We start from the raw sequence: 576,716 nt of genomic DNA, 5'->3' as shown, positions 1-576,716 counted from the left end.
GCCTGCTGTGAACACTGTGAAAATTGTACTCTTCCCCCTAAAACTACAAATCCCTCCTTTATGCTTTTTTCCCTTTCCTTTATAGCACTTATTCAATATATTAAACAATTTATTACAGTGGTTGTTTGGTTTCTCTTTTGCTAGAACATAAGCTACTTAAGGGCAAAAATCTGTCTGTTGGCTCAATGATAGAGCCATAACATTCTATGGCACATTGTAGGCCTTCAACAAATTCTTGAATTAAAATGTTAATGAAAGCCAAAGTTTACAGAATTACATTATTAACAAACATCATCCAAATTTTTTCCTAGTCTATTGAATTACAGCCAGAGACATATCACTCTGGTGCCTAGATGGTAATTTAATTTCAACCTATGAAAGGCATTTGGGAATGTGAAGAAAAAAAGACAGTTTTTAAAGATTACATATGAGCTGTTTCCAGTCTATTGTCAGTTTTTCTTTTTTTTATAAACTTGAGATACTCTAGCAATTATATAAAAGAGAAAAGTGTTATTCAGTAGGAAAAGTTACAATTTTTTACTTAATGAAAACATAACCAACCATATGTAGCACAGTTTCACATTCTTCTAGTATTTTTACAAATCATACTTTTCCTACTAAATCTGACAGTACATGAAGATACTGGAAATCCATTGTTTTCTCCTCAAAGTTAATGCATGAAATTCCTCAGATATGTAAGCTATAAACATTCTTGAAATGCAGAAATGAATAACTGTTATATATCGGGGACCATGCTATTCACTCTGGGATATATGGCGCTAAGAATAAGAGAAAATAATTTAAAAGCTTAAGTTCAGGAAACATTTTTACCTCACTTACTATACATCCATTCAGAATGCTTGACCGTTTTTAGTCAGTGGACAGATGACTTCAAATTGGGCTGTTCAAATCTGTCTTCTTACCAGGTTTACCATCTGTATACCTGTCAGTCACTGAGAGAGATTTGCTGGAGTTCCTTATTGTTGTCATATAAATTTTATGTATTTGAGGCCACATTATTAGGCGAATATAAAATGATTATCATCACCCATCTCTGATGTTCCCATCTCTAAACCTCTGTGTGATACTGGTGCAGTGGCAGCACGACCTTTTGGATTATTGCCCTTTCACCTTTCACCTTTATGTGTCAGTTTTTTCTGCATCTTCTCGTTTAACACGTATGTCTCTTCATAGTGGCACATAGGTATATGTTTGCACATCTCTATACACTTGCATATGTGTTTTACTTATTCTGACAATCTGTCTTAACTGGAATGTTCAGCATCTTACTTTTAATGTAGTTGCAAGCATATTATGTTTTACATCTAGCTTTTTGTTTTTATTTGTTCCTCCTGGCCTATATTTCTGGTTTTATCCTTTCTCGTCTTGGGTTAGACATTTCTCTTGGTGAATTTTCCCTATTTTAATCTATCTGTCTGCTATGAACACATTTACTATTCCTTCAGTGGTTTCTCTAAATTTTAAAATTTACAGCTGTAACTTATAAAAGTCTAATATAATCAGTGTTTTACTTCTGATCAAATGCAAGCAACTTAGACTACTTTAACTCCATGTATACATCTCCTGACTTGCATACTACATTCCTCTTTAAATACTATACATTTTACAAAATATTTATACATTGTTTCTTTTCATCAATGTAATACTTTTTATGTTTTCCACTATATTCAACTTTTTTATTCTTTAATGTACATCTATGTTTCAATTAATTTTAATCTCCTAGGTACTTCCTTGGATCCAGTATTCAGATCAAAAAACAACCTTGCCAACATCATGGAAGACTTACATCATGCTTTTCTTCTGGTTGCTATTCTCCTTAAGAGTAATTGGTGTGCTAACTTCTCATACCATTTTTATGAAGTTCAACAAAGGCAAATTAATATGTCATAAAATATGTCATGACTGGCTTGAGTCTAAACTATCTTTGTGTAATTCACTTACATCGTGTACATAGTCATGGATCATGAGTCCTCATCGCTATACAGTATTTCATTGTATTATTAGAGCTCTGTTTACTCAGTCAACTGCTGATGGACACTGAATAGTTTTCAGTTTGGATATTTTATTAGTTTGATAGGGCTACCATAACAAATACAGGCTGGGTGGCTTCAACAACAGAAATTTGTTTTCTCACAGTTCTGGGGGCTAGCAATCTAAGATCGAGGTTCCCGCAGGCTTGGTTTCTCCTGAGGATTCTCTCCTTGGGTTGCAGATGGCTATCTTCTAGGTATGACATCAGAAGGCCTTTCCTCTGTGCACACTCCATTATGTCTCTTCCTCCTCTTATAAGAAATGGGAGTCATATTGCCTTATGGCACTATCCTCATGACCCCATTTAACCGTAGTCACCTCTGTAAATGTCCTATTTCCAAATACGTCATACTGTGGATGAGGACTTCAGCACAGGAATTTGAAGGGACTCAATTCAGTCCATAAAGAGATATATTACACACTGCATTATGATGGACATTCTGGTGCATATTTTGGTGATCATATATATTTATGTTTGATACATTGCTTGAAAGAAAGGAACTGGATTATATAATACCTTAAGGTCCAGCTTTAATTGATCATTCCACTGTTTCCTTTTTAATTAATTTATTTTAATTGGAGAATAATGACTTTACAGTATTGTGATGGCCTTTGCCATCCAGCACTATGAGTCAGCCACAGGTATACATGTGTGTCCCCCTATCCCAAACCCCCTTCCCTCCTCCCTCCCCACCCTACCTCTCTGGGTTGTCCTGCTTCATGCATCAAACTTGTGCTGGTCATCTATTTTACATATGCTAATGTACATGTTTCAAAGTTATTCATCATCCCAGTGTTTCAAAGTATCTGTAACAATATTCTTTCTCCAGAAACACATGAGAGTTCTAACTGCAAAACATCCTTAACTTACATCCTTGCTATTATAGTGTCTCCTGTTCACATTTCAGTGATACCTGTTTCAGGCTTTTCTCCTATCTTTTTGTGGTAAATAGATTTCTAGGATGGCCCTGTGACCCCTACATCCTTTTATCCACACCTTTGTATAATTCCTTCCCCTTGAATGGAAGTGGAGATTGATCTCCTTCTAGCCAACAGAATATGGCAAATGTGGGGGAATAATCATTCCCATTATTATGTTTTATTACCTAACACTGTACCTTAGGGGACTAGAGCAAAAGATTCTTCTGCTGGCCTTGAAAAATCAAAATGCCATGTTGTGAGGAAGGGGCCCACTGGGAGAGGGCCACATGATAAGGAATTGGCAGAAGATCTCTAGAACCTAAGAGTAGTCCCTAGCCAACATTTAGCAAGAAATACTACTCCAGTCCTATAGCCAAGAGATACTGGATTTTGCCAATGACCACATGAGTTTGGAAGAGGACTCAAGGTTTATAGGAAAAAGCTCAGCTTGATTAATGCCTTGAGCTCAACCTTGTGAAACCCTAAGCAGAGGACCCAGTGAGGTGATGTTCACACTGCTGATGCACAATGACTGAAAGACAATAAATGCGTGTTATCTAAAGGCACTTTCGTGGCAATTTCTTAGTGTGGAGAGTCCTTAAAAAACTGGAAATAGAACTGCCTTATATCCAGCAATCCCACTGCTGGGCATACACACTGAGGAAACCAGAATTGAAAGAGACACGTGTACCCCAATGTTCATCGCAGCACTGTTTATAATAGCCAGGACATGGAAGCAACCTAGATGTCCATCAGCAGACAAATGGATAAGAAAGCTGTGGTACATATACACAATAGAGTATTACTCAGCCATTAAAAAGAATACATTTGAATCAGTTCTAATGAGGTGGATGAAACTGGAGCCTATTATACAGAGTGAAGTAAGCCAGAAAGAAAAACACCAATACAGTATACTAACTCATATATATGGAATTTAGAAAGATGTTAATGATAACCCTGTATGCGAGACAGCAAAAGAGACACAGATGTATAGAACAGTCTTTTGGACTCTGTGGGAGAGGGAGAGGGTGGGGTGATTGGGGAGAATGGCACTGAAACATGTACAATATCATATAAGAAACTAATCGCCAGTCCAGGTTTGATTCAGGATACAGGATGCTTGGGGCTGGTGCACTGGGATGACCCAGAGGGATGGGATGGGGAGGGAGGTGGGAAGGGGGTTCAGGATGGGGAACACGTGTTCACCTGTGGCAGATTCATGTTGATTTATGGCAAAACCAATACAATATTGTAATTAGCCTCTAATTAAAATAAATAAATTTAAATTAAAAAAAAGAGTTCCATGCATTTCCTACTTTTAAATACTTTTCATCCATTTAAATCTAGATTTCTGCTAGTCTGATCTATTCTGATATTTAACTCTTTAAGTTGTAAACCATTGTCTTTGAGCACTTTATATCAACGTATTCTCTTCTAATCTTCATTGCTTAAGGCATCAGTTCAGTCTCTATTTTTGTACCTTTAGAATACATAATTTTGTTTTGCCTGCTTTGAGATTTTTACTCTGGTTTTCCTAAGTGTTACATGCCATTATGTGGTTTTCCTCTTATTTATTTTGAGGCTTTGTGGCATTTATTTATTATTTGACTTGATATTTGATAATTTTTTTCCTCGCCATATTTCTTCTCCCTTTCTAAAACACTAAGTATATACATGCTAGACTTACACTGTACCCCCATATATCATATTTTCTGTATCATTTTTCTTTAGATATTTTCTTCTGATATGTCTTTCACCATATACTTGCTTTTCACGTATGGTTAGTTTTCTATTAATTAACATAATCACTGAATTATTAATTTCAATCATTGCAGTTTTCAATTCTAGAATTTCCATTTGATTCTTTTCAACAGTTTCTAGTCATTATTTAATTCTCAATCCTGTGTTTTATTTCTTTGATCATTTAAGCATTTGTATCCTAAAATTGTCATCGGGATTCCCAGAGATTTTTCTAATGACTATAATATTTCTAGATTTTCCAACTGAGATTCATGTTTCTACCTATGCCTGACTTTTATTGAATACCAGGCATTGTATATATATTTTTTAATGTAAAGGAAACTGGAGGTTTTAGATGAAGTTACCCTCATATTTTGAGGCAAACAGCTACAGCAGAGGTTAACCGTGACAGCACGCGTGGAAACCCAGTGGTTAATCTCGGCCGTTGCTCCTCAGTGGGCCTTCAACTGCAAATACCTAACCGCCCTCAGTGTTTGAATCTTCAAAAATTCTCATTTTATACTACTCAGCAATGATTTTGGAATTGAAAAAAAGCCTTGAACTAAAAGTAATACGAAGTGCCAGAGTTTTGTTTGTTTTTTTCTTAACACCTTGTCTCCATAACAGTAGCTCTCCAACACCTTTAAGAAAAACAAAAATTTCTCCAACTTTCCTAGCTGCTTTTAGGGGGAATAGTTGATTAAAACCACATAGCCTACCACTAGGAGTAGAACCTCAAAGTAAGTATTTTAAATAGCTCAGTGACCAGATAATTATTCTTAGAAAAAGCAGTGGCTCAGATGGTAAAGAGTCTGCCTGCAATACGGGAGACCAGGTTCAATCCCTGGGTCAGAAAGATCCCCTGGAGAAGGAAATGGCAATCCACTCCAGTATTCTTGCCTGGAAAATTCCATGGACAGAGAAGCCTGGCAGGCTACAGTCCATGGCATTGCAAAGAGTCGGACACAACTGAGTGGCTAATACATATACATATACATGTATTCCAGGATATGTAAAATAAATTTGGTCCAGGTTAATAGGTAGCTAGAGCACAAAACAAGAAATTAAATGCTTTGGGAAAGACTTGTATGTCTTGATAAGTGAAGTGAAGTCGCTCAGTTGTGTCCGACTCTTTGCGACCCCATGGACTGTAGCCTGCCAGGCTCCTCTGTTCATGGGATTCTCCAGGCAAGAATACTGGAGTGGGTTACCATTTCCTTCTCCAGGGGATCTTCCTGACCCAGGGATCGAACCTGGATCTCCCGCATTGCAGGCAGACGCTTTAACCTCTGAGCCACCAGGGAAGCCCCTGGTGTCTTGATAAGGGAATATCAAAGTAGGAAATTTAAAACTGCTGAAGCAAAAGGATATTATCAAATATAGTTGTGTAAAGAAAAAAAAGCATTCATATAGAATACAGCCTATTTATTCGATTTCACGAGGCTCGACACATTTACTCTAGGTTACTTTATAAATACTTTCAATAAAAAAGTTCAGAATACCTGACTTCCCATTCAAAACAATATAAATAATTAGAATGTTTTGTGGTGACTGTTCCACGCATACATTGTAGTTAATATCAGATGTTATGTGGAAAACACATCCAAACACTGATTTTTTTCTCCTCTTAACCTTGTACACATATCAAAGCTACATAAGACAAATAGAAAGAGAAGCGAATCAAGTATTGATCAATTTAGGGCTCAAAGTATTCTAAGGTGGATAGCTCAACATTTGATTGAATAATTCCCTGCTGCTGCTGCTGCTAAGTCGCCTCAGTCTTGTCCGACTCTGTGCGACCCCATAGACGGCAGCCCACCAGGCTCCCCGGTCCCTGGGATTCTCCAGGCAGGAACACTGGAGTGGGTTGCCATTCCCTTCTCCAGAATAATTCCCTAGGGCATGACAAAAAAATTAGTGAAGTGGCTGCAATATTTAACTGTTCCCCCCACCCCCCTGGTAAGTGGCCTATTCTTTGTAAGAGTAGCACTTTGAACTGTTTCAGAGCAATTTACTAGCTATTAACTCTTTTTGTTCCTAAGGTAGAAGGACAAGTATTACTACTCAAGAGAGTTTAGGTGAATTGAGAAAAATCACAGAGCAAATTAGTATCGATATTAGAAACAAATTCTTCTGGTTTTGTGTTTTGCTATTTTACCACATTTTCTCCTTGTAATGTTAGCTGATGCGTGACACGAATATACACATATAATGGCAAGAAAACTATTTTAGCTTTCCCTTATACACAAACTCTATTCTTAAAAACACTTCACTGCTTGTAAAAATATATATATCTTGAGATACACTCAATTAAAGCTGCAATAAGTGTTGTTCTCAGCACAAACAGCTGTTCAAATATAATTCCAAAGGGACAGGCCGTATTACAAACACACACTCTAAAGTAACGTGAAAGGAGAAATGAGGAAGGGAAAAAAGGAAAGAGCAAAGCAGATCAGAAAAGAAAGAAAATTTCAGGCACTGATGGCAAGACTAGAAAATTGATGTTTGGGGTCTATAACATTCAGACCTTCTACAAAAAAGCCAACTTTGGGCTGTTCAGATGCTTGCAATAAAACCCTTTTTATTTGTATGTTAGCATTAATCAATATATCATTCTCTGGAACTATTCAAAGATATTAGAATGACTTGGTCTCTTTAATGACTCCCTTCTTTCTTTCAACAATAAAAGTCATTTTTCCAGGCATGTGAGACATATAAGTTCAAACTGTCTGATATTTTAGTTCTTTTTTTTTTTTTAGAAAGCCATCAATTGGACACCATTACGATTTTATAAAGTCAATATTTCCATTGGCCATGTAATTGCTAAAACTTTGCTATTTTTTCCTTGCATGAGAAATTCCACACACAACTTCTTCCTAATTTACATTATTTAGAAGATTCCATATTGAGAATTCATTCAGTTATCTAAAAATAGGCTTATTTTGATGACAATATTAAAATAGCTTCCTTGGTATGTAGTTCTAATTTTATACATTTTTCCCTCGAGTTGAATGGCTAATATGACTTGTTTCTATCATTCCTACTGAGAAATCAATTGTTTGCCTACAAAGAGATTATTTCTTTTCAACTGCTTTTTAAAACAGATATTTTTATCTTTGTTTTGCAGTTTGACTATCATAATCTGCTATTGAGGTTATTTTTAATTATATATTTAGTTCTAGAAATGGGTTCTTTTTCCAATAATCTTGGCTATTTGAGCTGCTATTTATATTTAAACACATTTTATTTTATTAAACTATGCAATGTATCTACAGATGAATTCTATAGTATTATACAATAATAGAAATGCAATCTCTTGTTTATGATTGTGCAGCTGGTTATTTCTCCAGACTCTTTCAAGGTGGTTGATATTCCCATGTGTTTTCTGTTCTCTGTTTTATTGTGAGCCTTATCTTCCTTAAACTTCCATCTGTGGTGTTCTTTAAAGCCTGAATGTGAGAAAACTCTATTGAGGATTTGCTTCTACTTGGAAATGTAAGCCACTTTAAGCTAAATTTTTTTCTGGACACAGAAATTATAAATTCTAGAGGGTTCTGATTCAATACATCATGTAGAAAAATCCTGGACTCATATCTTCCCATGGACACAGTCTGCAGCTACATATAGAAAAATTTTCTTTTAAAAGAACCCAAATGCTGACTGAGTCATGGCTACACATCAGGCTAAGAAGAAAACCCATCCAAAGCTGGTTGGAGATGCTGGGACACAATCTCACTATAAGCTTCACCCCCAGTACAGTGACCCAGAACTTGGAGGGAACGCAAATCCAGAGCCTCTCCCTGAAAAGCTGAAGCTTTGAACCCAACATTGGATATGCAAACTTCTAAAACATACAGCTGGGAGATGAGCTTCTAAAAATCTAACTTTGAAAACCAGTGGGGCGGCCGTCCAAGATTCACAAGACTGTAGTGATCTGAAAAATCACTGAAAGACTTAGACGCACAACTCACCTACCCTAGGGCCCAACTCAGAAGAAGCTGGTTGTTCCAAGTCTCAAACCGAAGGAGGCTCAACTACTTGTGTTAAGTGTCAGCCTGAGGGGCAGGCATTTAAGTTAACACACACATCTAGGAGCCTGCTGGAACACTCTCCAGGGATAGAGGCCCTGTTTGCACTCTCCCTTCGCCGTACTCTAGAGCAGCAGCATCTAATATCTGGGAGCTTACATACCTGATGCCACAATTTTTGCTACTTCTGCCTAGGTAACACTTCTTGAATCCTGACTGAAGGCCAAGAAGTTTGTGTTCCTGGTCTCTTGGAACTATTATAGTGGGTATCTCTCAGAAAGGAGCTCATATTCTTGTCTGGCACCCTGATTATTCCTTCTACTGTCAAGGACACTCCTAGATCACCTGGCTCCGGTGACCAGCAGGGTTTGTGCTTTAGTCCAACAGTATGTATTTGCATACTTTTAAAAGCTGACATCTGAAAGTCTGGCTTCTATTCATCTCAAATCTAGGTGCTGAAGTCATCCTGTATGGGATAATTACTTGTCTGGGAGCTATTTAAAATATAATAGCCTGCTTGGATAAGTACAAAGGTTTGTAAGAAACCAAGACATAAGGAAAGGTTGAAGACAAGGTCCACCTCCTATATGAGGTCATTCCTTTAAGACTGGGAGAGGTGACTCTTTCATCTACAGAAAACCAAGACAGAATGTTAAGCTAAATAGAAGAATATGTTCCTAATTATACAAGATAAACTTCAGGAAAAAAGATATGAAACAAAAAGTAATTTACCTGATAAAAGAGTACAAAGTAAATAATTAAGAAGGTATTCAAAGAAGGAAGGAAAATGAATGAACACAGTGAAAATTTTAACAAAGAGATAGTAAACATAAGAAGGTACTAGACAAAAGTCACAGAGGTAAAGAATACATTAGCTTAGTTGAAAAATACACTAGAAGGATTCAACAACAGAAGATAAAGCAGAAGAAAGGATTGGTCAACTCAAAGACAGACTAATAAAACCCAACCAGAACAGAAAAAAAAAAAAAAAAAAAAAGCTTCAAGGACTTATGTGGAAGGAAGGGAGAGATATATAAAGAGACAGAAATCCTATCTGAAGAAATGATGGCTGACAACTTCCCTAAATTGGGCAAAAGGGACCCACACCAAGATGCATTAACTTATGATGTTTTAACTATAGGGCGAGGAGAGACTATTAAAATTAGCAAGAGAAAGACAAGTCTTATGGGGATAAGACTATGAGCAGATTTCTCAGCCAAACGGCAAAGCAGTGGCATGATATATTCAAAGCACTGATAACCTTGAAAGAAAACAACTGCCAACAATCCTTTAGCTGGCAATGATATCACTCAGAAGTGGAGCAATAAAGAGTCATCCATATACGTTAAAGCTAAAGAAGTTCATTATCACTAAATCAACTTTATAAAATGGTGAAGAGACTTCTATAATATGAAAAAAGGGCACTAATTAGTAATAAGTATACATATGAAGCGATTTCACTTTCACTTTTCACTTTCATGCACAGGAGAAGGAAATGGCAACCCACTCCAGTGTTCTTGCCTGGAGAATCCCAGGGATGGGGGAGCCTGGTGGGCTGCCGTCTATGGGGTCGCACAGAGTCGGACACAACTGAAGCGACTTAGCAGCAGCAGTAGCAGCAGCATACATATGAAAGAATAAATCCTTCTGGTAAATATATAATAAAGATCATGGATTAATCACTTATAAAGCTAGTATAAAGGTAAAAAGAAAAATAGTAAAAAAAAAAAAAGGAAAAACTATAACTACAATAATTAAACAATACACAAGATTAAATTATGTAAAATGTTACATCAAAAGCAAAGTGTGAGGAGAGTAATCATGTTGTTACAATCAGATCAAATATAAGTGGTTATCAACTTAAAATAGACTGTTATAAGATATTAAATGTAACCCTCACGATAACCACAAAGCCAAAACCTATTCTAAAACACAAGAGAGAAAAAGAAAGGTACGCATACCAATGAATAAAGTTGTCAAAACACAAAGGAAGACAGCAAGGAAAGAAGTAAAGGGAATTAAAAAACCGTCCAGAAAAAAATAAATTGCAATAAACACATGCCTAATCATACTCACTTTAAACCTGAATGGACTAAATTCTCCAATCAAAAGACAGAGTGGCTGAATGTATGAAAAAGCAAGACCTAACTATGTGCTGCCTGTAACAGAGTTTTACTAACTTTGTATATACTAACAGGACAAACTGACATTTTTAAATTTAGATTTTTCATCCGAGAACATAATCTGCCTTTTCATTTCTTCAGTTACTGTGTATGTCAATATCATTCTTCATATGGGCCCTGTGTCTTCTTTATTAGTACCCGAGTATCTTAACTTTTGGTTGCTATTTTAATGTTTTCCTTTAACACAAGATGATTTCAACTAATTTAACTGGATACTGAAGAAGGGTATCTCACCTCGCATCTGAATTTTACTATTATGAGCATTTAAAACCTCTCACCTTGCACTCCTTGACTGACTGAATTTCTTGGTCATTTGTACTCCTCTTTCAAAAAATTTCAGTCTTTGGTAGTAGGTGATTCTTACCTTCGTTCTAGTGTATGTACTTGTCTTTATAATGTTTCCAGAGAAATATTGTAGTTTTTTTTTTTTTTTTTAACCTGTTTCTATGTATCATTTACTGCTTTGAGAACACTTTTGACTGTTGTTTCCTACTTAAGGCAATGTTATGAATATCAGATATTTGATATGTTTTAGATGTGTTTGTAAGGGCTTCCCAGGAGGCGCTAGTGGTAAAGAACCAGCCTGCCAATGCAGGAGACATAAGAGATGCGAGTTCAGTCCCTGGGTCGGGAAGATCCCCTGGAGGAGGGCATAGCAATCCACTCCAATATTCTTGACTGGAGAATCTCATGGACAGAGGAGCCTGGTGGGCTGCAGTCCATGGCGTTGCAGAGTCGAACGTGACTGAAGTGACTTAGCATGCGTGCGTGCATGCACAGATGTGTTTGTGTGTTTCGGAATTTCTCTTTGACATATAAATTCTTAAATGTAAATTGCTATAGTATTCAATATATGAATCAAGAAAATGATTAAAAGATGAGTTTGTTTCTGACATTCTCTGCCAACTCATCACCCAACAACCTAATCTCCTTTGATTGCTTATGCCATCTCCTTCGACTTCCCTGACCAGTTATTATTACCAAAGGAAATGTGATTTGTTCTTTCACACTAAAAAAAAGGGAAAAAAAAATAGCAACACTGTTAGTACAGGAATGCAAGAATTTCATTATCGCTAAGCCCCACCAGGCAGAGAGAGAGAGGTAGACAGTGCTGACTTGCACACCCAGAGTAGTGGGAGGAGTCAAAGTAAAGGTTACTACCTGGCAACTGGAAGCAGTGGAAGAGGGTTTAGTCAGGCAGGAGGAGCATCAAATCTAGGCTACTGGGGCTCATGGTTTCCTTAAGGAATGAGGAGAATGAAATGAGAGAGCAGAGCCTCAGCTTTAATGAATTTCCCTAGAGCCTGGATTCCTTGCTAGTAATACAATTTTTCCTCCAGGTTAATTCAATTTTGTGAAATATTGTGAAGAGACTAAGGCACAAGTGGGTCAGTAAAACTTCATAGTTTGAAGAACTGAGGTATAATCTGTTACATTCATACATTTATTCATTCAAAAGAGGTGAACTGAATACTTATCTTGTGCCAGGAACTGCTCAATGATCTTACATATGGCAGTGAGCAAAATAACAGATAAAGATTCCTTCCTTTATAGAAAGGACAGCTGTAGAAGATAAATGAAAATGAAGATGAGAAAAGGAAAGAGTGTAATCCAGAGCATTTTAGATCCTGTCAAGTCAAAGGAAAAAGGTGAAGAAAGGGACCAGGAGTATTGGGGGGGTCAAATACCCAGTATTGTGTGAATGAAAGTTTAGTTTGTATACAATGTAATCTAGATCAAATGTTATTGCAATTCACAGTTTTAAAATACTACAACTGCTCTAATTTTGCTCAAAATCAGAATTCCTAATGGTTTGGACCATATTACACTTATCAGCATGAATAAATTAAGAAATATTTGGAGACTTATAAAAAAGGAGGAACAACTTGTTCTCAGATCTTTGAGTAGTGTAGCAAATTAAACCAGGTGGTAAATACTTTGAAATCTGTCTTAAATTTGCCACAGATTCCAAAGTGAATAAAACTAATTTAAATCTCAAATGACTGCAATACAATACAGTGAAGAAAGACAATTTTTAACCACAGTAAAGTTACTGATATTCTAAGATGTATCTGAACAAAATATATATGAACACCTCAGTTCAAAGTCAAAGATTTCATATTTCAAAATGTCTCTAGTGGTATTCTAGAATTTATGTGAGATATTTGGCAATGTGCATACCTTAGTCTTGTTTTTCTCATCCTGAAGTTACTGAGGAAGAGAAAGAGATTATACTGGACAATTTTAAAGATACCATTCATCTCTATTGCTTGGTTATTCGTATAACCTTTAAGACATATAGCCTTTTAGACAGCTAACTGGACCCAATAATGCTTTAGTAAAAGCACGTAAATCTTCAAAGAGAAATTTACAGTCCATTTTTAAGTTAAATAATTTTATAAAGATTTAAAACCACGTCATATAACAAACACAAAAAATGAGTCCTATTCTTGTCTAGATGCCTAAAAATTATCTGTGGCATTTCACTGTGTTTTGTTTTGCTTTATGTAGTTTGTAGCAGGATAAATAGGAAAAAAGTAATGGAAATACATATTGAAAAATAGGATACTAGAGAAGTAATTTTTAGACTCTTTCAGTAAATGCATAGTGGATATGTATCTGCAATGACTGCCACCTAAAGTTTATTCCCTAAAATAGATTTACTAAGAATTTTGTTAATACCATAACTACCATGGATCTCTAGACAATTTATTTCTTATTCATCTATGAAAAACCCTTTTAACTGTACATTAACTATATCCATGTAAACATCTATATTTGTTTCTGTGCAGGTACACATATGTATGCTTCATATATATGAGTGTTGAAGCGTATTTCAGATCTTCTAGATTCAAAATATGTTATCTGATACAAAAAAAAAAAAAAAACCTAAATCATCTGAAACAGAAAAAGTTATTTTAATATACAAAACAAAAAAATTAGCTTTCAGAATCTTTTGAACTTCTATAACCAGTATGATAAAAAAAATAGATAATATGTGAAAATGGATAAAGGCTGTGTGAATAAGTGATTTACAGAAAAGTAAATGTGAATGACTAAAAAAAAGAGAAAAAGATGCAGTTTCATTAAGTTGGGTAAAATATTTGTACAGTCACAAACTTACCCCAGATACATGGAGTCTGGGATTTAACCTGGATTTACTTTACCTAAACACCATTCTTCAGAATGTGGTCACTTAAAGTTACGTGTGTGATCCAGATCATGATAGCAGTAGCAAGATCCTGAGTTCACCTCCTCCCACAGACACACCAGCACTAGAACTACACGTAGAACAACCCTCTAAAAACAACCTGGGGACAAAGATAACAGACTTTCTACAACTAAGGACATAAAGGAAAGGCCACATTGAGATGAGCAGCAGGGGTAGAGACTTGTTCAGTCAGAACCCAAGTAGTGGAGGTCAGGGAATTCCAGATGCTGTTAAAGTGCTGTACTCATTATGCCAGCAAGTTTGCCCTCAGGACTGGAAAAGGTCTCTTTTCATTCCAATCCCAAAGAAAGACAATACCAAAGAATGTTAAAGTTACTGTACAAATGCACCCATTTTCACATACTAGCAAGATTATGCTCAAACTCTTTCAAGCTAGGCTTCAGTAGTACATGAACCAAGAACTTCCAGATGTATGAGCTTGATATAGAAAACACAGAGGAACCAGAAATCAAATTGCCAACATATACTGGATTATAGAAAAAGCAAGAGAATTCCAAAAAACATCTACTTCAGTTTCTTTGACTATGCTAAGGTCTTTGACTATGTGGATCACAACAAACTGTGAAAAATTCTTAAAGAGATGGGAATACCAGACCATCTTACCTGCCTCCTGTGAAACCTGTATTCAAGACAAGAAGCAATAGTTAGAACTGGACATGGAACAATGGACTGGTTCAAAATTGGGAAAGGAGTACATCAAGGTTGTATATTATCACCCACCTTATATTACTTATATGCAGAGGGTGGTGATTTGGGTTACTAAGTCTTGTCCAACTCTTGTGACCCCATGGACAATAGCCCTACCAGGCTCCTCTGTTCATGGGATTTCCCAGGCAAGATTACTAAGGTGGGTTGTCATTTCATTCTCCAGGGGATCTTTGCAACCAAGGATAGAACCCAGGTCTCCTGCATTGCAGGCAGATTCTTTACCAGCTGAGCCATCAGGGAAGCCCTATATCCAGAGTACATCATATGAAATGCCAGGCTGGAATCAAAATTGTGGGGAGAAATAGCAACAACCTCAGAGATCTGGATGCTACAACTTTAATGGCAGAAAGTGAAGAGGAACTAAAGAGCCTCTTGATGAAGGTGAAAGAGGAGAGTGAAACAGATGGCTTAAAACTCAACATTCAAAAAATGAAGATCATGGCATCCAGTCCTATCACTTCATGGCAAATAGATGGGGAAAAAGTGGAAACAGTGACAGATTTCATTTTGTGGGGCTCAAAATCACTGCAGATGGCGATTTTGAGCAGCCATGAAATTAAAAGACACTTGCTCCTTGGAATAGCTATGACCAACCTAGACAGTATATTAAAAAGCAGAGACATCACTATGCCAACAAAGGTCTGTATAGTCAAAGCTATGGTTTTTCCAGTAGTCATGCAGGGACGTGTGAGTTGGACCATAAAGAAGGCTGAGCAGCAAAGAATTTATGCTCTTGAACTGTGAGGCTGGAGAAGACTCTTGAGAGTCCCCTAAACTGCAAGGAGCAATCCTAAGGGAAATTGCTCAACAGTAATCCTAAAGGAAATCAACCCTGAATATTCATTTGAAGGACTGATGCTGAAACTCCAATGCTTTGTCCACCTGATGAGAAAAGCCAACTCATTGGAAAAGACCCTGATGCTGGGAAAGATTGAAGGCAAGAGGAGAAGGGAGCTACAGAGGACAAGATGGTTAAATGCCATCACCAACTCAATGGACAAGAGTTAGAGCAAACTCAGGGAGATGGTGAAGGACAGAGAAGCCTGATGTGCCACAGTTCATGGGGTCACAAATAGTCGGACTTGATTTAGCAACTGAACAACAAAGACTGTAGTCTGTCAGACTCCTCTGTCCATGGAATTCTCCAGGCAAGAATACTGAAGTGGGTAGCCATTCCCTTCTCCAGGGGATCTTGCCAACCAGGGATGGAACCCAAGTCTCCAGTATTGCAGGCAGGTTATCATCTGTGCCACCAGGGAAGCCTTGGTGTGACAACCAAGTAGGAAGGATATCACAGCCACAGAGATCCCCCTGAGGGGTAGAGCTCCTAGCCCCCACCCTGGGGCTCCCTAGACTGAGACCCACACCAGAAAACGATCCCCCATGATACTTGGCTTTGAAAACCAGCAGGGCTTACATCCAGAAGAGCCAGAGGTCTATGGGAAACTGGCTCTCGTTCTTGAAGGGATCACACATAAACTCCCTCTAAGTCCCTGTGCAGAGACAACAGCTTGTAAAGCACTTAGGTCATATAAGAACATTCGCTGACTAATTTTACTGTGTGTACCAGAGGGGCAGGGATCTGGTGGAACTTTTTCTGGTGGACACATTTTTTTCCTCTCCTTCCACACAGCTGGACTAGCACTGGCAAGTGCTATTTCTGACACCCAAACTAGCTAACACTGTGTGTGGTACCCCAGCGCATCCCTGAAGACCAGCCCCACCCAACTCATGCAGTCCAGGTGATCCCTTCAGTGTTGCTCCTCCTTCACGGGGGACAAGCTCTACCCATCAGTGTTTATGCAACAGTCTCATCCAGTCCTCATAGGTAGCATGGTTAGGGCTCAACATTACCCAAGACTGTTGCACAACCACAACAGAGGAGGGTCTGCAACCCACCCAGGACATATTCTAGAAGCACTCAACTCTGGTGACCAGGGAGGGCTTGCACCACTGGGCTCCACAAGATACCTTATACATAAGACTGCTCTTTCAAAACCTGGAGTTGTAGCTGACACATCTAATACATAGAAACAAACACAGAAATAATAAGGTGACAAAGGAATACCTTAATAATAATAAATAAGGTGACAAAGGAATACCTTCCAAATTAAAGACAATGATAAGACCTTGGGAAAAATAGTACATCAAGTGGAGACAAGCAATTGAGCAAATAAAGAGTACAATTTACCAGATAAAGAAGATGTGGTACATATGGACAATGGAATGTTACTCAGCCATTAAAAGGAATGAAACTGGGTCATTGGTAGTGATGTAGAGGAAGGTAGAGTCTGTCATACAGAGTGAAGTCACAAAGAGAAAAATATTGTATCTTAAGGCACATACATAGAATCTAAAAAAAAAAAAAAAAAAAAGGTACTGCTGAACCTGTTTGCAGAGAAAAAATAGGGACAGAAGGGGCTTGTGGACCAAAGGGAGAAGGGGAGGGTGGGATGAATTGAGAGAGTGGCATTGACACAGATCCGCTACCATGAGTAAAATAGAGAGCTAGTGGGGGCTGCTGTATAGCACAGGGAGCTCAGCTCCGTGCTCTCTGATGACCTGCAAGACAGGGAGGAGGTGAGGCCGGAGGAAAGCTCGAGCCAAAAAAGAAATAATGGCTGAAAACTCCACTAACCTGATAAGGAAAGAGACATCCAAGTCCCAGCAGCACGGGAAGTCCCAATCAGAATGAACCCAAACAGATCCACAACAATCTGTTACCTCTAAAAAAGTTAGAGATATCTAAAAAGTTAGAGATAAAGAGAGAATTTTTAGCAGCAACAGCAAAAAACTGTTACATACGAGTGAACCTGCAATGAGATTATTAGCTGAATTTTTAAGCAGAAATTTATAAGTTAGATGGGACTGGTACAATATATTTAAAATGATGAAAAGTATTGCAATCAACAATCCTCTACCTGGCAAGGTTATATAATTCAGAATTGTAAAGATAAAGAGTTTCCCAGACAAGCAAAAGATAAAAGGAATGCATCACCACTAAACCATCCTTATAAGAAATATTAAAGAAATTTCTTTAGACAGAAAAGGCCATAACTATAAACAATGAGATTAAGAAAAACAATCTCTACTAGTAAAGACAAATATATAGTGAAGATATTATGGCAGATAACAACCTATAATGCTAGCATGAGGTTAAAAAACAGAATCATCTAATATAATTCAATGAAAAACTTGTAAAAAGGAATGTCAAAAACAAAACATGCTAGGGGAGTAAAAATGTAGTGCTTTTAGACTGCACTGGGACTTAAGTGGCCAACTTAAAATAGATTGTTACATGTGAGCCTCATGGTAGCCACTGAGAGAAGCCTATAGCAGATACAGAAAAGATAAAGTAATACATTCATAACCCAACTCATTAAATCACAAGGGGAGAGAGCAAGATAAGAAAGGGACAGAAAAGAGTTACAAAAACAACTAGGAAACAATAAACAAAAAGGCAGGAAGCACATACCTGTTAATAGTTACTTAACTTGCCAGTGGACTAAATGATCCAATCAAAATACATAGGGGGACGGAATGGGCAAAATAAAACAAGACCCATACATACAATACATCTATATCTTCTGCTTATAAGAGACTCACATCACATCCAAAGACACACAAAAGCTGAAAGTTAAGGGATAGAAAAAGATATATTTCCATGCAATGGAAACAAAAAAGAAGGCAGGGTGACAATCTTTCTATCCGACAAAATAGATTTTTGAAGAAAGACTAAGAGGCAAAGAAAAGCATTACCTGAGGGATCATTCTAAAAAAATAAAAATTACTCTTGTAAATATCTATGCACTTAAAATGCACACCTAAATGTGTAGAATGGAAATATGAAAGCAGAAATAAATCAAATAAAGGCAAAAACAGAAAAGACCAATAAAATGAAGAGCTGATTCTTTGAAGAGAAAGTTGGTAAATTTTAGCCACAAAGAGAGGACCCAAATACACTAGAAACGAAAGAATTAAAGTTGTAACTGATACCACATAAATTCAAAGAATAAGAGATTATTATGAAAAAAATATACACAAATGGACAGCCTGGAAGAAATGGATAAACTCCTAGACAAACAATTTTCCAAGACTGAGTGAGGAAGAAACAAAATCTTAACAGACCAATCATTTAGTAATGAAATTGATTAAGGAATTGAAAAACTTCCAAACAAAAGTCCAGTACAAGACTGTTTCACTGGTGAATTCTATCAAACTTTAAGAGAATAACTAACACCTATCTCTGTCAAAGTGATCAGAAGAGAAACACTTCTAGACTCATTCTACAAGGCCAGCAGTATATTGACATGAAAACCAAATAAAGACACAACAAGCAAACAGGCCAATATCCTTGATGAACATACATACAAAAATCCTCAAACATTAGCAAGCCAAATTCAACAATAAAAGGATCATACACTGTAACCAAGTGTATTTATTCCAGGGATGAAAGGAGAGTTCGATACCTGAAAATCATGATACACCATTCAAACAAAACAAAGGATAAAAATGTCTCAATAGATGCAGGAAATGCATTTGACACAATTCAACATTTATGATAAGAACTCTCAAAGTCAGTATAGAGGGAACATACTTTAATGCATGAAAGCCACACTGACAAACCCACAGCAAATACTCAGTGAAAAGCTGAAAGCTTTTCCTCTAAGATCAGGTAGAAGACGAGGATGCCACTCTTATTTTCATTTAGCATAGTATTGAAATCCCCAGCCACATCAAATCAGGCAAGAAAGGGTGAAAGGCATCCGATGAAAAGTATGTAAAATTCATTATTTTCAGGTGATGTGATATTATACAGAGCAAATGCTAAAAATTGAAAAAAAAGAAAAATAAGTAAATTCAGTAAAGTTGAAAGATACAAAAAAATCAATATACAGAAATTTGTTGTTATATGCTAATAACCATCAGAAAGGGAAATTAAAACAATTCCAATTACAATTGCAGCAAAAAGAATAGAATACCTATCAGATTAAGTAAGACTAACGTTACAATCAGAAGGATCAACGTGTACAAATATATTTATACACACACACAAATAAGGCTTTATATATATATATTATATACATCTATATATAGGTGAGAAAATCCTTATTTATAAAGGCATTACTTAAAGGAAACTTGATTCATGTTTTGAGGACCTTAGTATTATAGCAGTTATAAAAAATGGGAGAAAACTCTGCACTCTGAGTTTCATTTTCTACCAGTAATGTAAAATCTCTGCTGCTCATTGACAAAGGTTTCACTTTGACTATTTTTTCTAGTTTCTTTCTCTTTATTGCAAATTTAACAGCCACATTCAAGCTCATATGGGTGAGTGCACTAATAACAAGAATGACTGCAGATATGAACATCTGACAAATCTCTCTGCAAAGTTCACCCTGCAATTTAGTGGACAGGTGGCTATTTGAGCTAAGAGAGATAATGAAGAGACTATATTTAAAATAAGTTTATTCAATTAAGACTTCAGAGAAAGGAGAAAAATAATATTCTCTCCAGCAAATATTGCTTTTAGAATAAAAGGTGATTTCACTCTCCTGAAAATGTCAGTAAAATGCCTTTACTCATATAATTGAAAATGACTTGGTTCCAACAGTGTTCTCCCTGTAATCTGATATAATAGTTAACACAGTATAATAATCTTATTAACAATTACATAATTATTCAATGGATTTTATTGACTGTTATCTATCAAGATTTTTTTACCTTCAATCATTTGTTTTTCCTTTACACAAAATTCCTTTTCAACTGGGTCATTTGCTTCACCAGAATACTTGCTGTAATAGTACAATTATTAAAATACATAAGCATGGTTAGTTTCTCATAAATAGTAAAAGATCCTCAAGTGAAAATGTTCTGAGTGTTGTGCAAATTTCTGATGGATAAGCACCACCAGTTTCCCTGCTGTCAGCTTGCCGTATTCTACAGAGCATCAGTCTTGCATCATTGTCCCAACTGTACAAGTCATTTCTATCAGTAGTGGTATATTTTAAGTTGGTGCATGCACTTATGTGTGTTCAAGAGAAAGAAAAGCTTGCAAATGTCTAATTTTTTCTGATATATCTCTCTTTGCAAAAGAACATTTTGTATAGAATGATGTTACTGCGACAAACAGGTACAACAGGTATTAATAGAATCCAGTTCATGAATTCCAAATTGTTGTTAGTTGCTAAGTTGTGTCCACCTCTCTTGCGACCCCACAGATTATAGCCAACCAAGCTCCTTTGTCTATGGGATTTCTCAGGCAAGAATCCTGGAGTGGGTTGCCATTTCCCTTATGGAGTTCCCTGAAAAATCCTTCCCTTGAAAGTCTAAACAAAAGTATGTCCTGCAGAAGCATATGCGTATTAAACAAGTCCTTCTATAGAATAAATATCAGATACTATAACCATTTTCATACTCTTTTTATGGGTCTGCAAGTTTTTCAATAACAGAATATCTCTGACTGGATGAGGTAAGCATCAAATTTATATGCTCAGAGTTCTGAAGAATGGAAGTCCAAGATCGAGGTGTCAGAAAGTTTGGTTTTTCCTTGGGTTGCTAATGTCCACCTTCTCACTGTGTCCTCAAGAGACATTTTATCTAAACACGCGTATTCTTTCTGTCTCTTCTTATAAGGACACTAAGTGTATTGGGTTAAGACCCACATTTAGGATCTTATTTAATTTTAATTACCTCCTTAAAGACTACATTTCCAAATAAAGTCACATTAGGTGTCATTGATTCAATCTATTAATCTGAGGGAGATACACTTCAATCCATAAACCTCCCCCTTCAAAGTAATTTATTGTTTTCGTGCTGTATCTAATTCCACAGCTTCAGATCTGGTTACTTTGCAAAGTGTGATCAATTTACTACAATATAATGATCGATTCATTTCTTTAAGAGCCCTGAGTACCTGGTAGAAATAGCACTTTTTCTTTGAGCTAAGATTGTTGGGCTATTCTCTTCTAATGCTGCTGCTGCTGCTGCTGCTGCTAAGTCGCGTCAGTCGTGTCTGACTATGTGCGACCCAATGGACAGCAGCCCACCAGGCTCCCCTGTCCCTGGGATTCTCCAGGCAAGAACACTGGAGTGGGTTGCCATTTCCTTCTCCAATGCATGGAAGTGAAAAGTGAAAGTGAAGTTGCTCAGTCGTGTCTGACTTAGCGACCCCATGGACTGCAGCCTACCAGGCTTCTCCGTCCATGGGGTTTTCCAGGCAAGAGTACTGGAATGGGGTGCCATTGCCTTCTCTGCTTCTAATGCTATGAAAACTGTTTCATGTAATCTTATAAATTATGCTGATAAATTTTATATCATAACTCAATGTCTCTATTTCCAGGATAAAGTGTTTAAAAATATTAATTTAAGACTGAATGTTCAAAGTGGATAAATCCTAAGGATGTGTGTAGTGTTAGTTGTGGCATATGTTGTGCTGAATAAGAAGAAAAATCTCATTTAAACACAAAACCTATATCCTTGATTTTTCTCCCTAAGGCTTTTAAGTGTGTGTGTGTGAGTCACTCTTTGCAACCCCATGAACTGTAGCCTGCCAATCTGCTCTGTCCATGGCATTCTCCAGGCAAGAATACTGGAGTGGGTTGCCATTCCCTTCTGCAGGGATCTCCTTGACCCAGGGATCAAACACTGGTCTCCTGTATTGCAGGCAGATTCTTTACTGGCCGAGCCACCAGGGAAAGTTTTAAGTAATAATCTATAATTTAATGCTTTAAAAAGTACCTCCCTTCATGGACTAAATTTATAACAAATTTACATGAAAGTTCTAGGAATATCTTTCAAGTGAAAAAGTGTAGATTCTTTCAATATGTCTAACAATCTTTTAATTAATTCAACAAACATTTACCCAGTGCTTACCAATATGCCACACACTGTTCTATGATCTCAGGATATGTCAGTAAATAAAACAGGAAAATCACTGTGCTTGGTGACCTTATATTCTAGGAGGAAGAGGCAGATGATTAGTAATGAGCATAATGAATAACTAAATCACGTGGTAAGCTAAAATGAAGAATGCTATAGAAATAATAAATCTGCATGGAGGAATAAGTGTGCACTACCCATGTGGAGCAGCGGTAAGCTGTCTGACTGCCAGTGCCAGCGACACAGGAGACAGGTTTGATCCCTGGGTCAGGAAGATGCCCTGGAGTAGGAAACGGCAGCCTACTCCAATATTCTTGCCTGGAGAATCCTATGGATAGAGGAGCCTGGCAGGCTACAGTTCATGGGGTCGCAAAGAATCAGACACGACTGAGCATACAATACCTATTGGGAGAAACTGAAATTTTAAATATGGAAATCAGAGTAGTTCTTATTAAGGAAGAACAGTAGAGAAAAATCTGAAGTAAATGATAAAATTAAACATTCAATATTCTGGCATCTAAAATACCCAGTGTAAATGACAGGAATATTTGGAAAATAAGGAAATTGGATGGAAAAAATGGGCTAGACAGATGGGAATATAGTAAAAGATGAGATCAGACAGAAAATTTATAGTTTGGTTATCTGATAAAATCAGATAGATTCTATATTTGGAAAATTTGCTGATCCCTTAGAACAAGGGACATCTACTTTGAATTTTTTTCAATTTTCTCATTTTGTTATTAATAATTACAAATCAGATAGCAAGTGTATGTGTGTGTATACACATACACACATATATTTGGAAATAAGAATCTAGCTACATTAAGAACAAATATTTTAATAAGCATAAGAATTTTCAAAATGTTTTTTACAGTTATATGTATCTTTGCAGTTTTGATTGTCAGGAATTTTATAATAAAGCAGATTACCAGGCATAAACTGAAGAGTTAACATTGCACATTTACTTATTTTACAAGTTTTATTAATGTGATATTTAACACACAGTATCAATTTCAGGTGTACAATATAGTGATTCAACATTTGTATACATTATGAATTGATCACCAAGATCATTCTAGTAATCGTCTGTCACCATAAGGTCACTGTGGTAGTATTATCTATCTTCCCTATGCTGTGTATTATATCCATGTACGTATTTATCTAGTATTCATTTCATTTTTCTAGAATCAACTGTGTATTTATTGTGATAAGATCTTCAATGTAAATTCTTTGCTTTGTGTTCCCAAGTCTCTTTGTACATACTTCTACAGAAGTACCTATTAGACTTTTCTTTCAACTTCATTTTTCATGTGTCACTCATAATAATGCATTTCTTAAGAGTATATATCTTATACATCTCACAATGACTTGTTGTATATAGAAATATGTGCTTTGAAAAAGTCAATTATGAAATCATTTGCCAATTTAAGTGAAAAAAGGAAAGATCAATACATTCCAAGTGCATCCACTTGTTTATGCTTATATATTTATGGCAGATTTGTAAATTTTAGACTTAATCAGCATAAACATAATAAAATGAAGAGCATAACCTCACTTCTAGAAGGAAGAAAGCCAGACATATACACAAATGGGATTTTTAAAAACTGAGTATCTTAAAGCCTTTATGAAAGAACCAGGTGACAAAGATAATGATTCTACTTTAGTTCTTGATGAAAGTGAAAAAGGAGAGTGAAAAAATTGGCTTAAAGCTCAACATTCAGAAAACTAAAATCATAGCATCTGGTCCCATCACTTCATGGGAAATAGAAGTGGAAACAGTGTCAGACTTTATTTTGGGGGGCTCCAAAATCACTGCAGATGGTGACTGTAGCCATGAAATTAAAAGACGCTTACTCCTTGGAAGGAAAGTTATGACCAACCTAGATAGCATATTGAAAAACAGAGATATTACTTTGCCAACAAAGGTCTGTCTAGTCAAGGCCATGGTTTTTCCAGTGGTCATGTATGGATGTGAAAGTTGGACTGTGAAGAATACTGAGCGCTGAAGAATTGATGCTTTTGAACTGTGGTATTGGAGAAGACTCTTGAGAGTCCCTTGGACTGTAAGGAGATCCAACCAGTCCATCCTAAAGGAGATCAGTCCTAGGTGTTCATTGGAAGGACTGATGCTGAGGCTGAAACTCCAATACTTTGGCCACCTCATGCGAAGAGTTGACTCATTAGAAAAGACTCTGATGCTGGGAGGAATTGGGGGCAGGAGGAGAAGGGGACGACAGAGGATGAGATGGCTGGATGGCATCACCATGAGTGATGAACTCTGGGATGCACATGAGTTTGGGTGAACTCCAGGAGTTGGTGATGGACAGGGAGGCCTGGCATGCTGCGATTCATGGGGTCGCAAAGAGTCAGAACACGACTGAGTGACTGAACTGAACTGAGAGAAAAAAATATATATCAAAATTCATGTGTGATTTTAAATGTATGTTATATATCAAATATAAATATATCATATAAATAACAAGTACCAGATTCTGACAAGCAGACATCCTGGGGTAAGCAAAGATAGTAGCCAAGGGAGAAAATGTAATAGAAAATTGCTTACCACATCGAGTGTAGTGTTGTTTTCTTTGGCTGCCTCAGATTGGTGATAGGTATGGCATGAGCCACATCTTATACTGTAGGACTCAGAGGAGTTCAGATATTAGGATTCCTTCCTCCCCTTCCTAAAGTTTGTGTCTTAAATTTGTAACTGAAAATGCCACTGGAGATATTGAAAGAAGAATGAAACCATACTAAGAAACAAGAAAGTTCAAACATTGTTCCCTTGAGTTTCACTCCTTTCTACTGAATCAGTCTCACTTCTACCTCCTTTTTCTCTTTGACTTACTGAAATTTTATTGCACTCTTACCAATTCCATCCTTTTCTTTGTAGTAGTAAGTTATTTTTATTGCATTTTGGTGGAGTACTGGCAGATAAGGGAAATAAATGTGTGGGAGATAACTACAATTAAACAGTCTCTAGTAAATTAAATTCCTATCCTTATTTAAATATTTTCTATTATCAGTAAAACTCATTGTAAGATAATAACTTTAATATTACATCAAATGGGTGTAAAATATTTCAGTACTTAAGCTACTGGAGTTAGAATTTTGTGACTGCTGAAAGTTTTTCACTAGTCCTAAACTTTTTCATTAAATGTGACATTAAGATGATTATTACTATCCATAAAAGGTTTCTTATAAAGAAAAGTATACATTTTGCTTAAAAACAAAGTACAAAGTGAAGTTACTTGCCTACTATGTATAAGTGAAAGATCCTGATACATATTTCCAATATTTTTTCCTGAAGAATTTTGTAATTTTCACTTCTACCCTAAGAAAATGTTGTTGTGGTCAGCTGTATAAGGTGCCACCATAAAACTCTAGGCAGAATCATTCCCATTATAGGTTATTCTAGTTGAATCCACTGGAGAGAGAAAATTCCCACATGAGATTATTTCTGTTATTAATTTGTGAGACAAGCACCTAAATGGTTGAATCTTTTCCAAACAGATACTCAACTATCACAGAATCATGTACTGAATATTTTTTCTCATACATATAAGTAGCCTGCCAGGCTCCTCTATGCCTAGGATTCTCCAGGCAAGAATACTGGAGTGGGTTGCAATTTCCTTCTCCAACACATAAAATAGACAGTTATTTATTAAACTTACTTATAAAATAATTCATTCCTGGATGGGCAAGAATGACCCCCCAAAGATGTCTTAATGTCTAGAATGTCTAGATATTTTGCTTCACATCGTAAAAGAGACTGATTGATGATCAAGTTTAAAAAATTTTGAGATGTGGAAAATGGCACTGACTGTCCAGGCATGCCCAGTGTAATTACAAACATCCTAATAAGAAAGAGAAAAATGTAACTACAGAGCGAGACAGGGAGAGGAAGGGGCCATGAGTCAAGGGATATGGGCAGCTTCTAGAAGCTAGAAAATAAATGATCCCGATTAGCCCCTGGAGCCTGCAGAAGGCAGGCAGGTCTTGGCAGCCTAGTTCAGACTTATTAACTCTAGATCAGTAAAAGAGTAAATTGTTTTAAGCCACCAAACTTGTGACAATTTGTTACAGGCTCAATAGGAAATGAATGCACTGTGTTATTAATTCCATTCCATTAAGTGGTACTGCCTAAGAGCTTTGAAGGCACACTGTACTTCTCCCAACATAGCAATTAGCGTCTGCTATACTAATTGCCTATTTGCTTTTCAGTGCACCCAAGACCGAGCAAAATATGGTAAACTCTAAAGCAAGATCTTCTCCATTCAGTAGTTTATTTTCAGTGCCTAGTAAAATGTAATACACATTGAGGCTAACTAATATTTGAATGAGTCCATTGGTAGCACTTTGTGATGCTGTGAAGGCCTTTTTTCCATAGATCTCAATTTTATTTACGCTAGATTTTATCATTGGATCAAATGAGACCATCAGAAAGTTTTGTAATTGTAAGGTAGATTTGCAGCCTTCTCACTGTTTATATCCACTGATTCTGATTTGGGGCATTTTCTAAGTGAGGGAGACTGTAAGAAATAAACTCTTGGAAGCTTTCCCTGCGTGTGCTATTGGAATGATTTGTCTTGCTCTCACATTGCTGAGGAAGTTTTGGTCTTTGGGCACTGTGATTGTGTGCTTATTAAGTGTGGGCTGTGTTTTGACTGGGGTTTATTTTGCTTTCTCTTTCCCGCAAGAAATCTCTAAGTGATCATATTTCCATTTTCATTTTATTCACCATTAAAGATTATATCTAAGTTGTAACTCAAATTTAGTACCTATGTAGAACCTAGTCATTGTATAATTAGAAATATAGGGTCAAAATTTCCCAAACCTATATTTCATATTACATTATATATATGAGTTAGTACAGTGAAGTAATGTTATCCAAAACAAAGACTATAAAATAAACTCCAAATTGAGCATTACTGGGAAAAAAAAGCTTTTGAAGTATACCGTTGGGCTTCTATCTAGCCACTTTACCAGATATCTTAATTTTGACAGTTTCATATCTAAATGTTTTATAGATCTGTACTTTTACTTACCAAATGCGTGTCTGAATATATTTATATACTTTATTATGTTTTATCTCATAGTTTAAAGTAGAATTTAAAGTGAATGATAGTGAACACAATAGTGATTATTGTAAAGCTTTGTAGAGAAAGCTCCTTTATGGACATTCATTCCTACAGTAAAATATTTATATTTGATCTTTATGTTTAATTTTAAATGCTGTCATAATTCAAATATGAGCTCAGAGCGGGGAAAGGGAAGGAATAATATCTTCATTTTTTAATTCAGCAAGCATTGCTGAACTCAGATCATAAGCCAAAGATGGTCAATAAGTTCAGATGAAAATAAGTGTCACTTCTCTCAGGAAGTTCACAGGCTACTTGACAACTGCAATACAGACAGCTGTGATCTATGTCAGTGATAATACATCTCAGATTATGGTTCTAGTCCTGGGCCAGCAGAAGGGCGGGAAGGGTACAGGAAACTTTTCCCTGAATGGATGGACACCAAGGTGGGAAAGGAGCGCTGGCATGAACTGGGAGATTGGGACTGACATAGTGACACTACTATGTGTAAAACAGATAATGAGGATATACTATACAGCACAGGGAGCTTTACTCAGTGCTCTGTGGTGACCTAAATGGGAAGGAAATCCCAAAACGATGGGACATATGTATATGTATTGCTGATTCACTTTGATAATGCATCTCAGATTGTGGTTCTGATTCTGGGCCAGCTTGGAAGGAGGAAGAGTACAGGAAACAGTTCTTTGAATCCATCCTGTTTTAAGCTATATATGCCATTGCTGTACTGGTCACAGTAAAGTAGCCAATTGCTGCTAAGTCACTTCAGTCGTGTCTGACTCTGTGCGGCCCCATAGACGGCAGCCCACCAGGCTCCCCCTGTCCCTGGGATTCTCCAGGCAAGAACACTGGAGTGGGTTGCCATTTCCTTCTCCAATGCATGAAAGTGAAAAGTGAAAGTGAAGTCGCTCAGTCGTGTACGACTCTTAGCAACTCCATGGACTGCAGCCCACCAGGCTCCTCCATCCATGGGATTTTCCAGGCAAGAGTACTGGAGTGGGGTGCCATTGCCTTCTCCGAAATAGCCGATTAACTGATAGTAAAATTATAATATATTTCCTGAAATGAAATTTAGGACTATAGTTATCTGAGTGTTTAATTGTGGAAAATTGAGTGCTAATTTTACTCTATTTTCAGTTCTCTTTTATTTAGAATTATCTCCTGATATCAGCCTTGATATTTTCACATGTTCATTTTGGAGATTAAACCAAAGCGAACAAGTATTATCATAGCAGTTTTACAAATGAGGTAAAAGAGTATCAGTGAATTTGGATACTATGACCAAGGCTACATGAAAATTAGAGTAGTTCATAGAATTTTATTACCATTCTAAATACTAATTATTACTTACACTGTATTTTGTTTACTGTTCCCAGATTTATCTCTGTTCCACCAAGTTGCTCCCTGGGAAAATTATGTTACATATACAAATGTTAAATATATAAAATATTGCATGTACATGTAATATATAATTACATATATTACATTTTACATATATTACATGCATATAATATACATTATATACTTATGTATAGATATAAAAACAGTTGATAACTATAAATGTCAGAGGCTTGTATAAAACTGAATTTGTCATTTACTCCCTCAGATCTAAGTCATCTACAATATTTCTTATCTTAGTTGAAAAGTTCATTCACTTGCTCAGACCAAAATTTGAGTCAGTCTTGGTGTCTCTCTTTATCTCACCTTAAATCATTTCTATTGTATCAGAAAATCCTGAAGACTCTATATTCAAAATGCAACCATTAATCCCAACACTTCTCACAACACTGATCCCCAAAATGGTCTATCCTCAACAGAACAGTTATAGTAATCCTTTAAAAAATGCAAATCAGATTAGGACACTCTGCATACAACTCACCCTCTCTCCATAATTCGGTCAGAATAAGAGCCACTTCATGGCCCTGATCTTTGCTTCCCATTCCTTCTGATAACATTTTCTACTACTTTCTTAAAGGGTCTCTGTTTCAACCATAATAAATTACCTTACATTCCCTGGGACTTGCCAAGCACACTCCCGTCTTAAGGCCTTCAAACTTGCCCTAAATCTGCTTGTATCACTTGGCTCCCCAATATCCAGATGCTAATTCCCTCACCTCCTTCAAGTCTTTGCTGAGATATCGCAATTTCCATCACTGTTTGTAACATCCACACCTACTCTTCCACAGCATTTCCCTGATCTATAGAGTACTTATTTTTCAAAATACTATCAATTGTACAAATTGATATTTTACGATGTCTCCTCAGTTAGAATGTAAGATTCTTAAAGGACAAGAATTCTGATCTGGTTCCTTGACAGCCGAAGTATCTGGTCTGTGCCTGGCAGAGTTAGGTTCTCTATTAGTACTGTATGCGTTAAGTGAATTTAAAAGGATGGACTATTACAATGCAGCAGTGCATACTGGCTTCAATTTAGAAATAGTGAATGTTCTAACTTGACAACAAATCCTCTTGGAAGATATTTTCTGAATGAAAAAAAAATATTTAAACAAGTAATGATCATTATTTTATTGTTAACTATACAAATTATACTCCTCTAACAATTTAAAATTAAATCTTTCAATATTGCAATAATAATCTGTCCATACTTTGTAATTCTTTATTTAAGTAGTACAAATTTATAGTTGTCATTTCAACAATTTGTCAGGATAAATACATCGCTTTATTTTTCATGACAAAGTCTCTCCTTTTCAAACTTTTGGCTCCAAATACCAAACTGAAAAAACTCATACATCCTACCTTAGGATGTAAAAAAAGACACCACTTGGTCCTTTGGATCATTTGATCCTTGACCCTTTGGTTTCATGTAGTTTCAATAGCTATGTCTGCCAAACTGAAGATAGAAAACCAATTTTATCTCCTGCTGTTGCTGCTCAGGACTGTATCACTGAGCCTTTGAAAAGACACCTTCTCAAGAACAGCATGGAGTAAACTGCTTCCTAATACTGGAAAAATATCCTTGACTCTGAACATTACTTGGGGGTGAATCTCATTGTCTAGGCCCTTTGCTTCATTTTGAATGAGTTTTTCAGAGTTATAGATATAATCTCTCTTGCTCACTCTCTCTCTCAAACACCTGAAATATGATTTTTGGTGACACTGCCTATACCTTGACATTTTAAGACCAAGTGTGATTCTTAAAAATTTGACACAAATCATCTCTTGCTGTTCTATTTCTTCATTGTGTAACCAGAAATAAATAGACTTAGAGCCCTTACACTTATTTATGACCACAACACCTGAATTGCCCTCAGAAATGTATATTTGTCAGGATTGCCAGCAAAGCTGAAGTATCGACTCTGCATTTGTTTGTTGTGGTTGATTCTTATCCAAACTCCATCATAATTATGCAGCTGTGTGTGTCTTCAACAGCAAAACACATTGCTTTTGATTTGGATCATTTAAAAGAAATTTGCCACTATTTAGATGTTTGACCAATAGCTCTACTTCTCAAATCTTCAAAAGCAGTATTGTCCAGATGTCACATTTTAGTTTATCATAAAAAGCAATATTTTTGCCATATGCAATATCAAATAGACCACATGATAAAACTCAAGACCCGTACTAAGAAAAATTCTATGTAAAATACAAACAGAAAGTGAATACAGTTATAAAAAGCAAGTATCTTAAGTACTTAAAATTAATAAGAGAATTTGATAAAGTATCTGGATCCAAGATAGGTATTAAAATTCTTTTGTTATTTGCTATTTAACAGAAAATACTAGTAATGGCAATGGAAAACATTAAAATAACAAGCAAAAGTTAACATGCTCAGGTATTAACAAAGAAGATACTCGATCTATATGAAAAATTGTATTGACATGCATAGTAACTGAAGGAAAGGAAATGTAGATCATGTTCCTGAATGAAAAATCTAAATTTAAAATGTTAATTTCTCCTGTTAGTATATACAAGTTAGTAAAATTTCCATTTGAATTGTAATTGAGTTTCTTAGAATTAGGTGAAAAGGACTTACAGACTTTAGCCCCCAAACAGTTTTCAGACATTGTAAGAACAGTGAGGGTCAGTTTGTCACTTGTCAGCACATCTTATAAAGCCACTTTCATCTCTCGATATTGGCAAAAGTAAAGTAAAACATCGGGAATAAGACAATACATTTCTTAAATAATGATAATGGTACTAAATAACTATGAGAAGGAAATAAAAACTGAACGCTTTAATCTAACAGATAGAAAAATAAATTCCAGTCTGTTTAATGAGTTAGATGCCAAAAATTGAGCAATAAAAATTTTGCATGGAAAACTAGAATACTAAATTTATGAGTGCCTTTTTCAAAACTACAAAACTCTAAGCTACAATATGAACACGTGGAAGTGTTCGTTTAAAACTGTTTATATTTTATGTGTGCATGTGTGATAAGATGCTTCAGTTGCGTTTGACTCTTATAACCCTATGGACCGTAGCCTGCCAGGCTCCTCTGTCCATGGAATTCTCCAGGCAAGAATACTGGAGTAGGTTGCCACTTCCTTCTCCAAAGGATCTTTCTGACTCAGGGATATAGCTCGTATCTCTTACATCTCCTGCATGGGCAGGCGGATTCTTCACCACTAGAGCCACCTGGGAAGCCCCATATTTTCCACAGTTAGGGTTAAACAATGTTAATATGCAATTTATACACATGAAAATATATTTAATATACATGATAGAAAAAGCAACAATTGGGCAATAATTTAGCATAGAGAACACTTCTTTCAATGAATACTATGAATAGAGGAAGAAACTAAGAACAGAAGGGCAAATCCAATGGTCAAAGCTATTAATATACTCAGTCTAATAGTCAGCAACATACAGATTAAGGATGACTCATCAATTTATGCTGATCTGGCAAGAATTTTAGATGGCTATGCAACCTCTTGTTTGAAATGTGGATGAATTTTATACCCCACCGACAGAAATGTATTAAGTGCCAAATCTCAATAAAATATTAACATTTAAAATTTTTAGGTCATCACATAGAGCAATTCTATCTACTCTTTAGCACTATACCACAGGAGAAAAACAAAGTGTCAATTGCTAAGAAGCTATACACACAGGGTGTTGATTACAGTATTAACCTAGAAGACAAGAGCAGGAAACAATTGATTAGTGGCCATATCATGATACCCAACAAGTGAACTATCACATACTCATGTAAAATAATCAAGTGAGCCTACAGATGCAGTAATAGATCACATACTATCATATCACCAAATAAGGGTGCATAAAATGTGTTTAATTTATACTCTTTCACCCCATTTTTGGAAACACTGAAAAGATCTGTGTGGTCTATCTAATATGGAATAATAGGAGAGAAACACAGGGAAGGGGAACATAGACTTAATCATGACATAATGCATAAAAACATATGATGTGGTCCTATGCACATTTGTGTTATAAATATGTGACAGTAAGATCAACAAAATATTTATGGTGTTATTCTAGGATATTACCCTATCATTTTCCTAGAATTTTTATATTAGAATAGTTTTGAGTGAATGTATTTGAGTAATCAAAACATTTATTTGTTGCAGAGAAAACTTATCCTCATGTGAGAAATTTGATGTGTATTTATAGATTTGCAATATAATTATGCTTAATTATTTCACTTTCATTTTATTGTTGAAATGTTTTTCATGATTTTAATGAACTAGGAATACAATTCTCACCTCTCTAGAACTTAAAAATCCAATACCTCTAAATACCTCTTTTTAAAAAAAGATACACTTTTCCCTTCCTTGAATTCCTCTGCTTTACTCTGTGTTTTATGCTATTTTTGAGAAGAATTAGAAGCCATTTCAACAGATAATTTTAAACTGTAACACCAAGAGGACATATTAAATAACTTGAAGCAAATAATGTAAAGGAAGTTATCAAAATTGAACACAATTTAACTGTAGCTAACTACCATTCACTACAAAGAGAAAACATGTAGAACCTCTTAGAGTTCATTTCTAGTAAATAAAAATGTATAAGTAGATTTATAGATATTATAAACTTTCTAAACATTAAATACTTAGCAGAACTGAGTATCTATTTTTCATCTCAGTGTGTCCACTAAATGTTTATAGCACTCAAAAATTTCAGAATCAGAGTACCATTTATAATATCAATAATGAATTCTAAAAAGAATCCAAATAATCCAATAAAGCCAAAAGCATGGCAACTCATTTATCAGCATTTTTATAACAAAATTTCATCTAAGTAAACACAAGACAAATTTAAGACAATGGATTTCATTCATATCCCTTAGTCTAAGCTTCAACATTTTTCTACATTCAGATAGTTTAAACAAAGATCATGTCAACCTTCTAATTTAAGTTCTTTTAAATAAAGTTCTTCTGTCTTCATTTGAAAGGAATTTCAGTGTATGAGGTACATAATCAGTTGTGCTCAGTTCAGTTCAGTCACTCAGTCGTGTCCGACTCTTTGCGACCCCATGAATCGCAGCACGCCAGGCCTCCCTGTCCATCACCAACTCCCGGAGTTCACTCAGACTCAGGTCCATCGAGTCAGTCATGTACAACTCTGTGAGACCCTTCGGACTGTAGCCCTCCAGGCTACTGTTTCCAGAGGATTCTCCAGGCAAGAATACTTAAGTGGGTTGCCATACCCTCTTCCAGAGGATCTTCTCAATCCAGGGATCAAACCCGTGTCTGTTATGTCTCCTGCATTGGCAGTCAGGTTCTTTACCACTAGGGCCACTTGGGAAGGAGCGGGTTGTGATTTCCATCTCCAAGGGATCTTCCTAACCCAGGGAATGAACGACATCTCCTGCATTGCAGGCAGATTCTTTCACAGCCATTCAGGACGCCCATACAGTTAGGTGGATATTATGATAGAGCTGATTTACAGCAATTTACTCATAAATGGGCTTCCCTGGTGGCTCATTGGTAAAGAACTCACCTACCAATTTAGGAGGAGTTCGATCCTTGAGTGAGGAAGATCCCCTGGAAAAGAAATGGTAACCCACTCCAATATTCTAGCTTGGAAAATCCCAAGGACAGAGGAGCCCAGCAGGAGTGGGCTACTGTCCATGGGGTCACAAACGAGTCAGACAAAATTAGTAACTAAACAACAAAAAATAAATATTCAAGCTATATCTGAAAGACAGTGAGCTGCAGTAATGCTAGTGAGTATTAAAAAAAATACACACACACATTATTAAAATCAGCTTAAAATTTTTAATATGCTCAGGAAATTCTCAATGTAGAATCTGAGATTAGCACCATATAATGTTTAAGACAACTCATTAGATCTGCAAGAACTGAGGCTACAAATTGCCACTTAGTTTCACAAGTATATGCACATTTAGAATCAAATGTCACTGCTTATAAATGCCTTTGAGGTTGTTCATATTGTTTGATACTGTGAATATTTTCACATTACATATTTTAGATTACGAAATCATTCTTTGTGATCTAAAAATAGTCTTCATTTTCAATCACATATTTGAAGTTTGGATGATGTTATTTTGCATTATTCTATGAGAATTTTTGTAGCTAAATCTTTGGGAATATCCACAAATATGTTCAATAGCAAAGGATATACAATAAGGGAATGGGCAATGGGTAGAATGAAAAGGCTTTTGGACCAGGCCTGGTAGGAGGCTGTCTGTGGTTGTGCAGGAGTCTCTTTGATCTGAGAATATAGTGCAACAGCTTCAACAGGTTGAAAAAAATGTACAATAGTTATTAAGAGTGGAATAGGGATAGAAAAACAAAAATCAGGAAATTGGCACATACAAATTCACTACCTTTATCATTTTGCTTAAATTGCCCCTATACAGCTCAAATTTTCCTAAAAAGTTCTGGAACACAAAAACTCTTTCTATACAGCGAAGACTAATATTTGTGTGAGAACAAATTATTGTGATATTTTATAGTAGTGTTAGTGAGTTTTTGTTTTGGGTGAGCTTTTCTAGGTACAATGAGCACAAAGACCATTTTTTCAATTAAGCAAGAAACAGAGCAATGAGAAACTGCTGCTCATTTGCAATCATGCTGCTTGACAACCGTTCAAAACTCCATCAAGATATACAGAGTCAGAAATTAATACACACTAAGCTTGTACACAATGGCACCCCACTCCAGTACTCTTGCCTGGAAAATCCCATGGACAGAGGAGCCTGGTAGGCTGCAGTCCATGGGGTCACTAAGAGTCGGACACGACTGAGCGACTTCACTTTCACTTTTCACTTTCATGCACTGGAGAAGGAAGTGGCAACCCACTCCAGTGTTCTTGCCTGGAGAATCCCAGGGATAGGGGGAGCCTGGTGGGCTGCCGTCTATGGGGTCCCAGAGAGTCAGACACGACTGAAGTGACTTAGCAGCAGCAGCAGCAAGCTTGTACGCATTAAACTTACCTGGTTTAATCCTACCTGTAACGTGTCTACTTTCTGCAAATTCATGGCTTGCAGACCATTCGCATTTCATTTTGTCAAACAGGTAGGAAGAGGTGGTTTTTACTACAAATTCAGTTTCTTGGGCCATACTGCAGACCCACTGACTCTACCCACTCCTAGCAATCTGTTTTATATAGTCTGTCATTTGTTACTTTCTCTTAAAAGTTGTAACCAGAGCAGCAGGAACAATTTTTTAAAGGGTTTAATGGGAATGTAGTTAAGTATTAATACTTTATTGTCTAGTACATTTAATAACTTCAAAATAACCACAACCCGTCTTTTGTTAAAGGACTCACTCATAAGGGACATAACTGACAAGTGATGTAATTGGCTTTTGTCAAGATTTTAGACATAACTCATGTTTGCTTCCTGCCCCCACCCAACTGATCAAAGAATGTATATCCAAATGGAAAATATTGAGAAAATATATTATCTACGGTAGAAGCGTATGTTATTTACTAATAGCAACAGTGACCAACAAGAGCGAAATAGCTAGCATGGAGGGAAAACATTTAGAAGAGATTCACACTCTGGCTGCAGTCATCCCATTTCTAGTTAGCACTGTGATTCAGAGTCTGTTTGGATAGGAATCCTAAACTACCTGATACCACTATTAACTGAGGTGGTTATCTTTGCTTACAGAGAGCCAGTATGTACTGGGAGAAATAGCTGATGATTGACCCAGGTCTGTCTGATGAAACATCAAAGAAACTCCAGGCCAGCCCTTGAAGACATGTGTAGGTGTGTCTGTATTTGTTTCTCTAGACTTTAACAAGATGAATTCATGTCCTCAGAATTTGAATACTTTCAACTTGGAATCTTTTTTAAGACTTGAAGGATGTTTTAATTGAGAGGGCCAAAGTAACCCCACGTTTTCAAAACCATGTACGGGTGTCAAAACAAACTGATCCTAAAGTAAGATGCTGACTCAGTAATTTCTTAAACAGGTCTCTGGAGCTAAGGTGATCTTGCTATCATCTTTGAAAGCCTAATAAAACGTCTTAAAAATGATCATAAGAGTTTTTGAGAAGTTTATGTTAGGGAGATCAAATTACCATTTCTACAGTTTCATGAAGAGCCTTTGTACCCTCTGTGGGATGGTGCATAAAATAATTTAAGAATAGAACAACAGGGTGTAAATCTATTTATTGTGACATGCAAGATTTGAAGGTGAGTGATGAACACAGACTAATAGTCCAAGAAATTCTAAGATTTCATGATACACAGCATAACCTGATATTTTTTCTTAGACATTCTAGGGCAGATAGTGCAAAATATTTTTTCTTTATGATAAACTACTGCAATTTTTCATTTAGAACTTCCATTAACTGTAGAAAAAGCAAAACTGCAAATACAAAGGTCAAAAGAGAATAACACAAAGTTGTAGACAGCAAAGTTAATGACAACATTCTGTGGGAATACTGCAAGCAACTCGATGGCAGTATTGATGATTTCCTAGCAAAATGTTAACCCCCAAAATTGAGAGGTCATGAATAAACCTATTACCACTGCACAGTTTGGAAATTCTATTAGAAATCTTAAATTTAAGACTCTGGGGTCAGGTGGATTCATATTTTAATTTTGCACACCTAAAGAAGCACCATCTCATTAAAACTTTTCAGGTCAGAAAATGAAAAATCCATATTGTTCATAAAAATGGAAAACTATTAAAAATAGAATAGCTATGATAAATGAATGAATCTAGAGATGAATCTGTCAGTATTTTCCTCTTCCAGCCTACCTCAACCACTAGTTCACATGATGTGCAAACCTTCATAATAGGTTCAGCTATTGCACTTTACATCAAATATTAATACAACAGTTTTTTGGCCCAATGAGAACCTACAGATAATTGATTCTATCATTTTTACTCTAAGTCTCCCAAATCCTTTAAATGTTTATGGTTTGTCTCCTACCCAGGTCTACAAATGATGCATCATTTTATTATCCTTTCTGCAAACATTTTAAACAACTTTGTACCTTACTGTTTCCCTTTGGCAAACCATACCATGGTGAAACCCAATTATTGGGCTACTCTGTATATAGATTCATGCACTTGAACTTATTAGAGAAAAATGCATTGCTATGGTGACTGCAGCCATGAAATTAAAAGACGCTTACTCCTTGGAAGGAAAGTTATGACCAACCTAGATAGCATATTCAAAAGCAGAGACATTACTTTGCCAACAAAGGTTCGTCTAGTCAAGGCTATGGTTTTTCCTGTGGTCATGTATGGATGTGAGAGTTGGACTGTGAAGAAGGCTGAGTGCCGAAGAATTGATGCTTTTGAACTGTGGTGTTGGAGAAGACTCTTGAGAGTCCCTTGGACTGCAAGGAGATCCAACCAGTCCACTCTGAAGGAGATCAGCCCTGGGATTTCTTTGGAAGTAATGATGCTAAAGCTGAAACTCCAGTACTTTGGCCACCTCATGTGAAGAGTTGACTCATTGGAAAAGACTCTGATGCTGGGAGGGATTGGGGGCAAGAGGAGAAGGGGACGACAGAGGATAAGATGGCTGGATGGCATCACTGACTCGATGGACATAAGTCTGAGTGAACTCCGGGAGTTGGTGATGGACAGAGAGGCATGGCGTGCTGCGATTCATGGGGTCGCAAAGAGTCGGACATGACTGAGTGACTGATCTGATCTGATGCTGACATTGAAACACTTCACGATAAACGTGTTAAACCTGGAGTCTTTAATGTTTGCCAGTAATAGGTCATTTATTTCCCCCCATGCAAACTTGATTTTACAGTTTTTTTCTTTTTCTTCAGCTTCCTAAACTACCAGTATGTCCTCACTCACAGTTAATAACCCTGTTCAAAAGAGAATTTAAACACATTCCCTCACATCTTCCATGGCAGTCCAGTGGTTAAGACTCTGCACGTCCAGTGGAGGAGGCACAGGTTCGATCCCTGGTGGAGGAACTAAGATCTTACATGCAGCATGGCATGGCCAAGAAATGAAAAAGTTAAACACATTCCCTCATGTACCCATCCACTATCATTAACACAAGCACTGATTTTCGCCCCCTGCCCCCTCTAGAGAAGTCCACCACGTCATATCATCCATCCTACTGTACATATGCAAGAGCTGTCAAGGACTGACAGAGGATCACCAGGAACATGCATGAAGTAAATGGTGGGCTTCTTTGCTTGTTGTGGCAAGTGAGAGCACAAGGAGCACCAAAGAATACTGGGGTAAGAGGGAGGTGGGAGGGGCATGAGAGGGAGGTGGGCGGGGCATGAGAGGGAGGTGGGCGGGGCATGAGAGGGAGGTGGGCGGGGCATGAGAGGGAGGTGGGCGGGGCATGAGAGGGAGGTGGGCGGGGCATGAGAGGGAGGTGGGCGGGGCATGAGAGGGGAGGTGGGAGGGGTTTAGGTTTGTGCTGTGTGAAGTTGGATGAGCCTAGAGCAGTTGCGGAGAAGGCAATGGCACCCCACTCCAGTACTCTTGTCTGGAAAATCCCATGGACGGAGGAGCCTCGTAGGCTCCAGTCCATGGGGTCGCTAAGAGTCGGGCAAGACTGAGCAACTTCACTTTCACTTTTCACTTTCATGCATTGGAGAAGGAAATGGCAACCCACTCCAGTCTTCTTGCCTGGAGAATCCCAGGGACAGAGGAGCCTAGTGGGCTGCTGTCTATGGTGTCGCACAGAGTCAGACATGACTGAAGCAACTTAGCAGCAGCAGCAGAGCAGTGGAGGTTTTTCTGGATGGGGTGCTGGTAGTAGGTAACTAAGGGCAATTCAATAAATTCAATAATATGAGATCTTTATTCTCATCTAGGAGGCAGAAGAAAGGCTGCAGAACTAGGGTTGTCACTGGAAAAGAAATAACAGTCACACAAATTAGCCGGAAGGAACATTGTTTTGTTTATTGGTAACACCTTATCTCTGTCTAGATTCAGCTAGAAATCCTATGACTTGGCTGTAATAGTTAAAAATAACAACAAATTACCCTAAGAACTATCTTAAGGCATTACTTCAGCAATGTCTTTTTCCTAGTATCATCATTTTTTTTTCCTTCTTAGATATTTTTTATGTCACTCTAACATGATATTTTTCTAATCACAATAACCACCCCCCCAATCCCATTTTTCCATTTTTATTATTGCCCTTACTTCTGTTTTCCCTTATAGCTAAGTTATTTGAAGGAGGTAATTATGTTTTTGGCTTCAGTTTCTTTCTTCCTACTCTCGAATTCATTCAAGCATTCCCCAAACATGCTGCCAAACTTAAGTCTTCTCAAAGACCTCTCAAATTTATTGATCATCATTTCTTTAGAATGTCTGATGTTGTTCACATGACAATGCTTTATTTGACTTCCAGAAATGAGTTTTCCCCCCTGTATTTTAAAGGTAATTTGTTCTTAGTGCTCAGTGTTGGTTCCTTTTCACATCCCTTTTAGAACACTTCAGAGATCAATCTTATTTTTTTCTCCTTTATCTACATTTTCCATCTGCAAGGAAAGGAAATGAAAAAAGGCAAAATGGTTGTCTGAGGAGGCCTTACAAATAGCTGTGAATATAAGAGAAGCAAAAGGCAAAGGAGAAAAGGAAAGATATACTCATCTGAACGCAGAGTTTCAAAGAAGAGCAAGGAGAGATAAGAAAGCCTTCCTCAGCGATCAATGTGAAGAAATAGAGGAAAACAATAGAATGGGAAATCTCTTCAAGAATATTAGAGATACCAAGGGAATACTTCATGCAAAGAGAGGCACAAGAAAGGACAGAAATGGTATGGACCTAACAGAAGCAGAAGATATTAAAATGAGGTGGCAAGAATACACAGAAAAACTATACAAAAAAAGATCTTCATGACCCAGATAATCACGATGGTCTGATCACTCACCTAGAGCAAGACATCCTGGAATGCGAAGTCAAGTGGGCCTTAAGAAGCATCACTAAGAACAAAACTAGTGGAGAAGACAGAATTCCAGTTGAGCTATTTCAAATTCTAAAAGATGATACTGTTAAAGTCCTGCACTCAACATGCCAGAAAATTTGGAAAACTCAGCAGTGGCCACAGGACTGGAAAAGGTCAGTTTTCATTCCAATCCCAAAGAAAGCCAATGCCAAAGAATACTCAAACTACTGCACAATTGCATTCATCTCACATGCTAGCAAAGTAATACTCAAAATTCTCCAAGCCAGGTTTCAACAGTATGTGAACCATGAACTCCCAGATGTTCAAGCTGGATTTAGAAAAGGTAGACAAACCAGAGATCAAATTGCCAACATCCATTGGATCATCGAAAAAGCAAGAGAGTTCCAAAAAAATATCTACTCTGCTTTATTGACTATGCCAAAACCTTTGACTGTGTGGACCACAACAAACTCTGGAAAATTCTTAAAGAAATGGAAATACAAGACCACCTGACCTGCTGCTTGAGAAATCTGTATGCAGGTCAGGAAGCAACCATTAGAACTGGACATTGAACAATAAACTGGCTTCAAATAGGGAAAGGAGTACATCAAGGCTGTATATTGTCACCCTGCTTATCTAACTTATATGCAGAGTACATCATGAGAAATGCTGGGCTGGATAAAGCACAAGCTGGAATCAAGATTGCCAGGAGAAACATCAATAACCTCAGATATGCAAATGACACCACCCTTATGGCAGAACGTGAAGAGGAACTAAAAAGCCTCTTGATGAAAGTGAAAGAGGAGAGTGAAAAAGTTGGCTTAAAGCTCAACATTCAGATAACGAAGGTCATGGCATCTGGTTCCATCACTTCATGGCAAATAGATGGGGAAACAGTGGAAACAGTGACAGTCTATTTTTTTTTTTTTTGGCTCCAAAAATCACTGCAGATGGTGACTGTAGCCATGAAATTAAAAGACACTTGCTCCTTGGAAGAAAAGCTATGACCAACCTAGATAGCATATTAAAAAGCAGAGACATTACCAACAAAGTTCCACCTGGTCAAAGCTATGATTTTTCCAGTAGTCATGTATGGATGTGAGAGTTGAACCATAAAGAAAGCTGAGTGCTGAAGAATTGATGCTTTTAACTGTAGCCTTGGAGAACACTCTTGAAAGTCCCTTGAACATCAAGGAAATCCAACTAGTCCTTCCTAAAGGAAATCAGTCCTGAATATTCATTGGAAGGACCGAGGCTGAAGCTGAAACTTCAATACTTTGGCCACCTGATGTGAAGAACTGACTCACTTGAAAAGATCCTGATGCTGGGAAAGATTGAGGGCAGGAGGAGAAGGGGACTACAGAGGATCAGATGGTTGGATGGCATGACCAACTCAATGGGTGTGAGTTTGAGTAAACTCCAGGAGTTGACAGTGGACAGGGAGGCCTGGTATGCTGCAGTTCATGGGGTGGCAGAGTCGGACACAACTGAGCAACTAAACTGAACTAACATTTGACACAGAGACTCCTATTTTGTCAAATAAATTTAAGTACCAATGATACACCAATTTCCTACTACATCTTCAGTGTGACCCTCTTCCCTCAGTTCCAGAACCCTTGTTCCGACTGATTGCTTAGTATCTCCAATCAGGTATCTTTAAGAAGTATCATGCCCAGAATTGAACTTGGAAACTTATCCTCCAAAACAGAACAAAAAAGTCCTGATCTTCCTTCAAGTTTTCACATTTCGGTTAAAGACAACCCTGCCCTATTGGTTGCTTTGGACAAAAATCTTGGAGTCATTATTAATGCTTTCCTTTCTCAGTCAACATTCATTATCGGCTACTGTTCTATGTTTAGATTCCCACCATGTTTTGCCACTCTTGTCCAAACCACAATCATCTGTTTCCCAGGTGGTCAGAGCAGATCTGAGCATGCCCTCTGATTGGGCTTTCACCACTCGATAGTCTAATTTTAATACATCATTTGTATTACTCTTCCAGTAACCAAGTCACAGCACCCTATATGCATTGACAATTTTAGATGATGTTCAATTTCATCTCCTATTCGCTCTGTTTAAGCTTTACTGGGGCACCTCATTTTCTCACCTCATGGACATATACCAACAGTTTTCATTGTTATTTTTTCCAGCTATGAACATGGCTGTCTCCCTCACTTCCTCCAAAGCTTTTTTCAAATGTCACTTTCTCTAGGAGGCCTATTGTAACAACCCAGTTTAGAACTCTACTTCTGCACTCATACTTACCCCCATATTTATTATTTAAAAATAAATTCCATACAAGTTTAAAAGGAAAATGCAAAAATAGATATCAGGAACATCTACATATCCATATATCCTAGGGAAAAATGTCACGATTGTCATTAGGCTTCAAACTCCAAGTTATATATGACAAAAAAACTTTTATAAATATTAAAGATTGTGTGGCATCAATCCTGTAAGGTAAATTATAAGACATTAAATTGGGACTTTTCCTCAGGTGATAAATATCAATAGCCACAATTTTCAAATTTTTCAAATTAAAAACAAAACATGGCATATTTCTCCATCTATTAGTGTCCTCTTTGATTTCTTTCACCAGTGTTTTATAGTTTTCTATATATAGGTCTTTAGTTTCTTTAGGTAGATATATTCCTAAGTATTTTATTCTTTTCATTGCAATGGTGAATGGAATTGTTTCCTTAGTTTCTCTTTCTGTTTTCTCATGATTAGTGTATAGGAATGCAAGGGATTTCTGTGTGTGGATTTTATATCCTGAAACTTTACTATATTCATTTATTAGTTCTAGTAATTTTCTGGTGAAGTCTTTAGGATTTTCTATGTAGAGGATCATGTCATCTGTAAACAGTGAGAGTTTTACTTCTTCTTTTCCAATTTGGATTCCTTTTATTTCTTTTTCTGCTCTGACTGCTGTGGCCAAAACTTCCAAAACTATGTTGAATAGTAATGGTGAAAGTGGGCACCCTTGTCTTGTTCCTGACTTTAGAGGAAATGTTTTCAATTTTTCACCATAATGTTTGCTGTGGGTTTGTCATATATAGCTTTCATTATGTTGAGGTATGTTCCTTCTATTCCTGCTTTCTGGAGAGTTTTTATCATAAATGGATGTTGAATTTTGTCAAAGGCTTTCTCTGCATCTATTGAGATAATCATATGGTTTTTATTTTTCAATTTGTTAATGTGGTGTATTACATTGATTGATTTGCGGATATTGAAGAATCCTTGCATCCCTGGGATAAAGCCCACTTGGTCACGGTGTATGATATTTTTAATGTGTTGTTGGATTCTGATTGCTAGAATTTTGTTAAGGATTTTTGCATCTATGTTCATCAGTGATATTGGCCTGTAGTTTTCTTTTTTTGTGGGATCTTTGTCAGGTTTTGGTATTGGGGTGATGGTGGCCTCATAGAATGAGTTTAGAAGTTTACCTTCCTCTGCAATTTTCTGGAAGAGTTTGAGTAGGATAGGTGTCAGCTCTTCTCTAAATTTTTGGTAGAATTCAGCTGTGAAGCCATCTGGACCTGGGCTTTTGTTTGCTACAAGATTTCCGATTACAGTTCCAATTTCCGTGCTCGTGATGGGTCTGTTAAGATGTTCTATTTCTTTCTGGTCCAGTTTTGGAAAGTTGTACTTTTCTAAGAATTTGTCCATTTCTTCCACGTTGTCCATTTTATTGCCATATAATTGCTGATAGTAGTCTCTTATGATCCTTTGTATTTCTGTGTTGTCTGTTGTGATCTCTCCATTTTCATTTCTAATTTTATTGATTTGATTTTTCTCCCTTTGTTTCTTGATGAGTCTAGCTAATGGTTTGTCAATTTTATTTATTCTTTCAAAGAACCAGCTTTTGGCTTTGTTGATTTTTGCTATGGTCTCTTTTGTTTCTTTTGCATTTATTTCTGCCCTAATTTTTAAGATTTCTTTCCTTCTACTAACCCTGGGGTTCTTCATTTCTTCCTTTTCTAGTTGCTTTAGGTGTAGAGTTAGGTTATTTATTTGACTTTTTTCTTATTTCTTTAGGCATGCCTGTATTGCTATGAACTTTCCCCTAGGAATGCTTTTACAGTGTCCCACAGGTTTTGGGTTGTTGTGTTTTCATTTTCATTCGTTTCTATGCAAATTTTGATTTCTTTTTTGATTTCTTCTGTGATTTGTCATGGATTGGAAGAATCAATATAGTGAAAATGAGTATACTACCCAAAGCAATTTATAGATTCAACGCAATCCCTATCAAGCTACCAATGGTATTCTTCACAGAGCTAGAACAAATAATTTCACAATTTGTATGGAAATACAAAAAACCTCAAATAGCCAAAGCTATCTTGAGAAAGAAGAATGGAACTGGAGGAATCAACCTGCCTGACCTCAGGCTCTACTACAAAGCCACAGTTATCAAGACAGTATGGTACTGGCACAAAGACAGAAATATAGATCAATGGAACAAAATAGAAAGCCCAGAGATAAATCCATGCACCTATGGACACCTTATCTTTGACAAAGGAGGCAAGAATATACAATGGATTAAAGACCATCTCTTTAACAAGTGGTGCTGGGAAAACTGGTCAACCACTTGTAAAAGAATGAAACTAGACCACTTTCTAACACCATACATAAAAATAAACTCAAAATGGATTAAAGATCTAAACATAAGACCAGAAACTATAAAACTCCTAGAGGAGAACATAGGCAAAATACTCTCCGACATACATCACAGCAGGATCCTCTATGACCCACCTCCCAGAATATTGGAAATAAAAGCAAAAATAAACAAATGGGACCTAATTAAACTGAAAAGCTTCTGCACAACAAAGGAAACTATAAGCAAGGTGAAAAGACAGCCTTCAGAATGGGAGAAAATAGCAGCAAATGAAGCAACAGACAAACAACTAATCTCAAAAATATACAAGCAACTCCTACAGCTCAATTCCAGAAAAATAAATGACCCAATCAAAATATGGGCCAAAGAACTAAATAGACATTTCTCCAAAGAAGACATACAGATGGCTAACAAACACATGAAAAGATGCTCAACATCACTCATTATCAGAGAAATGCAAATCAAAACCACTATGAGGTACCATTTCATGCCAGTCAGAATGGCTATGATCCAAAAGTCTACAAGCAGTAAATGCTGGAGAGGGTGTGGAGAAAAGGGAACCCTCTTACACTGTTGGTAGGAATGCAAACTAGTACAGCCACTATGGAGAACAGTGTGGAGATTCCTTAAAAAAATGGAAATAGAACTGCCTTATGACCCAGCAATCCCACTGCTGGGCATACACACTAAGGAAACCAGAATTGAAAGAGACACGTGTACCCCAATGTTCATCGCAGCACTGTTTATAATAGCCAGGACATGGAAGCAACCTAGATGTCCATCAGCAGATGAATGGATAAGAAAGTGGTGGTACATATACACAATGGAGTATTACTCAGCCATTAAAAAGAATACATTTGAATCAGTTCTAATGAGGTGGATGAAGCTGGAGCCTATTATACAGAGTGAAGTAAGCCAGAAAGAAAAACACCAATGCAGTATACTAACACATATATATGGAATTTAGAAAGATGATAACAATAACCCTGTATACGAGACAGCAAAAGAGACACTGATGTATAGAACAGTCTTTTGGACTCTGTGGGAGAGGGAGAGGGTGAGATGATTTGGGAGAATGGCATTGAAATATGTATAATATCATATATGAAATGAATCGCCAGTCCAGGTTCGATGCATGATACTGGATGCTTGGGGCTGGTGCACTGGGATGACCCAGAGGGATGGTACGGGGAGGGAGGAGGGAGGAGGGTTCAGGATGCGGAACACATGTATACCTGTTGCAGATTCATTTTGATATATGGCAAAACCAATACAATATTGTAAAGTTAAATAAAAGTAAATTAAAAAAAAAAGTCAGAAAACAAAACAAAACCAAACCAGTCTGACAGGGAGTAGGTAAGAGTTTAAGATAAACAATTCATAAATTAGCAAAATGGCCAATAAAACCTAAGAAACAATGCACCAAGGCAGTCAGCAAATAATAACGTCCCTTCGATTCTATCCCATGGAAGTAAAATCACTTTGTAAAGATTTAATAAATATATTTCTATTCTTAGAAGATAAACCTAAGAAGTAAAATATTAATAAAGCAACATACAAATATGTCTTGGTAGATCCACACAATAGAATATTCTGTAGCCATTACGAAAGTGAGTTTAATACTCAAGTTGACTAGATAGAGTTTTTATGAGTCTTCGTTGAGTGAGAAAAGTAAGACATAGAATTTAAGTTTGGTAGATTAATGGCTAAGAACCTGTATGTGTGTATGCCTACATTTGTGTATATGAGTGTTGCATTTATATAATGTATTTCATATATAGTATCAATACATGTATTTATATAAGCACGGAGTTAATAGTGTAGTGTAAGTATTACATTAACATGGTACATAGAGGTGTATTTGGAGGTGACTTGCTGAGGAAAATGGATTACTGATATGGGAAGAAGGTAAGAAGGGAGATAGAAATAAGGAAAAATAAATATACCTAAAAATGTAGGATTTTATTGATCCATTTTTGTTTAGCATGTATGTATGGACGGGGAAGCCTGGTGGGCTGCTGTCTATGGGGTCGCACAGAGTCGGACACGACTGAAGCGACTTAGCAGCAGCAGCAGCATATTTGCATGACATTCAATTTTTTTTTTAAATGAGAAAGTTTTGAAATAAAAACATTGCTATTAAACATTAGATGTAACTACATAATATTTGGAGTACTCCTTCAAAGGAATACTCAATGATTATAAGTGAAATGACAAGTAAATGTGTTGCAAAGATCAATAAGAAAACATGAACATAAAAGCATATGAAACACTATAAAACCAGCAGATGATGATACAGTTTCATCACAACATAGCAAAACTATTCAACTATTCCCATATCATCAAATTTCCATCAGTACCGTAGTAACAGGAGATACTTAGTAACAATCTGACATTTTTATGCATATGTATTTACCATTGTATATGCTGTTTATACAATATACAATTTCATTCCAAAGAATGAATTCGATTATTTCAGTGAGATAAATCTGTTCTTATAATCTTAAATTCTACTTAAAAAACAAAGTGTAACCTGACTACGTGCATCAAACAATCTCTGTATTCACTTACCCTTTGCCATGTATAGGTGTTCACTTTTGTCTTCTTTTAAGTCACATTCATACATCTTATATGTCAAATTCAATGTATCATCCCCTTTAAAAATGCTCTCATGCATAGATTTCTAAAGCAAATTGAACTCTCATTTCAAAAGTCATTTATTATCTTGGAAAAGTGTTTTAATAATCTCCAGTTCAGAAAAATTATCCACGTATACTTAAATGATGACCTCATTATTCTTAGAACTCTGAAAGACGTAAGATAACTGCATTCTGAAGACATCAGTTCAATGTACTATTGCTTAATGAACCCTATACTGAAATAACTAACAAGACGTAGTTCTAGCATTTAATCAAAGTATAGCATCATAAGTCTTATTTAGGTTGCTGATTCATTGAAAAACACATGCAACAGAAAATTTCACGCTGAAAGAAAATTTTTTATCATACTCATGAGCTCCCCTGCCTAACTCCATGTTGACTATTTTACTAATGATTAATGGGCTAAAAAAGGCTCAGCACTATTAAGGATTATATTTCAACTTTTCACCAGCAAGTAGTTTGAAGTTGAGATGCTTCCCTTCTCTATAGGTCTTATTACAATTAACATCAGCTGAAAACTGCTGTCATGGACAAAAATGTTATTCACCCGCTGAGAAAACTTCAAAAAGTATCCCATTGTGTGTTCCTTTGAGTGACCTCCACAAACTTACCTTCACTGCCATACACATCTCCAGTTGGCTTTGCAATTTCATCTCCAGTATTAGATGTCATGTACTCTGTATTCACTGGTCATACTCCACTCATTTCAACTTTTTAGTCTTGAAATGGAGTTACTTAGTGGGATGATCACCCCTCCCCTCTGTATCTGACCGTATGGATCCTGCAGCTGCAGCTAATATGTAAATTCTTTCACGAGGCTGTTTTTTTGTTTCTTTGGCCATTTGTCCCATTGCTGCCTTTGGATAACCCTTCTTTTTATCCTGATATTTGTTTTATGTCTCTTAAAGAAGGTTTCATGTTCTGCTCTTTAATCCAACTAGCAGTGCAATTGCTTTAGTCCACTCCAACTAGACTATAAGCTCCTGGAGCACAGTTATCCTATCTTGCCTATATGTTTGTTTCTCTCATAAGGCATATTGCAGTACTGTGCATCTACTCAAAAGTCAAGAATAAGTGTTTGTCAGGACTAAGAGCAAATTGTATTTCCAGCAACCTAAAATATTGTTAGATATTATATTAGAAATTTAGTCTGCTTCATTTACAAACAAGTTTCCATATAAGTGATTTTCTGAGTTTAGTTTAAAAAACTAACCGAACTTGAAGTTATTACTGCACTGAAGGTAAAATAAGGGATAATACAAGCTAGCCAAAATGGACCCAAGCTATAGTCCTTCCTGACCAGGGTAACAGATGGTACAGAATTTAAAGTCATCACCAAATTCTACACATCTGAAATTTTAATAATAGTCATGGTTACATGACAGATTACACATGGAGCAGGGGACAGATCTTTCCTTGAGTATCATGCCGAATACGAGAATAGACCTGATTTTTCGTTTTTTTTTATCCGACCCTCATAAAAGTTCTATATGAACTCTTCGTACAGTTTTTAAGATGACTGGCTTATACTGTGGCTGATCTTAGCTTTTAGACCTCGAGATGACCCACTATCTAGTCAGAGAGACCATTCTGGGCATGCCACGATTATTAAAATAATCTTTAACACTCAGCTTAATTTCTATTTATGACCATGGTTTCCAAATATTCATGACTTCTTACTCTGTTTTGGCTCTTGTAACAACAAAATACCACACACTGAGTACTTTATGAACAACAGAAATGTATTACTCACAGTTCTGAAGACTGGGGTGCCAGCATGGTTGGGTAAGTCCTGGTCAGTCACAGATCGCTCCTTTAATCCTCTTCTGGCAGAACCTGCAAGGGAGCCCAACTAAGGCTTCTTATAATCTTACTAATGAGAGCAGAGCCCTCAACCTAATCACCTCTTAAAGCGGCCCATCTACTGATACCATCACATTGAATATTAGGATTTGAAGATGCGAATTTGAAGGGGACACAAATATTGAGATCACAGCAATGGCCATCAGTATCTTCCTTGTTTGTTTAGCTATCTGGTATCTGTATCTCCCAAATAAGTATAATATCCATGAGGACAGGACTTTTTTTTTTTTTTTTCTGATGACTGCTGAGCCATTAAGCACACAGCACACACCTGCAGTGCATAGACCCAGTCAGTGGCTCTTTGCTCAGAGGCATTAAGATCACCTGGAACTCATTAAAACTGCAAACCTGTGGGTGCTACCCCAGGGCTACTAAATCAGAACCTCTAGGGAAGAAACTTGGTAATCAATGTGTGCTGTCTCAAGCCCTCCAAATTGTTGGGGTTTTCTTTTTATTATTTATTTTTGGCTGCACCGGGTCTTTCTTGCTGCTCATGGGCTCTCTCTAACTGCGACCATCAGTAAGCAGGGCCGCTCTTTGCTGTGGTGTGCAGGCTTCTCACTGCAGTGGCTTATCTTCTTGCAAGGTATGGGCGCTAGGTACGCAGGCTCAGTAGTTGTGGCACGTGGGCTTCACGTGGGCTTAGTTGCACTGGGGCATGTGGAATCTTTCCAGACAAGGGATGGAACTCATGTCCCCCGCATTGGCAGGCAGATTCTCGACCACTAGACCATTAGGAAAGTCCCCTCCAAGTTATTTTGATGCATGCTAAAATTTAAGAACTACTGGCCTAGAACAAGGCATTTAATAAATATGTGGTGCATAGTAAAAGCATATGAATGAATTTAAGTAACATAAGAATTTCAAACATGTATAACATAATGATATAAAAGAACATATTTTGAAAATAGCACAGTAAAATAATATAAACCAAATTATATGAATTTTATATAATTAATTGAGATGAATGATAATACCATAGGCTTATTTGTTTTGCCCATCTTCTCTCTCTCTTCTTAGCCACTGGAAATTCTAAGAAAAAAACTTTGTATGCTTACCGGTGATGACTCAGGACTTGAACAGACAAGCTTAAACATTTAATTTCTGACTCAATCGCTTGCTCTTAGTTTTCTTTCAGGAAGTATGACGTTATATACTTCAGCATGAGGTGAAAAATCTATTATAGCCAGGCTCTACTTTCAGTCCTCCTCATAGGCTTTTGAAAAGTTAACTTTCATAAGATAATTAAGAACTGGTAAGGAGTACCAGCATAAAGGACTTTCCAGGTGGTTCAGTGGTAAACAATCCACCCACAATGCAGGAAAGACGCAGGTTTGATCCCTGGGTTGGGAAGACTCCCTGGAGTAGGGAATGGCAACTCACTCTAGTATTCTTGCCTGGAAAACTCCATGGACAGAGGAACCTGGCGGGCTACAGTCCATGGGGTCGCAGAGTCAGACACAACTAAAGAGACTGAGCAGGCATGCACACACACACACACACACACACACACACACACACACACACACACACCTGCATAAGCATCCCTGAGACCTGAATTCTGACAAGGAATGAAATTAAATATCCAGATTCAACAAGATTTAAATGATTTATGTGGCTCTCTCCTGAAGCAGCAGATTCTCATTATAGCAAAATTAGTTGAATTTCAAATTAATCAAGCAGGTCAATTATGAGACTATAGGACCAGCTGATCAGCTCCATCCTCGGGAAATAGAATGAAGTTAGTTTTATAAATTATAAGAAAAATGATTACATGCTTCTGCTGTGATATACAGAGCCCTTGGAGCTCAGTGTTTCTCTTCACCAGTATGACTTTACTGAATGAAACAATATAGAGTAATTATTTTTGTCTTTAATCAATGATACAGTGGCCTTACACATCACAAATATGGTACAGGAGTCTGTCTAAACTTAAGATAGACTTTGAAAATAAGATAGTTTTAACAAGAATCTATGCACCAGAATTTGAGCAGCTATTTGTCTATCTTAGTAACAGACAGGCACTGTCTATTGTAAGCAAAAAGACTCATTGGTTTTGAGTCTAGAAATAATTATAAATGATGGCAATGATTTAGCATTCACTTAAGATACCTTGGTGAATATTTTTATCATCCTTTGCAAAGGAAAACACACAAAAAGCATCTGGTTTAGTTAGTAAGAATAAGAAAGAGCAAATTCTCTGTGTTGGATTTTGTAAGAATTTTCTACTCCTTAGGTCTGCTCTGCTTGGGTATTTTCATGTCTCACTGGGTGTCCATGCTGTAACCAGTTGCATCAACCAGCACTCCTTCCACATGGCCACATCTCTAACAGCATGAATCACCTCCACACGCCAGAGATATCCCCTCTGCTTCCGTCAGAGTAATAAAGTCTGAAGAAATTTGACAGGCTCTTTTGTTGTGAGTGGCATTATCACATTTGTTCTCTATTTCTAATGGGAAATATAGTTTTGAATGTATGTATGGAAGGTAATTTGACTATTATGTAACAATTATTTCTCACAAATCCCTTTCCTCCTTTACTACACATAACACTTCTGTGTGTACACACATTCAGTGACAAATTTTTACATTCCCAACACCTTCAGCCAAGAAGCATTGGCTGCTGAAGATGGTGAGATTTCAGGCAATTTCAGGATGATACAAAGGTACTGATTTTGCTTCTGTCCAAAATGCTTTAATGCCAGTTTGGATACACTCACTTTTATATGAAGCCAGACCTTGGTAGATTATTTGGAATTGATGTCTGTCACAGAACAAATCCATTTATTTTTCATTAAATAAACTAAATCGAGTTACTTCCTATCAACTTGAATACTAATAAAAGTGGGATATTAATCATTTGCCATAGATTCAAATGTTTGAAATGAGCTGTCAATAAAACTTACTTCTTATCTTAAATACAACATATATAATTTATGTTTATATATTTTAAAGAGTTAACTTAGTCATGGTAGTTTCAAAAAATAACAGTAGGTACAGCAGCTGCAAGGTAGATGAGCAGGAGGCTTTTGGTGGAAGACTGTTTCATGTGCTTTGGCACCAACATAGAAAGGCTAGACATGTTTCCTGTATGCACTACACACACGCAGAACAGAAACAACTTGACCACGCTCACTCCAACACTCGTACCCAAAGGCACACCAGGTGCATTATTTTAGGTTATTTGTAGAAAGGGTCCTGTCTAAATCAGTTAAGTAAATCTCTTTAAAACTTGACTAAAAGTGGATTTATTTTCCCAGAAATAAGAAAGCTTTGAAAATGAAATCTCAAATAAAAATATTTTTAAAACTGATTTATTGCAACAAGGATTTAACACCTTAGAAATGATTTTGACATAAAAATTTAAAACATTTCAAAACACAAAGAAATAAGAATTGATATAACAAAATTAGCAAGTATATCACCACATACAGAATATGTGGTTCAACAATACAGTGGTTTTGTAGTTTTTAGTTCTTAACAAACATTTATTTTATACTTACTTGTGTTACATGCTTATGTCTAAGATACACTGATGATCAAAATGCACACATTTCCTGCCTTTATTAATCTTACAGTCTAGGAGGAAAGAGAGAACAACAGCAGATATAAATTTCAGGGATACAGGTGGTGTAAGTAAAAAGGGGGAGGGAAAACCTAAAACAAAAAAGCAAACATATGTTTATACCGAGAAATAAATTTGACCTGAAACCGTATAATTTTCAGAACATATAGGCAGAAACTTCCTTGACATCAGTCTTGGAAATGGCTTTTTGGATTTGACACCACATATAAAGACAACAAAAGCAATTTTTTAAAAAGTGGGACTGTATCAAACTGAAAATCTTTTGTACAGCAAAGGAAACCATCTACAAACTATCAAGGCAATCTATTGAATGGGAGAAAATATTTGCAATCATTCAGCTGACAATGGGTTAATATCTGAAGTATATAAAGAACTCAAACAATTCAATAGCAAAAAAAAATCCAATTAAAAACGGGCAGAGTAACTGAAAACACAATTTTTTTTCCCAAAGAAGTCATACAGATAGCTGATAGGCACATGAAAAGATGCTCAACATCACTAACCATCAGAGAAATGCAAATCAGAACCACAATTAGATCTTATCTCACATCTGTCAGAGTGGCTATCATCAAAAAGACAAGAAATAGCAAGTGTTGGTGAGGATGTGAAGAGAAAGGAACCCTTGTGCACTGATGGTGGGAAGGTGACTTGATGGAGCCACTATGGAAAACAATATGGAGGTTGCTGAAATCACTGAAAATAGAACTACTGTATGATTCAGCAACTTTGACTACTTATCTAAGGAAAATGAAAACACTAATTTAAAAAGACATGTAGTCCCTTGTTTATTGCAGCCCTTTTTACAATGGCCAAGATATGGAACAACTTTAATATATACTGATGGATGAATGAATAAATAAAATGTAGTACAGGCACAGCTTGTTTTTTACACTTTGTGCAATAAATTATGCTTCAAAGATACTGCATTTTTTTAAGAAACTGAAGGTTTGTGGATACCCTACAGTGTCAGATGACGGTTAGCATGTTTAGCAATAAAATATTTTTTATTAAGATATAAACTTTGGTTTTTTTAGACATGATGCTATTACACACCTAAATGACTACAGTTCATTGTGAACATAACTTTTATATATACTGGGATACCAAAACATTCATGTGACTAACTGTATCACAATATTTGTTTTATTGTGATGGTCTGGAAGTAAACCGGCAATCTCTCTGGAGGTATGCCTATGCACACACACACACACACACACAACACACACACACACACACACACACACACACACAAACAGTAGAAAATTATTTGGCCATAAAAAAGAATGAATTCTTGCAATTTGCAACTACATGAATGACACATGAAAGCATTATTCTAAGTAAAATAAGCCAGGCATAGAAAGAAAAAATTCCTGTGAACTCACTGATATGTAGACTCTAAAACAAAATAAAATAAAATATGGAGCTCATAGACACAGAGAATAGGTTGGTGATTGCTAGAAGTGAGGAGGTGGGGAGCAGGAGAAATGAATGAAGGGGATCAAAAGGTATACATTTCCAGTTAAATAAATACGTCATGTAATGTACAGCATGGCGAATATAGTTTAAAATATTCTATTGAATATTTGAAAGTTGCTGAGAGAGCATATCTTAAAGTTCTCATCACAAAAAAGCAACTAAAATGTCATGTCATTTTTACAACAAATCTTTTGCTCTGATTTGACAGGAAATAAATTTGTTTTCTGAAAAAAAAAATAAGAGAAATTTAGAGATTTCAGAATAAAATAATATGGATAGTTTACATATTTCAAAAATTGTTTTCTACTTTATAAATGAAGTACCCAACTGCATTTTAAATGATTCTTTTGGACAAAGCAACTATACATACAACTTCTCGCAAATTCATATAATCATTAAAATTAGAAACACATCAGAAGATTATAAAACCACAATCTTATAAAACCAGTTTATTTATGCTTGAGGAAAAATGTTTTTTGATAAGAGCATATTAAATTCTTTAAAAAGAGCAGGTTTATAAAATGTAAATTATCCTTCTTTATTTCTTTGATTTGAGTCCAACTATTTAGATTTTTAGGGAAGAGCTGATGTAAATGAGAAAATTCTTTCCACAAATCCTAGCCCAAATGATTGCAGCTAGCGTCCTTTGATCCAATAATGCTGAGAAATTATCATAAGAAAAAAGTTCAAGCATCTACAGTGGAATAGGAATAATACCGAAAAGCATCTGTGAATGAAACTCATTTCTTTTCAAAGAGCATACAGAAGAGTGAAGGAAAAAACCAAGCAGTAATATGACTGAAGGCAGAGAATAGTTTTCCAATTTCACCATAAAAGGTCTGACCAAAGAGCAAGTTACCTGTCAATCGTATGTTCCACACTTTCTCTCTTTTCTAATCTATACAATAATAGAGTAATCATAAATGATGGGGTGGTGTAAAGAAAAGGTACAGAAAGGGGACATGTGAAAAAGGATTTAGAACAATGCATGATATAAAACAATGGTTATTTACTGAGAATAACGTAATTAAGCAACATTCATCTACTCCCTTATTTTCATCCTCAGCAGCTTTATTGGGATATCAGCACTTCTCTACTCCCTGCCTTTGAACATTTGCCTCCAAGGTAACCAGTCCCATCCCAAGCCTCCTGAGAGGTTTCTGACTGATCTGAAGCACTTACGGACTTCTAGCTCCCCTGTCAGTGATTGGAATAGCCAGGAGTAAGGAATAAAATTCTGGTCAATGACATGTTAGTATAATTCTAGGAAAGGTTTATTCATTCTTAAAAATGATACATTGGAAACGATTGAGCAGTGTTGATTCTGTATGAAATGCCTCGATTGCAGGGTGGTGGTGGTGGTAATGTTGAAAACACAGGGGGATGCCCATTTTGATGGAACTTCTATTGTGGTTACTAAAATGGACAAATGCAAGGAATTTGGGACTTTGATGACATAACTGATTGTACCATCTTTTATTTTCAGTTGCATCAAATAATACATTCCCTAACTGTTTAAGCCAGTCTGAAATGGAACGTGCTTTCACCATCCTCAAACCACAAACATTTGGGGACTTCCTAGGCTGGCAAGTAGTTAAGAATCTGTGCTTCCAATGCAGGGTTCCATTTCTGGTTGGGGAACTAAGATCTCACATGCCTCATGGCCCCCCTACATTAAAATATGAAAGGGATGTATCTTTTGTAATTTTTTTTTTTAAACCCACAAACATCTGGAGTAGCACACACTTGCAGGCTAAGTTGCTTCAGTCGTGTCCAACTCTGTGCGATGCCATGGGCTGTAGCCTTCCAGGCTCCTCTGTCCATGGAACTTTCCAGGCAACAGTGTTGGAGTAGGTTGCCATGCCCTCCTCCAGGAGATCTTCTCAACCCATGGATCAAACCTGCATCTCTTACATCTTCTACTTTGGCAGGTGGTTTCTTTACCACTAGAGCCACCTGAGAAACTTGTAATGGAGACTATTCTTCAAAAGTACAAAGAGTCACAGAGATAAAGAACAGACTTTTGGACTCTGTGGGAGAAGGTGGGATGATTTGAGGGTGGGATGATTTGAGAGAATAGTATTGAAACATGTGTATTACCGTATGTGAAATAGATCACCAGTCCAGGATCCATGGATGAGACAGGGTGCTCAGGGCTGATGCACTGGGATGACCCTGAGGGATGGGATGAGAAGGGAGGTGGGAGGGGGGCTCAGGATGGGGGACACATGTACACCTGTAGCTGATTCAGGTCAATGTATGGCAAAAACCACTACAATATTGTAAAGTAATTAGCCTCCAATTAAAATAAATAAATTTTTAAAAGTACAAATATTCCTATTGGAAGTCATTAATTCTCACCTGTAAACAACATAGTTTTAGACTTTTTTTCCTTCAAATTCTACAGTGAATTCTTTTCATTGAGCATAATTGTCTTGAACAAGGAGTATTCAGAACTTCTGATAGGGAACATGACTGAATCTAAAATGTGAAACAGGTAGTTTATTTTGTAGCTAGAAACAACTGGGTCTAATTGACCAGGGCATAAACTGCATTGTGTGCTCAATCACTTCAGTCTTGTCTGACTCTGCGACCCCATAGACTGTAGCTTGTCAGGCTCCCCTGTTTACGGGATTCTCCAGACAAGAATACTGGAGTGGGCTCCCATTTCCTCCTCCAGGGAAAGCCATGGAAGCAGCAAGCCTAATGAAACAAAGTAGTGGGGCAGAAACAGTTAAACATGCTTTTTTTTTTTCCTTTTTTATAAACAGAAAAATAGTTCACTTATAACATTATATTTGTTTCAAGTGTACAGCAAAGTGACTCAGTGATACATACATGTATACATGTTCTTTTTCAGATTCTTTTTCCTTATAGGTCATTACAAAATACTGAGTAAAATTCTCTGTGCTATATTTAGTAGTCCTTTTTGGTTATGTATTTCATATACATGCATGCGTGCTAAGTCGCTTCAGTAGTGTCTGACTCTGTGACCCTATGGGCCGTTAGCCCACCAGGTTCCTGCACCTATGGGGATTCTCCAGGCAAGAATACTGGAGTGAATTGCCCTGCCCTCCTGCAGGGGATCTTTATGACCCAGAGACTGAACATGTGTCTCCTGTGGCTCCTGCATTACAGGTGAATTCTTTACCCACTGAGCCACCAGGGACGCCCGTTTTATATACAGTAGTCTGTATATGTTTATATCTAATTCCTAGTTTATCCTCCCCCCTTTTCCTTTTGATAACTGTAAGTTTGTTTTCCATGTAGATAAATAGTAATAGATAGATTATTTTTACCATATAGAATATTACAAATGTTGAGTATAGTTCTCTCTTTCTTAACAATAGTTCTTTTAGATGTGTTTTCCTTTTGTATTGGGGCTCCATTTTATATAATTCTCTGTGATGACTGCTGTTGCTTCTTTCTCATTGCATGCGCTGACACTCGGCTTTCTCTGTGATGCTCTCTTAGAAGCTACTCATTCCCCAATATCTTGCCTTCTTCAGGATCTGATATCAGGACCAGTGTCTTCACTTCTCAATGTCACTTCCAGATGATTACTTCTCTACCCTTTCAAAGTCTCCACTTTAAGACTTCCATTTGCAACTAAGATAAAGAACCCAACAGCAAGCCAAAGATCTAGGTGTATATGCTAACTTTTGCAATTGATAAAAAATATCTACAAAAATTTTACTGAATTTTCTTGTCCTCCCAGTACCAACAGACGTCTAACAATTTTGTTGAAAACAGAGAACTAATGAGTGCATGGCAGAGGACAGGGATTAGACAACAATTAGAAAACTGATTATGACTAAAAAAAAATAAGTGAATCTGAATACATGGGAGTTCCTCGGAGGCTGTCAGAAGTGGAGAAGACAGAATCCTAAAGAGGAAGCCACAAAGAGGAGAGTAAAAATCTGTAGCCATGTATCTTGCCCCCCATTCACCAAGGAAAGGGATTATACTAAGAGGCAGAGAATACACTAGAGCTTTGACAGTGTCACAGAACTGAGACAAAAGTGAGAGACTTGAAGTGTCCAGAATGAGGTGGAAAGGAGAACACTTAAGCCCAATGATCATCTGGTTTTCCCCAACAAGATTTCTACTGAATTCTGAAACTATTTGATACACAAAACTAAGAAGCCAAATGGAAAAACTTAAGAGAGAAAAACAAAAAATGGTAGAAGTTTTACGATGCTGGGAGGAAAGAGAAAACTTCAGTAAGTTTTTTATAGACATTCCTTAAACGTATTACATTTAAAATAAAATCTAATCACCAAGAGTATAGAGTTCAGCAAAATTTGTCACAGATATTTTTTATCAAATTGTGAAAACTTCCCTACACCTCTGAATTTCTAAGAATTGTTATAGCAAATGGATGGTGAATTTTAAGAAGTGCTTTTTCTACATGGATTGATATCTGACTTTTCTTCCTTAGCCTCTTAACATGGTAGATTACATTGATCTTTAATTATTTAACCAGTCTTGCATCCTTGCGATAAACCTTATTTGGCCATGGTATATTGTTCTTTTTTAACAACACAATGGGTGGGGCTAGTTGTAAAGCCACCTGATAATGCAGGTGACACATGAGACACAGGTTGGATCCCTGGGTTGGGAAGTACCCCTGGAGTAGGAAATGGCAAACCACTCCAATATCCTTGCCTGGAAAATTCCATGGACAGAGCAACCTGGCAGGCTACAGTCCATGGGGTTGCAAAGAGTCAGACATGACTGAACACACACACACACACATACACACATACATACATAAAATAAAATAGTATATCATCAAATTAAATTTGTCAATATTTTGTTGACGGTTTTTGCATCTGTATTATTCAGGGGAAAAAAAAATAAGGTCTTCAGTGGGTTTTTCTTTTTTCTTTTTGTACTATTGTCTGGATTTCACATCAGGATAATACTGACCTCATAAAAATGAGTTTCAGATTGTTCCTTCTCTTGTATTATCCGGAACAGATTGTGAAGAAGTGATGTTCAGTTCAGAAGCTCAGCTGTGTCCGACTCTTTGTGACCCCATGAATCGCAGCACGCCAGGCCTCCCTATCCATCACCAACTCCCGGAGTTCACTCAGACTCACGTCCATCGAGTCAGTGATTCCATCCAGCCATCCCATCCTCTGTCATCCCCTTCTCCTCCTGCCCTCAATCCCTCCCAGCATCAGAGTCTTTTCCAATGAGTCAACTCTTTGCATGAGGTGGCCAAAGTACTGGAGTTTCAGCTTTAGCATCATTCCTTCCAAAGAAATCCCAGGGCTGATCTCCTTCCGAATGGACTGGTTGGAGCTCCTTGCAGTCCGAGGGACTCTCAGGAGTCTTCTCCAACACCACAGTTCAAAAGCATCAATTCTTCAGAGCTCAGCCTTCTTCACAGTCCAACTCTCACATCCATACATGACCACAGGAAAAACCGTAGCCTTGACTAGATGGACCTTTGTTGGCAAAGTAATGTCTCTGCTTTTTAATATGCTATCTAGGTTGGTCATAACTTTCCTTCCAAGGAGTAAGCGTCTTTTAATTTCATGGCTGCAGTCACCATCTGTAGTGATTTTGGAGCCCCAAAAATTAAGTCTAACGCTGTTTTCACTGTTTCCCCATCTATTTCCCATGAAGTGATGGGACCAGATGCCATGATCTTTGTTTTCTGAATGTTGAGCTTTAAGCCAACTTTTTCACTCTCCTTTTTCACTCTCATCAAGAGGCTTTTTAGTTCCTCTTCACTTTCTGCCATAAGGGTGGTGTCATCAATTTTCATATAATTATCCAGTGAAACTATCACAACACTGAGATTTCTTCTTAAGTTTTTAATTATGACTACTTTCTTTAATAGTTTTGTTGCTCTTCAAAGTATATATTTTTTATGTTAGATACATCATTGATAGCTTGTGGTTCTGGAAGAACTGGCCTATTTCATCTAAATTGACAAGTTATGTGCATAAAGTTGTTTTCAGCATTCATTAACCTTTTCATGTCTGCAGGGTCTGTAATGATGTCCCATGTTCATGCCTGATTTTGGTACACATATGTGCCTTTCATTTCTTTGTCAGTCTTGCTAGAATGTTGTAAATTTTATTGATATTTTTAAAGAACCAGACACTTTTTATTCCACTCATTTTTCTTTGGTTTTCTATTTCATTTGACTGATGTGTGCTTTTATCTCCTCGCTCTTTCTTTTCTGTTTCCTTAAACTGAGAGGTAGATTTTAAATTTGAATTTACTTAAATTTAGAGGTGGATTATAGATGGAAATCTAAGACATTTCTTTTATAATATATGAATTGATGGTGGCTCAGAGGTTAAAGCCTCTGCCTGCAGTGCGGGAGACCTGGGTTTGATCCCTGGGTCAGGAAGATCCCCTGGAGAAGGAAATGACAACCCACTCCAGTATCATTGCCTGGAGACTCCCATGGACGGAGGAGCCTGGTGACCTACAGTCCATGGGGTCGCAAAGAGTCAGACAGGACTGAGCAACTTCACTTTCAGTTTCAGATAATGAAGATAAAATAGGAAAAGATTATTTCAATTTTATAGAAAGATTTCCAAAGCAACTGTTTTGATGAATAAGCATCAACATTCTAACTCTAAAATTGCTATTATAATTTTACACATAAAATAGAACTCTGAAATAGTTTAGCTGCCACAACTGCTGTTTAAGGACACTCAATATATCAAAATACGAAAGAATGCCTACTATATTCAGGACACTCTTGGACATATAAGAGTGAATAATAGTTTCTGCTTTAAAAGATTGTATTGAATCTTTTTTCTATCTCCAAAGTACATTTATCCATTTTGCTCTCCATCCATTTCTCTATCCACAGCCCTCACATAAAAATCTGTAATAGCTTTCTAATGGTTTCACTGTTTCTCTAAAGCTTTTTCTCCACCACAGTAATCTTTAAAACGGGGGGAGATGGGGAGAAATTTGAGTTATGTCAATTCTTTGCCTTAATTTTGTCAGTGATTTTGCATTATTTTTAAACTAATATCCAGTCACCATCCTGTTACCCATAGAGGCACCAATATTCTGGGTCTTGCCGTCTCAAAATTAATCTCTTAACATAGTTTTTATTTCTTCCACATGGAAAATCCTTTCATGGGTCATTTCACTCTGCTGTCACATGATACAAAATGGCTTAATCATAGCAATTCTGTTTAGGTAAATTTTAAGAAGATAACAAATTTAACCCTACAGGTTGTTATTAGTCTATCTGCTATTTGGGAAGGTGAGGGGGTAGCCAGGGTGGCCAACAACATAATTGGGATCAGAAGATATATAATACTTCTATTTATGTCTTTCTTTACTGCGGAATCTTCAGCAAGTAATTTAGGCACTAGGCATGCTTAGTTTCATTATTTTAAAAATAAAATATCACTAAGATGTATTCCAAAGGATTAATGTGGAAGTTAAAGATATCAGTTAGAAAATTTAGCAGATGATAAAGTGACCAAACAGGCATTGGCAAAAAGTTTCACAGATGTAAAATATACTAACCCTCTGAAAAGTGAAGTTGCTCAGTAGTGTCCAACTCTTTGCAACCCCAGGCTCCTCTGTCCATGGGGTTTTCCAGGCAAGAGTACTGGAGTGGTTTGCCATTTCCTTCTCCAACTAAGCATCTAGTGGCAGATAAAAATCCATGAAATATTTATCCTGGTTTATAATAGCTGAAAGATTACATTGAAAATAAATGTCTATATGTTAATATGTAGAAAATATAATAGATAACTAGTAGGAACCTACTATATAGCACAGGGAGCTCTACTCAATATTCTGTAATGGCCCATAAGGGAAAATAACCTAAAAGAAGAGGGAATATATGCATATGTAAAACAGATTCAATGTGCTGTACACCAGAAACTTAATACAATATTGTAAATCATCTCTACTCCAATAAAAAAGTAAAGTTTGAGTTCCATAAGCAACAAGGATTTACCATATAGCACAGAGAACTACATGAATATCTCATAATAACCTATAATGTAAAATAATCTGAAATATACATGTATATGTATAACTGAATCACTTTGCTGTACGCCTGAAACTAACACAATATTGTAAATCAGCTATACTTCAATTTTTACAAAGGATGAGTGTTCTTCTATTCAGTTCAGTCCCTTAGTCCTGTCTGAATCTTTGCAACCCCATGGACTGCAGCATGCCAGGCCTCCCTGTCCATCACCAACTCCCAAAGTTCACTCAAACTCATGTCCATTGAGTCAGTGATACCATCCAAACATCTCATCCTCTGTCGTCCCCTTATCCTCCTTCCTTCAATCTTTCCATAGTCCATGGAATTCTCCAGGCTAGAATACTGGAGTGGGTAGCCTTTCCCTCTTCCAAGGGATCTTCCCAACCCAGGGATCAAACTCAGGTCTCCTGCACTGCAGGCAGATTCTCTACCAGCTGAGCCACAAGGGAAGCCCATGTTCCTCTATACGTTGTAAATGAAAACAACTCAAATAACACAACATTTTCTCAAAAGAAATTTCTACAAATGTTCTCATGTCGTCTTGTTATGTATTACTATTGCACAGAGAAAAAGAGCAAAGGAAGGAAAAACAGAAAACACAAACAGGAAGAAAAGAAACATTTAAATATGCTCTTGGGGTAGATAAGAATAACCTAATCTAAAATAGATGTTCAACAAATATATAGTGCTTAAAGTATAAGTTTATCTTATCCTCATATTATTAGCAACACCTCTTTTGTCTTAGTAGACACAGATAGCTTAAAAAATGAATTGTATTGTCAAAGTTACTCATTGAGATGCTCATTTCCTTTTCAATTGTCCAGGAAAAAGTTACAGATTTGTTTTAATCCATCCATTTTGAAAACAAGCTATTACCACATTCTATTTTTGAGAGGATAAAAATAATGACAGTGTTCTGATTGAATATCTGTATTGGTGTTTTTAATATGAAATTATTCTTTCATTATCTTTCTCTAACTGTGAAATGATAGTAACTGATATTGAGCAAAATGAATATTTAAAAGCAATATCTTTTCTACAATGCACCATGCCATAATTTAAACAGTTATGGTTTTATCATTGAATAAGCTGAAAATGTACTCATTCAATATAGGGCAATGAAAATTTTTAGAATTTGTTTTTATTTTGCTAATAGGACTTCCAAAAATGAATTCTGTTCCTCTGAAGATGATATTGTGAAGGAATATGGCCACATTCATTCTTATTATACGTGTAAGAATTGTGTAAGCAATACCACTTAACAAATTGATACAATTTAAGATCAGCATCTTGTTCCTCATTTGAATTTCAATATGGTCAAATGAAGAATGGTTTAATAATGACCAGATACTAATCAAATGATTTTTCTTGAAAATAATTGGACTATTTGGAAAGTTAAAACCCTGAGATCAATTTTGTATGTCTCAAGATGTATTTATGTATCTTTAAGAACCATATAGACATAGTCTGCACAGCAAAAATAATTATTCTACAGATTTGTTATTTCTATTATGTTAGCAATCATACAATAGATGGGTAACAGGCAGAAATAAGATTATAACTTTTGTTTTTCATCAAATTCTGTTGGCTTATACTTTCCAAACAATGTTTAAAAAATACAGGCAAAAGCAGGCATCATTGCTATGTTTACTGGTGATCTTTCTAGTATTTCACTGTTAGTATAGTAACCAGAAGGTACTGAGAGTACAGTATCTAATGCAGTAGATGGTATACAAATGAGGCCACTTCTCATTTCCACCTCTAGTTCAGTGTTTTGTTTATTTAGACTCAGGTCTTCATCCTGTATTTGACCTTACCAACAAGCAAAGATATACAGGTCATCCAGGAAGGAGTTCTAAGAGAAAGCTTGGAACTCAACACAACTCCTCCAAACAAACATAGATAACTCCTTTCCATATGTTTCAAATAGGACCACCCTATACTTTAGGAATTCATGTTGAGCTTACAATGCCTGGTAAATTTTCAGGTAGAAACTTCACTGTGTGGTATCTTCAACTCTGCCTCTGTGGATCCGCACCATCTGCAGGACAACATGCGTCAGTTTAACCAATATCTCAATACCTTCTGTTCAGAGCAGTCCTCCTTCCAAAGAACGCGTTTCCAATTTTGCACATGCCTTCTGGGGACAATGTTATATCCAGAAGGAGGGACTTCTTTCATAGAAACACTGTTTTTGGCCAACTGGAAAAATGTTTTAAAACTGTCTTGCAGACTGCCATGGCAGTGGCCACCTACTCCCCTTATGAGCTATTCTCAGTGACGGAAAGGGTAGATTGTCTGAAAAAGAGGCAAGGGGCGTTTCTATACCTTAAAGCATGTCTGAATCAAGCTCTGATTCTAACATTGCTGCTTCTATGGTTGTCATTTATTCTTAGACCAAAGTAAATCCTGAATGGATATTATACATATCTAAATATTATAGTTCATAGGTTTTGAAAATGTTTGTAAATTCTGAAAAATTAGGAAATAAAGCAGGTCTATGAGAAAGTTTGAATTTTTGTTAGAAGTTTGTGTTAGCTAATGTTGAATGAATCATAATAGGGAAAGTTATAAATCATAATAGAGAAAGTGCAGCTGAGGAAAATAGTCTGTGAAAATATTTATTGTACAAGGCCATTCTATTCCATTAATGTATCATGCAGGTGAGTATGAATTTGGATGCCAGTTATGCCTAAGGATATATACACTTTATCTGACATTTTGATGAGACTAGGATATTTCTCTTATCTTAATTATAATGATTATAATCTGGTTCTACAGTGTCAACAAAATAACCAGCATTGGGATTTTGCCTGTTGCTGTATTTGCCAGACTTCACTATAAATCTCTGTAGATATCTTGTTGTATAGCTTTGACTGTGAATGCCTTGTCATTCCTGCATCCTAACTGAAAACACATTAATCTCCTAAATTAAAAAATAAATACTTTCAGCTATAAAATTCAGAAATGCTCTTATGGTATACATGCAAAACTGGCACGGTGGTACAATTAAAATTAGTGCTTAGTTTCTTTAGAGACAAATAATGAATAATGATTAAATGAATACACATTATGGGTAAAAAAAAAATTCAGTATATAAAAGTGAGAATTATAAAATATGATCTATTCTCAAATCCAAAAATTTTCCAAGAAACTTTCATTCCTTCTCAGAAATTGAATATTGATTGTTGAAATAAATTCATTACATGCTCGTGAATCCTCATCCAACATTTTCTAAAAATTATAAAATTTTCTATAATGACATAAAAAATTTAACACAAAGGTGATACTTTTGGATACATGCTTTTACAAATAAGAAATGATAATTATTAGATTTCATTATGCTTTAAGTCCTAACTCTAGTTTAAGCATTGCTCTGAGAAATCTATCTGCACTGCTAATTTTGTAATAATAATAAAAAAAAAATAGGACTTGAATGCTATGTTTTAAAATTTTTATTTTAAATTGGGGTATAAATAATTACAATATTGTGATAGTTTCAGGTGAACAGTGAAGGGACTCAGCCATACATATACATGTACCGATTCTCCCCTAAATTCCCCTCCCATCCAGGCTACCACATAACATTAAGGAAATGCTTGCTATTGATATGGGGCTTCCCTGGTGGCTCAGCAGTAAAGAATCAGCCTGCCATTGCAGGTGGGGTGGGTTTGATCCCTGAGCTGGGAAGATCCCCTGGAGGAGGAAAATGACAACCCACTCTAGTATTCTTGCCAGGGAAATCCTGTGGACAGAGGCTACAATGTAGTCCATAAGGTCCCAAAGAGTCAGACACAACTAAATGACTAAACCATAATAACAGTGCTATTGATATATAGTTAAAATGAGGGAAACAAATGATTAACTATTGGGTTGAGCTATATGATATTGTTGTAAATTTTAAAAATCTACTGGGGGTTTCAGGTTGGTGAAAGTGAAAAGAAAGTGAAGTCGCTCAGTCGTGTCTGACTCTTTGCAACCCCATGGACTGTAGCCTGCCAGGCTCCTCTGTCTATGGGATTTTCCAGGCCAGAGTAATGGAGTGGGTTGCCATTTCCTTCTCCAGGAGATCTTCCCAACCCAGGGATTGAACCCGGGTCTCCTGCATTGTAGGCAGATGCTTTACCATCTGAGCCACCAGATGCAAACTATTACATAGAATGGATAAACAGCAAGGTCCTAATGTAGAGCACAGGGAACTCTCCTTGATATCCTGTAATAAACCATAGTGGAAAAGGATATTTAAAATGATGCATATATATGTATAACTGAGTCTTTTGGCTGTACAGCAGTGATTGGCACAACAATGTAAATCAACTGCCAGTTCAGTTCAGTTCAGTCACTCAGTTGTGTCTGACTCTTTGTGACCCCATGGACTGCAGCACACCAGGCTCTCTTGTCCATCACCAACTCCTGGAGCTTTCTCAAACTCATGTCCACTGACTCAGTGATGCCATCCAACCATTTCATCCTCTATTGTCCCCTTCTCCTCCTGCCTTCAATCTTCCCTAGCATCAGGGACTTTTCCAATGAGTCAGTTCTTCTCATCAGGTGGCCAAAGTATTGGAGTTTCAGCTTCAGCATCAGTTCCTTCCAATGAATATTCAGGACTGATTTCCTTTAGGAAGGACTGATTTGATCTTCTTGCTGTCCAAGGGATCATCTCCAACACCACAGTTCAAAAGCATCAATTCTTCAGAATTCAGGTTTCTTTATGGTCCAACTCTCACAGCCATACATGACTACTGGAAAAACCATAGCTTTGACCAGGTAGAACTTTGTTGGTAAAGTAATGTCTTTGCTTTCTAATATGCTGTCGAGGTTTGTCATAGCTTTTCTTCCAAGGAGCAAATGTCTTTTAATTTCATGGTTGCAGTCACCATCTGCAGTGATTTTGGAGCCCAAGAAGATAGTCTGTCACTGTTTCCATTGTTTCCCTATTTGCCATGAAGTGATGGGACCTGATGCCATGATCTTCATTTGCTGAATGTTGAGTTTTAAGCCAGTTTTTTCACTCTTCTCTCTCACTTTCATCAAAAGGCTCTTTTTTTCTTTGCTTTATGCCATCAGGGTAGTGTCATCTGCATAACTGAGATTATCGATATTTCTCCATGCAATCTTGATTCCAGCTTGTGCGTCTTTCAGTCTGGCATTTCACATGATGTATTCGGCATATAAGTTAAATAAGCAAGGTGACAATATACAGCCTTGATGTACTCCTTTCCCATTTTGGAACCAGTCTGTTGTTCCCTGTGTGCTTCTAATCGTTTCTTCTTGACCTGCATACAGATTTCTCAGGAGGCAGGTAAGGTGGTCTGGTATTCCTATCTCTTTAATAATTTTCCACAGTTTGTTGTGATCTACACAGTCAAAGGCTTTAGCGTAGTCAATGAAGAAGAAATAGATATTCTTCTGGAATTCTCTTGTTTTTTCTATGATCCAGTGGATGTTGGCAATTTGATCTCTGGTTCCTCTGCCTTTTCTAAATCCAGCTTGAACATCTGGAAGTTCTCGGTTCACACACCATTGATACTAGCGTGGAGAATTCTGAGCATTAATTTGCTAGCATGTGAGATGAGTGCACATATGCGGTAGTTTGAACATTCTCTGGCAATGTTCACATTCACAATCACATTCACAATCACATTCTTTCTGTGATTGGAAGGAAAACTGACCTTTTCCAGTCCTGTGGCCACTGCTGAGTTTTCCAAATTAGCTGGCATATTTAGTGCAGCATTTTCACAGCATCATTTTTAGGATCTGAAATATTTCAGCTGGAATTCCATCAACTATACTTCAATAAATAATAAATCAACTATACTTCATTAAACCTAAAAATCTAAATAATATAATTTTCTGTGGCTCAATTTAATGTAGGCATCAAGAACAGCCAGGCTACAAGTGATACAGTCAGGATGCTGACATGGACAACCCATCTCCTGACCAGGGCAAGTCCTTCTAAAATGAAGGCTGTGCCCTTAAAATTAAGGCTGTCCCCTTCTTATCTTGGGTAGTCTCTGAAGCAAACTTCTGAAATATCTTCAAATTCTTCCCTGCCTTCTTTCAAAAACTACTTTGACTTTGAAAATAGTTTCACAAATATTTACTGAATATCTACAGGTTATAGGAATTATATGAAAGCTCATTAGACTTTCAGATCATACAGACTTTAATTTTAATTTTTTCTCTGCCACAGGTCTTTGGAAAAATTATACTTTTTATTTAAAATTTATTGACTATAAATTGAGAATGAAAATGCCTATTTTGAACGACTCTGATAATAATTAAAATTTATAGAGAAAATAGAAGAAAGAGCAAAAGCTCATTTTATGAGACTATGATAATCATAATATTAATACTGGATAATGTTAGTTGCTTAGCCGTGCCCAACTCTGCAAGTCCATGGACTGTAGCCTGCCATGCTCCTCTGTCCATGTGGCTTCCTAGGCATACTGGCGTGGGCATTCCCACTCCAGGAAATTCCCTTCTCCAGGAAATTTTTCCAACCCAGGGATTGAACCCAAGTCTCCAGTATTACAGGCATATTCTTTATCGTCTGAGCCACCAGAGAATACCAGATAATTACAGTGCAAAAAAAAATAACATTATAGACCCATCTTACCTTTGAACTATAATTCAAAAATCATAAATAAAATTTAAATTAATATTTAATTAAATAACTGGATTAAAATATTAAATATTACATGACTAAATCCACCGATCTTCTAAAAATATTATATTAGAATCAAATAGCTTTAACATTAATGTGCAAGGATATCTTAACATTAGGATAAATCTATTGGTAATCTACCACATTAATAAGTTAAAAGTAAAAGTCACATAATTACCTCAACAGAAGTAGAAAAACTATTATGAATGTGCCAACATGTTTATGATGAAAAGTCTTAAAATTAATAATAGAAAAGAATATTATTTAAAAGTATTTACTAAAAAAATAAAATTAAAAATATATAAGATGCCCAGAATCACTACTGTTTTAGCATAATACCATTATCTCTGAGCACCAGTGTTATACATGAAAATCTATAAATGTCTAAATATTATAAACTAAAATGACTCATTAAATTAAGAATTGACTTTACAGAAATCTACATTCATCATTAATTTCATCAGTAATTAATTCATCAGTAATTTAAATTACTGACAAAATATTTCTTCAAGGTTTTTAGAAATAGTCAACTAAGAAAATTTTATAGTATTCCAGCATGCTGTGGTTCATGGGGTCAAAGAGTCAGACACGACTGAGCGACTGAACTGAACTGATACCATAAATAACAAGTAGAAAATCGTATTAATAATATCAGTTATAAGGATCTTAAAAGACCTTGAAATTCCAAAAGGACATGAAAGATCACACACACACACACACACAGACATAAGAGGCCACTTATTAAACGTAATGCTTTACATTGAATATAATCCTACATAACATTGCAATTTGATATTTTAAAGGACTTTTAAAAAATTTATTATAAAATTTATTAAAAAAAAAAAGATCCACAAATAGCTAACAACCTTAAGAATATTTTTTAAAAGTAATAAGAATTTCTAAAGCCATAATAATAAACCTTGTATAGTATGGTACACGAATAGAAAGTTATCTAATGGGACAAATACAGACATGAAAGAATGAACTTTAATTCATGATTAAAGTGAACTTACAATTCAAAGATGAATGTATAAACTGCTCAAGGCATTGTATTGGGAAACTGACTCATTACATGGAGATAAACCCAAACCCCTATCTAATACCACATTCCAGAGTATACTGTAGATTGACAAAAGACCTAAAGTGAAAGATAAACTTACAATGCTAAAAGAAAAATGAAAGAAATAGCAAGAATCTATATCATAATTTTTAACAAATTTTCAAATATACAAATCATTAAAAATAGACATTTAAAAATTATAATGTCTATAGAAAATGCAAGACAATATCTGGTACCTGAATCATAATTTTTTTAAACGAACTCAAATACAAACATCATTAAAAATAGTCCAATTTGTGAAATCACATTTAATTATTTCTGTTGCATTAAAATACCACAGTCAAAATTATAGAGAGACTATGATAGGCGAAATCACTATACATAGGGCCAAAGGGAAACATAGCATTCACTGTACAAAATAAGGACACAGTTATAAAAAGGCAAGTGTAGAAGAGGATTCCTGTTTTTAAAAAGCTGGTTATATATGAAAATAAGTTCAAAATTATTATCAAGTTCAGTTCAGTTCAGTCACTCAGTCATGTCCGACTCTTTGCGACCCCACGCCAGGCCTCCCTGTCCATCACCAACTCCCAGAGTTCACTCAAACTCATGTCCATTAAGTCTGTGATGCCATCCAGCCATCTCATCCTCTGTCGTCCCCTTTTCCTCCTGCCCCCAATCCCGCCCAGCATCAGGGTCTTTTCTAATGAGCCATCTGTTCACATGAGGTGGCCAAAGTATTGGAGTTTCAGCTTCACCATCAGTCCTTCCAATGAACACCCAGGACTGATCTCCTTTAGAATGGACTGGTTGGATCTCCTTGCAGTCCAAGGGACTCTCAAGAGTCTTCTCCAACACCACAGTTCAAAAGCATCAATTCTTCGGCTCTCAGCCTTCTTCACAGTCCAACTCTCACATCCATACATGACCACAAGAAAAACCATAGCCTTGACTAGACGGGCCTTTGTTAGCAAAGTAATACCTCTGCTTTTGAATATGCTATCTAGGCTGGTCATAACTTTCCTTCCGAGGAGTAAGCGTCTTTTAATTTCATGGCTGCAATCACCATCTGCAGTGATTTTGGAGCCCCAAAAAATAAAGTCTGACACTGCTTCCACTTAATGACTGTTAAATAATTAGACAATGGGATATCATTTTTTACCTATTGGATTCATGAAAGTAAAACACTGGGAAATGTCTAGTGTTGGTATGATGAAAAAATACATAAATTATTATGATCTGCAGTTCATGGACCCTGGGCAGCCATTCTGAAGAGCAATCTGGACCTCTTAATCAAATTAAATATAAGCATATTTTATAGCCCATCAGCTCTACCAAGGCATATTTTTCCTCAAGAAATTCCTACACAGAAGCCTAAGATGATATGTATAAGTTGCTTATTGCATAGCTGCCCCTCACCTTGCACTGAAATGGATCTCCATGATTTCTTCTAACCACAGGAATGTAGATAAAAGTGCCATATATCACCAGTTGACCTGACTTCTAAACTGCTTGTGGAATTCTCTGGTTGCTATTTATTTCCTCATTTATAGGACACATGTAGAAGATCCAGTGAAGTATTTGAAGAAGTACTAGATATAATGAGTCTGCTGCTGCTGTTAAGTTGCTTCAGTCATGTCCGACTCTGCGACCCCATAGACGGAAGCCCACCAGGCTCCCTCGTCCCTGGGATTCTCCAGGCAAGAACACTGGAGTGGGTTGCCATTTCCTTCTCCAACGTATGAAAGTGAAAAGTGAAAGTGAAGGCGGTCAGTCGTGTCCAACCCTTAGCAACCCCATGGACTGCACCGCACCAGGCTCCTCCGTCCATGGGATTCTCCAGGCAAGAGTACTGGAGTGGGGTGCCTGTACTGGAGTGTTCAAGTCCCCTGGATTGTGGTTATTATCTGAATCACTAAGATTTAGCAGTCTATTGTTACTTCGCTCTAGCCTAGTCTACCTAACAAATATGAAGGAGGGAGAGAAAATCACATTAAAAAATAAGGAGATAAAAGCAAGGAAGGTATAAATATTAAATGAAAATACTATTATGCAGATAAACTTATAGAACAAAGATATTTTGCCCTACAGGAACCCAGTAACATTATAAAAACTTGGTAACAAATTTGTGTTATAGCTTAAAGAATGATTAAGTTTTAGACTTTTTGTCACTACAAAGAGTTTTAGTTCCAGGTAACAGCCTTTCTAAAGAATATACTACTACTGCTAAGTCACTTCAGTTGTGTCTGACTCTGTGCAACCCCATAGACAGCAGCCCACCAGGCTCCCCCGTCCCTGGGATTCTCCAGGCAAGAACACTGGAGTGGGTTGCCATTTCCTTCTCCAACGCATGAAAGTGAAAAGTGAAAGGGAAGTCGCTCAGTCATGTCCTACCCTCAGCGACCCCATGGACTGCAGCCTTCCAGGCTCCTCCATCCATGGGATTTTCCAGGCAAGTGTACTGGAGTGGGGTGCCATTGCCTGCTCCAAAAGAATATACAGTAAGTGAATTAATAGTAGAAGGAAGAAATAACAATTACACTAATATATGCGTGCACAATTGGGATAAGTTTAATATAGTAAAGAAATATTTTTGGAAAACACGACTGATCCAGATCACAGCAAAAATAGTAAAATATTTCAATCCTTTGCTATTTTGTTGGTTAGTTTTGCTGTACAATAAACCAAGACATAATTAAACTCGACCATTTTATTCTGTTCACTATTTAGTAAGGCAGGGATTTGGGAAGGACTTGGCTGGTTGTTCTAATCTGACCTACCAGGGACCAGATGCAGCAGCTTAGGCTGCAGTTCCAGTATACCTTCTTCACCTGTATATCTGGAGTCTTAATGGTCTTTCTCTCTCTCTTATGGTATCCTTCATCCAAGGTCTCCTTACCTATCTTGGGCTTCAAAAGTATAGTGATTTATATTTTTCACAAAGTGACTTTCTCTCAAGAGTCAAAAAGTATAATATTATAGACCAGTTAAGACTGTCTCCAGGCACTGATGCCATATCGAGTCTACTTTATTCGATGGGTCAAAGCTGTAACACATATTAGATTCAAGTGGCTTAAGAAAGAGACAGGTTCAGATGAGAAACAGCCAAGATCGCATAGCAAGAGAACATGTGATTAGTAAGAGATACCATTCTGTAAATACCTCTGATAAATATCCATGGCCATTAGTGGAGAAGACATTAAAGGCTTTTGAGGATAGAAATTTCTTAATACATGTGTTTTAAGACTAAAATCTGTGATCAGCTGTGACAAAGAAGCTAGTGGCAAAATGTAGATATAGGGAGTAGAGAGAGGAAAACAGGAGGCAAGAAAGAGAGCAGGCAAATTAAGAGCATATTACAATATATTTCCAGAGAGGGGAATGGCAACCCACTCCAGTATTCTTGCCTGGAAAATCCCATGGGCAGAGAAGCCTGGTGGACTACAGTCCATGGGGTCACAAAGAGTCAGACACAACTTAGCAACTAAACCACCACAACATATTTCAAGTAGAAGAAGGTTGGAGCAAAGATTGCAGTGATAAAAAGTATGAGTACAGGATCTCCTGTGTAGGAAAACAGAATATTTTTTATAGAGTAAATGTGAAGAGGTTGGAGAAATTAAAGATAATTTACATTGTTTTTTATAATCTGCATGATTAAAAGAGTAGAACTGTTGATTGATGTAGAGACACTTGGGAAAGAACACGTTCGTTGGATCTGAAGTACTGTTTGAACAAAGTATGTTGCTGTCAAATTGTGCAATTGGAAACGTAGGTCCAAAGCTTCTACCTGGAGATGAAAGTCCTTGTAAAGGAGTGAGAGTGAAAACTCATGAGACTAGATAAAATCACATATGGGTAGGGCAATGAGAAAAAAGATAAGGCCTAAGGATAAAACATTAACTAATTTAACTTTTTCAGCCCCTGCTTTAGAGGAAGGCTTTGAAGTTTTTTAAGTCATACTAATGTTGATTAGTTTGGACATCAATCAGTCCTTGGCTACACAAAGAGTTTTAATTCTTATTGACACGCCTAAGGTATTTTCATGTGAAGTTACTTCTAAATTTTCTCAAATAACTTTGCAAACACGTACCATTCAAAGGCCATCATTTCTGAATCCAAGGTCTTGTTTTACTTTAGAAGATTGATATTGGAACATCCTTACCTGGAAATTTTCAACTAATTGTTGTACTATTCTGTTTGAATTACAACATCTAGAAATAAAGCATTAAAAAAAAAAAAAAAAAAAACCCTGCAAGAAAAGAGTTGAGATTCCAGATTTTTCTATTATGATTCATGAAAACCCAGAAAAAATAATCAAAACTTATCATGAAAGTTATAAGTGATATGCCTTTGAGGCTTTCTATGTGGAAGATTGTCAGGGTTTCAATTCTGTTTCATGAATCAAGGAAAACTTACTTTAACTTTACTTGCATTATAGTTTTTGTGCATATTACTCTTAAAATTGAATTTTTAAAGATTTTATCATCCTTTAAATATGTATTCCCAAGTGTTACTATAATTTGCTTGTAAGTCAGTATGAGAAAGAATCGTGGTAAAAATTATCCAATGTCATAAGAAGCGGAACTTCTAAGCAGATATATTAAAGTATTTTATTCAGGTATTTTCTGTTCTGTTTGTTTTAATAATTTTGACTACAGCTTAGATAATGCCAATTTCAAATATAGTAGATTAAGCATTTCCACCAATAGAAAGTAAATTGTGTATATAATCCAGAAGCAATTTGTGTAAATTTCAGAACTCTGAGTGAAGGTCAGATAAACAATATGAAGTAAATGCATTTGTATGGTAAAAAATAGTTTCTCAGAATTTCCTAGAGTTGCAGGATTTTATGTTAAAAGCACTTAATGTGCATTGTACATCAGGGATTTGACGACAGGAAAGATGGAAAGGTTTTAGTGAAGTCATTATGGCAGGAACATTGATAAAATGTGATGACATATAGCCATTTAAATAATGCATAGGAGAATATAAATTAAAGTAAAAACATTTCAATCATATTACTAATGAAAGTATAGTGACCAAGTCGTAATTCTGGTTCAAGATATCTAATTGAACATGCTGCATGCTCCTTCCAAAATGTAAAAATGAAAACAAATTAATCACAGCATGGGAAAGAAACCAATGCCACTAGCAAGGAATGAAAAGGATCTATTTTACAAGACATTTTCTCGATGAATACTTTAAAATTAAAGTATATTTTTCTTAAGAGTCAAATCGTTGAGTCACGATAACTTCACATTAAATTACCTAAGTAGCTACCAAAATATTTTTACAAAATATGCATGAGTCCCATTACTCTATAGCCGTAACAACACTTGCTACCACCAGTACCTTTTTTTTAAATTTAGGGACTCTAATGAGTGTGCCAAAACACTTTACTTTAGCTTTAATTTTAATTTCTCCAAAGAATAATGAAGCTATTCAATTTTTACATGTTAATACCCATTTTTATATCATTTTTATGAACTATATGTACAAACTTCATCCATTTGAATCATGTGCCTTTTCTTATTGAATTATGAGTTATTATATCTTGATAGAAATGCTTTTATATATGTGTATAATCAATAATAAATATAAAATTAATATACACATAAAATTAATATTAAATATAGAGTACAGTAAGTATATAATGAATAGTAAATGTATACTATGAAAGTGAAAATGAAAGTTAGTCACTCAGTCATGTCCAACTCTTTGTGATCCCATGGACTGTAGCCCACCAGGCTCCTTTGTCCATGGAATTCCCCAGGCAAGAATACTGGCGTGGGTTGCCATTTCCTTCTCCAAGGGATCTTCCCAAACCAGGGATAGAACCCAGGTCTCCCACATCGCAGGCAAACTCTTCACTGACTGAGCCACCAGGGAAATCAAATATATATTATAATGAATATCAATCATATAAAATAGCTTATGAAAATATGAAATGTGAAATATATATGCATTGTTCATATTTTCAAACAGAAAATATTTTAGCTTGATAAAGTTCAATGTAATCTTTTTTCATAATTATTGTTGTTGGTGCCCTGTTTATGAAAACTTTGCATAAGGTCACATATATTATCTATTATGAGATACAGATATCTTTCTTTTTAAAGATATACTCCTCTTTAAGTTAATTTTCATGTATGGTGTGAAATAGGAGTTCAGGCTTATTTTTCATATATCAGTATCCAGATATTCTGGCATAATTTATCAAAAGATTACCCTTTCTTTATTTCATTCTTTTGGTAACTTTGTCAAAAATCAAATGAGAATATATGAGGAGACCTACTTCTGAACTCCTATCCTGTTCCATCATTTTATATGTCTGTACTTACAGTTATACCAAAACATGTTCATTATTTTAGCATTACAGGAAATCTTGAAAACACATAGTTTGAATCTCTAAACTTATTTTTCCAAAAATTTTTAGCTATTTGACATTACTTGCATTGCCACCATGTTTTACAACCACCTGGCAAATTTCCATTAAAAAACTGTTCTCTGGATCAGTTTAAGGACAACAAACATCATAGGAGGGGTTCCCTAGTAGCTCAGCAGTAAAGAATCTACCTGCAACGCAAGATACCCAAGTTCTATCCCTGAGTTGGGAATATCCCCTGGAGGAGGCCATGGCAACCCACTCCAGTATTCTTGCCTGGAGTTTCCCATGGGCAGAGGAGCTTCACAGGCTACAGTCCATGGGTCACAAAGAGTCAGACATGACTGAAGTGACAGTTCACACGCACTAGAGGGAATGCACCCTTCTCAGTTTGTAAATACACAATGATAATATGTTCTATTATCACTAATGTCGAATTTGACTACTTGCTAAAATGGCTCTAGTTTTGGGTTATGTAGTTATCTTCATATTGACTCCTGTGCCCTTTAGACACACTTCCATCATTTTTGGAACACAGTTGTTTCTCTGACTCTTCCCTAGAGTTAATGTTTTTTCTCTATAGACTTCTGGTTCTTTTATTAGAGATTAGCACTGGGCATTATGCGTGTTCATTGCTGCTGACTTTTCAGGTCTTCAAGGCCCCCTCAATCAACAGAACTCGGAAATACATGTGTATATATGTACATTATCATGTACATATGTACATAATATATATCTACATTTATAGACCTTGTATTTCTATGAATATTTCCAATTACATTTCAATACACAAGATTCATTATAGCCTCTGTGTTACTATTTCTTTGACAGTAAAGAGCATGGTTCTCATTGTCTATAATATTTTTACATATCTCTTCAATCCTAATATATAAAGAAAATAATATTAGAACTCTTAGTCTATATCTCTATGAAAAATAAGTTTAATAACTAGACTATAATTTTTTACAGTTATTTTGTCTTTAATGTTACAGTTTAAAGTCAAACTATTACTATTTCTATGTTAGTCAAACTAACATATTTCTTAGTCTTGTTCTATTCTTTACCAATCCTTTCAATGTGTGCAGTATTTGTCTGTAATACATTATTATATTTGTAATAATTGAGGCTGCTGCTCAATATTTAGATTCCATTTTTATTATAAGAAAAGTTTGTTGTTGTTCAGTTGTGTCTGACTCTCTGACACCCCATGGACTGCAGCACGTCAGGATTCCGTCCTTCACCATCTCCCGGAGATTGCTCAAATTCATGTCCTTTGAGTAAAAGATGCTATCAAAGCATCTCATCTTCTGAATCAAACTTCTCCTACCGCTCTCCATCTTTCCCCAAATCAGGGTCTTTTCAAATGAGTCGGCTCTTCCTATCAGGTGGCCAAAGTATTGGAGCTTCAGATTCAGCATCAGTATTTCCACTGAATAGCCACAGTTGATTTCCTTTAAGACACACCTCCTTGCTGTTCAAGTGTTTCTCAAGAGTCTTCTCCAGCACCACAATTCAAAGGCATCATTTCTCAGTGCTCAGGCTTCTTTATGGCCCATCTCTCACATCTATACATGACTACTGGAAAAACCGAAGCTTTAACTTGATGAACCTTTGTGGCAAAGCGATGTCTCTGCTTTTCAATATGCTGTCTGGGTGTGTCATAACTTTTCTTCCAAGGAGCAAGCATCTTTTAGTTACATGGCTTCAGCCACCATCTGAAGTGATTTTGGAGCCCAAGAAAATAAAAGCTGTCACTGTTTCAATTGTTTCCCCATTTATTTGACATGAAGTGACAGGACCAGGTGCCATGATCTTTGCTTTTTGAATGTTGCATTTTAAGCCAGATTTTTCACTCTCCTCTTTTACCTTCATCAAGAGGCTTTTTTGTTCCTCTTGACTTTCTGCCATTAGGGTGGTGTCATCTGCATCTGCGTCTGAGGTTATTGGTATTTCTCCCGGCAATCTTGATTCCAGCTTGTGTTTCATCCAGCCCAGTATTTCACATGGTGTACTCTGCATACAAGTTAGATAAGCAGGGTGACAATATACAACCTTGACACACTCCTTTCCCACTTTTTAACTAGTCTGTTTTCCCATGTCCAGTTCTAACTGTTGCTTCTACAGGTTTCTCAGGAGGCAGGAAGACCCTTACTTTTTTTTTGATGTAGCTTTATATCCTGGAAATCACTCCATTTCAGTTAATAAAGATCTTACTTATTCTTTTTTACAGCTGCATAGAAATCCACTATGTAGATATGTCATAATTTATTAAAACACTATCCAATATGTGAGCATTTAAGTTGTTTCAATTATTTGAGATTCTTCAGAATGCTGATATAAATCACCTTTCACTTTAGCATATGTTTAAGATTTTTTTTTCAGACTGCATGAAATATATCATCATGGTAGATTCTTAAAAGGACTATCGCTCTGTCAGAAGTAAGTTTATCTGTAGATTTCTTCACAATTGACAAATTATCTTTCAGAAGGATTGTGCTTTCTTGTATTCTAACAGCAATTTTATGAAATAGTCTATTCCCTCCTAAAATATGTGTCATCGTTTTAATTTTTCCAAATATATTGTTGGCAAGAAATGGTATTTCAATATTGTTTGATATGTATTTCTCTGTGAAAACAAGTTTGGAAATTTTGTCATGTCATCAGTCACAATTACATAGTTCATTGAATTGTTCTCATGTGTTTTGCTCATTTTCCTCTGTTTTTTGATCCTGTGTTAGATAGTTTTAAGAGTTCTTGATATGTCAGTGATATTCATCCTCTTTCTGTTCCATATGTTGTAAATATTTTCTCTAAGTTTATCAGGTAACTTTTGTTTTTGTTTATGATGGGTTTGTTGTTATAGTTGTTTTGCCTTGCAATTTTTATGTCACATGTATAACAGTCTCAAAATCTTTTGATTTGAGTCATAAGGAAAAAAAATTCATCCTTGTTTTCTAGTAGTTATGTGGATTAATGTTTTAATGCTTAGACATCTCATAAATCTGGAATTTATTCTTGTGCGTGGTACGAAATATGGAACTTTTTTCCAAATGGCTACCTAGTTGCCCCAATACCATTGATTACAAAGCCCATCTTTGTCTCTATGATTTGAGTTGCTACATTTACTATATGCTAAATCTCCATATTATTATTGGAAAAATTTTTTTTCTATTCCATGGATATACTTGTAACATCAGTCAGCAGTGTTACTATTATTTTTAAATCACATAAACACAATATGTAATATATACTATATGTTGTGCAATATACATTTATATATATAGTTTAATATATATTTCATAAAAATAAAAGTAATTTTTGAAAGCTAAACCAAACAACCAAAAAAAAAAAAACCCAAAAGTCAGAGAGAAACTGCTTTTCTAAAATTAAATAAGTATGTACTGAAACAGTATTAAGAATATGCTAACAGTGGACTTCTTCCTGTAGTCATTTCTTTCAAACATCTTTGCTTCTAATCTGAAAGAGTGATGTACATTCAATTTCAAAAGAAATTTTCTTTTGTTGCATGATATCATTACTCAGAGCAGCAGCAGCTGGTCTTACTGTGCTCACCTGTGCTAAAATTCTGAGCATATGGCAATTTGAACTGCAAGATTTATTTTTTGGACTGGAGCACAATGTACATAAATGGCCTTTTTGAGAATAATAGAGCATTACACTCTCACTTCATTAGCTTTGGTGGAACTAAATTATGTTTTTACCATTCAACATTAGGGATTAAGGCCATGTCTACACATGCAAACTAAAGTGAAGAAATTAGGCAAACATCTGGACATTCTGAATAAAAAAGAAATGCTATCTGCAACAAATGAATATTCTAAGAGGACTTCCTGGCAACATCTACAGGTAACTGCCTTAGTTTTCTATCTGATTTAGCACTTGCAGCCACAAACTAATTAAATACATTCATGTAGTTGGTTAATTTTTTGTGTCAAATCTTAAATACTGCTTCATGTATTTTTTTATTATTGTTGAAATTTTTACTAACATTTATACCAATTAAAATATACTCAATTTACTGAAATATACTGAGGGGAAGAAAATACTAAAAATTACTTTGGCATAATATAAATTAAAACTACTTTGTCATTTTCAAGCATGTAAATAAACTCAGAGGAGAAAGTCAAATTTCAAAAATCTCTTCAGCCTTTGGGGACATATGACACAGATGCATAAGTTAAAAGCTACATACAATAAAATGACATTAACTACTATAAAGTAATTAATTAAATATTTTAAACATAAGAAATGTGGAAAATTCTTAGGGATATGGGAGTGCCAGACCACTCTACCTGTCTGCTTCCTGTATGTGGGTCAAGAAACAATGATTAGAACTGAACACAGAACAGCAGACTTGATCAAAATTGGGAAAGGAGTACAAGTACAATTGTCATCCTCTTTATTTAACTTTTATGCAGAGCACATCATGTGAAATGCCAGGCTGGATGGGTTATAAGATAAAATCAAGATTGCCAGGAGAAATATCAACAACCCCAGATATGCAGATGATACCACTCTAAAGGCAGAAAGGGAAGAGGAATTAAAGAGCCTCTTGATAAAAGTGAAAGAGGAGAGTCAAAAAGCTGGCTTGAAACGCAACATTCAAAAAATGAAGATCATGGCATGCAATCCCATCACTTCACAGCAAAGAGAAGGGGAAAAAGTAGAGGCAGTGACAGATTTTATTTAATTGGGCTCCAAAAACACTGTGGATGGTGACTGCAGCCATGAAATTAAAAGATGCTTGCTCCTTGGAAGAAAAGCTATGACAGACCTAGACAGTATATTAAAAAGCAGAGATCACTTTGCTGACAAAGATCCATCTAGTCAAAGCTGTGGTTTTTCTGGTAGTCATGTACGGATGTGAGCGTTAGATCATAGAGAAGACTGAGCACCAAAGAATTGACAGTTTCGAATTGTGCAGACTCTTGAGAGTCCCTTGGATTGTAAGATACACATAAGAATATCAAAATGGTGTGGTTCATCTCAATTGTATTATTAATGTTAAGAATACAGAAAACATTCTCTATAGAAGATAACATGGGCCTTTTGAAACTAAAATATGTTCACATATTTTTTCCAAACACGATATATCCTGTTGTATTAAAAGTACATTTATGTTTGACCAGTGTAAAAAAAAAAAACTAATAAACAGAAACCTCAATATATAGAGTTGGGTATCATACCCTGTGACTATCACATAGCCAACAGGGAAAAGAAAGACTCTTTCTGGCAAAGACTTGGCCAAAAGAAAAGCCATGGGCTCTTTGTTTCCTATAGCCCTCCCGAAAAAGCATTCTTTCCCCTTTCCTTGGGGGAACTCTCACGTGGCTACCATGGTTTCAGAACTCAAATTATAAATCTCTGTACTTCCTATGTAAACTCATCTTCTCTGTAGAAATACCTGGTAACCTGTTTGTTTCAAATAAACATTAAATTTTTTTTTATGTTTTTATTATAGTCAGACATACTTTTTTAAAACTTCATTTTAGAATAATCAAGGATATATGCATTATTTTGCCACACATTTTTAACTGCATTGTATTTTGAGCAAAAATGTATAAAAAGAAAATGCATCTAATTGAGTCTAAGAAGCTTAACTATATAAGACATAAGTGTGTACATTTTAGAATGAATTAATGTTAGCTCAGCCATTAGCCTTTTGAAAGTAATATTCAGGAAAAAGTATTGCAACTGATAGTAACACTTTTGCTAGCCAACTAAATAGGTTGAAACAGTTGTCAAGAAGGTCTGCTTGCCAAAGGAAAAGAATATTTTCAGTATCATACTTCTGCCTGTTTAGAAGCAACTGTTTGAATGCATAGAGAAACAAGCTGATATTCTAAAGTTACCAGAGTGTTCCACTTGAGCTAGGAATCAAAGCCTACTTTGGTTTGGTGATATTAAAAAAACAAAACACAAACACACAGGAAAAATTATCTACTGCTGCATAAAAATTACCCCCAAATTAGGCACTTAAAACAACAATAAACCTTTCTCATTATACAATTTCCCTGGACAGGAATTCTGGGACAGCTTAGCTGTGAGGATCTGGCACCGTTTCTATTCTAAGGTTGTTAAAAGATAACAGATTAACAATTTTTTAAGAGTTCATTTGAGTAAAATTGATTTAAATTGGGCAGCTTTCAATCTCGCAGTTAGAAAGGCGCTTTTTGAGATGAATAGTGGAGGTTTTTATGTGTGTGTGTAGTCATTTACTTGTGTCCAACTCCTTGTGACCCCATGGACTATAGCCCACCAGGCTCCTATATCCATGAAATTTTCCAGGCAAGAATACTGGAGTGGGTTGCCATTTTCTCCTCCAAGGGATGTAAACTGTGTCTCTCGCATCTCCTACATTGGCAGGCAGATTCTTTACCACTGCTCCTCCTGGAGAGGTTTGGGGATCAGTTAAAAAAATAAGTAAAGAAAATAAATGGGCTATGAATTGTTTCTAGGACCACATTTCTATTCTTGTAACTATTAAAATTCTTAAGACAGGCACAGCTGTTTCTAATTCCTTTAAAAATTAGGTGGTGACTTGAATGACTTCAGGAGCCTGACACACCCATTCAGAAACATTATTCTCAGTTTGCATCTTACTATCAGGGAGAAGATCTTCAACTAATATAGAAACCAAAAGACTCCTGTGTTTTAGAATGTGAGTCTTGGAACATTTCGGTAAATCCCACAAAGGCTTCAGAATGTTTTTCTCTCTGGTACATAGCTTCATTTTAGCTTAGGGAAGAAGGATGGAAAATGGTCCTTCTCAGGTTATGACTATCAGCTTCCAAGGTAGCCAACTTTTGACCATAGAGGTACTTTAAATATCCATACAAATGTCTTCTCAAGTTTCAGCTGGAAGAAAGAATAAATATTCCAGAAGTTATAAACAATATCTTAGATGCAAGCAGCATCCCTCAAGGAGAGTGTAAAGATACTACCCTCCCAAGATCCAGAGCCAATCCCAGAAGGTAATCAAAATAAAGAATGACTTGGACAGTGCTCCTGAGAGCTAGGTCTCCAGTGGGATCTCAGCTGCAGATGGAGTCCAACCCACATTTCTCTCTGACTACATTTTGGGCATCCCCAACCTGCCATTTGTCAAGCCAAGATCTCAGAACACAAACAAGGAAGCAATAGCTATTCCTGGTAGAGAAAGGATTGACAACCAATGGGCACTCAAAAACAAATTCACAATTCATAATTCAAAGATCTAATTATTACAAAAATTGCTTTTGCCAACCTCTCTGAATTCAGAAAGGAAGGGACAACATAAAAATTTACCTTCCTCTCTTGACCACAAATAGAGACCTGGAGACTGACTTTGGTAAGAATTCTCATCCTTTGCCTGCTTTTGCCAGGATCCCATTTGTAGGCTCCAGAGAGGATGGGGCATCCAAGCAGGTCTCATGCTGATAATGGGAAACTGCAGGAAAGAAAAACCAATACTCCCCTATCCTTTATAGTGAGTGCTTGGCTGAGATCCCCTTTTCTCTTGGGCAGTTTGTGTATGCAGAAGCTTATCTAAGTTAAAAGTTGTCCATTTTGGCCACTGTAACTCCGGATAATCTTTGGTATGGTTAACCTTATTTTTTAGCCTTTGTAAAATTTTCTTCACCTGAGGCTTCACACCAGATGCAGTCCAGTTTAAATCAGATCCAGACCAACCCTGGAATACCCAGTTTCTAAACTGGACTCAGTTCAACTCCTAGTTTGGTTTCTTAGTAGAATCCAGTCTGACCTTGGATTTAGTCCCAGTCTGGTTTCCAAGTTGGACCCAGTCCAACCCTAAATTCAGTCCAGCTTTCAAGTTGGACCCAGTCCGACTCTAGCTGATTTCTAGACCAAATCCAGATAGAGAAATGCTCAAATAAAGTCTGAAAGTTTTTTCATAAGGCAAAAGCTAGGATCCTCAAGGTATTTAACCCATGACCTCCAGAGGCAGCAAAAACAGTGCATTCAAGGGATCCAGGAGGCACTTATACCTATTTACTCACTGCTGCTGCAGGTCTTCAAGGGCCTGTGGTTCTCTCCTCTGTCAAAAGGTAAACTGAGGCATATTGAAAATTCGCAGGTTATATTTGAGCAAAAAAATCAATTTGAATTGGGCAGCATCCAATCTAGCAGAGAGAAAGGAGCTCCAAGTAGTTTTATAAAATGAGAGACTTTTACAGGAAGAAAAGGGCAGGCACAGGATGTTATACCAGGCAAAAAATCAGTTTGGTTATAACAAGGTTGCTTTTCTTTAGGAGATTGCAGGAGTCTTTCAGGCCAATGACCTGACTAATGCTGATCACGTGATTCCTGACTGACCATTCCTTGAATGGTTTAAGATTCCATTTCTGAGAAAGCCAGAACTATAATCACACCTCAGTTTAAGTGGCATCGGACTTAGCATAAGTGACTCCATTTGGGGGTTGTTGTCTTGTTTTTATCAGGTTTTAGTCAAGATGTTGGCCTGGACCACAGTTATGAGAACGCTTGATTAGGGCTGGAGGATCCATTTCCAAGATGGCACACTAAATTAGTGGCTGGTAAGTTAATTTTAGGGGCTTCCTTTGTGACTTAGACAGTAAAGAATCTGCCTCCAATGCATGAAACTGGGACTCAATCCTAGGTCAGCAAGATCCCCTGGAGAAGGAAATGGCAACCCACTCTAGTATTCTTGCCTGGAGAATTCCATGGACAGAGAAGCATGGAGGGCTTAATTTTGGCTGTCCACAAGAAGCACTAGTTACTATCATGTGGACCTTTCTGGGGAGCTTCCTGAAAGTGTTCACCAAGTAGCAACTGGCTTTCTCTAACCCCAATGGTCCAAGAGAGAGCAGAGCAAAAGCTACAGTGGCTATTTTGATCTTGCCTCAGAAGTCACAGGCTTCCCTGATAGCTCAGTTGGTAAAGAATCCACCTGCAATGCAGGAGACTCCAGTTCAAGTCCTGGGTCAGGAAGATCCATTGGAGAAGGGATAGGCTACACACTCCAGTATTCTTGGGCTTTCCTGGTGGCTCAGCTTGTAAAGAATCCCCCTGGAATACGGGAGACATGGATTCAATCCCTGGGTTGGGAAGATCCCCTGGAGAAAGGAAAGGCTACCCACTCCAGTATTCCAGCCTGGAGAATTCCATGGATTGTATAGTCCATGGGGTTGCAAAGAGTCGGACATGACTAAATGACTTTCACTTTCACAAGTCACACACTTTCCGTTCTGTATAGCAGAAACTAATATGACATTGTCAGTCAACTATACTCCAAGAAAATTAAAAAAAATTTTTCACTTCCATATTCCATTACACACTCAGACCAGTACTATTCAAAGTTAGTGGGGAATACACAATGTTGTGAATACTAGCAGAAAAAAATTAATGGGATATTTAGGAATTTCCTACCACAGATTGGGTATTCAAGAAATCAATGAAAGATGGTAATGACAACCCTGTATGCGAGACAGCAAAAGAGACACAGATGTATAGAACAGTCTTTTGGACTCTGTGGAGGCGGGGGGATGATTTGGGAGAATGGCATTAAAACATGTACAATATCATATAAGAAACTAATCGCCAGTCCAGGTTCGATGCAGGATACAGGAAGCTTGGGGCTGGTGCACTGGGATGACCCAGAGGGATGGTACAGGGAGGGAGGTGGGAGCAGGGATCAGGATGGGGAACACGTGTACACCCGTGGCGGATGCGTGTTGATGTATGGCAAGACCAATACAATATTGTAAAGTAAAAAATAATAATAATAATAAAAATTAAAATTAAAAAAAAGAAATCAATGGCATAAAATTTCCCATTCCACTGCAGAGAAATGTTTTTAAAAAAACCTTAAAACACAAAACAATAACTCTTTTCATCATTGTTTTAACTAAAAACAGGTAATCATCAAGCAAATACTTATGGTATGCTTTCAGAAATATTAAGATGGTAAGAGACTAAAAATTAATTTGCAATATTTATATTTCATGAACTGTATGTTTAGGAATCTACTGATTATAAAAATTTTCAGGTCTAAATATAAAAGTGTTGCCCAATTAAATGCATGCACATTGCCTGTATATCATAGCTGCCCTATTTAACTAGAACTATGAAACAGATTTTTGTCTTTTATTACTGCATTGCCAGAAGCACCTATATATTGTCACACACAAAAGGCACAGAGTAAATGTTTGTTAAATTGCTTTAAAATTTTGAGAGAAATCTTCTGTAAACAAATACATGAACATGCATGCTGGTCTTACTAAGATATATTGGCATTCAGTAGCATGCCTATGCTGCTGCTGCTGCTGCTAAGTTGCTTCAGTCGTGTCCAACTCTGTGCGACGCCATAGACGGCAGCCCACCAGGCTCCCCTGTCCCTGGGATTCTCCAGGCAAGAACACTGGAGTGGGTTGTCATTCCTTCTCCAATGCATGAAAGTGAAAAGTGAAAGTGAAGTCGTTCAGTCGTGTCTGGCTCTTCGCAACCCCATGGACTGCAGCCTACCAGGCTCCTCCGTCCATGGGATTTTCCAGGCAAGAGTACTGGAGTGGGGTGCCATTGCCTTCTCCGAGCATGCCTATAAAGATGTACAATAGGAAAAAAAAATCCCAATGCCTGGTTTTTGTTGATTTCACACTGATTTGAATAGAGGCAAGTGTTATCCTAGGGCTTCCCTGGTGGCTCAGACAGTAAAGAATCTGCCTGCAATGCGGGAGACCAGGGTTCAATCCCTGGGTATGGAAGATTCCCTGGAGAAGGAAATGGCAACCCACACCAGTATTCTTGCCTGGAAAATTCCATGGGCAGAGGAGACTGGCAGGCTACAGTCCATGGGGTTGCAAATGTTATTCTAAGTAAATTACGGATCAGTCAAATGTACTCTTCATTACACTCATCCTCTCCAAATCTGGGCTCATTTTTCCTCTTGTGGTAATCTCTCTCTTTAGTTGGGCTTAGAATTCATCTGGAGAAGGCAATGGCACCCCACTTCAGTACTCTTGCTTGGGAAATCCCATGGATGGAGGAGCCTAGTAGGCTACAGTCCATGGGGTCGAAAAGAGTCGGACACGACTGAACGACTTCACTTTGACTTTTCACTTTCATGCATTGGAGAAGGAAATGGCAACCCACTCCAGTGTTCTTGCCTGGAGAATCCCAGGGCTGGGAGCCCAGGGGGCTGCCGTCTATGGGGTCGCACAGAGTCGGACACGACTGACGTGACTTAGCAGCAGCAGAATTCATCTAAGGTGAAGAACTGTTTTGGCCCAGAATCTTCCTTAATACCAAGCCCTGTGCCTTTCATCAAAGTCTACAAGAGTCTGACAGATCTATTTGTGAGCCGTTTGCATTCTCAGGGGGCTCTTTTCTTCTCCCCCAGGGGTGATTTTTCCTCTTCGTCTACCCAGTGTTCCCTTTTCTTCAGCTACCTCCTTTGAACAAAAAGAAATACTGTCACTCTATCTGTCATGTTCACTTGTTAATTGATGGATTTTTCTTTTAAATAAAACGGTTGCTGCCAATGTATTACCTAAGCTAGACAGTGCACTTCAAACATTTCCGCCCTGAGTGGGAACTCTGAAAGAACCCTTTTAAGCATTCCTGTCAGCCATGGGAAGGTATTAAAAAGGGTTATTCCAAGGGATTTTCCAGCCAAAAGATAAACCAGAAAAGTGCTTAGCCTGGGCTTCAGAAAACCATTCTAGGTGCCACAGCTGCTGAAAGACCTAGGTTCCAACCTTTTTAAAAGCCAGGATAGTCTTTCCTCTGTCTACCTCGCACAAGTGTGTCCTGCATATTCTGGCATGACTTTGACACCCTTCTGTTTCGGCTGGTCAAGTTGTAGGAAGCTTGCCCTCTTCTCTTCTAGACAAAGATCTTGTTTAAAATGATGTGATTCTTTAAGATACTCTCTCTTTCTAAAGTGATGATACTTATTATCTTCCTTTTGAGATTACTTCTTCTTCTGGAATTGAGACTTAAAAAAAAGCACATCATTGTAAAGGTGATACATTTTTTTTTCATTAATAGATGCAATAAACATCATGGGTATCATGAAAATAAAATATAAATATAAATGCTAATTATTCAATCAAAAACAATTATTTAGGCCTAAAGATTTTTTCTTATAAAAATACCAAACATGATAAAGTGGGAAAATTATTATGGGGTGTGATAAATATAATAATGCAAAAGGGACTAAAAGATGATAACATTTTCTAGCGTATTTTGATCCAAGTAGGGAGAAGGAATTAGATGCAAATAATGCAATTGACTTGACCAAGTGGGTGTAGCTAAAAGGTAGAGCTTTATGTCTTGAAATATCCCAATTACTACCAAGTCCTCAATAATTATAAAAGTATCAAAGATTCATGTGGGGAACAGGTGAACAAGAAAGCCTGAAGTGATTATTTATATAAGTAGGAAGTGTGTGTGTATGTTAGTCACTCAGTCATGTCCGACACTTAGCAACCCCATGGACTGTAGTCTGCCAGGCCCCTCTGTCCATGGAATTCTCCAGGCAAGAATAGGAAGGAAGACCAGAAAACCAAAAAGAATGATGAGAGCAGTCAGAAACAGCAGGACCAGCTTTTGGCTCCTGCCTTATGAGACCAGGGTCTATCTCAGTCAAGCACCATGATGAAAGGACACGGTGAGCCAAGTTCTGTGCTAGGTTTCTGCCTTCGCAGATTTTACAGTCTAAGAGATGCAGAGAACCCAGAGACAAAATCAACCACATGACTTCTGACAGTACAAAATTATGAAAGAAATAAAGACTACAAGAAAATACTTCCAGCATAAATTATTCTGGGGAGCATTCAGAGTAATATGTGTTTGTACACACTAAATTATCAGAGCAGCAAAAGCAAGGCTTCAGAAGATGGAGAGCTGCTGCTGCTGCTGCTAATTCACTTCAGTCGTGTCTGACTCTGTGCGACCCCATAGACAGCAGCCCACCAGGCTCCCCTGTCCCTGGGATTCTCCAGGCAAGAACACTGGAGGGGCTGCCATTTCCTTCTCCAATGCATGAAAGTGAAAAGTGAAAGTGAAGTCGCTCAGTCATGTCTGACTCTTCGAGACCCCATGCACTGCAGCCTACTAGGCTCCTCCATCCATGGGATTTTTCCAGGCAAGAGTACTGGAGTGGGTTGCCATTGCCTTCTCTAAGAAGGGTAGCAGTATCAAATATACTAGCAAGAACTCATGTTTTAGGTCTTACCTAATAAAAACTCTTGTTTCTTAACTTCAATATGAGAACAAAATAGCAATCATAGACAATCATTTTCCTGACTTTCCACATGTTAAAGTCCTCAGTTCAGTTTCTCAGTCATGTCCAACTCTTTGCGACCCCATGGACTGCAGCACTCCAGGCCTCCCTGTCCATCACAAACTCCCAGAGTCCACCCAAACCCATGTCCATCAAGTCGGTGATGCCATCCAACCAGCTCATCCTCTGTCGTCCCCTTCTCCTCCTGCCCTCAATCTTCCCCAGCATCAGGGTCTTTTCAGATGAGTCCACGTAGTATTAACTCTTTGGCATAACTGGCAAGAAAGTTAAGTAAATTGACTAGCACTAAACAAGGGTATATCCTAGTTTAGATCAATCAAAGGGTGGTGAGCAGTCCTCAACATGGGCTAGCACTTTGCACCATTTTTTTTTTTAATTTATTTTTTTATTGAAGGATAATTGTTTTACAGAATTTTGTTGTTTTCTGTCAAACCTCAACATGAATCCGCCATAGGTATACATATTTCCCTTCCCTTTTGAACCTCCCTCCCATCTCCCTTCCCTGTAGGTTGATACAGAGCCCCTGTTGGAGTTTCCTGAGCCATTGAGCAAATTCCAGTTGGTCATCTATTTTACATATGGCAATGTAAGTTTCCATGTTGCTCTTTCCACACATCTCACCCTCTCCTCCCCTCTCCCCATGTCCATAAGTCTATTCTCTATGTCTGTTTCTCCGTTGCTGCCCTGTGAATAAATTCTTCAGAACCATTTTTCTAGATTCCATATATATATGCTAGAATACGACATTTATTTTTTCTCTTTCTGACTCACCACTGTGGAGCACTGCATTTCCTACACTGCAGCAAGCCTTGCCGCCATAATCTGTTTAGATGTTGTCCCTCAGGGCAGGGAACAATGAGAATCGAGCATCTGCACTCTTACTGTTTGTTCAAATGTGAGGACAATCGATAGCTAAAACTCTCTCTTAAATGGGGAACAAAAGAAGAGATAGATTAGAAAAAGAATAGGAAAAATAGAGTTGAGTAGCACAATCCATATTAACTTTAGGAATGGTGGAAATGTTTAAACATGGCAGCTAGGTGCTGCCCAGCAGAGTAGCTACTAACCACATGTGGCCACTGGACACTTTGGAAGGTGACTAATGAGAAAAAGAAGCTGAATATTTAAAAACTCAATCTTAATCAGTTTGCATTTAAAGAGCCAAACATGGCTATTAGCTACCTGATTGGACAGTGCACATCTTAGAGTCATTAAATGATTAAACCTAGGACAATGATTCTCTGAGTGCAGTCTGTAGGCCTCTGAGACTCTCAGAGATCCCTTTATGGGGCCATAAAGTCAAAATTATTTTTTATAAAAATACCAAGAATCACAGAAAAAAAATGAACTTCTGTTAAAAAAAAAAAAAAAAACTAAATTATTTGCTCCTTTACCTCCATGCTTTCACAGTGGCATTTTTCAGAGTCTACATAATGTAGTATGCAGTAGAATGAATGCAACAATATATTTGAGATCTCAACTATCATTTCTTAAGCCAAACGCTAAAACCAATAGGAAAAGAACAAATAATGCCAGTTTCTACTTTTAAAAATATAGTTATAGTTTATAAAGAATCTGTTGGCATGTGTTAATTATTTAAATAAACATTAAATGCTTTTAAGTGTCAATTTAAAGCTTAATATAAATAAATATGTCACACAAACAAATCTCTCTGGAGTTTTCAATAATTTTCAAGACTAAAATGGGGCCCTGTGGCCCAAATTTTGAGAATTTCTTGACTAAGAAAATCAATAATTTCAGTGTCTTTTTTGTCTGTCTGTTTGTTTTTAATAAAATAATTCCTTGCTCACTTAACAAAGGTTTGTGATTCTTTTGCGTTTGGGGATCCCTTGAGCATGATTGGGGAGAGTCCAGAATGTCCTTAAGTGTTTCCTATAGCAATCAATAATCAACAGCTCCTCCTGGGTCAGTTCAGTTCAGTTCAGTTGCTCAGTCATGTCCGACTCTTTGTGACCTGATGGACTGCAGCAACCAGGCATCCCTGTCCATCATCAACTCCCAGAGCTTACTCAAACCCATGTCCATTGAGTCGGTGATGCAAGTCCTGGGTCAGACTTTCTTTAAAATGAACACTTTTTCTGTAACTACCAAGCTACTCTGGAGGCATACAGAGAATGAAAACTTGATTTTTTTTTTTTTACACTAGTGAATTATCCAGCATCAGAATATATGGTTTAATGAAGAAAAATTAAAACATATTAATTCCAGAGTTTTACAGGCACCCTATATGTAGAAAGAAAACCATTGTATGCAACATTTTACACCAAATAGTTCCTGTACAACTAACATTCTTCAGGCCAAGCATCGCCATTAGAAAAACCACACCCTATTTAATGATAGCTTTAGTTCCAATTCAAGGATCCAGAGTCATTACGCATGGACTATTCTCTAAACCTGCATCAACTGCTTTAACTGCACAAATTTATGAGGTTCCAAATTACTTCATAAAATACACCATTAGTGAGTTAAATGTTCTAGTTCTAATAAAAAAGAATTATTTGTCTTTAAAGTTTGCACCACGGGTGAAGGGCATATCAACCAACTCCAGTATTCTTGCCTGGAGAATTCCCACAGACAGAGAAGCCTGCTGGGCTCTAGTGCATGGGGTCGCAAAGAGTCACTCATACATGACGGAGAGACTAACACATACACACATAACTGAGCCTCTGAAAGGCTCAATTGTTGTTTTCCTACTATCTACAGCCCTGAATACTCCCATTGAGCCCTCTGATAAGTAGGGGTTTGGGGTTATAAAATCCCAGCTCCTGTGGCTACACTGTATAGAAAAGCTTCTGGATATGAACCTTACTAGTATGACACTGTCCTTAGACTTAAGCAAGAGAGGCCATTGCTTGGGACTTGCCAAATAGAAAGTCTTATTTTGGACTTCCTCTGACCAACTCTACACTCCCAACCTCCATAGGAAAAAGAGTTGCAAAATCAAGGGATGTATCCACCCCAAGAATGTATTCCTCACTTCTAGACATTAAAACCTAAATGCATTTAATATCCATTAAAATGCACACCAAAGCTCTCAGAATTACTTGCACAAATGACCTAAACCTTGTTTCTAGGACCTGTTCTGGGCTCTCTCCTGAATTTTTCAGGCCAAGGAAGTAGGTGTTTCTCTAAACCTATGGGATAGCTAAGGGATCCTTTTAAAACCCGAGAGGTTTATAGGTTTTTGAATATAAAATTTGAGTGTTCAAATGAAAGTATCTGTAGAAATACCAAGAGGATCTTACCTGTACCATATGGAACGTGATATGGGAGTGAAGGGGCCAGGATGAGGGTCATGACTATGTTCTAGCAGGGAACTCAAAGGCATCTAAGATTTTAAATTCTAAATTCAATTCCACCTTTCCAACCCATTAATAAAGTATACTTGTCAAAATAAGAGAGTCTAGAGCACATTTTACTTAACAGTTTGCCGGAGTTAAACTTTCAGTGTAAATACATTACTGTTGGGGGTTCTCCATTTATATGCTTGCCAGGAGTCCCAGAAATGTTAGGAGTGAACCTGAGCCTCATTCTCCTCTTTTGGAAACAATTGTGATTTTATTGCCCACAGTAGTTCACATCCATCAGCAGATAAGGAATCAGTGATTGTAGCATCTTGGGGGATAGAGAATCAACATCCAGACAAATAATGACTAAAATTTTAGTTCACAAAGATACACTAAATTGCACTCTCTTAGGATTCTACTTTAACACTGGAAATTACACACTGGGAAGATTTATTATCAATTCACTTAGAAAAGATACCTCATATACATATTCCTCGGAGAAGGCAGTGGCAACCCACTCCAGTACTCTTGCCTGGAAAATCCCATGGACGGGGGAGCCTGGTAGGCTGAAGTCCATGAGGTCGCTGAGTCGGAAATGACTGAGCGACTTCACTTTCACTTTTCACTTTCATGCATTGGAGAAGGAAATGGCAACCCACTCCAGTGTTCTTGCCTGGAGAATCCCAGGGACGGGGGAGCCTGGTGGGCTGCCGTCTCTGGGGTCGCACAGAGTTGGACACGACTGAAACGACTTGACAGACAGCATACATATTCCTTATATGTATTTATGAAAGCCTTTGAGTACAAAAAACTGAAGTGTTTAGGTAGGGGACTTATCAAATTAACAACTGGCATACTATTGCTTTTCCTACATTCTTAAATATAGATCCTCCTCTATGTGTTTCAGTTTACAAAAGTTTCTGGCTGGCCCGCAGAGGTATACAAAGGCATATTACCTCTTCTAACATGTATTCACTCTCTTAGCTGTCCCATGGGCAGTGGACAAAGGCAGAATGTTTATCTGCTTTACCTTTATCCCCTGTTGGGAAACAATGCTTTCCATATGTTTTTATGGAAGATAGTCAACGATAGTACGTCAAGTACCAGTGTCATTCCTGCGTCCTCTCAAGGACCAGATTCCTAATGAAGTTCTTGTACTCCTTCAAAATCCCTATGTCCTTACAAACAAAATTACATTACCTAAAAATACCAGCACTTCCAAAAAAGACACATCTCCAGTTTATCTATTCTAGTTTTTATTCATTAAGTATTTTGAATGGCTGATCTAAGCCAGGTAGCAGAATAGGACCTGAGGCCACAACCATAAACAAAACAATGCCTCTTCTCGTGGAGGTTAGATTCCAGTGTGTGTGACATCATTTGAAGAGGGAGAGTAGTGGCCTATCAATAAATGTACTATATACCAGTGGGTGGTAAGTGTGCTGGAGGAAAGGGAAGCAGATTAATACGGCAATGGAAGAATGGGTGTTATAAAGACTGCTCAGGAAAGTTTTACAGATAAAGTGATACTCGAGCACATATGAAGGCGTGAGACGGAAAGCCAGGTATCTAACTGGTATAAGAGTATTCTAAGAAGGAACAACAAAGGCCAAGTTACTTACCACGTTCTAAGAAGGGCAAGGTCACAAATGTGTGGCTACAGTAAATTGAATGAAATGGAGAGTCAAAGGAAAATAGGTCACAAAGTTGGAAGAAAGAAAGTCTACGTCAGGACTATCTTTTACTTTGAGGCATTGGAGAGGCTCATAAAGAGAAGTGAATGATGTGATGTTTTTAATGATTTTTCTGAGTTCTGCCTTGAGGGTAGAGTTTGGGTTTATAGTAAGCAGGATAGGCTGAGTAATGCTGTAGTAATAAACATCCGTAAACCTCAGTGATTTACAACCACAAAGCTATTATTTGTTCTACATCTGCATTTGTCGTCAAAAAAGGTGTCAGGGAAATTAAATGAATAGTCTTGTTTAGGCTTCAGAGACAAAGCAGAGCAGGCTTCTGACCTTGCTTCTAACCTGCCTGGACACTGCCCTGACTGGGAGTGACTAGGAGTGACTGCCTGCTGTGAGTGCAAGACTTGCAGCACCATGGATAAGATGGGGGGGAAATCTTGAGATTGGGGAGGTGGGAGAGGGGGGAGGGAGGATCTGGCCAATCAAGCCCCAGGCTTATCCATATTCCAAGTTTTACACAACAAAACAAAGAGCAATTACATGAAACCAGAGCTGCAATTTGGTCACAGATTGATGATGATACTAGTTTGTGAAGATCCTGGGATTAAAAGCAGGAACCCAGAACTGCAATCTTTGAAGTCTCACCCTGCCTGGAACCTTTTCCCAGTTGGGCCTCCAAATGTGCTGTGACAGTCGACTTCACTGTGTGAGTCTGGATGTTGGTTAAAACCCAATTTGGAGATGCATTCTCTGCTCTTTCTATTTCTCTTTTCTTTTAATGTTAGTATGTTGATAGTAAGCTAGATAACTCTCTAATAAATATTTGTATTATCTATTTGTATATAATGAGTGGCTTATTTTGTTAACAAATTCTTTGAACCTGAGACGAAAGTGAACATTTTCAGCAAAACAAAAGGGATGATGACCATTGTGGTTACTCAGAAAACCTAACCAATGGACTCACTTCCATAAAAAGCATAAAGACAAGACGTGAAAAACATTCATGTCTTCATGTTGTCTTTATGTTGCGTCTAATCTTCTGCCTCAACACTATCACGTCTGCTCATATTTCACTGGACCATGCGAATTATATAATCCTGACTGATTGAACCAAGTAAAGAATTTCAGCACTAAAATTTGTTCACAGCAAGAGAAAAGACTCTTTTGAACACCTTGACACCCTTATGGTCACAAATATTTAGTTCGTTCCCTTCTCCACATGCAAAAATATCTTCATTATCTCCCTAAGAGGGAAAACTCAGAAGTCCTCTCCAATACGGTTATCAAATTTAAAAGCACAAAATCTAATGTGTGTCTCTATATAAACCTAGATGTGCCACTTATTTTACAGATGTGAAAAATACAAAAGTAAACACAAACACACAGGAATATGACATACCCTCCCTACCCTATACTTGTTGGAGTCACAGAAGAGGAATGGGATAACTGGAATAAACATTCCTACTTAGGAATGGGAAGGATGAGGGTAGGGGAAGAGAAGGGTGCCTAGAAGTCACTGAACCATGGAAATTCTGTACTTGCACTGAACAGGCATTGTGAGGGCTTCCTCCCTGACAGTAGTGCTCCAGCCGGCAGTTCTCAGGGTCCCTTGGCTCTGATCTTTATACCCTATGTCATTGGATACTTCTGAAGAAGATATGAGAAAATGACTTCATTGAGTCATCCCAATGACTTCTTTGAGATATGAGCAGCCTTCTAAGCTTTCTTCACTCCTGGAAGGTTTGAGGCCCAGGAACTTTTCTAAGTCTTTAACAGCAGAAAACCACCACCATGGGCTGGTGGTTCTTTGACAGTGCAATTCTCTCAAAGATAGTCATTCTAGTTATTCCATTCCTATTTGATATTTTCAGTCAGCACTGTGCCCCAATATCTCACTCATAATTCTTTTGGAGACATGTCCTTCTCTCTGGACTTAATTGTCAGTATAAACTTAACAGATATCCTAGGAAACGCATTCCTAGTATTTTTCTGTAGGCCTTCTGATTCAACTAAAAAGATCTGGTGGGTGAAGAATTAGTTCATTTAGAAATTTTAAATTTTTTTAAAATTTTATGATGGCCTGATGGCCATATTTTTGTTTTGCTCTTTACTGCTGCTATGCTGAATTTTAATTAGCATTTGTTTTTTAAAGGCCTTCACAGTTTTAGTTTACTGTGTGGAAATGGAAACCAGTTGGATGTTTATTCTGCAAGTCTCCACATTTCTGAACTATCTTTAATCCCTTTCATTCCTTCTTGCAAGTCAACTAATTCTTGCATCCTTTCTTGTTGTAACATGTCGAAATAGAGTAAAAATAAGAAACTCAAGTTACTAATGTTGTTTGCTTAATCTTTTGTGAGGAGCTAAAAACCCAATGGGTACAATATTTGTTTCCATGTTACCACAGGTTAGAATTTTACCACTACATTGCATGAATCAGCATTTATCTAATGATATTTCTGAGACACAACTCATGACCATAACTAATGCCACATATTTTGAGGTTTTGTTCTTTTTGTTCTGACATGGTCTAGAAAAGTTTCCTTGTCAGATAGGATCTTGCTGTCGTTCAGTCGCTAAGTCATGTCTGACTCTTTGTGACCCCATTGACTGCAACACTCCAGGCTCCTCCATCTTCCACCATCTTCTAAAGTTTGCTCAAATTCATGTCCATTGAGTCAGTTTGCTATCGAACCATCTCATCCTCTGTCACCCCCTTCTCCTTTTGCCCTAAATTTTTCCCAGCATTAGGGTCTTTTCCAATGAGTTGGCTCTGCACAACAGGTGGCCAAAGTACTGGAACTTCATACAGGAAAGGCAACATTAATCTAGTTGCCAATTTTGAAACTTTTTGGTTGGAATTTTGTGACTTACAACTATTTATTTTTTTTCTTATCCTACATACCTAACCAGGATTTGCAATGGAATGGAGCTTAGTGAAGGATAGAAACCCTAGAGAGTAAATTATGATAGCTCTATTAATCACACTTGTTCTTAAGGCTACTGCCCAGAAAGGATGCATATCAATATTTATATATTTCACTAGCAAGTAAATCACATGACCAAAATGTGAGTTTAAGTGGGAAGAAAAATAAATCCCTATTAAAAAGCTGAATGTGAGAGAGGTTAAAAGGTCCTAATGAATATCACTGTGAACAAAGATGGAACAGGGGAAACCATACAGAAAGGTACTGAAGTAACCCAGGCATAAGATGCTTCTGGTATGGATGAGAGGTCATTACAGAGATGGCAAGAAGTTCAAGTCTAGGTAGACTTTTGAAGTGAGATCCAATAAGTTTTGCTAATGAAATGGGATGTGACTAAAAAAAAAAAAATAAAATAAAAAAGAAAACAAGTCAAGAATCAATCTAAAGTTTTCTCCTGAGTAAATAGGACAGTCACCATTTACAGTCATGAAGAAAATGTGGGAGAAGCCATGTTGGGAGGTAATACCAAGAATTCAGCTTTGTGCATTTAATTTTGAGAATCCTACTCTCCATTCAATTCTATCCATGTATATGGGGTTCTGAAGGGAGCTCTCTTCTCCATTGATGGCTATCTGCTTACACCTACTCTTTGAATTTGAAACTGCATCTGGCTTTTTCAGTGTTCTTTTATCCAGATACATTCCAATATTATAAGATTTATTATGTATTCCTACATTCAGTGACCCATAATACCTACCAGACTACAAGCTAATGGCATTAATTAAAAGTTCCTTATTATGCTCGCTTTAGAAAAATTGATCTTAAGGAAAGTAATCTTTCTACAGCACTCTCAAAAATTCTGGGTTATTTTTACTCTATTAAGCATGATTTCCTTTTAAAGCACATCTTGTCTCACTTATAAAGACAGAAAAACGCTCCTATATTAGAACTACCATTTTTAAAACACAGGAGCTTGGGAATTATCAAAATTGAATATGCCTTAAATGTCTAAGGAAACTTGAGTGCTTCTTGGCTGAGGGTGCGGGGAGCGGGGGTAGGGGCAGTTCACAGGAATATTTTCAAAAACATGGAAAAACATTGTTACCCATCGTATTGGCAACTATTACATGTAGCATGAGAAACAAATTTTAGTTGATCTCAAGTAGAACATTAACTCAATCATGCCTTTCAATTCTGGACACATATTGGCAGGAGTGGTATTATTGGATTGCTTCCACAGTCCCTTCTGCAAAATCCAGTTTTAGCATGCTATTCCCCAGATTATTGGAATCTGCTTGTAGTCAGTATAGAGAACTGTAACTTTGTAAATTACTGCACAGAGTCATAGATCAAATGTCACTCCAGTGGCTAAAAATGATAGAAACTGGTTATTTATTATCCAGTCCCACTTTGAATTAACTTCCCCTAATTCCTGCTCATACATTTTTACTGAGCCTTTGCCAGCCTCTTAAAAGTGCCTGAAACTTCTGTGACACAGCTCAAACTCAGTTTCAGCTGCATTCCCTGGAGTTCCACTGGCTTTGGTCTGGAGACTTTATGAATTTCCCAGCATCATCATTCTGTGGATATTCATTTTTTTTTTTTTTAACAATAAGAGATTTCTCGATTGGGTGGACTCAGAGCAGACACTCATTTTGTCTGTGTCAGAAAAGAGTAGTCAAAACCAGTGGTAACTTCCTGAGTCCTACCGGGTTCACCCAACTCTGCCTCAATTCGAAACTCATAGTTTTCTACTCATCACTGTCTTTACTGGCACCACAGTTGTGTCAAATCAGCTCTTAATGTCTAACCCCCGCCCCGCCCGTCCTGTGCCCCAATGCATGAAGATAGGAATGTAGGTCAGAGACCTCATCCCAGCCACCCAATCTTTTTTATTTCGTTGTGTTTTACATTGATTTCCCTTAACTTGCTTCTCCTGCAGTGGAGTTTGAATAAAATCAGGCCATTTTGTGAGTTGAAGTTGCCTACCATTTCCCTAACCCTAAGTTGCTGATGTAAGCATGTGTTTGATCTTTGGTTTTATGTCACTTATTTCCAGTACAGGCCACAGTACTGGGGGAAAAACCTAATCTCCTAAAATTGCAAGTTCTTTTATCCTTTCTCTGCTGGCCACTGAAAAACTTGTGTTTCCACAGAAATTTCTGCCCTGCAGAAAACTTGTTCTAAATTCAGCAACCAGTCAAGCACAGGTGTGAAAGCCTTCCCAGCTCCCACCCCATGTTCCAACTTAAAGTATCTATCTCTGCATTATCCAGCTGTGTGTCTCAATCTCTAAGGCATTCTATTCTTTCATCTTTCCCCAAGGGTGTTCAGTGTGCAGCTCAAATTTCTCCTTCCCCAGCATATTTCTCAACCATCTGAAAAAATGTCTGAACTTTTTGTCATATCATACTTATAATCACTTCGAGACCTTTCCTTCCCCAGGAAAACAGAAAAAAGCCAAAACCACCATTCATTTCATATTAGCTAAGAGGAATACATGAATCATCTTCCATGAGCAGTATTTCTTCACTATTTTGACATGAAGCTCATTTCTAATACTGTGAACCTAACTTCCTGTGCTGTGCATGAAACATCCATTTTTGACATTATTTTCCCCAAGTGGGTCTGCTGGAAACGACTCCCATCTTCCATGAGAAGGGATGTCCATTGCAATTGCTACTTGTTCTGGCAAACTCCCTCTCCTGAGCACTATTCACAAACAGTTTAGAAACTCTCCTTGACCATCATTAAAAATATACTTTAATTCTAGCAAGGCAGACAATAGGCACTGTTCAGGAAGTAAAGACAGTTAACTCTTGCCTATGGCCTTACAGTATTAAAACCTTAATAAGAATTATATGCAACTTATTATTAAACAATATATTAAATCAAGAGGATGTCATAATAATAATAATAAACACATATGGTATATTGTGTGCCAGCAGTACTTAAGTATTTTATTTAACTCATTTAATCTTCACCCAGTCTATCCTAAAGGAGATCAGTCCTGAGTGTTCACTGGAAGGACTAATGTTGAAACTCCAATACTTTGGCCACCTGATGCGAAGAACTGACTCATTTGAAAAGATCTTGATGCTAGGAAAGATTGAAGGCGGGAAGAGAAGGGGATGACAGAGGATGAGATAGTTGGATGGCATCACCCACTCGATGGACATGGGTTTGGGTGGACTCTGGGAGTTGGTGATGGACAGGGAGGCCTGGCATGCTGCAGTCCATGGGGTCGCAAAGAGTCAGACATGACTGAATGAATGAACTGAACTGAACTGAATCTTCACAGCGTCTTATGGTTTAATCTTATGATTTATCTAGGAAACTAAGGCAAAGGGAGTCATCTGCCCACTGTCACACAGTTGAGAAGCAATAAAGACTGGATTCCAAAGAGATGTATGCATTTTCTATGAAGTTGCTTTATGATTCAAATGAAGCCCCCTTTCACCAAAGGGCATCAGGGAATCTGCCTACACAGTTTTCCTATGCCATTCTACTTCTTAACCTGCTACAGATTCCAGAGTTCCTATTCACAGATAATTTATTTCATCTATTTTTTTGTTTGATGTTTGTTTCTTTGATGGAGCTATAGGGTGTGACTTCACTCAGGTTTGGCCATCTATTTCTCTTGCTATTATTTACTACCTCTTTTCACTATCTTATTAAAATCCCCTGGAAATAAAAAGAAGGAAGCATGGGTTGAAGAAACCCTGGCCTGCCCCACAAATGTATCAAATATGTGAATCTGTTTATGTATATCAAGTGATTTGTCCAAAGTCACACAACAAATAAGTGGTAGAGGGGAGCTTTGACCTCAGGCGGCACAAGTTAGCTATAATAGAATCTACCTTATGTGGTGGTCACTATGTGTACAGTTTTTAGAAAAATATCTGGCATATAGTAGGTGCTCAGTAATTTTCCCAATTATAATTAATAATAAAGATGTGATTATTTGGGGTTGGTTTAAAAACTACAATATTATACCTATTTCTCTGTATTTTCTTTGCATGTTTTCAGCTGCCCCTCTGACTTTCTGTCACGCTGACAGGGGACTCTGACTTTTCAAGAATATTCTGTCATGCATTATCCAAATTATTGAAGAATTTTTAAGAGTTACCCGGTGCCCCAAGGATAACATCCAAGCTCCCTGACTTCCCCTAACTTCTCCAGTCTCATTTCTCACCAGTCTCTTCATTGTGAGTCAAGTGCCTTGGCATATCTCAGCCCCCTTACACTTGCCCCACCATTCACCATCCTTCTTTAAAACACAACCCAGATGGTATGAGCCAGTACTGAGTGAAGACCCTTGCTGTGTACACTCCATAGTGTTTGGGGAGGGCACTTGATATTTCCCCTGCAGCACATATCACACTATACAACAATAATCTGCTTATTTGTTGAACTTACCTCAAACTTGTGCCCTTGTCTGAGGCCAGGTATATGTTGTCTGTTCTGTTTAGGATCAACAAACGTCCTGACACATGATAACGAGCAAAATGTATCTGTGGTATGAATGCATAAAAATTATTTAATGAATGTGTTAAAAATGGTTCTATGGGGGAAAAAATATGAATGCTGGCAAACCACCTGTATTTTGGTCATCTGCAAGGCTGGGCAGTCCATAATTGTTAGGTAGCACTGAAATACCAGAGAAGGCAATGGCAACCCACTCCAGTGTTCTTGCCTGGAGAATCCCAGGGATGGTGGAGCCTGGTGGGCTGCCATCAATGGGGTCGCACCGAGTTGGACACGATTGAAGCGACTTAGCAGCAGCAGCTGCAGCACTGAAATACACAGAAGAGAGGTACTGCTGCTCAGAAGACAAATTCACAGTCACTGTCTGTGGTAGGTGAGCAGAGGAGATGGGCTGCTGCCAGGCAAGGTCGAGAAATTTATCCTGGAGCTAAACCTTTTCAGATCAATTTTCCATGATAGTGATAGAGAGACGTGGGGTGAGAGGATGAGAGTGGAAAGGGAGAGAAAGAGGAAAGGAAAAAAGGCTGGAGACGAAAAAGAAAAAGAAGGAAGGGAACATTAGAAGGGTAAGAGGGAGGGAAGGAGAAAGGAAAGAAGGGGATATTTTTTTTAAGAAAGTTCTAAAATTGCAATGAATGACAGTCACAAGTATATGTTAGGATTAGGCAGTGCATCAGCCTGTAAGAGTTAATAACTTGGGCTAACCATTTAGTGAAAAACTGATTCTATAGAAGAACCTAGTCAAAAGTGTTTTTACAGTGTTTCTTTTCTAAGCATTTCTGTGGCTGAGCAGAAGTCAATAATACTATGCCAATGTCTCACTCCCCTTCTCAAAGATAGTGCAAGTGATTCATTGAAATCACAAAAAGTCCTTTCTATGTGCCATGCATGAAACAGCTGAACAAGAAGAATACAATCTCTTCTTTAATTGCATTTATAGTTCAGCCAGGAAGTGGGAGGTATGAATTATTTATAATGTTCTAGGCATAGTGCTATGTTCCTTACATGCATTTTCTTCATTGAATTCTTAAAATAACCCTTCAACACTGGTGCTATTATTACACCCATTTTAAAGACAGAGAAAATGAGGCTTAAAGGCAACAGTTCTCCAACCTTGCTGAATGTCAGGGAGCTCTGTACAGTCAGACTTCAACTCTAGAGGTTAAGATTTATTTGACCTGGACTGAGTACTAATTATGAGTATACATTTTAAACTAGACAATTCCAATATGAATAAAATTTTGAAAATTTTTGTCACAGGTTTTGTAGCTTACCCATACTTTCTTGGCTATTAAGTGGCAAGCTAGGACTCAAGGCCCAAGTCCTTCTGATACTACTCTTGGTTATCTTGATCCTTTACTGTATCCTTTTGCTAACATCAAAAGAGATCATGAACGGAATACTGTAGCTTGTTCATTGAAACAAATGCCTATGATTGGTTTAGAATGATTTGGAATATTTGGGAAAAAATGTATTAGTAGAATGGTATTGAAAGAAAGCCATACTAGACCTAGGATAATATATCTCTCCTGGTTCCATGAGGAAGCTTGAAACAAGTTAAGGCTAGTATTGCCACATGGGTTTCCCCAGGTGGCTCAGTGGCTAAAGAATCTGCCTGCAGTGCAGAAGACACAAGAGACACAGTTTCAATCCCTGGGTCAGGAAGATCCCCTGGAGAAGGGCATGGCAACTGACTTCAGTATTCTTACCCAGAGAATCCTGTGGATAGAGGAGCCTGGTGGGTAAGGTCCACAAGGTTGCAGAGTCAGACCCAACTGCCCCTATTGAGCACAGCACAGTATTGCCACATAGTAACCTGCTTCCTTCATGCCAAGGAAATTCTTGACTCAAGACCCCATAAATGACATTTTACTCTACGATCACCACCCTTCTTCCCATCCAATAGGATATGGAATGGCATGCACTCAGTGCCCTCTTTCATTCCTGAGTTTTAAATGAAAAGTTCTAAGCGTTATGGGCTTCCCTGGTGGCTCAGAGGGTAAAGCATCTGCCTGCAATGCAGGAGACCTGGGTTCGATCCCTAGGTGGGGAAGATCCCCTGGAGAAGGAAATGGCAACCCACTCCAGTACCCTTTCCTGAAAAACCCCATGGATGAAGAGGCCTGGTGGGCTACAGTCCATGGAGTCGCAAAGAGTCGGACGCGACTGAGTGACTTCACTTTCACTTTCACCTTCTAAGTGGTATGTTTTCAAGAAATCTTTGATTGAGATATATTACAAGAGTCTAATGGGAATAAAATAAAGTTTCCAAGGTAGACATTTTAAAGAATGAAGTCTCTTTACAGGAATATATGTTAAGATATCAGGACATAAGCTATTTATATGTGTAAAAGAAGAATAAAACTGTGCTTAATGAGATTTAGGAGAAGCAAGCCAGCAAAAAGGGGAATATCCACGTTTAACCATACCGTGTTATTAACATGATAGCATCCATGTTAAACATTTTTCCTGACTCTTGTTCTTTTTCATGCTTCAATTTGACAGAAGTTTTGGTTGCACTTCATTTTCTCATTAGCCACAAAATCAGTGTATCTTTAATGAGTGGCAAAAATTAGGAAGTCACATTAATTAGCTGAAGGACCTCCAAAATTTTGCCGATTCACTTCTTTCACTAAGAGGAGACAAAATTAATTCTGTGTGAAGTCTGAGGCAGAACTGCCCTGTTTTTTGAGAGATAGTTAAAGATTTATATTTAATATAATAATTAATTTTATATATGTATATTATATATACTTATATGAAGAGTACATCATGAGAAACACTGGGCTGGATGAAGAACAAGCTGGAATCAAGATTGCTGGGAGAAATATCAATAACCTCAGCTAGGCAAATGACACCACCCTTATGGTAGAAAGCAAAGAAGAACTTAAGAGCCTCTTGATGAAAGTGAAAGACAAGAGTGAAAAAGTTGGCTTAAAGATGAACATTCAGAAAATGAAGATCATGGCATCCAGTCCCATCACATCATGGCAAATAGATGGGGAAACAGTGGACACAGTGGCAGACTTTAACTTTTGGGGCTCCAAAAATCACTGCAGATGGTGACTACAGCCATGAAATTAAAAGACCCTTGCGCTTTGGAAGGAGAGGTATGACCAACTTAGCATATTAAAAACACAGAGGTTACTTTGCCAATAAAGGTCCATCTACTCAAGGCTGGTTTTTCTAGTAGTCATGTATGCATGCAAGAGTTAGAGTATAAAGAAAGCTGAGCACCAAAGAACGGATGATTTTGAACTGTGGTGTTGGAGGAGACTCTTGAAATTCCCTTGGACTGCAAGGAGATTAACCAGTCCATCCTAAAGGAAATCAGTCCTGGGTGTTCATTGGAAGGACTGATGTTGAAGCTGAAACCCCAATACTTTGCCCACATAATGTGAAGAACTGATTCATAGGAAAAGACCTGATGCTGGGAAATATTGAGGGAGGGAGGAGAAGGGGACAACAGAGGATGAGGTGGTTGGATGGCATCACCAACTCAATGGACATAAGTTTGGGTAAACTCCAGAAATTGGTGATGGACAGGGCCTGGTGTGCTGTGGTCCATGGAGTTGCAAAGAGCCAGAAATGACTGTGTGACTAAACTGAACTGATATATAGCATTTATATAGACTATATATATTATCTAGTATATCTCATATTCCTCTTAAATGGGTTACAGACAAGGTAAGAAATTTCCTTTTTTATTATTTACTTTATATTTTAAAATAATATTCTAAAGATTATTCCTTCCTTATGGCAGATAGGACATACAATGGATCTCCTATTCTATACCATACCACAACAAATGACACAATGGAGCAAAATGAGGTATAAAATCACAGAAATTTGAAGAGAAGACAACCGAAAAACAAGAGATTCCAACAAATCTTTGGAAGAGTGAAATGAGATAAAAGAATGGGATGGATTTTAAATGAGGAGAATGGAAAAACTACTACTATGTCTTTAAAAGGAAGAAATGAAAAAGGTAAAAATATTCATGGGACTTGGAACAAAAAGGTTCCAGAATGAAGATGTTAGATGTAGGGGGTGATGGGTTAAAAGCCTGTACAGAGAGGCTTTTGTGTCAGCCTCTTGCCATTTTGTTAGAACATACAACACTCCACCCCTAGGTAATACAGTCCCTACTCTCAGTAGGAATTAGAGACAGCCTTAAAATGGAGAACAAAGGCCAAGCAGAGGATATAAGTGAGGCACAGGGGGTGAAAAATGGGGGATTATCTGAATATCTAAATTGCCAAGATAAGTTCCCTGCAAAGAACTGCAGTTCCCAGAACATTGCTGCTAAGTAGCTTCAGTTGTGTGCAACTCTGTGTGATCGCATAGACAGCAGCCCACCAGACTCCCCTGTCCCTGGGATTCTCCAGGCAAGAACACTGGAGTGGGTTGCCATTCCCTTCTCCAATGCATGAAAGTGAAAAGTGAAAGTGAAGTCGCATAGTCGTGTCCGACTCTTTGGGACCCCATGGACTGCAGCCTACCAGGCTCCTCCGTCCATGAGATTTTCCAGGCAAGAGTACTGGAGTGGGGTGCCATCGCCTTCTCCCCAGAACACTGGGGGTCAGGCAAATATCTATTTAACACAGGGCCAGCTTCACAGGTATGCAACATCTGTAACCTCATAGGATCATGTCTTAGAAGGACAAAACTTTTAGTTTCAGGATCTACAGATTCTTAATTTTCAATAAGGAGCTCTGCATTTCCAGTTTTCATTGGACCTTACAAATTATGCATGACTGACAAGATGTGTATTTTCTAAGAAGTATGACCAAAGAGAAAAGACCCAGATATCAGCAAACTTGACTATAAACATTGAGTTTAATCAGCTTTTTTTTGCCTTACTCTTAAATATGAGCAGACATCTAAAATTAGAACCATTTGAGGAAGCTTATTATGTGAAAGAAAGAAGAAAAACAGAGCCAACATAAAAATGAACCCAGAGGAAAAAGGAAAACATCTTCATGCAAAAAAACATAATTAATAACTCTGAAAGTTCTGATAGTGACTAAAATAAGAACATGTCACTGTAAAAAAATATTCAGCAATAAAGAACTCTTACAAATTAAAATATAACTAGAATCACAAATTCAGTAAAAGCATTGAATATGCACAGGAGGAAATCAGTAAGAAATTAAAATAGGATGATGAAACAGTCTATGGGAAACAGGAAGAAAAGACAAAAAAAAAAATAGAGGCAAAAAAAAAATCCAAAGGCCAACCCATAGGATAATTAACAGAAGGATGAAATCAAAGAGAGGAACATTTCAAAGGTATGTTTTCTGCAACTAAACTGCAGGAAAAATTTGCAAAGAAAAATTTCTGCAATTAAAACTCAGGTCTATAAACACAAAGGCCTATCGAGTACTAGAGAAGAAAAAAGAAATAAAATATGTATAAAAATGAAATCAAGGATACAGAGAAAATTCTAAAAAATGTCAGTGAGGAAGAAAACACTCAAAATATTACAATTAAGGATGAAATTAAGACCCTGATGCTGGGAAAGATTATGGGAGGAGGAAAAGGGGATGACAGAGGATGAGATGGTTGGATGGCATCACCAACTCAATGAACGAGTTTGAGTAAACTCCAAGAGTTGGTGATGGACAGGGAGGCCTGGCGTGCTGCAGTCCATGGGGTCGCAAAGAGTTGGACACAACTGAGTGACTGAACTGAAGTGAACTGATATCACACTTGGCAATAACAGCAACAAAGATTCAACAACAGTGCAGAAATGCCTTAACAATTCAGGGACAACTGGAATGCTTATATAAATAAACTAGAATAAGAAATAAAGATGCTTATTTAAAAAGTTGAATTTGTACTTGCAGTTAAAGAAGCATTAGGAGACTGATTTTTTAAAAAATGAAGTCGTTTTTGAAAAAGGAAAAGACATAAGGTTCTGCCTAAGTTGCCTGTGCGTGAATCTGGCCCTGCCTCTAGATATTTGCCTGAACTCCAACCCAGGAGAGGAACAAAATGAATAGCGTTCTGGCTTAGGGAGCGAGCATTCTTTTGGGAATAAGAGTACCAAGGGGCCTGAGAACATATGTGCAAGAAAAAAATAGAACTGATAAATTACTGGGTGAATTTAAGCCTTTAAAATTATTCTGGCAATATTCTAGAAATCTGTTGGAACATTTGGGCAAGTAAAGCACAGTGTTCACAGAATATTAAGCAAACACAGAACAGTTCAACTATTAAATCTCAATACTAAAATGTAAAAGAAAAACTGCATATATGTATTATACATTCAATATATATTATATAATATATATGCTATTTGGCTCAGTAGTGGATATCTACAAAATTATATCAATTTAAACACTCACTATTGGTTTAATCAAACATTGTGAGAATGGGAAAGGGAAAAAATCAGAAAGGTCAACAGAGAGGTAAATAATAGAAGTAAAAATCATTGGAATTGCTAAAGGACCAGTATGATATTGAACAATATTGCATATATATATTTTGTTTAAATCTTTATTATTTATTACTATATGCATAGATTTCTATAATAAATACCATTTTCTTTAACATAATTTAAAATAAAAATCTCACCAGAAAATCAAGGGACTCAATTGCTTCCTGAGATTTAAAATCTGCCAAATTTTAGATCAGTTTATAATCTTTGCATTAAATAATGGGGTCTTCATAGACTGCATTGTTAAAAATCTATCAATTGATAGACAAATCCACAGCCAAAAGGGAAAACTCGAAGACAAAGCAGTAATAAAACTGATTAGTCAAAAAACGTTCATGACTGAAACATAACATTTCAGCACAGGAGATATAGAATTTAAGTAAGGGTAGAATAACAATCCTAAAGATTGCAACTAAAACCATATACACTCTAAGCTTACAAAGACCAGCTACATCTGTTATTTTACTATTTAAAATGCCAAAAAAAAAAAAAGTGTAAGGTGGGGAGGGATAAATTCAGTTCAATTCAGTTGCTCAGTCATGTCTGACTCTTTGCAAGCCCATGAATCACAGCACGCCAGGCCTCCCTGTCCATCACCAACTCCTGGAGTACACTCTCATGTCCATCGAGTCAGTGATGCCATCCAGCCATCTCATCCTCTGTCGTCCCCTTCTCCTCCTGCCCCCAATCCCTCCCAGCATCAGGGTCTTTTCCAATGAGTCAACTCTTTGCATGAGGTGGCCAAAGTATTGGAGTTTCAGCTTTAGCATCAGTCCTTCCAATGAACACCCAGGACTGATCTTTAGGATGGACTGGTTGGATCTCCTTGCAGTCCAAAGAACTCTCAAGAGTCTTTTCCAATGCCACACTTCAAAAGCATCAATTCTTCAGCGCTCAGCTTTCTTCACAGTCCAACTCTCACATCCATACATGACTACTGGAAAAACCATAGCCTTGACTAGATGGACCTTTGTTGGCAAAGTAATGTCTCTGCTTTTTAATATGCTACCTAGGTTGGTCATAACTTTCCTTCCAAGGAGTAAGCGTCTTTTAATTTCATGGCTGCAGTCACCATCTGCAGTGACTTTGGAGCCCCCAAAAATAAAGTCTGACACTGTTTCCACTGTTCCCCCATCAAGGATGTATATTGTCATCCTGCTTATTTAACTTATATGCAGAGTACTCATGAGAAGCCCTGGGCTGCAAGAAGCACAAGCTGGAATCAAGATTGCTGGGAGAAATATCAATAACCTCAGATATGCAGATGACACCACCCTTATGGCAGAAAGTGAAGAGGAACTCAAAAGCCTCTTGATGAAAGAGAAAGAGGAGGGTGAAAAAGTTGGCTTAAAGTTCAACATTCAGGGATAAATTAGGAGTTTGTAATTAGCAGATACAAACATATATATATTTATATATATGGCCCAAATGCGTAACACAGGGAACTATATTAAATATGCTATAATAAATCTATAATGAAAAAATATATATGTGTACATGCATGTGTGTGTTTGTATGTGTAAAACTGAATAATTTAGTTGTACAACAGAAACTAATGCAATATTGTAAATCAACTATACTTCAATTTTTAAAAATGTAAAGAGAAAAATGAGCTAACATTAGGCTTTCTATAGGCTGAAGTATTTGGATAATTTATTTATGCATACAAACTTATTTATGAAGAGAACACACATAGTCACAGACTCCCTTTTCCCACTTGCGTGAGAAAGAAAAATTAATTTAGAAGTGATGAAAGCCTTCTAATGTGCAGCTAAATTACTCACTATCCTAATTGAATCATAAATCACTAGTCTCCTCCACATGTATGAAGGTCTTCAATACCAACTACTTCAAAGGTCTGTTACGGCACCCTCTTCACAGTGGTCTGATATGGCTTCACTCTCAGTTACAGCATTTGGGAAAGCCTTTGCCATTTGATTTCTGTTATCCTCTATAGGCTTTATTTGCATACATTAAACTAAATGAGATATTTCATGAGAGTACATAGAGAGTACTTCAAAGTGAACTTGAACCAAATAACTGGAGTGGAATGAAATCCTTTTTTTCTTTTCCATCTCCTATTTCAGTTTGTGCCATGAGAAATCAGGTGGCCCGTTGCACACTTTGCTGGATTCCAATTGAGGGCATCAAGCTGTTCAGCAATATGCAAACGGAATTCTGCTCCAGATTGTATTTTCCTGCACTTGGTTCAAGGAAGATGACAATGAAAGTTTCACGTAAAGCCTTGTCACAGAACTGTCAGGAAATTCATATTTTTCTTTCTCATAAACTTCTGGATTTGTTTCAAAACCAGAATAAATTTCATTTGTAAGAAAATTATTAAAAATTCCAGCTGCAAAATTCAAGAGGGAGAAAAATCCTGACTCCATTTAAAAGTCTAGAAAAGTGAATTCAAACTTATTTATTTTAAAATGGATCAAAATCATATTCTTAGTTATGGAGAGCCCTACACACTATTTTCTTGATTCTGATTGTGGGTTAGTCACCCACAATCAGAATCAAGAAAATAACTAAATAGGAGTTTAAAGTTTGAGTGAGAGACGTTGTTTTCTATTTTTATAACACCTGAAAACAATCATTGTCATTTTTTTATTTCCAAGGTTTTGTTAAAGGTACAAGACAGGAAAAATATGCAAGACAGAAAACATATACCAGAAATCCTTCTACCCTATCAGACCCTGCCAGTTAAATTCTCAAAGCTAAGGATGGGCAAGAACAGAAAACACCAATGAATTTGTCCATGCATTCCCAGATGCTGTAAGGTCATTTAAGTCTCACAGAGGTTTCTGGACAAAGATGTTGTGATAAGTGACAAACATTGCTTAGCCATACTGCCTGGTACAGTTTCAGAACATTTTCACGCATACCCAGAAATGACAGAGGCAAGATGCAGATTATTGATCATGGACAGGATTCAGGAATACAAGAAAAGCCCACTGGGGCTTCCCTTGTGGTCCAGTGGCTAGACCATGCTTTCACCACAGGGGGCGCAGGTTTGAACCCTGGTCAGGGAACTAGATCCCACCTGACTCAAGTAACACCTGGAACAGCCAAATAAATAAATAAATACTTAATAAAAAAGAAGCGTCCACTATATGGAAAATAGCATAGGCCATAGTACTAAAGATTAATATGAACCATATAGTGTCTTGGGGAGCCTAGTGGCTCAGATGGAAAAGCATCTGCCTACAATGTGGGAGACCTGGGTTTGATCCCTGGGTCAGGAAGATCCCTTGAAGAAGGAAATGGCAACCCACTCCAGTACTCTTGCTTGGAAAAATCCTATGGACGGAGAAGCCTGCTAGGCTACAGTCCACAGGGTTGCAAAGATTCAGACACGACTGAGCGACTTCACTTCACTTCACTTCATATAGTGTCTTGGGCTTTTCTGGTAACTCATTTGGTAAAGAATCTACCTGCAATGTGGGAGACCTGTTCAATCCCTGGGTTGGGAAGATCCCCTGGAGATGGGAACGGCTACCCACTCCAGTATTCTGGCCTGCAGAATTCCATGGACCGAGGAACCTGACCACAGGGTCACAAAGAGTTGGACACGACTGAGAGACTTTCACTACTACTGATACAGTGTCTTAAATTGGATTTTGCAGGTGGCTCGGTGGTTAAAGATTCCACCTGCCAATGCAGGAAATACAGGTTCGATCCTTAGGTTGGGAAGGTCCTCGGGAGAAGGAAATGGAAACCCACTCCCGTATTCTTATCTGGAAAATCCCATGGACAGAGGACCCTGGCAGGATATAGTCCCTAAGGTTGCAAAAGAGTCAGACACAACTTAGCGACTAAACAACAAAACACAGCAGTTTCAAGTTGTTCGTATTTATCTACATCTAGCAGAAGTGCTTAACTTCAATATAAATAGGCATAATTATGTCAACAGTCATAAGGCAGAGTCAGGTATAAGAAAATATTATTTTTACCATTTTATTTGTCATTGAAACATTTTAAATAGGGATGTAAAACTGATGATCCTAGGAGTGATACTGAAAGATCAGTGGTGCCTAAAAACTATGATACAATTACTCTTTTAATCCTAAACATAACATATTTGGGAAAATAACTGAAGGTATAACCTGCCAGAAAACCTCCCCTATCACACACACTAAAAGTAAATACATAACACAATAGTGTATACACTGAACAATGTTTAAACCACAATAGTTACTACAAAGGAAAATATGAAATAAAAATGTATTGAAATAGAACAAAACAGACATACAGACTTTAACAATCCTGAAAACTATAAACATGGAGATCACAAAGTAGTTCATTTTAAACATGAGCTTTTCTAAAAAATATTAAGATAGCTTAAATTCAATTAATCAGTTACTGTTAAGTACTATTCCACACAAAAGGAAAGATCAAGTGGAAAAGGACAAACATCTGGGTATTTTTCACTGCTACAAGAGTTCTAATGCAATATATTGGGGGAGATCTACTGGTTCTCTTTGCTTTAACACTCCACTGCATCATAATATGGGCTCTCCAGGTGGCCCTAGTGGTAAAGAACCTGCTTACCAGTGCAGGAAACATCAGAGATGTGGGTTTGATCCCTGGGTCAGGAAGATCCCCAGGAGGAGGGCACAGCCTCCCCCTCCAGTATTCTTGCCTGGAGGATCCCATGGACAGAGGAGCCTGGTGGGCTACGGTCCATAGGGTCACAAAGAGCAGGACACAAGTTAAGCAACTTAGCACACACGCATGCACATCATAACATGGAGAAACTCCATTCTAACATGGTGTCACTACAGCTATAATATACTACTGTTTATTAACATGTGATCTCAAGCAAATCATTTAACCTCTCTTCATCTCTGATAAATGGAAATACTGTAATTCACAATTATACATCATCTTGCTGAGGATAAAATTACATGTAAATTCTGAAAGTACATTACATAAAGCCTATTGTCAAGTAGGTGATGGGAAAAATTAGTCACTGAATTTAAACCTATTGTACTTTATTGTGACATTCAAAGGCAACATTTCCAGACCCAACAGAAGTAATAAGGAGGTACTCAACAAATGGTAGTATATAATGGTTATCATATTTTTAAGGTTATGATCACTCTCTTCAATTAATGAGGAACAGACAATGCTCATTCTTGGAAAATTAATAGCCAATAAATAGTATTTGAAAACTACACATGCTATAGAAATTCAGAGAAAAAACTTTCAGTTTGAGTCAAAATAATTAAAGCCATGTTCGCAGATGTGCTACTCAGATATAAAAACTATCAATTTCAGGTCATATTTTGTATTTTGAATGTAGGTTCCATCACTAACTATAGTCACCCAGACTAAAAGCCTGAATTTTTAAATGACTCTTCCTTACAGATCATTTAGATCTGAGTCTATAAAATTGGCAGGTACTGAATGATGTCTACAGGTCCACATATGATATCTCTCAAAATTTTTTAAATAATTCTTTCATTTTAGGTAATTTCACAAGAGAAACTAAATATAAACCTAGGATAGATATGGGCCGTTGGTGTGAGTACAGAGAAGTGAAGCAGTACAGAAAGCATTTCTTACATTAATCAGGTGTGAAAGATGATTCTTTGACTTCCAATCATGTGTTCCTCCATTGAGGATACTGATGCAGAGAGTGTGACCTTTTGCCTAAGATTCATCTTCAATTTGCTTTGTTTATCTTCAAATATTAGTTATTATTCTTTTCTGTGTGAGATATGATTAAGTTGCAAGTAATATCAGATTTAAAAAATAATGCTGCTATTCATACATCTTCCTCCTAATGTTTATTGCTATTAATATCCACTGAACTTCAATGGGTGACAAATTTTTGGTCATTGAAGGAAAAAAATAAACTTCTACCTTGTATAAAATCTCAATCTGTTGAACTCTCAAGATCCATATAAAAATATATTAAGTAAAAATGCTATGGTTACATTTTGTGTAAGCATTTTCAGGAGATGGTGTATTATTAAATGATAGTTCAGAAACATAATCAAATGACATTTTTTTCTATCAATTTCTAGGTAAAATGAGTCCATGAAATATAAAAGAAAAATTTTAGAAAAGCATTCTGAATGTGTATTTAGAATGTAATCTAAATACACATTTCGTAGGATTAAATAAAATTTTTTTCGAGTCAGGAGAGAAAAGGAACATGTGCGCAAAGTACCTCCATAGTTTACCATTTCCCTTGTTGTGCTGGAATGACCCCTTGACTGCTAACCTGTGCAGTCTCCATCTATAGAGAAGCTCTCTCCACTAAAGATTATAGGAAAAGTCAAGCTCTACAAAAAGTCCTGCTTTTACGCAAAGACCCATCTTTACTTGCTCTCAATAGTCTATAGCTATTCACTGGAGAGAAAGCGTTTTCTGGAGTTCATCAAAAACAAAACAAAAGTCCACAAAATCAACTAAACTCCACAGGCATATGTCCACAGAAATCTAATTTTGAAAGCTACCACAGGAAAGCTGATGAAATCATAACAAACTGGGTATGTAAGAAATTCCAGTTGACCTGCTCCTATGCTACACAGGTAACATTAAAACTATGTGCCGTTCCTCTGTGCTTTTAATCCATAAGTACAATGATAAGATGCAGCCAGTAAGGTTTTGATGAGAATTGAGAAAATACATGTGAGGTGATTAATGTCGGATACTGCACACAGTAAACACTCAATAATAGCTATGATTTTAATGTTGATATTAATTCTATTTTATAATTGTACCATCTCCATAATTGTACATTATAAACTCCTTTCAAAATATTTACAATAATATATGCATGGTCATTGACACAAGAATTATCACTATTCATCTGTCTCAGAAATGTAAAATTTGGTTACTTTCTCTTCCTCACTAACTCATTATGCTAAGTCATTTCAGTCGTGTCCGACTCTGTGAGACCCCAGAGACGGCAGCCCACCAGGCTCCCCCCTCCCTGGGATTCTCCAGGCAAGAACACTGGAGTGGGTTGCCATTTCTTTCTCCAACGCATGTAAGTGAAAAGTGAAAGTGAAGTCGCTCAGTCATGTCTGACTCTTAGTGGCCCCATGGACTGCAGCCTAACAGGCTCCTCCGTCCAAGGGATTTTCCAAGCAAGAATACTGGAGTGGGGTGCCATTGCCTTCTCCGCACTAACTCATTACAGAAAATTTATTTAATGGAGTCCTTCTACGAACATTTTTTCCCCTATATGTAAGAGAGATTAATTTTGCATGATATTTTACCTTGACGGTGATAAAGGATATATTCAATTCTGTCATAAAAAATATTATAGATGTAAAGCATAAATCTGTATGACTGGAAAGAAAGAAAAGTAAAGAAGGAGAGTAATTTTTAAAAAATGTTAAAAGTGAGGCAAGAAAAATAATTTCATGTTCTTAAAGATGGCTTTTTTCTAAAAGCTAAACTATGACTGCAATATGGCAATTCCTGAAATGGTACATTGACTAACTTATCAAAAATGTCTATCTACTAATACATATATTTGCCACTAAAAATTTTGACTAAATAGTAATTATTTGTATAATGGTAAGTAACATTTAAAAGCAATATATTATAAAATATATAAAAGTATATACTTATGTAAATGAAAGATGAAGATAACTAATTTTAATTTTTTTCATGTTTTACTACTAAATGTTATAGAAGATAAATATATGTATATATAAACATATATATTAAAATAGTCACAAGCTCTCCAATTCTATCAGTACTCCCACACACAAAAATATTAGACTGAAATTAGTACAGCATATATCTTTCATTATGCAGTTTTTTTGTGTATATTTATGTGTCATTTGCCTATATTTTTGTTAGGGACTTTTTCTTTATTATATGAGAAAATACTAGTGATTAAAAGTAGAGAATCTGGGGACTTCGTAATTGCTCATAGCATGACTTTAGATAAATTACTTAAATTTCTGCTCATCACTTACAAAATAAGGGGAAAATAATATCTTTCAATTTAAGTGAGAAAATAAAGTGCTTGGTATACTACTTAACAGATGAGAGTTGTTCAATAAGAATAGAAGTCATAGTGAATTAAAGCCTACCTTAATGATTTCATTTTTAACTTAATGACCTCTTTGAAGACTGTATCTCCAAATAGTCACATTCTGAGGCCCTGGGGGTTAGAATGTCAACAAATCAATTTGAAGGGAACACATTCACTCCAAAACATTTAATTCATGAAAAAAAAAATGGTTTAATTCCTAATAGTTAAATTCCATTATGTATTTTATAGTTCTTTTTCTTTCTTTGAATTTATTCTTTACTTTAATCTTTCATAGCATCCACATGATGAAATGTGTTCTTTGATCATAACCAACTACTTTGAGATTAGTCATTCTTTTATGAAAATCTCTTTCATAGAAATAGATTTGACTTTTTACTTTCTCTCTGCTGTATTAGAAATATATCTAATTTAATCATAAGCCAACTTTCCTTTTTACAATGGAATCTATTGCAAACTTCAAAAAATTATTTTTCAGAACATGAGCATTTTTAAATAGCTTTAAGTGACTGACAAAAGTTGTTATTTTACATGTCCCTCTAATTTATTTTTTCCTTGCAATGTAATATAAGGACAGAATAAGTTTTCTTTTTCCAGTTACAAGCTTAAAGGACTACTTTTTAATATTGTATATATACTTTGTAAGAGCAAGTTCAAGAAAAATGTATGTAGGTATTAAAAAAAAAAAGCCAGCAGAGACTGGAAATGCATTATAACATATTGGCATTATATCAAATTGGATAACAACTAGTTAATAACTAGTGAAAAACAGTTCACTTTTATTGTCATATTAAGAAACAGAGTATATTGAGTTATGAGCAGGGATGACCAAAAGGAGAGTGAGCATAGACGTTCTTGTACAAGGTGACAAATTGTAAGACTACACTTTAAATTCTCAATATTATATACGTGAGTTTATATATATATAATCTTTGTATTTGTGATCAATAAGCATTATTTGCATTATGTAAACATTCACAATTTTATGGCAACCTAATATTTTAAAACTTTACACTTATTTTGCTTCATGTTAATCAATATAAAAATGTTTATGAATAATTTTTTCATTCATTCAATTTGTTCATCCAACAGATATGTATAGGGCACCAAATATTTGCCAGATCAATGGCAAGAATGTACTTTCTTGAGTAGAACAGGACTATCTTATTTTAAAAGCCTATCGCCTAGTAAGAATATACAGGAATCAATCAAAAACCAAAATAAATATAAAATTACAAAGATGATAACTGCTATGAGTGAGAGGTACAGGCATCATGGGAAGCATAAAATGGGAGAATATTATCTGGTCTGGATAGTTAGGGAAGGCTTCCCTAAGAAAGTGGGTTTTAAATTGAGATTTGTAGATTGTTTTTCCTAGTAAAAGAAGAGGTTAAATTTTTTCTCTAAAGAAGAAATAGAATATGAAAAGGCATATGACTTCAGGGACTTGATGATTAGAAGGAACACAAGCAAGGCTATTATACTTTAGGTAGAGCAAAGAAGGGAGAATAATAAGATGAGCCAGAAGAATGGGATATTCAGAACCAAGGAGCCCACATTAAAGACTTAGGCTCCAAAAAGTAATGGGAAAGAATGGAGGTGCTTTATGAACAGATATAGTCACACTTTTTATTTGATAAAAATCACTCTGAAGGAGCAAGACTGATGATGTTAGACCAGTTAGGAGATAAGTAACTGTGGGAATGAACTCCAAGAAAAGTAAATAGAATTAAGATGATTTAGGGGGTAAAATTCACATTGGGAAGGAGTTTGAATATGCAAATGAGGGTGACTGAAATGTCAGAGTTAACGCCTAAGTTTTCTGGCCAATGAATGTTTTATGTGGCTTAACGGGTCAGGAAAATCCCCTGGAGGAGGACATGTCAACTCACTCCAGTATTCTTGCCTGTAGAATCCCATGGACAGAGGAGCCTGGTGGGCTACAGTTCATGGGGGTCACAAAGAATCAGACACACCTGAAGCAACTTAGCATGTATGCAGGGTATGAAAGGGAAACTTTTTATAGTGGTGAAAAGGCAGAGAAACCTAAATGTATGCACAACTAATAACAGGACTTCAAAATGTATAAAGCCAAACTTAACTAAAAGAAGAAATAGAGGAGTCTACAATGATGTGAAAGGCAGAGAATCTAACACTTGTTTTTCAATAATTGAACAAGCAAGTAAAAAGTCAGTGGGGATACACAACTTAGGAGCTGACAGCAGATAAACCTTAAAGATAAGGAGAGCATTTTTGGTGTCATGATGTTGGCAGTAACAGGCATATGGATTCTTTAGACAATTTAATAATACCACTTGTTTTCATTTTCTGTGTTCTGATCTATTCTTTTGCTACACTTAAGATAGATATTAACTCAGAAAATTCCTAGAATTACAAGATAACACTACTTATCCCAGCAGGCTGGGGCACACAAAAAAAGCTAACTCAGAAAATCAGCCTCAACACCAGACTCAAAAAATCATCCAAAAATTTGCAAATAAAGTATTACCTTACCAAATCAGTGTACTCTATGGACATCTCTTTAATGAGCTAATATTTGAAAAAAAATCTGACATTGAATGAATGATTTTTAGTATGATAAAGATATTTCACCTAAGCAATCAAAAACTATCCTTGGCAACACAGAACAGTTGGACAAGGAGTAACTTCCTCACTCACCAAATAGCAAATAAGCCAGAGTTATTAATAATAGCATATATTAAGGAGAAAAGAGACACTGTGAGGAAGACAATTACCCATAATAAGAAATTAAAAAATCTGGCAATCCATGAGGTACAGCAGGTGGATTATGTCAAGAACTAGCAGACAAAGAGACACTGATCAAAGAAACTAAAAGTATCTAGGCAGGGATTCACTCTTGAAGGGCAGAAAGAATAGACTTCCCCATAATTTAGGAAAAAGATCCCTCAATACTGTCAGTTCAGTTCATTATTTTTTTTATCTAAATCCATGTCCACACCAGTCTTACTTATTCAGCTTTCCCTGATATAATAATGTTGGGGAATCAGATGCCATGTACAGTGTATACAAAAAAGGGATTATCTCTTTGGCTTGGGCATTTACCAGATAAGTATTCTGTTTTAACTACTGGTCTCACATGAATTATGCTAACAGTGATCTTTCTTTGTGTGACTATTCGCCTATCAGTTCAGTTCAGTGGCTCAGTCGTGTCTGACTCTTTGCGACCCCATGAATCGCAGCATGCCAGGCCTCCCACACATCACCAACTCCTGGAGTTCACCCAAACTCATCTCCATCGAGTCGGTGATGCCATCCAGCCATCTCATCCTCTGTCGTTCCCTTCTCATCCTGCCTCCAATCCTCCCAGCATCAGAGTCTTTTCCAATTAGTCGACTCTTTGCATGAGGTGGCCAAAGTATTGGAGTTTCAGTTTCACCATCAGTCCTTCCAGTGAACACCCAGGAATGGTCTCCTTTAGGATGGACTGGTTGGATCTCCTTTCAGTCCAAGGGACTCTCAAGAGTCTTCTCCAACACCACAGTTCAAAAGCATCAATTCTTCAGTACTCAGTTTTCTTCACAGTCCAACTCTCACATCCATACATGACCACTGGAAAAACCATAGCCTTGACTAGACAGACCTTTGTTGGCAAAGAAATGTCTCTGCTGTTGAATATGCTATCTAGGTTGGTCATAACTTTCCTTCCAAGGAGTAAGCATCTTTTAATTTCATGGCTGCAATAACCATCTGCAGTGATTTTGGAGCCCCCCAAAATAAAGTCTGACAATGTTTCCACTGTTTCCCTATCTATTTCCCATGAAGTGATGGGACCAGATGCCATGATCTTCGTTTTCTGAATGTTGAGCTTTAAGCCAACTTTTTCACTCTCCTCTTTCACTTTCATCAAGAGGCTTTTTAGTTCCTCTTCACTTTCTGCCATAAGGGTGGTGTCATCTGCATATCTGAGGTTATTGATATTTCTCCCGGCAATCTTGATTCCAGCCTGTGCTTCTTCCAGCCCAGCGTTTCTCATGATGTACTCTGCATAGAAGTTAAATAAGCAGGGTGACAATATACAGCCTTGATAAGACTCCTTTTCCTATTTGGAACCAGTCTGTTGTTCCATGTGCAGTTCTAACTGTTGCTTCCTGATCTGCATATGGGTTTCTCAAGAGGCAGGTCAGGTGGTCTAGTATTCCCATCTCTTAAAGAATTTTTCACAGTTTATTGTGATCCCCACAGTCAAAGGCTTTGGCATAGTCAATAAAGCAGATCACAATTAACTTTCTGGAAGATTAACTTCTGTTGGACAGCACTGATAATTTAGAGTCTTTTAAAGACTATTGACTGGTCATTCTTTAAATGGAGGTCTTTACAATCAAACTAAAAAATGAACCTTCTTGTTGGATGGGAGGACATAAAAATAAACAAGATGAGTGGATCCAATTTTTCTATTTCCCATCCTTGATATTAGGGTAGACGATGCCTTTTTCTGGGCTTGCTTATCCAGTGGTCTGACTATGGTTGACCGCTCCTTTGCTATGATGAAGTGAAAGTAAAAGTGTTAGTCACTCAGTTGTCTCCAACGTTTTGGGACCCCATGGACTATACCCTGCCAGGCTCCCCTGTCCATTAAGTTCACCAGCCAAGAATACTGGAAGTGGGTTGTCATTCCCTTCTCCAAAGGACCTTCCCAACCCAGGGACTGAACTTCTCTTGTGTTTTTTGCATTGGAAAGTAGGTTCTTCACCAGCTGAGCCACCACTAGTGCGGATTACATCTCTCCCTACTTGGAAAAAGTTGGAGGATCAGAGGCACAGCTCAGGTCTACATCCATAGAGTGGCTTTAGGCAAACAGCTATTTGAAGATTGTTAAGACTCAGAAATTTATAAGTGACTCTCCAAACTTCTTCCCCATCACATGAGAAGTTATTTCTTACTGGTTCCATTTCACCAAGGTCGTTATTTCAAGGGTGTGTGTGTCTGAGTTTGTGTGTGTGTGTGTGTAACAGAGAGAAACCAGGCTGAAGCAAAGAGGTAATAATGTAATTCAGAAAAGAGTTTTCCTGAATTGACTGGTTTCCTTCCAAGCATAGGATTACAAGATAGAAGTCTCAATACCATTAGTTCAGATACTTCATTTTCCATCAGTTAAGCTCAAATATTAGTATAGCCTTAGTCTGCATTTATAAAAATGGTATCCAGTGTGAAGTATTTTACCATTTTCCTAAATATGGATATTAAATAAGGACAAGAATATGTTTTAAGGTTCTATGTCTCTAATTTCAGTTGATGTTTGCGCAGCTAGGTAAATTGACTGCTTAACTAACCATGCTGTGTTCTGTTCATTCTCTCAGTCATGTCCAGCTCTGTGACCCCCTAGACTGTAGCCTGCCAGGTTCCTCTGTCCATGGGATTTTGCAAGCAAGAATCCTGGAGTGGGTTGCCATTTCCTATTCCAGGGGGTCTTCCCAACCCAGGGATCGCACCTATGTTTCCTGCTTGCATCTCCTGCATGGGCAGGCAGATTCTTTACCACTTGAGCCCCCTGGGAAGCCCACTTACCTGACCATACTCAAATGCTAACATAGAATCACTGGCTCATTTTGATGGTGGTGGAAAGTCAAAGAGCCTCATATTCTCCTATTTCTTTAATGACTTACATTAAAATAGCCAAGGCAAGCTCAGAAAATGTGGGTGTTATATGAATTGGGGAGGCATGATGACAGAATCACACTCCAAGATCCTGACAGCCTCAAATGATGGGCCAAATTTAACAAGATGGGTATAATCAAAATAATTACAAGGTTGCACAAGGGATATCTTAGGGCCAAAAACCTAACTGCAAATAAATGACTGGAAAGAAATCTGGCTTAGCAGCAAAATTGTGGCAGAAAATTATAAAACAGCTTAAGAGCTTCAATTTTAGTTGTCAGTGTTGTGAGGTGAACATAAAACCAAAGTTCATCTTTTTATTTTTTGACTAAAAACAAACATATACAACTTGATACTTGTTATGGTTAAACCATACCTAGGTTGTTTTCTTTTATTATACAACCTGCCTTTTTAAAACTATTTTAGACAAAAGAAAATCCATTCACACAAGTATGATAAATTAATAGGATTATACAGCTTGAAAAATGTTATTAAAATAGTTGAAAGTCTCGAATCTTTATCTTAAAGGATTTATGTGGATAAAATGATGATACTGTACAACTTCAAATGATACCAATAGGTAAAATCTTCAAAAAATTAATTTTAACTTCACATAATTTAAAAGTAAAGTGATGATGTTTGCTTACTGTTTGCCAGGTGCTATGTAACTCAATCACAGAATAGTAGTTACCTTGCTTGATTTGACCATACTCCGGGAGCTGGTGATGGACAGGGAGGCCTGGTGTGCTGCAATTCATGGGGTCACAAAGAGTCAGACATGACTGAGCGGCTGATCTGATCTGATCTGATGACCACATCTGTTTGACCATATGCAAAGTCTTTGACAATTTCAATTAACCTCTTTCCTATTATAGAAGGTTTTCCTAGCTCTCATATGGGCCCATGAATGAAATGAGTTAGCTGAAAAGGTGATGTATCTCCAAACGCTGGAAATGTTCAATCATGGAGTGAAAAACCATTTGCTGTTTAATGAATTCTACTAAAAATACCTTTCTCCTAATTTATCATCTTTACAAATGCAGTGTTCCTTTCAGTAAGTGTGCTCAAACGTCTCCATAAAGCCTCAGTTCTCTGAAGATTTTATGACTCTGTCATGACTAAACAAAGAACGACATTCAACCAGAGCAAATGCCCACAGTCAAGCCCTACGCTAACACTGATTCACTGCTAACTGAAAACAGAAATTAAAGAAAGATAGGTAATTTAACTTTTAGACTCCAGAACTTTGGTCAGAGAAAATCTGTAGTCCTATATATATTTATATCAGTTCAGTTCAGTTGCTCAGTCGTGTCCGACTCTTTGCAACACCATGAATCCCAGCACGCCAGGCCTCCTTGTCCATCACCATCTCCCGGAGTTCACTCAGACTCACGTCCATCGAGTTGGTGAGGCCATCCAGCCATCTCATCCTCTGTCATCCCCTTTTCCTCCTGCCCCCAATCCCTCCCAGCATCAGAGTCTTTTCCAATGAGTCAACTCTTCACATGAGGTGGCCAAAGTATTGGAGTTTCAGCTTCAGCATCAGTCCTTCCAATGAACACCTAGGACTGATCTCCTTTAGAATGGAATGGCTGGACCTCCTTGCAGTCCAATATATGTGTATATATATTCCGTGCATACATATATGTATGTGTGTGTATTCACTAGGATTCTGTCATAATTCCTTACTATGGATGATAATAATTACACTGCTTATAGACTATGTAATATGTGCCAAGTACTATAGTTCTGTTTATATTAACTAACATATTTAATCCTCACCACACTCCCATGAGGCTAGTTTTACAGATAAAGTTAGACATGTATATTACTATAGGTAAACAAACAGCAAATACCTACTGTATAGCACAGGGAACTATATCCAATATCTGTAATAACCTATATTGGGAAAGAGTCTGGAAATAATTAAAAAACTAAATCACTTTTCTGAATCACCTGAAACTAACATAAAATTGTAAATTTACTATGATAAAAAACATTAAAAAAAAAAAAAAAAAACTATCTGGTTTCAAAAAAAAAAAAAGAAACTAAGACATAGAGTCATTGAGTTACTTGCTGAAGGCCACACATACAGAAAGTGCCCAGACAGGATTTAAACTAAGATGTCTTACAGCCAATTACACGCTCTTAACCACTAAGGATACTGCCTCTCATAAATGTATGCTTCAGTATTCAAAATAGCTTTAACTATAAATATCTAAATTCTGAATTTTAGCTTTCATCAATGAACAAGTAAAAATGAAACTATAAATTTTTAAACTAATCTATTTTGGGTAAGTGCCAAGTAGTTTTTTTCTTTTTCTTTACTTTTTTTTCTAGCCTTAAGTTTATCTCCTACTGCCTTTATATGAATGGAATCTTCTTGTGTATAATGGGTATAATTTCTACTCACCTATCTTATAAAAATTTAATAAGATAAAATATGCTCAACCAAAATACTTAAGTCCTTATGTTAGGTAACATGATATATGCCGGAGAATTTTCAACAGGAGTATTATAAACAGTTTTCTGCATACAAGACCGTACTAATAACATTTCTCTGTGTACAAAACCATATTATTTGGATCGATGAAGCTTGTAAAAAATATTGCAAATCAATGTTAATAAGCTATAATTATAGAAAAGTACAGGAATAGAAAAGAGTATTTTGGGAAGGACATGTCACACACTCAGAAGGAGATGGCCCAGTGAAACTTGAGCAGTGTGTCAGCTGAGTGAAGTTTTGTAACATGGATATGGGTTTAGCAACCAGTAGAGAATTCAAGCATAATAGGAGGAAGGAACTGTGTTTACAAAACATGAAGGAATGAGACAGCTAGTGAGCAATGGAAACTGTACAGGTTTCAGTAGAATAGAAAATGAGGAAGTAAGGATTAGTGGTATGGGGGAGGAGCCTGAAGAAACTTGAAGAGGCTAGGCAACACCTGAGGAGCCGGTAGCTAATGAAGATCCTTACAGTGTTCCAAGGATTTTTCTGGACTGTGGGGTGTATGAACTGGAAGTACAGACAGGAGGAAAATCTAGCAGTAGTAAGGACAATTAGGAAGCTATGCTACTATTGTCAATATGAGAAATTTTGAGGGCCTGAATTTAATTTTAGGCAAGATAAAGAGAATGGGACTTGAGGAAATTTAAGGAGATCTGAAAGACCTAACTTAGGTTATTAGGCAGATAGTACGACCAACCTAGACAGAGCAGAGACATGACTTTGTCAACAAAAGTCCGTCTAGTCAAAGCTATGGTTTTTCCAGTGGTCATGTATGGATGTGAGAGTTGGACTATAAAGAAAGCTGAGTGCGAGAGAATTGATGCTTTTGAACTGTGGTGTTGGAAAAGACTCTTGAGAGTCCCTTGGACTGTCCGTTCTAAAAGAGATCAATCCTGGGTGTACTTTGGAAGGAATGATGTTGAAGCTGAAACTCCAATACTTTGGCCACCTCATGCGAAGAGTTGACTCATTGGAAAAGACCCTGATGCTGGGAAAGATTGAGGTCAGGAGGAGAAGGGGACGACAGAGGATGAGATGGTTGGATGGCATCGCTGACTCAATGGACATGGGTTTGGATGGACTCCGGGAGTTGGTGATGGACAGAGAGGCCTGGAGTGCTGCGATTCATGGGGTCGCAAAGAGTCAGACACGACTGAGCAACTGAACTGAACTGAGTATCACTAAATAAGGCATCTATCTGGCTTGAATAATTGGAGTGATAGCAGTGAAAATAAATAGAATTCCAAACATACAGCAAATCACTGTTTTGGTGGGAAAAAAAGTGCAAAGGCAAGCTCAGACCTAGAGTTTGAGGTACCTTGTGTCATTCATGAGAAATCTGAATATATGAATATGGATGGCACTCAGGTGACAGATAAAATCGGTACCTCTGAACTTCTGGTTGATAATTTAAAATAATGCAACTTATTGCAATCAAACAAGGAAAGTAAATGAAAAAAAAATGAGAAGTTCTCCAACAAATATAAATATATACAACAGTGCAAAGTTGATAATGTTGTTGACTAAAAAAAGATGTACAACTTGAGCATTTGTGAGTGAAGTTTTATTTGGGGCAAAAGGAGGACTGCAGTCCAGGAGGCAACATCTCGGATAGCTCTGAGACACTGCTCCAAAGTGGCAGTGGGGGAAAGTCAATATAAAAGGTTTTGGTGAAGGGGGAGTTCAATACCATGAAGCACTTATTTTACAAAAGGTTTTTCGTTAGTCATGAGGATCTGATATCACCATGAAGGGACTTAGTACTTCTCTAGATATAAGAGAGCTTCCCTGGTGGCTCAGATGGTAAAGCGTCTGCCTGCAATACGGGAGACCTGGGTTCCATCCCTGGGTTGGGAAGATCTCCTGGAGAAGGAAATGGAAACCCAATCCAGTATTCCTGCCTGGAGAATCCCAGGGATGGAGGAGCCTGGTAGACTACAGTCCATGGGGTCGCAGAGTCGGACATGACTGAGCTACATCACTTCACTTCACTTCTAGATATAAGGAGATGCAAGGACTGAGACCATAAAATCTGTTCCTAAAAACATCCAACTGTCTAAAGTCCGGTCCCACCAGATTCCCTGGAGCATAGAGTGCCTCACTCCACCCTGAACTCGCTCAGGAGTTATTGAAGGTCAACAGCTATAGCAGCATGGGGTTCAGTCTCCATAGAGGCAGATGGCAAACACCTTCGTTGTTCAGTCATTGGCAATGCTCTTGGTAAGTGCTAATTTGTAGTTGACAATATTATTATTAAATACTTGCACAGTGGGTTTAATAACAGAAGACATAACTCATCCTTGGCTCCTTTTGCTGAGATAGTGCTACTGTAGTAATAAGAAGAAGAAAGTGCAAGTCTTTTATTTAAGTTACAGATTGAAACAGGTGACAAGACAAGCTCAGACTCAGGCTTAACCTTGGATTATCAGAGAAGAAATGGGCATTAAATTACTATGAGATTTAGGTCAAAGAAATATGAGGTTTTGGGGGACAGAAATTCATTGAATTTTTGTTGACAGCTTACATAACTGTTTTGTTGTTGTTGTTTTTTTTTTTTCTCACTTCACAGATCAGACATGAGAGGAACAGGTATTTTTCTATACATTTCTTTTTAGGCTACAATGATTAATTAGAAACTGTCCAGCTGGTAACAGAATTGGTCTAAGACAAGACTATGCAAGCAGGCAATACAGTAAGATTTCAGCCATTAATATCACATAGAATAAAGCTGTTCATTAAAAAAAATAGCAATAACATCTGAACTGCTTAGAAAACTCACCAATGAACTTACAAAACCACATATCCATAGGTTTCCCCTATTTATAGGAAGCAAACATTGTGATCTTTACAGAGGATGCTTTTAGTTCCTTCCTACAACTATTTGAGTTAAACAATATCATATGAGGAGCAAAAAGTTCTTTACCAATCAGTGAACAAAGAAGCTGTCTCTGTGGTTTGTGCTTTATACTTTTTTAGCTCTTTCCACAACTATATAAAAAACACACAATTTTTTTATGGCACTTTAAGCAAGTGCCTAAAGTTTAGTTGAAAAAAATAAGTCTGTATATGAATTCAGATTCAGTTCACTTCAGTTCAGTTCAGTCGCTCAGTCGTGTCCAACTCTTTGCAACTCTATGAATCACAAAATCAGTTCCACAAAAGTTCAATAGAGAAAGTTCAGAAGACAATTGGAATAGCTGGAGAAAGCTTTGTGTTAGAGACAGACATTGGGAAAGCTTATATATTAAAAGTAAAAGGAAAGAATTAAAAAATCTCAGTTAATAAATTGATCAAAAGTTTTCAGATTATTATATTATGGTGAGTTTTGAAAGCCAGACTAAGGGATATATAGTTAATGAAAGAAAATTCATTTCTCAATTTTCTGAAGATTTAATTGCACCTATGAAGAAATTTGTTTCCCCCTAAAAATACAGTGCAGACCCTACTCCATGTCATACAAATTCCTCTGAAACCAAAATTTCATCTACCTTTAAATCATAATTCATATATACTCTGGAATAATCAATAAATATTTACTAATAACTTCATTAAACACAATATGCCTAAAAATCTTTAAAAGTTTGCCCACGGTTTTATGTTATATGAATTATTTTCTTGAAATGTCCAATCTATAAAAGTTCTACCATTTTTTAAAGTTTAGCTCTAATGTCACCTATATTGCAAAAATTTTATTTCCCATAAATTATAATTATTTACTTTCTTTGATGCAAGATATGTATGTATATATGTATATTCATTTATATATCTGTTTGCATGTATATACACCTATATGTACATCTATGATATCATTTCTTAATTCAGCTCAGCAACTCAACTTGGGGGTGGTGTATGAATTTCTTCCTCAATATCATAAATGTAAAGATTCATAATATTTTAAGGTTGGTTTCTATAACTTTATATATATATATATATATATATATATATATATATATATAGCCTATAATGCTTAACATAATTTTTTCATGAAACTAACTTAAGAATATGTGTTAAAAAAACATACATATATATACACATATAGGTATGCATATATTGGGTTGGTCAAAAAGTTCATTTGTGTTTTACTGTAACATCTTCTGGAAAAATCTGAATGAACATTTTGGCTAACCAATATATGCATAGATATTAACATCAGACTTTAATTCATGATCTGATTTTTCCATAATAGATTTTAAAACAATCCCATATGGACTTTACTAACTGAACTAAGTATGATAATAACTGATTCAGATAAGTCTGTGATGTTTCAGAGAGCTCGGAAGACATTACAATTCACATTCCCCTTTCATAGTACAGAGTCAGTGGTAGGAAGTGGCTTCCCAGAAAAGTACTATAATTCCCAGCTCTTTGGCATTTAGGTCTGAGTTTGTGACTGATTTTTGCCAATGGAATAACAATGGAATTATTGATATGTGTTAGTCCCTGGTTTTAGAGGTAGATATTCTTCTCTATTCTCACTCCGGGAGTTGGTGAAGGACAGGGAGGCCTGGCATGCTGCAGTCTATGGCATCACAAAGAATCGGACATGACTGAGCAACTGAACTGAGCTGATTCTTCTCTATTACCTTTTTCCTTCTACAGGCTGGAAACTATGAACAAAGACTTGAAGATAGCAAAGCTGGATCCAGAGAATTTTAATGTGGGAAAAGCTTAAGCCTCACCTAAACCTTCAGGGAAATCTTGGAATGGAATTTATACTTCAATGAACAATGTAGGCCTTTTATATTCCCATTATCAGTCTACCAGTCAGTTACTAGCTAAGGATTACCCATGAGTGATATAACTCCCCCAGGCACTTCTGACTCTCTATCCATGTAGGCACAGTGGCTCAAATAGCTCTTGGCTATACCTGAGGTACAGAGCATAGAAGCAAAATAACAAACTAGTGAAGAGTACATAGAAACAGTAAGAGAAACCCAAGGGCATCTAGGCAGAGCACCAATAGCATCTGCTACACATATTATGTAGACACCAATCATTCGGCTATAATGAGCATGACTAAGAGCCCTGGCAATATCTAATAAACCTTCTTACTTAAGAGAAGATGCCAACCGGATACCAAGGGTCTTGAACTATTAGAAGACCAGAAACCATAACTGAAAATGACTAATGGCACAGTTTTTCATATTCACAAGTTTTTATATAGATATACATATGAAAAAGTAGCACAAATATCACAAATGAAAATCACTGTTTGGGGATTACCTTTGGTAATGGAATCAATCCTATATCAGAGCCCTGAAGAGGGGAGGGTCACCATTCAAGCCAACAATGATTTCAGATATCCCTGTTAGACTTCTGGATGAATTTTTATCGAAAATAAAACTTAACCTCAAAAATGCTTAGACATATGAACATTTAGAGGGTCAGATGTTTCAAAATTAGTCTAGAGAATAAGGGTTGGAAGGCATGCCCTTTATTTGCCCAAAAGTAGACAAAATTTGATTCTTCATTAGCAATTATTCCCTTAAAGTGTGGCTACAACAGGATGAGTGAGAGCAACATTGAGTGAAGCCCCACATAAATCATGGCAGATACATCAACACCAGCCAGAGAAAATAACCAGTTGACTCTTCTTTCAATACTAAGGACTTGGACAGAGCTGTGCCTCCAATAAGGCATCTGGTGATGGCCCCAAGCCAACAGCAATGGCAGCCTCGGGGGCTGAAGGAGTAGCAATAAGTATCTAGAGGCAGATTTCAGGAACCATGTTAGTTAGAATCCCAGTCACATATACGTGGATAGAGACCTTCGGAATAATAATAACATAATGAAGTCTCTAAAATTATCATTGATAAAAACTCTCCATCAACTTTGAAAGCAATGAATGGAAAGACAGAAAATTGATTTGCATGTGGTTATTTATTGACTATGAACATAATGTGGCAAGGCAAACAAAGTATAACTCAGACAAGAAAGTATAAGTCATCTGACAGACCTGAAAAAAACGGCATTGGACACAAAAAAAGTTGTGCCAGAAGGTAAGTAATCTTGGAAAAGAATATTGTTCTAGTGGTTAGAACTGCCTCACTTTGAACTAAAGAGACTGATTAGATCACAAGAAAATCATCAGATTTTCTTACAAATCTTTTAATATAAGGCTCCACATAAAGAATAAGAACCAAGAACAAATGTAAGCCCCAAGAAAATATATGAACCTCTGGGGCAAAATGTAGCTATAATGGCCAGTTAGTAGGACAAGCTAGATGAGCATGTCTATTTATCTCTATTTTCTAACTTTCAAAACAGTATTCTTTCAAGTGTAACACTATCCATTGTTTCCCTTGATTTTGGTTCTAAGAAGATGGTTTGTTAAAGCAAGTAAAACAAAATATAGGGTGGTAGCCAGTGGAAGAAAGTGCAAAAATTTTAACCTTTCAAGTTTGCCTCCTTTTTCACATCAACTTTCCAGAAGTGAAAGCTAGATTAAAGTATTTTTTATTTAAAAATTACACATATTGCCAAAGAAAATCTAATTCTCTTTGGCAATATGCACATTTTTATTTAAAATTATGCATATTTAATTTCTGTAATTTTGATTTAAAAATTATGCATATCGCCAAAGAGAATCAATTAGATTCTGTTTTGCCAAAGAGAATCTAATTGCATTTTCTTAAACTGAATTTTCAGCTTGCAATCATACGTGAATAAGTATTATTTTACTTTCCTATTAGAATCAATCTGGAAGATAGAATCATGTATAAAAACAGTTATTTTGACATTAAAATTCTTAATTCTCCATATTTATTTTCTTACATCTCTTAGAATTTCTTATCTTTAATTGAAATATAGCTGACATGGGCTTCCTGGCTGGCTCAGTGGTAATCTGCTTGCCAATGTAGGAGACACAGGTTTGATCCCTGGGTTAGGAAGATCCCCTGGAGAAGAAATGGCAACCCACTCCAGTATTCTTGCCTGGAGAATCCCATGGACAGAGGAGCCTGGTGGGCTGCAGTTCATGAAGTTGCAAAAGAGTCAGACATGACTTAGCAACTACACAAGGACAGCATTGTAGCTACAAAATTATAATAGTTTCAGGTGTACAACAAAGCAATTTAATATTGCCTCTGACTGTGTGGATCACAACAAACTGTGGAAAATCCTGAAAGAGATTGGAACACCAGACAACCTTACCTGCCTCATATGAAACCTGTATGCAGGTCAAGAAGCAGCAGTTAGAACCAGACATGGAACAACAGACTGGTTCCAAATTGCGAAAGGAGTACTTCAAGGCTATATACTGTCACCCTGCTTATTTAACTTCTATGCAGAGTACATCATGCGAAATGACAGGCTAGATGAAGCACAACCTGGAATCAAGGTTGCCGGGAGAGATATCAATAACCTCAGATATGCAGATGACACCACCCTTATGGCAGAAAGCAGAGAGGAACTAAAGAGTCTCTTGATGGAAGTGAAAGAGGAGAGTGAAAAAGCAGGCTTAAAACTCAACATTCAAAAACTAAGATCAAGGCATCCAGTCCCATTTCAAGGCAAATAAATGGGAAGACAATGGACATAGAAACATACCATATTTTCTTGGGCTCCAAAATCACTGTTAATGGTGACTGCAGCCATGAAAAAATGACTCTTGCTCCTTGGAAGAGAAGCTAAGACCAACCTAGACATCATATTAAAAAGCAGAGATATAACTTTACTGACAAAGGTCAGTCTAGTCAAAGCTATAGTTTTTCCAGTAGTCATGAATGTGACAGCTGGATCATAAAGAAGGCTGAACACCAAAGAATTGATAGTTTTGAACTGTGGTGTTGGAGAAGACTCTTGAGAGTTCCTTGGAATGCAAGGAGATCAAACCAGTCAATCCTAAAGGAAATCAACCCTGAATATTCTTAGGAAAGACTAATGCTGAAACTGCATCTCCAATACTTTGGCCACCTGATGTGAAGAACCATCTCAGTAGAAAAGACCCTGATGCTGGGAAAGATTGATGGCAGGAGTAGAAAGGGACAATAGAAGAAGAGATGGTTGGATGGCATCACTGACTCAATGGACATGAGTCTGAGCAAGCGCCAGGAGATGGGGAAGGACAGGGAATCCTGGCATGCTGTAGTCAGACACAACTGAGCAACTGAACAACAAACATATTACACAGCATATGAAGTTATTACAATATTACAATTTTCTGTTTTAGTTATGATCCTATATATTTACCCAATAATTTTATATTTTATTTGTCCTTATTATAGTAAATCCTAATAGTATCATGCATTCATGGTCTTTCTGAGACCTTATTTTTCTATTCTATTCTATAAATCCTATCTTTATACTCAACAGTTGAAAGGAATTAACTATTCACTATGAGCAAAGCCTGGAGAAGGAAATGGCAACCCACTCCAGTATTCTTGCCTGGAGAATCCCAGGGATGGAGGAGCCTGGTGGGCTGCTGTCTATGGGGTCACACAGAGTCGGACATAACTGAAGTTATTTAGCAGCAGCAGCACCATGAACAAAGCCTTCATAAATTTAGAAAACTATCTTCTTAAATTAACAGCTTAGATTTTTAAATACAATGACTAAGTACATTATCTTAACAGACAATAATGTTTTACATTATACTTTTGTTAAAATACATATATATAAGTAATAATATTTTATATATCACTATTATTCTTCTGTATCATAAACTGCATGCGTATTAAGTCACTTCGCATATGTCCAACTCTTTGTGACTCTATGAAACTGTAGCCTTCCACTCTCCTCTGTCCATGGGGTTCTCCAGCCAAGAATACTGAAGTGGGTTGCCATGCCCTCTTCCAGGTGAGTATTACTTTAGAAAAAGAAAAATTTTAATGGTGGAAATTTGGTTAATCTCAATGATAGCAGCAATCTAAAATCATATACTAGATTTTGCATGTGAAGCATCTATGTTCCTGTGAGACATATCTGTAAACTTGATAAATATTCCTATTTTTAGGATTCCTGATTCCCTTCTATTGTTATTATATGGAATCATAAAACATTTATGGTTACAGTGAATCCTGCAGTTATCATCTCAAGGCAGATCAAATTTCATCCACATCTCTACTCACTTATGCTCCTTCTTAGGCAAGCCAATAAGTTCCAGAGAATACAAAATTAGGCAATGAAGAGTTATCTCAAAGAGCTTGCAACTAGCTATTAAAGTTTTACTTTAAATCAGCTCAGGAGAAAGTGAAATAGATGAATTAAAGATCAAAGGAAAATGCTATTACACACCTTTGAGTGGACTGGCAAGCTCATTTCATTAAAGTCGTTTCATAAGACATCTGCTGTGAAAGTTTCAACGACCCTGAGTTAGATATCAGCTCACCTATTCCAAGCATGAGAGATTGAACTGAGCATGACACCGGCTGTTTGAAGATTTCATTTCTTTTTCTGAACCTCTAAGATACTTTAAGCAACTCAATTCACTTTCTTTCTAGCATGAGTTTCCCCTACTGTTGTCCTTAACTTTATACATTTAAGAATTTGTTTAAAAAGCAAACTTTCAAATCATGAAGGAAAACACACTGCCAGCATGTTTAAATCTTGCCTATTGCCTTGAGAGTTACCCGGCTACTCTTTTCCCATATCTGTGGCATTTTTGTGATGTTTGATAAACATCAAAAAATTCCAGAGAATTCAGGTTTTATTACACATATTGGACTCTAACAAGTCTTGAAGAACCCAGATTTTTACTTCAAATAGAATAAGATTACATACTTTATCCTCATCTCTAGAGTCATGCTTCAAGAGTGACTCTGGAACTGAGACTAACATCTAAACAGGAGCTGTGTTTCTCAGATGGGGTACTCTAACTAAAAACGGGTAAAGTAAAGGAAACAAAGAAGATGTTATTGCACAAATTAATCAGCATTTGCTATCATTTGTCTTGAGAATATAACACTTCTGTCCTTTTTATATTTTCTTTGCTATGCATGGTAGGTACAGTGGAAATGAGAAGGAAGAAACAGGAGAGATTTTAGTAAAGTTTGCATACATTAGAGGGCAAAAATCTTTGTGAATTTCTCCTCCCTCTCTGAGTTATGTTTGGACCAGGGTATCATCAGCTCTTATGCCACAGGTTAGGACTATGTGGCTGAATAAATCTATGAAGCTTCTGCCAGTCAAATATTCTTTGTCATAATTTACCTTAATGCACAGAGCATGTATACTTTTCTCTAAGAAAGTGAGAGTATATATTCTGTACAATAAAGTGCTTTAGTCACATGGTTATTTAAGTCCTGGTGACTTGATTGGCTTCTTCCTTCCCTGTGGAACTTCTGTCCCATAGCAGAAAACTAAAGTGTGAATGTGGCATGAAAAGCTATCATGAAGATTCCAGGTAAAAGGGACTACTTATTTTTCCTGTTAATTAGAAAATGGCTTCGTCCAATATATTTCCTTTACAAAGGGAGTGGTATGCTAGTATAGTAGTAAAACATTATGAAATTGAATACATCCAATTTATCATTTACCAAATAATGTAAGAGCTCCTTCTTATTTCTAAGACTATCTTTGGCTTGCACATGTGCTCAGCTGTGCCTGACTCTATGCCATCCCATGACTGTAGACTTCCAGGCCCCGGTGTCCAGGTAATTTCGCAGGCAGGAATACTGGAGTGGGGATTTCCTTCTCCAGGGGGTTTTTCAGACCATAGAATTGAACCTGCATCTCTTGCATCTCCTGCATTGGTAGGTGGGTTCTTACCATTGGCACCACTTGGGAAGCCCTGTTTTTTTTTTGGGGGGGTGGGGGGGTGGGGTGGGGCGCTTACTTCGAGCTTATAATTTGTTTAAGTGGACTTGCCAATAGTGTATATTTATATGGCTAAGCACACATACATCTTTTCCATTGTTGTCCAGTCTTCACAATATTTGCAAATATCAGAGATAACAATAACATGAAGTTTAGCAAACATTCACAAAAGTGGGAAAAAAAACCCAAGTCATCATTTTTTTTATTCTACTTACCAAGAAAATTGGAATTAAACCCTCCATCCACTTGGCTTCTTTAAAGATCTTATTTTATAGCTTTATCAGAGGAAAGCTCTCTGTGGATACTTGTCATTTGTTTGAGAAGTGATACTTCCAAAATATTTCCCTTATGTTTCAAATGTTGTGGGGTTTTTTTGTTTGTTTTTTTCTGAAGTTAATTTAATTTTTCCTCTTTGTACTCACATACATGTTCCTTTTCAAAGTACACTATATTTAAGCATGGAATTCAATGGTGGATATTATATTTTAATATTTGTTATTATGCAAAGATATAAATGTATTTAATAACAGTCTTAATATTATTATCTTTATGAACCTATGTGTTGATGTTCCACTCAATTCTTTTTCTCCATTATTCATTAAAGCACTAAAAGTAAACTTCAAATGTGCAGTTATAATCCAAGATAATGCCTATTCATTACACCATTGGCAATAAAACTGATGTCTTTTCACAATACAAATCTTATATTCATTGATAATTTCTATTGTTCAATTGATCAGTTAGAATGATATTTTCATGTGTTCCCCATCCTGTGCATCGAACCTGGACTGGCGACTCGTTTCATACATGATATTATACATGCTTCAATGCCATTCTCCCAAATCTCCCCACCCTCTCCCTCTCCCCCAGAGTCCATAAGACTGTTCTATACATCAGTGTCTCTTTTGCTGTCTCGTACACAGGGTTATTGTTACCATATTTCTAAATTCCATATATATGCGTTAGTATACTGTATTGGTGTTTTTCCTTCTGGCTTACTTCACTCTGTATAATAGGCTCCAGTTTCTCATGTATACCTGTGGCGGATTCATTTAGTTAATTTGGCAAAACTAACACAATATTGTAAAGTTTAAAAATAAAATAAAATTTTAAAAAAAAGAATGATATTTTCATAGCTAAATTGAAACTATTACAAGCTAAAAAGGGAGCATGGGAAAAATAAGGCTAAGAAAAAGCTTACAGTGGTTCAGGGTGTGAGGGAATAGACTAATGACTAGAAGTTGTGGGATGCAGAGGAATATGCAGATAGTTTAGGTCAGTGACTGCTAGGTAGTTAAAAACTTTAAAAGTCATTATAACTCATTTGAATTTAACTATACCAATAAAGAGGATTTCCCTTTTTACCCTCTGAGAAATAAAATCACACTCCAGCTATAGAATGCATGGGCTAGAGACATAATAGAGATGTTAACCGTGAGATGCCTTAAAAGCCATTACTTTTGCAGTGGAGGCACAATTTTACCTCTACTCTGTTAGAGTCTTCAGCTAGGTCTGAGAATTAAATTGACATAAGGGAGATTAATGGGGAAAAAGCAAACAAATTTATTTAAGTTTTCAGTGACACATGACCTTTCACAAGGAAACGAAGTTCCAAAGAAGTGGCAAACCTATATGCTTTTACATTAGGTTGAGTAAAGGGAGGCAATTGTTGAAAAGTAACTAAAATATATGGGGAGGCTAGAGAAAGATAAGAATTATTTGAACAAGATCTGCTTGTACAGAATTCTCTTGGCTTCTACCCCCTATCTCTGGTGATAAGAATGTTTCTTTCATCCTCAAACACAGAGAACAATTTTCACATGGGAGTTTTATCTCCTGCTTTCAGGAGGAAAAGGGGAGGTCAGAATGGTTTTCTGATACCTGCTGTTTTCATATGCCTTTAGCTCAAAATAAGCCTATGCCAAAGGGACATATTTTGTGGTGGTGTATTCTGCCACCCTGTACTTTAGTAGGACACTTTACAAAAGTTAAAGTAAGAAAAACTAGGGATATGGCTTACAGCAGCAGCAAATGAGAGGTAGGAGATATTTGAGACATGTTGTTTAAAACATGAAGGTTATTAAGATTAGAGGTAATAGGCATTGCAGGCAGATTCTTTAACATCTGCAGCACCAGGGAAACCCCAATAAATGATTAAAAAGATTGTAACATAAAAGGTGGCTGGTTGCTGCAATATGGAATACAGAAAGAGTAAGCAACTACCTATAAAATATCTTGCTGGGCTTTTGGTTGGGATTTCACTGAGTTATAAATGAACTTGGGTAAAAAGACTGGGAAAATATTTGAAAATCATTTACCTGATAGAGGATTTGCATCTAAAATGTACAATGAATTCTTAAAACTCAACAATAAGAAAACAAAACCACAGGGTATGGGAAAAAGGGAAACCTCCTACACTGTTGGTGGGAATGTAAATTGGTGCAACCTCAGTGGAAAACAGTTCAGAGGTTCCTTATAAAACTAAAAATAGAGTTACAATATGATCCAACTTATATGCAGAGTACATCATGAGAAACGCTGGACTGGAAGAAGCCCAAGCTGGAATAAAGATTGCCAGGAGAAATATCAATAACCTCAGATATGCAGATGACTCCACCCTTATGGCAGAAAGTGAAGAGGAACTCAAAAGCCTCTTGATGAAAGTGAAAGTGGAGAGTGAAAAAGTTGGCTTAAAGCTCAACATTCAGAAAACGAAGATCATGGCATCCAGTCCCATCACTTCATGGGAAATAGACGGGGAAACAGTGGAAACAGTGTCAGACTTTATTTTTGGGGGCTCCAAAATCACTGCAGATGATGACTGCAGCCATGAAATTAAAAGTCGCTTACTCCTTGGAAAGAAAGTTATGACCAACCTAGATAGCATGTTCAAAAGCAGAGACATTACTTTGCCAACAAAGGTTCGTCTAGTCAAGGCTATGGTTTTTCCTGTGGTCATGTATGGATGTGAGAGTTGGACTGTGAAGAAGGTTGAGCGCCGAAGAATTGATGCTTTTGAACTGTGGTGTTGAAGAAGACTCTTGAGAGTCCCTTGGACTTCAAGGAGATCCAACCAGTCCATTCTGAAGGAGATTAGCCCTGGGTGTTCATTGGAAGGAATGATGTTGAAGCTGAAACTCCAGTACTTTGGCCACCTCACGCGAAGAGTTGACTCATTGGAAAAGACTGCTGCTGGGAGGGATTGGGGGCAGGAGGAGAAGGGGACGACAGAGGATGAGATGGCTGGATGGCATCACTGACTCGATGGATGTGAGTCTGGGTGAACTCTGGGAGTTGGTGATGGACAGGGAGGCCTGGCATGCTGCAATTCATGGGGTTGCAAAGAGTCAGACATGACTGAGCGACTGAACTGAACTGATGATCCAACAATTCCATTCCTAAACATATAACTAGAAATATGAAAGCTTTAATTCAAAAAGTTATGTGCATGCCAATGTTCATAGCATCACTGTTTACAATAGCCAAAATGTGGAAACAAACTGGCCATCAACATATGGATGACAGAGAGGATGTGTTGTTATAATGGAATATTACTCATCCATAAATAAAAATGAAACGTTGCCATTTGTACCAACATGGATGGACCTGGAGAATACCATACTAAGCTAAGTAAATCAGAGAAAAATAAATATTATATAATACCACTTATCTATAGTGTCTAAAAATAATACAAATATATCCATTTACAAAATAGAAATGGACTCACAAACATAGAAAAAGCTTATGGCTACCAAAGAGGAAAACGAAGGGAGAAAAATAAATTAGGATATGCAATAATAGCATATATATATTACTATATATAAAATAGGTAAGCAACAAGGATGTTCTATGTTACACAGGAGAAAATAGTCAATATCTTACAATAGCTTATAATGGAAAATAATCTGGAAAAATATATATCACTTTGCTATACACCTGAAACTAAGACAATATTGTAAATCAACAATATTTCAACTAATAAAAAGCAAAAATTCATTTAAAAATGGGCAGAAAATCTGAAAATAACCTCAACATGTTATAAGCAGTTGATCTCAACATGTTGTACGCTAGTGGTCAATAAACATGATAAGATATTCAATGTAATTTGTCACTGATATTGCAAATTAAAATAGCAATGAGATTTGACTAAACATTATAATGGCTGAATTTCAAAAATTTGATCATACCAAATGCTGTCAATAATACAGAGCTACAGAAACTCTTGTTCATTGCTTTGGGAATGCAAAATGATACAACCACTTTAGATACAGATAAGCAATTGATTACAAAGCTAAATGTAGTCCCATAATATCATCCAGGGATTGGGCTCCAAGGAATTTATGTAACCGGCTTTAAAATCTATGTATACAGAAAAAACATGTACATAAATATTTAGCACTCATTTACTCATAATTGCCAAAAATCAGACACAAACATCTTTTAAGAGGTGAATCCTTACACAAATGTGGTTTAAGTCATACATACAATGGGAAAGTATTCAGTGAAGAAAGGAATGGTTAAAAATCCATGCAAATACACAGATGATTCTTACATGTGTATTGCTAAGTGAAATTAGTCAGTCTGGAAAAGTTACATACTGCAGCATGCAATTTAGCTGACATACTGGAAAAAACAAAACCCTAGAAATGGTAAAGAGGTCAATGGTTCCTAAGGGCTTTGGGAAGACGGAGGTGTGAATAGGTGAAGTATAGAGGATGCTTCAGAGCAGTGAAGCCATCATCTGTGATACTTTACAGTGAATGTAGAACTTTACGGTGCAAAGAATAAAGCCATATATGTGAAAATATTTTAAAAATAATTTAGGAGAGCAGGGAAATCCAAGATAGAATACAGAATGTTACAGAAGTAGCTAACCATATTTCAAATGAATGAAATAATTTCACTGAGGGGGACTGGGGAATGTAGTGACCCATATATTTTTGGAAATAAGTAGTAATGATAAGACCAAAACAAAAGGAGTGTACATAAGGGCTTGACTCTAATTGATAAAGTTGTGCCCCACGGGAGAACAATTTAACAATTCTGAAACCACTGCACATTTTAGCCTGAAACTTAAAATTGAAGTAAATAAACTGAAGATGATTAGAGCTTGGTTCCTCACTATTGGAAGCAAGGATAGAGACAAACCAGAAGAGAAGGCTAAAACCATCTTTGTGCTAATAGGTTAAAGCCAATGGGTTATTAATATCAATAATCATAATTAATTATAAGCATATTAATAAATACAATAATATTGTTAATAATAATATTATTATTGTGTAGTAAAAATACATGAGTTGCACTAAAAAGTCAAATAATAGAGCTCCTGTGGAGAACAAACAGAAATCAGTGCAGAGAAATCCCAAATATTGATATTTTATGCAGATATTCTGAACTCAAAAAAGTGAAGGATAATTTCCCCCTCCCTATGTGTGGACAGCACAGTAGAAAGTTTCAGGGGAAGAGTACAGTATGAGAAAGGGGGAAAAGATAAGTCACAATGACAAGTACGTATCATGATATGATTGTAATGAGAAGGGTACCTTATCTCTGTGGCCTTCCCCCCAGTCTATAACACAGCACATATACAACCATGAGAAAAGCATCAGGAAAATGACAAATAAGGAGTGTTTGATAAAATACCTGACTAGTACTCCTCAAAATTGTCAAGGTCACTCAAAATGAGAAAAAGCCTAAGAAACTGTAACAGCTACTAAGATCTTAAAGAGACATGAAGATTAAATGTGATATGATAAGATCCTAGAATAGCAGACATTTGGTAAATTTGAATAAAATGTGGACTTCTACTTAACCTGCATTGGTTCTTATGTTGTAACAGATTCTCCTTACTAGTATAAGATGTTAACAGGAGAGGAAGTTAGTTGTGGAATATATGAAAACTTTCTATATTATCTTTGCAACTTTTCTGTATGTCCAAAACAATTCTAAAACAAAATGTTCATTAAAAATGAAGAAAATTGATATTTAGTATATTGCCTTCTAATTAAGCATACAACAGTTCCATGCTAAAATGAAAATGTATCAAAAACTCAAAGATCTTCACATTAAAATAGGACTTACTCTCCAAGAGGTTGAATGAAATCTGGTGCCAGATGTTTAAAAAGTACGTGAGACAACAAGGTCAACTTGCTCTACTAGCCTATGCATGTGGCTGTAATTAAGTCCTCTTTTTCCCCAGTTTAATTGTTAACCTAGCAGCCTGTCCATGGAGTGTCAACAATCCTCCTCCAAATAGGCAAGAGTACTGGAGTGGATTGCCATTTCCTTCTCCAGGGGATCTTCCTGACCCAGCGATCGAACCTGGGTCTCCCGCATTGTAGACAGACACTTTACCGTCTGAGCCACCAGGGAGTCCTCTAATTAAGTTCTCTTTTTCCCCAGTGTAATTGTAATCAGTCAACCTAGCAGCCTGTCCATAGAGTGTCAACAATCCTCCTCCAAAGTAGGCCTTTAGATATAGAATCTGAACAAAGTAAACAAGTTATGAGAACTTGTTGACCCTAGTTATCACCAATATAAGATCTGAACAAAGCTAACCATGCTAAATATAATTAAAATATAGAGACAAATGAACTTCCATATTAGGATACATGGGGCTAGACATCCTAAATTTTTTAGCTAAAACACAGATAAACTTGCTACAAAAAACAAAATGAAGTCAATGTAAATGATGGGACAAGACCCCAAAAATGTAACAGGATTTCTCTAAGGCTGGGAATATAAAGAACAGAGGATAAAAGCCAACAATGCCTTTGACGCATATCCTGAAGATATCCAGAAAGCTGGAAGGATTTTGAAATATTCTGTGTCTCACATAATGTACAAAGTCACAACGGAAAATACTCCATGTGAAGGTAGGGTGTGGAAAAATCTACCCAGCAATGCCAGACTGAAGAGAGAATTTTCTTTCTCAGTCTTAGTTTTGTTGGAGGAAAAGAAAAATAAATGCCTCTTCTGAGATTAGATCCATAAGGATGCTTTCTTATGGGGAAGAAAAATCAGATTATCTGCATGGCCTGAATCCTTTAAAATAATTCCAATTTCAAAAGATAGAATTTAAAGTATTATCATCTTGTTAGATGAGTGGAAGAGGCACAACACAAACCCTCCATAGAAGAAGGCTATATACTGCATGCCTCGTGCAGTCATGGAGCACTAATGAAGGGAGCTTTAACACAATTGAACACACTTGAAAATCCAAAGGGAAAATTCCTAGCAAACGCCAGTCAAAAAAAGTAATAAACAGTAGATATTTCAAATAAATGAACTAATCCTAATTCAGCTTATAAAATAATCAGGTAGAAAATGTTAAATGTATTTCATATGTTTAAGGAAATAGAGAAAATGCAATATGCAAGCAGAAAAGCAATTATCAGGATTTTTAAAAAATGAAAATAGAAATTAAAATTCTAAGGAAATATTAATAGGCTAGATACAACATAGGATAAAAATATGAACATATTTCAGAATTCTTGGATGAAATCATGGAGTAGAGAGTGAACCACGGAAAAAATAGCCTGAGAGAGAAAATGGCTGAGAATTATTCAGAATAGATTCAACTGCAAAGATTTTTAGGTTTTGGAAATCCAAGAAATCCAAACAGAAAATAAAAATAAACCCAGACCATTTGCAGTCAAGTTGAAAAACAACACATAGAGAAGATAAAGTAGATATGGGGGGAGGGGGGTCAGGTAGGAAGGTAGATTACTTCAAAGGAACTACCATGACACTTGAAGCATCTCCAGAGCAACAGGTGAAGCCAGGGGCAAATTCTTCAATATCTTTATGCCAAGTAAACTATTTTAGAAGGAAGGTTGTGAAATAAAAACATATAAAACAGAAAGATTATTATCAAAAAGCTGTCACTAAGAAAACTTCCTAAGAATGAACTTCAAAAATAAAGTTGTGGAAAGCAAAAATGATGAATAAATTTTAAGAACGCAATCATGAAGTTAAACTGAAGCAAAATTTTCTGTGCATATTAATAATATTTGATTTATAGAATAAAAAGATAAAACTAAAAAGTTAATAATAGGTGATCATAATTAAAGCACAATTAATTTCAAATTAATGCAACAATATTACTTGACTTTAGATGCTTAAGTTTGTATGTTAAAAATTAATGGGAAAATGTAGAAATGGAACATATATCTTTCAAATCACTAAAAAAGAAAAGTGGAATTGTACATATAGCAACAAGAAAAACCTAATTCTAAAAATATAGAAACAAACAAAGCTAAAATATAACCCCCAAATCATAAAATAGAAATAAATCCAAATACTTCTTTTTGGATTTTAGTAATTCAAATGAATAAAAGTATATTTGTTTCAGTTGAAAGCATAGATTAGTTTTTAAATACTAACCAAAAAAAGGAAGTACAATTCTAATAAAATCACACTCCTTTCACTTCTCTTCAAAATTACACCATTCAAGCCACTAGAGTTTGATAAGTAAAACAAATAAAAGGTGAAAATTAGAATGAAAAAACAAAATTGTTAATATTTGTAGGTGGTAAAATTGTCTATTTGGAAAACTAAATAATCTATAAAATTATAAGAAATTAAGAGATATGACTTGTGTTATTATCTGTAAGATAAGATCCATAAACAAAATATAGTCTATGTTTATACTAGTGATAGAAAATAGTTTCTAGAAATTAAAATAGTATTATATACCACCATTTAAAATAGCAACAAAGAACATAAGGCATTTTTGTGAGAATAAATATGCAAAAGTAAAAAAGAAAATTATAAAATTTTTAATTCAAAGATATGAAGGTATAAACATTTTAGATATATTACACTAATTTATAAAGATGTCAATATTTCTCAATTCATATGAAAAGTCACTGTAATTCCAACCAACATTCCAACAAAATTTTCATTGACTTGACATGTTAAACTAAAATTACATGGAAACTCAAATGTCAAAAAATATTCAATACATTTTAGAGAAATTGGAAGAGAATCTATTTAACCTAGAAAAATAAAGATCTTACAAAAAAGACAGTAAGACTGTATGTGGTGCTTCCCAGGTGACTCAGTGGTAAAGAATCTGCCTGCCAAAGTGGGAGACACAAATTTGATCCCTGGGTTAAAAAAGATCTTCTGAAGAAAGAAATGGCAACCCATTCCAATATTCTTGCCTGGGAAATTCTATGGACAGAGGAGCCTGGTGGGCTACAGTCCTTGGGGTCACAATTTAGCAATTAAACAACAACAAGACATTATGTGGAGATTTGGATCAAGATGGTGGAGTAAGAGGACTCGGAGCTCACCTCATCTCATGAGCATATCAAAAATACATCTCGATGGAAACAACTCTTACTGAAAACTAACTGGAAACTGGCAGACAGACAAGGCTTGTACAACCAAGGCTATAAGAAAGATACACAGGTAATTGGGTAGGAACAGAAGGAAATCAGGTGGGGACATGTACCCCTGGGAAGGGACTCAAAGGAAAAGTGAGATTACACAGGAGGACTGCATCCTGGGGAGCAGCAGTTCAAGCCACAGATCGGGACTAATAGAAGGGCTGTGGGAAGTCTGAACTCCACTCAGAGGAGTGTTTGTGCTGGTTTGTACCCAAGGAAGGGTTGAGAGAGATCTGTTGACTTTCCTGCAACTGTCTCATCAAGCACCCCAGTGCAGTCCTAGCAAACAGTCTGACTCTGCTCAGTCCATCACAGCGCAGCACTGGAAGTGGGGTGGCCATGATCGGGGAAAAGACTGGACTGTGGGATACAGAGGTGATGGGGTCCTTTGGGGGGTTGTGTTTGTGGCAGCCATTGCTGGCATCTACTCACGCAGCTCCTCAAAGCATCCTGGATCCCCAAGAGTGGCAGCTCTACCACACGTCACCCCCAGTAGTCGTTGAGAAGCCAGGCATGCCCCGCCTGCCCAGCAGAGATTTTCCACAGCAGGGTGGGGGCGGCAGAGGTCACTGGCAATAATCGACTATGAGGAGCAAAGGAAACATACCCCGGGGGTGTGTCCAAGCAGAGTCACAGGTGCCTGCAGAGGCAGGTTGTTGAAATTTTGAAACCGACATGAGCAAAGAGCCTACACAGGCGTCACTTGCTTCTTCACTCCTCTGGGACAAGTGTCCCAGGGACAAGTGACACTGAGACAAGTGTCACATGCAGGGAGAGAAAAAACACGCGTAAAAGCAACAGAGGCAGCTCAGCCCTGGCCATCAGGGTTTCTGGGCCATCCACGTGGGTTTAGACCCTAGGTCTGATAGCCCAGGGAAGGCTGCAGAGCAGACAGGAAGGCCTCATCGTATCAAGTGCCGGCTCTGGCACCTCTGTCTGTAGCACCACCCCCTACCAAGGGGATGGCTGTCTGCACACTCGGAAAGATGTTACTTGTGTCCATGTTAAATCTAGCTCTCTCACCACAGGCACGGGGCACACATCGCTTGTACAGGGGTGTTCCCTCACAAGCACCCTTTCAATACCACAATAGGTAACGATTTCACCTAGATTCATAGAGGCAGAGAAAATGAAGCAAAATGAAAACGCAGAGAAACTACTCTCAACTGAACAGCAAGTGAAACGCCTGAAAAAAATAAATAAAATAGACATAAACAGTTTAACAGAATTCAAAGAGCTGGTAATAAAAATGTTAATTAGGGAAAAGAATTTATATACACAGCAAACACTTTAACAAGAAACTAGAAAATGCTACATGGACCCAATCATAAAAGAATTAAATAGCTGAAATTAAAAAAAAAAAAAGCACTATACACACTATAGAGACTAAGATGAATAACAAACCAGGTGATACAGAAGAAAGCGTAAGTGAGCTGAAAAATAGAATGGAAATCTTCCAATCAGAAATGCAAAAAGAAAAGCAAATTAAAAAAAAAAAAACAATTTAAGAGATCTCTGCAATAATTTTAAGCATATGAACATTCACATTATAGATGTCACAGTATGAGAAGAGAGAGAAAGGGATCAAAAAAAGTATTTGAGGAAATATGCCTGAAAATTTTCCAGACCTGAAGAAAGAAACAGATATCCAAGTACAGGAAGCACAGAAGGTCCCAAACAAGATGAACCCAAAGAGATCTACACCAAGAAATTTCATAATTAAAATGACAAAAGGTAAAATAAAGAGAAAATTCTAAAGGAGGCAAGAGAAATAGAAATAGTTATATACAAGGAAATCCCCATGAGGCTATCAGCTGATTTCACTATAGAAACGGCATTCTAGATGTGAGTAGCATGGCACATTCAAAAGGCTGGAAGACAAAAACCTGCAACCTGGGATACTCTAGTCAGTGGGACTATCAGTTCAGTAGGTGAGACAAACCCTCAACATCAAAAACTGTAAAAGAATTCATCAAAATTAAGCCTTAAAAGAAATGTTAAAGGGTCTTCTTTAAGTGGAAAGAAGTAAGAATCTATAAGAAAGAGACAATTGCAATAGGAAAGGTCATATATACTTAAGTATCAACCACTTAAAGAAGCAAATACAAAGACTAAAGACATATATAATCACAGTAATTATAACTATAATAAACAGTTAAGGGGTAAGCATGAATATGTAAAATCTGACATTAAAAACACAAAATGTAAAGGAGGAGGGTAAAGAAGTGTAGTTTTGAATGTGTTTGAAGTTAAATGATTACCAGTTTAAACAAGTAGACACCACTATGGGTCAACTTATGCGAACCCCACAGTAACTACAAATCAAAAGTCTATAATGTATACACAAAAACCAAAGAGAAATGAATCCAATCATACTACAGAGAAAATCCTCAGACCACAGGGAAGAAATAAAGAGTATAAACAAAGAACAAAACTACAAATGACAAACTACAAAAAACACACTACAAAAACAACTAAAAACAAGTAACTAAATGGGCATAAGGCTATACATAAAGGTATAGGGCTCGAATCAAGCCCTATATATATATCCCGGAATCAAGATTGCTGGGAGAAATATCAATAACCTCAGATATGCAGATGACACCACCCTTATGGCAGAAAGTGAAGAGGAACTCAAAAGCCTCTTGATGAAGGTGAAAGTGGAGAGTGAAAACGTTGGCTTAAAGCTCAACATTCAGAAAACGAAGATCATGGCATCCAGTCCCATCACTTCATGGGAAATAGATGGGGAAACAGCGGAAACACTGTGAGACTTTATTTTGGGGGGTTCCAAAATCACTGCAGATGGTGACTGCAGCCATGAAATTAAAAGACACTTACTCCTTGGAAGGAAAGTTATGACCAACCTAGATAGCATATTCAAAAGCAAAGACATTACTTTGCCAACAAAGGTCCGTCTAGTCAAGGCTATGGTTTTTCCAGTGGTCATGGATGGATGTGAGAGTTGGACTGTGAAGAAAACTGAGCACCAAAGAATTGATGCTTTTGAACTGTGGTGTTGGAGAAGACTCTTGAGAGTCCCTTGGACTGCAGGGAGATCCAACCAGTCCATTCTGCAGGAGATCAGCCCTGGGATTTCTTTGGAGGGAATGATGTTGAAGCTGAAACTCCAGTACTTTGGCCACCTCATGCAAATAGTTGACTCATTGGAAAAGACTCTGATGCTGGGAAGGATTGGGGGCAAGAAGAGAAGGGGACGACAGAGGATGAGATGGCTGGATGGCATCACTGACCCGATGGACGTGAGTCTGAGTGAACTCTGGGAGTTGGTGATGGACAGGGAGGCCTGGCGTGCTGTGATTCATGGGGTCTCAAAGAGTCGGACACGATTGAGTGACTGATCTGATCTGATAAGGGTTCTATGAAGAACTACAAGACCTTTTAGAACTAACACCCAAAAAAGATGTCCTGTTCATTATAGGGGACTGGAATGCAAAAGTAGAAAGTCAAGAAACACATGGGGTAATGGGCAAATTCGGCCTTGGAATACAGAATGAAGCAGGGCAAAGGCTAATAGAGTTTTGCCAGGAGAACACACTGGTCATAGCAAACACCCTCTTCCAACAACACAAGAGAAGACTTTACACATGGACATGACCAGATGGTCAACACCAAAATCAGATTGATTATATTCTTTGCAGCAGAGATGGAGAAGCTCTATACAGTCAGCAAAAACAAGACTGGGAGCTGACTGTAGTTTATATCATGAACTCCTTATTGCCAAATTCAGACTGAAACTGAAGAAAGTAGGGAAAACCACTAGTCCATTCAGGTATGACCTAAAACAAATCCCTTATGACAAACAGTGGAAGTGAGAAATAGATTTAAGGGACTACATCTGATAGATAGAATGCCTGATGAACTATGAATGGAGGTTCGTGACACTGAACAGGAGACAGGGATCAAGATCATCCCCATGGAAAAGAAATGCAAAAAGGTAAAATGGCTGTCTGGGGAGGCCTTACAAATAGCTGTGAAAAGAAGAGAAGTGAAAAGCAAAAGAGAAAAGGAGAGATATAAGCATCTGAATGCAGAGCAAGGAGAGATAAGAAAGCCTTCCTCAGCGATCAATGCAAAGAAATAGAGGAAAACAACAGAATGGGAAAGACTAGAGATCTCTTCAAGAAAATTAGAGATACCAAGGGAACATTTCATGCAAAGATGGGCTTGATAAAGGACAGAAATGATATGGACCTAACAGAAGCAGAAGATATTAAGAAGAGGTGGCAAGAATACACAGAAGAACTGTACAAAAAAGATCTTCACGACCAAGATAATCACAATGGTGTGATCACTCACCTAGAGCCAGACATCCTGGAATGTGAAGTCAAGTGAGCCTTAGAAAGCATCACTACGAACAAAGCTAGTGGAGGTGATGGAATTCCAGCTGAGCTATTTCAAATCCTGAAAGATGACCCTGTGAAAGTGCTGCACTCAATATGCCAGCAAATTTGGAAAACTCAGCAGTGGCCACAGGACTGGAAAAGGTCAGTTTTCATTCCAATCCCAAAGAAAGGCAATGCCAAAGAATGCTCAAACTACCGCACTATTGCACTCATCTCACACGCTAGTAAAGTAATGCTCAAAATTCTCCAAGCCAGGCTTCAGCAATAAGCGAACCGTGAACTTCCAGATGTTCAAGCTGCTTTTAGAAGAGGCAGAGGAACCAGAGATCAAATTGCCAATATCCACTGGATCATGGAAAAAGCAAGAGAGCTCCAGAAAAACATCTATTTCTGCTTTATTGACTATGCTAATTCCTTTCACTGTGTGGATCACAGTAAATTGTGGAAAATTCTGAAAGAGATGGGAATACCAGAGCACCTGACCTGCCTCTTGAGAAACCTGTATGCAGATCAGGAAGCAACAGTTAGAACTGGACATGGAACAACAGACTGGTTCCAAATAGGAAAAGGAGTACGTCAAGGGTATATATTGTCACCCTGCTTATTTAACTTCTATGCAGAATACATCATGAGAAACGCTGGGCTGGATGAAGCACAAGCTGGAATAAAGATTGCTGTGAGAAATATCAATAACCTCAGATATGCAGATGACACCACCCTTATGGCAGAAAGTGAAGAAGAACTCAAAGGCTCTTGATGAAAGTGAAAGAGGAGAGTGAAAAAGTTGGCTTAAAGCTCAACGTTCAGAAAACTAAGATCATGGCATCCAGTCCCATCACTTCGTGGGAAATAGATGGGGAAACAGTGGAAACATTGTCAGACTTTATTTTGGGGGGCTCCAAAATCACTGCAGATGGTGACTGCAGCCATGAAATTAAAAGACGCTTAATCCTTGGAAGAAAAGTTATGAGCAACCTAGATAGCATATCAAAAAGCAGAGACATTACTTTGCCAACAAAGATCCATCTAGTCAAGGCTATGGTTTTTCCAGTGGTCATGGATGGATGTGAGAGTTGAACTAGAAAGAAAGCTGAGTGCCAGAGAATTGATGCTTTTGAACTGTGGTGTTGGAGAAGACTCTTGAGAGTTCCTTGGACTGCAAGGAGATTCAACCAGTCCATCCTAAAGGAGATCAGTCCTGGGTGTTCATTGGAAGGACTGATGCTGAAGCTGTAACTCCAATACATTGGCCACCTGATGTGAAGAGTTGACTCATTGGAAAAGACCCTGATGCTGGGAGAGATTAGGGGCAGGAGGAGAAGGGGATGAGAGAGGATAAGATGGCTAGATGGCATCACTGACTCAATGGACATGAATTTGAGTAAACTCGGAGAGCTGCTGATGGACAGGGAGGCCTGGTGTGCTGTGATTCATGGGGTTGCAAAGAGTTGGACCAACTGAGCGACTGAACTGAACTGAAGGGTATACTTACCAATAATGTTTTAAATATCAAGGGACTAAATACTAAAGAAGATGTAATATATTATATATACATAGTATTTATATTTTTACATATATACATACACACACACACACACAGACACACACACATACACTGGAACATTACTCAGCCATAAGTAAGTAAGTAAGTAAGTGAGGTCGCTCAGTCGTGTCCGACTCTTTGCAACCCCATGGACAGTAGCCTGCACCAGGCTCCTCCATCCATGGGATTTTCTAGATAAGAGTACTGGAGTGGGTTGCCATTTCCTTCTCCAGGGAATCTTCCCGACCCAGGGATCGAACCCAGGTCTCCCACACTGTAGACAGACGCTTTACCATCTGAGCCACCAAGAAGCCATAAAAAGATCAAAATTCTACCACTTGCAGCAATGTGGACTGACACACAGTGTTTGCCTAATGAAAGAAGTCAGACAGAGAAAGACAAATACTGTATGTGTATTATCACACATGTGTGGAATCTGAAAACAATACAAACAAAAAAAGATAGCAAAACAGAAACAGACTCACAGATACAGAAGTCAAATTAACTGTTACCAGTGGGGAGAGGATAGGGAGGAGGGGCATATTAGTTTTATGGGATTAAGATGTACAGGCTACTACGTATAAGATAGATAAACAACAAGGATATATTGTGTAGCACAGAGAATAATACCCATTTACCTTGTAATAACATTTAATGGAGTTTAAATTGTAAAAGTACTGAATCACATCTATATACTTAATATAATAAATATACTTCAGTTTTAAAACTGGTCAAAGACTATTGCATTAGGCTTAAAATTTAGATGTCATAGAAATTACTAGAGCAATATTATATAATTATTTATGCAGTTAATAAAGGATTACCTCCATATAAAAAGATGTGCAATGATACTGATATAGTAATGGAGAAACAAATAAATATCACAGAATAGGAAGCTAAGAAAAAATATATAAAAGCTTGATAGAAGACAGAAGAATCATTCATTACAAGTGGAGAAGGAATGAATTTTTTAATGTGTTGATGGGACAAATAACTGTGGATAGAAAAAATAAAACCAAAGGCCTAGGAAATGTCATTTATGAAACTTTATGTTAATATGTAAATTCACAAATAAGAAAGGAACTATTTAATGAAAATACAGAGGTTTTTCTGCTTTATTTTGGTAATGGGAAGATAACAAAATACATAAAATGTAACCATAGAAACAAAGATTGAACATTTTGACACCATCAAATTAAGAACTCCTCTAAATAGATACCAGAAAGAAAAATGCAATTATAAGGCATTATGTGGAGAAAGATATCTGTAACACTTATAATACAAAACAAATATATGTAAAATTTCTACCTCTTGTGAAATAAATTTCCAAAATATCATTTCCATAGCACTGAATATCATTTAGCATAGAACAGACTACTATTTTGCATGGTATCAATGTAAAAATTGCTGCAATAGATTCTACCAAATCTGGTTGTAGGAGAGTAAGGTATATACATTCAGGAAGTATAAAACCATCTAATATCCTAAGTCAAATCATAATAGCTAATTGCCATCCTCATCCAATATAAGAGTCCATTCTGTTAATATACTGCATATGGACTACATGCTGTAGTTTATGGATAGGATTAGAAAACATTTCCTCCCCAATAACACAGAAAGTTGGCAGTGTATAAAATTTGATATCTTTAGATTGCATAGCAACAAATTTCCCAACTACTCTCAATGTGAAATTTAACTTGAAAGTTACATTTGCATGCACCAGATCACGAAGTTGACACTATTCTGAATATCATCATGGGTAAGTTATTCTCTGCATGGTATGAAGTTTTGGAAGTTACTTAGAGATATTACATGATATCAGCTCCTTGTGAAATGTTGCAATGGAGATATGATAATCCTTAGGAAAATGCTGTTTTGGCAGAGAAAATGAATAGATATGTGGCTGATTTGCATTTCAGTGTTTGAGGTAAGAGTGAATGCTTTAGAGATTATTACAAAATTGTCTATAGTTCATTATTCTCCTCTATGTCTTAGGTCTGTTGTGACATTCCTCCAGTAACTATTCAATTGACAAAGAAGTTATGGGAGCAGGAATTCTGAAACTAATGGTAATGAAAAATAAAGGTAATGCCAATAGCTCTGAGTGATGGGAGATTAACTATCTATTTAAATATAGAAAGGCATTTTTCCAAATCATGGAATATGTAAGACTGCATTGTCCCTGATTCTGTTTATCTGTATCCATCACTAAACTATAAGCTCCATGAAAACAAGGACTTATATATTTCAGCTTAAATCAGTGTCTTTTACATGGTGGGCAACTCAAAAAATATTTGTTAAATGAATAACTGAATGATTAAATGATTATTTTCTTCTTGATGAACAGATGATACAGGAACAAATATAAGGTTGACCAGACTAAAACAAAGATTATTTTTCAGTGTTCTCTACTAGATATTCTGTAATCTAGCAATTTTGCATTCTTAGAGCAGCATCAAAACACACTGCCAATAATGCTGTGAGTAGGAGCACAAGGCATTGAAGATTAGAATTAATTTTAGAGTTATTTAAAATAATGTTAAGATAAATAATGCAGCTTCAAAATGTTGTAAGCATAAATGCAATGAAATAAGTGAATTATTATTAATATGATATTTCAAGGCTTCTCTTTATTTCATATTACAGTTTAAATGAAGCCAGGGAAGTGCAAGGTAATTATATAAAGTTCACAAAGTGCTCCTCAATAATGATGTTTTCATTTATAAATCACATTAAAACTGTGTTCATATAAGCAGAACTTGAGAAATTTACTAAAATTTCCAAAATAAAAGTGGTATAATTACATTATTGACCATAAAATATATATACAACCACTCAGTAGAAGGTAATTTAGTGCAACCTAAATAGAATAGCAAAATAAAGCCCAGATATTACAAAAAGCACATAAATGTTTTTCACAAATGTACCTCCTGAAATATATTTAGTATATTGTGTAATTGTGTTCATTTTTATTGTAAAGATTTGACAAAAAAAAACCACTCAGTATTTAGATAGATTATAATTTTAACATTTTTAAGCATCCCCTTTTCATCATATGGGACTGGATTGCAAAAGTATGAAGTCGAGAGATACCTGGAATAACAGACACATTTGGCCTTGGAGTACAAAACAAAGCAGGGCAAAGCCTAACAGACTTTTGCCAAGGGAACACATGGTCATAGCAAACACCCACTTCCAACAACACAAGAGAAGACTCTACATATGGACATCACTAAATGGTCAATACCAAAATCAGATTGATTATATTCTTTGTGGGCAAAGATGGAGAAGCTCTATAGAGCAAGCAAAAACAGGACTGGAAGCTGACCGTGGCTCAGATCACGAACTCCTTATTGGTAAATTCAGACTGAAATTAAAGAAAGTAGGGAAAACCACTAGACCATTCAGTATGACCTAAATCAAATCCCTTGTGATTATACAGTGGAAGTGAGAAATAAATTTAAAGGACTAGATCTGATAGGCAGAGTGCCTGAGGAACTATAGATGGAGGTTCATGACATTGTACAGGAGACAGGGAGCAAGACCATCCCCAAGAAAAAGAAATGAAAAAACAAAATGGCTGTCTAAGGAGGCCTTTCAAATAACATTGAAAAAAGAGAAAAGAAAGGCAAAGGAGAAAAGGAAAGATATAAGCATCTGAATGCAGAGTTCCAAAGAATAGCAAGGAGAGATAAGAAAGCCTTCCTCAGTGATCAGTAAAGAGAAACAGAGGAAAGCAATAGAATGGGAAAGACTAGAGCTCTCTTAAAAAAATTAGAGATACCATGCAAAGATGGGCTCAATAAAGGACAGAAATAGTATGGACCTAATAGAAGCATAAGATATTAAGAAGAGGTGGCAAGAATACACAGAAGAACTATGCAAAAAAGAACTTCATGATCCCGATAACCACGATGGTGTGATCACTCACCTAGAGCCAGACATCCTGGAATGTGAAGTCAAGTGGGCCTTAGGAAGCATCACTACCAACAAAGCTAGTGGAGGAGATAGAATTCCAGCTGAGCTATTTCAAATCCTCAAAGATGATGCTGTGAAAGTGCTGCATGCAACATGCCACCAAATTTGGAAAACTCAGCAGTGGCCACAGACTGGAAAGTGTCACTTTTCATTCCAATCCCAAAGAAAGGCAATGCCAAAGAAAGTTCAAACTACTGCACAATTGCACTCATCTCACACCCTAGCAAAGTAATGCTTAAAATTCTCCAAGCCAGGTTTCAATAGTACATGAACCGTGAACTTCCAAATGTTCAAGCTGGTTTTAGAAAAGGCAGAGGAACCAGAGATCAAATTGCCAACATCCACTGGATCATGGAAAAAGCAAGAGAGTCCCAGAAAAATATTTACTTCTGCTTTATTGACTATGCTAAAGCCTTTGACTGTGTGGATCACAATAAACTGTGGGAAATTCTGAAAGAGATGGGAATACCAGACCACCTGACCTGCCTCCTGAGAAATCTGTATGCAAGTTGGGAAGCAACAGTTAGAACAGTACATGGAAAAACAGACTGGTTCTAAACTGGGAAAAGAGTACATAAAGGCTGTATATTTTCACCCTGTTTATTTAACGTCTATGCAGAGTACACCAGGCTGGATGAAGCACAAGCTGGATTCAAGATTGACAGGAAAAATATCAATAACCTCAGATACGCAGATTTCACCACCCTTATGGCAGAAACCAAAGAGGAGCTAAAGAGCCTCTTGATTAAACTGAAAGAGGAGAGTGAAAAAGTTGGCTTAAAACTCAATATTCAAAAAACTAATATATGACATCAGGTCCCATCTCTTCATGGGAAATAGATGGGGAAACAGTGGAAACAGTGGGAGACTATTTTTGGGGGGCTTCAAAATCACTGCAGATGGTGACTGGAGCCATGAAATTAAAAGATATTTGCTCCTTGGAAGAAAAGTTATGACCAAGGAAGACAGCATATTAAAAAACAGAGGCATTACTTTGCCAACAAAGGTCCATCTTCTCAAAGCTATGGTTTTTCCAGTGGTCATGTATGGATGTGAGAATTGGACTATAAAGAAAGCTGAGTGCCAAAGAATTGATGCTTTGGAGAAGACTCCTGAGAGTCCCTTGGACTGCAAGGAGATCAAACCAGTCAATCCTAATGGAAATCAGTCCTGAATATTCTTTGAAAGGACTGATGTTGAAGCTGAAACTCCAATAGTCCGGCCACCTGATGTGAAGAACTGACTCATTTGAAAAGACCCTGTTTCTGGGAAAGAATGAAGGCAGGAAGAGAAGGTGACGACAGAGGATGAGATGGTTCGATGGCATCAATGACTCGATAGACATGAGTTTGGGTAAACTCTGGGAGTCTGTGATGGACAGAGAAGCGTGGCATGCTGCAGTCCACGGGGTCACCAGCTGTCAGACATGACTGAGTGACTGAACTATAGAGAATATTCCCAGTTCAGTTGCTCAGTCGTGTCCAACACTTTGCGACCCCATGAACTGCAGCACGCCAGGCCTCCCTGTCCATCACCAACTCCCAGAGTTTACCCAAACTCATGTCCATCGAGATGGTGATGCCATCCAGCCATCTCATCCTCTGTCGTCCCCTTCTCCTCCTGCCCCCAATCCCTCCCAGCATCAGAGTCTTTTCCAATGAGTCAACTCTTCGCATGAGGTGGCCAAAGTACTGGAGTTTCAGCTTCGGCATCAGTCCTTCCAATGAACACCTAGGACTGATCTCCTTTAGGATGGACTGGTTGGATCTCCTTGCAGTTCAAGGGACTCTCAAGAGTCTTCTCCAACACCACAGTTCAAAAGCATCAATTCTTTGGCACTCAGCTTTCTTCACAGACCAACTCTCGCATCCATACATGACCACTGGAAAAACCATAGCCTTGACTAGACGGACCTTTGTTGGCAAAGTAATGTCTCTGCTTTTGAATATGCTATCTAGGTTGGTCATAACTTTCCTTCCAAGGAGTAAGTGTCTCTTAATTTCATGGCTGTGGTCACCATCTGCAGTGATTTTGGAGGTCCAAAAAATAAAGTCTGACACTGTTTCCACTGTTTCCCCATCTATTTCCCATGAAGTGATGGGACCAGATGCCATGATCTTTGTTTTCTGAATGTTGAGCTTTAAGCCAACTTTTTCACTCTCCTCTTTCACTTTCATCAAGAGGCTTTTGAGTTCCTCTTCACTCTCTGCCATAAGGGTGGTGTCGTCTGCATATCTGAGGTTATTGATATTTCTCACAGCAATTTTGATTCCAGCTTGTGCTTCTTCCAGCCCAGCATTTCTTATGATGTACTCTGCATATAAGTTAAATAAACAGGGTGACAATATACAACCTTGACATACTCCTTTTCCTATTTGGAACCAGTCTGTTGTTCCATGTCCAGTTCTAACTGTTGCTTCGTGAACTGCATACAGATTTCTTAAGAGGCAGATCAGGTGTCTGGTATTCCCATCTCCTTCAGAATTTTCCACAGTTTATTGTGATTCATACAGTCAATGGCTTTGGCATAGTCAATTTAGAAGAAGTAGATGTTTTCTGGAACTCTTTGCTTTTTCGATGATTCAACTCATGTTGGCAATTTGATCTCTGTTCTTCTGCCCTTTCTAAATCCAGCTTGAACATCTGGAAGTTCACGGTTCACGTATTGCTGAAGCCTGGCTTGGAGAATTTTGAGTACTGCTTTACTAGCGTGTAAGATGAGTGCAATTATGTGGTAGTTTAAGCATTTTTTAACATTGGATTGGAATGAAAACTGACCTTTTCCAGTCCTATGGCCACTGCTGTTTTCCAAATATTGAGTGCAGCACTTTCACAGCATCATCTTTTAGGATTTGAAATAGCTCAACTGGAATTCCATCGCCTCCACTAGCTTTGTTGGTAGTGATGCTTCCTAAAGCCCACTTGACTTCACACTCCAGGATGTCAGGCTCTATGTGAGTGATCACACCATCATCACTATCTGGGTCATGAAGATCTTTTTTGTATAGTTTTTCTGTGTATTCTTGCCACCTCTTCTTAATATCTTCTGCTTCTATTAGATGTTCTTCATTATTAAACACTTAGGAATGCATTCACAGATCATTGGCATGAAAAGCTGCTTTGTACATAATGTGCTATATTACACCTTTACCTGTTTTTATCTCCATTCTCTGAATTCCTTAGCACTAAGTGGCCTGGATTGCTTTTTGAGCTCCTAATCATCTCCTTTGTCCCTATTAGTTGTGTACAGAATCATTCAATCGGACAACTTACAGAATATCTGTATGGTTTAAAGGATTACAGTAATATTATTTTTGTCTTCTCAACCAGAGGTCTTCAGCCCAGGGTCCTGGAGTATATAAAGATTTTATAAAGAGTCAGCATGCACACTTTCAATGGATTGATGTCTATATTCTAATATCTTACATGTCTTTCTTAAAATTGATGAGAACAAACTGAAATTCACATAGTCTGCTCCCACTTTACACAAATTGTAGGCACAACCCTCTCTTATTCTTAGTTTTAATAAAGTAGATTAACCTCGGATTTTAAAACTCTACAATGCTAATCAAAATGATCTATTTAAATATTGACTATATGAAATTATCCTTTCACCGTTAATCAAAATTTTTTAAACTTAGACTGACTTCTTGTCACACACACACACACACATGATAAGCATGTAATACTGATATAAATACACACACAAAATTTTATATTAGAAATGGATATTCTGACTTATGTCTAAAGAAGTGCATTCAGGATAAAGCATATGCTACTGATGTTCCTTCCTTAAAATGCCAGTATTTTGTATATTTTGCAGGACTGCTAAATTCTGAAAGTTTTATTAGACAAACTACATTGATTCTTTAGACTTGTTCTATTTAATTAAGTAGGTAAAGCTGACTTATAAGCATATAAAGTATTTATTACTATTTTAATATAGTTTCAATTTTTTCCACAATTTAAAGTGAACTGTATATTTTCTATCTCTTAAAATTAAGAAATATACTAATTTCACCTTGGGATAAAACACTTTAGATATGAGCAAAAATGGAAGTACATAATCTTCCCAGGTTTTTTAATTAATATTCAGTAAAAAATTTGAAGAGAGAAAATTTAAGAAAGCCTAGAAAAGGCACCTACTATAGATTTTAAACTCTTAGATAACAGGGTTCCTATGAATCTACAACAAAAATCCTATAAGTGAATCTCCAATTTTTACACTGAGCAAGTGCATTTGAAAGACATCTGAAATAGTATATGTTAAAAAAAAAAACATAATCTACTCCACTGTAACATTCCAGAGTAACTTAGTTTTGCTGTGAGTTGTTAAATGTTCCCTAGGATTCAGACGATAAAGAATCTGCCTGGACTGCAGGAGACCTGGGTTCAAACTCTGGGTCAGGAAGCTTTCCTGGAGAAGGGAATGTCCACCCACTCCAGTATTTTCTTGCCTGGAGAATTCCATGGGCAGAGGAGCCTGGAAAATTTTGCAAGTACATGGGGTTGCAAAATAACACTTTCACTTTTTCAGGATGGCAATGGATGTTACAAATCTTTCTCAGTAACACTGAAAGTATATATATATATATATATATATATATATATATATGTATATCACAACAAGGTTGTGTAACATTCACAGTAGCTCTATGTTATATATCCATGAATATTATTTAGTTTCTGAGTCTGTAAGTTAGCAATTAAGAATAGGCATGCACAGGAGATCCATTTGGTGTTGGCTGAGAAGACTCATATATTTGAGTGTTTGCCAGCAAACTGGGGCACTCATCTCCTTCCACATGTGTCTGCTCTGCCAGTAGCCAGTCAGGACATGCTTATGGCAATGGAAGAAATACAAGAGAGCATGTAGAGACACGCAAGGTCCCTTGAGGCTGTGGCACAGAATTAGTAGAAAGGTACTTACTTCCATCTTATTTCATTGGCCAAAGCTAGTCAAATACCGAGTTCCATACACAGATGGTTCGATAAAATCATGTGGCAAAAATCATGGTTACAAGAGTGAATAATTGTAATGAAGTCCATTTATTGCCATTCACCTCAGATGTATACAAGATTGCATTGTTTTTTTTTATTATTTTCACAAAACAGTAAAATCCCACATAGTTTGCTTAGATATTAGCTTGAACACATTCTTAAGAGCTTTAAGTTAAAATGACCATTTCCTAAATGGTTTTACCTCTGGTGGTTTGGGGGGAGGGGGCACAGTTCACTTTATATAGAATCAGGAATTTCTAATCTACACAGTTCAAGAGAGAGAATAATTATATACTCCCATGTTTAAGGGGAGAAGGAACTCACATGGTATGTAGGGCCAAAGGCCAATTTAACTATTTTATTTTTTATATTTTCTATATTTAATACCTTTCTACTATATATGGGCTTCCCAGGTGGCGCAGTGATAAGGAATCTGCCTGCCATTGCAGGAGATGCAAGAGATGAATGTTCAATTCCTGGATCAGGAAGATCCCCTGGAGTGGGAAATGGCAACCCACTCCAGGATTCTTGCTCCATGGACAGACAAGCCTGGAGGTGTAGAGTGCTTGGGGTCAAAAAGAGTTGGACAGTACTGAGCATGCATGCACACAACAATATACATGGTGTTTTTTCTATTTTCCTGTTAATATAATGAGTATATATTATAGCTATAATAGAAGTATGGGGAAATAATCAGATGAAAAGGAGTTAATTTTAACACCAAACCTAGGTCTTCATTTTCCTGAGTAAATTTCTTAAAATGAATGATCTTTCATTTTATCTTCTGTTCTCAGATATATTAAATCACATAGCATATTAGCAACATAACACGTAGCACATTTTGAGACTTGTGATGTTAACCAAAAATTGCATTTCTGAGGAAAACTCTGAAAGAGCAGAGAGTTTTACATGTACTTGTGGATGTCAGATTACTTTTTTATCTAAAGATAGGAAATGCTTAATGTGATTTCAGTTAAAAACTGTCAATGACACGAGGGAAATTATATATTTAATAGGACATCAATTACCACATTTACTTAATGGGTTAATCAGATTAAGACAGAGATATGGTCTTTGTCTCTACAAATATTTATGGCAATTTTGAAAAACCATGATCATTGGATAGTGAATTATCTTCATTTCCCCCAGAAAATAATTCTTTTCTAGCCTTAGTATCCACTAAATGTTGTTAAAATTACAACATTACAATAGGATCATACATTTGATGCCTTCTACGTGAAAAACACTGGACTAGGCATTTGGAATTTCAAAAATAAAAAGAGGGAGCAGTAATAAGCAATGATCTCCCTCTAAAGTTGCTTATAAAGTAGTAAGAGAAATAGGTTTGAATGCAAATAGTTAGAAGATGTGTGAAAGTGAAAGTCACTCAGTCATGTCCGACTCTTTGCAACCCCAGGGACTAAACAGTCCATGGAGCTCTCCAGGCCAGAATGAATACTGGAGAAGGGAGCCTTTCATTTCTCCAGGGGATCTTCCCAACCCAGGGATCAAACCCAGGTTTCCCACATTGCAGGTGGATTCTTTACCAGCTGAGCCACCAGGGAAGCCCAAGAATACTGGAGTGGGTAGCCTATCCCTTCTCCAGTGAATCTTCCTGACCCAGGAATCAAACTGGGGTCTCCTGAATTGCAGGAGGATTCTTTACCAACTGAGTTACTAGGGAATCCCAGAAGATGTATGCCTGTACTTTATAAAAGAGAAATAGATAAAGCTGTCTGGGAATTCAGAGGAGGGACAATCATACTGTAACTACATCAATGCCATTATTGGTTACTTTGGAAAATAAGAAATGTAATTCAGTCAAATAAGTCACATGTGCTTTTAAGTAACCTCTATGACCTGGTGTCATGGTTTCCCTCCATGATTTATCTCTAGGAACCCAGAGAAAGGACTCAATCCAGTACAGAATATAAGTATATCAGGGCTATTGAAAAAGGGTTCAGTGGATCCTGGCAGGAAATGCTTCATGGGAGACGTGAAACCCAAAGTAGGGTTGGAAAGCCAAGGGGAGACAATGGCTGTGAGCAAATTCAAGGGCGTGAGCAGAGAAGGAGAGTCCCTAATGAGTGTTTGGGTTCCAGGAATAGTGAGCAGATAATTTATTTTTATAAACTTCTTTTTTGGAGGACATGAAGATAGGATAAAATTTTATTATAACAAGGGATATGGCAGGAAAAAAAGACAATTGAGTTTAAACTGTAAAATTTGGTTCCAAATGCTGTTGGGAGGCCTTGCAATTTCATAAACAAGTCAAGAATTTTTTGGCAGCTGAATGCAGGATGGATTGGAAGAGGCAGAAAGGCAAGAAACAGATGTCAGGAAAAATTCAAATGCTTTTCGCCAATAGCATAAATCTATATTTCATTCTTGCTCCCCTTCGAGGAATGAAGGATTGATTTCCTCAGCTGTGAGGAGCACTGCCAGCAGACACGCCTCCGTGGTCAGATCCCCTTGGGGATTCCTTCGACGAAAGAACCACCCTGCCAAACATGGCACTCCTTTCTCAGGGGGGCCTGCATCGTTTCTTGCCTCAACTTGGGGGATCTCTGAAGGGTCAGGTCATCTTCAGACTACCCTGGCCAACTGAAGCTTTCTGTAGACTAAATTGCCCCTTCATTTTTCCTCAGCCTAATCCTGCATCTTTTCCTTCGTTTCCATATGGATCATCTCAAGAGCAGCCCTCAGCCCTGCACAATAACCTCCATTTTGGATTCAGTATCACAGGTAACCCAAGTTGTGAACGTTCTCTTTTGCTTCTCTTTACAGAATGGTAAAACCATTCTTTGAGTTATGTAAGTTTGCCAGAATGGACCTGATAATAGCGCTTTGGTAGCTACAATCCCCTGTTGCCTGTTCTTTCCTGGAGAAGTTACTGTTACACTAACATCAATACTAAGTACTTCCACAGAGCACAAGAAACACAGAAAAACGATGGTAACACCTCGAGCAAATGTTAAGAAAATTGCTTCTTTCTCATTTTTAAACAGTGATGAATAGCTATTGTTCTTTAGTCGCTAAGTTGTGCCCAACTCTTTGTGACCCCATGAACTGTAGCCCAACAGGCTCCTCTGTCCATGGGATTTCCCAGGCAAAAATACTGGAGTGGATTGCCATGTCCTTCTTCAGGAGAAACTTATGAACCAGGAATGAACCCCTGTCTCCTGCATTGGTAGGAAGGTTCTTTACCATTGAGACACCAGGGAAGCCCTATCTTAAATTTTTGGCATCACTGCATTTCCCCTCAAGTCCTCTTTCCTTGCCAAGAGGACATTATGTCAAGGGAATTTCAAGAACGTATAGGCAGTCCCTTCCTGTCTTCAACACAACAACCCACTGTCCACCTCACCTCACCTCCACTTCCCACAATAGGTAGTCCTGTGTGCTGAATTACTCCAGCTCTGACCAACTCTTCCTTCTTCAGCAATGATCAGTTAGGTCCATAATAATTGTGGGAAAAGAATACATGTGTTTGTCAGTTGATTTTCTCTGTAAGAGGTCCAGAGAAGCTACCACTGTATTGTGACTTTTCATGTCAGCAAACTTTAACAAGGAAAACTAAACAAGTTTAAATGCCCTATTTACCTAATGTTCATGTTTTCAAAAATAATTATTTTATGTGTGTAGAAACCTGCCTTAAAATGTTCAAAATGAAGTATTTCTCAAAATGTGTTTATAGTAAAAATTTTTTATTTAAATCACCTTCTAGGAAACATGAGTTTTCATTAAAATATTGGAGAGACCAAGGTGATACTTAAGATGAAAGATAAAGCAAGTTTACCTGGGTCAACTTGTTTTTCTATTTAAGTATCAGAGCTTATAAAGAAAGAGACAAATCTTCATTTGTCTAAAAAATTGCTTTTTCATTGATTCATAACAGAAGAAAAAGCCACATTTAGGGGTAAGTGCAAATTCACAAGCAAAGCTAAAAGGTCACAACTTCTCTCATTTAATTCATTTTGAAGGAAAATGCTCCAATTAAAGTAAGAATGGTTCAGACTTTTTCCTTTTCTTTTTTTTCCCAGAGTCGGAAGACATTAGCCTGAGACCCATCCACCAGATGAAGTGTGGAGAGCATAAGTAACCAATTAAGTACTCATTTCCATGGAAGCACCCAGCTGTGATAGAAGAGCAAGGAAGAACTAGTCACAGACCATCCTTCTCTATTAGACACTATAAGTTAACGAGTTCCCGGTTTGTGCAGGAAGACTTACGGAAGAATGCTTCTGCTGTACAGATTTTGTGCTGTGCTTAGTCACTCAGTCATGTCTGACTCTGCAACCCTGTGGACTGTAGCCCACTAGGCTCCTCTGTCCATGGAGATTCTCCAGGCAAGAATACTGGAGAGGGTCGTCATGCCCTCCTCTAGGGGGTCTTCCCAACCCAAGGGTGGAACCCAGGTCTCCCGCATTGCAGGCAGATGCTTTACCATCTGAGCCACCAAGGAAGCCTACATTATATTGTTAATTCTGCCTCTAAATAAATTGAACCTAAATGAGTGTGTTCTTATTTATGCAGAAATTTACCTAAATAGTATGTCCTTAGTAAAATAAGTAAAAGCTATTTATTTATTATCATCTCAAGTGTTAGAATGCTAAATGGCTCACATGATATTAAGCAAAATTGTCAGCTTTAAAATGCAGGCCAATCAGTGAAAAATACACCACTGTTTTCTGGTAACCAGTAATAGAAACAGCTCCTCACCAGGGAGAAGAAGTAGTAAGCCTTTGAAGTGAGAAATAGATTTAAGGGCCTAGATCTGATAGATAGAATGCCTGATGAACTATGGAATGAGGTCCATGACATTGTACAGGAGACAGGGATCAAGACCATCCCCATGGAAAAGAAATGCAAAAAAGCAAAATGGCTGTCTGGGGAGGCCTTACAAATAGCTGTGAAAAGAAGAGAAGTGAAAAGCAAAGGAGAAAAGGAAAGATAAAAGCATCTGAATGCAGAGTTCCAAAGAATAGCAAGGAGAAATAAGAAAGCCTTCTTCAGCGATCAATGCAAAAAAATAGAGGAAAACAACAGAATGGGAAAGACTAGAGATCTCTTCAAGAAAAGTAGAGATACCAAGGGAACATTTCATGCAAAGATGGGCTCCATAAAGGACAGAAATGGTATGGACCTAACAGAAGCAGAAGATATTAAGAAGAGGTGGCAAGGATACACAGAAGAACTGTATAAAAATGTTACATATTAACAGAGATTCAATGGAGTATGAAGTAAAACCTGAACCACCTTCAAAGCTGATCCTCAACCACTAAGCAAGTTAGTGATGATTTAGTATTTCAGTAACTGATGCTCACAGGTAATTATATAATAGATTAATTCTATACTAATTGAATGTCTTTGAAAAGTTTTAGAAAAATGGCCATTAAAGACAGACTGACAAATCTAGCGATCAGGCCATTACTTGGCAATTTTGTGAGCTTATTTTTGAAATTGAGCTAATCACACTGTAGTGCATACAGAAATGGAAATATAAGATTGTACTCATGGAAGTTATATAACGTCATAAACTGATGGCACCTCAATAAAAAATAAGTTTAAAAAATTAAGCTTATACGAATTGCTATTCTAGAAACCAGGGATGTGAGCTTCTGAAGAGAATGGAGTAGAGATGGAGGAAACTCTGTATAATTCCATCTCTTCAGCACTAATATGGGTCAACTTTTCACCATCCACACATATGAGGTAATAGGAGATTCTTATGTGCTCCCATCAATGCAGAAAAGAGACACCACTCACATTTCTCGAAGGGCTCCATGAAATCTCAAGTATCCATGAGATCATATATTTGGTGTATATATGTATTGTTAGGCTTCCCTGGTGGCTCAGTGGTAAAGAAACTGCCTACCAATACAGGAGATGCAAAAGACTCAGGTTTGATCCCTGGGTTGGGAAGATCCCCTGGAGAAGGAAATGGCAACCCACTCCAGTATTCTTGCCTGGGATATCCCATGGACAGAAGAGCTTGGTAGGCTACAGTCCATGGGGTCGCAGAAGAGTCAGACAAAACCAGGAGTCTAAACAACAACAACATGCATTGTTAATTAGAATAAAACCAAATTTCTCTGAATCAGTTCAGTTCAGTTCAGTTCAGTCGCTCAGTCATGTCTGGCTCTTTGCGACCCCATGAATCACAGCACGCCAGGCCTACCTGTCCATCACCAACTCCCAGAGTTCACTCAGACTCACGTCCATCGAGTCAGTGATACCATCCAGCCATCTCATCCTCTGTCGTCCCCTTCTCCTCCTGCTCCCCATCCCTCACAGCATCAGAGTCTTTTCCAATGAGTCAACTCTTCGCATGAGGTGCCCAAGTACTGGAGTTTCAGCTTTAGCATCATTCCTTCCAAAGAAATCCCAGGGCTGATCTCCTTCGGAATGGACTGGTTGGATCTCCTTGCAGTCCAAGGGACTCTCAAGAGTCTTCTCCAACACCACAGTTCAAAAGCATCAATTCTTCGGCACTCAGCTTTCTTCACAGTCCAACTTTTACATCCATCCATGACCACAGGAAAAACCATAGCCTTGACTAGACGGACCTTTGTTGGCAAAGTAATGTCTCTGCTTTTGGATATGCTATCTAGGTTGGTCATAACTTTCCTTCCAAGGAGTAAGCATCTTTAATTTCATGCCTAGGTCGATATTAATTAAAGAAGTCTGAAAGAGATAGAAATACCAGACCACCTGACCTGCCTCTTGAGAAACCTATATGCATGTCAGGAAGCAACAATTAGAACTGGACATGGAATAACAGACTGGTTCCAAATTGAAAAAGGAGTACGTCAAGGCTGTATATTGTCACCCTGCTTATTTAACTTCTATGCAGAGTACATCATGAGAAACGCTGGGCTGGAAGAAGCACAAGCTGGAATCAAGATTGCTGGGAGAAATATCAATAACCTCAGATATGCAGATGACACCACCCTTATGGCAGAAAGTGAAGAGGAACTAAAAAGCCTCTTGATGAAAATGAAAGAGGAGCGTGAAAAAGTTGGCTTAAAGCTCAGCATTCAGAAAACAAAGATCATGGTGTCTGGTCCCATCACTTCATGGGAAATTGATGGGGAAACGGTGGAAACAGTGTCAGACTTTATTTTTGGGGGCTCCAAAATCACTGCAGATGGTGACTGCAGCCATGAAATTAAAAGACGCTTACTCCTTGGAAGAAAAGTTATGACCAACCTAGATAGCATATTGAAAAGCAAAGACATTACTTTGACAACAAAGGTCTGTCTAGTCAAGGCTATGGTTTTTCCTGTGGTCATGTATGGATGTGAGAGTTGGACTATAAAGAAAGCTGAGTGCCGAAGAATTGATGATTTTGAACTGTGATGTTGGAGAAGACTCTTGAGATTCCCTTGAACGGCTAGAGGATTCAACCAGTCCATCCTAAAGGAGATCAGTCCTGGGTGTTCATTGGAAGGACTGATGCTGAAATTGAAACTCCAGTACTTTGGTCACCTCATGCAAAGAGTCGACTCATTGGAAAAGACTCTGATGCTGGGAGGGATTGGGGGCAGGAGAAGAAGGGGACGTCAGAGGATGAGATGGCTAGATGGCATCACTGACTCGATGGATGTGAGTCTGAGTGAACTCTGGGAGTTGGTGATGGACAGGGAGGCCTGGTGTGCTGTGATTCATGGGGTCGCAAAGAGTCTGACATGACTGAGCGACTCAACTGAACTGAAGTGAAACTTCATTAGCATGCAAATAAAATATAATTTTTATGAGAATATCATAGAGAGATATAAAAAGTTCACTGTATCCTGGGTGTCACTTCTTTGAAGTTTTCAAAAATGATGGAAATAATTGTTTCAAAATATTTACTCTGATCACCAAATGCTGTTTTCTGTTAGACATTACCTTTTCCTCAGCTTCCCAATCAGCTTAACTCTCTGAAACTCTGTGACCAAAATGATCCCTTGATTACTGATCCACACACCTCAGTTGCAGGGGTTCAGAACAGGCATTGCCAAGGGGTGCCACTTTGGTATGTGGATTATTTTAGCTAAAAAGCAATAGACCCTGAGAGCCTAAGAGAATCTACTGTCCCTTCCTTAACTATCCAGAAGAATTTAAATTTTGGATTTTTTCAAGAAAAAAAGAGTTATTTGCAGAGATAAATTTTATCTAAGTGGCCCCTTATACATATGGCTGGGCAAACATCTAATTACCAAACGTCTGTTCTTCTTATCTTCCTGTGAATGACCTTCTTGTCCTTGGACCCCTATCCTTAGCTGAGAAAGGCACATATACCTCAATTTACCTTTCATGTATATGGGATTTTCATATATACAAAAGTAAACTTGATTTTCTCCTGTTAATCTGTTTCATGTCATGTTAATTCATAGACCATCGAGAAGAACCTAGATGTGTAAGAGGAAAGTTTTCTTCCAGCAGTCACCACTCTTTACCAGTCACCAATTTTTAATGAAAGTCTCATTTTTTCCCTCAAATGTTCCTGCTGTTCTTATGAACACATTTTATTGGTATGCCTTGTAATTACTGTGAGCTATGCAAATTTGGCCAATGCTTCCCACCTGTGAACTTGCATATTTACATTCTTTTTTAAAAAATAAGTAAAATGTTGCAAAAACAGAGTCCTATACAAAAAATAATTTAAACATGGCCAACGGATTAAGATCACAGGCAATTAAATAACAAAAACTCTAAACTATTTTCTTGCTTACTAATATCTTCATTCCCTTACACAGCAGCTCAAACTTATATGTATATCATCCTCATAATAGTTTCTGCTAACTTCTAAATATAGCCTACAAAAATTGTTTAATAATATGTTTAGATAATAAAAAATATGCTTATTTAAAAAATTATACCTGTTATTGTCAGTGTGTAATAATTTTATAAAAAGGACAAACTTAAATGATTGCTTGCAAAAAGGATTTGTTTAATAATCTCTAAGTAGTTCAAGAAATATCAGAAAAGTGAGAGAACCATAAATTTAAAAGGCTTCTAATTTTAAATATATGCATTCTTACTTAAACATATCCATTTATATGTATGATTCTCTCTTTTTATAATTTCTACAACCTAAAATTAGGCATTGCTTTGTTAATCTGTTCCACTAGATAGGGACTATATCTTAGTAGAATTTCAATATATATTCATTGACAGTGATGGCCCATATGGGCCAGTCTTTCAGGGGCTTCTCAGATGGCTCAGTGGTAAAGAATCCACCTGCAAATGCAGGTGACACAGGAGAAACAGGTTCAATCCCTGGGTGGAAAGATCCTCTGGAGGAGGAAACGGCAACCCACTCCAGTATCCTTGTCTGGAAAATCCCATGGACAGAGAAGCCTGGTGGGCTACAGTCTATGGAGTTGCAAAAAAAGTCAGACCCGACAGCACAAGCACCAGATAAGGACTAGTTCTTAGTAGAATTTCAGTATATAGTCATTGACAGTGATGAGATCTACTCAATTTCTTCAGGTCATTAAGTTTTGATTCCCATTTCTCTGGATACACAATGGAGAGATTAATTCCATTTTGCAAAGATCAGACAACTCTAGAAAGAGTCACACTCAATCTCCTGGATCTCTGGAGCAGCAAAGGCCTAACAGCAGAGAGAGCAAGACTCAAGAAAGCCACCTGGGGAGCAATGCCATTTGTTAGGTCTGTGTAGTTATAGCCTGAGTAATTGCAGGGTGCTTGCTATGGGAGCAATTTCGTTTTCTAGGTCTCCGGAGCCCTGCAACAAGCAATAGATCAGACTAGCCACCAAAGGAAAGTTCCTGTTATACAGCCCTACATATGATAAGGAAGGCAAAAATAGCCAAGGATAGGAATCAATCTCTTTTATGATTTTCACTGGAAAACCAAAGCAACATATTGCACGAGACTAGGTGACCCACCTTGGGAGAAATGTAATTGTTTCAATTCTTTGAAGCATGAAAACATCTCAGTGGATCTTTGGTTGAATGATATTTGGTTCCTAAGTATACAGTTGGGAGAAGGATATCGGATCCACGGGTGAAATGTTTTGTACCATTATTTTCTAGGTTGAGTTGTGGAAACAAGGTTGTTCTGGTTTACTCTTTTTGTGAAATGGGTTTAAAAAAGAATATATGCTCTTTTACTATTATTTGGTATGCAGTTGCTAATGTGACAGTATTCTTTGTAAAAGACACTCTCTTCATTTAAGGGATTCCATTTTAATAAAGCAGTTGAGTTTACCGAATATTTAGCACTGAGTTAGCTTCACTGCATTTAAAATTCATTTTCTTACAGAGATTTATTGCATTGCAATTTCTCAATATTAAGCAGTCATGTATCCAATTAAAAAACCAAACAAGTAAAAATTAGTAAGATGAAAACAAATTTTATCCAAAATGTTCCCAATGACTCCATTTTGGATATCATAACCACATACACTTTATGAAAAAGAATAAACCTTCTTATTGTAATTGTATTAAAATCACTGCAATATTTCAATATGGGAGGGAAGTTTTTGAGGCTCAATAAAATCAGAAAGACATGTTTCTCTCTCTCCTCCACTGAAAGCCATAACCGAGGCCAAAAAGAATGTGTTCAACTCTTCTGTTCACTGAGGTGATTAGGGAATGTTATGTAGAATTACAGGGAATCAGAGGAGCAGAACAGAGTGCCTTGGATAAGCAAAGTGAGCCCCAATGACTTCAGAAAGTCTAGGATGGTAAATGGAGAGTAGAAAAGATTGGAATGATGATGGATATACTTTTCATACTAGTAGAAATATCCTCTGTCCAGACATCTCTGGTGTTAAGGGTCAATAAGTAACATAGTGCTATTTCATCAATTTTAAACTTAGGGACATGGGTATAATGACAGAGAACTACTGTCAGGGGAAGAAGAATCACAAAAGTAAGTAACTTGGTTCTATGGAGTTGGTACTTATACTTTGTTGGCAAAGACAGAAGTCAAAGGAAGGACTGATTGTGTGTATGTTCTTCAGTTACTTTACAAAACTTGGATCAGGGACCTCCCTGGTGGTCCAGTGGTTGAGAGTCCACCTGCAAATGCAGGGGACATCCGTTCAATCCCTATCCCAGAAGATTCCACACACACTAAGCCCATGCACCACAACTATTGAGTCCACACACTCTAGGTACTCCTCAGCAAGAGGAACCACCATAATGAGGAGCCCATGTGCTGCAATGAAGAGTAGCCCCTGCTCCTGGCAGTTAGAGAAAAGCCCACATGCGGCAAGAAAGACCCCGTGAAGCCATAAAATCAACAAATTAAAAAATACTTTTTTAAGTCTAAAAAGAATGCTTGGAGCAGTTGGATGGTTGAGAATTATATAGTCATTGCTACCAGATTTTCTGTATTGGGGGACAGCTCTGGGTAAGGCGGCTGACCTAGTAACCTGTCTCTATAGCTTAGGTGAGCTATTTCAGGAGTTCCCTAGCCCAATATCATTCTTTGCTCTGAGTTCCACAATCATAGTTTATATTATGTCCACTTAAATTATTAGATAGTGAGCAAGAAAATACCAGCAGGTAGTAGGTATTAACTACCTCTGTCCCATACTAGGGCTTCCATGGTGACTCAATGGTAAAGAATCTGCCTGCCAAGTAGGAGACTCAGGTTCATTCCCTAGGTCAGGAAGTTCCCCTGGAGAAGGAAATGGCAACCCACTCCAGTATTCTTGTCTGGGAAATCCCATGGACAGAGGAGCATAGCGGGCTACAGAACATTAGTCATCATAGTAATAATGTAAATGGTTTCAGAATAATGAGGTAGTCTGCTTCTGGGAAGAGTCAACCCATAGATGATCTTATTGTGAATAAAAGTGAGAAGGTTTGTGCATCATTTCCAACCATAATCACAAGAAATATTTGGGGGAGGGGAGGGTCTAAAAGTCTTGAACAAAATAGCAAGAATCATTTTAGGGCACCAGCATTGGAAAATCATCCATTAGCTTAGCTACACTGGGAGTAGTCTCACATCTAGCATATTTTGGTATTGTAGGAGAGTAAAATGTATCCCCCAAAATGTCTCTTTGGCATATGGATTATTTTGAGCTGAAAATAATCAAAGCCCCCAAAACTTGGGAAGAAACTTAAAGCTTCTCCCTAAATGCCTAAAAGAATTTAGATAGAGGTCCTATTCCAGGAGCAGAGGTATAACCAGAGATTTCTGCAAAGAATATGGGAGAGGTGTGGGGAGGGAAACTGGGCAGAATTCAGAGGTGCCTACTCTGTGTCCCATTGTCTCTGTGCCCCCTCGCCCTCCCACCCCCTCGGCCTGAAACATTTGTTTACCATATATTTGGTTTTCCATCTCCATGTTAGTGCCATTCCTCCCATTTGAAGTCCCAAACCACTACCTTCAACATCCATTTTTGTGTTTATCTGAAGATAGTATATAAGGTGTAGGGTTTTGGCCAGTTTGGTGAGTTGGTTATTCCAGGTCTCTCTTGTGTATGCTGCAGCTGCTGCTGCTGCTAAGTCGCTTCAGTCGTGTCTGACTCTGTGCGACCCCATAGATGGCAACCCACCAGGCTCCACCATCCCTGGGATTCTCCAGGAAAGAACACTGGAGTGGGTTGCCAGTACCTTTTCCAATGCATGAAAGTGAAGTCGCTCAGTCGTGTCCGACTCTTAGCAACCCCATGGACTGCAGCCCACCAGGCTCCTCCATCCATGGGATTTTCCAGGCAAGAGTACTGGAGTGAGGTGCCATTGCCTTCTCTTCTCTTGTGTATACATGTTATCAAACTCTTGTTTGATTTTCTTCTATTCATCTTTCTCATGTCTGTTTAATTCTTAGATCAGCCAGAAGAACCTAGAAGGGTAGAGAAAAATTATTTTTTCTCCAATAGTATCCACCTGAACTTTTGGAGAAGGAAATGGCAACCCACTCCAGTATTCTTGCCTGGAGAATCTGCATGGACAGAGGAGCATGGCATGCCACAGTCAATGGGGTTGCAAGATGGGACACAACTTAGAGACTAAAAAACCTCCACCATCCACCAGAAGTTTAGTAGTGACAAAATAGATAAGAGATATCACACACAATTTACCTGAATTACTTCAAGACTAAACTTTGTCTCACAAAGGAACTAAATCCATTACTATACATTATTCCATAGTAAGAGTAGCAGAATGAACAGTAGGAAGGAGAGGAGACATAATGGTATAATATTAATAACAATAAACACTTAGCCAGCTGGCACTTACAATGATTCAGGCACTATTTTAAATACAACATATGTTTATTCATTTAATTCTCTACCTGGACTGCAGAAACCACCTCTGCACTTTTTCAGATAAGGAAACTTGGGCAAAGAGCATAAACATTTTGCTTAATACTACAGTTATATTGTATCACAGTTGGGATATACATCTTGGCATTCTGAAAACAATGCCTCTAGGAAAGGGCATGATCTGGCTCAGAAACGTCCAGATGAGGAGAGAACGAAGTTTTCAAGGTGAGAACAGACAGATCCCAAGATGCTGCCTAACTGGCTGATAACCTAAAGTTATTAGCAACAGTAAAGATGGAGTCAAAGTTAATAGTTGATGCCATTGCAGTGATAGTTGTCAATTACCTCATATTTCCAAAAGTATGATACCCATTAATATTTCCATATCTTCTAAACATTATATAGTTCATTTGTTACCTCATGGACTATTGCACACAAGGCTCCTCTATCCATGGGATTCTCCAGGCAAGAATATCAGAGTGGGTAGCCATTCCTTTCTCCAAAGGATCTTCCTGACCCAGTGGTTGAACCTGGGTCTCCTGCAATGCAGGTGGATTCTTTATCATATGAGCCACCAGGAAGCCTAATATAGCTCACCCTATGCTTAATTAAAGAAACACCTGGAGTAACAGGCAAATTTGCCTTGGAATATGGAATGAAGCAGGGCAAAGACTAATAGAGTTTTTCCAAGAAAATGCACTGGTCATAGCAAACACCCTCTTCCAACAACACAAGATAAGACTCTACAAATGGACATCACCAGATGGTCAACACTGAAATCAGATTGATTATATTCTTTGCAGCCAAAGAATGAAAAGCTCTATACAGTCAGCAAAAACAAGACTGGGAGATGACTGTAGTTCAGATCATGAACTCCTTATTGCCAAATTCAGACTTAAATTGAAGAAAGTAGGGAAAACCACTAGTCCATTCAGGTATGACCTAAATCAAATCCCTTATGACAACACAGTGGAAGTGAGAAATAGATTTAAGGGACTACATCTGATAGACAGAGTGCCTGATGAACTATGGACTAAGGTTCATGACATTGTACAGGAGACAGGGATCAAGACCATCCCCATGGAAAAGAAATGCAAAAAAGCAAAATGGCTGTCTGGGGAGGCCTTACAAATAGCGGTGAAAAGAAGAGAAGTGAAAAGCAAAGGAGAAAAGGAAAGATATAAACATCTGAATGCAGCGTTCCAAAGAATGGCAAGAAGAGATAAGAAAGCCTTCCTCAGTGATCAATGTAAAGAAATAGAGGAAAACATTAGAATGGGAAAGACTAGAGATCTCTTCAAGAAAAGTAGAGATACCAAGGGAACACTTCATGCAAAGATGGGCTCAATAAAGGACAGAAATGGTATGGACCTAACAGAAGCAGAAGATATTAAGAAGAGGTGGCAAGAATACACAGAAGAACTGTACTAAAAACATCTTCACGACCCAGATAATCATGATGGTGTGATCACTCACCTAGAGCCAGACATCCTGGAATGTGAAGTTAAGTGGGTCTTAGGAAGCATCACTACCAACAAAGCTAGTGGAGGTGATGGAATTCCAGTTGAGCTATTTCAAATCCTGAAAGATGATGCTGTTAAAGTGCTGCACTCAATATGCCAGCAAATGTGGAAAACTCAGCAGTGGCCACAGGACTGGAAAAGGTCAGTTTTTATTCCAATCCCAAAGAAAGGCAATTCCAAAGAATGCTCAAACTACCGCACAATTGTACTTATCTCACACGCTAGTAAAGTAATGCTCAAAATTTTCCAAGCCAGGCTTCAGCAATATGTGAAGCGTACTTCCAGATGTTTAAGCTGGTTTTAGAAAAGGCAGAGGAACCAGAGACCAAATTGCCACCATCTGCTGGGTCATGGAGAAAGCAAGAGAGTTTCAGAAAAACATCTATTTCTGCTTTATTGACTATGCCAAAGCCTTTCACTGTGTGGATCACAATAAACTGTGGAAAATTCTGAAAGAGATGGGAATACCAGACCACCTGACCTGCCTGTTGAGAAATTTGTATGCAGGTCAGGAAGCAACAGTTAGAACTGGACATGGAACAACACACTGGTTTCAAACAGGAAAAGGAGTACGTCAAGGCTATATATTATCACCCTGCTTATTTAACTTATATGTAGAGTACATCATGAGAAACGCTGGGCTGGAAGAAGCACAAGCTGGAATCAAGATTGCCGGGAGAAATATCAGTAACCTCAGATATGCAGATGACACCACCCTTATGGCAGAAAGTGAAAAGGAACTGAAAAGCCTCCTGATGAAGTTGAAAGAGGAGAGTGAAAAAGTTGGCTTAAAACTCAACATTCAGAAAACGAAGATCATGGCATCTGGTCCCATCACTTCATGGGAAATAGATGGGGAAACAGTGGAAACAGTGTCAGACTTTATTTTTGGGGGCTCCAAAATCACTTCAGATGGTGACTGCAGCCATGAAATTAAAAGACGCTTACTCCTTGGAAGGAAAGTTATGACCAACTGAGATAGCACATTGAAAAGCAGAGACGTTACTTTACCAACAAAGGTCCATCTAGTCAAGGCTATGGTTTTTCCAGTGGTCATGGATGGATGTGAGAGTTGGACTGTGAAGAAAGCTGAGCGCCGAAGAACTGATGCTTTTGAACTGTGGTGTTGGAGAAGACTCTTGAGAGTCCCTTGAACTGCAAGGAGATCCAACCAGTCCATTCTGAAGGAGATCAGCCCTGGGATTTCTTTGGAGGGAATGATGCTAAAGCTGAAACTCCAGTACTTTGGCCACCTCATGTGAAGAGTTGACTCATTGGAAAAGACTCTGATGCTGGGAGGGATTGAGGGCAGGAGGAGAAGGGGATGAGGGCAGGAGGAGAAGGGGATGACAGAGGATGAGATGGCTGGATGGCATCACTGACTCGATGAATGTGAGTCTGGGTGTACTCCGGGAGTTGGTGATGGGCACGGAGGCCTGGTATGCTGCGATTCATGGGGTCTCAACGAGTTGGACACGACTTAGCGACTGAACTGAATTGAACAGATGCTTAATTAAACTATGTTGTTTTCTTCATAACTTTTAAAAATTAAAGACCCACAGACAGTTAAGATGACAGGCCTGATTTTGTTGATTTAATTTGTATCTATGGTTTTTATATCCAAAATTAGAAATCAAATAAGACTTGTGCATGCATGCTAAGTCACTAGTATCTGACTCTCTTCAACCCTATGGACTATTGCCCACCTAGCTCCTCTGCTGGTGGAATTCTCCAGGCAAGATTACCAAAATGGGTTGCCATGCCTTCCTCCAGGGGATCTTCCTGACCCAGGGATGGATCCTGTGTCTCTTATGTCTCCTGCTTTGTCAGGCAAGATCTTTACCACTAATGCCACGTGGGAAGCCCCCAAATAAGACACACACCAACACAATGATTTTGACCAGGATTTGTTCCTGGAACATATTTGTATCTGCCTACCATTACAGTGTTGTTTACTAGTCATTGTCATGATCCACTGAGTTTTTTGGGCTAAAAAAATTAGAAAGTAAAATCATAATATATTAGATGCCACTCAATGGTTTAAACACTAACAAAAAGCTGATTATTTTTTTGTGGTTTACTGCACCTCCTTAAAATATACTCTCTGCAAAATATACCTTTAAATCATATTCTGAAATTTCAGCAGTATAATTTCCATTGACATTAATGAAAACTGCCCTGCTGAAGGCAATGGCACCCCATTCCAGTACTCTTCCCTGGAAAGTCCCATGGATGGAGGAGCCTGGTAGGCTGCAGTCCATGGGGTCAGTAAGAGTCGGACACAACTGACCGACTTCACTTTCACTTTTCACTCTCATGCATTGGAGAAGGAAATGGCAACCCACTCCAGTGTTCTTGCCTGGAGAATCCCAGGGACGGGGGAGCCTGGTGGGCTGCCGTCTATGGGGTCGCGCAGAGTCAGACACGACTGAAGTGACTTAGCAGCAACAGCAGCAGCCCTGCTGAAACACCACATGATGCTTGCATAATATACCCTGCAGTCTCCAGTGACCAATATGGCCTATAATATATTGATTCACTTATTTCTGTATGAAGCTGCATCAGAAGAGACAACTAATGCACTGCTTTGCCTAGTCATATTATTTTATGCTTCAAGGTTAAGGACATTGTATGTAAGCCATGATACCATAGCCATGGAGCAAATAAAGAATTTATTCAATACAAAATAAAATTCTGAAGTATAAAGCTAGTAACATGTAATGTTCCCTTTCAGGTTCACAGATACAAGAAGTTTTCCTTAAATATTCCTATCTTGCTTACAAATTGCCCAAATTTCTGTACTATCTTTTTCTATTCTTAGTGCTTGTAATTGTATTCATTAAAACACAAATGACTTGTGATACATTAGTAGTATTTCAAGGAATCTATTTGACTCTTTTTTTGTTCTTACTCTATTACATTTTTTAAAGCAGATGTAATTAATTCCCTTTGAGGGATGCTAAATCATTAGAGAACTAAGATTGCAGTCAGGAATGCCAAGTATGAAAGTTCAGTGTCTAAGATGAGAATTGGATGGGTTGGAAAGCATAGGGTTAGGCATTTCATTAAGTCTGTTTCTAGAGGAAAATCATTTTAATGTTAAATACATCTATATAAACTAGGTCTATAAATGTCAAATCACCCAGTGCAGCATAAGGAGAGATGAGTGGAAGATGGAAGAGGTGATGAAGTTCAAGAATCATCTGTTGCTAAGTATAAGGCCAAGGCCACAGAGCTGTTTCATATTGATTTTGGGGAAAATTCAGAGAAAAAGATAAAAAATTTTATCCCTGGAAGCCACGTTTATGTCTTATTTCAAGGTTCACTGCACTCCAGTTAGTGAATTCACACATTTTTAAACATTAAATAAGGAACTTAGTAAGCCTATTTTTTAAACAACCACAGCATCATGAGTTCTTACGCTAATACCTGAATTGTGATGGATTCAAAATACCAAACAAACAAACAAAAAACTGTAAAAACATTAATGGAAACAATTTTCAATAGTAAATCCATGTTTTTCATAGTTGCCTACTTTATTTCAAAGCCCATTTGTACTTGTATTAACCAAAAGATTTCAAGTGTACCCAAAAAACAGGGAGACATCGTTTTCTTGTGCTTTAGGATTGGGATGATGCTGTTGAAAATGTATATATAGTCTTATTCAATGAGAGATTTCAACCCCAAGATATCCCTGTTGTAGATCCGCTTATGTGTGCATGAATTAAATATATGTTAATATACTATTTAAACTATTGAAATTGTAGCATAGTTTCTCTATCTGTGGTAATAGGGTGTGGGCATTAAAAAAAAAGATATGTATTTGATCCATTCAGGGCATATAAAAAGTTGTTTAACTCAATTTATTCAATAGTTTTACCTAACAAGGATATAAATTTAATAGAAGATACTTTAAAAAGTTATTTAAAGGGTACTTAACAAATTCAACTTTAGTCATTCAACTTTAGTACTTAATGGCTATCCAATGTAAAATACTCAATACATGCTATCATTCATATTATGCAAAAAAAATTCTCTGTATATGATTAAGCCAATTTATTCTTATCTCCCACTGAGAAAATTTCTACTCACAAAGTATCTGGACATCCTTCCACTTCTCAAATGCCCCAAGTGAAATAAACATGTTTTCTCCATTTGGTCATAGTTTCATATATTCTCTAATTCTGACAACTTACTTTCTAATTAATTTTCTTTAGAGTTATTTTTATCAGTATAATTTATAGACTTTAATAGTTATTTATAGTTTAAATAATTATTTATTTAAACAGTGAAAAATCTGGGTTAAAACTCACTCAAAAACCTAAGATCACGGCATCCAGTCCCATCACTCCATGGGAAAAAGTGGAAACAGCAGCAGATTTTATTTTCTTGGGCTCCAAAATCACTATGGACAGTGACTGCAGCCACAAAATTAAAAGACACCTACTCCTTGGAAGAAAAGCTATGACAAACCTAGACAGCATATTAAAAAGCAGAGACATCACTTTGCCAACAGAAAATGCATATTCAAAGCTATCCTTTCACCAACAGTCATGCATGGCTGTGAAAAAAAGTGAAAGTGTTAGTTGCTCAGTTGGTCCTGACTGTTTGTGACCCATGGACTCTAGCCCACCGGGCTCTTCTGTTCATGGAATTCTACAGGCATAAATAAAGTCACACTTCTGAGCTTTCTCAGTTCTCTTTAGAAAAAATGAAAAATTTTCTTAAAGGATTCAGATGGAAGACATATTTTGGGATCCTGTTAAGATGGATCTAAGGGTGGTGACAGTGGTAAAGAACCCACCTGCCAATGCAAGAGACATGACATCAATTAAATCCCTGGGTCTGGAAGTTTCCCTGGGGGAAGGCATGGCCATTGACTCCAGTATTCTTGCCTGGAGAGTCCCCATGGACAGAGGAGCCTTGGGAGATACAGTCCACAGAGTCGCACAGAGTCAGACACAACTGAAGTGACTTAGAACGCATGCACACACAAGACTAAATGAGGGCTTCCTGGGGGTGGTTCAGCAGTAAAGAATCTGCCTGCAATGCAGGAGACAAGGGTTTTGATCCCCAAGTCAGGAAGATCTCCTGGAGAAGGATATGGCAACCCACACCAGTATTCTTCCCTAGGAAAACCCATGGACAGAGGAGCCTGGTGGGCTACAGTCCATGGGGTTGCAAAGAGTCAGACATGACTCAGTAACTAAACCATCATTACCCAAGACTTAATGAAGCTGATTTTCCTGTGTGCATCATGGAATTCTTTTGTTACTTAAGAGAAACAGTTGACAGTCTCAACATTGACACGCTTTCTCTGGCAAGTAAAATATTACCTATTTTGTAACATATGTTTCTAGGATGCCCTTTTAATAAAAATAACATGAAGAATAGTACTGTCTCTTCCTTTATAGTTGTTATAGCACAACTCCTTTAAGCCTCAGGGCTGGGGTTATTACCAGGCTTTAGAGAAGGGTCATTTTCCCAATCCCCAAATCACATACTTGCATCCTTTCCTCAGCAGCCTTAAGTACAAATCACTGTCTGAGCATGGGCTCCACAAGCTAGAGCTTACAGGAGATATAATCAGGAACAAGCAAGCTGTTCTGTCCTGGTATAACTATAACTTACATTCTAATAGGAGTTTGATGAAAACCTCAAGGCTTCTTGCAGAGGACTTCAGATACATGGGATTCTGGGATGATAACCGTAAGTGCTAGACAGCAAGGGAAGGGAAAAGAGCATATTTCTTTGCTGCCATGTCTAATATTTTCATCTTCAGCATCTTTGCCACAGTCACCTTTACTGCAAAAATTTTTGCCATATACCTAATTGGCTGTGAGGCAACTTTGTTGTAAAAAAGACACAATAACTGGTTGACAGTTTGATTTCAACTGCTTATTGTGAGCAGTGTTATTGATGGACTTATTGAGCTTGACAGACAGTGATAATTTGCCCTAAGAGGTTTTTTTGTTTTTGTTTTGAAACTCACTACATTGGAGGAGAAGGAAGTAGAGGGCCTTGAGGGTGCAGAGTTGAACTCTCATTACGTATAGAACTTTAGATCCTCTATCAATGGTCATGTGACAAAATGCTAAGAACTAACAACAGTATGGATGGCACTCACAATGCAAAGCTCAGTTAAAATATGCACACTAGTATTTGGAAACCGATACACCTCTTAATGAAGGAAAGAATTTCAGCTGAAAAGAAAGAGTATGATGTCAAATGAGGAGGTGAATCCACAGCAAAAAGAAAAAAATATATATATGATCCTACAAACCAAAGACTGCAAAGACAAGGGCTTAGGTACAAGCCACAAAATAAAATCAGTTATTTGTGAAATATTGTCATGAATCTACACTTATTTTAAATGTATTCAAATATTTGTATTTTGCAATAAAGTCTTTTTAATTTTGTCATTCATTTTCATGTTTCATTATGGCCATTTTTAGCTTATTAATGCCCTTTATTTTCTGTTATTTGTCTTTATGGTTCAGTTCAGTTCAGTCGCTCAGTCGTGTCTGACTCTTTACGACACCATGGATCGCAGCACGCCAGGCCTCCCTGTCCATCACCAACTCCCGGAGTTCACTCAAACTCATGTCCACTGAGTCGGTGATGCCATCCAGCCATCTCATCCTCTGTCATCCCCTTCTCCTCCTGCCCCCAATCCCTCCCAGCATCAGAGTCTTTTCCAATGAGTCAATTCTTCGCATGAGGTGGCCAAAGTACTGGAGTTTCAGCTTTAGCATCATTCCTTCCAAAGACCCAGAACTGACCTCCTTTAGAATAGACTGGTTGGATCTCCTTGCAATCCAAGGGACTCGCAAGAGTCTTCTCCAACAGCACAGTTCAAAAGCATCAATTCTTCAGCGCTCTGCTTTCTTCACAGTCCAACTCTCCTAATAGCTTGCTATTTATGATGTGAAAATGCTTGTGGCAAAGATGTCTATGGCAAAGATAGCTTATGGCAAAATTATCTATAACCTGTGTAGAATTAGTTCTCTATAGGAAACAGAACCAATAAAGAAAATGCAAGGCCACGAGCAGCAGGTGTATCCTGAAGTTTTTTTTTTTTTTTTTTTTCACTATTGTTCTTGGATTTCCTACTACGTAGCACTCAAAAATCTCCTGGATTCTACCTTTCCCATCATAAAATTCACTTCATGCTCAGGTTCATGGATCACTCACACTACAGATTATGGGACCTTCCTGGGAATCTTACCGAGCCCTTCCTTTTGCATCTATCTAATCATTACTTCAGGTATATACTTAGCATCATTCAGAATATGTGAGAGTAAGAAAAGGTACAGATGGAGAAGTAAAGATATGTTTTAAATGCATTTAATTTCATCTGCAATGGTCCAAATCCTTTCATTCTGAGTAGTCACAGTGTACATCCAAAAATAGAATTCATCTGTAGCTTTGAACTCAATAATTATGAAGAAGGAATTCCATCTCAGAACACCTGTAAATATTTTGCTCTTTCTGATACTAGTAGAGTGTTGGTCAGACTATACGACCTCCCTAACTGGAAAGAAAATAAATGGGTAGATAATATTAAAATAAGTTGCTGGTTTTGCAATGATTAAATCATTCATTAAATAAGAGGTGCATTTACCTACAGTGACAAAGGAAATACCAACATCCAAATGATGACTAGGGTTGGTATATGCTGATTCAGACAATATAGCAGCCAATGGATGCCAATGGATGCTACCAAAGAAAGGATGAGAAAAGAGTAATATTTTTAAGGATTATAGCTTCCTATCTTTTAATTAAAATACATATATTGATAAAATTGAATTTGTTCTTCATAGAGAATAAATAAACTGGCATGCAATTACAAAAATATATATTCAGTAGACTTTGAACAACTTGAAGATTTTCTATTAACACCTATATATACATTAATTTCTTAGAAATAGAGTAAAGAACTAATAACAAATGGTATTAAAATATCTAGGGATAACATTTGTGAACTAAAATTATGAAAAGGAAAAAATAGAAGTGAATGTTAGTATTGGGATATTATATCTTAAGGTCCATTTTCTTAATATGAAGCCTCCAATTACCTTAGAACAAAATAGTAAACAAGCTAGAGGGCAAAATAAACAATTAACATTTAAAATAATTAACCATAAGCTATCAGTTTTCACATTTTCTGCCCTATAAAGTAACCAATTATTACCAATTATCAGTTATTCTTAGCTCAATCATAAAGTATATCTTCTACTTTCTTTGTTGTATAAGTATTACATGATTTATAATGTTGTTAGATATACCATATCTAAAAAAGTAAAACCTGCATAGAATAACAGAGCATTAGAACATTAGTGATGGTAATTAGAGTCAGTATGTTTAAGCAAATAATAACTTTTCACAATTCTTTTTAAATTTTATTTTTATATATAATGGGAAAAATAGTGCCATACTATATCTTTTGAGAGATCAGTATGTGTTTTATATGTGCCTCTTACTAGTTTTATTTGTAGTAATTGTAATAGTAACAATAGTATGCTTTCTTTTCTGTTGATAAGAGAATACTTGTGGAAGATGTTATTTAAACATGACATTTTCAGTTTCACATTTTGAATTGCTAACATCATAGATTTTGTTATTACAATGAAGAAGAATGATTGTTCAGTAAAATAAAATAAAAAAAAAACCCTTAAATTTGCTACATTATACCCATGGGTGTATATAGAAATAGAGATTTCTAAAATACATGTGTATTCACATGTATGAATAGAAAGTTTTACAGAAACAAAATAATTGCTTGAAAAACTAAAAGGTAATAATCCTTTCAGGTGGAATTTCCTTCATTACCACAGTCTGGAGCTATAGACAAGTTATGATTATCATAGCAAGCCACATTTTTGCATTTCTTGACTGTAATGGTTTTGCAATTTCCAGCAGTCACACTGTTGAAAAACCCCATCCCCTGTTGCCTGCCATAGTAAATCATATCTAACCGCTCAGCACCAAGCCCTGTAATTTGAATCTATGGGCCAAAACATTTACTAATGATCACTCTTCCAAACAGGAATAATCAATAGAGACTACAATTCCTTAACTGGTCTGGTTTTTAAAAACAAGCTGCTTTTCTGCAGCTAATTATGTCCCATTTTAAGCAAATACAATCTTTCCCTTGGTCATTTCCTCTAAAAATTAGTGTGTCCCTATAATGCAGTCACAATTATATTTTTTTAAAGACACGCTTTTGAGAGATACAAACTGAACTGAAATCCCATAGACAAGATGTTAAGACTGAAATAAAAAAACTCAAAAAATTTCCGCATCACACACACATACAAAATAGGAGACTTTAGACTTTTGTCTGTTGTTTCCATTCAGTTAATTAAATTTTTCTCCCTGTTTAATTTTTTACAAAAATGTTCCTATTTTTTCTGTAGTTTTTTATCTTATCTTCTTCACTAGAACATCAGATTTCTTGCTGTATATAGCATATAATAAAAGACCTGTCCGGGATCTGAAAGACTACAATGTATCTAAATGAAAGATTCTGTTCTACAGTCCATGGGGTCACAAACAGTCAGAGACGACTGAGCAACTAAGCAAGGAGCCCACAGTCTACTAGAAGACAACTGCTGTCACTATTATGGGTTAAAGGCTGTCAAATGACTGTTGAATCTGAAAGATCAAAGTAGTTACATACTTCCTCTTTGTTCCCTGACCTGACCAATGTTGACACTAACTGTGCTGGCTTTATAGGGACAATGTACTAATTAGTGGATTGTCAATGACTATCTTTCAGAGAAGGCAATGGCACCCCACTCCAGTACTCTTGCCTGGAGAATCCCATGGACGGAGGAGCCTGGTAGGCTGCAGTCCATGGGGTCGCGAAGAGTCGGACACCACTGAGCGACTTTACTTTCACTTTTCACTTTAATGCCCTGGAGAAGGAAATGGCAACCCACTCCAGTGTTTTTGCCTGGAGAATCCCAGGGACGGGGGAGCCTGGTGGGCTGCTGTCTATGGGGTCACACAGAGTCGGACATGACTAAAGTGACTTAGCAGCAGCAATGAATATCATTAGATCACTCACTGCCATGTTAAATATAGGAAAATTCTATTCCCGTAATTTCCTCCAGAAATTTACTTAATTCATCCTCATTTTTAGGTGCTTTACAGGCTGAAATTTGGCAAACAAATGGTAACTTTCCCCTTGATGCCAATTTTCTTTCAACAGAAGTTTCAAAAATATGAAGAGACAATGAGTTAAGGCTACAGGCAACATTATTTTGAGAAGCATGTCATCACTTAAGCCATTTCAAACCAAAATGTGGTATTATCTTTCAAAAAATTTAGATTGGGGGCATAATGCTATGAAGACTGTTTTTCTCAAGATTTCAGGTATATTTTAACAATTTTTCAATTATAATTTGGCCACTTACTGCACTGGTAAAACAATGGTAAAAATTGAACAGAATTTTATAACGCCAGACTTTCTCTAACAATTTATTTCCATCAAAGACCCCTATTTTGATCTCAAACCATTTCTACTTTAATATGAGATTTTACACAATTAGGCATGAACATCTGATCTCCTCCATGAGTTGCTTATATTTGAATTGTTTGAAAGAACTTGTAGAAGACTTATTTTTAATAACATATATCTCTGGCATCACCAACTCAACAGGCGTGAGTTTGAGCAAGCTCCGGGAGTTGGTGATGGACAGGGAAGTCTGGCGTGCTGCAGTCCATGGGGTCGCAGAGTCAGACAAGACTAAACCACTGAACTGATCTTTGCCAGTTATTAAATAGTATCTTGTTTTATCTAATTCTTTGTGAATATAACAATGTCAGAGCACGCTTGAAACCTAAAAAAAATACATTTAGGAATATTTTGTATAACTAAAAGTCACTGACAGACTATTTCACTTCCTGCTGAATGTTTTATTCAATCATTGCTTTGATGATCAAGTGGTAAAGAGTTTTGAGTTCCTACAGTCATGCTTCCCATCTCAAAAACACACAGTAACTTCATGCATTATCTTAGCTAACCCATGCAATAGTCTTGGAAAGTACACAGTATTATCCACAGCTCACTTTAATAAAGCTAGGGCTCAGGGTTTAAAGTACTGAAGAACTGAAGAGATTCATGATATAGGAAATGGCGATGGGCTTTTCTTTATTTGAGGCAGCGCTGTTAGCTTTTGAGGCACAGGTCCCAAACATACAACAGGACAGGAAGGCTGCAGCAGCCGTTCAGAATGCAATTCAGTGCTACCATGTCTTCTGTGGTGAGAACAAAGAGCTATAACCCAGGCATCACTGGATGGTTTTTTAAGAGGGTAGTTCGAACGGAATCCAGGAAGGAACGAGAACCTTTGCCATCAATATCAAACCTGAGTGCACTTGCAGCTTGCCCCCCATCTCCTGCTGCTAACAATCCTTCAGCTCTACCATCTCCCACGTCCTCTCCCTCCTCCAGTCTTGCTGGTTGTAGAAGCAACTGTTCTTGCCTGTTGACTCAAAGTCAGCCTCTGTATGCCATGCTTACTGTACTTTTCAAGGTACTGTACTGTAATATTGAAGATGTTTTATTTTTGTGTTTGATTTTATGTATTATTTGTGTGAAAAGTATTATAAAACTATTAACAGTATAGTACTATACAGCCATCTGTGTTAGTTGGATACACAAGCTGACTTTGCAGGACTTACAACGTGCTCTCATAATGAAACTCATTCATATGGACTACATTGTTTCTATTTTTCCACAACTATTTTTGACTTGGGAAATTTCTTAATTGAAGCAATATCTCAACTGCGATCCTTCTGAATAACATAAAGTTAGAAATTTTTTAATCAACTCAGTCCAATCTTATTTGTGATCTCTAATTATTCCCAAATTTGTAATTATTATTACTATTATCCACAGTTTTTGGTTGCTCAGATTTACTTACATAATTAACTTGTACAATATCATTTCAAACACTTCTTTCTTTAATCTGGATTCAAATTCACTTTTCTATGAGTATATATCTGTCAAAATATTACTTTCCTGAAAAAAGTTTTTCTTTCTGTTTTTAGTTGTACCATCCACTTGGGCAGGATCTTAGTTACTCAACCAGGGATCAAACTCATGGCCCCTGCAGTGGAAGCACAGAGTCCTAACCACTGGACTTCTAGGGAATTCCTTGAAAAGAACTTTTTAATCTCAACTAAATGAAATATAGAAATATAAGTTGACCTTTATGTTTACTGATTAATTTGATATCATTCTATTTCTTTGACTTACATTTGAGGTACATGTTCCTAAAATTAAATCCAAAAATTGTTCCTTTGTTAAAAATGATTATTTATTTTTTGTTAATTCTATATTTTTAAAAACTATTATCCTATAGTTTTACTAAATGTGTAAAAATATGACTTGAATTATTTATTTTTGAACCCTTGTTTGGACTCATTTTGTCTTAACCTGAAGTTTCTGTGCTTGCTTCAGTCAAGAGTTCCCCTGACATTATCATCCAATGTTGTTTCCTTGTCTTGAAGGTTTCTCAACCAGAAAGATTCTGAAACTTACCATTTTGGTTTCTTAAGGGAGACACCCACACCTCCAACCCCCATCAACTCTCCCACAAACCAGGGAGAAACAACTTTTTGTCTTCTGCTTATGGCAATAGGCAGGTGTTTATTGGTCCTTCCTTTCTTGATATTACAGAATTTTATGGTCTTAGCTTGTGCAGTTTCATGACCTGCTTCCTATTTGATTCTGACCAAAAGTCTTTTAACTTGTACTTGTGTGTGTAAACACCCAAGCTCTTATATAACAGGGTTTGATGCTCACTCTACCACCTCCCAGAGAAGGCAATGGCACCCCACTCCAGTACTTTTGCCTAGAAAATCCCATGGATGGAGGAGCATGGTAGTCTGCAGTCCATGGGGTCACTAGAGTCGGACACGACTGAGCGACTTCACTTTCACTTTTCACTTTCCTGCATTGGAGAAGGAAATGGCAACCCATTCCAGTGTTCTTGTCTGGAGAATCCCAGGGACGGGGAAGCCTGGTGGGCTGCCGTCTATGGGGTTGCACAGAGTCAGACACAACTGAAGCGACTTAGCAGCAGCAGCAGCAGCAGCAGCAGCTACCACCTCCACTATGGCAGTTTGAAACTTCAACAACAGTTCCTGTGCTTACTACTTTTTCACATTATTTTCAAGTTTAGTTCAGTTGCTCAGTCGTGTCTGACTCTTTGCAACCCAAAGAACTGCAGCACAGCAGGCCTCCCTGTCCATCACCAACTCCTGGAGTTTACCTAAACTCATGTCCATTGAGTCGGTGATGCCATCCAACCATCTCATCCTCTGTCATCCCCTTCACCTCCCACCTTCAATCTTGCCCAGCATAAAGGTTTTTTCAGATGAGTCCCTTCTTCCCATCAGGTGACCAGAGTATTGGAGTTTCAGCTTCAGCATCAGTTTTTCAGTGAGTATTCAGGACTGATTTCCTTTAGGATGGACTGCTTGGATCTCCTTGCAGTCCAAGGGACTCTCAAGAGTCTTCTCCAACACCACAGTTCAAGAGCATCAATTCTTCGGTGCTCAACTTTATAGTCCAACTCTCACATCCATACATGACTACTGGGAAAACCATAGCTTTGACTAGATGGACCTTCGTTGGCAAAGTAATGTCTCTGCTTTTTAATATGCTGTCTCAGTTGGTCATAACTTTTCATCCAAGGAGCAAGCGTGGTTTAATTTCATGGCTGCAGTCACCATCTGCAGTGATTTACTTTTCATTCCATTCCAAAAGAAAGGCAATGCCAAAGAATGCTTAAACTACCACACAACTGCACTCATTTCACACACTAGTAAAGTAATGCTCAAAATTCTCCAAGCCGGACTCCAACAGTACGTGAACTGTGAACTTCCTGATATTCAAGCTGGATTTAGAAAAGGCAGAGGAACCAGAGATCAAATTGCCAACATCCATCGGATAATAGAAAAAGCAAGAGAGTTTCAGAAAAACATCTATTTCTGCTTTATTGACTATGCCAAAGCCATTGACTGTGTGGATCACAATAAACGGTGGAAAATTCTGAAAGAGATGGGAATACCAGACCACATGGCTTGCCATTTGAGAAATCTGTATGCAGGTCAGGAAGCAACAGTTAGAACTGGACGTGGAACAACAGACTGGTTCCAAATAGGAAAAGGAGTACATCAAGGGTATATATTTTCATCCTGCTTAATTAACTTATATGCAGAGTACATAATGAGAAATGCTGGGCTGGATGAAGCACAAACTGGAATCAAGACTGCCAGGAGAAATATCAATAACCTCAGATATGCAGATGACACCACCCTTATGGCAGAAAGCAAAGAAGAACTAAAGAGCCTTTTGATGAAAGTGAAAGAGGAGAGTGAAAAAGCTGGCTTAAAATTCAACATTCAGAAAACTAACATCATGGCATCTGGTCCCATCACTTCATGGCAAATGGGGAAACAATGGAAACAGTGACAGACTTTTCCCATTATTTTAAAATTCTGTCGAATTAGCATTTTCCAACTGTTCTTGATATTTCTTTGATTTATTATAATGCTATATTTGATTCAGTAAATCACATATTTTTAGCTGAAAAATCTGTAAAGTTTAATTGACTATTTTTCCAGAATCAAAAATGAATATTATTATTACATTATTTATGAATAAAATGATAAATGCCCATTTACTTCATTTCAAACTTTATTTTTTAATAAAATAAGATCTATGAAGACACAATAGCACACTGGTTTACTAAATGGATGTGATATTTAGAATTCATGTAATTTACATTTAAAAATAGTATGGAAATAATCAGAAAGTCTTTATAATCTTAATGAATACAGATTTTTAACTTTACCAAACTATTGTCACTAAAGTTTATGCTCCTTCAGTGGTCAGAGATCATTTTTCCAGAACCAAATGATGTTTTTGCTTGTTTTGACAGGAGTAATAGAATTCTGGATGGCTCACTGTATCTGATGTTTCAGTGACTCTACTCATCCCAAACACATTGACTGTATTACTGCTTCATTTTTTCATCATACTAACTTATTCATTATAATGATAGTCTCATTTATTTTAGCAGTAAGGTAAAAAATGCTACTGATAAAGCTAACATTATATTAGAGCACTTAAAAAATTAGGATTTTATAATTGACCACTTTCAATTGTTTGGCACTGTTATAACAATTTTAGTGTTATGAACATATGTCACAAGAAACACATTCTCTTAATAACTCCATGTACCAGGTGAGGAAAGAGATGAAAAAAAAAAAACATCTATCTTGCTCAAGTTCACACAGGTAACAAGTGATAAGATATGTTTGCAAATTAGACATATGGAATCCAGAGATATTTTACATATCTTAAAAGTTATGTAATATTGCTATACCATTCAATCCTATGCAATGGCAAGAAACACTTCCAGAAATTATTTTGGAATTTAAGTTGACCAATCAACTTACAGGGAATTAAAAAAAATAACAAAAATAATCATTTTCACTTTTGAAGCTTACTTTTAAGTTTAAGAAGAAAGGTACAGAATCATAAAAAATATATAAATCCTAAAGGCAAAGGAGACGATTGAAATAAATCACACTATATATCTGAAATAGAAGACTCAAACATATTGAGATATTTTTCTCCTTCAATTCTTTTATCAATTCTTTAAGAAAAATATAGGTTAATTTTAGCAAATAAATTATAAATAAGATGTCTGTATGAACTTGCATTTAAATATGAAGTTTAAAGTCAAATAATGTATTTTAAGAACAGATAAATTGATATGGCATTAGTCAAGTTGATACAATGGAAAAACATGTGTGTATGTATGTCAGTATGTATATATAATATTTGGTTTTTGAAGCCTAAAAAAAACAACAGTAAAGAATAGAGGCATCACTCAGTGATGATAGAGAAATGTTTTAATTTGAAAAACTAAAAGTATCTCTTTTAGCATACGCATATTTCAGACAGCAGAATATTAAAAATACATTTCTAAATAATTTACCAATTTAAAGAAAACATTGGTGAAAATGCTCGAGATAGAAGACCTAAGCATAAAAACAAAAAATCTATCCAGAAAACAGTTAATATTTTAAGTACATATAAATTAAAATTCCACTATTTATAAAATACTACATGAAAGTGTAAGGCAAGATTAGGGAATATGTCAATATCTGTAATGAATTATTGATATTATGTCTAATAATACCTATAACGAATGTAAAAAATAATGAATATGCCAGTGCAAATATGAGAATAGGTATAAGGATCAATAAAAATGTAATAATGAGCAAAATCATTATTACTTGAGAATTAATTGATAGAATTACAACATATTTTTCAAGACTAGAAATTGATAAAACACCTTTCCTTAATTATAACTTTCCATTTTAACAAAGGTTTGGCAAGATAGACATTACTGATATGAAAATAGTTCAACACTTCTGAATGTCATTTGGTTCATATGGGTCAAGAACTTGAAAATGGCAATATCCTTTGATAGTAGTGGCAAGAACTTTCCATAGCTGTGTTTATACCACACAGGGGGGAAAAACACCTTAATAAAATATATAGGGGTACAGTTCATTATAATGCACTTGTTAAGAATTGATCTTATGCAATATTTTATATCATATTTTCAAAAATATTTGATAACAGGGAGAAATACTTATGATTCACTTATCCATGAGTTGAGTCAAAAAAGTTACTACAATAAAAGGAAATGTGCTTTTTGGAGATATATTTACATGTATTCTCTCTCTCCATACATTTTTTTAATATATATATATACACACACACACACACATATGCACTCTATATATATATGATTACATTATTAGAGGTGAGAGTTTATTCTGTGCTTCTCATGTTAGAAATGCAAGGGATAAATCTGAAGAGAGGGTCTATTTTGGAGGTGTAAGGGCTTCTGTAGGTTTTGCTACAGGGGCAGACAGGGCAGTAAGGTGGGGCTTAGGTTGTTGCCTCGAAGTCCTGCAGGGAAAGGATGGCCTTCAGGTGGAACAGATTAGCAAAGGCTCCAGGTGAACACAGGTGGGGTGGGATGCTTTCCTTAACAGAAGAGTAGAGCTTCATTTTGATAATGCAGTGTTTATTCTTGATGATGTTACCTCTTTCCCTTGTTATAAATTGCATCTTTGAGAGTAACTCTGTTTTACTGATTTAGAGTAGTGTTAGTATCAAAATCCAACTTCAGGAGAAGAGGATACCTGTGTTTAAGAAACAGATTTGTTACATTCTCATGTTTGCACCTGGATTCTCATACAATCAAGGGAAATTATTACCAAGTATATGGGTCTATATTTATAAATACAATGAAGATTTTCATTGCATAGATTAGTTAATTCAGTCAAGAACCTGGTCAATTTCCTTAAATAAAATCAGATTATTTGATATGCCAGTTGAGTAATTAAAGCATTCTAACAGTTGATCTTTTCCTCCAAATTGATCTTTAGATAAATGCCTAATTAGTTTAAATTAGATATGTAGAGAAGTTATTTTCTGATGACTTAAAATTGCAAACAATTCTGCCTCATAATTTTGATGGCTTATTTTTGAGTATTGGAAAGATATTTCTCTTTATATTAATTTATTCATTCAAAAAATATTTAGAGCTCCTGTTTTGTGTCATGCATACATTTATATAAGGTGATTAATCAGTATGTTTAATTTAGTAACTTATTGGCCCTCTTTTGAAAATAACCAGCTTTTGTGATCATAAGCTCTCCAAATGGGGGAAAATATATGCTTCATTTAGAAGTAAAATAATTATTAAGCATCAAACGTTTCCTTTCCCCTTAACTTTTAAGTTAGCAATTCTGAATTCTTAATTTCAGAAACTTTTATAGTGGTAGTATTTTTGATTTGGATTTTGAATTGAAGTTTATTTAATCTGAAAAACATTCTCCAATTGGGTCCAGAAAGAGTGCTATGCATGCATGTCTACTTACCCCATCCATTCAGTTTGTGGCTAATTATAAGCAGCTTAATACAACTAAATTAACATAACAGCTGTTTGCCTGATCTGATTGCTTAATATCTGGTGACTAATGATAGGTTAAGTTCAATTCAGCCTACCACTGGGATCTAATCTATCTACAAGTGGAGTTAGATCTAATCAAAAGTAGTCTCTCTAGGGCCATGAAAATTTGCCTAAAACTTTTACAAAATTTGCCAGGCAGTTTTATTTCCCAACTGGAGAAGGAAATGGTAATGCACTCCAGTATTCTTGCCTGGGAAATCCCACGCACAGAGAAGTCTGGCGGGCTACAGTCCATGGGGTTGCAGAGTCAGACATGACTGAGCACATAAACTCATTCATTTCTCAAAATCAAAGTTCTTACTGGTTTGTGCAGGACACCTAGCTCCTGTCTCCTGAGTGGGTGTAGTCTATTGAACAGATGGCAATGGCAACAAAAGTTCTTATATAGACATTTATAATAGTTTAAATTTCATATAAAGTATTATGAGAAACACAGTCTCGCGTTTGTGCTTTAAACAGATTGTAGTTTTGTCTGCCCTCTTGTAGAGAATTTTTTAAGCTGCCACGGAGCATTGCCAAGAACCTTACAGAAGTGGCATCTAGTGGCATCTAGATTTAAGAGATCGTTCAAAAGTACCAAGAAGGCATTTGAAATAAACTTGCTTACTCAACATTTCTACCAAGGTCTATGAATATCAACGAGAATAAGGCTCAACTCACAGTACCATTAACGATATAAATGTACTATTACCAAACGAAGCAAAGAAAATATTATCAAAATATAACATTTGGATTACAGAAATTTAATCCCAATCTAAAATATGTCAGCTATCTCATGCTGAATAAAGCTTTCCAACCAAACTGGGAAAGATAATGCTATGTCAGCAACTCATCGTGAACCTAGCATTTCCATGTCTACCCAATTAATGTCCTATTTTTTAAACTGAAGTATAGTAATACATGAACTGTGACTTCCAGATGTTCAAGCTGGTTTTAGAAAAGGCAAGGGAACCAGAGATCAAATTGCCAACATCCACTGGATCATGGAAAAAGCAAGAGTTCCAGAAAAACATCTATTTCTGTTTTATTGGCTATGCCAAAGCCATTGACTATGTGGATCACAATAAACTGTGGAAAATTCTTAAAGAGATGGGAATACCAGAGCACCTGACCTACCTCTTGAGAAACCTATATGCAGGTCAGGAAGCAACAGAACTGGACATGGAACAACAGGCTGGTTCCAAACAGGAAAAGGAGTACATCAAGCTTGTATACTGTCACCCTGCTTATTTAACTTATATGCAGAGTACATTATGAGAAACGCTGGGCTGGAAGAAGCACAAGCTGGAATCAAGATTGCCGGAAGAAATATCAATAACCTCAAATATGCAGATGACACCACCCTTATGGCAGAAAGTGAAGAGGAACTAAAGAGCCTCTTGATGAAAGTGAAAGTGGAGAATGAAAAGTTGACTTAAAGCTCAACATTCAGAAAACGAAGATCATGGCATCTGGTCCCATCACTTCATGGGAAATAGACGGGGAAACAGTGGAAACAGTGTCAGACTTTATTTTTGGGGGCTCCAAAATCACTGCAGATGGTGACTGCATCCATGAAATTAAAAGACACTTACTCCTTGGAAGGAAAGTTATGACCAACCTAGATAGCATATTTAAAAGCAGAGATATTACTTTGCCAACAAAGGTCCGTCTAGTCAAGACTATGGTTTTTCCAGTGGTCATGGATGGATGTGAGAGTTGGACTGTGAAGAAAGCTGAGTACTGAAGAATTGATGCTTTTGAACTGTGGTGTTGGAGAAGACTCCTGAGAGTCCCTTGGACTGTAAGGAGATCCAACCAGTCCATCCTAAAGGGATCAGTCTTGGGTGTTCATTGGAAGGACTGATGCTGAAGCTGAAACTCCAATACTTTGGCCACCTCATGCGAAGAGTTGACTCATTGGAAAAGACTCTGATGCTGGGAGGGATTTGGGGGCATGAGGAGAAGCGGACGATGACAGAGGATGAGGTGGCTAGATGGCATCACCGACTCCATGGACATGAGTTTGGGTAAACTCTTGGAGTTGGTGATGGACAGGGAGGCCTGGTGTGCTGCCATTCATGGGGTCGCAAAGAGTCGAACATGACTGAGTGACTGAACTGAACTGAACTTATCTACTGAAACATTCTATTTTTGACGACAAAGGTTCTAACTGTAATTTAATGCTGAACACATTTATAAGTCATGACAAGTGCTATTATTGGATGAAATAGTTACTTCTCTAGTATACTAGAGTCCTGGCTCCAAACACAAAATGCTAGACCATGGTTTTTAAAAATTTATAAATTATTTCTTTGGTGCCATAAAAAGGTCAGAGTCTAGTCTGCTGGTTTATATTTGAGAGTCAGAAGTCTTGAGTATATTCTTTGCTAAGTAAATGGTTGGGTTTTTGTCTTTTTTTTTTTTTTTTACCTTCTACAAAATCAATGAAATAACCAGTAGCCAAATATAATAAGCATTGAATATATCCTGATTATACCATACTGAGGTTTTTAAATTAGGGAATCTGCTTTGACACACCTTTAATATTTTTCATTCTCCTCACCACACTTCGGCAAGTTCAGGAAAGGAAATGAAAGACTGAACAAAATTTACAAGTAGAAAGTTTCTATTGTCATGTTAATGTTTGGCAGAAACCAACACAATTCTGTAAAGCAATTATCCTTCAATGAAAAAATAAAATAAAAAATAAAGTTAAAAAGAACTCCCCCCCAAAAAACAACAAAAAAAAAGAAATTATCTATTATTATCTGAATTTGAGCACAGAACAAGCTCTAGAAGACACAGTGATACATGGGAAATTCATCACTATTTCAGTTCTAGCATGCCCTCCATGTACATCTACATCAAGGTATCCTGTAGTAGTATTGCTTTTTGGAAATTGAACCTCTTTATTTATGTTCTTACATACCTGGCTTACTCTCTAGAATACTCAAAATGGACAACCTCCTATAAAAATTTAGGTATTATGTGACTAATTTTCCAAAATTTTCGGGGGTCTAGATATATATTTTCCATATCATGCTCTTTATCTTAATCACCATTTTTCCCATTTCAGAACTTTTGACACTTTTCCACTCTATACTTGCCCTTAGGGTCCACATAAAATAAGCAAATCTATCCTAGAGATCCATTCTTCTTATTTTCTTTAACCCTACTTCTCTTCCTACCCACACCCACTGCCCTTGTTCCAAATCTATCTTAAGTTCATAGATCCAATTCCCTATCTGTTCTCTTTGCCTAGGACTTCTCTTTTAGCTAATTTATTTTTAATAAGACAGTCAAAATTCTACTTTCATTTACTATTTATAGATGATCTTTGCATATCTTCATGTCATTCTATCATCTACTATTTTTGCACATTTAATCTTTATCTTATGCCTAAATTTTTGGCTACTGTTAAATTAGAAGAATTATAATTGATGGCAAAATAATTATAAGATTGTAACTCTTAATAGAGTTACCAAAGAGTCAACACCAAGCAAGAATAATATAGCCAAATAAGAGAAGAAACATAGAACTTACTAGCATGTGGTTAGGTCAATTTTAAATATCTTAATATAAAATTTAGAAAATACAGTTGAATATGTTATAATTCACAGAGTAAATAGAACAATTTAAAATAATTACATAGACTTCAGGATAAAAAATAAAATTGTTGACTCTCACATTAAAATCTACATTATGCAATAGAAGTAGAAATTTTTAAAAGTACAAAAAGTTAATGATGGCACAAATATGATATGGCTTAGATTTCAAATATCTTGCACACTGGGTAAAGATAAGCTTGCTTTATTTATTTACCTAAAATAAAGATCATTAGTTATTCACTATTTGAGGTTGGATGAGGTTGGATCTTGCCTCCAACCTCAAAGGCTCTCTGGAAAGAAATGCTCCCTATAGATTACCACTGATGCTATTAAATGTATACATTCAGTATACTTGATGCATTAAAGGCATGATGGTCTAACACCTACATGTTGTTTTTAGAATACAACCTTTTGCAGCAGATTTTATGCTTATAGGGCTTCCCTTACGGCACAGCTGGTAAAGAATCTGCCTGCAATGTGGGAGACCTGGGTTCAATCCCTGGGTTGGGAAGATTCCCCTGGAGAAGGGAAAGGCTACCCACTCCAGTGTTCTGGCCTGGAGAATCCCTGGGTTCAATCCCTGGGTTGGGAAGATCCCCTGGAAAAGGGAAAGGCTACCCACGCCAGTATTCTGGCCTGGAGAATTCCTGGGTTCAATCCCTGGGTTGGAAAGATCCCCTGGAGAAGGGAAAGGCTACCCACTCCAGTGTTCTGGCCTGGAGAATTCCATGTTGTGGCCATGGGGTCACAAAGAGTTGGACATGACTGAGCGACTTTAACTTTCAGTACTCTATGCTTATAAGAATACAGAATGCCAACAAGGTACATAATAGAATTACTATTGGTATAGAGACATGATATAACTCTATTCATTTTAAAAAATGTTAGAATATTTGACCATTTTAAGAAACTAGATGGCATGACTATGCCTTTAGAGATAAAATAATTTAATAACATTTTTGGCATTGGGAGTTTATCAGAATAGTAAACTTATATAACTAAATGTTGCAACCAATTCCCTGATAATTTAGCATAAACAGTGAACTGTTCTTTGATAAACAGTTGAAATTGTATGCCTAGAAAAACAGGAAAGAGTCACTTTAGAAGACATTTTTGTAGTGTAGAAAAAGCCTCCAAATTGTGAATTAATATAGGATGTTGATATGGCATCACTAAGGGTAGTAAGATTTAATAAAAAGTTTCCCTTTTATTTGACAATAAATATTTCATTCTAAGTAACCCATAGACTTTTGAAGGAAAATATTTAACTCTGTGGGTAATAAAACAAGAAACTTTCAGCTGATTTTATCAGAAATTAATAATCATTTTTATGAAATATTCATGTCATATAAGATTGAATCTATTTAATATCAATCAATACAAATAGTGAAGACAACTTTTTAAATCATTCATCATAAAGACCAAAAGCTGTTAACTGTGACTCTTACAAGCCAGTCCTTCTCAGAGCCTTGATCTCTGATAACCTGCTTTAAAACCACTTAAAAGTGATGGGTGGAGGATGCCAACTATTAAGATACACTGGCTCCACACAGATATCCTGAAGCAAGGGTGAAAGCTGAAACCAGACTTATCTATGAGATAATGCTGACATCCACTAAGTCTGAGAAACAAAGCTTGTAAGACAATTCAGTGTCATTGAAAAGGCTGGAAATTCTCTTTCAAAGAAAGGGTTTGTCTACCTTGTTAATATTCATTCAAAAGAAGAGAAAGTAAAAGGACAACTGGGCATAGAACTAGAATTCAGAGTAATCCAATTGCGTTGTGTCAAATAATCTTCTAAAGCAGGATTAGAGTGTTGGTGTTTAGGTATCATAGATTTCATTTACTGTATAAGCAAATAAAATGATTTTTGGATCACAAGATCAGAAATATAAATGATAGTGCATTTGCATCCAAATAATAATCACTGCAACATTTAATTTCTCACATTGTTGGATAATATATCTTAAAAATAAAATAGGAATTCCCAGTGGTTGAGAATCCATCAACCAATGTAAGGAACACGGGTTGCATCCCTGGTCTGGGAAGATTCCACACACCTTGGAGCAACCAAGCCCGTGCGCCCCCACTACGGAGTCTGTGCTCTAGAACCAGAGTCACAGCTACGAGCCCGCATGCCACAACTCAGGAAGCCCCGCACCTAGCGCCCGCGCTCTGCAATGAGAGCCCACGCAATGAGAAGCTCACGCACCACAGGGAAGAGCAGCCCCTGCTCTCGGCAACTAGAGAAAGCCCATGTGCAGCAATGAAGACCAGCACAGCCAAAATTAAATAAAAATAATAAAGACAAAACGATCATTCGAGTTTGACTGCTATCAATATTTACTCAGTCATTTACAGGGGGTCAATAAAAAAAAAAAAAGGCAGAGCAATTAAAGGGCACTAGCATGAAATTATTGGGAAAAATTCCTATTCCTCAGGCATTTAAAGATGAGCTTAGATGAATTCCTGTTTTGCACTCGCAATTTATTTCTTCCCTGATTTAATAAAGTACAATGCCAATTAGTACTAATAAAAACAGTAAGTAAAAAAATGAAAAGCCTACAAAATTGAAATATATAGAAAATATATACAAATGTATATGCCAGTTTTAGCTATTTCAAATAACAAAGAATTATAGATTGCTGCTGCTGCTGCTGCTAAGTCACATCAGTCGTGTCCAACTCTGTGCGACCCCACAGACGGCAGCCCACCAGGCTCCTCTATCCCTGGGATTCTCCAGGCAAGAATACTGGAGTGGGTTGCCATTTAGCTATTTCAAATAACAAAGAATTATGGATTAATTCCCTTCAAATTCTTTAGTTCAGTCAGGGTAGCCACCACAGAAGTGTTAAGCAATTTTTAACTAAGGAAAAACTTGAGTAAATTAACCATAGAGAGGATGACAGAAAGAAATATTACATGATGATTTTAGTGGGTTCAGGAGAGAAAATAAGTCATTACCTGTTCTTCTGACCAACCTGTTGTAGATTACAGTTTCCATCCTCGGGTTCCGTTAATTTGCGAGAGCAGCATACAGAACTCAGAAAACCTTTTCATCAGGAGGTTAGTGGTTTATTACAAAAATGATATAACTCAGGAACAGCCATATGGAAGAGTCGCAAAGCACAAGGTGTGGGGAAAAGGCCTGGGGTTTCCATGCTTTGTCCCAGCATGTCCCTCTCCCCAAATCTCCAAGTGTTCCCCCATCTGGAAGCTCACTGAAACCTCTTCTTTTTCACTTTAAGGAAGCCTCCCTCATTAGAGGCAAGATTGATTAAATCATCAGCCGCTGGCAAACAATTCAAGCCCCAGCACCTTTCTCCTACAGGAAGATGAGGAGTGGGGTGGCAGGATATCATTGACGGTTTCAACCCTCTAATCACACAGAGTTTCTACTGGCAACCAGCCCTCAGGTGCTCCTCATCAACTTAACAAAAGATGCCTTTTTATTCTCTTAGGAAATTCCAAGGGTTAAGGAGTTCCATGTTGGAACCTGGGAAGATCAAATACGTATTTCTTATTATGAGTCACAATATCATATAGGTTAAAATGGAATGAATACTTTATACCACTCATCTTTCCATCACTCTCAATGTTAGTCTCCATACTTTCAGATACTAGGCTTAGAAACGCAATCATTTGTAATTATTTGTTTCTCACAGTGGATCTATTATAGTGCATGTATTATGTCTTGTTTTAGAAATTGCTGTTTATACTTCTATTTACTCTAATAAAAGTTAGCTCTCAGCCCAGGTACGAAATTTCCTATGATACTTAGTAGATTGATTTGATAGGAACACATAAGTGTTTGAGGTCGGGTAATCTCTATTTCTAAATCAATTTAGAAGCACATGATGCTAACACATACCATGTTTACTTAATAGATAAATGTAGGTTACATCTGTACTTTTTGTGTCTAATTATTGTTTCTGTTTGTTAACTATTGCCTTAAGTTCATCACAGAAGACTTTCCTGTATTCTCATAGCTGAATCCAAATTTGCCATTCTTCAGTTCTGTATGAAGCTGCTGCAATATATACAGCAAACATATATTTGTCCTGTATATTCAAAGCACTATACTGAAGATGGTAGGAGATCCAAAATTGAATAGGACATAGCAGCTGATTTCAGGAATTTCACGTCTAAAGAGGAAGATACACATTTCTATGAACAACACAAGGGGAACACACGGTTGGTGAAAGTGGTTTGAGTTGATATTGGCCTGGTCTCACACAGCTGTCCTAAATTCCTAACAGTATTACTTTGTGTAAACCTATGAGTGCAATGGTCTTAATGTTTGTGTCTCCTATCCACTCCAAATTAATATGTTGAAATTTTAATGCCCAAGTGAGTACTGGGATGTTGTGGACATTTGGGTGATGCTTAGATGGTTAGAATGAGGCCCTCAGGAATGGGATTAATGCCTGAGGAAAAAAGGCTCCAGAGAGATCCCAGTTCCTTCCACCACATAAGGACACAGTGACAAGGAATCAGCTGTAAATAGGAAGATATCTTCACCAGAATGAAACCACACAGGCCACCCAGTCTGTGGTGTGTTGTTAGAGAAGCTTGAACAGACTAATATACGTTGTTTACACATTAACTTACCACCTAAGTGTGGACATTTGGAAGGCCATTGAGCCATCTATTTCTCTATCCCCTTTGAATAGTAACAGACCCTGGACAAAATAAAAGTTGAAAAAATGGTTGCAGAATTGAACAAGTTTAATAAAGGGTGTCAGAGATTTTAAAGCATTCTGTTTGAAATAAAACGGACGGAGGATTACCTGGGAACATTTCCTAAGCCATTTCACTCAGAAATTCATTCAAATAAAAAAGTTTCCGATCACATCTGATTACATTTTTATGTCTAAATTTTTAAACATGAGACTTTATGAATCTTAATGCACAAGTTTTATTTTCTTAACTCAAGCTAGAAAAACAATTTGGATGAATTTTTTTCTTATTCTAATTTTCACATGTCACACTCCCTAGAAGTCATAAAATGTGATATTAGGCCCTATCTTTATAGGTACCTGTACTGCTTTTCTTCAATAGGATCAACAACAAAAAGAGCTTAAAACAACTCTTTCAAGCAGACATCATGAATTGCAATCAAGTTGCATTTGTGCTATGATAATGTATATGCATACATTCATTCTCAGTCATCTTCAACTATTTGGGACCCCACAGACTGTAGACCACAAGGCTCCTCTGTCCATGGGGTTTCCCAGGGAAGAATACTGCAATGGGTTGCCATTTCCTTCCTCAGGGGATCTTCCAGACCCAGGGATCAAACCTGAATCTCCTTCTGCAATGGCAGGCAGATTCTTTACCATTGTGCCACCTGGGAAGTCCAATGATATAGAGCATTTATTGTTTGCTTTTACAGGTACTCATATGTTATGCTATTATAATTTTTGAGTGATTTGTGGATATATGTTACAAATTCTTTTAGAAAGAATTTGTTTTCTTTTGTTGTCTCTTTTAATCTTTATGCTGATACTCAGATCATAAATGCAGTTAGAGAGTTGTTTATGATCTGCTTTACTAGCCCACAGAGAGAAAAACTTCTTCACTGGGTCATTTGATTAGCTGGCAATTGAAATGTTGCTTTGTGGGAGCACGCTCTGATCGTTTGGTAAGATGTTAATGACAGAGACTGATATATGGGTTATTGATGAGACTCAGGTGGGTAATGGGTATTAGGCCTTAAAACTGGATTTCAGTTAGGAAGACAGAAATGAAAGATTCAGTTCAGTTCAGTTCAGTCGTGTCCGACTCTTTGTGACCCCATGAATTGCAGCATGCCAGGCCTCCCTGTCGGATTAGTAAATAATGTAAGAAGAGAAGCCAATGGTAGTTTGGATTGGAAACAAGTGAAATAGATGTGACAAGTTTACATTTACCAAATAAGCATAATGAACTTAAAATAGGCTCATTCAGATAACAATTATGATAATCAAATATGTGATACTGAAAATATTCTAAGACCAGTAAGACCAATCACATCATCCAGAGAGTATAACAACTGTAACTTAATATACCAGCAAACAATGTCCCAAAATATATGAAGTCAGCAGAACTGAAGAGAGATACAGTACTATGACAATATTTGGAGACTGTATTCTGAATAATAGATAGAACTGACCTTACAGAAACAAACAAAAGAAAAACTAAAAAAAAAAAAAAAGAAAAACTATAGGAGAATACTAGGAACATTAACAAACCAATTGTCTAGATTAAATCGACAAATTGTTAGAAACACACAAATTACCTAAACTGACTCAAAAGGAAAAGAAAATCTCAACAGACCTATAAAATAAAAAGTTGAATCAATAATTCAAAATCTCCCAACAAACTCCAGCTCCAGACAGATGTCTTCACTAGTGAATTCTGCCAAACAGTTAAAGAGGAATTCACACCAATTCTCTTTCAAAACAGAGGAGGAGGAAACTCATTCTAGCAGGTGAGCATTACCTGATAACCAAGGCCAAATAAAAATCTCACAAGGAAATAAAAGTATACATCAATATCCACGGTGTATAGAGATGCAAAAAACCTTAAAAAAAAACACTAGCAAAACAAATGCAACAGCATACTAAAAGGATTATACATCATGGCCATGTGGGATTTACCCCAGGAATACTAAGACGATCAAAGAAAACTGATCAGTGTAATACATCACATTAATAGAATAAAGATACAACAACAACACAAATAACCGCCCCCAGCACCAAACCACATAATTATCTCAATTCTGAGAAAGAGAAGTATCATTTGGAAAAAATGCAACATTATTTCATGATTAATATACCAGAAAACTAGAAATTGGAGGAAACTTCCTCAACAAGATAAAGGCTACTTTCTAAAAATCCACAATCTATGTCATATTCCTTTTATGACAGATTGCGGATTTTTTAAAAGATGCTTGCTGCCTAGAAGAAAAGTTATGACAGTGACTGAACAACAATGTCATATTCCTCTTCAAAGATTCCTCCAAGATCAAAAATAAAATAATGATGCCACTTTCACCACTGCCATTAATATTTTACTGGAATTTCCAGGCAGATATTTAGACCAGAAAAGAAAATTTAAAGAATTCTAGTAGGAAATGACCGGAGAAGGCAATGGCACTCCACTCCAGTACTCTTGCTTGGAAAATCCCATGGACGGAGGAGCCTAGTAGGCTTCAGTCCATGGGGTCCCGAAAAGTCGGACACGACTGAGCGACTTCACTTTCACTTTTCGCTTTCATGCACTGGAGAAGGAAATGGCAACACACTCCAGTGTTCTTGCCTGGAGAATCCCAGGGACGGGGGAGCCTGATGGGCTGCCGTCTATGGGGTCGCACAGAGTCGGACATGACTGAAGTGACTTAGCAGCAGCGGCAGTAGGAAAAGAAGAAATAAACTATATTGTTTATTCCAAGTTGTCCCGTGGGATTCTTGGGTCATTGTTTCCAGAACCCTTTCTAGATACCAAAATCCAAGGATGCTCAAGTCCCTTACATAAAATGGTGCAGTATTTGAATACATCCTCAGCGTATCCTCCCATATACTTTAAACTATGGCTAGATCATTTATAATATGATATAAACACTATGCATTATAAGTAGTTATAATGTAACTGATATATAAACAGTTGTAGGAAATGGTAACTCTAAGTTTTGCTTTTGGAACTTCTTAGAATTTTTTATTTAAAAATATTTTTTTTTATTCATGGTTGAATCCATAGATGCAGAAACTGTAGATATGAAGGACCAACTGTATCTCTAATCATATGGGGCATTATTCTATAAATAGAAACCCCAAGAATTCACAAGAAAGCTACTATAGCTAATAAGCTAAATCTACCTAGTTGCAAGGTATATGATTAACACCCAAAAATCAACTGGTTTTTTAAACACTAGCAATGAAGTATCCACAAAGATAATTAAGAAAACAATTCCATTTGTAAGAGCATATAAAAGAATTACATACTTAGGAATGAACGTATCAAAGGATGTGAAAGACTTATACACTGAAAAGAACAAAACATTGTCGAAAGAAATTAAAAACAGCCCTTGTCCATGGATTGAGAAACTTGATATTGTCACAGTGTCAAAACCACCCAGTGTAGTCTACATGTTCAATGCAATATATATCAAAATTCCCAGTTGCTGTTTTGTAAAAATGGAAAAGCCAATCCTCAAACTCATTTGTAAGGGGCCCGCAATAGCCAAACCTTCTTGAAAACCGGAGAATATAGTTGGAGGACTCACATGTTTGGTTTCAAAAGTTAAAAACCTATAGTAATCAAAACATTGTGTTATCGGCATAAAGATAGGACATATAGCCTGATGGAATAGAATATGGAGTCTAGAAATAAATGCGTGCAGCTGATTTTTGACAAGCCTTCCAAGTCCATTCAATGAGAAAAGAACAGGTTTTCAAGAAAGGTGCTGGGACAACTGGATTTCCATCTAAAATTGGAGATTTCCTCAAATCATGTTCAAAAATTTATGTAAAATGGACCAATCATCTATATATAAGATCAATCATCTATGTAAAATCACAATTCTTAGAAAAATGCATAGAGGCAAGTCTTGATGACCACTGACCGGTTAGTGAATTCTTAGATATGACACCAAAGCACAAACACAAAAGAAAAAATACATGAACAGATTTCATAAAAATTCAACATTTTTGTTCATTAAATGATAATATCAAGAAAGTGAAAAGACAAGCTACAGAATGGGAGAGAATATTTGCAAATTATATACCTGAGAAGAGTTTAATATTAAGAATATATAAAGAATGGCTTTGACTCAATAATAAAAGAGAATCCAATTTAATTATGGGTGAATGACTTGAGTTTATATTTCTCCAAAGAAGATGTAAAAATGACCAAAGCATATGAAAATAAGCTCAATATTATAAATGATTAGGGAAATGCAAACCAATATCATAATATGATAATTTCCACCTATGAGGATAACTAACAAAAAACTAAAAATTATATATGGAGAAAATGGAATCCTCGCACATTGCACATTACTCTAGTGAAGGTAAAATGGAGTAGCCATAGTGGAAAACAGTTTGGGAAGTTCTGAAAAAAACTCAACATAAAATTACTGCCCACTCCTAAGTATACAGCAAAAAGAACTGAAAACTGAAATGCAAATATATACCTGTACACCAGTATTACGCCCAATGCCCATAAGGTAAAGACAAGTGTCCACCAAAATAAGAATGAATAAAAAATGTGCTATATACATAGGATGAAATATTATTCGGCCATAAATAGAAATAAAGTTCTGATACATGCTTCGACACAATGAATTTTAAAAGCATTATGATAAGATGAATAAGCCAGATAGAAAAAGACAAACATTGTAAGACCTCACTTAAGTGATATATCTAGCACAGGCAAATTCATAAAATTGATTAGAATTTACCAGGGACTGATGGGAGACAGAACAGGTGTAACTGATTAATGAGTCTAGACTTTGCGTTTGGGATGATAGAAACATTTAAAAAAATAGATAATGGTGATGACTGCACAATATTGTGAATGTAATTAATAATAGTGATTATATAGTCTAAATGGTTAAAATATTAGATTTCATGTTATATATATTTTCCACATAAAAATCTAGTGTAGATAATTTCCTGGATATTATAGTTGTATTTCAAATAAAGCAATCATATTCTTCAGACTTTTATTTTGGTTGGACATAATATATTCTCCCTCACTTGCAATTTTAAATAATTGCATATACCTTGAAACACACACATTTGATAAGTAGACCTATGAGATATCATGTAATATATTTTGGAAATAAAAATGGAGTAACTTCTCAACACATGGAAAGCAGAATAAAGGAAGAAATAATGTGAATATATTTTGAACAAAACAAGAATGTGTCACAAAACATTCCACATATGTGAAACAGGATACTTTGTATTTTTAACAGACAAAAACTTGTACAAGGAAATTAAAATTAAAACTTCAGATTTTTCCATTACATGGTATGGAAAAACCCAAACAAACTTTTTGGTCAACCCAATATTTGAGTTTCTTTCCATGTAGAAGTTATACCTTTCAACCACTATGGCATTTTATTACTAATTTTCAATTCTACAGATTATGGATTTCAAAAATCACGATTGCAGATTTTTCAAAAATGTAATTACAGTTGTCAGTCCTCTTTCATGCCTCACGCTGTGTCTATATTGCATTCAAAACACTTTTGATCTTCTTGTGTGTTTGATATGCTTTATATTCTGTGTAAGAAATCACAAATTGAATTGACAAATATTCATACTAATTATGCTATATATTTTTAGCAGTTAAATTACTTGCAAAATTACTCAGGAATGTAGAGTAATAGAAAACGTGGTTTTCTATTGCATGTTTTGGTTTTCAATGTATGTCCAAGAACCTTGTGTGCTGGTCCTGACCCTGAGACCCCATGGACTATAGCCCGCCAGGCTCCTCTGTCCATGGGGATTCTCCAGGCAGGAATATTGGAGCGGGTTGCCATTCCCTTTTCCAGGGGATCTTCCCTATCCAGGGATTGGACCCAGGTCTCTCCCATTGCAGGCGGTTTCTTTACTGTCTGAGCCACCAGGGAAGTCTATCCAAGAACCTTACAGTAAGACTTTTTATCATACATTTCTTCACCCCTTTATAATATGATTAGCTAAAAGAAACTGTTTCCACTCATCCTAAAAACATTTTTGTCACATTTTTTCAAAACTTTTATTCGTGAGTGATCATTAATCTTATTTAGTTATGGGTATGCAGTTGTGTTCTCTTAACCTCACAGTATAAGAAGTAAATACCTGTCTGTAAATGTAATTGATTATTGGACACTTACAGGATCAGAGGGGAGAAGGCAATGGCACCCTACTCCAGTGTTCTTGCCTGGAGAATCCCAGGGATGGGGGAGCCTGATGGGCTGCCATCTATGGGGTTGCACAGTCAGACAGGACTGAAGCGACTTAGCAGCAGCAGCAGCAGCACAGGATCAGAGACTGTGCCTAAATATTTTTCAACAATATTTGAAAAAAAGAGAACATATGTATACTATGGGTGTTGTTTGAATTTGTACATAAGTGAAGTCTTAGATCTAGATGCAGAGTGAAGACTTGACAAGATTAAACACAATTTTAGTTCTAAAATCCCTGTTCCTTAGAACACAATAGCATGAATATCTTAAAAAGATGAAGCAGTCAGGCTACTTACTATCATCAAGAAAAACAAGAATTAGACCTGAGGGGGTAGAGATTGGAGTAAATGGAATGTAAATATAAACAGGAGAATGTCCTTGAAGGTAAGGCTGCAGTTTTCCCCAGAGAGAATTTAATAAATTAAACTCTGAAATCCAGGAAAGCTATCTGTGTTCCTGAAAGATTATATTTGAGGAGAAAATTTGTGTATGGCAGGAACAGATTCACAGAGGCAATGCTTATTGTCCAAATTGTCTCCTTTTTGTGACCATAAACATTTATCCATGCGTATATACACGTACACACAGGTAAACAGGATTGCTCTGCGTACTTGAGTTGTCAGGAAACAGAATGAAGTCATTTGCTGGAAGTCAGAAACTAACTACATTGCATCTAAAGGTGTTACTTCGTTTCAGTTGTGCAGTGTGTGTGTCTGGCAGTGCCTTAGTGTGTGTGTGTGCACAGGTTTTATGTCTAGTGTAGTTAGGCTCCCGAGCACAGATTCTAAGTGCCATCTTATGACTGACATTTTATAACTTCTCTTTGGATAGTTGGATATTTTTAACAGCCTGAGATGTGGAATGGTTAACAGATTAACCTACATTTTTCAAAGACAGTTTTCTAGATTTTTTAGTTTTAAGTAAATTTTTAAAAATGTAAACTATATATATATATATCTCCAATGGAAAACTGGAGAAATGGGCATTTATAATGAAACATAAGACCTAAAATTATTAAAATCTCTGCCTTTGTTCTCCAGAAAAGCAATGAATCAATTTGTATTAATTACAATACACCTACCTTGATACTTTCTGAAATCCCAGTAGGAGATCTGTCTTCCCTTTCTGTTACACTGAAGAATAAAAATTTTCATAAAGCTGTTTAAATAGCTGTACTGCCCTCCCATAGAAGTGGGTGCACTTGTCATGGAAGAACTAGTTCCATTATTATACAGCAATTTGTGATCCCTTAAGGTTTTGAACTACATAGATGTAAAATAGTATTGTTAGTTCCTACCATCATCACTTCACCATTCATACCTGAAGCAACTGAGGTTTCCACAAATCAGGCAACGTGCAGATTCTGTCATAGTAAAACATTTATTTGTTAAAGTGATATAGATTATTCAAGATTCTACAGTCTTAAATCATGGACGGCAATGTAACATGGATTGATACAGAACTCGATGCCAATGTAGGTTTTTTTCCTTTCCTTCTTTAAAAAAAATACTTGTAAGCCAGAAGAAAAAAAATTTGGTTTTAAAAGGGGATGAACCATGGTCTGATAGAGCCAGTTCTGCGGCATCAGAGACTTCTGCTTCGGCTCCTGTGGACAATTTCTTCTAGGATACCAGTTCAACAATAAGCCTTTGTGAATTGAACGATTTTTAAATTTTATCCAGTAAAAATATCAGTAGCAATTTTTTTCAGGAGAGAGAGAAGTGGTGCTCTTCAGATTAACTCCGGCCTCTGAAATGAAAGAAAAAGAAAAAAAAGAAAGAAAGAAAGAAGGAAAACACATAGCTAATAAGATTATTTTGCTAGTAATCTAGAAGTTACTGAACTGTAAGCAACCAGGCAGGAACTTATTGCTGCACAATACTAGGTATACATCTGGATGTTACTTAGACATGCACATCAGCTCTTAAAATGTTTCTTGGTAACTTCAAATTGTTGAAAAATATTTTTAAAAATTTTATTTTAGAAAGGAACCTAAATGTATTAAGACTAAATAGTTATGCAACTCAGAACCAAAATTGAGGAATGGCATTCTTCATTGCTTTGATTTTCACATTTATATTCTCAAGATTAAAAATATATATATTTTATTCATTAATGCATGCCATTCAGGTTTTAACAAATATTCAAGCTGATTTTTAAGATACGAATATTGTAGATCAAATTTGTTCATCACATCTAAAACTTAAGTGATCTCTACTTTTTAATATATTCTTTTGGAAGCTTTGTGTCATATTAAGGTTTCATAAATTTTTAATTACACATTTAATATAGTGAAGACTATTAGTTCTTCTTTATTAATTAATTCTTCACCTACTGGACAATAAAATAAATGTGAAAACTGAAATTTATTCACAAGCAAAGGAATTTCACAGTTAATATGATTTTGAAAGAAAATCATACAAAATCATTAAAAATTTTAAATAAACTGAAAATATTTTTTTTCCAATGAATGGGTTCTCAGGACTCATGGCTTTAAAATATATGTATAAATTCTATATTTAAAGATGGAAAAATTTTTGAGAAATATAGGATTTCATAATATGAAATAGAAGTAATTTTTCTCCTTTCCATTCAAGAACAACTACATATAATATCATTATTAACAAACTTTGGAATTATGGTTTATAAATAAGCTGCTAATTTTACAGATTAGGAAATAGCAATCAGATTTGGGAATGAGGACATGAATTGGTCTGCCCTGAATCTGCCATTATTGAAATGATGACATAATATGAGGCTGATTAAAAATTTTATAGGTGAGAGTCAAAATAACACTTTTTACTTATTAATAAAGAAACTCATAATGATTCCATAAATATTGAAATATGGAACAAAAATTACTAGAGTATCAAAGGAAAAGGAACAAAGGAAAAGCAAGATAGACTATAGTAATTATGATAAAATGTTATAAGAAATGAATATACTGAATTTGGGGTAGGTTCAGGATGTTTTGTCAATGGCCCTCATGTGACAGTGAAAGGATAGGATGCAAAACACTTTAGTCTTATTAACAGTTTTACAAATAAAAGGAGAAATTAAGGCTACCTCAACATTAAAAGAAGAAAAAACAAACTGACATCAAATGGATTTGGGCAACTGTTATTACTCTTTTTCGTAATGTAATTAAGTCCTATGAAAGGTTTTTCATCTCTAGTCAGGGCATCTAAAAAGAAGGAAATGATTTCTAAAGGTTATTGCTGACACTAGGGTTCTATATATATTTTTTCTGTTTTTCTATAATGTTCAAATAAATATGCCAAAAAGTATGGTTGAATTATTGTAAAAAAAAAAAAGTTAAATGTTTCTTACTAAGTGCCTATTCTCTTACTCTTTTTTTAATTTACTTGAAGGGAATATCATAGGCAAAAAAAAGTCCTACAGAACCAAGCATTTTATATCGGTCATTATTGCTTAGAAAAAGAACATTGGAAAGACATCCGAATCATATACATACATTTGCTTTGCTGCTTGGTTCTTAGTTCACATGTTTTCCAAACTGTTTGTCCACAGTTATTTTAATACTGCTGTTTATTTCTAATCAACACTAGTAACTTTCCATGCACTTATGTATTAATAGTCTGTCTAAAAGAACTGGACTCTTTTCATGGTTACTGCATCTGTAGCAGAGATTTTATGACAAAGTTTAAGGTTTTTAAAAAATACTTGATTGATATATACTAAAAAGAAAGATCAGAAATCAAAAGTATTGAAACCAGGAAACAACTGTCTTAAAGACTGGCACCAGCAGTCACAGAATAGTGGCTGTACACACTGAAACACTGTACACACTGAAACACACACACAAAATACACATTTGTTGGTCTGAATACAAGAAATACGTACAATTTTTTTTTCCTTAAAGGCATTTTCAGTATAAATGCAAATGAATTAACTGCTTTTACTTAACTGCCAAACACATCGTATCAATTGTTCTACCTGATTCATTTTAAGCATAACAGTATTTTCAAACACAAGGCTAATTTATATGTGCCTATGTACTTACAGCGGAGAAGGAAACAGCAACCCACTCTAGTATTCATGCCTGGAAAATCCCATGGACCGAGGAGCCTGGTGGGCTACAATCCATGGGATCACAAAGAGTCGGACACGACTGAGTGACTTTTGTGTATATTTAATTACAGGGTAATTATCACTGATTCTGCCAATGATTCCTTTCCCCTTTGCTCTCAACTCATCTTAGTGTAATTGGAATCTTATGGTTTATTATAGAAGGATTCTATGTGTTACATTAAATATTTTAAGCTCACTCTGTTTCTATTCACATATAGGAAAAGTCTTAAGGAATAAAATTGACACCAGGCATATTCTAATGGAAATGAAATAAATCTTAAAAAAACAGTCATCTTAGCAGTTACCTCAGTGTAAAGAAGAGCACCCAAACCCCTTACAGGGCAAAACATTTCCACCCTCTCTGCTCCTTCCTACGAGAGCTTGATGCTATGTTACGGATGGTGGTATGATCAGTTTAATACTGTCACCTAGGAAACATCTTTTTAAATTAAAAAAATGTGTCAAGTTTCTTCTTTTTTTTGGCTTATATTATTGTCTGTATATTAAGGGACATTTTAATTAAGTTTAATGCAATAGGCCAATGATTGGGAAACACATTTTGCCACTGGGCAGAAAAAGACATGTATGTTAACATCCTGCAGGAAATATAAACTTAAGCTAAAATGGTATAATCTTCTTCATCCCACTAGCACCCTCCACTGCCAGCCAGAAAAAAAAAAAAGAAGAAGAAGAAGAAACTATGAGCACAAGGAATCTCTGCCAGCTCTCTACCTCGTTTCATTCACAAGGTGAAGTGGCGCTGACAGTGTGAAAGGCCGTGAGAAGACTCAGAGCCCACGGGTCACAGTCTCTTCACAGGGACATTGCTGCTTGGTTGTGCTGACAGCTGCAGAAATGATAGGCCTGCTGCTGCAGGAATCATTTATCAAATACCAAGAATAGTTACACTGAGGTCATACGGTGACTTAAATCTGATAACAGAAACGTAGCAGGAAATTGGGTGGTGAGTAAATGATGTATTGCCACTAAATTTTGTTAAAACTCTTCCTTGCCTGAGGGTTTATTTTTCTTGCTAATGCTTGTAGAAAGAAAAAAAAATACCCAAAGCATGGAAATAAAGTTGCTATGACATTATGTTTCAACAAAGGAAGACTCAGCATAAAATTTTAAAAGTAGGTGACATATCCTACATACGAAATCTAATACAAACATACATATGTACATAAGAATTTACTACATACAGAAATGACAAATCACTGAAAGATCATGCACCACAGTAGTATTTATGTCTGGGTGGTGGGTTATGACAGATTTACATTTTTTTTTTATTTTAAACTATATTTTCCAAAGTTCTCAAATTAATATTATTTTAGCACAGAGAAGTCATTATTAGAAATCTTACATACTTATTACATTGGCAAACCTTTTGCTATCTTGAGTAGCACATAAATTCCCAAGGAGATTACTTTTCTCTAAATTTGACTTCTAACACTGTGGTAAAATAAAGAAATAAACACAATGATACGTAACATGCCCCACGAAAAACGAATACTTGAGAAATTGCTTCAGTTGGTAATTGAAAGATGACCAGATTGACTTTCCTATCAAATCTTGATAGAACAGTTAGCCCCATCCTGGATCATGCTTCTCATAGAGAAACCTTGACTTTTTAAACCCTTTCTACGGATATTCTCTTTCAGAACAGCTGGGTGTCCAAAGTTGCATGATAATTCAACATTTTCAAATCAAAGATGGGGGAGAGAGGGAAGGAACAAGGGAAGAGGAAAGAGAGGAAGGAAAGAGAGGGAAGGTGGTAGAAAACTGAGGCACCTTCATGCAGGTCAGTTCAGTTCTACTAACACCAAGTACATGAAAGACACTCTGCTATTGATTGTTTCCAGCGAGCCATCTGTTTGCTTTTTTGCAGCTTAGGAATGGAATTCTAATTTCAATTAAGAAATGATGCATGAAAAACGTTTTGTTTGATTTGGGATGGAATTCTTTAGGGGAAACCCTTAAGGATAGTCCAAGTGATTGTTATCTTTTAAATAAGAAATGGATCAAAAAAAGATCCTTATTTTTACTGTCAACAAATAAATCAATGAATTTTTCTATGAACCTTTAAAAACAGAGTATTTTTTTTTCTGTGCCAAATCTTAAGCAAATGGCTGATGCATCCAGCTGTTTGAACAGATTGCTAAAATACCATTTTGCTCTGGAAACACACTTTCTGATCCAATTAAAATGCAGGAATCAAATACTCATTTGAAACTTCCAAAAAAAAGAGAAAGAAAGAAAAGAAAACCATGAAGAGTAATCGGTTGCTGACAAAAGGAATACCATGAATATTTCATGAATAGTCTTTTGCTCCATTTTATAGTGGCTACATTCATTTTAGATAACAGTGAAACACTTCTGTTCATCCACTTTCGGTGAAGCACAACATTTCATCTCAGCTTCTATTATGTGGAGGTCAAGGATATGAGTGAATATATTCCTATCAAGCTACTGTCTTCACGTTTAGAAATATTTATAAAAGTACACATGATACCATGCGTGACTACAAAAGTGACTCCAAAATTACATTGGTATTCCCTTCATTCTTACAATACGAATCAGAAGTATTCAGTTAACCAAAAATCTGTCTACATTTAGGAACTGGAAATTCATTTAACCAAACTAAACTTCAGGGTTTACCATTGAGCATTGAGTAAGTTTTAATGGAAAATGTCAACAACTTGCATAAACTAGCAAAACAAAAATTAAAAATTCGTTTATAAAATAATATACCCACTTAAGTACTGAAGCATGTGACAGATAACAAGAATCTCACCTGTGTTTCCTGGACAATCTGGTCAACATTAGTCGGCAAAGCATCTGGGAATAAAATTTTCAGCGTCATAAACAATTCATTTTTTATGAAACAGACCTTATAATACTTCTCATTGAAACCTTGGTAAGATTCATCTTAAAGGTTTATCTACACTTCTTTTTTGTAATAACTCACTAGTTCTTGGGTTAATTATAATTGACTTTTATAATACTTTATAGTTCTCTATGGCTATTCCCTGACACATAATACCATAAAGGCAGAATTTTTAAAAATATTGTTCTAGTTACTAAAATGAGTAATTATCAATGGAATGCACTTTTATGTAATTATGGAATGCACTTTTCCCTGCAAGAGTTTAATGAGAAAATCAGACTTCTATTCATTTTTCTTACTCAAAGTTAACTTCAACCACATTGCTGCATATGATTAATATGGAAAGATACATCAAGGAAAACAATCCAGAGCAGGAAATGTAGTTTTATCTTATTTTATACACTATGTATAAAATAATCATTTACAATATAAACCATTATTCAATAATCCCAAAGATAATAGCATGCTTTGCCAAATACCATTTATATTTATATAAAACCATGTAGCTTTATATAGAACAGTAATGTTCTAAATGCAAACATTCTGCCTTTAAATATCCATATGCATATTCCAATTTGCTATAAATGCTTAATACCATTAAATAGCCCTGTAGAGTACACATTCTATTTATTTCCCACATGTCGCATTTTAAAGTCAATACTCTAGTTTTAAGAAGGGACAAAGTATAAGAAAAAATTAGGTGTCTGAGGAATATGTCATTCTAAGTGCTCACAGCTGACTGTGATGAGAATAGTACAAAACAATCTTTTGATAAAACCTCCAGCATAAATATTCATAAAAATTTGCAATGATCTCTGGAGATTAGGTTTTACATGAAAGCAATTGTTTGTATTATACAGAAAAAATAATTAGGAAATCATATTATGGTAGAGCCCCCAGAATATATTTCATAAGCCCCTTCATGTTATTAGAATAATTATTTATTGGACACATTTTGGGCTTCCCAGGTGGCAACAGTGGTAAAGAACCCTCCTGCCAAAGCAGGAGACAAAAGAGAAGTGGGTTTGATCCCTGGGTGGGGAAGATTACTGGGAGGAGGACATGGCAACCCACTCCAGTATTCTTGCCTGAAGAATCACATAGATAGAGGAGCCTGGCGGGCTAAAGTCCACAGGGTTGCAGAGTCAGACCTGACTGAAGTGACTTAGAATGCACAGACGTATTTTGGGGGCAGAATCACAATAAATGTCTAGTTCAACTCTCAGGCAAGAATAATGTACATCCAGTTTCAAACATTACATGAAAGAGACTTCACAGCTTTCCCCTAAATGCATTTGAAGATAATTTTCTTGTTGTTTTAAAATTCATGAACTGTAACAGTCACCTATTGAAGAAGAATGAACTAGATCAACTGTATAGATGCGTATCATTCAGATGTTCAGAAAAATATATTTGTACTAGAGTTTATAATCCATTGTAATCTGATAGATAGCAAGTATAGTTTGGACAGCTGTTCTGGGAGAAGTTCTCTGATAGCTGGACCACTTTAATCTTATTACATTAATTACAGTAGGACTCAGATTTACAATCTAAAAGGGTTAAGTATATGTGTGCATATATATATCTGCACACATATATATGCAAAACGTATGTAGACATATAAGCATATGTAGCATATGTATTTCACTTGATGGTAACTTTAGATTACTTAAACTTTAAAATACTGTAATTATCCTAAATTTTAACTTTGAAATAACTGAAACAAATCAGAAGACAATGGTACACTGATTATTTTGTTGTATTGAGTATTTGTAATATTTGATGAAATTGCAGATGGATTAACATTATCTTAAAGAAGTAACTTCATATTTTATTCCCAGAACTGTTAGTGTCTATGCCCCTCTTCAGATAATTCCATTTGTTTAGGATGACTTGATCCCTTTAATGTGTTTACTATTCTTTATTCTGTACTGCTACAAGAGGGATGCTTTCTGTTGCAAAAAAAAAAAGCAAATCTGATAAAACCAATTGTATTTGTAATCCCAGCATGTAAATTTATCTAGCACGGGAGGGAAAGAACTGAGTGATCTGAAAGACAGAGCTCTGAGACTATTACAAATTTCCAGTCACTAATTTTGGTTGTTTTCATTCGTGTAGTTCGTGAAATTTTAAAAGTGAGATAATTTTTATCCATATATTTACCTCAGCTAACATTTAACTCAAAAACATTATACGGTGAATTGTCATTTTTATTAATATTATCATCGTTATTATTATGTTTTATTACGAACTGAGGAGGAGGAGAAGAAAAATAATCCTTTTTCCATCTGATGCCCCTTCAATCCTTTCCCCAAACACTTCACACACACACACACAAGCATCTGCAACACTTTGGAAGCGCAAAGCCTGGACTCTTCCTGAGACTCAAGAGAAGGTTAAGCAATGGGAAGAGGGCACAGTCTTCACTTTGTCTAATATTAACGAGCTCTGCTTGATACCATTATAAAATGGGATTGGAATCCTGCCACACCAAGAAGAAAATGGACTCGTATCTACAGTTTTCTTTGAAAAAAATGACCATTTACCTTTGCGATTCTTGTACAATAAGACGCTTTATGAATTTGAAATTTTTTAAACTATGGGGATTTTAATGATTGTTTTTAAGTTTGTTATTGTGAATAAACATAGGAGGAAATACTAAATTTTAGGAAGCAAAAGGCTATTGATGTGAATTTTGTTGTAATTTTTTATTAATGTGTTAGTTTTATAAACAAAATATTAATTTCTTTTTAGTAATACAAGCTATTAAAATAGTTAAAATTTAGTTTGGAAGTTCTTTCTGAGGGTTTAAGGTAAAGCAGAAAACATTGGGTTGGCCAAAAGATTCATTCAGGTGATTCCATTATATCTTAAGGGAAAAACTGAACAAACATTTTGGCCATTCCAATACTTCATGGAAAAAAGATAAGAGATTCCTGTGGACAGGTGGAAGATACTTAATTTTAAAAAATTCTTTAAATTCTTGTGGAGAAAGTATGTATCATTCAGATAGTAAAACTGTTGAGTCTATAGGTAGCTCACAACAGCTCAAAAATTTATATTCTAAAGCTTTTTTAGTGGACTGTATTAGCAAAGCAGCTAAAATCAAGTGCCTAAAAGCATAAAAAAGCTTACTGTGACCTCAACTATTCAAAAATGTATAAAATACACTGTCTTCAGCAAAGGTGTTACTATATCTAATTTAAAATTATCATATTTAATGCACCTCTGTGTAAATCTATTTGCAAGCTAAAAGTAAATGATATTCATCAAACCAAAGTTTGTTTCTTTTTAGGATTTTGAAGTTGCTTTGAATGTTGTATACTTTTTTCAATAAAGGCCTATTTTAACAGTGGTTTGACATTTTCAAATTGGAGGACAATTATCCAAAACAAAAAGCAACACAGGAATACATAAAATTTAAGAAATGTTTAGAGTAAATATCTGTAAATATATTATTTGTCAGTTTGTTCGTGAACAAGCTGAAACCATAGCATAAAATGGCTAAAAATTAAAGAAAAATAATTAAGAACAGAGAAGCAAAAACAACATATACAACCTATACACAGTCAGCAATGACAAACACCAAAACCATATGCTATGGATCACATATACGAAGTTGGTTAAATAAGGAATGTAAGAAATGACACAAAGAAAAACAAGAGGGACAGAATTTCTTGCTTATAGTAGTATATTATCTGGATCACAAATTATTATGCTAATTAATTAAAATTCTGAATACTGAGCCTTCTTCCCTGGCTCCATTCACTTACTAATTCATCTATCCATTTGCTCATTCATTCATCTGAATAACTACTGTGTTTAAGATATTATACCAGGTATCTTTAATCACCCCCCATCCTTCCCAAGGATTTTCTTTCAGCCACTTCACACTGAAACGGCCCTGAGCAAAACATTTTCATATACTTATCAACAAAACCAAGTAACATCTGACCCTCTTGATACGCTAATTTTTGTTCACATCGTTGGTTCAAATAAAACCTTTTAAAAGACAAGAACACAGGCCTTCTTATCATTTCCAGAATAAGTGTTCAAGCATTTGGTTAATTCACCCTAAAAACAGTCTTGTAAGAGCAATAACAATTTAAATAGTTTCAATGGCTTTAGTCAAAGAGAATAAATTTCACATGGTTAGGTATTATGCCATTCTAAATGTTTATGAGAAATAAAAGATATTCAATTAAAGTTCCATTAGAAACATAAGCAGGAAAATTGATTTTTAAAAATGCAAACAACTGGAAAATAGAATGTATGTTAAGTTAATTGGTATCTTGGAGTAGATACACTAAGCTGCTGCCTGTTTTGCATGATTGCAGCACCACCCTAACCACAACCTTGTTTGGGGATTCATTTCTTTAAGTCTTGAAAAATTTTTGTATATTCAGGATTTTTTAAAACCACGAAGGCATAAACTAGGAAAGGTAAAAATAATATGCTTTTTGTCAATCAGCGCTTTGTGAAGAAATAAGTAATTGATGATAACTAAAATTGTTTAGTTGAAATTAGTGCATTATTACAGAATAGTGTTGAAAATACATTTCACTTTGAGTAATGCTTTGATTTTACAAAATAATTTCACACAGTGATATAATTTATTACTTACAAGAGCTGTATTCCTGACCCAGGAAGGCCAATTACATTTTAGAGGTGGGAAAGACAAACTTTAGAAAGAGAAGCAGGGCATAGAAGACATTCAGGAAACACCTAAGGTAGTGAAAAACTGTTAGACAAATTTTTTAAAGACTAACTCAGAAAGTTCTAACTGCTTTAACCTAATTCACTTTTGAATGTCATAACGATAGATTATGTATAAAATGTGCCTTGGTAAAGTCAAAACACCTTCATATGTGCAGGCAGATGCATGTGACTTAAATTTTATAAATGTTTCCAGTAAGAGGAAATTAAACTAATGATGAACATTCCTCACCTGTGTTTTAAACAGTATTTCAAGTAATCTGAAATAGTTAATAAATTTATACTCTGTCTTTAACTTACTTCCAGGGAATACTTTATATAAAGTACATATCTCATTATGTTATGGCTAAAATTATTTTGTGCGAGTTCCCATGATTCGTATTCTCAAATAAATAAATATACAAACAACAAAAAAAGCAACAATAATAATTAAAAAAACCTAAAACCCTATTTCGGAGAATGTAATGGCACTCCACTCCAGTACTCTTGCCTGGAAAATCCCTTGGATGGAGGAGCCTGATAGGCTGCAGTCCATGGGGTCACTAAGAGTGGGGCACGACTGAGCGACTTCACTTTCACTTTTCACTTTCATGCATTGGAGAAGAAAATGGCAACCCACTCCAGTGTTCTGGCCTGGAGAATCCCAGGGAGCCTGGTGGGCTGCCGTCTATGGGGTCGCACAGAGTTGGACACGACTGAAGCAACTTAGCAGCAGCAGCAGCAAAGCCCTATTTACTGCTCTTTAGTAAAACATCATCAGGTTACAATATAATACTGTAGAAATTTTGAAGAGTAGTTGGAGCATTTTTTCCATAGACCTTGATTTCAGTGACTGTCCAAGAATGCCGTATTATTAAGGAACAATATTATTGTCTGACTAAATTAAAAATGCTTTTTTAAATGATTCCCACTAAGCTATATAATTTCTAATTAAATTTCACCATGTTTTGATTCAAACAATAAATACATTTACTCTAAGAGATAAACATTCAAATTCAGAATTACAGAGCAAAAGGGAAAAATAAAACTACTATCTAGTTAATGAACAATGACTTTATATTGCTTATAAATAGAATAAGAACTCCATTAGAAGATTTTTATTTTACTTGGTGATAAAAATAAATATACCTTTGATAAAGGCAGTTTTGTATTTTTGTCTCTCTACTTAACTTGCATTAAGAAAAATATAAATATAAAGTTCATTCATTCAGCAAATGTGTACTGAATGAAAGAAAACACCTTCATACTCCCAGGCAGATCCATATGACTTAAAACTGGCCTGTGACTTAAAACTGAATTGACTTTTTTTGATAAATGAAAAATCAATTGCATGTTCTTCTGCTTCCCACTGAAAAAACAGTGTCATGGATGAGAACATACCACAAAACCATTAAGGCACCTGAACTAAGAATGTTGTTTAGAAGGGAACTTATTTTAACACTGTCTGGGTATACTCAATTGGATATTTTATTATAAATAACATAACAACGCAGTGTTGTTCTTGAAAATATTTGCCTAAAAACAAATGCCACTGTCATTGAAAGAAAATATACAAGCTACTCATTGAAAAATATCAATCATCCATAGGCGGTAATTTGTAAGACTGGAGGAAATACAATTATTTATGCAAGACTTCTTTTTTCCTATGACAACTTTCATTTTGTGGTCTGCTACTGCAGAACCTGGAAGCCGATCCTCAATGGGGAAGGCACAGCAGTCAGCTTTTTCCCTAAACAATTTAAAATATATGACCTTCATATACATATATATGTGTATATATATATACATACATATATATATATACACATATACATATGTATGAAGTAACTATACCTTATTGGGTTTATATGCCATGGCTCTATTAGCCATGAATCAGAGAGACAAGACTGGCATGTCAAATTCCAATTTCCTATGTGAGTTCTTGAAAAAAAAAAATTTCATTAAAAAGAAATAATAGGTTACACAGTGCTTTCCAATATCCACTCAGAATTTGAAAGAGTTGCTTTTCCACTATGCCCATCAGAATTGCTGGACTGAATTAACATCGCATTCATAGACATGCTTCTTTTAGAAAACAGTCCACAGGTGTTCGGTGAGTTAATGTAACAATTGTATTCCTTTAACTCTCCATTCAGGGAGTACCTGTGTCTTGCTCTGGCTCTCTCAGCAGGCAGAGTGAGAAACTTACTTGGCTTTGAATGTGCTCTTTTAGATGCGGGCCCCTCAGAATCGGGAGGTCGACTAGCTAACTGCAAGGCAGTTGAGTTGTTCCTGTTCACGTTTTGGGACTCAACGTTTGTGACGGCTTCACTCTGTGGTTCGGCACCTGGTTTTGTGCCAGTCTTTCTTTTCTGCTTTTGGGACACAGACGTGCTTGAAGTCCAGGTAGGAGGCAAAGCAGAGGTAGTGGTAGAGGAGTCCTGACTTGAACACGTTTCTGACGGTTGTATCACATTGTCATTGGCAACTTTACAACACTGGGCACTCTCTTCGTGCCCCACAGCTTGTTTGGACACAGACTGGGGCAGCGTCCCACTGCAGCCTTGTATTTGAGCCCCGTTTGTTTGAGAGTAGACGTTGCTGACCTTGGTAACCTTGTGTTGCCCATTATTGTTACAAACCTTATACCGGATCATTAGAATGATGATGAAAACCAGCACAGATGCTACAATGATTCCACCAATAATAATAATCATGGTGCCTCCCAGAAACTGGGACTGCATGAAATGGCACCGCACGTAATCCTGTTCCGTAGTAAACTGGATGCACCCCACGACTCTTGTGGCAGTGAGGGAAGTGATGCCATCATCATATATTGCCAAGACACACAAGTCATACATAGTTCCAGCAGCCAGGTTATTGACAAGAAAAGTTTTGCTCGTAGGAGGTATCATTCTGAGGGACAATGGAATTTGTGTTAATATTAAAAACACAACAGATATACACACACAGTCATTATGACTTCAGTTCTGTTTCATTTCAGTACTCATTAAGATAAGCACATTTATAACAGATATGAAATATGAGAAAATGATCTGATCTTATATTTACCCACTTAAAATGGCGAAAAGTCATTGTTGGATTCTGCATTATATTAATGGTTCCTGCACCATGGCTTGACAAGCTTACTAATTACATTGCTTGGCAAAGCAGAACTCCTAATAAAAGCCACTGCTAAAAAATCATTTATGACAAATTGCTTTTGAAAGGTGTGACTGTGACATTATCTGACTACTAAACAAATCCATTTAGCACTTACAACACCTCTGTGACTAAAAGCCAATTTGAAGGAAGGGAAAACACTGACAATCACATTAGAAAGCAGATTGGAAATGCAATTCAGAGTATTTATTTTCCAAATCAGTTATAAGCTACTATGGAATGGTACCCAGTAAATCTATCTTTAATAACTAAGATAATTACTAAACTTAAAGTACTTTATTCAACCCCCTCTTATATCTTCAACACTTGGGTCCCAGTATGTTTCTATTTATTAAACGAGGTTGATGAAAATGCATGAGAAATATTATTCTAGAATCATGAAAAGGGCAGAACTGTTGAACCAGAACATAAATCCCTTATCTTCCCCATTGTGGGCTTATGAAATTGTTTTCAGAACACGATTTGTAAATTTGGATACGAGTTTAGGACATCTTTGGATCCACTGTATCACAAAAGTCTTCTGTGGATCCTATTCTCCACTGCTTTTTTCCTCCTCCTTAGCAACCATATATGACTAAGATTTAATTTGGAAAAAAGGCTTGAAACTCTATTTTTTCTCTGAAAGAGTTTGAGAAATTTCAAGACTTGGCAATGGTAATCTGTTATATCTAAACAATGTGTTCTAAATGTACTGAGAAAATTTTAGGTCAGTGCATGTATTTGTTGAAATCACTACCAGTTAGTGAGTGCATGAGAAATACTAGAGAATTACTAGTGAGAGTAATTACTAGTAAAAATGAGAATTACTAGGCACTTTATATGTATTATTTCATTTTTACAAGGACAGTATGAGGCAGGCATTATCACTTCTATACATGTGACAAACATTAGGGTCAGGAATTCAAGCACTTTCCTCAGGGTCATAGAGAATTTACTTGTCATGGCAGGATTAAAATCTTAGAGCTTGGCAAACAGAAACTGACCTATTTCACAGAGCTAATGTTTAAAGTATACAGATTATTTAGCAGCTACAGGAAAGAAAGGGGTAGGAGTGTATGCTCATCTTTGACTATGGGTTAAATGATCCACAGCCTAAGTGGAAAGCTGAGTATGAAAACAGTAAACTAATTTATGCTAATATACATACATCATAGTCTATATCCCAGTATATTTATTTATTTTTTTGTTTTTTTATTTTTTATTTTTTTTTATATCCCAGTATATTTAGTGATGAGAGATACATTAGAACACATTTAGACTAATCTCTTCCTTTTAAAGATGAGAAAATTAAAACTCAGCCAGGTAGAACCTTGCCCAGGATTGGTCACATGGCTAGTTAGAGCAGTTTTGTTTTTTCCTACCAGCCCATGCTAATTTTTAAAAAAAATTTTCTCTCATTTCCATAAATAAGTGAAAATCAAATTACCTTCAAGAATTCATCTGGGTGTGTAAGAACTGATTTGATTTCAGAAAAGCTTGAAGGCTATATATATATATATATACATATACATATGTGTTTTAAAGCCATAATTTTTCATCATTTCCTAGGAGTAACAGTAGTCTATAATCACGAGTGAAATTATATGAAAAGGTAAAAATGTGTATTTCCAACTGAAAATTGGACCAGATGTGACTATAAATCAATGAGGCTGAACTTCAGAAAAACATACCAGAAATTCTTTAAGCCAGATGCAAAGTCTCTACCAATGTCCTTAACCAGAGATTATCTACTGAACTCCACTGATTCACTGCTCAAAATACTTATAAATTTTCTCTTTGGAACTGTCTTAAGAACCAGTGTATATGAAGCACCACACACACATAACTCAACCAGTCAAAAATCAGTCTCATTATTTTATAGTTACATCCTATTTCTGACCAAAAATGGCAATACCCATCTTGATCACCCACCTTATTCACAAGACTTGGCTCCAAATGGCTTTTGCTTGTTTCCAAATTTCAAATTCACCCTCAAAAGACGAAGATTTGCCACCACTGAGGATATTCAAAATAGTATGACGAAGGTTCTAAAGATAATTCCAAAAGTGCTTTGAGCAATGGCAGCGTTATTGGGATAATGGTATAGCCTCCCAACAGGACTTCCTTGAAGGAAAGAACACTCATGTGGATGTGTAAGTTCTGGTATGTTTTTGAATTTTTAAAATAAATCAATCTTGTTCTCTGATAGTCACATCTCTTAGACGAGGGGAAGAAAGTAGGTAAGCATAATATTAAAGATAAATTTGAACTCACTGAAAATAACACCATTCAAAATATTTCCCCACATGTATTCACCTTTCATGAGCCTTACATTATATACTTAAAAATATGGAGCATTTCAACTATAGCATAGAGTGGCACTGCCAATTAAAAAAATCAGCAGTATTTTATCAAGCCCTACACTAAGATGTAGGGCAAGTATAAAAATTGGCTTAATTTTTCTTACCTGTAAACAAGGGTGTCATCATAAGTACCATTGTACTGGATTTGAAACATACGTATTCCCGGGATATTTCTTTGAAAATTAAATTTAAGTAGTGCAGTAGATGATGTTGCTTCTGCCACCACAATTTTATCTTGACTCATTTTAGTATCACCGTTACTACTGCTTGCGTTAGAACCTGACTTAGTAGACGTGGAGATGTCTGAAGAACCAGGATCAGGCTCGTGGATATGGTTCGTACTGTTTAGTAAGTGAGGGAGCTTAATGATATGAAGATCCACTGTTTGTGTTGCCTCCCCAGCAGGATTGGAAGCAATGCAGGTAAAAGCACCTGTATCCTTCACAGTCGTTATAAGAATATCAAGTGTTCCATTCTCATACACCAGAGATCTTGTTGCATTTGAAATAAGCTTCCCTTCAGGAGAAATCCAGTGAATTGCAGGTTCGGGGTCTCCCCTGGCTTTGCACCTCAGGGTTGCCCTTTGACCCTCCAGGACTCTCATCTCGTGGGTATGCCGGGTAATGAGAGGAGGCTCACACAAAAACTCTTCCTCAGGAATGGACCAAAAATAGCGGCCAGTTAAAAGTGCTGGAGAAGCACAGGTCTCCAGGTCATCTTCTCTGGATAGACGTCTCAACCACAGCAGTTCGCAATTGCAATGCAAAGGGTTTCCGCCAAAACTTAATGCAAAAGTAGATGGGCTTATGATTCCTGAGGTTGCTAGGACCTGAGCTCTCTGAAAGAGAGGGTCAGGCGGTAGCTTCTGCAGTTTATTTGATGTTACATCTAGCCGAGTCATCTTGTGCAAGTGGGAGAAAGTCCCCTTAGGAATGTTATCAATCATATTGTGGTCCAAACTGAGGGTGTGCAAGCTAACCATCTTCTCAACAGCATCCCATGGAATTGTTTCTAAATTATTATACGACAGATCCAGCTCTTCGAGGGCAAAGACATCATCAAATGCTGTAGAAGAAATTAAAGTCAGCTGATTGTTGTTCAGTATCAAGTGATGGAGATTGGAAAGCCCACTGAACATGTCGTTTGTAATTTTAGTCAATCTGTTGCTATTCAAATGCAATGCCCTCAGATTCCGTAAGTCAGCAAAAGCATGAGGTGTAATAAAACTTATTGTATTCCTGGACAGAGTCAGGTCCACTAAGCTGGTCATATTGGCAAAATCTTTCCTTTTAATATTTGTAACAAAATTGTCTGCCAAACGCAGTTCCACAGTTCTTCTGTCAATGTTTGGTGGCACAAATAAAAGCCCTTTCTTGGCACAAAGGGTTGCAAGATTAGGAGACAAAATCTGACAGACACAACGCTTCGGACAGATCTGAGCTTTCACTGCTATGCCAATGAAAAACAGATAAAAAAGAAATTTTTCCATTGTAGATCAGATTTAAGAGCCTGTAAGAGAAGACAGAATACAGTTTTAGCATCCAATCATCTGAATAGAGTTCATATTCCTAATTAATCTTTTTAATGCAAATTAAAATGTATTCATTTGCTTATTTAATCAAGTAAAAATACTAACTCTGTATTGTCAGTATATAGACACTAGGATAAAAATATACCACTCATGACCTCATGAGTTTTAAAATCAAATGGTGAAAATAAAAAAGTCAACAGATTATTATAATTCTATAAATTAAGTGCTGTTTTTGAAATATGCCCAGGGTACTCCATAGGTTCACAAAAAAGAGATATCCATCCCAGACTGGAGGGCAGGAGATCAGGAAAACTTCTACTAACCTCCTAAAAGACATCTTGTAAATTCAAAAGCTTAGACATATTTAGCAATGTGCAAGTATTTCAATTTATATGTCTGAGCAGAAATAATAAGAGAATATTTGTTAAACTTGTGGCAAGATATTGAAAGTAATTAATTTTTAATTAAATTTTATTCATCTTTACAAACTATCTTGAAAATAGTACAATCTTCACATCCTAACTGCAAATATAGGATCTAGTTCTCAAAAATTAAAAGGCTGCAGATTTACCATAAATGCTCTGAGCTCCTTAAATATTAGAAGGTTTATATATATGAAACATGTATAATATCACATATGAAACAAGTCGCCAGTCCAGGTTCGATGCATGATACTGGATGCTTGGGGCTGGTGCACTGGGACGACCCAGAGGGATGGTATGGGGAGGGAGGAGGGAGGAGGGTTCAGGATGGGGAACACATGTATACCTGTGGTGGATTCATTTTGATATATGGCAAAACCAATACAATATTGTAAAGTTAAAAAATAAAATAAAAAAAAATAAAAATAAAAAAAGGTTTATGTGATATAATGTGGATTTTTGATGATAATTTATAGAAAGCAGTGATCAAAATACTTGACAGTGAGTCCAAGAAGATGTCATATTCCATTTTTCTTTTCTGAAAAATCTCAGTGCACTTATATTTATCCAAATTTAATTTTTAAAAACTTGACAATTTCATTTCCAACTTGATCTTAAGTATTTGCTCTTGAAAAAAACATAAAAATAAAAATACTAACACATATGTGATTAAAATTCTCAAAAAGTATAAGCGGTTTTAAATATGAAAAGGGAAAACAGCTTCAGAAAATCACCCAATTGTTTAATGAATGAAAATATGAAATATGGAATTATTCTAGAAATGATGCACCTAGTTTTATAAACCAAATCCATTCTTATAGCTTTGATTTATTTTATGCCCATTTTATGTCATATTAAATATGGTTGCAATGAATAAGACTGTCCTTCTCCACAAGTGAAATAGTCTTACTTCTGTTTATGACAGAATAAGTAGTACTTTGTCTTTCCACAATAAACAAAATTAAAAAAAAAAAAGAAACTGTACCAAAATATATAAAACTACAGTTTTCAGACATTGGAAGAAAGGAAGCAGAGAACTGTGATCCTTGAAAAAAGGGGGAAAAAAATGAACCTTATCACTGAGCCCTAGAGACACTTTCCAAACCATAGCACAAGGAGGGAAATCAAGGCAAAACATGAACAGTCTTCATCAATTGAACAGGACTGAGCTTGCAGTGCAGAGATCTCAGGTGGCCTGACTTTACGGGGCAAAGTACCACAAATGAGAGGGTGATCAAACAAAGAACTCCAATAATCTCTGTAAGTAGAGACAGGGCAATACATATTAACCATATTGAAACACTATGGGGAAAAAAGCGAACAAAAATTCAGTGACTTGTGGAAAAATATTTTAAAAAGTGAAGCATACATATAATCGGAGTATCAGACGAAAGCTGTAAGGTAGAAATATATTTGGAGAAATAAAGGCAATTGTTCCCAAACATGTGATTATAAAACAACCCCCAAACCCAAGCTTAAAACAAGAAAAACCTACCAAGACATATCACAATCAAACTGCAGATAATCAAAGAGAAAGGAGAAATAATTTTAAAAACCATCACAGAAATAGGACACATTATAAATAAGAACAAGATAGAAATAATGTCTTACTCCTCATTGACTTCTCTTTGGAAACAAAGCAAGATGGAAGACAATGAGAAATCTCTTTAAAGAGCTGCCAGAAAGAAAGGCCTGCCAGACTGGGTGGTGATTTATATATTCATAAATAATGAAGCAAAACAAAAACATTTCAAGAGAAACAAACTGAAAATGTCATTATTAGAAGAACTGCAGTCTAAGAAAATATAAAGGACATTCTCTTCAGGCTGAAGGAAAATTATATCAGACGAAATCTTGAATCCTTATAAGATGTATGAAAAGCAACCGAAATGGTTTATCTGTGGGTAGGTATAAAATATTTCATTATGTTTTACTATGCTTATAAATAGTAATCTGGTGTGGATATAAGTTACAAAAAACATTCACACTAATAATTATGCTGGATAAGCTACAAATTATATATTTAAAAAAAAAAAACATCATAATGCTGAGGATACAAAAATAAACTTAACAGCACTATATTCCAGATAGTGATAGTCCTTGATGAAAGGGAGAGATCCAGAGATGTCCCTTTTCTTTCCCCATCCACAGAAAAGTAATGGGAGAATCCATCAGCCATAAATTGAGGTGAGGCTAAACCAGTTTAACTTTTAACAAACTTAAAAAAAAAAAAAAAAAAAAAAACACTTGATTGTGTTAGGGCAGTATTAGGTTTACAACAAAATTGAGAGAAAGGTTCAGAGGTTTCCCATATACTAACTGCTCCCACACACGGAGAGCCTCCCATATAATCAACAACCCTTACCGAAGTGGTACATGCGTTACAACAGATCAATCTACTTTGGCACACCACAGTCACCTAAAGGTCATAGTTTACATTAGGGTTCATTCTTGGCGCTCTATGTTCTATGGGTTTGGATAAATATATAATGACATATACCCATCATTTTGGAATCACACAGAATATTCTCATTGCCCTAAAAATCTTCTCAGCTCTGTCTATTCATCTCTCCCTACCCAATCCTGGAAATCACTGATCTTTATACTGTTTCCATAGTACTGCCTCTTCAAGAATGTAATAGAGCTGGAATCATACAACATGTAGCTTTTTCAGACTGACTTCTTTTATTTAAGGATTTTAAGATTCCTCCATGTCTCTTCAATGCTTCACAGCTCATTTCCTTTTGGCGCTGAATAATATTCCACTGTCTGGGATGCACCACGGTTTATCAGCTCACTTACTGAAGAACATCTTGGTTGCTCCCAAGTTTTGACAATTATGAATAAAGGTGCAATATACATCCATGTACAGGCTTTTGTGTGGACATATATTTGTTACTCCTTTGGGTGAATACCAAGGAATGCAACTGCTGAACTGCATGGTCAGAACATATTTTATTTTATTAAAAAAAAAAAAAAACAAAGTGGCTGAACCATAATTCCCAGCAGTGATGCGTGAGAATTCCTATTGTATTTCTTCTTTTTCAGCACTTGGTGTCAAGTTACAGATTTTGGTCATTCTAAAGGGTGTATAGTGGAATCTCATTGTTTTACTTTGCATTTCCCTAGAGACATACGATGTGGGCTATCTCTTCATATTTTATTTGTAATGGACCATAGCCTTGTCTAACTCAATGAAACTATGAGCCATGCCATGTAGGGCCATCCAAGACGACAGGTCACAGCAGAGAGTTCTGACAAAACGTGGTCCACTGGAGAAGGGAATGGAAAACCTCTTCAGTGTTCTCGCCTTGAGAACCCCATGAAAAGTATGAAAAGGCAAAAAATAAGACACTGAAAGATGAACTCCCCAGGTCAGTAGGTGCCCAATATTCTACTGGAGATGAGTGGAGAAATAACTCCAAAAAGAATGAAGACACAGAGCCAAAACAAAAACAACACTCAATTGTGGATGTGACTGGTGATGGAAGTAAGGTCCAATGCTGTAAAAAGCAATATTGCATGGGAACCTGGAATGTTAGGTCCATGAATCAAGGCAAATTGGAAGTGGTCAAACAGGAGAAGGCAAGAGTGAACATCAACATTTTATGAATCAGCGAACTAAAATGGACTGGAATGGGTGAATTTAACTCAGAAGACCATCATATCTACTACCATGGGCAAGAATCCCTTAGAAGAAATGGAGTAGCCATCATAGTCAAAAAAAGAGTCTGAAATGCAGTACTTGGATGCAATCTCAAAATGACAGAATGATCTCTTTTCGTTTCCAAGGCAAATTATTCAATATCACAGTAATGCAAGTCTCTGCCCCAACCAGTAAGGCTGAAGAAGCTGAAGGTGAACAGTTCTATGAAGACCTACAAGATCTTCTAGAACTAACACCCAAAGAAGATGTCTTTTTCATTACAAGGGACTGGAATGCAAAAGTAGAAAGTCAAGAAACACCTGGAGTAACAGGCAAATTTGGCTTGGAGTACAGAATGAAGCAGAGCAAAGGCTAATAGAGTTTTGCCAAGAGAATACACTGGTCATAGCAAACACCTTCTTCCAACAATACAAGAGAAGACTACACATGGACATCAACAGATGGTCAACACCGAAATCAGATTGATTATATTCTTTGCAGCCAAAGATGGAGAAGCTCTATAAGGTCAGCAAAAACAAGATCAGAAGCTGACTGTGGCTCAGATCACGAACTCCTTATTGCCAAATTCAGACTGAAATTGAAGAAAGTAGGGAAAACCACTAGACCATTCAGGTATGACCTAAATCAAATCCCTTGCGATTATACAGTGGAAGTGAGAAACAGATTTAAAGGACTAGATCTGATAGACAGAGTGCCTGAAGAACTATGGATGGGGGTTCGTGACATTGTACAGGAGACAGGGATCAAGAATATCCCCAAGAAACAGAAATGCAAAAAAGCAAATGGCTGTCTGAGGAGGCCTTACAAATAGCTGTGAAAAGAAGAGAAGCAAAAAGCAAAGGAGAAAAGGAAAGATATAAACATCTGAATGCAGAGTTCCAAAGAATAGCAAGGAGAGATAAGAAAGCCTTCCTCAGTGATCAATGCAAAGAAATAGAGGAAAACAACAGAATGGGAAAGACTAGAGATCTCTTCAAGAAAATTAGAGACACCAAGGGGACATTTCATGCAAAGATGGGCTCGATAAAGGACAGAAATGGTATGGACCTAACAGAAGCAGAAGATATTAAGAAGAGGTGGCAAGAATACACAGAAGATCTGTACAAAAAAATTCTTCACGACCCAGATAATCACAATGGTGTGATCATTCACGTAGAGCCAGACAACCTGGAATGTGAAGTCAGGGCCTTAGGAAGCATTACTACAGACAAAGCTAGTGGAGGTGATGGAATTTGAGTTGAGCTATTCCAAATCCTAAAGATGATGCTGTGAAAGTGCTGCACTCAATATGCCAGCAAATTTGGAAAAATCAGCAGTTATCCAAACAGGACTGGAAAAGGTCAGTTTTCATTCCAAAACCAAAGAAAGGCAATGCTGAAGAATGCTCAGACTACTGCACAATTGCACTCATCTCACACGCTAGTAAAGTAATGCTCAAAATTCTCCAAGCCAGGCTTCAGCAATATGTGAATCATGAACTTCCAGATGTTAAAGCTGGTTTTAGAAAAGGCAGAGAAACCAGAGATCAAATTGCCAACATCTGCTGGATCATCAAAAAAACAATAGAGTTCCAGAAAAACATCTATTTCTGCTTTATTGACTATGCCAAAGCCTTTGACTGTGTGGATCACAATAAACTGTGGAAAATTCTGAAAGAGATGGGAATACCAGACCACTTGACCTGCCTCTTCAGAAATCTGTATGCAGGTCAGGAAGCAACAGTTAGAACTGAACATGGAACAACAGACTGGTTCCAAATAGGAAAAGGAGTATGTCAAGGCTGTATATTGTCACCCCGCTTATTTAACTTATATGCAGAGTACATCATGAGAAACGCTGGGCTGGATGAAGCACAAGCTGGAATCAAGATTGCTGGGAGAAATATCAATAACCTCAGATATGCAGATGACACCATCCTGTGCCAGAAAGTGAAGAACTAAAGAGCTTCTTGATGAAAGTGAAAGAGGAGAGTGAAAAAGTTGACTTAAAGATCAACATTCAGAAAACTAAGAACATGGCATCTGGTCCCACCACTTCATGGCAAATAGATGGGGAAACAGTGGAAACAGTGGCATACATTATTTTTTTGGCAGGGCTCCAAAATCACTGCAGATGGTGACTGCCACTTTGAAATTAAAAGAGGCTTCCTCTTTAGAAGAAAATTTATGAGCAACCTAGACAGCATATTAAAATGAAGAGATATTACTTTTCCAACAATAGTCTAACTAGTCAAGGTTATGGTTTTTCCAGTAGTCATGTATGTATGTGAGAGTTGGACTACAAAGAAAGCTAAACACCGAAAAATTGATGCTTTTGAACTGTGGTGTTGGAGAACTCTTTAGCATCCCTTTGACTGCAAGGAGATTCAACCAGTCCATCCTAAAGGAGATAAGTCCTTAGTGTTCATTGGAAGGACTGGTGTTGAAGCTGAAACTCCACACTTTGGCCAACTGATGGGAAGAACTGACTCATTTGAAAAGACCCTGATTTTGGGAAAGATTGAATGTGGGAGGAGAAGGGTACAACAGAGGATGAGATGGTTGGAGGGCATCACCAACTCAATGGACATGAGTTTGGGTGAACTCCAGGAGCTGGTGATGGACAGGGAGGTCTGGAGTACTGCAGTCCATGGGGTCGTAAAGAGTCAGACATGACTGAGGGACTGAACTGAAGTGATATCTTTTCTTTGGTGAGGTATCTCTTAAAGTCTGGCCTGTTTTTAATCATTTTTTATTATTGAGTTTTAAGAGTTTCTTTGTACATTTTTGATAACAGTCTTTAACAGATTTGTCTTTTGCAAATACCTTGTATGTGAAAAGGCACCACCATATACAAGGTCATCTAGGTTTCCTCGCGTGTTATCTTCTAGGAGTTTTATACTAGTGTGTCACATGCTCTGCAATTTAGCCGAGCCTGCAGTTTGTTACTGTGTTACTGTCGTTCAGTTCACCATAGCTTCTAATGTTCTGAGAGCATGGTTGGGAATTTCCTATTCAGTAAGACATGAATCTTAGCACTAGCATGGTTTTGGAGACCTGCCTCTTTTGCACAGATGAGCTTTCTGATTTCCAAACTTTTGGAGAGCTCATCCTGCTTTATGGCTGCTTCCAGCTTTTTGGTGACCAAGGAGATCTCCTTGATCTTTATTCTCACCCCTAGACTTCTCTGCTTTGGGTTGTAAGTGAGCTGTTCTTCAAGCCTGTGGTTGAAAGTCAGACATATCTGTATGGGAGGAGAGGGATTGATCTTTCCTTTCTCTTTCGTTCCTTTTTCTCTCCTTTCTCTCCCTTTCTCTCTCTCTCTCTCTCTCTCTTGGTTTTTAGATCTAAAACCAGAGTGATTTTTAGTTTCTGTTCTTCAGCTTCTTATTAATTCTTCCAGACCTGAAAGTCTTTGTCGCCTAGAGGATTCATTTCAATCTTCCTTTCCTTCCCTAATTCTTCCTCAATATTTTCCTTATCTGAAAATATAATCTACTGAGGGAAATTGTCTCATAAAGACAGAGGGCAAAATGCTGGTTACCAAGGGCTGAGGCGTGGAGGAATTGAGGAGATGTTGTTTAAGGGGTATAGACCTGCAGCTAGTAGATAAATAATTCCTAAATATCTATGCACAATATAGTGATTGCAGACAACAACACTGTATTATAAACGACAAAGTCACTAAGAGACTATAACTTAATTACTCCCACTGAAAAAAAGAAGTGAGAAGCACATGCATGATAGGGGTGTTAGCTAACACTACATTGGCAATCATATTGTTGTATATAAATGTATCAAGTCAACACATTTTACACCTTAAACTTACACAGTGGTATATGACAGTTATATCTCATTTAAAAAATATTTTGAAGTCCTAGCCTCAAGTACTTGTGAATGAATATAAGTGAACCCATATGGTTCAAACCCTTGTTGTTCAAGGGTCAACTGTATATGTGCATTTAGAATAGGAAAAACTAATATATAGTAATAGAAATCAATTCTATTGATTGTCGTTGTCTAGTTGGAGGACAGTAGATTGACTGGGAAAGAGTACAAGAAAATCGGGGGCAGGGTCATAGAAATATTCTATATCTTATTTGTGACATTCATAAGAATTCATTGGCCATACATTTAAAATGGGTGCATTTTCTTTATGTCACGTTTTCCTCACCACAGTTGGTTAAACCTAAAAGAGGAAATACAAGTTTTCTATTATGTTTCCAAACATTGATTTAAAGGAAGAAGAATTTATAAAATGACAAATCATTGGTAGTTAATCAAAATTTAGTCGTATTTTAGAAATACACATTTCCTTAGGTCTGTCGTATATCTTCAAAGATGTGATTATATTTTAACTAAAATTGTGCACCTTATTTCACAATCTGATTTACTTCATCAGGCAACATATTTACTGCCTGATACAATATCATCTCACTGCTGATACAATGAATGGCAAAGTAACAATATATTTAGAATAAAATGTGCACCACTTTCTTAATTCTGTGTTTACTTTTTGTTGAAGTGAGACCTGTAATGACAGAAGCATATGAATTGTGATCAATTAGCTTTTCCATGTATCTTAGGACAGGGTGAAAATTTCTAACTTTATAAAAAGATAGGAGATAGGGATCACATAAAGAAACAGAGCTTTCATTTCCTACAAATTCAAATTAAAAGAAATTAAAAGATGCTTGCTCCTTGGAAGAAAAGCCATGAGAAACCTAGACAGCATATTAAAAAGCAGAGACATTACTTTGCCGACAAAGATCCATATGAGTCAAAGTTATGGTTTTTCCAGTAGTCATGTATGGATGTGAGGTTTGGACCATAAAGTCGGCTGAGCGCTGAAGAATTGATGCTTTTGAACAGTGGTGTTGGAGTAGACTCTTGAAGAGTCCCTTGGACTGCAAGGAAATAAAACCAGTTGATACAGGAAATCAACCCTGAATATTCACTGGAAGGACTGAAGCTGAAGTTCCAAATACTTTGGCTACCTGATGCGAACAGCTGACTCACTGGAAGATATTCTGATGCTGAGAAAGACTGAAGGCAGGAGGAGAAGGGGACGACAGAGGGTGAGATGGCTGGATGGCAGCACTGACTCAATGGACATGAGTTTGAGCAAGCTCTGGGAGATGGTGAAAGACAGGGAAGCCTGGCAGGCTACAGTCCATGGGGTTGTAAAGAGTCAGACATGATTGAACGACTGAACAACAAGTTCAAAAATTAATCCTTGACATTTTTTAGATTAATATATTAGCACTTGAAGAAATAAATGTGACTAGAAGAGCAGAGTAGTTGCTATGCTTTGTTTTCATAACTTAAACATTTATAAAGGCCATTAAACACAGTATCCTCATTCTTTTTATTTACATATACTTCTTTTTTAGATTATTTTCCATTATAGGTTATTACAAGATACAGAGTATAGACATGATCCTCATTCTTATCTAGTTAATTGGAACTTCTAAAACAATTTGTTGCCTTTTCTAAATAGTTAAATGCAACCAACAAAGATCCTTTTAATAATATTTATTATTAATAATAACATTATTAATAATAATAACCCTTTAATAATATTATTTGAGTAGGGCTGTAACTCAGTAAATAGTCATACAATATAGCTCTTTAGATAAAATTTACATGTCTCTATATTATATGTTCTTTGAAGCTAGTTCCTCTGGGACACAAAAGTGACACATTTACAAAGAAGTGTCTATCACCTACAAACTGGAAAATCACTTTCCAGTACTGCACCCTTCTTCCAGCCCATGGCTACTACCTAACATATGCTCAAGAGAATCAGTATTTATTTGGCAACTAGAACAGGATATAAAAGAGAATTTAGATCTTACAACCAACTGAGAATATAATCTATTCTCTGCAGAAACCAATATGGCACCGATTTATATGTTGAGTTAAAGGAAAGCTCCCCGGCTCCTCAGGAGCTGCCTTGCTATCATTCAGTAGAGCTCTACCAATTTAATTAGTGTCCCTTTGCTCAGGTTAATGCCTGCGAACAGGTGCTGATGCCTGCTGACACTGATGAGTTGTTTTAGGATGTGTCAGAATGGTTCCTTTATGGCAAAGGACATTTCACAATACAGTTTAGATAATGAATTTGAAAGTTGTTTCAAACAGTTTAAATTTCACCCTAATTTTTATTCTATTAATAGAAGGACTACCAATGATAACGTTTATAGCAAAACATGTACTCAGGATATTGCAATTAAACCTGCTAAATTCAGGCCTCAAAATAAGACATATATAGCCTAGAACAATCATCCTTTGATCTTTGATTATAAAGTGGCTAGTAAAATTCCTAAGCACATTGAACATAATAAATTTTGAAGATTCGCTCATACATTCATTCATTCATTTTTTTTAATTCAGTTTCTGTGGAGACTATCAAAAATTGCTAATGCCAACTATATTTCAAGTCGTAACGGGGGGGTACTGGGAAAAGTTTTCAATTAGTAATAATCATGCCTCGGATAAACATCATTGGCTATGATACTGCCACTGCGCAAAGCTCATTCATTCATTTTTAAAATTAATTTCAGCAAGACTTATTTAGCTTCTGCACCGTGTACAAGGTGTTTTGCTAGAATCTATCAAGCTTAGAAGGCTGGGATCTGATTAGACAAACACATTCACAATTAGTATAATAAAAGGCATGGTGAAAAATTCTAACTCATCATACATTTTGATACTTACATTTACACAATTCTAAAGGGTCTGTCAGTTAATACAGCATCTTGTGGTTTTTCTTCTCAACATGTACATGCATACAGGTATGCATTTTTAACTCAACATGGCATATATGTATATAAACATATATTATTTACACTAAAGAACAAGAGACCAGTTACTTAGGCAAACTAAATTTTTTAAAAATAGCTACCATTGATAGGGCACAGGTAACATTAAGGAAGTAATGGTCTTTTATTTATAGGTGAGGAAACAAGATTGAGATGCTAAGTGATAATTAAGCCGGTTTACTAAGTGGAATATTTGCCATGCTTTATCTAATTAATAGATGTGCAAATATTTCATCACTTCTCTGCTTTTAAAAATTAAGGTGAATGCTACACAGATAATGTTTTATTTCTCTTATGAAATGTTTTTAATATTAATTTTGTTAGCTTATATTAGAAAGCTAAAATATACTTGCTATGCAATGTACTTATACAAAATCTCATTTAATCCTTGCACAGCTCCATATAAAGTACTATCTTTCTTCCCGTTTTATATGATGAAATCAAATTTAAGAAATTTAAGTAATCTCCTCAAGAGATTTCTTGAGATTCTTACAGAAAGAGAGAGATTTCTTACAGAAAGTAAACAAAAAGGTAGCTTTAAGATGGAGATATATTTACTTCCAAAACCCATACTGTTTCTAGGATAAGATGAGGTCACATATATATTACTTTTATTGTGTTTTCCTGATTATGTAGCATTTGGATATAAAGAGATTGATCCAACATTGATTCCTTACGCTCATCAAGTGACTTACTCCTTTTTTCCTGGTCTCTCTTCTTAATCAAGTTGCATCTGACAGACTACTATGGTGCTGACAGATGACTATGGTGGAGACTTAAGAGCATACTGAATGACAACCCAGATGTCACATTTAACCAGTCATTCATTTTTCTTTGGTGTGTCAAGATATAACTGAAGTTACCCAAATACTTAAATACATAAGATTCCTTTAAGAATATAAATTCCATCTCAGAAAGGAGAGTGACTTCTGTGTATCAAGAGGTCTCAGCATTCTCCCAGTGAGGTGGGTTGAGTTGTCCCTTTACTTGCCCACTTAGGAGTTTGCCTGCAGAGACTCTGTAATGTCACTGACTGTCCATGCATCCTGAAGGTCAGTACAACTGGTAACTCTGAAGGAGAATGCGTTCTCTCTTGCAGACAAGCTTGGAGAGAGACAGTGGTCTAGAACAGGCCAGTGCTAAGAGTTTGTGAAGGCTTCCAAAAGTGCTAGAACAATAGTAGTTTAGAGTTGGGCCAGCTGGCACAGATGATAAGTGGTTTCCTAAAATGAACTGATGGTAAGCACTCCTTATAGGGGTTTAGCTGTAACTGAAAACTATTTGGGAAGGGGAAGGGGGAATGTGTGTATAAAAATGCAAAATAATTTATACTGAAAACTTGCACTAATGAGTACAGTAGTGCTGCTAAGGGACAGGTATAGGTATAATTAATCTGACGGGGTAGATGGTTATTTGTTTCACAGAATAATTTGATAACCTACTATGTGTGTGAATGGTGAGTGCCCCAAGTCATGGATTTTACAGGGGCAATGAAATAAGGAATATATACCCAGGAGTGGAATTTCTGGTTCATATGGTAGCTCTATTTTTTTTTTTTTTTGAGAACCTCCATGCTATTTCTCACAGTGGTAGCACCAATTTACATTCCCACTAACAGTGTAGGAGGGTTCCCTTTTATCCACATCCTCACTAATTTTTGTTATTTGTGTTCTGTTTGGTGATAGTCATACTGACCAGTGTGCGGTGATATCTCACTGTTGCTCTGATTTGCATTTTTCTGATAATTAATGATGTTGAGTATATTTTCATGTGCTTGTTGGACATGCATGTCCTCTTTGGAAATGTCTATTTAGGTCTTCTACCACTGGTTCCAAATAGGAAAAGGAGTTCGTCAAGGCTGTATATTGTCACATTGCTTATTTAAATTATATGCAGAGTACATCATGAGAAATGCTGGACTGGAAGAAACACAAGCTGGAATCAAGATTGCTGGGAGAAATATCAATAACCTCAGATATTCAGATGACACCACCCTTATGGCAGAAAGTGAAGAGGAACTCAAAAGCCTCTTGATGAAACTGAAAGTGGAGAGTGAAAAAGTTGGCTTACAGCTCAACATTCAGAAAACGAAGATCATGGCATCTGGTCCCATCACTTCATGGGAAACAGATGGGAAAACAGTGGAAACAGTGTCAGACTTTATTTTTTGGGGGCTCCAAAATCATTGCAGATGGTGACTGCAACCATGAAATTAAAAGACACTTACTCCTTGGAGGGAAAGTTATGTCCAACCTAGATAGCATATTCAAAAGCAGAGACATTACTTTGCCAACAAAGGTCCGTCTAGTCAAGGCTATGGTTTTTCCTGTGGTCATGTATGGATGTGAGAGTTGGACTGTGAAGAAGGCTGAGCGTCGAAGAACTGATGCTTTTGAATTGTGGTGTTGGAGAAGACTCTTGAGAGTCCCTTGGACTGCAAGGAGATCCAACCAGTCCATTCTGAAGGAGATCAGCCCTGGGTGTTCTTTGGAAGGAATGATGCTAAAGCTGAAACTCCAGTACTTTGGCCACCTCATGTGAAGAGTTGACTCATTGGAAAAGACTCTGATGCTGGGAGGCATTGGGGGCAGGAGGAGAAGGGGACAACAGAGGATGAGATGGCTGGATGGCATCACTGACTCGATGCACGTGAGTCTGCGTGAAGTCTGGGAGTTGGTGATGGACAGGGAGGCCTGGCGTGCTCGATTCATGGGGTCACAAAGAGTCGGACACGAATGAGGGACTGAACTGAACTGAACCACTTAAATTGGGTTATTTGTTTTTTGATGTTGATTTCTATGACCTGTTTATATATTTTGGGTATTAAAATGTTATCAATCATATTATTTGCAAATTATTTTCTCTCACTCAGTAGGCTGTCTTTTTGCTTTGTTGATAGTTTGCTGTGCAAACACTTTTAAGTTTAATTAGGAAAACATTAAGTAGAGAAGATACATTCACCTCAATGTTCACAGCAGCATTTACAATTAGCAAGATATGGAAGTAAACTAAGTGTCCATCAACAAAAGAGCAGATAAAGAAGACGCGGTATATATATCTACACAAACACCGACACACACACAATGAAATACTACTCAGACACAAAAAAGAAGGAATTTTTACAATTTGCACCAACATAGATGGACTTGGAGGGTATTGCGCTAAGTGCAGTAAGTCAGACAGATGATCAAGCTTACGTGGCAGTCTGGATGAGAGGGGAGTTTGGGGGAGAATGGGCACATGTATATCTATAGATGCATCGCACTGCTGTGCATCTGAAACTATCAAGACATTGTTAATTGGCTATACTTCAAAATGAAGTAAAAAGTTATTTAAAAAGCCAGACATTATAGTCCACCCTTCCCCTCTGGCATCCTTACACATCCCCTTATATACTATATATATAAGTATATGCCATACTTATCTACAAATAAAGTCATATTTCTAGGAAAAGATGTCAGACAGAGAGCGACAAATACTGCATGATGTCACTTAAATGTGGAATCTAAAAATAAAATGAGCCAGTGAAAGTAAAAATAAAGAAGCCGACTCACAGATATAGTACATGCTAGTGGTTACCAGTGGGGAGACAGAAGCAGAGGGCAATAGAGGGCAAAGGGATTACAAACTATTGTGTGTAAAATAAATAAGCCACAAGCATGTATTATACAGCACAGAGCATATAGACAGTCTTTTGCACTAAATAAATGGAATATAACCTACAAACTTGTGCATCACTATGTTGTATACCTGTAACTTACATAATACTGTACATCAACCATAATTCAGGTCAAAAATTTTTTTAAAAAAATAAAAAGGGATAGCCAAACAACAAAGGTTTTGTAAGATGGTGAAAGGCATGGGGCTTTCAAATGAGAAAGCTCTCAGATAAAGAGTATCTTGTTAGCTGGGGTATCACACTGTTGCTCCCCATCAACTTCAAATCTGAAGAAGCATGCTCCCCCTGTATCAATGCTCTGTGGAAAACAGCAGGATAAACATGTTCCACATCAGACTTGGTACTGAATGATGAGAAAACTGAGTCTCATTGAAGGTCTGAAAATATTAGTCATTGAAGACTGCAATCAGACTTAATATGCCAGTTTCTTTCTATTGCATCTCACTGCAGGTAATGAGTTTTCAATGGACACAGGAAGAGAAAGGTCTAGGGCATGGACCATTATCGCAGATGTGAAATGCAATGAAATCAACTCTCCTGTGATTGAGAGTCATAGAAGACCCCAGCTTTCTTCCAATTTCCAAGAACAGGGCAGCTCCTCTCTCAGGATGCACCTTGTTTTTAAGGCAACTTGGAAGAACATCATGAGGGTTACAATACAAATCCGAATGCCATTCATCAGTGTTTTAAATCTAGTAAATGATTTAGTGCTTTATCCATTTTTCTTTGAAATTCTGAAAGGTGACTCTCTGAGCCTTTGAGATGTTATGCTATCCATTATGTTTCAGTTTCCCAAAGGTGTTTAACATTTCATGTATCTAGTCTCTGTGGTTATATTGGTGCTGTTGTGCTGTTGCCATAGCAATTAAAGAGGCACAGTAGTGTAGCAATGCAGACAGAAGGATCTGCACAGAGATGTTGTTTGACATAATTCAGGCCTCTAGAAATCTGGATAATTCTTCCGGAAAAAAAAATATGGTTTAGACTTCATCTTGATATTATTGTGGGCATGCATGCAGCCAAGTTTTCACCAATGGGAAATTCAGTTCAGAAGCTGAAAAAAATGGGAGAGGAAAGAAAGGCATACATACATACAGAGGAAGGAGTGACTTTACTGAGGGTTTATATACTAAATATGTGTGCTGGTGGAAAGTTCCGGCAGTACTCCTACAGAAATATTTTGACAAACTGATACCATATGGAAGCTTTTATATCACTGAAATCATTATGTTTTCTCTCTCTCTCTCTCCTTCTTGCTCTCTCACTCTTCTCGTTCCTCGTCTCTATCCCTCCCTCCCTCCCACTTACCTCTCTCTCCTCCATCTCACTTAAAGACACGCACCATTCTCAGTCTTTTCATTTATTTATTTTTATTTGAGTAGAGTTGCTTTACACTGCTGTGTTAGTTTCTGCTATAAAGCGAAGTGAATCAACCACATGTACACATATATACCTTCCTTTTTGAATTTCCTTCCCATATAGGTCACTATAGAACAACGAGTACAGTTCCCTGGACTATACGGTAGGTTCTCATTACTTGTCTGTTTTATATATAGTAGTGTATATATGTCAATCCCAATCTCCCAGTTCATCTCCCTTGACTCACTCTTTTTAGATGTTCCTTTTTTTTTGTATTAACATTGTTTGGCCCTTTACAACATAATGATCATTTCAAATTTGACACAATGCATATTTTTAACAGTAACATAAGAATACTATATAAAAAGTCCACGTCCAGATATATAAAAATGTAAATATAAGAAATAACTGAGTAAAGGATACAAACAGGTAATTCACAGGAGCCTGGACCACTCCTGCTCTCTTTCGGTATTGAACTGTCAACATATCCACTCTACTTTGATTTCTAAAAAACAAAATCTCAAAATTAGCATGTCTACAACTGAGCTCCTAATTTCCTCTCTCAAATCTGCTTTCCTTATACTGTAGTACTTCTCTCTAATTATAGGTCAGTTGCTTTCTTTTCAAAGCCTAGACCCAAACGTTGGAATTATTCATTACTTCTCTTTCTGTTATATACTAAATCCAGTTCATTAATCCTAGACTGTACAGTAAAAATATACACGTGATGGGATCATATCATACCTGCCTCTGACATTTCCTCATCTTTCACCTGGAATATAACAGTCATCTCCTAACTAGTTGACCTGCTTTGGCCACTGTCCTCCTCCACTCTGTTTTCTATAAAGCAGTCAGAATGATCTTGCTAAAACTTAAAGCAGATCAAAAACTTTCTACTTGCTTCCCATCTCACTTGGAGAAAATGCTCAGGTTCTTCTACTGGCCGCCAATTCCTACGTGGTCTGGTTACCGCTATGTCTCAGATTTCAGAAATTCTCTGGCCTTGGTTCACTTCACTCCTGTCAGATTGGCCAAACAGATTTGCTGTTTCTCAAACATACTGGGCGAAAGTGTCAGTAGCTCAGTTGTGTGCAACTCTTTGCAACCCCATGGACTGCAGCCAGGCTCCTCTGTCCATGGAAATCTCCAGGCAAGAAGACTGGAGTGGGTTACCGTTTCCTTCTCCATACTGGGCGAACTATTGCTCAACTCTTTGCACTCCCTCCTCTTTTCTGGATCTCACCATCTCTCTTAAAGAGTATGTGTACTTTCTTTCAATCATCAATTCCTTCCAGCTTTTACTAAAGTGTCACCTTCAAAGTGGGCCCACCCTATTTAAATTATAAGTCCTCACTCTCCAATTCCTTACTTTATTTTCCTCCATAACAATCACCATCATCTCACTGTTCATACATTTTGCTTATCTTTGTCTATTTTCTGACTCAGCAAATAAAATGCAAGTTTCATGAGGGCAGAGATTTTTCTCTTTCATTCACCATTGTATCCTCAACATCTAGAGGAAGGGTTGGAACAAAAAAGACTCTCAATAAATACTGAGTGAAGGAATGATTTGGAAACCCAGCTGTTTAGCAAGTGTCTGAGAAAGTTTTCAAAGTTTTAGTAATTAAAATGTGAATTACAATGCTGTTTTCTAAAACACTTATGGGTTTTAAATGATAATATCTACGCTGGTGAGAATACAATGAAGAAATATTCTCACACATTGCCAGAGGTAGTATACACTTAGGATTTTATGCCATCTAAAATGAAAAAGATCCTGGAGGTTGGAGAAATAGGTAAAGCATAGAATAGAGAAATAAGAAAAAGTCCAGTATTGATAGGCTTTTGACAAGGGAGATAACTGATGAATCCAGCAGCCTTGAGTTGTGAGGGAAACTCAGTAAGCAGTAGAGGATGTTTTTATTGTATATGGGCTATGCAATCTCCTCTTGTACTCACAAAAAAACCCTGCATAAAGTTTTCATGATTTTCAAATGCTCCTGGGTTTGGAGCTTGTTTTACCTATGCTAGCCTCTGCTAGCCCGTGCCTGAAGACAAGGGCTTGAACCAAATTTATTCACCTCACATATACATCTATTTAACAAAACAATTGGCTTATAATAGCTGCTCCATGAGTGGAAGCCTCAGCATCAGTCATCATGGCAGTAGCATACCGACTGATAACAACAGTAATATTGAGAAGACTCTTTGGCTCAGATGGTAAAGAATCTGGCTGCAATGGGGGAGACCTAGGTTTGATCCCTGGATCGGGAATATCCTCTGGAGAAGGGAATGGCTACCTACTCCAGTATTTTTGCCTGGAGAATTCCATGGACAGAGGAGCCCAGTGGTCTATAGTCCATGGGGCCACAGAGTCAGACATGACTGAGCAACTAACATTATTATCAAGTTTATGGCAAATTATAATATTATACATTGGTTCAGTTACTTTTTAATCAAAACATTAAATATCTGTGTAAGAACCTCAATGAAGTAGAATTTAGACAGCTGTGTGCTTGGTAAAAAAACAGAATATGCAATTTTATATTGGAGATATATAAATTTATATATTATATAAATATAAATATTTATATATTTTTATAATTATATAAAAATATAAATTTCTATTTATATTGGAGATATATGTATCTCCAAGCCTACATCTACATGAGTACCTGTATGTGTAAATGAGTGTGTGTGTGTGTGTGTAAAGCACTGGTTTCCTTTTCAATATCTTCTCTCCTTTAGTAACAGAATCCCAATTTCCCCTGGAATATTGCTTCCTAGAATGAACAGTTTATTTTCTAGCTTCTTTTGCAGAAAAATACAGTCAAGTGAGTCACTTCTTTCCCATGAGGTATAAGGGAAAACGTTGACAAGAACTCCAGAGAAGGCATGTTAAAGGGAAGCGACTGACACTGAATTGTTACTTGTCCTTTTGGTCCATCTGCCTTCTTCTGAACTGTAATTGGAACATGATCCCAGGAACTCTAGCAGCCAACTTAGACACCAAGGTGACACTGAAGACGGGTGTCATGAGTTAGGATGATGGAGGAGGCCTTCCTGATTATCACGACCAGCTCTGGGTTACCTTCTAGAAAGTTTAAACTACCGTTTTGCAAAGTCTCTCCCTGGTAGCTCAGCTGGTAAAGAATCTGCCTGCAATGCAGGAGACCCCAGTTCTATTCCCGGGCTGGGAAGTTCCCCTGGAGAAGGGATAGGCTACCCACTCTAGTATTCTTGGATTTCTCTGGTTGCTCAGTTGGTAAAGAATCCACCTGCAATGCAGGAGACCTGAGTTCAATCCCTGGGTTGGGAAGATCCCCTGAAGGAGGGCATGGCAACCCACTCCAGTATTCTTGTCTGGAGAATCCCCATAGACAGAGGAGTCTGGTGAACTACAGTCCATTGGATCACAGAGGGTCATACACGACTGAGCAACTAAGCACAGGATAGTACTCACAGCTAAACTAATCACAACTGGTTCAGTATGATTTTAAAAATGTTAAGGCACCAGATATAAATATTCTAAAAATGACTAGAAAGAAATATGCATTCAAGTCTCTCTCTCTCTCTCTCTATATATATATATATATATTTCAAATATTTTAAAGATATTACATGCAGTAAGCACATATTTTCTGTAAAATGAAAAGTTAAAACTAACTTGGATTCTTTTAATACTAATCCATATTTTTTAGCAATGAGTCATATAATTATAAAGATTGTCTATTAACTGAGACATTTTTGACAAGTATTGCTCTGGGCTATCACAAACCTCACAGAGTTGCTAAAAACAAACATTTTATGATGATCAAAGTGAATAAACACATTTAGCACCCATCTGCCATATATCCTAGGGTAAACACTGTTCATTTCATCCCTGAGGCATTTCTTCATAATAAGTTAGTTATGAAAGTTTATTATTTCAAGCTAACTCAGAAAAATTTTATAAAACTTAGGTATTGGGTCAACTACAAACATGCTCTGTTTATGAGAATGTAATGTAAAAACAGATTTGTTTTTCTCATTGACTAAATGTTTGTAGTAAGTGCTACTACAGGCTTACTTTCCCAATCTAGGCTTGGGTAACAGTGGATTTTATTTTTGTTCAGTCAAACTCCTATCTGATTCGTTGTGACCCTATGCACTTCAGCATGCCAGACTTCCCTGTCCTTCACTATCTTCCAGAGTTTGACCAAATTCATGTCCATTGAGTGGGTGATGTCATTCAACCATCTCATCATCTATCAACCCCTTCTTGTCCTGCTCTCAATCATTCACAGCATCAGGGTTTTTTTTTTTTTTTTTCCTTCTCCAATGAATCAGCTCATCCCATCTGGTGAGGATTAGAGTTTTAGAAGCCTTAAAAACTAGGCATGCAAAACATAAATGTAACCCTATAATCTAGTGTTCAAGGGAATTCCAATATACTTCATGTTTGAATGTAATACAGTCATCAAACACCTTTATAGTAGACAGTTAAAGATAACAGGGAAATATGTGTTACAATATGTGGTGGGTAGAATTCTAGTCTGTTCCCATATTAGCACACCTTGGTATATGCACTCTTGTTTAATCTTCCCCTAAGTGAAGCAAAAGGTAAAGGGACTTTGCATATATTAATTGTTTGACTTCAAGTTAATAAAAATAAGGATTATTCTGGGGCCATGGCATATCAGTGAGAACTTTAAAAAATGGTCTAAGCTCTCCTGAAGTTAGATACCTCATGCAGAAGAGATCTTGTCCATCCATTGCTGACTGTGAAGAAGTAAACTGTCAGGATTCCACAGCAGTGCAAATGCATTTTACCAGCTTGAGGGCACTAGGAAGCAGTTCTTTCTCAGTAAAGCCTCCAGATGAAAACGCAATACAGCCGACAATTCTACTGTAGCCTAAGAGACCTCAACAGAGGATTCAGCTAAGATGTGCCCAGACTAATCCATGGAACCTCTGCTCTGTTTTAAGTCACCAAGTTTAAGGCAATATCACAGCAACAGATAACTAATACAATGTATTTTAGATTAAAAAAGCAGATTCATTTCGATGTTTGGCAAAACTAATCCAATATTGTAAAGTTTAAAAATAAACTAAAAAAAATAAAAAATAAAAAAATAAAATCCAAAGGGGAAAAAAAAAGTGGGATATAAATTGGATGTGTAGCATGATCATAGTTATTTTAAAAACCTAAACTAAAACTATAGATAATGCTTGATAGAATTCTGATTCTGATAATGTTGGGTCACATAAGAGGGTCCCTTTTACTGAGAATAATTTAAAAAGCTGAATGAAATACTAATGAAAAACTATTTTAAAACTCTCCATAAAGTTAACAAGGAAGTGAAATGTACCAGATTGAATTTTAGGAAATGTAAGATCCCACAGAGATAAGCGTTACTTTTTAAAAACACTTCTGTCCTGAGAGCTATTTTCTGGTCATGAATACAGAAACTTCCTAATGGATTGGGGGTGGTTCATATGTGCTCGGAAGACATACAGAAAAATGTGTTCATTAGTGTTCCTTGAAATAATCCCAAACTGGAAACAACCCAGTAATCTACCCATAGTGAAATACACAGTGGAGTATTCTTAAACAAGGGATACTGTAAGCAATGAAAATGAAGGACTACTGCTGCAGGGAGATACATATTGTTCATGAGCATGATGTTGACAAAAGAAGAAAGACACGTATGAATAAACACAACAGACTCCACAAAAATGGGAAAAAGCAGGGACATATTCAAAAGGTGATATAACCATAAAGAAAAGCAAGTTATCAATTAAAATAAACTCTGGATTATGTTTATTTGTGAGGAAATAGAGGGAATATGGTCTAAAGATAGAAGCAGACTGACAGAGGAACAGACCAAATGTGTATTCATCTTACAGTTACTCACTGTACTGCACATGTATGTTTTATGCACTTTTCAGTACAGTCTATTCCATCAAAAATGTTTAAAAATGCTTAAATATCTAAAAGTACCCAAAGCGTCCTGTGATTAATAAGTCTTTATTTAAGTACATTTTCTTTAGCCGAAGTAGGTACCACCTGGCAAAAGGAATGGCCCAGGAGGAGTGGAGGACGTGCTCCAAAGAAACCTTCTAGCAAGGCATACTCCATTCATGCCATGCTTCCCCAGATGGTGAGCACCTGGAGACCAGGAACCTGGTTTATATGCCCTTTGGAGAAACTAGGAACAAGCCAGAATGTCTAAGAACTTTAGTTACGTAACTGAATGACTACTACCACTATATTCACTACTATAATTAGAACAATTATTGCTCTGGCTACCATTTGCTGATTCCTTTCTTTATGCCAAGAATTGTGCTAAGCTTGAGGAAGCATGATATTTTAAAGTACTAGCCAATGAACATTGGTTTTTGTCCTGCAACATGTTAATCCCTTTATATGTTCCATTGCCCATTCCTTCCATGGCCCCTTATTTAGAACTTTGTCAACCTACTATTTCAGGGGTAGACAGAACATAAAGAAAATGTAAAGTGAAATAAGGAAAAGTTAATTTTCACCTTCAGATCAGTTCATTTCAGTTGCACAGTCAAGTCCGACACTTGCAATCCCGCGAATAGCAGCACCCCAAGCTTCTCTGTCCACCAACTCCTGGATCTTACTCAAACTCAAGTCCATCAAGTCAGTGATGCCATCCAACCATTTCATCCTCTGTTGTCCCCTTCTCTCACCTTCAATCTTTCCCATCACCAGGATCTTTTCCAGTGAGTCAGTTCTTCACATCAGGTGGCCAAAGTATTGGAGTTTCAGCTTCACCATCAGTTCTTCCAATGAATATTCACGACAGATTTCCTTTAGGATAAACTGGATGAATCTCCTTGCAGTCCAAGGGACTCTCAAGAGTCTTCTCCAATACCACAGTACAAAAGCATCAATTCTTCAGTGCTCAGCTTTCTTTATAGTCCAACTCTCACATTCATACATGACTACTGGAAAAGCCATAACTTTGGCTGGACAGACCTTTGTTGGCAAAGTAATGTCTCTGATTTTTTGCCTTCTAGGTTGGTCATAGCTTTCCTTCCAAGGATCAAGCGTCTTTTAATTTCATGGCGGCAGTCACCATCTGCAGTGATTTTTAACATGGAACAACAGACTGGTTCCAAATAGGGAAAGGAGTATGTCAAGGCTGTATATTGTCATCCTGCTTAATTAACTTATATGAAGAGCAAATCATGAGAAATGCTGGGCTGGGTGAAGAACAAGCTGGAATAATGGCTGGGAGAAATATCAATAACCTTAGATATGCAGATGACACCACCCTTATGGCAGAAAGTGAAGAAGAACTAAAAAGCCTCTTGATGAAAGTGAAAGAGGAGAGTGAAAATGTTGGCTTAAAGCTCAACATTCAGAAAACTAAGAACATGGCATCTGGCCACATCATTTCATGGAAAATAGATGGGGAAACAATGAAAACAGTGTCAGACTTTATTTTGGGGGGCTCCAAAGTCACTGCAGATGGTGACTGCAGCCATGAAATTAAAAGATGCTTGCTCCTTGGAAGAAAAGCTATGACCAACCTAGACAGCATTTTAAAAAGAAGAGATATCACTTTGCCAACAAAGGTCCATCTAGTCAAAGCTATGGTTTTTCCAGTGGTCATGTATGGATGTGAGAGTTCACCTTGTGAGTTTTAAAAGGCTAGTGTCTTAAAAATAATTTTCATTCACAATGTCACTAGTTTGTTGTTGCTTTTTATTTTTTGCTTTCCTTCTTTCTTTCCTTCGTCATACTGGAGGGTGATGAAAATATTCTGACTTTAGTACAGAGACAAATGTGTACATAGGAACAGCACTTCCAAGGTGAATATAGAGAGAAAATTGTAGTAAAAACACTTCTAGTTTTCACAAGTTAAGGAGAGCTGTCCTACCCTTTCTGTCTAGATCTTTGGAAGACATTGCTCCCATAAATGTTCCCTTAGCAATTATGGCATGAGAGGTACAAAAAGGTTATATATCAGAGACAAAGAAGACATCAAGTAATACGTGAGTACCGTAAAAGAGCACTTCCAAGAAGCCTGTGGGAGAAGGGGTGGATGGAGAAAGAGAGGGGGAAGCTGGGGAGAGAAGGTGAGAAGTAACACATTATATAAAGGGTCTACTTAGTGAATTCATTCAATTTGTCATCAAACAAAATGGCAGAAACAGAAAAGGATAAAACATGTAATAGATGCGAATATCAGATTTGTTGTTACTTGAGAATAATCTGGGATGATGTATATAGTAACACTGATGCCAGTGTGGCTTAATGTTAGGATTAAAGATTTGACCCCTTACCCTGGTAAAAAATTCATTGATACTCTGGAGAAAGAAGTGGAAAAAAGTAAAAATTAAGATGTGAATAGGTCCAAATACGGAGATTTTGATTTACATAAAATATAAATCTAAATTTCTTTAGGTCAGATTATCTGAAATTAAACCTTGTTTCCACTCTGCACAACACACAGGTTTGCTCAGGTGTAGTACACCAAATGACATTCATAATGCTGCTATGATGTAGATATTAATATAACTACTGTAAAACAGACAATATTTTAGGTAAATGTCACATCACTATTGAAAAGTATAGCTACAATTTCAAATACCATCCTAATGGAACGTCATTTAGATGGAATTCTATGTTTTCATTCTATAAGTTTGATGGTTTTAGGTCTTATATTTAGGTTCATGAGTTGATTTTTGTGTACAGTATAAGGAAGTGGATTCATTTTCCATTTTTCCTTTTGATTTCTGGGAAGAGTCCTGGGAAGACTGCATTAATAGGCTTTCTTATGCTCCAGCAGAACATAAAGATAATAGCTATGAAAGAGATTATCGTCTTCTGCAGGTTCAGGGACAATATGGCTAAGAACCAATTGAAGGTTATGGTAATGCTCTGCTCTTGGCTCTCTGGTGGGAAAGATTTTCATCTTAGACCAAGAATTTTCAGAAGATATTCATAAATTGCATAAGCAAGTTTATCAGACTCCCATGGTAACTATTATTATTGTTTGGCTGCCTCTTTTCTTAAACCCACCCTGTTAACCCCATCCAAGTTTTCTTGTTATTATATAAGAAAAGGGGGGAAAGTTTTACATTTTCTTGCTATTTCTATCATGATATTAGCCTTAAAATTCCATGGATAGAGAGGAGCTTGGTGGGCTACAGTCCATAGGGTCCCAAAGAGTTGGACACGACTGAGTGACTGAGTGTACACATACACACACATACCACACACACACATTATAAATTACATAGAAAGATCTGTATGAAACAAAATCTCCCTAATAGAGCATATTACATAATTTAAAATTATCAAATAATTAAAAGGTTGCATTTAAGTGATAAACTGTGACTGTAGCTTATTTTTTTGAATGGGTATCAGTGTTACTGTCAATCACCAAAAACTGTGTCATTTTTATCTTAATCTCAGAGAACACTAACACAGAAAACTATCCTAGTTGTCTCTTAAAATATCTATGAACAATCCCAATTAATGAATCTAAAATATAACTTCAATCTTATTATTGTTTATGTCATGCTAACATATTATTTATTATTAGATAAATAATATTAGATCATGCTATTATCTTATGCATGTTGCTACAGAACTAAAGAAAAAGGATATACTTCAACAGGATGATGCACGAATTATAAACTGTATGATTTCTTAATAATGCAGTATCAAAAGGTAGGAAGCAATATAAATAAAGCAATAATCATCAGATATAATTTAATACATTATCTTGTATACAAAAGAATAAACAGAGAAAGTGAAAATAACTAATAGGAATATAAAATGGTTGAGAACATGATTCAATAGTTGCTCTAATAATACATACTACACTCTGCATATTAACTGCAAAATAAACATTTTATAAACAAAGAAAATATTTTTAAAAATCAAATATTCTTTGAATTAAAACAAGACTATAAAATCTTCAAAGGACTGAATTATCCAGAATAATTTTTCAGACCATAGTGCTTTAAGCTGGAAATTAATAAGAAAAATATATGCATAATATTTGCATATGTGTGGAAATTGACTAGTATATTTAAAATAACCCATGGGCCAAGAAAGAAGTAATAATACAAATCAGAAAATATCTTGAATTACATGATAATGAAAACTCTATATATCAAATCTTGAAGTATACAACTAAAACATCAAAGAGGTAATTGTAGAGTTCTAAAGGCATATTTTAGAAAAGAAAAAAAAATAATGAAAAGCAGGGACTAATCATCATTCTTAATATATTGTAAAAGGAATGGCTAATTAAAACCAAGAAAAGTAAAAGAAAGAAAACAAAGACAAAGGCAGAAACTTTTGAAATAGAAAATAAATATACAATAGGAAATTTCAACAAACCAAAATTGTTGTTTAAAATAACTGATAAAAGTAACTGTTGACTATCCAGACTGAGTAGGGCAATAAAAAGGATACCATTATTGATAATAAAGGTATTTTTAAAAATATGTAGCTATTAAAATAACTGGGACCAGACATTTAAAAATTTACATGACAAAAACAAGTTTATAGAAAAAAATAGTTACCACACCAGTCTGACACAAGAAATATTACAAAAATCTGAACATATCTATCATTATTAATGAAGTAGAATCCATAATTAAAATCCTCCTATGAGGAAATCTTTAGGCACAGATGGTTTTACTAATTAATAGTTCCAAACAAGTAAAGAAATAATAGCAACATTTACACTCTTTCAGAGAATGAAAAAGGAAAAAATACTCTAAATGTATATTATGACATCATAACATTAATACTAAATAATGATGAAAATGTTATTAGAAGAGAATTATGAATGATATTGCTAAGGCACAAACATTCTTAATGCATTATTATTAAACTGACTACAGCCATTATGTAAATGAAAAAAACATAATGAGCTTGGATTAATTTCAGAAATTATTTTTAACATTTCAAAGTCAGTGTAATTTTTTTAACAGAATAAAGGAGAAAAACCATATATCATTTCCATAGATACAGTAAAATATTTAGATAAAATTCAACACCTGTTCTGATTTTAAAAATTAAAAATCTTTCTAAAGCTAGTAATATATAGAAAGTACTTAACCTAAAAAAAATGGTATACTAAAAATGCTATTCTTCATGATGAAATACTGAATGTTTTCTGTGTGAGTAAGTAACAAGATGAGGATGTCTATTATCTCCACTTTTATTTGGGAATGGACTGGATGTTCTAGAAGTAAAATAAACAAGAACGTAAATAAAGAAGTGTAAATAATCGAAAGGAAGAAACAAAACTGTTATGGTTTGCAAATTGATATATAAAAAAAAGCTAAAGCTACAGATAAAAATATACCATCTGCAAAAGGAGGAAAATAAAATCAAAGACCTAGGATTACATTTAGTGAAAATGATGAAACAACAACAAAGAAAACAAATAAATAAAATAAACTACTGAATCAAAAATAAGCCAAATAAAACACCAGAAGATGTGACATACTATAAATGCCATTTATTAAAACTCCAGTTAAATCACAAGACATGTGAATTTGTTCTACCATATAGCATGGTTTATGAAGCTACAGTAACTAAGCCAGTACGATATTGGGTCACGTAGAGAATGCAGAAGCAAACAACTATCTAGAAATATTTGCTATACACATAATAAAGAACTCATATCCAAATAATATAAATAATCCCTGTAATTTAGTAAGAGAAATAAAAACCAACTAGAGAGATGAACAAAGACTTGAGTGAACACTTTACTAAAGGCATATATATATATATATATATTTACAGATGTATTCTACCTTTTAGTACTGTTTGCCATTTCGAAAGGCAATGCCAAAGAATGCTCAAACTACCACATAATTGCACTCATCTCACACGCTAGTAAAGTAATGCTCAAAATTCTCCAAGCCAGGCTTCAGCAATATGTGAACCGTGAACTTCCTGATGTTCAAGCTGGTTTTAGGAACACATATATACCTGTGGCGGATTCATTTTGATATTTGGTAAAACTAATACAATTATGTAAAGTTTTAAAAAAAAAAAAAAAAGAACAACGTAACAGCAAAAAAAAAAAAAAAAAAAAAGAAAAGGCAGAGGAACCAGAGACCAAATTGCCAACATCCGCTGGATCATGGAAAAAGCAAGAAAGTTCCAGAAAAACATCTATTTCTGCTTTATTGACTATACCAAAGCTTTTGACTGTGTGGATCACAATAAACTGTGGAAAATTCTGAAAGAGATGGGAATACCAGACCACCTGATCTGCCTTTTGAGAAATCTATATGCAGGTCAGGAAGCAACAGTTAGAACTGGACATGGAACAACAGACTGGTTCCAAATAGGAAAAGAAGTACGTCAAGGCTGTATATTGTCATCCTGCTTATTTAACTTATATGCAGAGTACATCATGAGAAACACTGGACTGGAAGAAACACAAGTTGGAATCAAGATTGCCGGGAGAAATATCAATAACCTCAGATATGCAGATGACACCACCCTTATGGCAGAAAGTGAAGAGGAACTAAAAAGCCTCTTGATGAAAGTGAAAGAGGAGAGTGAAAAAGCTGGCTTAAAGCTCAACATTCAGAAAACGAAGATCATGGCATCTGGTCCCATCACTTCATGGCAAATAGATGGGGAAACAGTGGAAACAGTGTCAGACTTTATTTTTTTGGGCTCCAAAATCACTGCAGATGGTGATTGCAGCCATGAAATTAAAAGACGCTTACTCCTTGGAAGGAAAATTATGACCAACCTAGATAGCATATTCAAAAGCAGAGACATTACTTTGCCAACAAAGGTTCGTCTAGTCAAGGCTATGGTTTTTCCTGTGGTCAGGTATGGATATGAGAGTTGGACTGTGAAGAAGGCTGAGCGTCGAAGAACTGATGCTTTTGAACTGTGGTGTTGGAAAAGACTCTTGAGAGTCCCTTGGACTTCAGGGAGATCCAACCAGTCCATTCTGAAGGAGATCAGCCCTGGGATTTCTTTGGAAGGAATGATGCTAAAGCTGAAACTCCAGTACTTTGGCCACCTCGTGTGAAGAGTTGACTCATTGGGAAAGACTCTGACGGTGGAAGGGATTGGGGGCAGGAGGAGAAGGGGACGACAGAGGATGAGATGGCTGGATGGCATCACTGACTTGATGGACATGAGTCTGGGTGAACTCTGGGAGCTGGTGATGGACAGGGAGGCCTGGTGTGCTGCGATTCATGGGGTGGCAAAGAGTCGGACACGACTGAGCAACTGAACTGAACTGAACTGATTCTACCTTATTTGTCATCAAAGAAATGGAGAAGAAATTTACAATGGGTTACAACTACAAATCCCACAAACTACATTATAAAAATGCATACTGTCAATTATAAGCATGGTAGGAATACAGAGCCAAGGGCAATCTATACCCTATCCTGTGGATACATTATAGTGAATATATTACATAACACACACACACAATGAACCAGTTTTTCCACATATGGCATATACCCAACACCAGTTGATGTTCATAGGCACTAAGAGATATGCATTGGAATGTTCAATCACTATTAGTGTCCAACTCTTATGACCCCAAGGATTGTAGCCTACCAGGATCCTCTCTCCATGGGTTTCAAAGGTAAGAGTACTGGAGTTGCTTGCCATTTCCTTCTCGAGCAGATCTTCCAGACCCAGGGACTAAACCTGGGTTCCCTCTTGCAGATGGTCTCATGCATTGTAGGTGGATTCTTTACCAACTGAGCCACCAGGGAAGCCCCCAGTGAAAAACCAGAAGGCACTCAAATGTCCCTAAATTACAGGGTTCATATGGTTCAACACTATACCAAACAAACAAACAAAATAAAGCCACTTTTAACACTCAAAATTATGGATGAATCTCACAAGCATAATATTGCTCAAAAAAAGTCACACACAAAAAGTACTGGATGGTTTACTACATAAAATTCAAAACCAAGTAAAAATAATTCACAGTGTAGATGTGAAGATAGTGATTATATATGAAGTGAAAGCATGGGCTATCTACTGGGCAGGGCATAAGGTGAGTCTCTAGAATGTGGACAATGGTTGTTTTTTGGACAATGTATGTTTACACAAATCTTCACTTTGTAATAATTAATCAAACTGTACACTTAATTTTTGAACTCTTCTGGTTATTGTATTTACTTTAATAAACATTTAAAATAAAATTCACATGAGAGTTATTGTAGACCTATCTCTGTTCAACAAGTGTTGATCACTACTACAATTCAACTATTCTTTTAGACAGTGGAAATACAGAGATGAATAAAACCATGGCCCTTTCCTCAGAGAGCTCCAGGAAACATGAAAAGAAAAAAAACATTAATTAAAAATGCAGTGCATCTTTCTAAATTCCATATATGCACTGAGATGACCCAGAGGGATGGTATGGGGAGGGAAGTGGGAGGGGGGTTCAGGATTGGGAACATGTGTACACCTGTGGTGGATTCATGTTGATGTATGACAAAACCAATACAATATTGTAAAGTAATTAGCCTCTAATTAAAATAAATAAATTTAATTTAAAAAAATGCAGTGCAAAATTTGTCAAAATGAAGCTGGTTAGAATTTCACTGCACAAAGTGTGTTACATGTAATTTGAACATCAAAATACAAGATAGTAACAATTTATAACTAGTTGAGTAACCTAGGAATCCCTGAGTCATGCTGACAATACTAGTAGAAATGTACAAATGTATGAACAAGCAGGGGAGAAGGAGATGGTATTCCTTATAATAGCAGAAGGCAAACAGAAAAATGTAGAAATAATAATAAAGCTAGAAAAATACCATCAGGCAAACAATATGGTAATCAGTAATATACTGATCCAGGTATAATCATTAATAGATGTCAAAATAGTGTGTGAAAGTTTGTTAAAAAATAGAGTATTTCTACAGTCTCAAAACATCTCCTTACAAAAAGAACTAATTTAAAAGATATGTAGTAATTTAATAGTGAAGAAAACTGGTACTGATTTGACAACATCTCAAAAATGTAGAAAAATCAACATCATTCTGCTGAACCTTTCTAGGTTAAAAGAGACTTAAGAGACCTGGAAACTAAACGCAATTCTGGACTAGAATTATCTTTTTCTATAAAGGACAATATTGGGTTAGTCAGCCTTAAAACCCTTTATAAAAGTCCATTAGCATTTTTGTTTAAATGTATTTCAATATAAAGTTGCAGGATTTCACTCTGTAGTGGACGTCTGTTGCTTCTGTTAACCAAGCATTCCTTCTTCACCTGCTGAAGGACTCTTCCATCTACTGGAGAAACTCCACTGTCAGCTGCCATTCTAGGTAGTTCTGGGCACATGACTCCTTTGCCCTGCACAAGGGTAAGCATGTGAGCCGAAGGAGACAAATATGGGTCATCTGCCTTAGTTCTCCAGTCTGGGATGAAAATGGAAAGGAAACTCTCCCTTTCCACATTTCATTTTGAAATAGCAGTTTCAGCAACTTTCTTAAATAGAACATAGAAAAATATGCTAAGAACAAGGAGGGAAAAAAATACATTATAAATCTTGGTGTATGCCATAGAAAAATGTCCGCAGTAAAACATTAAATGAAAAAAAGAAAAAAAGAAAAAAAAAATGGATAATCTACTTTGCTCAATCCATTTATATTTAAAATGTTTCTATGTGGGGATATATATTTGTGTTTATATAGAAATGGGTCTAAAAGAATACAAGTATTAAATATAAAACAAAACTCCTAAGATTGGGAAAGAAAGAAAAAAGAAAATCACCCTTTTGTTTTCTAAAACCCTGCAGTGTCTGAAATATTTACAAATGTTTTGTAAATAAGGCAAATACAATAAAAACTAGTCTTTCTATTGTTCATTTCTATTTATGAAATAGAAAAGTTATTTTAATGCCAAGTGTCTTATGCTTTTAAATTTCCTAGATTTTTGGTTTTGTTTTGTTTGTTTTCTGGCCTGTGGTAGACCTTCTGGGCGTTATTTTTCTTTCTAGACAGCTGGCACTGTACTAAGGTGATTCTGGCAGTAAGAACTATCTGGCCCCATAGTCCTTAGAGTCAATTACGGGAAACTTGGACAAGACTCAAGCTGAAGAATGCATGATGACTGCACCATCCCCATGCATAATCCATATGTCTTTGTTTAAATGTGAACCACAGTAGCTGGCTCCAAAATCCAGTGCAGAGAGTAGGTTAGGGTGACTGATGTGACAACTGGTTGGTTACAAAAGAGACCTGATGTAATTAAGAGGACAGAGATGCTTTTAATATGATGAGAACAGTGAGGGGGGTGTTGAAATATGAAATCAACTGAAAATAAAATGCTGCAATTTTTATTAAAATATTTTTGGAGATAAATTCAGGCAAAATGTTAAAACTGCTACTTTTCTCCTAAGTAATTCCTGCCAGAATGGCCTTGACTTTCCGTATATTTGGATAATACTTGAAATATCTTTTTTCTTGAGTAGAAACTTTTCTTTATACACTTTAATCCAAAATTTGAGCCCATTTATAGCACTCCCTACATATGGCTGTAGGTAGGCACAATGAGTGCTGAAAATGTTTTCCTCTCTAGGAAACACCACAGATATTTGTGCTGTCTGACATAAGGCAGGGAGGAGTGGCCACAGTCTATTTGTAATGTTTAAAATGGAAACGGGCTTCCCTGGTTGCTCAGCAGTAAGGAACACACCTGGCAATGCAGGAGACATAGGAGATGCGGGTTCGATCCCTGGGCTGGAAGGATGCCCTGGAGAAGGAAATGGCAACCCACTCCAGTATTCTTGCCTAGAGAATCCCATGGACAGAGGAGCCTGGTGGGCTTCAGGCCATGGGGTCGCAAAGAGACTGACAAAAAAAAAACAAAGTTGGAAAAATGGAAAACCTCATCAATCACTGGTTAATTGTGGCCTTTCCTTATGAAGTTACTTCTATTAAACACTCCTCCTTCCTTGCAAATGGATGCAAATGGATGTAGTTTTACTAGGAATTTTATTTGGGAGAAAGTTAAATTTAATGTGAGGATACTTGGAAAGTTAGTACAACTCTGGGGCTAAAAAATCATTTGGAACCACTCACTGTATCAAGTTAGTCCAAATATCATCTCATTTCTCATGATATACAGCTGATAAAGTTTCCTAATCCAAGGGTGCGCTGATGAAGACTCTCATTGACTACTGAAAGACAATTATTCAATTTTCAGGAATTTTGTGAGCTGGTTTACCTCAAAACTGTAGCTAGAAATTGGCCCTGATAGGAATAATTACACCATAGAAATTTGCCAATCCTACAAATCAGGGCTCCTCTCCCAACCACCAGCCAGCTGTTATATTTTTGCCAAAACACTACTGTTTAATAGTCTGCTAGTTAAATGGTCTTTGTCTTAATTTACATCATATCACTAAGACCACATGGACCATTACTCTAAGACAGAAAACACAGAGGCAGGAAAACAAACACACTAGGGAGAACAATGTTAGAGAGTTGAGGGCAACAGAAAGTATTAAGAGGAATAAACCATGAGAAAAGCCTGAAAAAGTCAGACAAGACTGTGGCTTGGTTATATCCCCTGAAGCTCATAAATAATAGTTGATTAATTTTTGTGCAGTGGTGAAGGGGAAGATTCCACTGAAACATGGGAGAGTAGGAAGTGTAAAAACGAGTTTTTCTGGAGTTTTCTGAAAAGTCTGGCTTTGAAGAGGAGACTGCAAGGACAAAGATTAGAGGAGCACGTGCGATCAAAGAAAGGACCTTTGCTTTGTTGTTTTGTTTCATTTTGTTTTTAACATGGTCCAAACCCCTACCAGGAAAAGAGCCAAAAGAGAACAAATGAATTTCTGACAGAAAAGTATTTGTTAGAGCAAAGCCTCTGTGAGGCCAAGAGGGGAGGAAGTGGACAGCACCATCTGATCAGGAGACAGGAAATAAAGAACGAGCAACATGCAGAATCAGACCGTTTGGAAGCAGAGGTTAAGAGAGTGTGCGTGTCATGGTTTCTTCTTGAAGAAGAGGGGGCACATTGTACTGACCTCATCTGAAGGTGGTAAGGACTGGGCAATGCTTGGAGAGAACAGAAGGCATTTGGAACAGCCCCTGAGGGTGGTGAGTTACGGACGCTGCCTAAGGAACAGCTGAAGTAATCAGAAGATCATCCTCCCACTCCTGTATTTGCCCTGGGTTTCTTCGCCCCCATTTATCCTTCAGCTGGTTCAACAAAGGGATGTTTGAAGTCTCACAATGTCACCTCTCAATATAAAAATTCTTACAAATATATATTTACAAGATAAAGTTAAAATTTCTTCAAATGTAGCTCTAACCTATTTACTGCTTTTGTTTCTTGCTGAGACTCTAACCTCTAATCACACTAGCTGGCATGTTCTTTGACCGATCATCTTGGCTCTTGGATTTCATTAACATTCCTTTTCCCTTTTCCTCCTGCCTAACCTTCTCAACTTTCAAATTTTAGCCTAAATGTCCTCATCATGACAAGGTTTTCACTGACATTCCTCAGTACAGATTTCTATCTCCTTTATCTTTTAATAATACTCTTCATAAGGCCTCTTGTAGAGAACATGCAAGACTGCACAGTAATTCATTTCTGCATTTGTGTTTCCTTCCCAATTTCAAGGGATGTGTCTTATGCAGCACCTTTTTATCACAATACCTACCTCAGGTTCCACTTTAGTGTTTACAATGTGGGATGTACAAAAGAAACATGTGTAATAAATTTTAGAGTGATTAAATAAGTGAAAAGATGAGCTGCACCATTCCAGTATTCTTGCCTGGAAAATCCCATGGACAGAGGAGCCTGGTGGGCTGCAGTCCATGCCGTCGAAAAGAGCCAGACACGACTAAGTGACTGAGCACACAGTAGAAGAAATAGAATTATAAACAGCAGTGTCACCAACTATAAATAACATTTGTTAACGGAAGGTGGAAAAATGATTAGCATATGTACTGCGCAAGCAGAATCTATAGAAATAGTTTCCTCAAGTTGTATAATTCCATTTATCTATTTCCTAAGTATTGTTACCACACAGATACAGAATTAATGGCATCTGTCTCGTTTTCAGGAAATGCTATAATGAAATTAAAATTATGGGCTAAATTTCTCTGGCCCTGTCAGAACATGGCTCTGTCACTGAATTCCTGTAGGACCTTGAGCATGTCACTAACGCTTTTTGTATCTTAGATTTTATCTCTAAAATGCAACTAGCAATAATAATATACACTTCAATTAACTGTGAAAATGAAATACCCATAGAAGTACTTAGATAAGGTACTTTGCACATGTGTTCATTAAATATAAGCTATTATTTTTAGCCATTAATAATTAGGAAAGCATTCAAGAATAGCTAGAAGACTCAATAACAGAGTTGCCCAAGTTCAGTACCAAGGTGTTCAAAATGTGTTCAATAAGTGGTTCAGAAAACAAAAGTCTGAAATGTTGGCACTTCAGAAAAGCACACTTCCCAAGGTTCTTTCTCCTATTATTTCCTCCACTAAGGCATTAACTCCTTGAGGAAAAGTGCTATGTATTATTTAAATTTCTATCTCCAGCACTAAGCATCTAGTACCATGCCTAATGGATAATAGATAATCAAGGAATAACTATTAAATGCATGAATCAATAGGTTAAAATCACACATTCAGTATCCAAATTTTGACTGTGTATTTATAGAGAATGATTCTCTTTGTTTAATGACTTGACCTCTAACCTTGAGGCTATTTTCTCTATTAGCTACAAGTAGAACTAAGTAAGAGAGACAGTGCCTTAATGCACACATGCCACATTCATCTCCTTAAAAAATTACTGAGATTTGACTTTTCACTTATGATATATAAAATTTTTAATTTCTGTGCTAACACAATCTTGGTCAGATACATTCATGGAGGGCAACCATCCTTAAAGCATAAAATTAACTGTCTGGAAATGCCTAGATATCAGGATAATAAAAGGGGAGACAGAAAGTTACAGGTTGATTTCTGAAATATTGCTAAAAGAAAATAATTACTGAGGATTTTCTATGTTTTATCTAAAAGGTTTCTAGACACTAAGAAAGTCTACAGTGACACATAATTTCATAAAATGAATTTTTTATTTGGTTATATCCTAAGAGGCAGAACAGTTTTTTGGTAAAAACATCTGTTTTACAGAACTCTTTCTGTTGTTACAGGTAAATCAAGAATTTATTTTAGGCAGTATGTCTAGTTAAACATTTATAGAAATGTTTATTCAGATTGCTAACAGTAGTCATCAAGAGCTTTCTTAGTGAAGAAAATCCCTTTGGAGTTAAAATTTTCAAAATGGAAATGTGCATGGGATACTAAATGGTTAAAATATTTAGCTGTATTTTAACAGACAAAAAACATCCTTTATCTAGGACATCCTTGCACAACTGTACAAGCGAACAGTGTCCTCATGTTGCTTTAGGCTTGGAATAGAAAGGATCATCATATAAGGAAAAGTTATGCCAAACTAAAGGGTAGCTAGATAAACCCAGTGGTATTAAAATATCATACATTCCAAATTTCCAAACAGTAAGCCTCATTATCTACTTCCGAATATATTGTCTCATCACTCTCCTGTTCAAAAACCTCCCGTGTGTCCCGGTTTATTACAGAATAAATCTATTCTCAGCATGATACTCAAGGCCTTCACAATCTGTCCCTAATAGCGTGTGTGAATTACATCCTACTATATGACTTTGCTCACTTGACATTTAAGCCAAATCAGCTTTATTACTTTTGGTCATGCCTTTGCCTACCCTGCCATCTCCATCTGGAATGCAGTTTCCTCAAAAACTTGCCCATCAAAATCCCATTCATTTTAAGAGTGTCAGCTGAAATGTGTTTTCCTCTATGAACCTTTCGAGATGGCTGGGTTAAATGAATGCTTTTTTGTGCTGTGATAGAATGTTATCTGTCTTTCACCTAGAGCATTTAATTAATTCATGTCTAGAGTCAAGGATCCTTGCAGACAGACAATTCATAAGACAGATACTTGATGAGTGCATGCTGTTTGTGAAACATTGTGTTAGTGAATGGAAATGTGAAGATTCCAAGGGCACTGAATGTAAAGTCTACATGATGACTAGGTTCTCCTACACAGATCAATCCCCTTTGATTATCTCCATTAAAACAATAACCAACCAGAAGCAATCAAAAGAAAACAGTCTCATCTTCCCATACAAAAACTACACAATAAAATACTCACATTGCACATTTATTCATTATGTCTTCCCTTCAAACACTAATTTCCATAAAGACTAACCTCTATTCTTGAGTTCTGGATTGTAAACTTTCTTCAAGGACATAATTATAAGAGTTAATCCCTTTTCTTACATTCACAATTTGTCTCTATCTCCACTAGGTCATAACACACAGATGTGCTCTAGTGTGTCCTTATTATAAAACAAACAACCTAAAACTCACTTCATCTAGGAGTAGTCACTTTAGTCCTTGGTACCTTAGCTTCCCCTAAGACAAAATGAAGATGATAATAGTAAAAACACTATGTGGTTGTCATGAGGATTATATAGCTATTCTAAAATAGTGTAAAAAGCCTTAGAATATTGATTGATTCAGAGTACGGATGCAATAAATCATAGTTGTTGCTGGTATTTTTGTTATCATTCCTACAATAGCTATTCTGTCTTCTACCTGACAGCTAAACACTGCTGTTCCTTCAGGATCCAAAATCTTCTTTGAGCTTCTATATTATTCATTGTCTATATTCTTACTCAAGTAAATCTCACCATTACCCAAAATTTTAAATAATTTCTGTAAAGTTACTATTCTCTCTCTCTCTCTCTCTCTCTATATATATATATATATATATGGTTCTAACTTCCATTTCTAGCCCCTTATATCTCAGAGAAGGCAATGGCACCCCACTCCAGAACTCTTGCCTGGAAAATCCCATGGATGGAGGGGTGTGGTAGGCTGCAGTCTATGGGGTCGCTAAGAGTTGGACACGACTGAGCGACTTCACTTTCACTTTTCACTTTCATGCATTGGAGAAGGAAATGGCAACCCACTCCAGTATTCTTGCCTGGAGAATCCCAGGGACGGGGGAACTCGGTGGGCTGCTGTCTCAGGGGTCGCACAGAGTCGGACACGACTGAAGCGACTTAGCAGCAGCAGCAGTGGCTCAGATGGTAAAGCATCTGCCTACAATGCAGGACACCTGGGTTTGATCTCTGGGTAAGGAAGATCCTCTGGAGAAGGAATGGCAACCCACTCCAGTACTCTTGCCTGGAAAATCCCATGGATGGAGGAGTGTGGTAGGCTATATATAGTCCATGGGGTCACAAAGAGTCGGACACGACTGAGCCACTACTTCACTTTCACTTTTTAGATATTTAATAAGCACCTCAAATATATCATATGCAAAATGAGAGACTGAATTAACCCAACAAATCTATTCCACACAACCCTGTCATCCCCACCTTGGGTGTTAAAAATTACTTGAGTCATGATTGTATTATTACTTTTCCCATGCCCTAAGATCCAATTCATTGGTAATTCCTAAAAAATCCACCCACAAATACATCCTGAATTTATACATTTGTCTTTATCTCTATAGTCACATTCCTACACCAAGATGTCATTATATTGTGCTATTTTTCCATTTCTTTGCGATCTCCAATGGTACTCCACTCACTATGAGTGAGAATAGAGCTAAGCACAGATCAGATCAGATCAGATCAGTCGCTCAGTCGTGTCCACTCCTTGCGACCCCATGAACTGCAGCACGCCAGGCCTCCCTGTCCATCACCAACTCCTGGAGTTCACTCAGACTCACGTCCATCGAGTCAGTGATGCCATCCAGCCATCTCATCCTCTGTCGTCCCCTTCTCCTCCTGCCCCCAATCCCTCCCAGCATCAGAGTCTTTTCCAGTGAGTCAACTCTTTGCATGAGGTGGCCAAAGTACTGGAGTTTCAGCTTTAGCATCAATCCTTCCAAAGTAATCCCAGGGCTCATCTCCTTCAGAATGGACTGGTTGGATCTCCTTGCAGTCCAAGGGACTCTCAAGAGTCTTCTCCAACACCACAGTTCAAAAGCATCAATTCTTCGGCACTCAGCCTTCTTCACAGTCCAACTCTCACATCCACACATGACCACAAGAAAAACCATAGCCTTGACTAAACGAACTTTTGTGGGCAAAGTAATGTCTCTGCTTTTGAATATGCTATCTAGGTTGGTCATAACTTTCCTTCCAAGGAGTAAGCGTCTTTTAATTTCATGGCTGCAGTCACCATCTGTAGTGATTTTGGAGCCCAGAAAAATAAAGTCTGACACTGTTTCCACTGTTTCCCCATCTATTTGCCATGAAGTGGTGGGACCGGATGCCATGATCTTCATTTTCTGAATGTTGAGCTTTAAGCCAACTTTTTCACTCTCCACTTTCACTTTCATCAAGAGGCTTTTGAGTTCCTCTTCACTTTCTGCCATAAGGGTGATGTCATCTGCATATCTGAGGTGATTGATATTTCTCCCGGCAATCTTGATTCCAGTTGGTGTTTCTTCCAGTCCAGTGTTTCTCATGATGTACTCTGCATATAAGTTAAATAAGCAGGGTGACAACATATAGCCTTGATGAACTCCTTTTCCTATTTGGAACCAGTGTGTTGTTCCATGTCCAGTTCTAACTGTTGCTTCCTGACCTGCATACAGATTTCTCAAGAGGCAGATCAGGTGGTCTGGTATTCCCATCTGTTTCAGAATTTTCCAGTTTCTTGTGATCCACACAGTCAAAGGCTTTGGCATAGTCAATAAAGCAGAAATAGATGTTTTTCTGGAACTCTCTTGCTTTTTCCATGATCCAACGGATGTTGGCAATTTGGTCTCTGGTTCCTCTGCCTTTTCTAAAACCAACTTGAACATCAGGAAGTACATGGTTCACATAATGCTGAAGCCTGGCTTGGAGAATTTTGAGCATTACTTTACTAGCATGTGAGATGAGTGCAATTGTGCGGTAGTTTGAGCATTCTTTGGCATTGCCTTTCTTTGGGATTGGAATGAAAACTGACCTTTTCCAGTCCTGTGGCCACTGCTGAGTTTTCCAAATTTGGTGACATGTTGAGTGCAGCACTTTCACAGCATCATCTTTCAGGATTTGGAATAGCTCAATTGGATTTCCATCCCCTCCACTAGCTTTGTTTGTAGTGATGCTTTCTAATGCCCACTTGACTTCACATTCCAGGATGTCTGGCTCTAGGTGAGTGATCACACCATCGTGATTATCTGGGTCATGAAGATCTTGTATTCTTGCCATCTCTTCTTAATATCTTCTGCTTCCGTTAGGTCCATACCATTTCTGTCCTTTATCAAGCTCCTCTTTGCATGAAATGTTCCTTTGGTATTTCTGATTTTCTTGAAGAGATCCCTAGTCTTTCCCATTCTGTTGTTTTCCTCTATTTCTTTGCATTGATCGCTGAAGAAGGCTTTCTTATCTCTTCTTGCTATTCTTTGGAACTCTGCATTCAGATGTTTATATCTTTCCTTTTCTCCCATGCTTTTCGCTTCTCTTCTTTTCACAGCTATTTGTAAGGCCTCCCCAGACAGCCAATTTTGCTTTTTTGCATTTCTTTTCTATGGGAATGGTCTTGATCCCTGTCTCCTGTACAATGTCATGAACCTCAGTCCATAGTTCATCAGCACTCTATCTATCAGATCTAGGCCCTTAAATCTATTTCTCACTTCCACTGTATAATCATAAGGGATTTGATTTAGGTCATACCTGAATGGTCTAGTGGTTTTCCCTACTTTCTTCAATTTAAGTCTGAATTTGGCAATAAGGAGTTCATGGTCTGAGCCACAGTCAGCTCCTGGTCTTGTTTTTGCTGACTGTATAGAACTTCTCCATCTTTGGCTGCAAAGAATATAATCAATCTGATTTTGGTGTTGACCATCTGGTGATGTCCATGCATAGAGTCTTCTCTTGTGTTGCTGGAAGAGAGTGTTTGTTATGACCAGTGCATTTTCTTGGCAAAACTCTATTAGTCTTTGCCCTGCTTCATTCCGTATTCCAAGGCCAAATTTGCCTGTTACTCCAGGTGTTTCTTGAATTCCTACTTTTGCATTCAGGTCCCCTATAATGAAAAGGACATCTTTTTTGGGTGTTAGTTCTAAAAGGTCTTGTAGGTCTTCATAGAACTGTTCAACTTCAGCTTCTTCAGCATTACTGGTTGGGGCATAGACTTGGATTACTGTGATATTGAATGGGTTGCCTTGGAAATGAACAGAGATCATTCTGTTGTTTTTGAGATTGCATCTAAGTACTGCATTTCAGACTCTTTTGTTGACCATGACGGCCACTCCATTTCTTCTGAGGGATTCCTGCCCGCAGTAGTAGATATAATGGTCATCTAAGTTAAATTCACCCATTCCAGTCCATTTCAGTTCGCTGATTCTTAGAATGTCGACATTCACTCTTGCCATTTCTTGTTTGACCACTTCCAATTTGCCTTGATTCATGGACCTGACATTCCAGGTTCCTATGCAATATTGCACAATTGCCTTCAAAGTACTACTTGTTATATAAACTAATGAAGACAATTGATTTGAAAACTTTAGATTGAGTCTGTTGAATTTTTAAAAATATTTCCTTGAAATCATCTCCATTCTCAAATTGGGAGACAGCTAATTCAAGAATGCTATGGCATTGGCTTATAAATAAACCAGTTTCTTTATCAATATTAATTCCAGATCTTCCCTAAGACTAACACTAAGCTTGCATTAAGGTAGTTCCTGTAAATAAAGAGACATATTAACGTTCCTTAATTACCCTACAAGAAATGGCCTGACAAAAAATGCAACAGTGATTTCAGTAGCAAAAATAAAAGCAAGTAATTTCCTTTTGAAATTTTTTTGCGGGAAGGGACTAGAATATAAGATCAGGCAGAGAGGTCATGGGGCTTATGCCAATATGACAACTTATTGGTGACAGTAAAAACCTGTGGAGAATTTCATGATGATCTCAAGTACCGCCAAAAAAAGCAATAATCTCTAAAAGAATGTTAGTGTAGAAGTTTTTGGAAACCTGTGAGATAAAAACAGTAGAGTTTTGACAAAGGGCTTAGAATTTAATCACTAAAGTTAATGTGAAGGTAAAAACTGATTTTCAAAAAGGACAAAGTAACTATCTCAGGTGAAAGTATGTCAAAAGGAAGAAGGGGAGGCGATATTGGAGAAACAATATTTTGCATCAATACATGGTATCTACACGTCTGGAAGATTTCCAAATCAGCTGTACATATTCTTAAGATGTTTGACTGAAGTTGCTGCTAAGTCACTTCAGTTGTGTCCGACTCTAGGCAACCCCATAGACGGCAGCCCACCAGGCTCCCCTGTCCCTGGGATTCTCCAGGCAAGAACACTGGAGTGGGTTGCCATTTCCTTCTCCAATGCATGAAAGTGAAAAGTGAAAGTGAAGTTGCTCAGCCATGTCCGGCTCTTAGCAACCCCATGGACTGCAGCCTACCAGGCTCATCTGCCCATGGGATTTTCCAGGCAAGAGTACTGGAGTGGGGTGCCATTGCCTTAGGAAGCAAATTTAATTGTGAATTACCTGGGAACTAGTGAAAAGATGCCAAGGAAAGGAAAGGAAGATTTACATGATGTACATAGAAAGGAAAATTTACATGACATGCTGAAATTCAGTTGTTATAGATCATTAACAATTTTGCATAATGTTGATGACAGTGATGGATCAGACAGTTGTCTTCCTTAAAATATGCATCTTTCATTCAGAATGTAAAAATACAAAAATATACATAGTTTTGATTATAATATATATCAACATCTGGGAGTGAATTAACAATTTCATTTTGCTCAAAGATTGGGGTACTTCCGATTTCAGTTCAGTTCAGTCGCTCAGTCGTGTCCAACTCTTTGCAACCTCATGATCTGCAGCACGCCAGGCCTCCCTGTCCATCACCAACTCCTAGAGTTCACTCAAACTCACGTCCATTGAGTCGGTAATGCCATCCACCCATCTCATCCTCTGTTGTCCTCTTCTCTTCCTGCCCCCAATCCCTCCCAGCATCAGAGTCTTTTCTAATGAGTCAACTCTCCGCATGAGGTGGCCAAAGTACTGGAGTTTCAGCTTAAGCAACATTCTTTCCAAAGAACACCCAGGACCGATCTCCTTTAGAATGGACTAGTTGGATCTCCTTGAAGTCCAAGGGACTCTCAAGAGTCTTCTCCAACACCACAGTTCAAAAGCATCAATTCTTCCACACTCAGCTTTCTTCACAGTCCAATTCTCACATCCATACATGACTATTGGAAAAACCATAACCTTGACTAGACAGACTTTTGCTGGCAAAGTAATGTCTCTGCTTTTGAATATGCTATCTAGGTTGGTCATAACTTTCCTTCCAAGCAGTAAGAGTCTTTTAATTTCATGGTTGCAATCACCATCTGCAGTGATTTTGGAGCCCCCCAAAATAAAGTCTGACACTGTTTCCACTGTTTCCCCATCTATTTGCCATGAAGTGATGGGACCAGATGCCATGATCTTCGTTTTCTGAATGTTGAGCTTTAAGCCAACTTTTTCACTCTCCTCTTTCACTTTCATCAAGAGGCTTTTTAGTTCCTCTTCACTTTCTGCCATGGTGGTGTCATCTGCATATCTGAGGTTATTGATATTTCTCCTGGCAATCTTGATTCCAGCTTGTGCTTCTTCTAGCCGAGCATTTCCCATGATGTACTCTGCATATAAGTTAAATAAGCAGAATGGGAAAGTCTAGAGATCTCTTCAAGGGAATTTGTGATACCAAGGGAACATTTCATGCAAAGATGGGCTCAATAAAGGACAGAAATGTTATGGACCTAACAGAAGCAGAAGATATTAAGAAGAGGTGGCAAGAATACACAGAAGAACTGTACAAAAAAGATCTTCACAACCAAGATAATCACGATGGTGTGATCTCTCACCTAGAGCCAGACATCCTGGAATGTGAAGTCAAGCGGGCCTTAGAAAGCATCACTATGACCAAAGCTAGTGGAGGTGATGGAATTCCAGTGGAGCTATTTCAAATCCTGAAAGATGATGCTGTGAAAGTGCTGCACTCAATATGCCAGCAAATTTGGAAAACTCAGCAGTGGCCACAGGACTGGAAAAGGTCAGTTTTCATTCCAATCCCAAAGAAAGGCAATGCCAAAGAATGCTCAAACTACCGCACAATTGCACTCATCTCACATGCTAGTAAAGTAATGCTCAATATTCTCCAAGCCAGGCTTCAGCAATATGTGAACCATGAACTTTCAGATGTTCAAGCTGGTTTTAGAAAAGGCAGAGGAACCAGAGATCAAATTGCCAACATCCGCTGGATCATGGAAAAAGCAAGAGAGTTCCAGAAAAACATCTATTTCTGCTTTATTGACTATGCCAAAGCCTTTGACTGTGTGGATCACAAGAAACTGTGGAAAATTCTGAAAGAGATGGGAATACCAGACCACCTGACCGGCCTCCTGAGAAACCTATATTCAGGTCAGGAAGCAACAATTAGAACTGGACATGTAACAACAGACTGGTTGCAAATAGGAAAAGGAGTACGTCAAGGCTGTATATTGTCACCCTGCTTATTTAACTTCTGACTAGGACTGCATTAACAAAAATCAGTAAGGGGAATGTTGAAGGTGCATATTGATCATTATAATTTACAGTAAATGGCAATTTAGGGCAGTACGGATGGAGCTACAGTTTGCAATGGAAAAAAAAATGTAATGTGGGCAAAGCTGGCAAGAGGATGTTTTGATTACTACAGTGATTCTCTTCCTTTCCTGTATTAAATTACAGTAATACTGACAAGAATTACCACTGCCAGAGAATGGGGATCAAGTCAGGCATTAGTTTCCAGTGAGAACTGAATCATTAATAAAACATCCCAATTTTTAACTTTTCTCAAGTGCAACAGACCCATCAGTTTTAGTTTATTAAGTATGTGGAAAGGCCTGAGACTGTCAAATACTTGCACTTGGTTTTGCAATTCTAATAAACTACCCATATAATGTAAATTGATGTTTTTAAATCAACTTTGCTATGGCATTTGGTACTTTAAGCCACCCAATCTGTTTATGAAAATTAAACTAAAATTACATTTACAGTATTTTTATTAACTAACCCTTGCTATGAACAGCTTCAGAAAATGAAACAACTGCCATAAGTTTCCATGTTAAACAGATGTACCTGTTTAATTTAAATTCATTTATGTAAAAAAGTACATTTATACATGTTCTTAATTTTTTATAAAATTATGTTTCCATATTGAGGAATCTTTACATAGTGTTTCATACAAAAATCTAAACACCATATGTAACACAATCAAGAGCCCAATTTTTTACTCTTTGGCTCTTATATTTAAAGAGAAATTTGGCTTTAGATTCAGTGTATTTATCATATATCTGTAATCTCATTTGAAATGCTTTCCAAATAAACTGAAGTATGTTTTCCAGAATGCAATTCATATGTTAGAACTCTAAACCTGTTCTGAGAAGTCTCTGATAAGAACTGTTCTCTAGCTTCACTGTTTTCAGTTTATCCACCATGTGCATTCAGGCGCTGTCTTCAAGCTCTAACTACAGGTAGTAGGTACCCCACGGGGCTTCCCAGGTGGCGCAGTGGTCAAGAATCCACCCGCCAAAGCAAGAGACCCAACACATGTGGGCTCGATCCCTGGGTCAGGAAGTTTCCCTGGAGGAGGAAATGGCAACCCACCCCAGGATTCTTGCCTGGGAAATCCCATGGACAGAGGAGCCTGGTGGGCTACAGTATATGGGGTTGCAAAGTCGGACACAGCTGAGCAACTAAACACACACACAGGTACACCACCGTAGCTACATTACTATAACTTTTCCTTGAAGTAGAAATTATGGTATTTCACAACATTTTTACTATGAAATAGTTCATCTTTTTGAATTTACATTAATTGCATTTGAGCAAGAAAGGCAAGATCTTATGATCCACAACTTTCAACAATATATGTACTATTTCTGTTAATTTGTAAAAATGAGGGACACTTTTATCCTCACTTCTAAGTATATCCCCATCTGCCACCTAATTTTTTACTGCAAAAACCAAAGTTTTCATCTAGTAACACTTATTTTTTCCTGAAATACTAAAACATTTAAGGTCACGTTTTTCCTAAACGTAACTCCAGGAAGTAGGTTTATACAGAGACAAGGGGCAATGTACAGATTAGAGGAGGTGCCATGAGTATACTGCAAAAATAATGGCCAACTGATGATCCTAGAACAGATTGAGATGATATGAAAAAGATAATGAAACTGAAATTACTCACTGAAGTTAAACCAGTGAATAAAGAAATAAAATCACTGTATCACAGAAAAATTGTTATTCTTTTTAATATGCTGCTTAATTCTACTTCTCTTTTTTTGTTTCTACTTTAATTAGAATTAAGGCTTTTGTGTGGCACTTAATCCCATTAACATGTGCAGCACTAACAGATGATAATATGACCTGGAAGTAATAATACATGAGGGGTTTCAATATGCAGCCTGAAGTGCAGGTGCTTTGAAAGTGACAGTATTTTTCTTCAACGCAAGCACCTTTAAACAAGAACACATTTTATTCAGTTCTGAAGTAGACTTCTGCAACAGAATCTACTTACTCAGCACCTCAACCCTATCCTCATCCTACCCATCACTTTTATTAATCACTCCTTAGTCACACCTTTAATGAGCATACATTGTGTGTGTGTGTGTGATACGTAAAAGCAGTATTTGAAAGATCAAGAGCTGAGACTCAAAACATAGGTAAATCATTGTTTCCACTGTCATTCTTGAGAAACTCACCATTTAATTTGGGGAAGAGCTGGAGGTATCAGTCATACAACAACTGCAAATTTAGAATGAAAAAGTATCTTTTGTTTCATTAAAGCCTTCTTTTAACAAAGTTGAGTAATCACTCCACTGACAAATATTCTCAAATTTCTTAACAGATTTTAATAACCGCTTGTCAATAAAAAATTAAAAATTTAGAAGTGAGGAATGGAGGAAAGCTATTATACGATTTATTAGGATATATATACCACTTCTCTCTGAGCCAAGACACAAAGTAAATTCACATCAATAGATACCTACTAAACAACTGCTTAGGACGAGAGAACACATTCCATCCAGAGGAGAGAGGGACATCTTCATAGAGATGGTGATATTTGAGGTGCTCCTGGGAATATGAATAGAAGTTTATGACTCAGAGTAGAGACAGTGAAAGAACATTCAGAAAGATAGGGAGCACACCAATGTTCACAAGGAGACCCACCCATGGCTGTAGTGCAGCTTGTGGAAATATCCAGAAGAGTGTTCCTTTCCACACTAAGCACATCTGATGTTCTCTTACAGGTAACAAGAATTTATTGGAAATGCTTTACGGAAAAAAGGTGATCAGTATTTTAGAGGGAAGTGTTAATCTTAGTTTCTAGTGTGCCTCTTGAGAAATTTGTATGCAGGTCAGGAAGCAACAGTTAGAACTGGACATGGAACAACAGACTGGTTCCAAATAGGAAAAGGAGTACATCAAGGCTGTATACTGTCACCCTGCTTATTTAACTTATATGCAGAGTACATCATGAGAAACGCTAGACTGGAAGAAACACAAGCTGGAATCAAGATTGCCGGAAGAAATATCGATAACCTCAGATATGCAGATGACACCACCATGGCAGAAAGTGGAGAGGAACTAAAAAGCCTCTTGATGAAGGTGAAAGAGGAGAGTGAAAAAGTTGGCTTAAAGCTCAACATTCAGAAAATGAAGATCATGGCATCTGGTCCCATCACTTCATGGCAAATAGATGGGGAAACAGTGGAAACAGTGTCAGACTTTATTTTTCTGGGCTCCAAAATCACTGCAGATGGTGACTGTAGCCATGAAATTAAAAGACGCTTACTCCTTGGAAGGAAAATTATGACCAACCTAGATAGCATATTCAAAAGCAGAGACATTACTTTGCCAACAAAGGTTCGTCTAGTCAAGGCTATGGTTTTTCCAGTGGTCATGGATGGATGTGAGAGTTGGACTGTGAAGAAGGCTGAGCGCCGAAGAATTGATGCTTTTGAACTGTGGTGTTGGAGAAGACTCTTGAGAGTCCCTTGGACTGCAAGGAGATCCAACCAGTCCATTCTGAAGGAGATGAGCCCTGGGATTTCTTTGGAAGGAATGATGCTAAAGCTGAAACTCCAGTACTTTGGCCACCTCATGTGAAGAGTTGACTCATTGGAAAAGACTCTGATGGTGGGAGGGATTAGGGGCAGGAGGAGAAGGGATGACAGAGGATGAGATGGCTGGATGGCATCACTGACTCGATGGATGTGAGTCTGAGTGAACTCTGGGAGTTGGTGATGGACAGGGAAGCCTGGTGTGCTGCGATTCATGGGATTGCAAAGAGTTGGACATGAATGAGTGACTGAACTGAACTGAAGTGTGCCTAACTCTTTGTGACCTCGTGGGCTGTAGCCCACCAGGCTCTTTTGTCTGTGGGATTTCCCAGGCAGGAATACTGGAGTGGGAAGCCATTCTCTTTTCCAGATGACCTTCCCGACCCAGGGATCAAGCCCACATCTCCTTCATCTCCTGCACTGCAGGAGGATTCTTTACCACTGAGCCACAGTACAGCTTGGGAAGAGGTAAAAATGGAGACCTGGAGATGGTTTAGATACTCTGTCGATTACTGGCAATGGGAATTTGGAAACATTATTCTACCTTGGTTTTCTCATCTGTGAATGGGATGATTTTGAAGAAATAACATATATAAAACAATTAAGATAGCATAAAAGCCCCATTGATATTTTAATAAAGCAATAGAAAGGAAAGCAGTAATAGTGGTGATACAGCAAAAAAATTAATATTGAAGAATCATGTTCAATGTTTATATCAAAAAATTCATTTCTTATGAATGATGTTAAGAGGTCTTACAGGTCATTTAAAAGTGTTTCATGTTCGAGTATACTTGGGTTAGCACAGCTAAGTAAGTATATTTACTGCAGGTACCCTAGAATCTTTTTACATGAATGCATAATATGACTTCCCACAAGAGAAGACTAAAGTCAGAATTTCCCAACCTTAATTAAGCAGTTTTTAAGGAATACCAGGCTACTTTTAAGAGAAAATCTAGAATGGTCCCAGAAAACTTATCAGTCTCAGGGAATCAAGAGGGCAAAGAATGTAGGTCCCATGGAAGGCTCTTTATCGCGTCCTTCCTTGCATGAAATGTTCCTTTGATATCTCTAATTTTCATTAAGAGATCTCTAGTCTTTCCCATTCTATTGTTTTCTTCTTTTTTTTTTTTTGCATGGTTTATTTTAAAAGGCCTTCTTATATCTTTTTGTTATTCTCTGGAACTCTGCATTCAGTTGGTATAAAGGACAGAGATGGTAAGGACCTAACAGACAGTAGTTAAGAAGAAGTGGCAAGAATACACAGAACTATACAAAAAAGATCTTAATGACCCAGATAACCATGATGGTGTGATCACTCACCTAAAGCCAGACATCCTGAGTGCAAAGTCAAGTGGCCTTACAATTAAGGCTAGTGGAGGTGATAGAATTCCAGCTGAGCTATTTCAAATCCTAAAAGATGATGCTGTGAAAGTGCTGCACTCAAAATGCCAGCAAATTTGGAAAACTCAACAGTGGCCACAGGACTATAAAGGTCAGTTTTCATTCCAATCTCAAAGAAGGGCAATGTCAAAGAATATTCAAACTACTGTACATGTGAACTCATTTTGCTTGCTAGTAAGATTATGTTCAAAATCCTTCAGGCTAGGCTATAGCAGCAGGTGAACCAAAAACTTCCAGTTGGGTTTCGAAAAGGCACAGAAACCAGAAATTAAATTGTCAACATCTGATGGATCAAGAAAAAGCAAGATAATTCCAGAAAAACATCTACTTCTGCTTAATTGACTACTACACCAAAATCTTTGACTGTGGGGAGCACAACAAACCATGTGGAAAATTCTTAAAGAGATGGGAATACCAGACCACCTTACCTGCCACCTGAGAAAACTGTACGCAGACCAAGCAGCAATAGTTAGAACACAACGTGAAACAACTGGATGGTTCCAAACTGAAAAAGGAGTACAACAGGGCTATATATATATATATATATATATATATATATAAATTCGCCCTGCTTATTTAACTTATGTGCAGAGTATATCTCGTAAAATACCAGATTGGATGTTTCACAGGCGGGAATCAAGATTGCGGGGAGAAATCATAATCTCAGATATGCAGAAAATAACACTGTAAGGGCAGAAAATGAAGAGGAACTAAAGAATCTCTCTTTTTAATTTATTTATTTTAATTAGAGGCTAATTACTTTACAATATTGTATTGGTTTTGCCATACATCAACATGAATCTGCCACGGGTGTACACGTGTTCCCCATCCTAAAGAATCTCTTGATGACAGTGAAAGAGGACAGTGAAGAACATGGTTTAAAACTCAGCATTAAAAACAAAACAAAGATCGTGGCATCTGATACCATCATTTTATCATTTCCTGTTCTGGAAAACAGAACAGGAAAAAAGGGAAGCAGTGACAGACTTTAATTTCTTAGGCTCCAAAATCCCTGCAGATGGTGACTGAAGCCCTGAAATTAAAAGATACTCGCTCCTTGGAAGGAAAGCTATGACAAACGTAGACAGCACATTCAAAAGCAGAGAGACCACTATGCCTACAAAGGTCTATCTAATCAAAGCTATGGTTTTTCCAGTCATCATGTAGGGATGTGAGATCTGGACCATAAAGAAGGCTGACCACTGAAGAACTGACTCTTTCAAACTGTCATGCTGGAGAAGACTCTTGAGAGTCCTTTGGATAGCAAGGAGATCCAACCAGTCAATCCTAAAGGAAAGCAATCCTGAATATGCATTGGAAGGACTGATGCTGCAGCTGGATCTCCAACACTTTGTCCACCTGACGTGAAGGGCTGACTCACTAGAAAAGACTCTGATGCTGGGAAAGATTGAGGGCAGGAGGAGAAGTGGCCAACAGAGGATGAGAATGGTTAGATAGCATTGCCAACTCAATGGACATAAGTTTCAGCAAACTTTGAGAGATGGTGAAGGACAGGGAAGCATGGAGTGCTGCAGTCCACGGGTCACAAAGAGTCAGACATGACTGAGTGATTGAACAACAACACGGAAGGCTCTAACTCTAAGGAAGAATAATTATTCTTGAGTTGCTCTTGTCTAGATCTACTTCCAAAAACAATTTTGTGGAAGGTGGAATTTAAAGTCTCATATTGTGGTAGGCAGAAGAATGACAGCCACAGAGACATCCAAGGCCTAGTCCCTGGAACTCATGAGTGTGTCCCGCACACAGCAGAAGGAATCCTGCAGATGGCGGAAAAGAAAGACACAGACTTTAAAACAGGGTGGATTTTCCTTGATTATCTAAGTGAGCCCAATATAATCACTTGAGCCCTGAAAACAGAAGTGCAGAGGGATATCAGAGAGAGAGGCAATGGCGTGAGAAAGGGCTGCTGAGATCTGAAGATGACAGAGACTTGAGCTGCTGTTGCTGACTTTGAAAGATGGAGCAAACAGGCCACAAACCATGAAATGTGGTAGACTCTAGTAGCTAGAGATGGCCTTGACTTGAGAGACAACAAGGAAATGGGGATCGTGGTCCCACAGCCTCAAGAAACTGAATTTTGTCAACAATATAAATAAGTGGGAAGAGCACTCTTCCTCAGATCCTCCAGAAATGAGCACAGTTTTGCAGAAAACTCGATTTTATATCCATCAGTCTTCAACCTAAAAAATACGCATAGAACAGTACAGAAGACAGAAGTGTGCCACTCGATACACTTCTGTATAATAAACACATTTATGTAACTAGAATACACATAAAGAAACAGAATACCACTTTCCCCATCTATTCCAGTATCCTCACATCTAACATAATAGTCTTGCCTGTTTCTGAAGTTTATGGATATGGAAAGATATAGCACATATTCTTTCATGACCTCTTTCCTTTAATATTGGATTTGTGAGATTCATCCATGTCTGTTTATTCCACTCTCATTTTTATTTAGCATTATATTATCTGAATGTCATATACTTTATTTTTATATTATATTGCTGTTGGGCACTTTGATTTTGGTAATTTCAAATACTGCTGTTATCAGGTATTTGTATCAGGTAATTCTGTCCTCCTAGGATGAGTTAGGAAGTGTTTTCTCCTCTTGTACATTTTGGAAGAGCTTGAAAGAAACTGGTATGAATGCTACTTGAAGTGTTTGCACTTCCCTAGTGGCTCAGATGATAAAGAATCAGCCTGTAATGTGGGAGATCCCTGGGTTCGATCCCCGGGTCAGGAACATTCCCTGGAGAAGGGAATGACAACGCACTCCAGCATTCTTGCCTGGAGAATCCCATGTACAGATGAGTCTGGTGAGTCACAGTCCATGGTCATAAAGAGTCGGACATGACTGAGTGACTAATACTTTCACACTATCAAAGTCAACTGATCCTGGAGATTTTTAGTGGGAGAATTTGGATTATTGATTCAGCTTTTTATTGTTACATGTCTGTTGAGTTTTTCCTCTCCCTTTGTGTAAGTTTAAGTAATTTGTGTTTGGAAGTATTTGTTAATTTTACCCAGGCTATCTAATTGGTTGATATTCAATAATTCTTAGTATTCGTCTATAATTCCTTCTATTTCTATAAAGTATTATTGTTGTTGTTCAGTTGCTAAGTTGTGTCCAACTCTTTGCAACCCCATGGACAGCAGAAAACCAGGCTCCTCCATCCTTCACAATCTCTTGGACTTTGTTCATATTCATGTCCATTGAGTCAGTGATGCTATCTTACCATCTCATTCTTTATATCCTCCTTCTCCTTTTGCCTTCAATATTTCCCAGCATCAGAGTCTTTTCCAATAAATCAGCTCTTCCCATTAGTGGCCAAAGATTTGGAGCTTCAGCATCAGTCTGTCTAATGAATATTCAGGACTGATTTCCTTTAGGATTGACTGGTTTGATCTCCTTGCAGTCTAGCACCAAAATTTGAAAGCATCAGTTCTTTTGGTGCTCAGCCTTCTGTATGGTCCAACTTGCACATCCGTATGTGACTACTGGAAAAACCATAGCTTCGACTAGATGGATGTTTTTGGCAAAGTGATGTCTCTGCTCTTTAACACTATGTCTGGGTTGGTCATAGACAACCTTTCAAGGAACAGATATCTTTTAATTTCATGGCTTCAGTCACCACCCTCAGTGATTTTGGAGCCTAAGAGAATAAAAATCCAGCACTCCTTCCACCTTTTCCCTATCCATTTGCCATGAAGTGATGGGATCAGATGCCATGATCTTAGTTTTCTGAGTGCTGAGTTTTCAGCCAGGTTTTTCACTCTCCTCTTTTACCCTCATCTTTAGTTTCTCTTCACTTTCTGCCATTTGAGTGGTGTCATCTGCATATCTGAGTTTGTTGATATTACTCCTGGAAATCTTGATTCCAGCTTGTGATTCATCCCATCCAGCATTTCTCATGGTGCACTCTGCATAGAAGTTAAATAAAAGAGTGACAGTATACAAGTTTGATGTACTCCTTTCCCAATTTTGAACCAGTCCATTGTTCCATGTCCGGTTCTAACTGTTGCACACAGGTTTTTCAAGAGGCAGGTTATGTGATCTCTTTAAGAATTTTCCACAGTTTGTTGTGATCCACAGAGTCAAAGGCTTCAGAGTAATCAATGAAGCAGAAGTAGATGTTTTTCTGGAATTCTCTTGCTTTCTCTACAATCCAACGATTGTACATCAAACTTATATACTGCCACTCTTATTATTTTATCTCTAGATCCTCTGCCTACTCAAAGCCCATCTTCTACATCTGGAAGTTCTTGGTTCATGAGCTGATAGCATGAAGGATTTTGAGCATAACCTTACTAGCATGTGAAATAAATGCAATTCTATCATGTGTGTGAGTGTGTGCGAAATTGCTTCAGTTGTGTCTGACTCTTTGTGACCCTATAGACTCTAGCCCACTAGCCTCCTTTGTCTGTAGGTATTCTCCAGGCAAAAATACTGGAGTGGGTTGCCATGACCTCCTCCAGGGATCTTCCCAGGGATCAAACTCACATCTCATGTCTCCTGCATTGCCAGGCCGGTTCTTTACAACTAGCACCACTGCAGAAGCCCATTCTATAAGGTATGTTCTAACAATTATTTAAAGTAAATTATTGAAGTCTCCAAATATTATTATGGAACTATTTCTCTCTCAATTCTGTCAACGTTAGTTTCACTTAATTTGGGGAGATCGTTTGGTAGTATATATGTTCCAAATATTATACCTTTTTGATGATCAATTGGTCTTAGAATGTTTTCAATATTACAATCCGATTGTCCTAATTGTTAGCTGCATCAACTTATTTAGAGTTCACTGGCTCATTTGATAGTTGTAAACTTGTCACATTAATTTAACTTGCTTTCAACTTAAACTATTATTGACTTCTCATTTACATTATTTACTAATTCTAATTTTTTCATTTCTGACTTCCTAATCGAAATCCAGTTTTAAGGGTAAAACCCCACTGAGTTTTTTCCACTAACCCATATGCCACTTACTGTTATTAACATACTACCAAACTCTCATCAGAGTCTGCTCCTACAAACCAAAAATCATAATGCCAACTAATTAAACTATCAGCAAAGAATTTTGTCTCTCTGTGGATTAGTAAGCAAGTCAAAAAAATCTCTCTAGCTGCCCTTATGATCTGCAAAAAAAAAAAAAAAAAATGGAAAAAATGAAGCAAGAATGTTTTCTAAGATAATGTAAAATTTACTTATATTTATAAATCACTCACAATCTTTAACAGCAAAGGATACAAGAAATCATTAAAAATTCAACAGTAAATACTCTATATTATTGTAGCACAAATGCAGGTTAATTGTGGTTCATGATGTCTGCTTGAAATAGTAGTTTTTTCTTGTCTTTGTTTTTTCTCCTTGTAAAGAAAAGAAGCATCAGGGTGCCTATAGGTGTAAAGTAAAATGTCTTGCCCTCTAGGGAATATAATGAGCTTCCTCAATGGTGCAGTGGTAAAGAATCCGCTTGCCAATGGAGGAGACATGGATTCAATCCCTGGGTCAGGAAGATCTCCTGGAGAAGTAAATGGCAACCCACTCCAGAATTCTTGCCTGGAAAATTCCATGGACAGAGGAGCCAGGGGCAGGAGTGGGGCAGTTACAATCCACTGGGGTCACAAAGAATCAGACACAACTGAACAACTGAGTACCACCACCACCACCAGGGAGCATAACGTGTGCAAACATCTAGAATAAGGAAACTATAAACTGGGTTGAAATTATTTTTCAAGCTTCAGTTGGTGCACTGAATCATAAATTATCATATTTAACTATTGGAATATAAACATTTAATTGAATATGATTAGATACTATGCTTATTTAAATGAATTTCTCAGTGGAGTGGCTTAGAAAATGTTCGCAGGGAATCTCCAGTCCCAAAATTGGACTTTTTAATTTTTTTCAAATATAAGATTGAAATTTTATTTAAAATCAAAGATTTTATTTGAAATGGAAGAATTCAAAATCTCTGACCCCCTTAATCTCTGACCTGAAACTCCTGAGATCAGCTACTCTGTCCTATTCAACTTTGGATCTCCTATAATGCTCAGTACATTGCTTTGAATATTAAAGACAAGTCATATATGTTTGCTATATAAATATACTGCAGCAACAGTTTTATACAGAAAGAACAAAGGGATGGTAAATTTGGAGTCAAATATGAGGATGTGGTAAAGTCTTCTCTGATGAGAGTAGGGTAACTACTACTAACTCACAGAAGTAGGAATGAGATACAAGGGATTCCAACAGAACTTACATTTGTCTATTAAACATAAGCACATAGAATTATATGATTCTTGTGCTTAGTTCTCATGTGCTTCTTGTGCTCATGTCTGACTCCTTGAGACCCCATGGACTGTATCCCGCCAGGCTCCTTTTTTCTTGGGATTTTTCAGGCAAGAATACTGGGGTGGGTTGCCATTTCCTCCTCCAGGGATCGTCCCAGCCCAGGGAGTGAACCCACATCTCCTGTGTCTTCTACAGACAGGTGGATTCTTTACCCGCTGAGCCATTGGGGAAGCCCATGTGCTTCTTAAGATGGAGGAAAGAATTGGTGACCTCTGAACATCTATGTGTTCATATCAAATCAATCTACCATCACAGGAAATTTTGTTTCTGAGCTAACAGAATTCACTTTTAAATAAATGAAGCCAGATTTTCTAAAACAAGACACAATATATACACTATAAGCATAATAGACATACTATGAGAAATGAAGAAATAAATGATTATAAAGGATTGCATGTTTCTGGGGCTGGTATCTGAAAGTGTTACAATTAACACTGAGAGTGATAGAAAAAATGAGCAACATAAAGTGTTTTTTATTCATTTTAACATGCATGATATTGTGACTTAAAATAAGAAATACATATTTGGTCTTCCCAGTTTTTAGCACAGAACTCCTAAAACCTGTGGAATTTCCAAAGTAAAGAGAGCAATACGAGTGTCTTAAGTTATGCTAGTGAATGAATTTTGGGTGACATCTACTTGCTGAGGGCTGGTTGCCAGAAGACCTAATCTTGTGATCAGAGGGTTGAAACTTTCACTTCTGCCCTTCCCACCTCCACTCCTCACTTTCTGGCAGGAAAAAGGGGTTGAAGGTTGAATCCTTTGCCCATGTCCAATGATTTAATCAATAATGCCTCTGTAATAATTTTCCAGGCAAGAATACTGGAGCAGGTTGCCATTTCCTACTCCAGGAGGTCTTTTTGACCCAGGATCGAACCCACATCTCTTGCATCTCCTGCATTGGCATGTGGATTCCTTATGACTGAGCCACCTGGGAAGCCCAGTAGAAGCATCAGAAAACCCAAATAACGGGGTTCAGAGAGCTTAGGGTTGGTGAACATGCAGAGATCTTGGGAGAGAGGCATGCTGGAAAAGAGCGTAGAAATCCCATCTCCTTTCTACAAACTTTATCCTATGCATCTCTTCCATCTGGCTGCTCCTGAGTTATATCCTTTAAAAATAAATTTATAATCTACTGAGTAAATGGGTTTTCTTAGTTTAGGAAGCTGCTCTAGCAAATTAATTCTCTGACCCTAAAGAGACAGTCCAGGGAACATCTGATCTGTAGCAGGTTGGTCAGATATACAGGTTATCACTTGGTTTGGGATTGGCATCCTGAGGTGGAGGGGGGCACTGGAAATACCAGTTTGTAGGAGGACAGCCAGAAGCTCAGGTGGACTTGACACTGGACTCGACACTGGACTTGACACTGGCATCTGAAGTAGAATGCGAGGCAACCGTCTTATAGGACTGAACCCTGAACTTGAGGAATCTGATGCTGTCTCCACGTCATTGTTGTTATTTAGTAGTTAAGTCATGTCTCACTCTTTTGCAATCCCATGGATTGTAGCCCACCAGGCTCCTCTGTCCATGGCATTTCCCAGGCAAGAATACTGGAGTGGGTTGCCATTAGCTTTTCCAGGGGATCTTCCCTGCATCTCCTGTACTGGCAGGTGGATTTCTTACCACTGAGCCACCAGAGGGTGGATTTCTTACCACTGAGCCACCAGGGAGGCCCATCTCCATGTAGACACACTTCAAAATTCAGTGGAATTGTGCTGCTGCTGCTAAGTCACTTCAGTCGGGTCCGACTCTGTGCGACCCCATAGACGGCAGCCCACCAGGCTACCCCGTCCCTGGGATTCTCCAGGCAAGAACACTGGAGTGGGTTGCCATTTCCTTCTCCAATGCATGAAAGTGAAAAGTGAAAGTGAAGTCGCTCAGTCATGTCCAACTCTTAGCGACCCCATGGACTGCAGCCTACCAGGCTGCTCAGTCCATGGGATTTTCCAGTCAAGTGTACTGGAGTGGGTTGCCATTGCCTTCTCCATCAGTAGAATTGTAGAGCACCCCAAAATACCAAGGGATGACTGCATACAATAGAGTATTGTAACTATAGATGCTATGCTTTATATGTCACCTCCAGGACTTAAAATTGAATGTTTGTATCTCTTGCCCATTTTCACCCATTTCAAGCCCAGGCCCTAAACCCTGCCTCTGGCAATCACCAATCTGTTCTCTGTATCTGTGTTTGTTGTGGTTGTTGTTGCTGCTGCTGCTGCTGCTAAGTCACTTCAGTCGTGTCCGACTCTGTGCAACCCCATAGACGGCAGCCCACCAGGCTCCGACATCCCTGGGATTCTCCAGGCAAGAACACTGGAGTGGGTTGCCATTTCCTTTTCCAATGCATGAAAGAGAAAAGTGAAAGTGAAGTCGCTCAGTTGTGTCTGACTCTTCGCGACCCCATGGACTGCAGCCTGTCCATGGATTTTCCAGGCAAGAGTACTGGAGTGGGGTGCCATTTAGAGCCCACATATAAGTGAGATCATACAGTGTTCGTCTCTCTCTGTCTTTTTTCTCTTGGCATAATAACCTCTAAGTTCATATAATGCAATATACAAAGCTATGCAAAAATCAGTTACTAATACAGGCAAAAAAGGAATGAATCTTAAAATATGTTATTGAGTAGAAGAGATCAGACACAAAATAATACAAATCAGCCATACATGTGAATATGCACACGTGTAACTCTCCCCATTCCCCACCTAAATACACAAACACACAGACAAACATACTTAAACCAGTGATATTCATGATCTTCTTGGACAGAAAAACTAGGAAGTGTCTCCTAAGCCCTAACTTTAGAGCTAGCTGTCCCCATCCAGTAAAGCTACTTTTCTTCTTTGTCATAAAGTATGTTTTCAAAAATTTCCTTTTCTTATATTGGTTTTCCAAGTAGGACAATAAAAGATAACACCCTGATATATCTTCTAACTTGGCCTATAAAAACACCAATATATCACAAAGGAGTTCTTGATTTATTTTTAGTTCTTCTACTTGTTTAGCTAGTTATATGTTTATAATTTACTTATATAGTTATTTGTCATCATATAAGAAATTTTTAATATTGCTACATATATTATTATTATTATTTATTGGAGTTTCTGGTATACATAAATATCCCTTGAATACTAACATTCCAGAATCAGACATAAAATAAGCTGCCCACATATTCATTCCATATATCTCTATTAAACAAAATGAAAACAAAACAGTTATAAACACTGAGTAGATTTCTATTTTAAATGAATCAAAAATAATTCCATCTCAGGCTGTGTATAGTAAGTGGATCACACATTATTAAAACATTTAATATCAGCAAGAACTAATTGTGTAAAATTAAATAACAATGTTTTTCACTTAGAATTATTTTAGTGACCTTCCAGCCCTCTGAAGGGTATTACCGTTTGGCTCTCTCAGCTGGCCTGAAAGATAATACAATGGCAAGCTTACAACTTTCCCTACTTAAGGGATGAAGGGGAAAAGGATATTCATAATTGATGCATACAGAAAATATTTATGCCTGAGAAAGCTATACCAGAGTTCTTAAAAGTCTATTTTAAATTGCATTTCAGCACCAATAAAATATGTTACATTCTACATCTGTAATTTTGATGTTCTGTGTATATTATTATGTTGAAATATTTAATAGGTATGATTAAATAATAACAGAATTTATTCCATGAGACCACTGCCTGGATGTCTTTCAGGAATAGTTATCTGAGAACAGCCACAAAAGAAATTCACTAATAGCATTAATATTAATTTCTTTTATAGGAGAACAAAGACATTTAGAGATATTGAGTCATTAACCTACATATATGTTGTTGGGGAGCTTCCCTGGTGGCTCAGCAGTAAAGAATTCACCTGCATTGCAGAAGATGCAGGGAACATGGGTTTGATCCCTGGGTCAGGAAGATCCCCTGGAGGAGGAAATAGCAACCTACTCAAGTATTCTTGCCATGAAAATCCCATGAACAGAGAAGCCTGGGCTACAATCCATAGGGTTGCAATATGTTACTTGAATTCCTTGTGTGTGTGTGTGTGTGTGTGTGTGCGCGCGCGCGTGTGTGCACTCAGTCGCTTACTCGTGTCTCTTGCGCCTCCTGCATTTGCAAGCAGATTATTTACCACTGCGCCACCTGGGAAGCCCAGGTGGCATAAATACTTTTACTTGATAAGAGAAAAGGCACATTAATATTTTGTGGGCTTCCCTGGTGGCTCAGCTGGTAAAGAATCTGCCTGGAATGTGGGAGACCTGGGTTCAATCCCTGGTTTGGGAAGATCCCTTGGAGAAGGCAAAGGCTGTCCACTGCAATATTCTGGCCTGGAGAATTCCATGGGCTGTTGGGTCCATCGGGTCGCAAAGAATCAGATGCAACTAAGTGACTTTCACTAATCTTTTGTGAATTCTTTAAGGCTATGCAGTCAGCCTACTAGCTTGATCCATATTTGTCTATATCTTTCATGACATGGTGGCTCATTTAATAGGTTACTGGACATTTCTGTCTAGCAAGCACAGTTAATGCACATTCAGTGTTGCTACCCAAAGTTAATGCACTTGCCTAAATTAACCTTTCAAATAATCATGAAATTAAAATAACAGATTGGGCTTATATGGATGAATTGAAGAGGGAGGAATTAAGAAGCAATGGAATGCCAGGAAAATGTGACTACCAGAAGAACAGAGCATGTTTGGATTTGGTGACTCTGCTGCTCACCTCTGTATTATCAAGGCTGGGAGTATGTGCACACTGCATGCTTTGCAATACCTGCTGAGTAGGAATCGAATTAGCTGAAGCCAGGGGAGTTCAACAGAAAGACCTCAGCAAGGGTATAGTAGAGGTTCACAAGGCATTTAGATCAGGAGGAAAAAGCTGATCACTGTTAAGCAACCGCCATAGAAATAGCTACGGTAAGTTCAACTATTTTGGTCCCCACATTTTCCAGCTATATATATGCTATGCTAAGTCACTTCAGTCGTGTCCGACTCTGTGCGACCCCATGGATGGCAGCCCACCAGGCTCCCCCGTCCCTGGGATTCTCCAGGCAAGAACACTGGAGTGGGTTGCCATTTCCTTCTCCAATGCGTGAAAGTGAAAAGTGAAAGTGAAGTCGCTCAGTCATGTCCGACTCTTAGCGACACCATGGACTGCAGCCCACCAAGCTCCTCCGTCCATGGGATTTTCCATATTGTTACATAAAGAAAACATTTGGTTTGTATTAGCCTGAATGTGTAGTCCTTCTTCTCAGAATGTATACACCTTGAGAGGAAAACGTGACCTTGCTTGAATGGAAAGCATGGTATAGTATCCCCAGAGAAAAAGGCAGATAGCTGTCACCTCAGTTGCAAAAATTAAGAATAAGTACAATAGGTGAATGTAAAAAGAGAGATACTGTACAGATAACACAGCCATTGCTATTTAAGTTATTGTTATCGCATAACCCTAAGAATTCTACCTTGCTTATACCAAAAAAAGTCTGAAAACATTTCACTGTTCATGAAGCCCAGTCTTTAAAACAATCTGTTCTTCAAGTCAAAAAATATGGGCTAGGACATCACATCTCAAATATTCAGTAGATTCATTCACTTTGATTTCCACTCTAAAAATAATTTTGCTTATATATGAAAGAGGGGGGAAGAGTTGTTAATAGAACAGCCTGAGAAAATGGAAATTATGGAAACATGACATTCTGACAAATTTATGAAACTGTGTTGTAGTATATAGAATAGACTACTTGGACACCAAGGACATTCAGAGGAGACTGACAGAATTCAATATTGAAAGCTGAAGCTACAGGAAAAAAGATACAAAATAAGCAACAAATAATATTCTGCAATAGCCTGGCTCCTCTAAGAAAAAAAGAGGAAAATATTTGAAGCCTGCTTTACTTTACTCTCCTGAAAACAAAGAAGGGTTTCCAATTATATATTTAGTCATAACTGACCAAGATCAAGCTCACACATTCATGGTCACCAATAATTTTAATGTTACCTTTTATATGTCAGCCTTTCTCATATCACTCTAAAAGTTAACTCTCTTTGTTGTTGCTCACTCGCTAATCTGTGTCCAACTCTTTGTGACCCCATGGACCACAGCACACCAGGTTTCTATGTCTGCACTATCTCCCGGAGTTTGCTCAAATACATTTCCATTAAGTCGATGATGCCATCCAACCATCTCATCCTCTGCCATCCCCTTCTCTTTTTGCCTTCGATCTTTCCCATCATCAGGGTCTTTTCAATGAGTCCGCTCTTTGCATCAGGGGACCAAAGTATTGGAGCTTCAGCTTCAGCATCAACTCTTCCAATGAATTTTCAGGGTTGATTTCCTTTAGGGTTGACTGGTTTGATCTCCCTGCTGTCCAAGAGACTCTCCAGAGTTTTCTCCAGCACCACAGTTTGAAAGCATCAATTCTTTGGTGCTCAGCCTTCTTTATGACTATAGTCCAACTCTCACATTCATGCATGACTACTGGAAAAACCACAGCTTTGACTATACAGACCATTGTACTTTCCTTGTCATTGTTTTTTCAATCGTGTCTGACTCTTTAGCAACCTATGAACTGTAGCTCCCCAAGCTTCTCTATCCATGGGATTCTCCAGGCAAGAACACTGGAGTGGGTTGGCATTTCCTTCTCCAGGGGATCTTCCCAACCCAGGAATCAAATCTGCGGTTCCTGTCGTGTCTCCTGCATTGCGGGAGGATTCTTTACTGCTGAGCCATGAGGAAGCCTGTACTTTCCTGACAAGCATATTATTCATTCATTTGTAAAGCAGCCAGTATTACTTAATGACTTTTTCAAAACACTGCCAAGTTATGCCTATCAATAATTTAGTTTAATCTTACTTCCTTATCTTTGTTTCTTCACTTCCTCAATTTCACCATCTTCATTTCTTTTAAAAACCTAAAGGAAGAGAATAGGGAGAGACACAGGATCTATCTGCCTGGAAACTGATAAACATTATTACTCCCATTCTTTTTATTTTAGCTTAAATTATTTTTATTTGACTTAAACTTTCCATTTTAACTTTGCTCCTGGCTCTAAACAGAGACTAGGAACAAATTCACAACTACCTTATATGGTGTTGGTAGCTACTGTAATAGAATGCTATGGGAAAGAGCAAAATACGACCTTTTCTCCTATGAGAGCTGGATCTGTCGCTCTCATACAGTATGTGCCATTCCTTCCTGGTCCTATCCTTTTGAAATATCTCTCTTGCAGAGGTGTACCAGGTATAACATACGTAATAACCTCTATTTTCCAAAATCAAATGCATAATATTAAAATTTCATAATAGTTGATAAATTATTTGAAAAAAATCATCAAAAGAGAGGTATTCCAAGTCTTACTTTGATTTGGTCTCAGCAATAAAGAATAAAGATAGATGAACACAGTTCATACTGGTGTCATAGGATTTAAAAAAAAAATTATATTGGATTAGCCAAAACACTCGTCCATGTTTTTCCATAAGATGTTATGGCCAACCCAGTGAACTTTCTGGCCAATCCAGTAAGTGCACTAATGATAAACTTCACCTACCCATTCCCTTTTTTAACATTTTGATGTGTTTTACAGTGTAAAAAATTCAAGCAGCGGGCCTTATAATTTTCCCAGATGATGCATTATTTTTTCTTCAAACCCAAATATAACTATTTGTAAGTATGTTAGCACTGTTTGTATGAACCTTCCTTGTCGTTGCTCAGTCGCTTAGTCGTGTCAGACCCTGCAACTGCATGGACTGCAGCATGCCAGGCTTCCCTGTCCTGCATTATATCCCAGAGCTTGTTCAAGTTCATATCCATTGAGTCAGTGATGCCATATCATCCTCTGCTGCCCCGTGTTCCTGTCGTTTTCAATCTTTCCCAGAATCAAGGTCTTTTTCAATGAGTGGGCTCTTTGCATCAGGTGATCAAAGATTTATAGCTTCAGCTCCATGCCTAGGCACATACAATTCCTAAATATTCTACACTGAGTAAATTTGTGAAAAACTGGCCCAGAGGACAGAATTATATTAAATTATACCAGCATTTACTTTTCATTGGTCTGCATTACAAGCTTCGGTGCTGAATATCATTTTATAAACCCCCAGAAAAATTACTTCAGCTATTTTAGGGCAGCAACTCTTTAAACACAGTAATTCATCTATATGACAGAGAGTTTACACATGCAGGAAATACATTTTAAAACATGCCTCCAGGAAAATAACTTAAAAAAAGCCCCTATTCTTTTTTTTCTGACCTACCCTGCTCCATCTTTATACAACAAACATCATTCACTGTTTACTACGCTATTACGAGTACATTTATATGTATCTCTAAAGGATGCTGCTAATTTGGCCACATTTTATAACTTTCAGATTGCTTTCAGTTAATAAATTCAGTCATTCCAATTTCATTTCTGAGTCAGAGCTCTGCTATCCACCATCTTAGGACAGGTCAAGGGGTCCAAGATACAGGTGGATGTCAGTTATGTCCTTGAGTGTCTTTCTACATTGCCCTCTTCTAAGCTCTAGCATTTCACCACTGGGCAGGGGGATAGGCTGGAAGAAGTTCAGATTTATTTTAACCAGAAGCTGCAGGTGATTCTTCCATTAATACTAACTTGTCTGTTGAGGCAACTGATGTTACCAAGATATTTTTCAAATGCTGACCCTTTTGTGGAATGTGTGTGAAATTTTTTCAAAGGATTTCTCCATTCCCAGTTTCCTGATTTGGAAAACCAACTGGAATCAACCACTACCAACTTGCAACTCCCCAGAACTTCCTGCTTGGATTTCTCTTTATCTAAGCAATCCTCTTTGGTGGGAAACTAGCAAAATCACTCAATGCTGGTCATGTGCTTAGTCACTCAGTCATGTTCAACTTTTTGCAACCCCATGGAGTGTAGCCCACCAGACTCCTCTGTCCATAGGGATTCTTCAGGCAAGAATACTGGAGTGGGTTGCCATGCCCTCCTTCAGGGTATCTTCCCAACCAAGGGACAGAACCCAAGTCTCCCACATGACAGGTGGACTCTTTACCATCTGAGCCACCAGGGAAGCCCCCCATGCTGGTCAACTTCCCAAGTAACCACATGTCTCAAAAAGGGGTAAAAATTCACCCATCTGAGTCCAGTCAAATGGAGGGTTACATATTGTTCCTCTGTCATCACCACTCTATGCCTGGCTGCCTCTATCTTCCACTTTCCTTAGAAAGGCACAGGAAGAAAGAAAAATCACTATACAGATTACCAGCAAAGAAGGAAAGCGTTGTTAAAATGAAGGGAAAAGAGGCAGTCATATTGAAATATACAAATTCCTCAATTCAACAGGCTGTATGTTTTTAACTTGTACAATGTTCCATGTCAATTACATCTCAATTTATATATATATATATATATATATATATATATATATATATATATACACACACATACACACACACACACACACACATATATACACCCATACACACATACTATAAAAGAAGAGAAAAAATGGCTTCCCTGGTGGCCTAGTGGTTAAGAATTTGCCTGCCAATTCAGGGAACATGGATTCAATCCCTAGTTTAGGAAGATCCCACATGCTGCAGAGCAACTAAGCCTGCATGCCACAATTTTTGAGCCTGTGCTCAATATATATATATTTATATATATACAAATGCACAATGCAAACTGTTACATATACATATATACACACACAGACACACACACACACACACACATGCATGTATGTGTGTATCGAGTATGTATCGCCTTTTACTTCATGCATTCCAAATGTGTTTGCGTTCTTGGTGATTGTATATAACCAATTACATTTGCTGAGACTGCCAAAGAGAAAAATGTCTTTTTGCCAACAGCATGTATTAGAAAACTCTGTCAGCCAATAAATACTACCCTACTTCTCTAGAGATATTTATGTCATAGGAATAATGAAAGCATGACAATCCACACTGAAGTACAGGACAAAGCTCTAATTCACATGTATGTATATCATTACCCTTTCCCTTACTTCAAGTAAACAGGTTTTATTAATAAGGTTCTTTTATAGCTTTTGTGATTTTTTTCATGGTCGAAGGTTATATAATTTCAGCGTTCATTTTAAGAATTATATCTTTACAAAGTGGTCCCATTATTTATATTTACAATATAGTAAATTCTGAAGATGACTGAAAGCCACACTTTCAAATGTTAAAAAAAGCTTTTTTAACCAGATTAAAATTATTTTTTGATTACATGCTATTTATGGATGACCCACTACTTTCATGTTGAATCATTACTTTGATATGAACTCCAAAGATTTCCATCTAAGTTTCCCAAACATTTTCATCTCCACCTCATTTATTCATTCATTAGCCTTTTAATGTTCCCTTGACTACTCTTACCCCTATTTAAAGTCATGAGGACTATTTGACTTCAAAGTACTTGACAGGTGTTCTATTTCCAAACATAAGCACCTGCTTAAATTGTTCAGGCCAGAGATTTATTTGAGCTCCTTGTTCATGGCACAATTTTGTGTCCTTATACAAAAGAGGGAATACTCCATATTTTAGCTAATAGTCACAGCAGAGTGAACTAGTGAAATACAGCAATGGGTACCTCATACCTCTCTCCACTTGCAAAAACAGAGCTTAAAACATCTAACAATTCTGGCTTGTTCTCTTTTCTGTTTCAATAGGGAGGGCATTTGAAGACTGAAACTGCCATATGTGTTCCTTATTAAATCTATACCTTATTTTATTTTAGGTATTTTTAAAAGGTTTTTGTTAAGAAATAACAATATTTAATGATGACAGGAAAAGGTCAGTTTTCATTCAAATCCCAAAGAAAGGCAATGTCAAAGAATGCTCAAACTACTGCACAATTGCACGCATCTCACACCCTAGTAAAGTAATACTTAAAATACTCCAAGCCAGGCTTCAGCAATATGTGAACCATGAACTTCCAGATGTTCAAGCTGCTTTTAGAAAAGGCAGAGGAACCAGAGATCAAATTGCCAACATCTGCTGGATCATGGAAGAAGCAAGAGACTTCCAGAAAAACATCTATTTCTGCTTTATCGACTATGCCAAAGCCTTTGACTATGTGGATCACAATAAACTGTGGAAAATTCTGAAAGAGATGAGACTACCAGAGCACCTGACCTGCCCCTTGAGAAACCTGTATGCAGGTCAGGAAGAACGGGACATGGAACAACAGACTGGTTCCAGATAGGAAAAGGAGTATGTCAAGGCTGTATATTGTCACCCTGCTTATTTAACTTATATGCAGAGTACATAATGAGAAACACTGGGCTGGAGGAAGCACAAGCTGGAATCGAGATTGCTGGGAGAAATATCAATAATCTCAGATATGCAGATGACACCACTCTTATGGCAGAAAGTGAAGAAGAACTAAAGAGCTTCTTGATGAAAGTGAAAGAGGAGAGTGAAAAAGTTGGCTTAAAGCTCAACATTCAGAAAACGAAGATCATGGCATCCAGTCCCATCACTTCATGGGAAATAAATGGGGAAACAGTGGAAACAGTGGCTGAGCTTATTTTTCTGGGCTCCAAAATCACTGCAGATGGGGACTGCAGCCATGAAATTAAAAGACGCTTACTCCTTGGAAGGAAAGTTATGAGCAACCTAGACAGCATATTAAAAAGCAGAGACGTTACTTTGCCAACAAAGGTCCGTCTAGTCAAGGTTATGGTTTTTCCAGTGGTCATGTATGGATGTGAGAGTTGGACTATAAAGAAAGCTGAGTGCCAAAGAATTGATGCTTTTGAACTGTGGTGTTGGGGAAGACTCTTGAGAGTCCCTTGGACTGCAAGGAGACCAAACCAGTCAATCCTAAAGGAGATTGGTCTTGGGTGTTCATTGGAAGGACTGATGTTGAAGCCGAAACTCCAATACTTTGGCCACCTGATGCGAAGAGCTGACTCATTGGAAAAGACCCTGATGCTGGGAAAGATTGAGGGCAGGAGCAGAAGAGGATGACAGAGGATGAGATGGTTGAATGGCATCACCAACTCAATGAACATGGGTTTGGGTGGACTCCGGGAGTTGGTGATGGACAGGGAGGCCTGGCATGCTGCTCTTCATGGGGTCACAAAGAGTAGGACACGACTGAGCGACTGAACTGAACTGAACTGAATGATGAAAAAACTGGGTCAATGCTCCAGGTTTCTAAAATATCCTTCCATTCAATACATTTTTCAAATTTCTTCTCTAAATTATATTTAAGACCCATACTCAGTCCCTTTGTACTACTTAACATAATAATCCTGTAATAAGATGAAGATCTAGAGGGTATACTTAGTAAATGTTAAGGTGAAATAAAAATGTAAAATAGTGCGTCATGTAATTAGCATACAGCGGATTATGGCAGACTATGAGGATAGGTCAAGGTTAATAGAATTAAATGTCCTAACTCTAGCCAGGTTCAAAAAGCAAACACAGACCTCACCATTTCATGTGGTGATTTGAGCCACTGAGTTTAACTCTTTTAGCTCTAAAAGATCCAATGAAATCACAGAACAAAATGCAGACAAATACATGAATAATATAATAATTAAGCCAATAAATACAAATAAAACAGAAAATGAACTTAGAAAATAATAGAAAACTTTGCAAGAGGTACTGAAGTTTTGCGGCCACCAAATCAAAGCCTAACTATACTGGAGATCCCTGAAAGCAAAGTAACTTTTTGGGGGTAATGAAGAGCACCCATCTACGGATTCTACTCACACCCTTGGCTCACAGCGTGGATCAGGAGGCATGCACAGGTCATGCTGAAGTGTGAATATAAATGTTCCTCTCAGTTTCCTCTCTGGTTTCCCTGGAAAGCAGGACACTACTGTACTAAAGTAACACACACATGTAAACCCAGAAAACATGATCCCCTTGCATAATATCTGGAGTAGAGTTTATTAAACACGAGTCTACCTCATGTGGCAGATTCTCAAGAATAAGTAAATACTTACACAACATCACCTTGTTAAATCTGCTCAGAAAGTTCAAACAAAGCTAGCAACTCTCTCTTGATGAAGAGATTTATGCCAAGGAAAAGGAGAAACTAGGAAAGAGTTATATCAAAAAAAGAACTCAACAAAGTTAAGAAAGTAGTGAATGATAAATTGGATACTGCTCCAAAGTCAATAATCAAGTATACATGGCTCGTTCAACAAAGTGCATCAGATTTTCTTTGCTCTTGACTGAAATCACAAATATGGAGAGCAGCAGCTATAGTATTAAAATGCCACCCAAGGGTGACCTTGAAGGACAGTGGTGAAGGAAAATCTTTCCAGTAGGCAAAACTCTGAATAGTGTCCCCAGCTGTAAACTGCCTGGAGAGAGAGATGAATAGATGTATTGATTTTCTCTAGCTCATGAGTAGTATCTAGCATTCTGGCTGGATAGTTAAGGCTTTAGAAAAAATATGGAAAACCTGGTAACAAGAGATTGTGTAGAAGTGATCTGTAGATAGGCCTCTTTGAACAGGTCCAAAGAATAAATAAATGTGTGTCCTTTGTGAATACCCAGTAGATAGCACCTCAGCAGAGGTTCTTGATATGGCATGGTTCTTGATAAGTCCCTGATGTGGCATGATTCCCTGAGAGGGGACAGCCAGGTACTGGTGACAGGTTGATTACACTGGACCACTTCTAAAACAAAAGAGGCAGCATGTTGCTCTCATCGGAACAGATATTAACTCTGGATAGAGATTTTTCCTTCCCTGTCTGCCATGTTTCTTTTAAAAACATCGTATCACTTTACAGGAAAAAAAGGCTTGGCAATGGGATCACACTCTTGGAATTTGCTGATATTACAATGTCTGCCATCACCCTGAAACAGTGACACAGTAGAAAAATTAAATGATGGTATCACGACTCAGTGCCGGTTCCCCCTGTGTGATAACACACTGGGGCTGGGCAATGCCTTCCAGGATACAGGGTTATGCTATAAAAATAGTGGCCTATATATAGCGCTATTTCTCCCATATCCACAATGAACAAGCCCAGGCGCCGTGGTGTGCAAATGTGAATAGCTCTTTTCACTATAGCTGCTAATGAGCTCCTTGTGAGAACTGTGCTCACCACTGCAACTCTGAGTTCTGATCATTTAAGAATCTTTGCTCTGAAGAGGACTATTTCTCCCCAGGGTCACAACAATGGCTCCATTAAACTGGAAAATGAAAAGGCCACCTGGTCACTCTGGGCTTCTCATGCCAGTGAATCATCATGCACAGAAGGGATTGATGACCCCGATCATTAAGGGAGGTGGGATGGGTACAGAGTGGAAGTGAAAAGGAGTTTGTCCGGAATGGAGGGAAGGACATTAGGAATCTCTTAGTTGTTTCCATGTATTGTGATGAGTCAAAGGAAAACTGGAACCCCACATGGGCAAGACTAGCAATATCAGACCATGCAGGAATAAATTTTGTTTAAGTATAAATGTCTGGGTCACCTAACCAGACTGAAATCCCTTATGGCAGAGGTGCTTGATGAGGGCTGCTACAGACTTAACTGTTCCCCACAGAACTCATGTGTTGAAGCCCTAACCTCCAGTATGATGGTATTTGGAGATGGGGCCTTGGGAAATAATGAGATCTGAACGAAGTCATGAGAGAGGGGTACTCAGGATAGGACTGGTGGCTCTTAAGAGGAGGAAGAGACACAAATTGCACTGTCTCTACACTTTGAGGACAAGACAAGGAGATGGCAGTCTGTGAGCCAAAAAGAGGGCTCTCGCCAAGAGCCAAATAGCCCAACACCTATATCTTAAACTGTGCAGCCTCCATAACTGTGTGAAAAAATGCCTGTTGTTTAAGCCACCCAGGCTGTGATATTTTTTATGACATCCTGCGCTAAGACAAGGGCAAAGGAAAAATGCAGTATGTATGGTAGATGCAAATGCCACCTTGGACCATATGAAATAGTTATAGAAGAAAAGGACTTTATTTTACATAAAATGATAAATATGAATTGTATATATAATATTTTATAGTGTATGTATTCAATTTAAGGAAGAAATACACATAAGTATGCAGTCATTTTTTTTTCTGTAACTAGTTGTACGGTCCAAGCTGATAACATATATGTGTACATACATAAACATATATACATACAAGTATTTGTGCATATATACACAAGCATATTGCATACATCATGCATTTATATATATATATATACACACACACTATTTGTATGCATATGCATGTATTTAAGTGCATAAATGTACACCCAATTGTTTTTCTTTACTCTTTTCCCTATTTATAAAATGTTAATATTGATTAACATTTTTCATTATTTAAGTTATAAGCTATCAAGAGTGACTGTGACTCAGCTACAAAGGGAATTTAAAGTATTCAAAGACAGATAAAGCAGTGTGTATGCTCTTTGGGTAAAGGTTAGTATGCTCTCAGTTTATGAGGGATAGTTCCATGGTTTTTCTACCAATTTACTCAGAAAGAAAATATGATTGTGGTTGTTGTTCAGTCACTCAGTCATGTCTGACTCTGAAACCTCAAGGACTATAGCACATCAGGCTTCCATGTCCTTCACTATCTCCCGGAGTTTGCTCAAACTCATGTCCACTGAGTCAATAATGCCATCCAACAATCTCATCTGCTCTCACCCTCTTCTCTTCCTGCCCTCAATCTTTTCCAGCATCAGGGTCTTTCCCAATGAGTCAGCTTTTCACATCAGGGGGCCAAAGTACTGGAGCTTCAGCTTCAGCATCAGTCCTTCCAATCAATATTCAGGGTTGATTTCCTTTAGGATTGACTGGTTTGATCTCCTTGCTGTCTAAGTTATTCTCAAAAATCTTCTCTAGCACAAGAGTTTGAAAGCATCAGTTTTTCAGTGCTCAGACTTCTTCATAGTCCAACTCTCACATTCGTACATTACTACTGGAAAAACCATAGCTATGGCTTTATGGACTTTTATTGGCAAAGTGATGTCTCTACTTTCTAATATGCCGCCTAGGTTTGTCATAGCTTTTCTTTCAAGGAGCAAGTGTCTTTTAATTTCATGGCTGCAGTCACCATCTGCAGAGATTTTGGAGCCCAAGAAAATTAAGTCTCTCACTGTTTCCATTTTTCCCCCAACTATTTGCCACAGAGTGATGGGACCGAATACCATGATCTTAGTTTATTCAATGTTATATTTTAAGCCATCTTTTTCACTCTGCTCTTTCATCTTCATCCAGAGGCTCTTTAGTTCCTCTGAACATTCTCTGGCATTGTTTTTCTTTTGGATTGGAATGAAAACTGATCTTTTCCAGTCCTATGGCCACTGCTGAGTTTTTCAAAGGTGCCTGCATATTGAATGCAGCACATTAACAGCACCATCTTCTAGGATTTGAAATAATTCAGTTGGAATTCCATTACATCCACTAGCTTTGTTCATAGTGATACTTCCTAAAGCCCACTTGACTTCACACTCCAGGATATCTGGCTCTAGGTGAGTGACCACACCATCATGGTTATCTGGGTCATTAAAACCTTTTTTGTACAGTGCTTCTGTGTATTCTTGCCACCACTTTACTCAGAAAAAAAAAAAAAAGATTTAGGAAGTGAAACAGAAATGCCAAGTTTTCAATGGTGATTTTTAAATGTTTAAAATTTGTAAACTGAAGTTACTTTCCCCAGAATTCCTGGCAGGGATTAATGGTAGAGACTGTCTAAAGAGAAATGTGTGTGAGATGTGCAGAGAAGAAATGAAGTAACAGTTGTTAGTGCCTGAAGATCAGCGAGGTGACATGCGGAGAGACAACGCATTAGTCCAGTTTGTCTCAGTTGCTGGCTCTCCACGCTGGACCCGCCCACACCTGCTTCGTCTCTCCTCATCTCACCGCAGTGACCTTCAGGCACTCTGCTGCTGCCACGCTTACCAACTGCTGACACTGCTGACCAGCAAGCCCACACCTGAAGGGGCACCAACAGCCTTCACAGATGTCTGCACCACCATCCCTACAGTTCCCTTCTGGCAGATCAGTCCCCAGATTCCCTGCAGCGCAGATTTATCCAGCTGTGCCAGGGCTGCAGGATGCTAGTCCACGTCTGTGCTCTGACTCTTCCAGTGCCATTTCAGGATTCTACTTCCTATGATACATCCTTTATACTAAAGCACTCATAGCAGTTCTGCTTCACTATCAAATACTGATACAGAAGATTACATATAAGATACAATGAAGAGAAACCTTTTACAATATTCTATGTATCAAGTAATGGTATTAAAGTAAAAGACAAAGCTAATGGAAACATGAGAAAGCAATTTAATCTTAAAATTCTTTAACATTGTTAGCTTTGATTTTTGAGGATTGCATTTATTTAAAACAATATATTAGAAATTAAAGTTTATGGATTTTATTATATATCTATATTGATCACCCTATAGACTTGAAAGAAAATTTCCCCCATATTAGCACAAAACTAGAACAAAAATATATGGGCTACATCAGTTCAGTTCAGTTCAGTCACTCAGTCGTGTCTGACTCTTTGCGACCCCAATTGCAGCATGCCAGGCCTCCCTGTCCATCACCAACTCCCGGAGTTCACGCAAACTCATGTCCATCGAGTTGGTGATGCCATCCAGCCATCTCATCCTCTGGCGTCCCCTTCTCCTCCTGCCCCCAATCCCTCCCAACATCAGAGTCTTTTCCAATGAGTCAACTCTTCACATGAGGTGGCCAAAGTATTGGAGTTTCAGCTTTAGCATCAGTCCTTCCAAAGAACACCCAGGGCTGATCTCCTTCAGAATGGACTGGTTGGATCTCCTTGCAGTCCAAGGGACTCTCAAGAACTCCAGTTAAAAGAGACAGATACAAATACCAAAGCCATAAACTAAATATTTGGAAGCTAATAATAATAACAATAATGCATAACTCTTTGATCTAAAAAAAAATTTTTGCTTACAAAATATTTATGAGTTAAATATAATTGGGACATTTCTCAAAAGCTAATGTATATACTCAGGGATATCATTAGTGATAAATCCAAAGCTCTAAATAGTTTCATGAATAATAATAAATAAAATGTAGATGAACTAAGCAATCAACTAAATATATTTTTAAGTGAAACAAAGAAAATAATTTATGAAAAGGGGATATTATAAATGTTAGAGGATAATTTTAAGAAATTGCTACCAAAAAGTACAGACTCAGAAAATTTAAGAAATAATTATGTAGGAAAGACAAGAAAATAAAATAATAGCTTTTGAGTCCTAGTCTAACTTAAGTAAGTATAAGCTTATACACAAATGTACAATATTTTAAATGGGCAAGGGGATAAAATCACAGGGAATTTTAAAAATAAATTTTTGAATTTGAAATCACTAGCAGCAGTGAATTTTTTCCTTAGAAAAACAGTCATTATGAGATTAATTCATAAAAATGTGAAAAGAAAATTAACAAGCAAACGGTCATAATGGAACTGGAAAATATTGGTAACAATCTATCTCTTATTAAAATGACTGGCATTTATTTTTGTATACTTTCCATACTTTTATAACTTCTAAAAAGCTAAAAATTTCAATGCCATTTAAATTCACTGTAGAACAACAAAAACACAAATATTCTACCAAAAATGGTTGTTATTTACCACTGGAAAAAGCAATTAAAAAAACACACAAATAAATGTAAAATTATAAATGTGATATTCTCCAGCATATCTATGAGTGAACATTAACAGGGCAAGTAGACTTAGTCTGGAGGTCAAGAAAAAAATGCACCGAGGAAGTGATTTCTGAATACAGTTAATAAAGTTAAAAATACATTATGCATAAAGTTCCCTTGTGAGGGGAGAGGAATTAAATGAAGACTAGTGAGACAGGTAGTATTAAAGGATCTGGAGTTTAACCTAAATGAGTTGGCAATTAAGTGAGTAGAGAATATTATGATCACACCTGCCTTTCAAAACAATCACTCTACAATACAGAAAATGGATTGGAGGAGTTTTCAGAGAATGAAAGATCACTTAGAAAGGAATTACATATATATGGAATTTAGAAAGATGGTAACAATAACCCTGTGTACGAGACAGCAAAAGAGACACTGATGTATAGAACAGTCTTATGGACTCTGTGGGAGAGGGAGAGGGTGGGAAGATTTGGGAGAATGACATTGTAACATGTAAAATATCATGTAAGAAACGAGTTGCCAGTCCAGGTTCGATGCACGATACTGGATGCTTGGGGCTAGTGCACTGGGACGACCCAGAGGGATGGTATGGGGAGGGAGGAGGGAGGAGGGTTCAGGATGGGGAACACATGTATACCTGTGGTGGATTCGTTTTGATGTTTGGCAGAACTGATACGATTATGTGGAGTTTAAAAATAAAATAAAATTAAAAAAAAAAAAAAAAAAAAAGAAAGGAATTACAATTGTTTATTTGAGAGATCATAACATGATACGATGAGGAACAATTTCCAGGTAAAAATTATGGAACTTTGTGGAATACTGCATGTGAGGGTAAGGAAGAAAGGTGTCAAGGTTGACCTCCCAACTTCTGACTTATAAAAATGGATGGGAAGTATTATAATGGATGACTCTGTGAGGATACTGAGAGATAGTTCACTGAAATAGAGCACAATGGAAGAGGACCTAATGTGATGTGGTTTGAAGGTATATGGGCTTCCCTTGTGGCACAGCTGGTGAAGAACCTGCTTGAACCTGGGTTCAGTCCCTGGATTGGGAAGATTCCCTAGAGAAGGGAAAGGTTACCTACTCCAGTATTCTGGCCTGGTAAGTCCATAGGGTCGCCAAGAGTTGGACACAACTGAATGACTTTCACTTTTCACTTTGATGGTATAAAGACAACATCTGGCAAAGAGGAGAGGATGGTGAATGAATCTAATATTGGATATGACTTGGAAATACCTCTGAAAGAGTAAGTTCAGTTCAGTTCAGTTCAGTCGCTCAGTCGTGTCCAACTCTTTGCGACCCCATGAATCACAGCACGCCAGGCCTCCCTGTCCATCACCAACTCCCGGAGTTCACCCAGACTCACGTCCATCGAGTCAGTGATGCCATCCAGCCATCTCATCCTCTGGCGTCCCCTTCTCCTCCTGCCCTCAATCCCTGCCAGCATCAGTCTTTTCCAATGAGTCAACTCTTCACATGAGGTGGCCAAAGTACTGGAGTTTCAGCTTTAGCATCATTCCTTCCAAAGAAATCCCAGAGCTGATCTCCTTCAGAATGGACTGGTTGGATCTCTTTGCAGTCCAAGGGACTCGAAAGAGTCTTCTCCAACACCACACTTCAAAGGCATCAATTCTTCGGCGCTCAGCCTTCTTCACAGCCCAACTCTCACATCCATACATGACCACAGGAAAAACCATAGCCTTGACTAGACGAATCTTTGTTGGCAAAGTAATGTCTCTGCTTTTCAATATGCTATCTAGGTTGTCATAACTTTCCTTCCAAGGAGTAAGCGTCTTTTAATTTCCTGGCTGCAGTCACCATCTGCAGTGATTTTGGAGCCCAGAAAAATAAAGTCTGACACTGTTTCCACTGTTTCCCCATCTATTTGCCATGAAGTGATGGGACCAGATGCCATGATCTTCGTTTTCTGAATGTTGAGCTTTAAGCCAACTTTTTCACTCTCCACTTTCACTTTCATCAAGAGGCTTTTTAGTTCCTCTTCACTTTCTGCCATAAGGGTGGTGTCATCTGCATATCTGAGGTTATTGATATTTCTCTCTGCAATCTTGATTCCAACTTGTGTTCCTTCCAGTCCAGCGTTTCTCATGATGTACTCTGCATAGAAGTTAAATAAGCAGGGTGACAATATACAGCCTTGACATACTCCTTTTCCTATTTGGAACCAGTCTGTTGTTCCATGTCCAGTTCTAACTGTTGCTTCCTGACCTGCATACAGATTTCTCAAGAGGCAGATCAGGTATTCCCATCTCTTGAAGAATTTTCCACAGTTTATTGTGATCCACACAGTCAAAGGCTTTGGCATAGTCAATAAAGCAGAAATAGATGTTTTTCTGGAACTCTCTTGCTTTTTCCATGATCCAGCGGATATTGGCAATTGTGGAAGCATAAAGTAAACATCTAGCAAAAGGGTCTAAAACTGAGTGGGGAATTCTGGGCCAGAAAAAAAATTAGTCTTGAAATCATAACACAGATAACAATCAAAATCTTAGAGGTAGAGGTGACTGACTAAAAGAAAGGTATAGAATGAAGTTAGAAAGTTAAGACCATTACTCAAAGGAGTTTAATATAAAGCCTTATAGCCTGAGGAACTATGGATGGAGGTTTATGACATTGTACAGGATACAGGAATCAAGACCATCCCCAAAAAAGAAATGCAAAAAAGCAAAATGGCTGTCTGAGGAGGCCTTACAAATAGCTGTGAAATGAAGGGAAGTGAAAAGAAAAGGAGAAAAGGAAAGATATACCCATTTGAATGAGGAGTTCCAAAGAAGAGCAAGGAGAGATAGGAAAGCCTTCCTCAGCGATCAATACAAAGAAATAGAGGAAAACATTAGAATAGAAAAGACTAGAGATCTCTTCAATAAAATTAGAGATATCAAGGGAACATCTCATGCAAAGATGGGCTCGATAAAGGACAGAAATGGTATGGACCTAAAAGAAGCAGAGGCTATTAAGAAGAGGTGGCAAGAATACACAGAAGAATTATACAAAAAAGATCTTCATGACCCAGATGATCACAATGGTGTGATCACTCACCTAGAACCAGACATCCTGGAATGTGAAGTCAAATGCACTTTAGGAAGCATCACTACGAACAAAGCTAGTGGAGGTGATGGAATTCCAGGTGAACTGTTTCAAATCCTGAAAGATGATGCTGTGAAAGTGCTGGACTCAACATGTCACCAAATTTGGAAAACTCAGCAGTGGCCACAGGACTGGAAAAGCTCAGTTTTCATTCCAATCCCAAAGAAAGCCAATGCCAAAGAATGCTCAAACTACCGCACAATTGCACTCATCTCACAGGCTAGTAAAGTCATGCTCAAAATTCTCCAAGCCAGGTTTCAGCTATATGTGAACTGTGAATGTCCAGATGTTCAAGCTGGTTTTAGAAAAGGCAGAGGAACCAGAGATCAAATTGCCAACATCCGCTGGATCATGGAAAAAGCAAGAGAGTTCCAGAAAAACATCTGTTTCTGCTTTATTGACTATGCCAAAGCCTTTGACTGTGTGGATCACAATAAACTGTGGAAAATTCTGAAAGAGATGAGAATACCAGACCACCTGACCTGCCCGTTGAGAAACCTGTATGCAGGTCAGGAAGCAACAGTTAGAATTGGACATGGAGCAACAGACTGGTTCCAAATGGGAAAAGGAATACATCAAGGCTGTATATTGTCACTCTACTTATTTAACTTCTATGCAAAGTACATCATGAGAAACACTGGGCTGGAGGAAGCACAAGCTGGAATCGAGATTGCCAGGAGAAATATCAATAACCTCAGATATGCAGATGACACCAGCCTTATGGTAGAAAGTGAAGAAGAACTAAAGAGTCTCTTGATGAAAGTGAAAGAGGGGAGTGAAAAAGTTGGCTTAAAGCTCAACATTCAGAAAACTAAGATCATGACATCTGGTCAAATCACTTCATGGCAAATAGATGGGGAAACTGTGGAAACAGTGAGAGACTTTATTTTTCTGGGCTCTAAAATCACTGCAGATGGGGATTGCAGCTATGACATTCAAAGATGCTTACTCCTTGCAAGGAAGGTTATGACCAACCTAGACAGCATATTATAAAGGAGAGACATTACTTTGTCAGCAAAGGTTCGTCTAGTCAAGGCTATGGTTTTTCCAGTGGTCATGTATGGATGTGAGAGTTGGACTATAAAGAAAGCTGAGAGCCAAAGAATTGATGCTTTTGAACTGTGGTGTTGGAGAAGACTCTTGAGAGTCCCTTGGGCTGCAAGGAGAACCAACCAGTCCATCCTAAAGGAGATCAGTCCTGGGTGTTCATTGGAAGGACTGATGTTGAAGCTGAAACTCCAGTACTTTGGACACCTGATGCGAAGAGCTGATTCATTTGAAAAGACCCTGATTCTGGGAAAGATTGAGGGCAGGAGGAGAAGGGGACGACAGAGGATGAGATGGCTGGATGGCATTACTGATTCGATGGACTTGAGTCTGAGTGAACTCCTGGAGTTGGTGATGGACAGGGAGGCCTGGTCTGCTGTGTTTCATGGGCTCGCAAAGAGTAGGACATGACTGCGTGACTGAACTGAACTGAATCTGAAAAGGTGGGGCTTCCCCAATGGCTCGGCAGAAAGAATCAGCCTGCAACGTAGGAGACTATGGGTTTGGTCTCTGGGTCAGGAAGAGCCCCTCTAGAAGGAAATGGCAACCAACTCCAGTGTTCTTGCCTGCAAAATCCCATGGACAGAGGAGCCTAGCAGGCTACAGTCCATGGGGGTTGCAAAAGAGTTGGACACAACAGTAACTATACAGAACTATAACTTGAAAAGAAGATGAAAAACAGCAACCAGAGACACATCAAAGGAACAGATTGCATGGAATCATGGAAGACAAGGGAGGAAGCAGCTTGAAGAAGGAAGAGGTGCTTCAGCAATGTCAAATGTTGATGGGAGATCCAGGGATAGGAGAATGAAAGTAAGTTGATCATTTCTCACAGAAGTGCAGTTTTAGTAATGTGATAGGAACAGAAGCCAAATTTTAGTTTAGTGAGGATTGAAAAAATTAATACAACACTTCTAAGAACCTGTGCTGTGAAAGGGCACGATAGCTTGTGGGACATGAAGAATGAAGGACATTTTCCCCTTTTTAATTGTTATTAAGTATGATATCCACCCAGGAAGGTGTGCATCTCACAAGTATATATCTTGATGAATATTCATCTTGTAAAACTAGAGGCATAGGCAGGACCTCGATAGAGAAAAAATGTTACCAACATCGTAGACACCTACTTGACGACTCCTAAATTCTGAAAGAATTATTTTTGATTAATTTAAAAGATTAATTTTGTTTTTGTATACTTCACAGAGATGGAAGTGAACACTGGGGTAGTTTTGGTGACTGTTACGAAGAAAACTTCTTTTAAACAAATGGGAGATAGTAACAACTTATATGCCATTGTGTTAAAAAATTATTTTGAAAAGAAAAAAATTTGATGGACAAGAGTCAGAAGGAAAAATCAAATTATAGGCAGAAGTACTGGCCCCAGGAAGGGGCAAGTGTGTCTCCTCTATCTCAAAGTGGGAATGAGAAAAATCTAGGCAGATGTTGGCAGGTTTTTATTCCTGTGAAAAATTGTGGCAATTCTCTTCTGATGCTTTCTCTCTTTTTTCTATAAAGGAGACAGTATCTGCAGAATTGGGGGACAAATTTTGTGACAGTTGTGCTCTTCTGAAGTTTACTGAGAATGAAAGAGGTTTGAAATGATTTTGCTAGATAACCAGAGTGGTGTTAATCAGATAAACATAAATCAGCAGGCAGAATTAGTGATTTGCCTGAAATTGATAATAATGAATTTTACATGAAGAAAACTATAACATTTTTCTGAAATACACTTTAAGAATAAATCATTGGGAAGTTATGACCTCTTCATGGATGTGAATATTCATGATCTCAGTGGTCTTTTTCTTAACACTGAATTTAATACAGTTCTCTTTAAAATTTTGTTTGTGGATTTTGTATTATCTTAAAGGAAATGTAACAAAATAAGTCTATGTTCACAGAGCTAACCTCTGTCTTCATGAGGCGTAGAGTATAGTTGAACTGACAAATACTAAAATTGTAATTATGCAAATGATTAATTTAAAAGAAACTTGCAGAATGATTTAGGATTATAAAGCTGAGAGGGACTAAATTATCAAAGTAAAAATAAGCTTTCTGAGGAAGTGAAATTTATGCTAAATGGTAGATGAGTAATTGAGAGATGAGTAAGGAGAGAAGGGAGAGCATTACAAGAAAAGAGATCGTGTGTAATACCCTGTATCAGGATATGCTTAGAGATTTATAATAGCTGAAAAAGGGTTATTAATCTAGTGCTTATTGTAAGAAAATTCCATGAAGTAAGGCTAGAGAGTAATAAAGAGGTATGGAGACACCATAAAATGAAACCCATGGTAAGCATTTTCATTTTAAGAAAAATGGTACAGCAGTTGTTTTGCGGTTGGAGAAAGGCATGATATTACAATACTCAAGGTGAGAAATGGTCGTGTCCCTGACTCTCATGATGTTGACAGAGAAGCTCGAGATCCAGTATACAGACCTGGGTACTAATTATAATGGAGAGTCAATAAACTTGACATCATATTGGATTGGCTAAAAAGTTCCTTTGGGTTTTTCTGTAACATCTTACTTGAATTGGTAAGGGAATGGAATATTGCCATGGATGACTTCTAGATTACTGACTTGGGAAACTGAATGTACATATTGAGAAAAGTGAGAAAAAGAATAAACTGGGAGACTGGGATTGACATACACACACTACTATACATGGAGTAGTTAACTAATAAGAACCTACTGTATAGCATAGGGAACTTCACTCAGTACTCTGTAATGGCCTATATGGGAAAATAATTCTTTTAAACTGTGGATACATATATGTATATATAACTGAAGATCATGGCATCTGATCCCATCACTTCATGGGAAATAGATGGGGAAACAGTGGAAACAGTGTCAGACTTTATTTTTTCGGGCTCCAAAATCACTGCAGATGGTGACTGCAGCCAGGAAATTAAAAGACGCTTACTCCTTGGAAGAAAAGTTATGACCAACCTAGATAGCATATTGAAAAGCAGAGACATTACTTTGCCAACAGAGGTCCGTCTAGTCAAGGCTATGGTTTTTCCAGTGGTCATGTATGGATGTGAGAGTTGGACTGTGAAGAAAGCTGAGTGCTGAAGAATTGATGCTTTTGAACTGTGGTGTTGGAGAAGACCCTTGCGAGTCCCTTGGACTTAAAGGAGATCCAACCAGTCCATTCTGAAGGAGATCAGCCCTGGGATTTCTTTGGAAGGAATAATGCTAAAGCTGAAACTCCAGTACTTTGGCCACCTCATGCGAAGAGTTGACTCATTGGAAAAACTCTGATGCTGGGAGGGATTGGGGGCAGGAGGAGAAGGGGACACCAGAGGATGGGATGGCTGGATGGCATCACTGACTCGATGGATGTGAGTCTGAGTCAACTCCGGGAGTTGGTGATGGACAGGGAGGCCTGGCATGCTGCGATTCATGGGGTCGCAAAGAGTCAGACACGACTGAGTGACTGAATTGAACTGAACACCTGAAACTGATGCTATGCTGCAAATCAACTGAACACCAATAATTTTTTTTTTTAAAGAATAGGTTTCAGAAGGAAAATTATGAGTTCAATATTGGATACATTGATTTTGGGTTTCCCTGTTAAAGAAATAATTAGTGTGTATGGAATAAGAATATAGATTCATGTATTTGGAGAAAAGAGGTTCCAATAAATGAGCTTTTTGTACTCTATTATTGTTCAGATATATTTTAATGAACATTATATACACCAAGCTCAAAAAGAAGATGCCATGATGATGAAAAAACTCAACCTCATATGTCTTATGTATCATTATTTTAGGTGCCATTATCTAAAGAAGAAAAGGCAAAGAGAATGTAAGGAGATTGAAGTAGAGTGACATTTTGGTTTATTTAGCAAAAGATGACCTATGTATCCAGGGCCTTAAATGTAACATTTTTTTCATCCACAATCTGATCAGTTTCATTTAGGTTAAAAATCCTGGAGAATGAAAATAAACTGGACTGTGTCAGCACTACCACTCTCTCAAGCTAATCTAATGTCTACAAAACAGATAATCCATTTAAATTCCAAGACTTGAACTATGACAGTTATTTCTTTAACCAAACACATTTGATTGGATTAATTAACATTTTACAATAACAGGAAAAAGCAGAGCAAAAGAAGTTCTGTATTTAAGTAAAAACAAATGGAAGAAACTGTAGTTAATCTGAAAGATTTTCTCCATACCTAAAATCTAAAACATATAGTCTGTTCTGCTGACATAAATTTTATGATTAGAGAAAGCTGACCTAAATATTTCCCTTTAAGTTCTATGAGACTCACTTCTTTTCATTGTGAACAGATATAGTCCTTTTGTGGATGAACTAAATAGTGAACAAAGACGAAGCATAACCTTGGAGCAAGTGCAAATTTGAAGCAAATGCAAATATTGAAACTTTTGAGGAAAAAACATGTCATCAAGGATACTGGCAAAGAAGATCATGCCTGTCATTTTTTCTTTTATTTCAAAATAAAGGAAGAGAAAGATATAAACTAGAAGTAGCTCCTAAACTTGGAAATACATAAGCAATAAAATTTGCTGATAATTCAGAAAATTATTATACACAAATAAAGCAGTGTAAAAACAAAATTTTCTAAACTTTAAATCTGGAAAGATATTATGATCTTACTCAAACATAATTTGAGAAGTTTTACTCTGCAAAAATTGGCCTGTGGTTTTGTTACAATTTTAGGATTTTATCTGGAGGAAATATTAAAGTCAGATGGTATCTAGGTTATCAAAGGATGGTTAATGAATGTCATTCATTTTTTCATTTCCTTTTTTATTTTCCTTCCATACATTTTCCTCCTATCATTTGGTAACGTGTCTGGCAGGATATTTTCTCTAATTATGCAAATATATGCCCTCCAAGTAACATGTTTCCAAGTAATAAAAGCCATAACTTTTGAATAGATGTTTCTGTTTTTATTCTATGCACATTATAGCTATATTCCAATATTTCCGACAATTTACTACTTCATGAACATTAGAAATAAATACACAGACCTCTTTTTATACAGCTGAGAAATGTTAATGCCGTTATGAGATTATGTCTTAAAAGCTCTGCTGTTATCTTTTATGCAAAATGCCAGTATGTTAACATTAAAAAGAAACTCTAAAAAAAAAAATAAAAAGAAACTCTAGAATGACCCCAAACCTCATAAACTAAGGAGAAACAGAGAACGTATAATTCAACACTAATAAACTAGATATTAATCTTAATTAATTTCTATCCTTTAAGAAGGAATAATTTTGTTCTAATTTTATCTGTTTTAATTTCAGATTTGTGAAGTAGGTAAAGCTAATTCATATTTCTGAAACTACTTAGGAGATAACAGAAAATTACCTTTGCAAAGTTGGGTTTGATGGGTTTAACTCATTGTGAACCAAAACTACTAAATTTTTAAGCCAACACTCTCTGTCTCTCCTAAATATATGCATATATTCATATATACTTGCATAAATACATAAATAAAAAAGGAAAGCACATATCAGAGCATAAGGAAGACACAGATAGACTTATGCCTGTGGTAAAAGTGTTAAGTATAAATAAAGATGACTTCAAAGAAAATCAGGCAAAGAAACAGGATAAATGTATTATTGCATTTAGGAAAACTAAAAGGTTACAGAGACAAGGAAGACTGATCTCAGGGACCAATACATGTTTATAAGAATATAATGCTTATTACAGATAAAATCGGAGAAGGCAATGGCACCCCACTCCACAACTTTTGCCTAGAAAATCCCATGGACTGAGGAGCCTGGTAGGCTACAGTCCATGGGGTCGCGAAGAGTCGGACACAACTGAGTGACTTACCTTTCACTTTTCACTTTCATGCATTGGAGAAGGAAATGGCAACCCACTCCAGTGTTCTTGCCTGGAGAATCCCAGGGACGGGGGAGCCTGGTGGGCTTCCATCTATGGGGTCGCACAGAGTCGGACACGACTGAAGTGACTTAGCAGCAGCAGCACAGATATAATAATAATTTTAATATTTTTAAAAAAACCTGGAGAGCTAGAGGGAGAGGAAGTGAGGAAAGCAGTAGACAAGCCAGGCCACTGTAAACCATGATGAGAAATCAACAGATGATATGTAAATGTGAAAAACAGTGAGCTGCAATATAAGAGTATCATGCATCAGTTCAGTTCAGTTCAGTCGCTCAGTCGTGTCTGACTCTTTGTGACCCCATGAATCGCAGCACGCCAGGCCTCCCTGTCCATCACCAACTCCCGGAGTTCACTCATACTCATGTCCATCGAGTCAGTGATGCCAACCAGCCATCTCATCCTCTGTCGTCCCCTTCTCAATACAGAGAAAATTAACAAATTAAAAAACCTCTGCTACAGCAGGATGTGGTTTGGGCAGTGACGGGCCAGGGGACTGGCATGTTCTTCTGTTAGAGGAATTTCATTTTCCCTTTTATATCACCTTTTCATACATTATCTTTTTATTTTTTATCTATCACCAAGTATTATGAATTATGGTTTCAAAATATATCTGTGAAAAATTAATTTCCTAATATAAACTTCTGCTGCCTGTCACATAGATAACCTGTATTTTGAACTACCTGTACATTAATAAATGTTAAACATTAAAATGATTATTCTGAACTCTACAGGAATAATTCAATGAAGAAAGATAAAACAGTCATGATAACATTTATAGGGTGCTTACGGTATACAAGAGCAAGATTTGTGAGTACTAACACATCTGATTCTCACAAAACATTATTAATACCAGAAAGACTAATTTGAAGGTCACTGAGATTATCTATGTGACAGGCAGCAGATGTTTGTATTAGGTAGTGGAATAATAGAGGGGAATTAATTTTTCACACATATATTTTGGAAGCATAATTCATAATACTTGGTGATAGATTAAAAATAGAAAAGAAAATGTGTAAAAAAGTGATAAAAAAGGGAAAATGAAAAATATGTCTGTTTCCTAGTTTGACCAATAACTCAAATATTAAGGGTCACATTGTTAGTTTTTCAGATTCCCCATAATCTGCTTCCACAATAACTTGCAAATGTCACTTACAAAACACTTTTAATATTTTCAAATTGGGCTGCTACTAAATCTAAGCATAAATATCCTATCTCTTGCCAAGCTGTGAATCACTGCACCTTGTTAACCACTGTTACCAGGGGCAACGCTTGTGAACTTAGACTTAGGCATCCTTAGCTACTGAGTTGTTAAAAGGTATCCAGGAGGAAGACAAATTTTATAATAAAAAGGCCAAGGATAGTACCCAAGGAATAGGAACAACAGTACATTAATAGGATGAATCAGTGTTTCTTCTTTAAGTGCAACTAGACTATAAGAATGAATTAATTCTCATGGCACGAAATTAAATAGAAAACTGGGTATATGGTTGCATGCTTTATGGACCTTCACTTCATTGTACTGTACATGTATCATGCTTTCTACTAGTTGAAGGTTTGTGTCAATTCTGCATCAGGCAGGTCTAGCGGTGAGATTTTTCCAACAACTTTTGCTTTGTGTCTTTGTGTCATATTTTGGTAATTCTTGCAATTTTTCAAGCTTTTTCAGTATTTTTATTATGGTGATTTGTGATCAGTGATCTTTGATGTTACTATCACAAAATGATTAGGACTCCTTGAAGGTTCAGATGATGGTTAGCATTTTTTAGTAATAAGGCATGTTTAAAATATGTAACTTTTTTAGAGATAATACTATTTATTGCACACTTAATAAATTACCATATAGTCAAAACTTAACTTTATATGCACTGGAAAAAAAAGTGATACTTTATTGTGATACTTGCTTTTTTGCAGTAGTCTGGAACCAGACCCATAATAACTCCAAGATATGCCTGTACCACCAGTCTTTGTAGATAGGGGAGACTGGAATCTATGCACTCAACATATTCCTGCCCATCCAGAGGATTAGAGCTCACCTTTCCAAATGCTGGAACTGAGGAAAAGCAATATTAGGTGGCTCAGAGTGAATTAGGATATAGCAGTAAGAATTATGGCACAATAAATAAGCATACATTTTCTCATTTTTAAAATGATGATTTAAAAAACCTCCCCAGAAAGCCCAAAAAAACTCACGCATCTATGGGCACTTTATCTTTGACAAAGGAGGCAAGAATATACAATGGAGGAAAGACAGCCTCTTCAATAACTGGAAAGTTATAGGTAAAAGAATGAAATTAGAACACTTCCTAATACTCTACACAAAAATAGACTCACAATGGATAAAAGACCTGAATATAAGACCAGAAATGATAAAACTTTTACAGGCAAACATAGGCAGAATGCTCTGCGACATAAATTGAAGCAAGATCTTCTATGACCCACTCCTAGAGTAATAGAAAAACAAACAAATGGAAGCTAATTAAACTTAAAAGCTCTTGCATAGCAAAGGAAACCATAAACAAGATGAAAAGACAATCTTCAGAATGGGAGAAAATAATTACAAATAAAGCAACTGACAAAGGATTAATCTCCAAAATATACAAGCAGCTCATACACCTCAATACCAGAAAAACAAACAGCCCAGTCAAAAATGGGCAGAAGACCTAAGCAGACAGTTCTCCAAAGAAGACAGGGCCAACAGATGGCCAAGAAACACATGAAAAAATGTTCAATATCACTCATTATTAGAGAAATGTAAATCAAAATGACAATGACCTCACACCAGTCAGGACGGACATCATAAAAAAAAAATCTATAACAAATAAATGCTGGAGAGGGTGTGGAGAAAAGGGAACCCTCCTGCACTGTTAGTGGGAATGCAGATTGATACAACCACTGTGGAGATTTATTAAAAAAAAAAAAAAAAACTACGAATAAAAGTATCATATGACCCAGCAATCCCTCTACTTTGCATATACCCTGAGAAAACCATAACTGGAAAAGACATATGTACCCCAATGTTCACTGCAGCACTACTTACAACAGCTAGCACATGAAGCAACCTAGATGTCCATTGACAGATGAACTGATAAAGAGGCTGTGGTACATATATACAATGGGTCATTACTTAGACATAAAAAGGAACAAATTTGAGTCAGTTCTAGTTAGGTGGATGAACCTAGAGTCTGTAATACAAGGTGAAGTAAGTTAGAAATAGAAAAAAAAATCATATAATAATGCATATATAAGTAATGCTCAAAATTCTCCAAGCCAGGCTTCAACAGTACATGAACCATGAACTTCCAGATGTAAAAGATGGATTTAGAAAAGGCAGAGGAACCAGCGATTAAACTGCCAACATCCATTGGATCATCAAAAAAGTGAGAGAGTTCCAGAAAAACATATATTTCTGCTTTACTGCCTATGCCAAAGCCTTTAACTGTGTGGATCACAACAAACTAGGGAAAGTTCTTAAAGAGATGGGGATACCAGACCACCTACCTGATCTGCCTCCTGAGAAATCTGTGTGCAGGTCAGGAAGCAACAGTTAGAACTGGACATGGAATAACAGACCGGTTCCAAAACTAGAAAATGAATGTATATTGTCACCCTGCTTATTTAACTTATATGCAGAGTACATTGTGAGGAATGCTGGACTGGATGAAGCACAAGCTGGAATCAAGATTTCCAGGAGAAATAGCAATAACCTCAGATATGCCGATAACACCACCCTTATGGCAGAAAGTGAAGAAGAACTAAAGAACCTCTTGATGAAAGTGAAAGAGGAGAGTGAAAAAGTTGGCTTAAAACTCAATATTCAGAAAACTAGCATATGGCATCTGGTCCCATCACTTCATGGCAAATAGATGGGGAAACAGTGGAAACAGTGCCTGACTTTATTTTTAGGGGCTCCAAAATCAACTGCAGATGGTGACTATAGCCATGAAATTAAAAGACTCTTGCTCCTTGGAAAAAAAGCTATGACGAACCTAGAAAGCATTTTAAAAAGCAAAGACATTACTTTGCCAACAAAGGTCTGTCTAGTCAAAGCTACAGTTTTTCCAGTAGTCATGTAAGGGTGTGAGAATGGGACTACAAAGAAAGCTGAGCGCCGAAGAACTGATGCTTTTGAACTGTGGTGTTGGAGAAGACTCTTGAGTGTCCCTTGGACTGCAAGGAGATCCAACTAGTCCATCCTAAAGGAGATCAGTCCTGAGTATTCATTGGAAGAACTGATGCTGAGGCTGAAACTCTAATACTTTGGCCACCTGATGCGAAGAACTGACTCACTGGAAAAGACGCTGATGCTAGGAAAGACTGAAGGCAGGAGAAGCAGGGGGCAACAGAAGATGAGATGGTTGGATGGCATCACTGACTCAATGGACATGAGTTTGAGTAAACTCTGGGAGTTGGGGATGGACAGGGAGGCCTGGCGTGCTGCAGTCCATGGGGTCGCAAAGAGCTGGACCAGACTGAGCGACCGAACTGAACTCAACTGATGGGATCTAGAAAAATGGTACTGATGAATAGAGACACAGACAGAGGCAACGGGCTTTTGGATACAGTGGGAGAAGGAGACGGTGGGACAGATACCATTTTAAAATAGATGCTAGTGGGAAATTGCTGTACAACACATGGAGCTCAACTTGGTGCTCTGAAACAGCCTAGAAGAGTGGGATGGAGTTGGGGATGGGAAGGAGGTTGAAGAGGGAGGAGATACAAGTATACTTATGGCTGATTCACATTGTTCTAAGGCAGAAACCAACACAACAATGTAAAGCAATTATCCTCCAATTAAAAATTAAAAAAAACAAAAACAAAAAACAAAACCTCTCCTCATAGGGCTGTTTTGAAGACCAAAGAAGAAAGGTCTTTCTTCATAGTGTTTTAATACTTCTCTGAAGTTCGCCTAAAGCAACAGGCTTTGCACAACACAAGAAGGACTCTGGTATCAAGTGAACTGTGACTGCCATTCAGAAGGTGTGAAATGAATACCCAATGAGGCAAAACCCTCAAGTGAAAGTCATGGGAAAAGCACAGTAAAGCCCGAGGAGATTAAATTCAGTTCTTTCATCTCTGTACTAGGCTTTTGCAACTTCGTCAGAATTGCTTGATCCACCATTATAGTTTCACGGATGGTGATGTTTAGGACTGAAGATGTCCTGCTTCTAGTAGCTTAGAGATGGAAAGGGAAACTTTGTCCTTTCTCCTAGATTATTTAGCAGAATAAATTAGAGGCAAGGTAATAATTTCCCAAGCCTAGGAGACCATAGCACTGACTTTGCTCTTTACTAGGGCAGAAAGCAAAGTATATGATTCAGATAGCACCTTCAGGTTTTCCCAATGGCCTCTTTGTTACCTTCTTTCTCTGCTAAAATACCATTCCTACTGTATATTCCAGATCAAAACCTATCAATTTCTCATGGTTTTTAAAGTATAAAGAGACTAGAAATACAGGCAAGTAGGGTAACTGGGAATACAGAGTCAGAAAATTTAGGTTTTCTGTCACATGTTATTGGAAAGAAACTGATAGAGCTAACAATTTTGATTATCAATTTCATTATCTGAGAAACAGGAATGATCAGGCTCCTGAGCTTTTCAGGGATTCCATTTTGTGATACCAGCAAGCATTAAGCCTAGTACCTGGCTCGTGGTAGGATTGTCCTTCTTGGTTTTGGATCCTCAGTGATTTATTTTCTTACTGCTGACTTTCTATAGTGTCTTTAGTTTATACAAAGGAATTTATCTTTTAAGTAGGCTCTATAAATATTTCCATCTAGGGTTCCCTATGTTCATTTCTTATCTTCTCAAGTGCATTATAAGCTATTCTGGGCCAGAGACTGATGCTGAAGCTGAAGCACCATTACTTTGGCCACCTGACGTGAAGAACTAACTCACTGGAAAAGACACTGATGCTGGGAAAGATTGATGGCAGGAGGAGAAGGGGACCACAGAGGATCAGATGGTTGGATGGCATCACCAACTCGACGGACATGAGTTTGAGCAAACTCCAGGAGACAGCAAACAATAGGAATGCCTGGAATGCTGCAGTCCATAAGGTTACAAAGAGCTGGACAGAACTTAGCAACTGAACAAGAACAACAGGGCAAACATGATGACGTTTACTCTTGATCATTCATGCCACTTAATTCATATCTATTGCTATTGCTCAATTAGCGCTTATTGTTAGTAAAAAAAAAAAAAAAAAGCCTTATATATGGATAGTGCCTTCTTGACCAAACAAAGGAGGTTATAATAAGAAAGGATTAGAAAACATGCTCTAAACATTGATTCTCTGAATCATGTCGAAGATCAAATGATGGACTTGTTATGATAACTGCTTTCGGTTCCAAATTGAAAACAGACTGGAATGGAATACATGAGTGGTAGAGTTTAATATCCAAAATCAGCTTCAAATCACATCTGCATATGTGACCAGCACTAGGAATAAACCTGTTTCTAAGAATGAGAAATGACACTCCTATTTTATTTCTTATCACTTTCAACACACTTCCTCTGGTCAGCACCTTCCACTTGGTTTCTTCAGTTTACAAGTAACCGTATTTATCCTATTTCTAGTCTGGAAGGTGGTTCTTCTGTTTCTTCAAATCATCACTCCTTTCTAGAAAGTCAGTAAATGGCCATAATGAAACTTTCCATCACTGTTTCAACCTACATGTTCTCTTTTGAAAGTATATTTATCTATACTTTCACTATACCGTGCTCAGAAGCAAACTGCTTTAAAGAAATGTTTTATTATACGTATTTTACTGACTGTTCATGGTATCAAAACCACTTTGCTAAAACAAAAAAAGAGACAAATTATAATCTCTGTCAAAATAATATATAACAGTACAGAATTCAAAGAGGAGTCTTTCTTAGAGCATTATAACTGCAATAATTATGTGCAAATAGAGACGGAAATGGCAACCCACTCCAGTGTTCTTGCCTGGAGAATCCCAGGGACTGGGGAGCCTGGTGGGCTGCCGTCTATGGGGTCGCACAGAGTCGGACACAACTGAAGCGACTTAGCAGCAGCAGCAGCAGCAATTATAAAATGTGGTAAATGAACTTATGAGTAAAGTCACAACTTTGACTAAGATTAGATGATACAGATTACTATGTCTTCAAAGACAAGTAATTAGAAATTCAAAGACAAAAATTTATAAATAACTTTTTTTTTCCTGAAAAGCATAATATGAAATGTTTTTTACTTTCTTCATGATCCAATTTAACCATCAATAATGCATATTATGGTTTTGAAAAGTGAAATGCAACTTAATAAAATAGTAATTTGTTTTCACTGGCACTTTAAGATTTAGGAAAATAGTTTTAATGCATCTTTATTTTTAAGGACAATGTGGATAACGCATGTGGTTGTTCAGTCACCAAGTAGTGTCTGACTCTTTGCGACCACATGGACTGCAGCGCGACAGGCTTTCCTTTCCTCACCATCTCCTGGAGCTCGCCCAAATTAAATCAGTGATACCATCTAACAATCCCATCCTCTGTTGTTATAGGTTCAATTAAAAAAAAAAAAAAAAACCTGTTCTAATTTATATAGCTGAAACAATCGACTGTTCAATTAAGGCCATTCCTGGTGTGTCATATTTGAGAATAATTTTAATTTTACAGAGGATGATAAGCACACAATTAACAACAAGGTTTTATTAAATAGGGGCTTCCCTGGTGACTCAGAAGGTAAAGGCTCTGCCTGCAAGGCAGGAGACGTGGGTTCGATCCCTGGGTTGGGAAGATCTCCTTGAGAATGGAATGCCAACCCACGCCAGTATTCTTGCCTGGGAAATCTCATGGACAGAGGAAACTGATGGGCTACAGTCTGTTGGGTCACAAAGAGTCGGCCATGAATGAGTGATTCACACTTTATTTCAAATATGGAAATAATGCCTACAAAGCTCTTCCCAAGAAACTACACATGTTCTATGGTTTATAAGTACCCAGGGTTACAGCTAGTTACGAAGTCTTCCCCGTAGGCCAGGAAACCTAACAAACACCCGGGACCTCAAGGAGAAAGTAATGCCCACATGTGGTTCTACAGGCAAAATCTGGTAAGATCGATGTCTTTGGTTTGGTTTTCTGAAATCTATAGAATAATAGGGTCCATTGCAGCAAATTAAATAGAATATCCTTTCATTTTATGTCTGGTCTGCTCTGATGTCATAAAGCTCAATCATCTGAGTGAATTCAAATCTTATAACAGCAAAATAATTTAGTTGTAAAAATAATTTTATTATTAAAAAGAACCATACCATGGCATTTAAAAATTGAACTTTATATTAGTTTGTATTTCAGTTTACTAATTCTGCTATCTAGACCTGCTTGTCCCAGTTTTGTTTACTATTACCCCTGCATCTCTTAGATCCTGATAAGGAGATTATCAGTAAATCTCTTATATTCCTGCTTTTCATTCCTCTCATATTATCATATTTATTAATCCATTATCTCTTACTTGGGAAAAATTCAAATAAAGAGTGTAGAGTATTATATACATATAATACATATGAGCTTCCCAGGTGGCTCAGTGATAAGAATCTGCCTGCAATGTAGGAGACTCCGGTTTGATACCTGGGTCGGAAAGATCCCCTGGAGGAGGAAAAGGCAACCCACCCCAGTATTCTTGCCTGGAGAATCCCATGGACAGAGAAGCCTGGAGGGCTATAGTCCATACGGTTGCAGAGTTGGACATGACTGAGCAACTAACACACACACACACACACACACACACACACATCCAATAAATGAAACTGTATATAGCTATCTCTATCTATCTATCAATCCTCCTATCATCTACCTCTATAAATCTAGTTGTCATCATTTGGTTGAGGAATATTTGAATATTTTATTTGGTTTTCTTTAATTTAAAATATAAATGCTCATTACAAAAATATAGGAACATGCAAAATATTAAGATAAATTAAATATAAAACATAACCTACCTTCCAGTGGTATGTGCTTAGTCACTTAGTCGTGTCCGACTCTGTGTGACCCCATGGGCTGTAGCCCATCAAGCTCCTCTGCCCAGGGAGATTCTCCAGGCAAGAATACTGGAGTGGATTGCCATTTCCACCTCCAGGGGATCTTCCCAACCCAGGGATCAAACCCAGGTCTCCCACAATGAAGGCAAATTCTTTACTGTCTGAGCCACCAGGGAAGCCCAAAGTGTTAGCTGCTCAGTTATGTCTGACTCTTTGTGACCCCATGGATTGTAGCCTGGCAGGCTCCACTGTCCATGAAATGTAGCTCCAGGCAAGAACACTGGAGTGGGTAGCCATTCCCTTCTCCAAGGGATCTTCCCCATCCAGGGATTGAATCTGGATTTCCTGCATTGCAGGCAGATTCTTTACCATCTGAACCATCAGGGAAGTTCATAACCACTATTAATATTTTAATGAGTTTCCTTATGTTGTTTATATATTGTAGTATAAATACTGGAGACATATTCCATCCCATAAGATAGTTAAGTTAAAAGCATAAACTCTAAAATCAAACTTTTTCAGTTCACATCCCAGCTCTGTTGCTTGGAAAATGATGATGGGACAGTACTCCTGTATCACTTACTCTCCTCACCTCACTTTGGAAAATTAATACTATCTACCTTATAGTGTTGCTTTAATGCAAAGTTCTTTATTGAAGGAGGACAATTATCATCTGTAAACTTGCTCTGAAATGTCTATTCCACTTAAGCTTCATGGACAGTGAATTTTGAGAATTTGCCTCCTTATATCCCCACACCAATATCCATGGGCCAAGTCAAAGAAAGGTTTTTTTCATGCTAATTTCTACCTTCACTCAAAGCTCTGTACCAAGGGGTTCAATTTGTTATTAACCTGTTCCTTAATAACATTAAGCTCTTTGATTCTTTGTATCACTTGCTGCCTCTCTGATCTTGCATTAACCTAAAAATACACCAGAAGACATCACATTATCCCAGTAAACATGCTGGTCTGTTTCTCCTAGCTTTTGCATTATCCTAGGGATTTCCTGAAGCAGAATTTAGTTCTTATTTACTGCAGTTCCAGTACCTAGTACATGCTGTAGAAAAGTAAATATTGTTGAATGGATTTTCATCAGATATATTTTTCACATTCTTAAGTATCTGGCTTCATTTTACAGTATAAAGGATGTGGCAATGGCCCTACTTTATCACTGAAAGGTAGCTAGACTACTGGTCATTTTTATATACAATCACTACAAAGGTTTTGGTTGTTCAAGGTCCATCTTAAGTGCTATCACTTCTAGGAATCTCTCTGTTTACTCCAGTGGTAATAATATAGTAAAACAACAATTAATTACCTTGTACATTTCTCATGTTATTTGGCATCTTTCCTAAAAAAAAGCAGTAAACTCTTCCTCTAGACAGATGACTCATATGTCTCTCCTTCACCAAATGCTGAACACAGTGAAGACAGTCAAATTCCAAGGTATTCAAGTTACCCATGCTGATTTAGGTACGGATTTTTCTAACTGTGCAAGCTTGGTGTTTAAGGTTATCATATGATTTACTTGAGGTATCACTATATTTATCTCTGAGACTCCTGGAAGTCTAGTCTTGACTTTTGATCCAAGTATGGTCAACAGGGCCTGGTTAGTACTTTCTTTATATGCAGTTTAAAGTTTGATACTCTCAAGCTGGCACCAAGATTAGTTTGTCTATATTGTTTAGGGATATACGGATCAATAGTTTATGCTAGTTTAACAGGCTACACAGTCTGGCCTGGATGCAAGGCCAGTGGTCTATCAAAGGCCACACTGAAAACTTTCATCTGGGCTCCCTGAAACCAAGATTCCTTCTTCACACTGGTGATAATTCATTTTTGAACAAAAAGTCATGCTGTGCAACACAACAGCACCCTGAAGAGCTGCACCAGAAAACTACTCGGCCTCCGTTATGGACATGCAATTTTGTCCTAGGTCCACTGTATTCTACATGTGAATAAAGCGTTATGTGAGTAGGTCCAGAAGAGTCTTGTGAGAACTTTCAATGATTCAAATCTGTATAACTGACGAGTTTCCCTTTTGGTACTCTATTCTCTGTTATAATATATAAGAATAAAAATGTAATACTCCTGATATGTTTTTCACTTCCATAATTATCAATCTGGCCAACATTTCCTCCTGTATAAAAAGCTCCGATATTTGCTAACATCCAAAATAATGCTTCAGGGACAAAGCAGGCACAGAGTTGTGCTGTAATCCAATTTTTATTTAAATTGAAAATACAGATGCTATTTATTGCTTTTCTTCTGTAGCTAATCTTAGTAATGTTATCCTCCATCTGCTTCTTGAATCATATTGATCTCCTATCCTCCCTCTGTTGGCTATAAAACCGTTACCACCACTAACAGCTTAAAGATATTTTTAATATAAGTTATAGCTAATATAATGATTATTTATAGACTATGGACTGATTTATAAGACAAGAAATACACATCTCTATCCTGATTTTTTGTTAGCTTTAGAGCTAATGTCAGTTTCTGTCCAGAATACTATAAGGTAATTGAAAATTAGAAAATAAATCAAGAGAATAAGTCACTCATGCGTTGAACAATATGTTTTGATAACTTGCTATGTCCCAGACACTGTTCTATGCTTATCACTATAAAAATGACAGCATAAAACAATGACATAATTAAAAGTGTATGTATGCACCTAAATCTTCTATTCAATGAGTTGAAACATCTTTTTTGATTATATTATAATGTCATTTAAAAAAATAATATAAAGAAAATTTAAAAATTGTATAACAGTTCAAAGTTTCAACAGTTCAAACATTTGTCAAAAGTAAATGAAAAATACTGACATGTATGATTGGTTCTTGTGATAATTCATCTATTCTATAGTTTACTAGTTTAATAACCTAAATTTTACCTACAAAGAATGGTGTGCTATTTGGAAATCACTCATTTGTTTCTAGGGCTTCCCTTGTGGCTCAGATGGCAAAGAATCTTGCTCACAATGTGTGGGACCTGGGTTCCATCCCTGTGTCGGGAAGATCCCTTTGAGAAGAGAATGGCAACCCACTCCAGTATTCTTGTCTGGAGAATTCCATGGACAGAGGATCCTGACAGGCTACAATCCATGGAACTGCATAGAGTTGGACACAACTGAGCAACTAACATGTCAGTTTCTATTACTGTCTTTGTTGTTGTTGTTGTTTATTTCTTTGGTTGTTATCTGGGAAGGCATAAATTAAAAACTTCACTTTGTCTTCATAGCAACACTGAGGCACACTTGTATTATTAAATAGGACATGAGATAGTCCTGAAAGATGTATGTTCTATATCCAGAAGAACATAAATAGGAAAGGATTATGCCCTCCAAAAGTCAAATGGTGTTAACATTTGTCTGTAATGACATCCAATTCTCTTTCATTTTCTGTCTCCATCTCAGTGCCAAATATTTTACTACCCTTCTCAGACACCGTCTTCCCACTTCACATATTGGATTAACAACTCAAATAATGAATAAATTATGTATTTTGGAGCCTAAGGTTATACGCAAGAGAGAAACAAAAACATCACTCCTTCTGATATCATCTTCATTATGACATTAGCCTGAATCTGTCCTAACTTGAAGCAAATAATACCATTTTGCAACGAGAATTTAAGGACCTGACAACTCAAGGTTAAGACAATGTTGTCTTAGCCTATTAAATTATACTGTGGGTAAGGCTGACTACTAGCAATTTAATAACATAGCTGCGAGGTAACAACAAAGGGGTGGAATGATGCCTAAAATCAGTCCCCAAAGATTCCCAGCTTAAAGACCATTTCATCTCATTTTTCCACCACAAGACTCTCAATATTTCCACATTTTAGGAATTTAGAACCCATTCTCACTCTGCTGCTTCACTGTCAGTGAGGCCGCTCCCAGTTCCTTCTTTTCACCATTGTTCATGGCAGTCATAATCTCTGGGGGATGTCAAGGACCTGGCAAGTCAGACACTCCTCCTCCCCCAACTCTTTGGAAAATGCTGAGTCCCACCTGCAGAGTTTAGCTCATTCTCCGATACTCAGCAGAGCAATTTATGCAGTCTTTACCCATCATTCAAAGTTGGCATCATGAGATAAAACCTACTTACCATCTCCAACACACTCTACGTTGCTTCAAGTGCTCCAATATCTAGGATGATGAGCACATGCTGTGAGTTTTAAGCTCCTCAAGGACCCATCACATAGAGAAGAAAACAGGTGTGGGAGAAAACCATAAAAATGGAAGTGCACTGATAGAGCACAGAAAAATCTTAACTCTGGAGTGACTGTCAATATTAAGGGAAAAGAACACTTTGAGTGCAAGAACAAGGGCTCTTGTGTTTTTAAGATGTGGAGCTTGCTTCCTTGTAGGTGGGTGTGATGACTGGAAATTCAGTATTATTAATGTTTATTAATTTCAGAATGAAAGATTACAAAAAAGACAAAAATGTATATGTGGGATTTTAATTGTCAATATTTGTATCTTTATCATTAAATCAGGTGCCTATATTAAGAGCTTTATAAACATACATGTACTTAATCCTCAGGGTAATTTTTTAAGGAAAAAATGCTGTTCTATTTTTCATATTGAGTGGTTGAACACTTTTCTGCAAATCACATAGCACTTATAGCTAAACAGTAGAGAAGAAAACTAAATTGTATTAGGTGCCAAAGTCAGTGTTTTTCATATTTCATCACCAGTCTTACTACAAGTATGTTATTTAACACTCATATCTAATAGATACTGCTAGATACAGTAAGATAATGTCATTATATATCAATACAAAAGTGCCACATTAACTTCACTGTAGTTTATTACAAAGTTTAAATACTATATATGAACATATAGTCTTTCTATTTGATTCATAATTCATAAATTTCAGTGCTTGAATTTTACCTCTTTTTTCATGGTCTCCTTATTTAGAACTAACATTTTTAAAAGAAGAAACCTGCCTCTTTTTTTACAGCATTTTGGGAGTACCTTTGATTTTTCTGTGTGTGAGCATGCTAAGTCACTTTCCATCATGTCTGACTCTTTGCAACCTCATGAACTGAAGTCCACCAGGCTCCTCTGTCCATGGGATTCTCCAAGCAAGAATGTTGGAGTGGTTTGCCATGCCCTCCTCCAGGGATCTCCCTGCGTCTCTTATGTCTGCTGCATTGGCAGGCAGGTTCTTTATCTCTAGTACCACCTGGGAAGCCCGATTTTTCCACAATTTTCTCCAAATTGACACTGTTGTCCTTTCTTTAGGGAACTCTTTGATGAACTGGGAGGAACATAGCATTTAAATTTCTATTCCATTTTTATTGTATACATGTTTCTCTACTTTGCATTCCTGTATTTAGAAATTCAAAGATGTTACTCCATTTGTTAATTTATTTTTGACTTTTGTTTGCATCTGATGTTTATATAGAGTGCAATTAAACTCACACAAATGAGGGTAGTGATGTTATTTGTTTTGTCTATATTTCTAGTGTTTAAAAATGGGCTGAGCATATAAAATTTCCTAATACATTTTCGTTTAATTATTGAATTTATTTGTTCAATTATTAAGAAATATTTATATTGAGAAGTCATGAGCAGAATATACCATTTCTTTACAAGCAAATATAAAACTAGATAACTTCCATATGGTTGCAGAGTCCTCACTTCTCCCAATCTTAGTTTATTTTTACTTGAGGGAGTCTAGTATTATGCAGCTAAGATACTAAATTATTAATTACTTTTAATTTAAAGGCACTTGCTGAGGATGTTTTGTTCCTAGCTGTGAAGAGTATTCTGGGAAACAACATTAACCACACATAAATCCTGCCCTCTAAGACGCTCCAATTTCGTGGCAGCTGAGTAGGGGAGAAATGGAAGGATACAGACAAATAATTATAGAATGTGACATGACTTCAAATGAGCCACATGTCACACTATGAAAGTGTAAGATTTTGGAAATATTCTTTAGAAACTGTAGCTGGATACAATAATAACTGATATCACAGGGGTGCCAGTAGTATTACATGAAATTTGCTATTAGTATTTGTTCAAAATCTAATAAATAATTAAAAATGAATACCTGCTTTATTTCTTTCCTTTCCTTCCCATTGACTCTAACTTACAGCCTGATATTCTCATTTCTATACAATCATATCCTTTACAAAAAAGAATGTTGAGACCACAAACACCACCCATCACTTAAAAACTGTAAAACAACAATGGTAGAAACAGCAGCCAGAGCCAACCTTTCCCAGTTTCTATTTCCAGCAGACAGACAAACAGAACCCATAGGCATTTATCTCCTTACCTACCTTATCGTAAAATTGGTAGTGAATTCATCTAGAAAGAAATCTATCCACAGTGATGAGGAAAATATGTTTGGAGCCATCAGCAGAATACATATTTTAGCAAACAGAAAATAAAACTGGATGAAGGAGATTTAATGTCTATGACCCAAGGAAGCCGAAGATACAGAAGAGAAGGGTTATAAAACCTAGGATGAAAGCAAGAAATACTTTCAGAACTTCGGAAAAATAAGTTGTTAAGTATGATGGAAAAGAGCAGTGAGATATGCAGTAGAAACAAGAACATTTATTGTAATGTTTTGTTTCACAAATGTGATCCTCCTATCCTACCACACACACACACACACACACATACACTCGCAATACATAATGCCTGGCAGCAATTCAGCCTACAACTCCCCAGGCATAATACTTAAAGGGGATTTATTACAAAATAATAAACTCTCTTGGAAGAATTTCAATAGTTTTTTGGTTATTTGTACTCCATAGAAAAGATCGTCATACTCTGACAGCTAGTGGCCCTTTGACTCAGGTCAGCAGCCAGAAGCCTCCTCTCACCCTCCAGCCAAGTGCACGAGTCAAAAAGCCTGGATCAGGCCCAGGGCTCTTATGTGGGTTTTACACTTCATTTTAAAATTTGAAAATACAACTAAGTTTCCTAGATCATCTAAAGAGAAATCAGAGACCAAGTAAAAATAAACACCAAAAATGGAACAAATGATAACCACAATGAAAAAAGGCCATGTATCACAAAACTTCAAATAGGGGCCTCAAAGAGATTAAAATATATATTATGTGGAAAAAATTAATATGATACTATAATGAATGAACAGTAAGAGACAACAATGAGCATATATAACATGTTCAGATAAAATAAAATCAACCTGATTATGTGATAAAGTCAACTGATCCAAATTTTAGAACAAAATAAATAAAACAGATAATACAATAAATGTAAGAGACACAAAAGATTAATGCAAAATTTTAACTTTAGCAAGACAAAGTTTATGAAAGGAAAAAAAAGCAAATAAAATCATTAAAACACAATATAAGTGATTTCCTGTTCCTTAAGATTACATTTCTAAGGGAAAGAACCTAAAAAAAGAAAAAAAAATTAAAGAACCTGCTGAATGTCCAACATAATGCATGTAAAAAGATATATTCTTTGACTTGATCATTAGGAAACTGCGAGTCTCTCTCTCCCACTGCATGATCAGCTAACTGTAAGAGCAGGAAGTAAGCCTACCTAGATCATTGCCCTGTCTTGAGTGCATAAGACGGAATTTAGTCAGCAGTACGTACTGGATGAATAAATAAATTAAACAGTTCTTAAAACTTCTAGAAAGGGAAAATGACTTGTCACATGGGTATTGGACTGTAATCAGCATCACTGGTGCTAGCAAGAAATGGGACAGCTGGCATTCAAGCCAAACTACAAATTAATTAAGTATTCTCAGGCATGGAATAACTTACTAAGACTTCCTTTCTAAAATCTTTCTCAAGAAATATTTGAAAACTGCTGCAATAAAGAGAGTGAATAAGCAAAGAAAGAGAAAAACTTATTATGGTCCAAGAAACAAACTGATCCATTCTTGTTCCAACTAGGTGAGTTGTTAAAAGAGGTTCCAGTGTAGTAACTTAAAGCAGGTCTACAGACAAAGTCCTGTCTAAGAGAAAATCATCTGTGAAAAAATCCTGATGATCATAAACAACTTAAAGATGTGTAGATCCAAAGAATGGGAAAAAATGAAATGCAATGAAACGAACAGGAAAATCAAAAGGTTTTAAAAAGACAGGAAATGCAAACAGTTTAAAACTAACAAGCACTATGTATATAGTCCATCAAATAAAGTATATAATCTCTTGTAAAATATTTTTAAAAATAAAGAGTCTGAGTGGGACAAACGGATGTCCCTGGGAAATTAATTTTCTTAAGATAGACAAAAAAAAGTTTGCATGATTTTTATATTGCCACTTAAGTTTGCAAAGTCCAAAAATTTCCTTTGGAGGGAAATTTAACAAATTATAAAAAGAGAAGAATAAATAAAATAGTCTCATCTGCATAACAAACATTTTTCAAAAGAAGAGTAAAGGTAGAGCACATTTCCAGTAAAATATTAAGAAATATCATCAAAGCTATACATATTTAAAGTAGAATGATGGTATCAGAGGATTCAACAAGTTAGTGAAAGTATATTCCAATGATCAATATGGGTCAAATACTTAATTGTAAGGTCGGACACTATAAAACTCTTGGAGGAAAACACAGGCACAACACTCTTTGATATAAATTTCAGCAATATCTCTTTTGATCCATTACCTAGAGTAATGCAAATAAAAATAGACAAACAGGACATACTTAAACTTAAAAGCTTTTGTACAACAATAGAAAGCCTAAACAAAATGAAAAGATAGCCCAGAGAACAAAAGAAAATATTGACAAATGAAGCAACCCACAAGGGATTAATCTCCAAACTATACAAACAGCTCATGCATTTCTATTTCAAAAAGAAAAAAAAAATCAAAAAGTGGGCAGAAGATCTAAATAGATACTTCTCCAAAGAAGACATACAGATGGCCAAAAAACACATGAAAGGATGCTCAACATCATTATTTATAGAAGTGCAAATCAAAACTATAATGAGATATCAACTCACCTCAGAATGGCCATCATCAAAAATCTACAAACAATAAATACTGAAGAGAGTGTGAACAAAAAAGGAACCCTGGTACACTATTGGTGGGAATGTAAATTGGTATAACCACCATGGAGAGCATATGGAGATTCATTAAAAAACTATAAATAGCAATCCCACTCCTGGGCATATATTTGAAGAAAGTGAAAGTGTTAGTCACTCAGTCGTGTTTGACTCTTTGCTACTCCATGGATTGTAGCCCGCCAGGCTCTTCTGTCCATGGAATTCTCCAGGCAAGAATACTGGAGTGGGTAGCCATTCCCATCCCTAGGGCATCTTCCCTACCCAGAGATTGAATCCAGGTCTCCTAAATTGCAGGCAGATTCGTAACCAACTCTGCCCATAATTCAAAAATATATGCACTTCAATGCTTATTACAACACTGTTTACAATAGCCAAGACACAGAAGCAACCTAAGTATAAGAATCCATTGAAAAAGAACTGGATAAAGAAGATGCAATACATATATATATGTGTGTGTCTGTGAGCTTGCACACATGCACAACACACACACACACACACGACTGAATATTACTCAGCCATCAAAAAGAATGAGGTAATGCCATTTGTAGTGACATAGACAGGCCTATAGATCATCATAATAAATGAAGTATGTTAGATAGAAAAAGACAAATATGTGATATCACTCGTGAAATCTAATTTCAAAAAAATGATACAAAAAGGCTTCTTTGTAAAACAGAAACAGATTCACAGGTTTGAAAATCAGACTTATAGTTACCAAATGGGAAATATGGGGTAGAAGATAAATTATGAATTTGGAATTAACATACAAACACTATTACATATATAAAAGATAAAGAACAAGGACCTACTTTATAGCACAAGGAACTGTACTCAATATTCTGTAATAACCTAGAATCTGAAAAAGAAAGAATATATGTAAGTGCATAACTGAATCACTTTGTCTATACACCAGACACTAACACAACATTGTATATCAACTATATTCCAATTTAAAAAAAAACCCTAATTTTTAAAAATGGAACATTTCATCCAAAGATGGGCTCAATAAAGGACAGAAACAGTATGGACCTAACAGAAGCATGAGATATTAAGAAGAGATGGAAAGAATACACAGAAGACCTATACAAAAAAGATCTTCATGACCCAGATAATCATGATGGTATGGTCACTCACCTAGAGCCAGACATCCTGGAATGCAAAGTCAAGTGGGCTTTAGCCTAGGGTTAGGGTTAGGGTTTATGAAGCATCAATATGAACAAAGTTAGTAGAAGTGATGGAATTCCAGTTGAGCTATTTCAAATCTTGATAGATGATGGTGTGAAAGTGCTGCATTCAGTATGTCAGCTAATTTGGAAAACTCACCAGTGGCCACAGGACTGGAAAATGTCAGTTTTCATTCCAATCCCAAAGAAAGGCAATGCCAAAGAATGCTCAAATTACCACACAATTGCACTCATCTCACACTCTAGTAAACTAACGCTCAACATTCTTCAAGCCAGGCTTCAACTGTACATGAACCATGAACTTCCAGATGTTCAAGCTGGTTTTAGAAAAGGCAGAGGAACCAGAGATCAAATTGCCAACATCCGCTGAATCATCCAAAAAGCTAGAGAATTCCAGAAAAATATCTACTTCTGCTTTTTGACTATGTAAAGCCTTTGACTGTGTGGATCACCACAAACTGTGGAAAATTCTGAAAGGGATGGGAATACCAGACCACCTGACCTACCTCCTGGGAAATCTGTATGCAGGTCAGGAAGCAACAGTTAGAACTGGACATGGAACAATAGACTGGTTCCAAATAAGGAAAGGAGTATCTCAAGGCTGTATGTTGTCACCCTGCTTATTTAATTTATTTGCAAAATACATCATGAGAAATGCTGGGCTGGATGAAGCACAAGCTGGAATCAAGACTGCCAGGAGAAATATCAATAACCTCAGATATGCAGATGTCACCACCCTTATGGCAGAAAGTGAAGAACTAAAAAGCCTCTTGATGAAAGTGAAAGAGGAGAGTGAAAAAGCTGGCTTAAAACTCAACATTCAGAAAACTAGCATCATGGCATCTGGTCCCATCACTTCATGGCAAATAGATGGGGAAACAGTGAAAACAGTGACAGACTTTATTTTTTGGGGCTCCAAAATCACTGCAGATAGAGACTGCAGCCATGAAATTAAAAGATGCTTACGCCTTGGAAGAAAAGTTATGACCAACCTAGACAGCATATTAAAAAGCAGAGACATTACTTTGTCAACAAGGTCTGTCTAATCAAGGCTGTGGTTTTTCCAGTAGTCATGTATGGATGTGAGAGTTGGACTATAAAGAAAGCTGAGTGCCGAAGAATTGATGCTTTTGAACTGTGGTGTTGGAGAAGACTCTTGAGAGTCCTTTGGACTCCAAGGAGATCCAGTCAGTCCATCCTAAAGGAAATCAGCCCTGAATATTCATTCAGTGGAAGGACTGCTGCTGAAGCTGAAACTCCAATACTCTGGCCACCTGATGTGAAGAAGTGACTCATTTGAAAAGACCCTGATGCTGGGAAAGATTGAAGGGAGGAGGAGAAGGGGACGACTGAGGATGAGATGACTGGATGGCATCACCAACTCAATGGACATGAGTTTGAGTAAACTCTGGGAGTTGGCAATGGACAGGGAGGCCTGGTGTGCTGCAGTCCAAGGTGTCGCAAAGAGTCGGACACGACTGAGTGAGTGATCTTAACTGAACTGAATTTTTAACAAACATATTAAAATGATATTCAATACAAATGTCACTGAGAAAACTATTTAATACAAAAAAGTAGGCCACATTTACTCATTTAATAATCCATTTTACATTATTTTAAAACAATTTGGAAAATAATCATATTCCATGGCATTAATCAAAGATTTTCTTAAATGGTCAAATAAGTACATAATTTTAAGAAACATAAAAACGTGTAAGGAAATATAGTTGGCTAATCATCCTCATAGTGGACAAGAAATTTCTACACATAAGACATTAAAAATTACCAAAATATTTGATATATTTTATTTACTGCATATTTAAAATATGGTTGTTTAAAAACCACCAGAAAGCAGACCGGTAACGAAGTAGGAAAATATCTGCAATGAATATACAAATGAGGTTGTCTCTTAACAATCGATTTAAAGAAAATTCAAATTTTAAAATAGGGATACACACAGAAAAAAAACGAAAAAGTAGTAAGAAAGAACTATACCTGACAACTTTAATAATTAAGGGCATAGAAGAATACTAAGAAATTTATTATATATCAAGTTGAAAAATATCTGAAAGTGTTTGTTTAGTGAACATATTTAAACCATATATAAAACAGTCAGATGGGCACTCATGCTTCACTGTTCATGAGATTGTTACCTAGAGCAATGTGACGAAAAAGTGTCAGGCGAAATTCTATCATATATATTTTTGAAAAATGAATATACTTTAATAGAGTAAAATTTAAAATGATTCCTAATTAGTATCTAATGAAGTATAGACACAGACCAAACTATTAACAATATATTAAAATATAATTCACATAAAACTAAAAAATACATAACAAAGTTTAAAGTTTGTAAGGTATATATAGATACCAAACTATGATCCAATCTTTCTAAAATCCTAATTTTAAAGAATATTAAGTAGTGTAGAGTCAATGCTCATAACACATTGAGCTAGAATGAAGCTTTGAAACTTTATAAAATGTAACTTCAATTTATTTACTTATATAGTATGTATACTACTACAAACATTCACATTCACTAAACTTATTAAAATATATAATTTTGGACAGCCAATGTAGCAACATTTTAACAGTTTTAATACCTGAATAATAGTTATGAATAATTTATATTTTCCTCATATTCTTGTGCATTTTGTACAATAATCACATATGGCTATTATAATCAGACAAAATTACATTTTTAGATATTTGAAACATTAGTCTTCTATTGAAATATCATAAGACAAACAAGGAGTATAAACACTTCGGTATTATTAAACCAAATATATACACAGGAAGAGGAAATGATCAGAGAGGTGGCATGTATGAAAGTATAGAGTGATGAGTAAAGTGAAAATCCTTGAATTCAGGGTCTCAAATTCCTTGAAAGCTCTAGATAATTATCATTATGTTTTTTTTGGCCAGGTCATGACTTGAATAAACTGTCATGTTAGAAATAAAACTCTGGCAATTAACATAAATTATAAATCAACTATATCCCAATAAAATTAAAAAAAATAGAAAAGAAAATGCTGGCAACAACATCACAGGAGTAGATGGTAGAAACAAAGACCATTCAACATGTGGTCATATTTATAAATATAAGAAATGACAAGACAGAGCCAAGGTAACAGAAGTGAGAATTGTGAGAATGAGTAAAATCAACAAAGTTGGACAAATTAGTTACAGAAGTGGATGATAAGAGGAGTCTCTAGTAACTCTATTTCTGGCTGTGGCAAAGGAATGTAAAGGCAGAATATATCCCATATGAATTCAGTTACAGATATACTGAACCAGGAGGGGAATTGGGCTATTCAAGTGGAAATGCCCCAAAAAACAATATTCAGGATATAAATTTATCAAAAATTTCTGGCTAGAAAACAACTAGTTATCAATCTTCTTGTGCTTAATCCACATTCCTCCTTGGTAGGATCATCCTTGGGCAGTATGATCAACTAGTTCTAATCTTATTCTTAAAAGTAGGATAACTGTATATTAACAGCTGAGTCCAGGTGAGGCCAAGCTGATGCCCATTGCCTCGACATACTGTCTATATTAACATTTGTCCAGCTAAAAGTGTCCCCATTTTGGACAACTGTAACATCACCCTACTAGATGCCAGCAATCTTGCTTCAGAGTACTTAATGCTAATAAATATATAGGTCTTTTGAATGAAGATTCAAGCATTCAAGACAACAAAAAATATACCGTGATGTGGGCAAATAAGTCTGTTTTAGCAAAATCATATTTCAAAGTTTACAATATTATGAATGTTTCTGGGAGGGAAGCTATTAATATTTGAAGAATATGTTCATTATCATGTATGGCATTTGTGCATATCCCAGTGCATAGAGAGTATTCTGATTCATTTCAAACCTGTGCACTTGAATTTACAATTTCAGAGAGTGTTTATGTTTATCATATGTGATGCAAACAGATAATCTATTGTTCTAGCATAATGAATAACCAAAATTAAGAGAACTGAACTTCTTTTAATGATGTCTTAGATTCTAAGACTCATCAGGAATCATTTTTTAGTCGATAAGTGATAGTCAGAAGGCTTACCTAGCATAAATTGTTGGGATAGCTTCACCTTTGAATAAAGGATGGCACACAGATAACTCATATCTTTCAGCAATATGACTGGCAATTGAGATGAAATTAACCTCTTAATGGAAACACAGTACTACCAAAGGCACTTTTATAAGCAATAAACCCAAGATAGACATTCAATGACACAGTTAACAGCAAATGTTTTTAAAATGAGAAGACTGCGGGAAAAGCTACCAATCTAAGTATTAATTAATACTGAAATTTTTAGTTCTCATATCAGATCTGAGTAAATATTGGGGGCAAAAGTAAATGAAATAAACATTAATCTAACATGACAATACATAATATGGAAAAAGTTTAATCACTATTACCAATGATGACCTATTGATCTCAGTTTACTGTTGAATATGAGTGGTCACACCTTAGAACTAAGTGCAACCAAAGGTTGGCAGAGAACTGCATCTGAACTCTTCTCTAGCTGTGGACTGATCATCTGCATTTCTAGAGATGATGTATGACAGATCTGTTATTACCTTACATCCAAATTACTGAGGTATTTTATATACAGTGGTCTAAGCATTTAAACTATAATTTTGATAAAGTTAGAATGATTTCCAAAAGACATTTAAAAAAAAAGAGGTATCAAATGTTCCCTTTAAGGCAAAAACACAGATAATGAATTGGCTCATAATGCAACATGAAAACTGGCAGTGCATAGAAAATTCAGGCTTTGCTTTCTGAAACTTTCTGGAATTTGTTTTCTCCAGTATTTTCCATCCCTGGTTGTTTGAATCCATGGATGCAGAAACTGTGGATATGGAGGGGTGATGGTGTGTGTATATATATATATATATAGAGAGAGAGAGAGAGAGAGAGAGAGAGAGAGAGTCTGTTTGTTTGCTATGAATAGATTTAAAATGTGTTAGCCTTGTAGACAAATTGAAACTTTTAACATAATGAGCCAATTCATTATCTTTCTGGTGCCTCTTCATATAAAGTCACTAATCCTACCATGAGAGCCTATCCACAGGACCTAATCTAACTCTAATTACTTCCCAAAGGTTTCCAAGATAAATACATCAAATTAGGGGTCAGGGCTTCAACATATGAATTTGGTGGGGGCATAAACATTCAGTCCATAACATTTACTTAGTTGCATCATAAAAATCTGATATGAAACAGACAGAAGAACATCTAAACAGCAGAAAGTAACAACACATTATATTCCTTCAAATAAAATAAAAGGAACAATGAAACCTAGAAAACAAGTAAATGAAATATCCACAAGCCTATAAACTAAACCCAGTAAATTTTACTTCAAAAATTAAGGTAAAAATAGAGCTTGTTGCTTCCAGTCATGATGAAGTAAACAGGACTGATATACTCTGCCACCTTTTTAACAAGTAGAGAAAATTCAGAAAAATACAACATTTTTTTGTAGATTGGACAACAGGTAACATAGAAATATAACTCTTGAAAGAAAAATAACAATAAAGTGATCCCTAAAATTACCTCAACTGTCTGCTTGGATGCAGTTTCTAGGTTGTAATACAGGCAGGAGTGGCCCAAACAGTCTTGCTGAGAGTGTGGACAGAGATCAGAGTTCAGTGAGGTCAAGGACCTAAAATATATATGCAGATATCAGAGAAGAGGGAGATACATACAGAAAGCTCCAGAGAGCTCCATAGAGATGATCTAGAATACACCAACCAAAAAATATAAAATTGTGTCTGGCATCCAGTTAAAAGCTACTAGGAGAAGGCAATGGCACCCCACTCCAGTACTCTTGCCTGGAGGATCCCATGGGCTGAGGAGCCTGGTAGGCTGCAGTCCATGGGGTTGCGAAGAGTCTGACACAACTGAGTGACTTCACTTTCACTTTTCACTTTCCTGCATTGGAGAAGGAAATGGCACCCCACTCCAGTGTTCTTGCCTAGAGAATCCCAGGGACGGGGGAGCCTGGTGGGCTGCCGTCTATGGGGTCGCAGAGAGTCGGACACGACTGAAGCGACTTAGCAGCAGTAGCAGCAGCAGCAGGAATGTTAAAGCACCAAGAAAAGATGACCCCAAACAAAGAAAGTTCAATCAACGGAAAAAGATGCAGAAAAGAAAGCAATGATAAAAACAACAGACATTGATGTTAAAACAACTGTAATAAAAATGCTTCATATGCTAAAGAAGTTAGAGGAAAACATGACCAAGAAGAGGAGAAAAAGGAAGATATACACGGAAACCGCAGGAAACCTTTAGAGATGAAAAATGTAACGTCAAAAATTAAAATACAGAAGATGGTATTTATAGCAGATTAAACACTGCAGAATAATTTTTTAGTGCATGTAAAAGCACAGCATTTTAAAACTAGCAAAAATGAAGCACAGAAAGAAAAATGCTAGGGACAGCAACAATGAGACAAACAAAAACAAGAAGAAAAAATATGCACAGAGTATCAGTGACCTGTGAAACTATCAAACATTCCAACATATGTATACTTGGAAAAGTTGTCAAGTGAGAAATAAATGTGAAGAAACTATGGCTAACTTATTTCCATAGATGACACAAAAATCACAAACTGACAGATGGAAGGTACTCAACAAACCCCAAGCAAAAGAAATCTAAAAAACCACACCAAGACAAAATGGAATCAATTTTCAGCAAAAGAGTGATAAAGAGGAAATGCTCCAAAATGGCTATAGAAACATGCATATTACATATAGAAGAACACAGGCAAGAACAAGCATAAAAGATTCCAGAAGCTGTTAAAAAGATAAAGTGGAGTAACATCTTTCAAGTACTAAAATTTTTAAAACGCAAATTGAGTATGCAAAAATAACTTCAAAAAATAATAATCAAATACTTTTAGAATAAACAAAAGCTGAGAAATTCATCACCTGCAGTCTTATACTAGTAGAATTGTTAAAGAAACTTATTTATATAAAAGGAAAATGGTACTACATTGAATGAATGTATATAAATGTAAATATGTGGGTAATGTAAAAGTACTTTTTGTCACTGTTTATCTCTATAACATATAAATAACCAACTAAGGTAAAAGTAATAACCATGTGCTGTAAAGTTTATAACATCAGTTCAGTTCAGTTAAGTCACTCAGTCGTGTCTGACTCTTTGTGACCCCATGAATTGCAGCACGCCAGGCCTCCCTGTCAATCACCAACTCCCAGAGTTCACCCAAACTCATGTGCATCGAGTCAGTGATGCCAACCAGCCATCTCATCCTCTGTCATCCCCTTCTCCTCCTGTCCCCAATCCCTCCCAGCATCGGGGTCTTTTCCAATGAGTCAACTCTTTGCATGAGGTGGCAAAAGTATTGGAGATTCAGCCTCAGCATCAGTCCTTCCAAAGAACACTGAGGACTGGTCTCCTTCAGAATGGACTGGTTGGATCTCTTTGCAGTGCAAGGGACTCTCAAGAGTCTTCTCCAACACCACAGCTCAAAAGCATCAATTCTATGGCACTCAGCTTTCTTCATAGTCCAACTCTCACATCCATACATGACCACTGGAAAAACCATAGCCTTGACTAGATGGACCTTTGTTGGCAAAGTAATGTCTCTGCTTTTTGATATGCTATCTAGGTTGGTCATAACTTTCCTTCCAAGGAGTAAGTGTCTCTTAATTTCATTGCTGCAATCACCATCTGCAGTGATTTTGGAGCCCCCAAAAATAAAGTCTGTCACTGTTTCTCCATCTATTTCCCATGAAGTGATGGGACCGGATGCCATGATCTTCATTTTCTGAATGTTGAGCTTTAAGCCAACTTTTTTACTCTCCACTTTCACTTTCATCAAGAGGCTTTTTAGTTCCTCTTCACTTTCTGCCATAAGGGTGGTATCATCTGCATATCTGAGGTTATTGATATTTCTCTTGGCAATCTTGATTCCAGCTTGTGCTTCTTCCAGCCCAGCGTTTCTCATGATGTACTCTGCATAGAAGTTAAACAGGGTGACAATATACAGCTTTGACGTACTCCTTTACCTACAGGGAACCAGTCTGTTGTTCCATGTCCAGTTCTAACTGTTGCTTCCTGACCTGCATACAGTTTCTCAAGAGGCAGGTCAGGTGGTCTGGTCTTTCAGAATTTTCCACAGTTTATTGTGATCCACACAGTCAAAGGCTTTGGCATAGTCAATAAAGCAGAAATAGACGTTTTCTGGAATTCTCTGACTTTTTCAATGATCCATTGGATGTTGGCAATTTGATCTCTGGTTCCTCTGTCTTTTCTTTTTTTTTCCTAGTTCTTTGATTTTTTTTTTTTTTTTTAAGGATTTTAATTTATTTTATTTTTAAACTTTACAATATTGTATTGGTTTTGCCAAATATCGAAATGAATCTGCCACAGGTATACATGTGTTCCCCATCCTGAACCCTCCTCCCTCCTCATAACATCCCTCTGGGTCGTCCCAGTGCACCAGCCCCAAGCATCCAGTATCGTGCATGGAACCTGGACTGGCGACTCGTTTCATACATGATAGTATACATGTTTCAATGCCATTCTCCCAAATCTTCCCACCCTCTCCCTCTCCCACAGAGTCCATAAGACTGTTCTATACATCAGTGTCTCTTTTGCTGTTTCGTATATAGGGTTATTGTTACCATCTTTCTAAATTCCATATATATGTGTTAGTATACTGTATTGGTGTTTTTCTTTCTGGCTTACTTCACTCTGTATAATAGGCTCCAGTTTCATTCATCTCATTAGAACTGATTCAAATGTATTCTTTTTAATGGCTGAGTAATACTCCATTTGTATATGTACCACTGCTTTCTTATCCATTCATCTGCTGATGGACATCTAGGTTGCTTCCATGTCCTGGCTATTATAAACAGTGCTGCGATGAACATTGGGGTACATGTGTCTCTTTCAATTCTGGTTTCCTCAGTGTGTATGCCCAGCAGTGGGATTGCTGGATCATAAGGCAGTTCTCTCTTACACTGTTGGTGGGAATACAAACTACTACAGCCACTATGGAGAACAGTGTGGAGATTCCTTAAAAAACTGGAAATAGAACTGCCTTTTCTAAAATATCTGGAAGTTCACGGTTCACATATTGCTGAAGCCTGGCTTGGAAAATTTTGAGCATTACTTTACTAGCATGTGAGATGAGTGCAATTGTGTGGTAGTTTGAGCATTCTTTGGCATTGCCTTTCTTTGGGATTGGAATGAAAACTGACCTTTTCCAGTCCTGTGGCCACTGCTGAGTTTTCCAAATTTGGTGGCATATTGAGTGCAGTACTTTCACAGCATCATCTTTCAGGATTTGGAATAGCTCAACTGGAATTCCATCACGTCCATTAGCTTTGTTCGTAGTGATGCTTTTTAAGGCCACTTGACTTCACATTCCAGGATGTCTGGCTCTAGGTCAGTGATCACACCATCGTGATTATCTGGGTCGTGAAATCTTTTTTGTACAGTTCGTTTGTGTATTCTTGCCACCTCTTAATATCTTCTGCTTCTGTTAGGTCCATACCATTTTTGTCCTTTATCGAGCCCATCTTTGCATGAAATGTTCGCTTGGTATCTCTAATTTTCTTGAAGAGATCTCTAGTCTTTCCCATTCTGTTGTTTTCCTCTATTTCTTTGCACTGATAGCTGAGGAAGACTTTCTTACCTCTCCTTGCTATTCTTTGGAACTCTGCATTCAGATGATTATATCTTTCCTTTTTTTCTTTGCTTTTCGCTTCTCTTCTTTTCACAGCTATTTATAAGGTCTCCTCAGGCAGCCATTTTGCTTTTTGCATTTCTTTTCCATGGGGATGGTCTTGATCCCTGTCTCCTGTACAATGTCACGAACCTCCGTCCATAGTTCATCACCATATGTAGTGGTAAAATATGAGAATGTCCCAAAAAATAGGAGTGAAAATATGGATTACAGCACTGCAAGATTCTTGTACTGTAAGTGATAAGGTATAATATCATTTAAAGGAAAATGCTGATCAGTTAAAGATGTATGTTTTATTAAAAAGGAATCTTATAAAGGAATCTATAAACAAGGTGAAAAGACAACCCTCAGAATAGGAGAAAATAACAGTAAATGAAACAACTGGCAAGAGATTACTTTCCAAAATATAGAAGCAGCTCATACAAGTCAATACCAGAAAAACCAAAAACCCAATCAAAAAGTGGGAAAAAGATCTAAACAGTCATTTCTCCAAAGAAGACACACAAATGGCTAATAACCACATGAAAAGATGCTCAATATCAGTCATTATTAGAGAAATGCAAATCAAAACTACAATTATATACCACCTCACACTGGTCAGAATGGCCATTGTCAAAAAGTCTACAAATGATAAATGCTAGAGAGGGTGTGGAGAAAAGGGAACCCTCTTGCACTGTTGGTGGGAATGTAAATTGATACAGCCACTATTCAAAATAGTATGAAGATTCAAAAAAAAAAAAAAAAAAAACTAAGAATAAAACCACCATATGACCCAGAAATCCTACCACTCAGCATATACCCTGAGGAAACCAAAACTGAAAAAGACACATGCATCCCAATGTTCACTGCAGCACTATTTATAATAGCTAGAACATGAAAGTAACCTAGATGTCCACCGACAGATGAATGGATATGGAAGCTGTGGTAATATACACAATGGAATATTACTCAGCCATAAAAGGAACACATTTGAGTCAGTTCTAATGATATGGATGAACCTAGAGCCTATTATTGGAGAAGGAAATGGCAACCCACTCCAGTGTTCTTGCCTGGAGAATCCCAGGGATGGGGGAGCCTGGTGGGCTGCTGTCTCTGGGGTCACACAGAGTCGGACACGACTGAAGTGACTTAGCAGCAGCAGCAGAGCCTATTATACAGAATGAAGTAAGTCAGAAAGGGAAAAACAAATACCGTATACCAATGCATGTACATGGAATTTAGAAAGATGGTACTGATGAAACTATTTGAAGAGTAGCAATGGAGACACAGACATACAGAACAGACTTGTGGACATGAGGTGAGGGGTGTTGGGGAAGAAGGAGATGGTGGGATGTACGGAAACAGTAACATGGAAACTTTTCTTACCATATGTAAAACAGATAGCCATTGGCAATTTGCTGTATGACTCAGGGAACTCAAACAGGGGCTCTGTAACAACCTAGATGGGTGGGATGGGGAAGAAGGAATACCTATGGCTAATTTATGTTGATGTTTGGCAGACACCAACACAATTCTGTAAAACAATTATCCTTCAATTAAAAAATAAATTAATTTTAAAAGGATGTATGTTTTAAACCCTAGAACCAACTCTGAAAAAAAATAAAAAAGTAGAACGATATAATTCAGTAGTCACTCCAATATGGTTCATATAGTAAAGAGTCTGCCTACAATATAGGAGACCCAGGTTCAATCCCTGGGGTGGAAGATCCCCTGGAGAAACATATGGCAACCCACTCCAGTATTCTTGCCCAGAGAATCCCATGGACAGAGGAGTCTGGTGGGCTACAGTCCATGAGATTGCAAAGAATCAAACAATATGAAAAATAAAATGAGATCATTAGAATACTTAATTATTCTAAAAGAAGGAAGGGAGAGAGGTATAAAATGAAGCAAGGACATATGAGACAAATGGCAAAGAAGAAACAAAATGGAAAATTAAAACCCAACCATATCCATAATCATATGAGCAATAAATGATCTGAAAACAAATTAAAAGGTAGAAATTATCAAACTGACTATAAACAGGAGACTAAACAATACTTCACCTAAAACAAAGTCACTTCAAATTTGAAAAGGTAAATGGCAATATTACATGTCCTTCACGACAAGAGCTTACTCTGTAAAAGAAAAGATTTTAGCAAAGACGAGTCCTGTCTCTGGGCCTCTGGGAAGGGTTTCTTAAACACTTGAGCCCATCAAGGCTTTCTGACTCATTTATTAGTGGTGGCAGGGCATGGGATGGGGCTATGACCCATAGGAACACTTGTGAAAGTCAGCCAAGAGTCACAGCTCACAGGAAGACAGATTTAAGCATAAGATTATAGAATATTTCTCTTTCTTCACTTGCTAGCACAACAGAGGTCCAGTTTTTAAAAACCAGATTATGACTGAGGTAACTATAAGACACAGATTTTTTCTGATGAGGAGTACAAGAAGCCCAAAGTTATGAGAGGAGAAAAAAAGAGAAAAAGAATCCAAAAGAATCAAGCCTTTAGCAGCCATAGGTTCAGCAAATACTAGGCAAACTCACCTCTAGCCATATGAAAATGAATCCTCACATTAAAGGCTCACTTATTTCAGGCCCTATTATCTACTGCAAGATATCCAATGTTTAATAAAAACTCATGTGCTCAGTCACTTAGTAGGCTCCAACTCTCTGTGGTCCCATAGGCTATAGCTAACCAGGCTCCACTGTCCATGGATTTTCCAGGTAAGAATACTGAAGAGGGTTGCTATTTCATACTCCAGGAGATCTTCCTGACCCAAAGAGCAAACCCCTGTCTCTTGCATCTTCTGCATTGGCAGGTCAATTTTTCACCAGTGCCACCTGGGAAGCTCACTAGTGCCATCTGGGAAGCCCAATAAAATCTAAGGTACTACAAAAGATAAAAAAAAACAAAAACACAGACTGAAGAAACAAAGCAGGCATCACAAGACTCAGATATAACTATGAATTGTAATTATCAGAGAAAGAATTTAAAATAACTATGTTGACCTAATCAAACTCATAAGTTTTTACACAGCAAAAGAAACCACAGCAAAGTGAAAAGAAAATCTAGGGCCTGGGAGAAAATATTCACAAATAATGTAACTGACAAGGGCTTAATTTCCAACATATACAAACAGCCCAACAATTCAATAACAACAACAACCAAAAAACCAAGCAACTTAATTGAAAAATGAACAGAAGACCTAAATAGACATTTGTCCAAAGAAGACATCCAGATAGCCAACATGAAAAGACTACATGAAAAGATGCTCATCATCATTATCAGAGAAATGGAAATTAAAACTATAATGAAGCATCATCAAACATCAGACAGAATGACCACTATTAAAAAGTCTACAAATAATAAATGCTGGAAAGAGTATGGAGAAAAGGGAACTCTACTATACTCATGATGGGAATGTGTGTGCATCATGGGAATGTAAATTGGTACAGTAACTATGGAAAACAGTATGGAGGTTCTGAAAAAAAACTAAAAATAAAACTAACATATAATCTAACCTATAAAACTAACATATAACATATAATCCAGCAATCCTACTCCTGGAATATACCCAGACTAATTCTAAAAGATACACGCACCTCTGTGTTCACAGCAGCACTATTTAGAGTAGTCAAAACATAGAAACAGACTAATGGAAAAAAACTAAAGAAGTCAGAGGAATGGATACATATATATATATATATACACACACATATACATATATACACGTACATATATATGTACACATACATACATACACACATATACACAATGGAATACAACTCAGTCATAAAAAAGGAATGAAATAATGTACTGCCATTTACAGCAACATGGATGGACCTCAGTCATATCATACGAAGTGAAGTAAGTCAGAAAGAGAAAGACCATTTTATATCATTTATATGTGGAGTCTAAAATACAACACAAATGAACCTATCTCCATATAAAACCGAAACAGACTTACAGACATAGAAAACAGATTTATGGTTGTCAGGAGAGGGGGCTTGGTGAGGGGAGGGTCGGGTGTTCGGGATTAGCAAATATATACTATTATATACAGGATGGATAAACCAGGTGCCACTTTACAGCACAGGGAACTCATACTCCGTAATGGAATAGAGTATGGAAAAGAATATATACAGGTACAACTGAGGCACTTTGCTGTATAGCAGAAGTTAAACACAACATTCTAAATTGACTATATTTCAGTAAAATTAAAAAAATAAAGTAACTATATTTAATGTGTTAACAGTTGCAAAGGAAAAGGTAGACAACATGCAGGAACATGTGCATATGAAAGTAGAGAGATGGTAACTGTAAGAATCAAAAGAAATGATAGAAATATAAAAAACACTGTAACAGAAACAAATGCCCTTAGCAGACTCCTGAGTAGACTGAATGCAATCAAGTTTTAATCAGTAAAAACTGAAGAATCAGTAATTTGAAGGTATGTCCATAGAAATTTCCTAGACTGAAACACAAATAAAAAAAGAATGAAAAAAAAATAAAGCAGAATATCCAAGAACTATGGGACAGTTTCAAAAGATCAAAAACACACAACTGTAAAATCAAAGGAGATGAAACAGATAATGGAGCACGAGAAATATGTAAAATAATCCTGGCCAAGACATTTCTAAAATTAAAAACGAACACCAATTTACAGATCCAGCAAGCGAAGGAAATCCACACAGAACAAATACCAAAAAAATAAATATTCAGGCATATTGTATTCAAACTGCAGTACATCAAGTGTAAAGGGAAATTCTTGAAAGAAACCCAAGGGCAAAAGTCACCTTAATTAGAGATGATTAAGTCTAAGGACTGAATTGGGCTTCCCATCAGAAAAGATGTAACAAAAAGAAAGTGAATTAAAACGTATATAGTATTGGAAAAAAAAAAAAAAACTATGATTTCCTATTCAGAAACATTTTCCTTCAAAAGTAAAGAAGAAAGAAATATTGTCTCAGACAAAATAAAAAGTGAGGGAATTCATCAGAAGCAGATGAAGAAATTTTAAAAGAAGTTCTTCAGGGAAAAATAAAGTGATATGTCAGACACTTAAATCAACATAAAGGTAAGAGAATCAGAGTAGGAAAAAAAAGAAGGTGAAATATTTTTCTTATTTTTAATCAATTTAAAAGATAATTTTAAATTATTATATTTATATTATAGATATTTTTAAATTATATATTTTAACATGATAAGAGTAATAATATTTTGCATGAATACAACATACATTTAAATGAAATGAATGGTAGTTCAGTTCAGTCGCTCAGCCCTGTCTGATTCTTTGGGATCCCACGGACTACAGCACACCAGGCTTCCCTGTCCATCACCAAGCCCCGGAGCCTAATCAAATTCATGTCCATTGAGTCGGTAATGCTATCAAACCATCTCATCCTCTATTGTCCCCTTCGCCTTCCGTCTTCAGTCTTTCCCAGAATCAGGGTCTTTTCCAATAAGTCAGTTCTTCAAATTAGGTGGCCAAAGTATTGGGGTTTTATCTTAAGCATCAGTCGTTCCAATGAATATTCAGGTATGATTTCCTTTGGGATGGACTGACTGGATCTCCTTGCGATCCAAGGACTCAGGAGAGTCTTCTCCAGCACCAGTCTTCTTCAAAAGCATCAATTCTTTGGTGCTCAGCTTTCTTTATAGTCCAACTCTCACATCTAAACATGTTACTGGAAAAACCATAGCTTTGGGAGATAGACCTTTGTTGGCAAAGTAAAGTCTCTACTTTTTAATATGCTATCTAGGTTGGTCATAGCTTTTCTTCTAAGGAGTAAGCGTCTTTTAATTTCATGGCTGCAGTCACCATCTGCAGTGATTTTGGAGCCCCCAAAAATAAAGTCTGTCACTGTTTTCACTGTTTCCCCATCTATTTGCCATGAAGTGATGGGGCCAGATGCCATGATCTTAGTTTCCTGAATGTTGAGCTTTAAGCTGACTTTTTCACTCTCCTCTATCACCTTCATCAGAAGGCTCTTTAGTTCCACTTCACTTTCTGCCATAAGCGTGGTGTCATCTGCATATCTGAGGTTATTGATATTTCTCCCGGCAATCTTGATTCCAGCTTGTGCTTCATCCAGACCAGCATTTCTCATGAATATAATTTCTCCTTGCATATAAGTTAAATAAGCAGGGTGACAAAATATAGCCTTGAAATATGCCTTTCCTGCTTTGGAACCAGTCTGTTGTTCCATGTCCAATTCTAACCTTTGCTTCTTGACCTGCATACAGATTTCTCAGGAGGCAGGTCAGGTGGTCTGGTATTCCCATCTCTTTCAGAATTTTCCACAGTTTGTTGTGATCCATACAGTCGAAAACTTTGGCACAGTCAATAAAACAGAAATAGATATTTTTCTGGAACTCTCTTGCTCTTTCAGTGATCTCACGGATGTTGGCAATTTGATCTCTGGTTCCTCTGCCTTTTCTAAAACCAGCTTGAACATCTGGAAGTTGACAGTTCATGTACTGTTGAAGCCTGGCTTGGAGAATTTTGAGCATCACTTTACTAGAGTGTAAGAAGAGTGCAACTGTACAGTAGTTTGAACATTCTTTGGCATTGCCTTTCTTTGGGATTGGAATGAAAAGTGACTCTTTCCAGTCCTGTGGACACTGCTAAGTTTTCCAAATTTGGTGGCATATTGTGTGCAGCACTTCCACAGCATCATCTTTTAGGATTTGAACCAGCTCAACTGGAATTCTATCACCTCCACTTATCATTGTACATAGTGATGTTTCATAAGGCCCACTTGACTTCACAAACAGGATGTCTGGCTCTAGGTGAGTGATCACACCATCATGGTTATCTGAATGGTAACAATATTATAAAGGATGGGAGGAAGAAATTGGGAATGGCCTAAATTATGTATATGCTTGTAAACTACTACAGTGGTATTTAAAATGGACTTAAAGGTAAATGTATATTGCAGACGCAAGATCAACCACCTAAACATCTTAAAACAGAGTATAATAAATACGAGAGAAAGTGTAATTATATAAAATGCTCAATTAAAATCTTTGAGAGGGTAGAAAAATAGGAGTGGTTAAGAAAGTAAAAAGAACAAGTACAATGAGTAAAAAACTTAATGTGGTTGAAATTAATACAACAAATTCAATGATTTTAAACATGAACAGTCCAAGTAAAAGACAGAGACTGTCAGATTCAATTTAAAAAAAGTATATGTTCTCTACAGAAAACTCATTTTAAATATATAGACTCATTGATTAAAAGTAAAGGGATGGAGAGAGATCACATTAACACTAATCCAAAAAAGCTATATTAATAGCTATATTAAATTCAGACAATGTTGGCTTCAGAACAGATTGCTACAGACAAGGAAGGTCACTAATTAATGATAAAAGGGTCAATTTTTCAAGACAACATAACAATCCATAAAATGTACCCACCTAACATTAGAGAATCAAAAGATGTGAGGCAAAGCTGACAGAACTGCAAGGAGAAACAGACAACCCACCATTACAGTTGGAAAAGTTAATGCTTCTGTTTTAGTGATTGATAGATTCTAAAGGCAAATAATTAGTAAGGATATAGTTGAACAGTATTTTTATCAATCAACTTGAAATAATTTACATTGATAGAACATGTCATCCAACAGTGGAATATACATTCTCCTAGAGTTCATGTGGAACAATAACCAAGACAGAGCACATTCTGGGAATAAAACATACCTTAACAAATGTAAGAGGACAGAAAATGTACAGAGTATGGTGAAATGACAATGAAAATAAATGTTATTAAATCAATAACAGAAAGCTGAAAATATAAAAATATTTAGAGATGAAGCATCATACTTCTAAATAATTCATATCTCAAAGAAGTTTCAAGAGAAATTAGAAATATTGTGAACTAAATGGAAATAAACATAAATTACTGAAAACTGAACATAGCAAAAGCACTTTTTATTGGGAAATTTATAGCATGGAACACATATATTAGGAGAAAAGATATAAAATCAATAATCAATAACCTTAGAAGGCTACAGAAAGATGAGCAACATTACACTAAAGTAAATAGAAGAAAATAAATAATAAAAATTAAATGGAAAACAGGAAACAAAAGAGCAAATTGATGTAACTTAGATCTGGTTTTATGAGGAGATTGATAACATTTATAAACTTTAACCAGGATAACAAAGAAGAAAACAGAGAAGATATAAATTACTGATATCAAAAATAAGGTCATCATTACTGATGTCTGATTCAACAAACATTAGTTTAATAAGAGGATATTATGAACTCTACAACCACAGATTTGATAATTTTCATGCAATGAATAAATTCCTTGAAAGATACTATCAAAACTCACATCAGGAGAAACAGATAATCAGAGTAAGTCTCTATTTCGTAATGACACTGAATCAACAATTAACAATTTTCTGAAAAAGAAAACACTTGTCCCAGGCTGTCTCAATGGTGAATTCTCCCAAATACTTAAGGGGAAATATACTGATTCTATACTAACTCTCCCAGAAAACAGAGGCAGAGGTAATACTCCTTAACTCATCCCATGTGGCCACCATTACCCTAATACCAAAGCCAAATAAAGACACTGCAAAGAATGGAAAATTACAGACCAATAACTTCCTTTAAGATAAATGTAAGAATCTTTAAAAAAATATCTTTAAAAAAATTAACAAATTGAATCCAATGATAAAAAATAATGCATAATAAACATGAGCATTATACTTGGCATGCAAGGCTAATTCAAAAATTAAAAATCAATGTTTCATCACATGAACATGCTAATAAAAAAAGCATGTATCAAATTGACACAAAAAGCATTTGGTAAAAATCCCACACCTCTCCATGATAAAAATTTTCAGCTAAATAAGAATAAGGAGAATGTCCTTAACTTGGTAATGAACGTCTACAAAATGCCTACAGCTACTATCTTACTTAATGGTGTGAAATTGGGTATTCTCCCTCCAAGACTGGGAACAATGCAAGGATGTTTCCTTTCACCACTCTTGTACAGCAGCGTATTAGAAGTCCTAGCTTGTGCAAAAGGACATAAACAGAAAATAAAAGTTATACAGATTGGGAAGTAAAAATAACACTGTTTTTCATAGATTTCTTGTTTACATAAAGAAATCCCAGAAAAGTGATTAAAAAAAAAAACCCTCCTGGAATTAATAAGTGAGTACAAATCTAACAAAATATATATAGGATATTTAGGTAGAAATCAATGCATGTGTGTAACAATGTATTTTATTTGCAGTAGTATTAAACTTAAAATAACCTAAACACACCAAAAAGAGAAGTGTGTTAATATAACAGATAACTCTACAACAATGAAGATCTATATACAACACCTGAAATGCATCTCAAAAAGCATAATACAAAGCAAAAGATACAAGACACAAATGGCAAGTACAGTATTAATCCATTTCCATACAGCTCAAAATTTTACAAAACTAATTATTTATATAGGTTATGAAAGCATTCATAGGAAGTAAAACTTTTAAGAAAACAAAGAAATTACTACATAGCTTAGATCATGATACATGATAATTGTTGGGGGCCAGAGTGAGGCACTCGGCCTGTGGCAAAGGTCATGAGGAAGGAGGCTCGACATACCCAAAGGCGGGATCGAGCCTCAGGAGTCCCCCTGGAAATCCTCGAGCATCTATGCCCATAACCAGAGCCTGCCTACTTTACTACTTTGTGCTCTCACCTACACCTCTGACTTTACAGGGGGCTGTCCCCCACCACCTCTTTCGGAGAAGGAGTTAACTTAAAGCTCCAGTTAATAAAAACTCCTGAGTGTGACAAGAGTGTTTTAGCCTACAAACTCCTCTGAAGGTTCTCTAGCCTGCCTGACAGGCTTGTCCGGCCACATGTGATTGCTCACAGCCTCCCAACCGTGAGAGGCACGAGATGCTTTAAACCTTCTAAAAACAGGTTCCTTAGAAAAGTTAGAAAACCATTAGTATAAGTATAATGGGCTGATTAGAAATTGTATTGGTGAAGGGTTTTTCATTTGTTGAGCCAATGTTTGTTGCTAAGTCTCCATATCCCCTGCCCTTACACACATTAATGAATATATAGAAGAAATAAGTATTAACCTTTGATATAAATCACGTTAGACCTTAGGCTAAGTAAATTCTTTCCTTAATTAAAACCCACTATACCCTCACCCTATAGGAATGTAACTTTATTTGGGTGGCGTCTGTTTCAAGAATAATCACCCCTGGAGAAATAAGTGTCCTGGTTGACTGACCACTGTCACAAGGAGAGGGTCATAAATTGTCAGCAAGCCCCCTGGCCAGAAGATGATGTAACACCCCTAAGACCTCCGTATACATTTGTTTGAAGCACCTGACTTTGATAAAAGTCAGGACTGCTGACCTCGCGTGACTTTTGCATAACATCTCAGTGTATAAAAGTAGACCATGGAAAATAAAGAATTGGGATCAGTTTCTCAAAATACTGGTCTCCCCATGTCGCTCTCTCTCTTACACTCTGGCTGAGTCTCCATCTGGAGCGCGGAACCCACCAAGCTTACTAATTTTGCCTGGGCTTCTAAGATCCAACTGGGGAGGCCTCAGTGTCTCCTCTCCTTCTGGAGAACGGAAGGACGCCTGCGGCCTACGTAAGTGGTGCAAGCTTCTTGTCTTGAAGTTTTATTGGTCTCCCGCGTAAACCAAGCTACTCAGCCTCTTTTCTCCACTGATTTTCCTACTGAGCTATCCTCGTTCTATTACTCTTTACATCTTTAATTAATATCTAATTGAAGCTATTGTATCCTGATCCTCGCCGACGCCGTCCCTGCTTCGAACTCCCTGGATCAGCCGGGCCTGGACCCTGGCAATTGTTGGCTTATAAAGAAGAATAATAGTACAGATAGAAGCAGAGGACAATGACAATGTTCAATTCCTTGAATTGAGTGGTAAACTCATAGTTATTTGGTGGTTTAGTCGCTAAGTTGTGTCCGACTCTTGTGACCTCATGGGCTGTAGCCCACCAGGCTCCTCTGTCTATGGGATTTTCCAGGCAAGAATTCCGTACACTGTAGTAATTCATTAAAATGTACACATTTTGTGACCCTTTCTGCGATTATTAATTGTTGCTATAAAATAATAACACTTTTTCAGCAAAATACTAAACCATAATGATAATAATCATAACAACCACCAGTCAATGGGAGTAAACAGCAGTATAGAGGGCAATGATGATCAAAGAAATAGACCAGAAGAATGTAAAAAAAAAAAAAAAAAAAGATTTGTCTGTAGAAGAGTAAGACAGTCCTAGCAAAGAACTTTATTTAAAGTTATACCTTAGAAGAAGTTAAGCCAGTTTCTTTCATTAACTGTGATGCTCAGATATAGTAAAAGTCTTATCTTGGTCCCTAATCCCTCAGTTTTATTTATCTATTCATTTTTGGCTGCACCTCGAGGCATGTAGGATCATAGCTCCCTGATCAGAATAGAACCCAGTCCCTCTGCAGTGGGAATATGGAGTCTTAACCACTGGACTGCCAGGCAAATCTGGGTGAATCCTTCAACTTGAAAGTTATGCTCTTCTAAAATTCTATTTAATTGTGTGAATATCTGCTTACTTTCTACTTTAAAAATGTTTTTCCTACTGGTTTCTAGATTCAGATTAAAAATCATATATGGCATACTATTTCCAGCTATTACAGAGATTTTATATTTAAATATGCCAAAATCAAGCTTTCTTGAGAGTACAGAGAAAAGGTCATGATTCTGGGGCAAGAGGAAATTCTAATAAAGTAAACACAACAAATCTTGAGGGATTCAAATATTATTCTATTCTTCCCTAAAAAAGGAACCCATGAATTTCCTTAATGGCATTCTAATGTTAAGTACAATGTAAATTAGGAAAAAAAGATCATCTTAAAATAAAGACAGAATCAGAAACTGAGTTAAGGTTTGATGAGTCCCATTATCATGATCCATTAAAATCTAAAACTATCACAATAGAAATTCCATAACATTCACTTTCAAGAAAATGATGAAAAGGAAAATTGTGCTTTCCTAGTTTGTAAAAATTCATGTATCTTAAATTGGTACTTACCATATAGTGCAAACATCATACACTATGACAAAACATGAAAAACAGTTCTTTTAAAGGAGAGAAAATATAAGAATGGCCACGATCATCATTTGCATTCACAATTATAAGATCTCCTAACCTGTTCAATTAGATAATATAATTATAAGGAAAATTTTAATATTGCTATCTTACAGATAATTTTAAGAATAACTACAAACTACTAAAACTAGTAATAACTCAGCAAAGTTGCTTAGAAAGCTTAATGATTAAAAAGCAACATTACTATACAGGCACAATCAGCTGAAAATGTAACATTTAAAAGTCTATTAGCAAAAGCACAAAACATCATGAAGAAATAAAAGAGAAATGCAAGACATACAAGGAGAAATTAAAAAAAAACTTTATTATAGGACGTACAAAACATTGATAGATATACTAAAAAATTGAAAAAATAAAATATTTCTTCCCAAACTAAAGTTATTTGAACAAATGTGACTTTGGTAAAATTTACATGATTTTTCACCAAATTTCTGTATCCCAAATTGAAACCGAGGATACAGAGTAAAGAATCAATGTTAGCCAGAGCAAATGTGAGGGAGGAAGGAGAGGGATGGATTCATTCATCTTACCATCTAGCAAGACATAAATAGAATAATTAGATTATAGCACAGTTTTTGTGTAGAGATGAATAGAATAATAAACTAAAATAGAAAATCAAGAAATACCTCTATGCATATGTGAAAGCTCTGTGTATGGCAGAGTTAGAATTTCAGTTCAATAGGAAAGGATAAATTATTCAATAAAAAACAGTATCAGGACAGTTGTTTACCAAAATGGAGAAAAAAAAAAAAACACTAAAATACAACTCCAAATATAATATAGTTTCTAGACTATCCAAAAATACATGAAAATACTTTTAAAATACTAAAAGAATACATAGAAAAATATTTTCCTTTCTTCAATATTAGAGAACAATAGCTTAAACAATGCAAAAAAAAAAAAAAAAAGCATACACACATATATCAAAACCAAAAGAAACAACTGGTAATCCTGCCACATTAAAATGAAAACCCTTTATCTGGGTAATGAGTTCCTGTGATAGTCCCTTTTCCAGAGCTTGAGGTCCTTTGTGCATATTTTTCTGTAAAAATGATGTGCTTGCTTTTGTCACTGCACTGTTCCTTAAAATTAAACACTGAAACTTAAATATTTTGTAAAATATATTGATGAAACAACGACAATAAAGTATGCTGAATTATGGCATGCATATTGCATGTGAAACGTTGAATATATCAGTAACATTTATATTTAAAAACTACCTCCGTGTTACCAGCGTAGGTAAGCACAGAATGCGCACAGAACGAAAAAACTACATAAGACCCGGAATATTCTCACCCCAAGCCATAAAGTGAAAGTGTTAGTTGCTCAGTCACGTCCAGCTCTTTGACACTTCGTGAATCCATGGACTGTGTATTGTTCACTAGGCTCCTCTGTCCATGGGATTCTCCAAGCAGGAATCCTGGAGTGGGTTGCAATGCCTTTCTCCAGGGGAGCTTCCTGACCCGGGGATTGAACCCAAGTCTCCTGCACTGCTTCCCTGGTGGCCCTGGTAGCTTCCCTGGTGGCTCAGGGGCTAAAGCATCTGCCTGCAATGCAGGAGACCTGAGTTCGATCCCTGGTCGGGAAGATCCCCTGGAGAAGGAAATGGCAACCCACTCCAGTATTCTTGCTTGGAGAATCCCATGGACAGAGGTGCCTGGTGGGCTACAGTGCACGGGGTTGCAAAGAGTCGGACACGACTGAGCGACTTCACTTCACTTCTCCTGCACTGCAGGCAGATTCTTTACTGTCTGAGCCCACCTAGGAAGCCCCAATGTCATTAAAAAGGGTGCTTAATAAGCATCTCTCCAGTACTGTCTGAGGCAATGTAATCTCATCCAGGTCATCACTATTTTACTGGTAGATCCTCTAATGGAAGTGTTATTTTTCCCAGGGTGGGAAAGGGTCAGGTTTCCCTGGAGATCTGAAAGCAGTAGGAACAATTTCACAGCTCCCAGTCTCCTTTGACTTCAGTGTGTGTAAACCGCTTCTCAGTGGTAATATAATACCAGCTATGCATCCCCCTCTTAAGCCCTTCTGAATGTCAAGGGTCAGATGCAGGCATTGAAGCTTATAACCTGGTTATGATCCCCACCTTGTGAGTCTGTGTCTCATTTAAGAAGAAAAAATCTTATTCCCACCTCAACCCCTGAACCTGGAATATTAGTCCATAATGAATACAGTATAGCATTATTAAAGTGAAAACATTAGCTACAGATTCTAGGCAATATGTGTGGGATGCAAAAGAATCCATGAACAACTAGGAGGCAAAATATATTTTTAAAAAACTACTATACCCTAATATAAAGATTAACAAAGGGTTTCACCAAAAAGAAAATCTGAAAGGCCAATAAACTCTTGCACAGATTTTCAATCTTACTAATATATCAAATAAAGTCTAGTAAATATAAGGATGAGAAAGCAACCCATAGCAAATATGTCAATTTCAAATAATAGACAAAATAATATTTCATAATGTCTAAGGAATTTATTTAAAGCCTGAAACATGAAATAAAGTTCAACAATAGAATTTCTGAAATGTTTATGCTCAATTAAGTCTCAATTAAGACTTTATTTTTTAAGAGCAGTTTAAGGTTCACAGCCAAATTGAGAACTTATTTTTCATATAATTACTATTTCCTGCTCCCACACATGTATAAACTTTCCATAATATCCTCAACTGGAGTGGGACAACTATTAAAGATTGTGTTAATTACTTTGCTATAATTGATTAATATAAAATTGACATACTGTAATTATTCCAAGTCCATGGTCTACTTTACCATTCACTCTTGGTGCTTCACATTCTCTGAGTTTGGACAAAGGAATAATGACATGTGTCCATCATTATGGCATCATATAGAGTATTTTCACTGGCCTAAAAATCCTCCATGCTCTGTCTATGCACTCCCTATTTCCAAACACATAGCAACCACTAATCTTTTTACTGTTTTCATAAGTTTTGCTATTTCCAGAATATCATGTAGTTGGAATCATACAGTATGTAGCTTTTTCAGATTGGCTTCCCTCCTTAGCAATACTCATCTGTCAATTATGAATAAAGCTGCTATACAAATCTGTGGGCAGTTTTGTGTGGGGGTGTGTGTGTGTGTCTACCTAAGTTTTCAACTCCTTTGAGTAAATAGAAAAAAAGCATGATTCCTGAATCGTATGGTAAGAGTAGTTTTGTAAGGAACAAACTCTCTTCCGAAATGGCTGTACCATCTTGCTTTCCTCCTAGCAATGAACGCGAGTTCCTGATTCTCCACATCCTTGTCAGCATTTGGTGGTGTCAGTGCTCCAGATCTGGAGTTCTGTAATAGGTGTGAAGTAGCACATCACTGTTGTTTTAATTTGCATTTTCCTTATGACACATGATGTGGAACATTTTTTCACTTTTTTTTTTTTTTTTTTTTTTGCTGTCTGTGTAGCTCCTTTGCTGAGGTGCCTGTTAAGGTTTCTGGCTCATTTTCTAAACAAGTTGTGCTTTCAGTGTTGAGTTTTAAGAGTTCATTGTGCATTCTGAATAACAGTCTTTGATCAGATGTGTCTCTTGAAAATATTTTCTCCCAGTCTGCAGCCAGTCTTCTCATTCTCTTGACAAGTATCTTTCAAAGAGGAGAAGTTTTTATTTTTAAAGAAGTCCAGCTTATCAATTATTTTATTTGTAGATTGTTTCCTGGGCATTGTATATGAAAAAGTATCACCATACCCAATGTTATCCAGGTTTTCTCCTATGTTATCTTATAGGATTTTATAGCATTGTATGTTATATTTAGGTCTCTGGTCCATTTTGAGTTAACTTTTGTGAAGCGTGTAAGTCTGTGTCTAGATTCATTTTTCACTTGTGTATGAACAGCTGTTCCAGCACCATTTGTTGAACAGACTATGTTTGCTCCCTTGCATTGTTTTTGCTCCTTTGTCAAAGATCAGTTGACTGTACTTACGGGGGTCCACTTCTGGCCTCTCTGTTCTTGCCAGTACACTGATCGATTTGCCCTTTCTTTCACTAACATGACACTTTCCTAATCACTGTAGCTTTACCGTAAAGGCTTCCCAGGTGGCGCAGTAGTAAATGAATCCACCTGCCAAGGCAGGCGACGCAAGCGATGCAAGTTCAATCCCAGGGTTGGGAAGATCCCGTAGAGTAGGCAATGGCTACGCACTCTAGCATTCTTGCTTGGGAAATTCCATGGTCAGAGGAGTCTGGAGGGCTACCATCCATGGGGTTCAAAAAGTCAGACACAACTGAGCACAGCATAGTCTTAACAGTAAAACTTGAAATTGGGTATCATCAGTCCTTCAACCTGGTTTTTCTTCAATACTGTGTTGGTTTCTAGGTCTTTTTCATCTCAATGTGAATGTTAGAATCAGTTTATGAATAGCCATGAAATGAGTTTTTGGGATTTTGATTGGAATTGCATTGAATCTATAGATCAAGTTGGCAAGTAATGACATCCTAACAATATTGACTCCTCCCCTCGATGAACATGGAATATCCATTTTTTTAACTGTATGTTTATACTATTTTTATATCTAACTTGCATGAGACCCTTTTACATGCTCCAGAATTTATAATAGTTGTATCACTTAAAGGATTAAATTACATATTTGGATTTGAGATATTATATAATTTATATAATTTTAATCAAACATTTTGATGTTTATTTTTGTTTTCAAGTTTTAGTAAACTTCTTTTTATTCAGAATGATCATGGGTTGCTGGTTAATTTATATTCCAGTGAAGTAAAATTTCTCTATGTCCTAAGCAGAGACTACTAATTTGCAAAGAATTGCAGCATATCAAAACACACCTAACACTGAAAAAGAGAAACACAATATGTATATATAAGTTACCATTTCTCATACGGATTTCTGGAGCCTTGGAATTGCCATTCTTATTATTTTAATGTATTTGATTTGTGTATTTTTAAAGTAAATCCCTGATATTTGCTGTTTCTTATATGAGTACCATGCATAAAGGTGCCTTGTAAAATGCATAAATAAGTGGTCTTTTGGTTTATTTGAAGTAGATTAAATAAGAGTTTCTCATATAGTAGTATATCTTATAGAGTTACTGCTTTCTGGACTTATTTCTGAAGGTGACTCAAGAAATATCCTGAGAAACAAAATAATAAAAAACTCTATTTGAGCAAAACACTTGCCTGAGTCTAGAGGAGAGATATAATCATTTCTGAGATTTAAAATACATGAGAGCAAAACATTACTTGTTCACATGGATATCATGTGGCAAAAATAAATGATAAAGATACTAACAAGAATGGGTAAGGATGTTAGATTGATGATTGCTAGATTATTACTGGATATTTTCTTCAATATCTTCCTTATTTATCATTACTTTTCATAACAGAGTAGTATAGCTGCTGCTGCTGCTGCTAAGTCGCTTCAGTCGTGTCCGACTCTGTGCGACCCCAGAGACGGCAGCCCACCAGGCTCCCCCATCCATGGGATTTTCCAGGGAAGAACACTGGAGTCGGTGCCATTTCCTTCTCCAATGCATGAAAGTGAAAAGTGAAAATGAAGTCGCTCAGTCGTGTCCGACTATTCACAACCCCATGGACTGCAGCCTACCAGGCTCCTCCGCCCATGGGATTTTCCAGGCAAGAGTACTGGAGTGGGGTGCCATTGCCTTCTCTCAGAGTAGTATAGATCTCTTTATAAAAACCCTTGGTACAACTGCATGTGGAACCACATGGATTCTGTCCCCAAGCATCAGAAATCAGGACTACTACTGTGAAACTACCAATAAAAAATAGCAAAGTATTGCTAAAGAGGTTTATAGAATTTCTCTGTATCTTTAGTAAAAGCTACTTGTATGCTATGATGAATACAGGACAAACCCAAGTGATTCAGATACTGGATGTATGCCAGGCTCACTATTATGTGACTCATTCCTGGATACCAGTTTCCAGAATGAGGATATTTACATATAACTGCATCAATAAAATCCATGAATAATATAGATCCACTCTCATTATCACTCTAATTGCTACATATAGAGTCATTCTTTAATTAAATCTGATCTAAATTTAAGGGTCTACCATTTCACTTCAAGATGCATATAATAAATATGAAAAGTACTTCAAAACACAATCCTAATAAAATGAAAACATTTTGTTAAATTGCATATAAAATGTTTTGTCTGTATTTCTGTTTCAGTCCTCTTTATTAAGTAGAGAATTCTTATTATGGAAAAGTGTATCCTTCTGTCTCTTTATAAATAATGGATGCATATTTTCAATTGCAAATTATTTCTGTGTTAGAATCATTGTTAGTAGGTATTGAAATAATCTAGGAGGCACTCATTTGCCTGTAATGGAATACTATCTTCAAGACATAAATAAGTAAGCAGGTATTAAAAAGTTATTTGTTTTCTAGATATTAAACAGTGTGTTAAGGCTTCAGGATTTAGCACAGTAATCCACATTTGCATGCAAGTGATCACAAAGAAAGCCAGATTCTTATTACGGATTTAGAACTGTCTGATACTAACAGGAATAGTCATCTTAAAACAAAAGTTGCTTTTACCTCAGCACCAAAGTTTTCACCTCAGTGGCTAAAACTTATTTGCCTGATCTTTCACCATATACAAACACAGAAAATGTGTTTTTATGTCAAGTAAGTTATACCTTGAATATTCCTAACAGCCCATTAATTAATAAGAGAAACGACCATGCTGCAAGGTCAGAGTTGTCATTCATACAGCTTTACATATGTAAACAGGGGTGATGGAAGGTTATCATCTAGAGGAACCCATACATTACCTCCTGCTTGTCTGCATTCCCAGTGGCGCGCCTTATTTATTCCCTCTCGGTGGGTGATAAAGTACCTTCAGCACCACTGGTGTTCTTAAACATTCTATTAACAGATATTATATACCTTTGTGTCAAAACCATATCATCCAGGTTAAATGTACAAAGTTAGCAGTTTTCAAAATCAAGTCTCTAGGTTTTCTTATATTACTAATATTTTCAGCTAGTAATGATATGTCTCTAAGGTCTCTGATTTTTACACATCTTTCCATGTAGTTCTGAGTATATATTTTAATATTTCCTCCCTTCATGTTATGTCATTAGCAGTATTAAGTTGCTGTTTATGATCAATATAGCATACACATTTTCTCCCAATCTATGAGTTTCTTCACGGTAAAATGATTTTTTTCTAAAAGAAGCCTTTGTACTGCCAATTTTTCCCCTTTCTGTAAAGCCTCCCACACACTACTTAATATTGATGGAGAGATGCCTTGGTATACCCAGAGAATTCCAAATCTGACATGTGTTAAAATACTCCTAGTGCATAGCATAGTGATTCAAAAGAGGTGAACTGCATAGCCAGTGGAACAGGGTGCTCGTCACAATAAACTGGGTAAGGTTGGGTCCATATAAACTGGATTTTTTCCAATGAGTTTCTTAGCCAATGCTTTGCAATTAAGATTGCTGCCATGCATCTAATGTCGGTTGCCAGAAGTACTCTCCACATGACATCAATTTCTTCTGGCCCTAAATGTAAAGTAATCATTATCTCCTAAAGGTAAGCATTTCTTCAGACCTCTTCCCAGGACTCTTCACAGTAAGAGCTATAGTATTAGCAACCCACAGGGCCAGCGGTAACATTAGACAGAGCATCAAATACTGCCAGCTAAGACATTTTTAATTTTGGTGTCAGTACTTAAGGGCTTTAGGGAGAACCATGCATTCTCTCACTAGCTTCTGGAATCTTTACCTAAATGGGACAATGCATCAGCACATTAACAATAGTCCGGGGCTGAAACCTATCTCTGAGGCCCAGACAAACTCCACCACTAATAAGAATTACACTGGCATAATCTCACATACAGGTAAGCTCTTTTTCCCCTGAACGTCTGTGTAGCTTTCCTTCACTGTTTATCTTTTGCTAGTTCTTTCTGCCAGAGAAGGCGATGGCACCCCACTCCAGCACTCTTGCCTGGAAAATCCCATGGACGGAGGAGCCTGGTAGGCTGCAGTCCACGGGGTCGCTAAGAGTCGGACACGACTAAGCAACTTCACTTTCACTTTTCACTTTCATGCACTGGAGAAGGAAATGGCAGCCCACTCCAGTGTTCTTCCCTGGAGAATCCCAGGGACGGCGGAGCCTGGTGGGCTGCCATCCATGGGGTCACACAGAGTCGGACACGACTGAAGTGACTTAGCAGCAGCAGCAGCAGTTCTTTCTGCATTGTAATGCCCTTACTTCTCTTGAAAGAAAGTGAAAGTCTCTCAGTCATGTCCAACTCTTTGCAACCCCATGGACTATATAGTCCATGGAATTCTCCAGGCCAGAACACTGGAGTGGGTGTGTGTGAGTATGAGTGTGAAAGTCGCTCAGTCGTGTCTGATTCTTTGTGACCCCATGGACTAAAGAGTCCATGGAATTCTCTAGGCCAGAATACTGGGGTGGGTAGACTTTCCTTTCTCCAGGGGATCTTCCCAACCTAGGGATCAAACTCCCGCATTGTAGGCAAATTCTTTATCAGCTTCTCCTACTGAGCTACAATTATTTTTAGACGAAAATTTTAGTTAGATTCATTTGTATCTGCTTCATAAGAGCAAAGACGGGTCTTGATCTGCCATGGATCACAAAACAAGACCATGAAGAATGATGCTGAGCTAAGAAGGGAGGTAGGGCAGCAGTATAAGGGCACTGGAAAAGCAGCCACCCACTGTGAATGGTGAGCCTGAAGTAAAATGGGGTCATGCTCTGAAAAGAGGAAAATACAAAAACAAATCAACAGATCTAATAATTGATGTTAATACTTAAAAATTTTGTTCTGGTTAATGTCATCAGACCCTTTATTTTCTACAATAAAAGTAAAATAATGTTCATGTTTTACATGATAGAGCTTCCTGTGCCTTGGATTTAACACTCATATTTAAACATTTGAACATTCATATTTAACATATACCATTGTCAGTATAGATGTAAACACATTTAGGCCACTACTTGCAAAGCTATTAGTTCTAGAAATAAAAGGCCTAGCTCTTGTCAGTAGAATCAGAGTTTCAGGAACTTTATAACAAAGTCATGAAAGTCATAAGGAAAACTATCTCTGTAAGTCACTAAAGAAAGGCAAACAACAAAATAAAAACAACAAAAAGACTTGAGTTGATAGAAAGGCAAAATATAAACACTAATTTTTCAGTAACATTTCCTGTCTGTGGCAATTTTCTCTGATACCCTAGTGATTATTTTACAGATCTCAGAGACTTTTTCTCTCTTAAAACACATACACACACAGGGGTATGGGGAGGGAGGGGCTCTATGCGTGCTTTCACAGTGCCTAGAGAAAAAAAAAGGAGACACAATATTGAGCAAAATGCACATGGACTGTGACTTTACCGGGTTTTCATCCTGGAGGAGAAGTCAGTTTTAGTCAAGAGATGTCAATGAGACAAGATGTCAATGAATTAGTTATACGGTGCTGAGAGACCCTGAAATACAAGGGGATGATCTTGTCAGGTGGAGCAAGAAATGGTTATTTCAGGAAGCAAATACTGTGTTGAGAAACTAGGCAAAAAGGAGATGGGAGTGGTTATCCCACTTACGGAGAATCAACCATGGAGGTCACATGACAGGGAAGAAGCCCTGAAAGGCATCTTTCAGGGAGGAAGGGAGCATCGTGTGGGTTGAGGTGGAGGCATTTATAAAAAGTGGTCACCCATGGGAGTGTTGTAAGCCATGATAAAACTTGGTCTATGTTCTAAGGGGAATGGTCTTTAGAGAAGCATGTCATCTCAATTTTCTATTTTGTAAAGCTCTATCTGCTACCTATGGAGACAGAATAACTGTATCAGTGCAAGTGAGCAGATAATTCAGGAGGCCTCTGGAGTAGCCCAGGGGAGAAATTATGGTAAGACCAGGGTACAGATGGTCCCAAATGGAGAAAAGCAGATGAATTTAAGAAATATTTTGGTAGGTAAATATGACCAGATTAGGTGGTGGAATCGTGGAACACAAGAGTGAGGAGACAGATGATTCTTATTTTTCTCCAGGTACAGGATGATGTCATTTACCAAGCTCAAGTCTATCAAAAAAGCGTGTTTGTAGAGATGGCCAAGAGCTTAGTTTGCAACATGTTAAATTAAGGCACTTAGGTGATTGGACATATCAATTGGGAAATGACTGGCACTAAGTAAATAAATAAATGAAAGTCAATATAAAGCTTTTTATTCTCCCTTATTTTCATACTGAGCACTGCATGATGTAACTCTCTGCTCTACCTTTCAGGATTATCGAACCTAATTCATGTATTTACTTCAGTGTGTCAATTTGTCCTATCAATAAACCTGATTCTCTATGTTTTTGGGGCTCAAACATCTGGAATTATTTCAAATATCAATGATTTCAATGATTTAGCCATACATATATGGGTAAAGATATATGTATATATGTGAAGTTAAAAAAAAATAAAACACTGGTTGAGAGCATATTCAAATTTTTAAAGTTACCTTATATTTATATTACATATTTAATGTCATTAAGGCTACTTTTGGAGAAGGAAATGGCAACCCTCTCCAGTATTTTTGCCTGGAGAATCCCACAGACAGAGGAACCTGGCGGGCTGCAGTCCATGGGTTGCACAGGGTCCGACATGATTGAAGTGATATAGCACAGCACAAGGCCACCTTACTCTTTAGATGGCATACTAGCCTTGTAACTATCATTGCTGCTATGAGTATATTAAATTATGTTTAGGAAACCAGTCATGAATATTCATTGGAAGGACTGATGCTGAAGCTGAAACTCCAGTACTTTGGCCACCTGATGCGAAGAGCTGACTCATTGGAAAAGACCCTGATGCTGGGAAAGATTGAAAGTGGGAGGAGAAGGGGATGACAGAGGATGAGATGGTTGGATGGCATCACTGACATGATGGACATGAGTTTGAGTAGGCTCTGGGAGTTGGTAACGGACAAGAAAGCCTGGCGTGCTTGGCGTCCATGGAGTCACAAAGAGTCGGACGTGGCTGAGCGACTGAACTGAACTGAACTGATATATTTACACAGGCATGTACATCTCCTCTTCAGACACTATTCTTTATTCTTTAAATTTATCTGTGCTTTAGCTAAACAAGAACAGCAAAAACTGAGAAAAGTATTCTCTTCTGATCAAAACTAATTGAAAAGGCCACAGTGAGAGGAATAACCATCATAATACCACCACCTCAACTGACCTGCACTAATAACAAACATGCCTTCCATCATCTCATTCTTTCACTACTTCTCCATTCATTACTGCCACTAAGAAAGTTCCCAGTATCCCATTTAGTTTTTTAAAGGGATTTTAATGGATGTGCTATGAATTTTCAATGAGCTATTTGAAATTTGAGGAACTTAATTAGGAATGTATTTACTTTCCCTTTTTTAAGTGTAATTAATTCCATGCAAGACTTTTAGCCTAATGTTACTCCAAAGGAAAAAATAAAATGGAAAAGGAGGTTCTACTTTTACAGACTAATGGACTGGCAATTAAAAAAATTGAATTAAACATTAACTCAGAAGAGTCATTTTCAATATATAAATTATTTCTGTTTAGCCTTCTGTTGCCAGGTTAATTAAGTAAATCCCTTTGGCCTTGATTATAGCCATTAGTAAATGAAAATGTAGTTGAATTCACTAAGTCTTGTGATTTACACTAGGGAATCTACATCAGTAAATACATTTCCTTTGGCTAACAGCTTTCATAAAGTCTGATGTTTATTTAGAAAAAGTCAACCTTATCCGTGAAATACAAAAATTAATTAATTATATAATTCATTGTTTGGGTGGATAAACTCTCTGCAGCTTCTTGTGGGGTTGGTTGCCTTGAAGAAACAAACCCCAGATAGTCCACATCTAAAAAACATGTGTCCAATCACCTCAGGCTCAGAGAATATCCTCAATTTCTTTAAGAAAAGAAAAAGGTGGAAAATTTAGAACGTCTTCCTCAAGTTGTTTTATTTTAAAAAAAGCTTAAGGACAAAAGCCATGAAAGCAATTCTTAAGATAAATGAATAAATCATGTACATAAAGAGCACAAAATAATAAAATATACATAGAAAAAACCTACATTAAAATAATGATTTGTAATCTGTCTTCTGTATATTCAGATTCATCATTTTATGCTACAGTTAGAGTTATAATGAATTAACCTCAACATAACCCAATACATTCTTCTGTTTATGTCTTAAAAGTAGTCCTTCTATATTACTTTCAGTACACTAGCAATGATACACTGACGGCCTGTTTTAAATCTTATACAAGGGTAACACTATGATTCAGAAATAAATTCTTAACAGTCTCTATATTCTCTAAGGACAAGACTTGTCTGTTGCTGGCATATTAAGCTGTAATATGTTGCAAAATAAAAGTAAGGTTATTAAGTATCTCCTACTCATTCCCTTCAAGGAAATTTCAATTGCCAAGCACCAAATTACTAGGACAATCTAGGCTACATCAAATTTTGCTGTCTGTAAAAATATACCCATAATCATTTTCTGTATGGTCGCAATGTGATACAAATATATCCTTAACAGCAGCAAGAGGCACTTAAATCAAGAGTTTTGGAGAAGTAAAAAAAGAAATACTCTAAATTTAAACCAATAAACTAAAAAAACAGCAAAAAGATAGAATCTAACTTATGGACCAGGAAAGTCCAAAGTTCGAAATAACTGTCTTTACTATCAAACACTGTGAACACAAATAATCGTGTAATTAATGTATTTCCCTGATTTATCCAGCAACTAGAAAGAAGAGAGACAAACACATAGTTGGGAATTTGATTTCCCTTGTCCTTAGTTTTTCTGAATGCATATGTACAGGCTGCCATAACTCTCCTTCAGTGACACAGAGAACATGTCATTCAGTAAATCAACCAATCGAGAAAAGTACTATTTCTAGCACCAGTCCCTTACCTTCTATGAAGCAACAGGGATCACAGACCTGGAAGGAGTACTAGAGTTTCAAGAATCAAAAAACCAGGGATTTTATTCCATCTTCATAACTCATCAGCTAAGGAACTTTGATAAAATACTTGGTCATTATGAATCTATTTATTCATGTGCAACCATTATTATGCTAATCTCTCCCACATCTATGCCTCAAGACTGCAAACACAATTTGTGATAACACAAGTGAAATCTCAAAAAAATTTTTGAATATTCCATAAGAGTATAGGTTAGCAACATCAATGTGGTAGAATTTGTATCTCCAAAAAGACAGGACTCAAAAAATAAAAGAAATATTCAGTGATGAATAATATTGGCTTTTAATTTGTATATTAATTAGCAAGATTTCTAGTTAGCCTCACCTAAAGTGTTTTTAAACCCACTGGCAATGACCAAACTGAATGTGATCAACTTACTTCTGGAGCCTGAAGAGTTCCTCACTGCAGAGAAGGAGTCAGCACTCTGCCTGGCTGCTGCAGAAGACGGACAGGGTGAAAGCATCTCCAAAGTTGATTCTGAGGATGGTGACAGAAGTAAGGGTGCTCAGCTACTACATATCTTCCCAAACACCTGGCAGAATGGTTACAGGGACTCTTCAAAGGAGACAAGAACAACAACAAAAAAAGCATATCAAAACATGCTAATGCTGTATCTTTGAAAAATATGGTTGCTGTTAACTGTGTGATCAGTTTCAATCTCGATCAGGAATATCACTAAATAGAACTCAAATATTCATAGATTTGCATAATAAGGCTTTCCAGTGGAATCTGTAATATGCTCTGATTCTAATAAATATGTCAGCAGTCTGCTTTTCACTTTTGGAAGTTTTCTTATCTCATAATTGAAAATAGTTTAAACAACTGAACATCAAAGTGCAATTTTCTTTATATTTCAATGAATTTAACTTGTAGGCTATTGTTATATACTAATCATCCCTACTAAGTACCAGAAACCCTACAATGGGGATACAGCAATGAAGGAATGAATCTCATTAGTCTTGCCCTCATGGAGTTAAACAGGGCTCTCCTTTCAGCTCAGCTGGTAAAGAATCCGCCTGCAATACAGGTGCTGCTGCTAAGTCGCTTCAGTCATGTCCGACTCGGTGCGACGCCATAGACGGCAGCCCACCAGGCTCCCCAGTACCCCTGGGATTCTCCAGGCAAGAATACTGGAGTAGGTTGCCATTTCCTTCTCCAATGCCTGAAAGTGAAAAGTGAAAGTGAAGCCCTCAGTTGTGTCTGACTCTTAGCGACTCCATGGACTGCAATACAGGTGACCCCGGTTCAATTCCTGGGTCGGGAAGATCTGCTGGAGAAGGGATCGGCTACCTACTCCAGTATTCTCAGGCTTCCCTCGTGGCTCAGCTAGTAAAGAATCTGCCTGCAATGCAGGAGATCTGGGTTGGGAAGATCCCCTGGAGAAGGGAACGGCTACGCACCCCAGTGTTCTGGCCTGGAGAATTCCATGGACTTTATAGCCCATGGGGTCACAAAGAGTTGGACATGATTGAGTGCCTTTAACTTTCATGGAGTTAATAGTTTGCCAAATTGCCTGTTTTATTCTTAAATAGATAAAATTCACTTATTTCAACCCATACATCTAGGGAGAAAATACAGAAACGTGCCATTTGTATTTTAACTCCACGTCAGCAGATTGCTGATTTCTATCTGTTTCTAAAAGTTCTATGTCAATCTAAATAATAATCAACCTAGCTCTATGAGACACAATATTTACTTGCTTTCCCTCAAGATCTATATAATAGTATCACTGACACTCAATCACTGTCAATTTTTAATGTAGAAATCGGCTAAGTTTTAAAAATGTTCTTGAAATGAGTAAAAGCATTTTTATTTTACTTTGGCTATGACTTATTTTATCCACAGAGACAAAGGTGAGGAGTAGTACAATTCTAAAGAGTGAGAATAAAAATAGACTGAAGATGATACAAGGATCACTCAAGTTTAGCTTATTGTTTCTGCTATCTCCATTTGTAAAGATGTGTGAATGATCTTATAAAGTCAAATTTTAATATGTTAGAGATGTAAAAATTATGACTTTATCCAAAGAGAAAGGTAAACTATTGCTAAGTTAATATGGAATTTATTCCAAAATTCTAAAAATCAATGCACAGATAAAAGATAAAGTTGACTAAAAGTACAAGAATCTGCCTGCAATGCAGGAGACCTGGGTTCTATCCCTGAGTTGGAAAGATCCCCTGGAGAATGGAATGGCTACCCACTCCAGTATTTTCTAGCTTGGAGAATTCCATAGACTATTCCACGGGGTTGGAGAATCAGATATGACTGAGAAACTTTCACTTTTCACATTACATTTTCTTTATTTCAAAGTATTTTTATGAATTTGACAACCAATGCTATCTTTAAAATTTATATTTATTATAAAAGAAATATATTATAAAATTATAGAATAAATAAGACATAACCCCTATCAGTTCAGTTCAGTTACTCAATCATGTTCAACTCTTTGCAACCCCATGAACTGCAGCATGACAGGCCTCCCTGTCCATCACCAACTCCTGGAGTTCACCCAAACTCATGTCCATAGAGTTGGTGATGCCATCCAGCCATCTCATCCTCTGTTGTTCCCTTCTCCTGCACCTAATCCCTCCCAGCATCAGAGTATTTTCCAATGAATAAACTCTTCACATGACGTGGCCAAAGTATTGGAGTTTCAGCTTTAGCATCAGTCCTTCCAAAGAACAACCAGGACTGATCTCCTTTAGAATGGACTGGCTGGATCTCCTTGCAGTCCAAGGGACTCTCAAGAGTCTTCTCCAACACCACAGTTCAAAAGCATCAATTCTTCGGCACTCAGCTTTCTTCACAGTCTAACTTTCACATCCATACATGACTACTGGAAAAACCATAGCCTTGACTAGATGGACCTTTGTTGGCAAAGTAATGTCTCTGCTTTTTATTATCCTATCTAGGTTGGTCATAACTTTCCCTCCAAGGAGTAAGCATCTTTTAAATTCATGGCTACAATCACCATCTGCAGTGATTTTGGAGCCCAGAAAAATAAAGTCTGACATTGTTTCCACTGTTTCCCCATATATTTCCCATGAAGTGATGGGACCGGATGCCATGATCTTCGTTTTCTAAATGTTGAGCTTTAAGCCAACTTTTTCACTCTCCTCTTTCACTTTCATCAAGAGGCTTTTGAGTTCCTCTTCACTTTCTGCCATAAGGGTGGTGTCATCTGCATATCTGAGGTTATTGATATTTCTCCTGGCAATCTTGATTCCAGCTTGTGCTTCTTCCAGCCCAGTGTTTCTCATGATGTACTCTGCATAGAAGTTAAATAAGCAGGGTGACAATATACAGCCTTGACGTACTCCTTTTCCTATTTGCAACCAGTCTGTTGTTCCATGTCCAGTTCTAACTGTTGCTTCCTGATCTGCATATACGTTTCTCAAGAGGCAGGTCAGGTGGTCTGGTATTCCTATCTCTTCCAGAATTTTCCACAGTTTATTGTGATCCACATAGTCAAAGGCTTTAGCATTATGAATAAAGCAGAAATAGATGTTTTTCTGGAACTCTCTTGCTTTTTCCATGACCCAGCGGATGTTGGCAATTTAATCTCTGGTTCCTCTGTCTTTTCTAAAACAAGCTTGAATATCTGGAATTTCACGGTTCATGTATTACTAAAGCCTGGCTTGGAGAATTTTGAGCAGTACTTTACTAGCGTGTGAGATGAATGCAATTGTGCGATAGTTTTAACCCCTATACAGAGATATAAATAAATAATATGCCAACCATCTGAGATAGCTATTGCTTGCCTTTTCATTCATTTCCTTCCATATATTTTAAAATACATTTTACATATATAATATATATATATGGCAAAAATGTAAGAAAGATACAGCCCTCTCAGAAAGAACCAATTTCATATTTCAGAACATACTCTCAGAAATATTTTATGCATATATAAATGTGTGTGCATATGTGTAGATTTTTATTCATATATAAGAATACTGTATGCCATTTTGTCCTATTCCTTTAATATATCATGGCGATTATTCCATTTCTATCTTCTATCATCAACATCATCCATCCTATCAGTCAATATCTATCATATGAATACAACATAATCTGCTCATAATACATCCCAACTGAAAAGCACCATTTCTAGGATTTTGTTATTATAAAAAGAAGATATTATCATAAAAATGATATAACTCATATCTACACATGTGTGTGACTGAATAGTATATTAAATTCCTGGCATAAGTATCATAAGCTCCTAGAACTAAAATATTTAAGCCAAGAAACCTAATTGTTTTAGAAATTTTATTTTCCCTTATCTGCAGTAATGAGGTAGCATTTACTACAGCAAGTAGTATTGTTACTACAGCAAGAATAAATTTGAATTTAGAATTTTACTTTATAATAGTGCATTATGATAACAAAGTATAAATACTTCCAATTATTTTTTTAATTGATAACATTTTTTAAAATTTTATTTTATTTTTAAACTTTACATAATTGTATTAGTTTTGCCAAATATCAAAATGAATCTGCCACAGGTATTCATGTGTTCCCCATCCTGAACCCTCCTCCCTCCTCCCTCCCCATACCATCCCTCTGGGTCGTCCCAGTGCACTAGCCCCAAGCATCCAGTATCGTGCATGGAACCTGGACTGGCAACTCATTTCATACATGATATTTTACATGTTTCAATGCCATTCTCCCAAATCTTCCCACCCTCTCCCTCTCCCACAGAGTCCGTGGGAAGATTTGGGAGAATGGCATTGAAATACTTCCAATTATTATGCTAACTAAAAGAAAAAGAAAAAAACTAAGGATTGATAATTAAGGGTATTTCTTTGTCTTCATTTTAATATGAAAATTATAGAAACTGATACAATCCTATATAATTCAAATTCCCCAGGCAAAGTTCTTTATATGTATGGCTACATAATTTATTAATGACAACATTTTTCTTTTGTTATACTGTCTTTAATTAAGCAATTACTATATTATGCTTATCTAAATCAATTCTCTCAAGAATCAAATGAGTTAAACACATATTCATCTACATCAATATTTAAAAAGAGGAGGAATAGAGATAAGTTAAGAAATCTTTAACAAGGTTGTAGAGCTAGTACCTGCCAAAGCTGAAGGTCTCATCAGTGCTTCAGTCGTGTCCGACTCTGTGTGACCCCACAGATGGCAGCCCACCAGCTCCCCCATCCCTGGGATTCTCCAGGCAAGAACACTGGAGTGGGTTGCCATTCCCTTCTCCAATGCACGAAAGTGAAAAGTGAAAGTGAAGTTGCTCAGTCGTGTCCGACTCCTAGCGACCCCATGGACTGCAGCCCACCAGGCTCCTCCATCCATGGGATTTTCCAGGCAAAAGAGTACTGGAGTGGGGTGCCTTTGCCTTCTCCGCTCACCAGGGGTATCTCACTACAAATCAATGCTCTTATATCTCATAATGCAAGTGAAGATTTTAGACAGCTATTATAGATTCTATAGTGAACAAACCTAAAATGGTGCTATTTCTTTTGGGGGGACAGTGGGTCCACGTATTTTTGGCAATGCCAAAAACAAAGAGATTTTAGACTGTGATTCTAATAAAGCATTTTTCCTGTGAGATCTCATAAAAACTTCCTTTTCTTCTTGATAGTATGTTTAAATAAAACATCTTATAAGAAATTCTGATCAGTTCCATAGTTCCAAGTTGTTGCTATGTTGGCCTTCTTCCACAGTCTTAGAAAATTTGGCAACTGTTACTGTTTATGTACATGTATTCCCAAGAATATGGTTCTCCCTCTAACAATTATCTTTGATGCCAATATGAAACTCCAAAAAGAACTCAGAAAACATGGGCAAAACTCTAGGAGTTATTAAGGAATATCTTTTTTTCTCATCAATAATAACTGTTCATCAGCCATCTAAACATGTATTTTAATTTGAATCTCACTATCAGTAAAGGCAAAACTTTAAACTCTTATGAACCTTGGTTGGAACCATCACTATGACAGTATTCCTCAGTTTTCTCTTTTAAAATAATAATTAAAAAACAATATTATAAAACACTGTTATTATTTCAAAGCATAGTATATATGAAAGTATCAATCAAAATGTGTTATTCACTTTAGGGCATTCAATGATTTTATTTCCCTCCTGAAAAGCTACAAACAAAGACAGCATATTAAAGAGCAGAAACATTACTTTGCTGACAAAGGTCCATCTAGTCAAAGCTATGGTTTTTCCAGTAGCCATGTATAGATGTGAGAATTGGACCATAAGGAAAGCTGAGCATCAAAGAATTGATGTTTTTGAACAGTGGTGTTGGAGAAGATTCTTGAGAGTCCCTTGGACTGCAAGGAAATAAAACCAGTCAATCCTAAAGGAAATCAGTCCTGAATATTCATTGGAAGAACTATGCTGAAGTTGAAGCTCCAGTACTTTGGCCACCTGATGTGAAGAGTTGACTCATTAGAAAAGACCCTGATGCTGGGAAAGATTGAAGGTGGGAGAAGGGAATGACAGAGGACAAAATGGTTGGATGGCATCACCTACTTAATGGACATGAGTTTAAGCAAGCTCCAGGAGATGGTGAAGGACAAGGTAGCCTGGAGTGCTGCAGTCCATGGGGTCACAAAGAGTCAGACACGACTGAGCGAATGAACAACAACAAAGAGAACTTCTTCCTAAGGCTGCCTTAAGTTTTAGCGCATTAAACCTTAAGGAAATCCTGAAATATTTGAAGCTAACAGTAAAATAATATTAAGTATTCCTTTCAATTTAAATATCCAGGATTTGAACAACTACAAATCCACCAAATAGCATCATTACTGATTTTTCTCTATCCTTTTGCTATCTCTAATAGTACAAAATAATACGTTCTTTTTGTTTAGTTGCTGTCATGTCTGACTCTTTTGAGACCCCATGGACTGTAGCCCACCAAGCTTCTCTGTCCATGGGATATCCCAGGGAAAAATACTGGAATAGGTTGCCATTTCCTTCTCCAGGGCATCTTCCTGACTCAGGGATCAAAACTGGGTCTCCTGTACTGACAGGTGAATTCTTTATCACTGAGCCACCAAGGAAGCCCCACAGAATAACATGAGGGAGGTGTTTTACATTAGTCCTTAATTATATTTACCTTGTATTGAAAATGAATAAAAGTCAAACACAATCATCCAGATAGATGTTTGATCTTCATGAAGCAAAAAGTGAGAATTTTGGATACATGTGAACAAATGAATCATGGTTTCACTGAAGTTAATTTAATCAGCTATTTAATAATCATATATGGCTTGGCATAATATGACCATGATCCTTAGTGCACTACTTCAAAAATGAGGGTATAACACAAAAAGTGCTATTTTATTAAGACAAATAGCTTGAAAAAATGAACTAGAACTGCAAAATAAAATTGGAAATTACTTCACATAAATGAGTTTTTTAAATGCATAAATATTCAGAAGGATTCATATAAACACTATTGCTAAAGCAAGCTTGCCTCATCACCAGCATTGCTAAACCTAATTTAAAAATTAAATTAGAGACACTGATTGAATACGGAAATGCATTTGTGTTACTGGATAAAAGTGTAGTATCATGCACTTGACTATAGGAAAATGTTTACAAATTATTATACACATCCAGGATCATATGATAAATAAATTAATGCGGCACTAGAACATTTATTGCTTAATGTAAATGTCACATTGTAAATGAGAACAACTAATCATTCCTTTCCTCTAATAGCAAGAGTTCAGCAGTTAAATAAAACATAAATCTTGGTGACCTAAAAATTTTATTACTGCATTTGCAATTTCCTGTTAACAAGTCAAGAAAATAACTTCAAGTAATGCTATATTTCAGTAAGATACAACCCAAGGTGAAGGGCTGTTTTAGAAGGGGCAGAAGGTGGGTATAGGTGGTTGTTGGCTTTGGATTTTTTTTAAGGAGCTGACTCCTTCACTAAATCTCATAATGATAATTTAACATAATAGATTTTTCTTGATAAACAATGGATACTAAATTAATATCTGATTTAGTGATAAAGCAAATGCATCATCCCAATTTGACTTTAATTATAAAAATCTACTAGATTTTGCCCGCAAGAGTCCTACACAAAAATAAGTAAAAGAAATGTAAAATAGGCTGAACGAAGATTACAGGGTTAATGAACTACCTTCCCTTGCATAACTAATAATATCTTCTTATATGACAGAATCAAAAAAATGCAAAATAGTAATAAAAAATACTCCAATATATAAATCATTCAGAAGCTAAAATTTCTCGTCTTTTAATTTCTTTTAGTTTTCTCTGAATTAAATGTTTCCTTTATTTTTTTGAATTTCAAAGATTAGAAAATATTTTTTTTCTTCTTAAAGACAACTTCGATTGGCACATCTTCATCCCCTGGTGAAGTGAGAGAGTTGTCCTTTTACTTCTTCCTGTCCTAGATCGTGGTCTAGTCTAACACTATAAATGTCAGTTCTGCTCTGTTTCCTTGAAACAGGGGAAAATAAAGTACAACATTCTGGTTACTCTTAGTGATTTGGAAAAAAAATCAGCAGACAGATATTAGGGTCACTCCTGGATGAGGGCACGGCAACCCCCTCCAGTATTCTTGCCTGGAGAAGCCCATGGATAGAGGAGCCTGGCAGGCTAGAGTCCATGGGGTTGCAGAGAGTCGGACGCGACTGAAGTGACTTAGCAGGCATGCAATCTTCACTTCAGTGTGTCACCTTGGTAACATTATTTTTCAATTAAAGGAGAATATCAGTAAGTTCTTATCAAGGCAATGTTTATTATCTACACATACCATTTCATTCTCCCCCCTTCACTCCTTTGTTCTTTCCTGAATCCCCGTTTCTTCCTTTCTTTCCTTTTTCCTGCCTCCCTCCATTGCTCCCTCCATTCCTTTCTGGCCTCCCTGTCTACTGTGACTCCTGATTTACTGAGAACTTTTGTCTCTTAGTTTTAAAATGGTTATAATAACACTGACACCATAGTGTCATTTTGAATGTTCTTTGATATTACACATATGCATACAGTTGTGGATGTGAGTAATGCATGTGTCTAATATAACTTGCCAAAAATGTTTATATTTTATATAAATCAAACGCCTCTACATTTCAACTTATTTCCACTGATTCTGCCCTCTTTCCACTTCTTTCTTCAGAGTACCAACAAAGTTTCCTATCAGGTTGAGATACCAAGTCTTTAACTGTAGTCCATACTGGCGTTGGTGCTTTGTCTCCATCTGATCTCTGAACATTTGGGGCAGTGACCCATCAACTTCCTTAGACCATCTATACATGCGGGTTCTCGCCCTTCACCTTACTGCTCCTCCCTCTATCCCCCTCTGCTTCTCTCCCCCTCCACACATCCCTTCCTCTCCTTTCATTATTTCCTTTCCTCTACAACCTCACCTCTTGCAGGTGAAAACAGAAATCATTTCATAAAGACAGCATAACACTGCATACATCTTTGAATCATAAGAATTTTTAAAGCACATTTTATAGAACTTCAAAACATGTCTATTATATGTATATATATACTATCTTCAAACTCTGACTCATGCAGAAATCTGTAGAAAGCAGATCACTTTTAATATGCAGATGAGAAAGTGCATGTCCCATATGTTTATTAATATTCATAATACAAGTAATACATGAGTACACTTCTTTTAAAGTTGAGTATAATCGATAGGAGTTAGGGATGGGGGACAGAGGCAGCTGTGGGTACAGAAGAGTAGCAAGAGGTATTATGAGGATAGAACCATTTGGTATTTTGACTGTGTTTGTACATACTTACATGTGATAAAATTTAGAAAACTGAGTATCAACACATATAAGAATATGTTTAGCTGCTAAACCTGAATAAGGTCAGTGGATAAGAGCGATGTCAGTGTCCTGACTGAGATACTAGATTTTATACTACAGTTATGCAAGATGTATTACTGGGAGAAGCTAGGAGTAGGACATATGGGGATCTCTTTGTATTATTTCTCACATCTGCATGTGAATCGACATAATGGTACATCATGCGCCTTGGAATAACCCTTATCAGGCAACAGTATCAGGCTGCAATCTCAGCATTCATTAATAGAAAAGGAACATTAAGAACACCAAGTTTAGCAACTGCAGTGAATTATTCAATCCTTTTTTAAACCACATCTTGAATACAATGTCTCCAGGAGAACTACAAAAAAAACACCCAAAAACCCTTAAATCCACTAATCAAGGAAAAGCACCTCACTGCCTCTCACACTGGGTACCAGAGCACAGCAGTTGCTTTACTCTAAGGGATAAAAATTAGGTTTTGTGCCACTAAAGTGTGTACGGTAAATTATCCAACTGCCATTTACCTTGCTGGACTGAGGCGGAACAGAGTCTCTCTACCTGCTCTTACCTTCATTAGCCAAAAAACAAAAGAAAATATGGATTTCTGGTGCTTGGGAAATGTGAGATGGTTTAAAATACTGGGAGAAAATGCTGCATGTGTGGATAGGAATTATTCTGTTTTTGTTGTGGTGGTGGCTGTTTCTTTGTTTTTAATTTATTACTTTAAGCTCTATTCAAAATGCTAAATACACTATATTATAAATAGATCTATTTGACATTTATATATCCAAAGTCATGAATTTATGGTCTAAGTAAATTCACACTGGCATACTATATATACAGTATACTTTAAATACCTACATAGTATATACGTACATTATATTAGAAATACTTACTTTATGCATATATAGATAAAGCAGACATTTCTAATATGCACACCCTCATGAATATATACAAGAAGAGTATATAAATAAAAATGTATGTAGAAAGATTGAGCCTGCCTTATAACAGTCACAGCATACATTCTAGACCAAAGATAGTGAGTTGAATAGAGGCTGTCAATCCTGGGCAACTGTTGAGCAATTATAAATTGGATTCACAGTGGATTAAAAGAAGGTTCTGGAGCAATCTCAAATGAACCAAGGACTACCTGGAGATTGGAAGCTAGAATCATTGCAAACATGCTAATAGGCAATATGGATGTAGAAAATATCTAGAAGCATGAGGAGTACTTCCTTCTGGTAGAAGGGTGGGGAGGACTTAAACACATTTACAACTACAGGAAAGAACTGAGAGAATGGGGTGAGAGGTGTCACAATCATGTGCCCCTAGTGGTACATCACATGCCTTAGGTCTCCTATTGGCTTATGAACTCTTTGAGGTCCAAGAACACCATATGAGTAATTGAATGTATATGTAGCACCAAGCATATTCACTACATATAACAGATGCTCAAGAAATACAAATTAAAGATTTTCAACTGCAAATAAAGGAAAATCATATACTAGAAATCTCAGAGAAGTTACCACCTGTGAAAGTTTCTAAGAGAAAAGATGACTCAAAAAACAAAGAAATTCTAAAAGTAAAATACAAATAATGCAACTAGAAATGATTCTGAAGGCAGAGAGGTAACTGGAAAAAGAAGTTAAAGAAATGATGAAGACTATATAAGAAGAATTCTACATAAGGTCAGATTATATAAAAGAGCACATATAAAAAAGATAGAAGAAAGGACACAAAACCAAAGATGAATATAAAATAGTGTTTGCAAAGCACTTTCAGATACATAATTTCATTAGAGAGTAACCCTGCTGTCCTTGGTCTTTTCTTGTTCATCATTTTGACACTAAATTGCAAAAGGACATAAGAAACAGTGCTTATTAAATCTGTGAATCTGTGACTGACACAAAACTGGGATTTAAAAATGTCTCCATAGGTTTAATAGATGAGCCAAGGCTGTCAAGATGAAATATAATAAAACCAAAAGTAAAGATGCTTAGATTCAGAAACCGAACCATTAAAGTGCAGGGTGAGGGATAGATCTTTAAAGGAAGCTGATATGAAATTCACGTATAGGTGTTAATTGTCTCCGTGATTCCAAGGGTCAACAATTTCACGGCTGCAATCTCAGCATTCAGCAATAGAAAAGGAACATCCAGAACACCAAGTTAACAGCTTCAGTGAATTATCTGGTCCTTATCAAACCACATCTGTAATATAGTGTGTCTCCTTCTGAAATCGAGCGAAACATGTCTCTAGACAGATACCCAAGGACAGTACGGCCAAGCCCAACCACTGCAAGTTAAAAAAAAAAAAAAAAGTTGGAAAGAAAAAAAATGGAAACTTTATTTTGGGAAAGAGATAAGACACAGGTGAGATATTTTCAAATATTCTTTGTAGGGATGTGGGAGATGGAGGTGTTAATGCCAGAGAACATGACGTGAAGTGAAGGCCAAAAGCAACATTAGGAACAGGCTATCTGAATAGTCCTTCAGGAGGAGGGGCTGTAGGAGGCAGTGAGTTCATTGTTTGTTAAGAAGTTTATTCTAAATGGGTATCAAAAATGACAACATCCCCCAACCCCCTCCTGTTCACACCTGGCTTGCAGGATCTTGGTTTCCCACCAGGGATCGAACCCAGGGCCCCAGGAGTGAAAGTGCCGAGTCATCACCACTGGACGGTCAGGGAATTCCCCAAGACGACATTCTCGTGTGGGATTTAAGGCTGGACAGGATGGCTGTGAGGGTATCTCCAAATATTACGGTCCTTCTGGGACTACCTCTAATTCAGTTCAGTTCTGCCTCTAATTAGAAGGAAATGGCAACCCACCCCAGTATTCTTGCCTGGAGAATCCCACGGACAGAGGAGCCTGGTGGGCTACAATCCATGGGACGGCAAGAATCAGACACGACTTCGCGACTAAACCACCACCACCACTAATAAGGAAGCGCTGGCCTTGCTCCAAAGGGAAACCAACTTGCCTGCACCCTCAGAGTACAGCTCTGCTTGGAAAGGTCTCTTCAAAGTGATGAGATAAATCCATGCATGCATCATCGCTAAATTTATAATGTGATAAATATTTAAGACTGAATATAAATGAGAAAATTTACCTCATTCCTTAGGACTATCAAGAAGCAATATGTTTCTCTTCAAACACACAGGTATGGGGGAAGGGTACAGTTTTAATTAACTTTTCAATATGTTCTAGTCTGTGATTTTCACATTTGACCAAGGGAACTGTAACTTCCTCTATAACTCTAAAAATATATGCATTTAAATTTTACTATTAATTCACTATATACTATCAGGACTTTGATAAGTCTCTGAGAAAAAGCACAACTTGATTTTCTTCTTTACTGATTATATGCATTAGGCAAGTTGGTGCTGCCTAGGTGTAACTGAGCTGAGAATAAAATAAAAGCCATTTTTAATATTTTATTTGTGTACTTTATTATTTTCCAAGCTTTTCTACACAGTATTTAGGTTGGCCTTCAAAATAGTCTTAAAGAGGCAGGTAGCACTGTTATTTGATGATGTTTCTGAGGCCCAGATATAAGTCATTTGCACAAGGCCATGATACTATTTTTTGCCTTTTCATACTATTCACGGGGTTCTCTGATTTATTGACTATGCTAAAGCCTATGACTGTGTGGACCACAACAACGTCTGGAAAATCTGAAAGAGATGGGAATACCAGACCACCTGACCTGCCACTTGAGAAATCTATATGCATGTCAGGAAGCAACAGTTAGAACTGGACATGGAACAACAGACTGGTTCCAAATTGGGAAAGGAGTACATCAAAGCTATATATTGTCACCCTGCTTATTTAACTGATATTCAGAGTACATCAAGAGAAACCCTGGGCTGGATGAAGCACAAGCTGGAATCAAGATTGCCAGGAGAAATACAATGACCTCAGATATGCAGATGACACCACCCTTATGGCAGAAAGTGAAGAAGAACTAAAGCGCTTCTTGATGAAAGGGAAAGAGGAGATTGAAAAAGTTGGCTTAAAACTCAAAATTCAGAAAACAAAGATCATGGCAACTGGTTCCATCACTTCATGGCAAATAGATGGGGAAATAGTGGAAACAGTGATAGACTTTATTTTTGGGGGCTCCAAAATCACTGCAGATGGAGACTGCAGCCATGAAATTAAAAGACGCTTGCTCCTTGGAAGGAAAGTTGTGACCCACCTAGACAGTATATTAAAAAGCAGAGACATTACTTTGCCAACAAAGGTCTGTCTAATCAAGGCTATGGTTTTTCCAGTAGTCATGTAGGGATATGAGAGTTGGACTATAAAGAAAGCTGGGCACCGAAAAATTGATGCTTTTGAAGTGTGGTGTTGGAGAAGACTTTTGAGAGTCCCCTGGACTGCAAGGAGATCCAACCAGTCCATCCTAAAGGAAATCAGTCCTGAATATTCATTGGAAGGACTGATGCTGAAGCTGAAGCTCCAATACTTTGGCCACCTGATGCGAAGAACTGACTCATTTGAAAAGACCCTGATGCTGGGAAAGATTGAGGGCAGGAGGAGAAGGGGGTTGACAGAGGATGAAATGGCTGGATGGCATCACTGACTCCATGGACATGAGTTTGAGTAAACTCAGGGAGTTGGCAATGGACAGGGAGGCCTGGTGTGCTGCAGTCCATGGGGTCACAAAGAGTAGGACATGACTGAGCGACTGAACTGAACTGATGACACTGTTTGTAGTAGAGAATTTCTAACTCCTTATGTCTCCTTCCATTCAACTGTATTTTTCTAATTTATACAAAAAGTTACACAGGCATAAGAAACTTCAAGTTGTGTCAAAGAAGAAGGGAACAGATATCCCTAAAAGGATGAGAGTAACAAGAAATAATAAACTGGAAATTCCATTCATAGGATTCAAATTGGTAATTCATGTGTGCACACATTTTCTACTTTATTTTATAGCTAAGGGCTATATATGCTTAAATTTACCTCAGCATATCAAAACTGGATAAGCTGAACAGAATATATATTTTAATATGGAAATGCAAGTTAGAGATATAGTTTCAAAATGTGCATGTATTCCTATTGATGTTGGCTTGACTTTACCATTATTTAGATCATTTTATTAAAATACATGCTGGTTTTCTAACCTGCTATTTCTTAATGAATGTAATATTTAGTGGTGGTGACACTCAAAATTAGGATGAAAATTTTCCCATTTTATCAGTAAGCTTCTCTGGACTTATAATCTTAATACCCTAGCTCTGCTTGCACTCATGCCTCTACTTCATTCCACTACCTTTATTATGATTTAATATTTCACTATCCCTCACTTGCATTAATACAACAGCCTCATAAGTGGAATCTGTGCTCCTGTCTTACCACAAGACAACATAGCTTCCATATTTTCATTTTACCACTACTGTCATGATTATCTCTATAAAATGCAAATTAAAATATGTATCACATATAAAATTCTAGTATGGCATACAAGTCCCATAAGCATCTGTCTCCCACCATTCTTCATGCCTTAAGCTCCAAGCATACTAACCATATACTTTTGAAGACAACTTTGAAATTTCAAATTATGTTTGCAAACCCTCAAACCAACTTCCCTTTTGGATATGTGAGGCCTCTGAATCAGATGCTTCTTCAACACAGAGTATCCATATCCCTCTTCTTTGCCTAGCTAACTCCTTATTTCTAAATTTAGTTCTAATAACTGAGACTCCCTCATAGCTCAGACAGTAAAGAATCTACCTGCAATGCAGGAGACCAGGGTTCAATCCCTGGGTCAGGACAATGCCCTGGAGAAGGGAATGGCTACCCACTCCAGTATTCTAGCCTGGAGAATCTCATGGCCAAGCGGAACCTGGCAGGCTATAGTCCATGGGGTCACAAATAGTCAGACAGGACTGAGTGACTAAGACTTTCACTTTTCATTTTCAAGAGGAAAAAATTAAGAATAGATTACATAATCAAATCTACATTAAAAAAAATATTCTGGCTAATGATGGCTAATGTGGAAGAAAACAAACCACTTAAGCGATGTTTTCCATAGTCCGGAGAAGGAAATGGCAACCCAATTTTTAGAACAGAATGGTGGCAGGGGCAAAAATGGAACTTCATACAGATATGTTGGATGTGCCACAAAACAACAACAACAATAATACACACACACACAAAAACAGAATTTGGAATTGTGACCCTATAGCTTAAGAGTTTTATGACTTAGGGAAAAGTCATTTTACCTAAGCACCAGTGACTTCATCTTATATATTTTACATGAGAGTTAAATGAGATCATGTAAATAGAGTGTGCACAAAAGCTTGGAATGAAGCTGGTAGTCAAAGGGTCAGCTTACCTTTGAAAAGTATCAAGTCTAATTTGTTCGAGGCTAATTTAAAAAGTCGGTAAGTACTTCAGATATTGGAAATGAACTTATACAAAAAAAATGGTTCCCTAAGTTCATACAAATGGAAAACATGATGTTTAAAAAAAAAAAAGGTTTAGATCATTTTAATCATGAGCTAAAGGAAAATAGAATGACAAGAGCTGCAGTCTGTGTACGCTTAGATCTTGGTTCCTCACACTTCTTTTATTTTTCCTTGGGCAAGTGAATTAAATTCTTGCATTATCAAATATTTTTTATTAAAAGGAAGTACTGGGCTATATAACGATATCGTTTCTTCTCATTTTAGAGTTGAACATCTAGATAACAAATGCCCAATCTGTGCAGGGCATTCTACTGGGTACTACTATTGTACCAACCATATGTGAACCTTTTGCTTGATTAACATACAAATATGTAAATAAGAAATTACCAACAATGAGAGAAGGAAAGGCAATGTCAAATTCTCTGAAGAATTTGCCAAACAATGTCATTTTAGGGGTCTATAGTTTTGCCAAGAAAATGCACTGGTCATAACAAACACCCTCTTCCAACAACACAAGAGAAGACTCTACACATGGACATCACCAGATGGTCAACACCAAAATCAGACTGATTATATTCTTTGCAGCCAAAGATGGAAAAGCTCTATACAGTCAGCAAAAACAAGACCAGGAGCTGACTGTGGCTCAGACCATGAACTCCTTATTGCCAAATTCAGAAGGAAATTGAAGAAAGTAGGGAAAACCACTAGACCATTCAGGTATGATCTAAATCAAATCCCTTATGATTATACAGTGGAAGTGAGAAATAGATTTAAGGGCCTAGATCTGATAGATAGAGTGCCTGATGAATTATGGAATGAGGTTCATGACATTGTACAGGAGACAGGGATCAAGACCATCCCCATGGAAAAGAAATGCAAAAAAGCAAAATGGCTGTCTGGGGAGGCCTTACAAATAGCTGTGAAAAGAAGAGAAGCGAAAAGCAAAGGAGAAAAGGAAAGATATAAACATCTGAATGCAGAGTTCCAAAGAATAGCAAGAAGAGATTAAGAAAGCCTTCTTCAGCGATCAATGCAAAGAAATAGAGGAAAACAACAGAATGGGAAAGACTAGGGATCTCTACAAGAAAATCAGAGATATCAAAGAAACATTTCATGCAAAGATGGGCTTAATAAAGGACAGAAATGGTATGGACCTAACAGAAGCAGAAGATATTAAGAAGAGATGGCAAGAATACACAGAAGAACTGTACAAAAAAGATCTTCACGACCCAGATAATCACGATGGTGTGATCACTCACCTAGAGCCAGACATCCTGGAATGTGAAGTCAAGTGGGCCTTAGAAAGCATCACTACGAACAAAGCTAGTGGAGATGATGGAATTCCAGTTCAGCTATTCCAAATCCTGAAAGATGATGCTGTGAAAGTGCTGCACTCAATATGCCAGCACATTTGGAAAACTCAGCAGTGGCCACAGGACTGGAAAAGGTCAGTTTTCATTCCAATCCCAAAGAAAGGCAATGCCAAGGAATGCTCAAACTACCACACAATTGCACTCATCTCACACGCTAGTAAAGTAATGCTCAAAATTCTCCAAGCCAGGCTTCAGCAATATGTGAACTGTGAACTTCCTGATGCTCAAGCTGGTTTTAAAAAAGGCAGAGGAACCAGAGATCAAATTGCCAACATCAGCTGGATCATGGAAAAAGCAAGAGAGTTCCAGAAAAACATCTATTTCTGCTTTATTGACTATGCCAAAGCCTTTGACTATGTGGATCACAAGAAACTGTGGAAAATTCTGGAAGAGATGGGAATACCAGACCATCTGACCTGCCTCTTGAGAAATCTCTATTCAGGTCAGGAAGCAACAGTTAGAACTGAACATGGAACAACAGACTGGTTCCAAATAGGAAAAGAAGTACGTCAAGGCTGTATATTGTCACCCTGTTTATTTAACTTATATGCAGAGTACATCACGAGAATTGCCGGACTGGAAGAAACACAAGCTGGAATCAAGATTGCCAGGAGAAATATCAATAACCTCAGATATGCAGATGACACCACCCTTATGGCAGAAAGTGAAGAGGAATTCAAAAGCCTCTTGATGAAAGTGAAAGTTGAGAGTGAAAAAGTTGGCTTAAAGCTCAACATTCAGAAAACGAAGATCATGGCATCCGGTCCCATCACTTAATGGGAAATAGATGGGGAAACAGTAGAAACAGTGTCAGACTTTATTTTTCTGGGCTCCAAAATCACTACAGATGGTGACTGCAGCCATGAAATTAAAAGACGCTTACTCCTTGGAAGGAAAGTTATGACCAACCTAGGTAGCATATTGAAAAGCAGATACATGGGGAGCACATGTATACCTGTGGCGGATTCATTTTGATATTTGGCAAAACTAATACAATTATGTAAAGTTTAAAAATAAAATAAAATTAGAGGAAAAAAAAAAAAAAAAGAAAAGCAGATACATTACTTTGCCAACAAAGGTCCGTCTAGTCAAGGCTATGGTTTTTCCTGTGGTCATGTATGGATGTGAGAGTTGGACTGTGAAGAAGGCTGAGCACTGAGGAATTGATGCTTTTGAACTGTGGTGTTGGAGAAGACTCTTGAGAGTCCCTTGGACTGCAAGGAGATTCAACCTGTCCATTCTAAAGGAGATCAGCCCTGGGATTTCTTTGGAAGGAATGATGCTAAAGCTGAAACTCCAGTACTTTGGCCACCTCATGCGAAGAGTTGACTCATTGGAAAAGACTCTGATGCTGGGAGGGATTGGGGGCAGGAGGAGAAGGGGACGACAGAGGATGAGATGGCTGGATGGCATCAGTGACTCGATGGACGTGAGTCTGAGTGAACTCCAGGAGTTGGTGATGGACAGGGAGGCCTGACATGCTGCGATTCATGGGGTCGCAAAGAGTTGGACATGACTGAGCAACTGATCTGATCTGATCTGATGTTAATGAAAATTATACATTAAAACATATCCATTACACATATATTTATAACGATAAATTGAAGAACAGGAAAGAACTAACATTCAAAAGCAGAAAAATGGTTAAGTGAAAAAGTGTCGACTAGAACAGTATGTTCTAATTATCAAAAATAAAAGTTATATAGTATGTATTTACATAAAAAATTAGAATGTTCTTTTTTTAAAGAATCACAAAATACTATCTTTTTAATAACTAATCCTATACACCAAGTCCACACTTAAACTATATTTTCTGTGGTAAGCCTGTCCTGACACCTAAATCTGGTAAGTTTGGTTAGTCCATCATATTTTAGCCTCCCTATAATATAAACTTAATATTTATGGTAACTTATGTTTTATGTCTATTTACCCATCTTCTTGCAAGATTTGCATTATCTATCTACCAAACTGCTTTCAGGATTCATCAAAGTACTCCAGGCTTACATCACTAAACTGTTTATAAATTTAACAAACTTTGCTAAAAATAAGTTTGAATACAACCAACAGCTTGAACGGAATTATTACAGTTAATATCTGTTGAAGTGGTGATAAGCAATTAGAAATTTATTTTCCCATTACAGAGTTTAATTAGCATTTTATAATACTGGTGCAATAAAAGGTCAACATCAGAAGACAGCCATTTAAAAAAGTCTATTGCTTTCTATGGCTTTATCTGTATACCTAATAATGAATAACATTGATGATTAAAAAGACAATGGTAATGGTCAAATATCAGACAGAACTTGGGGCAAAAAGGGCTATAGATTGAACTAAGAGGATCAATTCTCATGTTTTAAGACAATTTATAACTACTGTGATTTCAGCAATTAAAACTGCTAAGATTCTTTCAGAAAACTATCTTATTAAAATAATTATTTTCATTTATTTACAACAAAATATTACTTTCTTAATCTTTTTCCATGATTATCATAGATGTTTAAAAAACTATTACTCTAAAAATATTGCTAAATATATGGAAAAATGAACATTATACATAAAGTAATTTTAACCTTAGAGCTTTAAAACGGGTGTGGACAAAACCTTTTAATTCAAAAAATCATTTCTTCTACAGAACTTGATATTCCATAGAATATCAAGAGATGTTCAAGAAGTATTTAACAAAGATACTAAATTATTGAAGTTACAAAAGTATTTTCACTTTAATATTCTTTCTTGTACTTAGTCGGAACCTATTACTGTAAAAAATGATAAGGGATATAGTTTTTGATAGGCTGATTGATTAATTGCAAAAAGCTAGCATAACTGACCCGACAGTTGGAAACCCTCATTCTGGATTTTTAACTGCAATTCATGTTCATCTTTAAAAGATGCCATTATGTGAATAAATAGTTAATTCATGTATTGAGCTGAAGGGGACATTTTAAGCCAAAATGGATGGATATTTAGAATTGTTGGTTAGTGAGTTCATTTTTTGAAAGGCCTCACAAAAACAACATACTTGATCAATTTTTCATGGAGTCATTAAAATTCAAGTTGCCATTTTTGTCAAAGTGATAAAAATGTCTCTCATCTAAAATGCTCAGACATTCAACTGAGTTAAGAACATTAGAACCTAGAGACTCATAAAATATTATAGCTTCAAGATAGAAGACAGCTATAAAATTTGGAGACTTTCCCACTCTTATGCAGTAGATTGGATGGATTCTCTTAATGATGAAGAATTAAGAAAGTAAGAAGTCTAGAAAAGACTATATTTCTTAGGTGCAATGGAAATCTGAGAATGAACTAAAGGACTTAAAAAACATTTAGGGATCATACAATGTCTTTCATTCTTATTAAAAGGTAGATAGACATATGAGTTTCAACTTATTTTTACAGTTGAGCTTTTTTGTTTACTTTTTGAAAAGGATAAACAGTTTTGTTTTTCCTTCTTTGAGAGTCTTAGAGTTCATTAGATCTATACAAGGTTCAGATATTGTTAAACACTTTTTGCTGAGTGATCCTATTTAGTCTTTCATTTTCCTCAGGATCATAGGATCTTCTTAGTTGTTAGTCTAAACTCTCAGAGAGGTAGTTACAGCCATTTTGTTTGTATTTTCTTCAAAAAGAAGCAATACAAACTAATTTTGTCTGCATGCACTTTCCGTAATTGCTGACCCTGCAAGTTTATCCAATAAACGTGACTAATGGCAGATTGCCCAAAGTGAGTTTCAGCCTTTTAGAGTCTGTAAAAGCCACATACGAAGGAGTGACACTGCCAACAGCACCACCAGAACCTTCCTATTAAATGAAGACTGAACTGAAAATAAGGATAGGCCTATGTTACTGCAGTGCCATGAAAACAAAGCAGATGCTTCACCTGAAATGAAAAAATAAAAGCTCCTCCATATTTTTAATGTAATTTTTGTGTGATTAAACTTAGAACAAATTCCTAAAGAAGAACTTCAGTAGCAACAAAAATTATTTGCTTGGAAAATAGATCATAGACAAAATTACAGAAAAGGCCAAAGTGAATTTAGATGGTTTTCTTACAATAGACGTGTCATCCTCTCAATAAACCCTAACTGTGACAATGAACTTTTTCCTGAAACACTCTGGGGAAAAAAGGCTGTGGGTCTCGTCACATAGAGATGTTGAAAGACCCCTGAGCAAAGCTGTAAAGAGGGTGAATTTTTCTCTTTAGTCTTAGTCTTTTGGCCACTTTTCCCTTTTAAGTATCCATTCCTTAAGTGATAAGATGGTAAATATTTCATCTTATCACAGAATATCAAATTAAATTCCATCTGCAATTGGCCTTTCTGGAGTGAGAGAAAAATTGCATTTAAGATCATTTGGTCACAACCCTAATATATTCATATTTAAACAGCTTAACTATAATGTGTAGGATGCTTTATAAGTTTGAGCCTCAAGTAAGAGTAAAATGTGAAAAAAAAAAAAAAAAACAGAATTATATGATAAAGGAGAACATGGTGTGTCAAAACCTAAAAGGTCTTTGAAAGATAAGTGATTGATTCCTGTGATGGCCATTGAAAGTCAAATGGATAGGAAAAAATGAATGACACTTTTTTGCTTGTGGAGAGGGTATTACTGTGTAGATCACAACAAACTGTGGAAAATTCTTAAAGAGATAGGAATACCAGACCACCTGAACTGCCTTCTAAGAAATCGGTATGCAAATCAGGAAGAAACAGTTAGAACTGGACATGGAACAACAGACTGCCTCCAAACTGGGAAAGGAGTATGTCAAGGCTATATATGGTCACCCTGCTTATTTAACTTATATGCAGAGTACATCATGAGAAATGCTGGCCTGGATGAAGCACAAGCTGGAATCAAAATTGCCAGCAGAAATATCAATAACCTCAGATATGCAGATGATACCACCCTTATGGAAGAAAGCAAATAAGAACTAAAGAGCCTCTTGATGAAAGTGAAAGAGGAGATTGAAAAAGTTGGCTTAAAACTCAACATTCAGAAAACTAAGATCATGGCATATGGTCCCATCACTTCATGGCGAACAGATGGGGAAACAATGTAAACAGTGACAGTTATTTTTTGGTGCTCCAAAATCATTGCAGGTGGTTTCTGCAGCCATGAAATTAAAAGACATTTGCTCCTTGGAAGAAAAGCTATGACCAACATACACAGCATATTAAAAAGCAGAGACATTACTTTGCCAACAAAGGTCCATCTAGTCAAACTTATGATTTTTCCAGTAGTCATGTATGCATGTGAGAGTTGGACTATAAAGAAAGCTGAGCGCCGAAGAATTGATGCTTTTGAACTGTGGTGTTGGAGAAGACTCTTGAGAGTCCCTTGGACTGCAAGGAGATCAAACCAGTCAATCCTAAAGGAAATCAGTTATGACTATTCATTAGAAGGACTGATGCTGAAGCTGAAACTCCAATACACTGGCCACCCGATGTGAAGAACTGATTCATTTCAAAAGACCCTGTGGCTGGGAAAGATTGAAGGCAGGAGGAGAAGGGGATGACAGAGGATGAGATGGTTGGATGGCATCACCAACTCAATGGACATGAGTTTGAGTAAGCTCCAGAAACTGGTGGTGGACAGGGAAGTCTGGCGTGCTGCAGTCCATAGGGTTGCAAAGAGTCAGACACGACTGAGCAACTGAACTGAACTAAACTGAGGGTATGACCAAGTAGAGTAGACTACTGCTCATATACAATTACAGGGGCACATTCGGCTTTAGCTTCAATATAATGCCTTTACTGAAATTCTTGCACTATAGACATTCTTCTAGTTATTATTTCTAGCATGTTCCTGAAAGGATTCATGTGTGTTACTCATCCTAATGCATATTAGCAAGAGTTACATTTCACATTGTGTATTTGGTATTTAACAAAGATTGAATTCTACCAAACTATGGCTTAGGAGTGGGATGTTTTTATTGACAAGAATTGGGACAGGAAGTTGAAGGCATTATATAGAAAAGATAAGGAGAGGTGAAATTTCATGGATTCCTTTGAATAATCATCCTTAATAAAATGGCATAATTAGGGAAACACATCTTGAAAACAATGTCTGAGAGAAACAAAGATTTACTTATCAGCTTCATATAGCGATAGTCCTTACCCAATTGCAAGTCAAGCTATTTAAGTAATATCATGCCCTTTTATCTAATTAATGTTATTAATATTATGATCATGAATCATACTTGATACCATAGGGGATTCTAAGAGGAAGCATTTTTTAATAAGTAGATAAAAGTGCTACCAAATAAATAAACATGAAAAATATCAACCCAACTGCATCCTACTTTTCTGTTTTGAAAATAAATGGTTAATATTTTGAACAATAACTTTTTACAAAATGTTTTTTTCAGCCTAATATAAGAGAAAGCAAGAATATATAAAAACTGGGTGGTTACGGGTAAACAGTCATTATTCTAGAGAAAAAAAGAGTGTGTGCAGCATAAAGGAACCTAGATAACCTATGAAGTAGATGTTTTTCCTGACATATCTTAAAAGATTTTAAAAAATAAAGCAACATGGTTCAATGGAGACTGAGAAACAGTATTTGGCCGAACTCGCTGAAATAATTACACAGATGTGGCAATTTGCCAATTCTTGACAAATAGATTGGGTTGAGAATATGAAATGTACACATTAAAAAAAATCTTCTGCTCCCAAGCGAAGTAAGTCAGAAAATCAAATATTGTACCTTAACACATACATGTGAAATCTAGAAAAATGGTATAGATGATCTTATTTCCAAAGCAGAAATAGACACAGACATAGAGGATAAATACATGAATGCCAAAGAGTAAAAGGTGGGTGGGAGGAATTGGGAAATTGCGATTTGACACATATACACTATTGATATTAGCGTATATTGATATTAGCATATATTACCTAAAATAGACAAGTAACAAGAACATACTGTAAAGCATAAGGAACTCTATTTAATGCACTGTGGTGACCTGAAAGGGAAAGAAGCCCAAAAGGAAGGGGATATATGTATATGTTTGGCTAATTTATGCTGCTGTGCAGCAGAAACTAACACAACATTGTAAAGAAACTATATTCCAAAAAAAGATTAATTTAAAAATAAAAAAATAAAATAAAATAAATAAAATGTTCTACTCCCAAAAGCATGGCACAACAACTGGAGAATTAAGAAGGACTTCTAGGATTTACTTTTGAGACAACTGACTAGTTTCTATGTGTCCAACAGTGAAAAATATCTTGTAAGGGTTAGAAGAGATAGGAAGGTATCTTGCTAGGCCAGACTTAACTATCGCATTATACGTAAATATGAACCTTGTGAATCAAGATGCAGTCAAATGTCAACTGTCTCCAAACAACAGATAAAGTAAAGCAAGCAAATGGGAGTCAGAAAACAGGAGTTAAAGTGCTGGATTCCAAAACAGATAGCCCTGGCTTCTCATGCTGACCATACTTTTTAACAGCAGTACCACTTAGAGAATAACCTTTAAGCTTCCACTTTCTCATCCCTAAAATGTGAACACTAACTCAAGGCACCTTGTTAATGTGCTCACATTCTGAACTGTGGTGTTGGAGAAGACTTGTGAGAGTCCCTTGGACTGCAAGGAGATCCAACCAGTCCATTCTGAAGGACATCAGCCCTGGGATTTCTCTGGAAGGAATGATGCTAAAGCTGAAACTCCAGTACTTTGGCCACTTCATGTGAAGAATTGACTCACTGGAAAAGACTCTGATGCTGGGAGGGATTGGGGGCAGGAGGAGAAGGGGACGACAGAGGATGAGATGGCTGGATGGCATCACTGACTCGATGGACGTGAGTCTCAGTGAACTCTGGGAGTTGGTGATGGACAGGGAGGCCTGGCGTGCTGCGATTCATGGGGTCACAAAGAGTCGGACAGGACTGAGGGAGTGAACTGAACTGAACTGAACTGAACTGAAAGGGACTCTGTATCTGACATATATGTACTCATTAAGACATAACTACAGCTGACTTCATTATTAACACCAAACCACTTTCTGCTATGAAATGAGAAAGGAAAAGGACAAAGCCCCAAGGCAATACATCACAGTGCTGTTCCATAGTATTAAGATCAATAAAATCAACAATTCAAGACTGTTTTAAAAAAAAGAAAAATCTGACAAAATGCAGGGAAAAATAGGCACATTTGTTGCTTGAAAATCTATAAGGCCTTTGAAGGGCAGTAACTGATTACTGAGATACTGAGGTGTGAAATTAAAAGTTAAAAAGTAGGAAGTATGAATGAGCCTTTTGTAATGGCTATGGAGAGACAATGAATTAAGAACTGCTATGAATTAAGAACTAATTATCACAGAAATAAACTCTCGAGTTTCATTATTACATGTTATATATTAATGATAATATATTCCTGAAAGTATGCTTACAATTTTAAATATCTCATCCATCTTTACTTGGGTTATATCCACTCTCAGCAATAGAAGGAACATATTTATAATGTCCTATAGAAAGAAGTGGGCTTCTCAAGTGGTGCTAGTGATAAACAAGCCGCCTGCCAATGCAGGAGACATAAGAGACATGAGTTTGATCCCTGGGTCAGGAAGATCCCCTGGAAGAGAGCATGACAACCCACTTCAGTATTCTTGCCTGGAGAATCCCATGGACAGAGGAGCCTGGTGGGCTACCGTGCATAGGGTCGCAGAGAGCTGGACACAACTGACGCAACTTAGCACTCACACATGCACACATAAAAGGGAGTATGTGTATTTATTAAACTACAGAAAGATAAAAGAAAGAATTGGTCAAACTGCCACTTAAAAAATACTGTTATTTAGTATGTCCCTGTCCCTTTAATTATTACAAGTCAATTCACATGAGCTTATGAATGTTATTTTTAAAGCCCAAATGGAAATTATTTCAGCATTCTATGTGGCGTGTTAGAACGAATCTTAGCTAAAGGTGTTAGCTAACTGATAATGAAATATAAATGTCTTAATCTGTTTCAAAGGTTTTTAGTTTGTAATTTGGTGGCCTCAAAAGAAAAATGTTCCAAATTTAAAACGTTACTGCAGTCTTACTAAATGTGACAAATTAGGTATGCCTTTCAACATTTTCAAATCATCTGAATAAGATACTTTTTAAAAAGATCACTCCTTTTTTTTTTTTTTTTTTACTATGACCACAAAATAAAAATATTTATTTTCTTGAACACAAGTAAGCATCCACCTACTGGAGAATTCCATGGACTGCATAGTACATGGGATCGCAGAGTCGGACACGACTGAGAGACTTTTACTTTCACTACTAGATTAGCAACCAGGAACTTTTTTTTTCTTTGGCTGAACCTCACGGCCTGTGGGATCTTAGTTCAGGAATCGAACCTGTGCCCATTCATTTCATTTAACAGAATTTGCCATTAGATTTTTTTTTTTTTTTTTTTTTTACTGCATTGTGGTAAGAACACTTAACATGAGATCTGCTCTCTGAACAAAAAATTAGGTTTCTAATACAGCAGCAGCATCTGTCACACATTGTAGAGCAAATCTCTACACTTAAGCACGTTGCCTAACTGAAAATGTATACTTCATTGCCCATTCCCCCAGGCCCTGGCCACCAGCATTCTATTCTTTGCTTCTGTGAGTCTGACTACTAATATTTTACACAGCTCACACAAGAGAAAGCACACAGTATTTGTTCTTCTGTGACTGGCTTATTTCACTTAGCATCATTTCCTCAAGCAGAATTTTACTAAAAAACTTTCAGCAAAGGTTTTGTTTATTTTTGAGTGTTTTTTGAGGGATTTGCTTTGCTGGTTTATCTTTTGCCTTGTTTTCCAATATTAAACAATATCAATATATATCTCAAAAAATTGAGATATATTTAAATGTATATTATCACATACATATTCTCTTCCAACATTATATATATATATATATATAATTATATAATAAAATCTTAAAAGGATGAAAAGAGTAAAATGATTTAAATAAGATTCAGCTTTATCAGAAACAAAAGGTATGATTAGAGAGAATATGTTAAAGTTGCATTACAGGTAAACTGAAGGTTATAAGATTACTAAGTGTGTTAAGTTGTACCATGATAAAAACACTAGTGAATAAAGGTTGTATGTGGGTGACTTGAAATAATAGCTCTCTACAATAATAGAATAGTTTCAGACAGAAATTTCTCTAAATATGCATATGTATAACAGGTATAAAATACTACATAATATTATTCTAACAGAATGCTACAATCTTGTGGTATTTTTAAATATCATATATAGGTATACTTTGCTTTATTGCACTTCACTTTATTATACTTCAAGATATTGTGTTTTTTGTTTTTGTTTTTTTACAAATCAAAGGTTTGTGACAACTCTGCATCGAGCAGGCCTGTTCGCACAATTTTTCCAACAGCATTTGCTCACTCCATGTCTTTGTATCACATTTTGATAATTCAAATGATATTTCAAATTTTTTATAATTATTATGTTTGTTACTGTGATTTGTGGTCAGTGATCTTTGATGTTACTATTGCAGTTTTTTAGGATGCCACAAACTGTACCCAAATAAGACGATGAACTTAATTGATAAATGTGTGTGTGTTCTTCACTGAATGGCTACTCCACTGTCTCTCTCCTCTCTTTGGGCCTCCCTATTCCCTGAGACACAACAATATTTAAATTAGGCTAATTAATAAGCCTACAACAGCTTCAAAAACACATATTGTTCAAGTGAAAGTAAAAAGATCACATATCTCACTTTAAGTCAAAGATAGAAATGACTGAGCTAAGTGAGGAAGGCTCATGGAAAGCCAAACGTGTCGTCGCTTAGTCGTGTCCAATTCTTTGTGACCCCATGGAATGTAGCCTCCCAGGCTTCTCTGTCATTGGGATTTTCCAAGCAAGAGTACTGGAGTGGGTTGCCATTTCCTTCTCCAGGGGATCTTTCCGACCCAGGGATCGAACCCCAGTCTCCCGCATTGCAGGCAGATACTTTACCCTCTAAGCCACCAGGGAAGCCAAGACAGGTTGAAATCTCAGACTCTTATGCTCAACGATTAGCTAAATTGTGAATGCAAAGGAAAAGTTCTTGAAGGCAATTACACATACTAATCCAATGAACACATGGTGGATAAGAAAGTGAAAGAGCCTTACTGCTGATTTGGAGAAAGATTAGTGGTCTGCATAGAAGATCACACAAACCACAACATTCCCTAAGCCAAAGCCTAGTTCAGCAAGTCCCTGCTGCTGCTGCTGCTGCTAAATTGCTTCAGTCGTGTCCGACACTGTGCGACCCCATAGACGGCAGCCCACCAGGCTCCCCCGTCCTGTGGGATTCTCCAGGCAAGAACACTGGAGTGGGTTGCCACTGCCTTCTCCAATGCATGAAAGTGAAAAGTGAAAGTGAAGTCGCTCGGTCGTGTCCAACTCTTTGCGACCCCATGGACTGCAGCCTACCAGGCTCCTCCATCCATGGGATTTTCCAGGCAAGAGTACTGGAGTGGGGTGCCATTGCCTTCTCCATCAGCAAGTCCCTAGCTCTCATTAATTTTAGGAAGGCTGAGAGAGGTGAGGAAGCTTCAGAAGAAAAATCTGAAGCTAGAGAGTTGGTTCATGAGGTTTAAGGAAAGAAGCATCTCCATAACATAAAAGTACAAAGTAAAACAGCAAGGGCTGATTTACAGTCTGTAGCTAGTTATCCAGATCTAGTTAAGATCATTATTGAAAATGACTACAGTAAACAACAAATTTTTGACTTAAACAAGAGAGCCTTGCATTGCAAGAAGATGCCATTTAGAACTCTCACAGATAAAGAGGAGAAATCAACGACAGGCTTTGAAGCTTCAAAAGACAGGCTGACTCTCTTCTTAGGGGCTAATGCCAGCTGGGGACATGAATTTGAAGCCAGTCTTCATTTACCCATTCCAAAAATCCTATGGCCTTTAAGAACTATGCTAAATCTATTCTGTCTCTGCTCTATAAGTGGAACAATAAAGCTGAGAGACAGAACATTTGCTTACAACATTGTTTACTGGATATTTTAAGCCCACTGTTGAGACCTATTGCTCAGGAAAAAAAAAAAAAAAGTGGTTTTCTAAAAATATTACTACTTTTCTTCACAGAATTAAAACAAAAAAATTTATAATTTGTATGGAAACATAAAAGACCCCAAATAGCCAAAGCAATCTTGAGAAAGAAAAACAGAGGTGGAGGACTCAGTCTCCCTGACTTCAGAAGCTACAAGCTACAGTCATCAAAACAGTATATTACAGGCACAAAAACCAGAAATATAGATGAGTGAAACAACAGAAAGCCTAGAGATAAGCCCATGTACCTATGGTCATCTGATCTATGATAAAGGATGTTAAGAATAAACAATGGAGAAAAGAGAGGCTCTACATAAGTGGTGCTGGGAAAATTGGACACCTACATATAAAAGAATTTTTTTACAGAATTAAGAAAAACAAACAAAAAAAGAATGAAATTAGAACACCTCCTAACACCATACACAAAAATAAGCTCAAAATGGATTAAAGATCTAATTGTAAGCCCGGACACTATAAAACTCTTAGAAGAAAACATATGCAAAACACCCATTGACATAAATTGCATATAGATTCTTTTTTGATCCCCTCCTAGAGTAATGAACTGTGGTGTTGGAGAAGACTCTTGAGAATCCCTTGGACTTCAAGGAGATCCAACCAGTCCATTCTGAAGGAGATCAGCCCTGGGGGTTCTTTGGAAGGAATGATGCTAAAGCTGAAACTCCAATACTTTGGCCACCTCATGCAAAGAGTTGACTCATTGGAAAAGACTCTGATGCTGGGAGGGATTGGGGGCAGGAGGAGAAGGGGACGACAGAGGATGAGATGGCTGGATGGCATCACGGACTTGATGGACATGAGTTTGAGTGAACTCCGGGAGTTGGTGATGGACAGGGAGGCCTGGCGTGCTACGATTCATGGGGTCGCAAAGAGTCGGACACGACTGAGCAACTGAACTGAACTGAGAGTAATGAAAATAAAAACAAAAATAAACAAACAGGATTTAATTACACAGCAAAAGTAACTATAAACAAAACAAAAGGACACCTCTCAGAATGAAAGAAAATATTTGCAAGTAAAGCAACAGACAAGAGGTTAACTCCAAAATATGAAGTCATGAAGCTCAATACATATATATAAATAAAAGAACCCAATCAAAAAGTGGGTGGAAGATCTAAACAGACATTTCTCCAAAGACATATTATAGATGGCCACAGGCACATGGAAAAATGCTCAATATCACTAATTATTAGAGAAATGCAAATCAAAACTATAATGAGGTATTACCTCACACTGGTCAGAACGGCCATCTTCAAAAAATCTACAAACAATAAATAATGGAGACAGTGTGGAGAAAAAAGAACCCTCCTACACTGTTGGTGATAATGTAAATTGGTACAATCATTTTAGACAACATTATGGATGTTCCTTAATAAACTAAAAATAGAACTACCCATTCCTCCCATTCCTGGGCATATACCCAGAGAAAATCATAATTCAAAATGATACATGCCTTTCAGTATTCATCACAGCACCACTTAAAATAGCCAGGACATGGAAGCAACTTAAATGCCCATCAACAAAGGAATGGATAAAGAAGAGGTGGTACATATATACAATGGAATATTACTCAGCCATAAAAAGAGCAAAATAAAGGCATTTGCAGCAACAAGGATTGGACCTAGAGTCTGTCATACTGAATTAAGTAAGTGAGACATAGAAAGGCAAATATCATATGATATTGCTTATATGTGAAATCTAAAAAGGGCACAAATGAACTTATTTACAAAAAAAAAGTTGAGTCACAGAGGTAGAAAACAAACTTATGGTTACCAGGGGATATGGAGGCAGGGAAGGGATAAATTGGGAGATTGGGGCTGACATATACACACTACTATATATAAAACAGATAATAAGAACCTGCTGTATAGCACAGGGAACTCTATTCAATACTCTGTAATGGCCTATATGGGAAAATAATCTAAAAAAAAATAAAGAGTGAAAACACACACACGTGTGTGTGTGCATGTGTGTGTGTGTATAACTGATTCACTTTGCTGTACACCTGAAACTAGCACAGCATTTTAAATCAATTGCACTCTAACAAAATTTTTTAAAGTATGTAAAATATATTAATGCTCATTGATAACATACCTGGTCTCATAAGAGCTCTGATGGGGATGTACAATGAGATTAATGTTGTTTTCATGCCTGCTAACACAATATCCATTCTGCAGCCCATTGATCAAGAATAATATTGACTTTCAAGTCTTAATATATAAGAAATACATGTCATAAGGCTATAGCTGTCATCAAAACTGCTCCCTCTCATGAATTTGGGCAAAGTAAGTTGAAAATCTTCTAGACGCCATGAAGAACATTCACGATTCAAGGGAAAAGGCTGAAATATTAACATTCATAGGAGTCTAGAAGAGAGTGAATTCAACTCTCATAGGTGATCTTGAGGGTTTCAAAACTTCAGTGAAGGACGTAACTGTTTATGTGGTAGAAGAGCAAAGGACGAAAAAAGTGGAGCCTGAAAATGTGACTGAATTGCTGCAGTCTCATGATAAAACATTAAGGGATGAGGAGTTTCTTCTCATGGATCAGCAAAGAATGTGTTTTTTTTGAGATGGAAACTGTTTCTGGTGAAGATGCTGTTAAGATTGTTGAAATGATAACAAAACATTTAGAATTTTACATAAACTTAGTTGATACTATAGCACCAGTGTTTGAGAGACTAACTCCAATTTTAAAGAGTTCTTTTTGGGTAAAATGCTATCAAATAGCACTGAATACTACAGAGAAATTGTTTGTGAAAGTCAATCATTGTGGCAAAACCTGCATTGCTGTCTTATTTTAAGAAATTATCACAGCTGCCCCAACTTTCAGCAACCACCTTACTGGTCAGTCGAGAACATCAGCATAGGGAAAGATCCTCAACCAGATAGCATTTTTGGCAATAAAGTATATTTAAATTATGTACATTTTATAGACATAATGCCATTGCACACTCAACAGAATACTACAGTGTAAGCATAATCTTTATAGGCACTACAAAAGCAAAAAATATATGTGTGACTCACTTATATATATATATATATATATATACACACTTTACTGTGATATTTGCTTCACTGTGGTGATCTGGAACTGAATCCCCAAATCTCTAAGATACGCCTGCATTTAAAAAATTAGCTTAAAAATAATAAAGCACTCATTCAAAATTGTCTACCTTTGCCAGAATGGAAAGGTTGAAATAAAACAAATAAGATGATACACTTCAATAATACATAACCTTTTAAATGAGTTGAGCACACAAAGACAGGGTGAGTAAAACAATGAAAAGAACACATTTTTATAGATGATGTTTTGCTTTTCCTATGATGACTAAAAACAAAATATGCTGCTGGTTCATAATCCTTGAAATCCAGAGGAAAGGCAGCTCTGAACTCTTTGAAGACCCTGGCTCTTTCCAGCCTGATGCTCCATTCTCTGTAGTGCAGGGTTAGGCTTCACCCTGAGGTTGCTTCCTCTTGTGGCCGTATAATGGCTTCTGGAAGCACCTGCTTTCTCAATTCTGCCAGCTACACAGGAAGTGGCACAAGCCCCTCCCAAATCATAAAAATGATCTTCCGGCACTTTTAATGGACTAATGCGGTTCATGTGTCCACTTACAGAGTAGTGGCAAAATGTCAGTTATTGATGTGCTTAAAGCTGGGTTTTGAACCAGTTGCTGTGTTGTCTTTCCGTTTGGAAGAATCTCATGCAAGTTTCACAACTTCTTTAGTTACTGTTCTGTTCAGTTCAGTTCAGTCGCTCAGTCGTGTCCGACTCTTTGCTACCCCATGAATCGCAGCACGCCAGGCCTCCCTGTCCATCACCAACTCCCGGAGTTCACTCAAACTCACGTCGATCGAGTCGGTGATGCCATCCAGCCATCTTATCCTCTATCGTCCCCTTTTCCTCCTGCCCTCAATCCCTCCCAGCATCAGAGTCTTTTCCAATGAGTCAACTCTTCGCATGAGATGGCCAAAGTACTGGAGTTTCAGCTTTAGCATCATTCCTTCCAAAGAACACCCAGGGCTGATCTCCTTTAGAATGGACTGGTTGGATCTCCTTGCAGTCCAAGGGACTCTCAGGAGTCTTCTCCAACACCACAGTTCAAAAGGATCAATTCTTCAGCACTCAGCTTTCTTTATAGTCCAACTCTCACATCCATACATGACCACTGGAGTTTTTCCATAGCCTTGACTAGATGGACTCTTGTTGGCAAAGTAATGTCTCTGCTTTTTAATATTCTGTCTAGTTTGGTCATAACTTTCCTTCCAAGGAGTAAGTGATCTAAAATGTATCCTATTATCCTTTTCCAGGCTAAGTATTAGGTTTGAAGATGAAGAAATGAGCTAAGAGACTTCTTTGGAAGAATTTGTAGGAATGTTGTAGGATTTCCCCTCTTTACATCTCATACAAGAAAGGAGGGAAGTGACTATCTTTCTTTCACATTGAGGGAGAATTATCACTCATTGCTGTTCCTATAAATTGGCCAATGTCTCTTAAAGTTATAGGGGAGGTTGGGCTGATACTGGAGCAAACCTTCGAAAAGCCTGAAGATAAAAAGCTATATGGCTTGTATGCCAGCTAGGGACACAGAAAGCAGAGAGGGTTGTCTGTTGTTGCTAAGCAGCTAAGTCGTGTCTGACTCTTTTGTGATCCCCGGATGTAGCCTATCAGGCTTCTCTGTCCACGGAATTTTCTAGGCAAGAATATTGGAGTGGGTTGTCTTTTTCCTTCTGTCAATTATGAGTCAAAAGTACCTACTTGTAGCTGATCAGATATGAAACACTCGGAAGTGAACATGACTGGATTTATTTTCATTTAGCCAAATACAGATAACAGAAAAATATCCAGGGGCTAAAACCAGAACCATGAACAGGAACATAGAAGAAATGCACTGGCTCTGTAACATTCAGAGAAATCAGTGTCTTCAATTAAATTTTCACAAGAAAAGACAGTTTAAAATAACCCCAATCCCAGAAAGTGCCAATAGCAGAGAATATTGCTACCAAGAAAGTTAAGTTCTTCTTTGTCTTCAAGTCTCTTCCCTTTCTAACTCTAGTCTCAGATTAGAAACCAGGAAACAGTGAGTAGGGGAGGAGAAGACAGGATATGGGAAAAGATAAAAAAGCTGAGTGCAATAGCCACTCTGCCTCCTAGCTTTTGGCCTGAAATAAGACTGAGCTGTAAGAGAAAATTAAATTTAAATGAAAATGAAGAATTGAAAAAACATTAGGCTGGCCATTTAATTTCTGAAATTAAACTGTTATTTTAAGTAAAAGAGCCTGAAAAACATTTATATTATCTAACAGTAACAAGGAGATCCAACCAGTCCATTCTAAAGGAGATCAGCCCTGGGTGTTCTTTGGAAGGAATGATGCTAAAGCTGAAACTCCAGTACTTTGGGCACCTCATGCGAAGAGTTGACTCATTGGAAAAGATTCTGATGCTGGCAGGGATTCGGAGCAGGAGGAAAAGGGGACAACAGAGGATGAGATGGCTGGATGGCATCACTGACTCGATGGATGTGAGTCTGAGTGAACTCTGGGAGTTGGTGAGGGACAGTGAGGCCTGGTGCGCTGCAATTCACGGGGTTGCAAAGAGTCGGACACGACTGAGCGACTGAACTGAACTGAACAGAACAGTAACTAAAGAAGTTGTGAAACTTGAATGAGATTCTTCCAAATGGAAAGACAACACAGCCCACTTGGGGCATTAGGAAAAAGTAGTTCCGGTATGATGAGTGCACACTGATGAGGACTGTGTTTTCAAAATAACTGGGTGTGAGTGAGTGATGCTCAGTCGTGTCTAATTCTTTGCAACCTCATGGACTGCAGCCCACCAGGCTCCTCTGTCCATGTGATTCTACAGGCAAGAACATTGGAGGAGGTTGTCATTTGCTACTCTAGGAGATCTTCCCTACCCAGGGATCAAACCCGCATCTCCTGTGTCTCCTGCAAGTGGATTCTTTACCACTGAGTCATCAACATATCGGTATACCAAAATAGTAATAGTAATAACAGTAATAACAACTTTATACTTGAATAAATTACCTTCCAACTAGTATATGTTTATTAACTATACTTATTTTTTGCATTGAATAACAAAGCTAAAGAACTAAAGTTTGAGGGTTACAAAATCTTGGTGCTTTCATGTTCTAATTTTACAGTTTTTGATCTATTTAAACTTTTTCATCTGCCATTCCTTCTTGTGTAAATAAGATAAATATGCTTCCTTTAACATAGTTATCTCAAATAAATATGACTTTGTCTTACAGAGGATAGTTGGCAATATAAAGAGACATGTTTAGGTGTGACAACTGGTATGTGTTACTGGCATGTAGTAGGTAATGGTCAGGGATGTTGATAAACACCCTACAATACACAGGACAGAATGCCACAAGAAAGAATTATCTGGCTCCAAAATCAATGTTGCTGAGGTTGAGAGAACCTGCTATTGAGCAATGCCTGTTAGAGTTATAAAATATGTAACATGTCAACTTTAAGATTTGACACAGAATAGATAATGAAGGCTGGTGTACTCTTAGGATGTATCTGACTGCAAGTAATGCAAAATAGAACTTAAACAGGCTTAAGAAAAATCATTAGCTGAAATAAGAGAAGCTGTGGTGAGAACAGGCACCATCAGGGTTCAGAAGCTCGGGAATGTCATTCTGGAGCCATGTTTTCTAATGTTCTTTAGTGCATAGTGTTAGTTATACTGTAAAGCTGGACCCCGCCCACACCCCCCACCCCCAACACACACCATAATGATGCCAGCAGATTTAAAGCTACACATTTGGGAGACTTCCCTGATGGGCCAATGGCTAAAAATCCAGGTTCCCAATGCAGGGGGCCTGGGTTTGAACTCTCATCAGGGAAATACATCCCACATGCCACAACTAAAAAAGACCCCGCATGCTGCAACTAAGACCCTGTGCAGCCAAATAAATAAATACATAAACATACATTTTTTTAAAAGCTACATGTTTAGGGGTGTAACATCTTGTAGGAGACAGAAGACATCATTTTCATAGTTCTCAAACACAAAAATATTATGTCCCAGATGTACCCAGCAAATCTGTCCCCAACATCCATTGACCCATCTAAAGCCTGTTCTGAACCATTCCCAAATTTATCACTGCAAGAAGAAAGATCACATATGTTTGGCTTAGGATGACTAAGTAGGGTATATTGGAAAGTGAGGAATAGAGAGAACCATAATGTCCAGAACTGCTAATTTGTTATTATTACCATTTTCATTCTTCTTGATAGAAATGGACACTTTAAAACATCAATCTATAAGCTTAAGAAACAGTATCATGGAAAAAAGTCAGAAAATGATCACTGATATCATGAGATTGTGATTTTTCCAGAGCAATATGTATAAAGTAAAACAGAATAGGATTTAAGAGATAAGTTGGTTTGACAAAAAACAAAGGTGGAAAGAATGAGGGAGAAAATAGAATTCAGGAAAGTAATTTCATGAGGACAAAGATTTCATTGAGGGTTATGACTTGAAGGAGAGAAGTCAGGAAGAAAACTGAATAAGAACCAAGGGAGAATTATAAACTCACCTGTTTCAAAGAATATTCTCCACCTACAAATTAAGACCAAATGTGAGATATGATGTGAGGTGTTTTTGTTAAAGGAGGAAAGTAATAAAGACCAGACAGGCAGAGTTGGAATTCTGACCTTTGGTACAAAACCATAAAAAGCCATTCTGATCCCTACATTATAAACCTAATTTAAGATGCAAGATAAAGTCAGTTAAACATTACACATGACTGATGGAGGACAGAATGTACTGATGACTTAATACAGAGGAAGGATACAGGAGTAAAAATTTTTAAGTGTCAAAGATCTGGTCTTAGAAGAATTCCTCTTTGATTTTTAAGCAAACCATTTTAGAAGGGTAATGAGGAATCATTTACATGGGTAAGCACTAGATTTGGAGGATTTTTCTCTTTTGTTTATTTTTCATTCTCTTCATTTCACTATATTGCTTAATGAAAAATTTCCTCCCAATTATGGGTATGTAATGCATGAGTTTGAGAATCCTGAAAATCCACCTGCTTCTATGTAACTTTCCCCAATAATATTTCATATAACTCCACTAATAGTCTATGTTTTGAGAAGTTTGACAAGTACATGAGGATAATAATTGTGAAAAGTTCTGCAAAATAACATTCAGCATCAGTTCAGTTCATTTCAGTTCAGTCACTTAGTCATGTCCGACCCATTGCGACCCCATGAACCCCAGCACGGCAAGCCTCCCTGTCCATCACCAACTCCCAGAGTTTACCCAAATTCATGTCCATTGAGTCAGTGATGCCCTCCAACCATCTCATGCTCTGTCATCCCCTTCTCCTCCTGCCCTCAACCTTTCCCAGCATCAGGGTTTTTCAAACGAGTCAGCTCTTTTCATCAGGTGGCCAATGTATTGGAGTTTCAGCTTCAACATCAGTCCTTCCAATGAACACCCAGGACTGATTTCCTTTAGGATGGACTGGTTGGATCTCCTTAAAGTCCAAGGGGCTCTCAAGAGTCTTCTCCCACACCACAGTTCAAAAGCATCAATTCTTCGGTGCTCAGCTTTCTTCACAGTTCAACTCTCACATCTATACATGACCACTGCAAAACCTCTAGCCTTGACTAGACGGACCTTTGTTGGAAAAGTAATACTCTGCTTTTTAATATGCTGTCTAGGCTGGTCATAGCTATCCTTCCAAGGAGTAAACGTCTTTCAATCTCATGGCTGCAGTCACCATCTGCAGTGACTTTGGAGCCACAGAAAATAAAGCCTGTCACTGTTTCCACTGTTTCCCCATCAGTTTGCCATGAAGTGATGGGACCGGATGCCATGATCTTAGTTTTCTGAATGTTCAGTTTAAGCTAAATTTTTCACTCTCCTCTTTCACTTTCATCAATAAGCTCTTTAGTTCTTCTTCACTTTCTGCCATAAGGGTAGTGTCATCTGCGTATCTGAGGTTATTGATATTTCTCCCAGCAGTCTTGATTCCACCTTGTGCTTCATCCAGTCCAGCATTTCTCATGATGTAATCTGCATATAAGTTAAATAAGCAGGGTGACAATATATAGCCTGGATGTACTCCTTTTCCTATTTGGAACCAGCCTGATGTTCCATGTCCAGATTTAACTGTTGCTTCCTGACCTGCATACAGGTTTCTTAAGAGGCAGGTGAGGTACTCTGGTATTCCCATTTCTTGAAGAACTTTCCACAGTTTACTGTGATCCACACAGTAAAGGCTTTGGAATAGTCAATAAAGCAGAAATAAATGTTTTTCTGGAACTCTCTTGCTTTTTCGATAGTCCAGCGGAAGTTGGCAATTTAATCTCTGATTCCTCTGCCTTTTCTAAAACCACCTTGAACATCTGGAAGTTCACGGTTCATGTATTGCTGAATCCTGGCTTGCAGAATTTTGAGCATCACTTTACTTAGCATGTGAAATGAGTGCAATTGTGCGGCAGTTTGAGTATTCTTTGGCATTGGCTTTCTTTGAGATTGGAATGAAAACTGACTTTTTCCAGTCCTGTGGCCACTGCTGAGTTTTCCAAATTTGCTGGCATATTGAGTGCAGCACTTTCATAGCATCATCTTTTAGGTTTGAAATAGCTCAACTGGAATTCGATCACCTCCACTAACTTTGTTTGTAGTGATGCTTCCTAAGGCCCACTTGACTTCACATTCTAGTATGTCTGGCTCTAGGTGAGTGACATCGTGATTATCTTGGTCGTGAAGATCATTTTTACAATTCTTCTGTGTATTCTTGCCACCTCTTTTTAATATCTTCTGCTTCTGTTAGGTCCCTTCTGTTAGATTCTGTCCTTTATTGTGTGTATGTTTGCATGAGATGTTCCCCTGGTATCTCTAATTTTCTTGAAGAGATCTCTAGTCTTTCCCATTATATTGTTTTCATTTCTTTGCACTGAACACTGAGGAAGGTGATCTTATCTCTCCTTGCTATTCTTTGAAACTCTGTATTCAAATGGGTATATCTTTCCTTTTCTCCTTTGCTTTTCACTTTCTTCTTTTCACAGCTATTTGTAAGGCCTCCTCAGACAGCCATTTGCCTTTTTACATTTCTTTTTCTTGAGGATGTTCTGATTCCTGTCTCCTGTACAATGTCACAAACCTCCATCCATAGTGCTTCAGGCACAGATCTAGTCCCTTAAATCTATTTCTCACTTCCACTGTATAATCGTAAAGGATTTGATTCAGGTCAGATCTGAATGGTCTAGTGGTTTTCCCTACTTTCTTCAATTTGAGTCTGAATTTGGTAATAAGGAGTTCAGGATGTGAGCCACAGTCAGCTCCCGGTCTTGTTCTTGCTGACTGTATAGAGCTTCTCCATCTTTGGCTACCAAGAATATTATCAATCTGATTTTGCTGTTGACCATTTGGTGATGTCCATGTGTAGAGTCTAACATTGTGTTGTTGGAAGAGGGTGTTTGCTATGACCAATGTGTTCTGTTGGCAAAACTCTATTAGCCTTTGCCCTGCTTCATTCTATACTTCAGGGCCAAATTTTCCTGTTACCCCAGGTGTTTCTTGACTTCCTACTTTTGCATTCCAGTCCCGTATAATGAAAAGGACATGTTTTTGGGGTGTTAGGTCCAAAAGCAGTCAATGTCAGCTTCTTCAGCATTACTGGTCAGGGCATAGACTTGGATTACCATGATACTGAATGGTTTGCCTTGGAAACGAAGAGAGATCATTCTGTCATTTTTGAGACTGCACCCAAGTACCACAATTCAGACTCTTTTGTTGACTATGATGGCTACTCCATTTCTTCTAAGGGCTTCTTAACCACAGTAGTAGATATAATGAGTTAAATTCACCCATTGCAGATCATTTTAGTTTGCTGATTCCTAAAATGTCGTTGTTCACTCTTGCCACCTCCTGTTTGACCACTTCCAATTTGCCTTGATTCACGGACCTAAAATTTCAGGTTCCTATGCAATATAGCTCTTAACAGCATCAGGCCTTGCTTCTATCACCAGTCACATTCACAACTGGGTGTTGGGTTTGCTTTTGCTTTATGCTAATGAACTGAAACATTCAGCGTATTTGACCAAAAAAATCTAAAATACTTCTGTCCTCTGCATCTTAGAAAATAACAAAAGTCTTTCCAATTTAAATTAAATTTCTATTAGAATAAAAAAGCAATAGTTCATTATGGCAAAGAGAAATTTAATCTGAAACTGCTATTCAAAACTGTTATAATTTCAAAATAATATATATGTGGTTATAAAATAAAGATAAGTAACTATTTTTGTGTGATAATTATGTATCAATTATTATGTTGCAGGTAAACAAATTAATAATATATTGATGCTGTACCAGTAAAGCTCTTGATTTAATATAAATCCTCAAAGAGGAGATGTGACCAAATATATGTAGGCCACCAAAAGAACAGAGAAACAAGCACTTAGTTACATACTATCTAAATGATAATAATAATAAAACCCACATGCCCTGCTCTTCCCATTCCCTATCTCTTACACATAAAGCAATCATATTTTAGAATCTGATGTTTTCCAGTTATATTATAGTATTAATTTTGCACATCTATGCATTTAGTTATAGTTCATTTACAGAAGTAAGATAAATTTGGCTCACAAATCTATTTTATATATGATAGACATTTTGAGGTTTTAAACTCTCAGGAGACTGTGTATATATCTATAAATCTCTTGTGTCCCCAATGATAAATTCAAGCAGAAAAATGATTGATTTTCTGGAGGTTTTTGTTCCTCTTTGTATATCATCTTTTCTTACGTCTCTTAGTCTCTAAGCATGTTACTTTCTAGGACTTTGGTTTTAAACTGGCATCTCCTATGAGTCACCTCATCATATATATGTTCCTGGCTTTGTCTCCTGTCCCCTGCACCATATGGACTCATCCAAAAATGGAACTTCAAATTCTTCCTAAGAGCAACCAGCAAGTTGATAAGTTTCTTACCTCTCTAAATTCTTATTTTAACTGAACTTTTAACCTTTAGTCAATATCCATTAGTTTTCTGAAAGTTTTGAGTGTGTGTATACATGCGTGTATGTCATACTTAATCAGCATATTTTGTTGTTTACATTAAGAAATATTTTCAGGTTACTTGGTCTTCCCTTTTGACAGAGAGAGACTCATAAACAAAATGTAAATATATATTTCCAATTGTTATTTTTGAGTAATTTTCAGAAGAATCATTAAATAATTAAATGACAGTCAAATGAAACATGCATCTTATGCTATACTCACTTCTTGACAGTTATAGAAAAGCAAACTACATCCACCTTCCTAAATGAAATTCAATGCAATAGTCAGTACCATAAAAAAAAGATAGTTGAAATTTTTAATAGGTGTAAAACATTTCTTTCATACATTTGAAAATAATTTAAAGCTAAACATGAGAAATGGAATTCATGAATGAGAACATCAGTATATGAAGTATTTTCTCATCAATACATTCATGAAACAATGTGAAAAATGAGAAGTTATTTCAAATTCTAGTCCTCAGAAACACAACGGGGATTTCAACTTGGGTCCACAAATGTGCAAGAGGACTCTGGATCTCCTTGTTTAACAGATAAGCAGGTAGGACTACTGAGGTGTTATAATGAAAAGGACTTATGAAGTAACAAAAGGAGCTTTTACTAGCCAAATTTGGGATAATTTAAGTATTATGGTACTTAAAAAATAATCCAACAACAACAACAAAAATAAACCACACTGATTATGTTTAGAGGATGCCAGGAAAACAAAATATTGGGACAATTGGGAAACAAAGGGAAAGAATTAAGTATCTGTTTTCCTTTTCCTAGGCAAGAACTGTGCCTAAGTGTAACAGAAATAATTGATGAGAATAAGTTTACTTTTTTGATTTTTAGCTAATAGATGAAAACATGATAAACCTAAAATATCACTGCTTTGTAAGCCTTAATGAAATAATCTCAATAATGATCAACAAAACTTAGTGAACTGATGGCTATTTAACAGATGTGTCAAGTTCACAATACTTCAGACCTCATACTAACAAGAAACCTAGACGTTGTTTACCTCCTGATAAAATCCAGTGGAATACACTGTACAATCAATGAAGAATATTGCTCAAACAAATGTGAACTTTAAATCTTTTCCAGATCTATACCTAGCTACCTGTCTATAGAAAACATAGATAACATAAACATATGTGAAAAAGGTGACAGCCAGCAAAATCCATAATGTGGGGAATCTATAAAAGACAAACCAGTCTAGTATCTGTGATTAATTCATTGCAAAGAGGAAAAAGGGGAACAAGAATTCATATAGATTGGAAGATAATAGCAACTAACTGTAATTTGTTGAACACCTTTGAATCTTACTTAGAAGAAACTAAACATGAAAAGAATTTATGAAGCAAATATGAATATTTAAAAACACTGGATATATTATATAAAGAAATTAATGGTGTTTTTTTAGGTGTGATAATAGTAATGTGGGCTTCCCTTGTGGCTCAGCTGGTGAAGAATCTACCTGTAATACAGGAGACCTGGGTTTGATCCCTGGGTTTGGAAAATCCCCTGGAGAAGGGAAAGGATACCCACTCCAGTATTCTGGCCTGGAGAATTCCACGGACAGTCTGTCCAAGATAAGGAGCAGTGGCAGTGCTTTGCTGAAGCAGCCATGAAGAGATACCCCACATATAAGGTAAGAGAAACCCAAATAAGACAGTAGGCACTGTCTTATTTGGGTTTGAGAGATGGCATCAGAGGGCAGACAGACTTAAACCACAATTACAGACAACTAGCCAATCTGATCACACGGACCACAACTTTGTCTACCTCAATGAAACTAAGCCATGCCCTGTGGGACCACCCAAGATGGATGGCTCCCGGTGGAGAGGTCTGACAGAATGTGGTCCACTGGAGAAGGGAATGGCAAACCACTTCAGTATCCTTGCCTTGAGAACCCCATGAACAGTATGAAAAGGCAAAAAGATAGGACACTGAAATATGAACTCCCCAGGTCAGTAGGTGCCCAATATTCTACTAGACATCAGTGGAGAAATAACTCCAAAAACAATGAAGGAATGGAGCCAAAGCAAAAACAACATGCAGTTGTGGATGGGACTGGGGATAGAAGCAAGGTCCAATGCTGTAAAGAGCAATATTGCATAGGAACCTGGAATGTTAGGTTCATGAATCAAGGCAAATTGGAAGTGGTCAAACAGGAAATGGCAAGAGAGAATGTCAACATTCCAGGAATCAGCGAACTAAGATGGACTAGAATGGGTGAATTTAACTCAGATGACCATTATATCTACTACTGCAGGCAGGAATCCCTTAGAAGAAATGGAGTAGCCATCATGGTCAACAAAAGACTCCAAAATGCAGTACTTTGATGCAATCTCAAAAACAACAGAATGATCTCTCTTCGTTTCCAAGGCAAACCATTTAATATCACGGTAATCCGAGTCTATGTCCCGACCAGTAATGCTGAAGAAGCTGACGTTGAACAGTTCTATGAAGACCTACAAGACCTTCTAGAATTAACACACAAAAGAGATGTCTTTATCATTATAGGAGACTGGAATGCAAAAGTAGGAAGTCAAGAAACATCTGGAGTAACAGGAAAATTTGGCTTTCATGTACAGAATGAAGCAGGGCAAAGGCTAATAGAGTTCTGCCAAGAGAATGCATTGGTCATAGCAAACACCCTCTGTCAACAACACAAGAGAAGACTCTACACATGGACATCACCAGATGGTCGACACTGAAATCAGATTGATTACATTCTTTGCAGCCAAAGATGGAGAAGCTCTATACAGTCAGCAAGAACAAGACTGAGAGCTGACTGTGGCTCAGAGCATGAACTCCTTATTGCCAAATTCAGACTTAAATTGAAGAAAGTGGAGAAAAGCACTAGACTATTCAGGTATAACCTGAATCAAATCCCGTATGACTATACAGTGGAAGTGAGAAATAGTTTTAAGGGACTAGATCTGATAGACAGAGTGTCTGATGAAGTATGGATGGAGGTTCATGACTTTGTACAGGAGACAGGAATCAAGACCATCCCCAAGAAAAAGAAACACAAAAAAGCAAAATGGCTGTCTGAGGAGGCCTTACAAATAGCTGTGAAAAGAAGAGAAGTGAAAAGCAAAGGAGAAAAGGAAAGATATACCCATTTGAATGCAGAGTTCCAAAGAATAGCAAGGAGAGATAAGAAAGCCTTCCTCAGTGATCAATGCAAAGAAATAAAGGAAAACATTAGAATGGGAAAGACTAGAGATCTCAAGAAAATTAGAGATACCAAGGGAACATTTCATGCAAAGATGGGCTCTACAAAGGACAGAAATGGTATGGACCTAACAGAAGCAGAAGATATTAAAAAGAGGTAGCAAGAATACACAGAAGAACTGTACAAAAAAGATCTTCATGACCCAGATAATCATGATGGTGTGATCACTGACCTAGAGCCAGACATCCTGGAATGTGAATTCAAGTGGGCCTTAGGAAGCACCAGTATGAACAAAGCTAATGGAGGTGATGAAATTCTAGTTGAGCTATTTCAAATCCTGAAAGATGATGCTGTGAAAGTGCTGCACTCAATATGTCAACAAATTTGGAAAACTCAGCAGTGGCCACAGGATTGGAAAATGTCAGGTTTCATTCCAATCGCAAAGAAAGGCGATGCCAAAGAATGTTCATACCCGCACAATTGCACTCATTTCACAGGCTAGTAAAATGATGCTTAAAATTCTCCAAGCTAGGCTTCAGCAATACATGAACCATGAACTTCCAGATGTTCAAGGTGGTTTTAGAAAAGGCAGAGCAACCAGAGATTAAATTGCCAATATACACTGGATCATTGAAAAAGCAAGACAGTTTCAGAGAAACATCTATTTCTGCTTTATTGACTATTCTGAAGCCTTTGACTGTGTGGATCACAATAAACTGTGGAAAATTCTGGAAGAGATGGGAATACCAGATCACCTGACCTGCCTCTTGAGAAACCTGTGTGCAGGTCAGGAAGCAACAGTTAGAACTGGAAATGGAACAACAGACTGGTTCCAAATAGGAAAAGGAGTATGTCAAGGTTGTACATTGTCACCCTGCTTATTTAATTTCTATGCAGAGTACATCATGAGAAACGCTGGGCTGCAAGAAGCACAAGCTGGAATCAAGATAGCTGGGAGAAATATCAATAACCTCAGATATGCAGATGACACCACCCTTATGGCAGAAAGTGAAGAAGAACTAAAGAACCTCTTGATGAAAGTGAAAGAGGAGAGTGAAAAATCTGGCTTAAAGCTGAACATTCAGAAAACGAAGATCATGGCATCTGGTCCCATCACTTCATGGCAAATAGATGGGGAAACAGTGGAAAGAGTGGCTGACTTTATTTTTCTGGGCTCCAAAATCACTGCAGATGGTGATTGCAGCCATGAAATTGAAAGATGCTTACTCCTTGGAAGGAAAGTTATGATCAACTTAGACAGCATACTAAAAAGCAGAGACATTACTTTGTCAACAAATGTCCGTATAGTCAAGCCTATGGTTTTTCCACTGGTCATGTATGGATGTGAGAGTTGGACTATAAAGAAATCTGAGTGCCGAAGTAGAGAGCTGTGGTGTTGGCGAAGACTCTTGAGAGTCCTTTGGACTACAAGGAGATCCAACCAGTCCATTCTAAAGAAGATCAGTCCTGGGTGTTCACTGAAGGACTGATGTTGAAGCTGAAACTCCAATACTTTGGCCACCTGATGCGAAAAGCTGACTCATTGGAAAAGACCCTGATGCTGGGAAAGGTTGAGGGCAGAAGGAAAAGGGGACGACGGAGGATGAGATGGTTGGATGGCATCACCGACTCAATGGACATGGGTTTGGGTGGACTCCAGGCATTGGTGATGGACAGGGAGGCCTGGTGTGCTGCGGTTCATGGGGTGTCAAAGAGTCGGACACGAATTAGCGATTGAAATGAACTGAACTGATAGTAATGTGGATTTGTTAAAACAAAAAGTCCTTAACCTTTAGCAATGCATGCTCAAACATTTATAGATGAACTATTATGATGCTTGGGTTTGTTTTAAAAAAAATTGAGCCTGTAAAAAGAGATTATGTGGATAAATGAAATAATATTAGCCATATGGTAATAATTATTAAACGTGAGAAATGTGTACTGAGAGGTTCAGTATACAGTTCTTTCAATTTTTTAAATGTGTATTTGAAATTTTCTATAATAAAAATAACACAAATATTTAAATATAATGTAATATGATTTCCACTAGGAATCTTTATCTGTAAAATAACAACTTCATTAACAGTGAAAAATAAATACTAATATGAAATGTTTTACTATCCAATTCCCTAATTATTTGACCATCTTTCTGATGTCAAGAACATCGTTGAGATAATTTGTTAATATATATTTTGTACTGGTATTTATATATGTCATCTTATTGCTCAAAACAGTTAACAAATGTGCAGATCTTCTTTATCTGCTGCTGCTGCTAAGTCGCTTCAGTTGTGTCCGACTCTGCAACCCCATAGATAGCAACCCACCAGGCTCCCCCATCCATCTATACATCTGTTAATGAACATTTATATTGTTTCAATGTCGAGGCTATTATGCATACTGCTGCTCTGGACATAGGGTACGTGTATCTCATAAAACTATTAGCAAACCAAATCTACCAATATGTGAAAAGATCTTTTCTACTAATTTAAAGTATTTCCTTGCCACCTACATATGCAAATATTATATAGAATTTGTTTAGCAAATAGTTTACTGAATAATATCTTTAATTTTCATGTGGTCAAATAGGTCCTTTTCCTCTAAGTTTTTTATTTTGGTTAGGAGCTCTTCCTGAATCATTGAATGTACATGATTATATAAACTTTTTCTAATACTTTAAAATTAATTGCTTTATTCTGCATATTTATGTATATAATCCATCTGTACATACACTTGCAAATGTTTTTCATATTTAACTGAGGTATACACAACGGAATACAACTCAGCCACAAAAAAGAATGAAGCAATGCCATTTTCAGCAATATGGATGGACGTGGAGGTTATCATACCAAGTGAAGTCAGTCAGAGAGAGAAAGCAAATACCAGGTGATGTCACTCATATGTGGAATCTAAAATATGACACAAATGTCCTTATCAGTGAACAGAAACAGACTCACAGGCATAGATAACAGACTTGCGGTTACCAAAGAAGGCAGGGTGGGGGAGGGATGGGTTGGGATGCAAAGTAATATTACAGAATGGATAAACAACAAGGTCCTACTGTATAGCACACGGAACTATATTCGTTATCCTGTAAGTAACCATAATGGAAAAGAATACGAAAAGGAATGCACATATGTATAACTGAATCACTTCGCTATACAGCAAAAAGCAATACAACACTGTAAATCAATTATACTTCAATACATTTTTAAAAATTAATAAGAAAGATAATCCAGTAGCAACATAGGAAAGAATAGGGGTGGCACAGATGCTTGTGGCTTCCTAATGCACGTTCCTGCCTTCTTCCTTAGTAAAAGAAACCTGCCTTTAAACCAGGCACCCAGGCAAAAGTATAAAGAACCACATTTTGCAAACTATTAAGCTAACTATGTGCAGCAGTGCCTATCTTCGAGACAGTGTAATCTATTTAAGAAAAATTAATATGTGCATTTAAGAAAGATTTATTTAAAGTGAAGGAGCAAGCACTTGCTCCCTTTCTTCCCTCTTCCAAGTGTCTGGAATTCAGTAGCTGAAATTCCAGTCCATGACAGTAAACCAAGCAGAATGTCAGTGGCAGAGCACAGAGCGGAGCTAGAACCCAGGTCACAGTAGAAAACCACCAATACCTGCACTGTCTACTCTAGATCTCTTTTATCACAAAGAGAATTGACCATCTATATGGTTCATTGCACTATTATTTTGAGTGTTTCATTTCACACAGCTGAATCTAGCTCTAATCAATAATAATTCATATAAAAATAAAAATGAACAGCCAATGAGCATGTGAAAAGATGCTCAAACTCAAATTAACAATAAAGTATTAGATAATTTCCATCAGACTGACAGAAATTTAAACAATAGATAACAACAACAGATGGCCTGGCTATGAGGGCACACGTGCATATTGCTAGAGTTTTGTAAGTTTTGATAGCCTTTGCAGAAACTAAGTGGATACTATTAACAGACTCTATGATCCAAAAAGCTCTCTCCTGGGAATCTATTCCGATTCAAGAAAATCAAAAAGAATTTAAGAACGGCTCAGAGGTTAAAGCGTCTGGGTTTGATCCCTGGGTCAGGAAGATCCCCTGGAGAAGGAATGGCAACCCACTCCGGTATTCTTGCCCGGAGAATCCCATGGACAGAGGAGCCTGGTGGGCTACAGTCCACGGGGTCACAAAGAGTCGGATACAACTGAGCGACTTCACTTTCACTTTTCACAGATAAAATACATGATCTTTCTTGTAGTATGCTAATCGTGACAAAATATCAACAGAAAAAGGTATGTAAGTGATATCAACAAGTATATGGATGAATAAATAATATCAAGTCTATGATGGGAGGAATTAAATTCAAATTGGAGGTAAAGTAACTGACATGGAGGGGTCCTACAAGGAAGGTCTGCTTAAGTAATGAACATGTATACAATGAACCCAGGTTTATAAAGGCTAACAGTGATAATACATATGGATAAGTATGGAGCTTGGGTATGCTTGATAGATTGAATATCTTGATACAGAAAAAATACATGCATGGACTACACAAAGCTCATCTACTCTAAATATGTAAATGACATATGTATATATGATAAACGAACACAGTGAGATATATGAAATTATAAGCATATTGTCTCAGATTACCTGGGGTAGGGATAGAGTCTGATATAGATTAAGATAAGTAGAGCTCAGCAAAAAAGAAACAGGGAAAAAGGATATATTACCTCACTTGAAAAAGCATCACTATAATGGCTTATATAATACCATCACTGTTGTATGTGTATGTATGAACATAACATAGGAGTAATAAACAAATACTAATGGATATTTCAGAATGATTACCAAAAGTATTTTATGATGCAAAATAATATGTATTATTTTTATATCAGGATGATAACTTCAAAATATATTAGTTTTATTCCTAAATAATGAAAAATTACCTCAGTCATCTCAAAAATTTTCACAATCTAGAACAAAACATTTTGAGAACTTGCAACGATGATGAAAGTAGTCTCTTTGCAGTCTCCAAGAAAGCAACTGAGGCCACAGCTGTTGCTTTGAGTAGTGTGTTATGCTGTTTTGGCTTGGGGTTTTTATTTATTTATTTACATTTTAACCAGGCTTTCCTGATAGCTCAGTTGGTAAAGAATCCTCCTGCAATGCAGGAGACCCCTGTTCAATTCCTGGGTCAGGAAGATCCCCTGGAGAAGGGATAGGCTACCCACTCCAGTATTCTTGGGCTTTCCTTGTGGCTCGGTTGGTAAAGAATCTGCCTGCAGTGCGGGAGACCTAGGCTAGATCCCTGGGTTGGGAAGATCCATTGGAGAAGGGAAAGGCTACCCACTCCAGTATTCTGGCCTGGAGAATTTCACAGACTATATAGTTCATGGGTCTCAAAGATTCAGACATGACTGAGCGACTTTCACTTTCACTTCACATTTTAGCCAAATAGATTTTGAGACTCATTTGCAATTGTATTAATTTATAAGAAAAATTGTTACTTTCTCCTTTTGAAAAATGATAGTTCAGTACTTTAAAATGCTTCTAGAAACAAGTGAACTAGTCAAGCCCCATAATAACTTATTCTTATAATTAATGGATAATATATGCAGCTGAATGCCCAGCATACATCACTTCAACAATGTAAATCTCATATTTAGCCTTCATTCTTTAAGAGCATTTGAATCATGTGCAGACAGAAGGCAGAAACCTAATTACTTGCAATCAGCTTATTTCTCTAGAGATGTATCATATATTCCAGCTAACATAATAGGTATCTTCTTTATTTCCTCTCTTAAAATATTTTTAGAAGAACATTTATTCCCTGAAGTGTACATAACCAAGGAATATCTTGCCCCTAATAGGAAAGGGGCAAGATCCTTCATACTTCATGGTGGATACTAGATTTGACAATCAGCCAAGGAAGTGAGTCTGTTAAAAAGGAACCTTGTCTTAAATATGGACAATAGAAGGACTATTTGCAAGCCTAGGAAACAAGCTTACAATTTAATAATAAATTCCTTTTTAAAAAACTACAAAGAATAAGAAACACCCCTAGCAACTGGTAAAATGTGTGACACTGTATTTTGGACACAAGCATAAAGAGAATAGTATCAAGTATAATAATAAGCCTAGAAAACGGAAGTGAAATTCTAAGTGGAGGTTCGGTCCAGTGATATGGCACCAGATGTAAAGTAAAGGAGGGAAATTTACATGGGTACTCTGGATATTGTAAATAACCTCCCAAAATACAGCTATGGCTGCTGACATCTAAAGATAGCCTCCATACATAGAGAATATGAGAGCATTCTTCACTTAAATCCAAAGAAATGCAATACAATAGTCATTTACAAAGGTCTGTTTTGGCCACGGTTGGCCCACAGACTTATTTTTCAAATGTACTGTCCTTCCTGCACTTCCTGTGGAGGTGTGATCTCCTTGAATACAGAATATAGGAGGTTATATTCTCAGGGTAGAGGTTTTCAGGGTAAATAATGGTGCTAACTAGGTTGGAATAATAAACAAACCAGACATAGACATTTGACAGCCTCCCCAAGCTCACTCTCTGCTTCATTCACATTGTTACCATGAGCATTAAGTCCTATTAAAAAAAAAATCCCCCAAAGTGTCCAACAAAAAATTAAAAAGTTAAGTGACTTTCCCCAGTAATACTTGTATAACAGGGCTTTTAGGAAACAATTCAACCTTTAAAGTAAGACTGGTCCCGTGATACATAGCAGCAGCTAGGAGGTGGCAATACTGGGGCAAATTTCTCCAGGAGACTGCATATAATATATATGCTTCAAATCAAGTGTCCAACATACGGCACTGCTTCTCCCATAGCAAGAATTCACAGGTCCAGGAGTCACAGGGCAGAAATAGAAGTGGCACCACTGACTATTACTTCTAGTAATGCACTAGACAACTTTTTGATTCCTGTTCCCAAGACTTTATGCTCTATTAACCTAGAGATCCTAGTTCCACAGAGAAAAATGCTTCCTCCAGGAGACAGAGCAATGATTCCACTGAACTGGAAGTTAAAACTGGTTATTTTTGGCTCCTCATGTCTCTGAGTCAAACAAAGACAGGAGGAACAGTGTTGGCTGGGTGAATGATCATGAATATCGTGAAACTGAACTATTACTCCACAATGGAGGTAAGAAAGAGCTTGTTTGGAGTACAAGAGATCCTTTAAGATGTTTCTTACAATTGTTAAGACCTGTGCTTAAGGTCAATGGAAAACTACAATCAAATTCTACTAATGGCCCAGAGCCTTAATGAATGAATCACTCCACCAGGTAATTAACCACAACCATCTGAGGTGCTTGCTGAAGGCAAAAGGAATATAGAATGGGTAAGAGAAGAAAGTGGTTACAAAAACCAGCTTATAACCATGTGACAGTTACAAAAGGGGGATTATTATGAGTATTCCCTCTTTATTTTGTTATGAATGTTTCTGTGTATATATAGTAATACTTAATTAAGCAAACAACTTTTGTTTTCTTTCTCCTATTATTCCCTTCTCAAGTAACATAAATTATATTGACTTTATATCAGTATTTAAAGATCATTAATTTTACATCATAGTATTCAAATCACAGGATAAACATCACTGAAGAACTTTGCATCCTCATCCGAGGGCAGGGATTCGTGTTTTCAGTTGTATGAGGATAATTATAGCATATTAGGTGAAATTATGATCTTGTTTTTGTTTGGAGATTAAGCATGGTTTGAGGAGATGCGTACAGGTGCCAAGTTGACAAGAGGTGGGCTTGTGATGGCTAATTTTATGTGTTAACCTGACTGTGCAAAGGGATGCCAAGACAGCTGGTAAAAGATTATTCCTGGGTATATCTGTAAGGTTGTTTCCAGAAGAAATTAGCTTTGGAACTGTTGAACTGAGTAAAGTGGATGGTCCTCCCCAATGTAAGCAGACATCATTTAGTCTGTTTCAAACTCCAAAATGACAAAAATGTGGAAGGAGGGCAAATGAAATCTCTCTTCTTGAACTGAGACTCCCACCTTCTCCTGCTCTCAGACATTGGTGTCCCTAGTTCTTGGCCTTTTAGACTCAGTCCTGAACTTACACTACCAGCTGATTCTCAGACTTTTGGACTCAGACTGAATTACACCAGGAGTTTCCCTGGTTCTCCATCTTGCAGACAGCGGATTGTGAGACGTCTTTGCTTCCATAACCATGTGAATCAATTCTTCTAATAATCTCCTCTTATAAATATCTATATACTACCTATTTGTGCTAATACACGATTGATCTCTAAAGTACGACTGACTTCATAACAGATCAAAGATCAGTGTTTTCATGGTTTAATGTACAATGACATCCAGCAGATTGAACCTGTTTCTTATCATGAACAAGTAGTTTTGAAGACTAGTTTAAGGAGCACAAAAATTATCTCAGATTTACTCAGATTATCAACATGACTGTTTAAAACATTTAGAGCCTGTCTTCTAGGGATAATCTCCTAATATGAAAAGGGGTGCTAAACCTTATCTGTGATTGAATCAGAAAGGTTGAAAATAAATGAAGTTACTCTCCATGAAGATGAAGCTTTTAAATGATAGCATTACAGTGAGAAAAGAGCCTCTTCCAGATCAAGTGACAATAATCTAGAACTGAAGATCAAATATACTGATTACAATTTCAACCAGAAATGTATCTCCTTGTGGGCCAACTTGATGCTAAAATGCCTCCTAAATTACCACTTCTGAACGTAATATACCTCAGAGCTTTGTACTCTAGGGACAACATATATATCAGACAGCCTTGTGCCTAAACATGTCCAATGTTCCAATTTACCACACCCACATGATTCATCTACTGCCAGACCTTCATGACCACTGTAGATGTATGTAAATTGTTGTTAAATAAATTCTATTAATAGAGTAAACATATATCAGATTAATGGGAAGGGTCACCTCATTTGCTGGAGAAAAAATAAAGATCTTTTAAAATGATATAAATTACTCTTAACTCCAAGCATAATTAGAGGCTTCATCTCGTTCTAGGGCAAAAAGGAATTAAATATTAAGGCTAGTATCTAGGAGAGTCAAATTTGGAAATACTTAACTTCCCAAATAGACAAATGATACCCAATCCCTTATTACCCTGAAGATAAGGTAATGCCGTCATCCACACTTAGGCTAACTATAAGCATAGGGCAAATACAGTAAGGGGAATAAAAGTATAAGTTTTTCCCCAGGAGATTCAAATCTTAAAATGCAGCAGTTCACCTATATTAAAATATTGAAAAGATGTGCACTCTGTGTTCCCCAGAGAATGGAACAGTATCAATCATCTGTATGTAAGTAGGTAAAAGGAAGATACAATCTCCAATCAGGAGTCTTCCTTTTCTCCTGCTTTGGAAAGAAGACTGGGAATTGAACAGAGAAGAAAGCTCTACGGCAGAAAGCGAAGAAGAACTAAAGAGTTTCTTGATGAAAGTGAAAGAGGAGAGGAAAAAAGTTGGCTTAAAACTCAACATTCAGAAAACTAAGATCATGGCATCTGGTCCCATCACTTCATGGCAAATAGATGGGGAAACAGTGACAGACTTTATTTTCTTGGACACCAAAATCACTGAAGATGGTGACTGCAGCAATGAAATTAAAAGATGCTTGATCCTTGGAAGAAAAGTTATGACCAACCTTGACAGCATATTAAAAAGCAGAGACGTTACTTTGCAACAAACGTCCATCTAGTCAAAGCTGTGGTTTTTCCAGTAGTCATGTATGGATGTGAGAGTTGGACTATAAAGAAAGCTGAGCACCGAAGAATTGATGCTTTTGAAGTACGGTGTTCAAGAACACTCTTGAGAATCTCTTAGACTGCATGGTGATCAAACCAGTCAATCCTAAAGGAAATCAACCTTGAATATTCATTGGAAGGACTGTTGCTGAAGCTGAAGCTCAATACTGTGGCCACTTGATGCAAAGAACTGACTCATTAGAAAAGACCTTGATGCTGAGAAAAACTGAAGGCAAAAGGAGAATGAGGTGGCAGAGCATGAGATGGCTAGAAAGCATCATCAATTCAATGAACATGAATTTGAGCAAACCCTGGGAGATAATGTAGGACAGAGGAGCCTGGTGTGCTACAGTCCATGGAGTCGAAAGAGCTGGACACGACTTAGCGACTGAATAACAAGAATCACATATTTTGAAAAGTCAAAAGAGAGACTTAGATAGTTTGCAGCATCTGTTGCAAGGTACAGGATATGCACCTCCAATTTTAATTAAGAAACCAAAATACATGAAGGCCAAAATCCTCTAAAGAAAAATACTTCACACAATCAGGATGTGAAAAAATTTTAAATAGTCATAATAATGCTAATAAAGCACTATGACATCTACTATATCACATGGCAGCATCATCTTTGGAGGAAAAGGTCTGACCAAAGACCTTTACCATGAAATCTGGGGCATTTACTCTGAGAAATATGCAGAGTATTCTGGACAAGTATTTATAAATAGTCATTCTCCCCAAGAAAAGATGACAAGGAACAAAAACTGCTGTGTGTTGCTGCCCTTTTAAAACAAGAAAACATTTTAGCTGGAAAAGAACACTGTCTTATTGTCACTGCTCTGAAGGCCATTCAGTTTAATGGAAGAAATATACTGAAAAAGGAAACGGTAAAATAGATTGCAATAATTAATGCAAATTTTAAAAGCAGACAAAAATATTTTCTTTCATGGGCCTGAAGGATTATATGATTGTTCAGGAGTAAAAGTAAAAACGTCCAGTACTAGTTTGGAGCCAAGTTTTCTTCTAAAAAGGAGCCATTTTGAGGCAACTATTAATAATATAAAATTTCTCATCACAATTTAATCAGCTGGTATATAAATCAGAACACATCATCACATATCACTACCCATCACCTACATTAAATACATTGGAAGAAATAATTCAAGCAATTAAAATAAATTGTTTAATGCAAACTAACTGAACAACTGTATTTCATGTATAGATAAATGCTGACATCATTATCAGCCTTGCCGGCTACAATGTAGTCTTAAAATATACGTAATTTTTAAACCTGGATTTTCATTTCTTTCTTAAGTCTTACCAGGAAATGTAAAAAGGATCTTCTAATAATTAAGTCAGACATTGGAATTTGACAAAGGTACAAGATTATCGTGGTTTGAAAAGATAGCTGGCTTAGTGTCTATAATAATATATTGAATTATTTCAACTTGGTAGAATAGAGCTGTTTCATCAAGGTCTTTCTCCCTTTCAATTGAGACATAGGAAATATATACATTTAAGTATGGGGCTGGCCAAAATGTGAAGGGTTTTCTATAAGATGTTACCCAAATAAATGAAAAACATGAATGAACTTTTAGGCCAACCCAATGATATTGCATATTCACTTGCCTCCAGGGAGTACTGTGCAAATTAATGTAATTATGCTTATAAAACACACTGAGCCCTTGAATAGAATCTGGCCTATTTATAAGCAGAATTCTAGTAAGTATGTATGCATTGTGCCAGTTATTTGTGCTGATTTAATTTAGAAGTGTGGACGACATAAGAGATGTCTGCATTACTGTTTAATCATTCTCCTGCCAGTACTCCTCTCTCCCCTCTATATTCATCCTTGTAAGTCACCCTGCCACCCTGCCATCTGTACAGACTGGCAGAATGCCCCTGCCAGACTCCTACTATGCTCAGCACGCCTACTATCATCTGAATCAACTATTTTGTGATCTTTCAAATCAAAAGAGTCCTTTTTACCACCAAATTTTTACTATTTGCCTTCTCCATTTTTTTTTCACTTTTTTTTTTTTTTTCCAGTAGAACTTTGGCATTTCCTAACCTGAACAGTCATCTTGCCCAAATGCTCACTATGAAAAGGCCACTATGTCTCTCCTGGCTCCTTATGAGCAAGAAGGTGGTATGGATGTGCTTCTTGAGAGCCAGGTCACTTCTAATTTAAAATACTGATGGACTTCTCTAGTGATCCAGTGGTTAGGAGTCTACCTGACAATGCAGGGGGAATGAGTTCAATCCCTGGTCCACGAAGATGCTACAAGCCTTGGAGCAACTAAGCCTGTGCTCCACAGCAAGAAAAGCCACCACAATGAAAAGGCTGAGCACTGCAACTAGAGAATAATCCTCCCTCTCCACAACTGGAGAAAGCCCTTGAGCAGCAACGAAGACCTAACATGGCCAAAAATAAATAAAATAAATTAAAAAAATAAAATACTGAAAATAGAATGGAAATAACGTAGACACCCTGTGTCACCTTGAGCAAATTACTTGTTACTTAACTACTCTGAGCTGTGGTGTCTTCATTTGCAAAACAGACAAAACCTTGGTGTTTTTCTAGGCTTCACTGACTTCTTTTTACAAAGATGAAGACATGCTAATGATAATTACCAAGATGGTGTGGTCATTCACCCAGAGCCAGACATTCTGGAGTGTGAAATCAAGTGGCCCTTAGGAAGCACTGCTGTCAATAAAGCTAGTGGAGGCAATGGAATTCTAGCAGAGCTATTTAAAATCCTAAAAGAAGATGCTATTAAAGTGCTGCACTCAATATGTCAGCAAATTTGGAAAACTCAGCAGTGACCACAAGACTGGAAAGGGTCAATCTGCATCCCGATCCCCAAGAAGGTCAGTGCTTAAGAACGTTCAAACCACTGGGTAATTGCACTCATCTTCAATGCTAGTAAGGTTATGCTCACAATTCCGCATGCTAGGCTTCAGCATTATGTGAACCGAGAACTTCCAGATGTCCAAGCTGGCTTTAGAAAAGGCAGAGGAACCAGAGATCAAATTGCCAACATTCCGTAGATCATAGAGAAAGCAAGAGAATTCCAGAAAAATATTTACCTCTGTTTCATTGACTATGCTAAAGCCTTTTACTGTGTGGATCATAACAAACTGTGAAAAACTCTTAAAGAGTTGGGAACCAGACCATCTTACCTGTCTCCTGAGAAACCTCTATGCAGGTCAAGAAGCAAAAGTTAGAACCTTGTTTGGAAGAACTGACTGGTTCAGGATTTAGAAAGGAGTACAACAAGGTTGTTTCCTGTCACCCTTATTTAACTTATGAGCAGAGCACATCATAAGAAATACCAGGCTGGATGAGTGACAAGTTGGATGAGGGACAAGTTAGATTGCCAGGAGAAATATCAACAACCTCAGATATGTGGATGAAATGAAGTGAAGTGAAGTGAAAGTTGCTCAGTTGTGTCTGACTCTTTGCAACCCTATGGACTGTATAGTCCATGGACTTTCCAGGCCAGAATACTAGAGTAGGTAGTCTTTTTCTTCTCCAGGGGATCTTCCCAACCCAGGTCTCCCACATTGTAGTTGGATTCTTTACCAGCTGAGCCACAAGGGAAACCCCAGATATGTGGATGATACCATTTTAATGGCAGAAAGCGAAGAGGAACTAAAGAACCTCTTGATGAAGGTGAAGGAGGAGATTGGAAAAGCTGGCTTAAAACTAAATATTAAAAAAAAACTAAGATCACGGCATCTGGTCCCATCACTTCATGACAAATAGAAGAAGAAAAGATGGAAGCAGTGACAGATTTCCTCTTCTTGGGCTCTAAAATCACTGGGGATGGTGACTGCAGCCATGAAATTCGAAGATGACTGCTTCTTGGTGGGAAAGCTATGACAAACCTAGACAGTATGTTGAAAAGCAAAGACATCACCTAGCCAACAAAGGTCTGTATAGTCAAGGCTTCAGTCTTTCCAGTAGTCACATATGGTTGTAAGAACTGGCCCATAAATAAGGCAGCATGCCAAAGAACTGATGCTTTTGAACTGTGGTGCTGAAGAAGACTCTTGAGAGGCCCTTGGATACCAAGGAGATCAAACCAGTCAATCTTAAAGGAAATCTACCTAAAATACTCATTGTAAGGACTGCTGCTGAAACTGAAGCTCCAATACTTTGGGCACCTGAAGCAAAGAGCCAACTCATTGGAAAAGATCCTGATGCTGGGAGAGATTGAATGCAGAAGGAAAAGAGGGTGACAGAGGATGAGATGGTTGGATGGCATCACCAATGCAATGGACATGAACTTGGGCAAACTCCGGGAGATGGTTAAGGGACAGGGAGGCCTGCTGTGCTGCAGTCCACGTGGTTGCGAAGAGCTGGAAAGGACTTGGTGACTGAACGACAACAACAAACCAAGATTTTATTTAGATTTTCTCTCATCTGCACACATAGCATCTTTATCCATATACCAAATAAACAGAATCATAACAATAAATCTAACATCTACTTATGGGCAAGTCTGTTCTCCCTGACATCATCATCATTCTATTAGATTTCACTTCAATTAACTGCTTGGCCAGACACTCCTACCTTTAAGGCAGAGAGCTTGTTAAAATGAATTTTCTGAATCAGTCGATCTGAGGTAGGGTGTGAGGTTCTATTTATCTTACATTCTGAGATGATGCTGAAATTGCTGGTCCATGGGTCAATCTGATACATCAGACTTTCAGATAATGTGCTAAGCTCAACTTTTCATAATCCTCCTGAGCCCTCTCAGTGATAACTCATTTTGGTCATCTGCATCCAAAGAGCTGAGGGACTTTAATCTCCTCATCATGTGACTCATTTTTCTGAGTACTATGCCATTTACTACAGCAGCCTTTCTCTCTTCCAAAATGATACACATGGATCTATGCAGGTGATCTGGGGCCAGGTCACCTACCTGGTGGGGTAGGTTCCACCTACCAGATCAGAAACTTCCATTCAATAACTAATGGCTTTGGATGAACCTATGCTGGCCTACAATCTTATTCTGGGAGACATTCTCTCCCAAGAGAATCCTTAATCCTCCTTATACACTATCTTTTGTAAGGTCTGCCCAATAAGTTCACCAAATATCCATGGTTTAGGCTTCAGTAGTATGAAATAGATTACATAGAAGATTAGATCCCATGTGTTATATTATTTCCAAGACTTATAATGTGGATAAAAAATATGTTCACTATTGGGTTCAGAGTGTATGTTCAGTTAGTGTTACCTACTATTGTCTATCAGTATGTCAGTTCAGTTCAGTTCAGTTGCTCAGTCGTGTCCAACTCTTTGAGACTCCATAGACTGCAGCATGCCAGGCCTCCCTGTCCATCACCAACTCCCAGAGCTTACTCAAACTCACGTTCATTGAGTCGGTGATGCCATCCAACCATCTCATCCTCTGTCATCCCTGTCTCCTACTGCCTTCAATCTTTCCTAGCATCAGGGTCTTTTCCAATGAGTCAGTTCTTCACATCAAGTGGCCAAAGTATTGGAGCTTCAGCTTCAACATCAGTCCTCCCAATGAATATTCAGGATTGATTTCCTTTAGGATGGACTCAGTACGTTGCACTTGAAACTGTAAGTATCTATAAAACAACATTTCTCTTAGCAGAGTCATAGTTCTACAGTAGCAGCTAGCTGATTAGCAAATAAATCCTAAATTTAAGAATGTGTTTGTTCATGTATCCAGCAGATACATGTTGAGTACCAAATATGTATCAGGAATATTCCAGAGGGGGAATGAGATAGCACTGCCCTGACAGAACTAACATTTTGGATAGGAAATCAGAATCAAAGATTCATTTTATTGTTTTGATTTACAATAGCTATAAACAAAGTTCTTTTCAATAATAAGCACTATTATTATGCCTACATGCAACCCCTATCATTAAAATCACTGCCATCATCTTTACCACTACAAAGAACAAGAGAGTCATATCCTACTCTTTACAGCCTCACAGACCATAGCCCGCCAGGCTCTTCTGTCCATGGGATTTTCCAGGCAAGAGTATTGGAGCAAGTTGCCATATCCTACTCCAGGGGATTTTCCCAGCCCAAAGATCAAACTTGTATTTCTTGTGTCTCCTGCATTGGCAGGTGGATTGTTTATCACTAGCGCCATCTGGGAAGCCCCTTGGTAACTTGACATCTCATACCATATTCCTATCCCAAGGCTTCACACATATTTTCACTCCCATACTTCACAAAGTAACACATTCCCCCTTTGCATCCATCAGAAACTTCAAAATAAAGTGCTTTCTAATTCAGTCAACTCATTGGCTCATTTCTAGCCACCTGTGTTTACCCTAAAGTGGATGGTCAGCCACTTCTACACAATCATTATTCCTTTCCACAATTAGATTCTAAGAGACAATCCTCAATGGTCACTATTTCCTTCCTATACACATTTACCTGGTTCTCCATGTCCTGGGCTGCAAAGCACAGATAAAGTATCAATGCCATGCATCTATTCCTCCAGAAATGTATTTGTCTAGTAGCATACAGAATCTCAATACTTCTTTAAAGTTCTTTAGTAATTTCTTACTGATTATTTTCTCCTGATAATTCTTTCCTTCTTTTTCCATATCTTGACAGATATTCCTTTTATTTTCCTAATGTGGAGTGCAATGATACACTTTCCCCCTTCACTTGCTTTTTCATCCTTAAAACAGATAAAAATGGTTCTTTTTTCTCTTTTTCATGGTTTGCTCCCAAATTTAATGTTCTTATTTTATTTCTTTTAGTGCTCTCTGTAATATTCCTCCTTGTCATTTCACTATTGACTATATCTCCATATGAAGTGAATGTTACTTCCTGATTAGTATCTGGAGTTGACTCAATAAACCTGTTCTCTGTAAGGCTCTGTTCCGTACAATATTAATGTCACAAAAATAGGTGAGGAAATGCATTCATTTAGTATGAGGAGTTTTATACCAACTATGACCAAAGGCAGGTGGAAATAAAATAGCCTTTAAGTACGTTAAGTATATGTGTACTCAGTGCTCATTCGAGTCTGACTCCTTGTGACCCCATGGACTATAGCCCACAAATATTCTCTGTCCGTGGAATTTCTCAGGCAAGAATACTGGGGTGGGCTGCCATACCCTACTCTAGCAGATCTTCCTGACCCAGGGATTGAACCCATATCTCCTGTGTCTCTTGTATTGGCAGGCAGATTCTTTACCACAGTGTCACTTGGGAAGCCCTTTAAATACCCTGAAAGTGTAAAAGTGAAAGTGTTAGTCGTTCAGTCCCACTCTTTGCAACCCCATGGACTGTAGCCCACCAGGCTCTTCTGTCCACGGGATTCTATAGGCAAGAATACTGGAGTGGGTTGCCATTTCCTCCTCCAAGGGATCTTCCTGATCTAGGGATCAAATTCAGGTCTCCTGCATTGCAGGCAGATTCTTTACCATCTGAGTCACCAGGTAAGCCCTTTAAGTACCCTAGAAGTTCCCTATCTCATATGTTCTAAAATTCTTCTAAAGGTGAACCAAGTTCTTCCTGAACTAACCTTACCTTCATAAAAAATCTCCCCCTCATATCCTCATATGATTTTGACATGTTGCTGCCCTGTCACTAGAGTTCTTCTCATTTTCATGTGGATTTTTTTAAAGTGGTGTCCTTAAGGCAGGAGGAGAAGGGGACGACAGAGAATGAGATGGTTGGAAGGCATCACCAACTGGATGGACAGGAGTTTGAGCAAGCCCAGGGAGTTGGTGATGGACAGGGAAGCCTGGCCTGCGGCAGTCCACGGGGTCGCAAAGAGTCAGACAGGACGGAGAGACTGAAATGACTATCTTGATGAAGGGCATTTACTAAGGGAACTCAGAAAGAAGCACTAGAAATTAGCTTTTAAAAGACCCGTGCTCTATTTGTATCATACAACTGAGATCCAGGTCCTCACTCCTGTAAGTGTGGTCCCCATACCAGCACCATTTCATCACCTGGAAGTTTATTTGAAAAGCAGAATTTTTTAGGTCCCACTCCAGAGGCTTACTAGGGAAGACTTACTACCCCAGAATCTTCATTTTATCAAAGTCTCTTAAGTGATTCCTGTGTTCGTTAATGTTTGAGATGATCCATTTCTCCTCACCTCTCTGGTGGTAAAAATTAAAAAAAAAAAAAAAAAGGCTGCAAGTCTGTTATCTACTTGTTTCTATTTTTATCTTTTCTCAAACTCTCCTCAACGTATATGCTAATCAATTTATCAGTTTATCCAGTGTTATTTCTGCAAACCAAGCTTGATTGTGTTTCCATTTTTGATACAAGAGTTGTTTCTGGCCAGTACTGCATACTCAATTCCTTGAAGACTTTTAACAAGCAATCTTTTTATCACCCATTCACACACTGATCATTTACAGATGATCACCATCGACATATTGTATTACTGATTATTTCCTAATTTACAAACTTGTAGACAGTGAAATAATATAATTTAGGAATTGGAAGAGATATCGAGATCATTAATCTAACTCCACTTATGATGTCTGGCACAAAGTATGCCCTTAATAAATACTTGCTGAATATAATCTTACAAGAGACAACTGATTTCACAAGGGATAAATGAATTATCTCTCAATAACAGAACAAAGACTAGAATCCAGCCTCTGAAATCCTCCCCAGTTCTTTTTGCTCTTAACTCTAGTTCAGTTTTCATCCTCTTCCATGTCTCGATAGCACTAGATCTCAACATTGGCTGAAAAGATAACCTACCTGGGGAGCTTCAAACATACTGATTCTTGAGTCTCAAACCTATAGATCCCGATTTGGTCTGGAAGTTATATACAGCCTGCACCATGGGATTTCTAAAGGTTTCCCAAGTAATGCTAATATGCAGAAAAGTGCAGAAATATCACTCTGCAATTTCTTTAAAAATGCAGAATCTGATAAAGTCATTAGGTGAATCTAAAGCTGCTTGTTCTAGGAACACACTTCAATGAGAAGACTTTATAGCATTTGACAATGTTAACCATCTAGTCCAAAGGAAGGGTATCAGTAAACTATCCAGGTTCTCCTGTAACCTCTCAGATTATTTCCTTAATTTTTCATAGATTTCTCTTGTGTTACACATTTTTTACTGAAGTATAGTTAATATAAAATATTATGTTACTTTCAAGTGTATAGCAAAGTGATTCGTTATATTTTTATATATTTTTCAGACTATTTTCCATTATAGGTTATTCTAAGATATACTGAGTAGAGTTTCCTGTGCTATATATTAGGTCCTTACTGTTTTTCTACTTTATACATAGTAGTGTGTATGTGGAGCTTCCCAGGTAGCTCAGCTGGTAAACAATCTACCTGCATTGCAGGAGACCTCAGTTCAATTCCTGAGTTGGGAAGCTCCACTGAAGAAGGGACAGGCTCCCCACTCCAGTATTCTTGGGCTTCCCTGGTGGCTCAGATGGTAAAGAATCAGCCTACAATGCAGGAGACCTGGGTTCTATCCCTGGGTTGGGAAGATCCCCTGGAGGAGGGCATGGCAACTCACTCCAGTATTCTTGCCTGGAGAATCCCCATGGGGAGAGGACCCTGGTGAGCTACAGTCCATGGGGTCACAAAGAGTTGGACATGACTGAGTGACTAAGCACAGCACAGTGTATATAGGCTTACCAGGTGGTGCTAGTGGTAAAGAACCCACCTGCCAATTCAGGAGATATAAGAAACCAGGGTTCTATCCTTGTTTACAGAAGATCTCCTGGAGAAGGGCATGGCAACCCACTCCAGTATTCTTTCCTGGAGAATCCCATGGACAGAGGAGCCTGGCAGGCTACAGTACGTAGGGTCACAAAGAGTCAGACATGACTGAAGCTACCCAGCATGCACGCATGTATACATTCTCCATAGTGACAATTTGCATTCCCACCAAGATTTCTTTTTATCCACACCCTCTCTAGCATTTATTATTTGTAAACTTTTTATTGATGGCCATTCTAACTGGTCTGAGATGATACCTCATTGTAGTTTGACTTGCTTCTCTAATAATTAGTGGTACTGAACATCTTTTAATGTGCTTATTGATCATTTGAATGTCTTCTTTGGAGAAATGTCTTTTTAGGGATTCTGCCCATTTTCTGACTAGGTTTTTGTTTTTGTTTTTTTTCAATTGAGCTGTATAAGTTGTTTGTATACCTTGAAAATTAAATCCCTTGTTAGTAACACCATTTGCAAATATTTTCTACCAGTTGAGATATTGTCTTTTCATTTTGTTTATGGTTTTCTTCACTGTGAAAAAGCTCTTAAGTTTAATTAGGTCCCATTTGCTTATTTTTGCTTTTATTTCTATTACTCTAGGAGACAGATCCAAAAAGTATTGCTGGGATTTATGCCAAATAGTATTCTACCTAATTTTTCTCCAGGAGTTTTTGGTATCCAGTCTTTTCAATATTTAAGTCTTTAATCCATTTTGAGCTTTTTTGTTTATAAAATAAAACAAAAACAGTTTATAGTGTTAGAGAATATTATAATTTGTTTACAGTGTTAGAGAATATTCTATTTCATTCATTTACATGTAGTTGTCTAGTTTTCCAAGCACCACTTATTGAAGAGACTGTCTTTCTTCCATTGTGTATTCCTGCTTCCATTTTGTAGACTAATTTACCATAAGCTTTCCATTCTGCTCCATTGAGCCATACGACTGTTTTTTGTGTCAGTACCATACCATTTTGATGACTATAGTTTTGTAGTACAGTCTAAAGTCAGGGAATATGATTCCTCCAGCTCCATTCTTCTTGTTAAGACTGTTCTGGCTACTCAAGGGTTTTTGTATTTTCATACAAATTTTAAAAATGTTGCTTCATTTTTGTGAAAAAAGTCATTGGTAATTTGATAGGGATTGTATTGAACCTATAGACTGTCGTGAGTAGAATCAACGTTATTGATTCTTCCAGACTATGACCACAGTACATCTTTCCATATGTATGTGATTATGATGTCAACTGTGGGTTCACCATATATGGCCTCTATTATGTTGAGGTTTGTTCCCTCTATGTCCACTTTCTGAAGAGTTTTTATCATAGATTGTTGAATTTTATCAAAAATTTTTCCTGCATTTATTGAACTAATCATATGATTTTTATTCTTCAATTTCTTAATGTGGTATAGCATGCTAATTGATTTGGAGATAGTGAACAATTCTTGCAACTTTGGATAAATCTCACTTGATCGCTGTGCATGATCCTTTCAGTGTATTCTTGAAGTTGGCTTGAGGGCTACTATTTTGTTGAGGATTTTTTCATCTATTTGCATCAGTGATACTGGCCTGTAATTTTTTTGTGTGATATCTTTGCCTTAAGAAATGCACTCTACACAGTTCTCCAATTTGTCCATCATCTTATTGTAAATATATAACCCTTTCTATTTTCAAATAAAAGATTAAATATACTATGGGATATTACTCATCTATACAAAAGGAAATGCTGACGTTTTTTACAACATGGATGGACCTTGAGAGAGGTATGTTAAAGTGAAATACAACAGACAAATAAAAAAATACTTTACCTTCTCACTTATATTTGGAATCAAAAATTTTAAAAAAAATGTTAAACCCTACTAGAAAAAGAGATCAGATTTGTTATTATCAAAGAAGAGGGTGCTGGACTAGAGAATTAGATGAGGGTGGTCAAACATTATAAACTTTCTGTTATAAGATACATAAGTGCTGAGGTTGTAATGTACAACCTGATAACTATAGTTGATACTGCTGTATGACACAGGAAAGTTGCTAAGAGAGTAGATCCTTTGATGTCTCATCAGGTGAAAAAAAAAACAAAACAATTTTTTTTCATTTTTTTTATCTATGTGAGAAGATGGAATGTCATGAGATGTGTTGTGTTGATCATTACACAGCATATGCAAGTCAACACCTTAAACTTATAGTGCAATATGTCACTTAAATATCAATTAAACTGGAAAAAAACATTTGCAACTATCCCCTTCAAGCACAAAATTCTGTTTATTATTCCCTCTTTGTTGTTCACTGTTAAGTCGCTAAGTAATGTCCAACTCTTTGGGATCCCATGAGCTGTGGCACCCCAGGCTTCTCTGTCCTTCACTACCTCCCTAAGTTTGCTCAAACTCATGTCCACTGAAGTCTGTGGTGCCACTTCTCGCAGAGAAAATAAACATACTCACATACTGCAAATTCTATAATTTCAGAGACTGTAACCCTCATGTAGCCTATCCACAAATCCCAGTGAAAAATGACTGTATTCAAGGAACATCCAATTTAGGATTGTGTATAAAGAAAAAGATATTCATTTGGGTGGTTAAGATGACGAAAAAGCAAAATGGCTGTCTGAGGAGGCCTTACAAATAGCTATGAAACAAAGAGAAGCCAAAAGCAAAGGAGAAAAGGAAATATATACCCATTTGAATGCAGAGTTCCAAAGAATAGAAAGGAGAGGTAAGAAAGACTTCTTCAGTGACAAGTGCAAAGAAATAGAGGGAAAAAAACAGAATGGGAATGACTAGAGATCTCTTTGATAAAATTAGAAATACCAAGAGAACATTTTATACAAAGATGGGATCAATAAAGGACAGAAGTGGTATGGACCTAACAGAAGCAGAAGATATTAAAAAGAGGTAGCAAGAATACAAGCTTGAGTACCTAGGTATTAGATGGGGTCATATAATTAAAACATGATTTCTTCCCCTGCTGCTACTGCTGCTGCTAAGTCACTTCAGTCGTGTCCGACTCTGTGCGACCCCATAGACAGCAGCCCACCAAGCTCCCCCGTTCCTGGGATTCTCCAGGCAAGAACACTGGAGTGGGTTGCCATTTCCTTCTCCAATGCATGAAAGTGAAAAGTGAAAGTGAAGTCGCACAGTCATCTGACTCTGTGTGACCCCATGGACTGCAGCCTACCAGGCTCCTCCGCCCATGGGATTTTCCAGGCAAGAGTACTGGAGTGGGGTGCCATTGCCTTCTCCATCTCTTCCCCTGAGAAGTATTCAATCGAGGGTTAAGTGAAATTTGCAGTCCGATGCTATTAGGTACCTGGTTGAAGTGCAAAGAGATATCTGTGCAGAAAGAAGGCAATTAAAGTGTGCCTTAAAGTGTGAAAGAAGGATAGAATTTGAATAAATGGAGAGAAGAAGGAGTAGAATCCTACTCATGAGACATAGAAGAAGCTAAGGGAGGAGTCAAACACAACCTTGAGGCTTTAAGGAAGAAAGGAATAAAAATAGCTAATATATGTAGAGTACTTACTACAGGTCAAATACATTTCTAAAGCATTTTACATGTGTTAACCTTATTTAATCCTAACAACATTTAGTAAAGTAATGACATTTATCACCCCAATTTTACAAAAAAGGACACTATGGCATTAGAGAATAAGTACCTGCTCTTGGCCAACTAGCAGAACCAGAACTTAAAAATAAATTAAGCTTCTGGTTTCCAGAAAGAGTAGCTTTAAGAACAGAGGAAATAAGTCTGGATAGAATTTGCACATGGGTAGATGCTAAATAAATAGGTTTTGAACCAAGATTTGTCTCTGAAGTATGTGATTTCTCCTGTACCTACTGTGATCTTTAGTTTGGAAGTTATACCACGAAGTGATGTTTTAGAAAGATTTATTTAGTGATCTTGTTCAAAGAGAGGCAGACTACTGAAAGAGGTACTGGAGTGAAAAAAACGAGGATTAATTCCTTGTAAAGAGACAATGATGAACAAAGAGAGATGAATATGCTAAAGCTGCTGGTATCTAAGAGGAAAGGAAGCAAACAGAATTGTTAGGAGTAGGAAAAAGGAGAAATATTTTAAAGAGAAAAATGCTAGTGAGTTACTCTTCATTTTTAGGCTAACGTAACTATTAATTTCACATCGAAGAAGCACAAGCTGGAATCAAGATTGCCTGGAGAAATATCAATAATCTCAGATATGCAGATGATAGCACCCTTATGGCAGAAAGTGAAGAGGAACTAAAAAGCCTCTTGATGAAAGTGAAAGAAGAGAGTGAAAAAGCTGGCTTAAAGCTCAACATTCAGAAAACGAAGATCATGGCATCTGGTCCCATCACTTCATGGAAATAGATGGGGAAACAGTGGAAACAGTGTCAGACTTTATTTTTCTGGGCTCCAAAATCACTGCAGATGGTGATTGCAGCCATGAAATTAAAAGACACTTACTCCTTGGAAGGAAAGTTATGACAAGCCTAGACAACATATTCAAAAGCAGAGCCATTACTTTGCCAACAAAGATCCATCTAGTAAAGGCTATGGTTTTTCCTGTGGTCATATATGGATGTGAGAGTTAGACTGTGATGAAAGCTGAGCGCCGAAGAATGATGCTTTTGAACTGTGGTGTTGGAGAAGACTCTTGAGAGTCTCTTAGACTGCAAGGAGATCCAACCAGTCCATTCTAAAGGAAATCACTCCTGGGTGTTCATAGGAAGGACTGAGACAAAAGCTGAAACTCCAGTACTTTGGCCACCTCATGCAAAGAGTTGACTCATTGGAAAAGACTCTGATGCTGGGAGGGATTGGGGGCAGGAGGAAAGGGGACGACAGAGGATGAGATGTCTGGATGGTATCACCTACTCAATGGACATGAGTTTGAGTGAACTTCGGGCGTTGGTGACAGACAGGGAGGCCCAGCATGCTGGGATTCATGGGATCACAAAGAGTTGGACACAACTGAGTGACTGAACTGAACTGAACTACTAACTTCCCATTAAGATAATTTTTAGACTTCAGGAGAAAAGTCCATATGCCCAACTTAATTACTAAGAACTTGTTCACTCTTTAAATTATAAAATTTCCTGATAATATTAATCACTTTTCATGACTTTGTCAAATATTATAGATATTATAGGCATTTTCCAAGTAGTCTCATATTAGGAAATGAATACCCTTTATAGCAAAAAAAAAATCACCTTTAAAAGAAAATTAGAATTTTCAGTTCAAAATTCTCAAAATGTCCCGTTTTGGTAACATTTTTGTCCTTGAAAAAGAGGCAGCTCAAAGTTTTTATAAAATAATAAAATAAAAGCTTTTAAAACTACAATAGAACAGTTAAGAAATGATAATGCAATGTAATAGAATTTATCATCATTGAAGTACAAGCTAAAAGTTATAAAATAGAAAATTCAGTTCATTTCTCCCACTACCTTGCTTTCTGATATTATGCAAATATAATCTTCCTGGGTCTTATTTTACTATCTTCTAAAATAAAAACATTGAACCAATTCCAGGCCTGTTCTAGTGAGGGATTATGATTTTGTAACTCAATGAAATAAAACCAGAGATGAAATTCAAAACAATAAACTTCATAGGCCCAAAGTTATGCCATGTCAAAATAATAAATGAAATTAACAGTGTTCCCTGTGGCCTAAAATGTAAGTTATAGAAATGTAAGTTTTTATTCTGAATTTTTCAAATGGGGTACTATCCCTAATTTACCTTTTTTTTTTTTTTTAATAATTCAGTTTACTTATTTTGGGACTAGAAAAAGGATTTATGCCATTCATAAACCAAAAACATACACAAATATATACAGAAAAAATTTTCTTTCTAATCCATATGCTTATATACCCAGTCCCCAAATGACATCTTGAATAATATGTATTCTTTCAGTGGGTCCTTATATATGTGTGTGTGTGCGTGTGTGCGCATGCATATCAAAATATATTTTATTGGACAGCATTTTTGCATTATGCTATTTACTTTACAGACTAGACAATAATTTGAATTTTAACAACACAGTTTGGTTGTCTTTCAAATCTCTATAGAGATAGCTTCCTTATTCTTTTTTAAATTATTGGAGTTGAAGAGTTTTCCACTGCATGGACATATCTTAATTGTTTTAACCATCAAACACTATGGAAATCTGTTTCTGCTATTAATATTACAATAATGTCACAATGAAAACTTCTATACAAACAGAACTAATTTCCAGAGGGAAGAAATGTCTGGATTAAAGTATGTATATAGTATTAGGCTAGGCTAGGCTAAGTCACTTTAGTCGTGTGACCCCATAGACAGCAGCCTATCAGGCTCCCCCATTCCTGGGATTCTCCAGGCAAGAACACTGGAGTAGGTTGCCATTTCCTTCTCCAATGCATGAAAGTGAAAAGTGAAAGTGAAGTCGCTCAGTCGTGTCCGACCCTCAGCGATCCATGGACTGCAGCCTTCCAGGCTCCTCCATCCATGGGATTTTCCAGGCAAGAGGACTGGAGTGGGGGGCCATTGCCTTCTCCGTATATAATATTAATATTTACAAATATTGCAAAAGCATCCAACATGTGAGAAATACTACTAACAATTTCAGAAGCAACCCATGAGAGTGCTATTTTACTACTAAGAACCATACCAGTTGCATAGATTTAATGGGCTATCTGTTCATCAATCCAACAGATAAAAAAAATTCTGTGTTGCTTTAATTTGAATTTCTATTAGGATTCTGAGGGATAGTAGGAGGAGGATTGAGACAAAATCACCCATGTAAAAGAATCATTTTACCATCTCCTTTTATTAAATGACTTCTCTTTTAGTAAGAGTTTAATTTTTATCTTCTTCTTGATTTCTAGAATATATTAGCAGCATTAGCACATTTCTGTGATAATAGTGGCCAATAGTTTTCCCTGTCTTTGCATTTGATTTTTGTATTTTTGCTCTACAGATTTTAGTCTAATATAACTGATTTTTCTAATGTAGTTTTCTTCCTTACACGGTTTTCAGATTAGGAGTGATGGCTTTAAACCACTGGTCTATTTTAAGATTATATATTTTCTCAGGTTTTCTTTTTGTATTAGTAAGATCTCATAATTTACATGCTAATAAATTAATGCTCAAAATTCTCCAAGCCAGGCTTCAGCAATATGTGAACCGTGAACTTCCAGATATTCAAGCTGGTTTTAGAAAAGGCAGAGGAACCAGAGATCAAATTGCCAACATCTGCTGGATCATCGAAAAAGCAAGAGAGTTCCAGAAAAACATCTATTTCTGCTTTCTTGACTATGCCAAAGCCTTTGACTGTGTGGATCACAATAAACTGAGGAAAATTCTGGAAGAGATGGGAATACCAGACCACCTGACCTGCCTCTTGAGAAACCTATATGCAGGTCAGGAAGCAATAGTTAGAACTGGACATGGAACAGACTGGTTCCAAATAGGAAAAGGAGTACATCAAGGCTATATTGTCACCCTGCTTATTTAACTTATATGCAGAGTACATCATGAGAAATGCTGGGCTGGAAGAAGCACAAGCTGGAATTAAGACTGCCAGGAGAAATATCAATAACCTCAGATATGCAGATGATACCACCCTTATGGCAGAAAGTGAAGAGGAACTCAAAAGCCTCTTGATGAAAGTGAAAGAGGAGAGTGAAAAAGTTGGCTTAAAGCTCAACATTCAGAAAACTAAGATCATGGCATCTGGTCCCATCACTTCATGGGAAATAGATGGGGAAACATTGTCAGACTTTATTTTGGGGGGCTCCAAAATCACTGCAGATGGTGACTGCAGCCATGAAATTAAAAGACACTTATTCCTTGGAAGGAAAGTTATGTCCAACCTAGATAGCAAATTCAAAAGCAGAGACATTACTTTGCCAACAAAGGTCCATCTAGAAAAGGCTATGGTTTTTCCAGTAGTCATGTATGGATGTGAGAGTTGGACTGTGAAGACAGCTGAGTGCCGAAAAATTGATGCTTTTGAACTGTGGTGTTGGAGAAGACTCTTGAGAGTCCCTTGGACTGCAAGGAGATCCAACCAGTCCATTCTGAAGGAGATCAGTCCTGGGATTTCTTTGGAAGGACTGATGCTAAAGCTGAAACTCCAATACTTTGGCCACCTCATGCGAAGAGTTGACTCACTGGGAAAGACTGATGCTGGGAGGGATTGGGGGCAGTAGGAAAAGGGGACGACAGAGGATGAGATGGCTGGATGGCATCACTGAGTCGATGGACATGAGTTTGAGTGAACTCCGGGAGTTGGTGATGGACAGGGAGGCCTGGCGTGCTGCGATTCATGGGGTCACAAAGAGTTGGACACAACTGAGAGACTGAACTGAACTGAACTGATACTTTACATACAAAGATTGTATCTATTCATCTTAGTGTTTGGTTTGAGTTATAGACTTTTTTTTTTTTTTTTTTTGCTAATTGACTACCAATTTCTTACAATACTATTAACAAACTAGTCATTTGATTCTTTGAACAAAATTTCTATTACATAGCTGCCAAGATTATCCACCCTAATTTTTTAAGTTTTACTTCTCTTATGTACTTAGTGCATAACTGCTTGGGAAAAAAGTAAGCAATTACCAAGACCTATAATCCATATATAACATACATATTTATTTTTATATTTATATATAAATGGAATTTTGACAAGAATAAAATCAGAGCTAAGTTCAACACATTAGGTTAGGGGTAGTGAATGAAGATAAGTGTAGGGTGTCCTTGACTTGGTTATCTTTCAGGAAATAAAATTCTTTGGTAAACTCTAGCTGGTATCTGGTTGTTGTTCAGTTGCTCAGTCATGTCTGATTCTTTGTGACCCCATAAACTGCAGCATGCCAGGCTCCCCTGCCATTCACCATCTCCCTGAGTTTACTCAAACTCATGTCCATTGAGTCGGTGATGCCATCCAACCATCTCATCCTCTCTTGCCCTCTCCTCATCCTGCCCTCAATCTTTTCTAACATCAGACTCTTTGAGTCAGCTCTCAGTATCAAGTGACCAAAGTATTGGAGCCTGAGCTTCAACATCTGTCCTTCCAATGAATATTCAGTGTTGATTAACTTTAGGATTGACTGTTTTGATCTCCTTGCTAGCCAAGGGACTCTCAGGAGTCTTCCGAAACAACACAGTTCAAAAGCATCAATTGTTTGGCACTCAGCCTTCTTTATGGTACAGCTATCACATTCGTACATGATGACTGGAAAAACCATAGCTTTGACCAGACAGACTTTTGTCAGCAAAGTGATGCCTCTGGTTTTTAATATGCTCTCTAGGTTTGTAATAGCTCCTCTTTCAAGGAGCAAGCATCTTTAAATTTCATGGCTGCAGTCACCCTATGTGGTGATTTTGGAACCCGAGAAAATAAAGTCTGTCACTGTTTCCATTTTTTCCCCCATCTATTTGCCATGAAGTGATGGGACCAGATGCCATGATCTTAGTTTTCCGAATGTTAAATTTTAAGCCACCTTTGTTAAGGTGGCTTTCACCTTCATTAAGAGGTTCTTTATTTCTTCTGCACTTTTTCCTATAATGGGGGTGTCATGTGCATATCTGAGGTTACTGATATTTCTCCCAGAAACCTTGATTCCAGCCTGAGCTTCATTCAGCCCAGCAAGGCAATGGCACCCCATTCCAGTACTCTTGCCTGGAAAATCCCATGGACGGAGGAGACCGGTAGGCTGTAGTCCATGGGGTCACTAAGAGTCGGACATGACTGAGTGCCTTCACTTTCACTTTTCACTTTCATGCATTGGAGAAGGAAATGGCAACCCACTCCAGTGTTCTTGCCTGGAGAATCCCAGGGATGGGGGAGCCTGGTGAGCTGCCATCTATGGGGTTGCACAGAGTCAGACAGGACTAAAGCGACTTAGCAGCAGTAGCAGCAGCAACTCTGCATATAAGTTAAATAAGCAGGGTGGCAATATACAGCCTTGATGTACTCCTTTCCCAATTGTGAACCCGTCTGTTTTTCCATGTCCAGTTCTATCTGTTGCTTCTTGACCTGCATACAGGTTTCCAAGGAGGCAGCAAAGGCAGTCTGGTATTTCCATCTCTTGAATAATTTTCCACTTTATTGTGATCCACACAAAGGATACCAATTATGAAATATTTATTTCCAACCTGAGCTATACCAATTCTAATATGTAAGTGTAATTATATTAAAAAATAATTCTTATGTAAATGATTTTAAAAGCTGTCTTGGGCTTGGAGTATTCGTTGCAGAAAAATGTGGGGCAGTGGTAAAATCCAAAAAGACATATGTAATTAATAACAGACTTCTATTTTCAAATTACCTTCTAAGAAGTTCCTGTTGATCCAGAATTTCTTACTAAAGTAGGTAATGATGTGGGACAAGAGAAGTGGTACAACAAGAGGGATGAGGGAAGGAGAGAAAAAGCACACACACACAATTAATTGTTCAAGGTAACAGAGTAAACACCTTTGGGTGAAATTAAACACTGAATGCAAATTGCAAGTTCTTGAAGATGGAATTGTAAGACAGTCTCTTTCTTAAGTTTACCCTAGAATTTTTTTTAATCTAAATTATTTAAAATCATTTAAAACAATGCATTTTTGTGATTGTTCATTATAAAAAGGAAGAGCTAAATACAACGACTGTGTGTATGACAAATGCTGCCTGCCCTATCATTAACGGAAGGATATTGTGGCCATCAAGTGGCAGCCCATGCCTGGGGGACTCAGGGTGGAACTAGGAGGATAAGGGTCCTAGATAGTTAAGGCGAATATCAAAGGAGTGATTTCAATGAGCCCAGATTCTTGCATCTTTCCATACAGAGAAAAGCACAGCATTCATTAACTTGAGTTTCTTTAATTAACTGGTATCTTTTGATCCCCTGGAGAAGGGATAGGCCTCCCATTCCAATATTCTTGGGCTTCCCAGCTAGCTCAGCTGGTAAAGAATTTAACTGCAATGCAGCAGACCTGGGTTTGATCCCTGGGTTGGGAAGATCTCCTGGAGAAAGGAAAGGCTACCCACTCCAGTATTCTGGCCTGAAGAATTCCATGGACTGTAGAGTCCATGGGGTCCCAAAGAGTCGGACATGACTGAGTGACTTTCACTCAGGGCTTTTCACTATGTTTTGATGTTCCAACTACCTGGTTTTTGTTGTAACTGTATCCTCCCTCATCTTATCAGAGCAGTCCCTCAGAGCTATCTGAAGCAGTTTTCTGGATTTAAGTCCTCAGAAAATCCACAGAATAAAAGCTAATTCTCAAATTTTAGGTTGTGCATATTTTCTCAGTCAACAACTATAAGACTTTTAATTGGATCATCTGATGCAAATGATTAGAAATACTGAAATACTGTTAATAATCACTATTTATACACCAAACCAGTCAATCCTCAAGGAAATCGGTCCTAAATGTTCATTGGAAGGACTGATGCTGAGGCTGAAGCTCCAATACTTTGGCCACCTGATGTAAAGAACTGACTCATTTGAAAAAACACTGATACTTGTAAAGATTGAAGGCAGGAGGAGAAGGGAATTACAGAGGATGAGATGCTTGGATGGCATCACTGACTCGATGGACATGAGTTTGAGCAAGCTCAGGGAGTTGGTGATGGACAGGGAAGCCTGGCATGCTGCAGTCCATGAGTTGGACATGACTGAGGGACTGAAGTGACTGACTGATATATCAATCATTATATGCCAAGTACTACTTAAAGCACATATCTTGTATTAACTCATTTATTCCTCAAGTAACCAACTGAACTAGATATTATTATTGTCCCCACTTTACAAATGAGAAAACTGGAGAAAAAGGATAAAATATCTTGCCCAAGATTCTACAGTCAATAATGGTCCAGCCGTGCAGTAACATAATGTAAACTGACAGCTTCATCTCAGGTTTGGCATTCAGGGATCTGGAATATGCTGTAGAAACTAGCTGCAGAGCCCTAATGAGCACTGCCAAGGTGACCGCTGCACATTACTGAAAGGTCCTTGCGTGTTCACCAGCTATAAATGGTGCTGTCAGAAGCCATGCTCAGTAGTTGTCAGTGTTCAGAACTGGAAGGAACAGGATCCCAGTTCCAATTAAAAGAAGACTCAGATGGAGCAGACATGCTACCAGGAATCCAAAACTAGAGGGCTAGGAGATGTTAGCTACACAGAGTCTTACAGATAGGAATCTAACTACGTAAGCTGGGCCCACGATAGGGAAAAAGGAATGCTCTAATTTGTAAATGAAGCAGGGTTGATGAGGCTTAAGGAAGAACCAGCACTGCACAGATTCAGGAAAGGGGCAGGGACTTTTAGTGACCACTTCTGAGCTCTCTTAAAGCTATATTCATCCCCATTCAACATGATAGCCACTAGGCACATGAACCCATCAAAATTTAAACTTAACTAAATTAAACCAAATGCAAAACCCAGTCCCTCCATCACACTCATCACATTCCAAGCCCTGAACAAGGGGCCACGGGAACTGTATCAGCACTGCTAGAGCATAAGAACTTTACCCCAAATCCCCCTTGCTGAATACAGGGTGATTTTATTTGTGACTATTCTAATAATTTTACTATCATTTCACCTCAAATTTCAGCAAGAATTGACTCAATCCAGATTCATAGGGTATGTCAGAGAAATTTAGGAATGAGAAGTCAGAAAAAACAAAACAAAGAGTAAGTAAATGACAGCCTACTTTGCAAACTGAAGCCACATCACCATCCTCTAAACTAAGAGTCCATTCTGTTTTGCTTCCCTTCTTCCTAACTGCCTACACAGTCCATGAGAAATGGCTAACAAGCCCTTCCAAAGAACCTCCTACCCCTTGGAAAGGTTTCAACAGAAGCAAGAATTCTTTCCTGGTCTTGTTGTTTCCCTCAGTTGGACAATTCCTAAGCCACAAAATGGAAACTTTACAGGAACAGAATCCATTTACAGAAGAAAGTCTTCTATCAGTTGAAAATTAATTCCTCCAGCTTGCATTTTTCCCTCACAAACGTGCATCCTTTCTAGTTAAAAAGAGCCTTGTGAAACAATAGGGCAGGGGGTAGGGATGCAAAATGCATAGAACAATTCATTCTGCCACTTAACATAAGTCATGACAATTTGAAATATTTATTGAGGAAGCTATACCCTAATACTTGGAGAAGACTCTTGAGAGTCCCTGGGACTGCAAGGATATCAAATCAGTCAATCCTAGAGCAAATCAGTCCTGAATATTCATTGGAAGGACTAATGCTGAAGCTGAAACTCCAATGCTTTGGCCACCTGATGTAAAAAACTGACTCACTGGAGAAGACCCTGATGCTGGGAAAGATTGAAGGTGAGAGGAGAAGGGGACAACAGAGGATGAGATGGTTGGATGGCATCACCGACTCGATGGACATGAGTTTGAATAAGCTCCAGGAGTTGGTGATGAACAGGGAAGCCTGGTGTGCTGCAGTCCATGGGGTTGCAAAGAGTTGGACATGACTGAGGGACTGAATTGAACTGAAACACTCATAAGGATCACCTTTACTGAGTAGTGTGGCCCAGCATACCATACTGTAAGCACTCTAAATATTAGTTTCAATTTCTGAAAAATAGAGTTAATACCTTCCACCATGGTTAGGATTTTTTTTTTTTTTTTTTTGCAATTTCATAAAATGTGAAACTCTTCTAAATGATATCTAAAAGACACTTACTCCTTGGAAGGAAAGTTATGACCAACCTAGACAGCATATTAAAAAGCAGAGACATTACTTTGTCAACAAAGGTCCATCTAGTCAAGGCTATGGTTTTTCCAGTGCTCATGTATGGATGTGAGAGTTGGACTACAAAGAAAAGTGAGCGCTGAAGTATTGATGTTTTGAACTGTGGTGTTGGAGAAGACTTAAGAGTCCCTTGGACTGCAAGGAGATCCACCCAGTCCATCCTAAAGGAGATCAGTCCTGGGTGTTCATTGGAAGGACGGATGCTGAAGCTGAAACTCCAATACTTTGGCCACTTCATTGACTCATTGGAAAAGACTCTGATGCTGGGAGGGATTGAGGGCAGGAGGAAAAGGGGACGACAGAGGATGAGATGGTTGCATGGCATCACCGACTCGAGGGACATGAGTTTTGGTAGACTCTGGCAGCTGGTGATGGACAGGGAGGCCTGGCATGCTGTGGTTCATGGGGTTGCAAAGAGTTGGACATGACTGAGTGACTGAACTGAAATGAACTGAACTGAACATGTAACCACAATTGCTATCCAGGCAGGACTTCAACAAAATGAGAAAGAGAGGAAACACAAATTAAGCCCACCACTGATCAAATTTCTTTCAAAGGCACCTAACGAAATCCAAATAAAATAATTTTAAACACTTGAAACATGTGACTTTGGTAACATCTCAACCCCCTTCAATTAACTTTGTTAATACGCTTTCTTCTTATGTGAACAAAACAGATTGCTAGTTAAATAAAGTGAGAAATGGTCTCTGAAGAAATCTCTCTGTTTAAAATATCCATGAACCAATACATGATCAAATATATCTACTACTGACAATAAGATACCTAGATAACAAAGTTAATAACTTTGATTTTATGAACTATTCAGTCATAATGGACAAAAACAGGTGTAAAAATAAATTTAACATGGTATTACAATGGGATTTATATTTCTAACCAGAAATGGGCAGATACATCATAAAAGTAAGAAATGTACTTCATAATATAAGTGAATAATAGGTATCAGTTCTAGACAATAAAATTGAAGTGGGTATTTTTAAAAGCACCACTGTTCTCCTCTACAAAGGAGTGTCAGCTTCATCTCATTCCTGGTTTCTAAAAATAGAAATTGTGTCCAAAATTTCAGAGCTAAAAGAGGCAAGAAATAAAGAAGGACCCTGTAACAGTAAAGTTCGTCTGCCCTAAGGCTGGAAATCCTAAACACACCTTGTTTGTGTGATGCCTTTCTTGTAACCATGATGTCTATCCTTTCTTGCCCATATAACATGTGCTTCACTGCCTAATAAATAACACTGACAGTCCAAGGAATGAGTAAGTGCTGGGAAAAAATGCCTAGGTGGGTTTTCTGCACTAGACGAGAGAAATGAGAGATTTCTAAATCCCACCCAATTCCGTGGTCCTCTGAATGATACCTCTTACCCTCCCCCTTGCAGTTAGCCCCTTAGAGAAATCCCTAATACGATTTGCTTCCCTGTTTCTTTCTTTAGCCTTGGAACACACAATTTTCCCTATTAGACAACCTTTCAGTAGCTGCAGTCATCGTCTTGTGCCTGACCACAAGCACCTTCCTGCATAAAACAAAATTGGAAGCCAGACAGCATAAGGATTCTGAAAACATTCGTCCTCTAACAAACATCAGGAAAGGATTAAAATGTGCACTTTCAAGCTTTCTAGTCAGGATATATAATTATATATGATGTATAATATAATGATATTGATATAGTGAGCAAATAAATATATTTCAAAGAAAATAAGCTTTATTTTGTAAGCCAAAGAAAGTAAAATGGTTTACTAACAAATTATCATGTTCTTATTAGCTAGCTAAAACAAAATCATTGGTACCCAGACGTTTGACAGTTACCCTGCAGATAGAATTACTGTCATCACACACAACTTGTCTTCTCATTTATTGATTTGTATGGACCGTATCTCAACTCAATCAATTCCAACTTGTTAGGAGAAAGAATCCAATCAGAAAGAATTTTTAAAAGACTGTCTCACAGTAGAAAAACAATTATTTTGTGATTGAATGCATATTGCATAAATATTCCTATGGGCTTAAGTGTCATTGGATTAGATAAGAAATTCCAGAATATTTCACACCTTACATACATTAGAATCTTGTTTAGCTAGCTCTCAAACTAGTGAGATTCAAACTTATTCATTTTAGTAGTAAATACTGCTAAGAAAAATCACCACCAAGAAAAGAGGCACAAAATGACAGCACTAACAACTGAAGACTGCTTTCAGTAAAATGTTCTGCTGTGAGCTTACCTTCTATGGTTAGAGAAACCGCATACATTACGCATTTTAAATACTGTTTCTTCATTAACTACTGATATCATTTTAAAATTAAACTAAAGGTATAACATCACTCATAAAAAAATTTAGCAACTGCCTGTGAAAAGGAATCTTATTGTAATTTTAACATGTCTCACCTACAGATGATTTATAAACTCCAATTAGGAGAATTTAATTTTGTAGCTATGTTTCTGGGAATGATAGAAAGTGAGATGAAGGAGGATATTTTTACAACACATAACACCCAGGACTATTATGTGGGGGGAAGGAGGGAGAGAAAGAAACAGAAAACACTTTATCAGGATTCCTATTGTGAACAAGTTAACAATTCCAATCCAAACTCAACCTAATTTTGGTGCTTAATGTGTATGCATCAAATGATATCCCTCCAATATGAGATAATTTTCATTACAAAGAAAAATTAATTTGATTTAAAGTTTTGTTTTTAATTCATCTTAATATTTAAATATAATCCCTGTATAAACTAGCCTGAGCAAGTATCTTCTTTTTATTTTTCCTGAAACTAGCAGCTCTTCTCACCTACATTCCCTAAGTTCATGGCTTCATGTCCCACTTTATGTGCATGAAGACAAGCTTACAGAGCACCTTAGAACAAATTCCCTGCCACAGTCCCACTAGACCATTAATGCACAACTAAGATGAGCTTCCAGGTTATGCTGGAAAATTAAGAATAATAATTCTTACAAAAAGCAGTAGCTGTATATATGAGTAATTGTCTCAAAAAGGAAATTAGATTTCACTCAAGGTTATCCTTCCCTATTCTTTTTTCTTTTTTTGCTGATAATCTGATCTTGCTAGAACTCTTTCCTTCCTATCCTTACATATTGGGCTCACAGTAGATACTAAAGAAGTTAGAAGGCTTGTTTCTCCTACAGAAATAACAATATAAACCATATACCTCCTTTCAGGTCTTGCAGTCCTCTGAGTCTCTGCACTACATCTCCCACTCCTCTTTCCTTGGCAGTGCAAGGGGGTCCTTTCCTATCAGGAAGAAGTGTAACTACTTACCAGGGCTCTGAACATTCTGCTTGCCATTATATTCCTTTCACAATGATAAAATCCTGACTTTATTTTCAACCCCAAAGTGGTTTGATTACATCCCTTAGCCTAACAAAGTAGCAATTGTTTTAATGTGTATGCTTAGTCACTCAGTCATGTCGACTCTTTGAGACCCCATGGACTGTAGCCTGCCATGCTCCTCTGTCCATGGGGTTTCTCCAGGCAAGAATACTAGAGTGGGTTGCCATGCCCTCCTCCAGGGGATCTTCCCAGGGATTGAACCCAGGTCTCCCACATTGCCCACAGATTCTCTACCATCTGAGTCACCAGGGACCAATTGTTTTAACAGAGAGATTACATAACTTCAGCAGGTTACTCAACATCTGCTAAACTCAGAACTCTCATTTATTGGAAAAGAATGATAATATTACATACATATCATGTTTCTAAGAAGATGAAATTAAACTGAGTGTAAACAATGTCAACAGTTCCTACAGATCATAAGTGGTCAATAAATGCTATCTATTTATAATTGGGATAGAATTAGTAGTAGTAGTAAACTGCCTTTCTGATTCATTATGGCATTATGTTCTTATGAAGGTACAGCTTCTTACCATGTGGAACCACTCTAACTCCTAAAAGCAAAATAAAGCAGATGGTTGGCAATGTAAGTTATGGGTTGATCATGCTGGGACAACTTGATTATTCTGGGAATTATGTTTTCCAGAATTCCCTTCCTTGTGTTTCCCAGGTTCAGTTCACTTCAGTCACTCAGTCATGTCCAACTCTGCAGCACACCAGGCTTCTCTGTCCATCATCAACTTCTAGAGTGTGCTCAAACTCATGTCCAAAGAGTCAGTGATGCCATCTAACCATCTCACCCTCTATTGTCCCCTTCTCCTTTGTGTTCAACCTTTCGCAGTATCAGGGTCTTTTCCAGTGAGTCAGTTCTTCACATCAGGTGGCCAAAGTATTAGAGCCTCAGCATCAGTCCTTCCAGTGAACATTCAGGACTGATTTCCTTGAGGATTGACTGGTTTGATCTCCTTGCAGTCAAGGGACTCTCAAGAATCTTCTTCAACACCACAGTTCAAAAGCATCAATTCTTCAGTGCTCACCTTTCTTTATGGTCCAACTCACACATCCATACATGACTACTGGAAAAACCATAGCTTTGACTAGAGAGATCTTTGTCGGCAAAGCAATGTCTCTGCTTTTTAATATGCTATCTAGGCTGGTCATAGCTTTTCTTCCAAGGAGCAAGCATCTTTTAATTTCATGGCTGCAGTGATTTCACCATCTGCAATGATTTTGGAGCTATCTCTTGATTGTTTCCCCATCTATTTGCCAAGAAGTTATGGGACCGGATGCCATGATCTTAGTTTTTTGAATGTTGAGTTTTAAGCCACTTTTTTCACTCTCCTCTTTCATTTTTATCAAAAGGCTCTTTAAGTTTCCCAGGTTAGCGATAGCCAAATTCTGAATTTCCACGAGATTCAGAAAGCAAGAGTGAAGCAATTCCTGTAGCTCCCTGGCAGTCCTTCTGCAGACAGCTATACTGCTGCTGCTGCTAAGTCACTTCAGTCGTGTCTGACTCTTAGTGACCCCATGGACTACAGTCCACCAGGTTCCTCCATCGATGGGATTTTCCAGGCAGGAGGACTGGAATGGGGTGCCATTGCCTTCTCCGGCAGACAGCTATTGTGACAGACAAATTCAGAGATGTCTTTGAGGTTCTGAGTAGTTTACATTCCTCTGCTCTACATACAACTCTTGTTCCTGATTGATGGTCCTTCCCTGGTGGCTCAGATGGTAAAGATTCTGCCTCCAATGCAGGAGACCCAGGTTTCATCCCTGTGTCAGGAAAATCCCCTGGAGAAGAGAATGGCCACCTACTCCAGTATTCATGCCTGAAGAATTCTGTGGACAGAGAAGTCTGGTGGGCTACAGTCCACAGGGTCACAAAGAGTCAGACACGACTAAGCAATTAACATTTTCCCTTTAACATGACCAACTGCAGCTCCAGATCCACAACAGATACTCTACTGTGAACCCACAGATACCAGAGCCACACTGACACCTCTCTATGAGCTTGCCATTTGTGGTCACACTTAGGCAGCTGGATGGGGTTGGTTTGAGGATTTTCTGGATAGTGACTCCTCCCAGTTTCCTTTCAGAATTTAGTTCCCCAGTTTGTCTAGTTCTTATGTCTCCATTTTGCCATAATACTCATGGTGATAAGTGTGATGTGAGAGGCTAAAATGTCACTTAAAATTGCTTTTCCCAACCTTCCTGTTGTTGCTATAATAGTCATGATTTGGTATTTAGTAAAGAAGACAGTTAAAATGTTGAATATAATCTGGCATAAAAATTATACTATTAATAGCATTAAAAATACAAGACATGTGATAAAAGCTTAAAAACTATGTCTCAAACTACCTTTGGGTGAGAACCTAAAAGCTTTTTATTAAAGCTAGTGACATGATACTTTCTAAACACCATACACAAAAGTAAACTCATCATGGATTAAAGATCTAAATGTTAGACCAGAAACTATAAAACTCCTAGAGGAAAACATAGGCAAAACACTCTCTGACATAAATCATAGCAGGCTTTGCTATGATCCACCTCCCAGAGTAATGGAAATAAAGCAAAAATAAACAAATGGGACCTAATTAAACTTAAAAGCTTTTGCACAACAAAGGAAACTATAAGCAAGGTGAAAAGACAGCCTTCAGAATGGGAGAAAATAATAGCAAATGAAGCAACTGACAAAGAATTAATCTCAAAAATATACAAGCAACTCCTGCAGCTCAATTCCAGAAAAATAAGTGACCCAATCAAAAAATAGGCCAAAGAACTAAACAGACATTTCTCCAAAGAAGACATACAGATGGCTAACAAACACATGAAAAGATGCTCAACATCATTCATTATCAGAGAAATGCAAATGAAAACCACAATGAGGTACCATCTCACGCCAGTCAGAATGGCTGCTATCAAAAAGTCTACAAACAATAAATGCTGGAGAGGGTGTGGAGAAAAAGGAACCCTCTTACACTGTTGGTGGGAATGCAAACTAGTACAGCCATTATGGAGAACAGTGTGGAGAGTCCTTAAAAAGCTGGAAATAGAACTGCCTTATGACCCAGCAATCCCATTGCTCGGCATACACACTGAGCAAACCAGAATTGAAAGAGACACGTGTATCCCAATGTTTATCACAGCACTGTTTACAATAGCCAGGACATGGAAGCAACCTATATGTCTATCGGCAGACAAATGGATAAGAAAGCTGTGGTACATACACACAATGGAATATTACTCAGTTATTACAAAGAATACATTTGAATCAGTTCTAATGAGATGGATGAAACTGGAGCCTATTATACAGAGCGAAGTAAGTCAGAAAGAAAAACACCAATACAGTACAAATATGGAATTTAGAAAGATGGTAACAATGACCCTATATGCAAGACAGCAAAAGAGACACATATGTAAAGAACAGACTGTAGTACTCTGTGGGAGAAGGCAAGGGTGGGATGAGAGAATGCCACTGAAACATGTATATTATCATATGTGAAACAGATTGCCAGTCCAGGTCCAATGCATGAGGCAAGGTGTTCAGGGCTGGTGCACTGGGATGCCCCTGAGGGATGAGATGGGGAGGGAGGTGGAAGGGAGGGTCAGGATGGGGAACACATGTACACCCATGGCTGATTCTTGTGAATGTATGGCAAAAACCACCACAATATTGTAAAGTAATTAGCCTCCAATTAAAAATTTTTAAAAAATAATAATAACCTTAAAAAATAAAAAATTAAATAAAACTGGTGACATGATATAGTTTAAAATGCAGTTCTGCTTCATCACCTCCCAGCTCTATGAAATTCATCAAGCCACTTAATTACTTTGAGGTCATCATTCTTCATCTCTTATTTGGAGATATATGCACCTTTAAGGGAGAAGGCAATGGCACCGCACTCCAGTACCCTTGCCTGGAAAATCCCATGGATGGAGGGGCCTGGAAAGTTGCAGTCCATGGGGTCGCTAAGTCAGACATGACTGACCAACTTCACTTTCACCTTTCGCTTTCATGCATTGGAGAAGGAAATGGCAGCCCACTCCAGTGTTCTTGCCTGGAGAGTCCCAAGGACAGGGGGGCCTGATGGGCTGCCATCTATGGGGTCGCACAGAGTCGGACACGACTGAAATGACTTAGCAATGCACCTTTAATAATAATATTGTTTGTAAAAATTCATGTTAGAAAGAAATCAGTTAATACTGTGTCAATAATATGCTAGACTTTACTGAGATAATTTTACTCCTAAATAAGAAGCTCAAAAATACTTTTTTCTTAGCCTTTTTGGGGGGATGTGCTTCAAATACTAGAGATCCCTAAATATTTAACCGCACCATAAATTGGATCATTGTATTAACAAATTAGTACAAACCTATAGCCTTAGAATTCAAAAGTTATTTGGTTCATATACTCAGTTGAATAGTACTCAGCAATTAAAAAAAGATAAAATAATGCCATTTCCAGCCATAAGGAAGGAAAAATATGTTTGACTTTTCAATCTATAGTCTTTACACACTATAATATACTTAAGACTGCCCATATATTTATTACTAATTTAAACAAAAAAAAAAAAAACCACAAAAATAATTCCTTGACCTAATCATCTTCCTATTTTCTGTCTTCCTTTTACAACAAATCTTCTGGACACTTGCCTCATCTTCACTTCCTTTCCTCTTTGTATTGGTTAAAGTTTTGCAGTTGGTTGTATCCCTACCACATACTGAAATATGTCTGTCTTGTTCACTGGTTTTCAAACTTTACTGTGCAAAATAATCTCCTGGATAATTTTTTAAATTGAGATCCTTAAGTCACCCACCTGAGATTCTAATTTAAAAATCCCAAATTGGAAGGTAGGGACCTGAATATTTATCAGCACTTCTAAATTATTCTGATATAGGTTGTTAGGAATAATATCATGAATAACTAACACCCAAATCAGTGGAGATGCCTCAATACTTATTCACATTTGACTTTCTGCAATATCTGACACTCTTAATGATATCTCCTGAAATTACACTTTCTGAGATGCTCAAAACCCAGGCCCTTGAAAAAGCTGGCTCCCCTCCACAAATTACTTATTAGTGAATTCTTAAAAATGAGCTGCAGATATCAACTACCCTAAGTATTCGCTGGCTGTTTGATATAAAGCTTCAGTAGCTTCAGGCCTTCCCTTATCAATGTCCTTCATGGGATTAACACACTATTAAAAGAAACAATATAAATAAAGATGAGTATTTCCTGAATGTTTATGACAAGTGCTAAGCATACACATTATCTTCTATAACAATCTCATGTGTCATGATTTCCTTCATCACAGTTTTTTTGCTTGCTTGTTTTGTTTTTTAGAGACAGTTCCTCCTACCCAATTGTTCTGCCTACGCATGCATTATAATTGCCCAAGAACCTTAGTGCCATTCATCAATTCTACTACAAACCCCGAGGGTCACTTTCCTTGGGCTACTGTTCCTGATGGCCCTACTGATACTCTCCACTCCTGGGAGCTTCTTGCCCTGTGCTTCACATCACCTACTACACTGTAAGAGGTCGATCTGATATGTGTCACCACCTCTTGTCAGTGGGCTTCTTGAATGGTACAGGCTGTATCGATCAGCCTATAGCATGTCAGTGAGTGTGGTTGGATGTCTTCTTTCTTAATTAATTAAAGCTAGTTGTCATTATTTACTTATTTAACCTTTCAATCTTTTTGTCAAGATATTGTGCAGTATTTCACAAAATGTGGCCCTTGAACCAGCTATATTCAAATCACCCTGGATGATCATTAAAACAATAGTTTCCTGTGCTCCTGGTTCGCTAGAGCATTATTTCTGAGGCTGAACTCGAGAATATTCATTTTGATAGGCACTTTAGATGAGTCCTACGAGTGACAAAATTTGAAAAATATTATTTGAGTTAGAAGAGCTCTTACTTAGATTGAAGAGACCTGTCTTCTGCTAGTAACAACGCTAATAACATATTTTCATGAACAAACCCTTTAAGAAAACTAGATTTTAGTTTCATTTAGAAACAGGGAATTCAAATAAACTATTTACAATGTCTCTCCTATCTCTAAATTTCTTTTTTTTTTTGGTTTTAATAAATTGGAAGAACTATGGATACACTTGCAAGTAAGTTTCTTCCAAGCCATATGAAATTGGCATCTATCTTTTATACTAAAATCAGGTCAGGATGCAGGAGACATAAGGGCAATGAATTCAAGACTAGAGCTAGAGCTTTTCTTGCAATTTCATAGAGAAGAACGGTAACAAGTGATCAGACTCGCCCACAGTATCTTAATTTTTTATCTAAGTAGTTTATAGAGAAATAGTATCAATAGGTTTTTAAAGAGGATAACCCATGGACCACATGGAACAGAATCACTTAGAAGTTCCGCTTAACACTGTAGTTTCCCAGGTAACACCCACCATCTACTGAACCAGAATGTTTGACCAAAAATAATTTCCTTACAAACACTTCAGTTGACTTATTTGTCTGCCATTTGAATACCACCAATAATATACACAATCTAAGCAGCTAAATTGAGATATACATGAATAATGAACAAATTGCTCCAGTGTCTAGTATAAAACCAAAAATAAATCCTGTAAGGTCTTATGTAACCCAGTCTTCTGAACATGCACAGAAAATACTTTTACAGTTCTTGGACTAAAAGAGCTGGTTTTCTGACGTTAAGAGTGGGAGATTCAAGGCTGTGGGCCAGGATACAATTATAATGCAGCATATAAACAGTGACTTGTGTGGTGTGCTTAGGCACTCAGTCATATCTGACTGTTTGTGACCCCATGGCTTCTCTGTTCTTGGGGATTCTCCAGGCAGGAATCCTGGAGTGTGTTGCCATGCCCTCTTCCAGGGGAATCTTCCCAACCCAGGGATCGAACCCAGGTCTCCCAGATTGCAGGCGGATTCTTCACCGACTGAGCCACCAGGGAAGCAACTAGCGCCTCAGAAATGTTCAAACATTCTGATCCAGCATAGTTCTGGGCAGAGACAGAAACACCAACAGGATATAAGAGATGGCCGTAAAAGAGTTGAAAGAGGCTTAAAGGGCTAAGAAAATAAGACAGACCATGATACAAAGAGAAACAAGAACAAAGGATGATTAAGGAATGGGATAATGTTAAGTAAGGGAAACTGGTTTTGCTGAATTAACTAGGAGAAATCAGTTAAGTAAGGGAAATAAGTTTTGCTGAATTAGACAACCTGGCTTTGATGCTAAAATATGTGACTAGAAATCATCTGATTAGTTAGTAAACAAAAATTACACTAATAAAATGAAATGGCTATTGATAAACCATATGCAAGGGCACAGTTGACATTAAACTCAGAGTAAGTAAAGTAAATAAAATACAGTAAATAGTAAAATAAAGATATTCCTCTTCTGTCAAAAGGAAAAATAAGCAATGGGAAAAATTTTACAAGGCATTAAGGTATTTGTCTTGTAAATACCTTAATGCCTTTTGCTACCCAGAACTATGCTGGATCAGAATATTTGAACATTTCTAAGGCACTAGTTGCTTTGCTGGTAGCTCAGTTGGTAAAGAATCTGCCTGCAATCTGGGAGACCTGGGTTCGATCCCTGGGTTGGGAAGATTCCCCTGGAGGAGGGCATGACAACATACTCCAAGATTCTTACCTGGAGAATCCCCAAGGACAGAGGAGCCATGGGGTCACAAACAGTCAGATATGACTGAGTGCCTAAGCACACCACACAAGTCACTGTTTATATGCTGCAAAATAATTAAGGTATTTGGCAAAATTATATTAAAAATTTCAAAGCTGCAGATATAATTTAACCTTGTTATAAGATAAATACATGTCATCAATTACATATGTAAAACTTCTATACAATTCATTATAAGCTATTCATACTTACACATGATAAAATTTTGAAGTTAGAAATGAATTCCATGCTACAGATCAAAAGGAAAATAATTTGAAACATGTAAGTTCATAGACATTACATTCAAGACAGTGAATGACTAAAGCATCAATGAATTATTATTCACCATTTTCCTTGGAGAAAGTTGCAAGTGTTAATTAAGTCATGATTAAAGAAAGATGGTGTGTCTATCACACACTTATCAGAAATGTATCAAGTAAAATTATAGCTTAATTATCCCCCTTTATAATTCTATGAATAAAAATGCCAGTCTCTATTCATTGAGAGTCCCTTGGACTGCAAGGAAATCCAACCAGTTCATTCTGAAGGAGATCAGCCCTGGGATTTCTTTGGAAGGAATGATGCTAAAGCTGAAACTCCAGTACTTTGGCCACCTCATGTGAAGAGTTGACTCATTGGAAAAGCCTCTGATGTTGGGAGGGATTGGGGGCAGAAGGAGAAGGGGACGACAGAGGATGAGATGGCTGGATGGCATCACTGACTCGATGGACGTGAGTCTCAGTGAACTCTGGGAGTTGGTGATGGACAGGGAGGCCTGGCGTGCTGTGATTCATGGGGTCGCAAAGAGTCGGACATGACTGAGCGACTGATCTGATCTGATTCATAGGAAAAGTGGTCTGGTATTTTTTCAAGGTCAAATTTCTCTGACAAATGTGTTTCCAATAATTTGCTCAAATGAAAAATACAAACAACTATTGTCTTTATTGGGTCCAAAATGATTTACAGACCCCTGTGACATGACTTACTCTTGGCTCAAAAAAAGAAAAAAAAACACATATTTTTAGCTATAGGATTTAAGACGAGCTTTTTTGTTCCTTTAATTGACTGTAAAGTAGTTTTAAATTTTTTATTGGAGTTTTGTAAACAATTAGACTACACATAAATTTAATAATAAAATCATGAGAAATGTAGATCAAGGTTAGAGCTTTTTTTTTTCTTTTCCAAATTTGATATTCAATATCCTGCTTCACCTTGCCAAAGCAAGTCTTATTCCTATTTTCTATGTGAGAGAAAGCAAGAATATTCCTGATGACAAGTATATTTAAGATTCAGCAACAATTCCACAGAGTGCTTTGACAAAGACAGAAATTGGGAGGGAGGCTTATTAAGTTATGTCATACCTATTTCAAGCCTTTATAACAAGGCATTTAAAATGACTATGTGTATATATGTAAATTTGGCCTCATCATATGATCACAATATTGCCTAACAAGTTCTAAGTGCTTAAATATTTTAAATAACTATAAATGCTTTCTTGCATATTTTGAAGATGCCTATAAATATATCAAAGGACTTTAAAAGCTAGTTGTATCTTAGTTACAAAGGGATATTTCAAATTACCTTATGAGCTTCTTACCAAATGCAGCAACTATTTTTTTATAGAGCCTATTTCTAAAATGCTGAGTTTCTGATGTCCTTCTGAGATGGGTCAGACCAGAGCAGTAATTCTAGTGACAACCAGAGGAATCTTCCACTTGTTTTCACATCATTTAAGGTAAAATGAAATGCACAGTGCACAGGCTTGCTGAACAGATTAGAGACATATCCTCCAAACCTCTAGTGAAAACAAGATCGTGAAATTATTTTTTAAGTATCTGTGCCTAAATTAAATTAAAATATAACTTCATTTCTTCTCTATAAAACATTTATAGAAAAATACAAATGTTCAAAAACCATGATTTTTCTGCTCATTAGAAGAATTCTGGCACTAAATACCCAAATTTCATAATTAAAAAAAAAATGTAGGTATGAAATGTAGATTCAGATACAGACGAGAGACCAGAAAACAAGGTTGTATTCCTAGCCCTTGCACTTATTAAGTAAATAACCCTGTGATTTAGCCTCTCTTGGTTTCAATTCCCTTTTCTATTAATTAGGAAAAATAAAATCTGCCTAAGAAGCATAACTCAATGGGCACAAATGAGGATTTTTAGTTTAAAATGAGCCCACATAAAGAAATACCTGTGAGTAGTGAAGTAATATACAATAAGGAACAATGGTGATGCTATGTATTCCTACCAGGCTTAGAAAAAACATATACATTTTTTCCCAACTTCAGTCTCAATAAGAAACTAACAGCTGAAATATGATTAAAAGCCGTATTCTCAGTTCCTCAATGTTCTTTCCTCAACTTTTGTTTAAGTCATCAAGGCTTTACAAAACCCCTCTCCCACTCGTGGAAAAAGAAATGCTTTTTAAGTTCCAGTAATTATACACTAGATATGCTGAGTACTGAAATCCTAACAGTTGTGTTTGGTAGCTATCTTGGAGATATCTAATATGCACTAGGGTATGGAGCCCTGTTAAGCTGAATGACTTAGACATAAATTCTAAACTGCTCCCCACCACACTTCCTTCCTGGGCCAAATATTCATCCTGAGTGGAGGATCTGGGTTCATTAAATGTTGTTAAAAGCAGTTCAATAGAGCTACTCAGGTTTCCATAAATCCCAAACTGTGAAATATTAAAAAAATTAAACTCACCAATAGAAACATTTAAATATTACCAAACAAGAATAAAATTCACTGTGAATGACTAATGTGTTCAAAGTCATTTCTTTGATGCCTTTAAGTGGCTTGGATTAGCATAAAGCGCCTTCTCAGAGTGTAGGCAACAATAAAAACTGCAATAACTCATACTTTGTAGTGACTTTCATTTTTGAATCTGGATATTCTTTAATTTTCATAATAGCCTTGGGAGGTAAATATCATTATCCTCATTTCATAGTAGATGAAATTGAGAGATTAGTAATTTGCCTACAGCTACACAGTAAGTGAACTGTACGCTGGTTTCAGGCCTAGGTACTGGCACTAAGATTACTGCCTTACTGAAATTTCTATCACTAAATGGTTAGCACTTGAGAGAAATAGCGCTAAGGTGACAGCTAAGTGAAAGTCTAGAAGTCAAAAACATGAACACAAACATAAAGGCATAAAAGGAGGAGTGGAAAATAACTGAGAGGCATTTAAAAATAATAAAAAACTAATATGTATTGATTGTTCATCATGTGCTAGGCACTGTTTGAAAATACATTATGTGAACTGGACAAATCTTATCATAGCCCCTAAAATCAATGGCCAAAACTGTGAGGTCATCTTTGATTTCTTTCTTTCTCTTATCTTCCTGTGCAACAAATTCTGTGCTCTTTAGCTTCAAAATACAGTCTACCTAGAACCTAACCACTTCCCACAACTCTTGTACTCTCCCGGCAAGATCACTGCAGTGGCCTCCTATCTGCTCTATTTCTAAGCAGGACCTCATTAGTCTGTTCCTTAACCCAGCAGCCAGAATAATCTCCTTAAACCAGAAGTCAGATGGTGTCACTGTTATTCTCAACACTTCCTAAATGTTTGCTCATATCCTACTCAGAACACAAGTTTTTACAAAAAAGTTCTACTGTAAAAGGCCCTCCATGACCAGGTCTCACCCCTGCCACTCCACTGTGACTCCTATCACTCCAGCCCCACTAACCTGACTGCTAATCCGGGATCATTCTAGATATTCCCTGCCTTTCTAAGAAGTTGTATATTTTGTTTCTGGTCTGGAAAATTTTCCTTCTAGGTCTTAGCACGATTTATTCCTTTGCTTACTTCAGGTCTCTGTTCAAAGTCCGTGAGGACTTACCCATCAGCCAGTTTTATTTTTCCCTAGACCCCATCAGCCTCTGCACATATATTTGATTTGTTTGTCTGCTCATTCTGAAGGAGGGGCAATCTATCTCTCCCATGACAATGAAAGCTCCAGAGACAGATTCTGTCTAGTACATAGATATGAGAGTCTGTCGGACACGAATGGGCCACTAAAACTGACACATCAGATCAGATCAGTCACTCAGTCGTGTCTGACTCTTTGTGACCCCATGAATCGCAGCACACAAGGCCTCCCTGTCCATCACCATCTCCCAGAGTTCACACAAACTCACGTCCATCGAGTCAGTGATGCCATCCAGCCATCTCATCCTCTGTCGTCCCCTTCTCCTCCTGCCCCCAATCCCTCCCAGCATCAGAGTCTTTTCCAATGAGTCAACTCTTCGCATGAGGTGGCCAAAGTATTGGAGTTTCAGCTTTAGCATCAGTCCTTCCAAAGAAATCCCAGGGCTGATCTCCTTCAGAATGGACTGGTTGGATCTCCTTGCAGTCCAAGGGACTCTCAAGAGTCTTCTCCAACACCACAGTTCAAAAGCATCAATTCTTCGGCGCTCAGCTTTCTTCACAGCCAAACTCTCACATCCATACATGACCACAGGAAAAACCATAGCCTTGACCAGATGAACCTTTGTTGGCAAAGTAATGTCTCTGCTTTTGAATATGCTATCTAGGTTGGTCATAACTTTCCTTCCAAGGAGTAAGCGTCTTTTAATTTCATGGCTGCAGTCACCATCTGTAGTGATTTTGGAGCCGAGAAAAATAAAGTCTGACACTTTCAACTGTTTCCCCATCTATTTCCCATGAAGTGGTGGGACCAGATGACATGATCTTCATTTTCTGAATGCTGAGCTTTAAGCCAACTTTTTCACTCTCCACTTTCACTTTCATCAAGAGGCTTTTGAGTTCCTCTTCACTTTCTGCCATAAGGGTGGTATCATCTGCATATCTGAGGTTATTGATATTTCTCCCGGCAATCTTGATTCCAGCTTGTGTTTCTTCCAGTCCGGCATTTCTCATGATGTACTCTGCATATAAGTTAAATAAACAGGGTGACAATATACAGCCTTGACGAACTCCTTTTCCTATTTGGAACCAGTCTGTTGTTTCATGTCCAGTTCTAACTGTTGCTTCCTGACCTGCATACAGATTTCTCAAGAGGCAGGTCAGGTGGTCTGGTATTCCCATCTCTTTCAGAATTTTCCACAGTTTATTGTGATCCACACAGTCAAAGGCTTTGGCATGGTCAATAAAGCAGAAATAGATATTTTTCTGGAACTCTCTTGCTTTTTCGATGATCCAGCGGATGTTGGCAATTTGATCTCTGGTTCCTCTGCCTTTTCTAAAACCAGCTTGAACATCAGGAAGTTTTCGGTTCACATATTGCTGAAGCCTGGCTTGAAGAATTTTGAGCATTACTTTACTAGCGTGTGAGATGAGTGCAATTGTGCGGTAGTTTGAGCATTCTTTGGTGTAGCCTTTCTTTGGGATTGGAATGAAAACTGACCTTTTCCAGTCTTGTGGCCACTGCTGAGTTTTCCAAATTTGCTGGCATCTTGAGTGTAGCACTTTCACAGCATCATCTTTCAGGATTTGGAATAGCTCAGCAAGTGCTCAATAAAAATATGTTGAACTAAAGAATGAATTCACAATTTAATGAGTTAAGTTGTAAATGACAGTCCTTTTAGAGACAAAATGGCAGAGACAGAGGTAGAGGCATAGGAAGACAAAGTTACTTACTGTAGGTCACAGAGGTAGAGCAAAGCTCATATAATGTAGTTGCAGAGTGCATGGTCCCAGCCACTGAACCACACTGCTCTCTGAACAAAATCCAGTGACCTAAAACTATGCTTCGACAACAGCAGTACTGTATAATGTGCTGTCCTCACTTATGTTCTACTTTTTATAAGGCTGCTTTTTAAGAGACATCATTAAAACCTAATGTCCAGACCTTAGTTTCTAAATATAATTCTTATTAAAAACTAGAGTTCTGGAAGACACAGCTGATAACAGGAATGTGATAGGGAAAGAACAAAGCGGGCCTCATTGTGCCAGAAAGTAAGGAAAGTGAAAGAACTCCATCAAAAGAACAGATAAGACTTAGTAGCTATTGTCTGCAAAGCATCATTCTGTTGCTCTCTTAAAATCCACCCTGCAAAGTAGGCATATTAGCCTAAGACACAGCAACGTGTCTGAAACACAGCAGATGCTACCACACAGTTTCTGCTGAGTGGAATGATGGAATAGGAAACTGAGATCACAGTAGGTATAACACATTGATTCATGAGTTCACAGTGATAATCGGAGAGGAAAAGGAAATAGAGGACCAAAGAGAGAACTGGTGGGAGGGAAGAAATAAGTGGGGGGTGGGGGGGGGGGGAGGGGAGAGAGAGGTAATGTATAGGAAACGAGGGATGTAGGAACAATCAATATAGAAAATAACCACTTTGTAGCAAATTTTTAATAGTAAATTTTTATTTCAGGCAAGGTTCATCAATAAGATAAATAATTATTAGAGAAAAGATTTTCATACAATTCTAAAACTTTACCGCACCACTTACTTATAAGTGATAGAGGTTAAAGGCAGCTTTCCAATGGAGACATCACCATAACTACAAAAAGTCAGACATCACCATAACTACATAAAGATGTGACATCACCAATAATGGGACAAACTAATGTCACAGGTGTCCAGATGCAGTACTCTGTGACAAATGCTCAACTTGAACATGAGGAAATGATCAGAGAAATCAAAGCTCAGAAATATTCTGCAAAACACTAGCTTGGACTCTTCAAAGCTGTCAATGCTATCAAAATACATGCATGTACATATTTTAAGGCAAAGAATATGATCCCAACAGCTAAATGCAATGCATGGTTTCTGTGTGGCTCCTAGATTGCATTAATTGCTAGCTATGTGGGACACTATTAGCTAATTAAAGAACTTCAATATGCACTATATTTTAGATAAGAGATTCATACTTGTGTTACATTTCTTGCCCTGCAAACTGTATTATTTTTATATAGGAGAATGTCCTTGTTCTTAGGAGTCACATGCCCAAGTATTGAGGGGTCTTGGGTCATAATGTAAGATCTCAAGTGGATCAGCAAAAAGCTTCCGTCTATAGCTAGCTAACTATCCATCCGTCTGTTACAAGATAGCGAGAAGCTAAAGTGACAATGCTTGGATGGCATCACCGACTCAATGAACATGAGTTTGAGCAAACTCCAGGGAGCCTGGAGTGCGGCAGTCCATGGTGTCTCAAAGAGTTGGACACAACTGAGCAACTGAACAACAACACAGTGAAAATATACTATTACACTAACAATTAGTAATCTAGACAAAAATTATTGGGAATTTATTGTATTTTTTTAACTTTTCTGTTACTTTTTTCCCCTCCAAATACAGCTGGGGTACAGTCTATCTTTTGAGTTTCTTTTTTTTTATTTTATTTTATTTTTAAACTTTACATAATTGTATTAGTTTTGCCAAATATCAAAATGAATCCGCCACAGGTATACATGTGTTCCCCATCCTGAACCCTCCTCCCTCCTCCCTCCCCATACCATCCCTCTGGGTCGTCCCAGTGCACTAGCCCCAAGTATCCAGTATCGTGCATCGAACCTGGACTGGCATCTCGTTTCATACATGATATTTTACATGTTTCAATGCCATTCTCCCAAATCTTCCCACCCTCTCCCTCTCCCATAGAGTCCATAAGACTGTTCTATACATCAGTGTCTCTTTTGCTGTCTCGTACACAGGGTTATTGTTACCATCTTTCTAAATTCCATAGATATGTGTTAGTATACTGTATTGGTGTTTTTCCTTCTGGCTTACTTCACTCTGTATAATAGGCTCCAGTTTCATCCACCTCATTAGAACTGATTCAAATGTTTTCTTTTTAATGGCTGAGTAATACTCCATTGTGTATATGTATGTGTGTGTGTGGAAGGCTCAACAAACCAGCAATCAATTTTCAGATCTGGTGCCCTACAATTTAATTTTGACACTATCTACCAGGGAGATAACAACATATTCCACAAGTTAAGGGTTCAGTAGTATAAGACTGTCCCCCCTTGAGCCCTCCCATCCCAACCACATACACACTTCAGACATAAGTTGCAAGCTCAAGTTACCTGTGTTTCAGACCAACCAGCTACAAATCAGAGATTCCCAAAACCTCCTCTATGGGTTTGATTAGTTTGCCAGAGCACCTCACAAAATTCAGAAAAACATTTTACTTGTTAGATTCAATTCAGTTCAGTTCAGTCGCTCAGTCGTGTCTGACTCTTTGTGACCCCATGAACCGCAGCACACCAGGCCTCCCTGTCCATCACCAACTCCTGGAGTTTACTCAAACTCATGGCCATGGAGTCGGTGATGCCATCCAGCCATCTGATTCTCTGTTGGCCCCTTCTCCTCCTGCCCGTAATCCCTCCCAGCATCAGGGTCTTTTCCAATGAGTCAACTCTTCGCATGAGGTGGCCAAAGTATTGGAGTTTCAGCTTTAGCATCAGTCCTTCCAATGAAAACCCAGGACTGATCTCTTTTAGGATGGATTGGTTGGACCTCCTTGCAGTCCAAGGTACTCTCAAGAGTCTTCTCCAACACCACAGTTCAAATGCATTAATTCTTCAGCACTCAGCTTTCTTCACAGTCCAACTCTCACATCCATACATGACCACTGGAAAAACCATAACCTTGACTAGACAGACCTTTGTTGGCAAAGTAATGTCTCTGCTTTTGAATATGCTATCTAGGTTGGTCATAACTTTCCTTCCAAGGAGTAAGCATCTTTTAATTTCATGGCTGCGATCACCATCTACAGTGATTTTGGAGCCCCCAAAATTACCATTTTATTATTAGGCTGTAACTCAGGAATCGCCAGATGGAAGAGACACATAAAGCAAGGCAAGGGCAAGGGCTCAGAACTTCTGTGCCCTCTCCAATGGGGGCCACTCTACTAGAACGTCTAGCACCTCTTCTGCGTTTACCAATATACAAGCTCTCTGAACCACGTTCTTTTGGGGTTTTATGCATTTTATGAATTTTGGGTTTTTATGAGTGATTAAATTATTAGCTACTGGCAGCCTATTCAACCTACCCCCACCTTTCCCAAAGATCAGTGGTGGGACTTAAAACTCCATCCCACTAAATCAAATGGCTCATTCCTCTGGTAATAATTCATCTTCCTTAGATGGAGTCCAAAAGTCACCTCATTATGATAACAAGAGACAACTTTACAGCTTTTCAACACTTGGGAAATTCCAAGGGCTCTAGGAAATCTGAGCCAGAAATGGGGACAAATACTAAATAAGTAGTCCTTACTGTATAATAAATCACAATATCACAGGTTACATTCTAAAAATATAAGAAACACTGAAACATTTTAAAAACTAAAAAGTAAGGTAATTTCATTCTTTCTGGAGTTATTTCTCCACTGATCTCCAGTAGAAAGTAGGGAAAACCACTAGACCATTCAGGTATGACCTAAATCAAATCCCTTATGATTATACAGTGGAAGTGAGAAATAGATTTAAGGGCCTAGATCTGATAGATAGAGTGCCTGATGAATTATGGAATGAGGTTCGTGACATTGTACAGGAGTCAGGGATCAAGACCATCCCAATGGAAAAGAAATGCAAAAAAGCAAAATGGCTGTCTGGGGAGGCCTTACAAATAGCTGTGAAAAGAAGAGAAGTGAAAAGCAAAGGAGAAAAGGAAAGATATAAACATCTGAATGCAGAGTTCCAAAGAATAGCAAGAAGAGATAAGAAAGCCTTCCTCAGTGATCAATGCAAAGAAATAGAGTAAAACAACAGAATGAGAAAGACTAGAGATCTCTTCAAGAAAATTAGAGATACCAAGGGAACATTTCATGCAAAGATGGGCTCGATAAAGGACAGAAATGGTATGGATGGAACAGAAGCAGAAGATATTAGGAAGAGGTGGCAAGAATACACAGAAGAACTGTACAAAAAAGATCTTCACGACCCAGATAATCACGATGGTGTGATCACTGACCTAGAGCCAGACATCCTGGAATGTGAAGTCAAGTGGGCCTTAGAAAGCATCACTACGAACAAAACTAGTGGAGGTGATGGAATTCCAGTTGAGCTCTTTTAAATCCTGAAAGATGATGCTGTGAAAGTGCTACACTCAAGATGCCAGCAAATTTGGAAAACTCAGCAGTGGCCACAGGACTGGAAAAGGTCAGTTTTCATTCCAATTCCAAAGAAAGGCTAGGCCAAAGAATGCTCAAACTACCGCACAATTGCACTCATCTCACATGCTAGTAAAATAATGCTCAAAACTCTTCAAGCCAGGCTTCAGCAATATGTGAACCGTGAACTTCCTGACATTCAAGCTGGTTTTAGAAAAGGCAGAGGAACCAGAGATCAAATTGCCAACATCTGCTGGATCATCGAAAAAGCAAGAGAGTTCCAGAAAAACATCTATTTCTGCTTTATTGACTATGCCAAAGCCTTTAACTGTGTGGATCACAATAAACTGTGGAAAGTTCTGAAAGAGATGGGAATACCAGACCACCTGATCTGCCTCTTGAGAAATCTGTATGTAGGTCAGGAAGCAACAGTTAGAACTGGACATGGAACAACAGACTGGTTCTAAATAGGAAAAGGAGTACATCAAGGCTGTATATTGTCACCCTGCTTATTTAACTTATATGCAGAGTACATCATGAGAAACGCTGGACTGGAAGAAAGACAAGCTGGAATCAAGATTGCCGGGAGAAATATCAATAACCTCAGATATGCAGATGACACCACCCTTATGGCAGAAAGTGAAGAGGAACTCAAAAGCCTCTTGATGAAAGTGAAAGAGGAGAGTGAAAAAGTTGGCTTAAAGCTCAACATTCAGAAAATGAAGATCACGGCATCCAGTCCCATCACTTCATGGGAAATAGATGAGGAAACAGTGGAAACAGTGTCAGACTTTATTTTTCTGGGCTCCAAAATCACTGCACATGGTGACTGCAGCCATGAAATTAAAAGACACTTGCTACTTGGAAGGAAAGTTATGTCCAACCTAGATAGCATATTCAAAAGCAGAGACATTACTTTGCCAACAAAGGTCCATCTAGTCAAGGCTATGGTTTTTCCAGTGGTCATGTATGATGTGAGAGTTGGACTGTGAAGAAAGCTGAGTGCTGAAAAATTGATGCTTTTGAACTGTGGTGTTAAAGAAGATTCTTGAGAGTCTTGGACTCTCAAGGACTTGGACTGCAAGGAGATCCAACCAGTCCATTCTGAAGGAGATCAGCCCTGGGATTTCTTTGGAAGGAATGATGCTAAAGCTGAAACTCCAGTACTTTGGCCACCTCATGCGAAGATTTGACTCATTGGAAAAGACTCTGATGCTGGGAGGAATTGAGGGCAGAAGGAGAAGCGGACGACAGAGGATGAGATGGCTGGATGGCATACTGACTTGATGGACGTGAGTTTGTGTGAACTCTGGGAGATGGTGATGAACAAGGAGGTCTGCTGTACTGTGATTCATGAGGTCGCAAAGAGTCAAGACATGACTGAGCGACTGAACTGAACTGAAAGGTAATTTGCTGTCCCAGGTCCATTTGTGTACATATACAAGTTTTTTGGCCCTCTCAATTCTTCCAAAAAGTTCAAATTCTGTAGATTTTCTCCATTCTTTACATTGATTTTCACATACAGTGTTAATGCAGTAAAGTATCTATAACCAATGGCTAAATTTGAATATTACAGAATAACTGAAAACAGAAATTGTGTCAAATCCACATTTTTTTCCTATCACTGGGATTCTCCTAAATATGTCAAGTTTGTGAATGGGTTCTCAGTTTAAATTTAAGGATAGATTACTTCCATAGGACACTAACCTTAGCTTCTATAGCACAGAATACCTAGGGCTCACTTTACTCTCTTATTCAAATTGTAAGGGTTAGAGTTTCCACGTACTACACAAAACATCTTTTTAAGCCCAGCATTCCCTCAACTATCCTACAATTAATAATAGTTGCTAATAACAGTTCACTCTGCAGTCATATTTTTCTCTATGTCAGCTTTTTCTAAGCCTACTTATTTCTCAAAAATGTAAGTTTATCTGTTTGTCTGTGGCAGAGACAATTAGAAACTTAAGTAGTAAATTTCTCTTCTTTTGGCAAGTAGAGTATTATTGCTAGGAAACAGCTACTTTTCAAGAACTATTTCCCAAACTCCTGTCCTTCCACCTGGCTCTTACCTTGTAGCTGGTGGGTCCATAGGACAGCTCTCTATGAAACGTGAGCAGTCCCTTCTGGGCTGCAATTAAGCATTATATAACACAATTCTTCTCAAATTGACTCTGTCCTTTGAGCAGCTAAATGCAGCAGGGGAATCTGAGGAGGCTCAAGGAAACTAAGAAATGAGGAGAAGCAAAGAAAGGACCTATGGGTTAACACTAAGACAAGAGTCACTCAATGAACTTCCATCTGATACTATGTGAGTGAGAAATAATTTTTAGTTTTCTTACAACTTTGAGATGCAAAAAGATGGTGGAGTAGGACATGCACTCATCTTCTTCTGCGAGAACTCCAAAATTACAATTCACTGCTGAAGAACCATCAAAAAAAAAATGTTGGATCCCACCAAAAAAGATACCCCATGTCCAAAGGCAAAGGAGAAGCCCCAGCAAGATGGTAGGAGGGACAAAATCACATTTAGAATCAAACCCCATACCCACCAGAGACACTCTGAGAACTCAAACAAAACCTTATGCACACCAGGAGACTCTACAGAGACTGAAACAGACCTGCCTTTGAGTGTTTGAGTGTCTCCTGTGGAGGTACAGGTCAGCAGTGGCCTGCTGCAGGGTCAAGGGCTCTGGGTACAGCAGACCTGGGTGTGGCATAAGCCCTCTTGGAGGAGGTCGCCATTAACCCCACATAGAGCTGCCAGAACTTACACAGGACTGGGGAAACAGACTCTTGGAAGGCACAAACAGAACCTTGTGGGCACAAGGAGCCAGGAGAAAGGAGCAGTGACCCTACAAGAGACTGAACCAGACTTGCCTGTGAGTGTCCAGGAGTCTCCAGCAGAGGTGTGGATCTGTGTTGGCCTACTGCAGGTTTGGGGGCACTGAGTGCGGCACCGCATGCACAAGACATTTTTAAGGAGGTCACCATTATCTTAATTACCTCCACCATAGTTTGGTCTCAGGTCAAACAACAGGTAGGGAACACAGCCCCACCCATCAACAGAAAATTGGATTAAAGATTTATTGAGCTTGGCCCTGTCCATCAGAACAAGACCCAGTTTCCCCCATAGTCAGTCTCTCCCATCAGAAAACTGCCATAAGCTTCTTACCCTTATCCTTAAGAGGGCAGACAGAATGAAAATCACTATCACAGAATACTAATCAAACTGATGACATGGAACACAGCCTTGTCTAACTCAGTGAAACTATGAGCCATGCTGTGTAGGGCCACCCAAGACGGACAGGTCATGATGGAGAGTTCTGAACAAAATGTGGTCCATTGGAGAAGGGAATGGAAAACCACTTCAGTATTCTTGCCTTGAGAACCCAATGAACAGTATGAAAAGGCAAAAAGATATGGCACTGAAAGATGAATTCCCCCAGTCTGTAGGTGCCCAATATGCTACTGGAGAAGAGGGGAGTAATAACTGAAAAGAATGAAGAGATGGACCCAAAGCAAAAACAGTGCCTAGTTGTGGATATGACTGGTGATGGAAGTAAAGTCCAGTGCTGTAAAGAATAATATTGTATACGAACCTGGAATGTTAGGTCCAAGAATCAAGGTAAATTGGAAGTGGTCAAACAGGAAATGGCAAGAGTGAACATCGACATTTTAGGAATCAGTGAACTAAAATTGACTGGAATGGGTGATTTTAACTAAGATGACCATTATATCTATTACTGTGTCCAAGAATCCCTTAAAAGAAATGGAGTAGCCCTCACAGTCAACAAAAGAGAATGAAATGCAGTTCTTGGGTGCAGTCTCAAAAATGACAGAATGATCTCTGTTCATTTCCAAGGCAAACCATTCAATATCACAGTAATCAAGTCTATGCCCCAACCAGTAACGCTGAAAAAGCTGAAGTTGAACGGTTCTATGAAGACCTACAAGACCTCTTCATTACAGGGGACTGGAATGCAAAAGTAGGAAGTCAAGAGATACCTGGAGTAAAAGGCAAATTTAGTCTTGGAGTACAAAATGAAACAGGGCAAAGGCTAACAGAGTTTTGCCAAGAGAACACACTGGTCATAGCAAACATCCTCTTCCAGCAACACAAGAGAAGACTCCCCACATGGACATCACCAGATGGTCAAAACTGAAATCAAATTGATTATATTCTTTGTAGCCTAAGATGGAGAAGCTCTACACAGTCAGCAAAAACAAGACCAGGAGCTGACTGTGGCTCAGATCATGAACTCTTCATTGCCAAATTCAGACTGTAATTGAAGAAGGGAAAATGACCAGACCATTCATGTATGACCTAAATCAAATCCCTTAAAATTACAGAGTGGAAGTGACAAATACTTTCAAGGGATTAGATCTGACACACAGTGCCTGAAGAACTATGGACAGAGGTTTGTGACTTGTACAGGAGGCAGTGATCAAGACCATCCCCAAAAAAAAGAAATGCAAAAAGAGAAATGGTTGTCTGAGGAGGCCTTACAAATAACTATGAAAAGAACAGAAGCAAAAGGCAAAGGAGAAAAGGAAAGATATACCCATTTGAATGCAGAGTTCTAAAGAATAGCAAGGAGAGATAAGAAAGCCAGTGATCAATGCAAAGAAATAGAGGAAAACAATAGAATGGGAAAGACGAGAGATCTCTTCAAAAAAATTAGAGATACCAAGGGAACTTTGCATGCAAAGATGGGCACAATAAAGGACAGAAATGGTTTGGACCTAATAGAAGCAGAAGATATTAAGAAGAGGTGACAAGAATATGCAGAAGAACTATACAAAAAAGATCTTTGTAACCCAGATAAACACGATGGTGTCATCACTGACTTAGAGCCAGATATCCTGGAATGGGAAGTTAAGTGGGCCTTAGGAAGCATCACTATAAATAAAGCTAGTGGAGCTGATGAAATTCCAGTTGAGCTATTTCAAATCTGAAAAGGTGATGCTGTTAAGGTGCTACACTCAATATACCAGCAAATTTGAAAAACTCAGCACTGGCCACAGGATTGGAAAAGGTCAGTTTTCATTCTAGTCCACAAGAAATTCAATGCTATAGAATGTTCAAACTACCTCACAATTTCACTCATCTCACATGCTAGCAAAGTAATGCTCAAAATTCTCCAAGCCAGGCTTCAACAGTACGTGAATCGTGAACTTCCAGATGTTCAAGCTGGATTTAGAAAAGGCAGAGGAAGTGGAGATCAAATTGTCAACATCATTTGGATCAGCAAAAAAGCAAGAGAGTTCCAGAAAAACATCTCCTTCTGCTTTATTGACTATGCCAAAGCCTTCAGACTTGTGGATCACAACAAACTGTGGAAAATTCTTGAAGAGATGGGAACCCCAGACCATCTGACCCACCTCCTGAGAAATCTGTATGCAGGTCAAGAAGCAACAGTTAGAACTGGACATGAAAAAAAGGAAAGAGTATGTCAAGGCTGTATATTGTCACCCTGCTTATTTAACTTATATGCAGAGTACATCATGTGAAATGCCAGGCTGGATGAAACACAAGCTGGAATCAAGATTGCCAGGAGAAGTATCAATATCCTCAGATATGCAGATGACACCACATTTATGGCACAAAGTAAAGAAACTAAAGAGCCTCTTGCTGAAACTGAGAGAAGAGTGAAAAAGTTGGCTTAAAACTCAACATTCAGTAAACTAAGATCATGGCATCTGGTCCCATCACTTCATGGTAAATAGATAGGGAAACAATGAAAACAGTGACAGACTTTATTTTGGGGGACTCCAAAATCACTACAGATGGTGACAGCAGCCATGAAATTAAAAGATGTTTGCTTCTTGGAAGAAAAGTTATGACCCACCTAGACAGCATATTAAAAAGCATAGACATTACTTTGCCAACAAAGGTCCATCTAGTCAAAGCTTTGCCTTTTCCAGTAGTCATGTATGGATGTGAGAGTTAGACTATAAAGAAAGCTGAGTGCCAAAAAACTAATGCTTTGAACTGTGGTGTTGGAAGAGACTCTTTAGTCCCTTGGACTGAAAGGAGATCCAACAAGTCCATCCTAAAGGAAATCAGTCCTGAATAATCACTGAAAGGACTGATGCTGAAGCTGAAACTATAATAATTTAGCCACCTAATGCAAAGAATTGACTCACTGGAAAAGACCCTGATGGTGGGAAAGATTGAAGGTGGGAGGAGAAGGGGTCGACAGAGGATGAGATGGTTGGATGGCATCCCCGACTTGATGGACATGAGTTTGAGGTGGGAGTTGGTGATGGTCAGGGCAGCCTGGAATGCTGCAGTGCTCAAACAATCGAACACGACTGAGCGGGTGAACTGAACTGAAGCTTTGGTGACTTGATTCTGTTATGGCATGTATTGTTATGTTCACTACTACATGTAGAAATCAGTTGACAGAAAACTTTCCCAAAGAAGAACCACTAGCTTAAGTTTACTTACTAGATTTGCTTTCTAACACTAAGTTTTCCCTGTAAATGATACTTAATCTTTGTTTGTTTGTTTAGTATCTAAACTCTGCAGTTGAATATAAGCTGCATGCAGTCAAGGGTCTCTTCTGCTTGATTTTTCTTCTTAACTCTATTCCCACTACCTAGCCTAGTGTCTGATACACATAGGCATATAGTCCGTTTTCAGAAATTGAGTGACTCTTTGATCCCAATGACATTTCTGCCTACTAGCGAATAGAAGGGTAACTAGGAGAAAGCAATTGATAGCCTGTTTGTAATGGTGATTTCTGATTCCAGGAAAACAGTGTCATACCAAGAGTCACTTCAGAGTCATTTTATGGCATTTCTAAGCTACTCAGAAGTTTTGTGGATAAACAGGGAGATATGTGCATGCATGCTCACATGTGCACACATACACACACACACACACACACACAAACAAAACAAAACAAAAAACAAATCAGATCCCAATTATCACTCTTCCTCTTTTTTCCCCCAATTATCCAACCAAAGAGGCTCATCTTATGAAAGTAACATCTCTTACCTCTCATAATTGACTGGTTCTTATCTTATTTCTAAAAATAATAATAATAATGCTGAGAGAAAATGTGCTGGTCTTAGTTAATAAGTTAATCCCCCAAAGACAATATATCTAATACATTGGGTACCCAGCCTCAGGCAGACCATCCACATTGGGGAGGGATAGTTTTAAGTGTAGAAGGGCTTGGTACAAGTTGTAGAGGAAAGAAACCACTCTTGTAGTTTAAACAAAGGACATTTATTACAGGATATAAAATGGTTTACAGAACCATTGAGAAGGCCCAGAGGCAGATTCGAGGCTAGGCTTCCAAGACTATTGCCTCATTCCTGGCACTAGTATCTACCCTTTGCAGTTGACCATAAGCTGCTGCTCCTTTCACTATTAAGAAAGCAGCTGCTGGGGTGGGAACTGCCAGCCTCAGAACTGCTCTGTCTGTCATCCTCTATACCAGAAGAACAATAATAACCTTAATCTCCACGCCTTCCTGTCCTTAATTCAGTTCCAAATTCAAGTCTTACTTAAACCTGTCTGACAAAATCTAAAAGATACACAGAAACCCTGTTGAAATCTGCCTGGGTAATGCAGCTTTCAGTCTTCCAACTTTTGTAGTTCAGGAAGGACCACTAGAGGGAGGTGGCATAGACAATGAACTAAGCAACCCAGTGACATGCTGGACAGCTTGACTGGCCTATGTCGTACAATGACTTTAAAAACACCTCTAGTCACAGGAAAACCCAGAATCCCCTCCTTCTCTTCTTAAGTTGCCTCCTTTACTAGGTCATCATTCTCCCCAGACTATAACCACCTCCCTGAAGGTTCATAAAACATTATTCCTTCCTTGAAAAAATGTCACCAGTTACAGGTGAGCCAGCTGCCTGGTATCTTAAACAACATCCAGCCCTAAGGGCCAGAAGATCACCAGTATGTCTTACAACTATTCTCTGTTCAACTCAGTCATCACCAGTAGCCCCAATCTCCCCAGTCACTCAGCATTAAAACACTAACATTTGTGTTAGCCATTCAGCCCTTCCCTCACAAGCCTTATTACTATTCCCTTGAAAACTTGCTCCCTGATATCCTCAGTTTTCTCTGAAACTCATTTCTACTCATGAGTGCTTAATACTTAGATACTTGCTCTCTGGAAGACATGCTTCCCCTGCCAACAAGAGGTTTTCTGTTTTGTTTCTCCCACACACAGGAGTAGAAATAAGAAGAGTAAGAAAGGCACAGAAGTCAAGTGTCCTGTTTGTTCTTCCTTGATATTTCTGAGTATCTCCTCCCTCCTTCAAAACGCTAGCTCCTTTGAAGTGCTTGCCATCAGACTCTATTACTCCATATCCTCCCTAGTTGTCCTCACCTCTGGCATTCTTCCTACTACATCCAGCATCCAGTGATGACTTAGGTTCATGGCTTACTGTACCACTGTTTACAACGGAGGCTCTCATCATCCTTAGTTACATTAAAGGTCAGGAATATGATCCATCTTCTTTGACGGCCTCTCATTTCCTTGATATTCTTTCTTCAATGATATTTTATTCCATCTTATCTCAGTCATCCATGTACATGGTGATACAATAGACCCTGTTGTCACTGACAACTACACCTCCCACCTGACTATCATATCTAATCCTTCCAGTCCACTTATTCTAAAATTACAATTCCAAAAATTTCCTGATCTCACTAAGGTCTCTTCAAAGAAAAACCATAGCAGATCTTTACTATTCATCACCTTCTTCGCATCATCATATAACTCTTGCTCAGCCAAGCGTCAACAGTTTAGCAATATGATTTGCCTGCACATACCCCGTCTTCCTTTGTTACTCTTTGTACCCCCTTACAAACACACAAGCCAAGAACCACATGGAAAAGAATGAAACTGGACTATTACCTTACATTGTATACAAAATCAACTCAAAATGAATAAGGACTTGAATGCAAAACTTGAAAACTTCTAAGAGAAAACTTAGGCAGCAAGCTTGTTGACATCAGTCTTAGCAATCATTCTTTTGGATTTGACACCAAATGCATTCACTTTCACTTTCATGCATTGGAGAAGGAAATGGCAATGCACTCCAGTGTTCTTGCCTGGAGAATCCCAGGGAGTGGGGAGCCTGGTGGGCTGCTGTCTATGGGGTGGCACAGAGTCAGACACGACTGAAGTGACTTAGCAGCAGCAGCAAAGGCAAAAAGAGCAAAAATACACAAATGGGACCACATCCAAATAAAAATCTTTGCACAGCAAAGGAAACCATCAACAAAATGAAAAAGCAATCTACAGAGTGGGAAAAATATTTGATAAGGAGCTAATATCCAAGATATATGAAGAACACATACAATTCAATAGCAAAAAAACCCAAACAGTCCAATGAATAAACGGGCAAAGGATCTGAACAGATATTTTGCAAAAGACATATAGATGGTCACCAGGCACATGCAAAGATGTTTAACATCACTAACCATTAGGGAGACACCAACCAAAACCATAATGAGATGTCACATCACAGCTGTCAAAATGACTATTATCAAAAAGACAAGAAATAACGCATGAGTGAGTATGTGGAGAAAAGGGAACTCCTACACACTACTGGTGGGGGTGTAACTGGTGCAGTCACTATTAAAAAGAGTTTGTAGGGTCCTCAAAAAATGAAAAATATAACTACCATCAGTTCAGTTCAGTCACTCAGTCATGTCCGACTCTTTGCGACCCCATGAATCACAGCAGGCCAGGCCTCCCTGTCCATCACCAACTCCTGGAGTTCACCCAGACTCACGTCCATCGAGTCAGTGATGCCATCCAGCCATCTCATCCTCTGTCGTCCCCTTCTCCTCCTGCCCCCAATCCCTCCCAGCATCAGAGTCTTTTCCAATGAGTCAATTCTTCGCACAAGGTGGCCAAAGTACTGGAGATTCAGCTTTAGCATCAGTCCTTCCAAAGAAATCCCAGGGCTGATTTCCTTTAGAATGGACTGGGTGGATCTCCTTGCAGTCCAAGGGACTCTCAAGAGTCTTATCCGACACCACAGTTCAAAAGCATCAATTCTTCGGTGCTCAGCTTTCTTCACACTCCAACTCTCACATCCATACATGACCACTGGAAAAACCATATCTTTGACTAGACAGACCTTTGTTGGCAAAGTAATGTCTCTGCTTCTCAATATGCTATCTAGGTTGGTCATAACTTTCCTTCTAAGGAGTAAGCGTCTTTTAATTTCATGGCTGCAGTATTTCACCATCTGCAGTGATTTTCGAGCCCCCCAAAATAAAGTCTGACATTGTTTCCACTGTTTCCCCATCTATTTCCCATGAAGTGATGGGACCAGATACCATGATCTTAGTTTTCTGAATGTTGAGCTTTAAGCCAACTTTTTCACTCTCCTCTTTCACTTTCATCAAGAGGCTCTTTAGTTCCTCTTCACTTTCTGCCATAAGGGTGGTGTTATCTGCACATCTGAGGTCATTGATATTTCTCCCGGCAATCTTGATTCCAGCTTGTGCTTCTTCCAGCCCAGCGTTTCTCATGATATACTCTGCATAGAAGTTAAATAAGCAGGGTGACAGTATACAGCCTTGACGTACTCCTTTTCCTATTTGGAACCAGTCTATTGTTCCATGTCCAGTTCTAACTGTTGCTTCCTGACCTGCATACAGATTTCTCAAGAGGCAGGTCAGGTGGTCTAGTATTCCCATCTCTTGAAGAATTTTCCACAGTTTATTGTGATCCACACAGTCAAAGGCTTTGGCATAATCAGTAAAGCAGAAATAGATGTTTTTCTGGAACTCTCTTGCTGTTTCCATGATCCAGCAATTCCCCTTCTCAGTACTTAGGAAATCAGTGTATCCAAAAGACAGCTGCACCACCTTGTTCACTACAGCATTATTTACAACAGTCAAAACATGGAAGCAACTTAAGAGTCCATCAGTAGATGAAAGCATAAAGAAAATGTGACATCTATATCTGTAACTATCTATATATACATATAGATAGATAAATCAGCCATTAAAAAAGGAATAAAAGCTTTTCGTTTGCAATAACATGGATGGGCATGGATGGTATTATACTAAGTGAATAAGTCAGACAGTAAAAGATAAATACCATATGATTTTACATATATGTACAATCTAAAAACAAAAAATAAAACAAAACAAACTTCAAGATCATGGATATAGACAACATACTGGTGATTGCTTGAGGCAGGCGGTAAATGGTGGATGAAATGGGTGAAGGGAGTCAAAAGGTACAAATTTTCAGTTATAAAATGAGTAAGTCTAGGGGAACTAATGTATAGCATGGTGACTGTAGTTAATAATACTCTACTGCATATTCACAAGTTGCTAGGAGAGTAGATCTTAAACATTTTTCATCACAAGAAAAAAAATGTATACCTACGTATGCTGACAGATGTTAACTGGATTTAATGTGTTGATCATTTTTCAATAGTTATTAAATCATTACATTATACACCTGAAACTAATATAAAATTATGTAATTGTGCCTCAAAAAAAAAAAAGCCCAGTATCTGAACATTAATAGTTCATTCAGCAGCACCAATCACAAGTTTATGACTACACAGTTCAAGGAATTCTCTAACAACTCCAGAATGACCTATTACTACTACACTTCTCTTAAATCCACTTTCCCACTCTCAAGTAAATTACAATGATTTGTGCTCAAGTTTCCCAGAACTTTTCATCCCATCATCCTCAGTTGATGACCACTGCTCAACACATAAAGATAATAAACGCCATATAAAGAGGATTCTTTCATTTGCCTACCACTAAATTGTTCCAAATCACCTACATCTCTATCTCCAAAATATTTCTTCTATCGTGTTATGAGGAAAGCAGTGTCTCTACCCCTCTCTATCCATGTCCTGGATTCCGTCTCTTTTCGAGTACTCAAATAATTCTTTCCTAAAATATTCCTCTCTCTCTCTTCTGTATTATCAACTTCTTGTTCTTTGCTAGTTAGTTGATTTCAATATATCAACCAATGTCACTTAATTTAAGCAACATCCACAGAAACACATGTACAAGCATAAATTGTCTGGAATCCGCATTCGCCTCCAGCCACAGCCCATTTCCCTATGGTAGTAAAGTTTTCAAAGGAGTCTACCCTGTTTGTACCTATTCCTTCACATCACTATTCGTCACTGTGCTTAGTCTCTCAGTCGTGTCTGACTTTTTGTGACCCCACAGTATAGCCTGCCAGATTCCTGTCCATGGGGATTCTCCAGGTAAGGGGACCTTCCCAACCCAGAGATTGAATCCCACATTGCAGGGGAATTCTTCACTGTCTGAGCCACTAGAAAAGCCCACATTCTTCATTAAATGTACTCATATAGTGCTTTATATTCATCACTCCAATGAAATGAGAGTGATGAGAGATCTCCAATTAATGAGAACACCAAAGACCTCCATTTTGCCAAAGCAAATGGAACATTATCTGTTCTCATCTTACCCAACCATTCAGTAGAACTTGATACAATTGACTATTCTCTCTTCTTGAAAACTTATGTAGGTTTCCCAAACTCTTGAGTTTATTTTACTTAATGCACAACTACTTTTTACTAGGACCTCAATCTCCTCCAAACTAGGAAAATCTTCAAGGCTTTTAACACAGTGCTAGAATGCTTCCTTTTCTCTTTCTATACTCAACCTATGTGACCTCATTCAGCTCCCAATGACTTCAAGTACCAAGTATACACTGATAACTCTCAAATTTGTACTTCTTCTCTGGATGGAGTTCATCCCTGAGAATAAGACTCAAATCTAATTATCTATCATCTTGTCCATTCCCAATGTCCCTTGTCAAAAGAGAGGTTATTTTCCCTCAAAGTATACCTCCCCCCAAAACTGAGTAAATGACATGACCTTTCAACAGCTACAAAAAAATCTTAGATTCATCTTGGCTTATTTATTTCTCCTATACCACATGCCCAATCCAGCTATTACTCCTGTCAGATATATCACCAAAATATATCCCAAATTTGGTACCCTCTTCCCATTTCCACTTTTCCAGCCCTTCTCAAGTTCACCTTCACCTCCTGCCTATATAACTGTGGCAGCAATTTTATTGATTCCCTGCTCCTTCTCCGGCTTCCCTTCTGAGCAAGAGTGATCTTAACTTTTTCTTTTTCGAAGTCAAGTTACTCTCCTGCATCAAATTGTCAATGAAATACAATTATACTTAAGATTAAATTTTTTAGCATAACCCCAAAATCTGTTTATAATTTGAGGTCTCTCTGAACACAGTTTCTCTCTCCATTTTCTTTGTTCACTTCATTTTGATCACAATCACAGTCTGCCTTTTAACACCTGGAGATCATTTCATTCTAAAGGAATATGCTCTTGCAGTTCTTTCAATTTAGAATCTTTCTCATCAGTAAGGTCATAGAACTCAAATTTCACCTCAGCAGAGAACTTCCCTGATACTGGCCTCAGTCACTCTCTACCATATTTTCCCATTTTATTCTCTATTGGTAGCATGTAAAATTCCTAACTTATTTTACTTCTTGGTTTAGCATATTTATTCACTGCCTTCCTCTTTTGAGTGTGAACTCTCTGAAAGCAGGGGCTCAATTTTCTTAGTTTGTTATCCCAAGTATCTAGATTAGTGCCTGGCCTACTGTTACCAGACTCAGTGATTTAACAATAATTACATGTCACAAAACCTCATACACCTTACTCTAGAATTTTTACTTATATTTGACATGTCTTTACCTCTAGAAATATCAAAAAAATGACACAACTTAATACGCTACCCTAAAATGTGACATGGAAAGATTTAAATCACCCATGTTCAGATAATTTATACCATTTTTTCACTGCTCTGCATATTTCCTAATTGAATACATAACAAAATATTACCAACAACACTAAAGAGTCACCTGTTCATTTATGCAGACATTCATTCCTTCAATTTAGTGTGTTCCCCGAACCCATATGCTCAAGTCCTAATCCCCAGTACCTCAGAATGTGACTATCTCTGGAGACAGGGTCATTAAAGAGGTAACTCAGTTAAAATTAGGTCATTAGAGGGTAACTGATAGAATATGACTGGTGTCCTTAGAAGGAGAAGAGATTGGGACATATACACACATGTGATGACATGGTGAGGATAAAATGGCCATCTATAAGTCAAGGAGAAAGTCATCAGAAGAAACCAACCTCTGACTTCCAGCCTCCAAACTTGTGAGAAAATAAACTTCTGTCACTCAAGCCAGCCAGTCTATGGTACTCTGTTATGTCAGCTCTCATAAGCTAACTGACAGCTGAAAATAGCAATAGGTAATACAGCATGCTCTGCTCGGTAGGATCGAAGGCTCAATTATACCTTTTGAAATTAAATACAACAAAAATTTAAAGATTCATACAATTTAGTATTTGCATATCTATTTTTATTCTTTCTAAAGGATGGTATATTCTAGTACCATTTCCCAGGTTCAGATAAATACCTTTATGGAGAAATGAAATGAATTACCTATAGTACTCCTACCAGCTAGAAGATGTGGCAAGCTAATGCATCTTTTTCCCCCCACTTCAAATTCTTTGTGTGAGTGTAAATGTCAAAATTTAATCTTGTTCTTTCATTTATCTTTCTGTATTACAGCTAACTAATTCTTAAAAGTATTTTTTTTAAAAAAGCTCACATCATAGATTTTCTCAGAGAACATCTCAAAAGCACAGCTCAAGTGTGTTCTACTCTTGAGATTTAGTCTTTACCACAGAATTCTCCAGGATTAGAGAACTACCATCTAAAGTCAGCCAAGTGACTCTGAATTATTGTGACATAACTTGAACACTCATTAGAAAGTTCCACTAAGGAAGTTCAAGCTGGTTCTGGTTGTTAAGGATTCACAAGAGTGTTGTGATAGCAAGTAATCGACACAATTTGCTCTTTTGATAAGCCAAATGCAGAACATATTTGTTGTCTTCATGTCTAAATAAATGAAACAATATTTATATATAATCATATCTTTTTCCAACTGTAACTTAATATATGCCTGTTTTATATATAAAAAGTACAACTTAAAAAATTAAAATAATGTATAGGGCCAGTATCATTTTTGTAAGATTTTGGTGTATATTCCTCTAGCCACTGCATACTAAAATCACCTCTATCCCTACTTTCTCTGTCTCTTATTCTTAATGGGATTTATACTGTGGACATGCTGATTTGAGTATCTGAAGGACATACCATATTCTAATATGTGAGTATGGCAATGTACTTTAACTTAACCATGACTGATACAATTTAAGAGGTTTTCCTTTTCTTTTTTGTTTTATAAATATTCCTCTGTAAATCCATGTATTTTTATAAAATTTCAATTATATCCATATGGGATATTACTCAGTTTGAATTTTCTGAACCAAACGGTTAATTTCAAATTTCAGACATACTGTCACATTGTCCTTAGGACAGTCTAATCAATTTATTCTCCAACAAAGAGTTCATAGAAATTCTAATGTGCTTATAGATTTGCTGCCACCAGATCACATGTTTAATTGCTAATGAATTTCGTTATATGATCACATTCATTGACTTTGACAGTTTCACCTATTATAGATCACCTAATCACTGCTGGTTTTTTCTATATTGTCTTGTTTGTACTTATACTGTGGGTATGTTAAACCTTTGACTCATCTGCATTGCAAATTTCTTTTACACTATATTATTTTCTAACCTTGTGTTTGTTTTTTTTTTTTCAAAAAGAAAAAAATGATTTTTCCATAATGAAACCTTTTAGTATTTTTCTTAATGATTCTTATCTTTGAGTACTACAAAAATCAAATTTATTCACATTTTATTCCAGTATTTTAATAGTTAAATATTAAACATTTAGAGTTTATTTTGATCTGTTGTGATAAGGAAATATGTTACCTTGAGTATTATCTCTACACTATTTACTAAATAATCAATTTTTTAGGGAACCCTCTTACACTGTTGGTGGGAATGCAAACTAGTACAGCCACTATGGAGAACAGTGTGGAGATTCCTTAAAAAACTGGAAATAGAACTGCCTTATGATCCAGCAATCCCACTGCTGGGCATACACACTGAGGAAACCAGAATTCAAAGAGACACGTGTACCCCAATGTTCATCGCAGCACTGTTTATAATAGCCAGGACATGGAAGCAACCTAGATGTCCATCAGCAGATGAATGGATAAGAAAGCAGTGGTACATATACACAATGGAGTATTACTCAGCCATTAAAAAGAATACATTTGGATCAGTTCTAATGAGGTGGATGAAACTGGAGCCTATTATACAGAGTGAAGTAAGCCAGAAAGAAAAACACCAATACAGTATACTAACGCATATATATGGAATTTAGAAAGATGGTAACAATAATCCTGTATATGAGACAGCAAAAGAGACACTGTTGTATAGAACAGACTTTTGGACTCTGTGGGAGAGGGAGAGGGTGGGATGATTTGGGAAATGGCATTGAAACATGTATAATATCATATATGAAACGAGACACCAGTCCAGGTTCAATGCACGATACTGGATGCTTGGGGCTGGTGCGCTGGGAAGACCCAGAGGGATGGTATGGGGAGGGAGGAGGGAGGAGGGTTCAGGATGGGGAACACGTGTATACCTATGGCGGATTCATTTTGATATATGGCAAAACCAATACAATATTGTAAAGTTAAAAAATAAAATAAAATTAAAAAAAAAAAATTATAGCCTAAAAGGAGAACTGCCATTACTTACTTGGGCTGATTTTTCTAACTTTTTACTTCTCGTTGAATTCCTTGTTAATTTTGTCACCAATATTTTAATTATATGGCAAAAATTGACAGGGTACATTTTGTATTATTATTATTTCCTTACCATAAGTTTCCTGATGTAGTCCTTCAATGGAAAGGTTGATTCTCAAATAAAATTGGGAATTACTTGGTCATGTTCCAAACAAAGGATTCCATTGTGTTGAGAGTACAAAGTTAATGGATTCTAATAAATGCATAAAATATTTTGAGAGAAATGACATCTTTACGATACTGATATATCTCATTCAAGGGACTTATAATGCAATTTATTTGTGTCTTCAGTCTCCCTCATGAAATCTTACAGTTTTATAAGTTCCTATACATGCCTTGTTAAGCTTATTCTTGGGTTACCGTGCTTCTGTTACTTGGGTATACTATGTTTCTATCACTTGTGATAACACAAGCATTTAATTTTCAACTGGTAGTGCTGATTTTTAAAAGTAGGCCACTGAATCATACATATTTATCTTATGACCAGGTATACGGATAAATCTCTAGCATTTCTAGTATATTTATGATTTTCAGATTTCTGGAATTTCTAGATTAACTTAAGGTTTTGTCCTCAAAAAGAATAAACTTAGAGAAATATGTTGCTGCTGCTGCTAAGTTGCTTCAGTCGTGTCCAACTCTGTGCAACCCCAAAGACGGCAGCCCACCAGGCTTCCCTGTCCCTGGGATTCTCCAGGCAAGAACACTGGAGTGAGTTGCCAATTCTTCTCCAATGCATGAAAGTGAAAAATGAAAGTGAAGTTGCTCAGTCAGGTCCGACTCTTCGCGACCCCATGGACTGCAGCCTACCAGGCTCCTCCGTCCATGGGATTTTCCAAGCAAGAGTACTGGAGTAGGGTGCCATTGCCTTCTCCGAGAAATATGTTACCTGTATTTAAATGCCTAAATGGTTCTCATTTGAAAGAGATAGTCTGCCAATAGTTGGATAGTCTGCCAATCCAACAAGGCAGAGTCTCTTCTAATGTGTAGAAGTAGCAAGACTGTTGTTTTGGTCTTAAAATATGGAGAAAAAACTTTTCAACAAGCTCTCCAACAATGTAATCATATAAAAACAACTGCTAAGTGTCATTGAGAGTTTTCTTCCAGGCACGGTGCCACACTTTCCATGCATCGTCTCTTTTAATCCCCTCAACCACACTGTGAGGTAAGTATTATTACTAGCTTCATTTTACAGTCAAAGAAACTGAAGCATAAAAAAAGCCAAGCTCTCTGAGCTAGCAAAGTTAGAACAGATATACCCAGCTGGACTGAGCCATAGCAAAAGCTCTTAACCATTATACTGTAGTTACCTTGCTGTGTTTGTTCTAAAGGAACTAGACAGATGTTCCAGAATACCATTAAAAAAAGAAATAATGCTTTAATTTGGAATGGCACATATAATCCCTGAAATTTCTTCTCATTTCATTTTTAAGATTCTCTTATCTTGTATTCTTTGTGGAAGATAAACCCATGCCTTCAGCCAAGATTCTCCCAGGATTCCAGCATCCATCTGTTCTGGTCCTCAAAGTCTGGGAATTAAACTATCAAATAATAGAGTGCCTGAAAGTTATAGGAAGCAAGGGAAGGATATAAAACACATGCCGATGGCAACATCCTTACACATTTTGCTGAGGACAATTCTTGTCCCCTCTTGCATCACAGGGTTCAAAATGTATCCTTGACTTTAACCTCAGCCAATACACACACACACAGACACACACACACACACACACACTCTCACACTGTCTACCCCATCCTGCCATAGGATGTGGCATATCATTTATGACGTGTAATAAACTGGTGGCATCCTGTATATAGTAACATATGAGTTATTTTATAGATTATGAATCATATATACTATCTATTATATAGAACAACCTATACTTTAAAGATTATTATGTTAATAGAAGCATTAAAAAGCAGATTCAAAGAAACTATTTTTCTGGTTACATGATAGATTTAAAGAGTGGGTGAAAGCAAAATAAATGGTCTTCATCCTTTCTACATGCATTAGGATAAAGACATGTTATTTAAGAGAGATTCAACAACCAATTGATAAGACCAGGAATCTGCCTGGATGTATGTTTCTAGATACAGACGATTTTAAGTGCACTATAAATCTGAAACTTGTACATGAAGTGTCTGAAGCATCAAATTGTTTACGATCATTTTATCAGACTTTTAGGATCTCAGAGCATCTGTTCCTTCTAAAGCCCTCAGAGATTTGCAAAAATAAAACAGCCAACTGAACAGCATCCAAAACAAAACACCACTTTTGTTTTCAACAGTTACTTTAAGTGGGAAAAGTATTCTAATTACTTCTCACTTCAATTTTCTACATTAGTAATTTATTTTTATGTCACCACCTATAAAATTGACCAAATAACAGCAACCTATTAAATAGGACAATCTGCTAAACTGTGTACTGGCTACAGTGATTCTGAGGAGGAAGAGATTAGTTTTGGTGTATTCAGTGGAGAATTCATTGGAGACTGTAAAGATTAGGAGGGCAAGTGTTCCAGGCTCAGGAAAAAACCCAAGCACAAATACAGAGAGAGAAATATGGCCTCCTATGTATGGAAAGATGAGACTAACAGAGAAAACTAAAGCAGAGGGTTAAAGAATATATAGGAGTAATAGTAAATAGGCTTCAGAAAGAGTGTGCATGTGTGAGTGTGTGTGTGTGTGTGAGTGTGTGTGAGTGTATGTCCCAGTGCAGAGGCAGAGACTGTACCCAGGGAAGATAGTTTATAGAGGGCCATAAAATAACATTGAATCTATTCTTTCTTTGGTGCATACAGGTGAGCTATTAAAAATGGAAGCAGGATCTTGGAATCTATGTGATGATGCAAAGATAGCTGATTTTCAAACATATTAGAACATTCAGAAACTAACATACATAATTTCTAAGTAGGTTCCGGGAGGTGTTCTAGTTTCAAAAATACTCCTAAAAAAAAAAAAAAAAACAGATTCTAAAATATTTTCCCCTCAGTATTCTCACAGGATATTCCATAGATCAAAATATATAGGTTTAACTGCTCTAATATGTATTCATATTCCACTGGTTTCAAATTGTTTAGTCTCTGTTTCAGCAAATTCATTTACTGACAATGTTCTGAAAAATATAACAAAATCAAGAATGTTTTAAAATTCACAGTGATACCTTTTTATCTTGCTTTATTTTAGGAAGAAATCACAAATCCATACCTGTGTAATCATAAATTAGCCTACCAACAAAACATCTATGGAGTTAAAAATACATATGATTTTCCTAAGCACTAGACTTTGTTCCTGAATTATAAATTGGTTAAGGTATGTTTTTAATATTGTGTTTAGTGTGACTGTCTTACATTGATTATTTATGTAATGCTCTTAATCCATTTTCATTACTTTTGCTAAAATATATGGTATAAATTGTGACAATGAAGTATATAAAGTAACAGCATACAGGTATAACAGTTATTTGCATTTAAATTAATTTAATCCAGCTAATTATGCTTCTCTAATATTTACTTAGCATTCCAAATACCTAGACATAGTATGGACAATTCTGTATATATTGTACATGTAACAACAAAACAAATACAAGATATGAATGACTTCTACATATTGTACATGTACAATGGGACATGTTCCTCCTTGTTTTACTTACTCCAGAATTCAAGATTCCAAAAAAAAAGAAATACAAAAGAGGTTTCTAAGTTCCAAGTCCACTGTCTATCAGTACACACTGTTGGCCACTGTTTGGTCCACATCATCAGGAATGCAGAGGTGGGAAGGGGCTAAAGTCCTGGAATCTATGCCAGTGCTCCACTATATTCCATCTATTGCCAGACAGCCTGCTTTTGACCTTAGAATGGGAGAAGCTAAATATCAATAAGGAAGCACTTGCCTTAGCCAATAGCTTTGATCTACACATTACCTCAATCTGCATAAAAACTTTCAAAGCACTGTCATCTATTCACATATGCTATCTCATCTATTTCTGTAACATCCATTGAGCTAGAGAAAGACTAATGTTATCACCATTTTCCAAATGGAAAATGTGAAGTGCAAAGGGATGATACAGTAAGTCCAAGGAAAACCAGAATTCAGGTTATAACACAAAAAGCCCTTCATTCTAAAATCTATTTTTTTCACATGGTTACTAGCCAGGTGTACTCTGAGGAAACAGGGATGATTCAACATGCATATTTACTTCAACACATTGTTGCAGGACAGAAGAGTTACAAGAAGGATGATGTGTAATCTGCTTTTTTACTGAATATAATGCTTGACATGTTTTTCTAAGGCTATAAACAAATTCAAATCTTAAGGTTTTTACATGTGTTTTCCACAATGAAAATTATTTTGCACCTCTGCTGTTGCTAAGTTGCTGCAGTCGTGTCCGACTCTGTGTGACTCCATAGACGGCAGCCCATCAGGCTCCCCCGTCCCTGGGATTCTCCAGGCAAGAACACTGGAGTGGGTTGCCATTGCCTTCTCCAATGCATGCAAGTGAAAAGTGAAAGTGAAGTCACTCAGTCGTGTCTGACTCTTAGTGACCCCATGGACTGCAGCCTACCAGGCTCCTCCATCCATGGGATTTTCCAGGCAAGAGTACTGGAGTGGGGTGCCATCTATTAAGCTATTAATCAATAAAAATCAACACATGAAAGGAATCTATTGTTGGTAATAAAACATGCTTTAGGGTCAATTTCAGTAACTCCAAGGTATTTCAGAAATACACTTCCAGTGATCAATATACATTTTTCTTGCTCAAGAGGCTTTTATGCTGATGCACTCATTTTCAGCAAGGGAAAATATGTTGCACAATGAAAACAAAGGGAAGTTGGTTGATTTATGTGATTACAGTAATGTTTCAAATCTTCAACATCTGATGTTTCAGGGCAGTACAATTATCCTTTGCCTTTCAAAATCTTTTAAATCTAAATCCTGAAGCCATTATCAAACCACAAAGAACCAGGTGACTATCTGATTTGGGGCACTACAGATCTAATAATCATTTCTTAGGCAGTGTATCTGTGGAATTTCAGCAGCCATTTTGGGTTGAATTTTATGTTATCCTTCCAAGCAAAGTAAAAATATCCATGTAAAAATGCTTTAAAAGCCATATCAGGTTGAAAATATTAATGGTTATATAAAATGAGAAAATAGTAAATTGTATTAACATAGCATAATTTGGGGACCACTGAAAAATAATTATCATAAAATACTCAAAATTTGTAATTGAAATGAACCAAAATAGTACCATTCCCAATCAATCAAGTAATCAGAAATAGTACTGGTCATACCTTCTTAATGATGATGAAAATGAAATATCAATTTACTTCTTTCACACAGTATTTTGAAATCCACAGTCAAATGCATTCCCTTTCTCTAGAGTACTCTAAAATAACATTTGAATGTACAGTTAATATTTCATATGACCCATCCAATGTCCTTTACAGACCTTCAGAATAATGTTTTAAGTGTCCACCAAAGAGATCATCCTGTCTCCAGGAATGATCATATCTGTCTCAAGTTAATATGCTGTGGTTTTACATTAGGAGGGGAGTATTGGCTGACAGTTCATGTAATTTGCACTTAAGAGACAGTGAATATTTTTTTATTCTTCGCCCTTTCAGCCACCCTCTATCTTTGAAAAGTATAAAGTTCTTTGTGTTATTTCTTCAAATACTCATCCTTGAAATTCTACCAGGGGATTCAGAGATGGTTCCTAAGGTAATGCCCTGTATATTCTATTTAGACCTGAGATTTTTCTTCTTTTACTGATACAAGCAACTGAAGATAAAAATAGGTCATTTAGATAGAGAATCCTGTAAGTATGTAAGACAGATGTGTGAGACCATGAAATACGAGACAAAGCAGAAGGAAATCTGAGGAAGAAACTTCTCGAATAATCTTTAACTTGATATTATTTGTCTGTTACCAATGGTAGGTGCTTTGACAATACAGAAAGTTCAGACTTATTTAATTATTATACCCAAATATGGGTTAGTCAGTGGCTTTGATATACAAATTTATTAAAAAAAATTAAATGACCTGTTTTTGTGTATGCTGAGGGCATTTAATTTTTCATGAATGCTCCACATGACTCCATCTCCACACTCTCCTAATCTTTCCTGGGTGTTACTCCTTCAAGGACATAAACACAAGTAAAGTGTGATATAATAAAGGTCATGATGGAAACAATTAGAGGGTGAAAAAGTATACTCACTTTGCTTATCTAAAAGCAGAGGTTTTCTTTTAGTGTAGAACTGCATAAAAGTATAATCCTTTGAGGTCTTAAAATTTTGAAAGCATTATGAGTTTCTAACAATAACTTATCCTCACTTGGTTTGGCATTTTAAAAAAGCATGTTTTTATATTAACAGCCTAAGGCAAATGAAAACTGGCACTCCAATCTACCCCAGCCTGTAAGACTATATTTAGAAAGCTTACTTGGAGTCTTGGGGTCTTCAGAGGGATAATAAAACCCGGTTTCACCTCTGACATTTTCATTACCTAGGGTTACTTTTCACCTGTGATCCAGAAGATATGGCACCCAATTAAAGAATGTGCTACATACTGTTAAGCGTGGCAGTTTTTACCACAAAACCAGTTATGCGGTAGTCATTTCTTGATAAATTAATAGCCAGTATTAGACATTACCAAATTGGGAAAGAAGTATGTCAAGGATGTATATTGTCACTCTGCTTATTTAATTTATATGCAGAGTACATCATGCGAAATGCCAAGCTGGATGATGCACAAGATTGCTGGGAGAAATATCAATAACTTCAGATATACAGATGACACCACTCTAATAGCAGAAAGTAAAGAGGAACTAAAGAGCCTCTTGCTGAGAGTAAAAGAGGAGAGTGAAAATGCTGGCTTAAAACTCAACATGCAAAAAAGGAAGATCATGGCATCTGGTCCCATCACTTCATGGGAAACAGTGGAAACAGTGACAGATTTTATTTTCTTGGGCTTCAAAATCACTATGGACAGTGACTGCAGCCACGAAATTCAAAGATGTTTGCTCCTTGCAAGGAAAGCTATGACAAACCTAGACAGTACGTTAAAAAGCAAAAACAGAGACAGCACTTTGCCAACAAAGATCCGTCTAGTAAATGCTATGATTTTTCCAATGGTCATGGATGGATGTGAGAGGTGGACCATAAAGAAGGCTGAAAGAAACTGAAAGCTGGTCAGTCGTATCCGACTCTTTGCAACCCCATTGACTATACAGTCCATGGAATTCTCCTAGCCAGAATGCTACAGTGGGTAGCTGTTCCCTTCTCTAGGGAATCTTCGCAATCCAGGTCTCCCACATTGCAGGTGGATTCTTTACCAGCTGAGCCATCAGGAAAGCCCAAAAGAAGGCTGAGCACTGAAGAATTGGTGCTTTTGAACTGTGGTGCTGGAGAAGACTCTTGAGGATCCCTTGGACAGCAAGGAGATCAAACTAGTCAACCCTAAAGGAAATTAACCCTGAATATTCATTGGAAGAACTGATGCTGAACCTGAAGCTCCAATATTTTGGCCACCTGATGCAAAGAACTGACTCATTGGAAAAGACCCTGATGCTGGGAAAGATTGAAGGCAGGAAGAGAAAGGGATGACAGAGGATGAGATGGTTGGATGGCATCATCAACTTGATGGACATGAGTCTGGGGAGGCTTTAGGAGATATCGAAAGACAAGGAGGCCTGGCATGCTACAGTCCATGGGATCACAGTCAGACACAAGAGAGCGACTGAACAACAACAAAAGTTATATTAGTTTTAAAACTGCCTTTCAAAAATTGAGATTTGTTAGAATTATATCTTTTAAGAACCAGGATGTCTCTCTCATAGAATATTAAATTTTAGTAGGAGAATTGATATATGAAATGAGAAGAACGGCAAACCGCAAGTTGGCAAGTCAGATATTTTTTAATGTCCTTTTTACATTTAGTAAGAAAGAGCAATTAGAATATTACATGATATTGACAGAGTCAGTTTCTAGGTAGGTTGATAAGAAGTCCAGGGTTCCTGAGGAGGAGAATTGGTCCTGGGGTGCGAAAAGGACAAATGTCTTTTTCTACATTGCTTTGTCTTAGTCAATATAACAATGTATCCTGCTCGAGGACATGTTTCTCTTTAACAAGAACCTTCTGACTAATCTTGTAATCTTAAAAGGTATATTATGGGAGTGGGTTTGGTTCAGTTCAGTTCAGTTCAGTCCAGTTCAGTCGCTCAGGTGTGTCCAACTCTTTGCAATCCCATGAAACACAGCACACCAGGCCTCCCTGTCCATCACCAACTGCCGGAGACTACCCAAACTCATGTCCATTGAGTTGGTGATGCCATCCAACTAACTCATCCTCTGTCAGACCCTTCTGCTCCTGCCCTCAATCTTTCTCAGCATCAGGGTCTTTTAAGATAAGTCAGCTCTTCACATCAGGTGGCCAAAGTATTGGAGTTTCAGCTTCAACATCAGTCCTTCCAATGAACACCCAGGACTGATCTCCTTTAGGATGGACTGGTTGGATCTCCTTGCAGTCCAAGGGGGACTCTCAAGAATCTTCTCCAACACTATAGTTCAAAAGCATCAATTCTTTGGTGCTCAGCTTTATTTATAGTCCAACTCTCACATCTATACATGACTACTGGAAAAACCATAGCTTTGACTAGATGGACCTTTGTTGGCAAAGTAATGTCTCTGCTTTTGAATATGCTGTCTAGGTTGGTCATAGCTTTCCTTCCAAAGAGTAAGCATCTTTTAATTTCATGGCTGCAGTCACCATCTGCAGTGTATAATGTATATTATGGGAGTGGGTCTGGTAAGATCTTTCAATTGTTCCTTCTAATCTTGTTAATTTAAGATGTATGTTATGGGAGTGGGTCTGAAAAAAGTATATAAGGCCTTGATAAGACTAGCTGGGGGGCACTCTCCGCACCCTTCTGATGTCTGTGTCAGACACTTTCTCTGTCCCTTTTCTTACTTTAATAAAACTCTGCTACACAAAAGCTCTTGAGTGATCAAGCCTAGTCCCTGGTCCTGAAGCTAAATCTTCTTCGGAGATCACTAATCCGACATTGTTCTGTAAGCTATCAATATGTTGTTCAAAGTCTATTTTTTCTTCACTAAATGGCTTTCATCATTCAACACATCAAAGATACATTTAAGCAAAAATGTGGACGGCTGCCTTACACTAATTTCTGGCATGTAGGAGCTCCCTGACAGTGTAGAGTTCATGACTAAGGAAATACAGATACCCTCACTGCATTCTAATGAACATTTGACAGCTCATGGTCAGGGCAACCTTCATTACTAACTCCCTACCATTTTAATTAGGAGGAACAACTTGTATCTAGTATAACCTCAAGACAGAATCACATTTATGAAGTCCTCACTATTTAAGGCCAAAAATTCAAAATGTCCAAAGTCCTCAGGTTACCTCGTTTCTGTGAGCTGAGTAAAGATGTCAGGGTCTTATTACCCATGTGTGCAGACTATCCTCTCTTTATGGCAGAATCTATTTAGGGTGTCAGAGCCACCCTGTGGGTAGAGCCAGTCTAGTCACAAAGAGCCATAACAAAGAGTCTGGTATAATACCATAGGCAAAAACTGGTCTGAAAATAAAAGAAGGTTTTAATCTTCAATCTAGGGGAGTAAAGAGAGAACAGAATTTGAATTTGGACCAAAATCCGGAAAGATTCCCTAAGGTAAATGTATGTTTCAGAAAGAAACCTTTTTGGGTACTCACAGTGGAGACCCACAGTGCAGACTAAGGTGCTAAACTGGCTTGGCAATTTGACCCCATTCATAGAGTTCCTAAATCATTAAATGTACTTGAAGAATTAGACATTTTAACTTAAATTTCTGTTGCATGTATTAATTTTTAAAACTGAACTCAAAACTTGACATATGAGTATTTCAGTTCTTTGGCTTATAAAGTTTCACATAAATTTATATATATATATATATAATTATATTATACACATATATAATATATATATTAACTGATAAAGAGCCCTGCACATATGCAAGTTTTATATTTGTCCTTTAATTTAGAGAATCAAAATTAAAAATGATAAAAATGACAATGTACCCCAATTCCACAGCTTAAAAGTAATCAGATCACCCTGATCCAATTTAAACTGTGAGTCTTTAATATAATTTATGAAAATTAAGACACTAAAGAAATATTGTACATTATATTTGTGCTTGGTTTTGAAAGATGTATTTGAGTCAATGTTCAGAATTCAATATGGTTTTTGAGCTTTCAAATATAATTTATTGGAAAGCAATGGGTTCTAATTTCACTGCAAAAGAAAAATAACACTTATTTGAGTCCTAAAGTCATAAAAATATCAACAGACTGCCCTTCCATACTTGCAATTTTGGAGCAACTTGTAACTTTTGTGAACTGTTTCTCAAAGGGAATACAGTAATACATTTGTCAGATTATATACCACATTCAGGGCTTCCCTGGTGATAAAGAATCTGCCTACAATGCAGGAGACCTGGGTTCAGTCCCTGGCTTTGGGAAGATCCCCTGGAGGAGGGCATGGCAACTCACTCTAGTATCCTTGTCTGGAGAATACCCATGGACAGAGAAGCCTAGTGGACTACAGTCCATGGAGTCACAAAGAGTCAGACATGACTGAATGACTAAGCACAGTACAGCACATACCACATTTAACAATAACTCAATGGAGTCTTCATCCAGTATAAGTAGAAAAGGTGAAATAAAAAACCCTCACTTCCAAACATTTCTCAATATATCAAAAAGAATCAAAACTAAAAATGAAAAACCAATACAATATTGTAAAGTAATTAGCCTCCAATTAAAATAAATAAATTTAAATTAAAAAAAGAAAAAAAACTAAAAATGATAAAAATGACAATGTACCCCAACCCCACAGCTTAAAAGGAATCAGATTACCTTGATCCAGTTTAAACAGTGGGTCTTTAATTATATCCTGGAACATATAGTTCTTAGAGTCTGTCTATAAAATACGTTCTAGTTACTCACATCCTAGAAGAAAGTTTCATATTCCAATGCCTCAGGAATTATATCAGTACAACTAGTGCTTCATCAGTTCAGTTCAGTCACTTGGTCATGTCTTCTGCAACCCCATAGACTGTAGCATGTCAGGCTGTTTCACAGAGAATCACAAAATTATCCTTTAGCTCTCACTTACACGATTCTAGTATTTCCACTCTCGACGTACAGACGATCTCATACCTGAACAAACAGCGCTTTCTTTGTATTAAGCTAATGGCGACTGAACTGAATGGCTTTTATGGTTTCTTCAATGCCAAGAGACTCCACAGGGAGAAACTGCATGAGACAGAGGAATATTTCTGTGTGGGTCCATCACTGGAAGAACGCTTCAACTCAGTGACACTTTTTTGGTACTATTAAAAAGAAGAGTATGATTTCTAATCTAGGAGGAGATGCTAAAAGATCTACTTTCAGAAAAGTGAGAAGCACTATGAATCTATGATTCATACAGATCTATAACTGAGTGAGTATAATGGAGCTCATTATAGTCAGTGCCCTTCACACAATGGACCTAGTTTTGTTTAGCTTTATTGAGAATCATTACAATGTTATCCTGAGTTTATTTTACAATAACTGGAATAAAAAAACCCAGTGACATTAAAGAAGAGTGAAAGCCAATGGGGATAACTGAACTTAGAGGCAAGCCGAACCAATATAATGTAAATTATACAATAACAGTTAAGTAGACTGATAATTCTGAAGTACACTGGAGAAGATTACATTATTTTCTATATTTTTAACATTCTTCTCCCAAGGAAAAGATGTAATTCAGTCACACTAATTGTCATCTATTCAATAACAGCTGTTCATTTGGATTGCCAGGTGTAAGACAAAAAAAATTCACTACACACACACACACACACACAGGAAAAAAAATTTCACTATACACACACACACACACACACACACACATATAGGCTTCACCAACGGCTCAACAGTAAAGAATCCACCTGCAATGCAGGATACACAGGAGATGCTGGTTTGATCCCTGAGTTGGGAAGATCCCCTGGAAACAGAAATGGAAACCCACTCCAGTATTCTTGCTGGTAAAATACCATTTAAAGAGAAGCTTGGTGGGCTACAGTTCTTAGGGTCACAAAGAGTTGGACACAACTGAGTGGACTAAGCTCAACAACAACCCACACACACACACACACACACATATATATATACATATATATATATATATACACATACACACACACATACACAGATACAAGTCTATTAGGAAATGAGGCTTAAGTCATTATTTTAAAGGTTATTATTTTATGTCATTTCAATAGTTCTCATTTTATGAATTTTAAAAACAATTTTAACTATAAAAGGAAACATTTACATAACAGCAGAAAACATTTTTGTCTGCTGTTTTTAAAAATATAAGTGAATAAAGGAATATCTTAACTTACAGTCAAGACAGTACCACATAAATATCATAGTTACAATGATTTTTATGGAACTGGACCTAATCCTAAAACATGAATGCAGAATGAACCCACACTGACGTCAGTGGAATTTTTCACTAAATCACCCTGGCCCACACTAAACCAGAATCTAAAAATGATCCTTCACTGATTATTTAAGTGTAATCAAACCTATTTAAAAATATCTACAGCATTTTAAACTAAAAAGAAATCAATTCACATTAAATATGAAAAAATTAAGAAAATAAACACCATCTCCAAAGTAGCACAATAGTCTATAATCAAGTCATGACACTGACTACAAATGAAATTGAAAAAACTTAAGCAAAGTTACAAACTAGGATTAATTTCCACAGTAATTTATTAGATACAGGCAACCCACTCTAGTGTTCTTGCCTGGAGAATCCCAGGGATGGCGGAGCCTGGTGGGCTTCCGTCTATGGGGTCACACAGAGTCAGACACGACTGAAGTGACTGAGCAGCAGCAGCAGACCAGTTACACTATTTTACAAATATTACAATAATACATCCTTTGTCTTATTTACCTAATTTAACCCAAAAACATACACAATATGAACATAATAATAAAGGTCATTTATTGTGTTTTATTATGCAGCAGACATTGTGCCTAAAAGTGTCCTGAAAACAAGCCTGAAACCTTGGGATTATTACCTTCAGTTTATAAATATAGATATAGCAAGAGAGTTTCAGAAAAACATCTACTTCTGCTTTATTGACTAGGCCAAAGCTTTTGACTGTGTGGATCACAATGAACTGTGGAAAATTCTTCAAGAGATAGGAATACCAGACCACTTCACCTGCCTCCTGAGAAATCTGCATCCAGGTCAAGAAGCAACAGGTAGAACTGGTCATGGAACAACAGACTGGTTCCAAATCAGGAAAGGAGTATATCAAGGCTGTACATTGTCATCCTGCTTATTTAACTTATATGCAGAGTACATTATGTGAAATGCTGGGCTGGATGAAGCACAAGCTGGAATCAAGATTGCCAGGAGAAATATCAATAATCTCATATGCAGGTGACACCACCCTTATGGCAGAAAGTGAAGAAGAACTAAAGAGCCTCTTGATGAAAGTGAAAGAGAAGAGTGAAAAAGTTGGCTTAAAACTCAACAGTCAGAAAAATAAGATCATGGCATCTGTTTCCATCACTTCATGGCAAATAGATGGGGAAACAATGGAAACAGTGAGAAACTTTATTTTGGGGGGCTTCAAAATCACTGCAGATGGTGACTGTAGCCATGAAATTAAAAGATGCTTGCTCCTTGGAAGAAAAGTTATGACTAATGGCAACCCAATCCAGTATTCTTGCCTGGACAATCCCATGGACGGAGGAGCCTGGTGGGCTACAGTCCATGGGGTTGCAAAGAGTTGGACATGACTGAGCAACTTCACTTTCACTTTCAGAGAACATATTAAAAAGCAGAGACAATACTTTGCCAACAAAGGTCCATCTAGTCAAAGCTATGGTTTTTCCAGTAGTCATGTATGAATGTGAGAGTTGGACTATAAAGAAAGCTGAGCACTAAAGAATTGATGCTTTTGAACTATGGTGCTGGAGAAGACTCTTGAGAGTCCCTTGAACTGTAAGGAGATCCAATCAGTCCATCCTAAAGGAAATCAGTTCTGAATATTCACTAGAAGGACTGATGCTGAAGCTGAAACTCCATTACTTTGGCCACCTGATGCAAAGAACTGACTCACTAGAAAAGATCCTGATTCTGGGAAAGATTGAAGGTGAGAGGAGAAGGGGACAACAGAGGATGAGATGGTTGGATGGCATCACGGACTCAATGGACATGAATTTGAGTAAGCCCAGGGAGTTGGTGATGGACAGGGAAGCCTGGTGTGCTGCAGTCCATGGGGTCACATAGAGTCGGATATAACTGAACAACTAAACTGAATTGAATATATAAGACACTGTAGTTCAGAGAGTCTACTTTAATTGCCCAATGAACAGAATTTGAAACCAAATCTGAATACAAATATCATAGTTTCTCAAATATCAAGTGAGAAAAGTTTGGTAAACTGAGTTTAAATGCATGATTTTCACATTTAATGTCTATCGGGTTATGAAAGCAATATTCTAGTCATCTAAGTATAGGAATTTTAAAATAATTATACAAAATCAACATCTTTTCTTAAAAGAGATGCAAATAAATATTATACAAACTGGAGAAGACTCCTGGACAGCTGTCCAAGGGAGACAGTCCCTTGGACAGCAAAGAGATTAAACAAGTCAGTTAGAAAGGAAATCAACTCTGACTATTCATTGGAAAGACTGATGCTGAAACTGAAGCCCCAATACTTTGGCCACTTGATGCAAAGAGTTGACTCACTGGAAAAGACCCTGATGCTGGGAAAGACTTGAGGGCATGAGGAAAAGGGGATGACAGAGGATGAGATGGTTGGATGGCATCATCAACTCAATGGACATGAATTTCAGCAAACTTCCCTGGTGGCTCAGGTGGTAAAGAATCTGCCTGCAATGCAGGAGACCAGAGTCAAAAGGTCCCTTGGTCAAGAAGATCTCCTGGAGAAGGAAATGGCCACTCACTCCAGTATAGAGGAGCCTGGTGTGCTACAGCCCATGAGGTTGCAAAGAGTTAGACACAACTGAGACACTAACACTTTCACAAACTCTGGGAGATAGTGAAGGACAGTGGAGCTGCAGTCCATAGGGTCTCCAATAGTTGAACATGACTGAGCTGCTGAACAGTAACACTATTAACATTCTGATATATTTATACCCTGTTGTACTGTTTCTTCTCTAAATACACAGGGAGACAGACATAATATTTTCTTATAATTCACCTCTCTGCTTCTAAGTACCTCATATGTAAAAATATAACAATAATAATACCTACATTTCCTAGGGCTGCTAAGAGGTTTAAATATGGATAATGGAAGTAAAGGGCTTAATAAAGTATGTGACACAAGATAAAAAAAAAAAAGTAATGGTAGCTTTGAAGACCAAGAAAGATTTTTCAATCTTCTTCAAATTTTTTTCTCTGTGATTTCTTATCCTTTTAAACATAGTTATTTATTTTACAAAACTGATATGAAGCAGGCCCCTGCAGGGCTCCTGGGCACAAAAGCCTTTTTGTGTCTCATTTCTTCCATTACACGAAATAGGCTTCATTCAGCCTCCAGGACCTTCCTCTAGTTCCAATGGGCAGATTCAAGCAGTTGGTAATTAGGGAAGGGAGGGAATGCAAGACCAGGGAGAAACAAATAGGCAAGAGAAACAACAGTGCGACCTTGGGGCAAGGTCTTGGTTCCCCCTCAAGGAATACATACAGCAATATCTTTGAGCTGTTTTGCAGATACTGAAACCCCCACCAGATGGAAGAAGTTAACTGTTCATGATGGAATGCTGTCCACAAGCAAGTAGACCCCAGACCCTTCGGAACCAGAAGGTTGATGCTGTGGATATCAACCTACTTCACCGTCAACCAATCAGAAGGATGTCCATGAGCTAATCACACCCTCTTTGAATTATTACTATAAAACTTCTCACTACCATCTGGGGTGGGGGGCGGGGAACATGCAGTTTTGTGGGCATTAGCCCGCTGTGGTCCCCTCTGCCTACCAAAGCAGTAAAGCTATTCTTTTCTACTTAACCCAAAACTTGTCTCCAAGATTTAATTTGGTTTTGGGGTACAGGGGCTGGATTCAGCTTCAAAATTGATCCATATTAATCCAGTCACTTCCTACATCAATGCCATGGTTCAATCCTCCATCAAATCTTGATAGATATAGACTTTTGCACTCCCAAGCTTTCCTTCTGTGTCCTTTCACAAAGGCAGCAACCAGAGTGATCCCTTATAATGTTAGTCATTTCCAGTCACGTGTGCTCAAAACCCTCCCTGGCTTCTTATGTGCAAGTCCAAGTCCTTAGGCTGTCTCTAGACTTACTTCTCTCTCACCGTTTTAAAGACTCTCCAGCTCACTCACTCCTCTTTAGCCACAAGCTCCTCTTGACTATTTTGTAAACACATGGAGCGTGCTGCTGCCTCCGAGTTCTTGAACTCACTGTCCTTTACTATCTTTTATTGGATAGCTTCATGACTTATTCCCCACCTCCCCATGCTGCCTCATTCTTATCTCTCTGAAAATGTGCCCTCATCTGGAAGGACATATTCCCGATCACCCTCCGTAAAATATCAGCCTTCCTTTCCTAGTCCACACTTATAAGGCATTTTCAGTCTTTTCCTTCATAGTACTTATCATCATCTAATATTTTATATTTTTGTTTATTTATTGGCAAACACTTCTGCCAAATAAATAAGCTGGTGATCATAGGGATTTTACATTTTTTATTCATTGTGCCCTTGACGGATGCCTGGCAGTTTAATATTTGTTGAACAAATAAATCAGAAGAGGTTTCTTAGTTACAGAGTTCTGAAATGGGTTCTGAAGTATAAGTTGAATTTGAACAGTCAGAAGTGATATAAGAGCAAGTGCTCCAGTAAAGATAAGCCAAAGGAAATACAGAGTAGGGGGAAAAAAGTAATAGAGTCTGCACAAGCCAAACAATTCAGTTTTATTGTTGAATGAAGCATGAATGGAGGAAGAGTCATAGCTGAGACTAGAGGTTGGATCTCATTGGGATTTGGAGGGCCATGAATGTCAGAGAACAAATTTGAATTTAACAAGCTATGGGGGACTTCTAGATGTTTTTGAGTATGGAAATTGCATGATGCAAGCTTATTAAGAATACTTAGCTTGTAGGGATATAGTATGGATTAAAAGCGGAAAGTCAGTAAGTACCGAGTTCAGAGCTTTATATGAGTCATTCCAACCTAACTCACTCCAACATTTGATAAGTCAAAAAAGATTTCCAGATTCTACTTTGTCTTCCAGTTAATGACAATGAATTAAGAGTATTCATTCATATATATATATATATATATATATATATGTGCAGATATATTAGTAGTATCAAACATCAAAGGAAAAATACCAAAAAATGTAGTTTATATGATTAATATAAATACATTTTTAAAGAACAAAAGAAAATCTGAGACATGTATGTACAATGATTGAACTAGGGGTATATCTTATATGAATAAGATATCCTGCTGTCAAAGAAAATTATCTTTTTCCACTTATGTCCTCTCAAAAGTATACAATGCAAATGCTCTCAAAGAAATAAGACTCTTACCACTGTTTTGTTACTTTATATATGAATTAGTAGCAAATAAATGATAATGATACTATGTAGCATACACCGTGAAATTAGAATTTCTAGTTTCTAACAATATAATATGGACCCAGTAAACAAATAGGAAGAATATAATCCAAGAAAGCAATCTATTCTTAAATTCATGTGTTTCTCAAAAGTAGCCTTCAGAAATTCCTAGAAAGGATCAATAATTCAAATTATAATTTTGAAATGGCAAATATTTACAATAGTTATTGAATTTATATGATCTAAGAGCCAATTAGGAATAACAATTATATATTCAAAAGAAGCCATTGCTTTAAACTGATTTAACTCAGAAAAATTTTTAATTTTATTCAAGATGTGTATATAGGTCATTTCTAGTTCTCGCCAGTATTTCTTTATTGAGAAAAGGTCTTCAGATATTACTTTACAGTAAATCTTTAGTTTAATATCAACAAGCTTAGGAAAAATCTCTGAGAAAACCATTACATTCTTTTGTGTCACCACTGCCTTTACACATAAATGAGTAAATTATTTTAAATAATTTTAATAATTTCATAAATGAATTCAGTAATTTCAACCACTTTCTAGATATTTGGATTACAAGAAGTAAAAATATGTTAACTATATCAAAGGCATTAAAGTCTGTCTACTACATATGAAGAGAAGGATAAGTAAATGATTTAACTACACTGTGCTATGGTTTAAAAAAAAAAAAAAAAAGCCCTGATGCAGAATAGCCACTATACAGAAAAGTAAAGTTCTCAGAAAAACCTCTGCTCCAAAGTCCTAGGCCTGGATCTGCAGAATATGAAGTTACATCACACAGAAATATGGAAACCCTCCTGACACCTCTCCAAGACATGTGATATGAGGGCAGCATTGGAACAAAAGTGAGTAAGGAGATCCTCAATTTTGAGGCATCAGAGACTCCTTTCTCCCAAAGAGATTTTGGATTTGTTGAATAAACAATTTGAGGATGTGAGAAAACAGTATTTTAGGGAGATGGAAGGGCAAAATCAAAGACACAGAAACATAAAAGAGCTCAGTGTGTGTAGTGAAAGTTGTTCAGCCCTATCCGACATGTGCAACCCCAAGGACTATATAGTCCATGGAATTCTCCAGGCCAGGATACCAGAGTGGGTAGCCGTTTCCTTCTCCAGGGGATCTCCCCAACCCAGGGATGGAACCCAGGTCTCCAGCATTGCAGGCAGATTCTTTACCAGCTGAGCCACAAGGGAAGCCCCTAGTATGTGCAGAGAACGCTATACATAGTTTAATAATGCTTGGACAAGATTTTATACCAGCTGTACAGGCTAGAATTAAGAAAGTCCATTCAGAGAAATAAAATGGTACTTGTTTAACCTAAATAATGTGCAAAAAACACTGAATATGTAGATGTGAAGTGAGCTGAAGTAAAACAATGGAATTACTTCACCAATAATAGGGAAGTCTTTCAAGGCTATAAAGCAGCATGGAAGCATAGCCTACAAATAAGTGAGCACAAAGTTGACTGAACAATAAAACTCCAGGCTCCTGTTGCTGTTGAATAAATTATCTGAGAGTATAATACAAGAAACAACCATAGAGCAATAAGTTTTTGATTAATGGGAAATACTCAAATAAATTTTCAAGCCAGCACTTGAGCCAGAGCAGTCTATATTATCTAAAAAAGAAAGAAAAGGAGGAAAATCCTCAGACCTCATGAGTAACTGCACAAAGTATTTTTGTTGCAAATACAGAGACAGATGACATCTTCTACATTTAATATATATATTTATATATAAATATGTATATTTGTATAAGCTTTGCACACTTAGGCACTCAGTCGTGTCCAACTCTTTGTGACCATTTAGACAGTAGCCCACCAGGCTCCTCTGTCCATGGGATTATTCAAGCAAGAATACTACAGTTGGTTGCCATTTTCCTCCAGGGGATCTCCCCCTCTCCACCACCCCTTTCAGAGATCATGTCTCCTGCATTGCAGGAGGATTCTTTACCCACTGAGCTATCAGGGAAGCCCATGTATGTGTATGTCAGTGTGTCTATATATAAATATTTTTTTTAAAAAAACCAGCTGATAATTAATCCAGCCTAATATTTGAATCTTACTAGTTTACAGACTAAATGAGAATTTAAAAGTGTCAGAATTGCTGGCCAGGCAAGTCCAACATGTTCTGTCCTTCTTACAAAGGGAGATCGGGCCAAGACCCAGAAGAAGGTGAGCCTGACAGGATCCCACCTTACATGTTTCCACAGCACAATGGGCTTCCTGTGTTGTAACAGCCCCTGCACACGCAAAGCTACTCTATTTCTTTCATGCTAATATCAGTATCGGACAAAATGAATCCATGAAGTCCTCAGTATCTTTCTCCCTACTACCCTGTACAGGCAACAGGGCAACAATCCTATTTCTCTAGTTTACTGCTGACTTTTTAGATCCCATCACTACTTCCAGTACATGTAGAATGTTATCAATATGTATTTATGAATGAATCAATCAATGAGTTAAAGAGGTAGAACCTGACAACAGAAAGAGAGAATTGCTTCCATTTATCCACTCTAATAAATGGCTTTATGGATGCCTTAGTGAGAAAAAGTGAGATATTGTTAAGAAGAAATGAGGGCTAAAAAGGAACTTCAAATTAATAGTCAAGATTCAGGAATCCAGAGTTGGGAGACAAGATTAAGCTTCACCACCCTTAAAAGAATAGTCCCTGCAGAATGCACAGACCATTTCTGCAACAAACTAACTCTGCAACTTTGAAATAAGTAATCAGTTAAATGTCACTAAAACCTAGAATGTTAAATATGAACAAAACACTAATTTTCTTATCTATAATGAGTAAAATTAATTCCTATTATGCAATACTCACAGTCATCAATTTCACAAATGGAAATTTTAAGTATATTTAATTGTCTCTCTCTCAAGAGGAAGAAAAATGGATATAATTTCAAGTGACATACATAGGGGCTTTTAACCTAGTATTCTTTACTTAAGTAGACTGAAATTACAAGGTTGTTTAAAGCAGCAAAAAGTATCATTACAAGGCAATGAGTGAATGAGTGAAAGTCGCTCAGTTGTGTCCGGTTCTTTGCGACCCCACGGTCTGTAGCCTGCCAGGCTCCTCTGTCCATGGAATTCTCCAGGACAGAATACTGGAGTGGGTAGCCATTTCTCCAAGGGATCTACCCAGCCCAGAGAGTGAACCCTGGTCTCTCGCATTGCACTGAACCCAAATCTCTCGGATTCTTTACTATCTGAGCCACCAGGGAAGCCCCTACAAGGCAATATTCACTAATAAACATTCACTTACTTGATTAACTCCATTCAAATCTCTCTCTCCACTTAACACTAGTATAAATTGTCAGATGGATCAATATATACATAGATATGTCTTTGACCATGCTGTCAACTTCTTTATCATCACTTTTTCATTACAAATGTATAAAATAAATTTATTTTATTTCATTTATAAAAACTAGAATTTCAATTTCATTGAAGCCAACGAAAATGATGTTGAATAACCACTAGTCAGAAGCTCCTGAAAATGAGAGTCTTGCAGGATGAAACCACAAAAATTATCCCAAAGAAATAGACATGCAAGAAGACAAAGTGGTTATCTGAGGAGCTTTACAGATAGCTGAGGAAAGAAGAGAAGCAAAAGACAGGAGAGAGGGAAAGATATATCCAACTAAATAAAGAGTTTCAGAGAATATCAAGGAGAGACAAAAAGGTCGTCTTAAATGAACAATGCAAAGAAATGGAGGAAAACAAGTCTGGGAAAGAGAGAGACTACAGATCTCTTCAAGAAAATTGGAGATACCAGGGGAATATTTCATGCAAGGATGGGCACGATAAAAGACAGAAACTGTAGGGATCTGCCAGAAGCAGAAGAGATTAAGAAGAGGTGACAAGAATACTATAAGAAAGAATTATACAGAAAAGGTCTTAAGGATCCAGATAACCATGATCACTCACCTAGAGTAGCCGCACATCCTGGAGTGCAAAGTCAAGTGGGCCTTAGGAAACACTACTCTGAACAAAGCTAATGGAGCTGATGGAATTCCAGCTCAGCTATTTAAAATTCTAAAAGATGATGTTAAAGTGTTACACTCAACATGTCAGCAAATTTGGAAAAATCAGCAGTGGCCACAGGACTGAAAAAGTTCAGTTTTCATTCCAGTCCCAAAGAAGGCCAATGTCATAGAACATTCAAACTAGTGTAGAATTGTGCTCACTTCACAGACTAGCAAGATTTACTAGGTTTCAGCAGTATGTGAACTGAGAACTTCCAGATGTACAAGCTGGGTTTAGAAATGGCAGAGGAATCTGAGATCACATTGCCAACACTCGTTAGATCATTTAGAAAGCAAGACAGTTCAGAAAAACACCTACTTTTGTTTCACTGACTACACTAAAGCCTTTGACTGTGTGGATCACAACAAACTATGCAAAATTCTTGAAGAGACTGGAGTATCAGACCACCTTACCTGACTCCTGAGAAACTTGTATTTGGGTCAAGGACAGTGTGAACCATACATGAAACAACTGGTTCAAAATTGAGAAAGTAGTACAACAAAGTTATATATTGTCACTCTGTGTATTTAGCTTCTATGCAGAGTACATCATGTGAAATGCCATGCTAGATGAATTATAAGTTGGAAATAAGAATGCCGGGAGAAATATCAACAACCTCAGATATGCAAATGATACCACTCTAATGGCAGTAAAGAGGAACCAAAGAGCGTCTTGAGGAGGGTGAAAGGGGAGAGTAAAAAAGCTGGCTTGAATTTCAACAGTCAAAAAACTAAGAAATAAAATCATGGCATCTGGTCCCATCACTTCATAGCATATAGAAAAGGAAAATGTGGAAGCAGTGACAGACTTTATTTTCTTGGGATCCAAAATCACTGCAGATGGTGACTGCAGCCATGAAATTAAAAGACGCTTGCTCCTTGGAAGGAAAACCATGACAAACCTAGACAGTGTATTATAAAGCAGAGATATCATCTCGCTGACAAAGGCCCATACGGTCAAAACTATGATTTTTCTAGTAGTCGTGTATGGATATGAGAAATGGGCCACAAAGAAGCCTGAGCACTGAAGAAATGATGCTTCTGAATTGCGATGCTGGAGAAGACTCTTGAGAGTCCCTTGGACTTGAAGGAGATCAAACCAGTCAATCTTAAAGGAGATCAACCCTGAATATTCACTGGAAGGACTGAGGCTGAAACTAAAGCTCCAATACTTTGGCCACCTGATATGAAGAACAAACTTACTGGAAAAGACCCTGATGCTGGGAAAATCGAAGGCAAAAGGAGAAGAGGGCAGCAGAGGATGTGATGGTTACATAGAATCACTGGCTTAATGGACATGAATTTGAGCAAACTCCAGGACATAGTGGAGGACAAAGGAGCATGGAATGCTGCAGTCCATGGGGTGGCAAAAAGTCGAACAGGACTTAGTGACTGTGAACAACAATTATTATAAATCATTAAATGTATATGATAAAAAGTTTCAAGCACTGTTAAAAAAAGATAAAACTGACAACCACTTACCCTCCCACCCAGGGAAAACAACTATCTACTTTTTGTATTATAATAAAATAATAAATGTTGTCATAAATATTCATTTATTTATATCTGTACATGTGAATGTATATTTTAGATATTTATACATATACATTCATCTGCATATGCATTTGTATATTTTAAATACACATATATCTACATATATATATGAATACTTTACATGTATACCCATGCATATTTATAAGTCTCTTTATCAGTTCAGTTCAGTTCAGTCACTCAGTCATGTTTGACTCTTTGCAACCCCATGAATCGCAGCACTCCAGGCCTCCCTGTCCATCACCAACTCCCGGAGTTCACTCAAACTCATGTCCATCGAGTTGGTGATGCCATCCCGTCATCTCATCCTCTGTCATCTCCTTCTCCTCCTGCCCACAATCCCTCTCAGCATCAGGGTCTTTTCCAATGAGTCAACTCTTCTCTTGAGGTGGCCAAAGTATTGGAGTTTCACCTTTAGCATCAGTCCTTCCAATGAACACCTGGGACTGATCTTGCTTAGAATGGACTGGTTGGATCTCCTTGCAGTCCAAGGTACTCTCAAGAGTCTTCTCCAACACCACAGTTCAAAAACATTAATTCTTCGGCGCTCAGCTTTCTTCACAGTACAACTCTAACACCCAAACATAACCACTGGAAAAACCATAGCCTTGACTAGACGGACCTTGGTTGGCAAAGTAATGTCTCTGCTTTTTATTATGTTATCTAGGTTGGTCATAACTTTCCTTCCAAGGAGTAAGCGTCTTTTAATTTCATGGCTGCAGTCACCATCTGCAGTGATTTTGGAGCCCAGAAAAATAAAGTCTGACACTGTTTCCACTGTTTCCCCATCTATTTCCCATGAAGTGGTGGGACCAGATGCCATGATCTTAGTTTTTTGAATGTTGAGCTTTAAGCCAACTTTTTCACTCTCCACTTTCACTTTCATCAAGAGGCTTTTTAGTTCCTCTTCACTTTCTGCCATAAGGGTGGTGTCATCTGCACATCTGAAGTTATTGATATTTCTCCCGGCAATCTTGATTCCAGCTTATGCTTCCTCCAGCCCAGCGTTTCTCATGATGTATTCTGTGCATAAGTTAAATAAGCAGGGTGACAATATACAGCCTTAACGTACTCCTTTTCCTATTTGGAACCAGTCTGTTGTTCCATGTCCAGTTCTAACTGTTGCTTCCTGACCTGCATATAGGTTTCTCAAGAGGCAGGTCAGGTGGTCTGGTATTTCCATCTCTTCCAGAATTTTCCACAGTTTATTGAGATCCACACAGTCAAAGTCTCTTTATACATATATACAAAAATGATGACATTATATTAACCAAAACTTCCATTCTTATATAGCCATATATAAGACAACTCTTTATCAATAAATATAGATCTACTGTATTTTATTTATTTAAAGAGCAGCAAAATATTCTGTTAAGAAATAAGGTCACCATGGATAAATAGTTTATATGAAAGAAATGAAACTGAAAGTTGTTCAGTTGTGTCTCTTTGTGACCGCCAAGAAGTCCATGGAATTCTCCAGGCTAGAATACTGGAGTGGGTAGCCTTTCCCTTCTCCAGGGGATCTTCCCAACCCTGGGATCAAACCCAGGTCTTCCACATAGCAGGAGGACTCTTTACCAGCTGAACCACCAGGGAAGCCCAAGAACACTGGAGTGGGTGGCGCAGTCTATCCCTTCTCCAGTGCATCTTCCTGACCTAGGAATAGAACCAGCATCTCTTGCATTACAGGCGGATTCTTTACCAGCTGAGCTACCTTAGTTTATATGCTACCTTACTATATAAGGTAACTTACTTACTATATAAACTACCTTAGCTTATATACTATTTTGTAAAATATATTTTTGCTATTATAATTCATATTGCAGTTAACTTTCTTAGAATATAAATTGTTTTGTGTAACTATATCTATGAGATAAATTTCAAGGCTATACACTGATCTTATTTATCATTTAACAATGTGGGAGTATACTACAGAGTACTACATAAAGAAAAGCACTCTGTAATTGTACTATTCTCTCTGATTCATTAATGTATCTCTAAATATCCATCACTGATCATGATGAAGATATTAAAGCAATGTTCATCTCAGAAAAATATGAATGAAAATGGTAGCAAAAAGTATATCCTTAGACTTGCTTCATTAACGATTTAACTGGAAAATGATTAACATGTAATTAAGATCTTTCATCTGCAGTTAGTCATTGTTTTAAGAACTAAGGCGAAGAAAAATGAAAAAAAAAAACAAAAACCAGGAGGCATTCTTTATTGATTCAAACAAAAAAACAAAAAACAAAAAAAAAATGGAATGAAAAATCTATAGCTCCTTTTTTTCTGTGCATGATCTGTGAGAGAAATGATATAAAAAGGTCCTATGATTCAGTTATTTATTTCTATCTGCTTTGTTGTTGTGGTTGCTGTTCCTTTAGTTAGACTGTGTACACCAATTAAGGTTCCCAGCCGTGATAGAGTGTAACAGTATTTCACAATTCTACTGGTGTGTAATCAAAATGTCACTTTAGTCTGTCACTGGTTACACTTCAAAAAGCTCAGGGTTACCTCAATTAAAAATGAAACTTTAAAGTACTTTGCAGATCTGGTGAAAAATCATACAAGGAGTTTTCTACTTAGATTGAAAAAGACAAGGAAGACAGTGCTATTTTTAACTTTTGCTATATTCTATTTTTGCTGATAACCTTCCAGCTCAATATTTTTCCCCTCTGTACAATCATCTGAAAAGACTTCAAATGATATGATGTTACATTACATTATATCCTCCTTGTTCATGATTATAAACAATCTATTATCAATTTTAATTAAATATTAGCAATGATAACTGCAGGAAATCTAACCAGTCATTCAAATTTCAATCCGGTTTTAGATGATACCTAAAAGACTAAATATCCTAAAGTGTGTTTAGTTAGTAAAATATATGGATTATGTGCTATCCATCCTGAAGGAAGGGACAGAAGTTACCTCAACGTCTAGATAGCGGAAGTTTGAGGTATTTGACATCAAAGTACCTTATGCATAGTGGCCAGGAAACATTTCCTTCTTGGTAATTCAGGAACTTATTGTTGCATATGTAACTGATCAAGCTAGTTACAATAGAGGAAACAGGAACAATGGTTAACCACATTGCATTATTTTCCTCAGAGGTTATCACCAACTTCCTTTCAATACAAAATGCAGAATCGTGATTTCACTATAATTAGTTAATTTTAGAGTGCTCTGACCTAAAGTTGAGTATGAAAAGAATGTTTCCATCTGTACTATGTTGAAGTAAGCTAAAATGAAGGTAACTATCCAAATTTTAAAGAATGGATGACACCTTAAGAAGCCTGCCCAGAGCAATTAAAATATAATAGAAATAGGAGTAGAGGTTAGCTATAGTTATCAATTAAAGAGTCAGGGCTACATTTTTTAAAATTTCTTCAAGAGTTTTACAATAAAGACACTGAAAATTGATTATTAAGACCATTTAATAAAGGATGAAGTGAAGTGAAGTGAAGTGAAAGTCGCTCAGTCATGTCTGACTCTTTATGACCCTATGGACTACAGTCCACGAAATTCTCCAGGCCAGAATACTGGAGTGGGTAGCCTTTCCCTTCTCCAGGGGATCTTCCCAACCCAGGGATCGAACCTAGGTCTACTGCATTGCAGGTGGATTCTTTACCAGCTGAACCACAAGGGAAGTCCTAATAGAAGGTACACGAACCATTAACTCTTGTTATGACAGAGTTCCCTGTAAAACACAGATGTGCTTGATGACTTTTCCAATGTGCCACTTAATAGGAATTCAATCACACAGAAATTTTTGAAAATCCCCGTTGGTATTAATGTTAGCTGTTTTATTCCTCAAATGAAGGTTTATTTAATGACAGTAAGGATGCTGTGGTCCTGTGGGAACCTGATACACCTTTGCAGGATCCTGGGATGAGCAGCTGAGCTTGCTCTGATGCTGAAGTAGAGGCTCTCCAACTGACCCAGATCACCCCATGCCAAGGCTTTATTACTTTCTTCCTTCAACTGAAATCATACTGAAAAATCAATACAAAATGATGGCCTAGTTAAAACTGAGTTCATTATTATAGCCTATTCCCTGGTGGCTCAGATGGTAAAGCGTCTGTCTACAATGCGAGAGACCCGGGTTCTAGCCCTGGGTCAGGAAGATCCTCTGGAGAAGGAAATGACAATCCACTCCAGTACTATTGCCTGGAAAATCCCATGGACAGAGGAGCCTGGTAGGCTACAGTCTATGGGGTCCCAAAGAGTCGGACACGACTGAGCGACTTCACTTTCTTTTCATCTTTCATACCTTAAAATTAAATTATAATAGAAGTTAAAAGGGAAGTGGAAAGGACTTAATACTATCAAAAAGAGAGTATGGCTTCAAGAAACGGAAAATGCTATCCTTTAAAAGGTTGAAATACAATGAAAACAAATGCAAAAGCTACAACAATTATTGCACATTCGCACACTCACTGTTTTACAAAGAGAAAAAGAAGCTGAGACTTTATTTTAATCATATTTAAATTCATTATCATTTTCTCTTTTATAATTTTACTATATTTTATTTCAAAATTGAATAAAAGATTATTTTTCCACAATCATTTATTTTAGAAAATTATTGACAATCTTCTTTAAAATAAGATAATTGCAGACAGTGCAATACGTAGCATGTACATACAGCTGGTAAAGAATCTGCCTGCAATGTGCGAGACCTGGGTTCCATCCCTGAGTTGGGAAGATACCGTGGAGAAGGGAAAGGCTACCCACTCCAGTATTCTGGCCTAGAAAATTCCATGGACTGTATAGTCCATGGGGTCGCAAAAAGTCAGACAAGACTGAGTGACTTTCACTTTCACTTAAAGACTCAGAATTTGATAAAAATAAGCATATGTGGATATGCATGTGAATGTATACTCAAGTAGCCTTTTATAGTTCTATTATAGTAAGATGAAACTTGTCTTATGCAAATTAAGGGCTTCCCTGGTGGCTCAGACAGTAAAAAATCTGAATGCAGAAGACCAAGGTTGGACCCTTGGGTCAGGAAGATCCCCTGGAGAAGGGAATGGCAACTCCAGTATTCTTGCCTGGAGAATCCCATGGACAGAGGGGCCTGGTGGCTACATACAGTCTATGGGTCAAAAAAAAAAGAGTCCAACATGACTGAGTGACTAACACTATTTAACTTCTTAATGATAGACAGATGCAATTTTCCTTGTAGGTAAATTCTATTAGATCCACTCTTTTCAAAGATTTTTACAATAAGTCTGTGGTTTGAAAACTTTCAATTCACCCCAAAATAACAAAACTTGCTAAGAAATCTTAAAGCAGTGAGTGAAGCAGAATATGCTGCCCCCAAATATGCCTCTTTGGCATAAAAGTTTATTTTTGGTTTATTATTTTAAGAAACAGCAGACACAGGAAAAGCTCTGAATACCTACAAGTTTAGAGTAACCCAGGTGGTACGATAGTTAAGAATCTGCCCGCAAATGCAGGAGACAAAAGAGACTCAGGTTCGATCCCTGGGTCGGGAAGATCCCTTGGAGAAGGAAATAGCAACCAACTCCAACATTCTTGCCTGGAAAATTCAATGGACAGAGGAGGCTGGAAGGTGACAGCCCATGTGGTCACAGAGTCAGACACGACTGAGCCACTGAGCATGGATACACACACCCAGCAGTTACCCTTTTGTAAGAGACATTTTACAAATATTTAGGAAGAAAATATCCATTTTTGAGAGTGTTTCCAGAACTTAAGAAACTTGGGTTCTATCCCTAGATTGGGAAGATTCCCTGGAGAAGGAAATGGCAACTTACTCCAGTATTCTTGCCTGGAGAATGCCATAAACAGAGGAGCTTGGTGAGCTACAGTCCATAGGGGCACAAAGAGTCAGACATGACAGATGTGACTTCACAAGCACACACACACTCCCTCTCTGTACTAGAAAGAGGAGAATAACTAAATCTCTAGAAAAGTATCAATGCAGAAGGGGCCAACTTAGATCTACATAACAATCATATACTTGTTTATCTGCTGTGCCTGATAATCTCCCATAACTGTCCACCCCCACCCCCAATCTTTTGTCTTTAGCTAAAGATGGTCTTCAAGGTGATGGCCTGGGCCATTTAGGGAAGTTACTCATTTTTACTGAGTATCTTCCATGTATATAGGATGTATACATTATTAAACTTGCTTGTTTTTCTCCCATTAATCTTATTACAGGGAGGTCTCAGTCATGAATCTAGAAGAGTAGAGGGAAAATTATTTCTTCCCCCTACAGCATGAAACACTGATTATCAAATATTAAAATTTCACTAAAGCTATATGAGCTTTTCAGTTTCACAAGGAGGACAGGAGAGGGGCTTTTCATGGGAATGATTCTGAAAGAAAAGGAGGGAAGGATGGAAGGAGGGAGAGAAGACAGGAGGAAGAAGGAAATTAACCAAGCAGTGATTTGACTCCTTCTAATAAGTTCCAAGTTCAGAGATGTTAACAGGGCACAAGTCAAACAACCTAGGCTGAAGAAGACCTCGTTCAGATTGTCAAACCAGTCAATTCTAAAGGAAATCAATGCTGAATATTCACTGGAAGGACTGATGCTGAAGCTGAAGCTCCAATACTTCAGCCATCTGATGCGAAGAGCTGACTCACTGGAAAAGAACTCTGATGCTGGGAAAGATTGAGGACAAGAGGGAAAGAGGTCAACAGAGGATGAGATGGTTGGATGGCATCACCAACTCAATGGACCTGAGTTTGAGCAAGCTCAGGGAGATAGTGAAGGACAGGGAAGCCTGGCATGCTGGGTCGCAAAGAGTCGAACAGGAGTTAGGGACTAAACAATTCCTCTTCCCCCCTACTTCCCACACTTTCTCCTTGCTCTTCTTCTTTACCTAACCTCTGTTCCCTTCCTCCTTCTTTCTTGTCTTTTTCCCTCTGCCTTTGAACTTAAACTTCATAGTGTGATGATATGAAGCTAAGGGAACCCATCCTTCCAAATCTGAGAAGGAACTTATTAATAGTAGAGAAAAAATAGAGCCAAAAGTGGGATCCACATTTGTCAGCTATTTCAACCCTGAGTCAAGTTATACTTGAAGATAACCCTGCTTAAGGCTATTGATGGTATGAAGCAAGAAGTTCCTTTATTGCTTGAGTCAATATGGGTTGGCTTTTCCACTTGCTGAGCTCAATGAGTCCCAAGTGACAACTCTGTTTTCTATCCTTAACTTAAGGTGCTGAAGCCAAAAATCTTTTGCTGAAGAACACTGATGAAACAACCTGAACTCTAAAAAGTTTTGGCCCCTCCTATCACTCTTTCTCACTCACTCACACTCAGGTCTCTCTTCCTCGGATTGCTTCATAATCAACACAAGATTTCAACTTACAGTGGCAAGTCATGTCTTCAGATTGTTACTGAAAGCACCAATTCAGCAAGAATGAGTACTGACTCCATTTACACACAGTTCACATGGATTCTCTCCATCTAAGAAGCATAGAATCCCACAAATCCTATTACCCCATTGAGGAAAATTGTGTACTATGTGCTTTGAATCAGTTCTGCTTTGAATCAGTAGTATGTGCAAAGAATCAGAATCTCTTTGAATGAGAGTTGATACTTCTCATTCCCTATACAGAATGTGTTTTAGAGAGAGAATATGTGGACAGGCAAGATAGGGGAAAATCTTCAGAATGATATTACATTGTTTTCCAAGGACTGCTTTTTTTAATATTTCAAAAAAGTGATTTTTTTTTCTTTTTCATGGATCCCAATATTCAAATATTAATATTAAAATGCAAATGGAAATTCATAGGAAATCATTATAAAAATGAAACTAGCTTCATTATTTTAGAAAAACAGGTTTTAGTGCTGTAGAACCACATTCCAAAACAAATATGTATTAATTAATGCACATATCAATTTTCAAACAATACTTCTTGAGTGTACATTTTGTACCAAGCATTACTTCCTAGAAACTCTCTATGGCCTTAAATACTGCTTTGAATCTGCTTCCTTTTTGAATACAGACACTCTAAAGATAATTATTTTTTCCATTATCAATTTTAATAGCACAAACATCACCTCAAACTAAAGAAATTATTTCTCCAACATCACTGGAAAAATGTAGTCATCAACTACACATTTTGATTTTTCTATTTATTTTGACCCCAACAAAACAAGAAGTACTACAGTCATATGCTCATATGGCTACTTAGATAAATGTTTTAATTTTCAATTAATAAAAATTTATTTGAAGAAGTAGTAGAACTGTGAAAGTGGTTACCATGAGTTAAAACAAAAGTTCTCAGCACAAATCACTCTAAAGAACCACAAAATCAATTTTCTCCATCAGAAAAAAAAAAAAAAAAACTAATTTTCTCTTGAATTCACTGAACATGAAAAGAAGGCCACAAAGCCATTGTTACACACATAGATCCCTTTCAGTGTACCTTACCAAACTTTTGGGTTTGTAATTTTATATTCTTTCTTCAAAAACTCCCCAAAATTGTACACCGTTAAAACTTTGAAGACACTGGATTGGTCATGCCTATTAGATAAGCAATGAAATTATTATTATTTTCAGTTTTCCTAATCATGCTCTAAAAACCATATATGAGATGTTTCTCTTAAAATATTATTCCAGCTAGTTTAACAATAATTATTCTAGCTAACTAATTTAGCAACTAGTTATTCTATCTCTATGAAAGTTTTGTTAATAATTTTTTTTTTAATCTCCATTCTTATGGGAAGAAAAGTATTACCTGATACTACCTTAGACGATTCCTTAAATCTGAGGCCTCAACGAAGTAAAGTAGAAAGAGATTTGCAAGCTCACAATCTACTCAAGACAAATATTACACTCTGATATACATAATACAAGGACATATATTTTGCTAGTGCAGTTTGAGCAGTCCATTATTTGCCAATGTATGAAGAGCTGGGCATGCATTATTTCACTTACTCTTCACAGTAGGCTTTAGGATGTTAACATCAGCCCCATTTATACATGAGGAAATTGATACTACCATGTTAAAAAAAAAAATCAACTTTAATGTATATTGCAACATTCACCAAATAGGATAGGTACTTGGTTATCTTGGAATTCACAAGTCGAAATTTCAAATGATTACTTATCTTATATCAAAATCACAGTAAGAAATAGGAGAAAGAAAATGAAAATAAAATATATCATATATTCCAAGGAGACTTTTTCAAATCCACAACAAAACATTTTATAGAAAATTTTGAGATGACTGTGACATGCATTCCCAGGCACTCCCTCGAAAATGTATCTTTTCTATTAAAAGTAAAAATACTGAATTTGACTTTATTCATTTTGTAATTATGTCTTTCTTGCAAATAAATAGTAATCAGAAAGCTATCAACCCATTATAATTGCACTGTCCCAGGAACTACACTCTGCACCTTACTATACCTGTAACAGTATGTCAAATTCCTATAGAGTAATTTGATACATAAATGAGAACATTAAATAGAATGAGGTGTGTATGAAGTTACAGAATAAAGTAATTGTGCAATCTAGATTTAATTTACAGAAGAAATGAATAGTAAATATGAATCACTAAACTATAATTAGAAAGTAAAATGAAATCTTGGAGAAATGACAAAATGTCACTCTGAACCAAACCAAGCCCAAATGCAATGAAGAAAGAAACAAAGACAAATTCTCCCTTGGGCTTTAAGTGAATGGCATGATCCCTCACAAAAGAGGACAACCTTTTAGGGATGCTTCTCTGAGGCAGTGATAAGTGGCTACAATAGAAAACAGGCAGATCAAAATTAATTCTTACATACATTCAGTCATGTTAGGAAACATCTTAGGGGATTCCCTGGTAGCTTAACTGTAAAGAATCTGCCTGCAATGCAGTAACTGCGGAGAGGAAGTTTCAGTTCCTGGGTAGGGAAGATCCCCTATAGCAGGAAATGGCAACCCACTCTGTTGCCTAGAAAATCCCACGCACAGAGGAGCTTGGCAGGCTAGAGTTCACAGGGTCGCAAAAGAGTCGAACATGATGGACCGACTAAACAACTACAACAACATTCAATCATGTTTGCAAACATCTCAGGAAAAAGCCATTTGAGGAAATTTGAGGCATTTGAGGAACCAGTTAATACTTCCAACAGTTTAAGAAAAGAAATAATTCTTCAAAAATCCATCAGTCTAGGGGTAGAGAGGCAGCATGCCTGAATATAGTAAATATTTGATAAACATTTGTTGAAAGAAATTTTTTAAAAAGGAGGCAGAATTGTTTTCCAGTCTAGGCACAGTGACTGGTTATGTCCCATCACCCAAAGAGAGGTGTAGGTGTCCCTCTTACCTATTCCTATCCCAGAACTTAGTGGTTTAAACTAACAACCATTTTATTTGTCCGTGATATGTGGGTCATCAATTAGAGCTAGCTTTCCTGCTGGTCTCACCTGTGATCACTCATGCTACTACCTACAATTATCTGGAAGCTTAACTGGGCTTCCCTTGGAGCTCAGTTGGTAAGAATCTGCCTGCAGTGCAGGAGACCCGGGTTTGATTCCTAGCTTGGGAAGATCCTAAGAGACTAACAGTTGCTTACTTAACTGTTTCTGTATGGTGTAAGGTGGCCTGATTTGCATGACTTAACATTGGTGCTAGAGATCACTCGGGCCACTTGTCTACAGCAGAGGTTTCCAGGCTTCTTAGCATCATGTTAATATTTTTCTAGGAAAGTAAGAGTGAAGGACACAGGGTCTCTGGAAGACTCCCTTGGAAGTTACACCACATTACTTCTGCTACAACTATTGTTCAAAGCAAGTCAAGGCCAATCTAGATCCAAAGGGAAGGCAAACAGACATTTTCCTTGATGGGAAGACTTGCAGTGAACTTGTGGCTGCTTGGAATTCACCATGGGAGGTAAGAAAGTAAATCACCAATGGGAACACACCACAAGGCCTTATCTAGAAACTGTCTGTTCTGTCAACAGATATGCCAAGAATTAAGTATCAGATTTTCACTAATGGCAGGCCCCTTTGTCACTGAAATTTAACAGCACAGAAAACTTGATACAGAGTAAGGCAATGAACTTGTTATTTGACTTTTTTTCTGGCCCTACCCCAAAGGGAGGAGTTAACTGGGGATAAAGCCTGAAGCACTCATTAAGGGCTGCGACAGGAGCCTGCAGACAGAGACAAGTAGAATGAATGAAAAGCACAGTTAGACACAGCATAAGTTTTCATGATAAATAGAGTAATTTCCAAATTCCATCAAGTTCTAATGTTCTAAAATTTCACAGAACTTTTCTGAGTCTTTTGCACTAGCAAAAGCACTAAGGTAACAATTATTTAATAATTACTTAGATATACCAGCCAATTTATAAAGGCATGCAGATCCCTCCTGCAGATGGAAATTGGGAATCAAATTAAATCACCCAAAATCACACAGTCTCCTTTAGCAAAGAAAAAAAAATAGCATATACTTAAATTTCAGACTTAGGACCAAATATTTCCTTCTCACTGCAAACAGCTACAGAATCCCCTAATGGATAACCATGCATGCTAACATGCATGCTAAGTCGCTTCAGTCGTGTCTGACTCCATGCCATCCTTTGGACTGCAGCCCACCAGGCTCCTCTGTCCATGGGATTCTCCAGCCAAGAATACTCTAGTGGGTTGCCATTTCCTTCTCCAGAGGATCTTCCCGACCCAGGATGGAACTCTTATCTCTTATGTCTACCTGCACGGGCATACAGGTTCTTTATCACTAGCAACACCTGGGAAGCCCAATGGATAACCATAAAGTCTTTTTTAAACTTCCAGATGTGACACATGGCAATTCATAGAGTACCATAAAGGGAAAAGAAGTTGAGAATAAGAGGCATATTCAGAAGATAGTCATCATCCTTGAAGGAGGATGAAAACAAATTTATATAATAAAAAGAAAAACAGCTTTAAGAGGTAGAATAAAAGGTAGATCCAGCAAATATAGCATCTTCTTTAGAATTAGAAATATTTATATTTGAATTCCAGCCCTGTCATCTCTTAGTCATATAATCATGAACAAGTAAATTAACTGCCCTCAGTCTCAATCTGTTCCTCTAAAAATGTATACAATCATGCCTAAAATAAAGGTTACTGCATGGATTAGAGGAAAGTAAAAACGTCTGTACAGAGAAGACATTCTCAGAAAATGATTATGATCCTGATCACCAGCATCATCATCTAATTGTACATCATGCAAGGGCTTCCCAGTTGGCTCAGTGGCAAAGAATCCACCTGTCTATCCAGGAGATGTGGGTTTGATCCCTGGGTTGGTAAGATCCCCTGGAGAAGGAAATGGCAACCTAACTCTAGTATTCTTGCCTGGGAAATGCCATAGACAGAGAAGCCTGACGGGCTCCAGTCCATGAAGTCACAAAAGAGTCGGACACAATTCAGCGACTAAACAACAAGAAAGATATATTAACATCTTTCAGTGCTTTCCATACACAATACATGGAGAAAAACTCATGCTTTCCTCAGTAGAGAAGATCTTAGAATTTTAGTCATCCTCAGGCTCTCTTTTACCAAAACACCTAAAAATCTTGACACTCTGTCAATAAATTTCCATCAGTCAATTCAAAAGGAAAACAGGCCCACTGAAAAAAATACTAGCTATATGAGAATGATGAAAAGATGTTTTTAATCATACACAGAAGGGAAAGAAAAGAAGTTTGCAGAAAATTTAGTATCAGTATAAACATGACAGTCTTAAACATATCATGGGTTGGGCCCCAAAGGCTTTCTGCAATCACTAACATATACAATGAAAACCTGAATTCATAAAGAAAAAGCTAACTATATTTACAATTGGTATATCTATTTCAATAACTACCAGCATTTCCATTAAAAGTAAAACATCTAAAAAAAATTCTAAACATGATGCCTCAAAAGAATAACATTCAAGAGTATGGAGAATCTCAAGAACCAGAAGACTCATTTTGCAAGGATACTAGAAACAGGAATCTGTCCTTTCCTTTTGTATTTAAGTGCTTTCCCCTTGTTGGAAATTATGAGGTGACCTCATATGAAAGCTGGGGAAATTATCAGGAGCCTAAACATGGATTTTATTCAATATTGGAAGAAGTTACACAAATTAGTAATTATTTTAGAAACGGGTATCATCTAGGTTTAAGGGTAAATTAAGAGGCAAAGATATAAGAATGTCATCAAGACTGACTTGAGCCTAGGGCTGCCTTGCTGAAAGAATATCTGTTCCTTACTCCAGGTATCAGCTTCCCAGAGTGGCATCCATGCCATTTGGATTATTGGGTCTCCAAAGAGAAATGGTTAGCAGAGTATCAAAGCATGCATTAAATAATGAAGAAATATTTGTTCAAGGAATCTGTCTAGATCAGAGAGCCCATAAGGCAGCCAGCATAGCAAGTTAGATGAGCTGAAAATCTACCGTGTCTTATTTCATTCCATTGTTTCTTATATATGTTAAAAAGAACACCACTATTAAAATTTATAAGTTTCTTTTCTATCAATATGTAATGGAGAAGATCTAATTAATTTCAGCATCAAGAGCAAATCCTGTGATATGAATGTTGAAAAAGTGGTCTCGGGTATTTTTACTAGGTCTAGACTCTGACTGGCAAGTACTTTAAATCGTGTGACCAAATTTGAGGTGATGAGTTGCAGCATCTTAGATATACATGTTTAAGACTTGTCCAAACTCAAGGGGGAAGAGTGCATTGATCAAGCGGTAATACCTCACATGAGTGCTAGATAGAGGATTACTGCATATAACTATTTTCTTCAGTGTCAAAAACAGGGTAACAATGGCCCTGTTCAACTCTACACTAGTTGATTGATGGGGCTTGTTGGTGCTGGTAACATACTTCAATGAGAAGCAACACAAACAAATCGAAACCTATGTCAAAAAGGGTGATGATGAAGATTTATGACAACATTTATCGAGTGTAAAAGGCTTGAAATCATGATACATTGAAAACTATCCAGAACCTGTTTAGATCAAGCTATGTTTAATCACAAGCAAAGCAATCATGGGTTGGGAACCCAAGTAACTGAATTTAAATATCTGAGGTACTGTTTATGGAAATTAGAATTATTGTGTGTCCCTCCTCCCATTAAAATTAATTAGCGGCCACAGGATGCCAACAAAGGTCTATATAGTCAAAACTATGGTTTTTCCAGTAGTCATGTATGGACATGTTCAGTTCAGTTCAGTTGCTCAGTCGTGTCCGACTCTTCGCGACCCCATGAATCGCAGCACGCCAGGCCTCCCTGTCCATCACCAACTCCCGGAGTTCACTCAGACTCACATCCATCAGGTCAGTGATGCCATCCAGCCATCTCATCCTCTGTCGTCCCCTTCTCCTCCTGCCTCCAATCCCTCCCAGCATCAGAGTCTTTTCCAATGAGTCAACTCTTCGCATGAGGTGGCCAAAGTACTGGAGTTTCAGCATCAGCATCATTCCCTCCAAAGAAATCCCAGGGCTGATCTCCATCAGAATGGACTGGGTGGATCTCCTTGCAGTCCAAGGGACTCTCAAGAGTCTTCTCCAACACCACATGAGAGTTGGACTATAAAGAAAGCTGAGCACCAAAGAATTGATGCTTTCGAACTGTGGTATCGGAGAAGACTCTTGAGTCTTCTCTTGGACTTGACTCTTGACTCTTGGACTGCAAGGAGATAAAACCAGTCAATCCTAAAGGAATTCAGTCCTGAATATTTATTGGAAGGACTGATGCTGAAGCTGAAACTCCAATACTTTGGCTACCTGATGCGAAGAGCCAACTCATTAGAAAAGACACTGATGCTGGGAAAGATTGAAGGCAGGAAGAGAAGGGGACAACAGAGGATGAGATGGTTGGATGGCATCACTGACTCAGTGGATATGAGTTTTAGCAAGGTCCAGGAGCTGGATATAGAAAGGCAAGCCTGGCATGCTGCAGTCCATGGTGTCACAAAGAGACACGACTGAGCGACTGAACTGTCTAACTGACAAGATGCCAGATTTTGGGCTCAGTGCCCCAGAGGAAATTTATGATATGACTATACAAAAATGGAATAATCCTACTTTACATGGAGTAATTTTTGGAATCACTGAAGTTACCTAAAGTGAGTAAAGATGACCACATGGCAGGAATGCTTTCTGAGAAAATTTAAGGCTGAATGAATTTCAGAAGAACTCAAAAGTTTCATAATGCCAGACCCATCATGGGTTAAACTGAATTTAAATTTGAACGTGTTGGACAAATTGGGTACTCTCCAGTGCAACAGAGATGTTAGAGCCTACCGTTTCTTACACCCAGCCAGCTTCCCTGCTTTTTATCTTCTCCTTGACCTCTGAGGACACTGAAGTGCACATCCCCTGGTGTGGATGAACTTCAGCATTCCCTAGAATCCTGAGGGTCTATAATTCCACGGACAGACTTTGAAGCCATTCAGTTACCACTTCCTTTAGTTTCCTCCTTTACCCTTATGATAGCTAATGATGAGATGATAATGGCGATGGTAATGACGATGGTGAGGACAACAGTTACGTGTCTTTTATTGTTGGCTTCATTTTTTTTTGGGAGGGGGCTTCATTCTATAAGTGAGGACACTAAGTGGCAGGTAGATTTTGGTAGATTTTAAGAGTCACTCAAGGTTGCACAGGCCTGAAACACAGGTGTGTGAAATCCCCAAATTCATGTATCTAACCACTCTGCAATACTGTTGTCCATAAAACACAGCTATAATTTCCTGATTTTCTCTTGTTTTCCCTACTACAAAGCATAAAATATCAAAACAAAATTTTAAAATGTCAGTTACTTTCAAGCTTATGCGTTTGTTTACATCTTCCACATTACTAAGAAAATAAATTTCTTGAGGTCAGCATTCAATGTCTAGTTATATATTGCTAAAGTGCCTGATATTTGAACAATCAATATAAAGCAGATATCCTACACAAGTCCTATAAATAACCCTAAAATTTCTATTTAAAGTTAGGCATATTTCTATTAGTGAGGTATTTCATATTAAAATATATGTGAATATTAGTGATATATTAGTGAATATTAATATGTAATGAGATTGCTATCCATGTATTAATAGAATAAAGCATATGTCCTAAGTACTCAGTGCAGTGTTCAATGCTGCCTTATAAAGTATATGCATTTTAATGCTGCTATAAAAATGCCTAAAGAAAAACTAAAAAGCCTCTTGATGAAAGTGAAAGAGGAGAGTGAAAATGTTGGCTTAAAACTCAACATTAGAAAGCTAAGATCATGACATCTGTTCCCATCACTTCATGGCAAATAGACGGGGAAATGATGGAAACAGTGAGGTACTTTATATTTTTGGGCTCCAAAATCGCTGCAGATGGTGACTGCAGCCATGAAACTAAAAGACACTTGCTCCTTGGAAGAAAAGCTTTGACCAACCTAGACAGCAAATTAAAAAGCAAAGACATTACTTTGCCAACAAAGGTTCATCTAGTCAAAGCTATGGTTTTTCCAGTAGTCGTGTATGCACATGAGAGATGAACTATAAAGAAAGCTGAGCACCGAAGAATCGATGCTTTTGAACTGTGGTGTTGGAGAAGACTCTTGAGAGTCCCTTGGACTGCAAGGAGATCCAACCAGGCAATCCTAAAGGAAATTAGTCCTGAATGTTCATTGGGAGGACTGATGCTGAAACTGAAACTCCAATGTGTTGGCCACCTGATATGAAGAACTAACTCATTGGAAAAGATCCTGATGCTGGGAAAGATTGAAGGCAAGAGGAGAAGGGGATGACAGAGGAGGATGGGATGGTTGGATGGCATCACTGACTTGATGGGCACGAGTCTGAGTTAGCTCCAAGAGTTGGTGATGGACAGGGAAGCCTGACATGCTACAGTCCATGGGGTTGCAAAGAGTCAGACAGGACTGAGTGACTGAACTGAACTGAACTGATATAAATGCCTTAGCACTAATAAAACAAGTATACATAAATCACTTGTTAACCTAATTTGGGAAATGAGAAAAAATGGAAAAAAAAAATTTTTTTTTCCACACAATGAGGAAAAAAAAAGAGCTAATTACTAAGAAAATATTAGAGCCTTTACTTCCAAAGAAGATACAAGATACAAGATACTTCCAAAGAAGATGTACAGAGTTGGTATGTTTACACTAGTAAACCACTTTAATGCAAACATAACTTTGGAAGTGATACCACTAAGATTCATGACAACTCCAAGACAGGAAACAAGAGTCAACATGAGTAACAGAATCCAGAGAGCAACTAACACCTATTCTTTAGATCTTTTTAGCATTTCCTTAAAAGAGCTACAAAGGACAAAGTGAAAATACAATAATGTAAACAGCATTGTGTTGGCTTCTAGCTCTTAACTACTAGTTCCAGTTGAGTGTCTATTGAACTAATTGGCATTTTCTTTTATTCTTTTTCTAAGAATTCAGAAGCACTCTCAGAGTTGGGGAAAGGATCCTATAATTTTATTTCTGTATCTTATTACTTCTTTTCTGGAGCTTTTTTGTTATAAAATCTAAAATAGATGCAACATTCAGTGGCAATTCTGCAATTGTTCTTCATAAAGATTATAATAACACCAATTTCAAAATATTTCATCAGAGAGGTTTTTCAAAAAATATTACATATATGCTCCTACAAAGAAAAGAAGAAAAGCATGAGCGTTAAAATTAGACAGATTATAAGAAATTTTCTAGGAAGACTCAAATTAGTCAGTTAACATTTTCCTCCCAACGTGACCAAGTTTGTAACTTATTATTAACATAGGCTATCAAAGCCAATTTCTGAGAAATCTTACTGATATAGTTTGTAGTTTAAATAAGAAAGCCTTTTCATGTGGCTTATGTGGTACCAGTAAAATGATGGAGCATTTATATAACCATGTAATTCCTCTGAAATTTTCTATCACTTGTTAACCATCTTCATAATTAGTATTAAATTATGTCATAGATCAGTAAAAAGCATTCTGTCAGAACTGAATCTATCAGAACAGTAAGGTGAAAAAGCTTTAAAAAAAGCATTATATTTGGATTAAATTCTTATTTTTCTATCTCTTGTTATGCTTACATGAAACTGGAGTTTTCATAATAACATACCATTTATGTTGATAGAGTATAATAAAAATGGTACACTTCTAACCAGAATAGCTTCAAAACGTATAAACATAATACTTCTTAATTTCACCATGCACACACCATGTAATGGACAAATTATACCGCCTTAGACTTTAAACAGTCCTTAATGATTGAAGGATGCCACAGGAATAAAATGGGGGCCGTAGAAATATAATAAGCAGTCTCACTCTCAAGGTTTATTGAACAAGGCAGAGCTATGCACATGTGTGTCAGTAGAATGATGTAGCAAAATTACCTGTTAGTCATGTATCCTAGGGTGCCACAGTCACATCTATTTAAAGGCCTGAATTTAGATCTTTATTCTTTAATGAAATACAAAACTTAGAACCCTTTATACTATACACAAACTCTGAAAGTAATGCCAATGTTTTATTTCTGAGTAAACAGAAAATAAAAATCACTGGAATGAGTGAATCGATTAGCCAGTTAAGCCACCAGAAAATTTCAAGTAGCTTTCTTCTTCCAGCTTCAAAATTGGCAAAAAATACTCAGCAACCTTATTTATAGTAAATTTCCCTTAAAATAACTGAATAGTTACGATGAAGAACTAGGATGCAGAGACAGGAACACTGTTAGAAATCTGCAAGCATTTCATCCCAACCACATAACAACATAGCAATAGTATCAGCAGAAAGCAAGATCCTAATTTCACCATCTAGAAAACTCAGCAAAACTATCAAGTCTAAAGAGCTTCAAGCAGCAAGAGGAAAGAGAACACTGGTTTAAATGGACAGAAGGAAACTGATGGTTACTCGTGAAAATACGAAAGGTAATTATAACATGATGGTCATTTAAACACCAGTGCCATAACCACACACTGCTTTAATACCAGGAATCACTGAATGTCAGAGGAGATAAAAATCCTGGAAGAGGGGATAAGGGTGAGTCAATTTTGTCTCAAGTGACCACACCTCTTGCTATCCCCTCTTAAGGAAAAGGAAAGAAAATCACCTCTGGCTGGTATCAGTCAGAGATACATCTTAATGAATCCCTCCCAAAACACACAAACACAAGAATCTCATATTTCAAAAATGAGGGGTGTGTACATGTATGTGCATGTGTTCATATATACATCACATTTGAGGGAGGAAAAGAGGTATGTGAAGCATAGAAGATTGGAGTTGCTCAAGGTCATTCTCCTCTCGAAAAGAGAAAGTGAAAAGATGACAAAAAGGAATGGTCTTAGGGACAAGAGTTAAATGACAATTCCTTTCCACCTGCCCCTATGCTCACATCTGTTTCCAGGGGTGTCCTGGCTTCCCTATTATTCTACCCCTCTTATCAGTGACCATAAGAAGGCTGACAAGGAAGGAAGGTTTTGCCAGGAAATTTTCTGTCAACACGTGACAGTCTCAACCTATTCGTAAGTCAAGTCAGCTCTAAGGACAACGCTGACCAAGGGCACTGGACTCAGATCCTCAAAGTGGTTGGGACTTCTCTGTCTCCAGACAAAAGGGAAGGGAAGGGAGGCAGAAAGCTCCATTTCTTAAGGAAGTTCTAAACATGAAACTGTGCTTAAAAGGTCTATTTGGTTATGATAGTTCACCTACCTCCAATCTGCACCAATGAATGGCATTTTTAAAACATGAATGACACCATAATCTATTTTTAGGCATCTGAGCACTCAAGATCCAGTTAATATATTTGTTTCAAACTCCCCTAAGGATGAGGGCACAAAGACAAGACTTAACCTGCAAAGGACTGAATTCTTAATGAGAAAAGGCCAGGATGAAATGAAATGAGGAGGGAGATGAAGAAAATACCCAATTTTCCCAATACTAATATTCTCCACCAGCATCCTATATTTTGGGGCACCTTCTAAACAGGGATATCTTATTCGCCAGCAAATATTATTAGTATGCTATCGTTTCTGTTCTAATAATATTGTGGAGAAATCTGGGGGACAAAAACGTGTCCTTGTCAGACTGTTAGTATACACAAATCAATTTTCTGACTAGGATTTTCAGAGTGATAGGAGAAATACAAATAAACTCACTACAAGAGAAAAAGATGAAAGAAAAGAAAAATATTTACCTAATCCCCCCCAAATACCCAATTATTTTTAGTTTTTACACAGGCAGTACCCTTTTCTTTCCGAGTCTTCAGAACGTACAGGGGGAACCTGCTTTTCTGCTAAAGTCGAGTTATCCTCTGTATCCTTTCTTGGGTCTGCCTGGAGCTCAAAGTTACAGAGCAAATCTGTCTGAAGAGTGGCCTTCAACTCCTTCCTGTTTATGGGGGATGGTAGCAGTCTTTCCACTGGTATTTCAATTGGAGGTAAAACAGGAGTAGAAATGACCTGATTAAATCCAGGAGAACAAAACGGGAGAGCAGAGAGGAACGAATGGAAAATTAGGAAAAACACACAAGTTTCAGGTTTTGAATCCTGAGAAATCATGCTGTATCTGAATATCAAGGCATTTTTGCTGCCAGCTTTCCTTCTATGCATTTGGATTTTCATTTACGAAGAAGGGGGAGGGGGCTACCCGCGCAGGGTGTCTGGCAGGACCTCACTGCCCGCCCCACGCGTGTCTCCCCACCTCCTCCGTCTCAAATCCAGGCGGCCACCTTGCCACGATGTGCCCGCTGCCTGCCAGGGGGCCCGCTGCGCTCTCCCGCCCCGCCCCAATAAAGTGTCACCGCGGGCCTGGCAGCTGCAGTGGCGGAGCCCAGCCCCCAAGGCCGCTGCAAACATGGCCTTGTAGCACCACCAGCCTGCGAGGGCTGCAGCAGCAGCCGAGCCCAATCACCAGAGGAGTCGGCGACATCAAGGCGCAGGAACAGAGAGAGCAGCTAGCTAGCGAATGGCATCTGTGGTCCTCAAATGCCATCATATGGAAATCTATTATAAAAAAAAAAAAGCAGCCAGCAGAGGAAAAGCAGGCAGCGCCCCTCCACTTTCCAAGTGGCTTGAGCAAAGAGAAACCCCTGGAGCAGCCCCAGCCACTGCCTGCCCGACCCGGGCGCCGTGCGCTCGGCCGGGCCGAACCCTCCGCCGGGTGCAGCCAGCAGGCAGCTCGCGAAGGCGGGAGACAAACGAGCACTCCTCAGCTGAATTATTCAGACCGCCTTCACTGTCGAATAAAACATTGATGAGACTACTTTGGAAGTGCTTTATCTTGTTAATCCTAATGCCCTCGAGAAGGAAGAAAATTTTTCCGTAGGGGACGCAGAGGTAAGAAATTGAGAGAAATGAAGTGAGAGGGTAAGGGGCTTTGGAAGTTCACTCAATTTGTTTTGCCTCAGCCTGCGGTGGGAATCTCCATTTTTAACATATCAGACCCAATATGTTAATTAGGCAGTCGCAAATCCACCCTACTCCTTGGAAATCAAGGCACTGGCAAGAATTTTCAAGATACACATTACCAGAAAAAATTAAAACGGGACGGGGGGGGGGGGGGCGCAGAACAAAATAAAAACAAACAAACCACGCGCGTGCAAGCCCCTCTCCACAACCGAGACAATACAGCTGGGGAAGGTATAGGGGTGGTGGCTGTGGTTTTAGCAGCGCTCCTCTAGATATAAAAATGACTTCTTTCATGGATCTACTTTGCTAGATAAAAGCAAACACTAGCAGTTAAACACCATATCTCAACACATAGACTCCTGACAGTGAATTCCCTTCCATGCAAAGCAAGTTCCAAGAAAACTCTATTTCGAATGAAAGTCTCCAGACGGGTAATTTACAACTACTAAAGGATCTGGCAAGCCGGACCACAATACGGAAAGGAAAGCAACCTGGCACCAGAGGTAGAGAAGGGTCAAAATGATCCCTGCCTGAAACGATGGGTGGAAACCAAACACCCTCTCGCACTCCACAATCTGGGGAGGGCTGGATACCAAATGGTCCGTGGCAACCATAGCCTGAAGGAAACACGGGATTTTAATCTCTGGCATCTTCAGACAGGTTCAACACGCCTAGCTTTCCAAAAGCATCACTTAGGAGGGAGTGTATCCATATTTTCCAGGGTTTCACTGCTAGATTAAGTGCTCAGGTACAGATTTATATTCTATCTTCTAGAATTTATATTACAACATCACAGAGCGCCCTTGGATACCCAGCCCTTCTTAATGATTTTCAAAACATTAATAAGTAAAGTAGCCTGCAATGCAGATAAGACACTAGAAATAAGATCAGAAGGAAACTGGGTGAGGCGGCTAGTCATTTTCTTGTTACCTGGTGCCTCTAGAGGAAAGACGGTCGTAGGAAGACTTTCTGCCAGCAGGTACAATCCCAGCAAGGTGGCTCCAGGTGGCTTTCACAGTCGTACGCGGGTCTCGCTCGTCACTTCGCTGCCCTTTGCCATAGCTCAGCACCCGCATCCTAGGGAGTCCGAGAGGCGGCTCCTGCCACTGCCTCCGCTGCCCGCAGGTCGCGCTGGGTGGGGGATCCGCGGCGATCGCCCCATGAAACCCGCGTTTCTGCACCCGGGGAGCGGGCAGAGGCAGGGCGGCCGCGCACGCACACACAGACACACACTCAAGCACACACACTCACACACTCGCAGCCAGGCGCGCGCGCACTCGCATTCACACTTGCACACATACACACACACACACACACACCAGTACAGCACCGGGAAGGAAAAGCAAGAAGAGTACTGGTCCTTCTCACGATCGGCTTCGATGCCCACAGAACCAAGGACAGCAGAGAGAGGGGTCTGGCATAGCCTTTCTATCACGTTTTCTTCAAGTTCTCTTCCAACCCAAATCCACGTAATTCAAGAGCTGGTGACATTTTGGTGTAGAGGAGAAAGCCAGGAACCGGCGAGGAAGAGTCGAAGAGTCGGGGATTCTGGTAAGCAGTTTGAAAGGCAATTCTTGTTACCTTGATTGTGCAGAAAGCCGCTCGACAGGCTGAACTTTTGGCTTCAAATTATGTAGACAGAAATGTAAATATCCTTCTGGCCGAGACAGGAAGGTCTGGATGCACACACACAAGACGGTTGCAAGACCCTCTGGTGACCTTGTGATGTACCTGGAAGCAGGTTAATACTGGAGCTTTCCCAGCCTCTAAGTAAAGCGATCCACACACAGGAGTCCGCAGCTGAGCAGCCCTTCCGAATCCAGCCTGGAAAAATGGGTTTGGGCGTCCTCCGCGCTCTGTGAGAAGCCGGGCATCGAGGGCACACCGCCGAGTTAACACATTTGCTTCTGGGTAGTTGGATAAAAGACAAGCAAATGCATCAGACAAGTGAGCGCACAAATACACACACATACACACACGCACGCACGCACGCTACTAGCTGAAGAGAGCTTACAAAAAAAAAAAAAAAGCCAAGATGACTTCCAAAGGTAGAAACGATCCAAAATCTTTCCTGAAAAACGGAAGGGCCAGCCGGAAGGTTACAGACATCTTCCCAGGTCTTTCATTCGTCCTTTCTCCTGTGAGTGCTGTGTGTGCCTGTTTGTATTTCCAGAAGGTTTCCTTGGTCTGCCCCACCCCCGTCCAGTTGCGCTTTTTCTCCTGATAGAAATCGACCATGCAAAATGGATTATATGGGTGGGTTGTGCTCACAACCCGGAGCTCCACAAAGTCTAGAATCCTAGGGGAGCAGCCAGCTGCAAAGCCATTGCCATCCTCGAGGGAAGAAGGAAAAACACACGCAAACACATGCACACCCGCGCGCACGCACACACGGGAGTCCTCCGTTCGGGCCGCTCTGCACACGCCTCCTGCCTCCTTGCGCGCCACTGCACAGAGCGCCCCGCCCGCTGCCCGCGGCTCCCAGGGAGTCCGCGGCTCAGACGAGGTGCTGGCAGCCTGGCTCCCGTGCTGCGGTGGCGGCCAAGGCGGGCCCGGCTCCCCGGCTCCCCGCGCCCGCGTGTTCGGACAGCGGCAGCCGCCGGGCCGGGAGGAACTGCGTCCCGCGCTGCAGCATGGAGGCGGCGGCGGCGGCGGCGGCGGGCGCGCGGCCGTGAGCCCGGCCCTCGCCGCAGTGACGGGAGCCGCCGCGCCCCCCAGACTCCGAGTCAGGCGAGACCCCCGCCGGGGCCGCCACGCCGCCCTCCGCGCCTCGGAGCCGGGCGTGTTCCGGACTGATTTACCCCGGCCTCCTAGAGAAAAGGGCCCGTCGGGCGCCGACAAATCCCGGAGTAGGCGAGGCGCGGGGGCGTTGCAGGTAGGGGGAGGGGAGAAAGCAGAAAACCTTAAGGATGAAGGCGAACTTCCAGGGGCATCCCTGGGCTCTTGCGAAGCGGGGGGGGGGGGGAACTTGCTGACTGCCCACTGCCCCACGGTTATGGGATCAAGGGTTGTCACTGAGTCAGGCTGTGACTGCTTATGGCAGAGGGAAAAGTCACTAGCTATAACCCGCCGAGAATGTCTGCGGCGGAGTTGCTGACTTGGGGGTCTCGCTCACCGGCGACTGGCTTCCAGCGTTCCCTTAGTGGCAGGTAATAGTTTGCCTGCTATCGGATGGACGCAAAAGCTAAAAAGGAACATTATATTTGAGAGTCAACTCAGCTAAGTATCACGCATTAGGTGGGCTCAGGTGGTCACGTTATTGGTGCCTGTCAGGCAGAAAACAAACCCAACAGTCGTCACAAGGGAGACCAGGCCACTAAGAATACTGGGACAAGGAACAGGTCTGAAGCAGGAAAGAGAAGAGGGGTGGGGAGACAGCAAAACTGGGTCCCCCTGGCGGGGGTCCGCTGTCCACAAATCCAAGTTTCTCTCCTCGAACCCCACCCCCCTTCCTCCAGCCCGGAAAAGGCTTCCCCCTGGGAGACCCCGATGTGAAACGAGCTGTTCACATCTCCTGAGCCTGGAAATCCTTTTACTTCTCTTTAACCGGTTCACCAGCACGTGGTCTTCGATCCCAGCGAGCAACTCCCTCTCAGCTTGGGACCCCGGTGGCCCAGAAACCACTCCGAACCCAGAGACTGGAAGAGCTGGGAGTTGCAGAAGGAAACTGACTAGTAAGGGCTTCTTCCCGGCCTACTAGGCGAAGCCACGTGCTAGCGGCCTCCTAGGATAGGGGCGTTCTGGAAGGTTGCTACCAATAGAGCTCTCCCAGGCTTCAGCGCTGCCCTGCGGGCGCACAGACGCGCTCCCGCCGAAGCACACCCACGGGTTCTCCCGAGCGCGTACACGTGCACCCACGCGGAGGCAAGATCCACACAACTGCCTCTGTCAGGCAGGCACGCAAGGGGTGATGTGCTTGAGGTGTAAACTGCTCTCGCCTGTCCTCCATCTCCTCCTTCCTCTTCTTCCACCCGGTTCGCTCAGGGCTCCCGGTCCAGCCCCGGGTTTAGGAATCCGCGCCAAACTCTCCCGCAGGCTTTGTTCCGAAGACGCCTCCTCCCTCCAGGTCCGGGCTCCCTCCAGGCGCCGTGGGTCCCGGGCTCCAGCGCGAGTTACGCGGGGCCCGGGCTGCGCGGAAGGATCCGAGTTCAGAGCTGGAGGCAAACTCGTCCGCAAAGAGGCACTGCGCGGCTACACCTCCGACACCTCAGAAAAATAGACCAAAGGGACACCGCGGAGCAGGACATCAGCGGACCCACTGTGATCCGGGAGAGTCTCCATTAAAGCCATCAGCGCTTCCCCAGTGGCTTTCTCTCCAGTGAAAGAAGCCGGTTTCCGACAAGTCCAGGGCAAAAAACCTGCGGCGAACTAAGTCCGGGAACTCTCCGAGAAACAGAGAGAGCGTGCTTCCATCTTCTCTTCACTTAAAACTTGGCCGCTTCTGGGACTTCACTGAGTGACGGCGGAGTCGCACCAGCGCGGACCACGGGGCGAGCGAGCACTGCCAAATACTTTTGGACGCGGGGGTGACTCCTTTTTCCTTCAGGATTGCTCACCGGCCACCCTTTCCTGCTGAGTTGATAGGAACTGCTAGAGACCTGGAGATAAAGGTTTGCAGTTCCCCTTCGGGACCAAAGTATAGAGAGCCGCCGAATGAGAAACCCAAAGACCTTACATTGCTGGACTAAATAACTTCTTTTTCGTTTTCTATTTTCTGTTTTTTCCCAGTGCCAGGACTGAGATGAGGAGAGGGAACACTTAACCAACTGTAAGAAAAGAACTGGGAACAGGGCAAAGTTCAAATATCTTCCTGGGTGCTTCTGAGTAAAAGTGTGTGTGTGTGTGTGTGTGTGTGTGTGTGTGTGTGTGTGTGTGTGTGTGCATGCATAAGAAAGGTGATATCAACTTCTCTTTAATATGTAGTGTAAGAGAGATGATATCAACGACTGTAGCATGTAGTGTATAAGTAATGTGTAACTTTGCAATATTCTCTGTTGCAAGTCCTACCATGATCACAAAAAGACCCTCTCTTCCTTTAGCCTTCCTGTTGTGCATTATACATTATATTTGAAAATGCTTTCCCCATTTCATCTTACCTCAGGAAAACACTCGCTGGTAAAGCCATGTACCTTTCCATCTCCAGGTACAGTACTTGTTTCTTTCCCTCCCATACAAGCTGATTAGAGTTTTTACCGGTAAAGAGGAAGAAGCCAGATTTGTTTTAGCTTGGCGGTAGAGGTGGCAAGACCTTGAAGGAAAGGCTAGGATATTCTGAACCAAAGAATGGCAAAGTTAACAGGGTAATTTTTCTTCCAACCAAAGGGGGAAAAAAAGGCCTCGAAAAAAAAGGAGATGGCAGTTTCTGATTCATCAATGTCTATATAAATCATTGTTGGCATTAACCAGTTTCAAAATTGGTATACTTTTAAATGTCCCCAAATTCTTAGTTTATCCCCAAATCCAATGTTTATCCCAAGTCATTTTAAAAATTATGTTTTCTTTCTTCCCCCGATCATTTTTCTAAGGACCTTTGGTCATATATATTGGACTGTGTTTTCCCAGAATAATCGAGAATTTCAAAAAATGTTTTGTTTTACTAATTTCAGACAGTAAGTGGAAATATGAATGTTTTACAGTTAAAATGATAAATGTTAAAAGGAAACCAGAGTTTCTGGTTATATTGTTATCATTTTTTCTAAGAGAGTGAGAAAGGCACTCTGCTTTAAAATTGTTTTCAACAACTGGTTTGCTTACCTCATGAATTTTCTTATTTCTGTGGTTTGAAAATGTATGATATATTGTCACTTTAGTTCATTGTTTATGTATGTTTTAAAAAAATTATTTAAATTGAAATTCTCTCCAGATTTTCTGGGTAATGAATTGGTATTGTGAGGAGCTTTTGATTCTTTTTCCTAATATAAAGTTCTCTTTTAACTCAAGACCAGAAAATGATGTGTAGAAACAACAGGGAAATACAAGTTTCTGAAATGAAATAACATTTTTTTTAAAAACTTAGTTAAAATAAGAATAAAGTTCTCTGCCGTAGTTGTGCCCTATATGTTTTTGAAATGTGAAAAGAGATCTGCTTATCTTAGAAACATATTTTTGATGTTGCACCTGACTATAAAGTCCTAAGGTACAAATTGTGTTGGCAATTAGATCTTACCAGAAACGTGATTCAATTGGGCACTAAAGAGATTTGCAGACCCAGCATATTTCTGTCATAAATAAACAGATTTCTTATTTGTCTATTTTGGATCTCCCCCCAAGTCAGATTTATTTACCATTTAATATATTTCTGAGCTACAAAAAGACATTTTTCCCTTTATTTTTAAATAAAAATGTTTTATATGTGATTCTTTAATCTTATGTAAAACATACTTTACTTTCCCTTCTTCTTGAATCTTTGTCATATTTTTTTAACCTTTATGGATCATGATAATGGCATACTAGATAATTAAGGTCTACCTCATGAAAGCTGGAACTAGAACTAAGAACCCAATAAATTACTGGATGGAACTGGTCATTTCTTTTACTAAAGAAAAGTGTTTTTTTTAAGCTTAATTTTTAAAACATAAGCAGTGATTTTTAAAGACAGTGTCATAGGCAAAAAAATTTTGAGAGAATTCAAAAGAGGTTATTTCAAAGATAAATATTACCAGATAAGCAAGGCAATTCTTAGGCAATATGGCAGGCAAGAAGTAAATTTCACCTAACTATTCATCCATCTTTTTTGTCTGGCTTATTTGCTTACCTTTTGGCATTAATTCCCTGTATTTGTCTGGTGCTTCCATTGAGTTACCCAAAAGTCCCAAGTGCAGCATCCTAGCTAGGAATATCTAACCCAGAGACCAATGGTACAATTCTGGGATCTATTTTCCTGTCTTCATCAAAACCTCTATTTAGTCATATTAGATATATCTTAAATTCTTAAGGGGAAAACAATCATATAATGCTAATTCAAACTAAAGTGTCAGTGACTAGCAGTTTATCCACTTCAGAAATATGAAGTCAACTTAATTTCTAAAACAGAATTTCTGGCAAAGTTTTATTAATACTTATAAAGGGAGCAAAGGCACTGTAGTAGTTTTAAATTTGTTTAAAGGATTCAGTGTTAAGTATGGTGCTGTTTTTTCCTGTTTTAATTTTTAAGTTGCTTTTAAACCATTACTCAAACCTATTTTATAACCTTGGAAGAAACATTTAGAAAGTTTTATATTTATATATCCAGTTAGTATTTCAGGATCACTTCCACTTGATCTTGAAACTATTTTAACACGAAGTCAGTCACCACATAATTATCTTAAATTTTGTATTACTGTTCTTATTGATTTATAAGTACTGGTATGCCTACCAAGTTATATTGATGGGAGTAATATGCTGTCAAACATCTATGGACTTAACTTCTTCAAAATGCATATATTACTCTCAGTTCTACAAAACCTGATGGTAAACTGCAGAAAAAAAGCATTTGCTTTTAAGCTTGATTCACGAATTCCGTTTTCTAATATTTCTTCTTCTTTAGAGTCTGCCCCTGAATTTCAATCTGGTGGCCACCAGTCGGCAGTAAGATGATACACTCACGTGGTTGAGACCAGACCACAGGCTTTGGCTTTCTTACAAAGGAGCATAGATTTTGAAGTAAGAATTAATTTTTACTTATTTTATGAAAGATGCATTTTTATTAAAATAAATGATATATGTTTTATCTATATAAAATCAGATTTTTTTTTTTAGAACAATGACTTCTTAACATAAATTCCTAAGGCATGATTAGTTGATTTCCTTCTAATGTTTTCACCAGTTCTCTTTTAAGTAAGGTCTCTTTGGGATGAGTTACTTTAAAGCCCCCTACTCCTGTTATCCTAGTCCTTCTGGTCCCTTGACTGACTGAGTTCTTGGCCAGATCGGTGTTAAAGCACCTATGGATGCATTTCTCAGTCATAATGACACTAATTTCTGTAATGAAAGCAAATCTTTTTCTTTGTGATTGTTTACCACCAAATTTCTTTCTCCAGACAGTCTCCCTTCTCTGCTTGCAGTCTAGTTCGTTCCCTGGAAATTCACTGAATGCCTTGTTACAGCCAGTGTCCTGGAGTAGGCAGTGGGGAGAGAAAAGTAACCATAAATCTCTTGCTCTCTGTCCCCACAGTAGAGTTTACCATCTAGTGGAAGTAATTGACTAACAAGTCGATTGTTACAATATGACCTTGCTTTAATTTCCCAAAACAATAATTTGCCTTCAATTCCAAAGATTCCTTTTGTTAGGCCTCTCTGGAACCCACCCATATATACTCCAATAATAGTTTCTTCATAGCTCTTAGTTTCTTTGTTTTTCTCATATTCATTCAAACTGTCTTGATAGGTAGCCTATGAAATATCCAGACACAGTCCTTTATTGAAAAACAACACAGCATATTCCATAAAATGTTAGAATATAACACACTTGGGTTTCGATCTTGGTTCTGAAATTCACTTCATTGCCTGTGAAATCATTCAACTCTAGCCCAAATATTTAATGCTTTTGTGTATAAAATAGAAATTATAATACTTAATTTGAGGTTGATTGAGAGATTTTATTAACTTCACCTGTGTAACTACCCAAGCAAGTAGTTAGTACCAAAACTACTATAAGCAAGTACTCCATACATATCATTTCTGTTCTTTGCCATTCAGTTCAGTTAAGTTCAGTCGCTCAGTCGTGTCCAACTCTTTGCGACCCCATGAATCGCAGCACGCCAGGCCTCCCTGTCCATCACCAACTCTCGCAGTTCACCCAGACTCACATCCATCGAGTCAGTGATGCCATCCAGCCATCTCATCCTCTGTCGTCCCCTTCTCCTCCTGCCCCCCATCCCTCCCAGCATCAGAGTCTTTTCCAATGAATCAACTCTCCACATGAGGTGGCCAAGTACTGGAGTTTCAGCATTAGCATCATTTCTTCCAAAGAAATCCCAGGGCTGAGCTCCTTTAGAATGGACTGGTTGGATCTCCTTGCAGTCCAAGGGACTCTCAAGAGTCTTCTCCAACACCACAGTTCAAAAGCATCAATTCTTCGGCGCTCAGCCTTCTTCACAGTCCAACTCTCACATCCATACATGACCACTGGAAAAACCATAGCCTTCACTAGACGAACCTTTGTTGGCAAAGTAATGTCTCTGCTTTTCAATATGCTATCTAGGTTGGTCATAACTTTCCTTCCAAGGAGTAAGCGTCTTTTAATTTCATGGCTACAGTCACCATCTGTAGTGATTTTGGAGCCCAGAAAAATAAAGTCTAACACTGTTTCCACTGTTTCCCCATCTATTTCCCATGAAGTGGTGGGACCGGATGCCATGATCTTCCTTTTCTGAATGTTGAGCTTTAAGCCAACTTTTTCATTCTCCACTTTCACTTTCATCAAGAAGCTTTTTAGTTCCTCTTCACTTTCTGCCATAAGGGTGGTGTCATCTGCATATCTGAGGTTATTAATATTTCTCCCGGCAATCTTGATTCCAGTTTGTGCTTCTTCCAGTCCAGTGTTTCTCATGATGTACTCTGCATAGAAGTTAAATAAGCAGGGTGACAATATACAGCCTTGACATACTCCTTTTCCTATTTGGAACCAGTCTGTTGTTCCATGTCCAGTTCTAACTATTGCTTCCTGACCTGCATACAGGTTTCTCAAGAGGCAGGTCAGGTGGTCTGGTATTCCCATCTCTTGAAGAATTTTCCACAGTTTATTGTGATCCACACAATCAAAGGCTTTGGCATAGTCGATAAAGCAGAAATAGATGTTTTTCTGGAACTCTCTTGCTTTTTCGATGATCCAGCAGATGTTGGCAATTTGATCTCTGGTTCCTCTTCCTTTTCTAAAACCAGCTTGAACATCAGGAAGTTCACGGTTCACATTAGTCTATTTCAAATTATGTAATGAATAGCTAATGTCAATGAAAGGATATTATAAATAATCTAGAGTCTCAGAATAGCCTGTTTTTTTAATCAAGAAAATTTGCTCATAAAAGTGAGATAAAAATTTTCAGGAAGTTACCTAAAATATTCTACTAATTTTATATTAAAAATTCTGTATTTCATAATTCTTTCATATTAAATATTCTGTAATTTTGGTCTCATATTAGCAAAGTCTTGAATACTCAAGTTTCTTTCTTCAGATACTATTAAACTTCAAAATGTATTTTATAAGATTTGTAGTAGTTCCTTAAATACCCTCCCATTTCAGTTAGGTACATAAACCCATTTTCTTTTTATTGCATTATATTGCTATTCAGTGGTATTGTCCCAGCTTCTCTAAAGTGAACTTGTATATTGTCAGTGTATATTTAACTATTATCCATCTGTTCTATCTTTTTTTCTGAATGGATATGACAAATATGTAAGCAAAATATTGCTTATTTTGTGTTAGATTGCCATGTTTTAACATTTTGGTAATATTATAAAATTATAGCCTTTTTGAAAACAAAACAAAAAACACCATTGAACAATTAACATCACAACTTCCTGATTGTTGGGACAAACAGATATTTTATATTGGTTTTATTAGTAACAAAATTTAGGAACTAACAAAAGCTTAGATGGTAAATGATTGTGAAACAGTATATGAGATTGCGTGCTTTCTATATGGTTTTCAAAACATGATTGATTATACTTAGCTTTTGTAATTTTACAAATATGGTAATTTGCTAGAAATTTTTCCAGACTCTCTTGATTTCCAGTAGTACTGATTAGTGTAGCTGAAAGTGTAAAATCCTTGGCATTGAATTCATTCATACACTTATTCACTTATTCACTCACTTTTTTTTTTTTTCACTCACTTATTTACATGTTATACTTCAAGATTAGGCTCTTCCTGCCCTTGCCACCATATGCTAAGATATGTTATTGCTCTCCAGTTTTGATTTATACTAAAAGGGACAATATATCTTGAAAGGGAAAAAAAAAAAAGAGAGGGAAAGCAAAAAATGAGGGTAAGCTGTAAAGCTAATAATATTTAGAACTACAAAAATAATTCCCTCTCTGTTGTCCAGGAATGCTTTTTTTCACTTCAGACATTAATTCTGTGTTTCCAAAAGCATTTTCATACAATCCCATTGAGATGTTTAAATATGGACTTTAAATAAGATGGGGATAAATGGAAGATTTATAAGAAAGACAAGGAGAATTATGTCAAATATGCACATATCCCCGCTGCTGCTGCTGCTAAGTCGCTTCAGTCGTGTCCGACTCTGTGCGATCCCATAGACGGCAGCCCACCAGGCTCCCCCGTCCCTGGGTTTCTCCAGGCAAGAACACTAGAGTGGGTTACCAGTTCTTCCTCCAGAGCACAAAAGTGAAAAGTGAAAGTGAAGTTGCTCAGTGGTGTCTGACTCTTAGCGAACCCATGGACTGCAGCCTACCAGGTTCCTCAGTCCATGGGATTTTCCAGGCAAGAGTACTGGAGTGGGGTGCCATTGCCTTCTCCCTAGGCACATTCAATAGATCTTTGTAACATGTTAAACTTTTTATTTTTCACTTTGTGAATGGAGGAGAGTTTAAAATGTAGTTTTAAATCTTAGCTTCATCTTAAATGTGAAAATGCTCATAATGGAAAAAAAAGTATTGAATTTGAATGATGGACATTTATTTGAGGCAGTGAACTTGAAGAAGACAGTTTCTTTTTCTCATGACCTCATCTTGGAAACCTTGATTGGATTCAGTAGTACTCCATTTATTTATTCATTTAGAAAATTACCAGTGAGCTAGGAGATGGATTCCTGGCCTCCTGAACTCATTTCTGCCTATTGTATTCTGTCTTTATACTATGCCAGTAGCTTCTCTTTCCTGCTTTTGTTATTTAATCACTTCTGATCTATTCTTGGCAAGAGAATACCATTTTATAGGTAAAATGTATGCCTGTTTTCTAACACCAAGCAACATGGGAATATTTTGCTTGGAATTAGAGAATTTCTGAGTACTTCTTTGAATAGTTAGGCTTCTGGGAAATTTTGCAGAATATCCCAACTGGAAATTACAATAAATCTTAAAATGTTAAACAGCAATAATGTGTATAGACTGGCTATACCTAGATTACCTTCTGTAAATGTGAAAATACTCTTCTTTATAAAAATATGCAAGTTTATTTTATACTCATGTAGCAGATGTCTTGTGGCTCAGCTGGTAAAAAATCCACCTGCAATGCAGGAGACCTGGGTTCAATCCCTGGGTTGGGAAGACCTCCTGTAGAAGGGAACAGCTACCCACTCCAGTATTCTGGACTGGAGAATTCCATGGACTGTGTAGTCCATGGGGTCACAAAGAGTCGGACACGACTTAGTGACTTTTATTTCACAGCAGATGTCTAGTTCAAGGGGCAAATATATCTTGAAAGCTAATTTTACTTTCCTTTGAACACTTTTCTGTTTTATGAAATGTATAAAGGCATAGTTACTTTCTTTATGGGGTTTTACTTTGACTTTTAGGTATAAAGTGTCTCCCACTGGGGTTCATTTGCTATTTTGTGCTTTTGTGCAATGGATCTGTGCCATAGCTAGACTAAGAAGCAAATGCTGGAACTGAAAGGCAACAGTAATGAGGAGCCCAAGAGAATAAACCCTGGATTGAAACAAAGTTGTTAAATTTTGGAAAAGAAAGTGACTGAGCACCATCTACAATGTTTCCAGGCCTGTCTGTAGTTTCAGCCATGATCCAGACAGCAAAATCAGTGTTTCATATTCTACGTGGACCACATTTACACAAAGTGATAAATATTTTTTAAATGCAGTCAATGCAGAACTTCCTTAATTTTTGTCTTTTCAAATTTAGTAATTTATTCCTGTATCACATAAGTGTTGTAGGAAGATAATGTGCATATGCATAAGATAATGTGGCAGGCTTTCTTAAAATCATTTATTTGGTGAGCTCAAACAGATTCTTTGTTATTATCATGTTAAAAAGATCCATATACATAACATTTACATGGAACAGACTGTCCGATAAAGGTATAACGTATTTATTGTTAAATGTATTTTTGTTTTACTTTTTTAGAATCTAGTTACTATAATGGGTGAAACAGAACATCTGCTTTAAGAAACTGTAGTCCATGAAAATAAGAAATCATTATATATTTAGCAGTCACGATGCAAAAGCAATTGACGCTTTGTTCCACTTTCTGTTTCTGGTAGTGTTTTTGTTTCAGGCTTTTAACAGCATGAACTGATGATGAAACATTCTTGGAACACAGTCCATTGGAGGTTACCTTCAAGTAAATAAATACTTTTCTATCTACTATATCTCTAATTTACTAAAAATAAAAATCAGGTATTTAAAACTTGCATTAATATATAGCCCATATATTTTAATAGATATGTTATTGTAATAAAATGTTTGTGATATTTCTACCTAAGAATGGAGAAATGCCTTAATATATTTTAATTTATGCTTACATAAGCTAAAGCTGAAATTCCAGTACTTTGGCCACCTCATGCGAAGAGTTGACTCATTGGAAAAGACTCTTGCTGGGAGGGATTGGGGGAAGGAGGAGAAGGGGACGACAGAGGATGAGATGGCTGGATGGCATCACCGACTCCTGGGAGTTGGTGATGGACAGGGAGGCCTGGCGTCCTGCAATTCATGGGGTTGCAAAGAGTCGGAAGCGACTGAGCTACCGAACTGAACTGAAGCAGTAATAGGTGCCTTTAAGTATTAACATAAGTATGCGTGCTCTCCACTGTTACTTTCCAAATTATTATTTTTATTAATATTTAGGTTTGTTTTGATTTTCCAAGGAGGGGATTTATAGATTAGCTATTTCAATTGCTAATTTTGTTTTACAAAACGAGAAACATCAAGATCTTAAGCTAACTTTTCAAGCTTCGTAGAATATGATCTAGTGATCTTACTGCCTCCTTCTCTCACTCTCAATCTTATTAGTAAGTCTTCCCACATTTTGGACAAAAGGAGTTGGCTTAAAAATACTTGTGGAATTTGAGTAGGAAAAAGTAAATTGTGATTCTAAGGGATCAGCAAAATATGTCACAACTTGAAGTACTGTGAAGAAAAGCATTAATTTAAATAAGACTAGAGATTTATGGGTGTAAAGTAATTAAACAAGGAGACCATTAGCCTAAGTGACTAATGCTTTGATAACCTAAATAAGCAAAACAAGACCTAAAACAACCTTGAAACATGAATAATATCATATATTAAACGAGTCGCCAGTCCAGGTTCCATGAAAGATACTGGATGCTTGGGGCTGGTGCACTGGGACGACCCAGAGGGATGGTATGGGGAGGGAGGATGGAGGAGGGTTCAGGATGGGGAACACATGTAAACCTGTGGCAGATTCATTTTGATATATGGCAAAACCAATACAATATAGTAAAGTTAAAAAATAAAATAAAATTTAAAAAAAGTAAAAAAAAATAAAAGCTAATGTCCTCCAGTCTAAGAAAGTGATACTTAAGAACAATCAATCACAGTCAACTATGCTTTCCCAAATAGGGCAACTGCTTAAACTATAGCCAGTCAGGTAACTTCCTTGGTTTGCTTCCACATCTCTGTAAATAAATCTCCCTTACTTGCTGTGGGTGGAGTACTCCTAACCACCTCTGGTTTCAGTTCAGTTCAGTCGCTCAGTCGTGTCCGACTCTTTGCGACCCCATGAATTTGTATGCTGGGGCCAGTTTATTGGCTAGTTATGTTAGGGGAAGCACTTTGAAACTGCCCACCCTGGCCAGGCTCTCTAGTAACCATTCCCATAAGTTGTTTCATGACAGGAGATCCTGGTAAGGAATATGGAACTAATAAGCCACCACCAACCGGAAGAGTTCGGCAAAGGGCAAAAGGAGACACCGCATGTCCACCCACTTCCTCACATGGTTCCATTATTAAACATCCAATTGCTCTAACCAATATGCTGCTGCTGCTGCTTTAGTCACGAAATCATGTCCAGCTCTTTGTGACCCCATGGACTGTAGCCCACCAGGCTCCTCTGTCCATGGGATTCTCCAGGCAAGAATACTGGAATGGGTAGCCATTCCCTTCTCCAGGGGATCTTCCTTACCAAGGGACTGAACCTGGGTCTCCCACATTGTAGGCAGATTCTTTACCTCATGAGCCACCAGGGAAGTCCAAATTCTCTGCCAAATGCTCTCAGGAAATCTGGTGGTGATGTTTGTGGGGGTGGAGGTATGATTTTCTCCAAATGGAATCATGTCTTTGATGTAGTATTAAAAGATAATTTTTTTAAATCTGCTTTACATTTATTAGGCTATTGAATAACTACTTTATAAAAAGTACCTGCAATTCTCTTATTTTATTCATTATTAAGAAGTTTTTTAACGTGGTGAGCTATTTTTCTTCTGGCTCTCATAAAATTTGTGTTTGTTTTATACTGCTACATATTGGAAAATTCTGCAGTATACAGGGCCTGATAAAATTTTGAATGTTGAACTTTTTAATTCATGTATGAAATAATTTTATATATTAATTTTATATATGTAAATGAAGCTGTTTATTAATTTCAGAAAAGAATCCTTTTACCCAAGTGGTTTTTTTTTAATTTAATTAATTTTAATTGCTTTACAATATGGTGGTTTTTGCATACATCGACATGAATCAGTCACATGTACAGATGCGTACCCCCATCCTGAACCCCCTTCCCTCCTCCCTTCCCATCCCATCCCTCTGGGATGTCCCACAGCACTGGCTTGGAGTGCCCGGCTTCATGCACTGAACTTGCACTGGTCATCCGTTTTACATATGGTAATATACATGTTTCTTTTTTTTTTTTTTACATTTTTTTAAAATTTTATTTTATTTTTAAACTTTACAAATTATATTAGTTTTGCAAAATTTTGAGTAAGTAATTTTTAGGATTTTTAATTGAATTATTTATGTAATCATTATTAAGGTTACCTGAAGTAAGTCACTTTGTAATTTATTAAACTACTCTGCAAGTCTGAAAGTGTTGAATAAATATGTGTTTAAGTATTGAGTCAAACTAATTTGGAGAGAAAACCTGAAAATATTATTAAGTTATCAAAATACAAAACTTAAAAAAAAAGACTTTTCAGGTACAAGCATCATTTTTAAACTTATAAGAAGATAAATGAAAATTATATTTTCCTACTGCTGCTAAGTCGCTTCAGTCGTGTCTGACTCTTCGCAACCCCATGGACTGCAGCCCACCAGGCTCCCCCGTCCCTGGGATTCTCCAGGCAAGAACACCGGAGTGGGTTGCCATTGCCTTCTCCAATGCATGCAAGTGAAAAGTGAAAGTGAAGTCGCTCAGTCGTGTCTGACTCTTAGTGACCTCATAGACTACAGCCTACCAGGCTCCTCCACCCATGGGATTTTCCAGGCAAGAGTACTGGAGTGGGTTGCCATTGCCTTCTCCATATATTTCCTTAGAAATGCTAAAAAGATATATCCATGATATTTATTCATATTTACCAGATAAATTTTAAATATCATAGTCACTGAGATATTTTCAGTGTCCTGTAAAGATTTTATGTTCTTAGAAGGTCATGTAGAAATAATGAATACTTTAGGAACAGTTACATATCATTGATAAGGTTTCTCTACTTTGAAAGAGTTAAGAAGAAAATATAATTGGTAAAATAAAATATAGATGTTATTAATATTAATTATCAAAAGAAGAATTCCAGTCTATATTCATTAATCTGTTAAATGGGGGAGCTATTGCATTACACAAAATACTGGCCAGTTTTGTTCCTCTAAGCATTTTCCTTTGATTAAAACCATTTGTAGTAAATGATGACTGAAGCCTTTGTAAATGATATCTTAACTGGGGTCATGGTCTAATGAAATTGTATCTTTAAAGAAGTTTCAATTACTAGACTTATAAAATATGAGTCTACTTAATACATTTAAAGTGAAGCATCAGTTCATTCTATAAAACCAATATGTATTGGTTAATATCCAGTTTTCGGACTAACACTTATTAGGCTTTACATGAGAGAGGTTGTTTATCTGAAGAGCATGAAAAATATCATTCCTCAAAAGTAAATACCCTGCTGTTGTTTATTATGCTTCCCTTAATATCCAGATAGACCTGGCAAGTCTCTTAATCCCATTAAGGGTGAGAAAGAAGAGGAATGCATTACAAACTTCAGTTCAGTTCAGTTCAGTCGCTCAGTCGAGTACGACTCTGTGATCCCATGAACCACAGCACGCCAAGCCTCCCTGTCCATCACCAACTGCCAGAGTTCACACAAACTCCTGTCCATTGAGTCGGTGAAGCCATCCAACCATCTCATCCTCTGTCATCCCCTTCTCCTCCTGCCCTCCATCTTTCCCAGCATTAGGATCTTTTCTAATGAGTCAGCTCTTCACATCAGGTGGCCAAAGTATTGGGAGTTTCAGCTTCAACATCAGTCCTACCAATGAACACCCAGGACTGATCTCCTTTAGGATGGACTGGTTGGATCTCCTTGCAGTCCAAGGGACTCTCAAGAGTCTTCTCCAACTCCACAGTTCAAAAGCATCAATTGTTGGGCGCTCAGCTTTCTTTATAGTCCAACTCTCACATCCCTACATGACTACTGGAAAAACCATAGCCTTGACTAGATGGACCTTTGTTGGCAAAGTAATGTCTCTGCTTTTTAATAAGCTGTCTAGGTTGGTCATAACTTTCCTTTGTCTTACTTCAAGGGATTTCTACTAAAACTAAGACTAGACAGGAGAAAATTACTGCAAAGAATTCTCCTTTGCCTGTTTTCCCATGTGTACAACATGAGCTAATGTTAAGGCACGAAAGTATCATGAAAATTCTTTCTGGAACAAAAATTTCATTATATAAGCATAAAATATTATTGGTCACTCACACCCAGGTTTTCAACTTAATTTAGCAAGACTTTAGGTTATTAGTATTAATATTTTTCTTCCTCTCAGTGAACGTCTTTTAATTTCATGGCTGCAATCACCATCTGCAGTGATTTTGGAGCACAAAAAGATAAAATCAGGCACTGTTTCCACTGTTTCCCTATCTATTTGCTATGAAGTGATGGGACTGGATACCATGATCTTAGTTTTCTGAATGTTGAGTTTTAAGTCAACTTTTTTACTCTCCACTTTCACTTTCATCAAGAGGCTTTTGAGTTCCTCTTCACTTTCTGCCATAAGGGTGGTGTCACCTGCATATATGAGGTTATTGATATTTCTCCCGGAAATCTTGATTCCAGGTTGTGCTTCTTCCAGCCCAGCGTTTCTCATTACAAACTTAACCTTGAGTAAAACCAAGTCAGGAAAACAGAAGCAGGATGTCTTAAAATTTTAATTGTACAATGTGAATACTGAGCGGAAGAAAAATATTAATACTAATAACCTAAAGTCTTGCTAAATTAAGTTGAAAACCTGGATATGAGTGACCAAAAATATTTTATGCTTATATAATGAAATTTTTGTTCCAGAAAGAATTTTCATGATACTTTAGTGCCTTAACATTAGCTCATGTTGTACACATGGGAAAACAGGCAAAGGAGAACTCTTTGCAAGTATGCAGTTAATTTTCTCCTGCCTGTTCTTAGTTTTAGTAGAAATCCCTTGAAGTAAGACAAGTGTATATTAGCAGCCCTGTTCTGTAGGTTAAATTCTAAGGTGTAGAAGAGTTATTCTTTTCTTAAAGCTACCCAGGTAATTATCAGCAATCACAGTGCTCTGTGAGTATTGATTATTTTATCTTTATTAAAAAATATGGGGAATATTCCTGCCTATGTAACTTAAGGGCTCCACTGGAGGCTCAGTGGTAAAGAATCTGCCTACCAATGCAGGAAACATGAGTTTGGAAGATACCCTGGAGAAGGAAATGGCAATCCACTCCAGTATTCTTGCCTGGGAAAACCCATGGACAGAGAAGCCTGGAGGGCTACAATCCATGGAGTTGCCAAAGAGTCGAACACAACTTAATGACTAAACAACAACAATGTAACTTAAGATTCTTAAAGATATTACATATGAAATTAACTTCTATTTATGAAATGTGAGTAAAAATATGAGTTCTTGGTTTCTCATAGCCATGATAAATGGCTGAACATTATGTATATTTTTACCTATAATTTATTTATGTTTTAAAATCTACTGCAAACCTGAATATAGGTGTACCTCATTTTATTGCAATTTGCTTTATTGTGCTACACACATTTTATTGTTTACATATTGAAGATTTGTGGTATCTCTGCATCAGCCAGGTCTATTGATGCCATTCTTCCAACAGCATTTGCTCAGTCCATGTCTCTGCATTTACACATTGGTAATTCTTACAATATTTCAAACTTTTTCATTTTGTTGTATTTGTTATGGTTATCCGTGATCAGTGATCTTTGGTATTACTGTGGCAATTGTTTTGATGCCACAAACTGTGCTTATATAAGATGCAGTACTTTATAAATGTTTTTTTGTGTTCCAGCTCTTCCACTCACTGGCAGTTCCCTAGTCTCTCTCCTTCTCCCTCAACCTCCCTGAGACAAAACAAAACAATACTGAAATTAGACCAGTCGGTAACCCTACAATGACTTCTAAGTGTTTAAGTGAAAAGAAGAATCACACATCTTCACCTTTATATCAAAAACTAGAATTGGGAATTCCCTGCAGTTCAGTGTTAGAACTCCACGCTCTCACTGCTGAGGGACCAGGTTCAATCCCTAATCAGGGAACTAAAATCCCAGAAGCTGTGTGCTGTGGCCAAAAATAAAACAAAATAAAATTTCATATAATAAATTTAACCCTTTTTAAAAAAGTTAGAAATGATTAAGCTAAGTGAGGAAGGTTTGTTTGTGGAAAGCTGAAAGCTGGGTCTTTGCCCCCAACAGTTAGCCAAGCTGTGAATCCAATGGAAAAGTTCTTAAAGAAAATTAAAAATACTAATTCAGTGAACCCATGGATGACAAGAGAGTGAAACAGCCTTATTGCTAATATGGAGAAAGGTTTAGTGGTCCAGATAGAAGATCAAGCCATCCACAACATTCCAGTAAGGCAAAGCCTAATCTAGAGCAAGGCATTGAAGAAGTGAAGTGTTAGTCACTCAGCCATGCCCAACTCTTTGCAACCCTATGGGCTGTAGCCCGCCAGACTTCACTGTCCATGGGATTCTCCAGGTAAGAATACTGGAGTGGGTTGCCATTTCCTTCTCCAGGGGATCTTCCCAACCCAGGGATCGAACCCAGGTCTCCTGCTCAATTGCAGGTGGATTCCTTACCACCTGAGCCACCAGGGAAGCCCCTAATTCTCTACAATTTTATGAAGACTGGCATAGATGAGGAATCTTCAGAGGAAAAGTTTGAAGCTAGCAAAGCTTGGTTCAAGAGGTTAAGGAAAGATGCTATTTACATAACATAAAAGGGTCAGGTGAAGGAACAAATGCTGATGTAGAAGCTACATCAAGTTGTCCAGGAGATCTAGCTAAGGAAATTGATGAAAGCTGCTCAAAACGACCAGTTTTCAACTTATACAAGAGAGCCTTGTATTGTAAGAAGATGCTGTCTAGGAATTTGATAGCTAGAGAAGAGAAATCAAAGCCTGACTTCAAAGCTTCAAGGACTGGCTGACTTTTATTAGGGGCTAAGGTAGCTGGTGACTTTAAAGAAACTAATAGTCCTTTACCATTTCTGAAAACCCTAATATCCTTAAGAAATCTGCTAAATCTACTCTGCCTTTGCCCTCTCAGTGGAATGACACAGCCTGGATGACAGTACATCTATTTAGAAGGTGGTTTACTGATTATTTTAAGCTCATTGTTGAGACCTACTGCTCAGAAAATATTTCTTTTAAATCATCAGCAATTAATGCTCATCAACAATGCACCTGGTCACTCAAGAGATCAGATGGAGAAGTACAACTAGATTATTGTTGTTTTCATGCCTGCAAACACAGCATCCATTCTGCAGGTCATGGATCACAGAGTAATTTCACCTTTCAAGTCTTATTCTTTAAGAAATACATTTTGTAAGGCTATAGCTGTCATAGACAGTAATTCTTTTGATGGATATGACCAAAGGCAATTGAAAACCTTCTAGGAAGGATTCACCAGTCTAGACATCATTAGGAACATTCATGATTCAGGGGAAGAGGTCAGAATATCAACATTCATAGAGTCTGGAAGAAGTTTATTTCAACGATTCTGCATGACTTGGAGGGATTCAAGACTTCAGTGGAGGAAGTAACTGCAGATGTGGTAGATACAGCAAGAGGACTAGAATTAGAAATGCACCTTGAAGATGTGACTGAATTGCTACAATCCCATGATAAAAATTTACAAGGATGTATTATATGACATGGGTAATATAGCCAATATTTTGCAATGGAGTATTATTTTAATGTAGTACAAACTTTACAATTGTATAAAATTAAAAACAGTAATTTAAGAAGGTTTGATGGAAGAGGAGTCACTCCTTATGAGTGAGTGAAGAATGTGGTTTCCTGAGATGGAAAATACCCCTGGTGAAGATGTTGTAAAGATTGTTGAAATGGTAATGAAAGATTTAGAATATTACATAAACTTAGTTGATAAAGTAGTGGCAGATTTTGAGAGGACTGATTCTAATTCTGAAAGAATTTCTACTGTGGGTAAAATGCAAAGCCCAGAAAAATTGTTTGTGAAAGATAGTGTCAATCAATGTGGCAAAATCTGCATTGTTGTCTTATTTTAAGAACCAGCCACCCTAACTTTAGCAACCACCACTCTGATCATTTGGCATCATCTGCATTGAGGTGCCACCCTCTGACTGCAAAAAGATTTTGAGTAGTTGGAAGCTCAGATGATGGTGAGCATATGTTAGCAATCAGTTCAATTCAGTTCAGTTGCTCAGTCGTGTCTGACACCTTGCGACTCCATGAATCTCAGCACACCTGGCTTCCCTGTCCATCACCAACTCCCGGAGTTCACTCAGACTCACGTCCATCGAGTCAGTGATGCCATCCAGCCATCTCATCCTCTGTCGTCCCCTTCTCCTCCTGCCCCCCATCCCTCCCAGCATCAGAGTCTTTTCCAATGAGTCAACTCTTCACATGAGGTGGCCAAAGTACTGGAGTTTCAGCTTTAGCATCATTCCTTCCAAAGAAATCCCAGGGCTGATCTCCTTCAGAATGGACTGGTTGGATCTCCTTGCAGTCCAAGGGACTCTCAAGAGTCTTCTCCAACACCACAGTTCAAAAGCATCAATTCTTCGGCGCTCAGCTTTCTTCACAGTCCAACTCTCACATCCATACAGGACTACTGGAAAAGCTATAGCCTTGACTAGACGAACCTTTGTTGGCAAAGTAATGTCTCTGCTTTTGAATATGCTATCTAGGTTGGTCATAACTCTTCTTCCAAGGAGTAAATGTCTTTTAATTTGATGGCTGCAGTCACCATCGGCAGCCCATGTTTCCCCATCTATTTGCCATGAAGTGATGGGACCAGATGCCATGATCTTCATTTTCTGAATGCTGAGTTTTAAGCCAACTTTTTCACTCTCCACTTTCACTTTCGTCAAGAGGCTTTTGAGTTCCTCTTCACTTTCTGCCATAAGGGTGGTGTCATCTGCATATCTGAGGTGATTGATATTTCTCCCGGCAATCTTGATTCCAGCTTGTGCTTCTTCCAGTCTAGCGTTTCTCATGATGTACTCTGCATAGAAGTTAAATAAGCAGGGTGACAATATACAGCCTTGACGAACTCCTTTTCCTATTTGAAACCAGTCTGTTGTTCCATGTCCAGTTCTAACTGTTGCTTCCTGACCTGCATATAGGTTTCTCAAGAGGCAGGTCAGGTGATCTGGTATTCCCATCTCTTAAAGAATTTTCCACAGTTTATTGTGATCCACACAGTCAAAGGTTTTGGCATAGTCAATAAAGCAGAAATAGATGTTTTTCTGGAACTCTCTTGCTTTTTCGATGATCCAGCAGATGTTGGCAATTTGATCTCTGGTTCCTCTGCCTTTTCTAAAACCAGCTTGAACATCTGGAAGTTCACGGTTCACGTATTGCTGAAGCCTGGCTTGGAGAATTTTGAGCATTACTTTACTAGCGTGTGAGATGAGTGCAATTATTTTAGCAATAAAGTATTTTAAAATTAAATTTTCTACATTTTTAAAAAGACATAATTGCAAGCCAAATAGACAGTAACATAGCGTAAACACAACTTTTATATGCATTGTAAAACCAAAAACTTCATTGGACATGCTTTATTGTGATAGATGCTTTGTTCTGGTGGTCTGGGACTGAACCTGCAGTGTCTCTGAGATATGCCTGTACACAGAAAAAAGAGTCCAACAGTAAATGCCTTCATGGTAAGGTAACTGTTTTTTCCTAACCGAAATGGTTAATGAGTATCTTCTCAGAATGATGAATGGTGAAAAATCAGAATACTTATTCATTTCAGAATCACAAGCTTTTAATTTAAAATTACATTTATCCAACTCTATTTGAAAAGAAATAAATACTTCATTGTTAATCATGACTTTAAAACTTTATTACCAATTAATGCAAAGAAAGCTACTAGAAATAATTTTGGTAATAAAAATTCTAAATACTCATCATGAAATATATGGGCTGATTTTAGGAGTATAACTAAAGACCTACATGTAGGAGTATAACTAAAAGCTTACAGGTAGTGCCACTGTCTTTCACAATGTGTGAATGTGTGTGTATAGTGTATGTATATACACAGACTATATAGTAATATAATTTCCATGTAGCATACATTTACTAATCCTTGCAATAATTCCTCTGGATGATCTGATCCATTAAAAAAAGGTTAGACATATTTAGAGACTTGGATTGCTTTACTTTCTGTGTGTGTGTCTGCATTTCTGTGTGGGGGAGGTGGGGGGAGGGAGAGAGAACTGGTGTCAATTTAAAAAGCCCAAGATACATAATATAGGATAGTAGTATAATCACAAATTTAGAAATCAGACCTGAAGTTTTGTTTCCTATGTCTGCCACATCTCAACTGTATAACTTTGACCAAGATGTTTAACTTTTCTGAGTTTCTTAATCTGTAAAATTTAGATTATAATTGTCACTGCACACCACAGGCACAAAGATGAAATGAAGTAACACTTGTGGAACACATAAAGGAGCACCTGGTGCAAAATATGTGCACAACATAAAAATATATTTAATTTTTTTAAAACATTAAATGTTAAGATTTTAAATGTTAGGCCCAAATGTATATGGTTTTGGTTTTTGTTCTTGTTTTCATTCAAACATACTTTAGAAAAACTATAAATTTATTCTAAACCCATAAATTAATACATTAGTGAGAAAAGCCTCTGATCCAACCACAAATATTAATTTGGCATATATTTAATAGAACTGTCATTTTCATTCTTTAATAAAAACATGAAAGTCAAAACTACTACTAGTGTGTGTGTGTGTGTGTGTGTGTGTGTGTTTTAAGGTCTTTAAAAACATTGCTTTCTGTTTGAGACTAGATTATCTTACATTTTGTCAAATCAGGAAGAAAATAATATTAAAAATTCAGATATAAATATGTGGCATCCATTTTAGATCAACCAGCCTCAAAAATATGCTTGACAGATGTCTACCTCCAAATCTTGCCCCAGCTTTCAACATTATGGTGAATAGAGCTTTACTTATTGGAGGGCCTCTGACATGCTCATTTTTGTTTATAACCCCACATAAGTGTCCACATTTTTTATGCAGTAGGAAAGCAATTAGCTATTTCTGATCCTAAATGAAATTGTCCCATGGATAACTTTTTCATAGTTAACAATAGATAGAGATTAAAACTGCAGGTTGTACGATAAAGTTACTGGAAGTCAAATCCTGGGGCAGGTTATTCAATCCCTCTCTACTTCAGATCCTCTGCGGGAGTAATGCATGCTAAGTCACTTCAGTTGTGTCCGACTCTTTGCAACCCTATGTACTATAGCCCGCCAGTCTCCTCTGTTCATGGGATTCTCCAGAATATTAGAGTGGGTCGCCATGCCCTCCTCCAGGAGATCTTCCTGACCCAGGGATGGAACCCACACCTGTTATGTCTCCTGTATTGGCACATGGGTTCTTTACCACTAGTGCCTCCTGGGAAGCTCTGCAGTAGTAACAGTATCTACTTAACAGCGAATTAAGTAGATGCAGTAATAATAGTATCTACTTAATTGACTGTTAGAATTATTGAATGAAGTAACACATACTAAGGGCCTGAAATAGTGCCTTGTACATAGAAAGTGTTCAATTAACAGTAGCTATTATTTCTGTGTGAAAATAGCATTAAAAATCACTTGGATACAGAGATTTCAAGAGCAAGTATTGAAGTTAAAGTTAGCAATTACTGAGGGTATGAGCATATCTATGTTAGATTTTCACATCATTAAAATTATGTAAATTTCTTAACCGTTTTTTATTTAACTCAAAGTGCTTTCATCTAAAATGAGTTTCTCTCCCTTTCTATTGTCATAGGTAAGACAGTTGATAAGTGGCTAAGATTGTATCATGGCTCTCTGGAGATAATATAGTTTTTCTCAGAGGCAGAACTGAAATGAGGATATATCATTTCCAGGATCAGATCATTAGGCATGATCTCTTAAAAGTTGAAAAAAATTAGAAAAAAATCAGTCACATACATTATTAATTCCTTAACATGTTAAGACTAAAACAAAACTTTAGAGTAAGACAGGAAAAGATAGAGAATAAAACCTTTTCTAAAAGGAAGAAATAAGTTTTTCCCATAAGTATGAAATCTACCTTGAAACATAGATAAAGGGAGTAGGGGGAACCAGGCACCAAAAAAACAGAGATTTGAAGGCAAGTGCCATTAGCCCAAAGCCACAAGAAAAAAGCACTTTTTGTTTATTTTCAAAGTAATCAAATCAGGTTCTGAAATAGCTTTTCCATTTTCTCCTTCTTAGTGAAAACAAACATCACACAAATCCCCCTGTGAAGGGAATGCTGAGTAAATTTGCATGTACCTAGAAAACAACAGCATTTGAATGGGGCACTTATTTTAAATTACTGTATACCAACTTTTGCTTATTAAAACACTTTATAACACTTTATGTTTAAACAATTCTTTAAACTGTTTTCAGTTTAATAAAACTCATTTATTTTATATATTTTTTATTTTTTTAAACTTTACATAATTGTATTAGTTTTGCCAAATATCAAAATGAATCCGCCACAGGTATACATGTGTTAAAGGAAGAGTATCAGCTTGTATATTACTGGTAGATCTTATAGCATGTGAATATGCAAAGATTTATAATTGGATTTGATTTTAACTTTCAAACTGATTATGAAATCATACTCAATTATTTAAAAATACTTCATATGTTTAACATAAACGTCATGAATCCATATACCTTTCAATTATATACAACTTAAAAATATTAGGTTATATGTGTACAAGTACAGAAGCTATAATATACAAAAATTAGTTGAAAATTCCCCACCATAAATTTCAAATCCAACTTGAGACTAAAGAAGATTTATAATGTCATGTTAAATGAAGATACATATGTGTGTACACACATGTAATTTTTTTTAACAGTAGAAAGGTAAAAACACCAACATAGTATTTATTTAAAAGTGTTATCAATTCTGGTTGATTTTTAAACTAATTTTTACTGATCTGATGGTTTAAATTGTCCCATTTTTATATTTTAATGTGGTAGTTGTATCTTTTACTAGTTGTTTTTTTGAGTTATTAGTGGTGACCCTGGAGATTACAATTAAATCTTAATAAAAATTTAACTTAAATCAGATTAATATCGAGTCAATTTCAATGGTATATAAAAAATTGCTCCAATGTAATTCCATCTCTCCTCCCTCTTTGTACAATTATTTTCACACAAATTGCATCTTTATGCATTATAAACTCATCAACACAGTTTTTAAAATGTTACTTTATGCAATTGTATTTTAAATCAGATAGTAGAATAAAAGAGAATAAAAGGACAAAAACTACATTTACAGTGCGTCTTATGTTTTCCTGTATTGTACCTGTATCACTGCATTTAATATTTTATGTGTGCATTCAAATTAACATCTAGTATGCTTTCACTACAGCCTGAAGAATTCTCTTCCAGGGTGTGTCTGCTAGCAATAAACTCTTTTTATCTTGGAATGTCTTAATTCAGCCCTAATTTTTTAACAATAATTTTGCAGAATATAGATTTTTAAACTGGCACTGTCTTTTCTTTCAGCACTTTTAGTATATCATCCCACTTGCTTCTAGCCTCTTTGATTTCTGAGAAGTCAGTTGTCAATATTACTGAAAATCCTTTGTATGTAATGAGTCACTTTTTTTTCCTGCTACTTTTCAAGTTCTCTCTTTGTACTTGTCTTTCAAAGCTTTGATTATGATATCCTTACATGTGGATTTCTTTGAATTTATCTTACTTAGAGTTCACTAATCTCCTTAGATGCATGGAATAATGTGTTCCATTAAATTGAGGTCATTTTCAGCCAGTATATCTTCAAATATTCCTTCTGTCTCTCTTTTCCTTTGAGATCTTTCATTAAATGTATGTTGGTATACTTGATGTTGTCCCACAGATCTCTGAAGCTCTGTTCAATTTTCGTCATTCTTTTTTCCCCCAGTTCCTTAAAATGGATAATCTCAATTGACCTATTTTCAAATTCACTGATGCCGCTTGCTCAAACCTGCTTTTGTTATTCACCAGTGAATTTTTTATTTCAGTTATTGTATTTTCAACTCCAGAGTTTCTATTTGATTTGTTTTTATAACTTATATCTTTTATATTGATATCTTCTATTTGGTAAATTTTTCTCATACTTTCCTTTTGTTCTTCATACATGCTGTCCTTGGGTTCCTGGACCGTGTTTAAAATACCTGATTTAAATTCTGTTTAGTAATTCAACATCTGGGATTACTCAAGGGCATTATCTATTAATTGCTTTTATTCCTGTATCTGGTTCATAATTTCCTCTTTGCATGGATCATAATTTTTTACTAAAAAATGGAGACTTTAAATAATAAAATATTACAGCTCTGGAAACCAGATTGCTGTCCTTTCTCTGAGTTAATTGTTGCTTTTTGTTTGTTTCGTTACTTTCCTGGACATGTACTGCAGAGCAGGGGGTTCCCAACCCCTGAGCCACAGACCAGTTCCAGTCCACAGCCTGTTAGGAACTAGTCTGCACAGCAGGAGGTGAGCAGCCATCGAAGGAGTGAAGCTTCATCTCCCACTCTTCATCGCTCACATTACTGCCTGAACCATACCCTGTCCCTGTCTTTCGTGAAACTGTCCCTAGTTTGGTTGAGGGGGTGGGAACCACTGCTGTAGACTATGTATTCTTTATCATATGTGCTACTGAAGTCCCGGCTTGTTTCAGTTAGTGGTCAACTCATGACTGAACAGAGTTCTTTCAATGCTTTGAACTGTTAAATCTCCTTGATATGCTGCAGGTGCTGTGTTTATATTGGAGCATACCGTAAATGCTGTCAAACAGTTGGTAATCTCTCTTAGTATTCACTCTGCTTGTGTAGACCCTCAAGGTCAACTGGGGATCAGAGAGAAGAACTTTCTCAGGTCTTTCCTTAGCATGTGCAGGGTCCTGCACATAGATACAGCTTTCTAGATTCCCAGGAATATGTTGGAGTTTTGAAAGGATGGATCGTTCCCCAGTTTTCCCTTTTTTTTGATCAGCCTCTTGGCCTCAAACCTGTAATGCTACCTAGGCAGGTATATTGAGAAAGAATTACAGCTACAGTTGACCCTTGGACAAGACGGGTTTTAATTGCCAGGTTCACTTATATGTGAATTGTTTTCAATAAGGGTATACAGAGCTACATGGTCTGAGGTTGGCTGACTGCACAGATGTGGAGATGCACAAAATGAGGGTCAACTATGAAACTTGAGCATTTGCAGATTTTGGTATCCATGGTGATTCTGGAATCAATCCCCTGCAAATACCAAGAGACGACTGTAGTTTTTTTGGACAAATGTCCTGAGGATAGGCTGTTTCACAGAACAGAGCCTGAATCAGATCAGACAGTTGAGAATGAAGCTTTTTATAGCCGCCAGATAGGTCAGATAGTGACAATTCTCTCGAGGTTTGGGGGAACTCCAATCCCATGTCCTCTCATCCAATAGCTTCCAAGTGGCTGATTTTCACAGCAGTTATAGCTGTCATGCAGTTAATTTTCAAGGCTACTGCAGAGCTGGAGAGGCAAGGAATGAGATTAAAGTATTAAACATACCTTGCTGCTCTTGTTGAGATGCTGCTATTTTTCTTAAACACACATTAGATTTTTGCAGGTCTTTAGCTGGTTTCCAAAGTTCTGAAAAGGTTGACTTCAAAATTTATTGATTTTGAAAGTTTTTCCAAATGTTCCCATTCCTCCACTCACATGCAGGGATGAATTTTTAGAGGTCATTCGTCTATCATTTCTGAACTGGCCCTCTTAGGAACTAGAATTATAACCTAGATTTCCTGAATCTAAACCCACACATCGTCTGAAAATACCATTTCTCTCCTACCCGGTGTTTATTTGGATAACTTGCTTTCTCCAAAAAAAAGTCATGACAACTGCCTGCTAACTTAGCTAAGTATGTCTCTGAAAAATCATTTTTTCTTAGATTCCATATTGAATTGTCCACACAATAGCAGCCACTCTGGACGTGAGAATGACATGTCGTACTTAAGTATTGTGACAATGTGTGACTTTCAGGTTTTTTCCTTCTTAATCATCATATTCCAAGGATGCCTGATTCTGCATATTCTGTTATCTCCCTTGCTCTAAAACTGGAGTCGTGTATAGGGCTTCCTAGGTGGGGCTAGCAGTAAAGAACCTGCCTGCCAACGCAGGAGGTATGAGACACAGGTTCGATTCCTCCATTGGGAAGATCTTCTGGAGGAGGGCATGGCAACCCGCTCTAGGAGTCTTGCCTGGAGAATCCCATGGAGAGGCGAGCCTGGTAGGCTACAATCCATAGGGTCACAGAGTCAGACACAACCGAGGCAACTTAGCATGCACACACAAGAGTCTCCAAGACTTATTAATAAAGGAGTAAACTATTAGCAGATGGGCCACAGAATGTTCAGCATGACGTGCTTGCATAGGCCAGAAGGGCACTCACTGAAGAGTGGCCCAGGAGGAGTGTTCAGGAGAGAAATCCTCCCAGTGGGCTGGACATCCAGCAGTATACTTCGTTGTCTATTTTTTTCACCAGCAGAGTTGGCTTGAAGTTAGTACCTACATATTCTCATGAGAATGATTAGGTGCTGTAGGACTTAGAACAAACATTAGCAAGAAAGAGGTTTGTGAAAGACAGAAGTAGATAGGTCACTCACAATGAGCCTAGGCCCAGAATCTGATAATAGTTGACCATATAAATGCTCACACACAAGGTCCCCAAAATAAATAAAATTGCCTGCTCAGGCTTTCTCAGTAGGGTCATACAAATGACCACTCTAAAGATAGAGGCTGTTTATGGAAACAGTGCTAAAAGCATTCCCCTCAACAAGTTTAGTGAACTGCTTACCCTTCTAGCAGGAGCAATTCATGCTGAGCCCTGGTGGAGAATGTTACCCTGAAGGGATCTGTTCTGCATGCATACTACTGCATCCTGGAGTGTGAAGTCAATTGGGCCTTAGGAAGCATCACTACAAACATTACAAGGGAACATGCCCGTTCCCTTGAGCTGGCCGTTTGTTTTCATACATAAATAGACATAGTCTGGATTTGAATTTATTTCTCTTCATATTGTCTCTGCCAGAATAATCCTCTGAGGAATTTCTGAATGCCTTCTACAACACCATGTTATTTCACAAACTATCACTTTCTAAAATAATTTCATTTCACAGTTTTAAAAAAAGATAGTCATGGTAGTAGATAAGCGGCAGTGTGTTGTCAATGTTGAGGTGCACTCTAGTAGCCTATGCCATATGCCCCAAGCCAGTGAACAATATAGAATATTTTCTCCACATAACTAGAGTACATAACTTTGAGAACAAAGAGGGTAGAATGGAGGTAGTAACTCTTATTCAATATATCATGATCTCTTGGCAAAACACAATTGCTTCTCATTCCTATTAATTTAAGGTCAGCTGGAGTAGAGATTTTAATGCCCATGGGAAAATGCTCATATGAGGCTCTGCATGTCTCTGAATGAACTAAGGAGTTTTCAGTGTGGACTGGTGTTAAAATCTTTCCCATCAAGGGAAAATGATGCTGTAAAAGTGGGTCTGAAAAAGTGTGAACAGCATCTAGGACATGCCTGAAGTCCAATGCTTGCATCACCATTAGTGGTAAATATCAGAAGAATTTATTTAGTCAGGACTACAAATGATTGATTCCTTAGGAATAAAGATTTGAATCACCAAATCTCCATCCTAAAGCTGTGAGAACTGAAGCACTGAATAAAGATAGGAATTTTGTGTAGCTGCTAAAAGAAAAAAACTTACAGAATACCAATCATGGTCTTGTATTCAGTTACAGAAGATAAGGCACTGGCCTTATTACCTATTGGTACTTTATTTCTTGTATGCATTTTTATAGTTTAGCTAATTTCACCCTTTTTCTTATCCTATTTTTTCCCACCATTCTATTCGTAGAGTTTTTTGTAAATATGGGCTTTCCTTGTGACTCAGCTGTAAAGAATCTGCCTGCAATGAGGGAGACCTGGGTTCTGTTCCTGGGCTGGGAAGATATCCTGGAGAAGGGAAAAGCTACCCACTCCAGTATTCTGGTCTGGAAAATTCCATAGACTCTATAGAGGGGGTTGCAAAGAGTTGGACATGACTGAGCAACTTTCACATTCACTATATAAATATAATATAAATATAAATATTCACTATATAAATATAGTCTGCACAGCAATATGCAAAATTCTACATAAAATACAGCCCATCACTCATTGCTAAATCAAAAAACTTGGTAAAGTTTCTAATATTTCTCTGTTTTTGAGGAAACAGAGGTTTTATATTTTAGTTTTGCTTAAAACTTTGCAGTATAAATGTCAGCAAAGTGATAATTATCTAACAACTACAGTTTTATTATTTTAAAAATGTATTGTGTCTAAGGTAAAATAGGTAGGCTGGTTTTTCAGAAACCGCTTCCAAATTCTATATATGTGTGCATGTGTGTGTGTGTATATGTGTGTATGAGAGAGAAAAAGAGAGAGAGAATAGGGGACAGTACTGCATATCTGCTGAATAACCACGATGGTGTTATCACTCACCTAGAGTCAGACATCCTGGAATGAGAGAAGTCAAGTGGGCCTTAGGAAGCATCACTACAAACAAAGCTAGTGGAGGTGATGGAATTCGGCTTGTTCAAATCCTAAAAGATGATACTGTTACAGTGCTGCACTAAATATGCCAGCAAATTTGGAAAACTCAGCAGTGGCCATTGGACTGGAAAAGGTCAGTTTTCATTCCAATCCCAAAGAAGGGCAATGACAAAGAATGTTCAAACTGCTGGACAATTGCACTTACATCACATGTTAGCAAAGTAATGCTCAAAATCCTCCAAGCCAGGTTTCAACAGTATGTAAACTGTGAACTTCCAGATGTTCAAGCTGGATTTAGAAAAGGCAGAGGAGCCAGAAATCAAATTGCTAACGTCTGTTGCATCATAGAAAAAGCAAGAGAATGCTAGGAAAGCATCTACTTCTGCTTCATTAATTAGGCTAAAGCCTTTGAGGTGTAGATCACAACAAACTGTGGAAAATTCTTAGAGATCTGTGAGTACCAGACCACCTTACCTCTCTTCTGAGAAACCTGTATGCAGGTCAAGAAGCAACACTTAGAATCAGACATTGAACAACAGATTGGTTCAAATTGAGAAAGAAGTCATGGCTTATTGTATGTATATTGAACATATATTGTCACCATGCTTATTTAACTTATATGCAGAATACATCATGTGAAATGCTGGGCTGGATGAAGCACAAGCTGGAATCAAGATCACTGGGATAAATATCAATAACCTCAGGTATGCAGATGACACCACCTTAATGGCAGAAAGTGAAGAGGAATTAAACAGCCTCTTGATGAAGGTGAAAGAGGAGAGTAAAAAAGCAAATCTAAAATTCTATATTCAAAAAATGAAGATCATGGCATTTGGTCCCATCACTTCATGGCAAATAGATAGGGAAACAATGGAAAACAGTGAAAAGCTTTATTTCTGGGGCTCCAAAATCACTGTGGACAGTGATTGCAGCCATGAAATGAAAAGAATTTTGCTCCCTGGAAGAAAAGCTTTGACAAACTTCGACAGCATATTAAAAAGCAGAGACTCTACTTTGTTGACAAAGGTCCATATAGTCAAAGTTATGTTTTTTTCCAGTAGTCATGTACGGAAGTGAGAGCTGGACAATAAAAAAGGCTGAACACCAAAGAATTGATGCTTTTGAGCTGTGGTCTTAGAGAAGACTCTGGAGAGTCCCTTGGACAGCATGGAGATGAAATGAGTCAATCCTAAAGGATATCAATCCTGAATATTCACTGGAGGGACTGATGCTGAAGATGAAGCTCCAATACTTTGGCCACCTGATGCGAAGAGCTGATTCATTGGAAAAGACACTGATGCTGGGAACAATTGAAAGAGGAGGAGAAGGGGACGACAGAAGATGAGATGTTTGGATGGCATCACTGACTCAATGGACATGATTTTGAGCAAGCTCTGGGAGATGGTGAAGGACCGGTAAGCCTGGCGTGCTGCAGTCCATGGGGTCACAAAAAGCCTAACATGACTGAGCGACTGAACAACAACAACAGCTGCATATCTGCAGTGTTAGTCATTTGAAACATTCACTTGCTGATATTTAAAGGCAACGATTCATCACTCTTATAATTAGTGACATAAAGTTTTGTGGAGATTTTCAGATATCTAAGTCCAAATATACTGACAGTCATTGTTAGTTACCTGGTCTATGGAAAAACAATTTATTTTGAAAGTAGAATATTAGAGTCAACAGAATTTTTTCAGCTGTTCCAAATGTACACAAGTTACTGTTATCAGCAGAATATGAGTTTGCATAAAGGGAAAATTTTCCAATTAACCCACTGCCAAACACACATCATCTCATCTTATTTCCAATCCCATCTACTCTTGATACTCACTTTTCATCTGATTACTGATTCTTAACACTTCTACCAAGGTATTTGTAGAGAAAGTTATAGGAGATATTGGGTTTCTTTTAAATAAATGATTAAATAAATCAGCAGAAAATTTGAATTTTGTGACTGCTATTTATTTCCTCCATGAGTCCTGAGATATAGAATTGGATATCTTAATATGTACTTAAGATATTACACTTAAAACAGTATTTCTGAATCTAATTGATTTTGAAATTTAAATAACTTAATAATTTAAATAATAACTAATATATTTAGATCACGAAAAACTAAATGGATGGTTTGGTCCTTTCTAGCACTAAGTTGGAATCCACAGAGGTGGGGCTTGGGCATGTATCTATTTCTACAAACTCTACAGTCTTGTTACTATTAATCCTAATCAAAGATTTCTATTTAAAATATGTGTAAAATTGACACATGTTTACTCAGGTTAGGAAAAGACTTCTTTTTTTATGGTTCAAAATAGAATTTGAGTATAACTATGAAAAAGTATATTTACCTTCTTATATGTGTTTATATAGAAAGAAGGCAATGGCACCCCACTCCAGTACTCTTGCCTGGAAAATCCCATGGATGGAGGAGCCTGGTAGGCTGCAGTCCATGGGGTTGCGAAGACTCGGACATGACCGAGCGACTTCACTTTCACTTTCCACTTTCATGCATTGGAGAAGGCAATGGCAACCCACTCCAGTGTTCTTGCCTGGAGAATCCCAGGGACGGGGGAGCCTGGTAGGCTGCAGTCCATGGAATCGCACAGAGTCGGACATGACTGAAGCGACTTAGCAGCAGCAGCAGCATATGTTTATATAAGGGATACATACAGAAACTATGCTATATAAGGACATTAATTTTAAGTGTGGTTTTTCATACAGAGTCAGTCTTCAGGATCTGTAGAAAATGCACACATACATGTACCCAGTAGATCTTGGGAGATCATGCACACACTGACCCTGTGCTATGATCTGATATTTTCACATTACTCACTCTCTTAGCCTTAGTTGAGAGGAAACAGATTTTAAAAGATGGAAACTTATGTCTGTTTCAGAAACCAAAATTCAGTTTCAGATTATACAACTATGCATTTATAGTGAACCCAACTCAGCATGTTAATCAGGGAAAGAAGAGGAATAAAATCTAGAGCAAATGTACTAGTGAGAAGGACAAACTGGAGTAGCGTCCTGAATTAGGAAACCCTAGTCTAAATAATAGAAGTTGATTCCTGGAGATGGAGAGATCAACTGAGGAGAGCAATTACCCCCTACCAAGTAGTAGTATTCTGAGATTGAAATAGGAGAGTTGATCTAGCATTCTATAGAAACTTAAACAGTAATTGAATTGAAAAACTTTGGTGTTTATATCTACTTATTATGTACACACATCCAAATGACACAGACACATTAAAAAAAATGGAGAAATCATCATTTGACTTTTGTAAGCAGAGGGTCAACCTCACGCATAGAGTTAGACAAATTCTACAGCCTTTTGGAAATTTCATCTTATCAAGCAGTACCATTTCTTTGTCTTCATCTTTGAGAAATTTATATCTCTCCTAGGGTTTGTATTACCTTGAGATATTTTTTATGGGAAACATCAGTGCAGTTCTGTATCTGAAGAAAATGTGAAGGTGCTCATTTTTTCTAAGATAGTAATGTTCTTAACTAGCACCAGTTTCTGGCAATGTGAGCGACGTCTAGAAAACATACTTCTTCCCTCATGGATTCTTTGGTTTGGTTTCGTTTTTCTGTCAGCCATTAAAAAAATTAAAAAAAATGTTTAAATCCTGATGATTAAAATAAGAAGCATTTTATTGCATTTGTCTAAAATGATACAATTATACACGTATGCTATTAACAAAAATCTAAATTTTTCTGGTCAGCAATCATGAATTTTCAGGTATTAACTACCACTGGTACAGAATCAAATATAAGTAGTGGGTTTTTTGCTAAACATCTGTTATCTTACTAGAAAATTTTCTACAAATAGAGTTACTTTTTGAAACCAAGGAAAAAAGTATAGCATTATAAAGATAATTTTAACTCCAAATTAACCTTTGTCAATAAATGAACCAAAGTTTGTTACCCAAATGTTTACATTTATTTCATTGTGATAAAACAGTATAACAATAATTATAATTAAAAAAAGAAGAAAAATATTCACCATTTCATTACTTTAACACAACTCAGGATTATACTCTAATCTCTGTCCATAACTGTCCTTTATTTTCAAATACTAAAGATGTATATATTTAATGACAAAATTTTCATATATATTATTTAGAAGGAAATGTGGAAATGTTCATTATTTAGCCAGTTTGGTAAATTTTATGTTAATAGTTGTTTAATCATTTCCTTTCCATTCTTAGTGAAAAGATGCAATGCCCTTAGAAAATTATAAATACTGCCCAAGTTGCCTTGCAAGTGCCACATTTTGCTTCTAAAATCCAGTCTGGATTCTGTATTGACACTGGCAAGCAGCTTTAATAAACATTATCTCCCAGGCAGCTGCAACTTCCACTTCAGTTTTAGTCACAGCAGCTCTCCTGATTAGCCCCCGCAGGAGCTGCCACAAGGCTCAACCCAAATCTGCTCTTCAGAGTCACAGACATGCAGAACACAAGGCCACTGGTTATCAAAATTCATAAACGCAACGTGATAACCTTTCTGTTTGGCTTAATCATTTTGTATGCTCAGAATAGCCATAGATGTTCACATAATGTGCATTGTCTAAGAACTTTAAGCATAAGTCTAGTAATTTTTTATTATGTGATTTTTTTGCCCACTAATGATATACGATGTACAAGAGCATGCAGAGTTAAAATAACTGCAGAAACCATAGCCACCTAAGGTTTTTATTCTAATCTTTTGTATTTAATGACACACACTCGCAGTCTTGATTTCCTGTAGGTTTTCTGTATAACTCAACAGGTGCAGGATCTGCATAGTTTGTTCCAATTCTAATGTAGAATGGGCACAGCATGGAGGTGAGGTTTTATTTAGAATAAATTTTACCATCAAAGAGTCTAATTGAACAGTCCTTACGCTGGCAGAAATTTTTATAAACGTGCAAGGTTTTATTATGATACAGTTGTATGTTTGTTCTTTGTCCTTTCTGATTTAACTTGTTAAAATGTCTTAGATTTGGACTAGTTATACTAGATTTAAGTAAAATTTTTCATTCCTGAGTGTGTGAGCATGAACCTGTGTGTTTGTTTATGTGCTGCCTATATGCACTCAACCCATAAATGAGACTGGGTTTTCGAGGGACCTAATAAAATTGGGGGCAAGAGCATACAAAAAAGTAACAATCATGCAAGAGATTGCATGGTTGGAACATTTTGAGGAGTCCAAAGGAAAACAATTCTGTGGCTTGAAATGGATAAGGAAGATCAATGAAAACGGTAGGCTCCTGTGTATTGAACTGAAAATGAAAGTTGGAAGGCAAACTCTTTCTCTCATGCTAGAGCTCAGTCATGTCTGATTCTATGTGACCCTATAGACTATAGCCTGCCAGGCCCCTCTGTCCATGGAGTTTTTCAGTCGAGAATACTGGAGTTGGTTGCAATTTCCTTCTCAAGGGCATCTTCTGACCCAGGGATCAAACCCAAGTCTCCTGCATTGGCAGGTGGATTTTTTCACCAGTGAGCCATCTGGGAAGCCCCGGAAAGCAAAGATGAGCACAAATAGATCCCAGGTAGAGAAGAAATAGACCAAAGAAGCCATGGGATGAATTTACATGTCACCTCCATGTGCCAGCAAATAGTTTTCCATGAGTGTCAAATAACTGAAGGTCTTCAAGCTCTAAGTCAACTGATCCTGATGCTCCTACCCGCAACTTATACACACAATTTGGTGACAGAGGAAAAAAATTACTTGTAGACTGCACAGCATAGGCAATTATGTCAGAGAAACTCCTAGACCATGGGCGTCCTCATTCCCAGGGTGTGGAATGAGTATAAGTAAAATAATAATAAAGGCTGATGTTTATTGAATGATATTGCAGGTTCAGTTACTGTTTTAAGAGAAAGTGGCAAAGAAAATCAGCTTCCTAGGTGGCACAGTGGTAGAGAATCTGCCTGCAAATGCAGGAGAGGCAAGAGACGTGAGCTGGATCTCTAGGTTGGGAAGATCCCCTGGAGGAGGAAATGGCAACCCACTCCAGTATTCTTGCCTGGAAAATTCCATGGACAGAGAAGCCTGGTGGGCTACTGTCCATGAGGTCACAGAGAGTTGGACAGGACTGAGCATACACACAAGCAAATAAAATAAGTTTAAAAGAGATTTGTGGTCATAAAATGTGATGGTAAGCTGAGTACCATCCAAGGAGGAGAATGGGAAAAGTCATGTTAAGACTAGACTAGTGAGTGATAAGGGGAGTGAGGGAAGACAGAATAGGGAAAAGCATGTGGGAAGGTGGGAGAAAGGAAGGCAGAGAGACAGGGAAAGGGAAAGACTGGGGGTGGTTCTTGAGCCTTTCCATCAGAACTGAGGCTGAAATCCCCATTGCCAGCACACCACTCGGTGGGCCAGCACACAGAGTTTGAGCAGGAGGAGTGGAGTTTTTGTGTAGCCCCCGATCTAGACAGCAATTACAGCAGAGTTACGGTCACTGTATAAAATAAAACATTGTACACAATAGCAACACAGGGCTCAAATCGGATATAACATGGATGGTGAAGAATGGAATTTGCATTGATAAGAGAAGTATTTCTGGATCCAAACCATCTGTAGGTGAGTAACTCACAGGAAAGGGACACCTGCCTTCTAACCCCATCTAAACAGTTTTATAGCTGACAAGTGTCACAGATGCTCCAAACAGAAGGGTGTAGACTCTGGAGGCACTGACAAAGGAGCTCTACCAAAGCAGGTCATGACTCAAGCATGAGAAGAGTTTTACAACTCTGGGAGAAGGTTTAAGAAGGTGAGACAGAGCAGTAAAGTGAAACTTTAGAATTACGGGAGAAGAGGAAAACAGTATTTATTTAGAGACTAAGAGTTTGTGATACCTAATATAGGTTCAATTACATTACAGGGGGGAAAGGCAAGAAGGAGAAAATGAATGAAGAGGAAACAGATTCAGGAAGCTAAATTCCCCAATATGATCCTTGCTAGTAAAAGAAAGGAAAAACAATACTAGTGTGTTTTAAAGGGAAAGAAGAAGAAAAGTACGATGCCAATGGCAAAATAGAGTTAGACAACAGTATAGTTGACTCTTAAAGTCAAATGGGTTGAACTCTAAAGGGCAAGAAAATCCTACTGGAACAAACAGCCCAGCTTGACAGACTTTTGGGGAGTAACGAAAAGAAGTCTGAACAAGCAAGAGGAATGTTAAATAAAAGTTCCACAAGCAATTTATTGAGCATCTAGTAGTACCAAGTCCTGTTCTAGAAATTGAAATTCAAAGGTAAGTCAAAACTCTTGTAGGTCCATGGGTTAAGGAAGGGTTAATAGAGTAATTGTGGTGTAGATACTGAGTGAGGTGGGGTGCATGGAGAATGCATCTAATCCACCATACGGGCGGGGAGGGAGGTCAGGGCAGATTCCTGGAGTAAGTACTTAGATCTTCTTGGAGGAGGTCCCTCAAGAAGTTCAGGGATAAGCGTAGTTAGTGTGTATTATCTATGTAAGGGGAAAATCTAGGTTTCCATAACTTTCAGTATTCCAAGGTTACTAAGGGTGCAGTGACCCTTCTAATCTTATTTTTATCCTGGAAAAATATAAATGTTTCTCTTGGAGCTTTCTCACTAATGATAGGTTTCTCTTCTATATTGACCTTAAGGCTTATGGTACACTCCCTTGACACCTAAATACTCTTCCACCACATGCCCAGAGTACACTGTAGACCAAGCTAAATTCTCTGCATGGAAATTTACTGAGATCGTTACAAGGAAAATAAACTCAGAGTAGCAGCATCTGAGACAGTTCATTTTAAAATACAGCTTTCTCATCTTGTATTTGGGATTTTTGCCTTTGTAGGAAAACAACCATCTTTTAAATGTATACCTAGGATAATTTTTCCTAAGTCTAAAGAATAAGGCCAAGGAGAGAAAAGTGACTTTCTTTTCTATATAAGTTACACCATATACAAGGATTAATTCCAGGACAAATATAAAAGGATATCAGAAGTGATTTCATCCCTTTCTTAAGTTCTATGTCAGATATATACACAAAGAGTTGCAAGGGCATCACCTTTCTAAAATAGTCTTTAAGCAGAGAGTAGGGATCAATACTGAGATTCAGCAACATGATTTCTAGGAAGATGGATTAAACCAGGTGGCACCATGTCAGCAGTGGAAATATTGAATTATTATAAAACATATCAGGGCCAAGACTCGGTTAACGTCACTGAAGGATGACAATGAACATGGTCACAAAGAATGAGATAAGAATGCAATGCTGGAAGTGAGTTTAAAACCACAACAGGAAGGGGATTCCAGAATGATGGAGTAAGGATCTTGAAAACCTGCACTTCATTAAAAACAATAACAATCATAGCAAAAGTTGTCAAAGTCAGCTTTTTCAGAACTCTGAAAATTAATGAAAGGTTTGCAACAATTCAAGGAGCACTCTCAACAATCAGGCCCAAATAATACCAGATAATACACTTGAGCCTGATTGGTAGAAAAATTTTATTTAATGCTCTGGATAACAACTTGGCCAGCCCATTCTTGAAGTAGGTTAGTTAACATACATAAAGCATCAGCATTGGTATACATCACGGTATTGTTCATTAAAAGTAGACTTTCTCCTAATACCTAGCACAAAGCTGGGTACACAATTACCTTTTGTAGAAACCTGGCCCAGAACAGATTTCAATGGATATTTCTTAAATTAATTAGTAAAGGAATTTATGTGCAAAGAAGCACAAAAGATTCCTTTCTGGGAAGGGATAGCCTGAGTATAAGGCCGCTTTTCGGCTGATCAACTAATGTGCTGGCTTCTTTATCTTCTTTATATTTCTTTACTAGATATTGGACTCATCCAGTGAGTGAAGGAATGTCCTTCAGTTTCTTTAGGGCCTGGGAGATTTCAGAAGCTGAAAGTCAGGTTGGAAAACAATAAGAAGAGGAATAAATAAGAAATGAGACTGAATAAGGAAACAGGGGGAAATATTGTCAGCTTTGAAAGGGGGAAGAATTTGAAACAGTGTAGTGGGAACTGAAATAGAAAAAAAAATGTAAATGTAAGCATTATAAATTCAGAGGCTTATCACACTAATAAAATCAGAAAGCGGAATTATCATCAGATTCAAGTAAAACCAGTAGAACTTATCTAAAATAATATGATGCTACAATTGTTCTGCCCTCTGTAAGCCTATAGGTGATGGGATTAAGAGTATAACCTAGATTTGTGATAATCGAATTGCCACTACACTGTCCTCCTGTTTGTCATTTTCTGAGTCATAAATGCATACCTTAAAAATACTAACACATATAGTTTATATACATCATAAAAACTCAAGGAAAAACTGTGTCCATATCGTTTAGAGGTGAGAAGGCAATGGCATCCCACTCCAGTACTCTTGCCTGGAAAATCCCATGGATGGAGGGGCCTGGTGGGCTACAGTCCATGGGGTCTCTAGGAGTCGGACATGACTGACTTCACTTTATTTTTTCATTTTCATGCATTGGAGAAGGAAACGGCACCCCACTCCAGTGTTCTTGCCTGGAGAATCCCAGGGATGGGGGAGCCTGGTGGGCTGCCGTCTATGGGGTTGCACAGAGTCAGACACAACTGAAGCGACTTAGCAGCAGCAGCAGCCTTTGTTAAAGTTTGATAATGAAGTAACAATAACGACCCAAATTTAAGCAGAGGTTTATTGAGTGCCAGTCACTGCTTACAGGCTTTAAGTATTTTTACTCATGTTCTCCTCACAACAGCCCCTAAAATACTATTAATTTGCCACTTGATAATCAGGGACTATGAAGTGTGGAGAGATTAAACAACTTGCCCATGTTTCCTCAAACGATGGCTATAATTTGAACCTAAATAAACATCAACATTTTTTTCACAAAATTCAGTCCTGAGTTTGAAAAACATCTGCATTATTCTTTAAGTCATTATGTAGTAGAACTTCTATTTTTATAGTGCTTTATGAAAACGGAGGCTATGTAGAATTATGATTGACACTGGGAAAAAAATAGTCTTAAGCATGAGACCCAGAAGTGAGACTTTTATGATGAAATGTCTTCTACAGCTGACTATGCCTCTGCCCTCATATTCATGCTAACCCAGGAATCCCAAGCAACTGCTGACACAAGTGGGTATGTCTCTACCTTCATATCTGATGATATTTGGGATCTTTTCTATTTCAGCTTCAGGCATTTTTCTCAGGAAACATCTTATGAATAAAATTAGGTGATGGGATAGGAGAAAAGGGCTCTAAGGGGTTATAACTGTTTCTGAATTGATCAACTTTGGCTATGTAATTCAGGACTAGTCATTTAAACTTGATTTACCTTTGTTTTTTTGTCTCAAAAATTAACACACCACCATATATATTATATAATTCAAAGTTGATAAGAGACTAGATCTTAAATTTTCTAATCACCAAAAATAAAGGATAATTATGTAATGTGATAGAGGAGGTAGCTACTTCTATGGTACTGATCATATTGAATATATAAATGTATAAGATCAACATGTTGTATGCCTTAACTTACCCAATATGATCTGTGAATTATATCTCAGTAGAAAAAGTAATTTCCTGGCAGGCCAGTGGTTGAGACTCTGCACTACCACTGTAGGAGTCACAGGTTCGATCTCTGGCCATGCTGCTTGGAGTGGCAAAAAAAATAAAAACATTGAAAGAAAAAAATGCACACATCAGATGATGCCAGTCTGATTTCTCTCAGCAGTAACAAGTCATGGCGAGAGGAATGCCATTCATGCTCCATCCAGAGCTGTCTGTCTGTTTAGTTGCTTCATTAATTTACCTCTTTGTGACTCCTATTTTTAAGTGAACATGCTTTTAAGTAAACTGTGCTATGACTTAGCAGTCAGCTCATTCTTTCTATAGGGCCATGTGATAAATAAAAACAATTCACAGTTTCTGTTAGAAGGCCTCCCTACTCAAGCTTACAATAGAGCCTTCTACAAGACTTCTGTAAATCTTGTAACAAGAATTTCTAGAAATTTCTCTTGAGAAGTTGGTTTCTTTTTAAACTTGTTGCAAATATTTGAATGTTAAAAAATTCCATTTCGTTTACACTATATGAAACATACTGAAAATATATTTGCTATATATCTTATAAAATCTTTCCCCTGGCATACATAGATGCTATGATAGTGTTCTCTGTTTTACTTTAAAAATCAAGATAAAAATATAGATTTTAAATCTTACTTTTAACAAAATATATGGTTGGAAAAAGATGGACTCAGTAAAATACAGCAGATAAATAATTTTCATACAAGTCTATCATTAAATCAAATAGTACAAAATTATATCAGTTCAACATAATGGTAGGTAGAGAAATTTTGATCTGAAAAAAAATTTTCAAGTGGAAAAAACTGTGACTTGAAAATGATAAAGTCTATTTTTTAAGTGCACATAAGTACACTCCTAATTTTAAAATGTTCCTAGACTTAAAAGACATGACTAACTCACATTTTGATTTGTTAAATGTAAACTTTTATATTGAGAATGCAAATTTATGTATTTTAATTCTTATCTTATTTTAGCATAGAACAAATTTAGTGGAGAATTCTTTCATCTTGGCAAAAAATAAAGGGCATTTATCTCCCTTAGTATCTAATTCTTTTGAGGCGGAAAGTTCAGTATGAAAGAATAGCTATGTGATAAAATTATGAATAAAATCCTGAGCTTAGTTCAACAAAGAAACAGTGAAATATAATAGATTTGATGTTATTTTGCAATTTTGCATCTTTTTTTCTGTTGGGAAACATTATGTGAGAACTGTGCCATGTTACTATTAGTTATCCAACCATTTCTTTTGTACATGCTTAGTACACTCCTCTTCCTGTATCAAAAATAATGATTATTTTTAGGTTTATCAAGGACAATTGGGAAATCCAATCCAGAGACAAAATTGTAAAAGTAGAAAATTATTCTTATATAATTTTTTCTCTCTAGTCATTCTTTCATTTGACATGTAATTTCTAAGCCTCTGCTTTTCAAGTCATTATAAATACCAAGTCAGCACTGCTGAGAAGGAGTTTTACATACCAGTAAGGGAACAGGTAGCTCTTCACGGCTGCCAGGAGAAATATCAATAACCTCAGATATGCAGATGACACCACGCTTATGGCAGAAAGTGAAGAGGAACTAAAAAGCCTCTTGATGAAAGTGAAAGAGGAGAGTGAAAAAGTTGGCTTAAAGCTCAACATTCAGGAAACTAACATCATGGCATCCAGTCCCATCACTTCATGGCAAATAGATGTGGAAACAGTGTCAGATTTTATTTTTTTGGGCTTCAAAATCACTGCAGATGGTGATTGCAGCCATGAAATTAAAAGACGCTTACTCCTTGGAAGGAAAGGTATGACCAACCTAAACAGCATATTGAAAAGCAGAGATATTACTTTGCCAACAAAGGTCCATCTAGTCAAGGCTATGGTTTTTCCAGTGGTCATGTATGGATGTGAGAATTGGATTATGAAGAAAGCTGAGCACACAAGAATTGATGCTTTTGAACTGTGCTGTTGGACAAGACTCTTGAGAGTCCCTTGGACTTTAAGGAGATCCAACCAGTCCATTCTAAAAGAGATCAGTCCTGGGTGTTCATTGGAAGGACCGATGCTGAAGCTGAAACTCCAATACTTTGGCCACCTCATGCAAAGAGTTGACTCATTGGAAAAGACCATGATGCTGGGAGGGATTGGGGGCAGGAGAAGAAGGGGACGACAGAGGATGAGATGGCTGGATGGCATCACCGACTCGATGGACGTGAGTTTGGGTGAACTCTGGGAGTTGGTGATGGACAGGGAGGCCTGGCGTGCTGCTGTTCATGCTGTCGCAAAGAGTCAGACATGGCTGAGTGACTGAACTGAACTGAACTGAGGGAACAGGGATGGATAAAAAAGTAAGGGTGTGATGATAAGACCACAGAAGAGGATGTGGCCTATTCTTTGGGAAAGTGAGGAGCACACGTAGAGGTAGTAGTCTTGAGCATATTCTGATGATAAGTATTTGCCAGACTGGTGATGGTGATGGGGTGGAGAATAAGAAGTCTGTCTATGGGATGAACATAGTGACCAAAAGATGTGGAGACCTGAAACACCATGGGTCATTAGGAAAATGCTTGAGGGTAGGGTATATCTGTACATGTTGCGGATTAGGATTGTTGTTGTTGTTCAACTGCCGACTCGTGTCTGACTCTTTGCAACTCCATGGACAGTAGCTCATCAAGCTCCTCTGTCCATGGGATTTCCCAGGCAAGAATACTGGAGTGGGTTGCTATTTCCTTCTCCACAGGATCTTCCCAGACCAAGGATCGAACTGGCATCTCCTGCACTGGTAGATGGATTCTTTACCACAAAGCCACCAGGGAAGCCTGGGGACTAGGGTAGGGTGGGAGTACTGATAAAGTAAGAAGTGACTGGACATAGCTCAGATAATGATCACTCATCATCAGATACTACCCTGTTATGAAGATAATAAAAGATTTTAGGTAGAAAAGTAACTATTCATGTTTGTCTTTTAGTAGATCACTACAACAACACTGTGAACAGTAGATTGAAAATGTTAGTCTAGAGACAAAGGGCACCCAACTGTGCATTTTGCAATGAACTAAACATAGGTGATTAAAAGGTGGTGACTAGTTGCTAGCATTCAAATTTCTGGGTGTCTGGATAGATAATGAGTTGTTGAATAAGGAGAAGATCCATTTTGGATAAAAAAATCATCTAATTTAGCTTCATCATATTGAATTAGAGGTACCTATGATGTCTGTAAGTAGAGATACCTACAATGAATAATAATTAATAACAATGATAGTAACAACCTGGGAGTTGTTGACTTATAGCTGATAGAATGAGTCACATTGTGAATATGTCAGGAAGAGTATATTGAATGAAGATAGGAAGGTGACTAACATTTAAGCTCATATTTAAGAACTTAGCATAAATTATTTTGTCTCTGGAGCATTTTAATTTCCTTATCTAAATAAGCACAACTGTTAATATAGGATTGACATTTTCAGAGTGAAAGTATACTTGCTACAGTTTTTCCTTTAACAAGTATGCCAGGCAAATGTAAGGAGATCATATGGTATTATATTTTTCAATTTTTCAGAAAGAAGACAATTGTGCTTAAAAATAGAAATCAAGACTTGAAAGTTAAGCTAAATTGAATGTTCATATTTATATAAATAATGTGTATACATAATTTCTTAATACGGGTTTTATTAAAAAATGAATAAAACAAATTTTAGATTGTTTTCCAGATGATCTAATTCAATGTGACACTTTCTTTTCAAAAACAAATAATATTTTATATTTTCAAAATACTGTCTCATTCAGTGTAACCAATAGACTATCACCACATGCTTATGAGAGAGATAGGGCATATATTGTCTTTTTTACAGAACAGAAGCTGAAATATTAAGAGGTTAATTGCTTCATGTAAGATCATACCTTCAATGGATAACTTAAGTGTAGACATTCTAACTCATCATTGTTTGAGTTTTCTAAAATAATACTCTGGCCTCCTTTGCTTTCTTGTTAGGAGATAGATGACAAATATTTATGTATTTATGGTGGTGGTGGTTTAGTTGCTGAGTTGTGTCCAACTTTGGTGACCCCATGGACTGAAGCCTGCCAGGTTCCTCTGTCCATGGGATTTCCTAAGCCATAATACTGAAGAGAGTTGCCATTTTATTGTCTGGAGTATCTTCCTGACCCAGGGATTGAACCCATTTCTCCTCACTGCTGGTGGATTCTTTTACTGCTGAACCAACAGGGAAGCTCCTATGTATTTATAATTAGCCAATATTAATCAGAGTTATTAGTATCACAATACAGGGCTAATACAAGGCTTCCTGCAATGCAGGAGACCCAGGTTTAGTCCCTGGGTCAGGAAGATCCCCTGGAGAAGGAAATGGTAGCCCACTCTAATATTCTTGCCTGGGAAATCCCATGGACAGAGGAGCCTGGTGGGCTACAGTCCATGACGTCACAAGAGTCAGACATGACTTTGCAACTAAACCATCACTATCAGTATTCTAAAGCTTTTATGTATTTTAGGGGCTTTCCTGGTGGCTTAGATGGTAAAGAATCTGCCTGCAATCCAGGAAACCAGGGTTCAATCCCTGGGTCGGGAAGATCCCCTGGAGAAGGAAATGGCAACCCACTCCAGCATTGTTTCCTGGAGAATTCCATGGACAGAGGAGGCTGGCAGGCTACAATCCATTGGGTCACAAAGAGTAAGACATGACTGAGTGACTTTCACTGCTACTACAGCAGCATATATATGCAAATTGATTATATAAACTGCATATGAATACATGAGTACATAATTAGTTAACATGAGTGCTGGTTTCTATATTGGATATTTCCATTTGGCCCTTCAGTTATGCTCTCTGCCCTTCTCCACCCTACTTTTTACCCTGGGAGACCAACCTGTATGACTAACATCCATACTTTCCCACCCTCTGACTTAGAATTGAGTAAGGCCAATCTGAGGCACAGAAAGAAGATTAAAAGCTGGGAGAATAGAAATATAGGTCAGTAGTTCCCTTTTTAACTCATCCTCTGCAGTTACCTTAGACTGGTCTGGCTAGTGACAGAAAGTCATAGCTTACTTAAATTGGCCTTTTCTACACAACTCTCAATCTTTCTCAGATTCCAGCAACCTCTCCTTTCCCTCATCCACACAGGACAAGGGGTGGTAGCAGCTTCAGACATGTACTCCAGTCCTTGTGGTTTCTCCACACTTTCCCCATGCCTTTAAAACCCATTGACTTATCAATAAACTCTCCCCAGATAATCCTAATTTGAGTGTGCCATCTGTTTGCTCCAAGTGCCATGCATAATGTAATCTCTAAATCAAGGATGACTTTTATTATCAGTAATTCCATTTGTAAAAGAAGATACTTTCTAGAGATCATCAATTAACAAATATAAAATACTATTCTAAAGACTCCTTAAATAAGTGGTTGGTAAAATGAGGAATATATCAATAAAATATGTATTTTAAATGATTTAGATGAATGTTTAAACTCACTTAAAAGTTCCAAATAGTGTAGAATCAGTTCCAAAAATAAACTTTCCAAATATTGTATAGCAATATCATCTTGGTGTGTTAGATGGCACCATCCTTATGGCAGAAAGTGAAGAGGAACTAAAGAGCCTCTTGTTGAAAGTGAAAGAGGAGAGTGAAAAAGCTTGCTGAAAAATCGACATTCAGAGAAAAGGGAACCCTCTTACACTGTTGGTGGGAATGCAAACTAGTACAGCCACTATGGAGAACAGTGTGGAGACTCCTTAAAATCTGGACATAGAACTGCCATATGACCCAGCAATCCCACTGCTGGGCATACACACTGAAGAAACCAGAACTGAAAGAGAAACATGTACCCCAATGTTCATTGCAGCACTATTTACAATAGCCAGGACGTGGAAGCAACCTAGATGTTCATCAGAAGATGAATGGATAAGAAAGCTGTGGTACATATACACAATGGAGTATTACTCAGCCATTAGAAAGAATGCATTTGAGTCAGTTCTAATAAGGTGGATGAAACTGGAGCCTAATATACAGAGTGAAATAAGTCAGAAAGAAAAACACCAATACAGTATATTAATGAATATATATGGAATTTAGAAAGATGGTAACAACGACCCTATATGCAAGACAGCAAAAAGAGACACAGATGTAAAGAACAGACATTTGGACTCTGTGGGAGAAGGTGAGAGTGGGATGATTTGAGAGAATAGCTTGAAACATGTATGTTACAATATGTGAAACAGATGACCAGTCCAAGTTAGATGCATGAAACCGGGCACACAAAGCCAATGCACAGGGACAACACAGAGGGATGGGATGGGGAGGCAGGTGAGCAGGGGTTCAGGACAGGGGGACACAGGTACACCCATGGCTGATTCATGTCAATGTATGGCAAAAAGCACCACACTATTGTAAAGTAATTGGCCTTCAATTAAAATAAATAAATTAATTAAAATTAAAATTTTAAAAAAGGAAAAATAAAAGCTAAGATCATGGCATCCAATCCCTTCACTTCATGGCAAATAGATGGGGAAACAATGGAAACAATGACAGACTTTATTATCCTGGGCTTCAAAATCACTGCAGATGATAATTGCAGCCATGAAATTAAGACACTTGCTCCTTGGAAGAAAAGCAATGACAAACCTAGAAGCATATTAAAAAGCAGAGACATTACTTTGCTGACAAAGGTCCATCTACTCAAAGTTATGGTATTTCCAGCAGTCATGTATACATGTGAGAGTTGGACTATAAGGAAAGCTGAGAACTGAAGAATTGATGCCTTTGAACTGTGGTGCTGGAGAGTCCCTTGGACTGCAAGATCAAACCAGTCAATCCTAAAGGAGATCAGTCCTGAATATACATTGGAAGGACTGATGCTCAAGCTGAAACTCCAATAATTTGGCCAGCTGATGAAAAGAACTCACTCATTGGAAAAGACCCTGATGTTGGGAATGATTGAAGGCAGTAGGAGAAGGGGACAACAGAGGATTAGATGGTTGGATGGCATCACCAACTCGATGGACCTGAGTTTGAGTAAGCTCCAAAAGTTGGTGATGGACAGGGAAGCCTGGCATGCTGCAGTCCATGGGGTTGCAAAGAGTTCAACACGACTGAGTGAATAAACTGAACTGTTGCCCTTCTAAGTCTTTTATATTTTCCAAGTGTCATTTGGATCAGGATTAAGAAAACAAATGACTGTTATAAAATGGTCAAGTTCATGCTTGAGTTTCATTTACCAACAAACAGGATCTTATAGCAAAGGCTAGGATGAAATAAGCTTTTAATCTGTCCAAAAACATCAATATGATGGGCAGTTTGATCAAAAGAATGGTTCAATGAGGTTTATCATAGAGAATGTTTATAACAGAGGATGAACTTTTGAGTTAAACTTACTTGGCCTAGAACCCTGGTTCCAAGAGTTAAAAACTGGGTGAACTCAGGCAAATCATTTAATGTATTCTATTGTTTATAAGAAGACAGATAATAGGATTTATCTTGCAGTGTTGTGGGGGAGATTAAATAAGAACGCAATGAATGGCAGTGCAGTGTATTGGGAAGAGCATAGACTTTAGAGTCAAAACGTATGTCAATCACTGTCTTTTCCATTAACTAGTCATGCTTCCTTAGGGAACTTAGTTATTTAACTTCTCTAAGCCTTAACTTAGCTATCTGTTTAAAAATATAAGAAAAATACCTCATTTGTAAACCTATTTTAAGAATTAAATAAATGGAGTCACATATGGTAGAATGGGTTTTAACTTAGCAAGACTCCAGAGTACAGAGCATCCAGAGACTGTCTTTTATTCCAAGAAAGCAGAATCTCATATTGATTAAGTGTGTGGGCTCTGATGTCAACCCATCTAGCATGAGTTCTGGTTCCATCATTCACTGCCCTTGTGACCTATTCTTGCTGCTGCTGCTGCTGCTGCTAAGTCACTTCAG

The 576,716-nt window shown here is 37.4% G+C and overlaps 1 protein-coding gene and 1 non-coding gene across 3 annotated transcripts; both read right to left on the bottom strand.

Annotated features, from left to right (window-relative positions):
• Nucleotides 1–209,534: 209,534 nt before the first annotated feature.
• Nucleotides 209,535–528,064, bottom strand: LRFN5 (leucine rich repeat and fibronectin type III domain containing 5). Of its 2 annotated transcripts, XM_070775496.1 has the most exons (6): nucleotides 526,980–528,064; nucleotides 365,858–366,034; nucleotides 225,469–226,873; nucleotides 222,049–222,755; nucleotides 215,052–215,095; nucleotides 209,535–209,914 (listed from the first exon to the last, which is right to left on the bottom strand). In XM_070775496.1, exons 3-6 carry the CDS (start codon nucleotides 226,851–226,853, stop codon nucleotides 209,897–209,899), a joined length of 2,154 nt encoding a protein of 717 aa, XP_070631597.1. In that variant the 5' UTR covers nucleotides 226,854–226,873; nucleotides 365,858–366,034; nucleotides 526,980–528,064; the 3' UTR covers nucleotides 209,535–209,896. The 2 variants fall into 2 exon arrangements, with proteins under 2 accessions (XP_070631597.1, XP_070631598.1); XM_070775497.1 differs by lacking the exon at nucleotides 222,049–222,755.
• On the bottom strand, nucleotides 237,359–237,499 carry LOC139178508 (U4 spliceosomal RNA). Its single transcript, XR_011562894.1, has one exon. It is a non-coding gene; the product is annotated as a U4 spliceosomal RNA (small nuclear RNA).
• Nucleotides 528,065–576,716: the final 48,652 nt, after the last annotated feature.

This window comes from Bos indicus, chromosome 21, assembly GCF_029378745.1.
Source record: "Bos indicus isolate NIAB-ARS_2022 breed Sahiwal x Tharparkar chromosome 21, NIAB-ARS_B.indTharparkar_mat_pri_1.0, whole genome shotgun sequence".
NCBI classification, from domain to species: Eukaryota; Metazoa; Chordata; class Mammalia; order Artiodactyla; family Bovidae; genus Bos; species Bos indicus.
The sequence above is the reverse complement of the archived record's forward strand: the minus strand, read 5'-3'. Positions and strand labels throughout refer to the sequence as shown.

Coding starts and splice junctions, on each gene's coding strand:
- LRFN5 (XM_070775496.1), bottom strand. CDS start 226,853: ATGGAAAAATTTCTTTTTTATCTGTTTTTCATTGGCATAGCAGTGAAA. Junction 222,756..225,468: donor GATGACACCCTTGTTTACAG/GTAAGAAAAATT, acceptor ATTGTCCCTCAG/AATGATACCTCCTACGAGCA. Junction 215,096..222,048: donor AAGAGCACATTCAAAGCCAA/GTAAGTTTCTCA, acceptor TTTTATTCCCAG/ATGCTTTGCCGACTAATGTT.